Source organism: Budorcas taxicolor, chromosome 13 (genome assembly GCF_023091745.1).
Source record: "Budorcas taxicolor isolate Tak-1 chromosome 13, Takin1.1, whole genome shotgun sequence".
In the NCBI taxonomy this organism is placed as follows: Eukaryota; Metazoa; Chordata; class Mammalia; order Artiodactyla; family Bovidae; genus Budorcas; species Budorcas taxicolor.
The window spans coordinates 75,798,156-76,374,871 of NC_068922.1; the positions used below are offsets into that span (position 1 = coordinate 75,798,156).

Here is a 576,716-nt window from a genome sequence, read left to right on the forward strand (position 1 = left end):
CAAGAAAGCAAAAAAAAAAAAAAAAAAAAAATTTCTCTCTAAACAGTTCCAAGTTAACCTAAGTGCTGTGGGGGTGAGTGTGGCACGGCCAGCCACAAGAAATCACAAGGCTCGCCCACAAATGCGGATGTCTCAGAGGGAGGGGGAGAAAAGATGGTTAAAAAGTCGAGCTTACCTCTGTGGATGCATTGTTAACACTGTGTAATGTCAATACTTATAAAACATGGAGGACAGGCTCCTAGTTCTCACAGAAAAAGGGTTTGGCACTTCGGCTTGATGATCTGGCCGCCTCATGAAAGCGCACCCCCGATTGGCTGCCCCGGCAAATCGGAGTGTAAGGCGGCCCCGGATTGGCTGAGACACTTCCTGAGCGATTATCTTTGTGAGGCTCTGGTGAGCAAGAGAGCCATCCTGTGCATAGAGAAAGACAGGCTAAGCTAGGCCTTTTGCAGCAAGAAAAACTGAGGAAAGGGGCCCCCAGACGCCCTTCTCCCACACCCTGACTAGATTTCCCGGCGCAGGCGAACCAGTGCAGCCAGCCTGACCTGCTCCAGCAGAGCCTGAGGCCCGCAGGCCACGGGCAAGAGAGTTTTGGGGGGTGAGCTGGTAGGACTCAACCTCATCTGCCCCCTCAGAAACGGCTGTCTGTTGCTGGGAGGAAGGCTAACCCTTTTCTGGAACAATCCAGCAGAATGTTCTGCCCCCTACCCCACCCGCGGCAGGGAGGGTGGGGAGTGATGGCTGTAGGGAAAGGAGGCCCAGGAAAAGGGCCCAGGGGCAAGAGAAGGAGGCTGGAGGCAGGCCTCTGAGCAAACCAGACAGGCCAGGAGAGCCCCCCGACCCCACCCCGAAATCGCCCCAGAGCAGCCCTGGGCCTCTCAGAGGCCAGAGGACTCAGGCTGCCAGGGGGGGAGGGGAGCCAAGTGGTCAAAGTTTGCACCGTCATCGTCCGAATGCCTCCTGTGGACAAAGCAGAAGAGGGAGGCCACTTGTCCCCCGGCCCAGAATCTAACCTCTCACCACCCCCACCGCCCCCGCCAGCCAGAACTCAAAGGAAAAACCAAAATGGTTTCCAGCCTCCCTGCCAGGATGCCAGGGCCCCCACCCCCACCCCCACCTCCGTCCTTACCCTAAGAAAAGCCAAAGGCGCTCCTAGCAGGCCACATGCCTACATCTACAAACTTCCCTTCCCCTCCCCGGCCCCCTCCCCCACGGCTGAGGCCTGCTAAACCTGTCAGTTAAACAAAAATCTGACTTCCGTATTAGTTTGCGATGGCTTCAGCTTCCTGCCTATTAACCCTCTCTCGGACTCTGGGCCTGGCTGGGAAGAACTAGGCCCTGAGATCGCAGAAAAGGCCTGTGGAAAAATACCAGCGGCAGCTCCCCCGGCAGATGCAGAAAGAGAGAGAGAGAGAGGGAGAGTGAGCGAGCTGCTGTCTCTCTCGCCTTGGCTTCCCAAGGAGGCGTGTACCTTCTGAATCCAGGGCACAGGCAGTGCCTCCCGGGCTGAGAAGCCATTTAAATCCAGAGGGAGAAAGAAAGATGTCAAATTCAGCCGGGAACAAGAACCCCCATTATTAGTCAGGCCTACACCCACTGCTTAGACCTTCCTGCCACAATCAGCCTTGTATGGTGGTGCTCGGGAAACGGCCCTCAGTGGGCAGACAGATCCCATGAGCTTTATTAAGGACTCTTGCTTAAATTTATTTCCACAGAGAGCGGCTTCTTCGGGTCCCCAAAGGCAGACGGAACGGCTATTTCACGCTCAGCCCTACCCTGGCAGTTCCCCACCACCACCACCTCCACCGTATCTGTGGCCCTGCTTCCCAGTAAAATATTAACTAGCATTTCAGAACCGCTTATAATTCCACCCTTCTCAACAGTATTAGGTGCCTGTTTCCTCTGTCGGGCTGTCTTTGCCGTGGGTCTGTAGCCTGAGGAAGAAAAAGCAGATCCAAAAAAGGATCTTAAAACATTTGGTGCTCTCTTGCTTCTTCCTTTTTTCTTTTTTAAGACAAGGTGCTTAATGAACAAGTTTAAAAAAAAAAAAAAAAACCAGCAAGCTGGAACAACAGAAACTAAACACCGTTCTTCAGAGGCTGGAGAAATCTTCCAGAGGTGACGCAGGCATATGCCAGGAGGTAAAAACCATAGCCCAGGAAAGTCTCCCCTTCTCCTCCTAAAATTAGGACTTGTGGGCTTTCTCCTTCCTACCCCGTGTGTTGCCACAAAGAAGACGGTGGAGCTGAGGGCCTGCTCGCCCTGCCCCCTCCCCCCGCCCCCATGGACAACAGATGCCCACCGCATGTACATCAATTCTTCCTGGCCGGGAATCTCCTATCAAGACAGGAACAAGCCAGGAATCCAGCCCAGCACACTGGATACCGCAGCGGCAGGGCCCAGGCTATATGAAAAGGGAGGGGATTTTGTGGCTGCTGTCGCTGCATTTTAGGCTAAAGAGGCCAAGATGGAGGGAGGGACACCTCCACAAAGGTCTAGCACTCAGGAAAACAGGCTGGGCCTCACGAGAAGGGAGGGGCCCCCTCTTCCTGGGGGTGGAACTGGGTACCGGGAGACCAAAGAGAGGGGAGGGCGGGGGGACAGGGACAGGAGGCCAGAGCTAATTGGACTGTGCTCTCCCTCCCAGCAGTGTGGGCAGGGGCCCCCCACCGCCGTCCCTGAAGGAATACTATCTGTGTCCATGGGTGCTGCTTTGCGGGAGGGGGAGACAAGTAGGACAACGAGCTTGTGGCGGATCTCCCAAACAGCTCACTTCCCAAGGGATGAGGAAATAAAACATAGCGCTGGTTGGCATGGTGGATTTTAACCCCGGATTAAAGCTGGTTGCATAAGCAGCTGCAGCATCCTCCCCCCACCCCCACCCCCACCCCGATCACTTGATCACTTGAAATGTTTTCTGGGGCAAAGAGCAGGAAGCTGCCGGCTTATTCTGGCAGCTCCGCTCTGTTTGAGGAATGCTGCTGGCATTCGAGTAGGTCTGAGGTTATCTGGAAAACAGCAATTCGGCTGGGGACAGAGACAAAGGTATGGTGGCAGATGGAATCCTGGGAGGGACGCGGATTGAAAAAGGAAGCCCAGGGCAGGCCTACTAAGGGCCAGTTCCCAGGGTTTGATGGAATGTGGCTGATAAGCAGGGAATAAAGAAAACCAAATGCTGCTGGCTTCAATCAAGAGATTACCCAGTGGGCCCCTCTCAAACCCCCCACTGCACAGAGTAATCTCAGCAGCTTCTGCATGCTCGCCCTGGGCCTGGCGCTGGCTAAATCAGCATTTTACACAGACTGACTCCACGAAGTGGGGAGCATTGTTTGAGAGCTGGAACTGAGCCCAGAGAGGTAAAGTGAACTGCCCGAGGTCACACAGCAAGCCAGTGCTAGAGGTCAGATTTCCAACCCAGTGAAGACGTCATATCCCTAAAGCCTGTACTTTTGCCTGCCTCTAAAGAAAGGAAAAAAGCCGAACCAAGCAGAGCAGAAACGAGGCTGAAATATACCAACAGTGACTGCATGCTCTGCGTTTTCTTTTAGGAGTTTGACTTCTTTGAGAATGTTTTAAGGACTGAATAATGAAATTGGGAGACCTTTAGGTCAGAATCATGCAAAGGCTCAGAGAAAGCTCCTCTTTCCCTACAAACCTCCAGCAAGATGTCCAAGGTGACCCTTTGCAAACTCTAAAATCAGAAATATAAAAATCCCTGGAAATCAGCTTTTCTCAAAAGGGTGGTTTTGACCCCCAGGGGATAGGTAGCAATATCTGGAGACTTCGGGGCGGTCACAGTGTGGGAAGAGAAGTGCTCTTGGCATCCAATAGGTAGAGACCTGGGATGTGGCTAAATATCCTACCGTGTGCAGGACAGCTCCCAGAAAGAACTTATATGATCTAACCGTCCACTGAACCAAGGTGGGAAACCTTGGCTTAAAGGAAAGGAAGAAAAATCCAATCATTGTGCCTCTGGATAGCAAAGCCAGCACAGGCCTAAACAAGCAGGTTTCGTGGTGATATGAATAAGCCATGAGCTGGTAAGAATAGATGAAATCATGTCTCTTTTAATTTTTCCAGGAGACAGAGAATCTGGGGATAAAATCTGGCTGAAGGAAGCTAGAGTGTCTCAGTGACAAAGCTGAGGGCCTCCAAGGAGAGCAAAGGGTTGACCTCAGCCCCCTTCCCTGGGCTTCTCACTGGCCCAGGCCTGGCCCCACTGAAATGGCCCACAGCCAGGCCAGCAGCAGGAGCGGCCGCCTCCGCAAGCTGCAGCCCAAGATAGTCTGCTGGGCTGACTATGAAAATAAGCACCCTTGGAGTTATCTGCCTCCAGTGAGCAGCAGGCCTCCCTGTCCGTTAGGTGAAACGGCCAGGACCGAGGGCGGGAAATGTCTTAAATATCTTGTTTTGTTTTGTTCCCTTTTGGCCAATTGAAACCAAGGCCGACTTTGGGCACGGAAGCAGAAAAGCTCACCTTCAGAGCATGAAGCTGACCGAGTCATGTTACAGCGGAAAAGGGGCAATTAGGATTCGGTCCCCTACCTCGGAGAAGAGGGGTCCTCGAGAAGGCTTTCTTCGTTTTGTTTTGTTTTCCTCTTCTTTCTAGGAGGGATTGGCAGGATTACGCTAATGGAGGGAGGGGGGAAGGAAGGGCAGGTGGAGGGGGGGAGGGGATGATACTTGACCATCAGGCAGATGGTGGCAGTGTGGGTGGGCAGAGATGTAATGGAAGCAAGAGAACACAAAATCAAAATCAGGAAGATTCAGGACCTCCCCTGACCTGCTCTTTTTATTTCCTAGCAATTACCAGTATGGAAAGAAGAGCACGTATTTATATGCTCTGTTTGTTTCCATCTCCCACTAGACCAGTGCCAGTGTCTGGAAACGACTTAAGTTGTCACACCTGGAGGAAGGGGGGCGACGCTACTGCATCAAGAGGGGAAGGGTCAGGGATGCTGCTAGATGTCCTAGCGTGCCCAGGGCAGGCCCCCACAGCAGAGAGCTAGCCAGCCCCTTAGTCTCCAGGGCTGACGCTGAGAAACCCTCCATTAGCCTGAGAGCTTCTACAAGGCAAAGATCTGGTCTGAATCCTTCACCATTGTCCCCTTAGAGTCTAACACTGTCTAACACTGTGATCAATATGTATTAGAGCTCAATTAAACATCATCTCCTGCCTGGGCAGTGGCACTTGTCTCCTACCTGAGCCCCTGCTTCTGCCCTTGCAAATGCTTGTGCACCCACCCACACACACACACACACACACAGATCCTTTAAAAACAAGTCAGATCTCATCCCTCCTCTGCTCAAAATCCATCAATAGCTCCCAACTCACAGTAAAAGCCCAAAGACTAAATACGGCCCACGGGCCTCCCCGGAACATCAGTGCCCTTGGCATCCCTGACTTCATGCATCTCCTTCTCTGATCCCTTGGCTCACTCTGCGCTAGCTTTTTTGTCCATCTGTTCTTTCCAGGGCCTGACTCCGAACCTCCCTCCTCTGGGCCTTTGCACTTGATCTTCCCAAGCTCCCAATCAATGGACCTCCCAACTTCCCCAAAGCACCCAAACCAGCCATTCCCCTCCTCTGCCTGCATGTGGCTGCCTCTTCCTTCCTGCCTTCTTGTCGGTTTCAGAAAGGAGGTTCCATTCCCACAGCCATCACCGCATCTCCCCCAGCCCTGCTCCTTCTATCAGATGCTTCTGATCTGAGCCCTGGCTCCACAGCCTTTCTCTTACGTCTTTAACCTTTTTCCTTTCTTTCCCACATCAAGAAGGAGAATGGTGCAGTGGTTGAGAGTGTGGCTGCTGGCATCAGGCTGTCTGAGTGTGAATACACCTGCCCTACTTGCCAGCTGGACAGTCTTGCCTGAGCGACAACATTCTGTGTGCCTTGATTTCCTCAACTGTACAATGGGCACAACTGTAATGCCTACCTAGAGACGTTGAAGGGACCCATCCCATCAAGACTTGCAGCAACACAGCACTCACTTGTTTGCTATTCCTTTTTCCCTCTCTACTCACTCTTAAAAGGATATTTCCTGGATAATTCCCACTCAGTTTTCTTTCTTCTTTCACCATCAAATTTTCCAAAGGAGGAAAGTGATAAATTCTGAAACCTACCATGTTCCAAGTACTATGTCAGGTACTGTTCTAAGCAATTTACATGAACTGATCCATTTACCTATACAACTCTGTAAGGTAGTGTTAGAATCATCAACCCACTTCCTAGATGATGAAACTGAGATAGGAACCATCAGGAGTCCTATTCTAGGAAAACTTCTGTGTTTCTTGACTTCCTACTTCTGCATTCCGGTCCCCTATAATCAAAAGGACATCTTTTTTGGGTGTTAGTTCTAAAAGGTCTTATACGTCTTCATAGAACTTCAGCTTCTTCAGCGTTACTGGTTGGGGCGTAGACTTGGATTACTGTGGTATTGAAAGGTTTGCCTTGGAAATGAACAGAGATTATTCTGTCGTTTTTGAGATTGCATCCAAGTACTGCATTTCAGACTCTTTTGTTGACCATGATGGCTACTCCATTTCTTCTGAGGGATTCCTGCCCGCAGTAGTAGGTATAATGGTCATCTGAGTTAAATTCACCCATTCCAGTCCATTGTAGTTCGCTGATTCCTAGAATGTCAACCTTCACTCTTGAAATCTCCTGTTTGACCACATCCGATTTGCCTTGATTCATGGACCTAACATTTCAGGTTCCTATGCAATATTGCTCTTTACAGCATCGGACCTTGCTTCTATCATCAGTCACATCCACAGCTGTGTATTGTTTTTGCTTTGGCTCCATCCCTTCATTCTTTCTGGAGTTATTTCTCCGCTGATCTCCAGTAGCATATTGGGCACCTGCCGACCTGGGGAGTTCCTCTTTCACTATCCTATCAATTTGCCTTTTCAACAAAAAAAGATGTCCTTTTCATTATAGGGGACTGGAATGCAAAAGTAGGAAGTCAAGAAACACCTGGAGTAACAGGCAAATTTGGCCTTGGAATACGGAATGAAGCAGGCCAAAGACTAATAGAGTTTTGCCAAGAAAACGCACTGGTCATAGCAAACACCCTCTTCCAACAACACAAGAGAAGACTCTACACATGGACATCACCAGATGGTCAACACCGAAATCAGACTGATTATATCCTCTGCAGCCAAAGATGAAGAAGCTCTATACAGTCAGCAAAAACAAGACCGGGAGCTGACTGTGGCTCAGATCATGAACTCCTTATTGCCAAATTCAGACTGAAATTGAAGAAAGTAGGGAAAACCAGTAGACCATTCAGGTATGACCTAAATCAAATCCCTTATGATTATACCGTGGAAGTGAGAAATAGATTTAAGGGCCTAGATCCGATAGAGTGCCTGATGAACTATGGACGGAGGTTCATGACACTGTACAGGAGACAGGGATCAAGACCATCCCCATGGAAAAGAAATGCAAAAAAGCAAAATGGCTGTCTGGGGGGGCCTTACAAATACCTGGGAAAAGAAAAGCAGCAAAAAGCATAGGAGAAAAGGAAAGATATTCCCATCTGAATGCAGAGTTCCAAAGAATAGCAAGGAGAGATAAGAAAGCCTTCCTCAGCGATCAATGCAAAGAAATAGAGGAAAAGAACAGAATGGGAAAGTCTAGAGATCTCTTCAAGAAAATCAGAGATACCAAGGGAACATTTCATGCAAAGATGGGCTCGATAAAGGACAGAAATGGCATGGACCTAACAGAAGCAGACGATATTAAGAAGAGGTGGCAAGAATACACAGAACTGTACAAAAAAGATCTTCATGACCAAGATAATCACAATGGTGTGATCACTCAACCTAGAACCAGACATCCTGGAATGTGAAGTCAAGTGGGCCTTAGAAAGCATCACTACGAACAAAGCTAGTGGAGGTGATGGAATTCCAGTGGAGCTATTTCAAATCCTGAAAGATGATGCTGTGAAAGTGCTGCACTCAATATGCCAGCAAATGTGGAAAACTCGGCAGTGGCCACAGGACTAGAAAAGGTCAGTTTTCATTCCAATCCCAAAGAAAGGCAATGCCAAAGAATGCTCAAACTACCACACAATTGCACTCATCTCACACGCTAGTAAAGATTAATGCTCAAAATTCTCCAAGCCAGGCTTCAGCAATACGTGAACTATGAACTTCCAGGTGTTCAAGCTGGTTTTAGAAAAGGCAGAGGAACCAGAGATCAAATTGCCAACATCCGCTGGATCATGGAAAAAGCAAGAGAGTTCCAGAAAAACATCTATTTCTGCTTTATTGACTATGCCAAAGCCTTTGACTGTGTGGATCACAATAAACTGTGGAAAATTCTGAAAGAGATGGGAATCCCAGATCACCTGACCTGCCTCTTGAGAAATCTGTATGCAGGTCAGGAAGCAACAGTTAGACCTGGACGTGGAACAACCAACTGGTTCCAAATAGGAAAAGGAGTACGTCAAGGCTGTATATTGTCACCGTGCTTATTTAACTTATACGCAGAGTACATCATGAGAAACACTGGGCTGGAAGAAACAAGCTAGAATCAAGATTGCTGAGAGAAATATCAATCACCTCAGATATACAGATGATACCACCCTTATGGCAGAAAGTGAAGAGGAACTCAAAAGCCTCTTGATGAAAGTGAAAGAGGAGAGTGAAAAAGTTGGCTTAAAGCTCAACATTCAGAAAACGAAGATCATGGCATCTGGTCCCAGCACTTCATGGCAAATAGATGGGGAAACAGTGGAAACAGTGTCAGACTTTATTTTGGGGGCTCGCAAATCACTGCAGATGGTGACTGCAGCCATGAAATTAAAAGACGCTTACTCCTTGGAAGAAAGTTATGACCAACCTAGATGGCATATTCAAAAGCAGAGACATTACTTTGCCAACAAATGTCCATCTTGTCAAGGCTATAGTTTTTCCAGTGGTCATGTATGGATGTGAGAGTTGGACTGTGAAGAAAGCTGAGCACCGAAGAATTGATGCTTTTGAACTGTGGTGTTGGAGAAGACTCTTTCAAGTCCCTTGGACTGCAAGGAGATCCAACCAGTCCATCCTTAAGGAGATCAGTCCTGGATGTTCTTTGGAAGGAGTGATGCTAAAGCTGAAACTCCAACACTTTGGCCACCTCATGTGAAGAGTTGACTCATTGGGAAAGACTCTGATGCTGGGAGGGATTGGGGGCAGGAGGAGAAGGGGACAACCGAGGATGAGATGGCTGGATGGCATCACCAACTCGATGGATGTGAGTTTGAGTGAACTCCGGGAGTTGGTGATGGACAGGGAGGCCTGGCGTGCTGCAATTCATGGAGTCGCAAAGAGTCGGACACGACTGAGCGACTGAACTGAACTGAAGAAAACTTCCAGTTTCTTCTGCCTCACTACTCACCAACTTCTTAATGCCTTTCAATTAGCCATTTACTCAGAAGACACCATGCTATCAATAAGGGAGTGGTTAAATAAACATGGTCCTGCCCCACAACAGAATACTATGCAGCTGTGAAGAAAGAATCTGGGTGTAAAAAGAAACAGAAACCGACGAATAAATAAACAGAGAAGAAACTGGTGGTTGCCAGAGGGGAGTGGGATGGGAGAGTTTGGACAAAACAGGGGAAGGGGAATAAGAGGTACACACTTAGAATGCTACGCACTCAGAATGTACACACTCAGGTGATGGACAGGAAAGCCTGGCGGGCATGCTACAGCCCATGTGGTCACAAAAAGTTGGACACGACTGAGCAACTGAACTGAACTGACTCCCACTTATAAATAACAGAGATATAGTGTATAGCATAGCGAAGTCAATTTTGCAATAACTTTGTATGGTGACAATAACTAGACTTATGATCAATTCATAATGCATATAAATGTTGTATACCTGAAACTAATAAAATATTGTATCAACTATATTGCAATAAAAATAATAATGGTGTAGGGTTTTTTGCAATTTGTGTTTTGGCCACACCACATGGCTTGCTGGATCTTAGTTTCCCAACAAGGGCTTGAACCCAGGCCGCCACAGTGGAAGCGCCGAGTCCTAACCAGTGGACTATCGACTGTCAGGAAATTCCCAATGTTTTTAATCTTAAAAAAATAATCTGGGAACCCTTTTATGGAACAAACTCTTAAGACATATTGTTGAGTTTAAAAAACAGAAGAACAGAACATGGAATATAGTCATTTTTTTTTTTAAATAAGCAAACCTGTGTATCTCTTTAACATGTTTACTTATTATGCACAGAATTTCTTGGTAGCATACTTAAGAAATTGCTAGCAATGGTTGCCTCCAAGGGGTTCTGGGTGGCTGGGGGTCAGGAGTAGGGAGGAGACTTTACCATTGTATCTTTTTATTTTTTTAATTGAAGGATAGTTGATTTACAAGGTTGTGTTCACCACTATATCTTTTGAATTTCAACCATGTGAATGTATTACTTCTTCAAAAATAAATTAATAAATGTAATGAGGAAAGTTGTTAAAGACTGGAAAAGCCTGTCTAGCTTCCCCATTGGGTTACCTGTACCTTTCATTGCTTTGGCACTATTTTACAACTCTATTTTACAACTTGTAGAAGACGAATAGTTATGCAAATGATGCTTGTCCATAGAAATGCAAATGGAATCCCCTGGAATGCAATTGATTATGTGGATACTGAACTGCAGGGTTTTGCATCTATTTGTAAATTCAGCATTCCTTCCTTAGCCGTGGAGTACTTGGAATCCTCATTTGAATTTTGTCTTAACACCTTAGAAGCATCATTATTTAAATGAGTTAGATAAAATCTCTAATGTGTTCATTTTATATTTATATTATTTTTGAGCAGTGATTTAAAAAAAAAGTCATCACTGACCTCCAAGACTCTACTTCAACAGGCTAGTTAGTGTCAGGTCTGGGTTTGATGCTGGGCATTTCTGAGTCTCCAACCAGTGCTCTGTCCACAGACTCCAACTCTGCATCTGCACCTCTAACTCCAGACTCTGCTCCGTCTTCCTGGCCAACAGCGCTTCTCATCTGGGCTCTGGAGCCAGCTTATGGGGGGCAAGGGGTCCATTCCAAGCTCCCTCTCTTCGTACCTACGGAACTTGAGCAGGTGACTGCCCTTTTTGCGCCTCAGTTTCCAAGTCTGTGAAATGGGGATTATGGTCCTGGCTGCAGAGACATTGTGAGGATTAGTTTAACAACAGGCACAGACCGTGGGCTCAAGAGACCTTAGATGTTTTTTTCTTCCCTCGAGACTTTTCACGTAATCATTTCGTCCATTGCCACAGCAGATACCAGACGTAACTACCCAGGTCCAACCTCTTCCCTCTTCCACAGCAGGCATTTTCTTGCTGTGGATCCAGGCTGTCTGCAAATATGCAGGGGGCCCTACCTCTAGCTCTGAGATTTATTGTCTGTTCCTCTTGCCTTCAAGGAGCTGACAGCTGGGCAGAGGAGGTAGGGAGCTATTAAACAAATATACTAATAACAAACTGAGACTAATCCTGTGAAGAAAAAGCAGGGTGAGGATATAGACAAGTCACAAGATGGTGGGGGGAGGCCTGCTGTACACTGGTAGGGAACGCGGTGGTGACATAGGAGTGGAAGGATGAAGGGGATGGAGCCTCCCAGGTGGAGGAAGCAGCAGGACAAAGGCCCTGAGGCAGGCCTGACTTGGCAGCTTGGCGTTTTCGGAGGAACAAAAAGAGTCCAAGTGTGACTGCTATACTTGAGCACGGAGAAGCGAGAAACAAGCTCACTGCTTCCTGCCATCCTTCCGTTACTCAGACTCAGAACTCTTCCAGAATATTCTTTATCCTTCCGCATACACACCCCACACACACACATGTAGTCTACCCCATCTCCAAGTCTACCCCAAATGAGAGGCTCCTGGAACATGTACAATCAGGACCTACCGCCGTCAGGTGACAAAACCCCAACTAATTTCCATAACGCCCTACACCTGGCTCTCTACCTACAAACAGTACTTCCAATGTCATCAAGTTGGACTGAGGAGCCAAAGAATTAAAAGGTATGAAGGGATAAATCAGGAGTTTGGAATTGCCAGATTCAAGCTACTACATACATACATATATATATATATATATATATATATATATATATATATATATATAAATAGATAAACAAGATGCTACTGGATAGCATAGGGAACCATGTGATAACTTATGATGAAAAAGAATATGAAAAATGATAAATGCATATGTATAACTGAATCGCTTTGCTGTACACCAGAAACACAACATTGCCAATCAACCATTCTTCAACTTTAAAACCTTGATTAAAACAAATAAAGGGTATGAAAGCACCCTCCATTAAATAAAACATTCACAATGACCTGTCTCACTGCTGTTTTCTGAGTGATTCTTTACTAATTAAATGCAGCCCTGACTCCCCCCATCAGCACCCCTTCATCTAACCCCATACCTGACTTTCCCACCCCATCACCCTGTTTTTCAGTGAAGCTGGGAAGCATGTCCCAAGTCTGTCCCCCTGCGGCTCCTTCTCCTGTTTCCCTTGCTTGCTGGCCTAACACCCACTCTTCTAGTTGCCACCTCACGTCCAGGAGGTCTCTCCTGATTTCTCACCTGGGTGATTTCTGGGCCCCCGAACTCCTCATGGCCCCTGTCTATGTGAATTCTCAGCGTGGGGGCTTCTCCTCCCATTGAATAAGGCAAACTCAACTTCTAGACTCTTCCAAACCATCTCCTCCAAAAGGCTCCTCTATCCCTGTCAACAGAATCACACCCTTTGACAGGTTTGTTTCAAACCCCAACCCTTGACTCCCACTTCCACACATACCCTCCTCCAAACCATCAGCAAGCCTGGGCATGCTTCCCCCAAGAGTGTTCTGAACCTGGCTCTTATTTGTCAACTAACACCCTGAATCAGCACCATGGCCTCTGCGCACCCAGGGGACCGCAACAGCCTTCTCCCAATCCACCATCTTCCTGCTGAATCACCTGAGGATTCAGTTCTAGAGGCCTTGCTTCACCTCCCAGAGGTTCACCCTGTGCAGTCGAGACTAGGAATCCTGTTCTGACTGGTCTCCAGTCTCCCATCCTGCCCTCTCTGGGAGCTTCCCCTCACAGCATCTAGAGGGAGCCTATTAAAAAATATCACTTGCCTGCTCAAAACTTTCCGTGGACAGCACTGGTCGCAACAGACAAAAGGTAGAAACAGCTCAACTGTCCACTAACAAATGAATGGATGAACAAATTCAGTCTATGTATAGAGTGGATTATTCAGCTACAAAAAGAAATGAAATACTGATGTATACAACAGCAGTGAACCTGGAAAGCCTTATGCTAAGTGAAAGAAGCCAGATAAAAAAAAGCCATATTTAAATGAAAGATCCAGAAGAGGCAAACCCAGAGATGGAAAGAACACTGATGGTTGCCAGGGGCCAGAGAGGGCTGGGGGGAAATATGAGGAGGGACTGCTTAATGGGTATTGGCGCTTTCCCTTTTGGGGTGATGAAAAAGCTCTGGAACTAGACAGTGGTGGTTGTACAACATTGTGAAGGTACTTAATGCCAATGGATTGCACATGCTGAAATGGGTGACGGGACATCCCTGGCTGTCCAGTGGCTAAGACTCCATGCTCCCAGTGCCTGGGGACTGGGTTCGATCCCTGGTCAGGGAACTAGATCCCTCATGCCACGCAGCCAAACAGGTAAATGATTAAACATTAAATAAAATGGGTGAAGTGCTATAAATTTTGCATTATAAATACGACAACTTAAAAAAACCTTCCACAGCCTTTTATATCACCTTGGATAAAAATCCCAACTCCTCCACAGCCCTCCCCTCTACTCCTACCGACTTCCCACTGGCTCACTGCACTCCAGCCACCTGTCTGCCACCCTGCTGTTTTTCAAAGCACCCTTTGCTTTTTCCTACCCCTCATTTGGGGCTCAGTGGTAAAGACTCTGCCTGCCAATGCAGGAGACTCGGGTTCAACTCCTGGGTGGGGAAGATCCCCTGGAGAAGGAAATGGCAACCCACTCCAGTATTCTTGTGTGGGAAATCCCATGGATGGAGGAGCCTGGGGGGCTACAGTCCATGGGGTCGCAGATGAGCAGGACACGACGGAGTGACTTAACACTGCCACCAATCTCTCTTTTGACCTTAAAGTTTGTCAGTATTTCGGTCTTGCTCTTGAATCTCTCCTGCTGTTACAAAGTTTACAAGTGTAAAACTGCCGTTTACATCCTGGGTCCCCCTCCAGTGGCACCACGGCTATTGATGGAAGTCAGAGTTTGTTCAGTGACGAACTGCTTGCTTGATTGGAGTGGATTCTTTACATCCACTTTCTGGCATCACACCCTGTCTTCATACCTTCCCCTCTTAAATCACACCTTTTCATTCCCTGGCTCAAAACCCTCCATGGGTTCCCATGAGCTGAGAACAGGAGTCTGCAAAGTACAGCCCACAGACCAAATCCAGCCCACCACCTGTTTTTGTCTGGCCCATGAGCTAAAAAAGTTTTGTTACATTTTTAAATGGTTGGGGAAAAAAATCAAAAATGAAAGCAATTTGGAGAATGCATGAATTATACGAAATTTTGGAGAAGGAAATGAAACCCACTCCAGTATTCTTGCCTAGAGAATCCCATACACAGAGGAGCCTGGCTGGCTGTAATCCGTAGGGTTGCACAAAGTCAGACACAACTGAAGCAACTTAGCATAGGAAATTCAAGTTTCAGTGTCTATAAGTAATGTTTTATTGAAACACAGCCTCGGGCACACACTTGTTATCCAGGCCTGCTTTTATGCTACAATAATAGGGTCTCATATTTGCAATAGAGATCATACATGGTCCTCAAAGTGAAAGTCGCTCAGTTGTGTCCGACTCTTTGTGACCCCATGGCCTATACAGTCTGTGGAATTCTCCAGGCCAGAATACTGCAGTTGGTAGCCTTATCCCTGGTCCAGGGGATCTTCCCAACCCAGGGATCGAACCTAGGTCTCCCACATTGCAGGCGGATTCTTTACCAGCTGAGCCACAGGGGATAGTCCTCAGAGCTTAATATAATTACTACCTGGTCCTTTACTTTCCCAGGTGGCTGAGTGATAAAGAATCTGCCGGCCAATGCAGGAGACGCCTGTGTGGGGAAGATCCCCTGGAAGAAGGAAAGAGCAACCTGCTCCAGTATTCTTGCCTGGAAAATTCCAGAGGAGCCTGGCAATTACAGTCCGTGGGGTCGTAAAAAGTTGTACACGACTGTGTGACTGAGTATGCATGCACATTTACAAAAAATCTCTGCAAATTCCCTCTCAGATGAAAATCCTGTATCTGGCCTGCAGAGCCCCCTCAGGCCTGGTCCCTAAATCTCTGAGCTCCAGGTCTTTGCTCAGCACCCATCTGAGCTGGCTTCCTTACCCTTCTGGGACATCGCCTGTTATTTCCTTCCTAGGACACAGCATAACACATAAGCACCTTAATTCTTTGCTTAGTTACTTTTTGCTTGTGTACAAAGGAAGGAACTCTGTGAATCTGTTCACTAATATTCCCCAGGCTACCATAGACCTGGGTACCACAGTGGCTACTCAATAAATATTTAGCCAATGAATCACACTTTTTTCTTACATAAAGGAGTTTCTCTGAAACATCTTCAGTAGATCAGCCATGGCCCTGATTTGGATTTTGTACCTTCTTGCAACGTATAATGTCATAATTAATATACAAATAGAGAAAGTTGACCAGCAGTCATTTTATCTATGGCAATATAGAGAAATATAAACAAAACAGCTTTCCCCTTCAACTGTTTATTGACTCCAGTCATCTGACCTACTTTGGGGTCCTGGAAATGTGCAACTTGCATCTAGTCAAACTAGTCCCCACCCTTTCAGGACCTTTGCACCTGGTCCTTCTGCTTCAGAGCCAGGACCAAAGGTTACCTCCTCCAGGAAGCTCTCTAGGATCACGCCACATCCCAACAGTGATTTGCCTTCCCAACGCTTACCATATTCTAAAATTAAGTGTCGTATTTCCTTTTAAGGCAGGAAACGTGTTGTTTTCATATATTATACAGTTACCACCACAGAGTCCAGAGCAGGTCTAGAATTCAAGACTCTCTCAGTGTTCGTTTGCATGACTAAAATCCCCTGAGTTTCTGTACACATTTTTTTCCCCCGTACACATTTTTAAAATAGTTTGTTACTGGATATAAAAAGATGCTTAACCCTTTATTGATGGGGGGATTTTTGCAGAAACTAAAGCTTGTGGCTGGTGATTTGTTATGTAAGTGATATTGATACAACTCTGGTCAATAATGTGTTAATATGTACTTGCTAAGTAACTAGAGTGACTTCTAGGAGCTTTCACCTCCTTTTAAAGCCACTCCCACCTCCAACTCTTGCAAGAAGATATCAGCAGTGTCTGGCAGCATCATCTTTACCTTAAAGAGCAGAAACACCCACTGAGTTTACTACCTCCAGGTGCTGATACGATCTTTATATCATTTAATTAATCCTCCCAATAACTCTATGCATCAGGTTCTATTATGACCTTCATCTTCCAGGTGAAGAAACCGAGGCAGAGAAACTAAGTAACGTACTTGTCTGAAAAAGGAAGACATTCATAAGAAAAATGAACTCCCAACCTCAAATTTCGAGAAACAAATACTGTAGAAAAGGAATCAAGGCAGAGAGGAAAACACTCAAACACGATCCGAAATCAGTTTCACAGCAACAAAACAGAGGACAGTAAAGCTCCCAAAGAAATCCCAGACTTGGGCGATTTGGTCAAAACTCAATTCTCAGATGATCTCAGGCCACCAAAGCTCCTATTTCCCAGCCAGTACTGCAAGTCCCAAACCTGGTCGTCACCCTTGACCTCTCCCCTCTCCCTCTCCTCTCCCACTTCCCATCCGGGAGCTCCGTAGGATTTACCTTCTGAGCGTCTTACACTGTCGACTGCGGCCACGTAACTCCATTCTACAGAGGTGGTGGCCTGCTCCAGATCCACCATTAGCTGTTATCTGGGCAGGAAGGGAACAGCCTCCCACCAGCCCCCAGGCCCCAGTCTGCTCCCATCCCCCACTCTCAGCAGCCAGAGGGATCTTTTGAAATTTCAATTTGGATCAGGACACACCCCCATTTCCCGCCCCCTATCTCCAAAAACCTTTCAAAGATTTCCCATTGTTCTCAAGTCAAAGTCTTTCTTTCTTAACCAAGCCTTCTGGGGTCTGCAGGATTCCTTTCCCCAACTTCAGCTTAGGTCTCAACTCCAACCAGACCCCAGCCATCTTGGGAGGCTCTGATACCAACAAGGCTTCTGACCCGGTTCAAATTCTGACCCTGCTATTCATTCTCTGTGTGACCTTGTGCAAGTAACTTAACCTCTCTGGGCAAATGCAAATTGTAACGTAGTCCGTAGTGTTGACAAGAGTCAATTGGTTCCTTTCAGTTCAGTTCAGTCGCTCAGTCGTGTCCGCCTCTTTGCGACCCCGTGGACTACAGCACGCCAGGCCTCCCTGTCCATCACCAACTCCTGGAGCTTCCTCAGACTCATGTCCATCGAGTTGGGGATGCCATCCAACCATCTCATTTCTGTCGTCCGCTTCTCCCACCTTCAATCTTACCCAGCATCAGGGGCTTTTCAAATGAGTCAGTTCTTCACATCAAGTGGCCAAAGAGTTTCAGCTTCAGCATCAGTCCTTTCAATGAATATTCAGGACTGATTTCCTTTAGGATTGATCTCCTTTGCAGTCCAAGAGATTCTCAAGAGTCTTCTCTAACACCACAGTTCAAAAGCATCAATTCTTCAGAACTCAGCTTACTTTAGAGTCCAACTCTCACATCCACACATGACTACTGGAAAAACCATAGCTTTGACTAGACAGACCTTTGTTGGCAAAGTAATATCTCTGCTTTTTAATATGCTGTCTAGATTGGTCATAGCTTTTCTTCCAAAGGGCAAGCATCTTAATTTCGTGGATGCAGTCACTACCTGCAGTGATTTTGGAACCCAAAAAATAAAGTCTCTCACTGTTTCTATTGTTTTCCCATCTACTTGCCATGAGTGATGGGACCAGATGCCATGATCTTAGTTTTCTGAATGTTGAGTTTTAAAACAACTTTTTCACTCTCCTCTTTCACTTTCATTGAGAGGCTTTTTAGTTCTTCGCTTTCTGCCATAAGGGTGGTGTCATCTGTGTGTTTGAGTTTATTGATACTTCTCCCACCAATCTTGATTCTAGCCTGTGCTTCATCCAGCCCGGCATTTCTCATGATGTACTCTGCATTTAAGTTAAATAAGCAGGGTGACAATATAAAGCCTTGATATACTCCTTTCCCAATTTGGAACCAGTCTGTTGTTCCATGTCCAGATCTCACTTGCTTCTTGACCTGCATACAGATTTCTGAGGAGGCAGGTAAGGTGGTCTGATATTCCCACCTCGAAGAATTTCCCACAGTTTGTTGTGATCCACACAGTCAAAGGCTTTGGCATAGTCAATAAAGCAGAAATAGATGTTTTTCTGGAACTCTCTTGCATTTTTGATGATCCGGCAGATGTTGGCAATTTGATCTCTGGTCCCTCTGTCTTTTCTAAAATCAGCTTGAACATCTGGAGGTTCACGGTTCACGTATTGCTGAAGCCTGGCTTGGAGAATTTTGAGCATTACTTTACTAGCGTGTGAGATGAGTGCAATTGTGTGGTAGTTTGAGCATTCTTTGGCATTGCCTTTCTTTGGGATTGGAATGAAAACTGACCTTTTCCAGTCCTGTGGCCACTGCCGAGTTTTCCAAATTTTCTGGCATATTGAGTGCAGCACTTTCACAGCATCATCTTTCAGGATTTGAAATAGCTCCACTGGAATTCCATCACCTCCACTAGCTTTGTTCGTAGTGATGCTTTCTAATGCCCCCTTGACTTCACATTCCAGGATGCCTGGCTCCAGGTGAGGGATCACACCATTGTGGTTATCTGGGTCGTGAAGATCTTTTTTGTATAGTTCTCCTTTGTATTCTTGCCACCTCTTCTTAATATCTTCTGCTTCTGTTAGGTCCATACCATTTCTATCCTTTATTGAGCCCATCTTTGCATGAAATATTCCCTTGGTATCTCTAATTTTTCTGAAGAGAACTCTAGTCTTTCCCATTCTGTTGTTTTCCTCTATTTCTTTGCATTGATCACTTAGGAAGGCTTCCTTATCTCTCCTTGCTGTTCTTTGGAACTCTGCTTTCAAATGGGAATATCTTTCCTTTTCTCCTTTGCCTTTAGCTTGTCTTCTTTTCTCAGCTGTTTGTAAGGCCTCCTCAGACAACCATTTAGACTTCTTGAATTTCTTTTTCTTGGGAATGGTCTGATCCAATGTCACAAACCTCCATCCATAGTCCTTCAGGCACTCTATCAGATCTAATCCCTTGAATCTACTTGTCACTCCCACTGTATAATCATAAGGGATTTGATTTAAGTCATACCTGAATGTTTCCTTTAGTAATAGTGTTTACTTGGCACAGTGTCTGGCACTACTTAGCTGTCACTATTGTTAGCAGAAATCTCCTACTCATCCTTCAAAACCCAACACAAAATTCATTTCTTCAGGGCACCCTTCCTGGAGTTACTTTCCAATTAATTAGACTCAGTTCAGTTCAGTTCAGTTACTCAGTCGTGTCTGACTCTTTGCGACCCCATGAATTGCAGCACTCCAGGCCTCCCTGTCCATCACCAACTCCCAGAGTTCACTCAGACTCACGTCCATCGAGTCAGTGATGCCATCCAGCCATCTCATCCTCTGTCGTCCCCTTCTCCTCCTGCCCCCAATCCTTCCCAGCGTCAGAGTCTTTTCCAATGAGTCAACTCTTCGCATGAGGTGGTCAAAGTACTAGAGTTTCAGCTTTAGCATCATTCCTTCCAAAGAAATCCCAGGGCTGATCTCCTTCAGAATGGACTGGTTGGATCTTCTTGCAGTCCAAGGGACTCGCAAGAGTCTTCTGCAACACCACAGTTCAAAAGCATCAACTCTTCGGCACTCAGCCTTCTTCACAGTCCAACTCTCACATCCATACATGACCACTGGAAAAACCATAGCCTTGACTAGATGGACCTTAGTTGGCAGAGTAACGTCTCTGCTTTGGAATATCCTTTCTAGGTTGGTCATAACTTTCTTCCAAGGAGTAAGCGTCTTTTAATTTCATGGCTGCAGTCACCATCTGCAGTGATTTGCGAGCCCCCCAAAATAAAGTCTGACACTGTTTCTACTGTTTCCCCATCTATTTCCCATGAAGTGCTGGGACCAGATGCCATGATCTTCGTTTTCTGAATGTTGAGCTTTAAGCCAACTTTTTCACTCTCCTCTTTCACTTTCATCAAGAGGCTTTTGAGTTCCTCTTCACTTTCTGCTATAAGGGTGGTGTCATCTGCATATCTGAGGTTATTGATATTTCTCCTGGCAATCTTGATTCCAGCTTGTGCTTCTTCCAGTCCAGCGTTTCTCATGATGTACTCTGCACAGAAGTTAAATAAGCAGGGTGACAATATACAGCCTTGACGCACTCCTTTTCCTATTTGGAACCAGTCTGTTGTTCCATGTCCAGTTCTAAGTGTTGCTTTCTGACCTGCATACAGATTTTTCAAGAGGCAGGTTCGGTGGTCTGGTATTCCTATCTCTTTCAGAATTTTCCACGGTTTATTGTGATCCACACAGTCAAAGGCTTTGGCATAGTCAATAAAGCAGAAATAGACGTTTTTCTGGAACTCTCTTGCTTTTTCCATGATCCAGCGGATGTTGGCAATTTGATCTCTGGTTCTTCTGCCTTTTCTAAAACCAGCTTGAACATCAGGAAGTTCACGGTTCACATACTGCTGAAGCCTGGCTTAGAGAATTTTGAGCATTACTTTACTAGCGTGTGAGATGAGTGCAATTGTGCGGTAGTTTGAGCATTCTTTGGCATTGCCTTTCTTTGGGATTGGAATGAAAACTGACCTTTTCCAGTCCTGTGGCCACTGCTGAGTTTTCCACATTTGCTGGCATATTGAGTGCAGCACTTTCACAGCATCATCTTTCAGGATTTAAAATAGCTCCACTGGAATTCCATCACCTCCACTAGCTTTGTTCATAGTGATGCTTTCTAAGGCCCACTTGACTTCACATTCCAGAATGTCTGGCTCTAGGTGAGTGATCACACCATCGTGATTATCTGGTTTGTGAAGCTCTTTTTTGTAGAGTTCTTCTGTGTATTCTTGCCACCTCTTCTTAATATCTTCTGCTTCTGTTAGGTCCATGCCATTTCTGTCCTTTATCGAGCCCATCTTTGCATGAAATATTCCCTTGGTATCTCTAATTTTCTTGAAGAGATCTCTAGTCTTTCCCATTCTGTTCTTTTCCTCTATTTCTTTGCATTGATCACTGAAGAAGGCTTTCTTATATTTTCTTGCTATTCTTTGGAACTCTGCATTCAGATGTTTATATCTTTCCTTTTCACCTTTGCTTTTCGCCTCTCTTCTTTTTACAGCTATTTGTAAGACCTCCCCAGACAGCTATTTTGCTTTTTTGCATTTCTTTTCCATGGGGATAGTCTTGATCCCTGTCTCCTGTACTATGTCATGAACCTCATTCCATAGTTCATCAGGCACTCTATCTATCAGATAGGCCCTTAATTCTATTTCTCACTTCCACTGTATAATCATAAGGGATTTGATTTAGGTCATACCTGAATGGTCTAGCGGTTTTCCCTACTTTCTTCAATTTGAGTCTGAATTTGGTAATAAGGAGTTCATGACCTGAGCCACAGTCAGCTCCTGGTCTTGTTTTTGTTGACTGTATAGAGCTTCTCCATCTTTGGCTGCAAAGAATATAATCAATCTGATTTCGGTGTTGAAGACTGCCCCCTGCTATTTGCTGCCTTCATGCTGCTATGACAAGCATAAATGAATCCTTAATACATTTAATAACTGGATGTAAAGTCATCATTGATTCCTTATTTAGTGTTTATTTTGTTCAATTCTGTACCTCCCTCACACAGAGTAGGAGCTCAGAAGTCATCTGGTGAGTGTTGAACAAAGACTGGCTGAATGGATCAACCCTAGGGATGCCTGAATCTGCAGTTGAAGAAGAATTAGGAAAGTTGAATCTTAATGAGAATTATAGAAAACTGGAGCCAGCCTGAGGGGGTTTAGGAGGGGAGGGGTAATTAGGTTACAAATAGGAAGCTACAGTGGTTTGGTATATAAAGCAATAGTGGGAGGGCCTGTGTGCAGGGAGGGGTCAACCTAAACTGACTCCTGACAATTCCCAGGAGAGCAACTCAAGTGTTACCCTGGGGCAGGAATCTGCCTGGGATCTGGGCTAGTGGGCCGCATAGAGTCAGACAGGACTGAAGCGACTTAGCAGCAGCAGCAGCAGCAGCCCTTTCTCCTTGCTCTTACCCCCACCCCCACCCCCACTTCCCCACCTCCCTGGCCCACCAGCCCCAGTTCCTCTTGTCCTAGCTATACCCCAGGCCTCAACCGGCCTAACATCAGAACCTGTAAAGGGTGGCCAGGTTTAGCAAATAAAAATAGAGGACACCCAATCTAAAATTGAAAAGTTCCAGCACCACTAACTCTTAACTCTCTGGTCCCATCAAACTCAACCCAGTAGGGTCTTCTCTTAATTACCTTTCTGTTTTGGAGTCCTGAGCCTCCTTGGAAGAGTCACTCAACCCCTCTGACTTGCTTCTGCCTCTGGGTAAGAGAGATAAGAGTGTCAACCACCCAGGGTGGAGTTAGAACTCTGAGAAAATGAGCTACCTGGGTCTTAGCACCATAAAGAGCAACCAGTAAGGCCATTCTTCTACTCCCTTCTCCTGATGTCATCTCCTGGGGTCTCACCATGAAGCTTTCAATACGAATTGCTGAACCCATTTTACAGAGGAGGAAAACTGAGGACAGCCAATCAGAGGAGGACTAAGAAGTGAATTCCCCTGTCTTTGGGACTCTCATGCTATAGCTCTTCTTGACTATCAGATGTGAATATACAGTAAACTATAAGCAACAGGAAGGCAGGGACTTGTCTTGGGTTTTGATGATGGACTCCCAGAAGCCAGCACACTGCCTGGCTCTCGGGAGGTGTGGCATAAATATCTATGGTACTGGGGACTTCCCTGGTGGTCCAGTGGTAAGACTCCAAGCTCCCAATGCAGGGGGACCAGGTTCAATCCCTGGTCAGGGAGCTGAATCCCACACGCCACAGCTGAGTTCCCATGACACAACTAAAGATCCCACATGCTGCAACTAAGACCTGGTGCAGCCAAATGAATAAATATTCAAAGAGAGATCCACGGGAGAGGTGGACACAGGTCCATCAGAGTCCCCGTTTTGCAAGAGTGCTTGCTCTTGCGTGTTCTCTCTCTCTGCATGCCCTGGGTGTTGAGCCCATGTCTGCCTTTCTGTGCTTGCTCCATCGCCCCAAATACATTGGGTTGGTGAGGGGAGCAGTGGAGGGCTAAGCTTAAGGCAGATTTCTGTTTGTTTGTTTGTTTTCTCTTTTTCTAAAATGAAGCAAAGTGACAAAATGCAGATTCAAAAGGAACCATGACCTTGGGGCTGTCAAAACAGCCACCTGGGTTGCTGTCCACCTGGGCAGGAGAGACCTCTGAGAACCTGAATTCAACGCAGTTCCATTCTGCATTCGTTAGACACCCCATGTTTTCCCATCTGCTGGCAAGTTGTCCTGAAATAATTAGGAGATAAAGGGATTTTAAGGAGAATAGGATTTTGAGGGTATCTGAGGAGCTGTATTGAATCCAGCCCAGAAAGCCCACTGAGAATGTGGAACCACGACGTGGTCACATGGATTAACCCGCTTTGAGAGTCACCAGTGGGTTTACAGGGGCAACCATGGTACCTGTTCTTAACTGCTCCCACCTGGACCTAAAGTCAGACAGAAACACTGGGGTCTGACTTAGGGAATTATTCTCTTTCTCACCAACGTTTTCTTCATTTGGAGACAGAAATCGAATGGTCCTGGGCTGTGATAAAAGAAGTCTGGAATTCTAAGGCCAGTTTGATCAGACGTCATGCTCTTTGCAGTTAACCAGAATTGACTTGCCAGTGTTATAGGTTCATTAAATTCTCACCTTTGGGGCACCCCTGCCATGGCCAGTGACAGCCTGGTCATGGCTCTTGACCTGACCAGTGGACCTTTCTCCATGAACGTCCCCTGGAGGAAAGAGCCTTCAGCTTCAAGATCACCTCCTCCCAGAGGCCTTCCTTGAGGGCTTTAACCCTCAAGGGCGCCCCAGCCCCGCCCAGCAGTCACCCTGTATGACATCACCCTGTTGCACAGAGCCCTGGGGCTGTCAGCAGTCACACCACAGGCTGTTCTCTGCTGACTTACTGGATTCTTGGTCTCCCCCAGCTAGATGTTCAGCCCCAAAAAGACAGGGTGCTGTCTGGCTAGTTCATTGTGTATCCCCAGCCCTAGGAGCCTGCCAAGTCCAGGGCAGACGTCACGTTAGAGCCTGTTAAAAGGATAAATAAGAGTAATAGTAATAATAACTCATGTTAACTGCCTGCTGACTATTTTTTGGTCTCCAGGTGAGGCGCGAATCAATGTTTTTCATATTTTAAGCCACTCAATCCTCCCAGCATTTTGAGGTAGGTACCCTGGCTGCCGCTTTGCAGTGGCTGTACCCCTGTGTCTGGAATGTTCTTCCCTCAAAAAGCTACAGGACTCACCCCCTGCCTTCATTCAGGACTCTGCTCAAATGCCAGCAACTCAGAAGCCTCGCCAGCACCCCCTGATCCCATGCCCCGCCGTTAGGGGCTGAACTGCGTTGTCTCTGCCAAGAAGCGTAATGGACCACCCCACCCACTGCCCCCAGCGGAGAATGTGGCCTCTGGGGAAGTAGGATCTGTACAGAGATCAAAATGAAATGGGGTCATGGGGTGCGCCCTCATCTAAGAAGCGCGGTGCTCTTATTCAAAAGGGACCTTTGGACAGACATGCACAGAGAGAAGATGCTGTGGAGACGCACAGGGTGAAGGCCTCGGGTAGATGGAGGGTTGGTCTGCAGGATTTACAAGTCTCGGAATGCCCAAGAGAGCTGGGAAACCAGCAGAAGTGAGGAGGAGACAAGGAAGGATTCCCCGCCCCCACAGGTCCCCACTGACACCTTGGATTCAGACCTCTGGCCTCTAGGAGGGCAAGACAACAAGGCTCTATTGCTTTAAGCCTCCCGGTTTGTGGAACTTTGTTCACAGCCTAGGAAACCAAGACACCTGCTTGTTTTTCTTCCTGGCACTTACCACCACCTGCCACCGCACTGATACATTTTGTCTCTTTACTCCCCGCACCCAGCCTGGAGTGTCAGTCTCTCAGGGTCAAGGTCTAATGCTCATGCGTCTGTTACAAAGCCTGACATAGATTTGTTCCTTCAAGAAGGATCTACCGAGTGCCTACTGCGTGCCAGGTTTTTCTGTAAGTGCTGGGGATACAGCAGTGAATTTGGCAAATATCCTTTGAAGCTGACAGTCTAGGGAGAAGAGACAGAAAATAAACAGGAAATGGTGATAAGTGCTATGGGGACAAATATAGCAGGAAGGGACCCAGAAAGTTTGTGGTGGGCGGCAGTGATAATTGGGGTGGACAGAGACCTCCAGAAGGAGGTGGCAGCTGAGTGGAGGCCCCAAGGAGATGAGGGAGGAGGCACAAGTGTGTCTGGGGAATACGTTACAGGAAAGGCCGCAGTTCCCCGCCTAGAGATTTTGCCCCCACCAGAGGACATGTGGCAATTTCTGGAGATATGGAGAGCCTGTGGACAGCTAGTACGGAGAGGCCAGGAATGCTGGTGACCATCCTGAAATGCACCTCCCCACCCCCCACCCCACAACAAAGCTAACTAACCAGCCCCAAACATCCGTGGCATGAAGTTAAGAAGCACAAAGGTATGGGGAGGAGGAAGGCTCACCCTGAGAGCTTCCTGCAAGTGTGGGTGCTGGGTGCTGGGTGTTGGAGGAGTGCTGGAAAGATTTACACCAGGGCAGGAAACAGCAGCAGAGGAGGTCAGAGGTCGCCAAGGGAGGGAGGAACAAGACGGCCATTGGGACCATTTTAAGGAGCTCCGTTTGTTTCCTAGTTTGGCTGCTTTGGGTCTTAGCTGCATCGGGCGAGATCTTTAGTTCTGGTTCATGGACTCTAACTGCAGCGTGCGGGCATCGTGGCTCCGTGACACATGGGATCTTAGTTCCCCCAATAGGGATCGAACTCGTGTCCCCTGCATTGCAAGGTGGATTCCTAACCCCCGGACCGCCAGGGAAGTCCCAGGAGCTCTGTCGTGATCCTCAATGAGACAGGGAACCACTGGCAGGTTTCCAGCAGAGGAGAGACCCAGGCTGGCTTACTCTGAAGGAGTAAGCCTCTCCTTTGAGGCTGCAAATAGACCAATGACAGGGGCGAGGGCAAGAGGAGGGAGTCCAGTGGAGAGGCTATTGGGCTATTTCAGGCCCAGGCGAAGGTGGCCCAGATCAGAATGGAGACTGAGGAGGTGGAGAGAAGGGGTAAGGTTCTAGATCTGCTTGGAAAATCCAGCTGATAGGGTTTGTGTAGGGTGGGAGAGGAGTGGATGACTCCAAGGTTTGGGGGCCTGAGTTGCTGAGAAGATGCAGTTGGCGTGGCAGAGATGTGGATGTAAAGGGGGGAGTGGTTTGGGGGAGGACAGGAGAGGGGACGAGCGACTCTTAGTCATACCGGTAGATGGTTGGATGGCATCAGCGACTCGATGGACATGAGTCTGAGCAAGCTCCGGGAGTTGGTGATGGACAGGGAAGCCTGGCGTGCTGCAGTCCATAAGGTCTCAAAGAGTCAGACAGGGCTGAGCAACTGAACTGAAAGGCATGATAGGGGATGAGATTTCCTAGAACTGGAGGTTCTAGGGACAAGGCACAGGTCCAAGGGCCAATCCCTGAGGCTCTCCACAGTCGGAACATTTGGCCCTGACAGTGAACTCCTAAAGATGCCAAGAAGTGTCCGGTGAGCTGGGAGGAGAACCAGTCTAGAGGCGTTTCCTAGGACCCGAGAACATGTCCGAAGGAGGAGGAGTCAGCCACCTCACCAAATGCTCCCGATCCGTCAAGTTGGCTGCGGCCTGAGAACAGACCATTGACTGGACTTGGCAACACGATGGCCACAGAAGCGCTTGACAAACCTAAACCTTTGTTGATGGACAGCCTCAGACGTCCTCAAAAGATGGTCACTTCAAGCCGTGGGAAAGCAGCAGAGAAAGACATGTGCGTTCAAGCCTGGCTCGGGCATTTTCTAATTGTGTGACCTTGGACATGTTCTTGCCCGCCCCGATGCCCCAGTTACCCTCAACGCTGTCTGAGTAGATGAGATAAGTAAAGAGATTAAGTAATAGGGTAAGTAAAGAGGTTCTCAGCCTCATAAACCCAGAAACGCCTTGTAGGGGGCAGTGATGGTCGCTGGTATCTGTAAAGACACCACCGCTGAAATCGACATTCAAGGTCACCCAGCTTCTGCTGACATCATTCAACAGAGAACAGACTGAGAATTCTCAACCTTTCAAGGACGGTATGTGCTGTTAGCATGAGGTCGGAAACCTTCACGCTGACTGACAAAGATATAACGCATATATTATGTTAATCTGCATGATTTTGAATAGGAAATGAATACACAGGGTAAAGAATTAAAATACAGAAAGGTATCCAGGGAAAAATTAAGTTTCTCTGATCATTTGATGCCCTCCCCAGAGGCAATGACTAGCACCAGATGACAGAAAGTACACAGGCATCTTCCCCAGCAGTGGTACCCCCCTCCTTTTTTTTTTTTTTTAATCTTTGGGCCACACCTCACAGGGATGTGGGATCTTTGTTTCCCCTCCAAGGATCGAACCCACATCTCCTGCTTTGGAAGTGTGGAGTCTTAACCGCTGGATTTCCAGGGGAAGGCCCAGAAAGGAAATTTAGACACAGACAGACATGCACAGTGGGGAAGATGAGGTAAACACAGGCAAGGGAAAGATGGCCTTCTACCAACCAGGGGAAAAGACCCAGAAAAAAGTCCTTCTCCCTCCTTGCTCACACACTGATTTTGGACTTGTCGTCTCCAGAACCGTGAGACAATACTTGTCCGTGGTTTAAGCCCCACGGTCTGCGGGACTTCGCTGTGGCAGCCCAAGTGAGCGTCTGGCGCCTTACCTGCTCCACCGGTGGAAGGTCGGCTCCACGAGCACCAGGGATTTATGTTTCGATTTTTTCCAAACCTATTTATTTTTCACTGAAGGAAAGCTGCTTCACAGCATGGTGTTAGCCTCCGCCATCCATCAAGATGAGTCAGCCATAGATATACACGTGTCTCCTCCCTCCTTAGCCTCCCTCCCACCTCCCACTGCTGTTTTTTTTTTTTAACATTTGTTTTTATTTATGTATTTGGCCACACCAGCTCTTAATTGCAGCACACAGGATCTTCCACCTTTGCGGCAGCAGGAAGGATCTTCGGTTGTGCCTTGTAAACTCCTAGCTGCAGTGTGTGGGGTCTAATTCCCCGACCAGGGATGGAAACCGGGCCACCTGCATTAGGAGCGTGGAGTCTTAGCTACTCACTGGGCCACTAGGGAAGTCCTGATTTCTGTCTGCTTTTATCACTGCTGTATACCCAGGGAGCTACAATCTGGCAGATTGCAGAGGGTCGGTACATTTCCGGAAGGAATAAAAGAAGGCATGTGTGGGCTCCCTTCCTAGGCAGGGAGTGTGTTGGGCTGAAGAGGTGCGTAGGAGAGCTGTGAGTTACCTATAACCGAGGGGTGGGTAAGAATAAGAATAACATGCTGTCTTGTCCTGTCTGGACACTGTTCTCCAAATACATAAAAGCCCGTGTGAAAGGTTACAGATGAGAAAAATCAAAGGTCAGAGAGGGGAAATGTAGTAGGTTGATTGATGGCCCCCAAAGATATCAGAACCTGTAAATGTTACCTTATTTGGAAAAGGGGGCCAGTCCGGATGTGATTAAATGGAGGATTTCGAGATGCGGAGATTATCCTGGGTTTTCCAGGTGGGCCCTGACTGCAACCTCATGTATGCATCCCTCTAACAGAAAGGCAGTGGGAGACTTGAAGACGGAGAGGAGATCGTGTGACCACGGACGCCGAGGCTGCAAGCCAAGGAAAGCCAGCTGCCTCGGAAGCTGGAAGGGGCAAGAGCCTCCAGCTCTGCGACACCTTGATTTTGACCCAGTTACACTGATTCTGGACTTCTGAACTCCAGAACTGTGGGATGATAAATTTCTGTTGTTTTGAGCGGAACAAAAGCAAAAGCTGCCTAATTCTGTATAAGTCCAGGTGTTAAGGACACTCCATGAGCCTCTACCCCGTCCCGCTGCCCCAACCCTGGACGGAACACCATCATCTTATCCCTGGACTTTCACGTATGGCTCCCTTCCTGGTCCCCTCACAGTTACACTTTCCCCCGCATCACAGTCCTGTACCTTCTCCATACCTAGCGTGACCTGAGGGTTGTGTTTCTCCCCATGTCTAAATCCTGCCTTTTCACTGCACTTTGGATCTCTTGCAACATTTTTTAAAATTTGTTTATTTTTTATTGAAGGATAATTGCTTTACAGAATTTTGTTGTTTTCTGTCAAACCTCAACATGAATTAGCCATAGGTATACATGTATCCCCTCCCTCTTGAACCCCCCTCCCATCTCCCTCCCCATCCCACTCCTCTAGGTTGATCCAGAGCCCCTGTTTGAGTTTCCTGAGCCATACAGCAAATTCCTGTTGGCTATCTATTTTACATATAGTGATGTGAGTTTCCATGTTACTCTCTCCATCCATCTCACCTCTCCTCCCCTCCCCCCATGTCCATAAGTCTATTCTCCATGTCTGTTTCTCCGCTGCCCTGTAAGTAAATCCTTCAGTACCATTTTTCTAGATTCTGTATATATGCGTTAGAATACGATATTTATCTTTCTCTTTTGGACTTACTTCACTCTGCATAATAGGTTCCAGGTTCATCCACCTCATTAGGACTGACTCAAATGTGTTCCTTTTTATGGCTGAGTAATATTCCATTGTGTGTGTGTACCACAAGTTCTTTATCCATGCGTCTGTCGATGGACATCTAGGCAGCTTCCATAAAAATACGGAACACTTCATGAATTTGTGCGTCTTCCTTGTGCAGGTGCCGTGTCAATCTCCTCTGTATCATTCCAAGTTTAGTATATGTGCTGCTGAAATGAGAACCACAATTCTTAAAAAAAAAAAATTATTTCCTGTGTTGGGTCTTAGTCACAGCATGCAAGATCTTTGATCTTTGTTATGGCACCTGGGATCTCTAGTTCCAACATATGAATTCTTCGTTGCCGTATGTGAGATCCAGTTCCCTGACCAGAGATGGAATCTGGCCCCCGGCACTGGGAGTATGGAGTCTTAGCCACTGGACCACCAAGGAAGTTCCTCTTCCAAAATTCTTGACACCGCCTACAAGAACCAGCCTAGGAGTCCAGAACCTAATTTTCTTTGTTATTGTCGTTGATGACATGGTTTGATTCTTTAGTAATGGTATCATATTACTTGTAAAATATAAAAAGCAAACATAAAAGCCAAAACACTAAACCGAAAAATTATTAGAAGTAAATATATTTTTTTAAAAAACTAGCAGTATAAATGATGAACATACTCTTCTCTATTACTCATATTCTTATACAAAAATAAACATACATATAAATTTAAAAATCTAATTAACAATAACAACAAAACCAATTAAGCCGATAGGCACCTAACATTTAAGAAGAAAACTATGAAACTTGGCTTGTTGTTTAGCCATTACGTCATGTCCGACTCTTTGCCCCCTAGACTGTAGCCCATCAGGCGTCTCTGTCCATGGGGTTTCCCAGGCCAGGGATTGAACATAAGTCTCCTGCACTGGCAGGTGGATTCTTTATCGCTGAGCCTACAAAGGACATAAAAGAAAGTATGGAAGAGTTGAGCCATGAATAGATCCAAGGATGTACAGAATTCTCATAACAGAAGTGATGCATTAAATCAGGGGGAAAAGATGTCTAATTCAGTAAATCATCCTCGAAACAGTGTAGCTATTTGGAAAAGAACGGTGCTGGACTCATGCCTTATCCCTTGGCTATCAAAGATGGAATGGTTAAAAACAAACAGACCATAGAAACACTAGAAGAAAGCACGAACATCCGCCTGCCAAGACAGGGGCCCCAGGAGACACAGGTTTGATCGGGAAGATGCCTTGGAGTAGGAAATGGCAACCCACTCCAGTACCCTTGCCTGGAAAATTCCACGGACAGAGGAGCCTGGTGGGCTAGGGTCCCAAAGAGCTGGACATGACTGAGCGAGTGAACACAACACATAAGGAGCTCAGTTTCAACCTCAGAAGTTAAAACTCCACCTCCGGTGCTCTTCATCTCCAGCTGTTAGCTACTACTCAGAAACGTGAGCCCAGTATGGCCAGATTTTTTAAAAAAATCTGAAATCTAGATTTTCCTGGAGAACACTTTTAAAACACCCCACAACTTTGTCCACTTTTAAAAAACATGGGGGAGGGAGGTGGGCGGGGGGTTCCGGATGGGGAACACATGTACACCCGTGGCGGATTCAAGTCAATGTATGGCAAAGCCAACACAATATTGTAAAGTAAAATAAATAAACAGAAAAAAAAAGAGAAAAAATAAAAATCATACAAAAATTTCAATCATTACAAAAATAAATATATAACTAATGAAGAAAAAGAACACGAAACAGCCCAAAATTCACATGGCCACACCATGGCCGACTCAGGCTCATGAACCTCAGGCCGCTGCTACGAGCTGCGCTGTCCTCTCTCACTCTTTCCCTGCGTCTCAGTGTGGCTACGTAAATGTTTACTTACTACGTTTAGTTCCTAAAACCGAGCTCCTGCTGCTTCCTTCCCAATGGCCTTCTGGCGCTTTCCTCTGCACGAGGCCCTGCTGTGCCTTCCTCTGAGCCTGATCAGCACGGACTTATTTGCTTCTCCACTTCCACAGAATTTTCCCCCAAAGGCCCGCTGTGGCCACCTCCAGCTAAGCTAGTCCCCCTTTTCCAGTTTGAGCCTCCCTTGACTCCTGTTCCATTCCTCTGTAGTGCTTACCACACTGGGAAGAATCCATTCATTGTAGAATCCAGCCTCCCTGTACCAGGCTGTCACCTCTGACATATACCTACCTTTCTTTTTCTTTTTTTTTTTTTTTGGCGCTAGTGATAAGAACCCAAACCCGCCTGCTAATGCAGGACACATAAGAGACATCCCCTGGAGGAGGGCGTGGCAACCCACTCAATATTCTTGCCCGGAGAATCCCATGGACAGAAGAGTCTGGCTGGCTACCGTCCATGAAGTCGCAGAGTCAGACACCATTGAACACCGATGCCTCATCAACAGCCACTTGGAGAGAGACAGGAGCCAGGTCCCAAACAAAGAAGCCCCTGTCCTTGTGGGGTGCGGGGCCTGGCATAATGGCACGTGGAAGCCTTCTGGTTCCCTACATGGAAGCTGTCTGAGAAAGGACTACAGAGTTGTCCTCTGGGGGTTTTATGGAGGCTTGATCACACAGACATGACTGACTAAGTCATTGGCCAATGGTGACTGGTTTGACCTCAGCAAGGAAGACCCAGCACAGCCGATAAATAAATCAATCTTTAAAAAGTAAAGAGCTTTAGAGTGAGGATCCTGTACCTTGTTTCTCCAGCTACACAACCTGCATGTGAGTTTGAGTTGCTGTGCTTTTATGATGGGGTGGATGCCCCACCCCAGCCCCACCAGAGGCTCTCCGTTACTTGAGTACAGATATCAGCTGTGGAATCCCTTTGTTCTCCGTGTCCCTTGAAGCTCACTGCTAGGTACGTAGTAAACTGTTCCTTTATTTGCTCATGTGTTCATTCATTCTAAGGACAGTATAACGTAGACTTTGAAAAGTCTGCCTTACGGGCCCCAAATTTAAATTTCTAACAGTGCGATACTGTGGAGCCCACCATGCATCACTTATTAATTATTAAAGTACCTTCCTGATGTGCCTTCTGCCTTTTATATATTAATTTGTTTTCTGCTTAAGGGGAGGAAAATTCTGTTATGGTAACAAAACGTAGGCTTTTTATTTAACAAGGCTCCCTTCGCCTGGCCTGGCCGGGCCACCCCTCCTCCTCCCCTGTCTTTCCTTCTGAGTGAGATCCACCCTATCGACTTCAGAAGGCAGCCTCTGGAGCCGGGCTGGGACCCCAGGGAGTCCAGCGAGGCCCAGGGCCCCACATTTAAGGAGGCACTTGCTCTCAGGCACCCGTTCAAGGCTCGCATGACCCTGAGAGTCAGCGCCTCCTTAAATGCTGCCTTCTGGATGCCTCCTTGCCCCACCCCAGTCCCAGCCTGCTTTTCAGTCCAGGGCTGGGGAGTCCTGGCTCTGTGACAGAGCCGGAGGTGGCCAGACCCAGAGATGGGGTCTTCAGCTGTGAAATGGGGGTCTTGGTGAGGATTAGGCGAGATGGAGGCTTTAAGGGGGTGTGTAGAGTGCTTTGCATGCCTCCAACACTTAACTATTTGCTGTCCTTTTATCAGTTCTTCCCCCAGCCAAGGCCCAGGCCAGGAGTTTTCTGGAGTTTCTCTAGTTTCTTCCTCACCCAACCCAGGAGAAGCCAGCATCTCAATTCTGATTCTACAGATGAAGGAACCAGGCTCTGACCCCTGGTCTCCTCCTGACTCCAGCACTTTCCTATCCACCCAAAGCTGGAGGCTTTATTAATAAATAGCAAGTCAGGTGCTTCTTGGCTGGGGGTTTCAATCCTCACTGGGTGTCATTATTACCTGAGGAGTTTGTAAAAGCACAGATGCTTCAGGAAATTCTGGGTTAATTGGCCTGGGAGAGGACCAGACATTGAGACAGTTTTTAAAGATCTCCAGGGACTTCCCTGGTGGTCAGGATTCTGTGCTTCAAAGACAGGGGGTACTGGGTGATCTCTGGTTGGCCACTAGGATCCCACATGCCACACTGGGCAGCCAAAAAAGAAAAAGGAAAAAAATAAAACTCCAGTTGATTCTAACGTACAGTCAGCTTTGAGAATAAAAAGCTTTAAACTATCCTGGAAGGGAACTCCAAGGGGTTGTTGTGAATTTCAGCATCTCATGCGATGATAGATGCATACACACGTACACACCACAAGCTTTGCAGTCAGTAAGGCGATATATATATATATATATATCTGAAATTAAATTTCAGCTCCACTTTTCAAACAAATGTGGTTTAGGGGAAATCTCTTTACGTCTCTGAACCAATTTGAGCACCATCAGAATCACCGAGAAGCTTTATTGAACACTCAAAGGCCCACCCCATAATTTCATCAAAAGATCTGGGTGGGGGCTGCAACTTCCCAGGTGCCGCTGGTCCCCGGAACAGGCTTTGAGAATCATTGCTGGGTCAATTGCCATGGTAATAAGCTCTGATCAGGTCACCATCTCCCGTTTCAGATTCAATCCTTGACACCTGTAAAGTGTATCACCCTGTATCCTCGCAGCCATGGGATTCCATGGTTATCAGTACTTTAGGGAGGAGGCAATCCAGGTTCCCAAACGTGAAGTGGCATGGTTAGGGTCATACAGCCAGAAAACTGCCAAAGTCTGGGTCTGAACGCTTGTCTACAATTAAAGGCAAGAGAGGGCCTGTGCCATCAGCTTCTTTTCAGGCAGCAGAGCAAGCTCTCCCACCAGCTGCCAGAGCTCGCCTAGACATCCGCGTGGCACGCCCAAGGCTACGACAGGCAAAAGCCTCCTGGCTGCTCGCTTTATTCAGCGGCTTGGAGAGCGGCCAGCGCCCGACTCCGTGGAGGAACGGCGCCCCCTGGTGGCTGTTTGGAGAGCCGCGTTCCGCGGCCCTAGCGGGGCGCTCTTGGCTTTCTGAGTCATCAGCATTCTTGGGCCCTGTTAGTAACATGGAAAATATGATTCAGTTCATTCCATCTGCAGAAAGAACTCCGGGTGTTGAAAGGGGGTGGGGACTTCAGAGCTGAGGAATGTCAAGGAAGGGCGGTGGACCGGGCCCTGGGGACTTCAAGGGGCTGGGGTAAAATGGTGAAGCTGGTAAAAGCGCAGCTGAGAACAATCGGGACTTTCACCTTTTGACCTTCCCCAAGACTCCTACTGAGGAATGTCCAGGATGAAATCTCCTAGAGTCGTTATCAAAGTCCGGGGTGTGTTCCCTGTAGGCCAGTGTCCCTTTCCTGATCTGGTCCATTTGTTCATTCCGTTAATCATTCAACAGATATTTTTTGAGTGCCCACTCTGTGCCAGCACTGTTCAAGGTGCTGGGAATACAGAAATATGCAGGACAGAAACCCCTAGGATGATCAGTGAAGCAATGAATGAATAGGACACATGGAGAAAAATTAAAAGGGGGAACGGAGACCTCACTGAGAAGATGACATTTAAGCAAAAACATAAGGGAGAGAGAGAGAGAAAGAGGCCATTATCTGGGGGAAAGAATGTTCCAGAAAGAGAGAATGGTAAGAGCAAAGGCCCTGGGGCAGGGCAAGCACGTATATTTGAGGGCTTAGAGTAAGTTCTTGATGGGAAATTAGGATATATTTTTTCATATCCAGGAACCACTCCCCCTGTTATAAATGGAATGGTTTCACTAAATTCTAAAACATAAATACTTTAGCCTGATCGGGGTGGGTTGAGAAGAGAGAGGGAGGTGTAAAAGGGGGAGTCGGGAGCTATAAATACACCTTCAAGAAATTTTACTAAAATAAGGAGCAGAGAAATGGTGCAGTCCCTGGGAATGACATCTAGGATAGGATCCAGGTGGAAGAGATCCAGGTGGATCCAGGTAAGACTCCTTGAGGCTCAGCTGGTGAAGAATCCCCTTACAATGCAGGAGACCTGGGTTTGATCCCTGGGTTGGGAAGATCCCCTGGAGAAGGGAAAGGCTACCCACTCCAGTATTCTGGCCTGGAGAGTTCCATGGACTGAATAGTCCATGGGGTCACAAAGAGTCGGACACGACTGAGTGACTTTCACTTTCACATGTCTGTGGACCTTGGATGACCCCTGGATTTGGGTCCCGGATTCTGCCCTTCTAGATGATTTTGTTTGGTGCCAAGATTTTAATTGGCATCTTGATGATGACGACTTCCCCACTTATGCTTGCTCAGTTATGTTTCCTAAGCATGTGTCTTCAGCCATTGTCACAGTGTCTAAAACAGAAGCTTGACTGCTCCATCGAAACCCACCGCCTTTCCATTTGGCTTTGATAAGCACGAAAGTGAGGACTGGGTTTTGCCCTCTCTTCCCTCACACCCCATGTCTGGGATTGGTCAGCCCTGTGGGTGCCAACTCCCCATCTCTCGCTGTCCTTGCCTTCATCCGTGCCCACTGTAACCAATTTCCTACCCAGCAGTCAGGTGGATCTGAAAAAGTAAATCATACCAGACCCTCGCTTAAAATTCTCCACTGGTTTTCCGTAGAGAAAACCTCTTTACCATGGCCTCTAAGAACCTGCATAATGGCACCCTGGTCTCTGATTTCATTTCATACATTCTCTGCCTCTTCCATTATACTCCAACCTGTCCAGCCCCACTTTGTGTTTCTCAAAGATTCTCTTTCCAGGGAATTTCCCTTGAGATACTCTCCTCCAGGGTCTTCGCATTGCCAGCTCCTTCTTGTCATCCATTCTCAGCTGAAATGTCACTTCCTTGAGAGGCCTGCCCTGGTGCCCATTCTAAAGTGGCTTCCCCGGTGGTGGCTTTTGTGTAAATGTAGCCTCCCTGCTCTGTAAACCACAATTAATCACCTATTCTAGTGCTCATTAGTTCCTACCAGCTGGTTTCCTAGCCCCAGGTCCTGGTTTTTCAAGAAGCCTGGTTCTTCAGCTTTTCTTTTAAGTCAATAAATCCCTCCACAGCCTACCAATATATTCCATCTTGTTTTGCTTAATTTAGGCTTTTTTTTGGGGGTGGGGGAGCTTAATTTAGTTTTCTGTGATTTGTAACTAAAGAGCCCTAAGGATTATAGCTTCCATTATAGGCCATAATCCTTACGGTTCAAAGAGAATTCACTGAACTGCACCTAAGAAATGCTTTAGGTCAATGAAATAATGATGATGATGATAATTGAGAGAGGTAAAGTATCTGCCTGCAATGCAGGAGGTTCAGGAAATGTGGGTTCGATTCCTGGGTCAGGAAGATCCCCTGGAGGAGGGCATGGCAACCCACTCCAGTCTTCTTGCTGGGAAAATCCCATAGACAGAGGAGCCTGGTGGGCTGCAGTCCATGGGGTCACAGAGTCAGACATGACTGAAGGGACTGAGCATGCATGGACGAATAACAATAATATGAAATTCATACCCTTATTGAGCACCAGATTAGAATGTGGGTTCTATAGCTGTACAGAGACCAAAAGAGAATAGGAGACTAATCCCCACTCTGTCTATTGGCTCTAATCCCTTGAATCTATTTGTGAATTCGCCACATTTTACCAATGAACTCTCCTAGTGATGCTCCTCATCCCTGCCTCTACCTTCACACGTGTCATCACAGTGGGCATTTTTGTGCCTGTCCCTTGTGGGAGTTATACTCAGGAGAGGTGACGGCTATGTCCTAAGGTATGTGGGTGGCAAGTCTGGGCAGGTTGCTCCCAGCGGCGCTGCTCCCAGTCTTTACTCCCACTAACAGCCGACTAGGGGAACCTATGCCCCCTGTGAGGCTTTCCTGGTGGCTCAGACAGTAAAGAATCTGCTTGCAGTGCAGGAGACCTGGGTTTGATCCCTGGGGTGGGAAGATCCCCTGGAGGAGGGCATGGCAACCCACTCCAGTATTCTTGCCTGGAGAATCCCCATGGCCAGAGGAGCCTGGCGGGCTACAGTCCATGGGGTTGCAAAGAGTCGGACACAACTGAATGACTAAGTATTGCCCCCTGCAGTAGAAGTGTTGAGTCTTAACAACTGGACAGCCAGTTCAGTTCAATTCAGTCTCTCAGTCATGTCCAACTCTGCGGCCCCATGGACTGCAGCTCACCAGGCTACCCTGTCCATCTCCAACTCCCAGAGCTTGCTCAAACTCATGTCCATCAAGTCGGTGATGCCATCCAACCATCTCATCCTCTGTTGTCCCCTTCTCCTGCCTTCAATCTTTCCCAGCATCAGGGTCTTTTCAAAGGAGTCAGTTCTTCGAATCAGGTGGCTAAAGTATTGGAGTTTCAACTTTAGCATCAGTCCTTCCAATGAATATTCAGGACTGATTTCCTTCAGGACTGACTGGGGTTGGATCTCCTTGCAGTCCAATGGACTCTCAAGAGTCTTCTACAATACCACAGTTCAAAAGCATCATCTTCGGCACTCAGCTTTCTTTATAGTCCAACTCTTACATCCATAAATGACTACTGGAAAAACCATGGCTTTTGACTAGATGGACCGCCAGGGAAGTCCCAAATTACCTCTCATCTTAATCCTTGTGATTCACTGGCACTGACCTTGCTCTCTCCTTGACTGCACTGGCCCATCAGCATGTTGCATCTCTCAGCCAAGTGAAAGCATGAGGCTCAAGATGGGCCAAGTTAGAGCTAATTTAGCACTTTCACTGGAATTTTGGGGAAAGACTCCTGTGGTGGCTAGGCTGGTAATTCTGGAGCTGTTGGAGGCCATCATTGTTACCATCTCTGGGGAGAAGCTGCTTGAGGGGCTGCAGCCTTCACAGAAGAAAGCCTAGCTGAGAGATGAAGATTAAATATGGATGTCATTGCTTGTGCCCCTGGAGCCAACCATGCCTGAAGCTGATTTGCATTGAAACTTACAGAAGTCCATAAATTCTTTCTTTGCTGAAGCTAATTTGAGTTGAGCTTGGGTTACTAACAGTGAGAAATATTTACTGGCAGCCCATGCCTCATCTACCCTGCTGCCAGGCACACGTGGGTCAGAGAACAAATGTTTATTGATTGAATGGGTGACTCCATGTGTGGGAATAAATAAGACTTGAGAAACAAGCCCCGTGAGCTCTCGAAGAGTTCAGACGAGGTAGTACTCCTGGGAAGGCCCATAAATAAGAAAATGGGCTTTAAAGAAATTCCTTTTGCTAAATTTAGATTCTAAAGCTAAACAAGACATCGGAGAAGGCAATGGCACCCCACTCCAGTATTCTTGCCTAGAAAATCCCATGGGTGGAGGAGCCTGGTGGGCTGCTGTCTATGGGGTCACACAGAGTTGGACACGACTGAAGCGACTTAACAGCAGCAGCAGCAAACAAGACATAGGAAAGCTCAGGCACTGCCGTTCAGTTTTGTTCTTTTTGCTTTTAGACCATCAAGTCATCCTCATTAAACTAGGAGGGTCACTTAAAACCCAGCCACATGCCCGCTAGAGGGATGGAGACCAGACAAACATGCGGAAGACTTTCTTTTCCACGACTTTCCAGGGATGTTTTCCTTTGCACTCATTTTTATGAAAAGTGAGTTGACATAGGTGCTAAGAAATCCCAAGAGTGCCACTCAGCTGATAATGATTTGAACTAAACATAAAATTTGAATGTTTTTGTCTTCGAATTTTTTTATTCATGAAAAAAGTAATATGGGACTTCCCTGGTGGTCCAGAGGCTAAGACTCCATGCTCCCATTGCAGGGGGCCCAGGTTTGATCCCTGGTCAGGGAACTAGATCTCATATGTTGCAACTAAAATAGATCCCATGAGTTGCAGCTGAGACCTGGTGTGGCCAAAAAGAAAGTAATATGTATATTGATTAAAAAAAATTTTTCTGGCTGCTCCATATGACTTGCAGCCCCCGGCAGTGAAAGTACAAGGCCCTAGCCACCAGACAGTGAAGGGATTCCCTGCATTTGATTTTTAAATTACCAAAGGTCCAGAAGAACAGAAGGGCAGGATCCTTTCCACCTCTGACTGGGGCCCCAGTTGCCTTCTCCAGAGGCAGCCACATCGCCAGGTTCTCTTGTCACTTTCTAGAGATTCTCAGCCTGTATAAGTTCTATCAGCCAAGGCTCTTGACTGCAAGCAACAGAGATACTAGCTTACACTGCAAAGGGGTTTATTGGAAGACTATGAGGAGCTTACGGAGTCAGTAAGCAGGATAAAAACTGACAGGAAATGAGGGAGCACAGAAAGAGCCAACTCCTTGGAAAAGACCCTGATGCTGGGAAAAATGGAAGGATAAAGGAGAAGGGGCAACAGAGGATGAGATGGTTAGATAGTATCACCGACTCAATGGACATGCATCTGAGCAAACTCCGGGAGATGGTGAAGGACAGGGGAACCTTGCATGCTGGAGTCCATGGAGTTGCAAAGAGTCGGACACAACTGAGCGACTGAACAACCTCAAAGCGTGGAAAATTCTGCCCAGGTCAGTGTTGCTGCCACCACTGGACACGTGGAGAGCCAGATCATATCCCTGCCTGAGCACTCAGTTGCTGATTCCTGACCAGCAGAGTAGATCCAAACTCACTGTACATTGATTTCAGCATTTTTGAGTCAAGAACTGAAACTCCTGGGCAGGAATGTCTAATTGCCCAGGTTATCTGCCCCCATGGTCAGGTGGGAGAGAGAAATTCTCTTTATTTGTAATTTTGAGAAATCTGGCTAAATTTCTTTCCAAGAGAGTGTTTCAGTCTCTGTTTCTAACAGTAGTCCAGAAGAATTTATCTTGCCCCAAAGATGCCAAGAGAGCATAAAGAGTAGGATTTTGAACCAACAGTGGATGACTGAATACTCTACACATTGTGAGAAAGATTAAAAACATCTGACAGTTGTTGGTCCAAAGCCCAACAGAATTCAGAGATTCTAGCCTGGTCCTGCATAAAAAGAGAAAAAAGTCGCCTGGATAACAGAGATGTAATTGGCCCCCCGTGGCACTTAGGGGATCCCTTTGACAATCAGCCTGTGATGGGGGGCAGGGTCGGATTTGTTTTTATCTCTATTGTTAAGCCTTGAATTTCGAACTCATTAGAGGAGAAATCCTGGGAGTACCAACTCTCAAGGGGCCCATTAAGATTTGACTTCGGGGAATGGGCTTTTGAATTGCCAAGCAAAACAAAATCATAAATGTAATGGTGGCATGGTACTGCTGTGTCTAAGTAGCATAAGAAATGACTCAGTTGAGTGATTTTCTTCCAAAACAAGGAATCTGGAGGTAGGTAGCTGCTGTTGCTGGGTGAAGGATACATCAGAGCCAGCCAGCGACTCTGTGATCATCTTGGCCTTTCTTTCACGGTGCAACAAAATGGCTGCTGCAGCTCCTTGCCTCATGTCGGTGTTCAAGGCAGGAAGAGGTCGGGGAAGGGCTGGAGCCAAGTTTCGTCTGTCCCTTTTATCAGGAAAGCAAACGTATTCCTGGAAATCCAATAGCATAGTTGGCAGCCACGGCTGCAGAGGATCTTTCCAACTTCTAAAATAGGAGGAAGAAGAGAATCAGAGGTTGGAAACAGTAGCTGGATCAGCCAACTGGCTATATCTGTCCTGAGAAACAAAAAAGCCACAGTGTTTCGGAATATTGAAAGCTCTTGTCTTTCCTTCAGTTTTTGCACCTGACGGGCACTGCCGTAATTTTTCATGCCTGTGTACATCTACAGGAGACTTAATAGTAAGTCACTGTGTAAGTTATTAAGGGTTATTAAAACGCTGTATTTGTGAACTAAAATTAGCCAATTTATCCCCGCCAGTGTTCTGCCAAGTCAGCCTGGCTGCCACTCAATGCTTGATGGCCTTTGCACAAATAGCTGAAATTCCTACAATTTAAGGAAAAGACACTTTGTTATTGGAGTTATCTTAAATTAGTTATGGTTCTCAGGAGCTGCTTCTATTTCCTGTATACACAAAGATATTACACCTTCTTGTGATTGAATCGTGGCTTCCAAGAAGGTATGTTCAAGTCCTAACCCTCCTCCTGCTGTGACTTTATTTGGAAATAGGGGCATTGCGATGTAATTAAATAAAGATGAGATCATCCCGGGCTAGGGTGGGTCCTAAGCCAATGATTAGAATCTTTATAAAAAGAGAAAACAGACCTTTGTGCACTGTTTATGGGAATGAAAAATGGTGCAGCCACTGTGGGAATTAGCGTGGCGCCTCCTCAAAATGTTAAACATAAAAGGACCTCTGACCACGGAATTGTGCTCCTGGGTATACAGTTGGCTCTCCGTATCAGTGAAACCTCCATCCTTGGATATGGAGGGCTGACTGTAGGTGACTTTAACATCTTCAGATTTTCATATCCAAGGGGCTGGCGGGATGATGGTGGTCCTGGAACCAGTCAATTGATTGGTTGATTATCTACCCAAGGTAATTGAAAACAAATTTTCAAACAAAGACACGAATGTTCATAGCAGGACTATTCACACAAGCCAAAGAAAAAAAAAGCAGAAATAACCCAAATGTCCATCAACTGATGAACAAATAAACACAATGTATTATATTGGTACAACAGACTGCTATCCACTCACAAAAAGGAATGAAGGGGAATTCCTTGGAGGTCTAGTGGTTAGGACCCTGTGCTTCCACTGCAGGGGGCACGAGCTCAATCCTCAATTGTGGAACTAAGATCCTGCAAGCTGAATGGCACGGCCAAGAAAAAAAAGGACTGAAGTACTGATCCACGCTATAACACGCATGGATGAACCTTGAAAACATGCTCAGTGAGAGAAATCATATGCAAAAAAGGCCGCTTACTGCATGATTCCATTTATGTGAAATGATTGGAATAGGTAAAACCATATAGAGAGAAAGCAGGTCAACAACTGCTGGGGGCTGAAGGGAGGGAGGGAAGAATGAGGAATGGTGCTAATGGGTATGGAGTTTCCTAAATTTTAGGATGATGAAAATGTTTCAGAACTAGACAGAGGTGATGGTTATACAACGCTGTGACGGTGTAACCTCCAGGTCAGTTCAGTTCAGTCGCTCAGTCGTGTCCGACTCTTTGCGACCTCATAAATCACAGTACGTCAGGCCTCCCTGTCCATCACCAACTCCCGGAGTTCACTCAGACTCACGGCCATCAAGTCAGTGATGCCATCCAGCCATCTCATCCTCTGTCGTCCCCTTCTCCTCCTGCCCCCAATCCCTCCCACCATCAGAGTCTTTTCCAATGAGTCAACTCTTCGCATGAGGTGGCCAAAGTACCGGAGTTTCAGCTTTAGCGTCATTCCTTCCAAAGAAATCCCAGGGCTGATCTCCTTCAGAATGGACTGGTTGGATCTCCTTGCAGTCCAAGGGACTTGAAAGTCTTCTCCAACACCACAGTTCAAAAGCATCAGTTCTTCGGCGCTCAGCCTTCTTCACAGTGCCACTCTCACATCCATACATGACCACAGGAAAAACCATAGCCTTGACTAGACGGACCTTAGTCGGCAAAGTAATGTCTCTGCTTTTGAATATGCTATCTAGGTTGGTCATAGCTTTTCTTCCAAGGAGTAAGTGTCTTTTAATTTCATGGCTGCAATCACCACCTGCAGTGATTTGGGAGCCCCCCAAAAAAAAGTCTGGCACTGTTTTCACTGTTTCCCCATCTATTTCCCATGAAGTGATGGGACCAGATGCCATGATCTTCGTTTTCTGAATGTTGAGCTTTAAACCAACTCTTTCAGTCTCCTCTTTCACTTTCATCAAGAGGCTTTTTAGCTCCTCTTCACTTTCTGCCAGAAGGGTGGTGTCATCTGCATATCTGAGGTTATTGATATTTCTCCCGGCAATCTTGATTCCAGCTTGTGTTTCTTCCAGTCTAGCATTTCTCTTGACTTACTCTGCATATAAGTTAAATAAGCAGGGTGACAATCACAGCCTTGACGCACTCCTTCTCCTATTTGGAACCAGTCTGTTGTTCCATGTTCTAACTGTTCTAACAGTTCTAACTGTTGCTTCCTGACCTGCATACAGATTTCTCAAGAGGCAGGTCAGGTGGTCTGGTATTCCCACAGCGTCTGTCTACAATGTGGGAGACCTGGGTTCGATCCCTGGGTTGGGAAGCTCCCCTGGAGAAGGAAATGGCAATCCATTCCCGGACTATTGCCTGAAAAATCCCGTGGACAGAGGCGCCTGGTAGGCTACAGTCCATAGGGTTGCAAAGAGTCGGACACGACTGAGCAACTTCACTTCTGTGTAACCTCCAGCGATGGTTAATTTTGTGTTATGTGAATTTCACCTCAATTTAGAAAGAGAAGGAGGAAGAGGGGGCAGAAAAGGGAAAGAAAGAAAAAGTCGTAACATTTATTGCTGGTGGCCGTATGGAGGAAGTCCATATACATTTGCATATTGTTACAGTGGCCTTTGGTCTATATCTTATTTTAACACTTCTGTGGGATAGGTTCCACTCTTAGGAACCAATATGTAAGGATATACTTATTGTATATGAACTATAAAGAAAGCTGAGTGCCGAAGAATTGATGCTTTTGAATTGTGTTGGAGAAGACTCTTGAGAGTCCTTAGGACTGCAGGGAGGTCCAACCAGTCCATCCTAAAGAAGACCAGTCCTTAATGTTCATTGGAAGGACTGATGTTGAAGCTGAAACTCCAATACTTAGGCCACCTGATGCGATGAGCTGACTCATTGGAAAAGACCCTGATGCTGGGAAAGATTGAAGGAGGAGGAGAAGGGGACGACAGAGGATCAGATGGGTTGGATGGGATCACTGACTTGATGGACATGAGTCTGAGTGAACTCCAGGAGTTGGTGATGGACAGGGAGGCCTGGCGTGCTGCAGTCCATGGGGTCGCAAAGAGTCGGACACGACTGAGCGACTGAACTGAACTGAAGGATATACAGGAAAAATTTATGCAGTATTGTTCATAGTGGCAAAAATGGGAAACAAAGTAAATACCTATTGAAAGGATAGTGAATGCGTCATGGTATAGTCACACCACAGAATACCACACAACCATTAACATGCTCTCTGCCGTTCTCGCCTGGAGGGCTTTCCATGTGATACTGTTTTGTTTTAAATGATGTCTACTTGTTAACTCATTTTTGGCTGTGCTGGGTTTTCACTCCTGGGTGGGCTTTGGTTCAGTTAGGCAGCTGGGGGCTACTCCTTAGTGGCAGTGCGTGGCTGCTCACGGCAGTGGCTTCTCTTACTGCAGAGGACGGGCTCCCAGGCACCTAAGCTGCAGTAGTTTCAGCGTGTGAGCTCAGTAACTGGGGCTCCTGGGCTCTAGAGCACAGCTCAATAGTTGTGGCACATGGGCTTACTTTCGCCAGGGAGGCCTGGTGTACTGAGGTTCATGGAGTCACAAGGAGTCGAACACGACTGAGTGACTGAAGTGAACTGATAGACTGGACATCCTCCCTGTCCATCACCATCCCCTGGAGTTTACCCAAACTCATGTCCATTGAGTCAGTGACGCCATCCAACCATCTCATCCTCTGTCGTCCCCGTCTCCTCCTGCCCTCGGTCTTTCCCAGCATCAGGGTCTTTTCCAATGAGTCAATTCTTCGCATCAGGTGGCCAAAGTATTGGAGTTTTAGCTTCAGTCCTTCCAATGAATATTCAGGACTGATTTCCTTTAGGACAGATTTTTTTGAACTCCTAAGATGTGCAGCCAGAGTTGAGAATTACTGACCCAGCTAAGGTGCTCTTAAACTTTAGTGTACATAGGGAACACTGAGGCCCCACTTTCAACATTCCCATTGAGTAGGTCTGGGTGAGCCAAAGAATTTACACTTCAAACAAAGTCTCAGATAATGTGGATGCTGCTGGTCCATGGATGACACTTTTAAGAACTTCTCATCTAGAGGGCTGAGGGGAAGGGGGAAGAGAAGAGCAAAGGCTGAGAGGGGAATGAGGGGCTTGGCAAGTCAGGCACTAGAGCTGCTGAGGGGCATGGGGGACAAGAACCTGTAATTAGTATTGCTGTGAATTTCGTTTTCTGTTCTTGAGAGATGGGGGTGGGGTGGGAAATGCGATTCCTGTGTAATTACTTTCAGCTGCTGAACTGTGTCTCCCATGTGACTTCTCCGAGGATAAACCTACATGGATCTCTTAAGCTCGTGAGGGTTACACTATCTGGTTACCCTCCATTGTTGTCACTAATTTTTTTGTCCAGTAGAAAGTGATCACAGGTCAAGGATAGGCCATGGAGATTTTGGCCTCTAGAGTGGATCATAGTCTAGAGAGTTAGCTCCTGTGGAAATGAGTCTGAGGGGTCTTGTGGAGCCAGGCGTACCCCCACAGAGACCACCTTAAAGTGGTTTAACATCCGCCAGGTATCCTTGTTTGCAGTACATCAGCCCCTCATCTGGGTTCCCTTTGTCTCTCCAGATGAACGGCACACCCATCATGGACAGGACTCCGGTTCTGCTTGTTTTTCCTTTGTGCTTTCTTTCCTTTTTTTTTCTTTAGTTCTGCCAGTTTATGGCTACCAACCCATCTCCCTCCACCCTCATGCCTGTGTGCTCAATCATGTAACCCCATGGACTGCAGCCCACCAGGTTCCTCTGTCCATGGACTTTTCCAGGCAAGAATACTGGAGCGGGTTGCCATTTCCTTCTCCTGTTCTTTCTTTCATTAAACATTTCCTCCACATTTTCTACCTGCCAAGCTTTGTTTGAGGCTCTGCAAATATAGATCAAACCAAGTAATAATGGCAGAGATGGCTGGTTGACCACCAATATCCTCATTCCCCCCACACCTCCTTTAAAAATTAAAAAAAAAATTTTTTTCTGGCCATGTCAGGATCTTAGTTCCCCAACCAGGAATCTAACCTGTGCCCCCTGCAGTGGAAGCGTGGGGTCCTAACCACTGCCCTGCTAGGCAACTCGCCTCTCCTTCGTTCGTGAACAATAGACCTCATGAATTTTCCCTTGCACATGCTTGTTCAGTTGATAATTGCATTTCTGAGCTTCTTTTGAAACTAAGTGTTCATGTGACCAAGTTCTAAGATGTTCATGTGAATTTATGTTGAGATGTGAGCAGAAAGGATGCATGCTCCATCCGGGTCTATTTAAAATAATGGAGAGAGAATCTCCTGGTGGCCCAGTGGTCAGGATGCTGCGCTGTCATTGCCACCGGCCTGGATTAGCTCCCTGGTTAGAGAACTAAGATCCTACAAGCCTTGGCCAAAGTAAAATAACGGATATGTTCTCTGTTTGCTCTTCCTCCTGCCCTTTACAGCTGGCTGAGATGATGGCCTGTTGGCAGGAACTAGAGCAGCAACCTTGGGCCCAGAGGTTCAAACGGTGCCTTGAAGTTGTCAGTGTTTCCACCCTAGAACCACCTAAGTCTGAAGTAGTTGAGAGAGAAATCAACTTGATTTTGTTTGAGCTGGTGGCAGCCTAGATTGCACCTAGACTAATAAGTCTCTGATCATCTCCTGTAGTGAAAGAGACAAAAGAAGTAGTTACCAAAAAACTGTCACAACTACTGAAATAAAGATAACCCTATGGTGTTGTGGGGCTCTAAACTAGGGCATGCTCAGACTTACCTGGGTGTCCAGTGGTTAAGACTTCATACATTCATTCCAAGGAGCTTGGGTTCAATTCCTAGTTGGGGAACTAAGATCCCACATGCCATGTGGCAAAAAAAAAAAAACAAACCCAAAATTTGGATATGTTCAGCATAGGCTGGGATGTCCACTGATAAAGGCTAATTGAGGGGGATCTCTGAAAAGGATCCCCACAGATGGAAACTGCAGTAGGGTTGGGCACTTGACTCAGTGAAGATTCTTTGATTTTAAGTAACAGCAACAAAATCCAACAAGGACTATATTTAAGGGATAATTCATTTATTTAACAAACTTTTGTCTATCACCTGTTATGTTCCTGGCACTGTTTAGGTCCTGGTGATTGGCAGTGACTAAAACAGACAGAACTTCCCAAATCAAAACATAACTCTGTCCCCATAGATCTTATGATCTAGTTGGGGGAGATTGATTATCTCACAAAACAATACCATCCATAGATAGGTGGTCTGGGCTGGTAAATATGGAGGTTCAACACTGTCTTCAAGGACCCATATTCCTTCCATTTCTTTACTCTGCCGTCCTCAGTGTGTAAACTTTGTCCTCAGCCTTTTAAACTCATGAGTGCAAGGTGGCTGCCAGTGTTCCAGGCATCACACCGCAGACACGTTAACCCAGTGGAGTAGAAAAGACACTGTTTTCCTCCAATGCAGCTATTCTTTTATTATCTAGAAGGAAACCTTCTCAGAAGCCCTCAGCAGATTTCAAGTCCCATTTTCTAGAACTGTATCACATTCCTGATAAAATCACTGGCACAGGGAAGGAAACAACCATGAGTGGCTTAATCAGAGATCACCAACTCTTAAAAATTATTAATGACCTCAGAGAGCCTACTTTTGTGTGATTATATCAAGGGATATTTGCTGTATTCAAAGTTAAAATGAAAAATTTATGTGTTCATTAGTTCATTTAAAGTTACCCTTTGCATGTTAATAGAAACACGTTTTTTAAAAATAAAAAAGAGTATATTTTCTCACACAAAAAAACTTAGTGAAAAAGTGGCATTTTAGATTTTTCTATATTGCTTTAACTTCTGGCTTCATAGAAAAAGCTGTATTGTAATTTCTGTTTTGGCCTTTAATTCACTGTGATAAGTTTTTCTGTTTGAGATATATGAAGAAATTTTGGCCTCACACAGATATGTTGTTACAAAAAGCAGGGCCTTGCCGACCCTCGGGAGGGTCTCAGGGACCCTCAAGGGTTCTTGGATCACACACTGAAACCCACTGGTTTAGATCAGTAAAAACTTAGTCCCCTATTAGCGTCTGTACCATTTTTTCTGGATTCCACATGTATGTATTAACATGCGATATTTTGTTTTTCTCATTCTGACTTCCTCCACTCTGTATAACAGACTCTAGGGCCATCCGTGTGTGTACAAGTGACCCAATATCGTTCTTTTTACGGCTGAGCAGGAATAGAGATGCAGCTGTACAGGGTGGACGGGCAGACGGGGGGGGCGGGGGCGGGGGGATGGATTGGGAGCCTGGGGTTGGCACTTCTGCACTGCCCTGTGTAAAGCAGCGAGTGGGAACCTGCGGCATGGTGCAGGGAGCTCAGCTCGGTGCTCGTGGTGGCCTGGATGGATGGGATGACGGGAGGTTAAAGAGGGAAGAGGCACACGTATACATACGGCTGATTCGCTCCAGTGTACAGCGGAAACTGCACAACGCTGTAAATCAGCTATACCCCAATCAAAAAAAAAAGCCAAAGAGAAAAATGAAACAACTCACTCCCTGGGCTCTGAAGATGCTCAGCTCCCACCTTGACGCCACACAGCTCAAGCTCCCTGTGAACACATGGCTGCTGCCATTCTTGAAGATCACACAGTTCTTTTAGCAAGGAGAAAGGAGAGTGACTGTTGGGCAAGCAACCCACGGTGTTTGCCACAAACCGCTGTGTACTAGTGGTTTTCAAGGTTATTTGACTGTGTCCATAGGGAGAGATAATACTTTATATATATTACGCACATACGTACAACAGGAAGAAAAGGTTTGTAAAATGATACTTAGCCTTACAACATGCCATGCACTGATATTTTCTTTTCCTTTTTTTTTTTTTTGAGTGATAGCCATAACTCATTAATTCATCTCATGACTCACTCTCTCTCATGGGTCATAATCTTCAGTGTGAAGAATACTGCTCTCTAGGGACTTGTTAGTTGATTGGATAGAGGGGCTGGGTCAAGGAATCTAAGAGGAGGGAATTTAATACGAACTGTCTCAAAACTGACCAGAAAAATTTCCTGAGAAGCCTAGGTTGACCCTGCATTTTCCCTGGTGACCTGTAGTAATTCCTTTATGTTTATTAGGAGGAAGTAGGCTCAACTCAGTCTTAAGTTAAAAAAAAGAATAATGATTAGGAAAATTTTTTTGACCTACAATTGGGAAGCCCAGGAATTTCTTGAACATCAGGCATAGCTGGAATCAGGTACTCCACCTATAAACTTGGATGCTCTCCAGGTTAGCCTCAATTTCAGGCAAGAGTGGCCCCCTTCAACAGCTCAGCTTTAAAACCCACAGAGGAGGGACTTCCCTAGTGGTCTGAGAGTCTGTGCTTCCACTGCAGGGGGCGGGGTTTGATCCCTGGTCGGGAAACTAAGAATCCCCATGCCACAAACTGCAGCCCCAAAAAACAAAACAAGAACAACAACAACAAAAAAAACAACCCACAGAGGAAAGAAAACTCTGGCAAAATATCCCGGTGCTGATGCTTATTGGCCACGTCTGTATGCTCACCTTAGGAAGGGGATGTTGAGATCTGACTCATGTGTACTGCATGGGATCGGCTCTCCCGTGAAGGACTGGGGAGCTGTCGCTTAGAGGAGAGGGTTCTGAGCAGGCAAGCCCAGCAGACGTTCACTATCCCAGGCGTCGTGAGGAAAAAGAAGGCATTGGATCTGGAGCAACGTTATATTCCCAGGGAGTGGCACAGACGAGGCTCAGAAAATATCTGTTGCCAGAACAAGCCTTATTTGTTTGCATGACAGAGACCACTGAGCCCATGTGTATGTTTCAGAAGGTAAAAGATGTCAAGATAGACCGACAGATCAATGGAAGAGATCAGAGAGGCCAGTTTAAACGGACACATACATGGCAAACATTTTCAATAAAAGTACCAAGGTAACTCAGTGGGCAAAAGAATTTTGTTTTGTTTTTTAAAATAAATATTGCTGGAACAATTTCATAACTGAGAAGAAATGAACTCAAGGAGAATTCTCTAGTGGTCCAGTGGTTAGGAATCCACATTCCAACGTGGGGGGCTCAGGTTTCATCCCTGATTGGGGAAATAAGAGCCCATGTGGTTTGAGGCAACTAAGCCTCAGCTACTGAGTCTGAGTGTTCTGTAGCCCGTGGGCCACAACGGAAAACTGATGCAGCTAAATAAATGCATACTAAAAACTAAAATAATAAAAAAAATTAAAAAAGAAACAACAACAACTTGATTCCTACCTCACACTATACATGAAAAATGTTTGAGTTAGATCGTAGGCCTAAACACAAGAGGAAAAATAAGCTCCTAGAGGAAAATGTAGGACCCACTTGGAATGGACAAAGATTTCTTAGACAGGATATCATAAGCACTAACCATAAAAGAAAAAAGCTATAAATTGGACTTCATTGAAATTAAGAAAATTCTGCTGTTTATAATTCACAGTTTAGGAAACAAAAAGCCCACTGAATTGTATACTTTAAAATGGTTAACATGGTGAACTTTATGTAATGTGAATGTCAATTAAAAAAATAAGTATCATATTGCTTGATTTCCAAACTTTAGGATTCTCAAGTACACAGAATATTAAATTGTCAAGATGACTAGGGAACAAAATTAAATCACTTCAAGGAAAGAAGAATGAAAATGAAAGGCACAGACTTAGAGAAAATATTTGTAATACGTAGATTTGACAAGAGAATTCTATCTAGAATATATAAAGAACTCCTACAATTGAGGAATATGAGGATGACCCAACAAAAATGCTACATAAAATGGAAATTCCCTGATGTTCCAGCAGTTAGGACTTAGCGCTATTTCTGCTGTGGCCCAAATTCAATCACTGATGGGAAAGTAAGATCCTGATGTGGCCCAAAACAAAAACACAAATGGATAAAAAACAAGCAGTTGCTTCACAGGAAAAGATATATGAATGTTCAATAAGTACATGAAATATTGCTCAACATTGTTAATTAGCAGAGAAATGCAACTAAAACCATAAATAAATACCATTACATACCTGTTAGAATGACTTAAGAAAAAAGCAGACAGTACTAGGTGGTGTTAAGAATATGGAGCAGCTGGAACTCCTGTTCATTTCTGGTGAGAATGGAAACTGGTGCAGTCACTTTGGAAAGGAGTCTGGCACTTTTAAAATAAATTCAAACATACAGATACTATATGACTTAGCTGTCCTATCTAGATGGTCGGTGTCTTGATGTGATGGTGGTTATGTGACCATGCACGTTTGTCAAACCTCTTGAAACTGTAAATGAGAAGTTTTACTGTGTGTAAGCTGGACCTCAATAAACATGATGAGCGCATCATGAGAAACACTGGGCTGGAGGAAGCACAAGCTGGAATCAAGATTGCTGGGAGAAATATCAATAACCTCAGACATGCAGATGCCACCACCCTTATGACAGAAAGTAAAGAAGAGCTAAAGAGCCTCTTGATGAAAGGGAAAGAGGAGAGTGAAAAAGTTGGGTTAAAGCTCAACATTCAGAAAATGAAGATCATGGCATCCGGTCCCATCACTTCATGGGAAATAGATGGGGAAACAGTGTCAGACTTTATTTTTTTTTTGGCTCCAAAATCACTGCAGATGGTGACTGCAGCCATGAAATTAAAAGACGCTTACTCCTTGGAAGGAAAGTTATGACTAACCTAGATGCATATTAAAAAGCAGAGATATTACTTTGCCAACAAAGGTCCATCTAGTCAAGGCTATGGTTTTTCCAGTCGTCATGTATGGATGTGAGAGTTGAACTATAACGAAGGCTGAGTGCCAAAGAATTGATGCTTTTGAACTGTGGTGTTGGAGAAGACTCTTTCAAGTCCCTTGGACTGCAAGGAGATCCAACCAGTCCATCCTAAGGGAGATCAGCCCTGAGTGTTCATTGGAAGGACTGATGTTAAAGCTGAAATTCCAATACTTTGGCCACCTGATGCAAAGAACTAACTCATTGGAGAAGACCTTGATGGTGGAAAAGATTGAAGGTGGAAGGAGAAGGGGACCACAGAGGATGAGATGGTTGGATGGCAACACCGACTCAATGGACATGAGTTTGAGTAAACTCTGGGAGTTGGTGATGCACAGGGAGGCCTGGCGTGCTGCAGTCTATGGGATCACAAAGAGTCTGACGTGACTGAGCAACTGAGCTGAACTGAAACGTGATGACTTTAAAACAAACAGACAGGATATGATTCACAATAGCAAGTAATAGGACGTAGAGTGACTAGAAGCCTCCTACATCATTGATGGGGGTATAGATAGCACAACCACTTTGGAAAACTCTTTGGGGATTTCTTATGAAGTTAAACACACACCTGAAGCTGAAAACTGTGAGTTGCTCAGTTGTGTCTGACTCTTTGTGACCCCATGAGCTGTAGACTGCCATGCTCCTATGTCCATGGGATTTCCCAGATAAGAATCCTGGAGTGGGTTGCTGTTTCCTTCTCCAGGGGATCTTCTTGACCCAGGGATCGAACCCAGGTCTCCTGCACTGCAGGCGGATTCTTTATTGTCTGAGCCACCAGAGAAACACACACCTAACTTAGAGCAATTCCACTCCTCTAAGTATGTACCCAAGATATATGAATGCTTATGTCCACACAGGCTTCGCCACCAATAGTCAAAGGAATTCTTTCCATTATAGCCCCAAACAAGAAACAACCCAAATGTCCATCAAATCGGTGAGTGAATAAACAAACGTTGGTATATTAATATAGGAACATGATCTTGTTCATTTCTGTCTCCTCAGTGCCTAGAATACTTGCCTGCCTGGCATATATTAGGATGCTTAATAAGTTGATGATGTGATGATTGTAGATTCTAAAACCTGAATAAATAGCATCTATACGAATAAGACTATGTAAATATTTTCCACCACAGAACAACGATGTCACTGGTCTGACAAAGGGAAACAGAACTTCCTCTGTGATACTGTCTTCTGCTACGTGGCCCTGGTCCTAGGTCACCAGTAACATCCCATTGTCTTGAAGTGTGTTGGTGCCTTTTTACCAATGGTGAGCTGGAGCTGTTACATACCAGCTCACAGAAACCGATTGCGCACATCTCTTCCCACCTCCACGTTCAATTACCTCATGTTGGCAGCTTGAAACTGGCCATAGTAGGAGTATTTACATCCCCGAATTGGAAAACAAGACATCAGAGCTTTTTCCTAGAGCCAGTTGTGAACCACACACCAGCACATCACTGCTTAGTCCTGTCCCTAACCCTGGCTGCCTCTTGGTTTCCTTTCAGCTTCTCAGATCTTCCATCACCTGTGTGACAGTTGCCCACAAATTCCTCCTGTATTTCTGCCTTCACTAACAAGATACTAAACTTGTTGAAAGAAGAGATGAATTTCTTCACCTTTTGCTTTTAGAACATCTTCAAATGAAACAAATCTACTTCTTGATGGCATTTTTCATAGAGCCTATTGACTTTATGTTCTGTCTTGTTCTTAAGTCTTCTCGGACTTGCTGCCCATGTTCGTGCATTCTTAGGTTAATTCCACCATCTCTCGCACAATGTGTCTTCTGCTTGTTTTCACTTCCACTTTTAATTTTCTGGGGTACATCTTGAATTATTAAAAAAAAAAGCAGGAATATGTTGGATATGAAAAAGTTGAATATGGAAATATAGGCCTAAAGCACTATCTGCTTTAAAACTTGAGCTCCATATTCTGAAGGATTTCCTTGCCCTAATATTTCTAAACACTGATGTGGTCCTTTTCTATTTTGCAGCATATACACAGATAGAAATTTTTTTTTTTCAATTTCCATATTCTTGTTCTGAGGTGCCATCTTGGAATAAGGTTGGAGATGACTGTGGTTGTATAGACAAAATATGGGAAAAAAAAAGTTTTTTGCACAAAAAGCATTGAACAGCAAAGATCAAAATAAGACTTTCACACATACTCTGGTGATGAGGCCGTAAGAAAAAAGGCACTGGCATATATTGATAGTACAAAATGATACCACTTCTCTGCGGATACTTTACAACCTGAGTGAAATGCACTCTGGCATTTTCCCTTTGCCCTAGCAACTCCACTGTCAGGTATTTGCATTTCAGACACACCTGTACACACAGAGAAGAAACTGAGCACAAAGTTCGCATTGCAGCGTTGTTAGTCATTGTAGGAGTGGAAACAACCAAACTTTCCATCTATAGGGAGGGACATGATCACACGTGGAATAATACGTAATAATAAAGGAAAGAAAATGAGGAAGCTCTCTTTTTTATTGCTATTGAATAACCTTCAGGAGATAGTGAAGGCCAGGGAAGCCTGGCGTGCTGCAGTCCATGGGGTCACAAAGAGTCAGACGTGACTGAGTGACTGAAAACAGCAAAATATGTATCTTCAGGTTGTATTATTAAGAGAAAAAAGCAGGCTACAGAAAAAATTTATACAGGATGCCACCTCTTTTGTACAAGGGGGCTCAATAGTTTTATTTGTGAACAGGAAGTGTTCACAAGAAACTAACAAAAGTGTTTACCAGTGGTAACGGGAGATAGAGGGAGGAACTCAGTGGACAGAGACGAGTGGAAGTCAGTTTTTTCTGTATATTCTTTTCTATATCATCTTGCTTTTTTAACCTTATGAATGTAATTTCTATTTAAAAATTAAGTGGAGGACTTCCCTGGTGATCCGGTTGCTAAGACTCTGTGCTCCCAATGCAGGAGGTGTGACTGATCCCTAGTCAGGGAACTAGATCCCATTTGCTGCAATTAGGAGCTCACATGCTGCAACTAAAGATACTGCATGCCAGAATGACGATTGAAAATCCCACGTGCTGCCACCACGACCTGGCACAGCCAAATAAATATTTTTAAAAAAAGATAGATTATTTAAAAATAAATAAATAAAAATTAAATGGAAAGAATGTAAAGCCAGAATATGTCAATCACTTATTACATGCAATTTCTATGCTGAGAATATTTCATGTAGAATCTCATTTAAAACTCATGCTGAGAAGCAGGAATGAAACCCAACTTCTCAGAGGTGGAGACTGATGCTCAAGTAAGTTACACTGTAACTCTCTGATTTGAACATGGCATGTCTGATTCTAGGTCTTTGCTCTTAACCTGTGGCTGACTACTTTCCATCAACTCCCATCAACTGCACTTCGTGTCCGACTGTGTGTGACCCCAGAGACGGCAGCCCACCAGGCTCCCCCGTCTCTGGGACTCTCCAGGCAAGAACACTGGAGTGGGTTGCCATGTCCTTCTCCAATGCATGAAAGTAAAAATTGAAATTTAAGTTGCTCAGTCGTGTCTGACTCTTAGCGACCCCATGGACTGCAGCCCACCAGGCTCCTCTGTCCATGGAATTTTCCAGGCAAGAGTACTGGAGTGGGGTGCCCTTGCCTTCTCCGAAGATACTTTCAAGGTAGGCATTAAAAAATGTGACGGGAATTCCCCGGCAATTCAATGGTTGAGACTTCTCACTTTCACTGCAGGGGCCACGAGTTCAACCCTGCAAGCCACACAGCCGAAAACAAAACGAAAATGTGACTGATCTTGATTCAAGTTCAATTTGAATCGATAGTCCAAAAACAAGTGAGACTTTCAGAAGAAAATACATTTTCATGAACTCAAAGATGGGACTGAACTCATTGCTCCCTCTTTAGAAATTGTAACAAGTGTGTATCCTGTGTCAAGGCTGCTGTGACAAAGACCTACCCCAGGCTTGGTAGTTTAAAGCGATGGAGGTTTAGCCTCTCACGCTTCTGGAGGCTAGAAGTCCAAAAGTAAGGTGTTGCAGGTTTGGTTCCTTCTGGAGATTCTGAAGGAGGATCTATTTCATGCCCCTTTCCTGGGTTTTGGTAGTTGTGTGCCATCCTTGGCTTGTAGCTGTATCACTCCCGTCTCTGCCTCCCTCATCTCATGCCTTCTCTGTGGGTCTGTGTCTCTCTGCTTAGGAAACCACTCATTGGGTTTGGGCCCATTCTAATCACTATGACCTCATCTTAATGATACACTGCGGCCTAAATATGGCACTTATACTGAGTTCAGCTCAGTCGCTCAGTCGTGTCTGACTCTTTGCGACCCCATGAATCGCAGCACGCCAGTCCTCCCTGTCCATCACCAACTCCCGGAGTCTACATGGGTGTCCCAAACCCATGTCCGTCGAGTCGGTGATGCCATCCAGCTATCTCATCCTCTGTCGTCCCCTTCTCCTCCTGCCCCTAATCCCTCCCAGCATCAGGGTCTTTTTCAATGAGTCAACTCTTCGCATGAGGTGGCCAAAGTACTGGAGTTTCAGAATCAGCATCAGTCCTTCCAATGAACACCCAGGACTGGTCTCCTTTAGGATGGACTGGTTGGATCTCCTTGCAGTCCAAGGGACTTGAAAGAGTTTTCTCCAACACCATAGTTTCAAAAACATCAATTCTTCAGCGCTCATCTTTCTTCACAGTCCAACTCTCACATCCATACATGACCACTGGAAAAACCATAGCCTTGACTAGACGGACCTTTGTTGACAAAGTAATATCTCTGCTTTTTAATATGCTGTCTAGGTTGGTCATAGCTTTCCTTCCAAGGAGTAAGCATCTTTTAATTTCATGGCTGCAATCACCACCTGCAGTGATTTTGGAGCCCCCCAAAATAAAGTCTGACACTGTTTCCACTGTTTCCCCATCTATTTCCCATGAAGTGATGGGACCAGATGCCATGATCTTTGTTTTCTGAATGTTGAGCTTTAAGCCAACGTTTTCACTCTCCTCTTTCACTTTCATCGAGAGGCTTTTTAGTTCCTCTTCACTTTCTGTCATAAGGGTGGTGTCATCTGCATATCTGAGGTGATTGATATTTCTCCTGGCAATCTTGATTCCAGCTTGTGCTTCTTCCTGCCCAGAGTTTCTCATGATGTACTCTGCATATACATTAAATAAGCAGGGTGACAATATACAGCCTTGACGTACTCCTTTTCCTATTTGGAAGCAGTCTGTTGTTCCATGTCCAGTTCTAACTGTTGCTTCCTGACCTGCATATAGGTTTCTCAAGAGGCAGGTCAGGTGGTCTGGTATTCCCATCTATTGAAGAATTTTCCACAGTTTATTGTGATCCACACAGTCAAAAGCTTTGGCATAGTCAATAAAGCAGAAATAGATGATTTTTCTGGAACTCTCTTGCTTTTTCAATGATCCAACGGATGTTGGCAATTTGACTTCTGGTTCCTCTGCCTTTTCTAAAACCAGCTTGAACATCTGGAAGTTCACGGTTCACGTATTGCTGAAGCCTGGCTTGGAGAATTTTGAGCATTATTTTACTAGCGTGTGAGATGAGTGCAATTGTGCGGTAGTTTGAGTGTTCTTTGGCATTGCCTTTCTTTGGGACTGGAATGAAAACTGACCTTTTCTAGTCCTGTGGCCACTGCCGAGTTTTCCAAATTTGCTGGCGTACTGAGTGCAGCACTTTCACAGCATCATCTTTCCATCACCTCCACTAGCTTTGTTCATAGTGATGCTTCCTAAGGCCCACTTGACTTCACATTCCAAGATGTCTGGCTCTAGGTGAGTGATCATACCACCATGATTATCTGGGTCGTGAAGATCTTTTTTGTACAGTTCTTCTGTGTATTCTTGCCACCTCTTCTTAATATCTTCTGCTTCTGTTAGGTCCATACCATTCCTGTCCTTTATCGAGCCCATCTTTGCATGAAATGTTCCCTTGGTATCTTTAATTTTCTTGAAGAGATCGAGATCTCTAGTCTTTTCCATTCTGTTGTTTCCCTCTATTTCTTTGCACTGATCGCTGAGGAAGGCTTTCTTATCTCTTCTTGCTATTCTTTGGAACTCCGCATTCTGATGGGAATATCTTTCTTTTTCTCCTTTGCTTTTCGCTTCTCTTCTTTTCACAGCTATTTGTAAGGCCTCCTCAGACAGCCATTTTGCTTTTTTGCATTTCTTTTCCATGGGGATGGTCTTGATCCCTGTCTCTTGTACAATGTCACAAACCTCATCCATAGTTCATCAGGCACTCTATCTATCAGATCTAGTCCCTTAAATCTATTTCTCACTTCCACTGTATAATCATAAGGGATTTGATTTAGGTCATACCTGAATGGTCTAGTGGTTTTCCCTGCTTTCTTCAATCTCAATCTGAATTTGGCAATAAGGAGTTCATGATCTGAGCCACAGTCAGCTCCTGGTCTTGTTTTTGCTGACTGTATAGAGCTTCTCCATCTTTGGCTGCAAAGAATATAATCAATCTGATTTCTTCGGTGTTGACCATCTGGTGATGTCCATGTGTAGAGTCTTCTCTTGTGTTGTTGGAAGAGGGTGTTTGCTATGACCAGTGCATTCTCTTGGCAAAACTCTATTAGCCTTTGCCCTGCTTCATTCTGTATTCCAAGGCCAAATTTGCCTGTTACTCCAGGTGTTTCCTGACTTTCTATTTTTGCATTTCAGTCCCCTATAATGAAAAAGACATCTTTTGGGGGTGTTAGTTCTGAAAGGTCTTGTAGGTCTTCATAGGACCGTTCAACTTCAGCTTCTTCAGTGTTACTGTTTGGGGCATAGGCTTGGATTACCGTGATATTGAATGGTTTGCCTTGGAAATGAACAGAGATCATTCTGTCGCTTTTGAGATTGCATCCAAGTACTGCATTTCGGACTCTTTTGTTGACCATGATGGCTACTCCATTTCTTCTAAGGGATTCCTGCCCGCAGTAGTACATATAATGGTCATCTGAGTTAAATTCACCTAATCCAGTCCATTTTAGTTTGCTGATTCCTAGAATGTCGATGGTCACTCTTGCCATCTCCTGTTTGACCACTTCCAATTTGCCTTGATTCATGGACCTAACATTTCAGATTCCTATGCAATATTGCTGTTAACAGCATCAGACTTTGCTTCTATCACCAGTCACATCCACAACTGGGTATTGTTCTTGCTTTGGCTCCATCCCTTCATTCTTTCTGGAGTTATTTCTCCACTGATCTCCAGTAGCATATTGGGCACCTACCGACCCAGGGAGTTCCTCTTTCAGTATCCTATCATTTTACCTTTTCATACTGTTCGCGGGGTTCTCAAGGTAAGAATGCTGAAGTGGTTTGCCAGTCCCTTTTCCAGTGGACCACATTCTGTCAGACCTCTCCATCATGACCCATCCATCTTGGGTGGCCTCACACAGAAAACTAATATCATGTTTATGGTGGCCCCATAATCACAGAAAAGTAGCCAATCTGATCACACGGACCGCAGCCTTGTCTAACTCAATGAAACTAAGCCTTGCTGTGCAGGGCAATCACAAAGACCTGGGTTCAAATTATATCTCTATTTTGATCAAGCATACAGAACTGTTTATGGGGTGTCTCCAGGCTCAAGTTATGGAGTCACAAGCAAGACAAAACATTGCCATGCCTGTGGACTAGTAGGGGAAATTGACTTTTCTGAATCTCAGTTTCCTCATCTGTAAAATGGATATAAACACAGTACCTAATTCTCAATGTTGCTATGTTAGATATTATTATACTACCTTTTTGCTGTAGATAGGAGTTGAGATGAAATCCATGTGGTCAAGAATCCTTGTAGATTTAGACTCCATTTCTATACAGTGGAGTTTTCTTCATTTGTTTGAAAGTGAAAGTGTAGTCGTTAAGTCGGGTCCGACTCTTTGCGATCCTATGGACTGTAGCCTGCCAGGCTCCTCCGTCCAGGGGATTTTCCAGGCAAGAATACTGGAGTGGGTTGCCATTTCCTTTTCCAGGGGATCTTCCCAGACCCAGGGATCGAACTCAGGCCTCCTGCATTGCGGGCAGTCTGTTTACCATCTGAGCCACCAGGGAATCCCTTTCTTCATTTGTTTATATACTGTGCTTATCAATCACTCACTATGTGCCTGTCAGCCTGCAAGAAAGCAGGGCTGAGGTTCAAATCCAAGCTCTACCACTCCTTAATCAAATGGCTTAAGCCTCTGAGGCTTCAGTGAAGGAGGCTGCTTCAAGATGAAAATGAAAGGAGAGAAAAATAAGCAAAAGGAAAATTAAAAATACAAGGAGAAGGTTAAAGAGAATGATTTCCGAAACCCAAGCCTCCCGTAGGTATGTCCCACCCGTCCTCTGTTTGGAACATAGACCAAAATCACACGACATGTGAGGCGTTCTTTCTTCCTCGGTCCCTTGGCTGAATTGAACTTGCGCTGCTTCCTCTCTCCTTAAATATCCTTTCCTCTGGACAGGATGTTCCTGAAGGAGGCAGAGCATCTTGGCTAACTTTAGTTTGCTATTTTCAGTCTGAATTTGTTCCTGGGCAAATCAGCCATGGTCAGAGTATCCTCCCCAGGTTGGATGGTTCTGGCATGATGCTGCAGGGATCTGTAGGATGCAAAAGCTTAGTTCTACTAAGATCTGAATCTTAAAACCTGGGATATATCTGGGTTAGGGTATCTTATCCAGTCATTAAAAAAAAAAAAAAATCCCTGAACTACAGAAGGTATGGCAAGATGAGTATATCACTGATTCCTTTTTTTGATGCAAGTAGGGAAAAAAGAACAACAAACCACACAAATCTTCTCAGAGCTGTCTCTAGCAGACTGAGAAGCTGGGGGTACTTAGCCACTGACTCTTGTAGCCTATCAGTTGAAGATGACTCCTAAAGGCAGCAGGTCCCTGGCACTTTTTCTGGGCTGCCCTGAAGCCCGTGCTAGAGATAGCCGTTAGGTTGGAAGACCCAGGTGTGTGAATTAGGAGGCTGAGAGTGAGCCAACGCTGTCTAGCTATTGTAGCTGACCTCAGAGGTGGGTCACGGGGTTTTGGCATGGGGCACCAAGGGCATCGGTTATAAAGAGAATGCGTGTGTTGGCTTGCATAACTGGGAATACAGCGGGGAATTCCAGTTTCAGGCAGTGCTGGATCAAGGACCTCAAATCATGCCAACTTGGGTTCTGTCTTTTAGTTCTAATTCTCTGTTGGCTTTATGCCCCACAGGGAGCTCCTAGCAGCTCCAGATTTAGTCCTATTGGGCCAGGAACTGAAACCATTTACCTCAGATTGGGACCAGAGGTTAAAGCGTCTGCCTGCAACGCGGGAGACCTGGGTTCGATCCCTGGGTAGGGAAGATCCCCTGGAGAAGGAAATGGCAACCCACTCCAGTATTCTTGCCTGGAGAATCCCATGGACGGAGGAGCCTGGTGGGCTACAGTCCATGGGGTCGCAAAGAGTCGGACACGACTGAGTGACTTCACTCACTCACACTCACACCATCCTCTGGAACTCACACCTGGCCAAAACTCAGTGTGTGACTCACCCATGTGGGCCAGCACCCACATGGCTGGGTCTCAGCCAAAACCCATGGTACCTGGTTTCAGGACATAATGAAGCTCAGGTTCTTGATGTCTTATTGCGAAATGTGATGTGGTTAGTTTTTATGGGCTGGGTAATTTCATATGCTAATGATTGGGAGGATTTTTCCAACTATTTTGGGGAAGGGGTGGAGATTTCCAGGAATTGGGTTGCCACCCACTCCTTGGTTTTTGACAGTGCCTTGGAACCATCCTGGTGCCTCTGGGTGTGTCATTTAGCTTGCTGATTGAGGATCAAGGTTGAGTCTTGGCCCCATTTGATGCTAACTGTTCAGGTTGCATCCTTGGGCAATGTCATTCTTTCAAAAGTTGTGCCCTGCCCCCTCTTCTCCTGTTGTAGAACCCTAAAACAGAACACTTCTTTTCTAACACCTGAACTGACTCACCTGGCCTGGCTTGAGTTACCTGCCCAGCTGGACTCTGTGGCCATGAAGGTATGGCCCTCTGATTAATGACAACCGAGTCACAACAGTGCTGATAAATGTCTAACATGGCTTTTTGGGAAAAAAAAAAAAGGTTTGATTTTGGTATTCCCTGGTGGTCCAATGGTTAGGACTCCACATCCACTGCTTGCGGTCCAGGTTCCATCCCTGGTCAGTGAACTAAGATCCCACAAGCCTTGCTGCATGGCTGAAAAATAAAACAAAAAGTTTGATTCATAGAGTTTGCCAAGTCCTGTGGTGTAAATACTCCTACCACAGCCAATTCAAGTTACCAGTGTGATGTCAACTGCCTTACAATGCTCCTATAATTTCACCAGCAGCTCTTGTGAGTCTGAGTCAGCTCACGCACAGCACTTGCTCACAAGTCCACCCTTTAGCCCAGGCAACTAAGCCACCCCATGCGTTCCATGTGGACTGAGAGTGGGAAAGGGGTGGTCCTTAGAGGAAAATCGGGTGTGGCTATAGGCATAAGAGTGATTAGATGCTGAAGTGGCAAAAACAATACAGGTCCATCTAGTGTCCAATGACATCCATCCATTAGATTTTTTTTAAAAGAAATTTGGCTGCATCGATTCTTGGCCGTGGCACGTGGGCGTGTTAGCTGCATAATCTCTCAGTTGTGGCATGTGGGTTCTTAGTTCTCTGACCAGGGATCGAACTCGGGGCCCCCTGTATCGGGAGCTTGGAGTCCTAGCCGCTGGACCACCAAGGAAGTCCTTCCAACCATCATGTTGTATTAAGTCACATTTGCAGCCTTCCTGCTGAATAAGACATGTCCTCAAAAACCTTAAACTAGTAAGCCCTTATTCTCATGCTCCTGGGTCAACAGATCGTGGCTGGGCTGAGCGGGCCAGTCCTGCCTCAGGCTGCAGGTATGCTGGGCTGAGTTGGCCCCGCGTGTTCTTCATCCTTTGAGGACCAGCGGCTCCTTGAGATCTGTTCTTCATCAGGCACCCATAGGAGCTTCCGAGGCCAAGTCAAACTCATGGAAGGCTCTTCTCACAGGACATCTGCTAACATTCCATTGGCTGAAGCAATCACGTGGCCGAGCTCAGCTCTGGAACTGAGCAGTGCATTCCACCCACAGTGGGAGGACCTGCAAAGCCACCAGGTGCTCACAGGTTAGTGAAAAGCTACTGTATGTGTTGTGTTATTCGGCAAGTCTCTTTGTTCACTTACGGCCTCATGATTGTTCCTCCCGGTCAGCAGGTATAGATCTAACTGGTTCTTCTGAATATTTGAATCAAATTCCTTCCTATAAACACACCACAGTTTATCCACCATTCCACTATTGATGCATGTCTATCTTGTCAGGTGTTTTTTTTTTCTTTTTTGCTTCAAACATTCTGTAGTAAATATCTTGGTACGTATATCTGTATATATTCTTTTTCTAGAGCAGGGATCAGAAAACAGGTTCCACAGATCAAATGCAGCCCAGCACCAATTTTTGTAAATGAAGTTTTATTGGAATACAGCCAAACTTATTCACTTGCTTCATTTCTATAATTGCTCTTTCTCACTACCCCGGCAGGGCTGAATCATTGATGCAAAAACTGGATGGGTCACAAAGCCTAAAGTGTTTACTCTCTGACTCTTTACAGAGAAAGTTTGCTAATCCCTGTTTCTTAAGGTAGAGTTCCCACTATGGAGATGCTGGTTAAAAGGAAAAGAGTATGTGTTTTAAAATTTTTAATAGATATTGACATAATTATTTCCCAGCAGTAAAAATATTCCTTCTTTTATTTTTTTGAAAAATCATTTATTTGCCTGTGCTGGGTCTTATTCATGGCATGCAGGATCTAGTTCTCTGACCAGGGATTGAACCTGTGCCCTCTGCATTAGGAGCTTGGAGTATTAGCCACTGAATCACCGGGGAAGTCCCAGAATATTCCTTTTTTTGTTTGTTCTCTTTTATTTTATATATTTTTAAGAATATTCTTTCTTTATTAAAGTTATACACACTGTTGTAAGTGAAAGTATTAGTTACTTAGTCATGTCCGATTCCCTGTGACCCCATGGACTATAGCCCTCCAGGCTCCTCTGTCTATGAAATTCTCTAGGCAAGAATACCGGAGTATGTAGCCATTCCCTTCTCCAGGGAATCTGCCCAACCCAGGGATTGAACCCTCTGGTCTCCTGCATTGCAGGCAGACTCTTTACTGTCTGAGGGAAGGTATAATTAAATATAGAAGTAATAACAGTGTAATGACGGTATAATTAAATGTACCGTCACCAGGGAAGGTATAATTAAATATAGAAGTATATAAAGAAGAAAACACACTCCTCCACGGCTGGAGTTATCAGTTTGGTATGGCATTTCCAATCAACAAAATCAATGCAGACACACAGACACACACAGACACACAGACACACAGACACATTTCCTTATTTCCTCTCTCCCCCCCCCCCTTTTTTTTTTTGAAGACAAGAATGAGATCAGTTTGTTCCTATAGCTATTATCCCTGAAACATTTTTGTATTACTCTGCTCTCTTTCCAATGGCTCCTGTTTGAAGAGATCATTGCAGCTGTTTGGACACAAAAGTCCTAGCAGCCAGTGCCCTTAAAAGTATAATTTCCATTCATCATGTTGAAACTTAGACTATTTGTTGGCTCTGAGAAGATAATGACCACCTGTTTCAATGCTCTCTGTCCCTGAAGAAGCCATATTCGTATGACTCTTGTGCTTCAGGTTATCTGGTGCCTTCTCAGTTCAGTGAGTTAAAAATGCGAAATGCACATTGTAGCCTGCGAGGCCCTCGGTGACCCAGCTCTCAGCCACCCTTCTGGGGCTGTTCTCCCCCTGATTGTCTGTGCCGTCTTTCACTTCCTCAAAGTTGCACCAGGCCCTTTCCGGGTTTGCCCTGGGTTGGTCAGGATTCTTTCAGTTACAGGAGGCAGAAACACAGGTCAGACTGGCTGAAGTCCAGAGGAGCTTCTTGAATTGTGTGATGGAAAAGTCCCAGAGAGAAAGTTAGAATAAAGACCGAATGCTTCATCCCCGTGGGTTATCTCTGCCCTCTACCATATTATCTTTATTCTCAGTCTTTCCCAAAGGGATGTGAAGACTCAGCTTGCATCCTAATGAGCTACCCTAGTGGAAAGAGTGGTACTTTCGCTTCCTCCCAATCGTTCTAGAGAAGCGCCTATGGATGACACTTACTGAGTCAGCTGGGATTGAGTGACTATCTCTGAACCAACTGCTATGATGGATAGCTAGGTATCAGGATACACTGATTAGCCAACCCCAGGTCTTATCTCCCACCGGCCCCACCAGCCCTGAGGCGGAATCTCCTCACTTGCAACTCAAGCACCACAGCCGGGGAGTTCGCCCAACGGAAACCAAGGTGCTGCTACCTGAAGCGGGAAAGTGGCTGCTGGCAGGCAGAAAGAACGCCCTTCAGACATATTGTTCCCTCCGCTGGCAACACCCTTCCCCCACCTTCCACCTTGACAACAGGGTTCTTCTCTGTAGCTTTGGTGCAAGGCAAAAGATTGAAAATGGCACCACTGTCTATCGAGACAAAGGACTGGCAGTAATCGTGGCTTTCAAAATATGGTTTTAACAGCAGCAGCAGCAGCACCTGGAAATTTGTTAAGAATGCACGTTCTCAGGCCCCACCCTCCATTTACTCAGTGGGCCCTGCAGTCTGTGTTTTAAACCTGCATGTAAATTTGAGAACCACCGAATTTGAATATTAATGCTGAATCATAAAATAGAAAGCTATTGGACATCGCAGTTTCAGAAACCATTTCCTTAGAGACTCAGAATTTGAATAACAGCAAGTTGCTCATTGGTTACAAAAGCTGCAATCACTTTTCTGGCCCTGAACTTAGCTGTTCAGATTGTCTTGCTCCCTTGTGCCCGTGGCTTCTGTGGCAGCCATTACAGGCAACTTTCAACTTCTGAGTTCCAAACTCTTCTCCTTGGGACCTCCATGGCGGTCCAGTGGTTAAGTATCTGTCTTCGAACGCAGGGGACTCGAGTTCAATCCTTGGTCGGGGAACTAAGATCTCACATGCTGTGGGGCAGCTAAACCTGAGTGCCACAACTCCTGAGCCTGTGTACCGTGACTAAAAGCCTGCTCACAGCAATGAAGACCCAGTGCAGCCAAAAATAAATGATAAATAAAATTTTAAAAATAAATAAAATGTATATTAATTAAAAAAAAAGAAACAGCAAGTCTTCTCCCTTACCTAGAGGCCAGAAGGCTGAAAATGACATTTCCAACTCCTTCTCTCCTTGAAGCTAGGGGTGTCTGTATAAAAGGAAACCTGCTGGGGTCCTGGTTCAATCCCTGGTCAGGGAACTAAAATCTTCACAAGCACAAACTGCAGTATGCCCCGCCCGGCCCCCCCCCCCCCAAAAAAAACAACCCCAAGGGCAAGTGTACTGACTTCAAACTATGAAAGAAAGAGAAAAAACATAAAATAGGAATGAATATGACTATAAAACAGAATTTTATAGCAGCATTATTAATTGTGAAAGCCGGTCTTCATAAAAATGCCTCTATATATGGAAAGCAGTTTGTCGGGTAGATTATCTCACTTTGCAAGAATGCAAAGTGACGTGTGGTAACTGCCAAGAAGCTGCAGCCCACAGCAAATTCAATGAATAATAATCGAATCATTTAAATTACAAAAATAATGTCAGAATTTTCTACAACCAAACAAATAATGCGAATGTGGGTACACTTGAAAATTTCTTATAAGACATGAGGCAGTGGTGGTGGTTTAGTTGCTAAGTCGTGTCCGACTCTTGTGATCCCATGGACTGTATGTAACCTGCCAGGCTCCTCTGTCCAGGGAATTCTCCAGGCAAGAATACTGGAGTGGGTTGCCATTTCCTTCTCCAGGGGATCTTCCCAACCCAGGAATCCAACCAAGGTCTACCTACATTGCAGGCAGATTCTTTACCAACTGAGCTACGAGACTGGTAAGTGGGACATTGCAAATTCAAAGGTCCTTAAAATAGCCGTGCTTGGCTTCCTTGGTGGCTCAGTGGTAAAGAATCTGCCTGCCAATACAGGAGATGAGGGTTTGGTCCCTGGTCCAGGAAGATCCCACACGTCAAGGAACAACTAAACCCATGTACCACAACCGTCGAGCCTAAGCTCTGAGTCAAGAGAAGCCACTGCAATGAGAAGCCCGAGCAGCACAGCTAGAGAGCAGACCCTGCTCCCTGCAGCTGGAGGAAGCCTGGGCAAAGCAACGAAGACCCCGCGCAGCCAAAAACAAATAAATGAATAAATCTTAAGCAAAGTAGCTGTGCTCACTCTCACACAGTAACAGTGCTGCATAATCAACGCAGGGCATCTTCTCTAGAATTTGGTGAAACTGATTATACTTAAACCAGTTAAATATCCCAGCTCCTAAAATGAGCTTTAGGAGCAGGTAGACCGAACGGTTAGCTTTTTTGTTTGAAGCATCGACCTTCTAGGGTAAACACTGTGACTGTCTCCAGTATCAGTTCACTTCTTCCTCTGTTACTTAAGTCACTGTGATTTTTGTATCACTCATCACCAAAATGAGTCAAAATTGACACATAGCTAGGTGTGATTTTTTTTTTTAAACATACACGTATGAAAAGAATATTTTACTGATGGTGGGGGCTACACATCTGGATACTGACGTCCAAACTCATCTAATTGTGCATTGAAATTTTTATTGTATGTAAATTTCAGCTCAAAGTTGGAGAAGAAAGAAATAAAACACAATAGGTATGTTACATTATTTATTTTTGGCTATGCTGGGTCTTCGTTCCTGCATGGGCTTTTCTCTAGTTGGGGTGCAGGGGCTTCTCATTGTGGTGGCTTCTCTTGTAGGAGAGCCTGGACTCTAGGACACCTGAGCTTCAGTAGTTGCAGCTCCCAGGCTCTCGAGCCCTGGCTGTAGTGTGGCACATGGGCTTAGGTGCTCTGAGGCAGGTGGGATCTTCCTGGACAGAGAATTGAACCTGTGTCTCCCGCTTTGGCAGTTCAGATTCTTTACCACTGAGCTACCAGGGAAGCCTGATATTTTTTTTCTTTTAAATGTAAAGAAAAAGTACCTGGGCACTTCTCTGCTGGTCCAGTGGTTAGGACTTTGTGCTTCCACTGCAGGGGGCATGGGTTTGATCCCTGGTCGAGGAACGAAGATCCCACAAACTGCACAGTGAAGCAAACAAACAAACAAACAAACAAAAAACCAGAACCCAACTGTGTTTTAGTCAGGATTTTTTCAAGAGACAGAACCAATGGAATATATATACATGTGTGTGTGTGTGTGTGTGTGTGTGTGTGTGTGTATCTTTATGTAAAAAATAAGAAATTGACTCACCTGATTATGAAGGTTGGTGTGCCGAAATCGGCAGAGCTGATGTCCCCGTGCAAGTCCAAAGGCCAGCATAGAACCAGGCGAAGCTCATGTCTCAGTTTGAAGGCTGGCAGGCAGGAGAATTCTCTCCTCCTGGAGGAGAGTCAGTCTTGTGTCCTACCCAGGCCTTTACAGGATTAGATGAAGCCTACCCACTCTGTGGAGGCCCATCTGCTGCAATGCGGGAGACCTGAGTTCAATCCCCGGGTTGGGAAGATCCCCTGGAGAAGGGAAAGGCTACCCACTCCAGTATTCTGGCCTGGAGAATTTCATGGTCTGCGTAGTCCATGGGGTTGCAAAGAGTCGGACACGACTGAGCAATTTCCACTCAATGTAAATGTTAATCTCATCTTAAAACACCCTAACACAAACAGTAGCTGGGATACTGTTTGACGAAATATCTGGGTACACCACGGCCTGGACTCTGCTAAGTCGCTTCAGTCGCTCTGACTTTTTGTGACCCCATGGACTGTAGCCCGCCAGGCTCCTCTCTCCATGGGGATTCTCCAGGCAAGAATACTGGAGTGGGTTGCTGTGCCCTCCTCCAGGGGGTCTTCCCGACCCAAGGATTGAACCCGAGTCTCTTGTGTCTCCTGCATTGGCAGGCAAGTTCTTTACCACGAGCTCCACCTTGGAAGCCCCTGTGGTCGGGTCAAGTTGACACATGACATTAACTCTCATACTGAGTGTATTGTATTAGTATGAAAGGAAAACAGAAAAGGAAGCTCATGTTGCTTTGCATATGTGCCTATAACCTTGCTTTTCTTTTAATTTATCCCTGAAAAAGGTGTTCATATATATGGAAACTATTCAAACTGCAACACAAATTTCTATAATTAAAATCCTCGATCTGCTGACCATAGTCCTCCCCCGGGAATGACTGTTGTTTTTTGTGTGTGTTCTTTTGAAATGTGCATGTGCAGGTGTAACTCTATGCGTGTGTGTTTGGAGGATATTAAACCACTGTATAAATTTACATGGGTCCTAGGACTAGACACTCCATAGGCCCAAGATCCAGGGCCTGGCCTGGAGAGTGAGGTCATAGGGTCCCTTACAAAGTGTAGAAAGCCTTCTTCTTCTGCCTCTCATAGTAGGCGCCTGCCTGGGACTGGGAGCCCTCGTGGAAAAGGCAGGCATGATTGAGAACAACGGGCTTCAAACCAGGGTGCAGGTACCCCTTGGGGGCTGCGAAGAGAGTTTAAGGGAATCTGTGTACAGCTCTTCAACTTCCCTTTGCACATTTCTCTCCAGCTATTTTTTTCCCTACTGACCCTGCATAAAAACTGTTCTCTCCCTTTTCAAAGGAAAGTCACACTTCTCCCCATTCCTGAGCAACTTTTATTACGGTTCATTGTACCAAGGTGTAAAAATTTTCATAGCACCACTCAAAAATGCAATTTGAGATATTGGTAACCATTATTCCCCTTTAATTGATCCAGAACAAAAGTTTTAAAACTGTTAATAAGAACACTTTTGGTCACAGGAAACTTTTTGAAAAATAAATTATGTCTACACATACATATTTCCTTATGGCCTACATGGCTTTCCGGATCTTAGTTTCCTGCCCAGGGATTGAACCCATACCCCCTGCAGTGGAAGGTTGGAGTCTTAACCATTGGACCTCCAGGGAAGGTCCTTTCCTGGTGACAGGAAAGTTTAAAACAAAATTAACTTCAATCCTTAAACATATTATTTCCAAGGAGGCAAAAGAGGGATCAATAAAAGACTCTAAAGCACAGACTTGTAATACCTTAGGATAAAATATTGTTGGGGGAGCTGAATGCAAATTAAAGAACCACAGTGGGTGAAGTAAAACTGCCATTCTGTTGTTCGTGGCTTCTTTTTAATGGATGGAAATCAAATTATTATGGTATTGATATGCTTTAGGGATAATTTCAGGATGGTGAAACTTTTGAGATATCAGTACTTACCGTATGCAAATATTACATCATTTTCAGCTGTTCTGGCGATTTGATTTTTTAAAATTGAAGTGTAGTTGATTTACAGTATGTTATTTTCAGGTGTACTGACTTTTAAAAATATGCCATAGTTTTCTTTTAAGAAATATTTTTATTTATTTGGCTGCTCCAGGTCTTAGTTGTGGCATTTGAGTTCTTCGATCTTCATTGCTTCGTGCAGAATCTTTAATTGTGGCACGTGGGATCTAGTTCCCTGACCAGGGATCGAATCTGGTCCACCTGCCTTGGGCTCAGAGTCTTAGCTGTAGGACCAGCAGGGAAGTCCCCTGCATGTTTTTTTTTTTTTTTTCAACTGAAGTATAGTTGATTTACAGTGTTGTATTAATTTTTTCTATACAACAAGGTGATTCAGCTATACATATATATATTCATTTTCGTATTCTTTTCCATTTTGGTTTATTACAGGTTATTGCATATAGTTCCCTGTGCTATAACAGTAGGACCTTGTTGTTTATCCATCCTATATATAATAGTTTGCTAGTTTGCCTCTGCTAATCCCAAATTCCCATTCCTTCCCTTCCCCATCCCCCAACCCCCTTGGCAACCAGAAGTCTGTTCTCCTGCATCGTTTTTGAGAATGCCTTCAGAAAAGAAGTGACCAGAAAGCTTGAAGACAATTGAGAGAGGGGAAGAGAAAGCCTGAAGTTTTCTGGCTTAGTGGGTTGTGATGGGGGAACAACCACGGAGCTGAAAGCCCGGGGTGGAGATGGTGTGAGATGCAGGGAACACGGGAGAGGAGGGCCTTCACTCATGCCTGATGTGGACTCCACGCGGAGGGGGGCTCTGTAAAGTTGCCTCTGCTGATGAAAGACAGTAGAGGGGCGTGGACAGGCAGATCGTGGGCGCTCCCAAGACATTCATGCATGCTATCTGCTAGGGGGTAGATTATCGCTTGGCTGGAGGTGACCCTGCAAGTAAGCCCTGGGGAGCAGCCTCAGCAGGGCCTGGGCGAAGGTTATAGCAGCAGCTTAGGAAGGTCTCCAGCACTGAACTGAGCCCACAGTCTAGCCTGGGTCAGCAGACGCCAGGAGAAAGCCCAGTGATGGGACCCAGCCAGCATTCCTTGGAAGATACCCGCTCATCCCCAGCTAAAGGCCCCCTTTGCTGGTGCCCTAACCCCTAAATCATGCTTTTTTGGAACATCTTAGAGAAGGGTTGTACTATGGACTGAGTTATGTCTCTCCCTTCTTCCACGAATTCATACACTAAAGCGCTAACCCTGAATGTGATGACATTGGAGATGAGGCCTTTGGAAGGTAGTAAGTCTTAGATGAGGTCATGAGGGTGGGGTCCTTCGGAAGGAATTAGTGTCCATTTTAAGAAAAGAGCTTGCCCTCCTCTGCCCTCCCTGCCCTGCTCACATGCTGCGCTGTGCTCAGCAGCTAAGTCATGTTGGACTCTTCGAAACTGTGGACTGTAGCCCTCCAGGCTTCTCTGCCTGTGGGATTTTCTGGGCGAGAATACTGGAGTGGGTTGCCATTTCCTCCTCCAGGGGATCTTCCTGACCCAGGGATCAAACAAGAGCATTGGCAGGCAGTTTCTTTACCTCTGAGCTACCGGGGAAGCCCTCCCCTAACATGAGGACACAGCTAAAAAAATAAATAGCCATCGATAAAGCAGGGCGAAGGTTCTTACCAGGAGTGGAGTTGGCTGGCACCTTGATCTTGGACTTTTCCAGTCTCCAGAACTGTAGGAAATAATTGTCTTGTCTGAGCACCAGTCTAAGGTATCTTGTCAGAGCAGTTGGAGAAGACTAAACGTGGGAAGAAACAGCTCTAAAGGGCTGGGTATTCACTTGACTTCTCCAAGGAAAGCCTGAATTGCCCAAGTAAACTGTTAAAAACCATATTTCTCAATCGGGGCTGGAAAATGGCATCTCCTGGGCCTTTAGCAAGATGCTTGTGCCTGAACCCCCTTCTCAGAGGTTCTTACTTCATTTCTGTGGCATGCAGTCTTGGTATCAAAGCCCTCAAAATCCCCAGGTGATTCTAGTATGTAGCCAGAAGCACAACCACTGGTGTAAAGAATGAGACGAGGCCAACATTATTTCTTTGACCACCAAGCTTCTGTCTCTTTTTAACAATTTTTATTTTATATTGGAGTATAGTTGATTTACAATGTTGTGTTAGTTTCAGGGGTACAGCAAAGTTTTACAGTTGTACATATTCATATATCTATCCTTTTCAGATTCTTTTCCCATACAGGTTATCACAGAATATCACATAAGATGCCCTGTTCTGTACAGTAGGTCCTTGATGATTATCTATTTTATAAATATATAGTAGTGTGTATTTGTTAATCCCAAGCTCCTAATTTATCCCTCCCCCACCTTTCCCTTTGGTAATCATAAATTTGTGGTCTATGTCCGTGAGTCTGTTTCTATTTTGTAAGTAAGTTCATTTGTATAGTTTTTTTAGATTCTACATAAAAGCGATATCGTATGATGCTTGTCTTTCTCTTTCTGACTTTCTTCACTCAGTATGATCATCTCCAGGCCCACCCATGTTGCTGCAGATGGCATTATTTCATTCTTTTTTATGGCTGCGTAATATTCCGCTGTATATGGGCACCACATCTTTATCTGCTCATCTGTTGATGAGCAAGTAGGTTGTTCTCCTATCATGCCTGTTGTACACAGTGTTGCAGTGAACTTTGTGATGTGTGTATCTTTACAAATCCCATTTGTTTGTTTTTTTCTGGATATATACCTAGGAGTGGCATTGCTGAATCATATAGTAGTTTTCAAGGAAACTTCACACTGTTCTCCTTAGTGGTTGTACAAATTTACATTCCTACTAACAGTGTAGGAGGGTCCCCTTTTCTCCACACCCTTTCCTGCCCACTTGTCATTAGAACTGGGATTCTAATCAAAAGTTCTTTGGTGACACAGCTTATATGCAGGGTCCACACAGACAGCTGTGCTGAATGAGAACTGCAGAAAAGCACCTGTCTGAAGGGGTGGAAAATTCGGCTTTGCACTGGTCGACTTCAGTTCATTTCAGTCGCTCAGTCGTGTCTGACTCTTTGCGACCCCATGAATCGCAGCACGCCAGGCCTCCCTGTCCATCACCACCTCCTGGAGCCTGCTCAAACCTGTGTCCATTGAGTCGGTGATGCCATCCAACCATCTCATCCTCTGTTGTCCCTTTCTCCTCCTGTCCTCAATCTTTCCCAGCACAAGGGTCTTTTCAAATGAGTCAGTTCTTCACATCAGGTGGCCAAAATATTGGAGTTTCAGCTTCAGCATCAGTCCTTCTAATGAATATTCAGGACTGATGTCCTTTAGGATTGACTGATTGGATCTCCTTGCAGTCCAAGGGACTCTCAAGAGTCTTCTCCAACACCACAGTTCAAAAGCATCAATTCTTTGGTGCTCAGCTTTCTTTACGGTGCAACTCTCACATCCATACATGACTCCTGGAAAAACCATAGCTTTGACCAGATGGACCTTTGTCAGCAATGTGATGTCTCTGCTTTTTAATATGCTGTCTAGCTTGGTCATAGCTTCTCTTCCAAGGAGCAAGCGTCTTTTAATTTCATGGCTGCAGTCACAGTCTGCAGAGATTTTGGAGCCCAAGAAAGTAAAGTCTGTCATTGTTTCCTCATCTATTTGCCATGAAATGATGGGACCTGATGCCATAACCTTCACTTTTTGAATGTTGAGTTTTAAGCCAACTTTTTCCACTCTCCTCTTTTACTTGCATCAAGAGGCTCTTTAGTTCTTCATCACTTTCTGCCATAAGGATGGTGTCACCTGCATATCTGAGGTTATTGATATTTCTTCTGGCAATTTGGTTTCAGCTTGTGCTTCATCCAGCCCAGCGTTTCACATGATATGCTCTGCATATAAGTTAAATAAGCAGGGTGACAATGTACAGCCTTGATATACTTCTTTCCCAATTTGGAACCAGTCCATTGTTCCATGTCTGGTTCTAACTGTTGCTTCTTGAGCTCCATGCAGATTTCTCAGGAGGCAGGTGAGGTGGTCAGGTATTCCTATCTCTTGAAGAATTTTTGACAGTTTATTGTGATGCACACAGTCAAAGGCTTTGGCATAGTCAATAAAGCAGACATAGATGTTTTTCTGGAACTCTCTTGCTTTTTCCATGACCGAGCAGATGTTGGCAATTTGATCTCTGGTTCCTCTGCCTTCTCTAAAACCAGCTTGAACATCTGGAAGTTCACGGTTCACGTATTGCTGAAGCCTGGCTTGGAGAATTTTGAGCATTACTTTACTAGCGTGTGAGATGCATGCAATTGTGCAGTAGTTTGAGCATTCTTCGGCATTGCCTTTCTTTGGGATTGGAATGAAAACTGACCTTTTCCAGTCCTGTGGCCACTGCTGAGTTTTCCACATTTGCTGGCATATTGAGTGCAGCACTTTCACAGCATCATCTTTCAGGATTTGAAATAGCTCCACTGGAATTCTATCACCTCCACTAGCTTTGTTCATAGTGATGCTTCCTAAGGCCCACTTGACTTCACATTCCAGGATGTCTGGCTCTAGGTGAGTGATCACACTATCGTGGTTACCTGGGTCATGAAAATCTTTTTTGTGTAGTTCTGCTGTGTATTCTTGCCACCTCTTCATAATATCTTCTGCTTCTGTTAGGAGGGAAAAAATGCCTTTCACAGGGGACTTTTTAGTTGCTCCTTGGCATGTGGGAGCTTCCTGGATCAGGGATTAAACTTGTGTCTCCTGCATTGGCAGGCAGATTCTTTACCACTGAGCCAGCAGGGAAGGCCCCAGAGGGGACCTTTTAAAAACTTATGTAAAAGTCCCTTCTCATTAGGCTGGGGGAGGTAGCCTGTAAAAATATGTATAAAGTCAACCTTCTTTACTTTCTTCACAAGGTGGGAGCTTCCCAAGGATTGTAGTCTATGAACAAGGTCCCATCTGTGGAGTTAGTTATTTGGCTTGGTCCAGGCAGTATTTTGATGCAAAGACATTTGTTACATAAAAACCCAAATTTCCTGTTCCTCTTTAAGAGTAAGATCTGGAAATGACAGCATCTCATTTCTACATGGCAACAAAATGCTGCTACAGGAGCGTGTGGTCTTGATTTTGCCACAGTCCCCACCATGCCCTGTTGTCTCTCATTAGTTGGATTTACTCATTCGCTTTACAACTCATATGAAGTGTTTGGTTTGTGAGCTCTGCTATACCATCCTACACCTTGCTTTCTTCATTCAGTCATGTCTCTTAGAGATTTTTCTGTCTGTAAAACTGCTTCATCTTTTAAATGGCTGCACGGTATTCCTTTGGATCTCTGACTTACAGCATGCCTCTGTTAATGGACTTTTAGGTTGTATCCAACTTTTTACTACTACAAACAGTGCTGTAGTGATTATCTTTTCTCATGCTTTATACATAGGCAATAGTGTGCCAAAATAGGCTGTACCTGTCCAGAGTCAGTTGTTCAAAACTCAAGAATCTTAAGAGCCAGTTGCTGAACTCCATGTAGCTTGAAATCAGCAATGGCAGAAGTATTGCGTATTTACACCACAGGAATTGGAAAATGCTACAAATCAGAGTGTCCCCCACCACCTTGCCCTGGAAAGCCTTTTTACCAGTACACCCTTGCCAAAAGGCATTCTGCTGCTGCTGCTGCTGCTAAGTCGCTTCAGTCGTGTCCTACTCTGTGTGACCCCATAGGTGGCAGCCCACCAGGCTCCCCTGTCCCTGGGATTCTCCAGGCAAGAACACTGGAGTGGGTTGCCATTTCCTTCTCCAATGCATGAAAGTGAAAAGTGAAAGTGAAGTTGCTCAGTCATGTCCGACTCTTAGCGACCCCATGGACTGCAGTCTACCAGGCTCCCCTGTCCATGGGATTTTCCAGGCAAGAGTACTGGAGTGGGATAACATTGCCTTCTCCTAAAGGCATTCTAAATAGTTCCAAAGATCAGGAGTCAGAGAGCAAAGCAAGTTAGCATCATGAAATCAGAACAAGCTCTGGCCGGAAGGGAGATACTTGTTGGTTAGGGGAGGAATTGAGTTCTGGGTAGCTGATTGACTTTTATTCCGAGCTACGGATGCTTGAAGTAAAACTAGGGTACTGAGGGGGTGGGAATTCTTTTTTTTTTTCTTTAATCTATTATTTATTTGGCTACACCAGGTCTTAGGTGTGGCCCGCAAGATTTTCCATCTTCATTGCGGCATGCAGAATCTTTAGAGGCAGCCTGTGGGCTCTAGTTTTCTGACCAGGGATCAAACATAGGCCTCCTGCATTGGAAGCATGCAGTCTTAGCCACTGCACCACCAGGGAAGTCTCCTTTAAAAAAACAAATTAAAGTATAATTGACCTAAAACACTGTTAGTTCCAAGTGTACAATATAGTGATGAATACTTTTATATATTATAAAATGATCACCACAAGGGTGGGGATTCTTAGTCATATACATGCTCACAGATTTTGATTTAGTTCTCAGATGCCCAGGTGACCAGGATAATGGTATTGCTTAGAGCTGAGGTCAAAGATTACTGGCGGTGGTGGTTTCGTCACTAAGTCGTGTCTGACTCTTGCGACCCCATGGGCTGTAACCCGCCAGGCTCCCCAGTCCATGGGATTCTCCAGGCAAGAATACTGCAGTGGCTTGCCATTTCCTTCAGGGGATCTTCCTGTCCTAGGGATCGAACCTGGGTCTCCTGCATTGCAGACAGATTTTTTTTTTTTTTTCCAACTGAGCTATGAGAGAAGCCCCATTATTACACAAGGTCAAAGATTCCTGCCCTGTTTGTGGTGGGCATCAAATAGGAAAATGGATGCAGATATTTGGAAAAGCATAACTAGCCTCCCAGAAATATTAGGTAGATGTTAGAAAATGGCCACACAATGATTTCTTCTATAATAATTAACAGTTTTCCATGGAAAAATCAAGTCCTTCTTGGCTCTGGCAGAGCAGCTTTGCAGTGCAGAATGCTTTGTTCATGCATTGCCTGAACATCCAGCATTTCGTGCCCCAGGAAAGGAAAGATACAGAAAGAGGGGGAAAAAATGCCCTGCACCCACCCTGTTTTTGATAACTGTACTTGAGGGGGTTAAAAAGGCAGTTTGGCCTCATGTGATTGTGAACTCGGTTCTTTTTTCAAAATTTGTGTTTATTAAAAATTAAAAAAAAAAACTTTGGTGGAGGACTTTCTGGTGGTCCAGTGGTTAAGACTTCGCACTTCTACTGCAGGGGGCTTGGGCTTGATTCCTGGTCGGGGAACTAAGATCCTGCAAACCATGTGGGGTGGTCAAGAAAGAAACACCAGTTTTTCATCACTTGGGCGCCTCAGAAGATGGAAGTGGCTTGGGCTCTTCTCAACCTCTGAGAGGCCCTGTGAAACCTGGTTTCTTAGCTGAGATGGTCCCACCTACTTCCCTCTCCATGGCCATGTTTTAGCTCCTGTTGTCAACCCTCCGGTGAGGTCATAGGTAGGACCTTTGGAAAGATGGTGTCTTGGGCTAGGTTCCTCTCTGCCAGATACAAAGATACTCTCTGCGGTGCAAATAGTCATCACGGAAGGTAGTTCCAATAGGTCCCGTGAAGGAATGAGGACATAAGGCAAGGGAGGGAAAAAAGCCACCACATTTGTGTTGATGAACAGGTTGCCTCCATTACCAAGTGCAAGGCAAGATCCTACAGGGACTTCTGGAAGATTCCAAGGCACATAGGCCGTATCACCGATTTATGCCACCTGAGGGATGAATGCCACCCCTGTCACTTACGGCTGCTTCTGGGACAGCTTCCCAGTACTCTTGCCTGCCCACAGCAAGGCCCATGTGTGCCAGAGAACATTCTCAGGTGGAGACTCACAGGTGTGTCCAGTAGGTACCCCCAAACTCAGTGGCTAATGTTCCAAGTCCATCTCCAGTGTTTAGGAGGACTCTGGAAATTGCAGTCACTCGTGAATCCCTCAGTCATGAAGTAGCCTGGAGAACCTGTTTACTCACCGAGTTACTGATTTATTAAAAAGAATATTAAAGGGTATAAGTCAGCAGTCAGGGCTTCCCCCGCGGCTCAGCAGTAAAGAATCTGCCTGCAGTGCAGGAGATGCAGGAGACGGTGGTTCGATCCCCGGGTCGGGAAGATCCCCTAGAGGAGAAAATGGCAACCCCCTCTAGTATTCTTGTCTGGAAAACTCCATGGACGGGGAGCTTGGTGGGCTACAGTCCATGGGTTTGCAGTCAGACACGACTGAGCACAGTACACACCATCAACAACCAGACGAAGAGATACAGGCAGCAAGATCCCAAACGAAGAAGCTTCTGTCCTCGTGGCGTGGGGGCCCTGCAAAATGCCACATGGAAGCATTCTCTCTGAGAAAGGACCCCACAGTTGTCCTTTGGGGGCTTTATGGAGGCTTCATCCCACAGTCATGATTGACTAAGCCATTGGCCAATGGAGACTGGTTCCACCTCAGGTCCCTCCTGTTGCTGTAAACTGAAGTCCCTCAGTTGTGTCTGATTCTTTGCAGCCCCATGGACTGCAGCACGCCAGGCCTCCTTGTTCATCACCAGCTCCCGGAGTTCACTCAAACTCACGTCCATCGAGTCGGTGATGCCATACAACCATCTCGTCCCCTTCTCCTCCTGCCTTCAATCTTTCCCCGCATCAGGGCCTTTTCCAATTAGTCAGTTCTTCACGTCAGGTGGCCAAAGTATTGGTTTCAGCTTCAGCATTAATCCCTCCAGTGAATATTCGTGGTTGATTTCATTTAGGGTTGACTGGTTTGATCTTGCAGTCCAAGGGACTCTCAAGAGTCTTCTCCGAAACCACAGTTCGAAAGCATCAATTCTTCAGTGCTCAGACGAGATTGAAAATTCCAACCCTCTAATCACAGTTGCTTCTGGCAACCAGCCCCAGGCCTTGAGTGAGGAACTGAGGACGAGAGACCGGATTTGGGGACTTCCCTGGTGGTCCAGTGGTTAAGACTCGGTGCTTCCAGTGCAGGGACACAGGGGGCACAGGTTCAGTGCCGGGGCTGGGAACGAAGACCCCACATGCTGCATGGCGTTGTTCCCCCCACCCCACCCAAAAGACCAAAGATTATCCCGTTGTTCTTTTTTCAATTAAAAAAATTTTATCTATTTTCAATCAAAGAGTAATTGCTTTACAATACTATGTTGGTTTCTGTCATATATCAACATGAATCAGCCACCCTCCCTGGGTCAGACGGCAAATTCCCACTGGCTTTTTTGCACATGGTGATGTTTATGTTTCCATGCTCCTCTTCCCGTCTGTCCTACCCTCTCCTTCCCCCTTTGTGTTCACAAGGCTGTTCTGTTTTGTCTTCGTCTCCATCGCTGCCCTGCAAATAGGTTCAACAGTACCATCCTGCTAGATTCCATATCCCTTTGTTCTTTTTTTTTTTTAACACAATTAACATAAACCCACTTCATTTATTTATTTATGGCTGCGCTGGGTCTCTGTTGCTGTGCGAGGGCTTTCTCTAGTTGTGGCGAGCAGGGCGACTCCTCGCTGCGGCGAGCGAGCTTCTCTTCACCGTGGCTCCCCTTGTTTCGGAGCACAGGCTCAAGGTACAGTAGGCTCTAGGGCTTCACTAGCTGCAGCTGGCTGGCTCGGTATTGGCGAACAGGCTCCGTTGCTCTGCAGCAAGTGGAGTCTTCCTGGACCAGGGATCAAACCCGTGCCCCCTGTGTTGGCAGGTGGATTCTTATCCACTGGGCCACCAGGGAAGTGCCCCCCGTTGTTCTTATCTTTCAGAAAATTCCAAGGGTTTCGAGGGCTGTGAGCCAGGAACTGCAGAGGTATATTGGTGATGTGAATGACCAAATGGATATTTTTCCTGTAAATTACAGTACAGCACACCAACATTCTGAATTTCGGTGAGAGAAGAGGATATCGCTTCTTAAGACCCCGTCAAATCCCGGCAACAATTAAGGCCTGAATAATTCCCCTGGTGGTTTTGATGGGGAGAAGGAAGGGACAGTTTCCAAAATCTTTCAAAGGCCATTGATGTGATTGCACAGTTGCTTTCCAGACAAAAGGGCAAATTGAACTGTTTTTTAATGTCAAGAGCTAAATAGCCGAGAGAAAAATATAAAATAAGCAATAAGCAACAGCTCTAGACATACAACCCTTTCAATGTAACAGCATGGAGAATCCTGGCTCAACATTTCCCACTTCCAACCAGTACCTTCATGGAGTTAACTTTCTCCATTTATCTTGAACTGAGCAAGGGTTAAGCCTTCTTAGCCTTTGGGGCTTCTGATTTGAAAGCCTTTCCTAAAATTTGTCTCAATCTATGTGATTCAAAAAATGCCCCGATTACATGTTGAGAGTGGCTGTGTTAATTAATGGTGATGATCAGACTTAATGAAAGAGGGACTTTGTCAGCCATCCCCTGGCTGCTTTCATAAAAAGGAAGGGTGCCAACAAGTGCTAATGGCTTGACTTGGAGAGTTCACCTCCTTGGGGGCTTTTGACCTTCAGTCACATCCTGAAATATTACCCTGGAGTTTGCTCTAAGCAACTGAATGTTTGATTTTCCTCTTGTAAAGAGGGTCGTATATACTCAGATTTCTCTACGGAATTCCTCCTAGAAAATAGAGCCAGGCTTCAAGTCACAGTGAGCAAAACCCAATCACTCTGTTCCTTTGACTTCATAGCTGTGTTACTGTATAATAAGTACTGTGCTCTTGTGTGATGTCACATTGTATTGTTTTATAACGTTATATTTTGTAATGCTGTATATAGTGTATTTTATTTATTAGTTTACCTGCCTCACAAGAATCAAAACTCCCTGAGGGCAGAGTTTGGTCACCATTTACCTCTGTAACCTCAGTACTTCGATGAGTGTACGATGAGAATCCGTAATATGTCTGCAAGGAGATCCAACCAGTCCATTCTGAAGGAGATCAGCCCTGGGATTTCTTTGGAAGGAATGATGCTAAAGCTGAAGCTCCAGTACTTTGGCCACCTCATGCGACGAGTTGACTCTTTGGAAAAGACTCTGATGCTGGGAGGGATTGAGGGCAGGAGGAGAAGGGGACGACCGAGGATGAGATGGCTGGATGGCATCACTGACTCGATGGACGTGAATCTGAGTGAACTCCGTGAGATGGTGATGGACAGGGAGGCCTGGCGTGCTGCGATTCATGGGGTCGCAAAGAGTCAGACACGACTGAGCAACTGAACTGAACTGAACTGAACTGAATATGTCTTTGGAATGAATGAGTGATCTGTTTATCGTCCAGAGTCAAAGAAATTTAAAGAAAAAAGTCTGAATTCAAAAGTACATTATTGGGGAAAAGACAGTATCTTCAGTACTGTGATGCTGGGAAAGCTAGACTGTAGCATGTAAATCAGGAAAGATGCTGGGTTGGTCAAAAAGTTCATTTGTGTTTTTCCATAAAGTATTACTGAAACCTTGAAAGTACATGGAAACATGGGTGGGTTTGGTTCAGTTTGTTGAGTGGGCTTGATGGTGTTATCAAAGACAAGGTTTCTTCCCATTTATCTGATCTTCTCCTGTGGTAGCTGCTGCTGCTGCTAAGTCGCTTCAGTCGTGTCTGACTCTGTGCGACCCCATAGACGGCAGCCCACCAGGCACCCCCATCCCTGGGATTCTCTAGGCAAGAACACTGGAGTGGGTTGCCATTTCCTTCTCCAATGCATAAAAGTGAAAAGTGAAAGTGAAGTTGCTCAGTCGTGTCTGACTCTTCGCGACTCCATGGACTGCAGCCCACCAGGCTCCTCCGTCCATGGGATTTTCCGGGCAAGAGTACCGGAGTGGGGTGCCGTGGTAGCAGTTAGTAGTAAAAGCTGACTTCCAACCCTAGGGTCACAAGATGGCTGCCATAGCTCAATCCGTTTCGTGATTCCTCAGTCATGTGCAGGGATGGAGGGAGAGACTGTTCCTCTCCCAGATGCCCCAGAAAATCTAGCTTCTCATTGGCTTAAGTTGAGCTGTGTGCCCAGCCTTGATCTGAGAATTTAGGCCAGGACATTGGCTTAAGTGAATTAATTTGGATGTATACTATATGCCCCTAAAGTGGGTGTGCAGTCAGTTTCCCTTAAGATACATGCTCTGTGCAGGGGTAGTGTGGTGATTGGACTGAAAATTAAAGCACTCTCCAAAGACAGTATGATCTATTTTCTATGATTAAATTTCACATTTATGTCAAAAATACTGTGTATTTCCTATGGTGGCATATATGTCTATGGAAATCTATATGAAGAATACTGGAAGGATCCACTGCAAACGTATATTAGTGGTTACTTCTGGGGAGAGGCCTCAGACTGCAAATTAGTAATCAAAGGCTATTTTGGATTTATCTAGAAGGTTTAGTCGCTAAGTCGTGTCTGACTCTTGTGACCCCGTGGACTGTAGCCCACCAGGCTCCTCTGTCCATGGGATTTCCCAGGCAAGAATACTGGAGTAGGTTGCCATTTCCTTCTGCAGGGGATCTTCCTGACCCAGGGACTGAACCTGGGTCTCTTACACTGAATCTAGAAGACGGATCCTCATCCGAGGTGATTCTGCCCCTCCGGGGGACATTAGGCAGTGTCTCCAGATATTCTTGGTTGTCATAGTCAGGGGAGGGGTGCTTCTGGCATCTAGTAGGTGGGGGTCACCCGCTGTTAAATGTCCTGCGATGCGCAGGACAGTTCCCACGGCGGGCTAGAGGTATCAGCCTAAAATGCCGCTGGAACTGAGGTTGCCAAACCCTGATCTAGAACATTTTACTTTTTTAAAAAGCAGTTTCATTTATTTGTTTTTGGCTGTCCTGGGCCTTCGCTGATGTGTGGGCTACTCTCTAGCTGTGGTGCTGGGGCTCCTCCCAGCGGTCCTTCTCTGGTTGCTTAGCACCGGCTCTGGGGCACATGGGACGCCAGCAGTTGCAGCTCCTGGGTTCTAGAGCAGAGGCTTGATCACTGTGCATGGGCTTGGTTACTCCACAGCACGTGCGATCTTCCCGGATCAGGGATCGAACCCGTGTCTACTGCATGGTCAGGTGGGTTCTTTCCCACTGAGCCGCCAGGGAAGCCCCTACCTAGAACATTTTGCTTTTTATAAGGAAGTAAGATTCAATATTCCTTGCATAGCTAAAAACGGGTTTTTTGATAAAAGGTTGTTGCGGATACTGTGATTTGCTGTCCACATTCCCGTTCAGGACCCAGGATGACTCACGTTTGTGTCCCTCTTTAGAAATTGCCCTTAGCTGCAGGAGGCTGCCTTGTCTAAGCTTAGGAGACCTCTTCAGGGGCAGCCTTTATCTTTGAGAAGCCTCGGCGGCTTCAGACACTTGGGGATGATACTTCTTTGTGGTGGGAGTGCTGCCCTGAGTGTTAGAGGCTGTGCAGCAGCACCCCTGCTCTCTACCCTCTAGAGGTCTCCCCTCCACTTGCAATAATTGAAAAATTTTCCAGATATTGCCAACTCTTCCTGGGGTGGGGGGATTTTTCCCCTCCCTGCATCATGAACCACAGCTGTATCCAATGCCTGCTTGACGCAAGGGTCCAAAGGGCTGGCCCCCAGCCTCAATTCGGAACATCACTGAGGGTTATTCCAGCATTAGAGCTCCTCATGGAGTTGGCCGAGGTCCCTGTAATTGTCTCGAGGCTTCATTTCTCCCTCTGCCCCATCCCGCTTCCCTCACCCCTTCATAGCTGTTTTTTCAGGGACATTCCCTGGTAAACATTCCACCTGCTAATCGCCCTCTCAGGGACTGTTCCCTGGGGCAGTCCATCTGAGATCAAGATCAAGTCTCAGAGGGGTTGAGTGATTTACAGAAGACGGCACAGCAGGAGCTGAGATGTGAGGTGGAGCAAGGATAGGAACCTGGCTCCTTACTTCCAAAATGGTGCTCAGCGTGAAACTTCCAGATCTTCTCCTCACTGGGGTCTGCTGATACTACCTCTCAGTGAGCTCTGACTCTTCCACCCCCACGCCTACCTCTTCTCTCACCAGAGGGGCAGAAAAATGCATAGAATGTTAAACCTAATGGCATGAATTCAATTCCTCTCTTTCTTGTTCCTAAGCTGTGTACCTTGTAGACACGCCTGTCTGCAAATTCTTTTGACAAGTTGACAGGCAGCAAGTCCACACATGTAGACTTTTCAACTACAAGTACTTCAGACAAGTGCATAAAGGTCTTCTGTTGAGAAAACTTTTGCCTTTAGATAAAAATATGGAGACAAAAGGCGCCTATAAAGACCATGATTGGGAAAAAGTAATTTCCCCATGTGATGGTCCTTTTTCAATGACAGGTTAGTGGTCTGGTATGACAGTTTTTACTATACCAATGATAATAATAATGAATATTATATAATAATAATAATCACTAATAGAGCCATTCAGTTCAGCTCAGTCATTCAGTCTTGTCCAACTCCGTGTGACCCCATGAACTACAGCCCGCCAGGCCTCCCTGTCTGTCACCAACTCCTGGAGTCCACCCAAACCCATGTCCATTGAGTCCGTGATGCCATCCAACCATCTCATCCTCTGTCGTCCCCTTCTCCTCCTGCCCTCAATCTTTCCCAGCATCAGGGTCTTTTCCAATGAGTCAGCTCTTCGCATCAGGTGGCGAAAGTATTGGAGTTTCAGCTTCAACATCAGTCCTTCCAGTGAACACCCAAGACTGATCTCCTTTAGGATGGACTGGTTGGATCTCCTTGCAGTCCAAGGGACTCTCAAGAGTCTTCTCCAACACCACAGTTCAAAAGGATCAATTCTTCGGCGTTCAGCTTTCTTTATAGTTCAACTCTCACATCCATACGTGACCACAGGAAAAACCATAGCCTTGACTAGACGGACCTTTGTTGACAAAGTAATGTCTCTGCTTTTTAATATGCTGTCTAGGTTGGTCATAACTTTCCTTCCAAGGAGTAAGCGTCTTTTAATTTCATGGCTGCAATCACCATCTGCAGTGATTTTGGAGCCCAGAAAAATAAAGTCAGCCACTGTTTCCACTGTTTCCCCATCTATTTGCCATGAAGTGATGGGATCAGATGCCATGATCTTTGTTTTCTGAATGTTGGGTTTTAAGCCAACTTTTTCACTCTCCTTTTTCACTTTCATCAAGAGGCTCTTTAGTTCCTCTTCACTTTCTGCCATAAGGGTGGTGTCATCTGCATATCTGAGGTTATTGATTTCTGCCGGCAATCTTGATTCGAGCTTGTGCTTCTTCCAGCCCAGCGTTTCTCTTGATGTACTCTGCATATTAAATAAGCAGGGTGACAATACACAGCCTTGACGCACTCCTTTTCCTATTTGGAACCGGTCTGGTGTTCCATGTCCAGGTCTGTTGTTCCCAACCTGAATGCAGATTTCTCAAGAGTCATTGTTCTATGCCAATTGCTACATGCTTTTTACATATATTTATGAATTATATATTATTAGCATATGGTATCTTATATTAGTATGTTTTTTATATGTATTGATAGCATCAGTCAGTTCAGTTCAGTCGCTCGGTTGCATCTGACTCTTTGCCACCCCATGGACTGCAGCACTCCAGGCTTCCCTGTCCATCACCAACTCCCGAAGCTTGCTCAAACTCATGTCCATCGAGTTATTTATATGTATAGTATATTGCATACCATGTATCTGTGAGAGAAGTATTGTTATTTTGCTCACTTGTTGATGAGGACTCTGAGGCACAGAGAAGTTAACTAATTTCCTCAAAGTCACACAGCTGGTAACAGGCACAGCCCATCCAGCCTGCATGACTGCTAGTAGTTTTCAGGATCTGTGGTTCCAAGTTGGAGCACGTGTATACAATTGAATACATTTATTAGGAAGAGATGGAAAACTGTTTTCCTCCCTGCCATCCCTCGTCCCTCCCAGCAAAAAAATAATTGAACATAAAAAAATGAGATAGTCTTTATGTTAAAGAGGGATGTTTAAGCTTCCATCAGGGAGCATGTGTAAGTGCTGAAAATGGGCCTCTGTCAGTATATGTTGAAAGGAAAATATAATTATGGATTTGTGATGTATTTTTAAGCATTGGAACTGAAAAGTCTTATGTAATGCGTGATTATGTTATTCAACTTTTGATCCTTCAAGTGTCCTTTTTTTTCCAGTTGTGCATTGTATGTAGAAAGCAGGGGAGTTGATCAGCTACTCAGCAGTTCAAGCACTTTCTGCACTGGATCTCTCTGGGGGAGGAATGTAGTGAGAACTGGGACTGACTACGTCGCTCATCTTTTACTCAGAAACTCTGACTTGGGTTATGTATTGGTCCGTTTGTGCTTCACCACTGGCAAACAGGATCTGATCAGACTGAACTTCCTGTGGAATAATTCACAGAAAAGTTATTTATGGCTTCTTAATCTTCCTGATCTGAACTAGCAACTTAGGGTAAAGGAAGGGAGTTGAGGAAGTCGTGCGTAGGATTAAAAAAAAAAAAAGGAAGAAGAAAGAAAAAAAAGAAATGAAAAGGTCAGAATGATCACCATCCTAGATGTCCTTCAGAGGAGGAAACTTCGAAATCACAGGCTGAGCTATATACTGTATTTGTGTCTCATATGTTAAAATCTAACAGAGGATGGGGGAGAAAACCCCCCAAAGCTTCTTAATTCTAAGATTGAAAACTTCTGCCTTCCTTCTGAGACTTATTCAAAAAGCTTAGCTGAGGGGTTTGGAGTCAGATCACCTGGGTTGAAATTCTGCTTCTACCCCTTCCTAGTTGGAAATCTTTGTGCCTCAGTTTATCTTTGAAAGGCTAGCTGAATTAATACATGTAGACAAGTGCCTGGCTCTAAGTAAACACTCACAAATATTATATAATAATTATATGATTATAATAACAATAAGTGATAATAATATCAGCTGTTATTATTTTAGAAGGAAACTTTTTTCCCCTCACAGTTCAATTTAAATCATCAAATACTGTGTCCTTTCTAGACGCCCAAAGTTTGTGCTTGAAATCAGATCTGCTGGAGCTACCATCCATTTTTAAAATTTTATTTTGATTTTATTTTTTTAAATTTTGGCTACGACACACGACTTGTGGGGATTTCAGTTCCTCGACCAGGAATTGAACCTGGGGCCACAACAGTGAAAGTGCTGATTCCTAGCCAGTAGACCACCAGGGAACTCCCTCAGAGCCACTGTTTTAACTTTATCTGAGTTGTGTGTTGGGCTAGGAAAGAAAGTAGACTTGGAGACTAAAGACTCCTAACTAATGAATTAGATATCTAACTATCTGATAGTGATGTCTGGTTAACACGGTTCACTTGTGATGTAAAACATGAGCAGATTGCAAATCTTACTGCGTTGAATATCATCCTTAAGAAATTCATGTCCAATACAAATGAATTTATTTACAAAACAGAAATAAACTCACAGTCAGAAAACAAATTTATGGCTACCAAAGGGAAAAGGTAGAGGAGGGATAAATTAGGAGCTTGGGATGAAAATATACACACAGCTATTTTTAAAACAGATAACCAACAAGGACCTACTGCATAGCACAGGGACCGATACTCAATATCTTGTAATAACCTATAATAGCAAAGCATTTAAAAGAGATACATATTATATATATATAATATATATATATATCTGAATCACTTTGCTCTATACCTGAAACTAGCGCAACATTGTAAATCAATGATAGTTCAATAAAAATTGTAAAAAATTCATGTCTACCAAGACCTTATTTGGAAATAAGGTCTTTGTAGATGTCATCAAGTTAAAGGAGGTCATACTGGACTAGTGAAAGTGAAAGTCACTCAGTCACGTCTGACTCTTTGCAACCCCGTGGACTGTACTGTCCATGGACTTATCCAGGCCAGAAAACTGGAGTGGGTAGCCTATCCCTTCTCCAGCGGATCTTCCCGACCCAGGGATCGAACAGGGGTCTCCTGCATTGCAGGCGGATTCTTTACTAGCTGAGCTACCAGGGAAGCCCTAGGATGGGCCCTAAATATGATATGAGTGGTGTGCTTATAAGAAGAAAGAAATTTGGACATAGAGGCACAGACACACAGGGGAGAAGGCCATGTGAAGACAGAGGCAAGGATTGGAGGGATGTATCTACAAGACAGCAAACAGCAAGAATGCCAGCCCAACCAGAAGCTGGAAGTGGCAAGAAAGGATTCTCTGAAGGGAGTGCAGCCCTGCCAACACCTTGGTTTTCCTCCTCTAGCCTCCAGAACTGTGAAAGAATGCATTTCTGTTGTTTAAAACCATCAGTGTTGCGGTAATTTGTCATTGCACACTCACATGGAGAGAAATGAAAATTAAAATCATACTGACATGCCATTTTTAACCTGCCAGTTTGATAAAGATCAAGAAGTCTGATAACACACTTTGTTGGCAGATGCGTTGGGAAATTTATTGCTGTCATGTATTGCTGATGGGAGCATGCGCATAAAGATCCACCCATAATCTCTTTGGAGATAATCTGGCAATTTCTATCACAGTTACAAATGCACATACCTTTTAACCCAGCAATTCCACTTCTAAGATTTATCCTACGTATGGGAAATGTGCATGGAAAATTGCACGTAGGCAGATTATGCATTGCAATATTATTTGTAGTCACAAAAGATTGGAGACTAAATGTTCCTTGTCAAGTGATGTTATAGAACACCTATACTAGCAGTCAGCAAACTCTGTAAAAGGCTGGAAAGTAAATATTCCAGGTGTTGCAGATCATGCGGTCTCTGTTGCAGCTGTAGTTCAAAAGAAGTCATACACTATACAAATGGCCATGGCTATGTTCCAATAAAACTTTATTTACAAAAAAAAACAACTGACAATGGTCAGATTTGGCCCATGGGCCTTAGTTTGCCAGCCTCTGACTTATGCAATGTAATTATGAGCTGCAAATTAATGAGACAGCTTTCTATGTTTTGTTATGCAATGACTTGCAAGAATAAGTGAAGAAAGGAAAGTTCAGAACAATATGGATTTGTAAGAAAAAAATACCAGCATAAAAACAATTTCTTTGTATATTCGTGGACAGTATAAAGATCAACAAGATAGTTGACCCCAGTGCTTATTTCTGGTACAGGGAATTGTGTGGCTCAGGAGTGCAGTTGGGGGATATATTTTTCTTTGTACCTTTAGAATTCTGACCCATGGTGAATTACCTATTCCGAAAACTAAGTAAACATTTAAAATTTGAAAAGCTAATGGATTCCTTTTACTACCATTAAGATATTCACTTCACAGCCAGTGAGCTAAGAAGGGTTTTTATTTTTAAAAATAAAAAATTTTAATAAAAAATAAAATTGATTCATTTCTTTTAAAGCAAAAGAAGAATAATTTTTAATACATGAAAATGATATAAAATTCAGGTTTCGATGTTGATAAACTGAATTGAAAGTCAGCTACATTCATTCATTTATGTTTTGTCTGTGGCTGTTTGGGGCCTCTAGTGGCAGAGTTGAATCACTGAGGAAGAGGCCTAAAATATTTATTATCTGGCCCTTGACCTAAACAATTTGTAGATCTCTGTTCTAAATTAAAGAATAAGACAATCTTTGGCAGGCTTCTAGAAACAGAATATTTTAACTGAATATCGAATGACCAGGGACTTCCTTGGTGGGACAGTGGCTAAGAATTCTCCTTGTATTGCAGGGGATGGGGTTCAATCCCTGGTCAGGGAACTAAGATCCCACATGCCTGGAGCAGCTAAGTCCCCATGCTGCAACTAGAGAGTCAACTCTTCATTGCAACGACGAAAGATCCTGTATGATGCAAATAAGACCTGATGCAGTTAAATAAATTAAAATATACATATTGAGTGACCTGTCCTTTTCTTTAAAAAAAAAAAACTAAATGGCTCATGAAGAACTCAAAAGGAAACTGGGAATTTTCTGGCTTCTTCTTAGAGAATGTTAGAAAAGCCAGGGCCTCTGTAAACTTAAGACCTTTACCCGTCAACTTTGTAAATCAACTATACTTCAATAAAAATTAACTTAAATAAAAAAGACCTTTACCACCTGTCTGGATCTCCTTGTTCTCAAAGCTTGGGGAGGTCATCAGAGTCAGAAGAAGTATCCCAACCCCCAACCTTATCTTACCAAAAATTAGAAGTATTTGAGGTTAACAAAAAGCTCAAGATGGCCTAGAACTTCTTTTAACCTTTATTAAGACTGAATCAAAGCTTTTGGTTTTTGTTGGTTTGATGGTAGGAAGAGTATTTTGTCCCCAATAAAACAAGTCTAAAAGTTTTCCCACTCTGAAAGTTTAGTTCTTGGTTTATAAGCGAAAATAAACACATATAAAAAGTTAGGTAACAATAGGACAGTCAATAGCTGTGTGTTTTAATCTTTTGGACACTGATTCCCTGTAAAATATAAATTCTATACTATGATCTAGTATACACATAAGTACCCATATGCTGAAATAAAAGTTATGGTTTCAATGTATGTCATTTAGTGTGTTGTGATATCTTCTATTTCATTTCATTATTTCCTATTTCATTTTGGTCTAGTGGACGGAGGAGCCTGGTAGGCTGCAGTCCATGGGGTCGCGAAGAGTCGGACATGACTGAGAGACTTCCCTTTCACTTTTCACTTTCATGCATTGGAGAAGGAAATGGCAACCCACTCCAGTGTTCTTGCCTGGAGAATCCCAGGGACGGGGGAGCCTGGTGGGCTGCCGTCTATGGGGTCGTACAGAGTAGGACATGACAGTAGGAAGTGACTTAGCAGCAGCAGCAGCAGCAGTTTGCTTGTAAATGAAGTATTAATCATAACTTGGAAAATTAATTTCAGAACCTACTAATACAATATGAAATTCATAGATTGAGATGTGAGACTTGAAAAACACTGGTCTGGTCTCTACTCTTTAGGAACAGTGTCAGGGAGAATGGTGTATGGAATTCCCTGGTGGTCCAATGGTTAGGACTTGGTACTTCCACTTCTGTGACCCAGGTTCAATCCCTGGGGGGTGAATTGAGAACCCCCACACCGGCAATGTGGGGAAAAAAAAAAAAGAATGGTTCAGGGAAATTGTTTAAGTGAAATGTGATACAAGTATACAGTGTAATTATATAATCATTAAAATAAATGTGGATAAAGTCTATGCCCTGATGCAGAAAGGATCCCCTAAATATACTTTTGTATTTAAAAAACAGGTTGTAAAATGCACAGTATTAGGTAGGACTGTTTTGGTTGCAGATGACAACAAACACCCACTTCATATTCCAACTTCCCCTGGCTTCAGCAAAAAGGAAATTACTGACCTTGCTTGACTCACAGCTCCTTCTCCTGGAGTCAATCTATAGAACTGGAGGTGGGTGAGAGACACTTCCCACGTGGTGCAGTGATAAAGAATCCACCTGCCAGTGCAGGAGACACAGGAGAGCAGAGTTCAGTCCCTGGGTTGGGAAGATCCCCTGGAGAAGGAAATGGCAACCCACTTCTCTTACCTGGAAAAATCCAATGGACAGAGGAGCCTGGTGGGCTACAATCTATGCAGTTGCAAAGAGTTGGAAACCACTGAACAACGAAAACAGCAACAAACATTTGCCCAAGTACAATCTTCTAGCCATTCCCGCTTGCTACACTTTCTCAAAGATTACTAACAGCATTTCCTCGATCACATCTGCAAATTATTTCAGTCCTTTGGAATGTAATTCATCAGTTTAAAAACTTTTTGACAAGGTGAATATGGTAAGAGTCCAAAAGTTGAGTGCTTTTCCGGGAGCCTTCTCAATCTCTCCCCTTCGTGTAAGATTCTCCTCTGATTACTTCTCCTTTAGGCTGTGTTTACATTTTGTGATTTCTTAAAAGTGGGTTCCTAGGCAACCAGCAGAGCTGGGGTCCTGGTTGTGCACAGAGAATTAGGAACTGGGAAACTGGGCTCCTGGCGTGACCTTGCCCCGATTCACCACATGACTATAGTAGATGTCTGTAGTTCAGTCCACCTAGCAACTCTTCCTCCTTCTTGTAGGAACTTCACTCCAGGGTTCCTCAGGGGAATTTCCCCTCCCCACTTAGTCACTGGTTCTGGTGGGGCTGACCCTGCCCCCCACCCCCTACTCCAACCCTTGGGCTCCATGGATAAGCAAGTCACTCAGATCTGCCTGGTCCCCAGTATAGCTCTTCTCTGATCTCGGGGATTGGCTCAGAGATGAGCACGTGACCCAAAGCAGTCCAGTGAGAGTCAGTTCTGGGATGTTTACTAGAAATCTTGGAAAAACGTGCTCTTTTTCTATCAAAGTATGATAGGATATAGAGTTGTACCTACTGTGGGCTTTGATGGGCCACCATCTGAGGAAAGCTTATTGAAAATGAAGCCAACACAAAGGAAATGACCCAGAGATGAAGGGAGGATCGTGATCTTACTCTTTGAGCCTCTGGGTCGGTCCATACCTGAAGCTGGAACTGTCAGTGTTATTGCAATCCAGTGAACCTGTGACTTCTCTTTTCATAAGCTAATTTCGCTTGGATTTCTGTTCCTTACTGTCAAGAATCCTGATTAATACAGTCCTTGGGTGAGTTACTTCATCTGTTGTTGCCTTAGTTTTCTTATCTGAAAAAAAAGTACTGACAATGTGAAGTGAAGCAATTTATTGAAAAGCAACTGAGACGAATATAAATTCTATTGTTGCCAAATAACGTATGAGAATGCGTAGTTACTTCCCAACATCCATTTTTTGTTCCTTCTTTATATTAACAGAACGCCAACTTCTAGTATAGCTTATTGTCACCTAGGATAATGCTTAAAGTTCCCAACTTCCCTTGCAGTTTGGTATAGTCACATGACTCAGTTCTGGCCAGTGAGTGGAAGTGAGTGGAGGCTTCCAGAAAGGAAAGGGTGTACCTGTCTCTCTCTCTCCTTGCCTCCTGCTGCAGGGATGCAGATAGGACACATGGTGTTCCAGCCGCTATCCTGAGTCCTGTGGCTTTAAGAGTGGCAGGCTAGATGAAGCAGGCAAACAGAAAGAAACCAGGACCCTTGGGGAAACAGACTTAACATACCAGCCCTGGACAGCTGACCTACAGAATTCTTTTACATGATAGAAGAAATGAATGTCTGTCTCACTTAAGCCACCAGTTTGTCATGCCTCAGTTATTTGTATCCAAACCCCAGTTCAATTGACAGTGCCATTTTCCCCACACCCTTAGCAAATTTAAAAAAAATTTCTGGGGACTTCCCTCGTCTCGTGGTTAAGACTCTGCACTTCCAATGCAGGAAGTGTGGGTTCAATCCCTGGTTGGGAAACTAAGATCCCACAAGCTGCACAGCCAAAAAATTAGAAAAAAAATAAAGGTTAAAAACATTGTTTTCATTTTACCAATTGAAAATCAGTAAAAGTATTAAAAATAACAAATCATTATTAGTAAATAAAAATATTGTTTAAGTTGTTAAACTCTTGGGGCTTCCCTAGTGGCTCAGTGGTAAAGAATCTGCCTGTCACGCAGGAGGCATGGGTTTCATCCCTGATCCGAGAAGATCCCACATGCCTGGGAGGCAACTACACTGAGCCTGTGTTCCAGAGCCTGTGCTCCACAACAGGAGAAGCCACCGCAACTATAGAGTAGCCCTGGCTCGCCAGAAGTGGAGAAAAGCCCCAGCCGCAACGAAGACCCATCACAGGCACAAAATACAATAAAAAAATAATTAAAATTAGTATTATTAAAAGTTTTTCATTTTACCAATCTGCTAGGTGAAAAGCAATGCCACTTTATAGCTTTAAATACATTTCTTGTAAGAGATGATCTTATTTTTTATATGTTTATAATCCGTTTGCCCTTTATCTGTCTGTGAGCTGTTTTCATTTTTTTTTGACTCTAATCTCAGGCTGCCTCTTCCCTATGGTTGTAAAAGAGTGACCAGCTGCTCCTGGCTTCTGTCTCATCCTCTCAGCAACCTCAGCAGGGGGATACCGCTTCGCTAGATGATCCAACAAAACTTTAGTGATTGTCAAGGGAATGAGAAGAGAAGGCACAGATGGGAGAAAACATTTGCAAGTGACGTACCTGATGAAACACTGTTTTCCAAAATAGACAAAGAACTCATAAAACTCACTGCTAAGAAAGTCTACAATCTAATTACAGAATGGGCAAAGGATCTGAATACATTCCTCGTCAAAGAAGATACTCAAATGGCAATGTCATCAGGGAAATGCAAACTCAGACTGTAAGTAAATATCATTACAGAGCTGCTCAGTTCAGTCGCTCAGTCGTGTCCGACTCTTCGACCCCATGAATCGCAGCACGCCAGTCCTCCCTGTCCATCACCAACTCCCGGAGTTTACTCAGACTCACGTCCATCGACTCAGTGATACCATCCAGCCATCTCATCCTCTGTCGTCCCCTTCTCCTCCTGCCCCCAATCCCTCCCACCATCAGAGTCTTTCCCAGTGAGTCAACTCTTCGCATGAGGTGGCCAAAGTACTGGAGTTTCAGCTTTAGCATCATTCCTTCCAAAGAAATCCCAGGGCTGATCTCCTTCAGAATGGACTGGTTGGATCCCCTTGCAGTTCAAGGGACTCTGAACAGTCTTCTCCAACACCACAGTTCAAAAGCATCAGTTCTTTGGCATTCAGCCTTCTTCACAGTCCAACTCTCACATCCATACATGACGACAGGAAAAACCATAGCCTTGACTAGACGGACCTTAGTCGGCAAAGTAATGTCTCTGCTTTTGAATATGCTATCTAGGTTGGTCGTAACTTTTCTTCCAAGGAATTGGCTGCAATCACCACCTGCAGTGATTTTGGAGCCCCAAAAATAAAGTCTGCCACTGTTTCCACTGTTTCCCCATCTATTTCCCATGAAGTGATGAGACCAGATGCCATGAACTTCATTTTCTGAATGTTGAGGTTTAAGCCAACTTTTTCACTCTCCTCTTTTACTTTCATCAAGAGGCGTTTTAGTTCCCCTTCACTTTCTGCCATAAGGGTGGTGTCATCTGCATATCTGAGGTTATTGATATTTAGAATGGCTAAAATCCCAAACACTGACAACACCAAGCGCTGGCAAGACTGGGGAACAACAGGAACTCTTGTTCACTGCTGGTAGCAGTGCAAACATGGTACAGCCATTTAAAACAATGTTTATTTCTATTTATTTACTTATTTGGCTGCTCTGGGTCTTAGTTGCGGCAGGCAGGATCTTTAGTGGCAGCATGCGGGCTCTAGTTCCCTGTCCAGGGGTTGAACCCGGGCCCTCTGCATCGGGAGCATAGAGTCTTAGCCACTGGACCACCAGGAAGTCCTGGTATGGCCATTTGGAAGAGAGCTGTATAATATTAAACATGCTCTTACTGTATAATCCAGAAATTGTACTTTTTGGTATTTAGTCCAAATTAGTTAAAAACTTGCATCTGCACGGAACCTGGGTCTCTCTTGCTACATGCAGACTTGTCTCTAGTTGCAGCAAGCAGGGGCTACTGTGTGTTGTGGGGCACAGGCTTCTCCTTGCGGTGGCTTCTGTTTTGGGGCACGGGCTCTAGAGTGAGGGCTTCAGTAGTTGTAGCACAGGAGCTAAGCTGCTCCTTGGCACGTGGGATCTTCCTAGACCAAGGATTGAACCTGTGTTCCCTACATTGCACTTCAGATTGTTAACCACTGCACCACCGGGGAAGTTCAATAAATGTTTACAGGTGCCAAGCTTGGAAGCAAGCAAGATGTCCTTTGTTAAGTGAATCGATAAATAACCTGTGCTACTTTCATACAGTGCAAAATTATTTAGTGCTAAAATGAAATGAGTTACCAAGTCACGGAAAGACGTAAATGCATATCACTAAGGGAAAAGGAACAGGCTCCATACTCTGTGATTACAATTATAAGACATTCTGGAAACGGTGAAACTATGGACACAGTGAAACGATCAGTGGTTGAGGGATGAATAGGTGGAGCGTAGAGGATCTTTAGGGCAGTGAGGCAGTTCTGTACCATGGCCCCATGCCATTCTACGTCTCAGGTGGCCCAGCAGTAAAGAATCTGCCTGCCAGTGCAGGAGTCTCAAGCGACAAGAGTTTGATCCTGGGCTGGGGAAGATCTTCTGGAGTAGGAAATGGCAAAACCAATCCAATAATCTTGCCTGGAAAAGTCCATGGGCAGTGGAGTCTGGCAGGTTACAGCCCATAGGGTTGCAAAGAGCTGGACAGGACTGAGCAACAGAGCACGCACGGGCATAGAATGATACGCCAGCAAGACTGAACCCTGAGGTTAACTGTGGATTTTGGGTGACAATGATGCGTCAGTGTGGGTTCACAGATTGTAGCCAACGTACCATCTGGTGGGGGATGCTGAGGGTAGAGAAGTGTGTGTGTATTAGGAGGGAGGGTATATGGGAACAGCCTGTACTTTCTATTCAATTAAAAAATATACATTTATTTTTATTTATTTGTTTGACTGCTCCAGGATCTTCAGTCTTTGTGGCAGCATGCAGGATCTTTAGTTGCGGCATGAGAACTCTTAGATGCGGTATGTGGGATCTAGTTTGAGGATCAGAAATCAAACCCGGGCCCCCTGCATTGGGAGCATGGAGTCTTAGCCACTGGACTGGTACAGAAGTCCTTGTGAATCAGAAACTGCTATAAAAAAAAATTAAATCTATTAAAAAAGACAAAGCAAAACAGAGGGTTTGGGCCTGACTGGATGAACTTAGCTCACATGTCTCTCTGATCCAGAGTGTGGCCGGGAAACTGAGCCCGTAGGTTGAGGAGGCCCAGGTACATGGCCATCTCTGGAGGGAAATCAGTCCTTCAAAACCACATGGGAGAGGGATGGGGAGAGGTAGATGCCTAGAAGGAAAATAAGGGCTTGTTTCCTGAGAAGAGGAGAATGGATATTGGGAGTTGAAAACAGTGGATACTGACTTATTGACTATCGTTGGCATTGAGGAGCTATCCGATCCTATAATCAGACAGAACAGAAAGTCCAGAGGCCTGGAGGTAATAAAAAAAGACAGAGCTTTTAGGTATTTAATGAACTCCTATTCAAGTTGACAACTTTGTTAATTTATTGAGCACCAAATATGGGTCAGAGAATATGCTTGAAGTTGAAGAGACTTTTGTGAATAATAACTCAGTGGACAAGTCCATTAATTTTCAAAAGCTTTCGTGTTTATTCAGTGAACATGTAGGAGACAGTTTCACCACTCCAAAATTAAATTACCCATGGCCTAATTAGAATATCCATAAACCTCCCAGATCATTACAATTTCGGAGAATTCCAGGGTTCAGAGGAAGCCAGAGCAGTCCCGTGACTCACCACGATCCCCACCCCCACCCCCAGGCTCCCAGGACACACAGCTAACTTTTGAACTTGACTAACTTGTAATGACCACTTAAAGGAAAGAAAGTGCTCGCCAAGTGTCGCCCATGGTTACTCTTGAGGACCCGGCCCCCTGACTGTGTGCGTCAATCTGGAAATTGTGTAATTGTTCAAAAGAGTGAAATTCAAACCAGACGGTAATGAATTGTTTTCACGTAGCCTTCAAAAAGTTGTTTTTACATAGGCCTTTTGAGGCCAACAAAACCAACTTTTGACTATAATGCAATGAAATGAAACACAAACCCCTTTTATTCTGAGATTTAGTCTCTGGATACTTTTGAAGTGATTTTGTTAGTTTTTTAGGTTCTGCTTCACTAAGCCCTGCATTGTTCCCTTACTGTCTGTGATAAGGCAACAACAATTCCTCTGCCTCCTCCACCCCAGATTGTTCCAGTTTCTCCGTTAAAGAGACATTTAGTCAGAGGAGAGAAAGATGGGCCGTATCATTAACCCTTTGAGTCCACCTGCGTTTATTAAACACTTAGTATGGGCTTGATACATGAAAAAATCAAAGAAATGGGCCCTACAGACCATCCATAGAGGAATAAGACTCTCTCAGTGACAGGCTGTGTGATCTTCAGCTAGTTACTTAACATCTCTGAGCTTCTGTTTCCTGAATGTAAACTAAGGATGAACTATATGCCTGCGAGAGTCTTTTTAAAAATAATTAACTAAGGGCTACGCCGGGCCTTCATTGCTGCACTTTCTGTAGTTGCAGTCTGAGGGCTTCTCATTGTGGTGGCTTCTCTCGTGTAGCACAGGCTCTAGGTGTGAAGGCTTCAGGAGCTGTGGAGCATGTTGCCCCAAAGCATGTGGAGCCTTCCCTGACCAGGGATTGAACCTGTGTCCGCTGCATTGGCAGGTGGATTCTTAACCATTGGACCATCAGGTGGTTTACTTACTCATTTATTCAACAAACATAGATGGAGCTTCTGTTCTCTGCCCCCATACTCTTTTAGGAAGTAGGGCCACACAATAAACCTGCGAGTTGTACAAGGATTTTGGTGCAGATGGAAGCCAGGCAGTAAACAGGAAGCTTTTGTACAAGAGCATTTACAGTAAATTACCTACAGAAACCTCAGAAGAAATAACACGAGTCTCAAAGGCCACTGTGTTAGTTACCTATTGCTATGGAACAAACTGCCTCGAAATTTAGGAGCTTAAAACAGTCAACATTTCTTGCACAGTTTCTGGGGCGGGGTCAGGAATCCAGGAGGGTTTAGCTGAGTGGTCTGGGTCTCCCACTGGGGGCTGCAATCACGATGGGGCTTTAGCTCTTTTCTGTGGTTGTTGGCAGGAAGTATGGTCCCTCGCCTCACGGGCCTCCTCATAAGCCAGCTGCTGGCACAGCAGCTGGCTGAGCAAGTGATTTAAGGAAGAGAAAGAGGGGACTTCCCTGGTGGGCCAGTGGTTAACAGTCTGTGCTTCCAAGTGCAGGGGCCACTGGTTTGATCCCTGGTGGGAGAACTGAGATCCCAGGTGCCACATGGAGTGGCCAAAAAAAAAAAAAAAGAGAGAGAGAGAGAAAGCAACCAAGACAAACTTGGTGTCTTTTATAAGTTTATCTCAGAAGCGACAATGTATCATCATTCTGCCTGATTCTCTTGGTCTTACAAACCTGCCCACTGCTGTCTGTGTGTGGGAGTGGGGAGGCCTACACAGAGCTGTGAGAGCCAGTGGAACAAAGGATCACTAGGGGCCATTTTGGGGTTTGGCTACTAACCCCTCCCTCATAGTTTTTTTTTGTGTGTGTGTGTGATTTCTCATTTTAAGTCAGTATTCACCTTTACACTTAAATTTTGTGTTCATCATTCTGTTCGTTTGTTTGGTTTTATTATTTTCTTTTTGCTCATACCTCAAGGGATGTGGGTTCTTAGTTCCCTAACCAGGGATTGCACCTGTGCCCGCCAGCAGTGGAAGTGTGAAGTCTTAACCACTGGACCTCCAGGGAAGTCTGGTTTGCTAGTTTTTAAGGAAGGCTTCCTCAGATAGCAAAATCTTCAGGTCCCACTAAACCTGGATCCATCTCTGGTCCCAAAATAAGTCTGCTGTTCGTGACGCTGGGAGTGTTAGAGATTTTGCACGCAGGGTTGGAATAAGATAGGACCCAGTCCAGGGAACTTGCTATCTGAGGGCCTGCCCTGCCTGGGGGGATGGTGTAGATATCAGCTCCTCCCTCACGGCCTTCACTCAACATTTCTTTGGAAGCTTAAACTGCTGGAATCAAACCAGAGGTTTCCAGAAGTGACAAAGAGATAAAGTCGTGTGTGTGCACTGTGGTGCTGTATTTAAACATTTTGACAGTGATCAGGTGAAACTTTGCCAGTGCTGATCCACTCTCCTGTACGTGTTTGTGCCTGGCAGGAGGGCCCAGTGATTGGACACTCACTTTCAAGTTAATTGACTTATTTGGTCTTCTTAAACCAAGCAAGTGATGAAACGGAATTTTTTCCCCCTCTGTTTTCTTTCCTCATGCACCAAGAAAAACAAAGCTGGCTTTGAAACTCTAATGCATCTATTAATTTCTGAGGCTCCAGCTCTAAATTAGCAAAAACCAAAAAAAAAAAAAAAAAAAAAAAGGACAAGAAAACTCCAGCTTTTTTGATCCTTGTTTGGGCCTCTATGATCTGAGATGGAGCTGGTTCCCCTGACCCCACACAAAGCAGATCGTGAAAGATGTGTTGTGATTTGTTGTGTAAAGGAAATGACCACCATATATTGAGTACACACTTTTTGTGTCACAGCTTCTGTGTCATCTCGTTTGCCATTCATTAAACAAGCTAAGTCTGATGATCTCCATTTTGCAGATGAGGCTCAGAGAAGCTATCTTGCTTAACTCAATTGCTTAAAACAATTTTTTTTTTCTTATGAGTCTTTGGGTATGGTTCTTCTGGGTTTGCTGGGACAGCCAGATGCCTGGTTCTTTTTTCCCCTCAGGTCTTTCCTTCAGTGCTTTTGCTGACCTGGTGGACTTAGGGCAGAGTTCCAAGTGAGTGAAAATAGAAGCTGCAAGGCCTTTCAAGGTCTGGGCTCTAGAACTCGTACTGTATCCCTTCTACTCATTATATTGATGGAAACGCGTTCCAATAAGCTTCACATATGTTTAAACCATGTGACAGTGTTTCCCCAGTGCCTGGAACAGAGCTGGTACACAGAATATTTGTTGACATAAAAAGATGATCACAATGAATTTTTCTCCTAGCACTGCGGAACTTAAAAGTTCCCTAAAATGGTGGTTATTCTTTTATAGCTTTCCCAGGGAAGAGAAGTAATATCAATGATTTTTATTGCTATCAGGACACCCGATTTCTACCGAATGGCACAGAATGATCTTCACTGTTCTTTCCAACCTGCCCTCAGTTCCCCGTTATCTGATACTTAGTAAATTGCTAACGATGCATTGCCAAATTAATAGAGGGGCAGTGGAAAATAAGAATGAAGAGTATGGTCATGGATTTCAAATCCTGGTCCTACCTCTTACTAGCTGTGGGATCTTGAGCAAGTCATCCAAGCTCTCTGTGCTTTTGTTTTCTCATCTGTAAAATGGGCATAATACTAGACTATACATCTGGAGATTGATGGAAGAATCAAGTGGGTTAATACTTGCATACAGCAAGAAGGGTTGGCATTCTGTCACTATTATATAAGTGAAAGTTGCTCAGTCATGTCTGACTCTTTGCGACCCCATAGACTATACAGTCCATGGAGTTCTCTAGGCCAGAATACTGGAGTGGGTAGCTGTTCCCTTCTCCAGGGGACCTTCCCGACCCAGGAGTTGAACCGGGGTCTCCTGCATTGCAGGTGGATTCTTTACCAGCTGAGCTATCAGGGAAGCCCAAGTATTCTTGCTTGGAGAATCCCATGAACCAGAGGAGCCTGGCAGGCTACAGTCTGTGGAGTCACAAGAGTTGGATGCAACTGAACAACTAAGCGCAGCACAGCATTATGTAAGAGTTAACTGTTATTGTAAGTAACCTACAGGGCCTGACTTCAAGTTTCCAATGAGTCACTTTCTTAAGATACCACATGATCTTTTGAGAGCTGTTGTTCTTTGCCTTATCCAACAGTCTTCAGAGAATCAGGAAGCCATCAAGGTGAGCTCTGAACAAGTGTGAAAGCAACCTTCGCCAGTTCACAGTTGGACAGCTTTAATGCACCAATTTCTAATTTCATTTATAGTACTTAGATTTTTAACTGTAGTTTTCTAGCCATATGAAGGAGGATGACTTTTAGAGAGAAGTCAGCTCTACAGGCTGACACAGAAAAATTCTGTTATAGCATGGTGCTTTCCTTTATTGTATTATTATGTTATAATGGAAAATTTCAGACATGTTCAAAAGGAGAGAAAAGAATATAACCAAGCCCTGTCTATCTGATGATTTGAGAAGCACCTTGCCGAATATATGGTAGTCTGTCTATAAAATGGTGTACAGCAGGCTTTAAAAAGAAAAAAAAGTCTTCTATTATGGAAAATATGTCTAAGAAAATTAAGAAAAAAGTTACAAAACAGTCTACACACTGTATTTCCATTTGGTATAAAAACAATGTGTTTTATTGGCACATATTTGTAATATCGTCATTTATTCCCACAAAGCCTGAAAGAGTGGGTAGGATTACCAAGCAAATTTACTGCTACACAAGCCACATGCACACATGCACACACGCAAACGCGCACACACACAAACGCACACACTCGTGGGGTGGTTGGGATCAGGGGATTGGGTTCCTCTTCTCTCTGTCCATCCCCAAATCCAGTTCAGGCCTGGATGGAGCTTGCAATCTTGGGGTTCTTGGGGATGTTGTGGTTTGAAATGGCAACACTCTAGATTGCATTTGGAGCTGTCTTAGCAGGAGGCTGGGGCTTTTTGGTAAAGAATCTGCTTGCAATGCAGGAGATCTGGGATCAATCTCTGGGTCAGGAAGATCCCCTGGAATGGCAACCCATTCCAATATTCTTGCCTGGGAAATCCCATCGACAGAGAATCCCATGGGCAGAGGAGCCTGGCAGGCTACAGCCGATGGGATCCTAAAGAGCTGGACAGGACTGAGCCACTAACAATTTCACTTGCTTTAGCAGGAGGCTACTTGGCTTTCTGAAGTTCTCAGAGGGGAGTGTTTTTGTAAGACACACACCTCTTTCTCATGTTAATGTTGGGAGCTTCCCTGGGCTCCACTTTCATGTACTATCATTCTGGACTGAGATGGGGAGGGAAGGAGGTGTGTATCAACACTGCCTCCCCCCTCCCCCAACCCTGTTTGGCCTCCTAGGGGCTCCCGAGACACTGGAAGTTAACATCTTGGAGGGTTTGCCTTGAACCTGTGTTTGCAACCACGCTGGGGGTTGGGTGCTGTTCCTCTGCACAGCTTAGGGATGAGGAAGCTGCAGAGAGTTCAGAGACGTTCCCAAGGTCACACTGCTAGGCGTGGGCTGCCTTTGAACCTCAGTCTCTTTCAGTTCAGTTCAGTCGCTCAGTTGTGTCTGACTCTGCAACCCCATGAATCGCAGCATGCCGGTCCTCCCTGTCCATCACCAACTCCCGGAGTTCACTCAGACTCACGTCCATCGACTCAGTGATGCCATCCAGCCATCTCATCCTCTGTCGTCCCCTTCTCCTCCTGCCCCCAATCCCTCCCAGCATCAGAGTCTTTTCCAATGAGTCAACTCTTCGCATGAGGTGGCCAAAGTACTGGAGTTTCAGCTTTAGCATCATTCCTTCCAAAGAAATCCCAGGGCTGATCTCCTTCAGAATGGACTGGTTGGATCTCCTTGCAGTCCAAGGGACTCTCAGCTGCCTAAACACAAAGAATGTTCTAGAAAGACAGCAGAGACTGAGTTCAAGGTGGTTCCCTCAGGGGATGGAGCCTGGGCAGGGGGAAAGGGTGAGGGGAAGGGTGCAAGAAGGCTTTTGGTGTCCATCTACTACTTTGGCCAGACAGGTGATAATAGCAGAGTTGTAGCTAAGATCAAAGCACAGATTCAGAGCCAGGTGACCTGAACTCACATGGGGCTTGACCACTTGACTGGCGAATGACTTGAGCCAGTGACTGTCTTCCTCTGCAAATCAGTGTTTCCCTATTCACACGGAGATGATGACCCATGTCTGCTTTCCTGGGGCTGCTTGAGAACTAAAGGAGTTAAAGTTTTTGTTTGTTTCTGTCTGCCCTGTGTGGCTTGCAGGATCTTAGGTCTCCTGACCAGGGATCGAACCCATGCCCCTGGAGTGGAAGCTCAAAGTCTTAACTACTGGACTGCCAGGAAAGTCCCTAAATGATTTAAGATAGTCCTAAAACATTTACAACAGCAACAAAACACTTAGAATGGTGCCCTGTCACATAGTAAACATCGAACAAATTTTAACTATTGTTATTCTGAGCATTGATATTTTCCCATGAATATGTATTACTTTTAAAATAATAAAAATAATAGACTAGTTCTTTTAAAAGGTCAATACAGTGTCTAATAAAGTTAGACAGATACCTACCTTGCTGCTAAGTCGCTTCAGTCGTGTCCGACTCTGTGCGACGCTATAGATGTCAGCCCATCAGGCTGCCCCGTCCCTGGGATTCTCCAGGCAAGAACACTGGAGTGGGTTGCCATTTCCTTCTCCAGTGCATGAAAGTGAAAAGTGAAAGTGAAGTCGCTCAGTTGTGTCTGACTCTTAGCGACCCCATGGACCTGCCAGGCTCCTCTATCCATGGGATTTTCCAGGCAAGAGTACTGGAGTGGGGTGCCATTGCCCCGTAATTCTACTCTGGGGTTAAGAGAAATATGTGCACATGACCACAAAAAAACTTGCTCAGGAATGTTCATTACAGCTTTTTCTCATAGACCAAACTGGAAATGTCCACCAACAAGAGGACAGATAAGTAAATGGTGGTACAGTCAGAAAATGGAATGAAAAAGTGAAAGTGTTAGTTGCTCAGTCGTGTCCAACTCTTTGTGACTCCGTGGGGTGTAGCCCACCAGGCTCCTCTGTCCATGGGGTTCTTCAGTCAAAAATACTGGACTTGGACAGCCATTCCCTTCTCCTGGGATTCCAGACCCAGGGATTGAACCCGGTCTCCTGCATCACAGGCAGATTCTTTACCGTCTTTCCACCAGAAAATGGAATCCTCAACAATAAAAAGAAAGAAACAGTTTAAAAAGAAAGAAAGAAAGAAACTGTTGAAACCTCCAGCAGTCAATATGATTGAATCTGAAGAACATTATTTGGGTGAAAGAACCCAGATACATAAGGGTTCATTCTGTATGATTCCATTTATATCAAGTCCAAGAACAGGCCAAACTAATGGTGATAGAGGTCAGAACAGGGGTTAACTGGTTTGGGGGAGGGGAGAAGGCAACTTTCTAAAGGATGGAAATGTTCTGTGCCCCAGAAGCCATTTTTGGTTGTCACAACCAGCAGTGAGAGTAAAGACTACCAGCGTCTGCTGGATAGAGGCCAGAGATGCTATAAACATCCTCCAGTGCTCAGGACAGTCCCCACCACAGAGAATTATCTGACTCCATATTTCAATGAGAAACTTTGGTATAGGGTTTAAGTTGCTTAAGCATGTCCAAGGATTTCTGCATTCTCATAGATACTTGCCGTTATTATAGGCAAAATCTGAGTAGCAGAGATGAGTAGTTACCCTTGGGATAGGATTGTTGCTTGCAAGAAGCTATTCAGCCAGGAACTTTTCCCACCCTCCTTTGCATATAGGCACAGCCAGACAATTCATTCTTGCAAACAGAAGGAGCAAAAGTAATGTATGTAGCTCGAGGCGAGGCAGTCAAGAAACGTGTACTCTTTCCCTTCTCTTTTCCCTGCCTCCTCTGGATGCAGACGGTGATGAAAAACTGTCAGTCAACTGGCAACCCAGCACAGGATGGCCCCATGAACAGGAGATAAAATTCTGTTATGCAAACCCTGGAACGTTGGGGTTTATTTGTTGCAGTGGCTCATATAATTCGAATAGAGTGTTCAACCAAAAATATAGTCTCCAAAGTGCAGATTTTCTAAACTAATCTGTTAAGGAACAGTTAATCTCACTTGTAAATTCTCTGAGAGCAGAGATCATAGGATACACATTTTCTTAATCCCCATAAGGCTAAGCACCGTGTATCTTTTTTCTTCTGAAGTCATATTGCTCAGTGGATTGGAAGAGATTTTAAGTATCCTTTTGTAACCTTTCCAAGACAAATTTATTGGACCACAAAACACCAGCTCTCACACTCTCATCCCATATCTTCTGGGGTAGTTACCTTACCTGATGCTCTAGACTTGAGTTCAGACTGACTGAAGCCAATCAATGTATTTTCATCCCAAGATGATGCTGTGAAAGTGCTGCACTCAATATGCCAGCAAATGTGGAAAACTCAGTAGTGGCCACAGGACTGGAAAAGGTCAGTTTTCACTCCAATCCCAAAGAAAGGCAATGCCAAAGAATGCTCAAACTACCGCACAGTTGCACTCATCTCACACGCTAGTAAAGTAATGCTCAAAATTCTCCAAGCCAGTCTTCAGCAATACGTGAACCGTGAACTTCTAGATGTTCAAGCTGGTTTTAGAGAAGGCAGAGGAACCAGAGATCAAATTGTCAACATCCGCTGGATCATGGAAAAAGCAAGAGAGTTCCAGAAAAACATCTATTTCTGCTTTATTGACTATGCCAAAGCCTTTGACTGTGTGGATCACAATAAACTGTGGAAAATTTTGAAAGAGATGGGAATACCAGACCACCTGACCTGCCTCTTGAGAAATCTGTATGCAGGTTAGGAAGCAACAGTTAGAACTGGACAGGGAACAACAAACTGGTTCCAAATAGGAAAAGGAGTACGTCAAGGTTGTATATTGTCACCCTGCTTATTTAACTTATATGCAGAGTACATCATGAGAAATGCTGGACTGGAAGAAACACAAGCTAGAATCAAGATTGCCGGGAGAAATATCAATAACCTCAGATATGCAGATGATACCACCCTTATGGCAGAAAGTGAAGAGGAACTCAAAAGCCTCTTGATGAAAGTGAAAGAGGAGAGTGGAAAAAGTTGGCTTAAAGCTCAACATTCAGAAAACGAAGATCATGGCATCCGGTCCCATCACTTCATGGCAAATAGATGGGGAAACAGTGGAAACAGTGGCAGACTTTATTTTTGGGGGCTCCAGAATCACTGCAGATGGTGACAGCAGCCATGAAATTAAAAGACACTTACTCCTTGGAAGAAAAGTTATGACCAACCTAGATAGTATATTCAAAAGCAGAGACATTACTTTGCCGACTAAGGTCTGTCTAGTCAAGGCTATGGTTTTTCCAGTGGTCATGTATGGATGTGAGAGTTGGACTGTGAAGAAGGCTGAGCACCGAAGAATTGATGCTTTTGAACTGTGGTGTTGGAGAAGACTCTTTCAAGTCCCTTGGACTGCAAGGAGATCCAACCAGTCCATTCTGAAGGAGATCAGCCCTGGGATTTCTTTGGAAGGAATGATGCTAAAGCTGAAACTCCAGTACTTTGGCCAACTTTTGAAGAGTTGACCCATTGGAAAAGACTCTGACGCTGGGAGGGATTGGGGGCAGGAGGAGAAGGGGACAACAGAGGATGAGATGGCTGGATGGCATCACTGACTTGATGGACGTGAATCTGAGTGAACTCCAGGAGTTGGTGATGGACAGGGAGGCCTGGCGTGCTGCGATTCATGGGGTCGCAAAGAGTCAGACACGACTGAGCGACTGAACTGAACTGAACTGAAGTGAACTGAACATCAGTCTTTGGGTCACAGATGGGCACATAAGCAAGTCAGAGCCAGCATGATATAGGATTGTAGCTGAGGCTCCTGCACGGAAACAATTCCTTCTCTTTCAAGAGAGAACCCTGGGGACTTCCCCAGTGGCCCAGTGGTCAACAATCCACCTTCTAATGCAGAGTTCGTGGGTTTGAGCCCTGCTTGGGAAACCTGGTGGCTCAGACGGTAAAGAATCTGCCTGCAATGCAGGAGACCTGGGTTCGATTCCTGCGTCAGGAAGATCCCCTGGAGAAGGGAATGGCAACCCCCTCCAGTATTCTTGTCTGGAAAATTCCAAGGACAGAGGAGCCTTGTGGGCTACAGTCCCTGGGGTCCCAAAGAGTCAGACACATCTGAGTGATTGAGCACCCATGCATATTGGTCAATTCCAAAAAACAGAAAACTTTCAAAAAAGAACAAAAGGAGAAATTGATGGGCTTGCACAATTCAAAAGTTCAAGGGCTTCAGCTTCAGGTATGGCTGGATCCAGGAAACGATGTCCTGAATACATGGTCTTACTTTTCATCTCTTGTACTGTTTGCCCTTTATTCTTGTGCAAAAGTTCACTAAGAGATGACCCCAGAAGTAACAAGCTTACTCCTTACTTAGCAACTCTTAGGCAATTGTTTTAACAAAAGTTTAAGAATTGGCTTGAATCACTACTCTGTCCTTGAACCAATCACCGTACCCATGGTCTCACTGGCCAAGCACAAATCCTGTGTTCACCTCTTGAATGTGAGGTCATCACTATCTCAAAACAGATTCATAATGTGGGAAAAGAAGCCAGAAGGCTACTAAACTGGACTTGGAGTGACTGGATGACCCTGAGGGCACCTCCCGGTCCCAGCATGCTTTGTCCAAGGCAGAGGATCCTGAAGCTCCTCAGACTTTCTTGGGTTCCTTCATGGATTCCTCCCTGAGACTGAGACTTGGTCTCTCTTTCTCTGTACTTAGCCTCTTAGGCCACTGCTTCCCACAGCCTACATCTGGGGTAGGGAGGAGGGGTGAGAGTCTTTCTAAAATTCAGATTCTGATTCAGCATCTCTGAGTTGGATCCCGAGATGCTAGGTTTCCGTGAACCTCACTTTGAGTGGCAAAGGATTACAGTGCTTCCTAGATATGCTCTCAGCCTTCCGAAGGAAGCCACAGTTGGCTTAGGAAGAGAATCAGATCATATGAACTTTCCTTTTTGAAGAAATGTAAATTAAAAGGTGAATCAACTTAAAGAAAAAAAAAAAAACTATTAAGGAATAAAAAAGTGGTTTGTGGCCACAGCAAGGTTCCTAAAGGCATTACACGACCGACTGAAATCTGCGGAACTCTGCTAGAGCCAGGCTCTCTTTTGGACTTTGAACCAAGCTGGACAAAGATTCGTTGCATGAAAGCTGGTGCTAGAGAAATCTTTCAAAGACAGACAGCTGCTGCTTCCTCCAGGTGGGGCTTCAAAGTCCAAACAGCCTTTATTCACAGCCTCTTTAAAACCTGGGGGCAATTTTTTTTTTTCCTCCAAATAAGACCTTAATATTTGGGAGGGGAGAAGGCATTTTGTATACTAACTGCCAGTTGCAAGAACCAAGCGGCCAAGGCATCTGGCTTTTGAAGTCTTGCCAAACACACTTGTAAAAGTTAGCAGCCCAGGCAAGACCCCAGAGTAGCGTCCAGAATTTGAGGCCTGGAATGACCCTAGCTGGTTTATTTTCTGGAAGTTTGCCTTTGCTGACCAGGCAGATTTAAGCCCCACTCAGTGCTGTAAAGATTGTGTGTGTCTGTCCTGGGTTGCTCTTCTTTGACTCATTCAATTATAAACACCTGATTTCAAGGAACCATGGCTCATGTCAGCTTGGATTTATCCCCGGAGCATCACATATTTATTTTGGAGGTGGTTGATGTGGCAGAAAGAGAGCTGATGCACCACAGAGGGGAAGTTTCAGCATGTTTTTTTCTGACCTCGGTTTGCACCAGTTGTCTCCCTAAAATCACACCTCAGTTGGATTATTTTGGTGAAAAGTGCAAACTGATTTAAAAAAGTGCATCTTTATTCTACAACACTGTTAAATACTTCTAAATCTGGATAATAGGGGATTTTTTTTTGTTTATTAAAAAGTTTTTTTTTGGCTATGCCATGTGGTTTGTGGGATCTTAGTATTCCAACCAGGGGTTGAACCCAGGCCCTCAGCAGTGAACGTACAGAGTCTTCACCACTGGACCACCAGGGAATTCCCTGGGGGTATTTTTAAAACGCAGATTCTGATTCAGCAGATCTGAGTTGGGGCGTGAGGGCCTATATTTTCATGGACTGAACTTTGTATTTATTTATTTATATAGAAATATAGTTGGTTTACAATGTTGTGATAATTTCTACTGTATGGTAAAGTGACTCAGTTATACACACATATACTTTCTTGTTTTATATTCTTTTCCATTATGTTTTATCCCAGGAGACAAGATACAGTTCCCCATACTATACAGTAGAACCTTGTTGTTTATCCATTCTAAAAGTTATAAATAGTTGGCATCTAGTAATGAACGTTTGTCGGCAAAGTAATGTGTCTGCTTTTTAATATGCCTTCTAGGTTGGTCATAGCTTTTCTTCCCAGAAGCAAACATCTTTTAATTTCATGGCTATAGTCACCGTCTACAGTGATTTTGGAGCCCAACAAAATAAAGTCTTTCACTGTTTCCATTGTTTCCCCACCTGTTTGCCATGAAGTGATGGGACTGGATGCCCTGATCTTAGTTTTTTGAATGTTGAGCTTTAAGCCAGCTTTTTCACTCTCCTCTTTCATCTTCATCAAGAGGCTCTTTAGTTCTTCTTTGATTTCTGCCATAAGGGTGGTGTCATCTGCGTATCTGAGGTTATTGATATTTCTTCTGGCAGTCTTGATTCCCACTTGTGATTCATCCTGCTTGGCATTTCAAGTGATGTACTCTGCATAGAGTACTTCTGCTTTATTGACTATGCCAAAGCTTTTGACTTTGTGGATCACAGCAAACTGTGGAAAATCCTTCAAGAGATGGGAATACCAGACCACCTGACCTGTCTCTTGAGAAATCTGTATGCAAGTTAAGAAGCAACAATTAGAACTGGACATGGAACAACAGACTGGTTCCAAATAGGGAAAGGAGTACGTCAAGGCTGTGTATTGTCACACTGCTTATTTAATTTATATGCAGAGTACATCATGAGAAATGCTGGGCTGGATGAAGCACAAGCTGGAATCAAGATTGCCAGGAGAAATATCAATAACCTTAGATATGCAGATGACACCACCCTTATGGCAGAAAGCAGAGAACTGAAGAGCCTCTTGATGAAAGTAAAAGAGGAGAGGCTTAAAACTCAACATTCAGAAAACGAAGATCATGGCATCCAGTCCCATCACTTCATGGCAAATAGATGAGGAAACAGTGGAAACAGTGTGAGACTTAATTTTTTTGGGCTCCAAAATCACTGCAGCCATGAAATTAAAAGACGCTTGCTCCTTGGAAGAAAAGTTAGGACCAATCTAGACAGCATGTTAAAAAGCAGAGACATTACTTTGCCAAGAAATGTTTGTCTAGTCAAAGCTATGGTTTTTCCAGTGGTCATGTGTGGATATGAGAGTTGGACTATAAAGAAAACTGAGCCCCAAAGAATTAATGCTTTTGAACTATGGTGTTGGAGAAGACTCTTGAGAGTCCCTTGGACTGCAAGGAGATCTGACCAGTCCATCCTAAAGGAAATCAGTCCTGAATATTCACTGGAAGGACTGATGCTGAAACTCCAGTACTTTGGCCCCCTGATGCGAAGAACTCACTCATTTGAAAAGACCCTGATGCTGGGAAAGATTGAAGGCAGGAGGAGAAGGGGACAACAGAGGATGAGATAGTTGGATGGCATCACTGACTCAATGGACATGAGTTTGAGTAAACTCCAGGAGTTGGTGATGGACAGGGAGGCCTGGTGTGCTGCAGTCCAGGGGGTCACAAAGAGTCAGACATGACTGAGTGACTGAACTGAACTGAACTCTGCATAGCAGTTAAATAAGCAGGGTGACAATATACAGCCTTGACATACTCCTTTCCCAATTTGGAACCAGTCCATTGTTCCATGTCTAGTTCTAACTGTTGCTTCTTCTTGGCCTTGAAGGTGAAGGTGAAGTCGCTCAGTCGTGTCCAACTCTTTGCGACCCCATGGACTGTAGCCTACTAGGCTTCTCTGTCCATGGTATTCTTCAGGCAAGAATACTGGAGTGGGTTACCATTTCCTTCTCCAGGGGATCTTTCCAACCCAGGGATCGAACCTGGGTCTCCCGCATTGGAGGCAGATTGCTTTAACTGCTGAGTTTTCCCCTAATTAAGCATTTATTTTGAGATATCTGAAGATTCATGTGAAATTGTAAGAAATTACATCGGTCCTGTGTACCCTCCACCAAGTTTCCCCCATAGCAACATCTTTCAAACGTATAGTACAATATCACAACCAGGAAGTGGACACTGATTCATCCTAGATACAGAGCACCTTCATCAACACCAGAGTTCTCATGGAGTTGCAGGGTGTTTGAGGGCTGAAGGGATTTAGTCTGTGAGCATTTGCTTTCTTAGGAGAATAATGCTTGGAACACAATTGAAACTTCTAACTAATTTGAATTTAACAATTCAATATAGGGCTTCTTACATTTTCCCAGGATTTAAAAGGCTCAGATGCCAGGTCCTGGTCACCTGGTTTCCATAGCTCATTAGCACAGTCATTGTTGTTTTTGCTTATCTCTCAAGGATTTTCAGATAAGTAGGGACCTGATCCTAGAGAAAACGCTTTGGACCCAGGAGAAGCTAAATGGTGGCTTTAAAATAAAATACCTTCATTAAAAATTTTTTTGGCCATGTCACTGGCTTATGGGAACTTGATTGCCTGCAGGAGCAGGAGCAGTAGCAGTAGCAGTGTTAGTCACTCAGTTGTGTCTCTTTGCGACCCCCGACCCCACAAACTGTAGCCTGTCAGGCTCCTGTATCCATGGGATTCTCCAGGCAAGAATACTGGAGTGGATTGCCGTTCCCTTCTCCAGAGGATCTTCCTGATCTAGAGATTGAACCCAGGTCTCCTGCATTGCAGGCAGATTCTTTACCATCTGAGCTACAGGGAAGATAAGGATAGTTTCCTGACCAGGGAGCGAACCCAGGCAATGAAAGTCGAATCACTGGAATGCCGGGCAACTTTATCCTCATGTTAGTTGAGAGGAAAGTATCATGCCCAGCTGAGAATATCTAGGTCTCCCCTCGGAGTCATCAACTATCCTAATTTTCCCAGGATTGAGGTGGTTTCTGGCATGTAAGTGCTAAAACCAGGAAAGGTCCTGGGCAAATAGGGAGGAGTTGGTCACCCCACACTCAGCTCCAATTTGGAGGATGGAGGGGAGATTTCAAAAGACAAAGATTAAAAGAAGCAACCGTTCTGTTCTTTCCGATACTTTTGGTCTGCGTTTTCCTCCTACACAGTTTGAGAGTTCCATGCACACAGAGCCCATTTTTCACCTGTAGGTCACCCAGCATCTATCTGCTGAGAACAAGGTCCCTGCCCTCCCTCATGGAAATACATTCATCATCGTGTTAAGGAAATTCATCATGAACATAAAACTGTTTTCTACCCTCTTGTGCTCAAATTTTCCCAGCTGTCCTAGTAAACTTCTTTATAGCTGCTTTAAAAAAAAAAAAATCAGGAGTCAAGAATCGAATATTGCTTTTAATTGACACAGCTCCTTTGAATCTCTCTCTCTATTTTTTGGCCATGTGTACAATCTTACTTCCCCAACCAAGGACTGAACCTTCCCCCTCTGCAGTAGAAGTGCAGTGTAGTAACCACTGGACCTGCAGAGAAGTCCCTTTGTGTCTCTTTTAGTCTGGATGTAATCCAGCCCCCTGGCTTTCCTTTACCTTTCAAGACAATGATTTTTTTTTTTTTTCTCTCCAGAATCTAGGCTAGTTCTACACCACGTCCCTTAGTTTGGGATTTGTCTGATTGTTTCTCCAGGTTTAGATTCTGGTTAAACATTTGGCCAAATATTGTACTACAAAGGTGATAGTGTGTCCTTCTTGGGAATAATTTTTAAATTTATGAGAGCTGACAGTCCAGCCCCTTAGAGGGAAAAGTACTCAAATCACTGAAAGGAGAAGAACCTTGGTCAAGGTCATATTTGCTCCTTTATTGGTGAACCCAGAATCTAATTCTGGTCTCCCATGTCCCTCTGAATCTACGTTCTTGGTCTGTCTGCTCTGTTCTTGGAAACTGATTTTTTTTACCTCCCTCCACAGTATACTTTTTTTTCTTTCTGGTCAGAACTCTGCTTTTGAAAAAACAAAACCTTTTTTCCTCATTACTTTGGAGAAGGAAATGGCAACCCGCTCCAGTACTCTTGCCTGGAAAATCCCATGAACAGAGGATCCTGGGAGACTGCAGTCCATGGGGTCGCAAAGAGTCGGACACAACTGAGCCACTTCACTTTGCACAACAAGGCCTGGACTGCTATTGTTTGCTGCAAACTTCTTTGCATCCGATTCTTCCTCTTTTCAAGATAAGGCCTGTTTTTTTCCCAGGGTTTAGGGAACCACGCCTATAAGAGCTGTTCCAGGCTCTCTAGCATTGTTTCCCTTTCTCTGATAAGGGCCTTTGCTAAGAGCTCTTCCTTCGTCTCTTAACTGTCTCCACTTAGAGAGTCATGCTGTTCATGGGGTTCTGAAGGCAAGAATACTGGAAGTGGCAGAAAGCGAAATGGGAGAAAGCAAAGAGGCATTAAGGAGCCTCTTAGAGAGGGTGAAAAGCTGACTTAAAACTCAGCATTCAAAAAACTACGGTCATGGCATCCAGCCCCATCACTTCATGGCAAATAAATGGGGAAAAAGTGGAAACAATGACATTTTATTTTGGGGGGCTTCAAAATCACTACGGATGGTGACTTTAGCCATGAAATTAAAAGACGTTTGCTCCTGGAAGGAAAGCTATGACAAACCTAGACAGCATATTAAAAAGCAGAGACATTACTTTGCCAACAAAGGTCTGTCTAGTCAATGAAATCTATGGTTTTTCCAGTTGTCATGTACGGATGTGAGAGTTGGATCATAAAGAAGGCTGAGCACTGAATAGATGCTTTTGAACTGTGGTGTTGGAGAAGACTCTTGAGAGTCTCTTGGACTGCAAGGAGATCAAACCAGTCAATCCTTAAGGATATCAACCGTAAGTATTAATTGGAGGGACTGATCTGAAGCTGAAACTCCAATACTCTGGCCACCTGATGCAAAGAGCCAATTCACTGGAAAAGACCCTGATGCTGGGAAAGATTGAAGGCAGAAAGAGAAGGGGGAGATAGAGGATGAAATGGTTGGATGGCATCACCAACTTGATGGACATGAGTTTGAGAAAGCTCCGGGAGATAGTGAAGGACAGAGAAGCCTGTTCATGGTGTTCATGAAGCCTGCCATTCATGGGGTCGCAAAGAGACAGACAAGACTTAGCATCTGAACAACTCAAAGTCACTTTCCCTTAGTTTGGTAGCATGGCCATTTCTGTGAGGATGGGTCAGTCATTCCTGTGTTGTGCATTCTTGAGAGCCAGTTAGCAACCATCCCCCAAAATCGGGGCTTAAACCAAAGGTTCTGACACTGGAGAATGTTAGGATTTCCTTGGTGGTCTGGTGGTTAAGAATCCACCTTGCAATGCTGGGGACGCAGTTTCTATCCCTAGTCAGCGAACCGAGATCCCATATGCCTTGGAGCAACTAAGCCCGAGCTCTACAACTACTGAGCCCACATGACGCGATGAAGATCACATCCCCCTGTGCTGCAACTAAGACCCAACACAGTCAAATAAATTAAAAAATAAAAATTAAAAAAAGTGAATAAGACTTGAAGAGTACATCGGGGCTTCCCAGGTGACTGAGTGGTAAAGACTCCGCCTGCCAATGCGGAAGACTCAGGAGACCCAGGTTCGATCCCTGGGTTGGGAAGATCTCCTGGAAGAGGAAATGGCAACCCACTCCGGTATTCTTGCCTGGAGAATCCCATGGTCAGAGGAGCCTGGCGGGCTACAGTCCAGGGGGTCTCAAAGAGTCGGGCATAACAGAAGAATGAGCCCGCATGCGTGCAAAGACATCGGAGCCACCTGCAGGCTTGTTCAGTCACTGATTGCTGGCCCGACACCCAGAATTTCTGATTCAGTCACTGGGGAGGGGAGGATGTGCATTGCTAACCTGTTCCAGGTGAAGAGGATGCTGCTCGGCTATAGCCTACACTTTTAAGAATCATTGACTTGGAATTCCTTGGTGGTCCAGGGCTTAGGACTTGGTGCTTTCACTGCCAGGCCCAGAGTCCAATCCCTGGTTGGGGAACTAAGATCCTGCAAACTTTGTGGTGCCAAAAAAAAAAAAATCACTGCCATAAGTTGGCATTTATGTAATACTCAAATGCTTCTATTGAAGTAAATTACAGACATTATAACACCCACAAACCTGATAATCCCTTCTTCCCAACGGCTCAAAACTTCTTTCTCTTTTTCCCACTTCAAACTAATCCATCTTGAAGTTGTTTCCTAGCATCTGTAGAGACCCCATATCCATCCTTTTCTCCTACATCATCCAAGTCCAAGCTCACATCACCTCTCACCCTGATGCTGCAGCCAGTTCCTCTCTGGTGTCTTCTGCAACTGCTGCCCACCCCTCTACCCCCTTGTCACCCAAGTGATCTTTGAAACCTGCAAGTCAAATCATGTCACCCTGCTGAAAACACATCAGTGGCTATTGCTATTAGAATAAACTGCAAACTTCTTTTACAACAAACCAGAAGCTGCCTGTCCCAGCCCCCTGCCTCCCTGCTGGAAGTTACCACCTTCTTCTCCTGCACTGGAGTCCTCCAGGCTCTGTACACACCAAACCATTTGCTTGAATAAATGGGTAACCCTGGTTGCCTCTAGGGAGGGAACCTCATTAATGTAAGAAATAAGTAAATACAATAAAAAATGAACCAAAGAAGTAGTTCTGGGGAATTTCCTGGTGGTGCAGTGGCTAAGGCTTTGTACTCCCAATGCAGGGGGCCAGGGTTCTGGCCCTGGGAAGTAGATCCCATGTGCTTCAACTAAAGATCCTGGTGAGCTACAGGGAAGACCGAAGCTCCCCCGTGCCATAGCCGAGACCTGGCACAGCCAAATAAATATATATATATTTTTAAAAAAGTACTTCTGTGATTGCTCTCTAACCTATCATAATAATCCATATATTTCTTTTCCTTTCTTATATATATTTTTTTGCCACACCACGCAGTGTACAGGATTTCCTGACCAGGGATCGAGTTCGTGTCCCCTGTAGTGGAAGTTTGGAGTCCTAACCACTGGACTGCCAGGGAAGTATTTCTTTTTATGGCACTGATTATAATCTGTAATTATCTTGCTTCTGTGTTCAACCTTTCTTTCCTGCCCCTGCCCCATCACTAGATTAGACTCCCTGAGAGCAGGGAGTATGCCCCCTCCCTCCCTCCCTCCATACCTTCCCCTCCCCACTGGGGCTCACCCTTCTATTCCCAGGGCTCAGCAGAGTGCCTGGTGGATGGCAGTTATCTTCACAAATATTTGTGGAATGAATGGATCTTGTATAACAGGGACAAGGTGGGGAGGCATGTGTAATGAAATCACCTGGAGATTTAGAACCTGCATACTTGGACTCCAGACCTGTTAGGACGGAGCCTTCTGGGCTTAATTACTGTGTAATGCACTTTGAATGCCCAGACATCCTCTGCCAACTCCCGTGCCAAGTGGTTGTGGCTGCTTGAACATGTCAGAGTTAGCAAAATAATGCCAGAATTAGTTTTGCTGGGTCAGGACTTAGCTTTTCTGCCTTAATGGGCAGAGTGAATTAAAGTCAGCTTCAGTCTTTCTGGTGGCTCGGACAGTAAAGAATATGCCTGCAATGCAGGAGACCCAGGCTTGATCCCTGGGTCTGAAAGATGCCCTGGAGAAGGGAATGGCAACCCACTCCAGTATTCTTGCCTGGAGAAGTCCATGGAGAGAGGAGCCTGGTGGGCTACAGTTCATGGCGTTGCAAAGAGTCGGACACAACTGAGCATCTGACGCTTTCAGTCTTTCTTGGGACGTTTTTATGATTTTTGCCATATACTTGTACCATCAATAATTATTTTAGTATTTTTCTTAAGATCAACATTTCTTTTTGGTTATATGCATTTTTATTTTAAAAGGAAATATTCTATCAATGTATAAGCATCCTTTGATATAAACAGAAAGTAGAATAAAAATAAAGACAGTGAAACAACCTAGTGTGAATACGTTTTGGCCAGCTGGAAGCTTTAGAATTTCAGATGGTTTTTTCTTTGTTAAAAAGGAAATTACACTCCACTGAGACTTTCTACTAAAGGTGGAAGAGTTGGAAGATGATGTTAAACATGGATGATTTTCTCACAGTGCTATTTTTTGATATCTGGATATCTTACCAAGAACCATCTCACCTGCCTGCAGGGAATCATCTAATTCAAGCAGCTCATTTCAAAAGTGGGGAAAACAAGGCCCATAATGGGGAATGGGATTTCTCCAGGACACTCATTGGGAATTTATCAAGTGCTTTGGATTGTGAGTCTTGATAATAGGGGCTGCAGCCACTTGTGCCTGGGGCAGGGGCTGGCACAGAGTGTCACTCAAGAAATGTGTCCCTGATTACTAACATTTCTCTAGTATGGTCATTATCCACTCTATGTAAATTCTAGGTCAACTGACGTTGAATCTTTTTGGTCCTTAACTGAACTTTCAGTCCCTTGAGGGCAGGGACTGTATATTGGAATGTAGTTCATATACCATTCAATTAATCCATTGAAAGTGCACAGTGCTTTCGTTCATTTGTTGAGTTTTGGCTGTCCTGGCTCTTCGTCGCTGCTCACAGGCTTTCTCTAGTTGCGGTGAGTGGGGGCTACTCTCTAGCTGCTTGGGCTTCTCATCGTGGTGGCGTCCTTGGTTGTAGCAGGGGCTCTGGAATACACGGGCTCAGGAGTTGTGGTCCACACGTTTGTTATCTCTCCATATGTGGGATCATCCTGGACCAGGGATCGAACCAGTGCCCCCTGCATTGGCAAGAGGATTCTTAACTACTAGACCACCAGAAAAGTCCAGAAGTGTACACTTCAAATAAGGAAAATATATTTATGAAATTAAAATGGTTTGTAGTGTATTTGCAGAGCTGTGAAATTATCATTACAATGTTAGCACAATTTCGTAGCCCCCTAAAGACTCCCTGTACCCACCAGCAGTCACTGTCTGTCTCTCCCTCCCTCTTGCTGTGCTAACCACTAACCTACTTTCTGTCGCTATGCTTTTGCTCATTTGGATGTTTCACATAAATGGTATCCTACAATATGTGGCCTTTGGGACTGGCTTCTTTTACTTAGCATAATGTTTCAAAGTTTGCCGTGTAGCATGTATCAGTACTTTATTCCATTTTATGACAGGATATTATTTCATTGATGGATATACCACATTCTGTTGATCTGTTCATTGGTTGATGGACGTTTGGGTTGTTTCCATTTTAGGGCTTCTATGAAGAATGCTGCTATGAATATTCATGGACAAGATTTTGTGTGAACACATGTTTTCAGTTCTCTTGTGTAGATATCTGGAAGTAGATTGCCAAGTCACATGGTAACTCTAAGCTTAACATTTTTAGGAGCTAGACTGTTTTCCAAATAGCTGCACTATTTAAAGGGTACCTTGTAGGGGCTTCCCTGGCCATTCAGTAATTAAGGCTTCAACTTCTAAAACAAAACACAATAAAATAGACTTTAAAACAAAGGCTGTGAAAAGAGATAAAGAAGGCCACTACATAATGGTCAAAGGATCAATCCAAGAAGAAGATATAACAATTATAAATACATATGCACCCAATATAGGAGCACCGCAATATGTAAGACAAATGCTAACAAGTATGAAAGGGGAAATTAACAATAACACAGTAATAGTGGGAGACTTTAATACCCCACTCACACCTATGGACAGATCAACTAAACAGAAAATTAACAAAAAAACGCAAACTTTAAATGACACATTAGACCAGTTAGACCTAATTGATATCTATAGGACATTTCACCCCAAAACAATGAATTTCACCTTTTTCTCAAGTGCTCATGGAACGTTCTCCAGAATAGATCACATCCTGGGCCATAAATCTAACCTTGATAAATTAAAAAAAATCGAAATCATTCCAACCATCTTTTCTGACCATAATGCACTAAGATTAGATCTCAATTACAGAAGAAAAACTATTAAAAATTCCAACATATGGAGGTTGAACAACACACTTCTGAATAACCATCAAATCACAGAAGAAATCAAAAAAGAAATCAAAATATGCATAGAAACTAATGAAAATGAAAACACAACAACCCAAAACCTGTGGGACACTATAAAAGCAGTGCTAAGAGGAAAGTTCATAGCACTACAGGCATACCTCAAGAAACAAGAAAAAAGTCAAATAAATAACCTAACTCTACACCTAAGGCAACTAGAAAAGGAAGAATTGGAGAACCCCAGAGTTAGTAGAAGGAAAGATATCTTAAAAATTAGGGCAGAAATAAATGCAAAAGAAACAAAAGAGACCATAGCAAAAATCAACAGAGCCAAAAGCTGGTTCTTTGAAAGGATAAATAAAATTGACAAACTATTAGCCAGACTCATCAAGAAGCAAAGAGAGAAAAATCAAATCAATAAAATTAGAAATGAAAATGGAGAGATCACAACAGACAACACAGAAATACAAAGGATCATAAGAGACTACGATCAGCAATTATATGCCAATAAAATGGACAATGTGGAAGAAATGGACAAATTCTTAGAAAAGTACAATACTCCAAAACTGAACCAGGAAGAAATAGAAAATCTTAACAGACCCATCACAAGCACGGAAATTGAAACTGTAATCAGAAATCTTCCAGCAAACAAAAGCCCAGGTCCAGACGGCTTCACAGCTGAATTCTACCAAAAATTTCGAGAAGAGCTAACACCTATTCTACTCAAACTCTTCCAGAAAATTGCAGAGGAAGGTAAACTTCCAAACTCATTCTATGAGGCCACCACCACCCTAATACCAAAACCTGACAAAGATACTACAAAAAAGGAAAACTACAGGCCAATATCACTGATGAACATAGATGCAAAAATCCTCAATAAAATTCTAGCAATCAGAATCCAACAACACATTAAAAAGATCATACACCATGACCAAGTGGGCTTTATCCCAGGGATGCAAGGATTCTTCAATATCTGCAAATCAATCAATGTAATTCACCACATTAACAAATTGAAAAATAAAAACCATATGATTATCTCAATAGATGCAGAGAAGGCCTTTGACAAAATTCAACATCCATTTATGATAAAAACTCTCCAGAAAGCAGGAATAGAAGGAACATACCTCAACATAATAAAAGCTATATATGACAAACCCACAGCAAACATTATCCTCAATGGTGAAAAATTGAAAGCATTTCCCCTAAAGTCGGGATGCCCACTTTCACCACTACTATTCAACATAGTTCTGGAAGTCTTGGCCACAGCAATCAGAGCAGAAAAAGAAATAAAAGGAATCCAAATTGGAAAAGAAGAAGTAAAACTCTCATTGTTTGCAGATGACATGATCCTTTACATAGAAAACCCTAAAGACTCCACCAGAAAATTACTAGAGCTAATCAATGAATATAGTAAAGTTGCAGGATATAAAATCAACACACAGAAATCCCTTGCATTCCTATACACTAATAATGAGAAAGAAGAAAAAGAAATTAAGGAAATAATTCCATTCACCATTGCAACAAAAAGAATAAAATACTTAGGAATATATCTACCTAAAGAAACTAAAGACCTATATATAGAAAACTATAAAACACTGATGAAAGAAATCAAAGAGGACACTAATAGATGGAGAAATATACCATGTTCATGGATCAGAAGAATCAATATAGTGAAAATGAGTATAGTACCCAAAGCAATTTACAAATTCAATGCAATCCCTATCAAGCTACCAGCCATATTTTTCACAGAACTAGAACAAATAATTTCAAGGTTTGTATGGAAATACAAAAAACCTCGAATAGCCAAAGCGATCTTGAGAAAGAAGAATGGAACTGAAGGAATCAACTTGCCTGACTTCAGGCTCTACTACAAAGCCACAGTCATCAAGACAGTATGGTACTGGCACAAAGACAGAAATATAGATCAATGGAACAAAATAGAAAGCCCAGAGATAAATCCACACACATATGGACACCTTATCTTTGACAAAGGAGGCAAGAATATACAATGGAGTAAAGACAATCTCTTCAACAAGTGGTGCTGGGAAAACTGGTCAACCACTTGTAAAAGAATGAAACTAGATCACTTTCTAACACCGCACATGAAAATCAACTCAAAATGGGTTAAAGATCTAAATGTAAGACCAGAAACTATAAAACTCCTAGAGGAGAACATAGGCAAAACACTCTCCGACATAAACCACAGCAGGATCCTCTATGATCCACCTCCCAGAATTCTGGAAATAAAAGCAAAAGTAAACAAATGGGATCTAATTAAAATTAAAAGCTTCTGCACAACAAAGGAAAGTATAAGCAAGGTGAAAAGACAGCCTTCTGAATGGGAGAAAATAATAGCAAATGAAACAACTGACAAACAACTAATCTCAAAAATATACAAGCAACTTATGCAACTCAGTTCCAGAAAAATAAACGACCCAATCAAAAAATGGGCCAAAGAACTAAATAGACATTTCTCCAAAGAAGACATACGGATGGCTAACAAACACATGAGAAGATGCTCAACATCACTTATTATTAGAGAAATGCAAATCAAAACCACAATGAGGTACCACTTCACACCAGTCAGAATGTCTGCGATCCAAAAATCTGCAAGCAATAAATGCTGGAGAGGGTGTGGAGAAAAGGGAACCCTCCTACACTGTTGGTGGGAATGCAAACTAGTACAGCCACTATGGAAAACAGTGTGGAGATTCCTTAAAAAATTGCAAATAGAACTGCCATATGACCCAGCAATCCCACTGCTGGGCATACACACCGAGGAAACCAGAATTGAAAGAGACACATATACCCCAATGTTCATCGCAGCACTGTTTATAATAGCCAGGACATGGAAACAACCTAGATGTCCATCAGCAGATGAATGGATAAGAAAGCTGTGGTACATATACACAATGGAGTATTACTCAGCCATTAAAAAGAATACATTTGAATCAGTTCTGTTGAGATGGATGAAACTGGAGCCGATTATACAGAGTGAAGTAAGCCAGAAAGAAAAACACCAATACAGTATACTAACACATATATATGGAATTTAGAAAGATGGCAATGATGACCCTGTATGCAAGATAGCAAAAAAGACACAGTTGTGTATAGTGGACTTTTGGACTCAGAGGGAGAGGGAGAGGGTGGGATGATTTGGGAGAATGGCATTGAAACATGTATATTATCATATAAGAATCAAATCACCAGTCTATGTCTGATGCAGGATACAGCATGCTTGGGGCTGGTGCACGGGGATGACCCAGAGGGATGTTGTGGGGAGGGAGGTGGGAGGGGGGTTCATGTTTGGGATCGTATGTACACCCGTGGTGGATTCATGTCAATGTATGGCAAAACCAGTACAGTATTGTAAAGTAAAAAAAAATAAAATAAAATAAAACAAAAAATAAAACAAAACACAACAAAACACAAAACAGAAGCTCTGTTGTAACAAATCCAATAAAAACTTTAAAAAATGCTCTGCATAAAAAAAAAGTCTTTAAAAAATGATATTTCATAGCATTTTGTGTTTTATGTTACTTTGGAGCAGTTGGTTGCAAGGTATGAAGACTCACTCAATGGACTTTAGGAAAGGGTGGGTTTATGGTAAGGATATTTGTAGGAATCTTACCTGTGGCTTCATTCTTATAGAAAGCCAGCAATAGCCAAGTAAATAGACCTTGCAGGAGAAACAGGATCAAGACCATCTCATCTTATCTTGCTCAGCCACACTGCCTTCCTGCTCCTCCTGGGATGCCCCCCAAGAAAATCCCCGCCTTTGCTCCCTCTCTCAGCAATTCCCTTTCCTCAGCTATTTTGAGAGCTGCTGTCTTGCCATTGCTCATGGGTCACCTCAAGAGTCATCTCGTTTCTGGAGTCTGACCTGACTTCCTAAAGTAGCTTCACCAGCCTCTAGCCTCCCTTCAGTCACCTGTATTATTTCTTTCATGGCCTCGAACACCTTCTTATTTTATTTTTGTTTGCTTCGAGATCATTCATCCCTCTGCCCAGTTTCTTCACCCACAGAACCCGAGCTCCCTGGGAACAGACCTGTCCTGTTCAGCTTTCCATCTCCTGTCCTACAATAAGTGCCTGTGAGTATGCCCCCTTACATGGTAGAAGGAAGTTGGCAGATGTAACTAAGTCAAGGATTTGGAGATGGAGAGATCATCTGGAAATATCCCAGTGGGTCAAATGTAACTACAAGGGTCACTGTAAGAGGGAAGCTGGAGAGTAAGAATCAGAGATGTGATAGCAGAAACAGAGGTGGGAGTGATGGCAGTGCTGGCTTTGAAGACAGAAGGAGGCCACGAGCCAAGGAGTGTGAGCAGCTTCTGGAAGCTGGAAAGGCAAGGAAACGATTCTTCCCTGGAGCCTCCAGAAGGAAGATACTTTTCAACTTTAACCCCATAAGTCCCATTCCAAACTCAATCAAAACAATAAAAACTGTCAGATAATATATGTGTTATTAAAAAAAATGATTTATTGGCTGTGCCGGGTCTTAGCTCTGGGATGTGGGATCTTTTGTCTTCATTGTGGTGTGTGAGATCTTTAGTTGTGGCACATGGGTCTTTAGTTGTGGCATGCGGAATATAGTTCCCTGACCAGGGATCGAACCTGGGCCCCCCTGCATTTGAAGTGTAAAGTCTTACTTAGCCACTGGACCACCAGGGAAGTCCCAGCCTCTGGTATTTTTAGTCACTATACTTGCGGCAAGTTGTTAGAGCCACAGTAGGAAGCATTAAGAAATAAGCACTGAATAAGCACCTGACAAAAAAATGGATGATTGGAGAAGTCCTCACAGGTGCTCAGGTCCTAACAGAGATCTCTGCTGGCCCGGGCAACAGTCCCAGGACTCCACTTACCACCAGCAAAGCTGGAGCTCTGCCCTTAACCAAGCTCTGTTTCTTTCTCTATTTTGGGGTGTCTAGGGTCATCTTCTTTTCCTTCTTGCCTCCTACCAGCTTCCCTTACCCTCTACTCTGCTTGGTTCCTGGTCAAACTGGCTTGGTCTTTATATATATATACACATACATACATGTATGCGTATATATGAGTCTATAGGTATAGTTCTTTTCACATATTTTGGCCCCTTCTTCTGTGTCTTTATTTAATTATTTATTTCTCGCCGTGCCACATAGCTTGAAGGAACTTAGTTCCCTGGCTAGGGACAGATCAAACCTGTGCCCCCCACAGTGAAATTGAGGATTCCTAAGCACTAACCTGTCAGGGAATTCCCTGTGTGTCTTTATTTTTTAAATTTTATTTTAAATTAATTTTTGTTGGAGTATAGTGAATTTACAAGGTTGCATTGGTTTCTACTTACAACAAAGTAAATCAGCTATACACAGATTCTAATCTTAAGAAGAAGCTTTTTGGGATCCTTCCCCATACAGGCTGTTTCAGAGCGCTGAGTAGAGTTCTCTGTGCTGTACCGTTGTTACCGTGCTCAGGTTCTCAGTTGTGTCCGACTCTCTGCGACCCCATGGAAGGTGGCCGGCCAGGCTCCACTGTCCAGGCAAGTATACTGGAGTAGGTATGCTATTCCCTTCTCTGGGGGATCTTCCTGACCCAGGGACTGAACCTGCGTCTCTTGCATTGGCAGGCAGCTTCTTTACCACTGAACCATAGTAAGTCCTTATTAGTTATCTATTTTATAGATGGTAGTGTGTATATGTCAATCCCAATCTTCCGATTTCTCCTCCCCTGCCTCTTCTGTGTCTTTGATAATGAGGATATCCTGTCTCTTCCATGGTTCTGATCCTAGCCTCCTGTCTACTGAAGTTCCACGGGTCTAATCCCACCTTTGCTGGATGTGCTGATCCTGAAGATTGTTTCTGTGGGTTGTAATTTAGGAAGGATAGGAGCCAGCGCCTCACTTCCGGTCCTCATATTTGCATTCCAACCTGAGACCCTTGCTCTTTGAGACACCTCTCTTTCTTGGCTGCCATAGTATTAGTTCGCACTTCACAGGTTTGGTTTTCGGTTTTATTTTGGGGTTTTTTCATTTTTTTTTTTTGCACCTCTGGGGATTTCCCTTATTTTCTCGTGAACTCAGTTATTCATTTGAAAGAATATTTGTTATCTTTTACTCAGAATTTTCAGATGTTTTTGTAGATGGGCAGTAGCGTGTTTCAGGTTATCTAAATCTGCTATATTGCTGGGAAAGAACTGCCTTCACTCTTTTTTTTAGTGTCTTTTCTTCGAGGCCTTTTTTGACTAGCTGATTCACTCTATAGTGTCTGGTTTAAAGTTACTTTTGATGGAAATCTGACAAGTCAATCTGTTTCCTGTTTGGTCAAATATTTTTGTACCCAGCTACCTTAGAAATCACTCAGCAGCTCATGCATTGGCTCCCCTTGGTGCTGCTGCTCGTATTTGATCCAGTCAGCTGTAGTGTGAGCAGAAGTGGCCAGTCACATAATAGCAAGGATGGTGACTTGTGTCCTTCCTTTAGAACGGCCTGTGGGTGGGGCAGGCATCCTGATTGACACGTACAGCCATTTATCTTTAATAGACTCTGCAATCCAGTTGATTAATAATAGCCAGAGGTTTTATATATATATATACACATATATATATATATGTGTATATATATATAAGCTAGAATCTTAAATTGGCTTATCCATTCAGCCCTGGCATAGATACTGTTTATATGCCCCAACACATCCATTTCTCTAATGTTCCTACTCTATAATTACTAAGTAATTAGAAGAGGGTTTAGTCCTTTCAAATGAGCTCTCTGTCATCACTTTAATACTCAACTTTATATAAAAATAAAAGAAACTATAATTCCAGGAATGGGGTCAGCCAACCTTTAAAAGCCCTAGACTCCATATGACAGGGCACCATGCATCCAAGAAAACTTAATAAAGATGTTCAACATGTAGCAGTCTGAAAGATCTCCCAGATACAAGTAAAGTAAGTAAAAAAAGTCAAAGGCAAAACAGTGTATAGTATGCCATTTTTTGTGTTCCAAAATGTATATATGTATATGTGTGTGTGCGTGTGTAGACATATTTATTTGTAAATGCATCTCTTAAATATTAATAACATCAAAGAAATTGGTAATAGTGGTTGCCTCTGGGAGAGGAATTGGATGGCTGAATAAGTTGATCTTGCATCTCCTATGTAGAATTTAAAAAGAAAGGAAAAAGGAAGGAAAGAAGGAAAAGAGGAGGAAGGGAGGGAAAATGTAATAAAAGCCCTTAAGCCAAGGTGGAGAGATTTTGCTAAAGAGTAACTGGTCCTCAGATTTATCCCTCTCTAGAGAAGGGGTGAGGAGTAGGCTGGTCCCTCAAAGCTGCCACTTCATAAGCAATTGCCTTCCCACTGGCAGCGTGCCCCACTCTCACTTGAATTTATACTTGAGGGGGAGAGGGTATTTGATTCTCAGTTCTGTGTACTAAGCCTGGCAAAAAGGTTTGAGCTTATGAAAAAAAACATGGAGGTCAAAGAAGTACCCTGCCTTGCTTGGCATCTTTAAGCATGGACTGTAAATCACAGTGACAAATATATTTTGCATTGTGATTCAGTATTCACGTTTCTATATCTACTTGAGACAAACATTTTAAGAAATAATACATACCATGTGAAATCCTTTCTGACATTTGGTAAAATTCTATGACAGTTTTTAAAAATAGTGGACTAATCCCATGATGTTGGTTTCCAAACCTAAGACCGGGTTTTGTTTGACCCACTATCTAGAAAATGTGACATATTCTCATGAATTCAACTCCAGTATTGCCTTTTGGAGATACTGATTTTGGCATCTTCAAGGATGTCCTGTCACAGCTGAGCCCCAAAGCTCCAGCCTTGGTGACTCCTTCATTTCGAGACACTGAACCACTTTGATCCAAAACACTGCCATTGCTGAAGGACTGCCTTGTCTCCTCCCCACCATTTGCTCTGGTTCCATTCCTCTGTTGATGCTGGGAAGATCCTGTTTGATATCACTGAACTCCTGTGGAAGGAGTGTATTAGTAAGATCTCTGCTTCCTTCTTTGTAATCTGTGATGACTTTAATAGTAGCTACTAAAATGTTGCTTTAAAGTAAGAGGTACAACACACTGCTGTATTTAAAATGGTTAACTAACAGACCTCTTGTATAGCCCAGGGAACTCTGCTCAAAGTTAAGTGCCAGTCTGGATGGGAGAGTAGTTTGGGGGAGAATGGATACACGTGTATGTATGGCTGAGTTCCTTCATTGTTCACCTGAAACTATCACAACACTGTTAATTGGCTATACCCCAACACAAAATGTTTTAGGTGTTAAAAAATAAATAAATCAATCAAATTAGGAAAAAAAAAAGTAAACTGAGAGGTACAAGGAAATTCATTGTAATGGTAAAAGAAAGTAGAAAACCTGAATGTCGTTGATGAGTAACAGCCACCTACTCGCAACACTTGTTAAAAAGAGAAACCAGACAGCTCTCTATGAACCTTATCATGAGGTCCTTTGGGGCAATTTCCATGATCCATTTTTAAGTGATGCAACAAAGGCTGAAACGTGGTGAACAGTGGGCTCTTGTTTGTACAAGATGCAGCACATATATAGGGCAGTGTAAGCAAAGAGTGTCTGTAGAAGAACAAGTGAGAAAATGGTGGCAGCAGTGTCCCCGAAACACAGGTGGGAGAGACTTACTTTCCACTGTTTACCTTTTTGTATCTTTTGACTTTCTACCATTATTTAAAATATCTTCTTTTTCATATCCCTGAACAAGATATGAAACAAGATATGAGCAAGATGGGTACTTTTCATAATTGCATTAACCACAATGGGTACTTAAAAAAAAAATCCACCCCAAAATAAAGTGATTTTAGCATATCCGTAGAGTCGCACAACCATCATCACTTCGTTATTTCAAAATACTTTCGTCAGGCCAGAAAGAAACCCAGTACCCCACCTCCAGCAACCAACCACCAGCATCCCCATCCTCTGATCCCGAGCAACCATTTATCTACTTTCTGTTCTATAGGTTTGCCTATTTTGAACATTTCATCTATAACAAGATTCATATAACATGCACCTGGCTGCTTTCACTCAGCACCATGTTTTCAAGGTTCATCCACGTTATAGCATCCATTAACATCAGTACTTTGTTCTTTTCTATTGGGCTTCCCTGGTAGCTCAGCTGGTAAAGAATCCGCCTGCAATGCAGGAGACCCAGTTCAATTTCTGGGTCAGAAAGATCCCCTGGAGAAGGGATAGGCTATCCACTCCAGTATTCTTGTGCTTCTCTGGTGGCTCAGCTGGTAATAAATCTGCCTGTAATGAGGGAGACCTGGGTTCGATCCCTGGGTTGGGAAAATCTCCTGGAGGAGGGAAAGGCTACCCACTCCAGTATTCTGGCCTGGAGAATTCCACGGACTGTATAGTCCATGGGGTTGCAAAGAGTCAGACACGACTGAGTGACTTTCACTATTCCCCTGCGGGATAGACCTCTCTGGCTTAACCATCCATCAGCTGATGGTCACTTGGGTTGTTTCCAGTTTTGGCCAGTATGAGTAATGTTGCTGTGAAGATTTTTGTGTAAGTGTTTTGTGTGGACATATGTTTGAAAGCTTCTTGGATATAAACCTAGGAATGGAATTCCTGGGTCATGCAGCAACTCTGCATTTCACATTTTGAAGAGCCTCCAGACTGTTTTCCAAAATAGCTGCACCATTTTATAGACCCACCAGCAGTGTACACAAGTTCCAATTTCTCTTTATCCTTTCATCCTTGCCAACACTTAAAACATTTTTTAAGCATCGGGTAGCAAATGCATTTAAGAAGTAAATTTCAGGGTCTTCCCTGGCGGTCTGGTGGTTAAGACTTGCACTTCCAATGCAGAGGGTAAGGGTTCAATCCCTGGTTGGGGAACCAAGGTTCCACATGATCCCAAAAAAGATTTAAAAACAAACAGCCAAACTACAAAATAAAAAAGGAAAGAAAAATAAATCTCAGAAAGGAAAAAAGCCAGAAGTGAGCTGGGCTTAAAACTCTTCCAGCTGTGGAAAGTCTTTTGCAAGCTGTGGGGAGGGAAAGTCTGCTGCAGCCAGCCCCGGTGCCAATTTAAGTGGGTTCATGTGCCGTCTCCGGCATAGATATCACAGGTTACCACACTGATCTTGGTGAAAAGCAAGAGGCATGTTTCCTCTGGATTGAAAGTGTTGGGCAACTCTTTACTACCAGAAATTTGCCTTAAATGTGGTTCTTTGCAGCGGTGTTTCCCCCACTTTGAGCAAAACAAAGCGTTCACTGACTCTAAATCTCTTCTGTCTTTCTGCTGCTCCCCCCAGCTGTGTGCCCTACATGAATAGTGGAATGGCTCAGAGTACAGTCTGGGCATGGGACTGGGCCAATGCCAGCTCATTTTCAGATTAAGTATTTTGAAACTGAGTTTTAGACATGTACAGGGTTAGGTATCCACCCGAGCAATCTATTTTCACTTGCAGGGAAATTTCAGACTGTAATAACTATAATGAGGCAAAATGGGGGGAAAAGGAGGAAATTGTTCCTAACCTTTGGATATTAATCCCTGCAAGCCTCGACTTTGGAACTGCCACCCAGAATCATTATTAACATTTATTGAGGGTGTGCTCTGTGTTTGACACTGTTCTTTGGGCTTTTACTGTATTGTTTTATTTAATCCTCATTATAGCCCTGTGAAATAGATATTATTATTATCATTGCGGTTCCCATTTTAGGAAGTGGAGGCACAGACAGTCTGAGGAACCGGTTATTAGCATACAGATTTATAAGTAGCAGAACCAGCTGAGCAATTCAGGCAGTGAGTACTAAAGCCCACACTCTTAACCACTAGGCTGTATGGTTACACAATGATAGAGGGACTGTGAGAAAAGGCAAGGACAGAAGCAGAGACTCTGGGCTGGACCAGGCACCTGAGAAGCATTCACTGGTCCACTTACTGTGACTGAAGTAGCAAATGCTTGGGTTGCCAGAGTTCCTTGCAGTGAGGGTGACCCTGTGACCCATATCTCCACTGTAATGAGAGGGAAAGGGACATTTGTTTGGGAAGTGGGGAGCACTGAGAGGGAAGGGAGTAATTTTGGGAAAGAGTTTTATATCTGAAAAGAATAAAAGGTTAATAATGTTTCTTTCGACACTTATTCACTCTTCTGCTTCCTGCATTTGGACTCGATGGTGAGCTGATGTGTTGCATCAGGTGTGGCAGTCATCTTGAACCTGTGAGGCTATAAGCTAAGGACGGAAAGCCAAGACACCGAGGATGGGGGGGGCAGAAGAATGGTGAGGATCTTGGTCCTTGAAACTCTGAAACTGTCTGCCTCTAGACAAGTTTTGTTTGGCAATTAAATGTCTTTATTGTTTTTGCATCTCTGGCGAGGCAGTAAAGCATAATAGTTAAGAGTATGAGCTTGTAAGCCCTGGTTTATATCCTCACTCTAACACTGAGTGCCATACCCTTGGGCAAATTAGCTTCCTTGTTCAATGCTCCCCTTAACTCATCTGTAAAATGGAAATAATGAAAGACCCATTGCTTAGGGTTACTGTGAGGGTTAAATGAACTAATATAATTAAAGAACTTTGAATAGTGCCTGGTAAGTATAGGGCTTCTATGAGTGCTGGCTAGTACTAACCTTTTTTCTGCTCTAAGTTCCACTTACTCCCCCTCACCACTCCCCCCCCACATTCAAACTTGTTATTTTTATTTTGGAAAATTTCAAGTCTACAGAAAACTTGCAAGAATAATGAATAACTACCTATGTACCTCTGAAACTAGATTTACTAATTGATAAAATTTTGTTGCATTTGCTTATGTGCACAGTGTGTGTATTTGTGTATGTGTGTGTGTGTGTTTTTCCCCTACCTGAATCATTTGAGAATAACTTATAGGAGGCGACTTAGCACTATTATCAGTCTGATAGTGTGTTATTTGCATATTCAACATGTGACCCAATTGAACGTAGACCAGTTGAACAAATTCCTCTTTTTAAAAAAATAATTATTTATTTTTTTGGCCGCACTGGGTCTTCACTGCTGCTCGAGGACTTTCTCTGGTTGCGGTGGGCAGGGGCTAACTGTTGGTTGCGGTTTGCAGGCTTCTCATTGCGGTGGCCTCTTTTGTGGCATAGTGTGGGCTCTCAGGCATACAAGCTTCAGTAGTTGTGACAAACCATCTCAGCAGTTATGGCGCATGGGCTCAGCTACCCTGGGGCATATGGAATGACACCCGGGATCGAACCTGGGTCTCCTGCATCGGCAGGTCGATTCTTAACCGCTGGACCACCAGAGAAGTCCAACTTTCTCCTTTTTGAATTTGAATCTCAGAACAGGGTGATAAGAAGATGAGATAAAATGACTGATCTTCTCTAGATTTACTGCTGGTCACAGATAAGATGTTCAGGATCTTTGTTTCCCCTAGCTTTTGACATTTCTGGGCCTGATGCTTCAGTTGTTGCTTTGATTCTGTGAGTTCTTGTGTATCATTTTACTACCTTACAGAGTCTGTTGTTGTTGCTGGTTGCCCGAGAACCCTAGCATAGCTGCCCTTGAGGAAGTGAGCCCCCACCCTGGGAGCATGCAGGAGAGGCTTTGTGTAATCAGACATATCATAAGGAGAATCTCTTAATTTTTGGAGGTCTTTAGCTACATGACATTCTAACCCCATTTGCACCAAGTTTATGCTTCTGTGTCACCAGGCCAAACAATTTTATTGGAGTAATTTCAGAATTTGAGACTATTCTTCTTGCCTAGTGAAAGTTCTCAAGCACGATTCAACAAAAGTCCACACATACAGACTATTTGAGTTATCGTTGTTGTATAATAAACCACTGGAAACTTTAGTGGCTTAAAGAACAACCATTTTGTTATCTCTCATGATATTGTCGGAGAAGGCAATGGCACCCCACTCCAGTACTCTTGCCTGGAAAATCCCATGGACGGAGGGCTGGTGGGCTGCAGTCCATGGGGTCACTAAGAGTCAGACACGACTGAGCAACTTCACTTTCCATTTTCACTTTCATGCATTGGAGAAGGAAATGGCAACCCACTCCAGTGTTCTTGCCTGGAGAATCCCAGGGATGGGGGAGCCTGGTGGGCTGCCGTCTATGGGGTCACACAGAGTCGGGCACGACTGAAGCAACTTAGCAGCAGCAGCAGCAGCATGATATCGCAGGTTGATGGGGCTCAGTGGGTGATTTTTCTTTTCCAGATCTTGTTGATGGGGGCTGTAGGGACTGGAATGTGCAAGAAGGCTGACTCACGTGGCTCTTGCCTGGGTCCTTCGCTGGAGCTGTTGACTGGAGTGCTTTAGTTTTCTTTCCCGTGGCTTCCATATGTGGCTTGGCTTCCCACAGCATGGCAGCTAGGTTCCGAGAGGAAGGAAACGGAAGTTGCCAATCTTCTTGAGGCAGGCAGATATTCTGGTAGCACCCGTCACACTTACCCCTGCTGGGGCTGAGGGTCTCATTGCCTTGTATGAGGGCAGGGCAGGGAGTGAAACAGGAGGGAAGAGGGCAGGGCGTATCCTTCAAAAGAATGACAGCCATAGAACACGACAAAAAAAAAAAAAAAAAAAAAGATTAGAACCAACTGGGTCCAAGATGGCAGAAGATTCAACTTCCAGTAGACAGTGAGCCTCATCATATGCTCATTGCAATACTTTTGCATGCTAAATGACACACCTACCAGCACCATGATATTTCTGAGGCTAACCATAAAAGGCTTAAAAAGTGGACAGTGGCCCAATTCCTTGAAGACTCCACCTCTTTCCTAAAATAGTTGGACTAATCCTCCCACTCATTAGTCTATGAAATTACCCAGCCCATAAAAACTAATCAGCCCATGTTTCAGGGTCTCTTATCTCGTGAGATGGCACATACTCTGTGGAGTGTATTTCTCTCTAAATAAATCCACTTCTCACCTATCACTATCTTTGCCTCTCACTGTATTCTTTCTGTGACAAGACATAAAGAACCAGAGCTTTGGGACTTCTATGTGATTCAGTGGCTAAGACTCCAGATTCCTGATGCAAGGGGCCTGAGTTTGAACCCTGGTCAGGCAACTAGATCCCACATGCATCAGGGAAGATGGAGGTGCCACAGCTAAGAAGATCCAGTGCAGCCAATTAAATTGAAAAAAAAAAAAAAAGATGACAACAAAAACAACCTGTGCTTCATTAGATCCTGAGACCAGGTGTGTGATCTCAATGAAAAGACGGTGGGTTCAGACTGGGTTTGAGTCCCAGTCTGTTGTGCAGTTTCACCACTGTAACACGTTCAGGTTGGAAGTGACATAACTTAATATATGTTTTTCCAAAGACCCCTCTAGCAACTGAGTGGGGAATGGCTTTGTGTGTGTTCAGTTGCTCAGTCATGTCCGACTCTTTGCAACCTCATAGGCTTTAGCCCACCAGGCTCCTCTCTCCATGGATTATCCTGGCAAGAATACTGAAATGGGTTGGCATTTCCCCCTTCAGGGGATCTTCCTGATCCAGGACTCAACCCCACATCTCCTGTGTCTCCTGTAAGGGCAGGTGGATTCTTTACAGCTGAGCCACCTGGGAAGCCTGAGGAGTGGCTTATAGGATGACTAATGACAGGCAAGGAGAGCAGCTAGCTGTGGTTGTGCAGGTGAAATGTCACCCGGGGTCGTCTTATTTCATCTCTGGAATCTTAACATGTAACATGGTACTTGGTATGCGATGCTTGATGAGAGGGTGAATTCATCTATGCAGTAAGCATTCAGTTCCGTTCAGTGGCTCAGTCGTGTCTGACTCTTTGTGACCCCATGGATTGCAGCACGCTATACTATTGCTAAGCTCTGTTGTGAGTGCTAAGAGAATATGTCAGAGAACAAGACTCCAAAACGCTACCTTCATGGAGCTTTCAGTCTAGTGAGGAAAAGAGATAATCAGCATTAAAACCAAACAAAATTCCATGGTGTTTCTGATGATAGAAGTGTTGCAGAGAGAAATGAAGCAAGGAAGAGGAGTAGGGGAAGCTGGGATTGGAGTGGGTGGGAACTTAAAATAGAGAAAACAGGGAAGGCCTCCCTGAAGCAGTGACATTTGAACAATGACTGTAGGGGAACCGAGAGAGTGAGTGATTTGGATTTTCTGGAAAAAAGTGAACAAGGTAGTGTTAGTGTTACTTGCTCAGTCATGTCTCACTCTTTGTGACCTCATGGGCTATAGCCTGCCAGGATCCTCTGTCCATGAAATTGTCCAGGCAAGACTACTAGAGCGGGTAACCTCCCCTTCTCCAAGGGATCTTCCCGACCCAGGGATTGAACCCAGGTCTCCTGCATTGCCAGTGGATTTTTTACCGTCTGAGACCAGAGAAGCCCCCAAAATAGCAAATGCAAGACCTTTGAGGCCAGAGTGTGCTAGGAATGTTGGATGGACCCCAAAGAGTCCAGTATTCCTGAAATACAGTGATGAGTGGATGAGAAGTGGGTGATGAGCTTACAAAGAGTTGGGGAGGGCAGAGTCAGGTTTTATGGGGCTTTGCAGGTGACTGCAAAGAGTTTGGAAGACAAACCTCAAGGGACTTAGTTTTTTCCCAGGATCCCTCTGGCTGCTCTATTGAGAACAGACTCCGGGGAAAGAGTAGAATGGATGCAGGGAGAACAATGAGAAGGCTCCTGCGATAGAGCACGATGCAGACGGTGGTGTATGGAAGCAGGCAGAAGAGTGAGGAGGCTCCAGCAATAGTCCAGGTGGCAATGGGGGTGGTGGAGCTAGCAAGTGGTTACTTATTTTATTCTGCTGCTGCTAAGTCACTTCAGTCGTGTTCAACTCTGTGCGACCCCATAGACAGCAACCCACCAGGTTCTTCTGTCCCTGGGATTCTCCAGGCAAGAATATGGAGTGGGTTGCCATTTCCTTCTCCAATGCCTGAAAGTGAAAAGTGAAAGTGAAGTCGTCAAGTCGCTCAGTCCTATCCGACTCTTAGTGACCCGATGGACTGCAGCCTACCAGGCTCCTCTGTCCATGGGACTTTCCAGGCAAGAGTACTGGAGTGGGGTGCCATTGCCTTTTATTCTAGTCATGCTCAAAACATGTTTTATTTTTATTATTATTTTTTGAAGTGGACCATTTTTAAAGTCTTTGTTGAATTTGTTTCAACACTGTTTATGTTTTGTTGTTTTTTTGGCTGCAAGGTGTGTGGAATCTTAACTTCCTGACCAGGGATGGAACCTGTACCCCCTGGATTGGAGGGCAAAGTCTTAACCGCTGGACTGCCAGGGAAGTCCCTCAAGTTATTTAACACTGATTCAATATTATTATCTATTATATAGTCTGTATTAAAATTTCCTCCAAGGTCCTTTTCACAATAAACGAAACCTGGATCCAGTCAAGGTCCACCGTTTGCCTTTGGTTTTTATCTTTCATGCTGTGGTATTTTTGAGTCCAGGCTTGGTATTTTGTAGCAAGCCCCACATTCTGTATTTGTTTCTTTTTTGTTTTTAGTTATATTCAGGTTAGCATTTTTTGGCAAAAATACGACGGAGGGGGCGTTATATTTTTCCTATTGCATCATATCAAAAAACATATACGTCGATTTGGTCCATTATTGGTGATTGATTTGATAGCTTGGTTAAGGTGCTGTCTGCCAGATGGCCCCAGTGCAAAGCAGGCTCTTCCGTTTTGTAGGTGATGAGTACTCCGTGGGATGATACTTTGGGACTGAATATACAGTAAATGTGCTATTGCCCAATAATCTTTCATCCAGTGACTTTAGCTAATGAACAGCCCTGTGCTTTCCGACCATGCGCCTGTCTGCTCCTTTGAACACAGGCTACGAGTGGTCCCTGAGGGATGCTTGTTTTGAGGATCAGTGCCTGGCATACAATAAACGCTCCATAAATGTTATTACTGGACGAAAGCAAGTATGAAGAAAATTAAGGGCCAGGCTAGGGTTGCACTCCGTACCCCCGGGGACCGCCGCAGCTCCCAGCCTGTAAGTCAGTGCCAGAGGCCCTGACGTCCACGCGGCCACGCCCTCGCGCCGCGGAAGCCAGACCGGGCTGGACCACCCAGCGCCCGGGGCCGCGCAAGGCCCCCTGGGACCGGTAGTGCTGGGCGTGGCCGCAGGACTACATGTCCCGTCGGCCTCCGCTCCGCGGCTCCCGGCGGCGGCCGCCTCAGCCCCTTCACAGCGACGGCGGCGGCCGCGGCGGCTGAGTCGGTGGCGGCGGCGGCGGCGGCGGCGGCGGTGGCGGCTGCTGCTGCTGGCTGAGGAGCGACGAGTTTCCGATTTAAAGCTGAGCTGCGAGGAAAATGGCGGCGGGCGGTGAGTGGAGATAAAGGAAGAGCGGCGGCGGGCGAGCGGGTGGAGGGCGAGGCGGAGGAAAGAGGGCGAGTCCCCCCGGGCTGCGGCGAGCCCGCGGCTCCGGCTCCGCGGAGGCGCTGAGGGGCGCGCTGCGCGAGGGGCGCGCGGGGACACTTTCGGGGTGTCGGGGCCGCGCCGCTCTCCCGCAGCCTCTGAGCGGCCCGCGGCCGCGGGAGGGGTGTCGAAGCTGGGCGGCAGCTAGCTTGAGGGTGCGAGGGGGGTCCTCGCACCGAGGGGGTCACTCCGAGGAGTTTGGGGGAGACCGCGGGGGGTCCACTCTTTCCTCCTGTCCCTGAAGTTTTACCCTCCTGCAGCCCTCGGGTTGCTTCTGAAAGCTCCCCACGACCCCCACCTCCCGCCGCCTCGGTGTCTCTCGGTTCTTCAGAAGAACTAGAGGGCGGGGGGAAGGCGCACTGCTCCCCACTCAGCCCCAGCCCAGCCTCCGAGTGGTACCGAGAAGCGGCTGGGATTTTGCTGCCGTGTTTCCTCCTGCACTTGGGGCGTTTTAAAGTATTTTTAACCCAGATTATCTGTGGGATTTCCATTTTGGGCACGGAGAGATTCTCAGCAGTTTTTCTCAGTAAAAAGGCATTTTTGCTACCTCTGGTGTGAAGGCTGGGAAATGGCAAGTGGAAGTTAGTGAATTAAATATGGGGTTGGGCTGTCTTTATCGTTACTTTCCCACCCCCTCCCCCCTTTCCCATCTCTGATCTTCCTACGTACTCAATTTGTGATGGTTTAGAGAAACTGTTGGTTTTGCACATGCTTTAGAAAAGCAATCCACGAGTAGCTGGGAGGGCTTAGTTGCTTCCTAGGCAGTTTAAGGGCACTCAGGGTGGAAAAGTTCACCAAAAGAGCAGTTGTGAGAGGCAGAGAGCATCGTCTCGAAATCTCACAAGCGGGAGGAGTTCGGGCTACTCAAATGAAAAGACAGGGAAAGGTCTGAAATTCTCTTGAAGTAGAAACTTTTTTCCCCCCTCCCGAATGTGAAGACTTCCTTCTTGATCGTTTTGAGCAGCAGCGCTTCAAAGCCAACCTGTTTTTGTTATTAAGCCTGTACCCTAAAGAAACAGGAAGGCGAGTACCAGCTGTCTTGCTGCAGTGGTTTGAAATGGAGTTGAATGAGATGAGTGGGAGTGCTAGTAGTATTGAGTGAGATTGCGGCATCTCCTCGGTTCAAAAGCTTGGGCTCGGATCCACCTTACTGGTCCCTGGCTGCAAAAACACTTCAGTATTTGTTGCAGCAGGTTGTTTAGAGGATGATGGAAAAAACAAAAAAAACTTAAAGTCTTGTGATTGCCACATAAACCAAAATGTTAAATAGAAATCTGTAAGTTTTGTGAAATGTGCTTTCTTGAAAACATATTCAGTTGTTGCTTGTTTGTTTAGTATAGGTTATGTCCCATATAACTGGTCTCGGGACTACTGGGAGGGTACAAAAACATTGAAAATGAGCCTCTCTCCTATTCTAAACCCTCCAGTTCCCATTTCCAGGAGGCAACAATTCTTACTGGTTTCTGGAGTATTCTTGGTGTTTGGAATAATTATTTTAAGAATTTTCATTTGAAACACATTCCTGTTGGATAGCAAAAGCAGGGAAAGAAAATGAACCAAAGAAAGGGAAAAATGGGTGGGAATACAGTTTCCCTTTTACTATCTTCAACAATTGTTGATGGCGACTAGAGAAGCTCTTCCAAACTTACCGGTTGTGTTGCCTTATCTCCTAACACCCTTAAGGAAATAACAATCTGTGGGGCTTCAAGGTGAAGAATCCTGCCAGGGCTCATTGTTTGTATGTAAGATGAAGCCTCCGTTTGTAACATGTAAAATGATACTGAACAGTAGCTTCTGTCACCGGAGGTTCCTTCAGGTTCTGCATTTAAATGAGCAGTAATCTAGATTGCCAGCGACCCCAAATTATAGGGGAATTTTATGTATCGATAGAAATGACTTAATTGTCCAATTAGCATTTTTAAAAAGGCATATGCCAGCTTCTGGTATATAGAAGAACATTTTGGACATGAGGATTATGGACTAAGTGGGAAGCTGCAATATTTGTAGAACAGTTATTGGAAATATGTCCACCTTAAAATATTCTTTCACTCCAGAAGCGTTGAAAATGCATAACAACCCTAGCATAATTAACAAGATTAAAAAAAAAGTTTTAGAATGGTGGTTTTAAATTTCCCAACACTAACAGTTCATTAGAAAAATGATATTAAAGACTAGGGGATTAATGACTCTATTAAATATACATTTTGAAACTGAATATTCTGTGCTTTTTTTGCCATGTAGAAATTATTTCCGTACGTTGAAGCCCGCACCCCACAAACAAGCTAGAATTCATTCACTACAGAGTGAATGTTCTGTAGGACCCTCGATCCTTTTTCTAGGAGACATACAAATAAAAAATAGTTTTTGAAGTGATTACGTACCAGTACCTTCTTGATTGGTCATTTGAAATAAACTTTCTGTGTCAGGTATGTCAGGGACATATTAAAGATAAAAAGGTTTATTTTTTTCTTTTAAATTCGGTCCTTTGAGCGTTAGCAGTATGATTCTAGAAAAGTTCCTTTTGATTTGGAGACGAGTAGGTTTTTTTTTTTTAAGACTAGTAGGTTTTTGAGAAGTCTCTTAAAAGAATGACTTAACATTTTAGTTTGGACAATAGGGTAGGATAAAAAAATGCGAACTACTATTGTCCTATGCTTTATCGGTGTTAAAATAAATGGCTTTAGGGTTTCTTTCTGCATTTCTTTTTTAGACTATATAATTTTGAGCCTTGGCCAGAGGATGTGGACAACTTTTGAAAACTTTTAATTTGTTGCAAGTTTAGAATGAATATAGCCTTTATGATGATAGGCAGCCAAGTGATCACAGTTTAACAGTTGTTACTCTTTAAATGCTACCAGGACTAGAAAAAAGTTGCTGATCCTGATTGAAGAGGAGCTGCAGTTTCTTGAAGGTTAAACCAGGGAGTACCTATCCCAGTTTGGTTTGAATTCACTGTACTCTGTGGTGTAGAATATTCCTTTTTTTGCTTTATTGAGTGGTTAAAGCTTTGGGAGCAGGAAATTAGTATTGGAAATGTTGGTAGCTTTTCTTTTTCCTCATAATTCAACACATTAAAGAAATAGGTCTGTCTTTAGATTTTCAGACATAGTATTGAGGTTGAGTGCTGCAGTAACATGTGGGCATCTTTTTTCATTTTATGAGTGCTTTTTGGGGTTGGGGAGGGGATGACAAGATGAACATTTCACTTAAGGTGGAGGAGGGGCTCTGTTGTAATGAAGTTTAGTCTTTCACTTTATTAATGCTAGGTAAATTCATTTGGCCCATTGGTTTTCTGACAGGGTTTCTGGGAAAAGAATATTTTGAGTTAAAGATGCAGTTTAGCTAGGACAGGACAGAGTCGCTCAGTCGTGTCCGACTCTTTGCAACCCCATGGACTGTAGCCTGTCAGGCTCCTCCGTCCATGGAATTTTCCGGGCAAGAGTGCTGGAGTGGATTGCCCTTTCCTTCTCCAGGGGACCTTCCCGACCCAGGAATCGAACCTGGGTCTCCTGCATTACAGGCAGACGCTTTACCGTCTGAGCCACCAGGGAAGCCCCTAGTTTAGCTAGAGCTTAACCTTATTTTCAACTCCCTAACAAATGGTGGAATTGACTTGAGTTTAATCGCCTTTCCCTTTCCTACCTTCTGGTGGAGAGTTGTTAAATGAACAGGAAAATGGCCAGAAGATACACAGCAGGAGTTGAACGGAAGGCCTGCAGTGTCTAGAAGGCTGATTTAGCCCCAAACTGGATGATCTTCTTAGACCACATACTGCCAGTTCCCAACTCTGTCAGGGTTATCTCAGCTTGGTAGTTTCTTTGGCCTAGGTCAGGTGGCAGGGGGCAGTAATAAAACTGCCTGTGTGGTAAATGTTGTGGCTTGGAGGCAGAGCAAAGAAGCCTGACCTGACTGGCAGAGAGGCTTTACCTGTTTCGAAGAATAGTGAGCTAGTGTTTCCGTGTTTGTCCTTTTCCTGTTTTTCATTAGGAATGTCTATGTCCTATTTTTTCTCTTCTGTTAATATTTTTAATTGATGTGTTCTCCCAAAGAGTGTGATTTTGTGTTCACCTATGAAGGAATTCTTCTGAAATTTTAATTTAGTTAGAGCTACAGGTGAGGGTTCTGAAACTCCACTTTTTGGAAAGTAGGCTGACTAGATTGCCAAGTTTAACCTCTTCATCATGAATAGGATGAAGAGAGGATTTTGGCCCGGATATCCCATAGTAATAGGTAATCTAGAGCTCCCTGGGGGCTTTGCTTTTGGTGGCTGTGGCAGCTGAGTAGGAGTGGTGGATGGATAGATGGGGGAAGGACTGCAGAAGTCAGCATAATCCTCAATTAGGATAAGCCTCATGGTTAATTGAATGTTGAGTGTACAGGTTAAATCCCATTATAACAAACTCCAGGGGACTGGCTAAATTATTTTGTTGTACTGGGACTCGCTTTATGGACTAAATAAATTGAAATAAATTGGTCTTTATGTTTTTGTTAGAGATGCTGGAAAAACTTTCGTTTTGTTTATGGCACACTGTTTATTGTAACAGTTGGAAAGTTGTTACTTATGAGCCAGTGTGTTTGTGTTTCACCTTCATTTTTAATGCTTTTGCCTTTAAACAGGAAGGAACCCTTGGTGAGCTGAGCAGATAATCTGTCCCCCATACTTCCCCCATGGCTCTGTCTAGAGTAACTCCATTAGTTTATCTCAACAACCAAAAAAGTTTATTAGTGACTACTACTGCCATGATCAAAGTGTGGTGGGAGGAAATGGGAAATCCCCCAGGTTTCCAGGTGACTGCTGCTGGTAATTTTTTTCTGCCTCTGAAAACTTAAAAAAAAGAAAATTACTTCATTTTAGTGTGACCTTTTCTTTGTCAGTAATAATTAAGGTAACCCTTTTCTGTTCAGCACAGTGTAGTTTGAGATCTTTAGATTTCTATATGGTATTGTTTGAAAGAACACATTGGTAAGCAAATCTTTAAGATGCTTCCATATAAATGTGGAATCTTTCAGAAATAGGATTAATACACATATGAGAAAAATGCTATTCTTAAATCTTTGCCAGAAATACACTTTTTTTCTTTGGGTTGGTATTTGTCAAACTGTAGGCATTTACATCCTCCTTTCATATCTAAAGCTAGCATTTTTAGTTTGCTGAGAGCTTTTTGATTGGGTGCAGCAAGACGTTTTTGAAGTCATTCTTTTAAATAGATGTCCCATGAAGGAGGGAAAAAATCTGAAAGAGGGAATTTCAAAGCAACCCAAGCAGTGTTTTCAAAGTTCTCAAGTCTTAAGAATAATGACTGACTAGTAGGCAGGAAGCCTGCAGTTGTATTGTGGTATTGTTCCTCCATCTTGTGCATTTGAGAACTTGAGTACAAAAGAGGAGAAAGCTTGGGGAAGGGGAAGAAAAGGTTTTAACACGCAAGAAAAGGGGAGCGGGGAGACTATTAGTGTAAATACTCTTTGCTCTTCTGTTTAAGTGAAATCTAAAACCAAATTTTACTTTGGGGGGAAATGTTTGTTTATCAAAATCTGAAGGTCTAACACTGATATAAATGATAGTTGATATTGGTGGAAAGAGCTGTGAGATCATATGCTTAGGTTTAAAACAATATTAATTAGGGAAAAAACCCTACAGGTGAAAGAAAAACCTTTAAAAATTTCCCGCTTTGTTACCTGAGCAGTGTCATTTGTTAGCTTGTTACTTTGGAAAGAATAGTACCAGGGAAGAGTTTGAGAATAATTTGTAAGTTTGTAGTCCGAGAGAGCAAATTGGCCTCTCCAGGTGCAAAGAGATGGAATCTGTGATCTTCCAGGGTTCCTTGTATTAGAAAATCTTATAAACTTAATAAATCATATAAATATGGAGAATGGCCTTAATTTTTTCTTTTTCAAATATTAAATGGTTCGAGCACTTTGTGCCAGATAATGTGCAGATATAGGTTTCTTTGCTGACTCAAGAGTTTGGGGACAGGAAGACTTTGAGATCTTGACTTCACCCTAGTGATATATGCCACAAGGGCAAAATTTGTGTGTGTGTGTGTGTGTGTGTGTGTGTGTGTGTGTGTGTATGGGGTGGGGCAGGGAGGGAGAGACTCTTCAACCTCTTCCTTCTGGTGTAAGAAAATGAAGTCATATTTTCTTTACTCCCAGTAAAGCTGTCATCAGTGAAATGGATTATTGAATTTAAGTCACTGTAGCGTAGCTACATCAGCTTGGTTTTGTTTCTAGATTGAAATTTGGCAACTGTATTCAAAACTGTTTTAAGGATCACCCAGTTTTCTCTGAAGCAGATTGTGTCTAAATTTAGTCTACACAGTCTCTGCTCCATCCAGACTCATCTCTCTCTCTTTTTTTTTTTTAAACCTGCCTGGTGGTGGTGGTTTTATGACAATACGTTCATCCAAGAGAGTTGGTTCCTTTGCTGTCAGAGCAAGTACATGGCTGCATCTAGGAAAATCTTCACTTCACCAGTGAGCAAAATAACTCCACACACGGTGCATCTCTTGGGAGGGTCAGTGGTATCTTTTCGTAAGAGACAGGACTATTACTGTATTAAGTTTTAAAAATAATTTCATTGGGAATCAGTAACATTAATTCAGGAGGCTGCTTTCAGAGTGCATAACCACATCTAGAATGGTGGAAGCCTTAGGTGTATGAGCCCCAAATTAGGCGAACCTAAAATCATGAACTTGCCCAGTAACCTTCCGTTTCCCTGTTTAAACCATATACAAAATGGCTCCCACATGTGACTTTTAAAACTGACTTTCATAGCACCATTTTCTTAGCTCTGAGGCCTTAAGCTTCAATCATCTTTAATTGGCCACTGCTTGGCTGCTGCCCACTCCCCCATAAGCAGACATACTTAAACACTGTTTATTAAGCTTGTACTATTTAAGGCACCCTGAGAGTTGAAAAGGTTTTGACCTCCAAGTGCACACAATCAATCAGGTATTCACATCACTTCACAACAAGGTAATCTGTTTTGCCTGTAAAGATCTTGGAGAAGTTCAGAGGAGGAAAGGGGCTACCTCTGACCAGGTGATCAGGAGGCAGGGCTTTGAAGAATGACTATGATTTTTATTATGGAGCGAGCACAGTTCCTGTTGGTGGGAAATGGTTAGCAAGCATGAAGAGGTAAAACATTTCAAGACTTGATTATTTATTTATTTGGCCGTGTTCTGTGGCGTGCGAAATCTTCATTCCCTGACCAGCCCCGGCCCTCTGCATTGCCCCCTAAGTTTTAACCACTGGACTGCCAGCAAAGTTGATTATGTTAAAATTCAGTTTCGGTGTTGACTAAATGCTTTTGGTTTTGCAGAATCCTCTTGATGTATTATTCTTAAATATGTTTTCATTCCAATTTCTAAAACTAGTCCAGGCCTTAGGTTACTATAATAACTTTTCAGTTAGTCTCTACCCTTTCTCTAATCCTATTTTTCTGCCATTTTACACTTTTTAAACATTTTGAGCTCATTTTTTTCTAAAAAATCTGCAGAGTACAACCCAAATTCCATAACCTAATACTCAGTTCGTATCATAGCCTTTTTTAAAAAAGCTGTCTTTTCCACTTTTGTTGCTGCTTGTTTTAGTCATGCTATTTTTTTTTTTTTTCTGTCTTTCTCCCGTGCTGTCTAGTCTGGTCATAATGCCCAGCCTAGAGCCTGTCTCATTTCAGTAAATTTCCCAGGCTACCACAACTGAAAATATGATTGTTCGTTCCTGATATGAATCTTAATTATCTCCTTCCATGTATAGGAATCTGTATTCATTGATTGGGAGGACAAATTCAGTCACATTTGTCTATGCTTTGAGATAGGGACTGTACCTTTTTGTAAGCTTTTAAAATCCTCTTTTCAGTTACATTCACTTTAAGTCCCCCCAAATGTTTGGTGTTTGAATGTGGAAGTTTCCAGAGTTCAACTCTAAATCTGGTTTTCTACCTGGAAATTGAGATAAAATTAGCGTCCTTGGGCTTTGCTTGGGACTTAGGTCTCACTCGTGGAGTTGGCCCAGATGAGTCTTGTCTGGGCTTTAAAACGCCACATTCCTGTTTGCCATTTGCTCGTGGACTGGGCGGACAGTCCTGTAAGTTGCTTAGATGTTTTCATCCAGTACCACTGTTCTTCAAAGAATTGTGCTAAATATTGCGGGCTTTAATATCCCTTTGTGATCTAGGAGTTTGTAATTTAGATGAGAAATGAGTGTAATTGAAAAAACATAGCTGCAGCAACATAAATAAGTGGTTCAGAAGTTCAGAGGAAGAAAAGGCCATTTTCAGCTGGAATTGGTAGGGAAACTTCATGGAGGAGATGGAGTAGATCTGAAGGGAACTCATTACTGCTTGTAATCTCCCTTGCCCACCTCTTTTATTCTGTGGTCTTACTTAACATAAAATTATAATGTTTAAAAAATTCATTTAAAAAAGTGTATGTGAAAAAGTAAAAGTAAGGCTCCTGGTACTCCAGGTCTTTGGACATTATAGCTACCCCCTATCTCCCTTAGGCTACTACTGTTGGATGATATTCTATACTTTTGCTTACAGCTGTCTCTTTAGTTTCTATTTTTCTATACCACCCCCGTCCCGAGGATTGAACCCAGGCCCTCGGCAGTGAGAAGATGGAGTCCTAACCACCAGGGAATTCCCATATCTGAATATCTTACACTTTAGTTGCTGTTGTCCTTTTTTGCTCTCTCTCTTTAGTTGCTAAGTCACGTCTGACTCTTGCAACTCTATGGCTTGGAGATTGTCAGGCTCTTCTGTCCATGGGATTCTCCAGGCAAGAATACTGGAGTGGGATGCCTTTTTGGCTCTACTTTCCCCCTTTTACCCCAGTAGAATTCTGTTCCCTGTGTTCTGATACAAATTAGATATGAAAGATAAAAACTGCCGTTTATCAGGAACCTGTGTGCCTGCACGTTGTTGTGTGCTTAATGTACATGATCTCATTGAATAGTTCGGGTTTTTCGATTTAGAGCCCTTTTTCCTTCTTCAGATGAAGTCTTACACAAAGCCTTATTCAAAATAGAAAAGGTGAGTCTTTTAACATTTATTTTCTAGGTTGAAATTTAAACTGTTTACTGGTTATAAAGGCAGTGAAAATGAAACTTGTGATGAGTATAAAATTTGAAATTGGGTTATGCAGAACTATTACGGGCCTAAATCTTATCTCTGCCTCGAGTTCATTTCTGTATTAAAAAAATTCCAACTCATAGTTGCTGATGGTCTCAGTTCAGGAATATTTTAAAAACTGTATAACAGGTGCACATGGGGCAGATTCGCAAGGTACCGAAAGGGTACACAGGTGGAAAGTGAGGCACCTTGCTCAGCCGTCTGCCAGCCATTTCTCTGTCCCCTGCCCAAAGGTGGCCACTGTTACTCTAGGCATATAAATGCATGTACTTAAAAAGGTTTAAGCTTAATGAATTTCTCCCATATTTGGGGGTAAACTTTATATTGAAGTGTAACATCACTCAGAAAAGTGTACAGTACAGTCTGATAAATTTTCGTAAAATGAACACACCTATGTAACTGGCACTTAGCCCTATTCTGGACTGTGTATACTTTTTAAATGATCTTGAAGAGGTTGCATATCTGTTTTTATAGCTACTGATTTCTTTCTAAAGGTTACACAGTATTCTGCTGTATGGATATATATCATAATTTATCCAACTTTCAACTGTAAGTGTATTCATACATACCTCTTTGTTCCCATGTTTTGTTATAAAGTATATAAAAATTTGTGGTTGGAGAATGCTACTATAAAGACTATGAATTTAACTTTTTATAGATACTGCAACTTACTCCCTTTAGGGGTATCCATTTACCAGTGAAGTGCCTGTTTCCCTCATCTCTGAGTAGTATGTTGTGGTATCAAGTTTTTTAATTTGAGAAACTTAAAATGTTTCATGTATTTACTATAGTGCCTTTTTTTCCCTTTTAACATAAAAATATAAAAATTAAAAATAGGATATCAAACTGGTGTGTGTGTGTGCGTGTGTGTGTGTGTGTGTGTGTGTGTGTGTGTGTATGTGTGTGTGTTAGTCACTCAGTCGTGTCTGGCTCTCTGAGACCCCATGGACTGGGGTCCTCTAGGCTCCTCTGTCCATGGAATTTTCCAGGCAAGAATACTGGAGTGGAACTTTCCTGGTGGTTCAGTGGTTGAGAATCTGCCTGCGGATGCAGGAGGACATGGGTTCAATTCCTGGTCCACGTGCTGAGGAGCAGCTGGGCCGGTGCACCACACCTGCTGAAGCCCAAGTGCTCTAGGGCTCCTCGCCGTAACTCCTGACGCTTGAGAGCCCTACAGCCCCTGCTCTGTGACACAGGGAAGCCACCACAGTGAGAAGCCCTCACACCACAACTCGGGGGTAGCCAGCCCCTGATCGCTGGAATAGAAAGAGCCTGTGCAACAAAGACCCAGCACAACCAAAATAAGTATATAAATAATACATAAATAATTGGAAAAAAAAAAAAAAGAATACTGGAGTGGGTTTCCATTTCCTTCTCCAGGGGATCTTCCCAACCCAGGGATTTAACCTGGGTCTCCTGCATTGCAGACAGATTCTTTACCATTTGAGTTAGCGTAGATTAATGAGGTGATAGACTATAATATGTTGTAACTACATATATTTGTTCCTTTTAGTATATTTGAAGATGTTTAAAAGGTGCCTAGATAACATTTGGATGTGCTCTTTTAAATTTTAGAAATCTGCTTTCAGTTCAGTTCAGTTCAATTGCTCGGTCGTGTCCGACTCTTTGCGACCCTAAGGACTGCAGCACACCAGGCCTCCCTGTCCATCACCAACTCCCGGAGTTTACCCAAACCTATTGAGTTGATGATGCCATCCAACCATCTCATCCTCTGTCGTCCCCTTCTCCTCCTGCCCTCAATCTTTCTGAGCATCAGGGTCTTTTCCAGTGAGTCAGCTCTTTGCATCAGGCGGCCAAAGTATTGGAGTTTCAGCTTCAACATCAGTCCTTCCAATGAACACCCAGGGCTGATCTCCTTCAGAATGGACTGTTTGGACCTCCTTGCAGTCCAAGGGACTCTCAACAGTCTTCTCCAGCACCACAGTTCAAAAGCATCAATTCTTCGGTGCTCAGCTTTCTTTATAGTCCAACTCTCACATCCATACATGGCTGCTGGAAAAACCATAGCCTTGACTAGATGCTTTAGTGAGGTGTAATTTTTTTATAATAAAATTCAATCATTTTAAGTGTGCAGTTTGAGTTTTGATGGGTATAAACAGTTTTACTATCACTACAATCAAAATACAGAAGATTTCCATCACCCCAGAAAGTTCTTGCTCATTTGCATTCAGGCCTTTTTAGGGTTTTGTGTTCAATCATCCACTGTTCTGCTTTCTATCACTACAGTTTGTCATAATTTTCCTTTTTTCTTGCATTTTTCTTCCAATTTTGAGGTGTAATTGATAATTAATTGCATATATTTAAATTGTGCGATTTGGGTCTTGATGTATTAATAAATGTGTCTACCCATAAACCCATTATAATTACATTTAGTGGAAGTATCTGTTACCTCTGAAGTCCAAAATCTGATCTCTCTTGTATTCCTTTGTAATCCCTCCCTCCCCCATCTTCAGGCAGTTATTTGTCTGCCTTGTGTCAGTGAAGATTAGCTTTATTTTTGAGAGCTTTTTGTAAATGAGTTATATGTACAATATGTACTTTTTCTTTAGGGGCTTCTTTCACTTACAGTGATTTTGAGGCTTATTCATGTTGCATATATTAAATAGTTTCATTTCTTTTTATTGTCTAGTACTGTTGTGTTGTATAGGTATATCACTGTCCATTCACCTATTGATGGACATTTGGGTTGTGTCCAGTTTTTGGTTATCAGAGATAGAGCTTTTATGACATTTGTGTTACAAGGCCTTGTGTGTGTACAAATGCTTTTATTTCTTTTGAGTAATTGTCCAGGAATGAAATGTGTGTGAGTATGTGTGTTCCACCTCCCCCCCACCAGCCCCCATCTTCCAAATACTGTTTATTTCACTGAACCCAGGGACAGGGAGAAGGTATATGAAAGTCTGGGATGCCAAGCCTAGGAGTGTGTAACATTTAAAAATTTTAAGAAACTGCCACCTGTCTCTCAACATGATTGTACCATTATATATTTCTCCCAGCAGTTTGTGATAGTTCAAGTTGTTTCACATCCCCACCAGCACTTTGTATGGCCAGTCTTTTTAATGTTAGCTGTTCTAGTGGGTATATAGTGGTAGCTTATCTGTGGCTTTGAGTTAATGATTAGTGATGTTGAAAATATTTTCATGTGCTTACTTGCCATTGGTGTATCTGTTTTGGTGAAGTGTCTGTTCATATCTTCTGCCCATTTTTAAGTTGGGTTTATCTTACTGAGCTATAAGACTTCTTTTATTCTAGACCCAAAACCTTTTTTAGATATGTACTTACAGAAATATTTACTTTTAGTCTGTGGTCTGCTTTGGAAGAGCAGAAGTTTTTACTCTTACTGGCATTCAGTGTATTGATTTTTGTGTTGTGTTTGAAAAATATTTGCCAAAGATTTTTCTCATTTTCCCCCCTAGAAATTTTATAACTTTAGCTCTTAAATTTAGGTCTGTAACCTATTTGAGTTAATTGTCTTATATGGTGTGAGATAGGGATGAGGGTCATATTTTGGTCTACTGTATTGAACTTTTCCAGCACCATTTGTTGAAAAGATTTCACATTCCCCATTGAATTGACTTGGCACTGTTGTTGAAATTCAGATAGTCAAGTAAATATGTGTAGGGCAGTTTTGGAATCTCTTCTGTTCCACTGATGCATATTTCAGTCTGTCTCTACTCAAGCTTTGGAATCACATAGGGGAAGTCCTCCAGCTTTTTTTTCCCCCAAATTATTTTGGCTATTCTGGGTCCTTTGCATTTCTCTATATTGTTAAACTCTTGTTGATTTCTGCAAAATGTCTGTTGTGATTTTCATTGTGATTGCATTGAGTCAGTTGATCAACTGGGAAGAATTGATTTCTTAGAATACTGCCTTCTGTTCTATGAACATGTTATATATCTCTCCATTTATTTAGGTCTTCTTTAATTTCTCTTACCAGTGTTTTGTAGCTATTAGTGTACAATCTTATAAAAGCTTTTATCACTGAAACATATACATGTGCCTAAGTTTTTTTGTTTTTGCTACACCTCATGGCACGTGGGATCCTAGTTCCGCTGCCAGGGATTGAATCTGTGCCCCCTGCAGTGGAAGCATGGCGCCTTCACCACTGGACTGCAAGGGAGGTCCCTAAATTTTATATTTTTTAAATGTGATTGTAAATAGTATTTTTAAAATTTCAACTTTGAATAATTGGTGTATATAAGTATCATTGAGTTTTGTATATTCACCTAGTATCTTGCCACCCTCACTTGTTTTGGTAGCTTTTAGATAGTTTGATTAGGAAGATTTTGTACATCAGTGATCATGTTTCTTTACTGTAATGGCTAGTGCTTCCAGTAGAATGTAGGGATTTTGATTTTGATTGCATTGAGCCATTTGGCCAATTTGATTAATTTGGGGGAGATAACTTTGTCTTGTTCTCAGCCTTAGTGGGTAAGTAGTCACTCTATCACTGTTAAGTAAGATGTTAGGTTTTTTTTGTTGTTGATTTACAGCGTTGTGTTAGATTCTGCTGTATAGCACAGTGAATCAGTTTTACATATATCCACTCTTTTTAAGATTCTTTTCCCACATAGGTCATTACAGAGTATTGAGTAGAGTTCCCTGTTCTATACAGTAGGTTCTTATCAGTTTTCTATTTTACATACAGAATTGTGTATATCAGTCTCAGTCTGCTAATTTATCCCTCCCCTATTCTTTTCCCCTTGGTAACCATAAGTTTGTTTTCTGCATCTGTGACTGCTATGAAATAAGTTTGCTTGTCCATTTTTTTTTAGATTCCCTGTGTAATAGCGTACAGTGTTTGTCTTTGACGACTCCACCAAATGTGACAATCTCTAGGTCCATCTGTGTTGCTGCAAATGGGATTATTTCGTTTTTTTTTTTTCCCATGGCTGAGAAATACTCCATTTAGGATATGAAGAGCTGCTGGGAAATACTTAAGGCAAAAGGAGATGGGGGGGCGGCGCAGGATGAAATTGTTAGATAACATCAACGACTCAATGAATGTGAATTGGAGCAAACTCTGAGAGATAGTGGAAGACTGTGGAGCCTGGTGTGCTGCAGTCCATGGGGTCGGAAAAAAGTTGGAAACGATTTAGTGACTGAACAACAAATATCCCATGGAATATATGTGCCATATCTTTATCCATTCATCCATTAATGAATATTTATGTTGCTTCCATATCCTGGCTGTGGCAGATAGTGCTGCAGTAAGCATCGGGGTGCATGTATCTGAATTATGGTTTTCTCCAGATGAATATCCAGGAGTAAAGGTGTTAGTTGTGCTGATCTGTTTTATATCAATATAGCTTCCCCTTCTCTCCCCCATTCTTGTGTTGAATTTTAAGAGGTTTGGTTTTTTGATGTTTTTAATGTATATTCTGGATACACATCTTTTTATCAGATGTTTTCCTAATACTTTCTCCCAGTGTTCTAGTCTTTGGTGGTACAGATCTTTATTAGTTGTTAGTGATGTCTTTGTATTAATGCTCAAGTTTTGGGTCATATGTATGTTTTGGGGTATAGCAAGCATTTCAAAGCTTGAGTAACAGTTACACAGCCATGTAGTATAGATCCCATTTCTTAGTTCATATAAATGCAAAGAAACAAATTGTTAACCTGGACCATATCAGTTCTTAAACATAGAAAATTATTTGCCACTGTATTTAACTATTATAAGTCATTTTTCATTTTTAGGTAGTTTGGAACTAGATCTTTTTACCTGTTTAATAAAAATGAAACAATAAGTCCTTGTTGATATTCTCATTTATTTTTACAAATTAATATGAAAGCATCAAATATTTTGGCCTGGGATAATCCTAATGAGAAGGTGCCAAGAAGAACTCTGATCTTACCTGTGAGGCTTGTCATTGTTCTGTCTTTAACCCTTACTGAAAAACCCAATCTTCATGGCTCACCGTAATTTGGAATATATTCCTTTTTCACCAAGCTATACTGTCTGTCTTTTCAAGGTTTCTATGCCTAACTGTTCTACTGGTTGTGTTAGCTTTTGAATGCCTCCTCTCTAAGCTTATGATCATATATCAGCAGCTTCACAATGTGCTATTTTTCACATTTAGTATTTATATTACATTATTGCAACCTTAAATCACCTCAGTATCTTCCTGGACACTTTTTTTTCTTACCAGGATAGAGTGACACCCTAATTTACTTACCAGTTCCCTTACCCTGATTTGAAGATAAGTATTTTAAATCTTTTCTGATTTTGATTTATTCTTTCTATCATGCTATAACTTTGGAATGTTTTGCAGTTTATGTTTGAGAAGGCTTATTTTAAAAAGCCAGTGGAAATTTCCAGCTTAAAAATCCAACTACGTCTAATAACTGCTTTGCAGGAAGAAAGAAATATGAAACAGAACCGCAGACATTCTGGATGTCAGCCTGTGAAATTTTCCACTATTTCCCATAATAACATGCAGGCATGCTTATACTGCTGGATTCAGTGCCACTGCCGTTGCGCTGTGAGTGGAATTTGAAGCTACTCTATCAATGATAGAATGGCATCTGGCCAGCTTTTAGAGAGCAGTGCATAAATTCACACACTATACTGTATGTTTGTTTCATCTCTGCCTGAGTAGTGTGGCTATAACACTGAACTTGCAAAGTTATTAAAAATCTTGATTTCAAAATTTCTGTTCTAGGCGAATTTTGATTTTTAAATGTTCAGTAGGTATATTACACTTCTGAGAATACAGATTTATAAAATTCTTTTAGTCACAATACTTGTAAAATTTTATTTTAGAGGATTTTATACTCTGTTGAAGAATGCTCAGAAAATTAAAAGTTTAAAAAATTTTCTCGAGCTCAATATTTGGTGTGATTCAAGAAAGATTTTAGTCTTTATTTCAGGTTCCTTTTAATCTTTCAAAGAACCAAGGAGGCCTTACATTAAAACTAGTAATCGTGTTTTTACTTCGGTATTTCAAATTTAAAGGCTCACAGTTACATTATACTCTTTCCCTAGTGAGGGAAGCCCAGGTTGCCCAGTTCTATAAACTGGCGAAGCTGAATGACGAGGAGTAAATTGCAGATGCACTGTGATTGCCCATTTCTGCCTTGTTTTCACTTCTTTCATGGCAAATGCCTAATAGTGGTATTAAGGAGTGAAATTGAAAAATTCAGATTTTGTGAATTTAAACTCACTTCTCCAGTGGGGAATTTGAGCATTCAAAGTGATGCAACAGATGTACATCCATATCTTTGTATGTTTTAAGACTTGTAAGTCACATTTTGGAAATAAAGACATATGACATGTATCTTTTTCAGAACTGTTGGCTCTTAGGTTTGAACAGGAACAACTTTGTGACATAACAGGGGCCCCCACCCCGACCTGTGGCCTGCTGCTCTACCTGATGCTGTCTCTCCCTCCTGACCTCTCCTGTGTCTCTAACCCTTCTCCTGTCCTCTTCATGCACTTCCTCTTCTCAGCCCTCATTCCATCTCTGGCTATTCGATCCCTTTCCTCTCAGCCTAAATTTTCTTCTGGCCCATACCTTTTTTCCCTTTGTCAACTTTCCATCCTTCAGGTCTGTCACTTTTTCTAATTGCTCACTGTTAACCAAGTCTTTTCTTTATCTTTGGAAGGCTTCTTTGCTCCTAGCTTCTCTGCTTCTGTCAGATTGATTTTCTTTTAGTTTTTGAACCATCAGACACACACATCCTCACACTTTGCCAAATCCTTGAACTCTTATTTCTGCCTTCATGTTTCAATTTATTTTACAGAGATTTATTGAGTGCTCGCCATGTGTTGGGCTTTTCCTTAGATGTTCAGGATATACTAGTGATCAGAATGTCTGGCGGGGAAAGAGGATGCATAAGGGGACTGGAAGCTGGGGTGTATGTTGTGTTATGGGGCTTGCATTTTAGATGGATAGTCATGGTAACCTTCTCTGAGAAAGTGACGTTTGAGCAGAGTCCAGGAAGTAAGCCTTGTGAGTATTGGTAGAGTGGGGAGCACAGGTGTGGAGGGAGCAGCTAGCGGGAAGGCCCTTTGGCAGGAGAGTGTTCTTGGTGTACTTGAGGAAGGGGCGGTGGCCGGCGTGCCAGAGCACTGTGAGCAAAGGAGTACTAGTCGGAGACAGTCGAGAGGTAACAGTGGGCCTTGCAGGCAGTGGTAACGCTTTGAGCAAAGTGGGAAACCGCTGCAGGTGTTCTATTTTTTGGTATTCCCCAAAGATCTTGTGAGCATTGTTCATCCCCTTCCACTGCTTTTTTTTTTTTTTAAAGCATTTCGTTTTTTAAATTATAAAAGTAATTTCATGTGGAAAATACAGAAAAATACAAAGGAGAAAGCTTTATCAAAGAACAAATATAGATTACCAGTATACCTCATCATCCGTTATTGAAGGTTTTGTGTGTCTCTTCCCACTTGTTTTTCTTTGCTTGTGGGTGCACGCCCCGCCCCCCCCCCCCGCCCCCCCCACGCACCCGTGCCTCCTGCACTGTGGGGTTTTAGTGGAGAGCAAATAAACTGAGTTAGGCTTTAGAGAGATGCCTCCAGCTGATTTGTGAAAAGTAACCTAGGAGAGAGCAAGAGGTAGGGAGACCTCTTAAGGGGTGTTCCAGTAGTTCAGGTCCCAGGAAAAGTAGCTTGGACTTCAGTGGTGGCAGAGGAGGTGATAGGAAGTGATCAAATTCTGCATATATTCAAAGAGAAAGCCAGTGAATTTTGCAGTGGATTCAGGGTGGGGCCATGGCAGGGTCGGGTGGGGCCTGGTGAGAGAGAAGGAGGGGAAGAATCAGGGGTGACTCAGAAGTTTTTGGCTTAAGCTACTAGGGACCTTTGGTTTCATTTTCTTTCTTGTCAAACTGCCCATCCAGGGTTCAGTTCTGGCTTCTTTATTATGTGTTTTTCTTGTTCATTTGAACTCATGATTACTTCTTTCACCAAGCCTCTAGTCTGCTCTGCCCAGCTTGGCATTGGAATACACCACAAGATGCTATATATAACAAATTGTTTCATTAGAACTAGTCTTCCTAACTAGGTAGTGAGCATCCTTTTACTGGATTGTGCTGAATTTATGCAGTGTGCTCCGAGACTAATAACTTTCTGAGTACTTTGTGGGCGTTCAGTAAATGTTGTTTAATTGTAGACTCCTCAGGCTTGAGAGCAGGATAGGAGGAACACCTTAAAGTAAGCGCCTGCTTTAGCTGTGCTGTAGCATACGGGCATCTGCCCCCACCCCCTGCCCCTCCCCTTTTTATTTTCCCTTTTACTTCTAACATCTGTTCTGGCTTTTCTCCTTTTTCCCAAACCTTTACTTGAATAATGTGTGTGAAAGTCCCTCAGTTGTGTCCGACTCTTTGCAACGCCATGGACTACACAGTTCATGGAATTCTCCAGGCCATGATACTGGAGTGGGTAGCCATTCCCTTCTCCAAGGGATCTTCCCAACCCAGGACTTGAACCCAGGTCTACACATTGCAGGTGGATTCTTTACCAGCTGAGCCACCAGGGAAGCTGTTACTTAAATAAGGGGGGAGGGGGAAGTTTGGATGCCCTGCTTTGTTTCCAGGACTTCATTTTGTGTTTCTGCTAAGATTTTTCTCTAAAGAAAATGTAAGCAGTGTAGTGTTGTCTAGGAAGTATTGTGTTTTAGTGTCTGTCTCGGTTTGCTTAGCTTTTTCAGTTTTGGAGACAATCTGTTAACTCATTTGTGCTTTTGGCTTTTCCTTCTTGTGTCATGGAAAATAAAATATGAACTCTCTGAGGGCTGGTAGTTAGTTATTTTGTTCACTGCTAGATCATTAATGCTGAGAATGGTGGCAGGCATGTAGTTGGTGTTCAAATATTGAATGAATTTAGAGTAACAGTAGCAACAGTTCCTATTTATTGAGCATATACTATACACCAAAGAGCTACGTGCTTTGAATGGATTAGGGGGCATGTACATCTTACTGCTGAATGAATTTCCGATCCACGTGTTGGTGTTTGAATGAGTTATGACGGAGGAAGGACAGATGCCAGTTGTTTACCAGATTTAATCAAGTTTAGGTTGCCATGATATACAATGCATTATTTTACCTACCAGTACGTAAGAAAAGGTAAAGCTGCCAACTGTGGGATGTGGTCAATAGCACACTCTAATTTCAAAGGTGTAATAACAGGAAAAAAAAAAATCTTAGGAATTTCTATTGTAAATCAACTATACCTGACTTTAAAAAAGTGAAAAAAATCTAAGAATCTTTAAAATAAGGCATACCAGCTGTAATACTCAACATTGGATTTTATATAAACTCTCATTTAATGATCATAGAGTTAGGTAGGCATTATTATTCTTATTTTAGAGATGAAGAAGCTGAAATTTATGGGATATGTTCATAGGTTCTCAAGCTACAGGATCCAGATTGAGGCCATGGCCTTTTTACCACTCCACATTGGTTCGGGAGTCAGGGCAGCAGAACAGTGCATTGGCCTGTCAGCTCTGGCTGGAAGGTTCTTACTTGGCCTGGCTTTAAATACTTTCTTAATGTGACTGATTTTTTTTTTAAATAAATAAAAACTTTGTATTTAATAAGTGCCAGCTACTCTGTATTTTTGAAAGTGAAAGACGTTCAGTTTTGTCCGACTCTTTGCGACCCCATAGACTGTACAGTCCATGGAATTCTCCAGGGCAGAATACTGGAGTGGGTCGCCTTTCCCTTCTCCAGGGGATCATCCCGACCCAGGGATTGAACCCAGGTCTTCTGCATTGCAGGAGGATTCTTTACCAGCTGAGTTATCAGGGAAGCCCTGTTTGTATTTTTATATGGATACAAAACGATAAAGGCCTTATCTCTTTCTCTCAAGGAATTTATTTACAGTCTATTTGGGGAGATGAAAAATACACAAGAAAGTTAGATAAGCAGAGAAGATTTAAATAACATTTCAGAAAATAAGGAAAGAGGTTTAACAAGGCAATGCAGGATTAATTACTAAATAAATTATACAAATAATTGCTTTTTTTTTAGTTCAGAGGAAGGGGAGATGGCTTGAGGCTGGAGTAATCCAGGGAAGAATTTAAATGAATTCCTGGGAGATAGTTTCAGTTAGTGAGATTATTTATTTACTTTAAAATTGTATTAATGTTTGTTACAAATGGAATTCTGGACTATGGAACATGAAGAACTTTGGTACATTAAGTTTTTTCTGTCTATATGAGAGCAAAGGAACTGCCTACCATAGAAAAGTACAAGACATCATGTGGTATCAAGTAGACAGGCAGAATACTTAAGAAGGGCCTTTGGGTGAAAAAGAAGGAACTCCCGAATGCCTTGCGTGCCATGCCCCTCTTACCACATTTTTACAATCAGTTACACTTTCTTAACTATCACGGAGGTACTTTCTGTGGCTCTTAGAGTTCGTGATGAACTTCTGAGTATTGGAAGTGAGCGTTGACGTTCTCTATGTTATTCATATTTCTTGTGTTTTGAAATAGGAGCTCTTAGTTAAAGACTCACAGCGCATAAAGAATAGTCTACTCTGTTTCTGGAGGATATGATTGGCAGTGTTTCTGGTTACATTCCTGAATCAGACATGGAACTCGACATTAGATTGTAGCGTAGCGTGTGTTATTACTTGTTTTAAAGACTAGTCAAAAGCAAAACAATAAAGGCTCGGAAAGCAAGAGAACTCTGTTTTGGATCTTGTTGGTAGCCTTGGCGATTTTATTTAACCTTCCTCGTTAGGTCACATGTAAGGTTCTTTCCCTATTTTTTTAAGAACATTTTTTTCTTACTTTTTATATAATTAGTAATATATATACATGGCTAACAAAATTCAGACTTTTCCAAAGCATATGAAGGTTTCTTTCACTTTCTTTTGTTTCCTAATTGCTTTCTCAGAGGCAGTCACTGTTACATTTCCTTTTGTATATGTTTACAAACATATCTGTGTATCTTTAGAATTTACATATTTGCTATAAGCACATGGAGTAGCGTTGTTTTGTACCTAGAACAAAAAAACCCCACATTGTTTTGGACCTAGTTATGTTTAACATTACATTTTGAAAATGGTTTCATATCAGCGCATGCAGATCTAGTTGTCTTGTTAAAGTAGACTATCATTTTTATAATTAATCAGTTTATCATTAATGGATATGTTGCATATAACAACAGAGTGCTATGGTGAGTTTTCTAGTATACATTTTATTAAAGTTTATATCTGCATCTTGAATATTAGGGGTGAGATTAAACATTGTGCCTCACCTCCTAAATGTTTAAAGGGCATTTGTATTTTCTTATTCTATAAACTCTTGTCTGCTTTTCTTGAGGTTATTTGAAGTTTTTATTTTCATATAATAAAATAAATTTCGTATATTATAAAAAGCATTTGCCTTTGAAAAATACCTGTTGCAAATACTTCACTGCCTTTTTAAATAGTAATTGTCCTTTTTGCAGATAAATATTGTTTCATTTTATACTAAAATGTCCTCTTTTCCAATATTTTTCATTAAATTCTTCATAGTCAATTTGTATATTTTTATACAAAATGAAATTATGCTTTTTAATACATTTTGTATGTAATATACCCAATTTTACTGTGGTAAAGAATACATAACAAAAAATTTACCGCTTTTAAGTGTACGATTGAATAGTATTAAGTTACCTCGACAGTGTTGTACAACCATTATCACTATGCATTTCCAAGACTTTTTCATCCCCAATAGCTCTAATATATATTTAGGTAGTAATTTCAGTTTATGACTTAATAACTGCCTCTCATATTTAAAAGGATACATGTGTGCTCTTTTCAGCCTGGAGACACAGAACTCTATTTCCTTGCTTGGAGGAGAGATTTTGAGTAAGAGGCACAGCTATTATTGGGAGAAAGTCTCCTGTGCTTTGAGGATTCTGTTCTGATTCTAGTCACCAGGTTAGGTTATCATTTTCTTGATCCACTTTTAGTGAAACTGCTTTTCTGGGGCCTTCCTTAGTGGCTCAGTGGTAAAACCCACCTGCCAGTGCAGGAGATGCAGGTTAGATTCCTGGTCTGGGAAGATCCCACGTGAGCAGCTAAGCCTGTTTGCCACAACTCCTAAGCCTTGCCACAACTCTCAAGCCGCAGCCACTGGGCCCGTGTGCTGCGACTGCTGAAGCCCGCACAGCCTAGAGCCATGCTCTGCACCAAGGAAGCCACCACAGTGAGAAGCCCGTGGGCCGCAACTGGAGAAAAACCCCACGCGACAGTGAAGACCCGGCACAGCTAAAAATAGATAAAACAAACAAACAAAAAGGACTTTAAAAAAAAATGCTTTGTATTTTGGAAAATTTCAAACATAAAAAAAGTAGAATGGTATAGTATTTCCAATGTACTTATCACTCAGGTTTACCAATTATCAGTTTATGGCCCATCTTGTTTCATTTATATCTCCAGTTACTGATACTTTCTTCCTCCACATTATTTTGAAGCAAATACCAGGCATCATACGATTTCCTTGAGAATCTGTAAAAGATAAGAACCCTTTCCAATCCCATCCCCCCCAACCCCACATAACACAGTTCCATGTAGAAAAACTAAAGTAATTCCTTTAGCAGCACCAAATACACAGTCACTATTAAATTTTCTAGTTCTTCCTGTTGCTTCTCCTTTTAAAAAAAAATCTGGCTCAGATCCAAGCAAGATTCACACATTGCAGTTTGGTTGGTATGTATTTTATGTACTTTTTAAAGTATTGGTTGCTTCACCTCTCTTCTTTTGAATTTTTTTTTCTATAGAATTTCTTGTTGCCTAGATTTTGCTGAGTATATCCTTGTTGTTGTTGTTCTTGTTGTTGTATTAGTCGCTCAGTTGTATCGACTCTCTGAGATCTCATGCACTGTAGCCCGCTAGGCTCCTCTGTCCTTGGAATTCTCCAGGCAAGAATTCTGGAGTGGGTTGCCTTTTCCTCTTCCGGGGGGTCTTCCTGACCCAGGGATCGAGCCTTCTTCTCGGGCATTACAGGCAGGTTCTGTACTGTCTCAGCCACCAGGGAAGCCCTGAGTATGCTGCTGAGTCGCTTCAGTTGTGTCCGACTCTGTGCGACCCCATAGATGACAGCCCAGCAGGCTCCCCCGTCCCTGGGATTCTCCAGGCAAGAACGCTGGAGTGGGTTGCCATTTCCTTCTCCAATGCATGAAAGTGAAAAGTGAAAGTGAAGTCGCTCAGTCATGCCCGACTCTTTGCGACCCCATGGACTGCAGCCCACCAGGCTCCCCCGTCCATGGGATTTTCCAGGCAAGAGTACTGGAGTAGGGTGCCATTGCCTTATGTTATTTAAATTGTTTCTCTGTATTTTTCTTTTTTAATATAAATTGGTAGATGGCTGTCAAGATTTGATCAGATTAAGATTCAGTTATTTTGGGCAAGTTCATTAGTTATCTATTGCTGTGTAACAGAAGAATGCCAGTTTTAGCGATTTAGAACATTTATTATCTTACATAGTTTCTGAAGGTGAGCAGTCTGGGAGTGGCTTAGCTGCGTGGTGCTAGCGTCAAGTCTCTCATGGGTCGCAGTGAAGCTGTCACCCAGGGCTGCAGTCATCTGAAGGTTTGACTGGGGCTGGAAGATCCGCTTTCAGGATGGCTTACTCCCATGGCTGTTGTCAGAGGTCTGTTTCTTGCCTATCCTCAAGGCACTCTGGACTTCCTCAAGGACTTCCCTGGTGGCTCAGACGGTAAAGCATCTGTCTGCAATGCAGGAGACCTGGGTTTGATCCCTGGGTCGGGAAGATTCCCTGGAGAAGGAAATGGCAGCTCACTCCAGTACTCTTGCCTGGAAAATCCCGTGGACAGAGGAGCTTGGTGCAGGCTACTGTCCACGGGGTTGCAAAGAGTTGGGCACGACTGAGCAACTTCATGTTCTTTCACTTTCAAGGCACTCTGCCAGAGCAAGTGATCAGGGAGAGACGGAGATAGGGAGGAAAAAAGCTGCACTGCCCTTTATGAGCCCAGAATTGACGTGCTGTCAGTTCTGCTCTATTCTTTTGGTCCTGCACACCAGCCCTGATGCCATGTGGGAAGGGGCTACTTAAGGGTATGAATTCTAGGAGATGGATATCACCAGGGAAAATTTTGAAGACTGGCTATTGTAGTGAGATGACTATTTATGTGGTGTGGTTTATTAGGACACACACGATGTTTACTTCTCTCTTTGTAATACTTGATATTATTGATCAGTACCCTTCATCTGCTAATTTATTAGGTATTGCAGATGCTAATACTGTCATACTCTTACAGTTCATGTAGGAAAGGCAGGATGTTTGGCTCTTTTTCTTGCAGTTCAGTTAAGTCACTCAGTCGTGTCCGACTCTTGGCGAACCCATGAACCACAGCACTCCAGGCTTCCCTGTCCATCACCAACTCCTGGAGTCCACCCAAACTCATGTACATTGAGTCGGTGATGTCATCCAACCATCTCATTCTCTGTTCTCCCCTTCTCCTCCTGCCCTCAATCTTTCCCAGCATCAGAGTCTTTTCAAGTGAGTCAGCTCTTTGCATCAGGTGGTGAAAGTATTGGAGTTTCAGCTTCAACATCAGTCCTTCCAATGAACACCCACCCAGGACTGATCTCCTTTAGGATGGACTGGTTGGATCTCCTTGTAGTCCAAGGGACTCTCAAGAGTCTTCTCCAACACCGAAAGTATCAATTCAAAAGTTCAAAAGCATCAATTCTTCGGCACTCAGCTTTCTTTATAGTCCAACTCTCACATCCATACATGACCACTGGAAAAACCGTAGCCTTGACTAGACGGACCTTTGTTGACAAAGTAATGTCTCTGCTTTTGAGTATGCTGTCTAGGTTGGTCATAACTTTTCTTCCAAGGAGTAAGCGTCTTTAATTTCATGGCTGCAACCACCATTGGCAGTGATTTTGGAGCCCCTCCCCCAAAATAAAGTCTGCCACTGTTTCCCCATCTATTTGCCGTGAAGTGATGGGACCAGATGCCATGATCTTAGTTTTCTGAATGTTGAGCTTTAAGTCAGCTTTTTCACTCTCCTTTTTCACTTTCATCAAGAGGCTCTTTAGTTCCTCTTTGCTTTCTGTCATAAGAGTGGTATCATCTTCATATCTGAGGTTATTGATAGTTCTCCCAGCAGTCTTGATTCCAGCTTGTGCTTCATCCAGCCCAGCGTTTCTCATGATGTACTCTGCATAAAACTTAAATGAGCAGGGTGACAATGTATAACCTTGACGTACTCCTTTCAGGATTGGAATCAGTCCGTTGTTCCATGTCTGGTTCTAACTGTTGCTTCTTAACCTCCATACATATTTCTCAGGAGGCAGTTAAGGTGGTCTGGTATTCCCATCTCTTTCAGAACTTTCCACAGTTTGTTGTGATCCACCCAGTCATAGGCTTTAGCATGATCAGTGAAGCAGAGGTAGATGTTTCTCTGGAATTCTCTAGCTCTTTCTATGATCTAATGGAGGTTGGCATTATAGAAAAAGCATTGTCAAAGCATACAGTTATTGTAACGTGTTCCTTGTAACATCAGTCTTTTATAAGTAAATATATATTTAATTTCCACTAATTTCACTATTTTTATGTTGACATGAACTTTCCAGTAATTAGAGTTGTCTGACATTTCATTCTCAAATAAATTCCCCAGGGTTAACTATGGCAGCAGGATTATTTGAGTTCTGCTATGTTTAAAAGTTTGCTGGTAGCACTTCTTGCAAGCTGGTTTGGCTGATTGTAAACAACTTTCTAGAGTGTGTGTCATTCCATTGTCCTCTGGTGTAGAGCATTGCTGTTACAGTCTGAGGTGAGTCTGGTTTTCTTTCTAAGTGAGTTAGTTTTTTTTATCTTTGCCTGAATGTCCAAAGGCTCTCTTTCATAGTGCTGTTATGTATTGGTATTGGTTATTCTGACTCATTTTTTTTTCCAGTAAGTAAATCCTTTCAATACGTAGTTTTAAGCCCCCTCCACTCTCCTTTTTCTCTCGACGTTAGGATAGATTTCTTGACTTGCAGGTTTTTTTTTTCCTTTTGTTTCTGTTGTTCTGCTGCCTTGGCTTTCTTCTTTCAGGTATACACTATACATATGTTGGGTCTTTGTCAACTGTTATGTGAGATAAGCCTTTCTTCTTTTTTTAGACTTTTATGTTCACCTGTCTTCTCAAATCTTCCATTTGGGTTTCTAATAAAACCTTAAAGTCAACCTGTCTAAAATTGAACTTTTGTGACCTTCCCTTCTAAATTCCCTGTAAGAAGCCTTCCATGTCTCCTTTGTTGGTAATTTGATTCTTTCAGTTGGGCTGGACAAAAACCTGAGCTCCTTTTTCTCTCACTTCCATATATTTAGTCACTGAGTCGTGTCTGACTCTTTGAGACCCCATGGACCAGGCAAGAATACTGGAGCAGTTTGCCATTTCCTACTCCAGGGATCTTCAAGACTCAGGGATTGAACCCGAGTCTCCTTTGTCTCCTGCACTGAAGGTGAATTCTTTATCACTGAGCCACTGGGGTTCTGTCTGTTAATAACATAACAGTTGGACAGATATTTTAAAATCCTAAGTGATTTGGCATTTATCTCCTTATTCTGCAGAGGTTTTCTAATTTCATTTAGTAAGAAAGTCCTTCCTTGGTGTATGACGCGCTCTGCCCTTTGCTCCTGATAGATCTCAGTTTTCACCTTTCCTCTCGCTCTCTTCCTCACTCTTGGTTCAATACTGTTCTTCATCAAATGGGGCTTAGTATTGCCTCTGGGTGTGCCATCTTTGGGGAATGCTTTTTCACTCTGTTTTACTAACTTTGTTATCTCTGCATGTCTCAAATCTCACCCTCCTAGTGAGGCCTATTCTCACCACCCTATTTAATACTGGAACCTTGCCCCTCATAGCACTGATCTTTTAACATACCATGTAGTTTACTTATTTATTGTGTTTAAAGGTGATATGCCTTTCCCTGATAAAATATAAGTTCCACAAGGACAGGGATCTTAGATAAAGTGCGTGGCATATGGTAGATGTTCATTATTCATTTGTTGAGTGAATAAATATGCTCTGTATTTCCTTGAAAGGAGGATATCCTTCTCAAACTCTTCTCCTGCCCCTGTCTGTGGCATGGTGTTTTTCTGGGGCATAGGCTGTCTTTCATCTTCAAACTCCATGGGACTATATTAGGGAAGTCCCTGGTCTCTGTTGGCTTCATTTTAGCTCTTGGTCTGTTTAGGCTAGAACTGGTTCTAGAAATCCATTCAGGATGGACGTTCTCTTTCAGTTTGTTTAAAGGTAGGGTGATCTGTTAATATGAAGAATCCCTGAGCAGTAGTTAACCATTTATTGTATGTACAAGGGAATTTCTTTTTATTTTTTTAGCCAGCCTAATAATTCACTATCTTTTACTGAATTTTCAGTGACAGTTTGAGGAAGGGGTTGGTAGCTAGCTATAGGCATTTGTTAATATACAGTTGAAAATTGCTTTATTAAAAAGTGTATATGCATTATTATGTCTTCCCAGTGTCTCTGTATTTTGTTTCAGCAAATTAAGAAAATTACAGTAGTCCAGAAAATACTGTTATCATGACAGTTTCTTGAGTGGTCTCCCCAAGAAAGGCTGCTCTGATATCAGGTACAGATATAAAGTGTAGGATATATAGGATATAGCAATGAGGTCTTTAATTGTAGAGCATGATAAAATCAACTAGTGTTACAAAGGGTCTCAAAAAAAATGCAATTTGGTGAGGTTTTAAAAAATTATTAGTTATTATTGAAAGCATTTGTTAAATATTCCTTTTCTCAATTTGGATTGGATATAATGCATAAAAAATTCAATGACATTATAAAAACATTTCTTATGAAGTTAATACCTGTTCTCTGTAGGTGATAGTAAATTAAAATGTTAAAAAAAAGAAACAATCCAGGAAAGATCATTTTGGTGTATACTTTTTCAGTCTTTATCTATGAATACACAGTACATAAGAAATGGAAATGAGGTCATATTATATGTTACAATATATTGTGAACATTTAAAAAGGCTTAGTGTTTCATTATGTGGATATAACTTATTCACTTTTCTGATGTTGCCCACTTAGGTTATCTTTATATTCTATTATAAAATTACATTGCAGTGAAAGTTTCTCATTACTTGTCTTATTCAGCTTAAGTGAAACCTTTATGGATGTTTAATTATCCTTAAGAAATTTTTATCTTTTTCAAATTATTTTAAAATTGTATGTGAAATTAAAAAAAATTGTATGTGAAATTAAAATTTTGCAGTAACCTTAATGAAAAGAGGACAGACTTTTGGCAGTCACTTAGATTACAAATACTAGTTAAGATAAAATTCTTTAGAACTATAATTTACCATTTGCAGTAATGAGTTCTGATTACGGTCATCTTTTTGGTAAGTAAAACATTGGAATGAAGAATGCTTTAGGAGATCTGGAGCTTCCCCTCCGAAGACCCGCCCCCTGTGCCGTGGAGGCCAATGGGCTAGGGCGACGGTTGTGACGGTTGGATTTTGAAGGAACCAATGAGTGCTTGGAGCAGAGAGTTTAAGTCGTCCAAGTCCTCACTGCTAAAGCCGGTCTGGGATCGGAACCTGCTCTAGACTGACGACGTTCCCATTGGCCAGTTCGTGTTCGAGAGTGACTTGCACTCGCTGCTGCAGCTGGATACACCCATCCCAATGCACCCCCCTCCGCCCCGCGCGCTGGCAGCGCAAAGCGAAGGAAGCCACAGGGCTGGCCTCCTCGCCTATGCGGGTAGCCAACCGATCCCACAGCGCCGGCAGGACCCCAGGCCGAACTCCCCGCAAATCCAGCTCCAAGCTTCAGAGCACTCCCAGCAAACCTGGCGGTGACCACTATATCCCCCATCACAGCGCTTCCCAGATGGAGGTGGCTAGCTTCCTCCTGAGCAAGGAGAACCAGCCCAACACAGTGAGACTCCCACCAAGAAGGAACATCAGAAAGCATGGGCTTTGAATCTGAACGGTTTTGACATGGAGGAAGTCAAGATCCTTCGGCTCAGTGGAAAACCACAGAATGCCCCAGAGGGTTACCAGAACAGACTAAAAGTACTCTATAGCCAGAAGGCCACTCCGGGCTCCAGCAGGAAGACCTGCCCTTACATTCCTTCCCTGCCAGACCGCATCCTGGATGCCCCTGAAATCCGGAATGACTACTACCTGAACCTTGTGGATTGAAGCCCTGGGAATGTACTGGCTGTGGCTTTGGACAACAGTGTATCCTTGTGGAGTGCTAGGACTGGTGACATTTTGCAGCTTCTGCAGATGGAGCAGCCTGGAGACTATATATCTTCTGTGGACTGGATCAAAGAGGGCAACTGCCTGGCTGTGGCACCAGCAGTGCCAAGGTGCAGCTATGGGATGTGAAACAGCAGAAACGGCCTGGAAACATGACCAGTCATTCTGCCCGAGTGGGCTCCCTCTGTTGGAATGGCTGTATCCTGTCCAGGGGCTCATGCTCGGCCACTTCCACCACCATGACGTTCCGGTAGCAGAACACCATGTGGCCACACTGTGTGGCCACAGCCGGGAAGTGTGTGGGTTGCGCTGGGCCCCGGATGGACGGCGTTTAGCCAGTGGCGGCAATGACAGCTTGGTCAGCGTGTGGCCTAGTGCTCCTGGAGAGGGCGGCTGGGTTCTTCTGCAGACCTTCACCCAGCATCAAGGGGCTGCAAGGCTGTAGCTTGGTGTCCCTGGTAGTCCAACATCCTGGCAACTGGCGGGGGCACAAGTGATGGACACATTCGTATCTGGAGCATCTGCTCTGGGGCCTGAGCGCTGTGGATGCCCATTCCCAGGTGTGCTCCATCCTCTGGTCTCCCCACTACAAGGAGCTCATCTCAGGCCATGGCTTTGCCCAGAACCAGCTGGTTATTTGGAAGTACCCAACCATGGCCAAGGTGGCTGAGCTGAAAGGTCACACAGCCCGGGTGCTCAGTTTGACCATGAGCCCAGATGGGGCTACAGTGGCATCCGCAGCAGCAGATGAGACCCTGTGCCTGTGGCGCTGCTTTGAGCTGGACCCTGCCCGGTGGCAGGAGCGGGAGGCCAGTGTAGCCAAAAGCAGCCTCATCCACTAAGGCATCCGCTGAGGACCAACTCCTCACAGTGTTTTGTGAGGTTTGTTTTTTGTTTTGTTTTGTTTTTCACTTTTCTAATAAATTCACGTATGTCTCCCTCAAAAAAAAAAAAAAAAAAGCTTTAGGTGAATAACCAATGTACCTTCAACCAACTACAGGGATTTTTTTTTTTTAAGTACTTGAGACAGTGCTTAAATAGGTATTTATATTAAGAAGTGTAAGAGAAGAAGCCCACCATAACTTCCCCCCAATGCATTGTTAATTTAGGCAAAAATCGGTACTGTGTGCTTCCTGCCTCCTATATGTACGTCTTCAAAAATTGTATGGTACTATGAATAACTTACTATTTGTTTTAAAATATGTAAATATTTAACTTAAGTAAATTAAATAAAGTATTTACATATTTGTTTTAAAATATAGACTTTGACAAAGGTTCAAAAGTTTCCAATTTTATTTAAAGTTTATTTTATGCATATTGTTAACACTAAGGAAAAATATTTTCTGATTTTTTGTAAGGAGTAGTATGTTTTTTAAAATGATGCACATTTAAGAGAAATTTAAGCAATATAAAAGTATATGTGTAGAAGCTAGCACTAACAGTTTTATATGTATCTTACCACATACCTGTGTAGACTTTTAATATATATTAGAAATAAGGGATTTTTGCATGCTGTTCTGTAATCTTTTATTATTCCCACTACTGTGATGAACATCTTTCCAGGTTAATAAGTTGAAATCAGTATTATTTTTATGGCTTGTTCTATGCATTTGACATCTTCCCCCCCCCCCCCACCCCCCCCCCGCCTTCTTTCCATATATGCACCATCCTTTAAAATATCCATCCTTTGCTGATAAAATGTTCAGTTCAGTTCAGTTGTTCAGTCATGTCTGACTCTGCGCACCCATAGACTGCAGCACACCAGGCTTCTCTGTCCATCACCAACTCCTGGAGCTTGCTCAAACTCAGTGTCCATTGAGTTGGTAATGCCATCCAATCATCTCTTCCTCTGTCGTCCCCTTCTCCTCCTGCCTTCAATCTTTCCCAGCATCAGGGTCTTTTCCAGTGAGTCAGTTCTTCACATTGGGTGGCCAAAGTATTGGACCTTCAGCATTCAGTTCAGTTCGGTTGCGTCCGACTCTTTGTGACACCATGAATCACAGCATGCCAGGCCTCCCTGTCCATCAACCAACTCCCGGAGTTCACTCAAATTCATGTCCATCAGGTTGGTGATGCCATCCAGCCATCCCATCCTCTGTTGTCCCCTTCTTCTCCTGCCCCCAGTCCCTCCAAGCATCAGGGTCTTTTCCAGTGAGTCAGCTCTTCACATGAGGTGGCCAAAGTATTGGGAGTTTCAGCATCAGTTCAGCATTAGTCCTTCTAATGAATATTCAAGACTGATTCCCTTTAGGATTGACTGGTTTGATTTCCTTGCAGTCCAAGGGACTCTCAAGAGTCTTTTCCAACAGCACAGCTTGAAAGCATCAATTCTTTGGCATTCAGCTTTCTTTATGGTCCAGCTCTCATATCAATACATTCAGTTCAGTCACTCAGTTGTGTCCAACTCTTTGCGAGCCCATGAACTGCAGCATGCCAGGCCTCCCTGTCCATCACCAACTCCTGGAGTTTACCCAAACTCATGTCCATTGAGTTGGTGATGCCATCCAACCATCTCATCCTCTGTTGTCCCCTTCTCCTGCCCTCAGTCTTTCCCAGCATTAGGGTCTTTTCCAATGAGTCAGCTCTTTGCATCAGGTGGCCAACATATTGGAGTTTCAGCTTCAACATCAGTCCTTCCAATGAACACCCAGGACTGATCTCCTTTAGGATGGACTAGTTGGATCTTCTTGCATTCCAAGGGACTCTCAAGAGTCTTCTCCAACACCACAGTTCAAAAGCATCAATTCTTTGGTGCTCAACTTTCTTTACAGTCCAGCTCTCACATCCATACATGACTACTAGAAAAACCATAGCTTTGACTAGATGGACCTTTATTGGCAAAGTAATGTCTCTGCTTTTTAATATGCTGTCTCGGTTGGTCATAGCTTTTCTTCCAAGGAGCAAGTGTCTTTTAATTTCATAGCTACAGTCAGCATCTGCTGTGATTTTTAACTCCAAGGAAATAAAGTCTGTCACTGTTTCCATTGTTTCCCCATCTGTTTGCCATGAAGTGATGGAACCAGATGCCATGATCTTCATTTTTTGTGTGTTGAGTTTTAAGCCAGCTTTTTCACTCCTCTTTCATCAAGAGGCCCTTTTGTTCCTCTTCACTTTCTGCAAAGGAGTGGTGTCATTTCAGCCTGTGGTTCATCCAGCCCAACATTTTGCATGATGTACTCTGCATAGCAGTTAGATAATCAGAGTGACAATATACAGCCTTGATGTACTCTTTTCCCAATTTGGAGCCAGTCCGTTGTTCCATGTTCAGTTCTAACTGTTGCTTCTTGATCTGCATACATATTTCTCAAGAGGCAGGTGAGGTGGTCTTGTATTCCCATCTTTTGAAGAATTTTCCACAGTTTGTTGTGATCCACACAATCAAAGGCTTTAACATAGTCAATGAAGCAAAAGTAGGTGTTTTTCTGCAATTCTCTTGCATTTTCTGTGATCCAGTGGCTGTTGACAATTTGATCTCTGGTTCCTCTACCTTTTCTAAATCCAGCTTGAACATCTGGAAGTCCTCAGTTCACTGAGAAGCCTAGCATGGAGAATTTTGAGCATTACTTTTTAGGTTATTTCTAGGTTTATGCTTTAAATACTTTGTTAATTTCTTAACTAAACAAAGCTAAGACTTATATTTCGCTTTGTGTTTAAAAATTACTCCCTCTCAGGACTTCCCTGGCGGTCTAGTGGTTAGGATACTGAGCTTCCACTGCAAAGGGCAGAGTTCAGTCCCCGGTCATGGAAGGAAGATCACGCATGCCCTGTGGTGTGGCCATTAAAGGGGGGAAAAATACTTCTCGGCCTCACCTTTTTTTTTAATTGAAAATATCTTAGGGAGTTCATTTGAAGTAAAAAGAAAAAAAAGCAGGGGAGAAAGTGAAAAGTGAATTAATTATCTTTGGCTGTGAATGATTTAAATATTTCTGCCATTTTAGTTAAGGTATACAGTATATTGATTACTAACTGATGGCAGAGCATGTCCAATAGATTATTTTTCGATAGGTTTCTCTTAAAAAGTTAAATGTATTTTAAAAATAAGATTAAATTTTAAAACATTTAACCTGTTAGTTGATAAATGTGTTTCCATGTTAAAATAGAGGTAGTCAGGTAGTGGTTTTCTTGTCATATATTGTGGAATATAGCCTATCTAAGTAAATATTCTGTATCTTGTGTCTGAGTTGTTTTGGTGTTTTGTATAGAAGAGAAATGTACCTTTCCTCTTTAAAAATCTTGTATTAAATCAGTAAGGAGACAATTTAAAGTGATGGAACAGTTTTTCTTTACATTGCAGTTGTAGTTGGAAATAGTGTTGCCATTTTGGGAACTTTCAAATACTGCATTTTAATTTTAATCTAGATGTCTATCTGTGCATACAAAACAGTTTTCTTGTTTTTGAAATTTGACTTTAAAATTGCTTGATGTGGATTAACAGAGCACTGATACATAAGATACTTAGTTCTCCCTCTCCCTTTTACTTCTTAAGAAAAGATGCAATAGGAACTAGGTTTTTGAGTGAATATTTAGCCAGGTTTATAGTGTTTTGATGTTGTGTTAGCTTCTGCTGTGAGGTAGGTTATATGGCAAGGAATAAACATAACTGAAGTTAATAAAAGTCTAAGTCTTATACTCACTTTGACATGTTATTTTGGTGTAATGATTTTTTTGTCCTGTTGCTAGCCTCATGTTGGGAGGGTATACTTTAAAAAATGAATGTAAGTGTATATATGTATATATACATGTATTTAATTCACACATATATAAGTATGCACAAGTACGTAATTCACTTAAGATTACTGACAAGTTTTAGATCATTTAAACTTTACCTGTGAGCTGATAAATGTGTTTTCTTTTTCATTGTTTATTTTATTACTTATTTGTTTATTTTGGCTGCGCTGGGTCTTTGTTTGGTGCTCAGGAGCTGTTCTGTAGCTGTGGCGAGCGGGGACTACTCTTCCTTGTAGTGGTGCGGGCTTCTCATTGCAGTGGCTTTGGTTGTTGAGCACAGGCTCTAGGCTCGCCAGCTTTGGTGGTGGCGCACGGACTTAGTTGCCCTCTGGCGTGTGGAATCTTCCTGGAGCAGGGATCAAACCTGTGTCCCTTGCATTGGCAGGCTGATTCTTAACCACTGGACCACCAGGGAAGTTCAGTAAATGTGTTTTTGTGTTAAAGATAAGAGAGGAGTGCTTACTGGTGTGTATCTTGCTAATATACACTAATGCACATTAAATGATAACATTCCAGAGAAAGTATTTGGTCCTCGTTTTGAGGTTCGAGCTTCAAAATTTCATAAAGATTCAGAGTATCAAGATGCTTCTCTGCAGGTTGATCTCCTGATTTATGTTGGTCAGTCAGAGCTGTTAAAATTCACTTGCACATAGTGTTTTGATATGGGTTTGGATTTTACTAGGGTCCATGAAGACTTCCCAAGGGATATATGAGCACAAATAATTTTAAGAAACTTTTTAATATGAAATTTCAAACACAAAAAACTAGGGAGAATACTATAATGAGTTCTCGTGAAACTATCTCCTGGCTTTAGCAGTTAGTAACTCATGGCCAGTTTTTATTCATACTCCTTTTTTCTCCTATATTATGTTGAAGCAAGTCCTAAATAACATACTAGTCTATCATAAAAATTTTCATAAATGTCTTAAAACATAAGGACTATTAAAAAAATTCTCACCTTAAATTTTTTAAAATATCAAATATCTAGGGATGTTCAGGTATTCAGTTGCTTGAAAAATAACTGTATTATACTTTATTTGGATCAGATGCACATATTGCGGTTTGTTGTTGTTTTTCGTTTTTATTTTGCGCTGTACTCTGTCGCTTGTGGAATCTTCGTTTCCCAGCCAGGGATAGAACCCATGCCTTGAGCAGTGAAAGCGCAGAGTCCTAACCACTGGGCTGCCAGGGACTTCCACCCTCTTTCATGTCTCTCCTAATTTAGCGCTCCTGCTGTTTCCCACTCTCTTTCCCTTGCAGTTTATTTGTTGGAAAAACTGAGATTATGTCTTGGAAAACGTTCCATTTTGCATTTGATTGGTGTCATTTAGTACATTCTTCTGTCCTCTGTGTTTTCTATAACGTGTGAGGCTTTAAAGACTTCAGTTTGCAGGTTTGTAAACTTTTGTTCTCTTAAATTCTTAACTTGGTCTGCTTGAGAATGATTTTGTAGGGTCTTTTGCTCCAGATGTCTCCTTTTACAATTGTTCTTCTAACTGCCAAAAGAAAGGAATAACTTTTTATTGTGTTGCATTGACACTGGATGTTAGCCAAAAAAAGGAAAAATCTGGGGTTTGAAACACACGGTTAACAACATATATAGGTGTCAGGATTTAGAAAAGTGAAGGACTCCAATGGCTGGGTAACAAGTGGTCTGTCAGGTGCTTTTGAATCTATTTTCATCAGAATCAAAATAGAAGGGAAGGTTAATCAAACTGCTCTCTGGGAAATAATGAACAAATAATGTTTGATAGTTCACTGAGATTTTTGTCATGTAACTAAGATTGGATTGAAAGAATTGCGCGACACTACTTTCCCATAATTTCTTCCACTTAATTATCTGTTCATGTCAGCAAGTTTTATTTATAATTTTACAAACAGAATGTATAAATTGACAAATACTGCTGCAATTTATGAATATTATTCATTGTGATATCTGAATGTATGGGGTGGGGTATGGAGAAGAACCCCTGATTCTGTATCTTAACAGATTCACTTACAATGAAAAATGTACTTTTTTCATGTATTTTATCAAAATTTGTAATACGCTTATATTTTGAACATCAACATCCTAATAATGATGGTAGTAATAATTCAAAATAAAATGTGTTTTCAGCACTTAAAGCCTGTGATCAGATGGAATTCAATTTTCAGTTTATCCTTTTGTTACAGAGATGGAATGATCAATAAAATACTTTCAGGCATAAAATAATATCCCATTATGATCAAATGCTGTGAGAGAAGAGGAATGAGAATTTGTATTTGAGGAGAAAGGGACAGTTATAAAATTTCTTGTTTGTGAGGAATGATATTAATTCAGATTCCTCTGAATACTTAAGAGTGATCTAACAGTTTATTAAAATGCTAATACTTTGGAAATTACTGATTTGTAACTAGTTAAGCTGATGAAAAATTTAAATGTCAACTTACAGATATTCTGGGTTACATAGTTTTACAAAATATCTTTGGTAGGTACATGAGCGGAAAGTTTGAAGTCCTTTGGTACCCACTTACGTCAGGCTCTGTGCTTACTGTGTTGGTGATGAAAGTCAGAATAACACTTCGGTCATTTTAAGGAGTGGATTCTCTAGAAAAACTGCATCTATGTCTGAAGCAAAGACACATAACTTTATATATATGAAAACTCTAAATGCAAAGAAGCCTGCATTCCTCCCCACCCCATTCTTAGCAGACAAACAGCGGGTTCTTTAGTTTTATATGTAGGATTACAGTTTCCTGTTTTGTATTTGGAGTTTTTAAATCAACCCTGCCTCGTGTTTTCCTTGTCAAGGTGCAGGTAGGAAAAGAAAGGATTGTATTAAAAGAAAATTAGAATAGTGATGATTCTGTTGAAAAATTTAAACTGCACTAAAAAAATAAAAATCATTTGTTCGTATCTCAGCAGTTTATTTTGCCCATATAGGAAACATGAAAGAAGAAATTTTACATGGCTTAATATTTCATCATTAAGATAATTTAATGTGTATAGTCCCCCCTTCATGAAGAATAAATAAATAGAAGGGCTAAAAAAGAAAGGTTGATGTATAAACATTTTTTAAACTGATTTCTTCCTTTTTTTTTTTGACTTGAAGGAAGCTCTGTTTCCCTAGGTTTTAAATGCTCATGCTCCAGGTTGGTCCTTTCACTGATTTTTTTCTTCCCCCCCTTTTATTTTTTGACTTGAAGGAAGCTCTGTTTCCCTAGGTTTTAAATCCTCATGCTCCAGGTTGGTCCTTTCACTGAGGATGAGGCACTTTGGTGGTAGTGTTGCCATGGTGACTGCTTTCCAAGTGCTGCCTCAAGGTCACTCATCACTCATAGTCCTGAATACTTGGATTTTGTTAAAGAAAAAAATTTCAATACTTAGTGGATAAAAAATGAAGTTAATTATCACATAGCGTTATTCAGTCAAACCTAGGAAAATTATACTAAACCATGTTTTGTGTTGACAGCATTGATAAGCTATATTTTCTTTGAATATTGCATTTTAAACTGTCATATTGGAAGGCTAATGGTATATTTATAAATTACCCATAGCCTTGTATTGTAATAATTTGATTATATTTCATTTGTGAACCCTCCCCCCTTTTTAGATGAAACAACTTAATTTTATTGCTTTATGTTTGAGTATGTCTTAACAGACCTGCCTCAGTATTTTATTTTTGATATGAGACAAAGGCAATGATTTCTTAATAGTCCCTTTTCTTTTTGGTAAACTTAACTTGAAGTTGCCAGTTGCACCTCATATTAGGATGATCATTTTATTTTCCCCAAACAAGATTTTGGAGGTCTATTGTCTACTTGGTTTCAACTTCATGTATTCTTTGTCTTATACTGCTGTTAGTTTTCCTTGTCCTTACTTTCTGGATTTTTATCTTCTGGTAAAATACAAATGTTATATCATCAGAGATTTTCATATAGTGCTATCAAAACTGGTTTTCAGTGATGGAAAATAGGAAAAGAAATGCCTCTTTGCATTAATGTTTATTTTTTTGTGAATATTATTCTAAGGAGAGAAGAGTCAGCCATGTGCCTCCATTAGGTTGAAAGGTGACTTTGAAATCAGAGATAAGAAACATTATTTATAAAAAGGAAAGTGCTACCGAAACAAACAAAATGCTATTCAAACACATATGACTAAAAACTTTGGTCTCACAGCTAATTAGAATCTAGCTAATTGCTCTACCTCCAGGGCAGTTGGATGGATTGGTTCTCATAAAGCATTTTCATCTCTGCTTTTGCAGAGCAGACACCTTTGCAGTGTCTGATCAGGATATTTTACATGCTTGAAATTTCAATGAATGCAGAGCTGTATAGATAGTATTACAAATATGCCAGGTAATATGTGCCAGCTAACGTTTGTTTCACTTATACATATTTATGAAACCAAGTGTGTTATTTGATGCTATTTTTGCTAATTTATTTGAAAAAGGAATTGATTTAAAACTGTGTAAGCTATGATGTGAGGCAGTATGATTCTAGAAAAAAGAATTTTAGACCGAGAGGTCAGGGCCTAGCATCGATCCTCCATCTTTCTCACTCTGTGGATTTGCTCCAGTCACACTTTGTGCTTCATTTTACTCAACTCTAAAGCAAAGTTTTTCCATTTCCACAGTGGTCTTCCATGTCCATGACTCCAGTCCCGGTCTTGTTCTGTGTATTACATTTGGATTATATTAAGTGGAGGAAGACTGCAGTTCATTCTTGTCTAAAACGTTGAATCTTTCTGATTAATTTTGGATATAGATTTATTTTATGCTTTCTTAGGTCACATTCTAGTAATTTTGTGTTCTAGGTGCATATTTAAGTAGATTATTTTGAAAGGAAGGGAGAAAGAGTTTGGGAGTGTGACTGGTTTACAATAAATAGCAGTTTTAAAAATGTTTCGTGACCAACTCTGTAGAATTAGAATTGACTGTAGAAACTGAAAAATATCGAATAGAAATTGATTTTGAGTATCTTGATTGTGTACTTTATATTCTAGAAGTTTTCACTGAGGAGGGAGGTTTAGCATGCAGTATGTTTTTCTTCGAAGTTCCCTTAACATATCGCTTTCCACAGCATAGGAAAGCACTAGTCTCAAAATATGGTGCCCATCTGTGTTTCTTTTTCTATTAGAAATAAAGATAATGGGTTTTAAAATTTTACAGGATGTAGGCTATATTAGCAAAAAGAGAAAGCAGTTTGTGATTTAGTATTAAATGTAAGCACATAGTTTTTACTTTGTTGGATCCCATTGTGCTTATTCTGTTATTGCCATCTTTTTGTCAGAACAGCGATCTACTTCATTTAAAAAGTAATAAAAATTCATTAGACTATAATGAATCTAGTATGGTCTAATATTAAGCCAGACCTCTATTGGCTGGTTAGTAAAACAGTGCTACAAAGATCATTCTTATTCCATTTTACCCACTTTTGCATGTATTTCCATATAACTCTGTCAGATTTCTGGGTCAGAGGGATATCCTTAATGTTTGGGTAGATAGTTCAAAATTGCCTTCCAGAAAGGTTTACAAGTTTACAGTTCTCCTAACAGTAACACCTTTTTGTGTACATTTGGATGATGATCTTAGAGCTACCATTTATTGAGTACTTACCTTGTTTTAGGAACTGTGCCAAGTGCTTAATTTAGCTCTCACTAATCCTGATAATCCTGTAAGATGATATTTTCATCCCCATTTACAGGTGAGGAATTTGAGTTTCAGAGAGGTGAAATAACTTCCTTAAGGCCGCATAACTAGTAAAGGGCAACACTGGGCTTTTAATCGCTGTTGCTTTGAATCCATAGTCTGTGTTTTCTTTATTGAAAACCAGTGTTTCTAAAACTGTTCAGGTTGACAGTGTTCTGTGACAACCTGAGGAGTGGGATGGGGAGGGAGGTGGGAGGGGGCTTTAGGAGGGAGGGGACATATTTTACACCTGTGGCTGATTCGTGTTGGTGTGTGGCAGAGGTCAACACAATATTGTAGAGCAGTTGTCCTCTAGTAATTGTATTTTGTTTTATACTTAGTATTATACAGTTATAATCTTTGATAATTATTAGTTACTCAAGAGCAGTTATGTTTTATGAGTATTGTTCAGTTGCCATCACCAATATAATGATACTCAGATATATTCTTTCTATAAAGCTTGATAAGTAATTTAAAAAAAGATAAAATTGTTCAGGTTGGAGAGGACTCTTTAATATGTCCACATGAAAATTTGGAATATGCATTTTTCCTTCAAAACAAGTGATACAGTGTTTTAGATCAACTTAGCCCAAATAGTATAGGTAATGCACTTTATTAAAAAAAAACTTTAAAATGTATAAATCATTCTGTATAAAGATTCTAGCTTGAGGTATTTGATTTTTTTAACTTTGAAAATTTGTCTAATTCTAGGTAATATTGAGATTAGCTTGTGATTAGAAATGTAATGCCAGTCTGTAAACCCAGTCTAGTTTTAGGAAGAGTAGGTTGCATTAGTTTGCTTGAGCTGCCATAACAAAGTACCACAGAGCAGGTGGCTTAAACAACAGAGATTTTGTCATAGTTCTGAAGGCTAGAAAAGTTCAAGACCAAGGGATCTGCAGAATTTTCTTCTGAGGCCTCTTTCCGTGCTTGTAGATGGCTGTCTTCTCCCAGGTTCTTCACATGGTCTTCCTCTGTACATGTCTGTGTCCAGATTCCCTCCTCATATAAGGACAGTAGTCATATTGGATTAGTTTAGTCAGTTCTCCTGCCCTGATGATCTCATTTTTATTTGCCTGTATAAAGCTTTTTCTCCAAATAGTCACATTCTGAGGGAGTAGGAGTTAGAATTGCCACTTATGAATGTGGGAGGATACAATTCAGTTTATTGTACACCATATTATATTTTGTCTTCCATATTTTAAGGATTTTGGAAGTTTCTGACATTTAAACATGTAATTTTAAGTGCCTTTTCTACATTTGAAATGACTGATTTAGTATTATGAGAATTTGAAATACTTTATAACAAAATTTTCTGTTCTTCTAAAAGAAAATACAGTCTATTTGGGTAATAATTAGAGCTAGTTTTTGTAATAAGTAAATTATTATTGTTGGGGGGAGGCAGTTTAGAAGAAGTACAGTATTCATGTTAGAAAAGAAGCTTAGGTAATGAGAAACGATAAGTAATAGGAGAAAGCCTGAACTCTCAGAATGTAACTTTTGCTACCTAGATCTTTGCTTTCTAAGATTCTTGTATCGTAAAGCAATACTAATGTCAGTAGCTACCACTTATTGAACACTGGATACATGTATCAGAATCTGAGTATTTTAAATGTTTTATATAATTTTTATAATTCTCACAATGCCTTAAGGTATTCTTTTTGTCCATTTTAGGGTAAGACCCTCACCTGGCCAGGCTGGTCTATAGCCAGAGTTGATTTCTACTACCTTCTTGTTTTCTGCTTACTTGAAATTTATCATTTTATGCCAGTGCTCTCTACCATATTATACATGATTTCATCCTTTCTGGGCAGGCTAGTTCCCCTCACATGTAGGAGCCAGAGGTTCTTCTCTGTGTTTGGCAGAATTCCAAACATCATTCCTGGAACAGAAAACTGAAGACATTTGGTGTTTTATAGCATGATATTAAGTCATAAGTGTGTGTTTTAAATTCCAGAAACTGTAGTAGCTGTGTTGGCATCTTTTAATTATATTTTAACCTCTTGAGTCAAGGGATTTATATCAGTGCCATAGATTATTTGATGGCAGAGTTATTCTTATTTTTCAATAGTGGTTTCCTTTATTTTCACTTGTGCTTATAACCAAAAAGATAATCTTCTGTATAGTAGTAGAATATCTTCTTCAGATAGTTTCTCAAATGTTAAAAGCTTTTATGTAAAACCTTTTTAAATTTTTTGGCCAGGCCCTGTGGCTTGTGGATATTCCCCGATCAGGGATTGAATCCAGGCCATGGAAGTGAAAGCCCAGAAGCTTAACCACTAGGCCACCAGGGAGCTCTTGTAAAACCTTCTTATATATTGGTAAGCAACTTCTAGGTGTTTGACCGCTTCTTGGGGAATGATTCCTCTAACATCTCTGAGCATCTATATGTATTTACTTGAATGTATCATTTCTGCCCTCATTCATGAACAAAATTTTGTGTGTCTGCTGTGTGTTAGGCACTGGCTGAAACAATGCAGAGCTATGGACTCTGCCTTCAAAAGGTAGAAGGGCAATAAGAGAGGCAGTTACCAGGTGAAAAGCAAAATAAGGATGTTCCCAGTTGTTAGTTACCAAGCTTACTGAAGGGGAGTGTATAACCTAATATGGGATTGGTAGCATAGGCTGAAAGAGACAAAGTTGAAGCAGCTGGGTAAGCTTTCAGGAGGAGCTGTTATACAGTGTGAATTGAAGGTGAGTGACAGAATCAAGATTGCCAGGAGAAATATCCATAACCTCAGATATCCGGATGACACCACCCTATGGCAGAAAGCAAAGAAGAACTAAAGAGCCTCTTGATGAAAGTGAAAGAGGAGAGTGAAAAAGTTGGCTTAAAACTCAGCATTCAAAAAACTAAGATCATGGCATCTGGTCCCATCACTTCATGGCAAATAGATGGGGAAACAGTGGAAACAGTGAGAGACTTTATTTTTGGGGGCTCTAAAATCACTGCACACGGTGACTGTAGTCATGAAATTAAAAAACACTTGCTCCTTGGAAGAAAAGCTATAACCAACCTAGACAACATATTAAAAAGCAGAGACATTACTTTGCAGACAAGGATCTGTCTAGTCAAAGCTGTGGGTTTTTCCAGTAGTCACGTAAGGATGTGAGAATTGGACTATAAAGAAAGCTGAGTGCTGAAGAATTGATACTTTTGAACTGTGGTGTTGGAGAAGACTCTTGAGAGTCCCTTGGACTGCAAGGAGATCCAACCAGTCCATCCTAAAGGAAATCAGTCCTGAATATTCATTGGAAGGACTGATGTTGAAGCTGAAACTCCAATACTTTGACCACCTGATGAGAAGATCTGACTCATTGGAAAAGACCCTGATGCTGGGGAAGATCGGAGGCAGGAGGAGAAGGGGATGACAGAGATGAGATGATTGGAGGGCATCACCGACTCGAAGGACATGAGTTTGAGTAAACTCAGGGAGTTGGTGAGGGACAAGTAGGCTTGGTGTGCTGTAGTCCGTGGGGTTGCAGTCCGATACGACTGAGCTACTGAACTGATGGGTCAGTAGAATAGCACTCTAGCTGAGAGCAGCTTGGCCAAAAAGACTTGGAGTAGTTGGGTTATTCTCTGGGAAACGGTAAGTTATTTAGTGTGACTAGATCCTATAATACAAGGAGAAATCTTTAGAATAAACGTAGACTTTTAGAGTAATCCAGGGGAAACGTCCTACTTGAACTGCTAAAGGGTAGTAGTAATGAGGTTAGAAGGAAATGGATAGATTTCACACATACTAAAAACTATAATGATACCGTGGAATGAAGGAGGTGAATAGGACATGAACTTATAAGAGCATCTTTAGTCTTGGAGTTTCTGGTTTGCTCACAGTAGGCATTTAGTAACCATTTATTGAGTAATAAATAAGATGGGTAATTTTGGTGATCAGAGTTTATAAGTCTGACATACTCCTTTTCTGTTTGGTGTTTTTGGCCATCTGAGTATTGCCATTATGAGATGTAGTAGTGGAATTTTCACATAAATCTGTATAAAAAGCTGTTAAAAGACAACGTGTCAGATTATTTCCTCATATTTCTTTCTAAGGTGAGACCTTAGACCTCATGATAGAATTTTGAGATCTTCTTAATTCAGGTGTCTTTTTGTGGTTACCTCATAGGATACTTTGTTGAGGCAACATACCATATTTAATTGAATGATACTAATTTCACACAAGCCCTTTTGAAGGCTTTATTTGGTATTTTGTTGTTTTAGTCACTCAGTCGTATCTGACTTTTTGTGACCCCATGGACTGTAGCCAGCCAGGCTCTTCTGTCCATGGGAGTTTTCTAGGCAAGAATACTGGAGTGGGTTGACATTTCCTTCTCCATGGATCTTCCTGATCCAGGGATGGAACCCTCGTCTCCTGCACTGGCCAGGAGGATTCTTTACCACTGAGCCACTTGGGTATTATTTTATTTGAAAGATAATAAATTTCAACTTTAACTTAACCTTATTGGTGTATTTTGAGAAATGAATTCCATTTCATTTGACAAAAATTAGTTGTGACTTTCAAAAATAGTTGTGGAGCAGATTAAGAATTGTAGAGGGCAAGTAGGCAGGATGAGAAAAGAAGGATGGAAGGTGTTCTTCACATTGGGCTTCACGAGATCTAAAAGAGATTTGCTCTAGTTTTCTGCTTCTCAAAAGTGAACTCTGCTTTTCTGCAGTATTTGTATCATCTGGGTGATCTTAGAAGGCCTGTCTATCCCAGGCCTGCTGAGCTGTAATATCTGGGTGTGACACCCAGGAATTGTCAGAGCCTCTTCCCACAGGTGATTCTGCTTCTTAAAGTTTGAGAAGCACTGTTGTAGACAGTAGGAAGGGAGGATTAACTCAGTGTGTTCCTTCTTTTTAGGCATTTATTAACTCCTGTGTGCTGACTCTTATGCCCTAGGGCATGCTGTTTTAAACAGTTGGGTTTGCTCTGTAGCAGTGATTCTCAAACTTCAGAGTGTATCAGAATCACTTGAATGCTTAAATTACAGATTGCCAGGTCCCACCTTCAGACAAGAACTATACAAAAAAGATATCTTCATGACCCAGGTAACCACGATGGTGTGATCACTTACCTAGAGCCAGACATCCTGGAATGTGAAGTCAAGTGGGCCTTAGGAAACATCACTATGAGCAAAGCTAGTGAAGGTGATGGTATTCCAGCTGAGCTATTTCAAATCCTAAAAGATGATGCTGTGAAAGTGCTGCACTCAATATGCCAGCAAATTTGGAAGACTCAGCAGTGGCCACAGGACTGGAATAGGCCAGTTTTCATTCCAATCTCAAAGAAAGGCAATGCCAAAGAATGCTCAAACTACCACACAATTGCACTCATCTCACACGCTAGCAAAGTAATGCTCACAATTCTCCAAGTGAGGCTTCAACAGTACGTGAACAGAGAACTTCTAGATGTTCAAGCTGGATTTAGAAAAGGTAGAGGAACCAGAGATCAAATCGCCAACATCCGCTGGATCATCGAAAAAGCAAGAGAGTTCCAGAAAAACATCTACTTCTGCTTCGTTGACTACGCCAAAGCCTTTGATTTTGTGGATCACAACAAACTGGAAAATTCTGTGGAAAAGAGATGGGAATACCCTCCACCTTACCTGCCTCCTGAGAAATCTGTGTGCAGGCCAAGAAGCAACAGTTAGAACTGGACATGGAACAATGGACTGGTTTCATATTGGGAAAGGAGTACATCAAAGCTGTATATTGTCACTCTGCTTTTTTAACTTCTATGCAGAGTACATCATGTGAAATGCTGGGCTGGATGAAGGACAACCTGGAATTAAGATTGCTGGGAGAAATGTCAATAACCTCAGATATGCAGATGACACCACTCTTATGGCAGAAACAAAGAGGAACTAAAGAGCCTTTTGATAAAAGTGAAAAAGCTGGCGTAAACCTCAACATTCATAAAGTGAAGATCATGGCATCCGGTCCCATCACTTCATGGCAAATGGATGGGGAAACAGGGGAAACAGTGACAGGTTTTATTTTCTCAGGCTCCAAAATCACTGCAGATGGTGACTGCATCCATGAAATTAAAAGATGCTTGCTCCTTGGAAGAAAAGCTGTGACAAACCTAGATAGCATATTAAAAAGCAGAGAGGTTACTTTGCCGACAAAGGTCCATCTAATCAGACCTATGGTTTTTCCAGTAGTCACGTATGGATGTGAGAGTTGGACTATAAAGAAAGCTGAACCCTGAAGAATTCATGCTTTTGAACTGGGTGTTGGAGGAAACTCTTGAAAGTCCTTTGGACAGCAAGGGGATCTAACCAGTCAATCCTGAAGGAAATCAGTTCTGAACATTCTTTAGAAAGACTGATGCTGAAGTTGAAGGTCCAGTACTTTGGCTACCTGGTGTGAAGAGCTGACTCATGAGAAAAGACCCTGATGTTGGGAAAGACTGAAGCCAGGAGGAGAGTAGGACAGAGGAAGAGATGGTTGGATGGCATCACCAACTTGACGGACATGAGTTTGAGCAAGCTCTGGGAGTTGGTTATGGATAGGGAAGCCTGATGTGCTGCAGTCCATGGGGTCGCAAAGAGTCGAACATGACTGAGCAACTGAACTGAGCTGATTTATACCACAGGACTTGGCAAACACTATGATTCAAACCTTTTATTTTTATTTTTGACCATGCAGCAAGATTTGCGGGATCTTAGTTCCCTGACCAGGGATCGAACCTTCACCCCCTCCCTGCATTGGAAGTGAGGAGTCTTAACCACTGGATTCCAGGGACGCTCCTGTGGCCATTTTTCTATTGAAAATGTCAGTACTGGCGTTTGAATGCCATGAATTTGACCAAACTCTGGGAGGTAGTGGAGGACAGAGAGCCTGTCATGCTGCAGTCCGTAGGATCACACAGAGTCAGATACAACTTAGCAACTGAACAAATGTAGCTAAATATTAGCAGATTGGCCTAAGCTGATTGCCTTAAATCTGCTTAGAATATTTTTACTGTGTTAGGAATTCCTACTTGTGACAGACAGAATCTTAGCAGGATGGAGAAATCATAGCTTCTTGAGTCATCTGTAAAATGAGATACTTTTCTCATAAGTTGATGTATATTATTTTAATTAATTTACAGTATTGTAAAAATACAAGTGTTACTGCTGAATTTTCTGGTGGTACTCTACAAGTCTTTTGGTAATAGAAATTTTAAGTTCTAATTAATAATTAATGTCTTTCTTTTGAAAGCCTGAACATACTTTCCCACTATGGTGCCTGAAAGCACTGCCTATGTGCACAGTTTTATATTCCCTAAGGCTTGTGATAAAGTGGGGTTTCCTATTTATATATGTCTGAAAAGATATTTGTGTAATAAACAGCAAAACCTTAAGTGCTCATTAGTACTTACAGACTTTGATAAGTACTTCCTAATAATGATTAGGAATTGTCAAGGTCAGTATTGCTCTCCTTTTTTCTTGCTTTCCTTCTGTGTGAATCTGCTCAGAATCTGTGATTATCAGCGTGGGTAAGCAGCCACCTGTGAAAATGGTCTAAAACATTTTTTTTCCTGATTTCTTTGTTTTGGTCACACTGTGTGGATTGTGAGTTCTTAGTTCCCAACCAGGGATCGAATCCAGGCCGCAGCAGTGAAAGCGCTGAGTCCTAACCACCAGACTGCTAGAGAATTCCCTTCTTCGTTTCATTTTAGCTTCATGATTGTGCATTTTGTATTTAGTAACTTAAATTTCTTCTTGACAAAGTAGCTCTGAAGTTTTTGTGTGAATCATTAACTGTGTAGGAAAAGGAGTACGTCAAGGCTGTACATTGTCGCCCTGCTTATTTAACTTATATGCAGAGTACATCATGAGAAACGCTGGGCTGGATGAAGCACAAGCTGGAATCAAGATTTCTGGGCGAAATACCAATAACCTCAGATAAGCAGATGACACCACCCTTATGTGAAGAAGAACTAAAGAGCCGCTTGATGGAAGTGAAAGAGGAGAGTGACAAAGTTGATTTAAAGCTCAACATTCAGAAAACTAAGATCATGGCATCTGGTCCTGTCACTTCATGGCAAATAGATGGGGAAACAGTGGAAACAGTGGCTGACTTTAATTTTTTGGGCTCCACCACTGCAGATGGTGACTGCAGCTATGAAATTAAATGACAGTTATGACCAACCTAGATAGCATATTAAAAAGCAGAGACATTACTTTGTCAACAAAGATCCATCTAGTCACGGCTATGGTTTTTCCAGTAGTCGTGTAATGGGTGTGAGAGTTGGACTGTAAAGAAAGCTGAGTGCCGAAAAATTGATGCTTTTGAACTGTGGTGTTGGAGAAGACTCTTGAGTCCCTTGGACTGCAAGGAGATCCAACCAGTCCATCCTAAAGGAGATCAGTCCTGGGTGTTCGTTGGAAGGACTGATATTGAAACTGAAACTCCAATACTTTGGCTACCTGATGCGAAGAGCTGACTCATTTGAAAAGACCCTGATGCTGGGAGGGATTGGGGGCAGGAGGAGAAGGGGACAACAGAGGATGAGATTCAGTTCGGTTGCTCAGTTGTGTCCGACTCTGCGACCCCATGAACTGCAGCACGCCAGGCCTCCCTGTCCATCACCAACTCCCGGAGTTCACCCAAACCCATGTCCATCGAGTCAGTGATGCCATCCAGCCATCTCATCTTTGTTGTCCCCTTTATCCTCCTGCCTTCAATCTTTCCCAGCTTCTGGGCCTTTTCAGTGAGTCGGCTCTGCATCAGGTCGCCAGAGGATTGGAGCTTCAGCTTGTTTCCCGTTAGCATTTTGCATTAGTGTGGTACATGGTTCAGTTCAGTTCAGTCACTCAGTCATGTCCAGCTCTTTGTGACCCCATCGACTGCAGCATGCCAGGCTTCCCTGTCCATCACCAACTCCCAGGGTTTACTCAAACTCATGTCCGTTGACTTGGTGATGCCACCCAGTCATCTCATCTCTGTCGTCCCCTTCTTCTGCCTTCAGTCTTTCCCAGCATCAGGGCCTTTTCAAGTGAGTCAGTTCTTCACACCAGGTGGCCAAAGTATTGGAGTTTCAATCCTTCCAGTGAATATTCAGGACTGATTTCCTTTAGGATGGACTGGTTGGTTCTCCTTGCAGTTCAAGGGACTCTCAAGAGTCTTTTCCAACAGCACAGCCAAAAGCATCAAATCTTCAGCGCTCAGCTTTCTTCACAGTCCAACTCTCATATCTGTACATGACTACTGGAAAAACCATAGCTTTGACTAGATTGACATTTGTCTGCAAAGCAATGTCTCTGCTTTTTAATATGCTGTCTAGGTTGGTCATAACTTTCTTTCCAAGGAGCAAGTGTCTTTTAATTTCATGGCTTCAGTCACCATCTGCAGTGATTTTGGAGCCCAAGAAAATAAAGTCTGTCACTGTTTCCACTGTTTCCCCCTCTATTTGCCATGAAGTGATGGGACCAGATGCCACGATCTTCATTTTTTGAATGTTGAGTTTTAAGCCAACTTTTTCACTCTCCTCTTTCACCTTCATCAAGAAGCTCTTTAGTTCTTCACTTTCTGTCATAAGGGTGGTGTCATCTGCATACGTGAGGTTATTGATATTTCTCCTGGCAATCTTGATTCCAGCTTGTGCTTCATCCAGCCCAGCGTTTCTCATGATGTGCTCTGCATAGAAGTTACATAAGCAGGGTGACAATGTACAGCCTTGACATACTCCTTTTCCTATTTGGAACCAATGTGTTGTTCCATGTCCAGTTCTAACTGTTGTTTCCTGACCTGCACACAGGTTTCTCAAGAGAGGTCAGGTGGTCTGGTATTCCCATCTCTTTCAGAATTTTCTACAGTTTATTGTGATCCACACAGTCAAAGGCTTTGGCATAGTCAATAAAGCAGAAGTAGATGATTTTTCTGAAACTCTCTTGCTTTTTCTATGATCCGGCAGATGTTGGCCATTTGATCTCTGGTTCCTCTGCCTTTTTTAAAGCCAGCTTGAACATCTGGAAGTTCTTGGTTCACATACTGTTGAAGCCTGGCTTGGAGAATTTTAAGCATTATTTTACTAGCATGTGAGATGAGTGCAATTGTGCAGTAGTTTGAGCATTCTTTGGGATTGGAATGAAAACTGACCTTTTCCAGTCCTGTGGCCACTGCTGAGTTTTCCAAATTTGCTGACGTATTGAGTGCAGCGCTTTCACAGCATCATCTTTTAGGATTTGAAATAGCTTAGCTGGAATTCCATCGCCTCCACTAGCTTTATTTGTAGTGATGCTTCCTAAGCATTCCAGGATGTCTGGGTCTAGGTGAGTGATTACAGCATTGTGATTATCTGGGTCATGAAGATCGTTTTTGTATATATAGTTCTTCCGTGTATTCTTGCCACCTCTTCTTAATATCTTCTGCTTCTGTTAGGTCCATACCATTTCTGTCCTTTATTGTTCCCATCTTTGTAAGAAATGTCCCGTTGGTATCTCTAATTTTCTTGAAGAGATCTCTAGTCTTTCCCATTCTTTGTTTCCCTCTATTTCTTTGCCTTGATCACTGAGGAAGGCTTTCTTTTCTCTCTGTGCTGTTCTTTGGAACTCTACATTCAAATGGGTATATCTTTCCTTTTTTCCTTTGCCTTTTGCTTCTCTTCTGTTCACAGCAATTTGTAAGGCCTCCTCAGACAACCATTTGGCCTTTTTGCCTTTCTTTTCCTTGGGGTTGATCTTGATCCCTGCCTCCTGTACAGTGTCATGAACCTTCATCCATAGTTCTTCAGACACTCTGTCTATCGGTTCTAATCCCTTGAATCTATTTTTCACTTCCACTGTATAATCGTAAGGGATTTGACTTAGGTCATACCTATATGGTCTAGTGGTTTTCTCTACTTTCTTCAATTTAAGTTTGAATTTGGCAATAAGGAGTTCATGGTCTGAGCGACAGTCAGCTCCTGGTCTTATTTTTGCTGAGTGTATAGAACTTCTCCATCTTTAGCTGCAAAGGATATAATCAGTCTGATTACAGCATTGACCATCTGGTGATGTCCACATGTAGAATCTTCCCTTGTGTTGTTGGAAGAGGGTGTTTGGTATGACCAGTGTGTTCTCTTGCAAAACTCTATTAGCCTTTGCCCTGCTTCATTCTGTTCTCCAAGACCAAATTTGCCTGTTGCTCCAGGTATTTCTTGACTTCCTACTTTTGCATTGCAGTCCCCTATAATGAAAAGGACATGTTTTTTGGGTGTTAGTTCTAGAAGGTCTTGTAGGTCTTCATAGAGCCATTCAACTTCAGCTTCTTCGGCATTACTGGTCAGGGCATAGACTTGGATTACTGTGATATTGAATGGTTTGCTTTGGAAACGAAGAGAGATCAGTCTTTCATTTTTGAGATTGCATCCAAGTACTGCACTGCATTTTGGACTCTCTTGTTGACTATGATGGCTACTCCATTTCTTTTATGGGATTCTTGCCAACTGTAGTAGATATAATGATCATCTGAGTTAAATTCACCCATTCCAGTCCATTTTAGTTCAGTGCTTCCTAAAATGTCCATGTTCACTCTTGCCATCTCCTGTTTGACCACTTCCAATTTGCCTTGATTCGTGGACCTAACATTTCAGGTTCCTATGCAATATTGCTCTTTACAGCATTGGACTTTATTTCCATCACCAGTCACATCCACAGCTGGGTTTGTGTTGCTTTAGCTCCATCTCTTCATTCTCTCTGGAGTTATTTTTCCTCCGATCTCCAGTAGCAGATTGGGCTCCTTCCAACCTGGGGAGTTCATCTTTCCGTGTGGTACATGGTACATTTGTTATAATTAATATACCAATATTATATTAACCAAAATCCATAGTTTATATAATAAGATTTACTTTGTTTATAGTTCTTTTTGTAGGTTCTGAGAAAGGCATAATGTCATGTATCCACTATTACTGTATCATACAGAATAGTTTTTCCTCTGAAAGTTACCTGCGCTTCACCTATTCATCTTCCTCACCTTCTCTTCACCCTGTGGTTGCTATAGTTTTGGCTTTTGCAGAATGTCATATAGTTGGAATCATATAGTATATAGCCTTTCAGACTGGCTTCTTTTACTTACCTACATGTTTTTTATGGTTCCTACATGTCTTTTTTGGCTTGACTGTTCATTTCTTTTTATTGCTGAATAATATTCCATCATACACTGCAGTCTCTCCATTCACCTATTGAATAACATCTCGATTCCTTTCAGTTTTGGGCAGTTATAAATGAAGCAGCTATAAATATTTTGTGTAGGGTTTTGTATGAACATATTTTTGAGTCTGTTGGATTTTTAAATACCTAGGAGTGTGATTGTTGGATCATATCGTAAGACATTGTTTAGCTTTGTAAGAAAGCGCCAACTGTTTTCTTAGGTGGCTGCACCATTTTGCATTCCCCTAGCAATGAGAGTTCCTTTTGCTCCATATTCTCATCAGCATTTGTTACTGTCAGTTTTTTAGATTTTCGTCATTTTAGTAGATGTGTGGTGATATCTTGTTGTTGTAATTTGTAATACCTCAAAGATATGACATTTTGCATATTTTCATATGCTTATTTGCCATCTGTATATCTTCCTTGGGGCTTCCCTCGTGTCTCAGACAGTAAAGAATCTGCCTGCAGTGTGGGAGACCTGGACTCTTTGGTGAGGTATTTAGATCTTTTGCCATTTTAAAATTGTGTTGTTTTCATATATTAGTTGTTTCTTACTGTTATTTTAAGAGTGCTTTGTATATTTTTGAATACAGGTCCTTTATCTGATAAATGTTTTGCAAATATTTTCTCCGTCTGTGAGTTGTCTTCAGTTTTTTGTTTAAATTGGTAAAGTTGAAAGGGGGCTTGATATCTAACTTACCCCAAGTATTAAATAAAAAGATCTAGGTAGACATGTTCTCATACTTGAAAGCAATCATATGTTGCCTGCAATTTTTTAAAGTTGTTTCATGGACATCTTTTTAGGTGATTATTTTCACAAATCTGTGTTTGTTTTGGTGGCTATATAATTACCATTTTTGAGTGTTCTTTCTGTAGCCATTAATTCATAAATTCTACAAATACAGTACCTGTCATGTGTCAGTTACTGGGGACAAAACATTCTAGAATCTCTCCTCAAAGAGCTTGCATCAAATTAGAGTTCCCTATTCATCTTATTTATCTCTCCTTTTTTTTTGCTCTTTTATACAGTGTTAATAAATATCCTTGTATACAGATCTTGTATATCTTGATACACTTGTGCTATGTTTCTAGTTATGGGCCTACTGAACCTAAAGGATACTTGCTTAAAACTACTGATTTTTGCCAACTGGTAAAAGTTATTTCCTTTTATTGTTTTTATTTTACAGTTCCCTAATCCTTGGAAGAATTGTGCTTGTTTTACTATGTTTTGTTGACCATTTTTGCGACAGTGAACTGCCTATTTTGATTTTTTGCCCATTTTCCCTCTTATGCTGTCTTTTCTTACTGATTTGTGAGAGCTCCTGTATATTGTGGGTTTTTATTCCTTGTCTGTTTATACATTGCAGATATTTTCTCCCAGTCTTATTTACGTTTTATTTTTTATTTCCTCTTAATTTGGGACTTAACCTAGAAGTTGCATGATTAAGACTTCCTGGGTGCCCTTCACTCACATTCTTCAAATGTTAACATTTTAGTATATTTGTTTTCTCCTTTCATTAAAAAAAAATAGTATCATGAATTCCTTGGCGATCCAGTGGTTAGGACTCTATACTTCCAATGCTGAAGTGCGAGTCAGGAACTAAGATCCCACTGAAACTGTGTACCTCTGATTAGGACTTGAACCCATGATTTTTAGATTAGAATCATTCATCTGGTGTCTGGATGAGGCTCAGGTTCTTTGTGTCTCACTCAGTGCAGAAGGAATTTGGCAAGAGGCAAAGTGATGGTCTAGAGGTGTTCATTAGTATAGGATGCTTGTGGGAGATGCACGCTGACAGGTGAGGGCTTCTGCCCTGAGGGCTGCATGTTTATAATCAAAGGGGAGAGTGGGGGAAAAAGCCACCTTCTTTCTCATTCTTTGAGTAGATGTTAGGCTTACATCAAGAGCTCCTCCTTCATACTGGGCAGAAGAGTGACCTTCTGAGGTCAAACTAGGACTGACATAGTGCTTATTCAAATCAGCAGAGGGGTGGTAACAGTTTTCTTTCATTAAATGAGCTGGGACTGTATCTCCTGCTTTATAGTTAAGCAAGCCTGCTTCATTCCACAATGTTTCTTGAGCCATCTTTAACTTAAGAGTGGTCTGCCAAAGTTCCCTGGGCTTCCCTCTGTATCTATAATCTCCTACTGGGACTTCTACAACTACGTGTGTGACTGTTCTATTCTGTTGCTGCCACCACATAACAACCTTGCCCCTCCCCAGCAACAACCGTTAAGGCACAAAGCTTGTTTAAAAAAAAAAATTTAACCCTCAGATATTGAAATCCTTATGTGTATTCACACTTCTCACTTTCAAGCAGTGTGGTAAGTGTATTTAATCTTTTCTTAAATGGTTCAGGATGTTAGGAACATTATTAATTTCTTTTTTTGGCTATGTGTGACACCTTTTGCACCTCTTGAATTGAACAGGAATGTTTCTCATTAGGTTGAATGAGTCTAGGCCACTCCTAAGAGGTTTTGTTTGCCTTTCTTAAATTAAAAAAATATTTTTTTCCTATTTTCCTTCACTATCTTTTGCTTGCCAGTTAGCTGTACTTTCTGTTAATAAATACTTTATTGCTTCTAATAGTCTCTAATTTGCTGTGAAGTTGGGAAGCCAGATACATGCAGTATTCTAAGAAGCTGGATCTAAATAACAAATGAATTCAAGTGTGAGGCCATGGGAGTCTCCCTTAATCAGTGGATGGACTGTATGTTTTTTCCACTAAGAGATATGGCTTTTCCTGACAATGATGGTGGCAGTAAGGATCTCAGACATTCATAACTGCCCCTGGAGATAGGTAGGCCGAGAGGTGTTATCCTTAATTTATAGAGGAAGTAATGGGTGGTGGCGGTAATGTTGTTATTAGGAGAGCTGGGATTTAAATCTGTTTTTTTCCATCTAAATCTATTGAATAAGCATTGTTTTTAGTAATACTTCTTTGTCCTGTCTATTGCTAATAATACTTTCTAGAAAGTTATGTTGTGTCCTGGCTTTAAGTACCGTTCTCTCATGAATTTTTATTAAATCTAAATTTTAAATTGAAATAGGTTACTAGCACACAATTTTCAAGTTCCCATTGGCCTATAGCGTGGGTTCCAGACTAGAAGTGGGAAGATTAAGTCTATTGGACTTAATCAGTATCATTATCGTTAATAATTGTTAATTTCATGGGAATTCCGTGGTGGTCCAGTGGTTAGGATTCTGAGCATTCGCTGCTAAGGGCCTGGGTTAATCATTGGTTAGGGAACTAAGGTCCTGCTTGCTGTGCACTGTGGGTCCCCCCCCCCCCCCCAATAAATTTCATTATCTATTAGACTATTATATACAGTTCTGTCTGCTATCTGCCTGGAGCTCTCTCTGCTTGGTTGGTTCCTTTCAGCTCTCAGATTAAATGTTGCATCTTCAGAGCCCTTTCCTGACCTGAAATTACTTCTCTCTTCCTACGTCTCTCCTCTTCTGTATTGTATCACCCTGTTTATTTCCTTTATGGCACTTAATCACTTCCTGGAAATGCCTTTTGGAAATATCTTGTGTATTGTTAATATCCAGTAAAATGTTAACTCTGTGATTTTTATCCTTTGTCCATCTTTAGGGTTTATTTTATCTCATAGGCAAGTGCTTCAGTCTTTTTGAACTCCTCCAAGCAGCTTCCTGTGCCAAGGAATGAGGCGCTCTGAATTTAAGGGCTTCTGTGAGGGCCTCCTGTCTTGTTTACCTTTGTATCCACAGAACCTGGAATAGCAGTCTTGTAGAATATAATTTCAGCAAACATTGTGAAGTGAATGTAGTGACAACATGCTACCTTTTTCACTTGAAAGGTACGGTTGAGGCTTATAGTCTAATGTGCTTTTCAGAGAGTAAGCGTATGGCATAGCTATATTATTTGATGTGGTTCAGTCGCTGAGTCGTATCCGACTCTGTGACCCCATGAACTGTAGCCTGTCAGGCTCCTTTGCCCATCCCAGGCAAGAATACTGGAGTGGGTTGCCATTTCCGTCTTCAGGGGATCTTTCTGACCCCCGGGATCGAACCGTCTCCTATTGGCAGCCCAGCTACATTATTACTGATTAATAATATCATTTTGTATGGTATATGTATTCTTTAAACAAAATTTTCAATTACCAGAGAGCCAGTCCATCCAGTTTGAAGCCATAGAAAACGTTTGAATTAAAAAAACAAAAACAGAAAACACTTGTTCTGTGAATCTTAGAGTGATTCTCAGACTTACGTCTGTGAGCCACTTTGACAGAGCAAGGAGACGTGCATGCTGCTAGCTTGTTTGTTTTGATGGTCAGCGTTTCTTTTTAGGTTCCATTTTTGACGTAGAAGCTGCATTAGTATGGGAGGACAACCAGACCACTGACTGCTGTACCCCATGTAGTCAGTCTTATTTTCCAAATGCAGAGTGCTTCGGGTACTCGGATAAAACCGGGGGAGAAGAATGATTTGGTTGGAGATGCCAGGAAAACTGCACTTTCCATGCCCAGACTGGTTTGTGACAAGAAGCTCGCTACCTGCTGTTTAACTCTGTGCTTTGTTCTGAGTTATTTTTGGAGTAACTTATGTGATGGAAAGAAATAATATAGAGGATAGGAGAAATTGAGGAAAAATGTATTCCCCTGTCCTGGGGAGAAGGTATATAAATAGCTAATTTACTGTATGTTCATTTTTAGGGTTTGTTCTGTCGCAAAGGCATGTGATTAGGTCTCATTGAATTCTTCTGAATGCTTTCCTTTGCCAGGCCCAGCTACTAGATTATCTGGATTCAGGACTACTCACAATATTTTTTTGCTTGGTTGCCTTCCTTTTTCTAAGATGATTTTAAAAAGCCCTTTACATATACAGAATACTCTGTGCCAATTAACTAATAGTTTTTCTTGCCAGTCATTGAAAGATAAAAGACTTAAAATAGCATCGATTTGTTTGAACTTGTGTAAGTAATATTTTATTTTTGTTGTTGAAGTTAGAATGAAAGGATGGGGAGCATAAGGGAGGGAAAAATTATATTCTCATTTATGTAGAAAATAGAAATATAATGGCTTTGAACATGTTGACAATTAAAAAAAGGACCAGGTTTTACGTTTATTATACAGCCATTAAAAGCATGTTGCTGGTGATATCTCCCTGGAGTATCTTGGTTCAGGCATGTCTTCCATTTGGTAGGTAAGAAAAATTAGACACACAAAGTGAGTGTAATTTTTCCAGTTACATACAGAGAAAATAATAAGCGGTGTGTAGTTTTCCTTGACTCTGCCTATATTTTATCCAGTTGAAATGTATATGGAACTCAGGACAGGTGATGTACTTTGTATAGTTTCCCAGCTGTTCATAGTAACGGCTCAGTTAAATTTTGATGTTATTCTTCAGGGAGAAGTTTTGTTCTGGTTGCTAATAATGATGTATATATTGATGTTTTTGAGCATGGACATAATATTTGTGTTCATGTTGATAAGAAAATTGAACTGGATTTCAGTACAAAACTTTTGTAAATGTTTTGCGATACAGGCTTTTGTGTTTGGGGTTTCTGCTTTTATGATGTTTAGGCCACCGTTGGTTTTAGATAAGAGGAATTTGAATCTCTTGATTCTATTTTTTTCCAGGGCTGTATCTGCCTCTGTAGGCGTTTTTGGTTTGTATAGTATATGCACTGAGGATATCTTTGTAATTTTGACATGAGTATAGTATTATATATTGATTAAATTTCTGTTTTTAAATATTAAGGAGTGCAGATATTTTAATCTTTACATGCCAAGAATTCTGAGATTTCCTTGTTTCCCCTCCTGTAATTGCTGCTGGTGGAGGTGGAAGCCCTTCTCAATGTTAATAAATGCCATCACCCATTCCCTTCCCCCAGCTTTACACTGGAGCCTAGTTTGCCTGCAGCTGCAATGGTAGGCATCTTTCAGGAAGTGACCTTGGCTTGTATTAATCAAATTCAGAACACACAAAAAGCTTCTTGCTAACATGCTGACTTGATGTAAAATTTTATCGCATCCATTTTCTTCCAGAATGAGGCCATCTTGTAAAAAGAAGATACACAGAAGACTCCTCCAATTTAATACATTAAAAAAGCTCTGTAAGACATGTTTGTTTTTTAAAAAAACCTAGATTTTAAAAGTAAAGAGTATTAATGGCCAAATGTGCATAAACCTAAATCATGAAGGTTTGGGAGCTGTTACTAGAAAATTAACTTGTTTTAATGCTGAATAAAAAGAAAGTCCTGTATGTTAGCATCAAACTTATTTACTATTTAGCTACATTAAATACAATTTAATATTATCTTTAATATTTATAGCAAAATATTTAAAAAATAAGCTATAAATTTAATATATAGCTACATTAAATTATTGTGGAAAATTTATACACTATGAATTTATTTGGGGGCCCTTTAGGAAACATGTATTAAGAGAGATACTTTTGTATATAGTTTATCTTTGGGTGTTCAGAAATGACTGTGATCTTACTGTGTTGGTTTGGATAAGAAAACTAATATCCTGCTTGGAATCATTTTCTTATGTAGTGGCAGTAACTACAGGGACTTCTACATATAACAGAAGATTGAGTCAGCAGGACTGCTAAAATTTCAACCACCTATTGTATTTATGAGAATATCCTAACTACAAATTCACACAGTTGCTTCTTTAGTATTTAGCTGATCATTATGATAGAGCAGTTAATATAGTCAAAGAAATCTAGTTTTTAAATGTAGGATAGTTGAGGTTTGTGTCTTACAGATCTTTATTTTAACCTTGCTCAGTGTTATATGTAGAAAAGAGTATTTCATGGATTAGTTTGCTAATGTTTTCTACATTTGGGAGAAATTTACATAAAAAAAACCAAAACTTGGAGCTCAGTCGCATCTATTGCCAAGGGGTTCACTTTTGAGTTTATTTGTATAGGAGTCATTTGTGTGTACTGAACTGTTTTAGAAGAGAAATACAGAAAAAGAAAGCTTAAACCTTAGGAGCTGTACCTGCATTTTGGTCGATGTACAGTATGAAAAGTACAGGCATGTTGTGTGTTTATTAATGATTAGGAGAGGAGATAGAGAACTTATGCAAATTAAAAATTGGGGTTAGATAAATAATGGCTTCAACATCTGAGTTATTATTTACTGGAAACATAATCAGCATTATCTGTGATTGTATTGTAACTTGTTCTTAGAATTGCAGCCTCATGGAGATAAATTTATCTGTAACCTGCCTAAGTTCACTCTTTGTCTTGATACCGACATTAATAATTGGTTTGTTAGATACTACAGGAGAATTTCGGAGAAGGCAATGGCACCCCACTCCAGTACTCTTGTCTGAAAAATCCCATGGACGGAGGAGCCTGGTAGGCTGCAGTCCATGGGGTCGCGAAGAGTTGGACATGACTGAGCGACTTCACTTTCACTTTTCACTTTCATGCATTGGAGAAGGAAGTGGCAACCCACTCCAGTGTTCTTGCCTGGAGAATCCCAGGGACGGGGGAGCCTGGTGTGCTGCCATCTATGGGGTCGCACAGAGTCGGACACAACTGAAGCAACTTAGCAGCAGTAGCAACAGCACAGGAGAATTTCAAGGAAAATGACTTAATCATTTTTCTCCACTCAAATACCTGTTTAAAATACATGGTCTTCAATAAAATTGTCACCTTGAACTTAAAATGTTCTTTGCCTCCTCCTCTGCTGCCACCTTCCCACGCCCCCCATTCCCCACTAAGAAGGAGAAAGGAACGCCTTACGAGAAAAGGAATACATACAATCCTGGTAGCCAATGAGTTAATGTTCATTTGCAGCCTGAGGGTCAGCGTTCAGTCCCTGTTTCCTGATTGGCTGCTAAAAGGTGAAATTGAAACCACTGTAAACTTTTGACCCTGTAGCAATTCTTGTGGAACGCCTTCCACTGGTGGAGCCCAGAGCTTCAGCTCACCTCTCCACCCAACCCCTCCCACCCCCTTTCCTGTATTTATTTTGTATGATCGTGCAGCACTGCATGCGGTTTTTCCAGGAGAGGGGGGAGAGGGAAGCAGAACAAGCACCAGCAAGCGGCTGGCTTCATGCCTGTTTTAGCATTACAACTCAGCCAGAGATAGGGAGCTTGTTAATAAACTGGTCTGCCAACTGGATTTTTCAGTTTTCTCCTTAATCTCAAGGTAACTTTAAAAATGCAGAATGGCTGTATTTACCGTCGTTCATCAGTGGATAGTATCGTAGTGTAAGCAAAATATATGGCACGATTTCCTGAATGTGTTGAGTTAAAAATAGCTTTCATATTCAGCAACCTTTATATATCCCATTAATGTTTCCTATGTCTCTTATGATTTTTACGTAAATGCCTAATGTTTTACAAAAGTTTTCTTTTTTTCTTCTTTGCCTTTGTCTTTTGTTATAAAGAAACTCAATTGGCATTTCATTTCTGACTATGGAGAATAATTGCAGAAATTATCTGTACATTCAAAGTTTGTTACTAATCCCCCCTCTTTTTTTCTTGGATGAGGTAAATGGTTCTGGATTTGTCTTCCATTCACATGTAAATAGTGCTTTACAGTCACCACAGAAACCGGTGAACATGGCAGGACTGTCCTCTTCCCTCTCCTTTGACACTGATGTCAGACTCTGTCCTTGTCTTTGGTTCCTCCTTATATCCCTGGTGTCTGGCAGAGTGTAGCGGGTTGATGCTCAGCAGATACTTACTGAGGGAACATAGTTTTCATTTCAGAAACTATAGTGGCTGTTTGTACCTGCTACTCCTGTCCTAATTTTGCTTACACTTTTGAGGGCCTGTGCAGCACCTGGCATCTGATAGGTGTAGAGCAAACATTTAAGTGAATTAAACGCCTTCCCCAAGGTTATGAATCTGAACTTCCAAAACCTAGGTTTTCTGAACCTAAAGCTTCTTTTTTAACTGCCTCTTTTAAATTTTCAGATTGATTCTACGTAGAACTAAACATTTATTAAAACTTATTAAATGACTATTCAGAATAAGTTATTATAAATCAATTTGGTCTTTTCTAATGTACATCATAGGCTGGGTGGTAATACATGTCAAGTGTGTTTTTTTTTTTAACCCTGTCCTTCCTTTACTAAGCCTGAATGTGCTATAATTTGAAATAATTCCTACTACTCTTGTCAGAAAGATGGGTATTTTTGAAAGTGTCATCAGTGTATTGCCAGTATTTTCTTGGGTACCAAATACATTTTTCCTTATTTACTTGAACACGAAATAATGGACTAATAAATTTTAAAGAAAAAATTCTTTTTTTCTGTGAAGTTTATATAACTTTAAAAACAGTAACTTTTTTTATATAATTTAAAACTTTCCTATTGGTATTAAACTTAACATCCTTTCTTTCCCCTTTCATTAGATTGGTTGTAGTTGATTGCTGTAAGTAAAATCTGGTGTTACAGTTTTGACAAAGGATATATTTATTGTTTGATAAATAATCTCAACTACAAAAAAAAAATGTTCTTTGTGCCAGTATTACATAATCTTTAAGTAAAACGGGATGTTTAATTGGTGCACAAACTGATTGTTTAGCGCTTTTAAGATGAGTGGGCAACAGCTGGCTTTTCCCAAAGATGGTGGTTCCCCATCTCCATCTATGATTTTAGGAAACTGAGGAGGGTGTCCTTGGGAGCCCTGCCTGCCGCAGCATGGAGAGAATAATGAGCTTAATATGATTAATAGTAGAGTCCTTGCCCCCTTCCGTACTCAATAGCAAAAGAAAAACACATTCATAATATTCAGTGGCCTCTCTTTGTCCAGTTGGTGTTTCCCAGCATCAGCATTATGTAGTTTGGATTTTCCTCTCAGCTCCCCTCCCCCAGTTTGATTCTTTGTTCTGGCCTCGAGGCACATCTTCTCAGACTAGCTCTTATTAACAAAGCTCAGTTTGATCTCCCCAAGCCCCCAGTAGCTTTCTAGTGATGCAGGTTTTGATAATGTGGATCTCATCAGTCACCTTTATGTTAATTCTAGTAGACAAATTGGGGCTTCCCTGGTGGCTCGGTGAAGAATCCACCTGCCAATGCAGGATATACGGGTTCAACCCCTAGGTCAGGAAGATCCCTAGAAGGAAGTGACAATCCATTCCAGTATTAGTGCCTGGGAAATCCCATAGACAGAGGAACCTGGTCGGCCACAGACCATGCACTCACAAAAAGAGTCAGACACAACTTAGCGACTAAACGAACAAAAAAATACAGTCCTTGGAAATCTGCTCTGTTGCCATTGCAGAATCTTGGTTGTAGACTAGTCAACTGCAGTGTCCCAGCGGTTCCATACTCAACAGGATCTTGGTAGATTGTACTTTTTAGACTAGACTAATACTTTTTAGACTCCTTGCAGTTTGCTGGTAGGGAAGCCAGTCGTTGCTCTGATTATTTGGGGGCCTCTCTAATCCAGCTGCACACTTCTTGGGAGAGGAGAACTTTTTAGATGGTATTTCTTTATGTTCTGGGGGTTATGGGGTACAGATTGGCTGTGTCAGTACTCCTTTGGGTAGTTCTCATCGGCAGTACAGCAATGCTTGAGTGTGAAGTAGGCTCTCTCACCAGCTTTTCACATTAGGCAGCAGTGCCTGTTCCCTGGATCAGTCATGAGGTACATTCTGACTCAAATGCCTTTTCCTGCCCACCCATCTTGTTCTCTAGGTACTAATGTCACCCCATGAGCTCCCTCTTACTTCTCAAAAGGAGCAACAACCAAAGACCCATTTCTTTTTAAAAATTACATTTATTTGTTTATTTTTGGCAGCACTGGCATGCGTTGCTGTGTGCAGGCTTTCGCTAGCTGTGGTCAGCGGGGCTCTGCTTGGCTGCAGTGTGCGAGCTTCTCAATCCTGCGGCCTCTCTTGTGTCTGAGGCTCGTGGGCTCTAGAGCTTGGGGTCAGTAGCTGTGTACTGGCCGAGTTGCTCTGAGGCATGTGGAGTCTTCCCAGACCAGAGATTGAACCCGTGTTCCTTCCATTAGCAGGTGGATTCTTAGTCACTAGACTGCCAGGGAAGTACAAAAGAACCATTTCTGAGATGAAATTTGATTTAAAACTAGGGCCAGAAAACCTTGAACTTTTTTTACAAGACTTTTGCCTATCTTTTCCCCCTCCACTGTCCTCTAGTTAAATTGAATATAAAAATTCAAGTTATAAAACACTGAATTGAGTGAATTAATGAATTAAAGTCGCTCAGTCATGTCTGACTCTTTGTGACTGAATGGACTATACATTCAGTCCTTGGAATTCTCCAGGTCAGAGTACTGGAGTAGGTAGCCTTTTCCCTTCTCCAGGGGATCTTCCCAACCCAGGGATCGAACCTAGGTCTCCTACATTGCAGGTGGATTCTTTCCCAGCTGAGCCATCATGGAAGCCCAGGAATACTGGAGTGGGTAGCCTATCCCTTCTCCAGCAGATCTTCCCAACCTGGGAATTGAACTGGGGTCTTCTGCATTGCAGTAGGATTCTTTACCAGCTGAGCTACCAGGGAAGCTCAACTCATTTAAAAACCAAAGTTGTTTGTGCTTTCTCCTGTTTTTTATTTCTGTGTGGTTAGAAACTCTTGTTATACTATGTGTTGGATACTCTTGTTTGGCATATAATTGTTTTTATTTATTGAGCTTGTATATACTAGGTACTAGTAAGTAATTTAAGCATTTTCACTTATTGTCACAAGAACCTTTTTTAAGATGAGAAATCTAAGGCTCAAAGATGTCTTACATTGACCCAGGGTTACCAGACCAGTAAGTGAGAGAGCTAGGAGTTGGTTGATTCTAGATCTGGTGGGCTCTGAAGCTTCTGCTCTTTAACCATTATGCTAAGAAGGTCATCCCTGGTAGCTCAGACAGTAACTAAGTCACTTCAGTCGTGTCCAACTCTGTGTGACCCCATAGACCAGGCTCCCCCGTCCCTGGGATTCCCCAGGCAAGAAGACTGGAGTGGGTTGCCATTTCCTTCTCCAGTGCATGAAAGTGAAAAGTGAAGTTGCTCAGTCGTGTTCGACTCTTCCCGACCCCATGGACTGCAGCCTACCAGGCTCCTCTGTCCATGGGATTTTCCAGGCAGGAGTACTGGAGTAGGGTGCCATCGGCTTCTCTCTGGATCCTAACAAATCCACGTCTTATTGCTTTGTCTCTCAATGAATTTTTGCAATGAGACATCAGGGCCTGAGTTTCATTAGTTTTGGCCGAGCTTGAGTCCTGGAAGAGAGCTTAATCGGAGGTCTAAAGCGTCTGCCTACAATGCAGGAGACCCGGGTTCAATCCCTGGGTCGGGAAGATCCGCTGGAGAAGGCAGTGGCAACCCACTCCAGTATTCATGCCTGGAAAATCCCATGGACCGAGGAGCCTGTAGGCTACAGTCTATGGGGTCGCTCTTTCTGCTCTTTAGCCATTATGCTAAGAACCTATATATACTATTGTGGATTGGAAGATGCAGTCCAAGAACTAGCTTACTTTTGGCATTGTCTCAGTGATAAGCTGGAGACTACTGTGATTATTAGTAGACATGATACTAGATACAGCAGTTCCTTCTATAACTTTAATTGCATGCCACTTATATATTACCTAGATTTTCCTCTTCTCCCTTTGTCAACAACGTTATGATGTGATATCCTTCTGCCCTCAACTCTCATCCCCCCGTTTCTCACCTTTAATTTGAGCTTCAAAAGTGCAACAGATCCTTCACATCATGCACCTAGATTGTGGTTGGTTGTCTCCTATCTACTGTGTGGATTGGCCATGACTGTGATGTGTTTGTTACTTGGAACTTGTGAGTATATAATTTTTCCTTCCATCCTTTCTCAGCAAACCTGCCAGTTCCAGCACGAATGCTATTAACTTAAGGGCTTAGCTGTGGTTGTTGTATCCACAGATAGCTCTAGAGTTAGTGGTAGTCAGAGTGTGCTTCATCACATTTGGAAAATCGAAAGGTGAGAGTGAATGTTTTTATTGGCTCACTTTTTTGTTGCGCTAGAGCCTGCTCCACATTTCCTCAAATGCAGAAGTCTGCAGTTCTATATGCTCACATATTTATTGAAGTTTATTTTGAAGAACTGTCCTTCATTTACCTGTCTCCTGTTTAAAATAATTTTTTGTGTGTGTGTGTGAATGAAATGATGTACCCTTTCCTAGAGGGGAAGAAAATATCCAGTACTTTTTTTTCTTTCTTTCTTTTTTTCTCCCTTTTTCTTGGTTGCTTTATCTGTCTATATGGTGGGTATTTATCTTTTTTGGACTTGAGGATTTAATCAGCTTCTTACAGGATATTTATATTGTTTTGAATTGTTAATTTGTTGAACATTCCCTTTGGACTTGGGAACATACCAAGTTCAGATTACCCATCTGGTTTCATCACTCTTCAGAACTTGGAGCTGATCTCCTTCATCACTACTTTGCATTATCCATGCTTACAAACTGTGACGGATTGTATTGCGTATGCCCTGCCTAATTTTTTTTTTTTTTAAACAGAGTAGTAATATATGGCAAAATAAGGCATCAAGTTCAAATTCCTAGGAAGAGGCTTCATACTTGGTAACTTTTTGTTAGCTTTGTTTCTTATGTCCAGGGATGGGAAAGTTGGGAAAAGTTAACTTGTGTGTGACTAATAAGAATATTTATATTAAGAAAGGGCAATAAAAATCAACACCCTTTTTTTATTTGTTTTTGTCCTCAGGATCAAAATACTTGCTGAACAGTGGAGTCAGAGACCAATAAAAACAAACATAAACTACCTGGACAGCATTTGACTGGTTAGCCAGGTAATCCAGCTTTACTTTGGATCCTCTGTAATTTTCTGACTTTACCCTCTGAAGATGCCGTGCACTTTGTGATTTTATGATTTCATTTTAAGCTTGTTTTATATGTTATGTTGTCCTCTTTAATGATACTGTTAGTTGAATGAAGGGTCTTGGAATAAGTTAGTGTATATGTATATTCTATTTACAAATATAAATTTGGAGGGAAGGAGTATGTTACAGTTTAACATGAGATGCTGCCATCAGCCCTCTTCTTCTTATGTGTGAATATTTAACATCGGAATCAGCTCCACCCATTTTGACTGTTTCACCTTGCAGAGGCTAATTTCCTCAGATTGCTAGTGCTGGTGTATAACATTTCAACTGACTCCTCTCCTAACTTTTGTTATTGCGTCAGGATAGGAAAAATGAGAATGAGAAAACTATCTGATAGCCGTGAAACCTCGTACGCCTTGTTTAGGTGGTTAACTTTCTTTTTGTTGGTAACATTTTATTCTCTTGGTTGGCTGGGCTTGAAATCTGAGTCATCTTTGAATCCTGCCCGCTCTGATATTTTTAGTAAACAAGCCTTATCTGGTTTTCTATTTTCATGTCTCCTCTGTTCAGTGAACTTTCTGTTACCAATCCTAGCTTCCTAGGCCAAGACCCCGTAATTTCATGCTTGTGTTTGAAATGTCCCTTTACTGCTTCTTATCTATACTATTTGAACCCACTTGAAAATTTGCTAGAGATTTTTCTTCTGTATATCCCTTTAATCAAGCCTCTTTTCTGTTATGAGCTTGTACGACTGTTCCCTGGCTTACAGAAAAAAAATACAAACTCCTCTCGCTTACATTTGAAACAGTCCTTTATCTGATACTTTATCTAGGCCTCCAGTTTCAACTCTTGCTATTTCCCAATACAATCCTTCAGTTAATTATGGTATACACCCATTATATTCTGAACATAGTAGAGAACTATCTTCATAGTATTTATCTTAAAAAACAAAACTTTATATGGAAAGTTTCCAGTTTATATGGAAATTTCCAGTTTACAAAAGTTAACAAAATAGAGTATAAAGAATTATCTAGATATCCTTAGTCAGATTCACTTTCTGGTTTTATTATTTGCATTTATGTGGGCTCTTACTCTTTCCTCTCTCTGTTTTGAATTATTTGAGGGTTATGTTACGTAGAATGTGCTTCTTTCCTCTAATACTTCTGCTTTATTTCCTACAAATAGGGTCATTCTCTCATATAACCATGGTACGGTTATCAGCTTCATAAGTGGATGTTAATATAGACCTGTTGTCCATCTTCCAGTTTTGTCAGTTGACCTAATAAAGTCTTCCCCAGCAGTTTCCCTTGCTTGTAACGGAAACGAGTCTAAGCTCAGGTACTACATGTAGTTATTATTTTTCTTTGGCCTCCTTTTTCCTGGAATATTTCCCGAGCCTCTTCTTTGTCTGATATGACATTGACATTTTTGAAGACTGCAACCCTTCCTCTCCCTTATGAGAATGTTCTTCATTTTCTGTTTGAAACAGGATTAGAATGAGGCTGTTCATTCTTGGCCGGGATACTGCATAGGTGATGTGATACCCCGAGAAAGATGTACAGCTTCTGGAGGCACAGGATGTCTTCTGTCCCTCATTGGGATGTTAATTGTGATCATTTGGCCAATGTGTTGCCTGATTTCTCTGCTGTTAGAGTTTCTCCCCCTTCTTTAAGCGGTGATGGGGGAGACAATGCCAATACCATGATTCTCATCACAGTTTGCCCTAGATTTAGCATTCATTGATGATTCGTGTCTGATCTAATTATTTACTGTCATGCTTCCAAAATGGTCATTTTCTCATTCCGTTCCCGGGGGAGCTCTTTCAGCATGCTCCTGTGTCCTTGTGGGAAATAGTATTAGAGACCAAGATCCTTGGTAGGTGTGCTTATTGCTCCTAGATTGTCTGCTCTTCTTGACCCCTTCAGTGGACACAGCTAGGAAATAAATGCATGTTTATACATGTACATACGTAAACATACTTGTTCATGTACACACATAGCAACATGCCTCTACGTAGTTTATAAATCATGTGTTTATGTCAGTATGTCCAGTTTCACTCCACATCTGCAGGGTTTTTTCTTTGCACCTCTCACTTTATATTTTTATGTCCATTTTTATACCACAAGAGCCTTGGTTCCCAGCATAGTATGTTTACTCATTTGGTCTGTCCTATAATATATCTAAAATCATTTCAGATTTGCTTTGCCCATTTAATTACAGTAAACAAAGTGAGTGGGGAATTTGTATATAGTTTTGCCCAGGACTGAGAGGAAATCCTATATTCATTTTTTTGACTTACATATTTGTATTTAAAATTTTTTCATTTTAAAATTTTTATTGGAGGTTAGTAGTTGATTTACAGTGTTTTGCTAGTGGTTGATTTTCGGGTGTAAAATGCTATATTTTAAAAATACTTGAATTAGTCCTCCCTCATACTACCTTCCCTTCTCTCCACATTTTTGTTTCCCACCCTTACTTTCTGCATGATGTGGTTGTGATATTTGTTTGAAACAAAATGAGGTTTATTTATTTGTGTGCTTGAGTTTCAGTTTGTTTTAAAATGCTCCTCCTCATTCTCATTCTGGTTTTATGTTGATTATGTAGAATATGAATATGTTTTCAAAGGTCAAAATTACACAAAAGATACACATTCCCTTCTGTATCTTTTCCACCCTCATTTCCCCCATTTCTCAGAGGAAGCCACGTTCAGTGTTTTTTAGAGTGTTTTCCGGTATTTTCTTTTTGTAATGACAAGCAGATTTTTTTTTTCTTCCCCAATTGCTCACCAGTAAAAGAGTCTGCCTGCAGTGCAGGAGATGCAAGTTCAGTCACTGGGTTGGGAAGATCCGTTGGAGGAGGAAATGGCAACTCACTCCAGTGTTCTTGCCTGAAAAATCTCAGGGATAGAGGAGCCAGGCTACAGTCCACAGAGTGGCAAAGAGTTGGACAGGACTGAGCAGCGGCAGCAGCAGCGTTTTCGTTATGTGCGCACACCATAGGCTCTTCAGTCAGTCTCAACCTGGGCGTTACCTAGGTTGTTTCCAGTATTTTGCAGTTAAAATGATGCTGCAACGAATAACCTTGTGAAAATGTATTTTCATATTCTTGAGGGGGGGGAATATACCTTCAGGATAAATTCTTAGAAGTAAGATTACTAGGTTGGAGGGTAAATGTATATGTAGTTTTGTTAGATGTTGTCTAATTACACTCCGTAAGCATTACGCCATATTGATTCACACGAGTAATGTGTGAGAGAGCCTGTTTCCCCACTGTCATATTGTATAAGTTCTACTTAGTGTTTTTTTAGCTGCATCCACATTTTTGAGTGTATCAGTAGTTTATTTTTATTGCTGAGTAGTATTCCATTGGGCTTCCTGTTTTTGGCTTCTATGAATAAAGCTTCTAGGAATATTTAAGTGCAAGTTTTTGTTTAGATTTTTTTCCCTCTTGAGTAAATACCCAGGAGTGTAATTGCCTATGTTAAGTGTGTGCTTATCGTTATAAGAAATTGAAACTGTTTTCTAAAGTGGCTGTACCATTTTATATTCTGTTTGCAGTTTATGAGAGTTCAAGCTCCACTTATATCTCTTTATGAAGCGTCTGTTCAAATGTGTGCATTTCTTAAATTGGGTGGTTTGTTTTCTTATTATATGACTTAAATTTTTCTGAGTACAAATTCTTTTCAGATATATTTTGACAGTATTTTCTTCTGGTCTTTGGTCTTTCTTTGGTCTCCCTTTTCATATTCTTGAATTTTTTTTTTTTTTTGAGAATATAGGCATTTTGAATAAAATATTTTTTTTGCTTATGAGTAATTGTTTTTTAGTGTGTGAAGAGATCTCTGCCTATTAATGAGTTGATGAAGATTTTTCTCCTTTGTTGTAGAAGTTCTGTAATTTTATCTTTATATTTAGGTCTGTGATCCATTTTGATTTAATATTTGCATGTGGTATGAAGAAAGGATTGAGGATAAGTTTTTAAAAACATTGGCATTCTGTTCCATGGCTATTTGTTGAAGACTCCTTTTTCCATTGTGTTGCTTTTTAATTGTGTGTGTGTTTGTGTGTGTGTGTGTGTGTGTGCGCGCGTGTGTATGTATGTACACGCGTGCTCAGTTGTGCCCAACCCTTCGCTGCTCCGTATGTGTGTGTGTACGTGCATGCTCAGTTGTGTCCGACTCTTTGCTCCTTTCTGTGTGTGTGTGTACACGTGCGTGTTCAGTTGTGTCTGACTCTGCTACTTCATGGACTGAAACCCTCCAGGCTCTTCTGTCCAAGTAATTTTCCAGGCAAGGATAATGAGTAGGTGGCCATTTTCTCCTGCAGCAGATCTTCCCGAACCAGGGATTGAACCTGTCTTCTGCATTGGCAGGCGGATTCTTTACCAGTGAGCCACCTGGGAAGACATTTATATAGATAGATAGATAGATAGATAGATAGATAGATAGATAGATAGTCAGAATCTATTTCTGGTCTTTATTCTGTTCCATTGATTCATCAATCCTTATACCCATCAATCCAGTGCAGCTTTATAGTAAGGCTTGAAAGAGGTGGTGTGAGTGTTTCAACTTTTTCTTCTTTGTCATGATTTCTCTGAAAGTGAAGTTGCTCAGTCATGTCCGACTCTTTGCAACCTCATGGACTGTAGCCTATCAGGCTCCTCTGTCCATGGAATTTTTGAGGCAAGAGTACTGGAGTGGGTTGCCATTTCCTTCTCCAGGGGATCTTCCCGACCCAGGGATTGAACCCTTGTCTTCTGCATTGCAGGCAGACACTTTACCATCTGAGCCAGGATTTTGGTACAAATCTCAGGATATGTTTGTTAGTCCCTGCAATCTTGTCAGTCTCTCTGAGAAACTGCCCTGCAGTATCTGTCCAGCTTGACCATTCTGAATTCTGGTTATTATCTTGTCCATTCTGCAAGATTGCTGGGCTCTGTGTGAGTTCTTCATCTCTCTGTTGTGATCTGGAAAAACTGCCTCCTAGAAGGAAGGGCTCATGTTACCATGTTGTTCCTTCTCCCCTCATGCCCAATTGTTTCTTAATCTCAGGGAACACAATTTCTCACTGCTTGTTCTCTGATATTTGAATATAGTTTGTTCAGTTTATGTTGGGATGAGTCTCATTATTCTCTCTTGACCTAAATTGTAAGCCCACAGTTGATTCTTAAGTTAATTAAAAAAAAAAAAAAGGCTCTTCTCATGCTGTGCCAAAAGGAGCAGAAAGATATCTTTAACCATAGAAGCTTCTTTGATTGCTATTTTATTTTTGGGGCTGTGCTGTGCAGCATGCAGGGTCTTAGCTCTCTGACCAAGGATTGAACCTGGGTCTCCTGCCACGGAAATGTGATGTCTTAACTATTGGACTGCCAGGGAATTCCCGGAGGGTATTTTATTGAACAGCTTCTGAGACCAGAGGATTAATTTCTCTGGAAGTTTTCCTAAGGAATATAGACTTGCATTTCTAAAGTCTCTTTTATTCTCATATCTTGAGACTAGGAAACCAGTCTCAACAAACCCTACTAGATTTCATTTGCAGGACCTATAAATGTGAATGAATTGTCTCTCCTTCCAGTTCATCAGATTTACTGAGTCTCTGGCCTACTTTTGAAGCTAGTTCCTATAAGCAAAGAATAGGAACCAGGCCTATAGGTATTGACTTATAAAGTGAAGTCATTATTTGTTAATGATGGGCTTGTCATGCCTGACTAAATGAGAATTATTCTCAATTATGACATTCAAGATGCCGACTTGATTATCCAATTATCCTGATAAATGGGTTGACAGATTTTTATTTAACCTATGCAATTAACAATATTGACATGAAAAGTAGAGAGACTCAGTTTTTATGTTTCTGTTTTTTCCCCTGCAATTTGAGGACATCGAATCAGGTGCCACATAGAATGCTTTTAGAGTACATAAGTGTAATTTATTAACTTGAGGGCTAGATATAGAAGAGAAAGAAAAACGGCTTCTTTATAGAACCCATTGGAAAACATAATACCAAACAATAATATTCTAAAACAAATAACTGCAGTTAAAATCTTCACTAATTTATTCAGTCCTGTGTAAATCTGTTTCGCTTAATCTTTTTTTTTTTTGCAGTCTGCTTTGAAGACATCATCCACTTAGGTGTATAAAGGGACCTAGAAATTTTGACTTAGTTCATCCTCCAGTACAGTTGTAAAATTGTGTGAGTTACCTTAGGTCAGTAGTCTGTCACCTAGAATTTATTTCATAAAATATTTAGATTTGTTATCTTTTCCATGATAATCTTAGACTTCAAGGCAAACAGCAGAGGAAAGCTGAGCCACCCAGTTGGCAGGAAGACATTTTGGATGTCCTTCATTCATTGTTATGGACAGGAGTTTTCATCTGATGTTCTTAATCGTTGGCCTGAAGGAGTACTTTTAGTTCCTAAAGTATTTGAGACTAATTGTCACAGATTTTACTTATGTGAAAATGTTTATTTCACATTCATTTTTGAAGGATTCCCTGTATATAAAATTCTGTTGTCAGTTGCTTCAGCACTCTAAAGATCTTATTGTCTGATTGCTTCTAAAAAGCTAATTTTTATCTTTGTTCCTCTGTGTGTATGGTCTTATGGTCTTTTTTTTCTTGTGACTACTTTCAAGATTTTCTCTTGATGTTTGAATTTAAATAGTTGGATTATAATGTACTTAGGGTTGGTTCTCTTTGTATTTATTCTTCTTGGGATTAACTGAACTTCAGTGTGCAGACTGATGTTTTCATCAAGTTTGGGGAAGTTTTGGCCATTATTTCTTGAAGTTTTTTGTTTTTGCTTCAGTCTCACTTCTGGGGCTCTAGTTAACATATTTGATAGACCATTTGCTGTTTCTCACTTGTCCTTTCCATTTGTCTTCAATTTGTTTTCCTTCCATTCTTCAGGTGGATAGTTTTGATAACCCTTTAAGTTCAGTTAATTTCTTCTCTAGTCTGAATGATATTCAGTAAGAAAGTACTTTTCTGTTTCAACCTTGTTCTTACAACCCAGCATTGTAAAGGGCTTAAGCCAATGGATTTATCAAAGTTGTATAACTAGTTTGTGATGTAACTGAAGTTAGAACTTACATCGTGATTCTTTGCAAACTTTAGATCTTTTCTTTCTATAATTTCTGAACTTTATATTGTAGTAAGTTGCAGTCTTTTTAAATATTCATGCTGAGGAGGTAGAAGATACTGCTTAAACATTATATACAGTTGCAGAAAATTAAAGGTAAGTTCTTATTTGTGGTTTAAAAATGATTTTTAATAGAAAAATGTCAGTATCACTGAAGTCAGTAATACCTTAGAAACTTACAGATGACATTACTCCAGCAGTGAAAGTAAGCCTGTGATTATTCAACAGAAAAATTCAACTTTAACTATAGAAATTCTAACATCATGACTTTCTGGAGTTTAGGCCATGATATTATTCATGGCCTTGGAAATTAACTTTTTGAATACAACCTCAGTTAATGGATGTATTTCGTGTAGATTTCTGAAACTGATTTTTATGTCATCTTTGTTAAAATTAAAACACTGTATAGTTGGATAGAGGAATGAAAATATTGCCAAGGCCAGGATAATTATGACATGCTTTCATATAATATTTTATTAATAATATTGTAGTTTCTAAAGTTCTGGCAGAAGTCCTGAGAATCTTGATATTTAGAAAAGGTATTGCGTATGAATGATGTTCTAAGTTGTGAGAACTGTATTTGTCTCTGTCCTTCAGTTTAGTTTGATATTGAATTACTAGAGTTTAAAGATAACAGTTTTAATTATAAACTGTGTTTTTTATTCCTTTTAGTTAAAATGAATTAATCATGGAAATCTGTAAAGCAACTATTATTTAAAAACCAAACAGTTTAAGTGAACTGCTTCTCCCCTACTCAGTGTAAATGAATGATGGTTAGATTAGGAGATGAAACTATCAGTAAGATGAAGATATTTAAAATTGTTTTTTAAAGTGATGTGCATACGGGTGGGTTGAGAATCTGTGGTACTTGGTGATGACCAACCTGGTAAAGGCCATACTTCTCACTATTTTCTTTTTATAAAGACTGGTAGGAAATTCTAGTGAATGTGGCTGGGAAACAGTAACTTCTTATTCAGGACTTCAGATGGGCCAGTTCTGTTGAAAGTCTATTGTTGAAACAGCTGTAAATGGTGCAGTTAAACTCAGAGATTCCATGAAAAAAGGAGTAGAGAATTTGATGTCATAAGTTTTAAGGTTTTGGGGGATTTTTAAGAGGATGAGTGGAAATATTTAAGGGCTTGGGCTCTGACATTGGCGAGGCCTGGGTTTAATTTCTGGTTCCATCACTTACTAAATATTTGACCCTGAGTGAGTTATTTTACTTCCCTGTTTTCTTAGTAAAAGGAATAAAGTTGAATTCTACACTTTGCTCTGTTCTCTGTATCAGAGGACGACTGCAGTGGGGACTGAGGAGGAGATGAAATACACTCAGCACAGGATCTAGCTCAAGTGTTAGAGTAAGAATTTGTCCACATAGTTTTTAAAGTTTAACATTAAAATTATGCAGTGTTTTATCTGAACAAGAGTATATATTATTTGTGAGTTATGAAGTACACTTTTGATGAACAGCTGTGAACCCACTACTTGAATGTAAGAGCCGGAAGGTTGTTAGGTGCACCCATTCCCTCTGCGATTCTCCCTGAACTCATCCTGCCTGGATCCCAGAAGTAACAGTTTCCTTTAGTTGCAGTTGCTTTCAAAAAAGTTTGAAAAGCCACACATATATGTGTTCCTGAACAATGTTCAGTTTTGTCTTTTAGCTTTACAAAAATATAAGGAATATAGTGAACTTGCTTTTTTAACTTTGGATTGCTTTTAAGATTCCACCATGTTATATATAATCTATTTATTTTTTCTGCTACTATATTGTAGTCTTTCGTATGGCTTTATTAGAATTTTTTACATTTGGGATTGAACATTAGTTTTCTCTAGTTCTTGATGTATGAATGATATGTCAATGAACATTTTAATACATGTCACTTGTTGCAGAGAGACCTGTTATTACTCTAAAGTTTTAAAAGATAAACTTGATTTTTAACTGCTGATGTAATAAATTTACGTTTAATGGAGAATTTCTTTAGAAAAAAGTAAATTTTCTTACTGAAATAGCCGTTTCGTTAGCTAATTTGTTTCATACAAGTCATTTATTATTTATCACAGGATTGGCAGTATATACTGTGATGTTTTTAAACAACTTTATTATAAAGTATAATTTGCAGACAATAAGATTCACCAACCTTACATTTGCAGTTTGAGTTTTGGCAAGTGTAACCATTATCTCAGTTATGACAGAAGACACTCCTGCCACCCCCTGAAGTTCCTTTGTGCCCCTCTGCAGTCTGTCCTCTCTCCTAGTAACTGGTGGCCACTGGGCTGCTTTAAGTCACTACAGTTTTCCTTTTCTTGAATTTCATATAAATAGTAATCCGCTTATGTGTGTATTATTTTGTGATTGTTCCACCTTTCCTGAATATTCTGTCCTTTTTCCTCTTTGTATTTTCATTTTGGAAGAGAGAGAAAAAGAGTGAGGGAGAGAAAGAAAAAAGTATGTGTGTGTATTCAGCCTCACTGGTTCCACTCCTCTCACCAAGCAGCTCTGTCCATGGACAGCATTCTTCATTTTTGTTAGTGATTTTGATTTTAATACTCTCATTTGCTTTTTTAGAGTTTCCATCTCTCTCCTTACATTCCCCATCTGTTCCTGTACGTTGCCCACTTTTACCATTCGAGCCCTTAGCATATTAATCATACTTAAAATTGCACAAGTGGTTCCACTTAAAACATTTTAAAGACCCTGCCTCTTTCCTGTTTACTAGCAGTCTTCAGAGGATTCTTATATAGGTGGCCACATTAAAAGCTTAATGTTCACAGTCAAAAAGTGGAAACAACCTCATGTCCCCCAACTGATGACTGGATGAGTCTGTATCTGTATAACGAAGCTCTGTTAGATGCCACCACATGGGTAGGCCTGCAGGCTAAGCCAGTTGCAGAGGACTGGATACTGTGTGATTCTGCGTGTAGGAGCTGTCCAGAATAGGCAGATCCAGAGACAGAAAACAGGCCAGTGGCTGCCTAGGGTGAGGGTGTGAGAGAAGTTGTGTGGGGTGGGGGGTATGGAAGCATTAGGGGAGTGACAGCTGAGGGGTTTCTTTCAGCAGTAATAAAAATGTTCTGAACTTGACAGTGGTGACAGCTGTGCAGCTCTGTACTTTAAGCCATTGAATTGTGTATTTTAAGCGTGTGGTATATGAATTTTATCTTTTTGAAATTCTTGCTGTTGATATTTTTTATTTTTAATTGGAGGATATTGGCTTAACAATGGTTTATCATATCTTAATGAATCGTATCTTAATGAAGCTGTTAGAGAATATAGCTGATGTATTCAGGAATACTAAGAGTTCTATGATGCCATAAAGGAATTTTATGGGAAAATATGGGTACTTTTCTAATGGCACTGACTTCAGAAGGTGTGCTGTGTATCTCAAACTTTTCTGAGATTCAAAAATAACCTGTTAATTAAACTTACCTCAATTTTTAAAAAACCTTAGTCTTTGTTAGAGTAGTTGGCCTGAAAGTATAGGGTTAATGTTAATTCCAGCCCCATATCTTCATTTGTCAAGAAAGTTTATGTCAAAAAGACTTTATTCAAAAAAATTCAAAATCTAACCTAAATCCATCTACACTTTTCTATATGTTCGTTAAATGCTTATAAGTTACTTATGGACATTTTGCAGTTATACATCCAGAAATCAGTGTTTTGCTCTCAAGCTTATAAGGCCAATTAGAAGATACTAAGAAAGCCATAATTTGGTGGATCTGCTCTCTTGGGCTGATGAAGTGCTGTGGTTTTAAGTGGAAAAGTGAAAGTTATTTTACTTGAGATAATCTGACTACACTAGGTCCCTCCTTTTTTATTTTTTTTAGGTTTTAAGCTTTTAAGAGATTCTTTCTGTGCAATGATGACTGATGACTAGTGATGTATTTAAAATGTGGACGTCACTAGTTTTATGATATATAGAAGAATATCAATATTTATAATTTTGAAAGCTTAGTTTGAATTTAATGTTGGTGAAAGAGCAATTTACTTTTCAAAGATAGTATTTTTTTTTTTTTTTAGCATAGGTCACATACTATACAGAAAAACTTTAAAAAGAAAATTCCTATTAATAGTTTTGTTCTATTATTAACATGAAAAACTGCTTAAACTGGTTTGCTTTTAAGGATGAAGCTTTCTGAATATGTAGAGAAAACTCTTAAAGTTATAATATCCATCTTTGGCACAAATAACAAACTATCTAAATTGCCGTACTAGTGTAATCACTATTTTCCTGCTCTTGGTAAAAGTGGATGGAGGTACGGTTGTAGTAATTGTTCACAGTCAGGGTTTGTTAAAGGGACAGTTTTATTAGACTTGGAAAATATAGACATAAAGTCATCAGGTTGGTAATAATATAGATCTTGTAGTACTTAATTTTGTAGCTTAATTAAGAATATAATTGGCCTAAATATCAGCTCAATGATCCAGAAATACAAATAATCCGGTTTATATCACAGTTATCAGTGGCCCTGTCTCTCATGTGCCAAACTCTTAGTTACTTTTTTATGACTCTGTTCTCAAAAGAATATGTTTGGAATCTGTAATTTTTAACATGTAAAGCCTGCATTATTTTGAAGTTGTTATTGAAAACCTATAAACTTCTGACCTTGAGTAGAATTTTCTGTGTATAACCATTACGTGCAGCTGGTGGATTCAAAACTGCCTTTTCTTCTACTCCGCTTTGTGAAAAATAGTATGTATTGGACATGAGTGTATGACAGCTGACATTTATCAAGGAGAACAGGAGCTCATTTTCACATTCTAAAAACTTTGAAAGCTTTGCATGTGTACACATGCTCAGCATATGTTCCTAAGATTTAAATATATTTTCCATCATGTATCAATCTTTAATGAACTTCACATATTAAGCTCATACTATGTGAGTCCACCTCCATAAAATTTTGTCTTTCATAGTTGAAAAATCATTCCAAGTAAAAATGAACCTAATGTTTTCCAGATAGCACTCCTGTTACATAATGTGTGATTTGTCATTACTTTAATTGCCCTACTATAAAATTTGCCCCTCATGTAGAAACGGCCTTATAGAATCTTCTTTTTTGTTACATCAACTGCTGCTGCTGTTGCTAAGTCACTTCAGTCGTGTCCAGTTCTGTGCGACCCCATAGACGGCAGCCCACCAGGCTTCCCCGTCCCTGGGATTCTCCAGGCAAGAACACTAGCATATTGTTATTGGTTTAAAAAGATTTTTATAGAGCTAGTTGTTTCATTGGAGGGTGACCATAAATAGAATTGGAATTGGATGATTCTTAATCTTGTTCTTAGCCTTTTAAAGTTTTCTTTAAAATGAGATTGTGATAATAATTTAAAAAGAACTTTAGAACTGCAGAGTTCATAATGTGTTGGCAAGCTTGTTAATGAAAATAACACCTTTATGGTTGATGCAGGTTTCAGATACTGCAACCCTTGGATATATTGACATGCAGATCACATTGACTTGCTGCAAGGTAACAGGAGACATGCTCTGACTTCAGAAGATAAATTGGCCATGCACAGCTGTAATCCTACTGTCTTTTCATTTCTAGGCTTGATTTAGTAGTATGAGGTCTTTGATTTCTAAGCCCTGGGAAGTAAGTTGAAATATAATTTTTGTGCATATTAGAGTTTATATTTTGGCTTTTGATAAGCTTGTTATGTGATGTAAAGGTACCATGTAAATTGTAGGCATTGTATTACTGAAGTAACTCCCAATTGCATTTGAAATATAAGAAGCCTGAGTTTTGTCCCTTTCTGTTTTTCTTTCAGCAGTTGAAAAGTAAGCCATTTTATTAAGAATGATGAGTAATGAATGGGATTTTAAATTTAGGCTAAATTGCCAGTGTCTTTATATTTTTAAAAAATTGCAGTGAAATTAATTATGAATTTTTAACATGGTTTTTCAAAGAAGAAATTGTCCTTAAATTGCAACCCAAGTGTCCTTTCTAATAAAAGATACTGTTTCAACAAATTATTTTGACATGGAAATGTACAGTATCAGAGAAGTTTAAGGAAAATATTTGAACTGTTTACATAAGAACAGTTTAAGACCACTACCAAAACTATATTTGTAGATCTGAGCATCTTTGAGAATTTAGTGCTTCTCAAATAACATCTTTAATCTCCTGTTAGGCCCCAAGGTTTAGATTTGCCTAAGTCTGTTTTGCTAATATCAGAGTTGAAAAACACACAAATACATTGTTTCCTGAATTTATTTAAGTTGTAGAGGTAGTTATTTTATAATTATTCTCTCTTTAAAATAATTTTGTTTCTGTCTGTAAATCATAAGATTCTTGTGGGAGCCATCTTTCAGGCCTACCATTTCCCCACCACTGAGCTTTTTTTTGAATGTGTGATTTTTTTAAAAACTTCTTTCAGCAACCTTGTAAAGATGATGGTATATCCACTCTCAAGGAAAGAACATTAAGATGCAGAGATTTAAATTTGGCAAATACCGTATTGGGGCTTAGACCAAATCTGTGTTCTTTCGCTTTGTCACTTTGCTGTGCTGCCTTCTGGTTGGATTCATCAGTCCCTGCACCCCACCCCAGTTCAGTGATTATGTGTGTGGTGTCTAGTCTAAGAGTTAATCCTAATCTATTGAGTTTTGTTTAAAATGTGGGCTTAAGCATCCCATGCTAACCACATCTATTCACAGTTCCGATATTTGGTGCTCAGATAATGGGCAATATCATCTTTTTTATACTTATATTTTATTCTTTTTAGAACATTGTTGCTCTATATGTATTCTGTTTTCATGGCTGTTGATTATCTTATTAAGGATTGTAATCATTTATTTTAAATTTATTTGAAGATTTTATTGGGTGGTTAATTCATCTTTTGGAATCAATGCAATTTCTTGGCCATCTTTCTTAGTTCAGTTTTTAAATCCACTTGATAAGTTTAGTTTATAATTTGTATCTCGAGTGGGAAGTTTCTCTTTTTTGATGCGTTTCGTGTGTCCCCCTTTCCCTGTCTCTGACACTCATAGCTCATTTGTGTTGCATTCAGAAATCGTTCAGAGAAGGCAGTGGCACTCCGCTCCAGTACTCTTGCCTGGAAAATCCCATGGGCGGAGGAGCCTGGTGGGCTGCAGTCCATGGGGTCGCTGAGGGTTGGACACGACTGAGCAACTTCCCTTTCACTTTTCACTTTCATGCATTGGAGGAAGAAATGGCAACCCACTCCAGTGTTCTTGCCTGGAGAATCCCAGGGACGGCGGAGCCTGGTGTGCTGCCGTCTGTGGGATCACACAGAGTCGGACACGACTGAAATGACTTAGCAGCAGCAGAAATCACTTCCACTGTACCGTTGGCCTGTTTTCAAGATTCTCTTCTGAGGTATTATTGTAATATCAGAACTATGCACGATGTGGGCTTGTATGTACATGTTTTCTTTGATATACAATGGGGTTACATCCCAGTGAGCCCATTGTAAGTTGAAATGTGCCACTGCTCAGTATCATGAGAGAGCATCCTACTGCTTTTGGCCAGCTGGGGAAAAAAATAATTCAGAATTTGATGTAGGGCTTGACTGAATGCATATCCCTTTTGCACTGTTGTAAAGTTGGAAAACCGTAAGTTGAACTTCTGTAAGTTGAGGACCAACTATATTACCTCCCCCCCGCCCTTTTTTTTCCCTTTGTTTAACTGTAGGTAACAGTGTGATATAATCAGCTAGGTAGCTATTGACAGCTTTTTTTTCACCTTTCAGGAATTTTATGTTTGATTTCTACTTAATGAGCCTTGCTTTCTGTTGTTACCTTGTGCATGATTTAATTTCGTAGGTTTCTTTGCTAGTTCCTAGTGCTAGAGCTTCAGAGAAGGCAATGGCACCCCACTCCAGTACTCTTGTGTGGAAAATCCCATGGACGGAGGAGCCTGGTGGGTTGCAGTCCGTGGGGTCGATAAGAGTCGGACACGACTGAGCGACTTCACTTTCACTTTTCACTTTCCTGCACTGGAGAAGGAAATGGCAACCCACTCCAGTGTTCCTGCCTGGAGGATCCCAGGGACGGGGGAGCCTGGTGGGCTGCCGTCTATGGGGTCGCACAGAGTCGGATACGACTGAAGCGACTTAACAGCAGCAGCAGCAGCAGCAGTGCTAGAGCTTAGTAGGTTCATAGAGTCATCAACTTACTGCTGTATATTTGTTCTGTGTCTTGGTCCACAGACATGTTTGTTATGATTGTATCTTTCAAGATTCAAAAAAGTATTTTGTCATTATATTAAGAGCAAGGGGGGAGAATGTTGTTGGTTGAAAGCAGATTCCACTACATCATCTCATCAGGAAGTCCTTTGTTCTTTTGATCACACAACATGGCTTATTTATATAGGCCTGCATATAGTAGATACTGGACTGTTTGTTAAATGAGTGTGTAGAGAATCCTGGAGAAGCTGTGCTGATATCAAACCCTCAATCCCTACTTTAATCTAGGACAGTGCTTCTCAAAGGTTGGTTTGTGAACCCTTGAGAGTCCCTGAGAACCTTTTGTGGAGTCCACAGTATTAAAATTGTTTTATAGTAATATATTTTCCATTTTCATCCTGTTAATGCCCTGATGGTACAAAAGCAGTGATGCATAAAGCTGCTGGTGTCTTAGCATGAATCAAGGCAGTGGCACTCCCAGACTGCTGGTAGTCAATTACATTTTTCACTCCTCTGTGCTCAGACTTAAACAAAAACCTCACATAAACTCCACTTCTTTATCACTTGGGATTGTCTTTGATGAAGGAACACAATTTGCTCATTTCATTAAATCTTGACAGTTGAGTACTGTATTTATAACATTCTTTTAGTGAGAATGGAAAATAGACAAAAAGCACTCCTGCCTACCAAAGTAGGATGGTTGTCTTGGGGAAGAACACTTGTGTGATTGGCTTTTATACTGAACAGGCCACTTTTTTTCACGAAATACCATTTTTACTTGAAAGAATGACTAACCAACTATGGCTTTGGAATTTAGGGATTTGGCAGTTTCTTAAGGCTACGCAAGGTGAACCTACTGCTTTAATGAAAGCATCTGAGAGTATTTGTTGACAGTGATAGAACTGGAGTTTTCAAGTAGAAATTATGTTAATTTTGAATGTCACCGTGACTGTGACAGCTTCTCAGTATTCAAGGACTTCATGAATGAGATGGGTGGTGATATTAATGTGGAGTTTTTGATGTTGTATAATGCATCAGTATTTGAAAATCTGCTTATTCAGTGAACCAGTATTATCCAAATGGTAATGTATGATGTTGCAGAATCATGCATGGGTAAAAGTTTTTTCAGCGTGTAAGTTAGTATTTTACTGTAACAGTATGAAAATTCACTGATAGGGTTTCAGATTGCACTTTGCAACTGACCTTTAAGAAAGTACCACTTTTTTAATGCCAGGGAGTGCTGGCAACACCAGAAGTTAGGAGAGGGTGGAGCAGGTCTCCCTTGGAGCCTTCAGGAAGAGTATGGCCCAGTCATGCCATGTCCTTTTTGGATATTGAGCCTGGAGAACTTCAAGAGAATATCCTGTTTGTGGTAATTCATTACAGTAGTCACAGGAAACATAATACAGTAAGCAAATCTGAGTAAGATGTATTCAGGGTATGCCTCATGTTATTTTGTTTTGTTGTGTTTTTTGCAATATTTTGTAAGTTTGGAAGTGTTTTCAAATGAAAACTGAAAGTACCGCTTGTCATTTTAGCATAATATCAAGGAAAATTATTTACAATGAATTATAAAAGGCTGTTGAAATAGTCCTTCCTTGTATAAGTACATGTATCTGTGTGACTGAATTTTCTTCATATATTTTGATCAATATGATGTATCGCAGCAGGTTGAATGGTGTAGTAGATAAGAGGATCCAGCTGTCTTTTGTTGTCTGACATTAAGGTTTGTAAAAACGTGAAACAGTGCCATCTCTCACGTGATTGTTTTGTTTCATGTTATTTTTCATAAAATTGTATACAGTAATGTATAATGGACTTGTTTTTAAATGTAATATTTCAAGTGTTTCTCAGTATTAATTTCTAATGTAGTAAATATTGATAGACTATAACCCACATAACCAAACCTTTTTAGAGTTCAGGAAATCCTGATATTAAAAAGGTGGAGAACTGCTGACCTGGTGCATTTGGTTAGAACTGTACCAGCATTTGACTTAAACCTTGCACCTCGTTGTATCTTTGAATAGCTGTGTGACATGGTGTACTATGTCTGGTACTCAGTTGTTCCTGCTTTTAAATTACAAGAACGTCTTAGTTGCTCAGTTGTGTTTGAGTCTTTGCGACCCCATGGACTGTAGCCTGCCAGGCTCCTTGAGTCCATGGAATTCTCCAGGCTAGAATACTGGAGTGGGTTGCCATTCTTTTCTTCAGGGGATCTTCCCGACCCAGGGATCAAACCCAGGTCTCCTGCATTGCGGACAGATTCTTTACCACCTGAGCCACTGAGGAAACCCTTTGAATTACATATCAGCCATTAATTTTCAGTGGAGATGTTTTATAGCACAAAGTACAATTTTTGATTCTACATGTACTAGTTTGTTGATTTCCTGGCACTGGGTCATCAGCTTGTTGGAGGCCAAAACAAAACAAAACAATACCCCCAAACAATAACAACAAAAAACTTGTGTATTTTGATCAACAGTTCATCCCAAGCATATTGGTATAGGAAATGCAGTTTCCTTTGTGTGGCTAACACTCAGGCTCTTTAAGATCCCCTGGAGAAGGGAACGGCTAGCCACTCCAGTATTCTTGCCTGGGGAGTTACAGGGACTGAGGAGCCTGGTGGGCTGCAGCCCATGGGGTCCCAAAGAGTCGAATCGACTGAGTGACTAACACTTCCACTTTCACACTTGAAAAAAAAAACAACAGGAAAAACTTTCCCTCCTCCCCAGTTTTATTGAGAAAATTGTTGACATATGTCACTGAATAAGTTTAAGGGGTTCAGCAGGATGGTGTGATTTACACATACTGTGGCATGCTTGCCACTGTGGGTTCAGCTACATCCATCATCTCACATAGATACAATAAAAGGAAAGAAGGAAGGAAAAAAATTTCTTCCTTGTGATGAGAACTTTTTAGGATTTACTCTTAACAACTTCTCTGTGTTTCATATAGCAGAGTTAGCATAGTCCTCATGCTATACGTTACGTCCCTGTTACTTTGTGACCACTCTGAGGTTGCTTGCTGAAGTGGGTTTTGCTTTTACCAGTTTAGTTGTTATGAATGGTTTTACAAGGGTTCATAATTAAAATTTTGCCTCAAATGTTCTCTCACGATAATGAGATGAGCGCCCCCCCCCCCCTTCATTTATTCCACACGCATAGGCAGGTTTGTGAAGTACACACACAGGCTCTTTAAGTCATGCGTCATAGAACTGACCTTTGAGTAGGAAAAAAAAAACCCACACTATGTTCCATGTGAGATTATTTGAGTGATGATCTTTTCATCCTGTTCCTCAGTAGTTCATAGTCTCGCTTGCTGCAGATTTCTTCCCTTGAACAGTCATGACCTCGAGGTGCAGCTTCTTAGCTTCACATAGCATAGTAGGTATATTTTGGAGGAGAATAGAAGGCAGTTGAAGTTTGGTTTGGACTTTGGCTTTTTTCAGCCATGCTACCACTACACCACCCTCCAACAGGTAAATGATATTAGGAGTGCATTCTTATTTTCTTTCTGGACTTCGGTACATATGCTCTCATTCACTGTTTATATTACTGTCATCCTGAAATCAGTAGTGACTTTTGGAGATTTATTTGAAGAGAGAACTTCTGCCATCAGACATATAACTTCTAGGCATAGGGAAATATTATTTAAAAAAAAAAAGGATTCTTTTGAATGTAAGGTTATTTAGTCTAGGAGTGGAATTGTAATCACTGAAGAGTAACTGTGCTGTGAAGTCAGAAAAAGAAAAAAGACAAAGGAAACAGCAAGGACTGAGTGCAGACTAACTGTAGTCTGCGTGATGGCCCATTCAGGAAGTCTTATGAGTCAGACTTGCCGTGTCGTGTTGCTCAAGTAAGAGACCATCTGCCCCAACGTCTTTTCTTTTAGAGAAGGAAATCTGGCTAGGATGTTTTTCCTGTGATACCTTATTTTCTCTTTTTCTACCTTCAGTACCTGTTTTTGGAAAATTAATTCAAAGTGCTTCATCATCTTATATTTCTCTGTTGTTAATTTTTGAGATGTTAGTCTTATAGGGAAACTCAGTGTAGCTTCTCTACATTCTTGATATTGGTGGACAGAGCTAGCTTCAGGACCGCCGGGGGAGGTGTCTTGGTACTTCAAGCTCTTTGCCTCTGCAAGCACTCCCGTTTGATCAGTGTCTGCCTTGCAGTTGACCCATGGTCATTGTTCCCTGTACATTCATTCATTACTTGACTAGTGCTGCTTCTACAGCAGCTTTGCTGCTCTCAGTCGTTTGGTTGCTAAATGGTGACTAATGGCATCATTTCTTTAGTTTTAGCATTTCTTAAAATTTTTTTTTAAAAAAAATTATTTTTGACTATGCTATGTCTTTTCCTGCTTTGCAGGATTTTCTCTAGTTGCCATGAGCAGGGGCTACTCATCATTGCGTTGGGCGGGCTTCTCACTTGTGGCTTCTCTTGTTACTGCGCTCAGACTCCAGGGCACACAGACCTCAGTAGTTGCGGCCTGTGGGCTGGGTAGCTGTGGCTCCCGAGCTCTGGAGCACGGAGGCTCAATAGTTGTGGCTCGCACGGTTAGTTGCTCCATGGCCTGTGGGATCTTCCTGCATCAGGAATCAAACCCATGTCTCCTGTGTTGGCAGGTGGATTCTTTGCCATTGAGCCACCAGGGAAGCCCTTAGTTTTAACATTTCTTAAAATATCTTTTCTTCTCTTAGATAGATAGCCTGGAATAGGAGAGAATGAGGTACATGCTGTGATCATCTCTCCTTTATATCTTTATTGCTTATTAATTAAATTTATATCAGATTTTATTTCTGCTCTGTGCACACACCCCTCCAACTCCCCACTGCTTATCTTAATCCAGAGCTTTACCGCTTAGCTCAAGGAGGTTGAACACTTTCTTCTTCCTTCCTTCCTTTCTTTTCTGCTTATATTTTCATTATGTGCCAGGGGACAGCCTTAGGTATAAATAATACTTTTGATGTCGAGCTCTTTACGTCTGTCAAAGGAAAAATAAAACCACAAATCCAGAAATACCGAGAGGCCTTAAAAAAACCCAGCAATCTTTGCTTTACCGGGAACCTTTGAAGGTACTTGAATAACCTCTTCAGAATCTCCTAAAGGTGCCTGCTTACTCTTTAATTACACTTACTTATCTTAAGGACGTAGACATGTATGACAGTAGTTTTATTCTATCTTTATGGTTTTATGTTAGCTAAATAACTGCCATTCACCACACTATTTCAGTGGGAAAATATTTTGAATTCCAGTCAGTTATCTATACACTGAAGATAGCCTGAATAGTTCTGGCTAATTCATTTGTCTGAAGCTTTTTAATTTGTTGTTGTATGGATATTTGTAATGATTTGTTTTTCAAATGAGAACAAAATTGACGTTGCTGAACGTACATCTTTGTTCTTGGTATGGTGTACCTTGGAGGGTTCACCATTTTGCCCTATTTCCAGTTGCTTGCTTTGTATTGGTTTTCATTCTCACAATAAACATAAGAATATGGAAGATGTGATTATTCCCAGTTTTTACAAGCGATCAGCTTTTTTATAGGTGACAAAAGTCTGAGTCCAGCAAAGCCCTGCTGTCTTTTTATTGTATCACAGTACATCAGCTGAAGAATTCAAACCCTTGAGTTTTATTTTGATAGATATCTTGAAGCCACCATATTTTTTTTTGGAATGGAAATATCTAAGTGAAAAATGACATGTCGGAAAAAAGCAAAACTGTTTTACAAGGTATTTAGCCCCGTCCCCCTAGTCTTCTCTGCATTTTAGGAATATTGTGGTTGGTCAGAAGTATAGCTGATGGGAAGGAAAGAAAGAGGAGAACTGAAGTTGGAAAGAGGAACACAGGGAATGGTGGTATTAGGAGTGAAAAGAGAGAGGGAGTTTGTGATAAGATAGTCTCTACACGTTTTTATAATGGTTTAGAGCTGATAGTATAGAAAGTGGAGACAAATGTGGATAAGGTGTAGTATTGAAAATAAAGTATGAAAAATGCATTAGAATAAAGGAGGGGATAGCTTTAAAATTTATTTAATTTATTTACTTTTGGGTGTGTTGGGTCTTCGTTGATGGCAGGCTTTCTCTCGTTGCAGGGAGTGGGGGCTGCCCTCTGTTGGTTCTTGGGCTTCTCCCTGCAGTGGCTTCTCTTACTGTGGAGCCCAGGCTCTCGGTGGGGACTTCAGTGCCTGCAGCTCGTGGGCTCCAGAGCACAGACTCAGCAGTGGTGCAGCATGTGGAATCTTCCCAGACCAGGGGTTCAGCCCGTGCCCCCTGCATTGGCAGGGGGGTTCTTATCCATGGTGCCACCAGGGAAGTCCCGGGACAGCTTTTTCTAATTGGATAATTGGGAATGGTTTCACCAAAGGTGATAGTCATTTGATCCTGAAGGATGACTAAAAGTGTTTCAGTATTGTAGATAAGAGAGGGATAGAGGGGACATCTAAGGAGAAATAAGTTACTTAAGGGTTCAATACAAATAGTAGCTGTTTTCATGAATATCTTTTGTCAGAATCTTTTTCTTTTTAGGCCACTTGGGTGGTGGAGGTGGTGGTGAGGAAGAAATACAACTAGATAGTATGTTGTTTAGAAATGGAATAATTTATTATTAATAATAATAATATAATAATGAATCAGGTTTATGAAGTTCAAGCTTATGTCTCATTCCTGTGAATGAGAGTGATTCAGCATGTTAAATTGTTGGAGTCACTCTAACCTTTAAAGCAACTAAAGAATTACCCAGCTAGTTAGTATGCTGTCAGGAGAGGGTAATTTGATTTCAGTGGAATTGGCTTGCTTAACTCCCTCTGCACAGTGTATATTTGTGAACTTCATCTCTGTTGCTCATGTAGAGGTTGAGAAGTCTCTTGGCAACAAGCTTCCAGTTGCATCTGCACCTGCCTTGGCTAATTGGTATGCCCAGTTCTGGTACTAGAACCTCTGGGGAGTTTGTGTTTGAGTTCAGCTTCATCAGGCTTAAACCAGAGCATCAATGTAAAGGGGCTTTGGGGTCAGCTGTTGATTGACAAGGAAGAGGCAAGCAGTACAGCGAGAGAAGAGAGAATGAAACCTCATGGGTGAAATAGCTGTTACTTCATGTTCGGATGTTTCTTACCTCAATTATATATTAAAAGTAAGATATTTTATTGCTCTCTGCTAGCCCCTTTCCAAATCTGCAGGCATTAATAACTAAAGATAAAGGAAGAGAATTGACCAGGACCTGAGATTTATACTGTTTTGTGGCAGATGTTCACACCAAGGTAGTTTATTGTTGATACAGTTTATGCTTTTCCCCTGTTTTTAGAAAACTGTAGGCTAGTAGGTTTCCTGTCAGTTGTGCCTTCATTTTAACACTTAACCAAATTATGTTATAATTGTCAGTTTTCCTCTTCTGCTTGCCTGAGAGTTCTAATAGTCCGGCTCTTTGAGACCCCATGGGCTGCAGGCTCCTCCATCTATGGGATTTACCAGGCTCCTCCATCTATGGGATTTTCCAGGCAAGAGTACTGGAGGGGGTTGCCATTTCCTTCTTCAGAGGATCTTCCCAACTCAGGGATTGAACCCGGGTCTCCCGCATCGCAGGTGAACGCTTTACCCTCTAAGCCACCAGGGAAGCTTGTTCTAATAGTGGGTGGTGTCATTTATCTCTTATTTCCTGGTCCCAAAATGGTCTGGGCATTGCAAATGTTTGAACAGAAGTGGAATTAGATTTTAAAAATGGATTGCATTAGGTGATTTTTAGTGCATCCTACTAAACATACCAGGTTCTCAACAACAAAATAAAAGGATTTTGCAAGTTAGTTTTTATTTGGGCCCCCAACCCCTGACTTTCAGCTCTTATCCTCTATACCAAGATTCAGTTAAAACGTAAAGGTAGGAGATAATCACTGGTGAGGAAATGTCCATAGTGGCTCCTTGTTTATGGACTTACCTCCTCCTTTGCTTTTTCTTGTCCCCTAAACACATGCATTTTATTTTGTTTCCTTTCTTTGCTCCATGGTGCTGTTTCTCTTGGAGCTGCACAAAAGACTGAAATAAAACCTCTAATTTTATATTTTAGAAAATATATTCTTGTAGGATTAAGCCTAACTGGTGATGACTGTCTGTATACTATATTTGAGTAAGAGTGTCAATTTGGAACTTAAATTTTGTGTAGCGTGTTTATGTACAGATGTCTCATAAATCTTTCCCAAGGGTAATTTTTTTCTAATTGGCTTAATCAGTCTGTATTTTTATATAATGTTTCAAGCAGTTTTCAATAAATAATTCAAATTCACAGTTGTATGAAGATTTTCTTAAGTTACTGAGATTCTCAGGAGACTCCCAGAAATACTCCCTAATTGACATATTTAATCATACCTTGTATAATATGTCAGACAGACAAGCCTGATAAATAAATCAGATTATTGGTGGGATAGTCAGAAGTACTTAGCCCTAGCATTTAATCTTGGGAAACCCAAGAATGAAAATACTTGACAGGTTATTTTGGTTATAGTTGGGGCTTCCCAGGTGGCTCAGACGGTAAAGCATCTGCCTGCAATGCGGGAGACCTAGGTTCAATCCCTGGATCGGGAAGATCCCCTGGAGAAAGAAATGACAACTCACTCCAGTACCCTTGCCTGGAAAATTCAGTGGACAGAGGAGCCTGGTAGGCTACAGTCCATGGGATTGCTAAGAGTCAGACACGACTGAGTGACTTCACTTTATTTCTTTTTCTTTCTTTTGGTTATAGTTAATGCTTTTCTGAACTAAGCATTTTTCCTTGCCATGTGAGCCACTAACTGTTGGTATCAAGTAGAAATAAGGGTCATGGTTAGTAGAGGGCCATTTATTTGGTGACTGAAGAATAGTGGTTGATTTTTAGAGGCTTAGGGAAATAGCAGCATTAGTACCTGCTGAGCTGGAGCACCTCATTGCCTCTGACCCTAATACTGCATGTTCTTAAACCCTCATGTAACAGCTTCTCAGTGTTCTTACTGATGAGCTGAGAAATTCTCCAGTTAACTTGTTAGCAGAGATGGTGTGATTCAACAGTGTGATTGGTTAAATTTTTTTTGGAGTGAGGGATGAAATGCCCAAGGACCATCTGATACATATTTTTTTGATTATAAAATTCTAAAAATATTGTGATCCCAGCTCTGCCATCTAGTATCTGTGATCTAGATGCTGTTTTATCTATAAAATGGGAGTAATACATACTTTGGAGAATTGTGGGAAATTATACCAAATATGTGATATGCCTAGCATTGTACTGCCACAAAAGTTATGTTTCCTTCCCTCCTCCCTTATTGATTTAGGAAAATGAAATATTTCAGTTGGTCTCTATCCCATTGGAGATTTACTGGGTAATGTACCTCCTTGGGCCTCCCTGGTGGCTCAGCTGGTAAAGAATCCGTCTGCAGTGTGGGAGACCTGGGTTCGATCCCTGGTTTGCAAAGATCCCTGGAGAAGGGAAAGGCTACCCACTCCAGTCTTGTGACCTGGAGATTTCCATGGACTGTATAGTCCATGGGGTCGCAAAGAGTTGGACACGACTGGGCGACTTTACCTCAGTTTCACTTTACCTCCTTACGTTTCGGCTTGTCGTGGCTTTTCTTAGGTGCCGCCCGCCCCCCGCCCCAATAACTTCTTGCTCACCTAATGGATACTAGCATTGTTGATTGACACTGCTTCCTTTTGGACATGGAGTACTTCCTGTATCTTTGACCATCTGGATAGTTTGTTCTACATAATCAAGTTTTTCCCTCCTGTCTTAACTGTGAATAACCAAAAGGAAAGATAGTAATGCTACTAAGCCACATGTCATTGTTTTCCTGGCTTTTGAGCTGGCAGATACAATTCTTTGTTGCTTTTAAAGAACGATCCTTTTCTACCAGTTTGTTGTACTCTGTGTGTATATAAACTTAAACCTGTACCGCAGCTTGGTTGTATTGTATAGAAAGGCCTGTAGTATTTATAGAGGAATTTTATCCAGTTGCTGCAAGATTTTTGCTTGTTTTAAATCTGACTTATCATGAATCTACTTATGACTTTTCCAAATAATACAGAAATAGGTAACATTATATTTTGAGAACATTGAGAGTTATTATAAGTTTCTAGTATTCTGTATTGAAATAGTTGCCTAGAATACTTTGCTTAAATGTCATTTTAAAGTATACACTGTCATATTAATGTATTTAAGTAGTATAGCATAGAACTTTTAAGTAGAAACATTTCATATAAGGAAAATAATTGTAAAAATGACTCAGGGATCTAGACAGTTGAGTTTACATTGAAAGATAGAATACATTTTGGGCCTTTGAATCTGATTCAATGAAAAGTGTTTTGCTCTAGTCTTTCATTACTATAGTGTCAGGGATGTGAAAAGCCTTCTGTGATTGGATTGTATTCTACCTGGAAGTGTGATTGAGGTGTTACTCCAGTTTAACTGGCAGCTGGGGAACATCTACATTCACAACTTCAAAACATACTATGAACCTCACTGTTGGATAGGAGTGCAGGTTGTGTGGGAGTAGGGCAGGTATGTTTTGTGGTCCTGATTTCTTTTCAGCTCAGCTGTGTGGATGATAGTCTTATCTGTCGGGGATCAGAATTTAGAAGGAGCTCAGTATCTTGCCTGGAGAATCCCACGGATGGAGAAGTCTAGTAGGTTACAGTCCACGGGGTTGCAAAGAGTCGGACACGACTGAGCGACTTCACCTTCAGTATCAATAGACTGTCCTGATGTGAGAGGTGCTGGGAAACGCTTGTGCTGTATTATTTCCCCTTTGAATATGGATTTTACCAACTCTGTATATTCTTCAGACTAGATGGGCTATAATTTAAGATGTAAAAATGTAGGCTGTACAGTTACTGATCTGTGTTTCTTAACTTTTCTGGGGAGTGGAAATTAATCTACTCGTGGGTCTGGTACATGTTCCATTTCCCCCTCCCACCCTAATTCTTGATGCGTGACTGAAGATGGTCTGGATCTAGTGTGTATATGCTGCGTATGCCACGGAAGGAGTAACTTACAACACTGGACACTCTGTCCCCCAGGTGAATACAGTGTGAGTGTGGCTCCACCAGTGAGAAGTAGACAACAGGCTTGGCAAGTAAAACAAATGCTTTTTATAGTTTTTTGTGTTCATAAATAAGATTAATACCAAATGAAGAGGAAATGGTGCATGAAGAGTTTGTTGTAGTCATCTGTTTTTAGGAATTATTGTATTATTGAATATGTGGAAACTTGTTTTTTGGGACTGAAATACTTCTGTTTGTTACTTCTCATGTTGAACATTCTCTTTAGTTGGGTGACATTTAAAGATACATTTATTCTACTTTAATTGTTTTGTTATACAGTATTTTGTCATTCAGACTTGTGTATCATGTGGTCTTTTAGGCACTGTATAGTGAAGGTAGTACCAAGGTTTATCTCTAAGTAAGAGCTAGAAAAAAAAACCTGTCAGTCTTGTTTCTAAAAAATGAAATTTGAAAGTTATTTTATATCTTAAATAGTTATTCCTTCATGTTTGAATAAACACCAGTACTGTGGTTTTAAATTAGAATCGTGCACTGGTACATTTTTGGATAATTATCTATGTTACTAGAGATCATGGGACTCTGTGAAAGAGTAAACTCATTAATAGGTAGACTGCAGTCATGTACATGTTATAGCTTGTTGTTCTGTTAGATCAAGAGAAGGAGAGCCACGTGTGTATTTGGACATAGTTCCTCAGTCGTGTCGGACTCTTCACAACCCCCATGGACAGGCTCCTCTGTCCATGGAATTCTTCAAGCAAGAGTACTGGAGTGGGTTGCAGTTTGCTTCGCCAGGGTATCTTCCTGACCCAGGGATCAAACCCTGGTCTCCTGCATTGCAGGCAGATTCCTTACTGTGAGCCACTAGGGAAGCCCGTATTTGGATACAGTTGAAATATTTAGGTTTCTTTTATATGTACATAAACATTGTCTTTACATGAATGATATGTGCACCTGTGTAGTTTACATGATAGTTGTGGTTACTGACTTCTTTCATACTAAGATTTTCATGGTTTTGAGTCTCTATTGATATAATTATTGTCTCTAAAAATTCATTTTGGTAACATCCTATATTGGCCAAACAAGTAACAATTTAGAAAGTTTAATCTTAAACTTTTTTGTAGATCAGAATGGAGGAAAATCTAAAATACGACTGCAGGTGTTGAATGTTCCATTTACTCAGTACTTTTTGAGGCATACTTATTGATCACCTGTTACATGCTAGGCACCTTAAGCTCTACTGGAGATCCAGCTTATGTGTAACAGCAAAGTTAGGAAATAGTACAAAGAATATAGAATAAATTATGTCTTTCAAGTTAAAGAAATGCTGTTATTCACTAAAGAGTTTGTTAATTTTGAGGATTCAGCTTGTGTTTAACATCAAAGTAAGGAAATAATACCTAAAATTTGGAGTATAATTTTTTAAATTATATTTTTAAAATAAATGCTATTATTCACTGGATGGTTGGCCACACAGTTTAAAAGTAACCTGTGAACGAAACAAAAATATAAAGGTAATTGTATTGAGACATAGCTAGTTATTCTATTTCTGTTCTTTAAGGGATCACTTTCTTAAAATATGAAAATTGGAAGTCAAAGCTGAACATGCATTTAACTTTATTATGAAATAATTTTAAACTTAAAGTTGCAAGAAAAAGAATAGTACAAAGAATTAAAAAATTTTTTCCCAACTGAGATTCACCCCGTGTCAACAGTTTGCTAGCCTCCTTTCTAGGCTCTTCTTCCCCTCCTTTTCTCCCTCTTCTCCTGTTCCTTTCTCTGTCACTCACTTATAAGTATGTAAACCCTCCCTCCAACCATTGGAGGGTCCTTTGTGTACATAATGGCCTTTTTGTCCTAAATACTAAGAATAGAGATAGTTTCTTAAATAACCACAGGACAGAAATCAACTTCAGTAAATTTAACATTGGTAAAATACTGTTATCTGTTGTCCATATTCTAAATTGTCAGTAGATCTAATAATGTATAGCATTTTTCCTGTCTAGAGCGCAGGATTCAATATAGGATCAAATATTGCATTGAATTATTGTTTCTCTTTAGCTTTCTTTAATCTAGAATACTTTGTCTTTTATGACATTGTCATTTTTGAAGAATATAGTATTGTGGCATTGTGGGATCTGGTTACCCTGTAAAATCATAACGTTGGGCCATTATTTAAGTTCTTTTCTCTCCTTTATTTTAACTTATGTTGTGAGGAAAAAACACCAAGTTCTTGAAACATAACAGCTATTCAGCCATTATGTTTTTTTAACCAAAATTATTGGTAGAATAAATTTTGCTAGCGTTTAATTCATACCTAGGACGTCTGTAAAGATGATAATGTAATCTAAAACTCTGATTTTGTTTTTTTCTGAAGCTGAATATTTTAAGTTTCTTGTGTGAAATTTTGCTTCTCTGTTGATTTGTCTCTCTTCCTGGCAGGATTGTGCCACCTAGTGGAAGTTTATGTCCTTCTGTGTAGGTCTCAAACTGTGGATAGAATGCAAGATGTGTTTTAACAAATTAAGAAAAAGTAGTTTGGCATGTTTGAGCTTCTCTGTTGTCTTGGAATTCTTTATAACAGCGTCTTCATAAACAAGAGTTTAGGACAAATAAATTTTTTGTTGAGTGAAGGCTTAGTTCAGTTCAGTTCAGTTGCTCAGTCGTGTCCGACTCTTTGCGACCCCATGAACTGCAGCATGCCAGGCCTCCCTGTCCATCACCAACTCCTGGAGTTTACCCAAACTTGTGTCCATTGAGTCGGTGATGCCATTTAACCATCTCATCCACTGTCGTCCCCTTCTCCTCCTGCCTTCAATCTTACCCAACATCAGGCTCTTTTCAAATGAATCAGCTCTTTGCATATGAATCAGCTCTTTGCATCAAGTGGCCAAAATATTGGAGTTTCAGCTTCAACATCTGTCCTTCCAATGAACACCCAGGACTGATCTCCTTTAGGGCGGACTGGTTGGATCTCTTTGTAGTCCAAGGGACTCTCAAGAGTCTTCTCCAACACCACAGTTCAAAAGCATTAATTCTTCTGTGCTCAGCTTTCTTTATAGTCCAACTCTCACATCCATACATGATCACAGGAAAAACCATAGCCTTGACTAGATGGACTTTGGTGACAAAGTAATGTCTCTGCTTTTTAATTTGCTGTCTAGATTGATCATAACTTTCCTTCCAGGGAGTAAGTGTTTTTAATTTCATAGCTGCAATCACCATCTGCAGTTATTTTGGAGCCCAGAAAAATAAAGTCTGCCACTGTTTCCACTGTTTCCCCGTCTATTTGCCATGAAGTGATGGCATTGGATGCCATGATCTTAGTTTTCTGAATTTTTAGTTTTAAGCCAACTTTTTCACTCCTATTTCACTTCCATCAAGAGGCTCTTTAGTTTTTCTTCCCTTTCTACCATAAGGATGGTGTCATCTGCATATCTGAGGTTATTGATATTTCTCCCGGAAATCTTGATTCCAGCTTGTGCTTCATCCAGCCCAGCATTTCTTATGATGTACTCTGCATATAAGTTAAATGTGCTAAAATTATGAGCTACTGAGTATTTCTTTTTCCAACAAGAAATACCCTTATTTTTTTAGAAATACCTATTTTTAAGGTATTTTAAAAATACCTTATTTTTAAAAATACATTGTTTTTATCAATGCAACTTTAATCAAGGCATATTTCCTTCTCACCAGTTAATATTAAAATAGTTGTTGCTCTGTGGATCTTGTAAAAATCCTCCCACCTGGATTTTTCTTGTTATACATCTACTTTGTAAGCAGAATGTATTGGAGCTTACATATTATTTACGGAGTCTCAGCTTATTTTTAAGTAGCGGAAGAAAAACACATTGGATGATGAATGCTAAAGAAATGGTCTACAGGAAAAAAACCACTACTTTGAAAATAGCTTGAAAATAATTTTGAGATTTATCATTCAAAGACTTTTTACCAGTTGGCCAGATAGATCTTATTTGTATATAGGTATAATTTAGTATTTTATCAATTGGAGAGTTGACAGTCTCTTTTTCTTATTAGATATGAAAAAGATGCCTTGTTCCTTGTGAGATATTCAGTATACACGTTACTTGGTCTTGAGAAACGTTTGTCCCAGGGTTGGACATTCTGTCTAATTAGTGGAGTATGAACTCTTGAGGTCTTCAGAACAGTTATGTACTGTAAAGAATATTGAGACTTATCCAGCCATTTAAGGAAAGTAGTCCTGAATTACAAAGTGCAGCCATTCAAGCATGTTATGCTTTTATTAGAGTCATGGATATTTTACAGTGTTTTTATCTTATTATTCTCTCTTAGTTGCTGATGTATATTCACGATGAGTGGGTTAGGAGAAAACGCTTTGGATCCACTGGCCCCTGATTCACGAAAACGCAAGTTGCCATGTGATCCTCCAGGGCAAGGGTAAGCAATTTATTTCCTGATACTTCACCAAGATCACCTCCCCTTGTCTTTATTTGTTTGGTTTGAAGATAACATTTCAGCTTTCTGTTATTTGCTTTCTCTGGTTAGATTTTTTATTGTTTATGTGTTTAAATATATACTAACTGTGACACTGTAAGAAGCATTTCTCAATGGAGGATGTAGGAGTTACAAATAGATAAGATTATTACAAGTAAGATAAGATTGTTACAAGTAAGAATCTTTAGTATCCTTTAAGAACATGTTATAAGTTGATATTTTGGCATTTGTGAGGTTTTATCATTCTTTTCCTGAGTGAAGTTAGAAGTTTAAAAAATAGAAATGAAATACTGCATTTTACGCAGTGATACTTCATAGCTTTTTTCGTATTTGCCAAGGTCAGTATCACTTAAATTTCACTCTCAGGGTTGCAAAATAAAAAACAATCATTGGGAGGGGGGTTCAGGGTTGGGAACTCATGTACACCTGTGGTGGATTCATGTCAGTGTATGGCAAAACCAATACAGTATTGTAAAGTAAAAAAATAAAATTTAAATTAAAAAAATACGACAAAAAAACCAATCTTATCAATATAATTCATGAGACCTTATTATTAATAAGTAGTTATTGCTGTTTAATTATTTGTTAATTTTACTGTCTCTTTGTGGTAAAGACTATCCCCATTTTCCAGAGGATGAAGTGAAGCTAACTGACTAAGGCTACCAGGCTAACAACAGGTGGACTTGAATTTAGGTTTGCACAGATTTCAACTGTATTATACTAGGTCTCTAAGACATTGTTTTGGGAGTCTCTGTGGGTTGAATTTACTTTGCTAGTATATGGATGTAATAGTATTGTGTAGGTACTGATTCTGCTCAAAGCTCGTTTGTGACTGATATATTTATGGTGTTTTCCCCCCATTTCCAGCCTTGCGTGCAGTGGTGAAAAGTGGAGACGGGAGCAGGAGAGTAAATATATTGAAGAATTGGCTGAACTCATATCTGCTAATCTTAGTGATATTGACAATTTCAATGTCAAACCAGATAAATGTGCGATTTTAAAAGAAACAGTAAGACAGATACGTCAAATAAAAGAGCAAGGTAATACAAAGTACGAAAACACTCAGGTCTTTTAGCAGGAACTTGTTAACTGGGTTCACATTTGTCTTTTGCTCCGTTGTTGCTTAGATGGGAACTGCTATTCCTTGAGGGCTAGTATCCCCTGTGGGGCTCGATAGTTAAGTTAGTTTGACCAGTGGACCAGACCGGAATGCGGGAGGCCTGGGTTCGATCCCTGGGTCGGTAAGATCCCCTGGAGAAGGAAATGGCAACCCACTCCAGTACTCTTGCCTGGAGCATCCCATGGAGGGAGGAGCCTGGTAGGCTACAGTCCATAGGGTCGCAAAGAGTCGGACACGACTGAGTGACTTCACCTCACCTCAGGACATAGTCACCAGAACTGGAAGGAGGCCAAGGCTGCTCACCCTGTTATTTGTTAGTTCCCTTTCAGGAAGCAGTGAAATAGTGCTTTTAGTAGGGAAAGAAAATCTAGAGTATCTTCTGCGCTCCTGGGTAACTCAGAAGTTTAATTTTAACCCTTAAAAATTGTAGCATCATTTTCTTATCAGAAAACATTGTTTACGCGCACGTGCGCATCGGTCTGTGTGCCTCCTTGTTCTGGGGACAGTGTGAACGTGCGTTTAGACTGTAACTGATACATATGCTATTTGTAGTACTGCCTTATGTCTTTTCAGGAAAAGCTATTTCCAGTGATGATGATGTTCAGAAAGCTGATGTATCTTCCACAGGACAAGGAGTTATTGATAAAGACTCCTTAGGACCACTCTTACTTCAGGCAAGTATAAGGTTTTAGTTCTAAAGTAAGTGGTGTTGAATTAAAAAAAAAGATAAAATTTTGGGTAGGATATGAGAGCAAAAAGAAAATGTTTCTTTTCATGAGATAGAACTCAGTATTCTGAATATGATTATAAAATGTTCTTATGTTTAAAATATATGTAACTCATGAGGTCCTATGTACCCGCCCCGGCTATGCATTTGGGCATATTTTTTTTAATTGACTTTTTTGGTGCATTTTTCCATAACTGATAGTATGGCACTATAATTTCATATTTTGGAGGAATTTTTAAGACTTTAGATATTTTTTGTAAGTAGTTGTCTTTAACAGATCTAGTTAACCTGTTGTACTTTACAGAAGATTTCTCTTACTTTAAGTGATGGCTAGAAGCCCTTTGTTAAAGCTCACTTATCAGATAATTTTGTTCCAGTTGGTTTGTTTCAACTACTTTTTAGTGTATGAGTTCAGTTCCTCTTTGTAAATTCTCACTACAGAGTGCTCTAGTTCCTATAGTTTGACTTGATGCCAAATGGAAAGGGGGGAAGCATTCAGGGTGATTTTTTTTTTTTTTTCTAATTTTAAAAAACTCCTTTGAAGAAGTAATTCTTCAAAAATTAGATTATAAATTAATTCAAATTTCGTCTTTGCTGTCATCTTTTCAAATCATCTGTATTTTTCCTGCTACTGCTACTGCTGCTAAGTCACGTCAGTCGTGTCCGACTCTGTGCGACCCCACAGACGGCACCCCAACAGGCTCCTCTGTCCCTGGGATTCTTTAGGCAAGAATACTGCAGTGGGTTGCCATTTCCTTCTCCAGTGCATGAAAGTGAAAAGTGAAGTGAAATTGCTCAGTGTCTGACTTTTAGCGACCCCATGGACTGCAGCCTACGAGGCTCCTCCATCCATGGGATTCTCCAGGCAAGAGTACTGGAGTGGGGTGCCAACCCTTTATTGATGTTGCTAATGTTAATAGACATGATAGCTGATAGTTGTTAAATCAACAGTTTTTTTTCAAATTCTCTTTAGTACTAAGGCTGCCATAACAAAATGCCACAGGCTGAGTGGCTTAAACAATAGAAATTTATTTTTTACAGTTCTGGAGGCTGGAAGCCCAAGATCAAGGTGTTGGCAGTCTTGGTTTCTCCTGAGACCTCTCTCCTTGACTTGTAGATGGCTGCCTTCTCCTTGTGTCTTCACGTGGCCTTTTCTCTGGGTGTGTGCATTTCTCGTGTCTGTCTCTTCTCATAAGAACACTAGTCCTGTTGGATTAGAGCCCTACTCTTATGACCTCACTTAACTTTAATTACCTCCTAAAAGGCCCTATCTCCAGATAGAGTCACATTGAGCTTTAGGGCTTCAACATATGAACTGTGGTTGGGGAGGGGATACAGTTCAGTCCATAATAGCCAGTGTTAACATATCCCACTTCAGGCATTGGACGGCTTCCTATTTGTGGTGAATCGTGAAGGAAACATTGTATTTGTGTCAGAAAATGTCACCCAGTACCTGCAATATAAGCAAGAGGACCTGGTTAATACAAGTGTCTACAATATATTGCATGAAGAAGATAGAAAGGATTTTCTTAAAAACTTACCAAAATCTACAGGTAAGTTTTTAAAGTATATTTTCCAAGTAAGTTAAAAAATTTTTTTTCTTAATCATTTCTTAGAAAGTTGAATATACTTTTGAAAGTCAAGTGATGACTCTATAGAGCAGGGAAAGCTGTAAATAGCAAAATTTTCAAATATGAATTTAAAATTTGGTATACATTTCATGGGTCTAAGATATACAGTGAGTTACAAAATATGTGAGATACCTGTTGAATTTGAAATTGAAGTTATATATTGTCTCTTTGAAATGTATTGTACTGTGGAAGATGTATAATGAGAAAATATATACAGCTCAAATTCTTTTTTTCATATTGGCAAATAGTTGATTTATAGCTTAAATTCTTGATAATAGTCATAGACTGAATTGCCAGCCTTCACAAAACTCCTTTCTATTTGTTTCCTAAAGTTAATGGAGTTACCTGGACAAATGAGACCCAGAGACAAAAAAGCCATACATTTAACTGCCGTATGTTGATGAAAATACCGCATGACATTCTGGAAGACATAAACACCAGTCCTGAAATGCGCCAGAGATACGAGACGATGCAGTGCTTTGCCCTGTCCCAGCCTCGGGCTATGATGGAGGAAGGGGAAGGTGAGAGCCATCACTTGCCCATGATGTTTTATCAAGCAGTAGCAGCCAAACTTGTTTAATTCTTCCTACTGAATCCCACGTTCTTACTTGCCTATTAAATAAATGTATCAAAGGTTAACTTTTCTGTTGTAGATTTGCAGTCCTGTATGATCTGTGTGGCACGCCGCATTACCACTGGAGAAAGAGCATTTCCATCAAGTCCTGAGAGCTTTATCACTAGACACGATCTTTCAGGTAGAAACTGTGCATGTGTGTACATTTTGTTCATTTTGGAAATTTTTATAAGTTAACTTTTTACAGCCTGTTCTGTGTGCCCACGCCCACTGTCATGAATACTTTGCATGTATTATTTCTGGTGTTTGTTATACAACCCTGAGAGAGATTCACTAAAACCGTAGGCATTTGAGTTGGGTGTGTTTGACATTTCAAACCCCTCAAATAAACTAACAACAAAAAAAGGTAGAGGTACCTGGCTTTCTATCCAAATTGCATTTCACATCAGAAGCCAGTATTTCTTTTCTGTAACTTCAAACTCATTTATCATAAACACTTTTCAAAAATTTGGGTAATTTAATGAGAATTACTGGGAGTAATTCTTGACCTGAGCATGAATTTTAATTTTGGTCTGCCCTTTTGCCTGTGAGAGTAAAGAATGAAAGCCATTGTAGTTAAATAGGCACAATGATGAAATTAAACACAGTGGCAATTTTCTGTTTAATAGGGAAAGTTATTACTATAGACACCAATTCACTGAGATCCTCCATGAGACCTGGCTTTGAAGATATAATCCGAAGGTGTATCCAGAGATTTTTTAGTCTTAATGATGGGCAGTCATGGTCCCAGAAACGTCACTATCAAGAAGGTAAGGAATTTGGAGGTTGATTCTTGATCTCATTTGTCATCATGTTTGGGTGGCAATGGCACCCCACTCCAGTGCTCTTGCCTGGAAAATCCCATGGACAGAGGAGCCTGGTAGGCTGCAGTCCATGGGGTCGCTAGGAGTCGGACATGACTGAGCAACTTCACTTTCACTTTTCACTTTCATGCATTGGAGAAGGAAATGGCAACCCACTCCAGTGTTCTTGCCTGGAGAATCCCAGGGACGAGGGAGCCTGGTGGGCTGCCGTCTATGGGGTCACACAGAGTCGGACACGACTGAAGTGACTTAGCAGTAGCAGTTGGGTACTGTAGACCCTTAAGAGAGTGAGTGAGTGAGAGAGAGAGAGAGAGAAGGGGAGAGAGAGAGAGAGAGAGAGAGAGAGAGAGAGAGAGAGAGAGAGAGAGAGAGTGTGTGTGTGTGTGTGTGTGTGTGTGTAGAGCCTTAAGAGTGTGTGTGTGTGTGTGTGTGTGTAGAGCCTTAAAAGTGTGTGTGTGTGTAGAGCCTTAAGAGTGTGTGTGTGTGTAGAGCCTTAAGAGTGTGTGTGTGTGTGTGTGTGTGTGTGTGTGTGTGAGAGTGACAGTAGTTGTTTTCGTCTGTGTAGGGGAGGAAAATGATTGTTGAACATTGTTATTTTAGCCTGTTCCTAATTTTGGTGAGATTCAGCCTTCTGCTGGATTTTGAGGATGTTGGACTTGCATATTTACTTTCTTTTGTCCCCTGTATGTGTGTGTTTTGCCAATTGTATTTGCAACTAATAGGATATTTTCCCCAACAGCTTATATCCATGGCCATGCAGAAACCCCACTGTATCGATTCTCTTTGGCTGATGGCACTATAGTGACTGCACAAACAAAAAGCAAACTCTTCCGAAATCCTGTAACAAATGACCGTCACGGCTTTGTCTCAACCCACTTTCTTCAGAGGTAATGGGTGATTACTGTGAGTTCTCATGTTAAATGCAGCAGTATTCTCAAGAGGCTTTATTGTTAATGTAAAAAGGGAGAAAAATTAATGAGGAAAATAGGTTGTTGGGTTTACTCAAGTGCACTTAGATTCCTGTAGTATGATGTTTATTTTTTTAAGGTTACATTTCTATGTGAGAGTGAGGATTTGTTCATTAAGTAATTAATTCCTGGGAAAGCTGGAGGATAGGAAGGCTAATGGGTAAAATAATAAAATCTGACTATCTGTGTTACTTTTCATTTCTAATGATACATTACATTACTTTTAAGAATGGAATTTAAAATTTGGAGGTAGACTTCAAGAAGAAATGGTTACTGTTACTATTGCTAACAGTAAATGAGCAACACATGAAGAAGCAGGAGGATATTAACCCATAAATTATTTGGAGTAATTTGTAGGCACCTCCAGGTTAACCCCTCAGTATAGGGGAATTGTAGGGAATTGCATAGGGAAAAGCCCCATCGAGATTCCAGCTAACGTAACTTTGGGTCCTTTATGGTGCTCTCCTGGTGTCACTTGTTTAGATTCTGTGGCTTATTAAAATGTATGTTGTTAGATTAATGACTGATAAATATTTAGATTGTTATGGTCACTAGGTATTGGAATGATGCTCAAGAAGTTAAGTTTCTGAGACTCTTCATCTTTTTTTTTTTTTAAATCAGACTCAGGCTTTTAACACATGCCTGTAATTAAAAAATTTTAAAATTCATTTGGCTGTTTTGGGCCTTAGTTGTGGCTCGTGGGCTCAGTAGTTGCTGCGTACAGGCTTGGTAGCCCCATGCCATGGGGGCTGTCAGTTCCCCAGCGGCAGGTTGAACTGGCTTCACCTGCACTGGAAGGCAAATTCCTCATCATTGGTCTACCAGGGGAGTCCCCATGCCTGTAATTTTTTAGTAGAACTTTGGTGTTCTGTTTCTTTGCAGGGAACAGAATGGGTATAGACCAAACCCGAATCCTGTTGGACAAGGCATTAGGCCTCCAGCAGCTGGATGCAACAGTTCAGTAGGCGGCATGAGTATGTCACCAAACCCAGGCTTACCGATGCTGAGCAGCAGGACTTACGGTGTAACTGACCCTGGCACTGTGGGGCAGATGAGTGGAGCCAGGTATGGGGCTTCCGGTAGCATAGCCTCCATGAACCCCGGGCCAGGCATGCAGTCACCATCTTCCTACCAGAACAGTACCTACGGTCTCAACATGAGTAGCCCTCCACACGGGAGCCCTGGTCTCAGCTCCAGCCAGCAGAATATCATGATTTCTCCTCGTAATCGAGGGAGTCCAAAGATGGCCTCACACCAGTTTTCTCCTGTCGCAGGTATTTGTGTTGCATTTTGTTTTATTTTTTAGTAATTCTTTTCTTTCCATACCGCTGTAATTGTTGTTAATTTGTTTTAAAATAGAAACTTCCAACTGGCAAGTGGTGTTAGTTACAGCATATGATCGTTTATTTCTTTTCCTGACTTTTTTTTCCCAAATCCAGGTGTGCACTCTCCCATGGGATCTTCTGGCAATGCCGTGAGTCACAGCTTTTCTAGCAGCTCTCTGAGTGCCCTTCAAGCTATCAGTGAGGGCGTGGGGACTTCTCTTTTATCTACACTGTCTTCGCCAGGTCCCAAATTGGATAATTCTCCCAATATGAATATAACTCAACCAAATAAAGTGAACAGTCAGGATTCTAAGAGTCCCATAGGCTTGTATTGCGACCAGAATCCAGTGGAGAGTTCAATGTGTCAGTCAAATAGCAGAGATCACATTAACGACAAAGAAAGTAAGGAGAGCAGTGTGGAAGGGTCTGAGAATCAGCGGGCTCCTCTGGAAAGCAAAGGTCACAAAAAGTTGCTGCAGTTACTCACCTGTTCTTCTGATGACCGGGGTCATGCCTCCTTGACCAACTCCCCCCTGGACTCAGGTTGTAAGGACTCTTCCATTAGTGTCACCAGCCCCTCTGGCGTCTCCTCTTCCACCTCCGGAGGTGTATCCTCCACATCCAACATGCACGGGTCGCTGCTGCAAGAGAAGCACCGGATTTTGCACAAGTTGCTCCAGAATGGAAATTCACCAGCAGAAGTAGCCAAGATTACCGCCGAAGCCACTGGGAAAGACACTAGCAGTACGACGTCTTGTGTAGAAGGAAACGTCAAGCAGGAGCAACTCAGTCCTAAGAAAAAGGAAAGTAATGCTCTGCTTAGGTATCTGCTGGACAGGGACGATCCTAGTGACACACTCGCCAAAGAGCTCCAGCCCAAAGTGGAAGGTGTGGACAGTAAAGTGAGTCAGTGCAGCAGCTCCACCATTCTGAGCTCGAGTCAAGAGAAAGACGCTAAAATTAAGACAGAAACAAATGAAGAGGTAACTTGTCTTCTGTATGTTCCCGCTTGATCCTTGTATTTCATCTTTTCTGTGTTTTAAAGGCAGTGGGTTATACACAAATTCTTACTTTGTTTTTTAGGTTTACTTAATGGAAGTTAATCTGAAACTGTCATTTTTTTGGTAACTCTTCTGAGCAGCAGTAAAGTATATTATGTAATTTAGAAATATCAGATGTGTACGCTTTCAAATGTGACTTCACCTCATTAGCCGCCAATTTGAAATTTTTCATGAAGGGTTTTGTTGGAATGAGCACATTAGGTCATTAAGTGTATAGAAGAAATGGGGAAAAATCCTTCTGAATTAAGGAAGATAATTTTGATTTTTACCTAAAGTCAAGTTTCATGTACATGATCACATTCTGTACAAACATTGCCCAGAGACGTTAATATGCACCTGAGAAAATTATGTCTTGCGGAAGTTCTACTGTTAGGATGTCTGTTTAATTTTTTTAGTGTTTCCCAAATGTACTGATCAAAAACCCTTTTTAAAGCATAGCCATGAATTTGTTGAACCTCAGCTTGTCTTTATGTTGTCTTAATAGTATGTGTTTTCAGAAGTATGTGTAGCAGCAGACGTTGCTGTCAGCTCATGATTCTGACTAATGTTTGCTGGAAAATATCCTTTAGTTTGAGAATTAAATATCTAGAGTAAACTTTAAAATGCCCCTTTGATGGAGAAGGAAATGGCAACCCACTCCAGTGTTCTTGCCTGGAGAATCCCAGGGACGGGGGAGCCTAGTGGGCTGCCGTCTCTGGGGTCGCACATAGTCGGACACGACTGAAGCGACTTAGCAGCAGCAGCAGCAGCAGCAGCAGCAACCCTGTCGTGGGAGGTTACAGCTCCCGCTGTGTTATAGCCGAGCGCTAGACATGGACCAGCTGTAAAGGGAGAAACTCAGTTTACCCGTGGAGCCTCCCCAGCGGATCGCAGACCTGTTTTCCAAGCTGCTGGTTTCTGGTATATAACTGCTAGTGTTTCTTAAGGGTTTCCCCATTTGATTTAGCTTTGTGAAGTATCTTTTATCTTAATCATAACTTGCTTTTCAAGCAATGGTACATGACCTGGTTCAATGTTTGGTTCTGAATTTATAAACTGATGTGTTTAGATATCTTAATGTAAGTTGACAAGTCCTCAGTAGGGAACTGTGAATTTCTGTAACATTTTGATGTTTTAAAGCACCTGACTTAGATCTTTTTGAATAAAGCACTCTCAAAAAGAAAAAAGAAAAAAGAAAATGCCCCTTTGAAAGCATTTCCAAACGTATCGATTTATCTCAGTATTTGAATCTGTATTTTACTTTTAAGGTAGAAGTGTAGGGGTAGTCATAATCAGCCAGCCTCTACGTTGGGCGTTACCATTTAGGGTAGCTATTGTATTTTACTAGTTCCCATTTCATTTCTTCTGATGAATATGTTTATACCTATGTATCTTGTAATGAACACAGGTTAATTAAAAAAAATATTTTCAGGGATCCGGAGAGTTGGATAATCTAGATGCTATTCTTGGTGATCTGACTAATTCTGACTTCTACAATAATTCCATATCCACAAGTGGTAGTAACCTGGGAACTAAGCCACAGATGTTTCAAGGAGCTAATTCTCTGGGTAAGAAAGAACTAGATTTTATTCTTGCTGCTATTTGAACTTTCTTGCACACCTGTGTGTACTCTTACATTAAGACTAGGATCCAACTTTAAAACATGTACTCTGCCTTAGGTTTTTTTTTTTTTTTTACTAATTTATAACATAGATGCTTTAAAAAGCTTTTTGTACAGTTTCCTATTTCTAACTAATATGAGGCCAGCAATCACGGAGCTTATAGGAAAACATTCTTTGGTTGCTACAGGTGAGTCGTAGGTACTAGGTCCCTACTAGTACCTTTATTTGTCTTGGCCACAGAGAATCAGATTAAAAAGCAAATCAAAACCTGTCCTTTGATACTAATTTACTTTGGTGTTTGCTGGTTTCACCTAGCTTTTCGCCTGTAGCTGAGTACTTCTGGATTCATCAGTGTAATAAGGATATCTTATATGTATCAATTGAAAAAGAGTAATCCCACAATTATCTGGAAAGGTGGTTATTCATTTTTAATGGCACTGTTTCCTCAACTGTAATGCATAGATAGTTAGATCAATCTAATAGATTGGAAAAAAGATTTGGAAACTTTATGTTATAGTCCTTATTTGACTAGAAGCAACTTATCTGGTTACATTTAAATGTAAAATTTTAAACTTTAAGTATGCATACTGAGGAACTTCCAGAACCTTGAAACATTGGTAAAATCTTTACTATTTAATATAAAGTGAAGCTGAATGAGAATGACCATGTCAGGCTGTAGAGAAGTGCCCAATACTTCAGCCAACACCAGGACTCTTGTTTTCTTACTTTATTTGAAATAGGAGGCCAATTTTCTTTATTCTTTTGAATTTCTTTTGGTGCTAAGTGTTTATTTTGTAAAAGAAGACAGTGTTCATTTTGGGAAGAAAGATATTCTTGGGTGGGTGGTATTGGTATTTATGTTTTGTACTTAATTATGTACTGCACCATCAGAATATACTTATGTATCATGCTTCTGTGTTTTTAACAGGTTTGAGGAGTCCGCAGTCTGTGCAGTCTGTCCGTCCTCCGTATAACCGGGCAGTGTCTCTAGACAGTCCTGTTTCTGTTGGCTCAAGTCCTCCAGTAAAGAATATTGGTGCTTTCCCCATGTTAACAAAGCAACCCATGCTGGGCGGCAATCCAAGAATGATGGATAATCAGGAAAATTATGGCTCAAATATGGGTATGTTATTTCTAATTAATATCAGCTCAGTTCAGTTGCTCAGTTGTGTCTGACTCCTTGTGACCCCATGGACTGCAGCATACCAGGCTTCCCTGTCCATCACCAACTCCTAGAGCTTGCTCAAACTCATGTCCATTGTGTCAGTGATGCCATCCAAACATCTCATCCTCTGTCATCCCCTTCTCCTCCTGCCTTCAGTCTTTCCCAGCATCAGGGTCTAATTTAAATTTCTTTTGGAAAAAGCAAATTTAAAATACTTATAGCCACTCAAATAGAGTTAAATAGATTTTTGTATAACAGGAGCATGTTTCTTTCATGAGCATCCTTCACTTATTCTGCGTCTTGGTGATTTAAACTCTCGAGGAGGCTTTCTGTCCAGGACATTTTGTTTTCTTTATTTTTGGCCTTGCCATGTGGCATGTGGAATTTTAGTTCCACAACCAGGTATTGAACCTATGTCCCCTGCATTGGGGGCATGGAGTCTTAACAATAAAGTGAGTTGTGAATGTTTTGATTTCCCAGTGCATAATAGTTAGGTTGCATTATACTGTAGTCTCGCTCTTAAAAAAAAAAATTGTATAGTTTTGGCTGTGCCGGGTCTTCGTTGCTGTGTGGACTTATCTCTGGCTTTGGCGAACGGGCACTAGTCTCTATTGTGGTGTGTGGGCTTCTCACGGTGGTGGCTTCAGCTGTGGTGGTGCACAGACTCTAGATACATGGACTTCAGTGCTTAACAGCTCCTAGGCTCTAGCGCACAGACTCAGTAGTTGTGGCCTATGGACTTAGCTGCTTCAAGGCATGTGGGATCTTCCCGGACCAGGGATTACACCAGGGATCCTCCTGAATTGGCAGGTGGACTCTTTACCATTGAGTCACCAGGGAAGCCTATACTGCAGTCTCTTAAGTGTTATGTCTGAAAAGAATGTTGGTGTTTGTGTCTTAACTCTTTGCGACCCCGTAGACTGTAGCATGGCAGGCCTCCCTGTCCTTCACCATCTCCCCAAGTTGGCCCAAGTTCATGTCTATTGCATTGGTAATGCCATCCAGCCATCTCATCCTCTGATGCTGCCCTCTTCTCCTTCTGCCCTCAGTCTTTCCCAGCATCAGGGACTTTTCCAATGAGTTGGCTATTCACATCAGATGACCAAAATACTGGAGCTTCAGCTTCAGCATCAGTCCTTCCAGTGAGCGTTCAGGGTTGATTTCCCTTAAGATTGACTGGTTTGATCTCCTTGCTTTCCAAGGGACTTTCAGGAGTCTTCTCCAGCAACACAGTCAAAGGCATCAGTTCTTTGGCGTTCTGCCTTCTTTATAGTCCGGCTCTCACAACCGTATGTGACCACTGGGAAGACCATAGCCTTGACTGTATGGACCTTTGTCAGCAGAGTAATGTCTCTGCTTTTCAACACACTGTTTAGGTTTGTCATAGCTTTCCTGCCAAGAAGCAGCTGTCTTCTTATTTCATGACTTCAGTCACCATCTGCAGTGATTTTTGGATCTCAAGAAGAGGAAATCTGTCACTGCTTCCGCCTTTTCCCCTTCTGTTTGCCTTGAAGTAATGGGGCCAGATGCCATAATCTTAGTCTTTTTAATATTTAGTTCTAAGCTGGCTCTTTCACTCTCCTCCTTTACCATCATCAAGAGTCTTTTCGCTTTCTGCCATCAGAGTGGTATCATCCGCATATCTGAGGTTGTTGATGTTTTTCCCGCCTATCTTGATTTCAGCTTGTAACTTATCCAGCCCAGCATTTCCCATGATTTGCTCAGCATATAGGTTAAACAGACAGGGTGACAGCAGACAGTGCTGTTGTGCTCCTTTCTTAATCTTGAGCCAATCACTTGTTCTATACAGGGTTCTAACAGTTGCTTCTTGACCTGCATACGGGTTTCTCAGGAGACAGATAAGATAGTCTGGTATTTCCATCTCTTTAAGAGCTTTCCATGGTTTGTTATGATCTATACAAAGGCTTTAGCTTAGTCATTGAAACAGAGATAGATGTTTTTCTGGAATTCCCTAGCTTTCTCTATGATCCAGCAAATGTTGGCAGTCTGATCTCTGGTTTCTCTTCCTTTTCTACCCAGCTTGGACTTCTGGAAGTTCTTGGTTAGCATAATGCAGAAGCCTAGCATGCAAAATTTTAACCTTGACCTTACTGGCATGGGAGATGAGTGCAATTATCCGATGATTAGCACATTCTTTAGTACTACCCTTCTTGGGAGTTGGGATGAGGATTGACCTTTTCCAGTCCTGTGGCTGCTGCTGGGTCTTCCAGATTTGCCGACATATTGAATGTAACACCTTGATGGCATGATCCTTCAGGGTTTTGAATAGCTCTATTGGAATTCCATTGCATCTACTAGCTTTATTAACAGCAAGATTCCTAAGGCCTACTTGAGTTCAGTCTCGAGAACGTCTGGTTCTAGGTAACTGACCACACCATCATAGTCATCTGGTTCATTAAGATCTTTTTATGGTTCTTCTCTGTATTCTTTTCATCTCTATCTCTTCCGTGTCTACTAGGTGTCTACCATTTCTGTTCTTTATTGTGCCTATCTTTGGGCAAAATGTTCCCTTGATATTTCCAGTTTTCCTGAAGAGGTGTCTAGTCTTTCTCCTTCTTTTGTTTTCTTCTCGTTTTATGGACTGTTCATTGAAGAAGGCCATCTTGTCTCTCTGCTCTACTCTTTGGAACTCTTCATTCAGTTGGATGTGCCTTTCCCTTTCTCCCTTGCTTTTCATTTCTCCTCTTTCTTCAGCTGTTTGTAAGGCCTCCTCAGATGACCACGTTGCCTTCTTGCTTCTCCTTTTCTTTGGGATGGTTCTGTTTGCTGTCTCCTGTACAGTATCATGGGCCTCCGTCCATAGGTCTCCAGGCACGCTGTTAGCTAGATCTAATGCCTGGAGTCTTATTCATTACTCCACTGCATATTCATAGGGGAGTTGACTTAAGTTCTACCTGGCTGGCCTAGTGGTTATTCCTGCTTTCTTTAGTTTAAGCCTGAATTTTGATATGAGAAGTTTGATGATCCGAGCCACAGTCAGCTCCATGTCTTGTTTTTGCTGACTGTATACAGCAGCATCCATCTTTGGCTGCAAAGAATGTAATCAGCTTGATTTTGATATTGACCATTTAGTGATGTCCATGTGTGAAGTCATCTCTTTTGTTGTTGAAAAAGGATGTTTACTATGACAAGTGCATTCTCTTGGCAGAATTCAGTTAGCCTTTGCCTTGCTTTCTTTTGTTCTCCAAGGCCAAACTTGCCCGTTACTCCAGATATCTCTTGACTTCCTACTTTTGCATTCCAATCCCCAGTGATGAATAGACTATCTTTTTTTGGTGTTAGTTCTAAGAGGTCTTCTAGGTCTTCATAACTGATCAATTTCAGCTTTTTCGACCTTGGTGGTAGGGGTGTATATTTGAATTGCTGTGATGTTGAATGGCTTGCCTTGGAGACGAACTGAGATCATTCTGTCATTTTTGAGGTTGCACCCAAGTACTGCATTTTAGACTCTTTCGTTGATTATGAGGACTACTCCATTCCTTCTATGGGATTCTTGCCCACAGCAGTAGATACAATGGTCATCTAAATACGCCATTCCCGTCCACTTTAGTTCACTGTTTCCTAAGATGTCGATGTTTATTCTTGTCATCTCCTGCTCGACTACATCCAGTTTACCTTGACTCGTGTACCCTAATATTCCAGGTTCCTCTGCAGTACTGTTCTATACTGCATCGGATTTTACTTTCATCATCAGACTCGTCCACAGCTGAGTGTTGTTTTCACTTTGGCCCAACCGCTTCATTCTTTCTGGGGCTGTTAGTAGTTGTCCTCCACTCTTGCCCAGGAGCATCCTGGACACCTTCAGACCTGCGGGACTCATCTTTTGGTGTCATGTCTTTCTGAAATGAAGCTATGAGTCATGCTGTGTAGGGCCACTCCAGATGGACAGGTCGTAGCAGAGAGTTATGACAAAACGTGATCTACTAGAGGAGAGAATGGCAAATCACATCAGTATAGTTGCTGTTAGAAACTCATGAACCGTATCAAAAAAGAATGTACTTAATTTAAAAACATGTTATTGCTAAAATATGCTAACCATCATCTGACAACGCAGGGTTGCCATAGACCTTCAGTTTGTAAAAATGGCAGTATAGGCCACAATATAGCAAAGGTATGCCTGGGGGGGCCTGTCAGAAATTGTTGGCCAGCCCTAATCTGAGAATGACGAAGAACTTTTTTGTCAAGGATCATGTGTCTTAATGATTGCACCTGTATGACATAAGAATTTCTTTCCAGTATGGAAAATACCTCATCATTTCTGTTTCAGGTGGGCCAAACAGAAATGTGACTGTGAATCAGGCGCCTTCCTCAGGAGACTGGGGCTTACCGAGCTCCAAGGCCAGCCGCATGGAACCCGTGAATTCAAATGCCATGGGGAGACCAGGAACTGATTATAACGCTTCTTTACCCAGACCTGCCATGGGCGGCTCGATGCCCGCCATGCCACTTCGGTCCAATAGCGTCCCAGGTGCGAGACCAGTGACGCAGCAGCAGCAGCAGCCGCCACAGATGCTTCAGATGCGTAAGTAGCCCCTTCAGAAGAGAAGAAAATTGGATGTTTTAGGCCAACTTTTGCCATTGACTTATTTGAACATTTACCCCACCCACCTATTTTTTTTTTTTTTTTGCTCCCCCAGGGCCTGGTGAGATTCCCATGGGGATGGGGGTCAGTCCTTATGGCCAAGCAGCACCATCAAACCAACCTGGTTCCTGGCCAGATGGCATGTTGTCCATGGAACAAGGCCCTCATGGGACCCAAAATAGGTGGGGCTTTATTAAGTGGCTATATAGAGAATGGAAACATTGGATTATCCAGAAGAGGGTTAGAGCATAGGAACAAACCTGGAAGAGAATGAGAAAAACTCTCTATGAATGAGGTACTCATTGCCGCCTGTGTGTAAGATAATGCCGAGCCAGCAGGCGGCGGTGGTGACTGGAGAGAGAAGAGACAGCGCTGTACTGTCAGCCACCAGGACTGAGTGGTCGTGCCTGGAGCTGCCACATGCCACAGTTGTCTCATAATGTAACAGTCCTCTGCCACGCGGAGGGGATAAGCTGGCACTAGTTTGACAACCTAATTGGTGCTCGGAGGGTGAGCCTTGCTTTTCTGCAAAGTTCATTATTAAAGATTGGATAATTCTTTTTTAAAATTGTTTAAAACATTTCAGGGATGAAGGTGGAAGTAAAATAAAGCACTCTTCTGTTTTTGTGGATTATGCCTGTATTTCACATTTTAGCTTGGCCAGTAACTCGTTTGCATGAAAGAGGCCACCTGTCAGTGTCAGCTCTAACTTGAGTTCTACAATAAATTAAACAAATGAAAGCGAATTGATCTGTTGAAAAGATGGACATGTAATTACATGAGTTTATTGGCTTGATTGTTTCTCTGCTCAGTAGAGAGCAAATAGTTTCATCACAGAATTTTTCTGAGGCTGGATATATTGTCTAGCTCCATGCTCCTGTAATGTCAGAGAACTGTGGCATTGCTGTGGGTGTGTGGGGTTTGTCAGTACGTGAGCTCTGCGGGCCATGTATGAAACCAAGTTATTTTGGTAGATCCCCAGACTCAGTTCAGCATGTCTCCCTTTTTTCTCATTCTTTTTTTGATTTTTCCAACCTGCAAGTATCCTAACTGTCACTTCTGTTCTAGTAGGATCTTAAAAACACTGCCCTCTTCATTCCTCCCATCCTTCTCCCTGCCCCTGCCAAATCTCTGCTGTCCTCTAATATCTAGCAGTTACGTTTTGGTGGTGGGGTTGGAAGTTGTGAGCTAGGATGTGGTGGTTGAAGATGACCTGGTGAGGTTTAGAATGATGGGTCTTGAATGTAAATTGATGCCACTTGTTCTACTCTGCTGTTCTGTTAGTTTATAACTAATACTTGTATCATTTGAGTTATTGCATGTTAAAAATACTGTGTGGGGTTACTTTGCTTTTTTTCCAGAGGAAAAGCACCATTAGTTGATTACATGTCTCTTTTTAGGCCAATTCTTAGGAATTCCCTGGATGATCTCCTTGGGCCACCTTCTAACCTAGAAGGCCAGAGTGATGAAAGAGCATTGTTGGACCAGTTGCACACACTCTTGAGCAACACAGATGCCACAGGCCTGGAAGAGATTGACAGAGCTCTGGGCATTCCTGAGCTTGTAAATCAGGTAGGTAGCAGTACCATGGAAGTAGAAGTGCGTGTGTGTGTGTGTGTGTGTGTATGTATGTGTGGTGTGTGTGGGTGCGTGTGTGATGTGTGTGTGTGTGTGTGTGTGTGTGTGTGTGTGTGTGTGTGTACAACAGAGCTCTGGGCATTCCTGAACTTGTGTACCATGGAACTAGGGGGGTATGTGTGTGTCTGTGAGAGAGAAGCCATGTATGACAGCACCTGATCTTTCCTTTTCCTTATGATAAAGTACTGTGTTCATGGATATGAGCATTAAATTTAGAAAATACTTTTTAATTGTGATAGAACATCCAGCAGTTTGCTGTTTTATAAAGATGTCACATTTTAGGCACCCACAGAAATGATCCAGTTAAAACCACTATATGGTTTTAAAAATGCTGCTTTTTGCTTATGTTATAACGTTGAATCCTTATTTTTATAATTAACTTCTCTTTACTACCTAGCAGACAAGTGTATACTCTGAGGAGGCAGACTTTTTTTTTGTGGTAAACAAAACCTGTTTACAGTGGTAAATCTGTGAACATCTCAACACCACCATCTCCTATTTGCAGTCATCTGTTCAGCTGTATGAAAATACACCGTTTATGAATCTATCTTTGGAAACATGAATTTTGTAGTGGATCTTTTCCCATATAGGATGCATGTTTGGGGGCACTGCTTCAGTCTGTGTGTTCAGTGATAAGCGGGGAATGGTCCTTGGTTCTCAGGCTTTGTTGGGGAGACAGGTATAAAAATGTGTGTACTCTAACGTGGCAGCACTCTACAGAGCTTTTTAAAGGGTGGGTGAGAAACACAGAGCGGTGATGATGTCCTCCTGGGGGTACCAGCCGTCTGTGGCCCTGCTGGGGAGGAGCGGTGTCTTACTGGCTGGGGAGAACGTGAGGGTCCCATGAAGACCAAGAAACTAACTGCCGCTAGGATTTTACTGAAGCTGAAAATAGCTTTCTTTGTCCTCATGATAAAATAGTTAATGGTGCTTAGATAAAATTCTGACAATCACAAAAGTCCATATGTTTTTAAAAAGTTGAACATCCTCCATAATCTTGGCACAAAGAATCATAAGTAACTTTTGAGTGTATACATAAAAAAAGAGAGTGGACTGAATATACTTTGGTAGTCTGTTTTACCTTAAGAAAGTCGTCAGTCATTTTTGTTTAATATATACTTTAATGGTCAAATAGTATCCATTTTATTAAACACTATTTAACCAGTTATCTACTGATGAAAATTTAATTGTTCCTCAGTTCAGTTCAGTTCAGTTCAGTCGCTCAGTCGTGTCTGACTCTTTGCGACCCCATGAATCGCAGCATGCCAGGCCTCCCTGTCCATCACCAACTCCCGAGTTCACTCAGACTCATGTCCATCGAGTCAGTGATGCCATCCAGCCATCTCGTCCTCTGTCGTCCCTTTCTCCTCCTGCCCCCAATCCCTTCCAGCATCAGAGTCTTTTCCAACGAGTCAACTCTTCGCATGAGGTGGCCAAAGTACTGGAGTTTCAGCTTTAGCATCATTCCTTCCAAAGAAATCCCAGGGCTGATCTCCTTCAGAATGGACTGGTTGGATCTCCTTGCAGTCCAAGGGATTCTCAAGAGTCTTCTCGAACACCACAGTTCAAAAGCATCAGTTGTTCCTAAGTATTGTTATAATTCTGTGAATTATGTACATCTTGTTCACGGAGGCTGTTTTCTTAGCCACAGTCCAAGAGAAAGGATGATTGGGTTAGAGTGTTTATTTTAGAGATTTATCTACATCCTCTCGGGTGGTTTTCCTGAACGATTGCATAGCTGCTTTTCTACAGCAGCGTGTGATGACTACAGTCCGTCACCCTCACCAGCACTGCTGGCCTGGCCCCCAAAGAGGAGAGAACCCATGGTATGAATGAGCAAGTGACTGGACAAGTACTGAACGTGACTGTTCTTGCCAGTCTAATGGCCAACACAGATTCTTGTTTTAAATCATATTTATCTGTTTAGCAAGATTGAACATATTTTGTATTTTTTGGTGATTGAGATGTATTTAATAGTTCTGATGGCTTTTTATTTTGTTGATCTCAAATGGTGCTTTTTGTTTAACTATTGATTTGCTTGTTGATTCCCAGGTGGCTCAGCTGATAAAGAATCCGCCTGCAATGCGGGAGACCTGGGTTTGATCCCTGGGTTGGGAAGATCCCCTGGAGAAGGGAACTGCTACCCACTCCAGTATTCTGGCCTTGAGAATTCCATGGCCTTGAGAATTCCTATATAGTCCAAAGGTTGCAAAGAGTCAGACACAGCTGAGCAACTTTCACTTTTCATTTTCCTTTGTTTAACAAATAACTTGTCTTCTGTATGCCATTCAGTCTTTTCTTGGAGACTGAGGAGCAGTAGTGAACAGCTTAATTTCCTGCTCCCAGAGCTCAGGCATGGAGCCGCACTGACGGAAGTGGACGTGATGAAGGCGCGGTTATGAGGAAAGGCATGTGATGCTGCGAGACCATTTTATTTTAAGGAGCCTTTTCTTAGGGTGGGGCGGGATGTTAAAATGTCTCTAAAAAGCATGTTTACAGGATGATGGTTAACTTGTCCAATGTACTATAAATAGTTTGCCAAGTTTCTTTTAGCGGGAGCTTGTTTATAGTTCATTCTTAAGTTTAAAAATGTTTCTGATTTCAAATCCAGGTCGATGAGATAGCGATTAATGGGGACTGGTTTGAATAAGAAAGGTTTTTCTGGAGAGATGACATAGAAGTTGATACCTGAAGGATGAGAAAGAGCCAGCTAGGCAAACAGCTTAGGGGAAGGATGGTCTAGAAGAGGAACAGCTAACTCAAAGGTGCTTAGCTAGGAAAGAGCTTGTGGGTTCTAGGAAGTGGCTGAGGTTGGTGAGAGCAAAGAGGGAGTGGTGTGAGCTGGGGGAGGTAGTTTCTCTGTGTATTAGGAAGCCATGGAACGATTGTCAGCAGAGTCCTTACTCGGCTGAATCTGGTCTTCCTTTTTTTGTTGTACTTTTTATTTTTTAGCAAAGTAATCTGTTTTTAAATTAAAAATTAAATGATAGAAAAATATACTTATGGAAGAACCACAGTCCTTTGCCCCACTGGAAGATAGTGAAACTCACCTCTTTATTTTGATAATATTTATAAGAAATATGCTTATGCAGCTATTTCTTTTACCAGCATCATTCTGTCTATTGATTCCTGGATTTGAAAGTTGACTATACATTTATAGTCCCTTATCTGAACCTGGGTATCAGATATGCTTTGAAACTGAGGAATTTGGGGATTTTAGAAGCTTAGAATAGTGCATTGGTACACTATATATTACAAAATACCCTATATTTCGAGCAGTACTATAATTTGGGGGCAATAGCCTGTGATCAAACGAGCTAATAATTCTACAGCAAAATACATAATCACACTAAGTGAGATATTATAGAGATTTATGTATTGCTTCATACAGGTTCAGGCCAGGTTTTGCTGCAAAATACATTGGGTACTAATGAAAAATTTCTAGTCTTCTTTTTTTAGAGCTTAAAATTTTTTTTGGAATTTTAGATAAGAAATTGTATGTCTGTATTTATATCCTGTTCATTCAGTAAGCACCCCATGCCTGTACCCACTGCATACACATGGGCACATATAGTCTCTACCCTCAGTGTAACTGTGTCAAAAATTCTAAGTTGAAAATAATTTCCTCTTATGAAAAAATAGTTCCATAGTTTCTGGCATCCAGTGTTGTCCTTGAGCCGTATTCCAGTCTGATTCCTCTACTTTTGTGTGCTACCCATTTATTCTGTTTGGAATTATTTAGGAACCTTTTCCCTCTGAAATTTCATGATTCCTTGTCTTGATATGGGTCTTGTTTCATTCATTCTGCTGTGTATTACTAATAGACAAGCAGATATTTCCTTTGATTTGGGGGCATTTAAAAATATTTCTTCAGTGATTTTAATCTTTGTTTCCTGGTCTTTCTGGGATGTCTATTGACATGTTGGGTGTTACGTGGGTTCTGTGGTGGCTTTTTATTTTTTTTAATCTTCTGTACTTTTAAGTTACTTCCTGTTTGAGTCACTTTGATATTGGAAGCTTTCATCATCAAGTTATCTGGTGATCCTTGATTATCTTTTTATATTTAAGAATGCAGGATCAGTTGTCTTCACTGAAAGTGATTAACTGGGAGTGGGGAGACTGGCCTTTATTTCAGATCCCCCCAAATTGCAGCATGTGGTCATTGCCCCCATCCCCCATACAGAATTTTATATAGATTTCCTAGAGAAGACTCTTTCTTTCCTAGAAATTTTTAAATTACCTGGTTGCATTTTGGGGGCTGAGATGGGGAGGCAAGTTGATGATCCTGTAGTGCTTAAGATATAAAATTCTAAAATATAAAAATTTACCAGAAATTACAAGGATCTAAGATTCCCTGTTTTCAGTCCTTGCCCTGCTCCTGCCCTCTTCTGGGCTTGGTGTCCCTGAAGCAAGGCCTTGTGGAAGTAGGTGGAAGATACAGCCATTTGGAACGGGGGGGGCTCCCCTGCTCTTGCTCGGACTCCTGGTCAGCCCCTTGTCTGGGCGCACTCCTTGGCCTTCTGCCGTCCACAGTGGAGTGCTGCTGTAGCGCCACGGGAGATGTGGACTCAGGCCTCAAGGGGGTTTTCTCTGCAGATAAATGGTTCTCAGGTTCTCCTTTCTGTCTACCAGTTGCCTATTCATTTTTTTTAATCTTGTTGCCTTCAATATTCTCTCTCTTTTTTTTTGATAAATACTACCTTTTAACTTGTTTGCTGTCATTTTAGCAGGGTTAGCAAGAGAAGTAGAGGTGTGCTATATTAATAGTATGATTTACTTTGTAAACAGAAACATCAGATTGCTGTCTAGAAGAGGCACAGAGTAGAGGTGTCTTGGGAAGGGTCATGGCAGTGGACTGATAAGAAGAGAAGCCTCTGCGATACGTCACCAAGGAAAAGCTGACAGGACTTGGGCTGTGTGTGCACACGTGTGCACTTGCACACTTGGGAAGGGGACTGCGAGAAATCGAGGTGCTGGCATTTAGTTCCAGGTACAAGATGTTGCCATGTGTTGTGGTGAATAGTGAAGATTGAAGGAGAATTGGGCTTTTTTTTTCTTTTTCTTTTTTCCCTGTAGGAATTTATCCTCTACATGTTAAGTTTGAGATGCCTGGCACATCTGGGTAGAGATGTTGAATGGACTTCTGCATGAGCACAGTTAAGAGTCCAAGGCCCTGGAGCTAGAGACAGACACTTGACAGTTGTCACCAGTGGGAGAGAGAAAGGAAAGAAGAGGGCCTGGCGCAGATGCACTCTTAACAGGCCTCCAGGGAACGGCCCGAGAGGGGCAGAGCGTTGGGAATGGGGTCACGGTCGCGAGGGGCGAGGTGTGCTTTGGGCTCAGAGTGGGTGAGGGTGTTGACTGCACGCGTGGCACTGCCTGAGGACGAGCAGATAAAGGCCACTGCAGCACTGCCTGGCTTTTCTTATCTTAACACTGCAGGCTGTCCCCTCCTTCAGAGAGTTTAGTTTTTCTGCTGGATGTTACTTTGTATGTGTGGTTGGCATGCAGAGAAGTGATACCTGGCACATACCACTCAATAAATACTTGTTGAATTAATAGGTTTCTTTCTTCTCAGGTACAAATAGTAGTGGACAACTGACCACCTTTAGGTTTTGTTCATGTGGTGACTACACCCGGGGGGACATGAACTGTTGCTGATTAACCTGTCTCTACTAAATTTACCTCTTACCACATTCAGAAACATTCTTGGGCACAGTACATGAGAATTCATTGTTGGTACAGAAATCTTGTTTGGAAGAAACAGTATTCCTCCAAATCCTCAGTACTTTGTTGATATTTGGCTCAGAAAATATTCGAGCGTGTCTCTCTATGTGAGATCAAGGGCGTTAGGACACAGCCGTTAAAGACGGCATGGTCTCCGCTCTTGTGGAGCTTCAGATAGGAAGCTTGATTTTGGTGTTGAAACCCCGCAGCACCGTCATCACATACATTGACTTTATTTTTCACCTCTCTCAGTGGGTGTGGTTTCTGGTGCTTCCCCATGTGTACTTCACCATTCATTTGTGTTTGATGTTTAGGGACAAGCGTTGGAGCCCAAACAGGATGCTTTCCCCGGCCAAGAAGCAGCAGTAATGATGGAGCAGAAGGCAGCATTATATGGGCAGACGTACCCGGGGCAGGGGCCTCCGATTCAAGGAAGCTTTAATCTTCAGGGACAATCACCACCTTTTAACTCAATGATGAATCAGATGAACCAACAAGGCAATTTTCCTCTCCAAGGAATGCACCCTCGGGCCAACATCATGAGGCCCCGAACAAACACTCCCAAGCAACTTAGAATGCAGCTTCAGCAGAGGCTGCAGGGCCAGCAGGTAACAGTCACACGCCCATTTCGCCTTGCCCGCTTCCTCTTCTGTTTTCAGACTGTGTTCTTCCAGCTCCTGCCACTGGCTCTCTGTCCTTCCTCAACTAAAGAAATTCCTTTTGTTTTCATTGCTGTGTACCATTGTATTTGTATGGACAGTTCCTTGCTAGGGAGTGGTTGTACTAGAATTGGATACCTTTCTGTAAGAATATTCTACTGTACAGGTTGAGAAATAAAAAGCGTCAGGATTGCTGTTTGGGGAGAATAGTGTTTCTTGATGGCTTCATAGCCATAGAGATAGACAGTTTTTATTATTAAAATGTCCTTGCTATTAATAGACAGGTATTGAAATCTTATTGGCTTCCCTGAGCTCAGTTGGTAAAAAAAATCTGCCTGCAGTGTGGGAGACCTGGATTCAATTCCTGGGTTGGGAAGATCCCCTGGAGAAGGGAAAGGCTACCCACTCCAGTATTGTGGCCTGGAGAATTCCGTGACTGTGTATAGTCCATGGAGTCACAGAGTCGGACATGACTGAGTGACTTGCAGTACACTATGAAACTTTACTGATTTGAGCACTCTCTTTAAGGAACCTCTGCTTTCTAGATGTGTTATAAAACTTGAGCTCTCTTAATATCTTTTCCCATTGTTCCTTAGTTCGTACCAAAGTTTTAGGGATTTAATTGTTTACATTTTTTTGTACCTTGAGTGTGCAGAGTTCTTAAATGTGGGGAAACTGAACCACACAAGCAGATGAGTGAGCTGAGAATCCAGCGAGCTGAGGACTCTTGCATTGATGTTCCCTCAAGTCAGTGTAGCTACTTAGGAGAGCTGTGTTAATGCGCTCACGGTGTCCCTTTTCTTCTTACAGTTTCTTTCCAATAAAAATTACCTAGGAAGAGGTAACAGAAGTAGTTTTCTCCATTGTTACTTTTATAAAATTAAAGCTATTTCCCCAGTGGCCTAAATTATGCCAGAGAAAATTGACTTTATAAATCCTTTGGGTTCCTGTTGAAGATACTCTTTAAGGTGTAGGATTGCACTTCCACTTTTCCTCCTGATACTGAACATGAAAGCCTCCTGTGTCAGCCAGGGGCTTTTTAGCACCAACCTTTTTGAAATGTGAACGTGTACTGGTTTAGCTTAGCCATAACTTAGCCAGGTTAATGGGTTTAGAGGTGTTGTCACGATCTTGCTGGGTGGTGCTGAGGGTGTAGATAGTTGTTTTGGCCTCATTAATGAGCTCCACTTGCATCCTAACCACCCTGTCTCTCCCCAGTTTTTGAATCAGAGCCGTCAGGCACTTGAAATGAAAATGGAAAACCCCACTGCTGGCGGGGCGGCGGTGATGAGGCCCATGATGCAGCCGCAGGTCAACTCCCAGGTGAGGTTGTGTCTCTTCGAGCTCAGGGCTCGAATGCTCTGCACAGGGCTTGGCCCCTGCTTGACTCTCAGGCAATATTTGTTAAACAAAGACAGTACACAATCTCAAATTCCTTGTGTAAGAAACCATCCCAGGGTCCTGTCTCACTTTCCTTCTTCCCTTCATCTTTTCCTGTTGGTCACTAGGAAGAATCAGAGGAAGAGGTTCTCTTTTATTTTAAGCCACTGATTGGTGTTTTTAAAGTTAATTCCCTTTGTGATGACATGCTATGTTGTGAAACTGCTACCACTTACTTTTTAGGGATTGAAAATAATAAATCTGTAAACTTTTCTCTGTTTCTGGATTGTGAAACTACATTCTCACTGGGTAGAATTTGATATAAGAAGTCTAAAGCAGCAGGAAAAAAAAAAATCATTATCCCACTCTCAGTGACAGTCTTTGAGATGACTGATTTCCCATGGTGGGAGGGATGTTCTTAATGGTCTGCCTCCAGCCCAAGCTGGACACTGTATTAAGGCATTTCCGTAGTGTGCACAAGGCAAATGACTAAACGAAAATCCCTTATTGTGGTTTGAAATACTGTTAAACAACTGTGAAATGCCTAGTTTTCACTCTCTTAGGTGTGCTTGGAAGTACCAGTACCTGTATATTTTCTTGATAATCAGACATCCTGTATCAGCTGAGCTAGGATAATTTCTAAAAAGGTGATTAAGTTTTGCTTTTTGGAGATGCTGAACAAGGAGGCTGATCTCCTAGCTGGCAGATCAGCCTCCTTGTTCAGTGCTTTGATGACGTCACCTCCTTGCCCTCCCCCGTCAGAGGCTGAGAGAGACTGCAAGGCCTTCATGAGTGGATTCACGCTTCTTCGCATGTAACTGCACTGCTTTGCTTTATCGTTGGCTTCTCTTTTGTTTCTCCCCCAAACAGAGTCTCATTCCTGCCCCTTTGTTTTATTTCACAGTTTTTGAGAAGTTTGTTCTCAAATTCTACTCCTAAATATTCTCTCGCTTTGAGGACTGTTTTCTAATTACGTTAAAGCCTGATGACTTGACTGCTTTCATCCCCTGTTGTTATTGTTTAGTTGCTAAATTGTCTGACTCTTTTGCATCCCCACAGACTGTAGCCTGACAAGCTGCTCTGTCCATGGGATTTCTCAGGCAAAAATTCTGGAGTGGGTTGCCATTTCCTTCTCCAAGGGATCTTCCCCACCCAGGGATTGAACCTGCTTCTCCTGCTTGGCAGGTGGATTCTTTACCACTGAGCCACCTGGGAAGCTGCTTTTGTCCCCTAGCCCCCAATAATACAGAGGTCCCTGTTCTGCTCCCCCAACACCCACCCCCATACTGAGTCAGAAAGCTGTTACCATAATGAGAATTGGGCATTTCCTTTTTTCTAATGATAAAGAAAAGCATTGGGTGTTTTTTTCTTTGATACCTAATGTGTCATGGGTGCACCATACATGTGAAACTGGCTGACTCTTGCTGTATGTGTGTAATTGTGTTTTCTCTGGTGTTAGCAGGGTTTCCTTAATGCTCAGATGGTCGCCCAGCGCAGCAGAGAGCTGCTGAGCCATCACTTCCGGCAGCAGAGGGTGGCGATGATGATGCAACAGCAGCAGCAGCAGCAGCAGCAGCAGCCCCAGGCCTTCAGTCCACCCCCGAACGTGACTGCGTCCCCTAGCATGGACGGGGTCCTGGCTGGGCCTGCCATGCCGCCAGCTCCACCCCAGCAGTTTCCATACCCACCAAATTATGGTACACTGGACGGTGATCATGTCTACCCCCAAGTAACATTCCTGAGGACATAATGTTCACTAGATGTGTTGTATGTTAGAAACAAATGCTATTCACTCTCCTATTATTTCATAAAAGAAACAGATTAACCAAAAATAGCACAAGTCTACTTCAGTGCACAGGTGATTGTCATTGAGGTAGATGATCGCTCAATAGTTGAGGTTTCTCCCCCTTGGTCTTGTTTTTTCAGTTCCTCACATCTTAATTTGGAAGAAAGCTGTACCAGGACATCCCTGCCCCAGTATGTCCCAGGGTAGTAGAACTCTGCCATTGCTGAACAGTGAGAGGAAGGCGTTTTGTAGGCTTTCCGAGTTCCTTTCCTTGGTGGCTTGGGCATGTTAATTAAAGGCATGCCTCTGTGAGGTTCCAGAAACATGAAGGAGTGGGGCTCAAGGAATCTCTTCGGGAGCTGACATTTGAGGGTACATCCCTCAGGGACAGGAGCCCTGTGCTCTAAAGAGGGCTGGAGGGCAGAGGGCCGTGACCTGGTGTCCTTGTGTCAGAAAGCTCACTGGGGTGGCTGCCCTTTGGGGGATCCAGATGGGGGTTATCTGTGTGGGAAGCCTGTTGCTCTGGTTGTCACCTTGGGGAGAAGCAAGAATTACTGATAGGCAGCTTCTTTATACATTATACTTAACTACATTCCCCCACCTTAAAAAAAGAAAAAAGGAACCTCAAGTTTCTATAGAAAGCTGATATTCTAGGGAGGTAGTGTTTGAGCGTAATAATTTATTTTTCTTCTTTCTCTTTTAAAGGGATGGGACAACAACCAGATCCAGCCTTTGGTCGAGTGCCTAGTCCTCCTAATGCGATGATGTCATCAAGAATGGTTCCTTCCCAGAATCCCATGATCCAGCATCCTCAGACTGCATCCATGTATCAGTCCTCAGAAATGAAGGGCTGGCCGTCAGGAACCCTGGCCAGGAGCAGGTGAAGAGCAGGGCCTTCTTTTTTGGCTGTGTCACCAGGCTTGCAGGACCTCAGTTCTCTGGTCAGGGATCAAACCCAGGTCCTATGCAGTGAAAGTGCAGAGTCTAACCAGTGGACTGCTGGGAAATTCCTAGAACAGGGGCTTTGAAAGTCAGCCACCAGAATGTGCCGCAAGTTCAGGGAGTTAGTCTCTGTTTTGCAGCCAAGCCTGTTTGGATGGGGAGATCCAAAGGCCTGGGCTGATACTACAGTGTTATTTGGCTCATCCATTCTGAGACACCTTCCTACTGTGTGCATATCCACAAGGGTATGAGCACAGACAACTGTGAAAGAGAGAAGACAGGCTGTCTGAGTTTTCTTGCTCATGTTCTCTGCTTAAGTATAGCAACAGATGGTGGTCTCGGTGTGCCTGTCCTGTGTTTTGAAAATGACCCAGGAGGTAATCTCCCACTTTTCTTCACAGCACCTTTCCCCAGCAGCAGTTTGCCCACCAGGGGAATCCTGCAGCGTACAGCATGGTGCACGTGAACGGCAGCAGTGGTCCCATGGGGCAGATGAACATGAACGCCGTGCCCATGGCTGGCATGCCCATGGGTCCTGATCAGGTACAGGGTACAGGGTTCTGTTCCTTCCCTTTCTCAACATTTTTTTTTCCTGTTCTCTGGAGAGAACCAAAGCCTTAACTATAATGTAAAGGTCCTAGGTAGATTTCTAACTTGGATGTTTAACTTGAAATATATAATCCTTGAAAAAACTTTCCGTTTGAAGGCATTGGGCCATTTGATACTTTTAGAAACCTGTATCTAAGAACTGAATTAGTCAGCCAGAGCCATGTGGCAAGCCATCTGTAGAGACATAGGGATTCTTTTCTGTTGGACAAAGCGTGTGTTTTACTCATGTTTCTTCTGGTTGCCAACAGAAATATTGCTGACATGTCTACGCCATGACCTCCAAGGAAATCACTGTACAAATGACATTGCACTAGGATTACCGGGAGTAGTGAATCATTGTTTTAGGCACCCAGCTTTGAAGAAAGGACCAGCTCCAATCTCCATCAACGGTATTTCAAGTGATGTCATTTGAGCAGGACTGAATTTTAACCTGAAGTGTGGTATCCACCTGTTTTCATTCCCTCCTCTTATGTATCATGGTGTTTAAAACAAGTATTTTTGACATTCTGCTTTTTGGGGATATGATTCTGGAGGTGCGGAGTGTTACTGATCGCAAACTGTCCTGTGTCCCTTTTTTTCTGCTTGGCTGTCGAGTCTTTGGAAAAAATAGAGGTGAGGCCAGAGAACATTGGAGAAATCAAGAGATGAGAACATCTGGCTTCTTGATAGTTGCAGTACTGGGTGAAGAGCGCGGTCCACATTTGAGGGTTTTTGTCGCAGGCTGGCTTGTGAAGGTGGCATTTCCAGGTTCTCCTTTAAGGATAGCTCCTAGCCTCCTCTTGGTTGTCCTAGGCTTTTTCCTAAATAGGATTTTTATCTGCCCCTAACGTCCTGTAATACTTCACCTCCAGGAATTGTCCTTGGTGTCAGATGGCTTGCAGAAGGGAAAACAGATGACAGTATTCAATTGCAGCAGTGGCAGTTTTTCACTTGCTTATGTGCAGCCGAGCGCACTTTATTTAAAAACTAATGGATACATGCAATATTCTCTCGGTCTTGAGGAATGGTGAACCACATTCCTAGTTGTTGTCTAAACTTACCTGTTGGGCAAGAACTACGATTTTTGTTGTTGTGAAAAGTACTGGTTTCACCCTTTGCCTATATGGTAGAGCAATAATGCTTTTTGAAAATAAACTGCAGAAACCCCAAGGCCAGGTACTGCATTCTGAATCAGAATTTCGCAGTGTTTCTGTGAATAGATTTTCTTTTGTAAATATGACCTTTAAGATTATTGTATGATGTAACATATGTATATACCTTTTTTTTTTTGTAGGCCACAACAACTCATTTTTACAGAGTTTGTGAAGCTAAATATTTAACGTTGTCAGTTTCAGTAAGTTCAGTGTGGTGAGGTTACCACCAGAAGTTGTGCCCTGGATTTTGTGGCCTGGGGGAGGGGCTGTGGCCAGCAGGCTTTCCTTGCCCCTGTTCAGTCTCTTAATCTAAATGCTTTTTAAAGCGATCATTTAACTGTAGACATTTACATTTTTTAAAAACAATTTCTCTACCAGAACTAAGCACTTCGTTAATTTGGGGGGAGAGAACAGATAAGGAGAAATAAACTTAAGAAAAAATCAAGAATTTTAAAAGATCAAGCAATTTGATTCCAAAGAAGAATGTTGGATTTTTAGGCAGTCCATAAATAGCAAGTCACAGTATTTTTTTTTTCCTAAGTTGAATGTGTCATCTTCTCATCCATTTTAGGAGTGTTCTAAGGTTTTGGTTGCTAGGACTTGAATCCTGCATTGAGATCTCAGGCGTAGAATCCTTGATGTGTGGTTTCTGCTCAGCTGAAACCACGTCTGCTCAGCTGTCTAGTCCTTCTACTGTGGTGTCCTGAAAATCGGAGGAAGTAGCATCATGGTTATTCCCTGAAGAGTTCAGTCTGCAGAGCAGCCATTTTCATGTGATTGAGAGCCAGGGTCGGACTGGGCGGCTTTGTATTCCCTCTCTCCCCCTCCATCACCCCTTTCTGCTGCTGCCGCTTGTCAGTTGGGAATAGGGAAGACAGTCAAGTTTGATTCCCTTTACCTGGCTTACTTTATCAGGTTCAAGCAGTTGAATGAAATGGGGTTTTTAGACTGTCTATGAATTTCAAATGTCTGTTAGCCTTGGTGTCATTCTTAGCAATAACTGAGAGCCAGTTAAAAATTTTTTCACCCATTTAGCCAATCTTTCTAGGTGTCTCTGAAGGTAAGATCATTTGATTTCTTTGACTTGTGTATGACTAAGTGAAACCTGTATTTCTGGAAACACCACTAGAGTCCATTTGAGTTTTGCACTCCCCCCACCTGGTTAAAAATAAATCTAAGACTACAGATCCATTAACTTCCATCCCAGGGGCCTGCACTTTGCAGATAATGCATCCTCCGGTCTGGAGACAGAGGCAGAGCTGAGTAAGAGTCTCTTTTTAGACACAGTTGCATCAGGTGTAGCTGAACGTTTCTTGAAGTTGCATGTATGCGGGAAGAAATAGAATGGTGCTCTTACCTTTCTTGACTTTTAATTAAAAACTCAGTTTTGGGATTCTTTTTCTCAGTCCGTTCTGAATCCAGGCTAAGTGGAAGGCAACACCCCCTTTTTATATGGAAGAAAAGTGAAGTTTATTATAAGTTTTTATATTTTCTACTTGTTCATTGGTGCAAATTTAAGATTTTGATTTTCTTTTAATAGATGGCAGTCTTTGAGATAATTTGTTGTTTTTACCTTAATTCCCCTTTTATTTTTTATGGATAATTCTTTGTACTTCTGCTGCCTACCTCTCCTCCGACCCCCTCCCATCACTTTTTAAACCTTAGTATCTGTTGGGTGAACAGTATAAGTAACGTTTTCATCTGCTTTTAGAATGTGAGATATTTCCAGTACCTACTTTTTTTGCTGAATCCAAAGATATATAAATATAAATATATATATTTTATAAAGATCAAAATGATATAAAGGAGATAACATTTCTTCCTTTTAAAAAACAAATAGAAATCCATTGTTAATGTTCATATTATGATGCCACTTTTCTAAATCATGCATCTTGATGAAAAGGTGTAAATATCAATCAGCAGGATGCTTAATCAGTATTTAATGTCTGAGGTGAATTGGGGTGTTTAGGGGTGGGTACTACAGAACATAGTTGGCTTGCTGTCCTGTAAGTTCCGTGATCCATAGACCAGTGCAGCTGAAAAGTAAACAGAATGGGTTGCCAGTTACCCATATGCCTGTCCAGTTAGTTCCCTTTTTATTTGCAGAAGCCATGCATTTGTTTGCAAGTGGGAAATTCATAGTAGTAAAACTGCTCGGACAGATGAACTGTCCCCTTCTGCAGAAGAGCAGGAGCTGCTGTTCAGCCCCAAGGCAGCCTGTATAATCACGAGCAGGGTGTTTTCTTTCTCTCTCTTTTGAAGAAGATGGAAATGTCATTCTGAGAGCAAGATTTAAATTCTCAGGAATTGACTTACAGTATTGAGAATGAATTCACTTTAAAACAAGTTTACATTAAATGTTGTTTGTAAAAAATCGAAATCATGCTTTACACTGCAGAGAATTCAAACCACATGGGCTAACTTATGAGACAGTTGAGTGGTAAGCTATGACTCCTTTGATCATTTTGGACATCATTGTAAATAAAGGTTTCTATTTAAAATTGAAGGCCAAGAGTGTGCCGCTTTTTTTTTTTTTTAAATCCCAGTCGAAAGCAGGGTAAAATATAAGAAATTGTGTTTCAGATAATGGATAAAGGTTTCTGTGAGGCTAAAAGAAATCTTGAGAAGCATGGCCCTCTTCTTACACAAGGTAAGTGCCTAGGGGGTCACGTGTTAGGGAGAAATGTGTGGAGCCAGGTGAATTTCCTCTTCCTCCTCCTCCCAGTCTAGCGTTCCCACAGCTGCCTTTACTGATCGGACTGCCTGGTACATGACGAAGGGCTGGCTAAGGTGAGTGGCTTTGCAGTTGGTCATTATTTTTACAAAGTGTGATCCTAAAGCTGGTGTGATATGAGATAAGGTTCCCAAAGTATGGTAAATTCTAGTCCGTTTATAACCACATATAGCCCTTTTTAAAAAACCATCTAAACCCAAGGTGTCTTCCTTCCAAAAAGATGTTGACTGGTAGTATCTCAAATGCTTTAACAAAACAAAACAAAACCAAAAAACCAAACACACCAAAAAAAAAAAACTCCCAAGAAATGGCCTTTTAGAAAAATGTCAAAGGTTACCTCATACCAAGTGCTGGTCATTGGCTGGGGTTTTCAACATCATTGTATGACAATACGTAGACTACAAAATTCCTTTACAAATACAATTTTGTTAAGACTTGGGACATACATCAACTTCCTGTCTTTGCAGGACTTTAAAAAACATCAGTTCTGGGACAGATAACGAAGGAATCCTGGGAGAAATGGCATCTGGTCAGGAAGAGGAATGTCCACAACTGCACGGGGTTTTCTTTTACACGGGCCACACCATTTATTAACACCACCACTCTTGAAAACTGGGTTTTCTTATTAGATTCCCCTAGAAGTTTCCGAGCTGGTTACAATGTAAATAGTCACATATATATACATTGAAGTCATTGTCTTCAGAGGCAGCCAGGGTTATAGGGCAAGATAGAAATGCATGTCTTTTGTGCTGCTGACTCATTGTCAAACTTGGTGCACCATTTCCTCCCTCTGTCCTGCTCCTTCTTTGTGATGAACCAAAAGAATAAGAGGCTTTAAAACAGGGTGGTTCTTTCCCTGTGGTTTTTAGAAAATTCCAGTGACTTTCACCCTTGGGGGAAATTTCCAAGAAAATCGCTCTGTTCTTCTTCCCTTGTGAGCCCCTCAGAAAGGGTTAGTGGTGACTTCTTGATACGAAAATGCATTTTGTGCAGCCGGTGAGGTATAATCCAAAGCAAAAGCAGGGACAAGCATGGACTTCCAGAAGTCTCACTGCTCCCGTTGGTTCTCGTCCAGAATCTGCCGCATTGACTGAAGGCGGGTTCTGTGTGTCTCGGCCTCCTGGCTAACAGCACAGGTCTGCTGGAAATCATTCAGGGTTTTTCATTGTACAGGTGATGCCTCTGGTTTTGGAGGTCCAGCTCGTGCTTCTTAACCTTCCCAGCCTTCCCACAGCTGTCCCCTGTAGAACAAAGACGACAGTGTATCATGCTGCCTAAGGATTTCTTAATCGGCCCTACAGCTGAGTCAGCTTTGCTTCAAGGATGTGGCTGCTGAGAAGGAATTAATTCCAGATCCCTCAGACAGGGCTTGCTGTTGTCTCATTGCCTAGATTGTCAGTTGTTGGCTCGCACATAGTGACTGGCAAAGATGTCATGTAAGGATCTGGACAGGATGGTGGCTAAGGAATGTGAGAAGTACTTTGATTCTCATTGCACCAGAGAAATGCTTCATTGGCCCATTATTATTTTCCTGTTAAAGCCGCACAGACGTATATGCATATAATGATAGAAAATGAGGAGGCCGGAGGTTACAAATGGCAGCTTACCATGGGGATGATTGGCCTGCAAGGTAACATCAGTCAGATTAGTTGCCACCATTAACAAATTGTCATGTATATCTGCATTTCTGCATTTTCTCAGTGAGTCAGAGGATTCAAATTGCATCCCATTCTGTTCTCTTTAAAGCAGAGTGACCTCTCCAGGTTGCCACGGCCTCCTGGCCCCTCACAGCCTCTGCTGACCCTAGCGTGGGTGAGCTCGTAGCATGGGTATTCTGGAAACCATTTAATGAGGTCACCTTGCTGCTGACACTATGGACCAGGGAGCAGCTCGGCAGCCACAGCCTTCAAGATGCCTGGTACTCAGCCGACTGACACACTTCTGAGCCTCTCAGGGAGGCCTTGAGCTTCCAAAGCAGAGATGATGATGTGGAGAACAACAAGTATTGATCTAGTACATGCAGTGTATCCAAGTAGGTTATTTTACTGGAAAGACTGACACGACTGCTTCCTGTCTTACGGGAACAGACGAGAGGAATGAGAAAAGGGCATGCATGGGGAACAGCCTCAGCAAAGCAAACCGGGTCAGACCAGCTCTCTAGTGATAAACTGGTTCCTCAACTCACAGTGATTTGGAAGAAGGTCTCTTCATTTCTGGCCACTTTCGACGCTGAAACTGCCTAAGTGTTCAAGTGTCAAAAGGAGAAAGAGTATTAACCATCACCAAGAAAGAAAAAGTGACCCCCAGAGAACTACACGAAGAAGGCCTTTTAGGGGACAGCTGTTGCTGGTGGGTGAGCCAGGCCCTGGCAGGTCAGAGATAGGGCAGCACCCCAACCTCACACGTGCAACCTCTGAGGTTAGACTACAGGACGGGTCACCGTACAGGGCAGTTCTCAGGGTTTAAAAGCAAAAGCAGTACCTGTATTGCTCATAGCTTCCTCCATCTTTCAGTCCTAAAGGACAGAGAAACGTACAACATGGAAACACAATTTTAGGGCAAAAATGGCACCAGCAAGGACAAACTTTATAACTGTCTCTCTTCTTTTTTTAAAACACTTAGTGTTTTGGTCATAAGCCCATGATGTTGGAGTGACCCCTAGACAGAGGGGCCTGAATTCCCAGCAGTCCCTAAGACACTGTTGGTGACGTATACTCTGGGAGCCTCTTTATCACGTTCAGGCTCCTGTCACAGACATTCAGCACCAACCTTGGTCATTCATGGTGGGGGACCCATGGGTGGGCGTGAACACCTGTGCTACCGAGGACAGACGGTGGGGAGATCCCAGCTGTGGGCTCTGGACCCAATCCCGTTACTCATCACTAAACGAGGACATGCAGATTCACCTCAGGGTCGTCAGAACGCCTGTCAGTTAATGCCTGGAAAACCCTCAGCACTCTGGCGGGCACAGAGTGATAAATCTAAGTGACGGCATTCACCGTCAAAGTAGCATGTGGCTGGTGGATGTTAGAGAATTCACCTCCTGGGGATTCTGAGTTCACTCTTCAGATGGGCCCTCCTCAGTCCCCTCCTGTGGTCACGCCTTTCCACCCTGGGGCCCCTGCTCACCCAGGTCCATGTTCCGGGTCCGGGGGTTACACTGCTTGTAACCCTTGCAGCTCCTCAGCTCCATGAGCTGCACGTGTAGCTGATTGAGGACGTCTCTGTCCAGGGTGTTCACTGCGTTCATCAACTGGTTGGCAAAAAGGTAGGTTATCAACGAGATGCAGATGGGAGCCCCGCACCCTCTTCTACTAACCAGGGGGCCTGATCTGGGCAGGTGGGGAGTACGAGGTTGGTAAGGGGTGGTGACATCTACCTCCACGAGAGCTGGGGTTTGGAACAGTTGCCTCTAGCCTCATGTGCACGAAATCTCAAAAACCACTATGTATTTCACATTGAACTCCGGGAACCACTGGTCAGCAAACGTACCAAGCCTGGGAAGAAGCCCTTCCCAGCCTCCCAGGTCCTCTTGATGGGAAGGCAGCTATTTGGCAAAGGTCTGGGTGAGTGTCCAGGTACTGCTGTGACCCACTAACCAACAAGCTCAGTCAGCCCCTTTTGTAAAACACGGGGATGCCCAGTGGCCTATATGGTAATTAATAGCAAAACAAGACAATCGAGTTGCTGGCTTTTACAAAAGGGTGTAAAAAAAATTGCTGTCAGGCTTTTCTTTAGAAGACTGGACAGTGCCAAGGCCATGCTGCTGAGAAGCTCTAAGGCTGAAGCTGGGTCATGACCATGTTTTATAAGGGACAGGCAAGTTCTGCTCACCAGGCTCTGTGGCTGATGAGTCCCATTCTTCAGTCCCGGGCATATTCAGATGGGTTAATACATGGAAGCGCAGAGTAAGGGCTGCGCGATTGTTAGGCCTATGGTCTACGGGATTTGGCCTGACCCTAAGAACCCCTGAAGCTCCAGGTTCTAGGCGTTCCTCAAGATCCCACAAAGCCTGCTGCAACAGTCCCAGGTGGGTAAGTTGGAATAGAGAGGCTATGGGTGATCAGTCAGTAGATGGTGGATTTGGGAGGATGCAGGCAGGCAGGCAGGGTGGCACACTGAGCCCCAGCCTTCCCGGTGCCTTCTCATTTCTGTCTTAGGGACTCCGTGGGACTTGAAAACCTATCGGTCATTTCCGCAGGCCGCCTACCTGGCAGGGCCTGTAGTAAGTACCCCACACCCTCCTTTCTCCAGCCTCTGTTGTCTACCTGGTAGGGGTCTGTGTTGAGATCGAAGTACTCCAGGAAGCCGGTTGCGAATTCACAGAAGAGGAAATTGTGGGTTTCGTTGATGGTCCTCATGCACCAGTACGTGTTGTTGTTGGCGCTGGTGCAGGCGCAGAAAGGCCCCACTGCCAGGGAAGAGTGTGAGCCCTGAGCCGAGGAAGCCCAGCCACCAGCCCCTTCCTGTCCTGCCTGAGGTTGCTGGGGGACCTGTTCCTGAAAGACCCACAGGGTCTGGCAGGAGCACTCACAAGCTGGGGGGATGCTGGGACCCCCGGGAGAAGCCCCCCCGCCCCGGGCCCAGCTGGCTCACACGTCCAGAGGGGCGCCGTCTGCCAGTGCTGGTTGTCGTGGGTGAAGCACGTGAGGCCGGGCATGCTGCACGTGTCGTTGTTCTGCAGGCGCTTGAGCAACTTGCGGAGTTTCTTCTTGCGCTTCTGTTCCCGTAGCAGCCACACCTTGTCCTTCTCTTGCAGACCCTTCCTAGAGGCACACAGGGCCACACCCCTCACACCTCCCCCGTCCCCACGTGGGAGCCTTTTCCTGCCCCAGGAGCTGTGGGCACAGCCCTGGAGACTTCCCAAAGGGCCTTCCAAATCCTACTGCTGGTGCAGGGCAGGGCTGGGGCCAGATGAGGCTCCTGTCATTCTGCATTAGCTCCCAAAGCAGCACAGGGTGGATGGTACTAGGAGATTGCTGGGCCTCCTACTCACACCTCCTCTCTGGGGCCTGTGTCCTGCCCTGCCCTGCCATAACCCGTTCTGCCCATAGGCAGCGCCTGGAGCCAGGTTTAGGGTTGATCTGGGAGTTGGGGCTCTGCAGGGCCCGCTGCGCCTCCCAGGGAAAGGCCAGGACTTGGCTTGTCCTTGTTTGTTTCAGCTTCGGGGAGAGCCCCCTTCTCAGGAGGGCCTGCAGCTGCCCTTACCTGAAAGGATGCAGGCTGGAGCCTTTGTGCTTGAGACGGCCTTTGTGCTGGGAGTGGTAACTGCAACAGACCACCCCGCCCCCACCCCCGCCAGCCCAGCTTTCAGACACTGCTCAGGGCCACCCTAGTGGGTGGCTGCAAACTGTGCTTCTCTGGGACCCCTGTTTCTCCTCCTGGGCCATGCTAGGGAGACACTATCCCCAGGGTGGCAGGCACCTGCCTGCCTGGCTCCTTCCATGCGTGAGCTGGGAAACCCTGGCTGAAGGCCTCGGCCAGACACAGAATGTGAGGGTAGGTGTAAGTTAACCAAGCCTAGAGGCTGGGCCTGGCTCCAGGTGGGTTGCTTCCAGCCCCGCTGCCCGCCCAGCTTTTGCTTGATCAGGGCCAACCCTGGGGAAACCCATAGTGGGTAAGCCCTTTCTGGAAAGGCAGCAGGGACTGTGGTAGCCACTTGGGGCTATTTCAGTTTTAATTAAACAAGTGATTCAGTTACAGTGGCTGCCATTCAGAGCTCTGTAATCACAGGTGGTAGGCTGGCCGCCACGAAACTGGACAGCACAGGTACAGTGCCTTCCGTCACCACAGAGGTGTGGTTGGACAGCGCTGCTCTCGAGTTCTGACCCTTGGGCTGGGGATTCGCTGATCTGGTAAAGTGGGTCCCAGGCCACGTGGGCTGCTCCTGGAAGGGCTGTCTGTGGAGGCACTTTTCCTTCTGGGAAACTGGTCAGGGGCTGCCTGTGGGCAGGGCATGAAATCTGGACATCCGGGTGGTGACAGGATGTACATTACTCCTGGTTACTATTGTTTACGCTAAGCAAAGAATATAAACATAATGAAAGAAGTGATGCTGTGTCCCAGGAGGGATCCTGCAGGGGCTCTAGGGGCCTCTCACCTGATTTTGTGACAGTCACATTCTTCTGGCCGCTTTTTCTTCAGGTGACCTCGGACTTCCCTTAGGTTCTTGATTTTGTTCTGCAGGGTCTCGATCTGAAGGAGGAAGCAGGAGAGGAGGCCGTGAAACTCTTGGGGGCTGGGTAAGAAGGGCCGGCCTGGCAGGGCCCCCAGTCACAGCCTGTGTCCGTGGTTTCTGAGGTGGGTCCTTGGTTCTACCTGCTGAAGGAACCAAAGGTCATTCTCCTGTCTTGTCCTGCCTGAGAACCAGCTGAGCCCTTGGGGGACTTGAAGGCCTCCCCCCAGGCTTGTTGGAAGGAAGGGCTGAGTGTGGAGTAAGCATCTTGTACATCACAGAGGGGTGTGTCACAGCCGTGCGGTCCTTCCCTGCCCCTCGCCCCCCAGCAGGAACTGTCTGTCTGAGGCCCTAGTGAGGATCCTGTGGGACCTCTGTCCCCTGGGCCTGGCCTCCCTGCTTCCTGCTCTGGCCAGTGGCCCCGCTGAGCTCGAGGTGACAAGAACCCTCCCCCGGCACAGACCCCCTTCACCTCATGGTCAATGTGCAGCTTGTGGTCCTTCCAGGCCTGCAGGGACTTGTACAGGTCCAGGTCGCACCGGACCGTGCCATTCTCCAGGATGTAGCACCTGTTTGAGAGAAGGGGTCATGTGGTGCCCTTGGGTGGGGGGGTGTGGACGCCCCTGCTGAGGACCCAGCCTTTGATCCCTGCCTGGACTCTCACCGATGTGTGACTTTAATGGGGTTAGGGGCTGAGTAGTCCGGGAGGCCCCCAGTACCACTGAAGTCCCCGCCGTCCCTGTCGTCTTGGTCCTCAGGGGCTCCTGGCCAGTGCCGCTTAGTGAGGTTGCGGGGCCGGGATGTGTCGTCCGGGCTGATGTGGTAACCCCTGACGGCCACCGAGCGGATGGAGCGATTCCGGGCGTAGCTGGCCTTGTACTCTGTGGACATCAGAGGGGAGGCTGGGAAGGCAGGCCAGGCTTCCCGGGCAGCGGACCCTTGATTCAGACAGGGCTGCACTCCCAAGCTGAGGGCTCAGGAAACCTACCCCTCGGGAAGCTGGCTTTAGATCCCACTGGAAAGGACCTCTAGGTGATTCAGCTAGGGAAACTGATGTCCTAGAGCTGAGGAGGAACTGGCCTGAGGTAAATCTCCAGTAAGAGCTGTGCATAGATGAACCATCTGGGATGGCCACACAGTGGAGGATTCGAACACTAAACTCAAAGGTATCTACACCCCCATGTTCATTGCAGCATTATTCACAAAAGCCAAGAGGCGGACACAGTCTAAGTGCCCATTTATGGGTGCACACAAGATGGAATATGACTCAGCCGTAGAAGAGGAGGAAACCTTGCTGTTTGTGACAGCAGAGGTGGGCCTTGAGGGGGCTGTGCTAAGTGAAACAAGTCAGAAAAAGACAAGACAGGGCGTGATCTCATTTACCTGTGGCATCTCAAGTCAACCCAGCTCACAGATACAGACAGAAAACGGGGCAGAGGGGAGGGCGGGTGAAAGTGTCAGAAGGGTATTAACAAACTTGCAGTTACAAGTCCGTCCTAGGGATGAAGTGGACAGTGCAGCAACCAGAGTTAATAATACCGTGCTGCATCTTTGAAAGTTGCTGGAAGAATAGATCCTCAAAAAAATATTTTGTGACTGTGTTAAGTGGACTTCTGGGGTGATCATTTCACAATATGTACAGACATCAAATCGTGACATTGTACACCGGAAACTAATGTGATAGGTGAATTTACACCACAATAAATCCTCAGAAAACAAACAAAAACCAAACCGTTCATTTGAACTGGACAAAAAAGCCAAGCAGCACATTCTTCCAGATCAAAAAGGGGGGCGTTGGGGAGGTCTCTGGTCTTGGATGCTTTCCTCGGGGAGGGCAGGGAGGTGGGGCTGAGAAATGTTTTTTTCTAAGCTCTAAGTCACCTGTGGGAAACTGAGGACACACAGGTGCTGGGGCTCGGAGCAGGCCATCCCGAGACAGCACAATGGCATACTGATTATTTTGAATGCAAGTTCTTTGAAACACAGCTGGTGGGTGAAAAGAATGGTTTTAGAAAATGGTCCGACTCTACCTCTTTGCCCCTACACGTGAGAACTCCTCCCAGGCCTCCTGCAAATGACTAGGAGGAATCTCGGCTGGAGGCTGATAGTCGAGGTGTGATAGGAGTGATATACTAGGCCTTTCTCCCTAAAGTTAATTGGTCTAAGGCTGAATTCTGTACTTGGAAGGAAAGCATGCCAAACCCTTTTTGAACATTTCATGCAAATTTTTCAAAGGCACGGTGCCCTTAGCTCAGAAGCTCCAGTGTATAGAAAGCTCTTCAAGTCTGCTCTAGTGGGAAAGCGCATCCCTGACACTAGAAAGCAAATTCACAATAGTGTGGTTGGTTGGTCTAGGCCACCACTTAGTGTAATAATGAAAGCTGGATCTCAGTTCTTTGCGAATAGTTTTCAGGAATGCAGGGGGGAAAACTGGAGTTGAAAACAGTAATTCTTGGCCCACAATATGAACCTTTAGGAAAAAAAAAAGCATCACACCTATGGGCAATGAATCTTCGGCAGAGGAGGCAAGAATATACAGTGCAGGAAGACAGTCTTTTAGCAAGGGGTGTTGGGAAAGCTGCACAGCCTCACGTAAATCAGTGAAGTTAGAGCACTATCTTAGGTCAGTCTCAAGGCAATAGAAATGGAAATAAGCAAACGCGACCTAATTAAACTTGTTAGAAGCTTTTGTGCTGCAAAGAAAACCATAAAACAAAAAGACAGTCTAGTGACTGGGAGAAAATATTTGGAAACGATGACAAGGGATTAATTTCCAAAGTATATAAGCAGCTCATACAACTCAATAACAAGAAACCAAACCATCCCATCAAAAAATGGGCATTTTTCCAAAGAGAAAACTGATTTTTTCATACACATGAAAAAATGCTCAACATCAATTAGAGAAAATTAAAACTACAATGAGGTATCACCTCACACCAGTCAGAATGGCCATCATTAAAAAGTCTACAGATAACAAATGCTGGAGAGGGTGCAGGGAAAGGGAACCCTCCTACACCATTAGTGGGAATGTAAATTGGTGCAGCCACTATGGAAAACTTAGGTTCCTTAAAAAACTAGAGTTGCCATACAATCCAGCAATCCTATGCCTAGAAGTATATCTTGAGAAAACTTGGAAAGATACATGCACCCCAATGTTGATAAGCACTGTTTACAATAGCCAAGACATGGAAGCAACCTAAAGGTCCATGGACAGGTGAATGAAGAAGAATAGGTGAGACTTTACTCAGCTATAAAAAAGAACGAAGTAATGTCATTTGCAGCAACATCGATGGACCTAGAGACCATCATGTTAAGGGAAGACAGATACCATATGATATCACTTATATGTGGAATCTACAACACGGCACAGATGAACTTGTTTATGAAACAGACTCGCAGACACAGAAGTCAAACTTAAGGCTACCAAAGGGGAAAGGGAGTGGGGGAATGGATAAATTAAAAGTTCGGGATTAGCAGATATAAACTGCTATATATAAAACAGATACAGTCCTACTGTATAGCACAGGGAACTATATTCAATATCCTGTAATAGACCATAGTAGGGAAGAATATGAAATACATCCATACAGCTGAATCACTATGTTGTACACCCGACACGCAACACTAAATAATCTATACGCCAATTTAAAAGCTAGAAAACAAAAGCATGACCCTGAGAGCAACTCCAGGCTCACCCAGAGCTCTTCTGTTTGCCTCCAGACAACTGCAGATGCTAAAAAGCAATCAGGACAACGGAAGAGACATTTGTCCTACGCTCGAGAAAGTTGGAGGATCAAGCCCCCTGGGCCCCAGCACGCCCGGAAGGTTCCTTCTTCTGAGAGACAACTCTCCCTCAGATGGGGTCAGCCAGCCCTCAGCTGGACCCTGGAGGCGACTGTGGACTTAATTATCTACCTGTCACTTCTGATTTATCCAAGCATTACCCACAACTTACTGCATTACCCACATCTCAGCCCACCCTGGTATCTTTCGGGGCCTCTTAATACCCATCCTATCTAATTTCCAACTGCTTAACAGCAAACCTTCTTGGTAGAGATTTATTATTTAATGACACTCATGAGAAAGGTGTTTTTTAATTTACTTGCCCTCATACCAAGACCCAAATCCCCCATTTTTCTTAATAGGAACTCATGCTGATTTAGATTCCTCTGAAGAGGATGAGTCTTTACCTGATAGCCCAGTTGGTCCTTGGGTCACACATGCTGATGAAGCTGGATTTCTATTTCTATGAAGTGCTGAGCCTGTATGCATGACCCAGATCTCTGCAGAGATGCAGAGTGAGGGCTGAGCCCTGCGACAGACCCTCCAATCTTAGACGCAGGTGTGCTTGTCTTGACTTCCTCACCTTGTCATTGTCCAGTCTTACCAGTCATGAAAGAAGGGACAGTTGGCTCAGATGGGAACCGAATCTCTCGATTTGTATAAGACCTAAGAACCAGAAATGCTTGTGATTCCCAGGCACCCTGGCAGCCTTAAGCCAGCTGTTTCCCTCAGCTCAACTCCTGCTGACCCAGCCTGGTTTGAGGTAACTGAGCTCTGGGTCAGCTTCCTCTTCACTCCCACGCACCGGATTCACAGCTTCTCTTTGCATTAACCTTTCAAGGAAGACAGGTCACTGGGACTGGCATAGCCTTGGGGAAGAAGTTTTCCTCTCCCCTCCTAAGTTCTTCTTGCTTGCCTAAGAATTAAGTTGACGTGAGACACAGTAATAGGAGAAAATCAAACAAAAGTTTAATAACATGTATCTGTGGGCAAGAGACCCAGAAAAACCCGGAAGCTGCCACCTGAAATACACCCTCAGCCAATGAGGATATCGAGGGTGGGGAGAGCCAGTCGTCAGAGGTAACCAGGAAAACAGCAGTAAACGGTCACTGTGACACAGATTTAAGCTCTGGCCATCTCCATGGAGAGAAGGTTCTAGAGATTTGATCAGCCTCCTCTTCCAGGGGCAGAGGGCGACATCATTACAAATGGAGATCTCCCTTACAAACATCAATGTTTCTTGCAAAAAAACCTCCTCCCACCTGACTTGCAGAGGTTTCCCCCGTGTCTACTGTTTCCTAGAAAATAACCTGCTCAAAATAATAGGTCAAAGAGACATATTTTAGGCTGGCAAATTCTGCTCCACTACAAAGCTTTTAATTTGTTCTGTTCACGGGGACTTTCCTGGTGGTCCAGTGGTTGAGGCTCCATGCTGCCAATGCAGGGGGCACAGATTGATCCCTGGTCAGGGAACTAGAACTGCAGGCTGCAATCAAAAAAAAAAAAAAAAAAAAGATCCTGCACACCCGAAGACATAAAAATAAATGCTATGAATAAGTTTTGGCCACACTTGCAGCTCCTGGCTACCTGATGTGATAAGGGTTACCACCTACACAGCAATGAAGATGGCAGGATTGCTGCAGGCATCCTAGGGCAGCCTGTTGCCTCAGTTAAGTCCTGCCCACATTTCTCATGCCAGTTAGACTCTACGGCACCAGCTCCTCCCCCACGCCCCAAGCTTACTGCGTGTCCACAGTGACTACAAAGCTAGTCCTCTAACCGTAGGCTCTCGCTTCGTCTCTGCTTTCCATGCTGTGTTGGTGGGTGCAGCTCTTATGTGGGAGAGACAACCTGTGGGCAGGCGCTCAACCTACCCATCGCCTTCCACGGTTAATACCCTCAATCCGGCTCCTTCACCCTCCTCCCTGATGGTGGAGAGCACCACTCCGTGCCACACGGGAGCCACGCAACTACGGGAATGGTCTCAAGGCCGGGAGATGCGCTCTCAGACATCCCTTTAAACTTCGATTTTGTGAGGCTCCCCCATAAATGGGATTTGCAGGGAAACATAGTAACTGGTTATGCTGTGTTCCCCCATGTGAACGACCTGAGGCATATTCTGCGTCCACTGTGAGACAAGCCCACGCAGCCAAATTCATCGCTCTTTCTGGAGCGTGCACACGAGCAGAGGGAACTTTTTTACAGACTCCAAGGTGCTTCTGGAGTCTGCCAGGCAGTTGGTACGATGTGGAGGTTCTGTGGATTCTTCACCTCTGCAGGTTCTCCTAGTGCTAATGGGCGTGTAAGTGCTGCCCTGTTATGCTAGTCATGTGGCTTCTAACGCTGCTGCCCTCACAGCTCAGCCCAGGCTTGGGAGACTGAGGCCTGACTGTCAGGAGACAGGGCAGACAGAGCTGTGAAAACTGCTACTCAAACTGCCCCCTTTTCCTTTCTCCACTCAGTTTTTAAGCCTGCCTTTATTCCTGACTGATAGTATCAGGCAAATGCCCAACAGGGTAAGACAGACAAATACATACACAGACACACAGGCTAAGACAAATGCACACACACACACACACTCACACACACACACACACACACACACTCACTCACTCTCTCTCTCTCTCTCTCTGCTCTTCCCCCAGAAATGTGAAGTTGCTCAGTTGACTCTTGGCGACCCCGTGGACTGTAGCCCACCTGGCTCCTCCCTCCATGGGATTCTCCAGGCAAGAATACTGGAGTGGGTTGCCATTTCCTTCTCCAGGGGATCTTCCCGACCCAGGGATTGAACCCAGGTCCCCCTCATTGCGGCAGATGCTTTAACCTCTGAGCCACTAGGGAAGCCCATGTGAAGGTACCCTCTCTACACCAGGAGGCATAGCATCCTTATCACCAGAGTCAGAGGACTCAAGGCTAAGAAAACTCAACAGACCACTTCTTCACTAGGCAGCTACCCCAAGCAGCAGTCTCTTTGTCCTATTAAGTATTCACAAGTAATTATTTCCTCATCTAAAAATGATGTATAAACAGTCTGCTTTCCTTGCTTTGGGGCCCCACTTCTAGAAGACCTCTGTATGCGTGAATTATATTTTTCCCTCCTGTTAATCAGTCTTGTGTCGATTTAATTATTCAGCCAGCCAAAAGAACTCAAGAGGAACCAGTGGAGGGGGGTGGGGTGGAATTTCCCCTTCCTTAACACAGGTTAAAGTCAGAAGCCAGATTTCTTGTATCTTCTACATATTAAAAGACAAATTTGGCCAAGTTGCTAACATTTCAGAAAAACGGTGGGGTGGGGTGGGGTGGCTGGGTGTCAGGAGCACGCATTTCCGGCTTCTGAAGACAGAACAGGAAATGTGTCTGTCTACACCCTATCCACTGGTGGCATGGTCAGTGGGGCGGGGAGCTGGCATGCTGCCACTTCAGACAGGGTGGTGTCTGTCTGACACCCTGGCCACAGCCCCCACCACTCCTTCCATTTTGGCTCCCACCCTGGCCTGTGTCAAGTCTGTAACCCCGCTGCCCTGAACACGCATCTCTTCTGGGAGCCCGGCCTGGAGCCAGCCCTGACGCAGGCTTCTGCTGGGCTCCGAATGACCACCAGGTGGAGACCAAGGGTCAGGGCCTGGCTGGAGGCCACGAGGTGGGGCCCAGGAAGAGGGGGACCCTCTCCCACGTGGCCCAGGATGTCTGGTGCTCCTCTCTCCCTTCTTGGGGCAGATCTCTGTACTTTTCCTCCTTGTATCAGTCTCAGGGGCCAGAAGACCTGAGGGTCCAGGTCCGGAAGAGGCATTCCTTTGACGATGCCCTGGCCTTTTCTGACCCCGGGCAGCTTTCTCCTTGCCTTTTTCCTCCCTGAGTTCAGTCTCTGTGAAGCCACAGTGGCTGGGCCAGAAACGCACACACTTCTGAGCTGATGTCCTCACGGGAGCAGGTCACAGCTGCCCAAGAGGGCCAGGAAGCAGACCCAGCGGGGTCTTTCTGCTCCTTTGTGTTGCTCTGGAGTGCTCCACCCCCCAGCTTTACTCCTGGGGGTCCCCAACTCCGGCCGCCAGGCCCAGTCCCAGTCCCGGCCTCTGATTCTCTTTGGAAGCTACTTTCAACCATCTGCAGAGTCTGTGGCTGTCTTCTCGCCACAGTGACAGAACGGAGCATTTGAGACAAAGACTGTTTAGGTCCCAAAGCTTCAAACATTTACTCTCTGGCTCCTTAGAGAAAAAGGCTGCCAGCCCCGGTGTACACCTTTTCCAGGACTGCATCCACACCACTCGCTCTCCTTGTCACCCTAGGTGTCTTTGTTTCCAGGGTCCTGAAATATATGTGCCCTTCCTGAACCACATATATCAGGAAGGTGGGTGGGTTGTTGGATCGCTAAGTCATGTCTGACTCTCTGCGACCCCATGGACTTAGCTCACCAGATTCCTCTGTCCCTGGGCAAGAATACTGGAGTGGGTTGCCATTTCCTTCTCCAGGGGCTCTTCCCCACCCAGAGATTGAACCTGAGTCTCCTGCACTTGCAGGCAGATTCTTTAGAAAAACTAAGCCACCAGGGAAACCCCTGTATCAAGAAGTGGGGACTCATGGTCTGGGCTCTGATGGCTCGGGGGCAAATCCTGAGCCCAATCCTTGGGCAGTTGAGTTAATTTCCCAGCAGCTGGACCTGCCTGCCAGGGCTCTTTGGAGTTTGATGTGAAATAGACCTGGTAAATATTTCAGCTCCTGGAAGCTGACATGTAGCAGCTGCTCTGCTGGTTAGGGACCCTGCAGCTGACATCCTCGCCCAAGGTCACAACTGGGCCCTCCTAGCACCCCAGGCCTGGGAATGCTAGGGCGGTGTGGCCTGCCCTCTGGCGTGGGACCCACAGGATCTCGCTTCCTCTTGCCCTGGCTCAGAGTACTTCTGCTCTGCTGGTCACGCTTGGCTCTCATGTAAATGTCAACTCACCACCCACCCTATAGCCGCAGCCCTCTCCACCTGGCCACACCCCTGTTTCATTTCCTCCATGCCATCTTTACCCAGGGAAGTGAGCTTCCCACTTTGTTAACTGGCTGACACCTGGCCTCACCCTTGAGGTCTGATGGTGTCTCTCGCGCTCAGCTGTAACCTCAGCAGCTGGCGCGTGGCAGGGCTTGCAGATTTGTTGGGAGATGAGATGAACCAACACTGGCCACCTGGACCCATCATCCCCCAAGTCCTCGTCTCCTCCTCTGGGTCCTGGGTCTCTTCTGCTTCTGCCCTGGGTTGGCTGCTCTGCCTCCTTCCTCACCCCAGTGCATGAGGGCGAGCCAGGGACTGAGCTGCTTGGGGTCAGGGCACCTCAACCTCAAAACTGGCAACGCTCCGCGGCTGTCTAACAGCCGCTGTGGGAGGTTGACCTGTACCTCACAGGATGTTAGGCAGCTTCCACAGCTTCTACCACTGGATGCTAGGAGCATCCCTCCCCACTCATCATATGTGGCAGCCAGAAACACCAGCACACAGCCAAGCAGGTGAAATCGCTCCCTGTTGAGGACCCCTGCTCTAGGCTGGCTGCTCAGAAAGGAATGAAAGAGAGCATCTTGCTGGCAGGCATGTGCAGGAAGAAGAATGTTGGGCCTGGTGATGGGGACGGAGTTTCCTAGGTGGCTGTAAGGAGCCGCCCCCGTCTTGCTCCCAGGATCCTCTGAGCACACACAAGACAGGGCTGTGATGTCACACCATCCTCACAGGAGGGCCCGAGTCCAGCTGAGTCTCAGCTGTTTAGATGCATATTGAGTGCCACACTCATTATGCCAGCAAATCTGGAAAACTCAGCAGTGGCCACAGGATTGGAAAAGGTCAGTTTTCATTCCAATCCCAATGAAGGGCAATGCCAAAGAATGTTCAAACTATTGCACAGTTGCACTCATTTCACATGCTAGCAAGGTAATGCTCAAAATCCTTTAAGCTAGGCTTCAACAGTATATGAACCAAAAACTTCCAGATGTACAAGCTGGATTTAGAAAAGGCAGAGGAATCAGAAATCAAACTGCCAACATCCACTGCATCATAGAAAAAGCAAGAGAATTCTAGAAAAACATCTACTTTGTTATGCTAAAGCTTTTGACTGGGTGGATCACAACAAACTGTGGAAAATTCTTAAAGAGATAATATCAGACCACCTTAGCTGCCTCCTGAGAAATCTGAATGCAGGTCAAGAAGCAACAGTTAGAACCGGACATGGAACAATGGACTGGTTCCAAATTGGGAAAGGAGTGCGTCAAGGCTGTATACTGTCACCCTGCTTATTTAACTTCTGTGCAGAGTACCTCATGCAAAATGCCGGACTGGATGAAGCACAAACTGGAATCAAGATTGCTGGGAGAAATATCAGTAAGCTCAGATATGCAGCTGACACCACCCTGATGGCAGAAAGTGGAGCAGAACTAAAAGCCTCCTGATGAAAGTGAAAGAGGAGAGTGAAAAAGTGGGCTTAAAGCTCAACATTCAGAAAACGAAGATCATGGCATCCAGTCCTATCACTTCATGGGAAATAGATGGGGAAACAGTGGCTGACTTTATTTTCTTGGGCTCCAAAATCACCACAGATGGTGACTGTAGCCATGAAATTAAAAGACGCTGGCTCCTTGGAAGGAAAGTTATGACAAATCTAGACAGCATATTAAAAAGCAGAGACAATACTTTGCTGACAAAGGTCTGTCTAGTCTATCGTTTTCCAGTGGTCATGTATGGATGTGAGAGTTGGACCATAAAGAAGACAGGGTGCCACAGAATTGATGCTTTTGAACTGTGATGCTTTCGAACCGAGAGTCCCTCGAACTGCAGGGAGATCAAGCCAGTCCATCCTAAAGGAAATCAACTCTGAATATTCACTGGAAGCACTGATGCTGAAGCTGAAGTTCCAATACTTTGGCCACCTCATGTGAAGAGCCGACTCATTGGAAAAGACCCTGATGCTGGGAAAGATTGAGGGCAGGAAGCGAGGGGGGTGACAGAGAATGAGATGGTTGGATGACATCACTGATACAGTGGACATGAATTTGAGCAGACTCCAGGAGATAGTGAAGGACAGGGAAGCCTGGCGTGCTGCGGTCCATGGGTCACAAACAGTCAGAGACAACTGAGTGACTGAGCAATACAGCGCAATACAGTCTCTGTCCTCTAAGCATGAATGGGGGGAAGCGTAACTCAATCACAAGTCCTTGTATTATTTAAAGATTAGCCAGTGTGCCACGTGCTGAAGCAAGCTCTTAACTGTGTAATTCAATCTGGAAACCAATCATTTTATTCAGCTGAAAAGAGATTAGCTTAGCAGTTACTAATCAGCTAGTGAGGAGTTATAACGGGGGACCGTCAGTGGGGAAGTGCCATTCGAGGCAGAAGCTGGGTCGTTATGGAGACAAACCAGCTCTCGTAACGAAGGTGTCCTCTGCAAAGACAGGAGGAGCCCTCTGAGCCCACCGCTGGATAGCCAGTCTCTAATTAGGCTACAGGGGAGTCTCACTCAGCCTGAAAAAGGATGGGGATCCTGATGCAGGCTACAACGCGGATAAACCCTGATGCCGGGTGAAATAAGCCAGACAGGAAGGACAGATCCTGTGTGATCCTGCTTCTGTGAAGTACCTACAAGAGTAAAACTCGGAGAAAGCAGTGGGGTGGCTGCCAAGAGCGGGAGGAGGGGAGGTGGGGTGTCAGTGTTTCTCAGGTGCCGAGCTTCAGTTCTGCCAGAGGAAGAGAGCTGGGGACGCACGGTGGTGATGGCCGCCCAACACTGTCCGGGTCCTTAAAGCTACTGAACTCGACAGTCAGAAACGGTCACAGTGCTGAGCATCAGGTAGTGCTGATGGGACCACAGAGAAACAACCAAAGTCTTGGATTAGGCTTTGGCTCCCCTTGGGTTAGGGGGTTAGAGCAATGGTGGCCTGGGCAAGTGCCCAGCTCCGGGGGGGGACACTCCAGCCATGGGACCCATCTCGCTGGGACCATGTCCTGGCACCCGAGCCCGCCAAACATCCTCAAAGCCCAGGTGCACCCTCATTTGAATGTTTAGCAGGGGGCATGCTCTCCAGGGGAGGTGACCCTCAGAATGGGGCCGTGACCACCCGCTGGGAGGGTTCAGCCAGGTTGAGAGGACTTCCCTAGGTGCCTCCTCTGGTCACTGGCTTCCTAACTTTCTGTCCTTTGGCCCCTGCTGTGGGGAGGTGTGAAGGCTAAGGCAACTTTTCCACTTGGGATGGGGGTGCTCTACCCTCTCCAAAGTATAGCTGACCTTAAACAAGGCTGGGGTCATCTGCATGTAACTCATAGTTAACCCCCCTCCCTCCGGTATCCATGGTTTCTCCACATCCATAGATTCAAACCACGGATGACGCAGAACTGCAGTATTTACTACTGAGGACGATCTGCGTGCAGGGGGACCGTCGTTGTTCAAGGGCCAACGGTGCATTGGGTTCCTGTTACTCTAGGTGGTCTTATTCCATAGCATCACCCTGACGCTGAACTAGCAAGTCGGGAACCAGTGCTCCTGGGGCAAACATGGGGTGAGGTCCCTGCCAGCCTTGGGTCACAGCACACCTGTCAACCATCAATATGGAACCGTATTACACACTGTGTCTCCATTTTGTGTAAAGACACCCGACTTCATGCGCGTGGTGATTCTCCGACATTGAACTCAAGGTAGCAGCCGGAAGCTCATCTCACCCACATGTTCCCCTCTTTAAAGCACATCCCAGCCAGCTGGGGCTTGGGGACCCGACGCAAGATGTCAGTGCCACCTTGGGGCCACTTTAGATGGTGAAGTCACTGCAGAAAGATATGTGATGCCAGGGACATGATGCTAAGCAGATGGTGGTGCTAGTGGTAAAGAACACCCTTGCCAACGCAGGAAACGTAAGAGCTGTGGGTTCAGTCCGTGGGTCAGGAAGATGCCCTGGAGGAGGGCATGGCACCCCACTCCAGTATCCTTGCCTGGAGAATCCCATGGACAGAGGAGCCTGGCGGGCTCTACAGCCCATGGGGTCACAGAGTCGGACACGACTGCAGTGACTTAGCGCGCCTGCAGGCAGGTAGACAGGAGGATGAAGGGCGTCGCCTTGGCTTGGCCTCGTCTGGAAGCCGGCATTGGAGGATTCAGCATCTTTTAGCGCTTTGCAGGCGAACCTGTCCAGTGCCTGCAGTCCAGCTGGAGGAATGCTATGGAAGCACAAATCTGATCCTGGCTCCTCTGCTCAAAGCCCTCCAGGGTCTTCTGGTCTCAGAAGGACCCCACCACGTGGCCCAGGGACAGACCCCTCTCCCCTCCCTTTCTCTTTATGCTCCTGCTCTTCTCAGCCCTCTACGCGCTCGTCTCCTCCTTTATGCTCCCTGCCCACCCCACCTGGGGCTGGGTGGATTGATGGTGCAGGGCACGTGAGTTTGTTTGAATGAACAAGCAAGGCTGCTCAGGTGGGTTCCCTCCCCGCCCCTCCCGTCCCACTTACTCTTCTTGAAGAGCTTCTTCCGGTGTCCGGCCAGGGTGAGCTGGCTGTCCCCGCTGTCGCAGATGCAGCCCTCGCCGCCCGGCACATAGTACTTGGGCACCAGGTTGGAGAGGGCCCTGCCCCCGGGCCGCGCAGGGCCCTTGCACTTGTGCAGCTTCAGCTTCCCCGACGCGTCCTCCACGCACTGCCACTTCTGCAAGACACACGTGGCTTCAGCCTCCCGGGCCTGCTCGCCCGCCCCGCCGCTTCCCTGCTGCCTGCTCCCAGCCACCCCAGACGTGTCCCTCTTTTGGCCCCGACTGGACACCAGCTGGTACCTGGAATGAGCTGCTCTGTGATGGGTGAATACCTGTCCACTGTCGGGGGAGCAGAGAAATGGTACCCAGGGTGATGTGCTGTGGCTGAGCGGGAACCCAGCCACGGGGAAGCCCCGTAGGAGAAAAGCACTCGGGTTGGAGGGCGTGGCTGGTACACAGGGAAGGGCCCTTCCAGAAGGTGTAGCATGAGGCAGGCAGTGGCGGTGGGGTGGGGTGGGGGGAGTGGTCAGCCGGGTGTGACTGCATCTGCCAGAGGTGGGAGGTGGGTGTCTGGGCTGGGATCCTGGAGGCCCTACAGCAGTAAGTACAGGGCCCGTGGCAGAGGCCTCCCCAGCTGGCCTTGGCTCCTCCCACCCCATGTGCTCCTTTCCTTTGGGTTAAGCAATGTGTTTGGATAATTGGTTTCAAAGACAGATCAGGCAGCCCTCTCACTGTGTGGGACTGCCAGACCCCCAATCTGCAGGGAGAGGGTGGGGATGGACCAGCAGGGGGATTTGACTACAGTCCCAGGGGGACAAACGCCCCTCGTGGCCTCATTGATTCATTCCCTGAAGCTCAGAACTGAAATCTGAGCCCCTCTGGGGTCTGCCCAGATGGTCAGCTCTGGGAGGCCAGAGCTTTCTGTCCAGGGCTTTCTTCCTGTGCCTGGCAACAGAGGCAGCCTTGAATGCTGCTCCAGCGTGACCCAAAGGGCTCCAGGGGCACGGGCAGGTTCCTGATGCCCTCCACGGCAGAGGGAGGGGCTGGGAGGGGGTCGTGAACAAATGCTGGATGGGGCAGGGGGATTGTGAGGACAGGTTGGTGCCAATTTTGAGTCCAGCGATAAGACAGAGCTGCCAGGATGCAACCTGTGACATGCACCCAACTGGTGCCCCAGCCTTGGCAACCCATGGGTTTATTAAGGAGAAACAGAATGTGGAAGTCCCAGGTTTACTTCCTGCTACTGGTGAAACGGGCTTGCATCTCCAGGCCTGAGCCAGCATGGCTCAAAGTTCCAGCTCGCAGACCAAGGCAGGGAAGCACCGTCTGTTGGCGGCGCCTGGGCCTTTCCAGGGCACCCCCACCTGCTCCCCCTGCTCATCTGCTCGCCTCTCTCCCCCTGAGCCTCGCCTCGGGCTGGCGTCTCTCTACAAATCTCCGTCCTCACTCCCCGTCCCCTCCAGAGCCCACATTGGCCTCCCAGGCCTCAGAAAATCGAGTTCAGACTCTCCCAAACCACCGTCACAGTTGCTGTTATCTCCAAATACTGTCTGGATTATATTTTCCTTAACATTTCTCTTGAAATCCGCTCGCATTTTTACAACCTAAACTTGTTTACGTCAGAAGGTAATTTCCTGCTGTTCCTATATAAGCGGAAAGCCAGCCACAAAGATGATCTGGGAGAGTAAATACAATGGAAATAGTCATTTAACTTTATAAATACTGTGCAGAGGCCGGCTGCGTCTTTGTTAGAGGGATCGGGCAAGAGTCTCAGAGCAGCTAAAGACGCATGTGCACCCAGGGTGGGAGCTTTCCTCTGACGGGAGCAGGATTTTCTGAGCGTTGTCTGGCATCACCCTGGGTGTTGCACTTCATCAGGGACACTGGCCTGCTGCTCTGAGAAGCAGGCCTGGGCCGTGGTTTTGGGGGGCCCCTGAGAAGGAAGGAGGGACCCCGTCCCTGGCCCCAGGGCCGCGCCGAGCATCCTCACCTGCCCCAGCTGCTCGCACGCTGTCTGGTACTCGGCGCGCTGACACAGGTCTTTGACGCGCTGGTACTTGGGCAGGAAGTTCTCCTCCTGGGCATCCACCTTGTCGCCATCCCTCTTGTGCAGCAGTTTGCTGTGGGGCAGAGAGCAGAAGCGGAGCTGGTGGCCCAGCTCTGGGGGGGCACATGGCCCCACTCAGCCCTGGTGCAGCGTCACCAGGGAGCACGTGTATCCAGCCGGGCCGCGTCTTCCGATGGTTAAGAGACTTAGGAAGTGGGGATTTTATAAGATGCGTCCCAAGTTTCGTGAGTTGGCAAATAAACAAAAAAGCATGTACAACATTGTCCAGGCAGGACAAAGCATGTCTGAAGGGTACAGGGGGCGTCCAGACGTACGTTCCGTATCAACCACAGGGACAGCGAACGGCTTCCTGTGTCCAGGGGTCTGAGGACACAGGCTCCCAGCCCCTGGTGGAAGGTGGTGGAACAGCATCAACCTCCCTCCTGCCCTTGACATTTGTAGTATTGCAGGTGCAGGTGGGGCTGCCAGACGCTTCCTGGGAGGCACGGGTTGGGGTTGCCCGGTGTTGCCCTGGGGCGGCTCTTCCAGACCCTGGCACTCACCCTCTCTCTACCAGGAAGGAGTCCCGCCAGACCCTCAGCTTCTTTTTCAAGTGAAACCTGGGGGGAGAAAGCACATGTCCATCTTCTCATCAATGCAGGGGGCTCCCACGTCCCTCCATCCTTCCAGAAGCAGGGATGGCGCTCAGAGCCAGCCTTGATTCACAAGCAGTGCAGACCCCGGGGGCAGCCAGGGCAAGTGAGGGACACACACCCACACATGGACACATGCACACACGGACACACGCACACACACGGACACACACCCACATGGACACACACCCATACAGACACACGGACACACACCCACACGGACACACACCCACACGGACACACACCCACACACCCATATAGACACACGGACACACAGACACACCCACATGGACACACACCCACACATGGACACACACCCACATGACACACACCCACATGGACATACACACACCCACGGACACACCCACACCCACGGACACACACCCACACATGGACACACACCCACACGGACACACGCACACACGGACGGACACACACATGGACACACACCCACACGGACACGCACACACGGACACACACCCGCACGGACACACCCACACCCACGGACACACACCCACACGGACACACACCCACATGGACATACATACACCCACGGACACACCCACACCCATGGACACACACCCACACGGACACACACCCATACAGACACACGGACACACATCCATATAGACACACGGACACACACACACACAGACACACCCACATGGACACACACCCACATGGAAACATACCCATGGACACACACACGGACACACACATGAACACATACATGAACATACATGGACACACACAGACACACAGACACACACACACCTCCCCGCCCACAGCAGAGCTGCACTTCCCTAGAGCCTTGGGTCTGAACATGGGGCAGAACGACCCAGGTCAGTCGCTCCGAGTCACGCGTAGTCATGTGTGTGCCCCTCTGTGACTCCCAGGAAGCCTGGCAGCTCCCTGGGCGCTGGAAGAGATCGCTCCCCTTTTACTTCAGCACCAGATGAAACGCTTCTTCTGACTTCAGGTTAATTACATTGTGTTTGGGGGGATGTTTTTCCCTTTGATCCTCTGTCGTTGGATTTAAGTGTGCATTTTGTGGAGTTTCGCGCCGTCGTTTCCACTTCCCAGACAGGGCCTCAGGCTGAGAGAGAACGCTTCCATTCTGCACTCGACTCCCCAGAGTCCTGGCTCCCAACACAACCCCCGCCCTCCCCAAACACGCCCATTTTGTACCCTTACAGCTCATAAAACCTCCTAGTCAGAGGGAGGAGGCTCAGCAGAGGCGGTTCCTTCTACAGGACACTCAGTCTTGGACAGACAGTGCCCACCCGGCCGGCCCCTCTGAGCAGCAGGAGGTACCAGCTGGAGGCTGCATCCGTCAGTGCCGTGGGGCCCTTATCTCGGTGGGCAGTTACACTGACGGCCGCTAGATGCCGCTGCTGCCACGCCAGTGACTGCGTCCTCCGCCTTCCTGTTTGACCAGACTCAGCTCACCTTCCCACCTAGTATAGTGGGAGAAGGAAATGGCAACCCACTCCAGGATTCTTGCCTAGAGAATCCCATGGACAGAGGAGCCTGGCGGGCTACAGTCCATGGGAGTGCAAAGAGTCGGACATGACTGAGCGACTAAAACAACACCGTATAGATAAAGCTATGGTTTTCCCAGTGGTCACATATGGATGTGAGGGTTGCACCGTAAAGAAAGCTGAGCACAAAAGAATTGATGCTTTTGAACCGTGGTGTTGGAGAAGACTCTTGAGAGTCCCTTGGACTGCAAGGAGATCCAACCAGTCCATCCTAAAGGAAATCAGTCCTGAATATTCATTGGAAGGACTGATGCTGAAGCTGAAGCTCCTATACTGTGGCCACCTGATGCGAAGAACTGATTTACTGGAAAAGACCATGATACTGGGAAAGATTGAAGGTGGGAGGAGAAAGGGACGCCAGAGGATGAGATGGTTGGATGGCCTCACTGACTCAACGGACATGAGTCTGAGCAAGCTCTGGGAGTTGGTGACGGACAGGGAGGCCTGGCGTGCTGCAGTCCACGGGGTTGCAAAGAGTTGAACACGACTGAACAACACTGTTCTTTTGTTTGCTTCCAGGATACCCAGGAATATGTCCCCAACACTATCCGGCATTAGAGCCACAGATGATGGCGATGAAGAGCGTGGCCTCTAGCCTAGAGTCCGGCTGCCTGGAGTGGGAGCCAGACCTGCGCCAAGAGAACTCTGACAAGTCACTTGACTGCTCGGGGATTCAGTTTGCAAGCTGGGGTCATACTAATGCCTACCTCACTGGGTCACCGTGAAGATTAAAATGATAAAATCTGCTTCAAAGCACTCAGAACAAGGCTGGCATACAGTAAGTGCTTAATTAATGTCCGCTCCGATAGCTGTTATTTTTTTTAAAGTTTCACCCAATTTGAGCTGTGGCGGGTCCTCAGCGGGTCACTGTGGCCATATTCTAGCTGGAAAGGTGGACTCTCAGAGAGGGCGCTTCCTTTCCTGCCCCCTGCCCTGCACCAAGACAGGTAAGTGGTCGGGATGCAGGGCCCTAGAACCCCAGCTCTGAGTCTGGAGAAACCCCTGCCCCCAAGACCCACACAGCTAGGCCAGGAGCTCAGACAGTTTGGGGTGCTTGGCACCCCAGCACCCGCCCCATCCCCTCACCGATTCGCTGGCCGCTCCGTGTCCAGTAGCTTGAGGATGGATTTCCCGTCCATATCCGAGGGGATGTCCAGCCCAGCGATGTCCAGGATGGTGGGGGCCAGGTCGATGTTGAGGACGATGTGGGGATTCCTGAGGGAGGCGGGGCGAGAAGGACTCGGTCACCAGGGCAGTAGTGACCCAGCCTCCCCTGGGGCGGGCAGGCTGGAAAGCTGCCATCCATCATGTCCCTCTCCTGCACCCTGGCCCTCAAAGCTCCTCTCTGCACGCTCGATTCAGCTGAAGCCCAGCACTCACCTTCCCACCCTCTGCACAACAATGGGGGGCTGCGGTTCACAGGCCCACAGCTGGCTTCTGCTTGGCTCTTTCTTCTGCCAGGAAGGCCCTGCCTGCCCCAACTCCTGAATGGAGAACGCTTTCTTTTGAGACGCACGCCAAACCCTGGACCTTCCCCCGGACCCTTCTCTGAGCCTCTGATGTGAACACTGGCCCCCTCGCTGCTCCTGGAAGGCTGAGCACAGCCCGGCCTCTGGGCCTTCACCCTGGGGTCCCCCTCTGCCTAAACATCCTTCCTCCGTGGCCCCGGTGAGCACTCTCACCACCTCTGGTTCTTCGCGCGACGATTACCAAAGAGGCGGATGACAGACTCAATGGCCCCGAGATCCCCAGCTCCGGGGTTCACAGCCTGTGTGATCCCTTCCCCTTGAGGGTGGGCCCAGCCGACAGGACAGGCAAAGCGGGTGGGATGTCAGACTAGGGGGACGTCGCATGACCCACGCCTCTGTCCTGTTAGCCGTCCCTCCCTCGCTCCTTGCCACAAGTTCACCCCCAGAAAGGATGCCTGGTGAACACTCTGGGGGGCCGGCTGTGTGGGCTCAAGTCCTCCGTCTGCACCTGAACAACCCTGTGCGTGGAGAGACGGGTCCTTCCCCAGCTGAGCTTCTCTGGGTTTTGAGTCCTAAGAAACAGATCACAGACTCTGAGGCTGACCAGTGTAATGACAGTTGCTGGATTACAGTTCAGTCCATCTCCTTCCGAAAGCAAGTAATCCTAATGATTGTAATAGTCATACATTCTTCTCAAATATGGAAAAACATTTACAAGTATCAGAAACCTGGTTTTGAGACAAATTCCAGCTCCTCTCTTCTGTGCTATGTAATCTCAGGCAATTTAACCCGAGCCTCCGTTTGCTTGTGTTTAAAACACGGATAACACTCACGTCTACCTTAGAGGCTTGTTATGATGCTTAACTCAGTTACCTGGATAGAAGGTGCTTAGACCAAAGCCTGAAGAATCACACTATATCAACACAGCTATTATTATAATAACTATGATTATAGGTGGGGACTCTGAGATCCAGACAGGGAGGGACCCAGTGAGGTTGGCAGAGGACGAGAGATGAGGCTGGGCTACAGCTCGCACTGCCTGCCTCCTGGAGGCTCCACCAAACCTCCCGGGCGGGGCAGGAACATCTTGGTTCCAAGACGTTGCCCTTTCAGGAGGAACCCTATAGCCGAGTCAGTGTCTGCGTGCGTTCAGGGCCCGGATGGAAGTCAGACCCAATAAGCACCAGAGCAGTGACAGCGTGCATTTCGAAAGACCCTTCGAGTTGGTCTCCATAATATCCCGGCTGACCTGAGGAAGCTGCAGCTATGATTATTGGCCTTTCTACCCCTCCCTGCCCCAGACACGACATTTTTGCTGCCAGGACGTGTCGTTTCAAAGGTTAACCCACAGGGATGGCTGGCGGAGGGCCCACGTGGCCCTCAGGGAAGGATTGGGGGGAGGCTGGTTCCCTTAGTGCTGCCACTGAGCCGGCCCTGCTGACCTCAGCCCAGGGCCCCTCCCTGACAACCGCCAGGCCCACCACAAGTTAGGACAGACAGAAGTCGAGGTGGCATCTCCACGCGCTGGCAGGGCCACACAGTCCGGCTCCCTGACTCTCTGGCACAGTGCCCGCCACGAACAGTCTGTTTTCTCGGATGCTAACAGCCCTGGCCTCCCCTTCCCCAACAGAGGGGAAGGTAACGATCAGAACCCACCCTGGGTGACATCACCGCTCCTTCACTCGGCACCCAGGCCCACCTGCCCAAATCCCGTGCTCCCAGGGGAGTGGCCGGGGGCTGCCCGCTGAGTTGCCTGATGCTTGCCCTTGTGGGTGCTAATGAGCCTGGAGGCCTCCCCGGAACTGCGGGGTGCTGGGGGTGGGGTGATACACTTACAGGGAGCCGGCCTCCACGTTGGGGCCCCTCACATAGAACGGGACTCTGATGTCGAACTCATAGGGCATCGACTTCCCTTTCACCAGTCCGAACTGGCCGATGTGGTAGCCGTGGTCGGCCGTATATACGATGTAGGTGTTGTCCAGCTCGCCCGTCTCCACCAGCATGTTGTAAATCTGAAACACAGGCAGGGCGGTGAGGATGCAGGGAGGGCCAGTGGGCAGTGGGCACCCGGCCTGCTCTCCCCTAAAGGGGCGGAGTGCTGGGGTCTCAGGACCTGTCCCTCCCCTGCTTCAGGTCTTCGCTCAACTGTCACCTCTCAGTGGGGCCGCTGGGACTGACCCAGGGGTCACTAGGGCCTCCTCATCTCCCGCCCCCCTTTGCTTGCCTTCTTGGCACTTATTCGTGGACTGTGTCTCCGTGCACTGGAATGTAGGTCCCATCTGGGTGGGCCTTCTGTCATTTTGTTCCCTGCTGGGGGCTGTGTGTGCTGGCGCTCAACAGATGCTGTGGGATGGATGGATGGATGACTGGCCCAAGGCAGGAGTCTGTGACCCACAGCAGAACTCTCTGTGATGCAGGCGATTTTAACACCTGTGGTATGAGCCACATGTGGCTATTCAGCACTTCAAATGTGGCCAGTGCAACTGAGGAACGAAATTTTACATTTTATTGGGAAGTGACAATATTAGTTGCTCAGTGGTGTCTGATTCTTTGTGGCCCCATGGACTGTAGCTCATGGTAGGCTCCTCTGCCCATGGGATTCTCCAGGCAAGAATACTGGAGTGGGTAGCCCTTCCCTTCTCCAGGGTATCTTCCTGACCCACAGATCGAACCCAGGGTTCCTGCATTGCTGGCAGGTTCCTTACTGTCTGAGCCACCAGGGAAGCCCTTACTGAACTTAAATAGTCATGGATAAATTTAAAAATACATATCCAGGCAATGGAATATTTTTCAGCAACAACAAAAAAATTAAGTACTTTCAAGTGACCCTTGAAATCATCGTACAAAGTGGAAGAAGCCAGATACAAAAAAGCCATATATTGTAGGGTTCCTTTTATAGGAAATGTCCAGAATAGGCGAATTCACAGAGACACAAAGTAGATGAGGAACTGCCTAAGGTGGAGGGGTCGGGGGTGGTGGTTTGGGGCGACGGTTAAGGGCTGCAGGGTTTCTCTCTCGGGGTGACGAAACTGTTCTAAGGCCAACTGCGGCGATGATCGTGCAACTATGTGAATAAGTGAAAACCCACTGAAACGTATGCTTGAATCGAGTGAGCTGTGCGGTATTTGAACTGTGCGGTATTCTCCAGAAAGCTGTTAAAAAGCGTACGTAGCCACACGTGGTTGCTGTAGTGGACCAACCAGACCTGGAACAGTTCCCCAAGGGCTGGGGTTCCGTCTGGATCACTCAAAGCCGTTTCGGGGTGCCTCTCCCTTCCGCCCAGTTCCATTCCTCTCCCGCCGACGATGCTGGGGGCGGGGCGGGTCGGGAGGAGGGCAGCCTACCGTCTCCATGGAGTCGTCCACCGACAGGAGGGTCTGCAGGCGCTTCCGCTGCAGCATGTTGGTGAACTGCATGTGGATGGGTTTCATGGGCCCCGTGTAACGCATGATCCAGTGCTTGTCGGGGTTGGGCGCGTAGTTGTAGCTTGGGGTGCTGGTGGGCAGACACGCATAGAAGTCAGACCAGGCCGCGGGTTGGGGTGCCGGGCCCTGCCCCCCCAGCTCCCCCCCCCCCCCAATATGCCTGGGGAAGCAGCCGCCCTGCGCCAGGGCTGCAGCCCAGGCTGAAACCCCGCCCCTCTGGACGCCAGCATGTCGGGGGCTCTGCCCCCAGGTTAGGTCAGCATCTCTCTGTGTGTGGGGCATGCCCGTGGGAAGACTGGGGGGGACACAGCGACAGATGACCTGGAGGCCCCCAGGAGGACTGTCCCTCCCGTCTCAGCCCTGCCAGCATGCCCAGTGCATCAAGGCCGAAATCTCAGTCTGTGCTGGGCTCTCTCCTCCCTCGGATTTGCCCACCTCCCTTTGTGCAGGATGGGAGAAGTTCAAGTTGAGAACCATCCACGGACACAGCACTGCATTCATTTTTCAGCGACATTGGGGAGATGGCGAGCGCCAGTTATCATGGCTAATTAAGGTGTGTCACATGGAATTTCCTTTTGCAATAGATTTTTTTTGTTTTTTAAAAAAGGAAATTGGTTAAAAGATTCAGTTGATAATAGTCAGGCAAAACTGTGAGAATGGCCTGAATGTGTGCGTTTGGGACAGGCTGAGTCTACGACTTGTCACAATTATTCTTCCTGTGTGGTTTAATCTCCCATTTTAAAAAAGAGGAAATGGGGGTCAGAGGAGTTCCGGGACCTGCCCACGGTCTCACTGAGTGACTGGTGGAGCCACTGAGCTCCGAGACTTCTACTGTGGGGTCAGCTGTGATGCTCAATGATAAACGAATAAACACATGATAATCTGACTTCGGATGAGCACTGGCCATGTGCTGGGTGCACCCAGAAGGCTCTGCCTGTATCATCTCATTTAATATTCAGAACCGCCCTAGGTGCTGGGGCTACTTTTATTCACCCTGAGTGAGAAATGGAGACTCGCGGCCCAGTGAGGGGACGACCTTGCCAAAGGTAGAGCTGGGGGCTGAGCTCAGGAGTGGGAAACCCCACAAGGCAAGGGTGCCCCTCGTAAGGGGTCTGATGATACTGGAAGGCCAGGGGCCACTCGGATCTTACCACCCTCCCCTTCCCCAGGCAAAACTGCAAACAGGGGCTAAGCTTCCTCTCCTTGAAGACAAAAGCTTTTCAAGAGGGCTATTAAGGGGGGAGGGCTGAGGGGGTCGGGGAGGGGATAAGGGCCCCAAATGTCTCCCTTCCTCGGGACCTCAGCCCCCTCAACTTCAGAGAACTTTCCCAGGGTGGAAGGAAAGACCCTGCAGCTCATGGGAGCCCATAGTTATGGAGATGGTTGCTATGTAGACGGAGTGGTCACAAGACTCCTGGACTTTGCGTTTCTGGCTGGTCTCCTGCCGCTAAATCTGCCCTGGCTCCTTCGATTGCCGCTTGCCGCGAGGAACGCGGCTCTCCCCCACCGGCCTGCTTAGGGCCTGACCCATGTGCAGAACATTCCCAGGGGCAAGCCCACCTCCCGCACCAAGGGGGGCTGCGGGCGGCAGGAGCAGCAGAGAGAGACGCCCTCAGGGCTGGTTGGTGGTTTGGGGAAATTGTTCCCATGGCCCCAGGGGCCCGGATTCTGGATGCAATTCTGAGCAATTATCCTTGAATCTGTTAGACTCTAAGGGGCTGGTGTCTGCCCTGGAGAACAGTGAGGGGTGAGTCTGTCAAGAGTCTGCTTCCTGAAGCCCCTTCTCTGGAGACGGCTTTCGGAGCGGGTTCTGGGGACCTGCTTGGGGCCAGGCTCTCCCTGCTCCCCTGGGACGGGGTCACATTTTCACGGGAACCCAGCCGACTGCTGAACAAAGAGGCGAAGCCCTCACCTCTGAAAGAATCCGAGGAATGTCTGCTTGTCCAGCCTGAAGGACAACATCCCCTCTTCTGCCGCCCCTTCCGGCCCCTCGCTCTGTGTCTGGAAGCCTGGCCCCACCCCCACCCCAAGAAGCGAGCCTGGGCCTGGCTCCCTTGGGTGATGGAAGGAGAGGCCCGTGACCCGGTCAGATGCCACACTCCGAGGAAGCTCTGGCTGCGTGTCTGTGTGTGTCTGTCTGTGTGTGCACCTGTCTCTGTACGTGCATGTCTGTATGGGGGTGTATTTGCATGTTTTGTGCGTCTGCGTTTGCATCTGTGTTTATGTGCGTCTCTGTGTGTGTTTTTGTATCTGTGTGTGTGTATATGTGCTTAGATCTTTGTATCTGTGTATTTGGGTGTCTGTTTCTGTGTATATTTGTGTATCTGTGTGTGTGTGTCTGTATATGGGCCTGTGTGTACATGTCTGTGTATCTGTGTAATTTGTGTGTCACTGTGTCTGTATCTGTGTGTTCTGTGTATCTGTGTTTGTGTGCGCATTGGTATTTGTGTATGTGAATGTGTTAGTCACTCAGTCGTGTCGGACTCTCTGCAAGTCCGTGGACTTTAGCCCACCAGGCTCCTCTGTCCATGGGATTCTCCAGGTAAGAATACTGCAGTGGGTTGCCATCCCCTTTTCCAGGGGATCTTCCCAACCCAGGGATGGAACCTGCTCTCCTGCACTGCAGGCAGATTCTTTACCATCTGAGCCACCAGGGAAGCGCAGTTTGTGTGTACATCTGTGTGTATCTATTTGTATATTTGTGTCTGTATCTGTGTGTGTGTTTGTGTGTGTCTGTGTGCGTCTCTGTATGGACGAAGCTGGGGAGGGTGGATGGGGCCCTGGTCAGGTACAGTGGGACCCCATCGCAACGAGCAGCATTTGCCAGAACCCAAAGCCCAGCAGAGAATGTGACGCAGGCTTGACGGGGTGAGAGTCTCTGACAGGGGCCTCGTGATGAAGAGATCTGGAACTCCGACCTGAGGGCTCTGGCCCCTCCTCCGCCCCCTGACTGTTGTAATTAAACATCCCAGCTGCAGAACTTTCTGGTTTGGAGGTTTGTTTTGAAAATGATTATACCCCAGAGATAAGAGAGCCTTCCAAACACACTCCTAATAAGGTGCGGGGGGGGCGCTCTGGGTAAGTAATAGCAGGCGGTGCTCATGTTCAAGTTCTATAATTTTCATTTCAAAGGGAAAATAAATGAGCAGGCGATGTCAAACAACCTCATCATGAAACTCCAGGGCTGCTGGTGGGGGGGCCAGCACCCCTTTTAGAGGAGACACTGCAGAAGCCAAGCGAACCTTCTGCCTACCCCACCCCACGGCGCCTCCCGTTGCAGCACCGAGCTGGCCTCACACTCCCTCTGCAGAGGCTGGGGGCGGCAGGCTGGCCTCCCAGGCGGGAGGAGTGCGCGGGTGGGGCCCCCAGGCCAGCTTTGCGGAGAGGCGGTGCTGCTGTCCTGGGATGTGGTTCTTCCTCACCTGTCCAACCCTCCTTCCCAAAGACCAGGGGGTCGGCGGACACGCTGCCTCACCTCCCAGGAGCCACTCTGGGTGCTGTCAGAAAGGAATCACAGCGAGCGGGGCGAGGAGGGCGATGCATTCTGATTGTAAGAAAACTTAAACACCTGGAATATTCAGGCGGGCTCCAAACTGCCCTGCTCTTGTCGCCCCAATGTCAGAGAGAAGGTTTGCTGAGAAGGTTTGCATCATGGCTGAGCAGGAGGTGGTTTGAGGCAGAGGAATGCAGAAGATTCCAGAAAGATTTTCTAGCCTGCTGGAAGAAGGAGGACTGGAGAGGTGGGCAGAGAGACGGCAGGCAGGAATGGGGGCCGGATGTGAATCTGAGCTCTGCCATTTACCAGCTGTGTGACCTTAAGGAACTTACCTCACCTCCCTGACAGGCAGCCTCCAAGACAGCCCTCAACGGCCCCCAATTCTACCGTGAGTAGCCCTCTCCCACTGGTCCGTGTGATGAGTAGAGTATGGTAGAGATGGCGTGTCCTTTTGAGATCAGGTTATAAAAGACTGCGTTGGCCGTAGGTCAGAGGCAGCCCTGTGTGCGAGCCCCAGGCAAGCCTCAGGTGGTGGCACCCCAGCTGACATCTTGATTATATCCTCTGAAGACCCTGAGCCAGAACCAGACAGGTAGCCCCCAGATTCCTGACTCACAGATACTGTGAGATGCTACACACGGTGTTCTAAGTGGTTCAATTTCAGGATAACTTGTCATGCAGCAATAGATAACTGATACATCAAGGGTCACTGGGAATATTCAGGGATTCAGTGCAGAAGATCCCCTAGAGAAGGAAATGGCGACCCACTCCAGTATTACTGCCTGGGAAATCCCATGGACAGACAGTCCAGGGGGTCCCAAGAGTCGTACACGACTTAGCAACTAAACCACCAGCACAGGGCTTAGAACAGAGTTTGCCATGGAGTCAATAGCTTATACAGGCTGTAGACATATTAGTAGCCTGATGAAGCTACAGACCCCTTCTCAAAAGAATGCTTAAAAATGTGCAAAATGAAACACACAGGCTTGGAAGGAAACCTATGACACAGGCGTACACACCCGAAAGGCAGTTCTAGCCACAGATCTCGGTGAGAGGATGTGGGTCCCACGTTAACCACTCCTGTCGCATGCTTTGGGTTGTTATTACTGGATCTGTATTCCAGTTCTCCAGAGATCAGCTGTGTGCTCCTGGGTTCTTTAAACCAGGAGGATTAGAGAGAAGAGGCAGCCTTGTCGCCATCATTACATCATTGTGACCGAGCCTGACCCTCTCGCCTTTGTGCTACCCAGTAGCTCTGGAGGGGAGGCAGTTCTCTGACACTTACATGTGCTGAGATGCATTAGGAAAGAGGCTTGAGTACTGGGGGGCTGAGTCCTCAGGACCGTGGGGGGCTGCGTGGCTGATGACCATGAGCACAGGCCTGTGCGGGTACATCTTCTTGGACGTGCGGAAGAAGCTCACGCTGTCGTTGGTGATCAGGTCCGTCAGGTAGTCCTGGGGGCCGGGGAGAGACAGGAGAAGGTGTGAGAAGCTGGGCATCTGTGCTTAACATGCAAAAGTGACCAAAACAGACAATCCTTGCCCTCCTGGAGCTGCTGGCCTGGGGGCAGACATGCAGTGAGTGATGAAGTAAAACAGGGAATACAGACAGCAAGGAGGCAAGCAGAACAGGGAGTGTCAAATGATAACACCTCACAGTGGAGGAAAAACCCTGAGGAGGGGTTAGGGAGGATGGGAGAGGAATTGCAATTTGTCATTCATTCATGACAGGTATTAAAATAATAACACTACTGAGTGCTTACGGCGTGCCAGGAACTCTTTTGGGTTTACATGTGTTAGCTTGTTAATTCTTACATAGTCCTAGAAAGTAGGTGTGATGATAAGCCCTGTTTTCCAGAACAGGAAAATGAAGGCCCAGAGAAGTTAAGTGAATCGCCCAATGTCACACAGCTGATAAATGTTGGCAGTCGGGCCTCCTGAGTCTTGGTCCCTAAGTCTGAAGTCTTTTCAAGGCCCTAGGGACTGAAGCGACTTAGCAGCAGCAGCAGGGATCCCATTGTGGAGGGTGCATACATGCCTGCAATGCTGAAGGGTCTGTCCTGGGGGCAGGAGCAGACGAACATATAACCAGAGTCAAGATAGTGATGAGGAGTGACAGAAGGAGGAAATAAGACAAGATGCAGCAAAGAGTAATTGGGAGCTGGGGCAATCAGGGCGGGCCTCTCTGAGGAGGTGACACTCGAGCTGAGACCTGAGCGGCAAGAAGGAACTGGGCGTGGGAAGAGCTCCATCATTGGCGTTCACTCTCAGCTGCTTGCTGGAATCCTTAGGGGAGCTTTACTGATGTCTGGGCCTTCTTCTGGTTTAGCTGCTCTGTGGTTCAGCCTGGGCACTGGACTTTAATCTCCCCAGGGGACTCCAAATGCAAGGGCTCTGAGGCAGGAACAAGCGTGGCTTGTGTTCAAGGAATAGAAAGAGGATGAACAGTCGGCAGGGACAATGCAGGGACAAGCAAATTGTGCCACGAACACAGGCATGCAGTAGCGGCTCCAGAACAGTGAGAGCCACTTAGATAAGCAGGCAGGAGGGTGGATGAGTGGGAATGTTATGGACAGGAAATGAGGGCTTTAAAAGCTCAGCAAAGAAGTTGAGATTTAAGTTCTTCCTGAACTTGGTAAATCCTTAAGCTGCTGATTTCCTTGGAAGGGAATGAATTCTTAAACATTTACCCTCTGCTTCCTAGGAAGCAGCTCTGTCCAAAATGATAACTTTCAAAAAGAGACATTATTTTACAGGAAAAAAAGGTGAAGAAATGGCTATAGTTTCTACCCTTCTCCCGTTGTACCCTGTACGAAATGCATACATACTCCCTGGGTTCCTACACCTCTAGAGGCACACAGCTCCAGGCACACTCGTGCACTACGTCTCTGTGCATAGGACGGTCACTGCACCACAGTGACCAGCAGTGGGGTGATGACTAATGACCCTGGGCCACTTTCATACTGTGCATTGCTGGGCAGACACGAAAAGGGAAGGAGGTCTATAGTGACCAAGGTGGAACATCGTCCCAGATATACACTTAAGGGAAAGAGCAAACTACAGAGTCAAACTTCAGAAAAGTTTATTTATTTATATTTTTTTGTGGGAGGAGTAGGGCGGAGAGGAGAAACCAAACCCCTACCTTCATATGCTTCTGAGCACTAAGAGAAAAATTTAGAAGGACAGATCCCTAAGTGCTAATTGGGGAGCAAGATAAGGGGAGAGAGGGGAGAAAGTCACTCGTTACTTCATGCATTTTCCCTTGAAACATTTTGGGGAGTAAAAAAGGGTCTTATAAAGGGGGCCATGTAGAACATTACATAAAAATAATTTCCTTCTATATGATATAAATCAACAAGCTGCTGCTATAGCTGCATTTCAAAAATGGGTCTAATACCAGTCCCTTCAGATGGTGACTTCAGACAAACTTGACAAGTGAATATTGCATTTAGCCAGGAGCCTGGTACCAGGGGAACCCACAAGGGACACTGGCTCTTATCGTTATCAGACCTTTGTTCCACTGACCTTCATAGCAACTTTGTGAAGTGGACACCATGCCCATTTTACAGATAGGAAAACCAAGGCCACCAAACTAATAAGCAATTCATTCAGAGTTAGAACCCAGGCCTTTGTGGTTTTTGGTCTGGCCCATCTTTTGTCCCCCGACAAACAAAAATATTACTGGGAGGAGTAGATGGTGGTTTACATCAGGTCTTAACAAACCTTTTCTGTAAAAGGCCAGATGATAAATATTTGAGGCTTCATAGGCCAGAAGTCTCAGTTACAATCACTCATCACTGCCATTACAGCTGAAAAGCAGCAACGGCAGAAATAAATGGGCATGTCTAGGCTGCAGTAAAACTTTATCCACGCACACTAAAATCTGAATTTCATGTAATATTCATGGGTCATGAAAATCGCTGTTCTTTTTATTTTTTTCCAGCTAAGTAGACATGGAAAAACCATTCTAAGCTCAGGGTTGTAGCAAAACAGTTGGCAGGCTGGGCTTGACCCAAGAACTATAGTTTTAAGAATGGATTTTGAAGCCTGATGGCCTGGGTTTGAATCCTGAAAGTGAAAATGTTAGTTACTCAGTCGTGTCTGACTCTTTGAGACCCATGGACCACAAGAATCAAATTCTCCAGGCAAGAATACTGGAGTGGGTAGCTATTTCTTTCTTCAGGAGATCTGCCCACCCCAGGGACTGAACTGGGTCTCTGCATCGCAGGCAGATTCTTTATTGTCTAAACCACCAGGGAGCATTCCCCTTCCAGCTGTGTGGCTTGGTTTCTTCGCCTCTCTGGGCCTCAGTGTTCTCATCTAGTAATTAGGGAAATTAACAGCAAATCGCTCACAGGCTCTGGTCAGAAATGCATGGGTTAATTCATATACAATGATTCCAGTGGTATCTGGTGTGTGATACCCTCTAAAGGAGGGTTAGCCATTATTCCTCAGGAATCAAGCATTTTCCTTGTGAAAATTGAAACAGTACAAACAAAGCTGAAGTTCCCTTTGATAAGCTCTCATCTCCACTTCCAACCTTGGCCTCTTTAGTCTCCTTCTGAGAAAGAAGTATCTTTCCTGATGTGTTCTTACGTATGTTACAGTCGCTTTATGCATCTTTTTACATGAATCCTATCATACTGTGTACTTCCATTCATCCAAGAAACACAGCAGTGGACAAGACGAACACTCCTGCCTTCATGAGCCTTGTGTTCAAATAGGAGGACAGTTAACAGATGAATCCGTGATATACACAGGTGTGGCACACCCATGGAGATGGGGGGTGGGGTCGGGGTGGGGAGGTGCCCAGTACACAGGGTGGTCTAGGAAGGTGACATCGGACTAGGGACCCGGAAGAGTCCTGCAGCTTGCTTTTCCACCAGTCCTTACATCCTAAGCTTCTCTGATGGCTTTAGACACCAACCCCTCTCAGTCATTTCGTCATTTCCCGCATTAGTGGGCTTTCTTGGTTGATTTCCTTCAATGACACATTTGCAGCCAACAGCTGGGCTAAGCTCCTCTGCATAGGAGGGAGGCTTCTCTGGAACAGAGAGAAAGCGCAAATGGTGGCTGCACTCAAGTTCACGGCAACCACCGTTTCTGCAGAGCCTCCCACCACCTGGACCCTCCGCTCTCCCCACCTGGTCACTCCTGTCTCCCTTCCGCTACCTGTTCTGCATTCTCCTGCCCTCTTTGACCATTCGGCTTGCTTTATACATCATTCTTTTCTCATCAACGCTGCCTCTCTCTTTCCGCTCTGCTATGAGGACCCCTTTTGGTGGCATCTGCCTGCCTTCGGGATCAGGGATTAGGGCAGAGTCCTCAGAGGGCCTTCTGAGGGGCACTTGGGAAGGACTGCTGGTTTCTTCCTTCCCTGGGCCTCTGCCAGGGCGCCCAGGGTTAGCCTTGGCCACGATGCTCCGACCTCCCAGAGTCATGGGTCCTCGCTCCCCAGCTCTGCTGTGGCTGGAAACTCCGCGCTCGCTCCTGTTCCCTCCTGGTACTCCTGCCGCCCACTGCTACCCTTGTGAGCCAAACCCTGGACCTGAGCCAGCTCTGACCCCCGAGGGCCCCCCATCCCTCTCTGTTTCCAGGTCTCCGGTAACTGGAGTCCCAGGAACTCTCCCACCTTTGTCAGGGGGTTGCCTCTCATTCTCAGGCTGAGATGCGTGGATGGCAGGAGACGGGTGAGAAAGCAGCCGCTGCGCATCCCGTCCTCAGTGCCAAGGGGGTGGGGTCCCCTGGATAACTTCATTATCGGGCTGTGCTGAGGCCAGGGCGGACATGGCGAGGAATGTTAACAAGGAGGGAGTGGACTTTTCTGGGTATTTGAAGAATCTGCCTGCACTGAGGCTGGGAGGAGAGAAAAGGTGTGTTCAGCCCTGTGAGACTATGCTTTATTTCCAAGGAGTCCAGCAGACTGGCTAAACACCCCCAACCAGGACTTTAGGATGAATTTGCTGTGGGGAGGTCATGGAGGCAGGCCTACTACGTGCAGAGTGAGACACGGGGTCTGGAGAGGCAGTGCCCAGGTGATGCCATGTGTGGTTTCTGCCACTCAGGGCCTGGTCAGGCTTGCACACGTGGGTGGTGATTACCTGTCAAAGCTGGGAGGGCTCCCCAAATGTGCTGGTATCCCCAGAAGGGAAATGGGATAGAGTGTATTTTGGCTGCTGAGATGGCAGGAATATTTGCTAGTCACCGGATGATTTTTTTTTTCAAATGATAAGTTTGGAGGAACCATCAGTATTAGTCTCTCCTCCTTCCTGTCATCATCACCACCATCATCATTATTTAAGCCAGAGATCAGGAAGCTACAGCCCACTGGCTAAGTCAGGCCTCTTGCCTGTTTTTTTTAAATAAAGTTTTATTGAAACACAGCCAGGTTTATCTGTTTACGTATCATCTACAGCTGCTTTTGGACTGCAAGGGTGGACTTGAGCAGTTGCAATGGAGACTACAGCTTGTGAAGTCTAAAGTATTTAGTATTTGGCCCTTTGCAGAGGAAGTTCTGTGTCTTGATCTGAACTAATATATTCTGAGCGTTTACTCTGTGCAGTGGTCTCCTCTATTACTCTACATGTATTATTAACTCCTGTGAGCGTCAAAAGCCTTTGTGGAAAAAAAAACTACAATGAAATACCACTATACACTTCTGACTGGAATGGTGTATGAGGGAGCCTTCTGGGGGTTGGCACTGCTCTATAATTTGACCTCGGTGGCAGTTACACAGACGCACACATGTGTGAAAATTTCCTGAGCCGTCCACCTAGGATCCATGTACCTTACCTGATCGCAGTTCAACAAACCAGAACTGGCAAAAGTATGGCCTAGGAATGACCTAGGGGTTTCTCTGGTGGCTCAGATGGGAAAGAATCTGCCTGCAATGCAGGAGACACGGGTTTAATCCCTGGGTTGGGAAGATCCCCTGGAGAAGGAAATGGCAACCCACTCCAGTATTCTTGCCAGGAGAATCCCATGGACAGAGGAGCCTGGCAGGCTATAGTCCATGGGGTTGCCAAGAGTCAGACACGACTGAGCGCCTAAGACACATACATATGGGGAAGGAGTAGGTTAAGCTATAGCATACGATACAATGGAGGAGCGACACTCACAAGTAAGAACATGGGTGGATTTCAGCAAAGTATTAAGCAAAAGAAGCTGGATACAGAACTAATCTACAGTGCTGGAAGTCTGAGTGATAGAAGTCCTTGTAGGAGGGGTGGCTGATGGAAGGAGTTACACGAGGGGGCCTTCTGGGGCTGGTGGCAACATCGCTGCTTGACCTACGTGAATGCTGGTTACATGCATCCATTCAGTTCGTGAAAAGTCATTAAACTGTATGTTCTCTATGCATGCTTTCTATAACAAACTTCTGCCTTGGCAAAATGTTGTAAAATAAGGCTCTCATATCACCTGGTGCCTGTTAGAATGGTGAGCATCAGAAAGACAAGACATGACAAGTGTCGGTGGGGATGTGGAGGAAAGGGAAGCTCTGTGGACTGCTGGTGGAATGTACACTGATGCAGCTACTACAGAAGACAGCAAGGAGGTTCCTCAAAAAATTAAAAATAGAACTGCTCTATGATCTGGGGATTCCACTTCGGGGTATTTATCCAAAGGAAGTGAAAACCGGATCTTGAAGGGATATCTGCACTCTCCTGTTTATTGCAGCGTTAGTCCCCGCAGCCTGGGTATGCAAACAACCTGAGTGTCCTCAGTGATGAATGGATAGAGACGATGTGGTGTGTACACACACACACACACACACACACACACAGAGGAATATTATTCCATCACGAGAAAGAAGGAAATCCTGGCTATCTGCAACAACATGGAAATTATGCTAAGTGACTGAAGTCAATCAGAGCAAGACAAATATTGTGTGATACCACAAAACATACATGGAGTCCGAAAGAGGTGAATGCATAAAAACAGAAAGTCGAATGGGATCTCCCAGGGGCTGAGGGATGGGAGAACTGGGGAGATGCTGTTTAAGGGTACACACTTACAGCTAGTGAATGAGGAAGTTCTGGAGATCTCATGCATAGCACAGTGATTACGGGCAACAGTACTGGATTATAATGAATTTGAGCAAAACCTGGGAGATAGTGGAGGACAGAGGAGCCTGGTGTGCTACAGTCCATGGGTCACAAAGAGTCGGACACGAACAACAACTGTACTATAGCAACAACTGTATTATAAACACTAGACTTGCCAAGAGACTAGGTCTTAATTATTCCCCCCCCCCCAAAAGGAAAAGATACTTCTGCAACATGATAAAGCTTTAGCTGACATGACCGCGCACACTGCATTACATGAGTGCACTGAACCAACATGTTGTACGTGTTAAATTCACACAGTGTTATATGTCAAATATATTTCAGTTGAAAAAACCCAACACTCTAATATTGCCATTTGCAACCACATAGATGGACCTTACTTACTTAGTGAAGTAAGTCAGAGGAAGACAAATATTCATATTATATGATACTATTTTATGTGGAATCTAAAAAATAATACAAATGAATCTATATTAGAAGACAGAAAAAGACCCACAGACATAGAAAACAAACCTATAGTTATCAAAGGGGAAAGGATTGGGGGGGGGAAGGATAAATTAGGAGTATGGGATTAATAAACACTCCACATAAAATAGGTAAGCAACAGAAATTTACTGTATGCCACAGGGAATTATAGTCAATACTTTGAAATGACGTATAATGAAAAATAATCTGCAAAACGTAACTGCACCACTTTGCTGTATCATTGAAACTAATTGCAATATTGTAAATCAACTACCCCTCTTGTTGTTCAGTCGCTAAGTTGTGTCCAACTCTGTGCAACCCCGGGACTGTAGCCCACCAGGCTCCTCTGTCCATGGGATTTCCCAGACAAGAATACCGGAGTGGGTTGCCGTTTCCTTCTCCAGGGGATCTTCCCGACTCAGGGATCGAACCTGCATCTCCTGCTTGGCAGGAGCCATCTGGGAAGTCTTAAATCAACTATACTTTGATTTACAAAAAATGAAAAATAAAACAGTACTCTTAGGAACAGATACTATTATTTGAGAAATGAAGGAACTGAAGCAGAGGGTGTCAGCAAGCTGTCGAAGTCTCACGTTTAAGCGTCACGATCGGAACCCAGGCAGTTGGGCCCCCGTGTCCTGATCCCCAGGGCTGAGCCCCACTGCTGCCCCAGCCAGGAAGGGGGGACTCACCTTGGAGTAGTCAAAGCCGTGTTTCTCCTTCACTCCATTCCGACACAGCGTGTAGTTATAAAAGCGGGAGTTTTTGAGGAGGCCGACCCATTCCTTCCAGCCTGGCGGCACGTAGGAGCCGTTGTATTCATTAAGGTACTTCCCGAAGAAAGCTGGAGGGGAGAGGCAACAGGAAGCCACGTGAGGTTGCAGAGAGCAAAAGCCTTCTCTTGCCACCACTCAATAGAAATTTCCAAACCATGCCAGGCCAGGACATGGAGACAGCACTGCCCCCTGAACCACGGAGCCCCTCGCCAGCAAGTGCAGTCCGTGACCCCGTTCTCCAATGTTCTCACATGCAGAAAGTAAAATACACAGGATTGCAGAGAAAATCAATTGTTTTGGAAAATCAGTTATCAAAGTATTAGAGCTTGCCATAGAGTAATGGGTCCTTAAAAAAAAGAAATGAAGATGCTAAACGCAAGGCCTTGTAAAAAGTGATCATTTCAAAGTAGTGATGAGTGAGAACAGTTTTGTAAAAATATTTCTTTATTTGGTTGCACTGGGTCTTAGCTGTAGCACGTGGAATCTTTAGTTGCAGCATGTGAGATCTAGTTCCCCGACCAGGGATTGAACTGTGTGGAGTCTCAGCCACTGCACTACGAGGGAAGTCCTGAGGGAGAATATTTTATTTTGCAATATCTACAGCAACTGCAATGGAATACTGAAATATCAGTGATTTCTACAGATGACAAATTATAGATTCTGCTGACATGCCACAGTTAGAGGCCTACATTCCTAACTGAAGCAAATGTCAAGTGTCAGTTGTAGGTCGGTGAAAACAAGAGTCTAGATTTTTTCCACTCAGGTTTATGGATCCCCTTGGATTTTATCTATGACTCAGTGACTAGAAGGGCTAACAATAAAAAAAAAAAATGGACCAAGGCCAGTCGTTGGTGGGGGCGTGCAGCATCTAAAACTCTCACACGCTGCCGGCGGATGTGCAGAGCAATCCCGGCACGGAAAGAAAACTGTTTGCTAGTATCTGTTAAACTTGATCACAGTCATAGCTTCTGCCCCAGCCATTTGAATCCTGGGTGTTCATTCAGCAGAAACGCATTCATACGTTCACCCAAAGTCACAGGCTCACAGCAGCACTATTCATGATAGCAAATAACTAGAAACAAAACAGAAATCCATCTGTGCATGAGTGGGGAAACAGGACCACCCTGGTGCTGGTTAAGAATCCACCTGCTAGTGCAGGGGACACGCGCTCGATCCCCAGTCCGGGAAGACCCCACATGCCGTGGGGCAACCAAGCCCTTGTGCTTGACAGCCTGTGCTTCTCAGCAGGAGAAGCCATGCAATGAGAAGCCTGCGCGTGATGCGAGAGTAGCCCCCACTCAGGGCAACAAGAGAAAGCCCGTGGCAACGAGGACCCTGTGCTGCCATGAACAACAAACAAACAAATAACTACAATTAAAAAAGAAGAATAGAGAAACACAATGTATGTTTATATACCCGAGTATGTATAGAAACAAGGAAAATACTAGTGCCATGCTTACTAACAGCGATGAGTCACGACAACCAAACAGTGTTAAGAGAAATAAACCAGATATAATCGTATCACTGCATGATCCCCTTTACATCAAGCTCAAGGCCAGGCAAAAGGAGTCCATGGCTTTGGGAAGAAAAGCAGTGGTCATTGCTGGATGTGGGGGAAAGGTGGATGGAAAGGGACTTCTTGGGTAATGATGGTCTTGTTCTGTTGCTGGGACACGGGTGGTTCAGCTGGTGAAACTCCACGGGGCTGGGTGTTTACAGCACGGCGTGTCTCTGCATGCCTGCTCCCCACCACCAGCAAGGTTCACTTAAAAAAAATTTACCCTAATTCATTCAGACTGGGACATACCCCAAACTCTCTGTGGGCAGTGAGGTGACACAAGGTTTTCGAGATATTTTTGGTTCTTTGTATCTTCCTCAATAAGCAAGGACAATTTTAAATAATTATGACCTATAAGGCCATTTTTTTTTTCAGCAATGGACAACTCTGTGAGAGTTTTTCAAGGCAGAGGCGCCAGGTCAGGCCTCTCTTCCGGATGAGAACACCGGGGCTCCGAGACACTCAGAACCACAGCCGAGAGCTCGGGTCGTGGAAGGGATTTATAGAGATCCTGCAAGCTGGGTGCTGAGTGCTGTTCCTGGCAAATAGTGATTGTCCAGTGGGTGTCAGTTCAGAGCCTAAGATGAGAAGAGACAGATGGAGATGAGCGCTGAAGAACTGATGCTTTCGACCTGTGGTGCTAGAGGAGACTCTTGAGAGTCCCTTGGACAGTAAGGAGATCCAACCAGTCAATCCTAAAGGAAATCAACCCTGAATATTCATGGGAAGGACTGATGCTGAAGCTTCAATACTTTGGCCACTTGATGTGAAGAACTGACCACTGGAAAAGACCCTGATGCTGGGAAAGACAGGGCAGGAGAAGAAGGGGGGCAGCAGTGGATGAAATGGTTGGATGGCATCACTGACTCAATGGACATGAGTTTGAGCAAGCTCCAGGAGATGGTGAAGGACAGGGAGACCTGGTGTGCTGCAGTCCGTGGGGTCACAGAGACTCAGACACGACTTAGTGACTGAACAACAGGAGGGAGAAGTGGGCAGGGGCTGGGCTACGATGCCAGCAGAGGTAAGATGTGGCCATCCACTTAGAACTTCCAGAGAGCATGGAGGTCCGCTTGAGTCCTGTTGGCTCAGGGGAGAGGGGCTGGGCCAGGAGAAGCTGCCATGCAGCAGAGCCCTCTCTGGGGTTTCCCTGGAGGACTGGCAGGTGGCTGACACTGCCCAGAGGTAGGAAGATTCCTGCTTATCCACAAACACCAGACCCCACATCCCCCCGGGCACAAGGCAAAGGGAAGTGTTTCCATTAGATCCCCACCCCTGCACATAGAACCAGGAAGGGAGTGCTCCTGAGGAAGGAGTGATGAACTGCCTCCTAGAAAGATGCTGGCGTGAGAAGGCGGTGGAAACACAAAGGGAGGACCCCCAGTGATCCGGGGGTAAGGTGGAGCCTCCCTTCACATGGGAAGACGGTGCAGAAATGACCGGAAAGAAGCCCCGGGCTGCTCGGGGCTAGAAAACCGGCTGGCCCAGCTCTGAGTCCTGAGTAACACCCAGTCTTTACAGAGGGAAAGGTAAGCAGGTGATGGGTGCCCAATTTTAACAGTGACTGCACGTCCCGGCTGGGTGTTGGGGCATCAAAGACTGAACTGCCAGCTGGAGGTAAGAGGCAGCTGGAAAGTATCAGGTGAGCTGAAGGCTGGAGCCTCTTTCTCCAGAACATCCCCTTCTAGAGGCTCGCTGCATCCACCCTGTAAAGCAGTGACCGAGCTGGGGCAGCTTTGCCCCTTAGACACGGCAGGGTCTGCAGGCATCTCAAGCTTATCACAACCTGGGGAGGCGGGCGCAGGTGGCTTCCAGTGGCTGGAGGCCAGGGAGGCTGCTAAGCATTTGACAGAGCTCAGGACGGCCCCTCCCACAGAGAATCACCTGGCACCCAGTGTCAATAGCTTGGAGTTGAAAGAAAACCCTGATTTAAAATAACTCCACCCAACTCTCAGCCTCTCCTTCCCTCCAGTAAAAGAACCAATTTGTGAGAGCTGAGAAAGTACCTGGAGACGAGGTACAGCCCAGGAAACAAGATCTGCAGAGTCTCAATGACCTTACTCCCCACTTCTGATTTTATTTCCATAATTGGGGAGCTCTACTCTGCTAACATGGCCAGCCTCTCTCCATGCTTTCCTGTTCCTCCTCCTCCAGGAAGACTGCCCCTAGGGGCAGCAAACCTTCCTGTAGAAGTCCAGAGAATAAATATTTTAGGCTTCCTGGGCCAGATAGTCCCTATTGCAGCTATTCAACCCTGCTATTGCACGAAACAGTCATAGGCAATTGAGTGTGGCTCTGTTTCAATAAAACTTTATTTACAAAGGCAGAAAGAGAACCGGATCTGGCTCATGGACTGCAGTTTGCTGACCCTAAGCACATATGTCTGGTGGGTTTGAAGGGACAATCTGGATATGCAAAACCCAATCCTTCCTTTGCCTTCTGTAAGGAGTGAGTTACCTTCAGGCAATGCTAGCTCAGGGGGCTTGGCTCAGTGAGAAGTCTGTCTGACTCTGGAGTTTAGCATCAGGAAGCCCAGCTGCCCTCAGAGGGAAGCCAGGTCCTCAAACCTGGCCTTTATCAGATTCCTCCAAGTGCTATTTTAACATCCATCTGCTGACTCCTTAATTTTATTCCTCATTTGGTTCAAAATTTCAACAAGGAAGAAGGGGACTTTAATAAGACCAACACTTTGTCATGACAAACAATATTGGTGGTGATGTAAATGTTTTCTTTTGAAACAAAGTGAAGTAAAAAGAGTAAAACAATTGAGAGAAAATATTAAGTGAATGATAGAATCAGTGTCCTGGCATGTAAAAATCAATATATTCATTTAACAACTATTTATTAAACACCTAAGGAGCTGGAGCTGTCCGCACCACTGGAAACATGGCAGCAAAGAAGAGCCACAGGCCCCCTGGCCTCGCGGAGCTCACATTCTGTGCATCTGTGGGGTGACCGTGACAAGTGCAGAGAGTGATGTTGGTGACAACAGTGATGAGGAAAATAAAGGACGATGACGCAACAGAATGGCCAGAGATGGACCTTGGGCAGGGTATTCAGGGGAGGGCTCTTGGAGGAACGATGAAAATGAGAGAGAAGACAGGAATACAAGGAAAACGCTCCAGGCCGAGAGCACAGCAAGTGCAAAGGTCCTAAGGCAGGAACAAGCTCGGGAGCACGCATCCTCCGAGATATCAGACGCCAGATCTCGCACTTTGTGTGCATTTTTCTGGAAACAGTCCACAGCTTTTGACATATTTTGAAAGGAACCCAGGACAAGTCATTTAAGAGGCACTGAACTTCACTCTCTTGGTTTGCAGAAGAGTGAATGAAAGTCCAGAAAAGGAGGTTCAGTGACTCCCCGCTGGGGGACCTAGGGTGCCTCCCAGATCTCCCCAGTCCCCGGCTCATGATCCTACTGGTTTGTCCCCGAAGACCTGGGCCAAGGTCTTTCTGATGAATGTGCAACTTGGAATGCTAAAGAGCCTAAATTCTTGGCCCAGCTGGTGGGATAAATATTTCCTGGGTGGTGGGAGGAGGGATGACTTGGGAAGCCCACCCCTGCCTATTATGGTCCAATGCTATGGGTGTCAACACATCCAGGGCTATTTCCTCTGTTAGAGTCTCCTCTTTCACATTTCTCTCTAACCTCCAACCTTTAAAAACTCCAGACTTTATTATTCAGCCTCCACAAGGCCCTAGAAAACATGGCTTCAGTCAAAGGCTTTTAGTGCCAAATTAGATTTTGTTCTCATTTGATTAGATCTCCCCAAGGCAGTGTTTTAAATGGCTATTCCAGCACCAGTTGAGGTGGGAGAAGCGAATTAGTGTGGGCCCTGGGGCTCTGAGGCTGGGAGATGTGGGCTGGAGAATGAGCTAGAATTAACATCAATATTAAAAATACAGACCGAGTCACGGTTGGAGTCTGAAGTCGCTGAGCCTTCACTGCTAGGATGGTGTAAAAGGAAGACCAAACTGGGAGCTGGTGAAGGGGTGGAACAACTTGGCAAGCAGATTATGAGGATTAAACGCCAGGCCAGGAGAGATCACTGACCATGCGCCGGCTGAGGGCTGCCCCTAAGACGTAGGGCTGGCATCAATAGAAAGGACAGCCCACTTGCTGGCTCCTGTGTACCAGGGACTGGGTACAAATTTACACCTGGCAACAGAGACTTCATTTTTGCGCTGTGATTCTTTGGGTCCCACCACTTCCTTATGTAAATACACAGCGGCTGCATGCATAATCTCAGTCTGACCAATCAGAGCGCTACATTCCCCTGGCTATTGCCATTGGTTCAGGGATGTGCATGTGACCCAAGTTCGGCCAATGAGAGTCAGACCTGGGATTTTAGGGCTCTAGCGGGAAGGAGCTAAGTTTTTCTTTCATGGAGCTTGAAGCTGGTGGGATATAAGCTTGAAACTGCCAGCAGCCATCTTGCTACTAAGAAGGAGGGAGTCTGTTTGAAGGTGAAGCAACATGGAAGAAAGCATCAGAGGTGAGAGATGGAAAGAGAGAGAGGTGGAGAGAGGAATATCCTTGTTCGAATCCCTGTGTCCACGCTTACCTGAAGTCACCTTTAACGCTAGCGTTTTCAGTTATGTCGTGTTTCCCAACGTTAGGGGACACTGGACAGTGGGTACCTTATTCGTTGTCACAAACAGCATCAAGTGGGTGGAGGTCAGGGATGCTGGTAAACATCCTATAATTCACAGGACAGCTCTTCAGGAAAAAGAATTATCTGGCCCAACACAGCAGCAGTGCCAAGGTTGAGAAATCCCAAGTTAGGTCAACTAATAAGTCCTACCACTCCATTTTTGTTTGCTTAATTCCTTTCCGGTTGAGGTCTTTCCCCAGCAGTTAAAAGGCCCAAGGAAAAGACAATGAGATGCTTAGTACAGAGCAGGGTTTTGGCAAACCGCATCAGGCCTGCCACCTGTTCTTGTAAATAGTTTCGTTGGAACATACCCGCACCCATTTGTTTAGTATTATTATGGCTGCTGGCACACTACAATGGCAGAGTGGGATTGCTGAATGGAGACCATGTGGCTGCAAGTCCAAAATATTTACTATCTGGCCCTGCAGGAAAAGTTTTCTAACACTTGGTATAGAGCAAAATTCCCTGTGTGGGGTGAAGGAGCCTCTGGGATTTAAAACAGGGCTGTGGTGACTTGGAAGAAGAATGCCAGTTCAGCAGAAGCAGGCTCTGAACTGGGCCAGGATGGTGGAGGCCCCACAGTGTGAAGGAACATAGCAAAGAGGCTGGCATGACAACCGGACAGGAGCAGCCGGTCACAGGCTGTCCGTGTGCATGCGTGGTCCTGATATGCACAAATGCGGTATGTACATACAACGGAACATTACTAAGCCATGAAAAGGAACAACACTGTGTCATCTGTAGAGATGTCGATAGACCTAGACTAGACCTAGGCCTAGACTTAACGTCATACAGTCGTAAGTCAGAAAGAGAGAAACAATACCATATATTAATGCACATATGTGGAATCTAGACAAATGGTACTGAAGAACCTATTTCCAGGGCAGGAAGAGAGATGCAGACATAGGGAGTGAACACGTGGACACAAGGGTCCACGGGAAGGTGGGATGAGCTGGGAGATTAGGATCAACATATATACACTACCATGTGTAAACTAGATAACTAGTGGGAAGCTGCTGGACAGCCCAGGGAGCTCAGCCTGGTGCTCTGTGATGACCTGGAGGGGTGGGAGGGAGGCTCCAGAGGGAGGGCATATAGGTGCACATACACCTGATTCACTTGGTTGTCCAGCAGAAGCACACCATTGTAAAGCAACTGTACTCCAAAAACAAAACACAAAACACAGTGCCCCACAGCGTGGTTCAAATGCAGTTACGGCAGCATAGTAACCGTAACTGCGTGAAGTACAAACTTCAACCCTCACCACGAGCTCCTCTGTCCACAAACCGCTGTGTAAATAACAGATGCTCATCATGATCGGTCACATCACTTCCTGCAAAGTCTGTCAGTGACTGCTCGCTGCCCACCCCTGAGTTCATGCACAGATAGCGATGCATGTGGTCGTGTTGCCTCCGTGTCTCCCAGAGACACATCTGTAAGACATTTTACAAAAGTGGATTATCAAAAGGAGAAAGCTGGCCACCAGAGGCCAGCGTGCAGCCAATAAACAAAGGGTTAAAACGCTGAAATTGAAACCCTGAGTTGAATGTCAATGGAATCACAGGAGAAGTGGATCAGACTGTGGGGATGTGGACACTCACGGTGTGGGGAACTCCGGATAGGTGGCCAGATGAAGGCAAACGTAACCCGGATGTAAACGACAAGGACGAGGATGTCTCAGAGGAAGGGATGTTAAAGGGACTCAGAGGTACTTTGCAACATTGAAAGCTGCGTGATCTTGAGCAAGTCGTTTCTCTCCATCCCTCTGACTTTCCATTTATAAAACGGGGACAACAACAAGTATCTACCTGGTGGGTGGTGGTGAGAACTCATATGTGTACAGTGCCTAGAAACAAGTGCCCACTAAATGTTACAGTTGGATTAGCGCCAATGCACCCATCCCCTCTTGCTCTGTTAATACCGTGTCTAAGGGAGGCCCTGCAGAGACAGAGGTCAGAAGCCAGACCCTCCTCCTCCCCGCTTAGAGGGGATTCTTACCCGCCACGTCCTTCCCCAGCGCTCTCTCCTGTCCTGCAGGCCTGGGCAGGCAGCTCTGGTTGCAAAGCTGAGGGCCCGCTTCCCCTGCTGGCTGCTGCTTTCTGCATTTGTCTGAGTTAAGTGCTGCTGGGGAACCATTCAGAGTCTGATGGGAGAACCAGGCCCTTCTGTTATCTCTCCCAGCCCCGAATCTAACTGAAATTGCCTCGTAATGATCGCATTTGTGGTCTGTAAAAGCTGCGTCTCGCGGCGACCGGAGACTGAAGTGAGCTGGCGGTGAGTCTGGTGCAGGACTGTAGATGGAGGCATCACTTTGGATTTGGGGGAGATGGAGGGTTTGGGCAGCTGGAGTGAAATAGGCATCCGGGGTCATTCTCTGTGCTGGAGAGTGGGTCAGACTGAGCCAAAGTGGGGGCACCACTGTTCTGCACCTCCAGGTGGCCATTCCCCTTCGTTGGGGGTGACATGGGGGTGATATAGACAAGCAGCCCAGGGGCATCTCTGCAGCCAGACTGTCTCGTCTGCTATTTCCTAACACTCACCTCCAGCAAGTGACTTCACCCCACTGTGCCTCAGTGGACAAGGATAACAGTTAAGCCACTGGCTGCTGTCATGTGGAGTTGGGGAAAACCAACATGTGCATGGAACAGAAAATAGTCCCTGGAATGTCCTAAGTACCTGGCAAGTGGCAGCAAGAGGGACTGACCCGCCTTCAGCGCCCTCGCCTCCCCCACGGTGGGCCGTCAGGGTGGAACTGTCGACGAGGCTATTTCAAGGGCATTGGAGCCTCTGAACACACATTCAGCCCACACCATCTCCACCCACATCCTACATTAGAGATAATCGATAAATAACTAAGAATCAAAATATTCCGGAGTGCACTGGTTGATCATGCTACACTTCATTATTTACATTCGAATATAAACATCTCATTAAATATTTACTCATTTTGATTGGGTAGTTTCCCTCGTAATTTGGAGCCAATGGACCGATATCTATACATTTGCATGAATACACACACACACACACTCTTTTTTTCTTTTAGGTGACCCCTAAAAAGCCACAGCCACTGATTCCTCTTAAATACAAAGATCCCAAGGGTCCATCAAAATGTTTCTTCCCACTCAAAGGGCAGGAGTATGGCTGAGGTTGGTCAGTCTGACTCTGCCCTGGGATTTTGAATCTTGAGCTAGGAGACTCAAAGGTAGAAAAAAGGGTTGGATTTCTGTAACACCCTCCATGAGATAGTTGCTCAAGAGCTGCAATCTGAATCCTCAGATGCAGTGCTTGGGAATCCAGATGAAAGAGGCAAGGCCTTCAGGGCGATTTAGTCCAAAAGGAGAAACGCATCTTGCTCCTCCATCCCCATTTCTTTGCACACAGAGGAAGCAGCCTCCACCTGGACTCGGTGCCTCTAACCCAGACACCCCCAAGTGTCCAGCGGACCCTTCTGAACCCAAGATCCTAATCGTTTTGTTCTAGTGACTCCCCCACCCGTCCTACAACCTTCTGCATCTCCCATCACTCACCCCACTGTCCACTCTGTTCTGAACACTCCCGACCTTTCGCTCCTTAAAACGCTTTGAACTTACTGCATCTCAGGACACTTGCACCTGCTCTTCCTCTGCCTCAGATCCTAGCCTTCTTCCTTCTCACATGGACTGGCTCCTTCTCACTGTGACATCTCAGATCAGATGTCACCTCACCCGGAGAAGGTGTCTCTGATCGCTGTGCAAGGTCACCCATCCCTCTCACCATACTCTTTATCTTCTCCATGGCACTCGGTGCTGAGATTATCCTGTAGGTGTGTTTGTTTCCCTGTTTATCATCATCTCCCCAGGCATGCTGGGTCCACAAGGCAGGGGCCGTTTCTGGGTGCTGCAGCCCCAGCCCGGTACCTGGCTAAGCACAGGCACACGGCGACAGCTTCTGACAGGGTGCCTGGGTCAGTGGACTTGGGGAGGGCCCATGGGTCAGGCAGGGTAAGGCTGCCCCATCCAGTGTCTTAAACCTCACACCCTTCCTGGGAGGGCTGGAAAAGCAGCAGCTACAGGTTTTACATTACTTTGCCGACTAAGGTCCGTCTAGTCAAGGCTATGGTTTTTCCAGTGGTCATGTATGGATGTGAGAGTTGGACTGTGAAGAAGGCTGAGCACCGAAGAATTGATGCTTTTGAACTGTGGTGTTGGAGTAGACTCTTGAGAGTCCCTTGGACTGCAAGGAGATCCAACCAGTCCATTCTGAAGGAGATCAGCCCTGGCATTTCTTTGGAAGGACTGATGCTAAAGCTGAAACTCCAGTACTTTGGCCACCTCATGCGAAGAGTTGACTCATTAGAAAAGACTCTGATGCTGGAAGGGATTGGGGGCAGGAGGAGAAGGGGACGACAGAGGATGAGATGGCTGGATGGCATCGCTGACTCAATGGACATGAGTCTGAGTGAACTCCAGGAGTTGGTGATGGACAGGGAGGCCTGGCGTGCTGCGATTCACGGGGTCGCAAAGAGTCGGACACGACTGAGCAACTGAACTGACAGGTTTTATTAGAAGGGATTTCTATCACAGTATTGGCTAGGAGAGAATGCTGCGTGGTGGAAAAAGGCTACACGGAGGGGCTGGTGATGTTAGCCCACATACAGAGCATGGGAATGCATATCAGACCAGCTGGGGCGATCTGCCCTCCTCCAGGGAGGACACTGGCAATGTCTGCAGTCATTTCTGTTTGTCACAACTAAGGAGAGGCACACAGCTGGCATCTAGTGGGTGGAGGCCAGGGATGCTGCTAAATACCCTCCGGTGCATAGGACCGCCCCACCACGAAGAGCGATCTGCCTCCAAAGCATCAGTGGTGCTGAGATGGAGGAACTCTGTGCTGGCTACAGTTTCAGAGGTTGTGTGGGTCTCTTGGTGGTGGAGACTGAGGTGCAGTGTGGCTTTGAAGAGCTTGTTTTTTTTTTTTTCTCCAGAATCCTAAGGGCCAGAGTTGGAGCCCTGCCTCCTCGGGCAAGTGAGTGTTCCTCTCTGAGCCTCAGTGACCTCGTGTATAAAATGGGGGCAGCAGCAGCAATGAATTCATGTCTGGCAGAGGGGGCACACTCCAAAAAAAGGAACTGTGAGTTCCCAAAATATAGCTCACTTTCCTTTATGGGGGCGGGAGGATGAGAACTCAGGTCCCTGGAGAAACAAAAATAGTTGTTAGGAAGCAGATTCTACAGCATCTTGGAAAATGACAAGGTTCCTTGGAGACTCCAGTAATGAGCTCGGGGAAGGATGTTTATGCTGCACAAAGAGGCCGTCTGAGCATGACACGAGAGCAGAGGAGGGCGGGGGAGCAGAGCCGAGCCAATGACAACAAACAACGTTTGCCAGAGCGATTCAGAAAGGTCAGTGAAAAATGAAGTAGAAGCCTGGAAAAGTCCATCTTTCCCAGGACAAACCACCCCGTTTCACACATGAGGAGTTTGCGAAAACGCAAATGGTTCTTCACCCTTCATGACTTCTTCCAAATTCCAATTGGCCTGTGTCTCTTTCATATGTTTTTGCCATTAAAAAAAAATTAGATAAGTAGTTATTGAACATCTACTTTATACTGTTCTGTGTCTGAGGGTGAAACGGTGAACAAAACAGACCAACTTATCTGGGTCCAGTGTACTTCATGTGTTTATCCGTCTCTCAATGAGATGATAACGTTTGGCCATTTTTATGTATCCTTTGGACGGTTAACAAAACTTAAAAATTTTTTCCTTCCGGGTCAGTTCATTTGGTGCCAAACAGGCATCTCAAACAGGAGTTTTGGTTGGTTCCCCTAAAATCGCCTCTCATCCCACCTTCTGGTAAATGCCAGCCGCTGTGGCCACACCCCCGGGGTCTCCAGCTGCCCTCTCCCCTTCACTGATACACACACTGATGATACATCACAGAGGCTCCATATTCCAAACACATTCAGCACTGAGCGCCTCCCACATCTCTCTGGGACCAGCGTGGTCCTAGCCACCACCTTCTCTTGCCTGGACCTCGCTGGGGCCTCCTCCCTGGTCCCAGTGCCTCTCCCATCTAACCTCCAAGTTCCAACCTTCCCATCCAACCGCTGCTGTCGCCAGAAGGGTTCTGTTAAATCACAGACCGGGCCCCGGTTCTGCTCCAAACCCTTCAACAGTTCCGCGTCACCCTTGAACTAAGACTCAGAGTCCTTGTCATGGCCCACAAGGTCCCACGTGATATGCCTCCTGTCCCCTCCCTGACCCCGCCTCTCCCCTTGGCCTTGGCCCATTCTGCTCCCACTGTGGAGGCCTCCTCCTGTCCTCCCAGCTCCCGGAAGCTCATTTCTGCCTCAGGGACTTTGCCCCTGCTGTCTCCTTTGAAGGAAGCATCGTTTTCAGATGCCTGCATGGACCACTTCCTCCCCTTTCCCAGGTGAACTGCTCCCGGGTTACCTTCTGGTAGGTGTCCAAACATCCTACTGAGATGGCCTCTCCCTACTCCGGCTCTCCCCCTTCTCCTGACTCTGTCTCTCCATGGTACTTAGCACCACCTGACAAATTTGTCCTCTGGCTTTTCCTACCTGCTCACCCAACTAGAACACCTGTTCCATGAGGGCAGGGGTTTCTGCCTGCCTTGTTCTCACTGTGTCTCTACATTGAGAACTGAGTCTGCCAAGCACGAAGGCATCAGTGAACATTCGTGGAGTGAATGATGAATTGATGGAACCAATGAATGCCTGGGGGAGGGGAGGCCTTCGGGAATCTTGTCCAGCTGAGGGGCTAGTGGATTCCTGTTGCCTGGTGCCCAGGCTGCACTGTCTTTGAGCAGAACAGCAGATGGAGTTGTTAGACTGTTGTCTTTCTTTTTGATTTGTGGCATCTGATGGGTTGACTTGGGATCTCTTTCATCTGCATGGAGCAGGGCTTCCCTGTGGGGTGCTTTGCAAAACTGAAGAAGGTCCCCAGGCCTGTTTGTCAACAGTGGTCACATCAGTGTCCCTTCAGAGTCTTAAGACCTACTGAGGATGCGAATTCGTTCACATTGGTTATACTGGGTGATAGTTATCATACTCATACTAGAAATTAACACTGAGAAATTAAAAACACACACATTCACGTAAAAATAGTAATAATAAACCTACTTGTTGGTATGCTGCTGCTGCTGCTAAGTCACTTCAGTCATGTCCGACTCTGTGCGACCCCATAGATGGCAGCCCACCAGGCTCCCTCGTCCCTGGCATTCTCCAGGCAAGAACACTGGAGTGGGTTGCCATTTCCTTCTCTAATGCATGAAAGTGAAAAGTGAAAGGGAAGTCGCTCAGTCGTGTCCGACTCTTCGCAACCCCATGGACTCCAGCCTACCAGGCTCCTCCGCCCATGGGATTTTCCAGGCAAGAGTACTGGAGTGGGGTGCCATTGCCTTCTCTGCTTGTTGGCATATATATTTCAAAATTACAAATAAACATATTTTCCCCCAACAAAATAACATTAGCGAGAAGAGCTGGACTGTTTTTAAAGTTTTGCAAATCTCTTTGAAAGTGAAAGTCGCTCAGTCATGTCCGACTTTTTGCGATCCCATGGACTATACAGTCCATGGAATTCTCCAGGCCAGAATACTGGAGTGGGTAGCCTTTCCCTTCTCCAGCGGATCTTCCCAAGCCAGGGATCAAATCCAGGTCTCCCACATTGCAGGTGGATTCTTTACATCTGAGCTATCAGGGAAGCCCTTTAAGGGTTCTTTGAGGGTTTGGTTTAACAGAAGACACGTGGGTTCTCACAGCTACTTCTGCAGTTGATGTATTGTAATTTGTTGTTCTGGTTTTGTTTCGTGAAAAACCCAACCTCACACAGAAAGGAGGGGGAGTCTTTTCATACCCTTTTTAGACGGTGGCGGGTCTGCTGTGTACCCATCGCATTCACTGTACACATGAAGAAAATGCATGTTAAAAGGCAAATGATGTCTTGGTATTATCATGAAAATGGTTTGGCGCCCAGGGTTCCTGGGGCACACTCTGAAAACCATTGAGTTGGACAGTGATGGCGTTCTGCAACAACCCAACAAGGCAGGTAATATTTCTGTCCCCATTTTACAGTTGGGGGACAGAAACTGTTGGCAAACCAGCTGGAGAAACTGAGGCACAGAGCGATGAAGTCCCCTATGGCCGCCCCAGGTGGCAGAGCTGAGACTGAAACCTAGGTGGTCATCTCCAGCCCGGCTTTTGGCTACTACCTTGTCCTGCATCTTGGCAGGGCCGTGACCGCAGTCACTGAAGATGGGGGCGTCTCCCACCTGATAGGGTGGGGAGCTGCTTTGCAGGGGATCCTTCAAGCAGGTTCAGCTCAATTATTTTCCAATCACTAGTAAAGAATCTGCCTGCCAATGCGGGAGACTCTCGTTCGATCCCTGGGTCAGGAAGAGCCCCTGGAGGAGGAAATGGCAACCCACTCCAGTATTTTTGCCTGAAAAATCCCATGGACAGAGGAGCCTGGTGGGCTACAGTCCCTGGGGCTGCCAAGAGTCAGACGCAACTGAGCATGCACTCAGTTTATGCAAAAAGGGGACACACCGTGCGCAACTCCTTGCTGCAACCTTTCCTCTGCCCTTGGCGTTCTTCAGCTCCCTTTCTTCCTCTCCCCTGGGGGAGAATGTACACCGTTTACAACAGGGCACATACGTGCAAACAAGATTCTGTGCTCCGTGAATGAATGCAATGGACCGAGTAAGAGGAGGAGAGGTGTGCTGTGGATGGAGACTCAGGCCCTGCTGATGAGATGTCACAGCATCTGTTGTGTTGCCCAGTGTCTGTGTGCTCCTTCTTCATGAACCCAACTGCTAGCTGGCACAAGGCTGCCAGGACGGACTCGACAGGCTCAGCCTCACTCGCGGGTAGATGTGGCCAGGACCAACTTTTGGTGGACGGGCGTGGTGTGTGAGTTCTCGTGAAGGCCCTACAGGAGGTGGGTGAGCTTCCCCTGTATCTTCTACTTCCTGCTGGCTGGCTGGATGCGGATGCGCGCAGTCATTTTGGACAAGGCTAGTTCCCCAGGGCAGTGGAGCAAGGTGATAGGAGCCTGGGTAAGAATCCTGTGTGCCATCTCACCCCGGGGCTGCGATGCCAAACCGTCAAATGAGAAAGAAATCAGCACTTCTTATCCCTAAATGACTGTTACTTGGGGACTGATGTGCCCTAAACAGCAACATCAGTTGTTGTTTAGTTGCCGAGTCGTGTCTGACTCTTTGCGACCCCATAGACTGTAGCCCGCTGGGCTCCTCTGTCCCTGGGATTTCCCAGGCAAGAATACCGGAGTGGGTTGCCCTCACTGGACCTGTATTCTAAAATACTGGGGACAGCGTGACACAAACACAGCTGGCTACTGCCACCCCGGGGGTCAGCAAACCGTTTCTGCAAAGAGTCAGACTGAAAATATTTCTCAGCTCCGTGGTCTCTGGTCCCCGCTGCGGAATCAACACTGCTACTGTGGAGTGAAAGCAGCCACAGGCGATACATAAATGAATGGGAGTGACTGTGTTTGAATAAAATTTTATTTATAAAAACAGTCGACAGACCCCTGTGGGCTATGGGCTGCTGACACTTATCATTCAGGAATGTTGCTAATATTGGTAAGATCATCATGTTAATTTTTTTTTTTTTAAAGCTTGGAAATCTGGATTTTGGGGTGAAATTCCCACATTAAAAAAAAAACAAACACTTTGTAACTCAAGCACAATAAATTTAGCGTTAGAGTGTGGACTTGGGCTGCTGGCTGCCACTTTGCGAGACCCAAATTTGGTCCTAAGGGTGCAGAATAGAGACTGAGCTGGCCCTGGCCACATTTCCATCCCATTCCCGCTTATCAGGAGAAGGACCCTGAGTTGTGAGACCAGAGCCATTTGTGATTTGGCTTTTGGGGCAGAGGAGAACAAACCCACTTACCTTCTGGGGGCAGAGCTGGGGTCAGCTGAGGAACAAGTGATAAATGAGAAGGAAGAGCTTTTGCAAACTCTAGAATGCTATAAATATTAGATGCAAAATGCCACATGGCTGAAGTCTTTTGTTTTTTTGGCAGATAAATTGGCTGAGGAAGCAGGGCCGGGAAGAAATACATTAAATAAACCCAGAGCTCCAAAGCTCTTAGGGCTGGGACATTTCTGATCTTCTGTAACTGGATCCTTTTAACTTTGGGCTGCTTGCAAGGTTACATGAATCTCCTTCTTCTGCTTTTGAAAAGATACCAAATGTAGATTGCTGCACAAAGTGATAAATCGATGCTGTAAAAGTTCTGGATGCCAGAGATGGGATCGTGCTGAGCTGAGAGCTATGGGAAAATTCATGAGGAAGGTGGGGGCCTGATTATGTATGAAGGAGGCATTCTGGGCTGGAAGCAGAGAGAACTGGGGTCCGGGGGAAAGGCCTTCTTTCCACTTGCCTCTTGAAGCAGAGCCTGGATTTGGGTTTCTGGAGCAGACCTCTGTTTTATTTATCTGCTCAGCACCACTTCTCCTGTCTTTTGGTGACTGTGCTTCTGAAGGAACCAACATTTTCCCTCTCTTAGTGATACCTGTTCCAAGTGAGGCTTTCTCTAGCTCCCAGCTCCTGAGTTGAGCACATGATCTGGGCCTGGTCAATCAGGGTAGCCCATCTCCCCTGGCCTCTGTGACTGGGTGATGGAGGAACATATGACCCTAGCTGAGCCAATGAAAGCGTCCCCTGAGACTTCCGCTGGAGCATCAGAAAGAGTTCCTCTCTTTCAGCCAGGGGCACTCCCCTGGTAAGATGGGACGTGAGGGCAGGGGGTGGGAGTTGGGGGGAGGGGGGCTCTTGACATCACAAAGGCATACCTTCCTAAGAATAAAAGCAACCCAAATGAAAGTAAATCCAAGCAGCAAAAAGACAGGGTTCTGATGACAATGTTTGAGCACCAAGACTCAGCCAAATTTGCCTGAACTAATTTCAATTACATTTCTTAATGCTGGGAAAGTCAGAGAGTAATCAAAATTCCATTTTGTTTTCACTTTCTGCTTACTTCAAGCCTAATGCCTAAGACTCATCCATTCACTCAAATTTTTACTGGGTACCTAACACCTGTTCTTAGATATAGCAATGAACAAAACAGGCGAGAAATAAGTTCAAAACACCTGAGATATGGGTTAAACAATTGTCAGTTCAAGGATAACATTATTTTACCTGATTTCTTTCACCATGAACACACTCACAGAGGTACCTTTTTATGTGATCTGGCTTTCAAGACTCTTGGGTAATAAAGATTTATTCTGTTTTATAAAACAACCACCACCACACCGTCATCATCACCAACAAAACCAACCAAAATCCTACTCTGATGTGAGAAAACAAATCAGTACTTTTTCCCTCTTTTAAGCAAATGTAAAACTTTTACTATCCATATTGTTGTATAAAGCACCAGAAAATTATATCACAGCTTCACACAAAGGCATTACACACATTTCCACAGGGCTTCTGGTAGTAAGATAGAACAACCTCATGCAGCGTCTACAGGGGATTCTTTGATTTTTCCATTTGACTCAGATCTCCATGAAAGCCTGAGAAACGCTTCACTGGCATCAGCACAGTGCTGATGAACGTTTAGCAACGACTCTTAAAGCACGTCTGAGCATGTAAATTATTCTTGAAAAACACATGTCACAAGTGGTGTATAATCCCCATTGTGAATTATCGTTCAAAACACAACCATGTGTCAGGAAAATGAGTATTTCGATTTTCCATGAGAAAACAACCATTACAACAACAAAAGAGCACCTGAGATAATTTAAAGGCGGCTGATAAGTCCTTTGAAGAACAGAAGCAGGCTCTCTGGGTCGAGGGTAATGGGGGTGGGCAGGACTCGCTGACACAGGGAGGTCAGGAAAGCAGCAGGAACGCTGGAGATGGAAGGCGACGGCCAGGAATAGAGAGGGAGGGCAGGGAGTTGAGTTTTGCGAGCTGCAGTCTAGGCAGCAGCCACCAGAAGTGCAAAGGCCTTGGGGCAGGTCTGACCCGTGACTGTTTGAGGACCAGCAGAAAGGCCCCGGTGGCCTGACTGTGGTGAGAAAGCAAGAGAGAAGGGTAGAAGAAGTGTCCAGAGAGGTGTAGAGGCCAAGGAGCTGTGAGCAGTGCGGGCAGCCAGTGGAGGGTTGGGAGCAGGGAGGCACATGATCACACGTCCATTTGCAAAGCCTCCTCTAGCTTGCTAGGTGGGGAGGAGGGATGGCAAATCGCTGAGGAGAAGCAGGACAAGCAGACACCTGGAGGGAAGGAGGGCTGGGGATGCTGTTTACATGCCTCTTCACCAGCCCCTGTGTTCTGCCGGCCTGCTTTCGGTGAGGTCATGGCCGGGCTGCAGATGACCCCAAGGCTCTGGCCGAGGCATGGAGGGGGGGCTGCTTGGGCCTCCAATTAAATGCTGACCTCATCCACCCACTTCCTGGGACAGTCATGCAGCTTCAACAAATGGGGACTGGGGCCATCTGTTCCCTGGAAACTTCATTAGTCTGGGATCGAGCCCGTCCCCCTCCCCTTGGTGCCATGTGCACACACTAGCCAGCACTGGGGCCAGGTTTTAATGCCATTTGGATGAGCTGTATCTGCAAATATGTATGTATGTGTGCATTTGGGCTTCCCCGGTAGCTCAGATGGCAAAGAATCTGCCTGCAATGCACAAGCCCCAAGTTCAATCCCTGGGTTGGGAAGATCCCCTGGAGAAGGGAATGGCTACCCACTCCAGTATTCTTGCCTGGAGAATTCCATGGACAGAGGAGCTTGGTGGGCTACAGTTCATGGGGTCACAAGAGTCAGTCAGACATGACTGAGAGACTAACACATGCATGGCTAGTTAATGCATATATGCCAAGGCATGCAGGATACTGGTTCCCTGACCAGGGATCAAACCTATGCCCCCTGCAGTGGAAGCAGAGTCCTAACCAGTGGACCACTAGGGAATTCCCTTCTGGTCCTTTTAAAGCATGGTTTTGTCCTCATTCTCTGACATAAATCATACCAATGTTTTCTTAAGTCAGTCTCCCAAGGCAACTGAAATAAAAACCAAAATAAACAAATGAGACTAATCAAACTTGCAAGCTTTTGCACAGCAAAAGAAACCACAAGCAGAATGAAAAGACAGCCTATGAAATGGAAGAAGATATGTGCAAATGATGGGACCGACGAGTTCAATCTCCAAAATATACAGACAGCTCATATAACTCAACAACAAAAAACCAACAACCCAATTGAAAAATGGGCTGAAGACCGAAATTGCCATTTCTCCAAAGGAGACTTATAGATGGCCAATTGGCACATGAAAAGATAGTCAACATTACTAATTATTAGAGAAATGCAAGCCAAAATTACAATGAGGTGTCACCTCAGTTCGGTTGCTCAGTCATGTCTGACTCTTTGCAACCCATGCAATGTAGCATGCCAGGCTTCCCTGTCCATCACCAACTCCCGGAGCTTGCTCAAACTCATGTCCATAGAGTCGGTGATGTGATCCAACCATGTCATCCTCCGTTGTTCCCTTCTCCTCCACCACCTCACACCAGTCAAAATGGCCATCATTAAGAAATCTACACATGGGACCCTCTTGGTGGTCCAATGGTTCAGAATCTGCCTTGCAGTGCAGGGCACGCAGATTCGTTGTGGGGCAACTAAGCCGTCACGCCGCCACTACTGAGTGCTCGAGCTCTAGAGTCCGTGCGCCACAACTAGAGGAGAGCCACCAGGAAGACCCAGTGCAGCCAGAATTAACAGGAAAAGAAGTCCACCAGTAACAGAGGCTGCCGAGGGGAGCCCTCCTAAATGCTGGTGGGAATGGGAATCGGTACAGCCGCCGCCATGGAGAACAGCATGGAGGTTTCTCAGACAACTAAACGTAGAGTTGCCATATGATTCAGCAATCCCACTCCTGGGCATATACCCAGAAGAAACTCTAATTCAGAAAGATACATGCACCTTACCTTCACAGCAGCATTATTTACAACAGCCAAGATGTGGAGGCAACCTAAATGCCCGTCAACAGATGAATGGATAAAGAAGACGTGGAACATACACACACCAGGATATTACTCAGCCATAAGAAAGAATGAAATCACGCCACTTGCAGCTACATGGACAGACCTACAGACTATCATACGAGGTGAAGTCAGAAAGACAAATATCACACAGTGTCACTTACACATGGAATCTAAAACATGATACAAATCAACAGGACTACGGAACAAAAACAGACTCTCAGCTACAGAGAAGAGACTTGTGGTTGCCAAGGGGGACAGGTGAGGAGGAAGGAGAGCTTGGGATCCACAGAGGCAAACTGTCATATGTAGCATGGATAAACAAGGTCCCACGGTACGACACAGGGAACTATATTCAATATCCTGTGACAAACCATAATGGAAAGGAAGATGTATGTGTAACCGAGTCAGTTTGCAGAAGACATTAAGGCAACATTGTAAATCAACTATCCTCTAAATTTAAAAAAAACTATGTTTTTTAAATTAATTTTTTTATTGAAGGATAATTGCTTTACGGAATTTTGTTGTTTTCTGTCAAACCTCAACAGGAGTCAGCCATAAACTATGGTTTTGTCCAGAAGAATGGGACAAAGGAAGTGGAGGAAATTCATAAGAAACCTTTAGAAGGTGGCCCGGGAAGACTATCGATCAATGGATATTTAATTATCATCGTGGAGGAATCTGACACTGAGCTGATCCTTCGAAGAGCTGTTTGCTACACCATTAGACTGATGCCCCGCTTCTGTGGCAAATATTTTGTAATGCTCCCTTATTTTCCTGCAGGGAAACTTATAGGCAACAAAAGCTACAGACATACATCATTTCAAAAAAAAAATCAATATAATGTTCCAATCACAATCCACAAGAAAAAAAGGAGGTCAGTTTATAATAAAGAAAGTTTTCAGCATGAATTTTCGATCACCTCCATCAAGGAGGCAGGATGGAGCAGTCAGACGTGTGAGCCTAGACTCAGGGGAGTGTGACAGGCACACTCACAAACTGGGCGGGATGGCAAGGCGCGTGCTTGACGCGGCCCTGCCATCGGTGAGACTGCCAGCAAGGGGGAAACTCTGGAAAAAGTTCTGCATTCACGTATAATATACGCCCCACTGACTCATCCTCACGTTCCTGGAAAATTCAGAAGGTATTAAAACTGTGCAAAACCCCTTTCAGTGCTTTTACATAAAATGAACTTCCAGACAAGTCTCAGGGAACAATAACTATCAAAGAGCCCACTCACATAATGATTTGGTGGAAGACTGAGAAGCCACATGGAAGGCAAGACAATTCAGGGGCTGCACGGGTCTCTCCTGCGCAGAGCAGGACGTCAACGATCCCTGGTCCCGGAGGCCAGCAGCATCCCTCACTTTTACCACCACTGGAAATGCCTCCACAGATGCGAAGCCCTGCTGGGAGGTGTGCCTCCTTGAGAACCACCACGTTAGAAAAAAGTTTGCAAACGTGGTGGCCTGTGGGTTGAATCCATCACACACGTTATGTTTGCTGTGGGCCTGCCTGGTGTTTTTAATCTTTTAGAAAGTAGACTGAATAATCCACATGAGAAATCTCAGCAATTTCAGTAAAAATCTGGATACCCCACTTCCAACAAATCAGATGTGCCAGATGCTGAGAAAATAAGAACCTGTCTTATTGTGGACAGGTGGGACCCACCGGCTCCAGGATGGAGCGTCCTGTGTGGCTGGTTCTGACCCTGACCTATGACACAGCCACAGATGGCTGCAAAGGCTTGGAGATGCAGGTACAGAAACTGGAGCCCCGGGCTCGGGGTCCAAGGGGAGGACTGCGGCAGTAGGAGGGGGCACAGCTATACCACAGGCTCGTGTGAGGATGGAGTGGGGGACTGACGTCAAACACCCGCCACAAGGTCTGGGCGTGGTAAACGCTGCATCGTAACCACCTGCACTTTTCGGTTTTGTTTCTACTTTGGTTGCTGTAATGATCATATTCCCAAAGGCTTGTGCCCTCTTCCCAGAGGGATTTTGCTTGAGTTACACTCTATTCTGAGGCTCTCCAGACCCATAGAGCACTGTGCAGTGATGGAAACAGTCCGTAATCTGCACCATCCCATCTGGCACCTATGTGTGTCTACAGAGGCACTTCAAACGTGGCTAGTGCAATGGAGAAATGGGATTTAAAATCTGGTTTATTTTTAACTAATAGAAAGTTAAGTAGCTCCTGGTGGTGAGTGGCTGCCATATTAGCTCTAGTCTGAACCCCCCAGAACGTCCAGGGGACTGGCAGTTAGGCCTGGGGAGGTGCCTGCAAAGGTCACACCCTGCAAACTCCCTTGTGGCCCCTTGAGGCTCTAGGTGGACAGAGTTATATATTCACCTATCACAGTCACCCTTCCTCTCACCTGGTGGCTCAGACGGTAAAGAAGCTGCCTGCACTGTGGGAGACCTGGGTTCGATCCCTGGGTCGGGAAGATCCCCTGGAGAAGGAAATGGCAACCCACTCCAGTATTCTTGCCCAGGAAATCCCATGGATAGAAGAGCCTGGTGGGCTACAGTCCATGGGGTCACAAAGAGTCAGACATGACTTAGTGACTAACACTTTCTTTTCTGTTTTGACTTCCGAGGTTGACTCAATGACCTCCGTGTGTTGCTGACTGGCTGGGTGACACACGGCCTGGGGCTTAGGCCCGCAGCCCATGTGGCGTGGAGAGGCAGCTGGCTGCTGAGCATCCCTGATGGCCTGCAGAGTTAGCTCCAGCTGAACGTTAAGACTGCAGCCCAAATGGAGGTTAATGCATCCTTGAGGATTAAATAAAGCGGTCTGTGGGAAAGAACCCAGCCGGTGTGGTTTGGACTGTGGTCCCCCAAAATACATGTTTGAGTTCTAACCCTGGGTTCTCATGAAGGAGACTCTTGAAATATGGTCTCTGCAGATGTCATCAAGTTAAGATGAGGTCACAGTGGATTAGGGCGGGCTCTCATCTGGAGACTGGGGTCCTTAGAGAAGAGGGAAATTTGGGTGCAGACGCGCAGAGAGGAGAAGGCCACGTAAAGAGAGGGCCCACATGGAGGTGGCCATGCCAACAGGGAGGCAGACATGGGAAGGATGCGGCTACAAGACAAGGACTGCCAGGGCTCGCTGGCATCCACCAGAAGCCAGAATAGGCAAGGAAGGATCCTCCCGGGGAGGCTTTAGAGGGAGCCGAGCCATGCTGACATGTGAGCCTGAACTTCTGGCCACCAGAACTGTGAGAGAATACATTTCTGGTTTGAAGCCACCCAGGCTGTGGCACTTTTGTTACAGCAGCCACAGGAAATGAATATTCGGGCTAATGGGCTGGGACACAGGGAGATCCAAGTGTAGAAATCTTGCCTCACACCCAGTTTCTGAAAAGTCGAGGAGAAGTGTGGCCATCTGCCTCCTCTTTCCTCCAGTGGCCTGGGGCAGCTCTCCTCCCAAGTCTGTGGGCACTGGTCCCATGACCCTGAGGGTGGAATCACAGCAAAGGGACCAAGTAATTTACACATGGATGTGGCAGCTCCCCTGCTCTGATGGGGAAACTGAGACCCAGAGGGGGCGGGTCTCAGCTCAAGGTCACAGAGGAGTCAGAAGCAGAGCCTCAGTCTCTGGACTCCTGCACCCATGTTTTCCTTGTTTTGAAGTCTGAAGGTCTTGGAGGAAGGGACTGTCTATTACACTGGAGTTTAAAAAAAAGACTGTTGTTGTTCAATTGCTAAGTCGTGTGTGACTCTTTGCAACCCCATGGTCTGAAGCACGCCAGGCCTCCCAGTCCTTCACCATCTCCCAGGGATGGAGACAGCTTGAAGGTGTATGTGCCCGGGATGCATCTGTACCCGCAGGACGAGACTGCTCTACCCCCACCGATGCCCGGCTTTCACGGTGGGGATGGTGGGTTATGGCGCCTCCTGAGGCAAGGCCGCCCTGCTTCTTAAGGGGGGGCCTCCTTCCCGGGCCAAACGCAGATGCTCTGCTGTCCCCCAACAGGCTGGAGAAGGGGCGGGCAAGGGGGTGGAGGGGGCATCTGGACGAAGGGAAGAAGAGAGCTGTGTGTGCACTCGGGGGAGAGGAAGAGAGCAGAGAGCAAACCCAGGAGGAAGGCCAAGCCAAGAGAAGGCGGCCATTGTGAAGGCCTGACAGCTGCACCCGGCGCCGCAGGCGTCCCAGGAAGAAGCTAAGTCCTTTCTCCTCTGTGCAGGGGAGGCTGAGATGGCAGGAGCGGGGGTGGGGAGGAGAGATGCGGGAGAGGAGAACGGAGCATAGAAAATAGGCCAGACGGTCGGAAGGGGGGTGGCCGGGTCTGGACGGAATATAGATTCACCCACTCGTCCTGCGGTATTCAATGAGCAGCTACTACAGGACAGCCCGCGTTCAGCACGGGCACGCAGGGGAGGGCAGAACACACGTCCCTGCTTCCAGGGAGCTGACGGTTTAGAAGGGTCACAAGCAACCACATCAGTGGCAAAGTGCATCCTCAGCAGTGAAAGGACCGGGGAGGCGGATAAAGCAGGAACCAGGGCAAGGAGAACCCCAAGTGGGCAGGGGATAGAACTTCACAAGGGAAACTGGACAGTCAGCGTTCCAATATATGTGAAGTGGCAACAAGGACTCTGACTTAAAAAAGCAGGGTGAGGGGATAAAGGAGGAAGGGGAACCGCTGCTGGATGGGTAATCAAGGAGGGCTTCCCTGAGGAGGTGATACCTGAATGATGGTCTCAGGAAAGTGAGTGGCAGCCATGCAGATGTGAGGGGAGGAAGTCTCCAGAGAAGGAAAAAGTGCTGAGGCCCCGAGATGGGAATGGGCCAGGAGTTACTGGATGGTTTCAGGAACAGGGGGCTTCCCTGGTGGCTTAGCTGGTAAAGAATCTGCCTGCAATGCGGGAGACCTGGGTTCGATGCCTGGGTTAGGAAGATCCCCTGGAGAAGGGATAGGCTACCCACGCCAGTATTCTTGGGCTTCCCTGGTGGCTCAGCTGGTAAAGAATCTGCCCGCAATGCGGGAGACCTGGGTTTGATCCCTGGGTTAGGAAGATCCCCCGGAGAAGGGAAAGGCTACCCACTCCAGTATTCTGGCCTGGAGAATTCCATGGACTGTATAGTCCAGGGGGTCGCAAAGAGGACACAACTGAGTGACTTTCACTTTCACTTTTCACTTGAGGCACAGGAAGGAGGGAAGTGACTGAAGGCGAGAACAGGAGGTGAGGTGGTCAGGAGGTGAGGGAGATAGGGGCAGACCATTAGGACCCTGAGGTGCCTGTGGGAGCCCCCACCCTGAGTGAGTGGGGTGGGTCAGGAGCTGATGAAGGTCGATAGCACGTCTCTGGTTGCTGTGAGAATAGACCCTCGTGGGGCGAGATAGGAGGCAGGGAGGCCAGAGAGGAGAAAGCTGGGGCAGGTGAGAATGGAACCCAGGAGGCTTAGATATGGGTGATGGCGCCAGAGGGGTTCTGCTCTATTTTGAAGGGAGAGTTGATGGGATTTGCTGAGTGTGAAAGGAAGAAAGAAAACAAGACATTCAAGTTTTGGCCCAAGCGACTGGAACCGCCAAGGGGAAGACTGAGAGAGGTGCCTGGGAGGGAGGCACAGGGTCAGGAAGTCAGTCTGGACATGCCAGGTTCGACGTGCCGGGGTGACATCCACAGGCAGATGGCGGGCAGGCAGCTGGAGGCTGGCGTGTGGGTTTCAGGGCAAGAGGCTAAAAGCAGATCAAAACCGGGTGATGGAAAGAGGGAGGGGAGAGGATTATTTCACAGAAAAACACCAGCTCGCACGTCTTTATGGCCCTAAAACCACATCAGGGAAAAAAAGAAGTCTCTCTTTGTCTCTCTTCTTCTTTCCCTAGCTTGCTCTCTCTCTCACACACACACACCCCTTTACACACCAGCAGGGAGTCTCTGTCAGGGATGCCCAAATACTCAGCAGCTGTCTTTCCACCTCCTGTGTCTGGGGGATGCTCCAGCCTCCACCAACGCCCCAGGTGTCCTGCCACAGTGGGCATCATGGCACTGAGCCCCCCACCTGCCCCAAGTGAGGGTGGCTGCCAAGCAGAGTGGCTGAGAGCCAAGCAGTCTAGGTCCCCGGCTGACCTCCCCTATCCAGTTTTGTTGGAGAAGAATGAAAAGAATTGGAGTGCGCCAGGAGCCCCGGCACAGCTGGGGCTGGTCATGAGGGGGTTGTTCCCCTCCTCCCACGGCATGTTCTAGAACATGACGAGGGAGGGGTGGGAGGCTCAAGCACCAGTGCTCGCGTCTCTACAAGTCTGTACCAGATGGCAGGAGCTGGGCGGGGGAACGGCTTCCAAATTGCCAGGCTCAGATGGCAACGGGGAATGAGAAAGCAGTACCCTAATGAGAAGAAAACGGGCATTCTGATCTAATTCATCAGAAAGATCCAGAAGGGGTGTTTATTTCTCCCCATTGGTCGTTGCTGTTTTGCCCAAGGCAGGCTGGAAGTTCAGGAATGCCACTGCCGTGCGTGCTTCCCCTTTATCCTACCCAATGGCCCTTGATTTCTATTTGGGGACACAGGTGCCGGGGCACACTGACTCCATCTGCTGCTCCAGGACCAGCTGATGTGGGCTAAGCCGACTGGCAGGGCATCTGCTCTCCATGGTGACTGGTTCGGGGCTTGGCATGTGACTCAAGTTGGTCCAATCAGAAAGACTCTCGCTGCTTGGGCATTCTGGGAGAAGATCCTGCTGAACGCTAGTGTATCGTGCAAAGGAGAGGTAGGTGGCCCCTCCCAGAGCCAACCACATCTTGAGACCTCAGGCCTTATGATAAAATGATGACACTGTCGAAGCCCAGGATCTGCCTGTGTCGAAAGTTCTCCTGCATCTTTTTGGTTTGTATGCTGTGCTCAGCCGTGTCTGACTCTTTGCAACCCTATGGACTATAGCCCACCAGGCTCCCCTGTCCATGGGACTTTTCCAGGCAAGGATACTGGAGTGGGTTGCCATTGCCTCCTCCAGGGGATCTTCTCAGCCCAGGGACTGAACCCACATCTGTTTTGTCTCCTGCATTGCCAGGCAGAGTCTTTACCCCTGAGCCACCTGAGAAGCCCCTTTCTGGTTTAGGGAGCACAAAGGTCAATATCGTGTCAAAATTATTTGGGAGTTGGGGGCTTTCTGTTCTTTGGATCTGATGGCCATTTACCAGCCACAAGCATTGCCAAGAAGTACCCTCTCCCTGCTCAAGCAGAACTCAAATACTTCCTCCTCAGAATTGAGGGCTGCAGAACCAGAGAGCTGCTGAAAGGAAGGAGACGCCTCTTCAACTTTGCCAAAACCCACCAAACTGCTCTTCAGCGTATAGGTGCTAATGTGCATTCCCACCTCTCTCTTCCTGTCTTTCCACCTCCTCACCACCTTTTGGGGTGACAGGACCTGGAGATGTTTGCTGTGGTGATAACGCACTGCTGGCTAAACCTGTGTTTCACTGATTTCCAGAGAGGCTGAGCATGTGCTGCTACCTTCGATTCACGGGTATAACTTATTTCTATTACACGGTCTTACGCTGTGTGACATTCATCTGAACATTGGTCTGGGGTGGGTTCTGTGAGGCTGTGTTTATCATTGTTAATGTTCCTTTTTTTCTTTTTGGTCCCATCCTGCGGCATGCAGGATCTTAGTTCCCTGACCAGGGATCAAACCCATGCCCTCTGTAGTGGAAACACAGAGTCCTAACTATTGGACTGCCAGGGAAGTCCCACCAATGTGTCTTCAGTGTTTACTATGTATCACTATTCTAACACATTTAATCCTCACAAAACCCTATGAGCTAAGTAACATTATTATCCCTTGAAGTAACCAAGGCATAGTTAAATAATTTATTCCAATTCACTCAGCTAGTCAGCGGTAGAGCCCACATTTGAACTCAGGCAGAGTCCCCGCTCTCAACTGCTCGGCAAAGACCTGGAGGCGTCTCATTCTAAGGACAGTATAACTTTAGCTGGTGTGTATGTAAGTGAGCACAGTCAGGGTAGCTGAAGTGTGCTAAAATAGATGACTAAGTACATTTTGAAAAAACTGAAGATACAATTCATCCTTTCAAGTGTGTTTATATTTGAGATCCAAGTCCCCAAAGTGAGAGGAAGCCAGCACACAGAAATATCCATGAACAAATTTATATCTGTTCTGCTTAAACTTAGCACCTCTCGCTTCATCCTTTGTCAATCTCTACTGCAAACACAGGGAAACACAAAGCAAGATGATGGTAAAATGAAATCGCAAATCTTGTGAAAGATGCAAGGTTTTGAGAAATTAATTAAAGCGATGCTGGAGGACAGCCTGAAGCATGTGTGAATCCATTGACAAACAATAATCTGGTCTTCGAGATAGCTGAAGAAGAAACCATGAAAATGATGATGAGGGAATCAGTATTTCAGAGGGAAGACTCACACGTCAAGGGATTAAGAGAAAAAACTGAAAGTGAAAGTCTCTCAGTCATGTCCGACTCTTGCAATCCCATGGAATATCCAGTCCATGGAATTCTCCAGGCCAGAGTACTGGAGTGGGTAGCCATTTCCTTCTCCAGGGGATCTTCCCAACCCAGGGATCGAACCCAGGTCTCCTGCATTGTAGGCGAATTCTTTACCAGCTGAGCCACCAGGGAAGGGAAAACTCATTAAATCCTCAAATACATTTGCAAAAATGACTCTGTATGATTTGCTGTGAAAATAGAAGGTGACATAAAGGATACCAAATGGTGCTATCATTTAAATTTGTTTAACAAATTATCCCCTCCCTGCCTCTAATTGACATTTCGATTCATCTAATTAAAGAATCAACCCATAACCTAACCACAATTATAACATAACCTTTGTTAAATACTGTTAGACTATAACGCAGAATAAGGTTATTTTTCAAAATTGTGTATTTTCACTTTTTCAAGATAAAATACTTAACTAAATACATTAAAAGTTCTGTTTAGTTGAACTGTTGGTCCACTTAAAGAAGGCTTTTTTTCTGGTTTCAGTCTTCTACAATTCCAGCTAACCTCTTTTATTCAAGACAGTATTACATATACCAATGACTTGAGAACTATTATTGAGGTTGTAGCTTTAACCTTCCCTTGGTATTCTTTTTCTTTTTCTCCCATAGTAACAGAATTTTTAGCTGGCCAAACGGCCACCCAGAACAAAGGCTACACTTCCCAGACTCTTTTGCCATGTGACTTTGCTTCTCATTAGTGGGAGATAAGGAGAAACAGAAAGCAGCTGAGTCTCTGACCAATTTAAGAGCACCTAAGCATACAAACCTAAACATATAATGGAGAAGGAAAAGGCACCCTACTCCAGGACTCTTGCCTGGAAAATCCCATGGACGGAGAAGCCCAGTAGGCTGCAGTCCATAGGGTCGCAAAGAGTTGGACACGACTGAGCGACTTCACTTTCACTAAACATATAAAACAAAGTATTAATAGACTCCAAGGGAGAAATAGACAGCAACAGAATAATAGCGGGGACTTTCATACCCCACTTTCATCAACGGATAGATCATCCAGAGAGAAAGTCAATAGGGAAACACAGGTCTAAAATGATACGTCAACCAGATAGACTTAGCACACATGCACAGAATGGTCCATCGAAAAGCAACAGAATACACGTTCTTTTCAAGTGAACAGGAAGCATTCTCCAGGGTAGATCACATGTTAGGCCAGAAAACAAATCTTAATAAATTTATGAAAACTGAAATTTTATCAAGCACCTTTGTCACACAGAATGGTATGAAACTAGAAATCAGTTACAAGAAGAAAACTGGAAAATTCACAAATACATGGAGACTAAACAACATGCTAATACAGGGTACTGCACAACAAATCAGTTAAAGAAATCAAAAGAACTTAAAAAAAGTAACTTGAGGCAAATGAAAATGAAAATACAACACACTGAAACATACAGGATGCGGCAAAATAAGTTCTAAGCGATAAACGCCGACATCAAGAAACGAGAAAAAGTCTCAAATAAATAGCCTAAACTTTACAATTCAAGGAACCGGAAAAAGAACAAAGACCAAAGTCAGTAGAAGGAAAGAAACAATAGAGATTATGGCAAAAATAAATGAAATATAGAGACGAAAAAGACAATGCGAAAGATCAATGGAAACACAAACCGGTTCTTTGAAAAGATAAACAAAATTGGTAAAACTTTTAGCTAGACTCACCAGGAAGAAAAAGAGAGAGAATTCAAATAAAAAGGGAGACATTACAACTGACAAAAATACAAGGGACCATGAAAGACTACCACCAGCAATTATAGGCCAACAAGTCTGACAAGCTAGAGAACTGTAACTAGAAACATATAACCTACCAACACTGACTGATAAAGAAATAGGAAATCTGAGCAGACCAATTGCTAGAAAGAAGGTTGAATCAATAATCAAACACTTCCCAAAATACAAAAGTCCAGGAATAGACAGCTTTATAGGTGAGTTCTACCAAAAATTCAAAGAACAATTAATACCAGCCTTTCTCAAACTCTTCCAAAAAAAAAAAAAAACAAAACCCAGAATAGGAAGGAATAACTCCACATTCATCTTATAAGGCCTGCATTACCCTAATATCAAAATCAGCCAAGGACACCACAAGTAAAGAAAAGTACAGGCCAATAGCTCTGATGAACATAGAATGCAAAAATCTCCAACAAAATATTAGCAAACTGAATTCAATAATACATTAAAGGTGTTATATATCATGATCAGGCAGGATTTATTCCAGAAATTCAAGGGTAGTTTGCCATCCCCCAATCAATCAATGTGCACACCACATTAAAAAATGAAAGGTAAAAATCATCTCAGCAGATTCAGAAAAAGGATTGGACAAAATTCAACAACGATTTATGAGGAAAACTCTGAAAAAAGTGACTGTAGAGGAACGTATATCAACATAATAAAACTCATAGCTTACATCATATTCAACAGTGAAAAACTGGTAACTTTTCCTCTAAAATCAGGAATGAGACAAGGGAACTCACTGCCACCACTTTTATTCCATATTGTATTGGAAATCCTAGTCAATGCAATGAGGCAAAAAAAGAAAGAAAATCATCCCAGTCATAAAGGAAGAAGTGAAACTATTTGTAGATGACATGACATTACACACAGAAAACCCTAAAGACTCCACCAAAACTGTTAGAACTAATAAATTAATTCAGTAAAGTTGCAGGATACAAAATCAATACACAAAAGTCTGTTGAGTTTCTATACATTAATAACAAGCTATCAGGAAGATAAATTAATAAAACAATCCCATTTACAATTGCATAAAAAAGAATAAAATATCTGGGAACAAATTTAACCAAGGTGATGAAAGACTTCTGCACTAAAATCTAAGACTTTAGTTAAGGCAAGAAACAGAAGACACAGACAAATGGAAAGGTATCCCATGCTCATGGGTTGGGAGAATTAATATTGTTAAAATGTTGATATTAGGACTTCGCTGGTGGTACAGTGGATAAGAAACCATCTGCCAATGCTGGAGACACGATTTGATCCCTGGTTCAAGAAGATTCCACATACTGCGGAGCAACTAAACCCATGCACCACGATTACTGAGCCTGCGCTCTAGCACCCACGAGTCACAGCCACCAAGTCTGCATGCCACAATTACTGAGCCCCACATGCCCTAGAGCCCATGAGTCACAACTGCTGTGCCCATGTGCCCAGAGCCTGTACTCTGCAACGAGAAGCTACTGCAGTGGGAAGCCTGTGTACTGAAATGAAGAGTAGCTCCTGTTTACTACAACCAGATAAAGCCTGTGCAAAAGCAATGAAGACCTTGTGCAGCCAAAAAATGAAAAAAGTCAATACTATCCAAAGCAATCTACAGATTCAATGCAATCCCTATCAAATTTCCAATGGCATTAAACAAATTATTATTTACAAATTTTATTTATCTTGTTTACTTATTCATTTTTGGTTGTGCTATGTGGATGAAACCTGAGCCCCCAGCAATGGAAGTATGGAGTCCTAACCACTAGACCATCCAGTGGCATTTTTCACAGAGACAGAAAACAATCTTAAAATTTATATGGAACCACAGAAGACCTCAAATAGTCAAAGCAATTTTGAGAAATAAGAACACAGCTGGAGCATCATGTTCCTTGATTTCAAACCGTATCACAAAGCAACAGTAATCAAAACAGTATGGTGTTGGCATAAAAACAGACATAGATCAATGAAATAGATTAGAAAGTCCATAAATAAATCCATGCATATATGGTTGGTTAATTTATGCCAAAGGAGCCCAGAATATATGTTGGGGGAAAGGAGAGTCTCTTGAATAAATGGAAGTGGGAAAACTGGACAGCCACATGTGAAAGAATTAAACTGAACTGCTATCTTTCACCACAGGCAAAGTTGACTCAAAATGGATTAAAGACTCGGAACATATGATGTGAAATCATCATTTGATATGGGTCTTGGTGGTGACTTTTTTAAAATTTGACACCAAAGGCAATAAAAACCGAAGGAAATAAGTGGGACAACACCAAACACAGCAGAGGAACACTGCACGACAGAATGAAAAGACAGTCGACCAAATAAGAGAAAATACTTGCAGATCATTACATCTGATAAGGGGTTAATATCCAAAATACAGAAAAACTCATGCAACGCAATAGGAAAAACTAAAACAATCCAATTAAAAAGGGGGCAACAGATCTGAACAGACATTTTTTTCCAAGGAAGACATACAGATGGTCAACAGGTACATCTAAATCCACATCATTAAGCATCAGGGAGATATAAATCAAAACCACAGTGAGATATTACCTCACATATGTTAGAATGTGCTGTGTGCCAAGTTGCTTCAGTTGCGTCCAACTCTTTGTAAGTCTGACTGTAGCCCACCAGGCTCCTCTGTTCAGGAGGATTCCCCAGGCAAGAATACTGGAGTGGGTTGCCATGCCCTCCTCCAGGGAACCTTTCCGATCCAGGGATCGAATCTGCACCTCTTACGTCTCCTGCATTGGCAGGTGGGTTCTTTACCACTAGCGCCACCTGGGAAGGCTCCCTGTTAGAATACCAGTTATCAAAAAGGCAAAGAATACTAAGTGTCGGAGAGGATTTGGAGGAAAGGGAACCCTTGTTCACTGTGGGAATGTAAATTGGTATGGCTATTATGGAAAACAGTTTGGAAGCTCCTCAAAAACTAAAAATAAAGCTGCCACATGATCCGGCAATTCCACCTCTTGAGTATCTATTCGAACAAAAGGAAAACACAAACCTGAAAGCTACCTGCATCCCATGTTCATTGCAACATTATTTACAGCAGCCAAGAGACAGAAACAATCTAAGTGTCTTCAGTGGACGTATGAATGAACAAAATGGAGACATCCGTTCCCCTCTGTCACTCCCGCCCAAACAAGTCCCTTGTAGCCTGAGCACAACTTCCTGGGGTTACGACACCCGAGTCACAATATCTGATTTCACAACTGCCTTGGCTCCTTACTCTAGGTGGGGAGTGTTTGTTTATTTTTCTAAATTAAAGCAAATTAAATCGAGTTTGGAGGATTTTGCAATGTTGCTGGAGGTAAGCGACTGTAATTGTGCCTTTGCCTTAGGCAACCAGCCAGGCAGGTGAGTCTCCAGAACCCACCAAAGTACCTCCTGCAAGATAAAGAGACAGGAAGTCTCACTCAGTCTCCACCTAGGATGCAACACTGTGGGCACCCACTGGCAGAGGAGATGGAGCACCCTGGGCAGTGCACAGTCAAGTGTAGACGAACAGCGCACAGTCATCTGCAGAGCAGCCAGTCCCCGCGCACTGGGCTCTCCATCCTCCACGCCAATTTTAATCCCCTTGCCCCACCCCAGTGTTCTGGAAGCTTGTTCCATGCTGATGGCCTTAACTCAATGAAGTAGTCCCCAGCGGCTTAAATGACGCAATTCACAGAGAACTCACGCTCCCGCCCGGGTACTTCATGGCCTCTCTACTGTATTTCAAATTTTAAAGCGGCTCACTTAAAAAAAACACCTCAAATTCCATTGAAAAGGTCACTTTCAAGCCCCTCTATAAGCAAATAAATCTATTTTTCTAACGCATTTAGAAGGCAAGGTGTAGCTTTTAAATTAAAGTTGTTGGGACCTCCCCCACCCCGCAGCACAGGGACCACAGCGGAAAAGGCAGCGATCCGAGGCAGGGCACTGGGTGCCACGTCGGCGGTTCCGTCTGCGCATGCGCCCACCCGCGGCAGCCTGGCTCACCTGTCCGGTAGCCCGTGCTGTTGAGATACACGGCAAAGGTGCGGCTCTCATGCTGTGCCTGCCAGGAGGGCGAGGAGCAGTTTTCATTGTTGGTGTAGGTGTTGTGGTTGTGAACGTACTTCCCGGTGAGGATGGAGGAGCGCGAGGGGCAGCACATGGGCGTGGTCACGAAGGCATTGATGAAGTGCGCCCCGCCCTGCTCCATGATGCGCCGCGTCTTGTTCATCACCTGCATGGAACCTGCAACCAGAGAGGAGGTGAGACGCGGGCCGGCCGATCTCCAGCGAGTGCGCCCCACTCGGGCACCGAACAATTAGAGACGGGCACTGAGAGGCCCTGAGCAGGGCGGCACCCACACCCCTAGGAGGGGAATGCATTTTGGAAATCTCCAGGGGCAGGCTGGGGGGCACTCTTGGCATTTGTGGGCAGCCGCCCACAACACTTCCCTGGTGGCTCAGACGGTGAAGCGTCCGCCTACAATGTGGGAGACCCGGGTTTGATCCCTTGGTCAGGAAGATCCCCTGGAGAAGGAAATGGCAACCCACTCTGGAACTCTTGCCTGGAGAATTTCATGGATGGAGGAGCCTGCCTCGTAGGCTAAAATCCATGGGGTCACAAAGAGTGGGATAGACTGAGCAACTTCACTTTCACTTTTTTTTTTCACTTTCAGACCACAGTGCAATGAGGAAGTACTCTGCCAGCCCCTGGTTCCACTGGCATTCATAGGGGCAGGTAGGTAAAAACCTGTTCATAAGTTATCTGAGCCTAGTAAAGAACTTTGCCTTGCATATAAACAGAACATCTTTTTTTTTGCAGGGTATTAATATACACTGATTTTTTTTTTTTTTTTGGAAAGCAACCAATGTGTAAACAGAGAGAAGATTATACCTTGTTTCATTTGGAACTTTCCCAAGAACTGTTCCCTCTTAATGAAATCTGATCATGCCAACCTGGCAACCCCCACCCGCCTTCTCTCTAAATACATCTCGTCTCTGCTGAAACGCTCTGTGTCAGTCACAACCCGTGGTGGCTGCCTTTGTCCACCTTGTCCTTCCAGCTTGGAACCCACTCCCCACCACCCTGCACATCTCACTCATCACTGCAGCCACCCCTCCCTGGGATCGGTGTGGCTTCTGACTCCCTTGAGCTCTTACGACACATGAGGTACAATAAACCACTAGGAATGGTGATCCCACTCAGGCCTGTTCTTGTTTCTCAATGAAGCTGTGAGCAGAGTAAGGTGCAGGACGGAAAGGAGTTTATGTGAAAACCCTACTGTGCGCCAGTGCCTGCACACTGTCCGCTCTACCGAGGGCTCCAGGCGTGCAAAGACTGCGCCTCGTTCAGTGCCCCATAGCATGTAACACACAGTGGGCACTCAACACACGTGTGAAGAAGAATGGACGTGTAATCGCATAACCCGGCCGGCACCCAGACACATAGGCGGTTTCATGGAAATCCTTTTTCTCTTCCTTCTAAGGCTAGCCTCAGTTTTTTTCTTTTCCTTGTAGTACTTAAGGTCTATGGTGGGTTGAATGATGCCCACCCCCCCCCACCCCGGCCAAAATATATGTTCCTGTCCTATGTCCAGTCTCCTGTGAATGGGATCTAATTTAGACAAAGGGTCTCTGCAGAGGTACTAAAACATATTGAGCTGAGATTGGTGAGGATGTGGGACCTAAATCCAAGGACAATTGTCCTTCCAAGAGACAGAAGGAGGAAGGCACACAGACATGGAGGGGAAGGCCATGTGAAGATGGAGGAGAGATGGGAAGGAGGCATGGATATCCCTCCAAGGAACTCCTCGGGCCTCCAGGAGCTGGGTGAGCAGAGAAGGATTCACCCCTAGAGCCTCTGGAGGGATCACAGCCCTGCTGACACTGTGACTGCCAACTTCTGTCTCCACAGCGATGAGGCAGTAAATTTCTGTTGTTTTAAGCCACCCAGTTTGTGCAGTTTGTTAGGACAGCAGCAGGAAGCCAATCCAGGGTCCACCCGGGGTCTGAGGGTCTTGCTGGGGCCACAACCCCCAGAGACTTGAGAAGAGCACATCAGACCCGCCTCGGCACTCTGTCCCCAAAGAGGGAAAAAGAGATTTACGTGGCTCCTCTACCCAAACAGGTAAGGAGACAGCTCAAGCTTTCCCAGGGAAAACACAGATCATGTCTGTTCACTGCTTCAAATCATCTAGCAGCTTCCCTTCACACTCAGAAGAAAACACCAGTTCTTTACTGGGGGTCTAAGACTCTTGAGAGTCCCTTGGACTGCAAGGAGATCCAACCAGTCCATTCTGAAGGAGATCAGCCCTCGGTGTTCTTTGGAGGGAATGATGCTAAAGCTGAAACTCCAGTACTTTGGCCACCTCATGCGAAGAGCTGACTCATTGGAAAAGACTCTGATGGTGGGAGGGATTGGGGGCAGGAGGAGAAGGGGACGACAGAGGATGAGATGGCTGGATGGCATCACTGACTTGATGGATGTGAGTCAGTGAACTCCGGGAGTTGGTGATGGACAGGGAGGCCTGGCGTGCTGCGATTCATGGGGTCGCAAAGAGTCAGACACGACTGAGCGACTGAACTGAACTGAAGACCCTTCTAGATCAGCCTTTCCTGCCCACCCACCTCCACATTTCTTTGACCTCATCTATCCTTCTGTATATTCTTGCCACCTCTTCTTCTGTGTATCCTTGCCACTGACTTCCAAAAGTAGGAAGTCAAGAGACACCCAGAGTAACAGGCAAATTTGGCCTTGGAGTACAGAATGAAGCAGGGCAAAGGCTAACAGAGTTTTGCAAAGAGAATGCACTGGTGATAGCAATCACCCTCTTCCAACAACACAAGAGAAGACTCTACACATGGACATCACCAGATGGTCAATACCAAAATCAGATTGACTATATTCTTTGCAGCCAGAGATGGAGAAGCTCTATACAGTCAGCAAAAACAAGACCAGGAGCTGACTGTGGCTCAGATCATGAACTCCTTATTGCCAAATTCAGACTGAAATTGAAGAAAGTAGAGAAAACCACTAGACCATTCAGGTATGACCTAAATCAAATCCCTTATGATTATACAGTGGAAGTGAGAAATAGATTCAAGGGATTAGATCTGATAGAGGGTGCCCGAAGAATTATGAACAAAGGTTCATGACATTGTACAGGAGGCAGTGATCAACACTATCCCCAAGAAAAAGAAATGCAAAAACTCTAAATGGTTGTCTGAGGAGGTCTTACAAATAGCTGAGAAAAGAAGAGAAGCTAAAGGCAATGGAGAAAAGATATACCCATTTGAATGCAGAGTTCCAAAGAATAGCAAGGAGAGATAAGAAAGCCTTCCTCAGCGATCAATGCAAAGAAATAGAGGAAAACAATAGAATGGGAAAGACGAGAGATCTCTTCAAGAAACTTAGATATCAAGGGAACATTTCATGCAAAGATAGGCACAATAATGGACAGAAATGGTACGGACCAAACCGAAGCAGAAGATATTAAGAAGAGGTGGCAAGAATACACAGAAGAACTATACAAAAAGATCTTCATGACCTTGATAACTACAATGGTGTGATCACTCAACTAGAGCCAGACATCCTGGAATGCGGTCAGATGGGCCTTGGGAAGCATCACTACGAACAAAGCTAGTGGAGGTGATGGAATTCCAGTTGAGCTATTTCGAATCCTAAAAGATGATGCTGTGAAAGTGCTACACTCAATATGCCAGCAAATTTGGAAAGCTCAGTAGTGGCCACAGGACTGGAAAAGGTCAGTTTTCATTCCAATCTCAAAGAAAGACAATGCCAAAGAATGCTCAAACTACCGCACAATTGCCCTCATCTCATACGGTAGCAAAGTAATGCTCAAAATTCTTCAAATCCGGCTTCAGTAGTATGTGAACCGTGAAGTTCCAGATGTTCAAGCTGGATTTAGTAAAGGCAGAGGAACCAGAGATCAAGTTGCCAACATCCGCTGGATCATCAAAAAAGCAAGAGAGTTCCAGAAAAACATCTACTTCTGCTTTATTGACTATGCCAAAGCCTTTGACTGTGTGGATCACAATAAACTGTGGAAAATTCTGAAAGAGATGGGAATATCAGACCACCTGACCTGCCTCTTGAGAAACCTGTATGCAGGTCAGGAAGCAAGTTAGAACTGGACATGGAACAGACTGGTTCCAAATAGGAAAAGGAGTACGTCAAGGCTGTAAATTGCCACCCTGCTTATTTAACTTATATGCAGAGCACATCATGAGAAACGCTTAATATCAATAACCTCAGATATGCAGATGACACTACCCTTATGGCAGAAAGTGAAGAAGAACTAAAGAGCCTCTTAATGAAAGTGAAAGAGGAGAGTTAAAAAGTTGGCTTAAAACTTAACATTTAGAAAACTAAGATCATGGCATCTGGTCTCATCACTTCATGGAAAACAGATGGAAAAACAATGGAAACAGTGACAGACTTTATTTTCTTGGACTCTAAAATGACTGCAGATGGTGACTGCAGCCATGAAATTAAAAGACACTTGCTCCTTGGAAGAAAAGCTATGACCAACCTAGACAGCATATTAAAAAGCAGAGACATTACTTTGCCAACAAAGGTCCATCTAGTCAAAGCTATGGTTTTTCCAGTGGTCATGTGTGGATGTGAGTTGGACTATAAAGAAAGCTGAGCGCCGAAGACCTGAAGCTTTTGAATTGTGGTATTGGAGAAGACTCTTGGACTGCAAGGAAATCCAACCAGTCCATCCTAAAGGAAATCCGTCCTGAATGTTCATTGGAAGGACTGTTGCTGAAACTGAAACTCCAATACTTTGGCCACCTGATGCAAAGAACTGACTCATTGGAAAAGACCCTGATGCTGGGAAAGATTGAAGGCGGGAGGAGAATGGGACAACAGAGGATGAGATGGTTAGATGGCATCACTGACTCAATGGATATGATGAGTTTGAGCAAGCTTTGGGAGTTGGTGATGGACAGGGAGGCCTGGCGTGCTGCAGTCCATGGGGTCGCGAAGAGTCGGACAACTAAGCGCCTGAACTGAACTGAACTTCCCTGTCCCTTGCTCGCTTGGCTACATGAGCTTCCTCTTGGTTTCTCAGGGGGCTCCAGGCTCACCCCTGCCCCAGGATCTTCACACTTGCTTTCTCCCTTCTGCTGGGGACTGCCTCTCTGAGACTTTGCTGGCCTGTCCAATTATTTAGATCTCAGCGGTCACCTCCTCCACAAGTCCTGGCTGAGTACCCCATCTGGAGGAGCTCCCTGCTTACTTGCTATCACACCCATGTAGGTTTCTTCTTAGCATTTTCCTCCTGATATGGCCTCCTTTACAAGTGCCCTTATTTGTAATCAGCCTCTGCTTTTGGACTGAGAGTTCTCAGTGATCCAGGGTGCTGTCCACCCCCTGCCCTCAGGAACAGATAATTGATGCCCTGTAGTATCTCACTGAACAACTGAAGGGGACAGATCAGAGCCTGCCCTCTTGAGCCCAGCGCTGAAGCAGTTTTATAAGAGATGCCCACCTGGAACTAGGTGTGTTTCCTGAGCCTCTTGGCTAAAGTCACCCTGGTGGGCAAAGAACTGGCTTTGTGTCTGACCAAGAATCATCAGGCCCTGGCACTATGTAAGCATCTGTTGCCAAGGTCACCCGTCCTCCTGAGAAGTCCCAGTGGGTCCCATCTGTAACTGGTGGCAATTAGAGGGTTTCTACCAGGTGTGATAGGATCACTGACTCAGTGGACACGAATCTGAGCAAACTCCGGGAGACAGTGAAGGACAGGGGAGGCTGCGGTGCTGCAGTCCATGGGATCACAGAGTCAGACGCGACTGAGCGACTGACACCAGGGGTGAAGTCGCCCTCTGGAGGGGATGGAGGTGGTGGGCTTTCCGAAGCTCCCCTCCACCAGCTGGTGCAAACTTGCTGGAACCTTCAGAGGGAGCAGGCCTCAGGATCAGGGTCCTCACCAGCCTTGGGGTGCATCCTTCTAGCCTCCTCCAGGTTATGCATCAAACCTCCCATATCTGAGAGGCCGTCCTTGGCTCCACACTGAAACTGCTGCCCCTCCTTCCAGCACCCCCCACCGCCCCTCCCTGCCTCACCTGCCCCCCCAACACTTACTGCCCTTGGACAGTTCACTTATTTGCGTGCTGCCCATTGCTCCACACTGGAACAGCTCCAAGGGAGCAGGGATCTAGGCTTATCCTCTTTACTGTCGTCTTCCCAAGCCCAGAACAGTGCCTGGCACAAAGTGACCGTTCAACAAACATCTGCTAAATTAACACAAAAATATATCTCACTCTCTGTGTTTCCATATAACTCAGGAGCCCAAGTGGGTCTATGTTCATGATTTGTGTGTATGTGTTGTATGTAGTGGATTTAAAAAGAAATCTGACTTCAAATAGCAGCTAACAGACGATGTGCTCTGAGCCTCCCATACTCCCCAGCACCTTCCAGAGTCTGACACCAGCTCTGCGCCGCATGTTACTTGCCGGTCCCTGAAGGCCCTGGTTTGGCAGCTCCTAATATCACCTAATTGTTGAGACAGCTCTAACTCGGCCCTAGGGTGGAGGGTGGTGCTGCACGCCCGTAACAATCACAGTTAACGTGGTGGCCATCGTCAGCGGACTCTGCTACGCACTGTGCTGGGCACACGGCTTGCACCGTGTTACTTAATCCTCCCCGCAAACCACTGAACAGAAGAGGGAGCCGGGAGTGGGGAGTTAGGTGGCCTGGTGAGAACTGCAGGGCCAGGGAAGTGGGACGGGAGGACTTGAGCCCAGCGTGTTTGCCGGCGGAGGTGGGGGTTTCTTGTCACGTCCAGGAAGCATCCAGTGGACACCACTCACGGGTGCTGATAACCCGGGAGGGGCGCAGAGATCCCTACACGCTTGGTAACTCGCAGCTTCAGTGAGGCTCAGAATCATCCCCAGGACTGTCGTTTGGGTCCCCACGTCATCCTGGACGTGACTTTAGCTGACGCACCAGCAGGGACAGTGGTTCGCGGTTGGTCACGTCACCAAGTGCAAGGGACCCCAGTGTGGGTCCTTCTCCAGGACACACCAACTCCAGGAGAAAGTCTCGGGTGGGTGCAGGGATGTGGTCATGTCCTTAACACTCACATGCTTCCTATTTCAAAGGGAAGAGATGAGGCCATGCCCTTGGAGCTCCGGGTGGGCAGCCGTATTAGCTTAAACTTGACTGCATGGTTTAACCTTCCTTCTACTTAAGGCAAGTGATGCTAGCTTCTCATCTAGGGTAGTAGAATCCTGTTCTCAAAAAATAATTACAGCCGTTTCAAAAAATAGCAATGTAAGTGGCCCATGGACACAGTGAAAATTGTGGAAGGGTCAGGGAATGGCTGGCGTTTGGCACAACCCACAGTTGTCTGCCCAGTGACGTTATTGCTAAGACACACCTTGGGTGTCCCCTGAGGTCCTCCCCTCTCCCCTAGTCTGTTGTTGTTCCATTGCTAAGTCATGTCTGGTTCTTTGCGACCCTGTGGACTCCTGCACACCAGGCTCCTCTGTCCTCCATTATCTTCCAGAGTTTGCTCAAACTCACGTCCATTGAGTCGGTGATGCTATCCAACCATCTCATCCTCTGTTGCCCCTTCTCCTCCTGTCTTCAGTCTTTCCCAGTATTGGGGCCTTTTCCAATGAGTCTGCTTTTTATATCAGGTGGCCAAAGCATTGGAGCTTCAACAACAGTCCTTCCAATGACTATTCAGGACTGATTTCCTTTAGGATGGACTGGCTGGATCTCCTTGCAGTCCAAGGGACTCTCAAGAGTCTTCTCCAACACCACAGTTCAAAAACATCAATTCTTCGGGGCTCAGCTTTCTTTACGGACCAACTCTCACATCCTTCAGTTACTCAGGCAATAATCATGGCTTCTCTCTGGTCCCATCTTTCTGTTTCCACACCCAGCCCATCAGCAGAGCCTGCTGCCCTTTCTTAAAGGACACCCACAGTCAAGAGTCTTGTGGCCTCCTCCCTGAGCAGGCAGTCATTCTCTTTCCTCTGAATTAGGTCCACTGCTTCCTACGTGGACTCTTGCCATTTATTTCCAAAGGAGTAGCTGCAGTGGCTCTTCTCAGCATCATCCGTGGCTCCCACTCACCCAGAGAACAAAGTCTGTGAGGTCGAGCACAGCCCCTGTGGGCCTAGGCTCCCCATTCTTCCCCGCCCCCTGTGGTCCTTGCCTCTCCTCACGCTTGCCAACTTGCTCCCACCCCAGAGCCTTTGCCCAGGCTGTTCTTCCTGTTGGGGATGCCTCTCCCCAGCAATCCCAGGGCCTGGGTCCTCACCCCTCCTTGTTTTTACTCAAAAGTTCTCTTCCTGGGGGGAGGGGTGATGTACAGGTAGGGGATTAAGAGGTACAAACTATTAGGTATAAGATAAACTGCAAGGATATACTGCATGGCACTGGGAATACAGCCAATATTTTATAATGAGTATAAATGGAGCATGACCTTTAAAAATTGTGAATCACGACACACTATGCCTGTAACTTATAATATTGTACAACGACTATACTTCAATTAAAAAAAACAGTTCTTTTCCCGTGAGGCCTGCTCTGCTGACCACATCCACAATTTTACTCCCTTGTTGCCTGTATTTCATATCCTCTTCCTTTTTACGTTTTACGTTTTCAACTCTGCACGTGTTGATCTAACGCACTATATCTCAGGTTGGTCAAAAAATTTGTTCGGGTTTTCCCATAGCATCGGCTGGCAAACCCGAATGAACTTTTCGGTCAACTCACTACTCTGGCATATTTACATCTTCATCTTGCTGGTCACCCTCTCTGTAGCCCTAGATGTCAGCGCCACGAGAGCTGGGACCACTGACTATGCCCTGAGGTCTAGAACAGCCCTGACGTCTAGAACAGTGCCCGGCACATAGTATGTGTTCAATAAATATTTCTCGAAGGCATGAATCTAGGGCAGTCCAGGCAGAATCAAGCCTTTGCCTGCTCTTCCCAGACCACGAGGCAAAGAAGGACGCACCCGGTAAAGAGGACTTGGCCTTGCTCGGGCTCTAGAGACCGCGGAAAGGATGAAGCTGGCCCCCCACCCGGCCTCTCAGACTCTCCTGGAAAGCAGGGGTCTGCCACCCGGTGAGTCATTCACCTGCAGTCAGCCGCCCTGGATGCTGCCTTGGCAAAAGGCAAACAGCCTGAGGGACTGATTCTTATTTGTAATGGGCTCCAAACCAGGGTCGCCACGTGCCCCTCAAGTCACATGAGCGATGGTCTGCTCTTTCCAACAGCTGCCTGCACGTGTCTGCTCGGGGCGCCCGCCCCGGCCCAAATAAGCCAGCTGCAGGGAAGCTGTGTCAATCTGCTATTAGAGCACAATCCAACGATGCCCTAAATGACAGCGCATCTGGGCGTAAGCAGCGCGACATCCCCTCGGGGACCGTAACCTGCTTGATGAGAACAGCCACAGCGACGGGGCCCGATAAATCCACATCTGGAACGGGAAAGCATATGATCTCATCTCCTTGCCCAGCACAGCCCTCATGCAGATGGACAGCTCCGAGGGGGAGGGAAGGAGCTGGAAGACCAGGCCACACAGAAATAAAAAGGCCAGCCAACCAAAACTCCTGTCGTCCAACACACGCCTGCGGACACGCAGACAAAAACACAGCCGGCTTCTTTCTGTGATCACACCTTCCTCCCTTGCCAGGGTGCTGACACCTTTCTCAGTGACTCCGGTGGACTGGGCAGGCCCCCTCCCCACCCTGATGACTTAAATTTTGGTGCCCAAACCATGCACCTGCCAGAAGCCTGGTGTATCCCCCACACCCTCATCTGCCCACTCCCTTTCTCACTGCTCTTTTTTTTTTTGCAGGGGGGTTGGGGGGCTCTCAGTGTACCACCAGGGCTATTATTTATTTGATTTGAAATTTTTCTTTAATGTGGCTTTAAAAATTTTGTTTTCAACCCAAGTGACGATGTAAAATTCTGGATTTGATGTGCTACTTAGATTTTTTTTTTTTTTTGGAAGCATATCAAAAGAGGTTTGTAAGTAGTAAAAATCAATGTTTGTCAACCTGTCACATAAGATGATTTTACGCATGACCTATGTCATACATAGAAAGGCATGTGGGGAAACGCTGATTTAATGTGCACTTCTAGAGGTCTGGGTCAGGGCAACCACCATCTCTGGGGACTCAGCAGGTGCTGGGGGCTCTCAAGCTTCAAAACATGACCCGATTTTGGCCGTTCCTGGGACTTACGTGGCTCACGTCTATTTTCTGTCCTAGAAGTCTACATCAGCTGAGAGGAGACACACCCTATATGCCCCTCCCCAAGACAAAATTCTGGAGCCCCCAACTTGGGTGGCATAATAGAGGAGGCGTCGGTTTTGACAGATAACTAAGAGATACACTTTCTGATCTTTGTTCTCTTAAAATGAGAGGTAAACACAGGCTGTGATGTCAGACCCTCCTTGGGAAAGTTGTGGGAGGTGGGACATGGTTAGCCAACCCAGGGTCCTGACTTAAATCAATGTTTAACCATTGCTATTTCTTACCTAGACTATTGTAGAATTTTAATTGAGATAAATATATGCAAAGCCTTTAGTTCAATGCCTGGCATACAGAAAAGATTCAAAACATGTTAGCTTTTAAAAATGTAAATTACAGTAGCTCCCAACTATATATAGTGTAACACAGAGTTCACAAATTGAGCGCCCCCGGTAGACTGCAGTCCATGGGGTCGCTGAGAGTCGGACACGACTGAGAGACTTCACTTTCACTTTCCTGAATTGGAGAAGGAAACGGCAACCCGCTCCTGTGTTCTTGCCTGGAGAATCCCAGGGACGGCGGAGCCTGGTGGGCTGCCGTCTACGGGGTCACCCAGAATCAGACACGACTGAAGCGACTCAGCAGCAGCGGAACAGGCTCTTGACTGCGTGTTGGATTTAGGTCTGCTTGGAAGTGGTTAAAAATGTGAATTAATTGCTAACTTTTAAGTTTTATTCGGGAGATTTCACATCAATCCGGATTTTAGGCTTAGCATGAAAATACACAGATGTGGCCTTGATGGGCATGCAGGTGGGTGGATCTGACTAGCCAAGGCTGGTTTTAGAAGGGCCCCTCTCCAGCCTGCATGGCGCCCATCAGGCCCACTCCCCTCACCCGCAGTACTGGCCTGGCCCTGCTGCACTGGGTTTGCCCTTCCCCAGGGGATCTTCCCAACAGGGGATCGAACCTGGGTCTCCCACATCGCAGGTGGATTCTTTACCATCTGACCCTCAAGGGAAGCCCTTGCAACCCTTAGCTGGTTCTATTCCAGCTGAAATGATCAGCTAAGTAAACTTGCAAAGCAACACTGTGGCCTGGAGACCCACAGAAAGCAGGCTTCAAGGGGCCATAGAGGGGTAGTGGGTTTGAGTAAAAGCTGGAACTGAGCCTTGCCCTGGACAGGCAGGGGCTGGGGGGCTGTGAGCTCAGGCCACAGGTGGGGAAGCACGTGCGTCCTGTACCAGCCTCCAGCCGCTGGTGGCCACCTGCCAGGCTGGAATTTAAGCGACAGCCCTTGACTGGCCCTCAGCTGGCCCTTGAGTGTCCTGGAATCACCGCACTGTCACTGGCTCAGATTGTGAGCTGCCAGCTCGTGGCAACACCTGCTGAACGGCCACATCAGGCTGGGCCCCATCAGATCGACGGCCCCAGAAGTGCTCTGTCCCCAGCAGCGGGGCGAGGGGAAGGCCTGGGAAACAGACAGCAGCAATCAGAGGCCACCTCCGGCCCAGGGACCCCATTGCCTCCCGAGCAGTTACATTTGATCCCCCTCCTCCTGTTGGAGAGTTCTCACTGCTGTCAGTTGGCAACAACTGCTGTGCCTGCAACTCAATCCAGAAAAATCCCCTGGATTCCTGGGACCTACTTCTCAGACGAGGTTTCCTCATGGTGGTGGCAGAGGAGGAACCATTCCTAACCCTTGGAGATTACAAAATAAAATTAAATATTATTCTTGATTTCATCGATAAAAATCCAAGGCTTAAAACTGGTTCTTAACCCCAAAATCCGTTAAAGTAGATGTTGAAGAGGCAGGATTGGAATTTCGTTAATGAACACTAGACTGAAAAAAATGAGAAAAATTATGCAGTATTTGCAGAAAAATCTGCAAACCAGAGCCAGCAGAAGCTTCTGGGAAAAAATTCCAGCTCAGGCTTTCTCAATGGAGGGGAGGTGCCCTGGGGCAGGGCAGGTCATGGGTATAACAATGGTGCTCAGCAATGACTGGCAATTTCCGCTCTGAGGAGCTCCACCCAGAAACATCCCTCTTGCTAATAATTTTCCAACTTGCTGCCCCTGCCAGAGGCCATTGCCTCAATGAGGCAGCCTCTCCAAGGTGTTCTGCGCATTTTTCAGGGTGGGCTAGAGTCAGTCACCCAGCCACCGTCCTGGTGGGTGATGTTGGCAAAGCAGCTGACGTCTGTCCCAAGTCTGAAAACCCATCCCTCCTCCCCCAGTCTCCTATCTCGGTAAACGGCACCACCATCTGCCCAAGAGCTCAGCCAAAAACCTCAGTCATCCTTGATTCTCCTTCCCTCCCCTCCTACTTGTACTCCATCAACAAGGCGTGCTGACCTTCAAAACAAAACCTGCTCGTTTACTCCCTTCCCTTCAGCAGCACCCCCAATCACCTCCCACTGGGACAACTGGTCTATCAGATTCTGTTCCTGCCCCCCACTTCTCCACCGGCAGCCAGAGCCACTGAAAGCATGAAGCACGCGTGCTTGACCTGCTCAGAACATTTCAGTCACTTTCCATTGGCCTGAGAATAAAACCCAGACCTTCCTCATCTCTTCCCTGCCCTCACCCCTATCCTTCTCCCCTCTCCCTCCCCAGGTCCAGCTGCCCTCCCCCAGGCTTCCAGTGAACACCTCCTTCTCAGGGTGCCCATCACATAACCACATCCACTGCTGGAGTTGCTGCCCCTTCCTGGGACCCCCGCTCCTGATCTCTGGTGTGGCTGAGACCCCAGGTTGTCCGCCAACATCTGTTTCCCCTTCTTTCTTATTAACAGGCCCTGATTTTAATCTTCAACACACCCCGCTAGGAAACTGCATTTCCTAGACTCTCTTGCAGCGGAAGTGGTTCTCCCTTTAACCTTCTGGATCCACCTTCTGCTTAGTTCTCCAGCCCAGGGATCTGACCTGGATGGGCTGTACCCACTAGTGGCTTTATAGTCTGGCTTTGGCTGAGTTTGGCTGAGGGGGGGCCCTGGCAGGAGATCAGCAAAAGGAAGCGCTAAGATTAGGGTCTGGATTCCTCCATCTCACTCCCTTGGTGTCAACAGAGGGTGACAACTCCCATTGAGTGGACCTATGTCTTAAGGGTTCCAGTAACCATTTGCTGCCCTAACCTCCTTGGTCTTGGAGTAGAGATGACCCCACTGCTACTAACTAACCTCGAGTGCTACCCTATCATTAGTGATTTATCCACACTTGCTCACACCTTAGCAAAAAGTTAAACCCTCATTGAAAAAATCTAGGTTTGAATGTGTCCTGTATTTCTTGCTGAGATCATGTGACTAATTAAATAAGTTCTGTCTGTGTTGTAGGTGATGTCTGGGATGAGTAAAGGGAGCTGACTTGACTTAAAGGTCCATTCTCTTCCCTTCTGCCTCCTCCTCCTCGCTATCTGGAATATGGCTGTGATGACTGGAGATCCAGCAGCTATTCTGAGTCATGAAGGTGACCTTAAAGATGGAAGCCACACCATAAGAAGAATAGGATACAAAAGTAGAGAAGGAGCTTGGGTCCCTTATAACCTTGAAGCCACCCAGCTGGCCCTGAACAGCCAACTTCCAGACATTTTTATGTGATTAAGAAGCAAAATTCTGTCTTGTTTAAGCCACTGTTATTTTATATTTTCTTTCACAGGCAGCCAAACTTAATCCTGATACACTTAGCTTCCAAAATTTAAGTGATCTCCTAAATGGTGCTGAATTTAAAAAAGATCTTGCAGGAATGTGCTTGGCAAGTTGAACACCAGGGTGGGTCCAACTAAGTCTCTCTTCCTCCTCAATGACCTGCATCCACATGTTTTTCTAACACCAGTGAGCAGCGGCAGGAATGTCGGGAGCTGGTATCTCGGAGAGGCTGTGTTGGAAGTTACCACCGATCTGGCGTCCGGAATCTGGGCACACTATCCTAGGCTTCCAGCCATTTGGCTCCTACAGAGCACCCAAGCCTGCAATTTAGAATTGATTTCTGAATATCAGTCTGCAGCACAGGGTGTGGTTTCCTTGTGTTCACAGATGGAAAGAGGCAAACAAGTGCCTGGCCGGAGGCCCTCCAGAGCTGCTTTCTAAAGTCAAGCTCTCCCACAAGACAGCCCTCCAGGCTGCAGGCTTGCCATTTGCAGGATCACTGGCCCCTCTGAGCATCTGGTGAGGGTCTCTGACCCAGGAAAGCACGAACCGGCACATGATCTGCATGTAATTCCCACCCACACCCCCCATTCCTGGCCCACCCAGGCCTGGGCCTCCCCACTTGAACTTCTGACTCTAAAGGTTGACAGCCTTGGACTCTAGAACTGAGCTCTAGATAGCTTTCCCCATCTCTGTAAATAGACAATCCATTCCCCACCCCCAACCCCTACCAGATGTTCAGGCCAAAACCTTGGCGTTATTCTGGACTCCTCTCCCACTCCACATCAGATCACTAGCACATCTTGTCAGCGCCACCCTCTAACTCTGGGTGGTGTCTGACCACTTGGCCTACTCTGGTCTGAGCCGCCACGATCTTGTGCTTGGACCACTGCAGTAGCCTTCTGATGGGGTCCATCTCCTGCCTGGACTATTGCAGCAGGCCCCTCACTGCTCTGATTGCACCCCTTCAGTCTATTCTCCACAAAGTAGCCGAAAGGTTAAAATTAACACAGAAGTCACATGATGTTAATGTCCTTCCCTAGTGTCCCTGTCACTTGGAAGTCACAGCCCTCCTCCTGGTGCAAAGACCCTGCCTGAGCCGCTCTCCCACCACCATCCATAGCCTCTCAGACCTCACCTCTCCCTGGCTCTTTCGCTCACGCTGGTCTCCCATCTGCTGCTCTGTGAGCCTGCCTGGACTGCTTCTGCCTCAGGGCCTTTGCACCCACTGCTCTCTGCCTGGAACGCTCTTCCTGGGGGAAAGAGCTCTTCCCTTGACTCATATTCCCTAACCTTCTTTGCCCAGATACCCCTTCTCAGTGATGCTGCTCAACATAAAAATCACAGCTTTCCCTTTCCCCTCCCCTCCTTGCTGACTTCCCTCGTTTTCTTCTGACAGCTTTTTACTATCTATTATTGGGTTGGCCAAAAAGTTCATTTGGGTTTGTCCATATGGTGTTCTTAAAAACCCAAATGACTTTTTGCCAATCCAATACATATTTTACATATCTTTTAAATGAACTCTTACCCTAGAATGTAAGCTCCCTGAGAGCAGAGGTTCTGCCTATTTCATTGGCTGCTGGATCCCGCTTGGCACCCTCTAGGTGCTCAACACACATCTCCTGAATGGATGAGTCTGGTCCGCCCTTTGGGTACCTGGCTTCAGAGGGAGCCCTACGCGGGGGCCGTGGGCATCTTCTGGACTTGACAGCACTCCAGCCGTCCTGCCCGCCTCTGGCGCCAGCTCTCGACACTTTATTTCAGGGTATCACTCCTCCCTCCCTCTCCCAGCCTTCGTGGTCCATGCGAGGGTTGGCCCCATCCCTGGGGCTCCAGGATAGTAAGTCCTCACCAAGAAGGTTAGGTTCATAGATCATCTTCCTCCAGATGAGTAAACGGAAGCACAGAGAGGCCAAGTAACCTTCTCAAGGCCATACAGTCAGCAGCAGAATGAGAGTTTGAACCCGGCTGTTTCGCTAGAGAGTTCTCATCTTTACATCTCTATTGGAGTATTTTCATTGAAAGAAATTCCGAGAGACAAAGGCTTCTTTTGAACGGTGTGAACATCTGATCCGCAGTTCACGTAGTCATGAACACCACACCTGAAACCCAGAAAACTGAGGAGGTCTCTGAAAGGCACTTGTTCCTACCTGGTGTGGACCTCCAAGAAAATGGGCAGTGAAGCATCAGTGCCTGATATCTGCAGCCTGACTGTTTCCGTAACCCTCAGACACAAGAGTTACTGCCAGGTGGTACCCATATAAGACAGGCCCCAACATTCAAAACCTGTGATCAGACTCCAGAAAATTTTTCTCTTTTCCAGTCACCATCCTGCTGATTAGGTCAAGGAGAAGGGCTCAGGGAGGGGCTGCTTCCCCTTGAACTCCTCTCTCAAAACTGCCCATCACTTTTTATAACAAAGCCATCCTGACCTCAGCCCCATGGGAGGCAGCATCTTGCCGAAATAGAAAAACACTCCTGTTCTTATTAGACTTGGTTTTGCAGTGACCTTTTACTGCAGGCAGTGAATACTAGTTTTCCATGTACAGTCATAATTAAAGCTTCCTTTTCAAATAATACTTAAGCTTCAAAAAGTAAGTCCAGTTCAAGTAATAGAACAGACGGCTCTGGGATGTTGCAAATATTCTCTTGCTCCAGGCAAGGACCGTGTCCAACTCATCTTGGTGTCTCAGAGCCTGTCCCAGCCCTGGAGGCTCACCAAGGGTTTGTCTGGATTGAATTAAACCAGAAACCCAGGCGGATTCCACTGGTTTCAAAGCCTATTTGAAGGACACCATGCAAATGAGACCTTGGCTCCCGGACGTTTCTCCTTGTCCTACCCTCCTGGTGAAGATGGCAGCCAAGACCCTACTGATCTCCAAGAGTCATCCAAACACAGGGATTGTCCCCCAAAATATACTGATAGTGGAGACCACTTTCTGACCAATATGTCCTAGAACCTGGCCCCCTGGCAATGGACACTTCCGAGTGACCACTCAGGGAGGCACGTCAAATGCATGTAGGGAAAAAGGAAAGAAAAAAATCAAGATCCAGCACCCCCCTTACAATCAATTCAGAGGCAGGAAGAGTCCCTCTTCTGTGCTGTGTCCCATACCAGATCTCTCATCCAGACCCTAATTAGGATGGACGGCTCTTCTCCGCCCCAGGACCGGAAGAAAGCCTGGAATTATCTTAGTCGAGAAGGCTCCAGCCCCGAGAACTGTCAGAACTGCCGCCTGGATGAGCAGAAAATAGCAGATGATAAATTTTTTAGGACCACCCTCCGCGTGCCAGTTGTTGCTGACTGTGAGATAATGTGCTGGCCTTTTGGGGAGCATGCATTATTGATCTGGGTCTGTCTGGTGGTTTATAAAAAGCCCACCCTCCCCCCACCACCACCTTGCCATCATCCCTCACCTCCTGAAAGCAGCACAGCCTCCTCTAAACGCTGCTGGAGGGACTGGCTCCTTCATGGAAGGGAAAACCGATCTGGGCAAGTGGGTGCCAAGGGAGGAAACTGACAGATGTCACTGAACATGAGGGCTCCAAACCCACTGCAAATTCCACTTCCTGGAATTCATCTTTCAGAAATCCTCGCTCGCCGACGCAAAGATGCACGTATAAAGACATTCTTGAGGACTTCGCTGGTGGTCCAGTGGTTAAGAATCTGGCTTCCAGTGCAGGGGACATGGGCTCAATCCCTGGTCAGCGAACTAAGATCCCACATGCTGGGGGGCAATTAAGCCTGAGTGCTGCCACTACTGAGCCTGTGTGCTCTAGAGCCGACATGCCCCAACTCGAGAGAAGCCCGTGGGGAACCACAAAAATCCCGCATGCCACGACTAAGACCTGACACAGCAAATAAGCAAATATTTTAAAAAATAGTTTTCTTTGACAACAGTATTGGTAACAGTGAAAGCTACTAACAAACCCACTCCCAATCCAGAAACAACTCAATAGCCATCCCAAGAGATGGGTTAAGTAGAGTTGTGGTTAAGACCATAGGCTCTGGGTTCAAATCTTATTTGGCCACATCCTAGCTGTGTGGCCTTGGACTAGTGACTTAGTTTCTCTAGGCTTCAGTCTCTGCATTCAAAGGAATAGGAGGGATCTAGGCATTTTAAGTTCGCCCTGGTTTTCTCTGCTTTCCTCTCTCCACGTCCTCATCATGCCCGAAGCTCCTTTCCTTATATCTGTATACGCTTTGTTCGAGAGTCACAGGTGCAAACCTACAATCAGATTCTGACAGGAGACTGAGATCACACAGCTGCAGCAAAAATTCAGTGCTCCTAAGAGTGGATGTTCAATCACTAACCTTGGTTCAGGTCAAAAATCTAGGATCCCCTTTTGTCCTCAGCCCCCGACCCATCCACCCATTCATGCACGTCTTCTGGATTCAGTGTTCCTGCCCTGGTCCCAGCTCCCATCCTCGCCTGCCCCGTTACGGTCCTGTCCTTCTACTGGCACCTAATTTCAGCATAACAGCCAGAGGGATCCTACTGGAACCTAAGTCAGGTCAGCCCCATCTTGTGTCTATTCCACTACAAATAAACCTCAAAATCATCACCATGACGACAAGGTCCCACGCAACCTGGCCTCATCTCTCTCCATTTATACCCCGGCTCTCACCGCTCCAGCTCAGAGGCCTTCTTTCTGTCCTGACCCACCGGGCTCATTTCTGTCTTTGCCTTTCCTGTTCTCTCCAGCTGGAGGGATCCTCCCCCAGCCCCTCTACTCCCAGCACAGTGCACTTAATCAATATCTATTGGATGCATGAATAAGCGTCCGGGGAGTCTTGAATTCTCAACATAACTCTGATGGAAACAGCTTGAGGGACCCCACGAGGCATGACCAAGGTGCGCTGAGGTCAGGTGCTGCCTGTGAGTGCTCTTTGCAGGATTCTGCCAGAAACAAAACTCACGGCCCCATGGCCACATTCTATAGGCTCCCCACGGTTATCAAATTTGGCTCATTCTAAATGCTTCTGGGGAGTTGTTCAGTCACTAAGGCGTGTCCAGCTCTTTGAGACCAAGTGGACTACAGCATGCCAGGCTCCTCTGTCCTCCACTATCTCCCTGAGTTTGCTCAGATTCATGTCTATTGAGTCAGTGATGCTATCTAATCATCTCATCCTCTGCTGCCCCCTTCTCCTTTTGCCTTCCATCTTTCCCAACATCAGGGTCTTTTCCAGTAAGTCAGCTCTTTGCATCAGGTGGCCAAAGCAGTGGAGCTTCAGCATCAGTCCTTCCAATGAATATTCAGGGTTAATTTCCTTTAGGATTGACTGGTTTGAGAAACAGGTATCCTATATCAAACTGTCAATAAAAGCCCTAGGCTATGATTGCTTCTGGCTGCAAATTGTTTTTGTACCAATCAGCTCCCTGAATAACATCTATACTTGTGATCATTAATGCAAATCATTAAAAAGGAGTGGCTTGGATGCATATAAATCACCTTTTCTTGGTGCTTAAAAGACTGATTTCAAAAACGGTGTAGGTTTGCATTTGGGTCATCACCACAATGTTATGTTTGACTGCAAAGGCTTTTCTGGTCAACCTTTAAATCTGTTGCCACTGCCAATATTTAGTTTTCCTTTGACTGTGGACAGAAGCTAAAAGCCTACCCCTCACCTGGTCAACTGTGGCACTCTTCACCACAACCCACGGGAGTCTCCACAATCTGGCTCCCTTCCTTCTCTCCAGGGGCATGTTATGACCCTTCCCCAGGCTCTGGCCACATCTATCCCCTTGGTCCTGCCTCAGGGCCTTTGCACATGATGTACTCTGTGCTTGGAAGGCTTTGCCCCAGACTTTCACAGTACAAGGTAGTATTGACTACCATGTCTATCATCATCACTGTTAGTAAGAGGGGGATATCCAATTTGTAGGACGAGGAGAACGCACAGGGGCTTGTGTGCTGTCTAGTACGGCAGACGCACATGGCTGCTGAGCACTGGAAAGGGGGCTGGTCCTGAGCTGCCCTCCAGGTGTACAGGCCAGATTTCAAAAGCAATAAAAAATGTAAACTATGCCATTAATGATGTTTTTATATTGATTACATGTTAAGATGACAATAAATTAGATACATTGGGTCTTTAAAAAAAATTAACTTCCTCAGCTTTTTACTTTTTTTCCAAAAAAAAAAAAAAAAAAAAGTGTAGCCACGAGGAAATTTAGAATTACTTATGTGATTTGCACTTGTGCCTCACTTGATAGATCTCAAGGGTAGCGCTGTGTGCGGTTTAATGTGGAGAAATGGAAATGGTAAAATCAGTGAATTCGAAGGGGGAGAAGACATAAGCAAAGGAGAAACAGGGCTGACACTGAGAGACACCCCCAAAGGTGAGCTGGAAATGTACATGGAATTTGAGTCCAGCAGCAGAAGGTCCAGCTGGTTGACTCTGGGGGCCTCACTCCTGGTGGGCTCGTGGGTGGAGACTTCTCACGTGAGTGAAAATGTGGTGAGAGGTGCCTCATGAAGGAGAAGGTGTCCAGCTGGGTGGAGGAGCCCAGGGACTCCCTTAGGAGGGAGAGGGAGGAGGCCAGGAGGGTTTACCCAGTGAAGCAAGGACATGACCGCGGGAGTGGGGGGCTGTGTGAGGGATCAGGGAGGGCGTCCTGCTATAAATCACGGCAAGGGCCCGTTTCCTCACCTGCTCTACCTGGAGCCCACAGGACCAGAGGGGAAACAGTTCAGGATGAGAGGCGACCGTCCCCACCCCTGTAAACTGAGTCAGGTCACTAGCAATAGCGGCCACCCTCCCTTTCCCGAGATGTCACCAAGGAAGGCTGAGCCCACCCTTCCTTGGGTTAGGACTGGTGCCACCTGTTAAGATGGGTGGAACAGGGGTGCACATTTGCAGGTGTGTGTGTACACACACATACTGCCCAGGTTGGCTTCCCCTTTTTGTTCAGCATCAGCTCAAGTATCATCTCCTCTGAGAGGCACTCCCTGATTACTAATCCAAAGTAGCTCCGACCATCACTGCAAGCCAGGATCCTCTACAGTTACCCCAGAACGTTTCTCCCTTCTTGAAATGATCTTCCATATGAACTAGCAATGACCTTGATTATCTCTCTCCCACATTCCATGAGACTAGAGATGGTGCCTGCTTCACTCATTACTGAAGTTCCAGGTCCTAGAATATGCCCTGGAATGTGGTAGGTTCTCAGTAGAAACTGGACAACAAGTCATCAACTGGTCTTAACACCTCTTTTCCTTAGGACTTTGGAGGAATCTAGGAATGGTTCTCATTAGGAAAAGGTTGGAGACCCCTAACCTTGAGGACCCAGCTGTGCAGCCCCGTGTGCGGGGCCACCCCTGGGACTTGGTTCAGTCCATTAGACGTGAACTCTGCAGGGTCAACCCGAGCATCTGCATCAGGGGCCCGAGACCCAGCACAGTGAGCCTGGGGAATGCCGCCTGCCAGCAGCTGGGCGCTTACCGAGCTCCACGTCCTGGTCGTCTGTCAGCACCAGGATGATGTTGGGACGAATGTTTCTGCGATCCCTCTGAAACCTGCCTTTCAGGCGGTGGTGGGACAGGAAGGCCGCACTTCCGTCCAGTAGAGAGAACACCACTGCAGACAGCAAGCAAAGCAGGACGCCGGCGGGAGCCATGTCACGTTTCCGCGGATCCCCTTGCTTCTGGAGCGATGCAGGAGTCTGGAGCTGTGGGTTTGTTTCTCTTCCCTCTACTCACGGACCTAGAGGAAGAAGCAGCGGATTAGGCCCCAGGTTGTATCATGATTTCTTCGATGGCTTCTGGCAGGGGCAGTGAGAGCTTCTTTGATCAGCGATAGCTACAGCAGAGCAAACACCCCATTCGGTTAAAGTTCCAAGAAAAATTTGTAACTGGCTCAGGGAAGAGGCTGGCAGAAACGCCTCTGGATACCACTCTGCAGACAGCATTCCTCCCCTGGACTCAGCCGTCCTCTGGATGTGTCTGTGTGAGCCCAGGTCCCAAGTCAGGCAGTCAGCCTGCCTCCCAACCCTCCGACCAACGCAAGAGAAACCACCCCGCAGTGAAAGGAAAGGAAAAAGCCTGGGAGAGCAGACATTTCTGGTCATCTCTTCTCTGCCAGTGCCAAGCGCCACGGAGGATACAGAGATGAGCGGATGCATCCCCAGCTCCCAGGTAGCATGTGATTCGGGGATGGGTCTGGACCAGCCAGGCTGATGCTGTGGGCTAGGCGACTCTGTATCTCAGTCTTGGTTCCATCACTCACCAGCTGGGTCTCCTCATCAATAAGCCAGTGAGGAACCTCAGTTTCCCCAGGAATAAAACGTGGATATATGGCTGTTGAAGAACTCAACCCAAGGTGGGGGGTGTTCACAAAGGTCCCCTGTCAATAGGTCCCGTGATGGGGTAAGATGTCCATATTGGTTTTAAGTTGCAAAACAAAATGACAACAGAGAAAACAGAGCTCAAAAGCTGAGGGAGGAGAAGTGTCACAGTCCCCCGTGATCCTGGTCAGCCCCTTGACTGCGGGTCAGATGGGGTCACCAGCAAAGGGCAGGAGAAGGAAGCCAGGGTGGCTAAACTGGTCTCAGGCAGGTCTCAGATCTCGCTGTGCTCTTCGCTCTCTGCAGTAACTTTTTTTTTTTTTTTACTTCTTGAGGAAATGAGCCTTCAACTCCTGTCCAGATATAGACCTTTTGGTCTCATCTATTTAAAACGAGAGAAAGAGCGGGCAAGCAGACGAGTTGGGAGGAAACCAAGCTTGTTGGCCTGAGTCACTGTCCCCACGACCTTGAAGGACTCTGTCTGCCCCTGCTGTCGCGGGGAACCCTGCCTCGCCCCAAGCCAGGGCTCAGGGAACTCATCGAGGACGCCAGGGTCCGCAGCGGGGACCTGTGTGACCCACCCGGGTATGGCACCAGCTGCCTACAGGGAATCTCACTTCCTCCCTAACCCGCTGTTCCCACCTCCATCCTCTCAGAGGCAGCCAGCAGGGTCTTCCTAAAATTCAGATCCAAACATGCAACTCACAAGGCCTGGGTAAGGCGAGACCAGGGAGGTTCTCAGGCTCCAGGTCTGAAGGGGCTCTCATTCCAGGTGGACAGGTGCAAGGTGATCAGCTCACCTTAGTCCCAGCCCTGTCACTCACCTGTTCAGACCCTCCCCTGGCTTCTCAGGGCTCAGGGTACAAAACGCAAACTCCCAACAAGCCTTATGGCGTTGGGGGGGGGGGGGGCGGGGTGTCCAGCCCCTGCCCACCTCTCCCCCATGCTCCCAATTGCTCTCAGACGCATGGCTTTTTCCTGCAACTTAGACAAGACTTCACCTTCCAATGCGGGGGCTGCATCTTCAATCGCTGGTCTGTGAGCTAAGATCCCACATGCATCCCGGCCAAAAAATCAAAACATAAAACAGAAGCAATATTTGTAACAAATTCAGTAAGTTTAAAAATGGTCCACATCAAAAGAATCCTTTTTAAAAAAGGCATAAGCACAGTATTTTGAAAAAGAAAACTTTCTACCCAAGGATAAATAAAACAGCCACATCCCTTCCCTGTAGAACTAACCACACAAAGTCAAAGAGAGCAGAAATCGGGCTGCCCCATCTGACAGCTTCTGGTTCGCATTTAATGCTCTAAGCTGAGCCCTGGGCTAGCGGCTCCCACATCTGCACTGTCTCTCTGTGGGAAATTAGCAGGTGTTGAAAGGCAACAAAGCACATTAGCACCACCGGGAGACTTGTGTTGGAGGTAATGGGAGGCTTGAGAGCGTTCACAGGAGACATGCCGAAGATTCTAGTGTTCCTCGAATTACCCCAGGTCATGGGAGGGGGTCCTCGAATCATGTTATCAGTCCATGTCCCACCCCTCTTCGGGAAAGAAGGAAGACTGCTTTGTGCTTTGCACTTGAAATGTGCGCTTAACTGGTACACCAGTTGGCCCACTAAAATGGACATTCACAAAGCAAGCAGGGAAGCCTGGCGTGCTGCGTCCATGGGATCACGAAGAGTCAGACACGACGTGATGACTGAACAACAACGAAGGCAAACAGCCCCATCACAAAACGGGCACAAGACCTAAGTAGACATTTCTCCAAAGAAGACACACAGATGGCCAAGAGGCACATCAAAGGGCGCTTCGTGTCGCTAACTTAGAGAAATGCAAATCAGAACTACAGTGAGGTGTCGCTTCACGCTTTCCAGAATGGCCATCATCAAAAATCTGCAAAAAATAAGTGCTGGAGCGGGCACGGAGAAAAGAGAACCCTCCTGTACTGTGGGTAGGGATGTAAATTGTTGCACCACTGTGTGAAACAGTATGGAAGTTCCTGAAAACCTTAAAAAAGAGTTACCATACGATCCCAGCAATCCTGCTCCTGGACATACACTTGGACAAAACCATAATTTAAAAAGATACATGCATTCTATGTTCGTAGCATCACTGTTCACAATAGCCAAGTTTGTTTTCTATGTCTGTGAGTCTGCTTGTTTTGTAAATAAGGTCATTTATATCAGTTTTTTCGATTCCACATTAAGTGATACCAAATGATCACTATCTTTCTCTGACTTGCTTCACTTAGTATGACAATCTTCAGGTTCATCCTAGTTGCTGCAAGTGGATTACTTCCTTCTTTTTTGTGACTGAGTAGTATTGCATGGTCAGAGAAGGCAATGGCACCCCACTCCAGTGTTGTTGCCTGGAGAATCCCAGAGACAGAGGAGCCTAGTGGGCTGCCGTCTATGGGGTCGCACAGAGTCGGACACGACTGCAGTGACTTAGCAGCAGGGACACATTAGGGGTGTAGAATTAACAGATACACACCGCTATACATGAAATAAACAACAAGGGTTTACTCTCCAGAACAGGGAACTATATTCAGTATCTTATTACAACCTATAGTGGAAAAGAATCTGAAGCCGTACACCTGAAACTAACATAATAGTATAAATCAACTACAGTTAAATTTTTTAAAAAAAGCACATTTATGTTCCTTCAGATGGACATTGAGTGATAATAGTGAGAGAATTTCTAAGGGAAACCCTACAAACAGCAACTCTCATTTTAAACATATCAACTTGTTTAATAAGCATATACGCCCATCGATATTATACCCATTTTCTGGATGAAGAGGCTGAGGCACAGAGAATTATAATGAAAGCACTCTCCCATGATCATATGGCCAAACAGGGGTCAGAGATGGGGTTCAAACCCAGTCTGGATGGAGTCAGCAGCTCAACAAGAACTTCCTGGAAGATTTCTGGGTAACTTTCTAAAGGTCTCCCAACCTCAGTTTCCTCATTTGCCTCTGAAGCAGCAGGAGGCCAGGTGCCCTTGGAGGGTCTTTTTTGGCTCTGGGCCTGTGATACGGAGGAACAGGGGCCCTGGACCAGATGGTGGGTGGAGCTGGGGGATACTGGACTTTTCCTGAGACCCTTAGGCTGTTCCTCTGTGCTCCCAGGCATCTCTAACCTTCCAGCCAGGATGCTGATCCTTTGGATGGGAGTCAAAACTCCACGACCAGGGATCAGAGAATAACAGGAGCTAATTACTTCATCAGCTCAAGTCATCAGTGGGTCGATTTTTGATGAATTCCCCCAGCTCCCACTTCCCCTGGCCTGGGGCCAGCATCTCTCTGGATGCTAGAGAAATCAATTAAAATGACACAAGGGATTCTGCCTCCATTTTTCTTCTTCTTAGTAAAGATTCAGAGAAGCTGAAGTGAGAGCATATCTGGTGAATCTGCGCAACCCTAGCTGAGTGACACTCTGTCCATCCCTCGGACCCTTCTGCTTATTCCCACCAGCTGGATTCCCTTCCTGCCCTTCATCCTGTGTCTTTCTCACAGACCTTGGCAAAGCCAAATAGGCCCAAGAAGACATCACTGGGAAAGCCGAATGCCCTGAGTGTTCAGAAACAGCACTCCTGCTTCTGGATTTATCTGATTTGCAGAGAGGAGCAGGTCTCAGTATCATCCTTTGGGCCCTCACGCAGGCCTGTCCGGGAAGACCCACATGGCTGCTTTCCTCTGAGCATCCCCAAACTCAACAATGGCTGAGAAGAGTTCAGAGCAGTCGGACAGCCCAAGGAGAGGCAGTGGGAAAGGCAGGAGCAGGAGCTGATTGGACTGGAGGTGAGAAGAAAGGGAACTGGGATGTGGAGATACCCAGAGCCCCTGTCCCAGAGCTGGGGACCTCCTACGTGCTCCAGGGAGCCAGAGCACATATGTGTCCCTCCACTCACTTTACAAATAAGTATTTAGGGTTACGTGGTAGGGTGACCCTGTCTGGGTTACGACAGCCTGTTTCCCTGCTTCCACACTCAGCTCCTTCTATGAAGCAGGCAGAAGGATCCTGTTGAAGACAAAAGTTTGTCTTCCTCCACAGCAGAGCCCTCCAGGGCTCCCATCTCATGCCAAATAAAACTCCCAAGCCCTCCAAGAGGCCTGGAAGACCCTATGCCTTCTGTCCACCCCCTTCTGACCTCGTCACCTCCACTCCCCGCCTCCCTTACCCATTTGACTCTGGCCACATAGCACCTGTGCCGCTCCTTGCCCAAGCCAGGCATGTCCCCACCCCAGGGCCTCTGAATGCGCTGGTTCTCGCTGCCCAGAGCCTTCACTCAGCTCTCTTCATGGCCCTTTCCTCACCTCCTTCAGGTATTTGCTCAAATTTCACCTCTGCGGGTTAAAACAGAAAGCTCTTCCCTCCCTAGGAGCACCTACCACCTCTGACAGCTACATATCTTACTTATTTTTTTGTCAGGCTCCCCCCCAAGAATGGCACTTCTCCAATGGTATGGATTCTTGTCAGCTTTGTTCACATCTGTATCGTCACTCAGTCGTGTCTGACTCTTTACGGCCCCATGAACTATAGCCTGCCAGGGTCCTCTGTCCATGGAATTCTCCAGGCAAAAACACTGGCGTGGCTAGCCATTCCCTTCTCCAGGCAATCATCCCAACCCAGGGACTGAACTCAGGCCTCCTGCATTGCAGTCAGATTCTTTACCATCTGAGCCACCAGAGAAACTCAGATGGGGGCACTGACCACTCCCTTTTTCTGCTTATGTGCAGTTTGAACATAGGCCAGAACATGTGACCCGAGCGGAGCCAGTCAGCACATTCCATCTCTTTAGTTCCAATGATTGGCCCAGACACAGACACGTGACCCAAGCCTGGCCAATGAGAGAGAAGTAAGAAACAGCAGGGTGGATACCGAGAGCTGGAAAGGGGTCAGCCCAGCCCAGCTACCGACTGGAGCCTGAGAGAGGATGCTGGTTGGTGGGCTGAACCAGGTTGCACCTTGGAGCCAGTTACAGGTTCAAACAAGTGCCCTTTGTTGCTTAAGCTGATCTGAATTGGGGCTGTCATTTGCAACAGGAAATGCCCAGATCAACACAGTAAATACCCTAAAAGAATAATAAGGAATAATGAGGAAGAATTACAATTAAATTTTAATTATTTAATTCTGCTTATTGCAGAACTCAGCCAATACTAAACACTTTTCCTGTGTTAACTCAGGACACCTTTCAACAACTCTGCTGCTAAGTCACTTCAGTCATGTTCGACTCTGTGCGACCCCAGAGACGGCAGCCCACCAGGCTCCCTTGTCCCTGGGATTCTCCAGGCAAGAACACTGGAGTGGGTTGCCATTTCCTTCTCCAATGCATGTAAGTGAAAAGTGAAAGTGAAGTTGCTCAGTCGTGTCCGACTCCTAGCGACCCCATGGACTGCAGCCTACCAGGCTTCTCCAGGATTTTGCAGGCAAATGTACTGGAGTGGGGTGCCACTGCCTTCTCCATCAACATGCTAGGATGCTCCAATTGTGGGTGAGGAAGCCAAGGGCATGGAGAGGTTCGAGAACTTTCCTAAGGTCGTGCTGCCTGGATGCTGAATATTATCCCTTGACTGACCCCTTCCCCGTCTCCTCTCCTCTCTTCCCTGTGCCCCAGGAGTTCACTTGGCTGGACCACATCAGCAAGCTCTGTGCTAAAGAAAACGCTGCCCAGGGAAGGGAGGATGGGAGGAGAGAAATGCCTGGGCAATTTCCAGGTATCTTCCCTGCCCAGTTGCTATAAATGGAGCATATCCCTCTATTACTCTACTGAAGGCCACGGCTCCTGGGGGTGGCCCTTGCCAGGTTCCAGCGAATGGTCCCCACTGTCCCCTGGCCCCAGAGATCTGTGTTATTCATTTTACATCTCTGTGGGAGGCACCATCTGTTTCCTGCAGGGCACCTGTGCTGATAAAGCAAGCAGATAGCGTGCCCGAGATTTACACCCAGATATCTTGACCCCAGAGTCCTCTCTTGACTCCTCCGTTTACTTGGAAACTGACATATGATACTAGAAGCTGAGGTTAAGTGTGTTGTAGAAACAGGAAGAAAAAGAGGGAACTGCTGATCTGCGGGCAGGCAGGGATGGCTGCGTGGAGTCCTTACAGAGAAATGTTTGAGAAGCCTAAGAGGAACAAAGTTCTGAAAAATCCACAGGATTTGGGTGGACTCTGAAGAAGGCATGGAGGACAGAGTGCCTTAGGCAGGGGAAATAGCTTCAGCAAGTGGCAGGCAGTGTGGGAGGGGTGAGATGTGTGGTCCCAACCTCGCAAGCCTAGAAACTGTCTAGACAGAGGATGACACGCCCATCCGGTAAACCTTGCACTCCCCCGGTATCTCCCTTTTCTGGGGAGAGGAAGCTTGGCGGTCCTTCTCTCCTCCTCTCCAGGGCTGTCAAAGAAAGGACAGGAGCTCCTGCGATCTACAGTCCACAGACAGACTCTGTCTCCCTCACCCAAGTCCAAGGGTCAGGTGGCTCTCTGTAATTATCCTTGGAATTTCAGCAGGAGGCACAGAACCAAGGCCGCAGGACAGGAAATGGAAGGGTCCTTAGAGGATGGAGGGAAAGATCAGGTTTCAAGACAAGGGCTCAGGATCTGGAAAGGAAATTAGGGCATAAAGAGAAGCGCCCAAGAACCCAGGGGCCTGCACAACTATTCAGGTGCCAAGAGAGTCTCGAACGCCTGCTCTGTGCCAGGCATAGTTCTTGGCACTGCATATAAAACAGTGGGGAAAAAAAAGTATCTGCCCTCACGGAGCTGACATTCTAAGGAGTCGACATATCGGAAGCTGGAGTTGAAATAGTCCAGCGAATGGTGAGAAGTGTCAGAAAACATGATTGGAAGTAATGATCAACCACAGGTGAAATCTTAGAATGGGGTCATGGATTATAGAGCAAGCTCAAAGAAAGTTTAAAAACGATATACTTGAAGACTTGAGAAGCTGAGCGTCAAAGTGTTTTGCATACCAAGTGAGGGACCATATAATTCACACACTCAAATATCGGAGAAGAGCCCTTATCAGACCTGAGCCCATCCGAGCCTTCTGAAGCCCCTGCCTCAGTGACCAGCCCAGCAGAATAATCCAAGTGCTTCAGTCTGACTATGAAGAGGTGCCTCTTATTTCCAACTGGCTACCTTGGTCCACGTCGGTCCACTATGAGGATGAGGGAAATGATGCCATCTTGCCTCATGCAGAGTGGGATGAAGCCGCCACGCAGAAGAAAACAGCCTTGAAACAGAACATTCTTGGGTTCTGCCAACATTCGAGACCGTGGATCCAGCTAAGACTGAAGGAGGAGGATCCACCTCCGGGGTCTTTGCTTCAGGCACCCAGGGATTCTTCTATGTCCTGCAACGGCTTTGAGATCTCTCCTTTCTTTTAGGGTCACTTTCTCACACTTCGACTCTCTGAGGACACAAACCAAATTCTCTTGTTCTCTTAGGTCACTCGGAATTGCTTTCACAGTCACTTGCAACCGAATAGCCCAACTGGTAGAGCAGGCTGGGGGCAGAGAGTTGACTCAGGCGGCTTCCCGGACACCATCTGCATCCGTGTACAGATGCCCGACGACACGGCCGCTAGCCCCTGGCCTGGACCCCGCTCTGCCTTATCACAGGCAGACTTTCCTTCTCCTTATTTGCTGACGAGAGGAAGGTGGTGCAGAAAAGCGGAAGAAATGTGAGCGCGGGAGTCCTGAATTCTGGTTCTGATCTGCCCCAGTTTCCTCACCTGCCAAGAAAAAAAGACTGTTCCCCGGGCGCAGCCTGGGACTCGGGACCGGTGGAGCCTGAAGCGGACAGGGAGGTCCTCCTCCCCTCCCTCCCCGCGGAGGCCTCCCTCTCTGACTCCTGGCCTCATTCAAGGTCTGTTCTCTTCAGAGCGCCCCTCTCCGTGTCTGATTCCTCAACGCACTCTTCTGCTCGAGTCTGTATCTTGCAGGGAGTTGTTTTCCCCACCGGAAGCTCTGCTTGGGTAGGGGCTGTCTCTTTCTCACTCCATAGCTTCAGCCCCTGGCTCAGCCCCCTGGGCGCTAGTTCTTCAGGTTAACAAATATTTACTGAGAACCTACTCTGCACCATAAATTAGGCTGAAAGCCGAACAATTGATGCTTTCAAATTGTGGTGCTGGAGAAGACTCTTTGAGAGTCCCTTGGACTGCAAGGAGATCCAACCAGTCCACCCTAAAGGAGATCAGTCCTGGGTCTGGACTGATGGGTTCACTGGAAAGAGATGCTGAAGCTCCAATGCTCTGGCCACCTGATGCAAAGAGCCGACTCATTGGCAAAGACCCTGATGCTGGGAAAGATTGAAGGTGGGAGGAGAGGGGGCGAGAGAGGATGAGATGGTTGGATGGCATCACCGAATCAATGACCATGACCTTGGGCAAACTCCGGGAGCTGGTGATGGACAGGGAGGCCTAGAGTGCTGCTGTCCATGGGGTCTCAAAGAGCTGGACACGACTCAGCGACTGGACAACTATACATCAGGCCCTGTTCTGTGTGCTGAAGACCCAGGAACGAATACTCTGACGTGGATCAGACACCAAAATAAAAGACAAGCACATGAGGTGATGAGTGCAAAGGGGAGGGAGTGGAAGTGCCGGTGTGGGAAGCTTGCCTCTTTAGATAGGAGGGTGGCAAGGCCTGAGAGAGGACATGTGGGCAGAGTCCTCCAAGAGGTGAAGGAAAGTGCCTTATGGATATTCAGAACAGTGTTCCAAGCGCAGAGACAAATGCAAGGGTCCTGAGGTAGGAATGTAGCTGGGGTGTTTGAGGAACATGATGGGGGCAAGTATGGTTGGGGTGGAGCTGAGTGAGGGCGGACCTGGAACAGTCTAGCCCAGGAGTGCTGTGCTCGGATGTAGGTTTTACCAGCGTCCTTCTGGCTCTGTGTGGAGAGCAGACTGTAGGAGTGAGGGTGGACACACCAAGGCCAGTGAGACGATGGCCATGGGCCACGTCTGGACCGGGGTAGGAGCAGCGAAAGGGTGAGAAGTGAGATTCTAAATACTGTTGAATGAATGAGTGAATCACTGACTGAACAGAGGGAAGACCAGCGCGGGCCAAGTGACCCAGTGACTACTTCTGTGCAACAATTTACCTCCAAACATCGCAGTGGAAACCTTTTTCTTTTTTCTAATGCTCAGGGACTTGGGTTCAGGAATTCTAGCGGGACACAGCAGAAAGGGCTGGTCTCTGCTTTATTGTGCCTGAGGCCACAGCTGGAAAGACTCATAAGTTGGGGACTTGAATCCTCAGCTTGGTGGCAGTGGGCTGGAGCCTCGGGCTGGGGGTGGGAGGCGGCTTCTCTATGTGGCCTGGGCTTCCTCACAGCACGGCAGCCCCAGGCTGGTGACTGATTCCTTCTGCAGCTTAGGGCTCCAAAAGTGAGCGCCCCACCAGCCTAGGTGGAACTTCTCTTTAAAATGTATTTGGCTGTACTGGGTCTTAATTGCAGCATGTGGGATCTAGTACCCCAACCAGGGATCGAACCCAGGTCCCCTGCCTTGGGAGCTTGGAGTCTGAACCAGTGGTCCCCCAGGGAAGTCCTGACCTCATCTCTTCTGACCGAACCTCACCTTTTCTGCTGTCCCCAGCATTACTCCCACCATTTTACTAGTCACCAGTGATACGTGAGCCTGGCCAGATTCATGGAGGGGACACGGGGCATGCCCCACCTCCAGACAGAGGAATGAGAAGACCACACTGGAGGTGCACACGTGGGGCTTTCCTTGTGGGCCCAAGGAAACACAGGAGGCCCTGCCAAGTCACGGAGGCCCGGGCACAGCAGGGGGTGGCAGCCTCCCCCCTGCACACGTCACCCTTCTAGGAAGTGAAACGGCGTCTGAGTCAGATTCCATCTGTCTGCACCTGCCAAGCTTTGGAGTTTGTGCCCACGCCCATATCAAAGATCCCTGAGCCTCAGGAAGTCCTGGGGTGACCGGAAGGCTCCCCCAACCCCTCTCCTCTTTTGTGAATGACCCAAAGGGGTTAGATCAATGGGGCCTGTGCTTGGGTAATTCTGAAAGGAGCAGAAGAGGCAGAAAGCGAGCTGCCCTAGGCATGAACGCCCGGTAACTGCTTCTCCTCCTGTGCCACTTCAGAAAACAGAGGTGCCCCAGTTAGATCTGCATTGGAAACATTGACTTATCCCTGCTTTTTAAAAAGTCCCTTCTTTGTAAGTAGAAAGGAAGCCACCTCCTCAGTACAGGAACCCAAACAGAAGTGGGTGATCTGATTTTGGGGAACTGGCTCTCACTTCCTCGGGTCCTTTCCTCCTGCTGACGTGAGCCGTGACCCTCTGCTCAGGGTCACCGTCCACTGGGAGGCTGCCCAGGCCACGAAGCTGTCAGCCCTGGTCGCATGGGTGGGCTGCTGGTCTGCCCGGTGGGAGACTGCAGCTGGGGGCTGCTGGGCTGGGTTTGAGAGGGATGTTAAGACAGCCTGGCTGGGCAGGAGAGCTGCAAACACCTCACCTTCCAGAACTCCGCCCGAGGGCACGTTGCTTCTCCCAGAATCGGCCGCTAGGGTTTGATAGGCAGCTGCCAGGAATGTTCTGGCAAGATGGGCAGGGGCTTCTGGTGTGGAGCTAACGGTCCGCTGAGCCCCCCAAAGAGCGACCTGATTGACCTTGACCCCAGCAGCCCACATGTCAGGGTCTCGGAAGCGCTGCTTGTCGCCTGCACTCGCGTTTGTGCCGGACATTCTGTTTGGCCCCTTTCTTATTTCAGTAAACGCAGTTCCAGAGGCAGTGTTCTTCCTCCGCGGGGAATGAGTGCCGCCTGCCCTAACCTGGGGTCTTTCGACTTGGGCACTGCTGCCTTCGGGGCTGCGTCGTCCTCTGCAGCAGCTGCGCACTGCAGGGCGTTGAGCAGCGTCCCTGGCCGCCACCTGCTAGACGCAAGAGGCACCCACCCCCAGTGGTGACGGCAAACATGTCTCCAGATATTGCCTAATGTCCCCTGGTGGGGGGCAAAACCCCCAGGTGAGAACCTCAGCCATAGATGGACGGCAGCACAGAGAAACAAATACAGTGACGTTACGGTTACGTTCCTCCTTGCCCAGGACACTGAACATTTTCTTGCAAGCGGATCAGGCCTCCTTGGTGACTCAGAGGTTAGTGGCCAGGGCAGGGACTCCTAAGACGAGGACCCCTGGGTCCCGCCCACCGGGAACCAAGACTCAACCCACTCAGTGGGACTAAGTGGGCTGGAGGCGGGGGGGCTGGCTCACAGGAAGTCTGATGTTGTAATGGTCACCTGTGGAGACACACCCATGAGCCGTGGCCTTTGTCTAAAGAGAGGACATAAACTCAAATGCCTGCAGGGCCCAGGCAAGAGCCAGGAGTGAGTGACAAGGGTTTAGGGTCACAGGGAGGGGTGGAGAGTGCCCCGCTGGAGGAGCCGTTTGCAAAATCAAAACAGCCACTACATTTTAAACACTGAGCAAGCCGAACAGAGCTCCCCTGGAGCTTGCCTGGGGGCCCATTTGCAACCCTTCAAAGCTGTGTGGTCTTTTCTGCGCACCTCCTCCGGGCCAGTGCTGTGTGGAATGCTGGGAAACAGCAGGCCAGGCCTCTGTCTTGAAGGAGCTGACATTCTGGTGAGGGAGACAGATTTAACGAATGAAGATGAATTCCAGATGATCTTAAGAGCCTTGTAAGGAGCTGTTAGGATGACAAGATAGGGTAAATCAGGGGACGCCTCTAGGAGGTAGTGTCTGGGCTGACACCAGAAGTGGGGTGGTGGAGAGTCAGTTGTGGGCGCGGTGCTTTCTAAGCAAGGGAAAAGGCACATGAAAAGGCCCTGTGGTAGGAACGAGCAGGGTCCATGTGAAGATTGGAGTAAGACCAGCACAGCGGGAGCAGGAGTTGCCGCCTGGTATAGGCGAGGCTGCACGTCACCTGCCCTCAGCCCACGCTTTCCTGGTAGGCCACGCCTGCCACCCTTCCTGGGTGTTTAGGGGAAACAGGAATCAGATACAGTTCTTCCCACCTCTGTTCTTTGTTCTTTTGTCTCGGCTATGGACAAAAGCTTCCCTGGCAGCGAGCTACAGAGTTATTTCTGCAAAAGGCCTTTGGCCAAAAGCAATAAAGTCGGACCTCAACAGAGTCATTATTCACGCCTAATTGTGGGCTGGTTCTCGGTGTAGACAGCCGTGGCCAGGGCTGGCGATTCCAGTCCCACCCCCTCCCAAGTGTTAACCCCACCCATTCTCAGCACCGTTTACCCCCACAGACCCTGTATTTAGGTTTTCAGAGATTGCAGTCTCTTGCATACACATAAAAGGGGTGAAAGGCTATTTTGACTGCCCGGTATTTATAATCCAGTTATTTCTCCCCTTTCACCCAATCCGCAGCCGTGTGTACCCTGCTCACTCATCACGCCCTGCTATTAGCAGATGCGTGTCTCATTAGCTCACCTTGGAAACAGCCTGAAGCTTACAATCATTTGAGAAGCTTGTACTCACAGGCGGGGGAGGGCGTCTAAAGCAACTTTTACCAAATAACCCGCTAAATTTAGAGATGGAAGTCAGGGAGAATGTCGAATGACAGATCTGTTTCCAACCCTGGCGTGCTGTGCTGTCTAATTAGCAGCAGCTGGAAATAGCCTGCCACAGGGGAGGAGCGCCTGGGTCAGAGGTGTTCTTGGAGCTCAGGTCGGTCTTTGGGGGACTCACTGGGTGTCACCAGGTGTACTGGGTGTCCAGGTGCACAAGTGGCTGGAAGAAAGGGACTGGGGTCCGGGCTCCTGGTGTTCACGGTGGGGAGGCAAGAGCCCACCCACTGGGCTGGCTGGTCTGTCACCACCGAGCACGCTCTCCTTTCCAAGGGCTACCTTCAATCAGCCCCATCTTTGGGGTGAGGATGCTGAGCATGGCCGGGATTCGGGAGCTAGCTTTGGCCCACATAATGAAGGTAGGGCTCCCAAACCCCTAGCAGTGCCTGAAATATGGTGCCCCTGCCTAGAACAGCATCACACAGACTTGGGCATACACTTATACCAGACTTGAAAAATATTCATCCATCCATCCTCCATCCGTTCATTCTCCAATGCTAACTGCTCGTCCTGGGGCAGAGCCCCTTATTCAGGGGCTGTGCAGAGGTTTCTAACTCCTCCTTTCTGGCCAGCATCTGGTCCCCTTCTCTTGACAACAGCACCCCAATTTCCTTTGGAGGATTCTCTCTCTCTCTGCTAAGATGCTCCACCCTCTCCTGCCATGTCACCAAAGGGTGATCACATGACGAAAGCTGGCAGTCAGACTCTCTCACTGGGCCCCTGACCCTCAAATGGAATGTTAAGAACAGAAAAAGCAGGGGGGCATTTATCTCATTGGAACCCCTCCTCCACGAGGCTGACAGCCACTCCTGCCCCTAGACCCCTAGACCTTCTGAAGCAGAAGCCTTAAGAAGGCCTGGCAGCTTTTATATGTGTGCTTTTAGACGTCAGGCTATCCTCAGACACTACACTGTGAGGAGGCACAAGCAGCCGTGGGGAAAGACCACGTGGAGGTGGATGGAGATCTCCAGCTGACGGCCCAACGGGAGCACCGTTTCTGGACCAACAGTCGCTGACAGCCGTTCGGGTGGAGCCATTTTGGACCTTCCAGCTGGCATCATGCAAATCGAGAACCACCTGGCAACCCATAATCTTGTTAGAAATAATCGTTGCTTTAAGCTGCTGAGCTGGGGGTGATCTGTTACACAGCAGACGCACAGCTAAAGGACCTGGAAGGACACTGATGAGAGCCTGTTCCTGCGACTGGAACTTTTCCTACGGTGAGTCGAGATGTTTGGTCTCCTGGGGCCAGTGGCTTTACTCAGAAGAACACTTAGCGGAGAACATCATTCATTCATTCTTTCAATCAGTTTCAAACAGCTGGTAAGCTGCTACAAAGATGGACAAGTTGAGCTCCTTTTTCCGGTGGGGGCATCACATCCTCTGCCTCAGTTTCCTCAACTTTGAAATGGAGATAACAGGCCTTGGTTAAAAGGATTGTCACGATGATTAAAGGGCTTCCCTGGTGGCTCAGATGGTAAAGAATTTGCCTGCAATGCAGGAGACCTAGGTTCAATCCCTGGGTCAGGAAGATCCCCTGGAGAAGGGAATGATAACCCACTCCAGTATTCTTGCCTGGAGAATCCCATGGACAGAGAAGTCTGGTGGGCTGCAGTCTGCGGGGCTGCAAAAGAGTCAGACTGATTGAGCAATGAACACTTTCCCGATGATTAAACGCTTGGCAACAAGTACACCATAGATACTAGATTTTATTATCATTAAAATAAATGAAGTTCAACGTATTGCTCCTAGAAGGGTGGCCATTTGGTATGGACAAAGTGTAGCAACAGAAGACAAATGCCAAAGCCCATGTGGGCCCAGGAGGCAAAGGAGCTGAGCGACGCGGGCCCGGTGTAAGGAAAACCTGAGCCCACGTCTCTCTCTCTCTCCAGCTCTCACTTCAGCACTTTTGACAGAGGCATCAGCACGCAGAGGAGGCCAGTGTGTCTGGGGGTCATGCACTTAGAGGGGTGTGGAGTGAGACGGAAGTGGAGGCCAGGCAGTGCAGGGCCAAGTAGGCTTTACTGTGGGGGCAGCGGGCCCCTGGAGGGAGGGTTGTTTTGAGGAGCTGCCAGCCCCCACAAGCCCTATTGTGACTTTGCAGAAATGCCCTCCATCAAGGCACTTCCTCTCCTGCTTCAGGAGCCCTCCAGCTTCAGCTGTATGTTGGGGCAGGGCAGGGGGGCAAACACGATACAGCTCATCAGCTCAGAAGTCACAGAATCAAGCCCTGAGCCCAGTTATGCCTTCAGCCTGCTGCCGCCTCTCTAAGCTGGATGTTCCTCAGCAGGAGGAGGGAGACCAATGGCCTTTCTCATAAGCAGAGTGGCTGAAAGGACCACACAGGATGCTAGGTGTCAAAGCACTTCAAAGCTAAAAAGAACTGATCCAGGGATGATGGAAAACAGTGTAGAGGTTACTCAGAACATTAAAAATAGAACTGCCACATGATCCAGCAATTCCACTTCTGGGTATTTATCCTAAGGAAATGAAATCCCTCAAAAACCTATCTGTACACCCCATGTTCAGTGAAGCATTACTTACAACAGCCAAGATATGGAAACAATCAGAGAGTCCATCGATGGATGAGTGGACAAAGAAAATGTGGTATACGTCTACAGTGGATTATTCGGCCATAAAAATAAAGAATGTCTGCCATTTGTGGCAACGCAGATGGACCTTAAGGGCATTATACTAAGTGAAATAAGTCAGAGAAAGGCAAATACTGCATGATCTCACTTATAAGCGAAATCTAAAAAACCAAACCCATCACTGAACTTACAGATAGAATTGGTGGCTGCAAAAGTGAGGGGTGAAGGATAAGCAAAATGGGTGAAGGGGGTCAAAGGCACAGACTTCCAGATATAAAATAAGTAAGTCTCGACCATGTGAGTTCCAGCATGGTGACTATAATTAACAAGCTGTATTGTATGTTTGAAAGTTGCTAACAGAGTAGATCTGAAAAGCTCTTATCATAGAAAAAAAACAAAACTAAGTATGTGTGGGATGGATGTTAAAACTTACTGGGGTAATCATTTTGCAGTGTGTACATATATCAAATCGTTATGTGTATACATTTAAAATGAATAAAGTGTTACATGTCAATTATATCTCAACTCAAAAAAGCTAAAAAGTATCTACAAATGTAAGCAATAGTAATATCTGCCTTTTGAGGCAATGTCCCATGCGCCCACACACTGCTCTGGCGTTTCACAGTTACTCTAGGAGGACGCTACTGGGATTACCTACGTTTTACAGAAGAGGGATCTGAGGCTCACAGAGGTTAAGTGACTTGCCCAGCTCCACCCAGCTTCTGTGTGGCCCAGCTGGGATTCAAACCAGCAGTCTGGTTCTAGAGTCCATGCCCTTCCCCACTATGACACATGGGTTCTCAGTGAGTTCTTCTGTGCAGCCACCTGTACCATCTTCATCTCCTGCCCAGGTGGAAACCACCGATACCTAGATTAGCCCAAGAACTCATCACCCCATTCACTGCAGAGGCCAACCCATGCCAACCACGTGGGTTTATTTCACTGGCTGGACTGACCGGGACATTTCAGGAATATGTCAATAGGAGGGCGAGGGGCAGAAAGGAGCTTGGGAAGAACTCTGAGGCAGAAGCTGCACGTGCCTCCCCCTCTGGTCATTCTTTGGTCTACAGGATCCAATTTTTTCAGGGGGTGGAACTTGCTGCCCTCTGGCAACAACCAGCATTAGTCTAGGCCAGCAGACTCAGGGGGGTGAAGTCATCCCCCCAAGAGGTGCTTCTCAGGAATTCGTGGGTTTTTGGTTGTCATGTGACTGGGGGATGCTTCTGTTGTCTAGCAGAGGTGCAGGGAAGGTGGATGATTCACAATGTTCCATACAGTGAAGAATCACCCCAATTGCAGCGCGACTTTCTAATATCCCGCCAGACATCCACGGAGGTGAAATAGCTTTTTATACTGCCTGACCTTAGACATGAACTCCATTTCACATATAAACACCAAAAATGCTTTTGTGTGGTCCTATCCTAAACCAAGTCTTCTGGGAATATGACCACTAGGGAACTTGAGGGAAGACGGTAGCTTCTTTCTCTCGGTAATTTCGGTAGGCCGTTCTCTATTTTGGAAAAGCATACTGCGTATGGCCATAGCACTGGTGGTCTTCGAGCTGTCAAAGCCAAACATCTGTTTGTATCTCACTGCATTTGGAGCTGTCAGATCTCCATGATTCTGCCCCAGTGTGAACATCTGCTTCATTGCGCCCTCGAAGGTAGTTGTTCTAAGTGTTCATAGGCTCATATCAATTTCCTTTTTAGTTTTCCTTTAAATTACTGTCAGGATACTTTATTATTAAAATATATGTGCAGATAGATTACATAATCTATGAATTTACTTCAGGGAAACTGGGCAAAATACATTTGCTATAAGAAGAGGGTGTTTGGCCTGCTAATTTGGCGAACCACTGAGCTCAGTCAAACATAAAAAACCTATTTCCCTTGGTCAGTGTTTGGCTTAGAGGTAAGTATAAAACCCAACCCTGGGCCAGTGAAGCATAAAGCTAAGTCTGCTGGTGTGGGGGCGTCCTTGGAAGAATTTTGCTAAGTAAAAGAGATAGCAAGGAGTCCTGCTCTCTATTCCCATTTTGTATGGGGATGTGGTCAATGCAAAGAAATAGAGGAGAACAATAGAATGGGAAAGACTAGAGATCTCATCAAGAAAATTAGAGGTACCAAGGGAACACTTCATACAAAGATGGGCACAATAAAGGAAAGAAATAGTATGGACCTAACAGAAGCAGAAGATATCAAGAAGAGGTGCCAAGAATACACAGAAGAACTGTACAACAAAAATCTTCACAACCCAGATAATCATGATGGTGTGATCACTCATCTAGAGCCAGACATCCTGGAATGTGAAATCAAGTGGGCCTTAGAAAGCATCACTACGAACAAAGCTAGTGGAGGTGATGGAATTCCAGTTGAGCTCTTTCAAATCCTAAAAGATGATGCTGTGAAAGTGCTGCAATCAATATGCCAGCAAATTTGGAAAACTCAGCAGTGGCCACAGGACTGGAAAAGGTCAGTTTTCATTCCAATCCCAAAGAAAGGCAATGCAAAGAATGTTCAAGCTATTGCACAATTGCACTCATCTCACACACTAGCAAAATAATGCTCAAAATTTTCCAAGCCAGGCTTCAACAGTACATGAACCGTGAACTTCCAGATGTTCAAGCTGGTTTTAGAAAAGGCAGAGGAACCAGAGATCAAACTGCCAACATCCGTTGGATCATCAAAAAAGCAAGAGAGTTCCAGAAAGACATCTACTTCTGCTTTATTGACTACACCTTTGACTGTGTGGATCACAACAAACTGTGGAAAATTCTTAAAGAGATGGGAATACCAGACCACCTGACCTGCCTCCTGAGAAATCTGTATGCAGGTCAAGAAGCAACAGTTAGAACTGGACATGGAACAACAGACTGGTTGCAAATTGGGAAGGGAGTCTGTCAAGGCTGTATATTGTCACCCTGCTTATTTAACTTATATGCTGAGGACATCATGAGAAATGGGCTGGATAAAGCACAAGCTGGAATCAAGACTGCTGGAAGAAATATCAATAACCTCAGATATGCAGATGATACCACCCTTTTAGCAGAAAGCAAAGAAGAACTAAAGAGCCTCTTGATGAACGTGAAAGAGGAGAGTGAAAAAGTTGCCTTAAAACTAAACATTCACAAAACTAAGATCATGGCATCTGGTCCCATCACTTCATGGCAAATAGACAGGGGAAACAATGGAAACAGTGAGAAACTTTATTTTGGGGGGCTCTCAAATCACTGCACATGGTGACTGCAGCCATGAAATTAAAGGACGCTTGCTCCTTGGAAGAAAAGTTATGACCAACCTAGACAGCATATTAAAAAGCTGAGACATTACTGTGCCAACAAAGGTCCATCTAGTCAAAGCTATGGTTTTTCCAGTAGTCATGTATGGATGTGAGAGTTGGACCGTAAAGAAAGCTGAGCACCGAAGAATCGATGCTTTTGAACTGTGGTGCTGGAGAAGACTCTTGAGAGTCCCTTGGACAGCAAGGAGATCCAACCATCTCCATCCTAAAGGAGATCAGTCCTGAGTGTTCATTGGAAGGACTGATGCTGAAGCTGAAACTCCAATACTTTGGCCCCCTGATGTGAAGTGACTCACTGGAAAAGACCCTGATGCTGGGAAAGACTGAAGTCAGGAGAAGGGGATAGCAGAGGATGGGATGGTTGGATGGCATCACCGACTCAATGGACATGAGTGTGAGCAAGCTCCGGGAGTTGGTGATGGACAGGGAAGCCTGGTGTGCTGCTGTCCATGGGGTTGTAAAGAGTCAGACATGACCGAGCAACTGAACTGATGGGGATGTGATATCCAGAGTTGTGGCAGCCATCTAAAATCATGAAGCAAAAAAGACCAAAGACAGGCTGAGGACAGACAGACAGGCTAGGAATATTCTGGGTTCTTGATGACACTATTTTACCAACAAATTGGCCTCTGGGCTCCCCTGCTTTGGACTCCTGTTATGTGAGATTTAAGTGTTTTCTATTGTATAAGCCACCCTCAGCCAGGAATTCTGTTACTTGTGAATACATCTTGAATCACACTCAGATGATTAGGACTCCAAACCACTAAGACTCTAGTAGGTTTTCCTGTTCTCTGAAATATTGAGGTAAGTGGCCTGCAATCAGAAGTCTGTGGACACTGCCTGTCTCCAGAACATGCCAGAAATGCTGCTTTTGGATGGTCTAATTTTCGCCAGAGCATGAACATCTCCTGGACTTTTGTTTTTTAAGAAAACACTCCCCTTCTCTGGCTGCCAAGGTGGGTCAAGTCATCCACTGGGGCCCTGGTCTTGATGCAGTAGGGCTGTTGGCAGCATTCTTCCCCAACACATCTGGCTTCCACCTGGCCAAATACCTCTTGGGTACCGCTCATGGTCCCTGGGGATGGCCCTCCCCATCAACTCACACACACAAGCCCCGCTTCATAACGACTCTAGAGTTTGGGATAGAACTCATCCAAGTTTCAAGTGAGGCCCAGGTGTGCAAAGCCATGGATCCCGGCCTTGTGCAAGGTGAAGCTACACATCAGAAGCCAGGGCCACTGGGCAACGTGTGTTTTGGAATCATAATAAGAGACCGTGGAAAATTCAAAACAGTGGCGGCTGCTGGTTAGAGAGAATTCCATGAAGTCTGGGTCTAGGCTGGAGGAGACGCTCTGGAGACCAGGCTAACAGCTGTTTTACCAAGGAGGTATTGTGCTGCCTGTTTAAGGGCCAGGATCCTTATGAACTTAAGCAATTTCCCAAGGGCATCTGTTGCAGAGTGATGACTGTTTGCTAATCATGGAGCAATGAGGAGATGGATGGCGGGGGCGGGACGGCGGAGGCGGTGGCGGGGGGGGGGGGGGGGGGGGGGGGGGGGGGGGGGGGGCCGGGGGGGGGGGAGGGCAGTGGTTTCAGCTGAGCCTTTGGGAGTTTCTCAGGACCGTCATAAAGAGGTGAGAGTGTGGGACGTGCTAAAAATATTCATCAAATAGATGCATGACAGGCATTGCAGTGGGGAGGGAAGAGGGCGGAAACCCCACAAGAGAACAAAACACATTCTCCCTAACTGATCATGTCCAGTCCCAAGGCTTAAAATAACACACATGCACTGATGACTCTCTAATTTCAGTTGCCAGCCCCATACAGCTCCAGACTTGTGTATCCAGCACCCAGTGAGCTTTCGGCCACCCAGGACGAGTGTCATCTCACACCCAACATCTCCAAACTAAATTCTGGATCAGCCTCCCTCTTCCAAACCTTCTCTGCTCGTCTTCTCTATACCAATCACCCTATACCAAGCTGCCCAGTTATCTTTGACTCCTTGGCCCTAGAGATATTGGGGCTGCCTCATTCTTCGTTGTCTGGGTTGGGGGTGTTTTGCACATTGAAGGATGTTTAACAGCATCCCTGGCCTCCACACACTGGTTACCAGAAGCATCTCCTCCCTAGTGTGACAATCAAAAACGTCTCCGTGTTTTTGTGCTAAGTAGCTTTAGTCGTGTCTGACACCTTGCGACCCGATGGACTGTAGCCCCAAACAGGCTCCTCTGTCCATGAGGATTCTCCAGGCAAGAATACTGGAGTGGGTTGTCATGCCCTCCTCCAGGGGATCTTCCTGATCTGGGGATCGAACCCATGTATCTTAAGTCACTTGCATTTACAGGCAGGGTTCTCTACCACTAATGCCACCCGGGAAGCCCCCCAAAACATCTCCAGACATTGCTAAATGTCCCCTGGGTGCGCAGAGCTGTCCTTGGTTGGAAACTACAGGGCTTCCCTCACTTTGAGCATCCAATCCATCAGAAAGTTCCACTGGTTCCGTCTTCAAGATATATCTCCAATTCACCCCTTTCACTCCATCTCCTCTGCTACCACCAAAATCCTGGCCAATATCAGCTCGCAAATTCGTATCCCGGCTTCCTCTTACAAAGCATCCTTCTCATGGTAGCCACTGAGATCTTTCTAAAATACCGATCTTGTCATTCCCGGACTTAAAACTCTCCAATGGTTTTCCATTTCATTTGAAATAAAAAATGAATTTCTTGCCCTGGCCCTCATTTCTACCACTGACCTCATTTCCCCACTCCCTCACTTCTTACTCACTGCCCTTCACACCACTGAACTTCACCTCGTGTTTTAAACCGGTGTCTCAAATAGGCCACCCCTCTCCATCTCCAGGCCTTTGCACTGGCTGTGCCTTCTACCCAGAATGCTCTTCCTTAGATTGTGGGCTCATCTCAAAAAATTCAGGTCACAGCTTAAAGTCACATCCTCAGAGAGGCCTCCCTGACCCCTGTCAAAAGCTGTGCCCCACCACCCCATCATTTCTGTCATGTTACTATCTTGTTCCTGGAGAAGGGCATGGCAACCCACTCCAGCGTTGTTGCCTGGAGAATCCCATGGACAGAGGAGCCTGGCAGGCTACAGTTCATGGGGTCACAAAGAGCCGGACAAGAAACTAATACTTTTCACTTTCAACTTGTTTCTAGCACAGAGGCTGTCACTTTCTGAAAAAGTCTCAGACTTGTTTGCTTGTGTGTTATCTTCTCACCCTCTGGAATGAAAATGCCATGTTGGTTCTCTCTTGCCCATCCTAATGCCTAACACAGAGCCTGGCACACTGTAGCTGCTCAGTAAACACATGTGCACTGACAAATGAGAGGAATGCCCTCTTAATCTATACAGAACACCTTTATATGCCTGATCTCACTTAGAGCATTTCCTCTGCCTTCTGGCAGCCCTTGCAACAGACAGGAGGACAAGATGAACACACTCGAGGGCCCTGTTTCCACCTCTCTGCTGACATAGAACGCACACACACATACACACACACACAGAGTACTCTGGTTCCCTTCCAACAGCCAGAGCCTTCCCTGAGAGTTTGATTCAGCAGGATCTAGAATTTGAATGTTTTTTTTTAACAAAAGCCTCCAGGCGATTTTCGTGGTGGAAGGTTGGGCAAACGCTGCCGCTGGCCACCAGAAAGCACAGAATTGAGGCCAGGTGGCACACGTCAGACACTGAGGGAGAAAAGTTCGGCTTCTAATTCCTGTTGACCCAGTGAAGGGGCGGGGGAGGCTGCCCACCCAGCAGCTGTTTCTATGGTCCCCACTTCAACCGAATTGGAAGCAGGTCCACCTAGCCATGATCGCTCACAGTCATGTCCCCCCCGCACCCCCGTCACAGGCACTGGCTATCACCTCTCCAGCAAGCGGTCTTCCTTCCCCTGGCGTCCCCTGGGGCTTTGGGGTTTCAGTTGGTTTGTCCCGACCCTTGACTACAGGGCGGGGCCTGGGAGCCTGGCCTGAAGCCCATGGTCAGCAACTCATTTCTGTGACCAGTGATCGGCTTGGAGAGAGCATATGACATAAAACAGTCCAATCAGATAGATGCCTGGGGCTTGGGTGGGCATTACCAGAAAGGAAGCTTGTTCTTTTCTGGTGGGCTCAAAGCAGAGAGGATGAGGGGGACAGCTCTTGAACTCAACACCTTAGTCACGAGAACAGTCAGTGATTCCCCAGGGCTTGCCTGTGTCAGATGCCAGGCTAAGCATTTGACCCCAGTGATCTCATTTCATCCTTTCCTACCAGCCAGGAGAGGGGTGCTATGATCATCATTACTGGCTGGATGAAAACACGAAGGCAGAGAAGGGCTAAGTAATGTGCCGTGGATCACACAGCCGGGCTGGTAGCCAGGCATGCGCTGGCTCTCCTGACTGCGGTGCCAGAACCTGCCTGCCCCTCGGAGCTGGAGAGAGAAACCATCCCCATGGAAGGAAGCGCAGAGATGGAGAGGAACAGATTCTCAGGCCAGAACCTGAGCGGTGACTCAGCTGAGCCTGAAGCTGTTCCCTTAGCAATTTTCGGTCATGGAAGCCAGTAAGTCCCCTTCTCTCCCAACACTGATTTGTGATCCCTCCCTGCCCCTGCCCACCCCCGCCCCCCCCGCCCCCACCAGCTTTCTGTTGCTTACAAGAAAAAAGATCCTGGTTACTTTCCAGTCCTTCTAGGAAAATAGCCCCTAACTGATAACCCACTTGTGATTTACACAAGCAGTTGCCCAGTAAACACCAGCTGGTGCGAGTGCCGATGGCTCTGGCTTCCCACCCATTAACCGGCTGAGCTGGTAACCCTGACACTCACCTGCGGCCAGCCCCACGCCATGTCCCCTTTCGGCTATGAGTGAGGCCTCGTTTCCTAGCAACCACCCCAATTAGGCAATCACGCCATTTATCAGGGTGCCAATTAATTATAATGATCTTAATGATCTTCCAATTAGCTAGTGCCTTGAATCCAGATCAGGGGCCCTGCAGATTCCTCACCAGGGCCCATCACGAGGAGGCCCACGGAACCTGGGCGAGGCCTCCCTCGCCTGGAGGTGAGTCCTGAGAGGTGGCCACGCCTTCCACATCCACCGGTCTCACCTGCCCAGGCCTGAAACAAAGGGCCCTGGGCCCCCCGGACCACCCCTCCAGGGACAGGCTCACGCGACCCACCACCAACCACAAGGGGCCGCACCTCTAGGCGAAGTTTCACCCACTGTACCTTCAGGGGGCACAAACCCTCACCTCAGATCTCATGGCTCTTTTACGCCAGCCCCCGCGTGATGGGTCCCTCTGCATCCTGACTAGAGGAGTGTGTGGGTGTGTGTATACTTGTAGGGAGGAGGGAATGTGGCCAGGCAGTCGTGTGTTTTCCTCAAGGCACCCCCAGCCCTGAGATTAAAAATATGCAGCCCAGGCTCCCCAACATGGAGGTTTGAGGGCTTCTGACTTTCCAGGTCTGATTGTCTAACTGTTCTCTTCTGCTGCATGACACTTGGAAAAGAGGCCAAGATCAAGGAGGGGGGAGAATACGGTGGGTCAGAGTGGACCCTGGCGCCCCAGGGTCTCACCAATCCCAGCTTGACGACTGACCGGCTGTCGGAAAGTCACAATCCTCTCGGTGACTTAGTTCCCTCTTCTTTAACATGATGACAATCAGAGGACCTACCTCCTGGGAGTTTTGTGTGAATTAAATGTTATTGCGCACAAGGATTTAGAAGAGTGCTTGGCCCATGAACCGCTACTTAAGTGTTAGCTGTCATCTCAAGTCTAAGCTAAGCTGTCTCTTAACTACTAGCTGGGCAGAAATGTTGATATTCTTTTGCAGGGCAAGGCTTTCAGTCTCTTTCTGAGGGGTGGAAGTCTAAGAACAGATTGGATGGAGTTGGGCGTGATTCTCCGTCTGGCTAACTCCAAAGACCAGACTCTGCCCCCTTGAGGCAGGTCCAAACAGATAAATCAAACAAATCCCGGGGAAGGAAGAGGGAAATGTTATTCCCAAATCCAAAGGATCTTCAAGTGTCTGGGTGTGCGAGTGTACACCAGCTAGGTCCTCAGGATGGCAGTTCAAGGGAAGAGTTGGGCAGGGGACACACACATGCCTGTGCGTATGCGTGCACAAACACACACATACTCACACACAGCCACAGGGTCCTTCTCCAGCCTGAGGCTTTCTACAGTCAACTCATCATTCAACCGTCAAGTTTGAAAACAACATACAATTAAGGTTTCAGAAAATGCCATAAACTCAAATTTTAAAAAACCCAATAAATATACACAAAGCCCAAAGCCACACTGCCTCTCATCCACTGTAGCCATGCCGACATCATGCATATATGTCCATAAACTTGGCCCAAGGAAGATCCTTCACGTGCAAATATCCAACAGCCATCAGCCAAGCCCGCCACCCCCCTAGAGCTGCTAATGAGGACACTAAATTACACACCTGGACAGACTGTTGTGATGAGCTCTAGCTTCCACACATGGACAAGCAAACTTGGGAGAACCTCTCTCACCAGGTAAGTGATCTTTAGTCTCCTCCCCACCCTCTTTCTATATGGAATGAATGGTTTCAATTTAATTAAAACCCTCCAGTGGCTCTGTAATGGGGAGTGGAGATGCAGCAAGAAATCCCCTTTGCTATTAAACTGCAAGAAGAGAGTAACTCTTCCTGCTCCGGGGAGAGGCACAGGCTGTCCTCCAGGGGAAGCCCATCCTCCCTGCTTCTCTGGCCCCCAGAGAACCCGCTTGAGAGCATCCTTCCTTCTCTGCCGCAAAGACAGTGAGGGCAGCCCTGTGGGGGAGAAGCAGGGGACAGATGGAGGGGTGTGCGGGCGGGCGCCCCAACATGCACAGATGTGCAAATACCCAGATTCAAGCGGAAGCTGAATGTAATGACTTGGTTAATTAAATATTGACTTTTAACTCAAAAAGTGATTAAAACAAGCTGCAGGAAAGGCTGCCCAGAGAGGAGAGGGGGCAGGGGATATTCAGAACTCTCAGGAAGGTGGAGGAAGAGAAAGGGGGTTGCCAAAATGGGCCTGTCCTACTGTGTGCAGGCAGAGTGGTCTTCAGTCTCTAGACAAGAAGTTGCAGATAGAGGTCATTGGGCAAAATCAGGATCTGCGTGTGTCTTCTTGTGGTTCCCCCCTTAGACTGCATCTCTTTCCCCAGCTGCCCTCCAAGTGAACTAAGAGCTTCCACTGCTCAGAAACCAGGTTTTCTGTCCATCGCGTCTCTCTGGAACATAACGGTGGTGCCAGGCACCAGGAGGTGCTTCATAAAGGCTTGTAGGAGGAATGAATGAACTACTATAAAGAATTTTTTTTTTTTTAAAGTACACTCCTAGAAATCGCCGCAGCTTCACTGTCACACTTCCGAAATCCTCGGGCGCCCGGGGCCTCTGTCTACAAGGAGATGAGAACTGGTTCCGACCCAGCCGGGGAGGAAGTTTGTCTTTATAAGCCTATTTGCCCTTTCGGTATCTGCAAGTTCCCACTCTGAAGATCCGGTCCACCGCTTTCCCGTGTCCTGCCCGGACAAGCCCCACGTGGTCTGGCTACTAGCCGCTCCGCTGGGTCTAAACTCAAAAGGGTCGAGGAGGCCATCCCCCTGCGGCCGGCGAGTCCAGGAGCGCGGCCCCCGAGGCCTCCACGGCTCCGCGAGGCGTGTCGGCGGGTCAGGGGCGCGGTGGGAAGTCCTTGCCCGCTCGCCCAGCCCGCCAGCGGGGTCAAACCGGTCATCCTCCCGCGGCCCGCCGGCGCCACCCCGTTGCCCGCCAGGTCCCACCTCCGCGCTCCACGCTGGGGCAGACGCCGGGCGGTCGGGACCGGCCCCGGGCTCACCTGGGCGGCGCTCGCGGCCGCACTGGCTCCGGGGCCGGCGAGGGCCGCCGGGAGCCCCCGCCTTGCCCACCTGGCCCCCGCGCCCCACTCACCAGCGCGCACGGCCCCGGCGGCCTCACCCGGCGCGGGGCGCCGCCGCCTCTGCCGCAGCCCGGCCGGGCAGCGGGGCGCAGGGGACTCCGCGCCGCTGCTGCCGCCGCCGCATCTCCGGCGAGTGCCGCCTCTCCGCCTCTCCTCCTCCCCTCCTCCCGCCTCTCCGCCCTCGGGCTCCGCCGCCGCCGCCCCTCGGCCCCCGCCCCGGCGCGCCGCCCTCGCCAAAGTCCGGGTCCGCGCCCCACCCGGGCCGCTCTCGCATCGCCCTGGTCCGGCCCCGCCGCGCCACCCGAGCCGGCCCCCGGGCACCGCTCGGCCCGGCCCCCCGCCTGCACCCCCAGCCTCCGCGCGGGGCGGGGAGCGGCGGGCCGGCCGCCGCGGGGACCCCGCCGCGGCGCCCTCCCGGCGCCCCACCGCGCGCGAGCGCTTTACCTCCGGCTGGAAGGACAGGCGGCCCGGCTGGCGCGGGCTGTGCTGCGCCGAAGTCCGGCCCCGGCCCCGAAGTCCGGCCCCGGACGGGGCAGTGGCGGAGAGCGGGGGTCGGAGCGGCACTCCGCCTCCCGATGCCTCGGGACCCCGCTGGCCGCGCTCCCGGCGCCGAGCGCGCACCCTCGCCGGGACACAGACGCACACTCACCCGGCACACACGCGCTCCCGCTCGCCCTCGGTGGAGAGTTGAAACAGCTGTGGGATTCGCCCGGGAGCTGGAAATGAGGGAGGGACGCGAGCCCGAACCGTGCTTGGGCGGGTGTGTGTGTGTGTGTGTGTGTGTGTGAGGGGGGCATCCCTAATAAATCAAATATCGCAATAAAGTCAGGAGGGCCATCGATCAGGTTTACTTGGCTGGAAACGAAGAGAAAGAATCCTCGCCTCCTTTCCGCTTTCTTTTTCTCCTCCCTCGGAGCTCGAAGGAGCCAGGTGTTCCACGGGGCTTGCGACAGCCCCGGCCGGGCGCTCCTCTCGTATTGACACGTTAATAAATGTTTTCTTTTATCTGCTTTCACAAGGGCTCGCCCTGGTCTGCAAACACCCGACCGCCTTCCCTGAAAGCCCCGCGCTTGCCTCTAACCACACGTGTTAGCCTTCGGAAACGCGGGCTGGAGCCGGGGCCGGCGGCTAGATGGCAGGGTGAACTGCCCACGCGCCCGGGAGCTCCTCGAGACGTTAACTTGAGCTCACGTTTAACTAGCTGCCAGTTGCCCAGAAATGGCCCGGGAATAGGAGAGAAAGGAGAAAGTGGCCTTCTCTGAAAGAGGAGGAATTCGACTCAAGGTGGTGCTGTCTACCGCGCTTTCCCCCGTCCCCAGCCTCGCAAAAGAGGACAGGGATGATAGAGGTGGGCAAAGAGCAGCCAGAGAAGCAACTAGTAGCTGCAGAAAGCACAGCTGAGTTGCTAAGAGAAAAAAAGCCTCAGCTGTAGATCAGTATACTTGCCGGAGGTGGTGAACTGATGTAAACCGTGTAGCCCTCTTGCAAGGGAAGTATTATTAGACCCAAATTACAGATGTGCAGACCAAGTCACAGAGAGGCTGAGTAATAGGCCCAACGTCACACAGGTGTAAGTAGTGGACTCAGGATTTGAACCCAAGATTTGGGTTCAACCAATCCTGGGTGAACCCAGGATTTGGCTCCAGAGTTATGTTTTTAAATCACAGGCCGTTGTTACTTTCCAACACAGCTTCTCCTTTCTCTGTTGCAGTCTTTCATGCCAGCTGGGGTTGTCATGTTTAGTGACTAAACATACAGAAGGTCCATGAGGATATACCTATACAAAAAAATTCTTCATTGTTTATCCGAAATTCGAATTGAGCATCCTGACCCGATTGGGGCTGAAGACTCCTCTCACCATAATCTTCCTTGCTGCTGCTGCTGCTGCTTGCTGCTAAGTCCCTTCAGTCGTGTCCGACTCTGTGTGACCCCATAGATGGCAGCCCACCAGGCTCCCCTGTCCCTGGGATTCTCCAGGCAAGAACACTGGAGTGGGTTGCCATTTCCTTCTCCAATGCATGAAAGTGAAACGTGAAAGGGAAGTCGCTCAGTCGTGTCCGACTCTTAGCGACCCCATGGACTGCGGCCCACCAGGCTCCTCCATCCATGGGATTTACCAGGCAAGAGTACTGGAGCGGGGTGCCATTGCCTTCTCCAATAATATTCCTTAGCTACCCCTAGATCAACTGACAGTCCAAGTAAATCAGAAAAACCTGGCACTTTGCTTTTCCAAATCAGATTCTGGTGCCCACCTTTTGGGACCACTGAAGTTGCTGATCTTCTGCCCTCTTTTTGCTTTGGATCAAACTGTGAGGCTTACCTATTCACTATCACTGACAAAAAATAGTGAGGACACCCCACCCTTTGGCCTCGTCTTCGCGAAAGGGACATATTTGCTGTAGAGTGCCTATTGCCATGATGTCTGGGAGAATCATAAAGCATAAAGCTGGCTATGTGTGTAGTTTAACATTTTCTGTTAGCTGCATTGGGGAAAAAAAGAAACAGGTGAAATTAATTTTAATAATATAGTTTAACAGTATATCCAAAATAGTATCAATTCAACATGTAATCTATATGCCAATTATTAATGAAATATCTTACATTTTTGTCTTATTAAGTCTGGGGAATCTGGTGTGTGTTTTACACTTACAGCAGCTCTCAATTCGGACCAGCTCCGTGGGGCTAGGGGATCCCATACTGCACAGGGCAGTTCTATGGCTCAAGCCTGAGTGTTTACAGCAGATTATCTCATGTAATCCTCTTCATCTTTCAAGAAAACTGATGCTCAGAAAGGTCAAGGGTCACAAAGTTGACAAACGGGATTCTGACCCACTCAAGGCGGTGCCTGAGTTTGGGACACGTTTTCGCTGTGGCAGCAGTTTTCTCACTGGGACCTCAGAGCCCCATGGGGGTGTCTCGGGGGCGAGGGATGGAAGAGGGAGGTGAGATCTGCCTTTTGCTTGCTTTTTGTGTTGGGTTCTGGGGAGCATTTCAGAGGTCAAGGGGAATCCCATGCCCCCAAAGTTCAAAACCACGTTGGCTTCCTTGAGGCCTCACATTTACGAACATGGTTCCCCTTTCCCTAAGTGGGCAGTGCCACAGTCTCCTGCCTCCTTGTCCACTCATCAGGGAACCCCAGCAGTGGAGGGGCAGCTCACGATTGCCTCCATGGGGCTGTAGGCAGGGCTGAGATGGTGTCGTTTGGTTATCTGTTTTGGATAGTTTTGGATAGTTCTTTCAGCTGTTGCTGTTCAAAGACCAAACATGATGTCGCGTCTCACCTCTTATCCTTTTTGAGGAAGAAGGGGATGGATCTTGTGTGTGAGTGCCTCTGTGTGTGTGTGTGCACATGCCTCTGTGTGTGTGTGTGCAATCAGGCATGTGTCTACTGTAGGCAGATGCTGTGGATCCAGCTTGAGGTCAGGGCTTAACTCACCAGCTCAGACACTCACGGGGCCTGAGGGTCTGCAAAGTGCCCTCTGGCCACGTTCTTTTCCCCATAATTCTCAGCAAACCCACAGTCGTCTGGGTCCGAGGCCTTGGCCCAAGTTTCCCAGGTTCCCTGCAGGCAGGTGGGGACTCCTGGCCCCATTCGGGAGTGCAGGGTCCTCCTGGGAAACATGAGGGGCCTCAGGGGTTCAGATGCCCCCCAGCCTGGGGAGTCGCTCAGCCACTGCTGGGCGGGCACCTGGGCGGGGGCTCAGGATAATTCTCAGAACCTCCCACCTCCTGAGTCTGTGGCCTCTCCCACCTCTAACCCCACCATCCGGGACAGCCTTTCTCCTCTGTGTCCCTCCTCACCCTGACGTCATCTCTCACTGTGATCGCCTTGGTCCTGGCTGGATAATCGGGCTTTTCAGACTCCTCAACACCACTCCCTCGAGTTGGTTTAACCTTGAGGGGACCTTTTTCTCGACACCCACAAGCCTCCTTTCTTCCTCTGGTGGCTTCTTTGGCAGCCCTCTCTGCAGAATGCCCATCTTGTTCTATCTACCTGACTTGGCCAGAAGGCCCTTCCATTTCCTTGGATTCCTGTGTAACAATAAAAAAAAAAAAATCATTCCTGCTGTGTGTTTATCTCCATCAAGAGGCTGAAAGTCTGATTGTCCGAGCACTGCTGGCTGCATCTAGATGGGAGTAGATGGGATTTTATGAGGTTGTAAAAGTCAGGCTTTTAACATGTCTTGAACAAATTGGCCTGTGAAGGAGAAGAGCAGAAATAGGGCTACAGAGGGGAGGCCTGGGAATGTGAGCGAGCCTCAGAAGTGAAGCACAGGTGGCTTCAATAACCCACAGGAGTTTGGCTGTAACCTTGCTGCTACAAAGCCGAAGAGGCTGCAGAGTCACCCCCAGGGGGCTGGGAATGGAACGTCTCAGCTCCTCAGTGGGGACCATTTTGCACCGGTTTTAAAATACAAATCCCAGCACCATCCCTAACATTGTGAATTTGCGGTTGATTCTGCTGAGTTTTCACTGAAATCCAAGCTGTCTTGTTTGTAGAAGTGCCATTGCATTAGAGGAACACTGTTTACATTTCTTGAGATATTGTGATAATGAAAAACAGCACCATAAACCCCCATTAAGTCTAAAGAACATTAATTGTATTTCATGCTGCCTCCCTGGGCTGGCACACTGACATAGACATGCTTTACTTCAGCAAAATGGGGCTCATCTTTGCAGCGCAGTACCCATTTCCATCCTTAATTACGCGTAATTGTATAGTCTAATTTATTCTAACGCCTGACGCCTAAAAGTGCACATTCATGAATCAAGGGTTAGATTGGGAGGTAGCAGAATTATAAACGGGTATAATTGCAGTCTCCTGGGGGCTGCTTATGAGTGATCTCAAAGAGCAACGATGTTTGTTCGGAATTCTTGCTAACGAAAGACAGGCTGCCTCCAGTTAAGAACGTGGATAACAGTGACGATTTGTCTCGTGGCCTAACAATACACCAATAGTTCTCTCTTGAATAAGAGGGCAAGAAAGATTAAATATGTGAATTTCATGTAATTTGTGATGGGTTGAAACAGACACACAAGCAACATTAGTCCTTGTGTAACTGAGAATCGGTGCCTGTACTGCCGCTCCCACCCCGGGTGCCACAGCTGCAGATCTCTGAGGGCAAGGCAGAGCTTGTGGGGCTCTGGTGGGCAATCTCCTTTATAGAGACAAGCAGGGTCCATTGGACCATAAGTGCAATTCAATTCAGCCTCACTCTGTGACAGCATTCCTCATTTTACAGTCGCCTTCCAGAAAAATCACTTTGGAACTTTGACTATAATGAATCAATTAATTTATCAGTTATGATTAATGTTGGAGGTTGGTTTAGGAGAAGTGGAATAATGACTCAGCACTGCCCCAGGGCTAAAGTTCTAACTGATCTGGACTCTGTCCCCACTGGCTGGTGACTCCTTAGCTGATCACCTCGGGTCTCAGTTTCCTCATTTTTAAGAATTGAGGATAAATATTGAGGACATCGCAGGTTTTCATGTGGTCTGAGATTAATGAAGGTGAGTAAATGCACACATGGTGCCTGGCTGGGAATGTTCACTGAATCAGAATCAGAAACATGCTCCTGTGGGCCTCTAGAGAGACTCCTCCATCATCTATAAAACCTGATGGTGGACATCCAAGGCAATTGCTTTGATGCCAGGGCAAAGCAGATCATGCCACTCCGAGGCTTACAATCCCTAATGCTTAGGTGAAGATCCAAATTCCTGAGCTCAAGATCTACATGGTGCTTATCCTGGCTGGCTCCCCACATCTTTCTCTGTTCTCATAATTCTCTTATTATGAAAATTTTCAAACCCAAAATGGAAAGAATGGCACAGTGAATATGCTGTACCTGAAATAAACAGTTGTTAATATTTTGTCCTGATATGTTGCTGAACCATTTGAAAGGAAGTTGAGGACCTCAAGAAAAACTATGACAAACCTAGACAAGATATTAAAAAGGAGAGACATTACTTTCCCAACAAAGGTCCATCTAGTCAAAGCTATGGTTTTTCCGGTAGTCATGTATGGATGTGACAGTTGGACCATAAAGAAAGCTGAGCGCCGAAGAATTGGTTCTTTGGAACTGTGGTGTTGGAGAAGACTCTTGAGAGTCCCTTGGACTGCAAGGAGATCAAACCAGTCCATCCTAAAGGAAATCAGTCCTGAATATTTATTGGAAGGACTGATGCTATAGCTCCAATATTTTGGCTACCTGATGTGAAGAGCTGACTCATTGGAAAAGACCCTGATGCTGGGAAAGATTGAAGGCGGGACGAGAAGGGGATGACAGAGGAGGAGATGGTTGGATGGCATCACTGACCTGATGGACATGAGTTTGGGCAGGCTCCCAGGAGTTGGCGATGGACATCTCTCCTGTCTTACCTAAAGGTGTTCCCCAATCTCCCTCACCCTCCCTCCCCATTTTGTTGCCTCCCTATTACATGTCGCTGGATGAAATTCTGTGCTTTGTGTCCGTGTGCTTGTTTTGAGATCTGTTCCTCCTCCCCACCTCCAACCCACAGTAGCTTCGGGAGAGCAGGGTCTGTGTCCAGAGGAGCCTGAACCCAGTTGACCTAGGCTCCTGCTAGGTAAGAGGCACCCCGCCTCCACCAACTCCCTTCAAGTAGACAGACTCTGTTATGAATTTTACCTTACCACTGGCTTGTACATTTTTAGAAAAGGATAGTCAGTGCTGGGTGTCTGATATGCAGGGGCACACAGGTAAATACATGGTTTTCAGCTAAGGTTGCAATAACAGGTGAGTTAGGAAATCAGGGAAAGACATGAGTATTTAAAAAAAAAAAACTTTCCGAAGGTATAATTCAGACACCATAAAATTCATTCATTTTGAGTGTACCACTGAAATGTTTTTAAATTTCCAAGGTTGTGCAACTGTTACCATAATCCAGTTCTAGAACTTTCTCATCACCTCTCATAACAAGATCCCTCATGGGCAGGGGTCATTTTAAAGCTCTCCAGGTGATTGTAACCCATGGCTGGACAGAGGGGTGTGTGTGTGTGTGGGGGTGCCTTGGAAAACAGAGGAGAGAGCCATAACATGGCCCAGAGGGCGCTGAGGTTCCTGGTTGACAATGAAATAAATGAGTCTACTTTTAATTTGAAAGAGTGCGAATAAATAGGAGTATGTGTGACTGAATCACTTTGCTGCACACCTGGGACTAACCCAACATTTTAAGTCGGCTATAGTCCAATATAAAATAAAAATTAAAAATAATGTAAAGGAGCACACACAGAAGTTTTGGTTGGGGGTGGTGAGGTGGGTGGTGAGAGGGATGGAGGTCGGGCCGCTGAGACGGCTTGGCCGAAGCTCAGACCTTGGTCTAGAAAGGTCCATCTGGGCCATCCAGCGCTGGCGGTGGGGTGGGTGGTGGGCAACATTCCACGGTTCCTCCTGGAGGGAGAGGCCTGTGTCCACTCCCCAGTCCACGCATCCTACCTCCCCTGTAAATTTGGAGGGGAGAGTGGTGGCTGGGAACTGGGGTGGGTGTGGGGAGCCAGGCCCACGGAGGGGTCATTGTTGCCAGAGGGGCGAAGCACCATCCCCAAGGACACACAGCGGCATGAAGACAGCGGAGAGGAATGGCCCAGAGGCCCTGCTCTTTCCAGCTTGGGGCAGCTCCCTGAGCCTGGGAGGCCTCTGCAGAGTGGCTGGGCCAGAGCTCTGCCTTGCTCGGTGTCCGGGGACCCCCAAGGTGTCCCCTTACCTTCCTCCCAGCAGGGCCTTGCACCCTGGCTCTGCCCCGAGAGGTGCCTCCTGGCCGTCACAGCGCCGTTCCCCGGCCCTCAGCTCTATTGCCATCCTGAGTGCGCTCTCGGCGACTCATCTCTTTGTGCCGATATCCGGTCGGTCGTCTGAGTCTCTGGCAGGCACTCGTGGCCGCCCAGGCTGGGCTGCTGACCAAGACTGCAGGCAGAGGCCGCAGTCCAGGGTTGCGTTCATCCTCTGTCCTCTTCACCTTGGAGAGAGCGACTCAGGAGCCCTGCGCCTGCCATTGAGAGAACACTTGCTGCAATGTGGGCTGGACTGCAAACAATAGATCTACTCGGCTAGTTAAAGCGAGAAAGGGATTTGTTAAAAGACATCAAGCGTTTCCAAATCCTTGTGTAGTTTGGGCGGAGTGTCGGAACGCAGGCTCCAAGCTAGGCAGCAGGAGAAGACTTGGGCGGGTGGTGGGGTGGGGGCTGCTCTGGAAACACACCAAGGCTGCCGTGTGTGTCCTGATGAAACTGGGCCCGGACACGGAGGTCCCACTGCTGCTGAGCCCTTGAAAGGGCCCACAGCCTTGCCAGAGTATTTTCTGTAGATGCTCAAATCCCTTGGGCACAGTGGCCACCGCACAAAGCTGCCTTCTGAATTTCTGTCTCCCACTGATGTATCTGATTGGTGGGAAGTGGTCTGTGTGACTGTATCCCAGCTGCAAAGAGGTGCAGGAACTGGAGTTTCTGGAAGTGGCCTGGGAAGACAGGATCCGTGTGCGTGTGTGTGTGTGTGTGTGTGTGTGTGTGCTCAGTCGCTCAGTTGTATCCGACTCTTCGTGACCCCATGGACTGTAGCCCACCAGGCTCCTCTGTCCATGGGATTGTCCTGGCCAGAATACTGAAGCAGGTTGCCATTTCTTCCTCAAGGGGATCTTCCTGGCCCAGGGATCAATCCGCATCTCCCGCAGCTCTTGCGTTGGCAGGTGGATTGTTTACAACTGAGCCACCTGGGGAGCCCATTCCTTTGTGGGATATTAGGAAAATGGAGAGAGGAGGAATTGAGTAGCCATAAAAGGCAAATACCTCCTCCACCTGTAGCATGCCAACAGGTGGGCTGAGCACTCAATGTCTTTCATTTAATCATCCTCCTTAAAGTTAGGGAACCGAGGTTCTGAGAAGAGAAGTGACTTCTCCAAGGTTCCAGGGAGCTCAGACTCCAGAATTTTCACCAAACTTTCAAAGACAGGATTAGATGGGGAATGGCACAGAATTCTCCAGACCCCAGCCATCTGGATGCCCTGGGGCCTCCACCAACAAATTAACCAATTTCATGTGGCTAAGGCAGTCACAGCAGTGGCTCTGTGCCTTTGCTTACTGAGTCTTCTGATTGAAGCAGAAAAATCACTTCCATTTTATCCATTCATGAGCAGCTATATCATGGATGCCTGAGGTCAGGAGACTTGGGCTCTGACTCTGGTTTCCTGTTGCATGACCTTAAGTCTCTGTTTGCTCATCTGTTAAATGGGCACCCAAATCTCATACCACCTCCCCTGCCTGCACCCCCTCCACTTCACTCCCTTCATGCCTATCATTCAAATGTTCAAATGAGAATGTGAGCTGAAATGAAAGGGTAAAGTCTATGCAGGACAGTTCTCTTTGATCTTGCTTCCCATCAGGAACCTGTGGATAAGGAATCAGTGTGGCCTGGGTACAGCGGCATTCACTTGGACTCATAAGGAATCATAAGCTGATATTGCCTGTTTAGACAGGAAGCATTGAGGGCTTGGTTCTGTGTCTCAAACAGGGACCATGCCCCTGCGAGCCATTAAGTGACACTATTTGGGACTGAAGTCCACAGGCTGTCTGCCTCAGCCTGGATGTTGAGAGGGAAGCCAGGTGAACTGTTTTGAGGGAAGCCGGATGGCTAACCTGGCGGGGGTGGGGCCGGCCCTGTGCCTTAGAACTGCTGTGAAAGGAGGGTGTTTGGATCAGGGTTGTCCCAGCACACAGCCTCATTGCATGGCTTTGGTGAGATGCTCATTTATTCATTCATTTAACAAATCTGTTTAAAGTTGCTACACTCAGTAGCTAAGTCTCAAACCACAGCACCCCAAAGATGACTTTCATGACTCCAGCTCCCAGAGGCTTCGAGTCCAGTAGGTGAAAAAGACACCAGACCAGGTTCGACAGAGAGCTTGTGGCAGAACATTTTAGTTCTTTCCTGCATCTGCTTCTTTTTCTCCCTTGCCAGTAGACACTTGATTTTTTTTTTTTTTTCGTGGTGGCAATCAATATACCCCACTCAAGGGGTGGCTGAGGATTGTAAGAGCAGAACATTTTAGTTCTTTCCTGCATCTGCTTCTTTTTCTCCCTTGCCAGTAGACACTTGATTTTTTTTTTTTTTTCGTGGTGGCAATCAATATACCCCACTCAAGGGGTGGCTGAGGATTGTAAGCTGGGGCTTCTCAAAGGGTAGCTCCTGGACCCACAACATCAGTATCAGCAAAACTTAGAAATGCAAATTCTTGGGCTCCACCCCAGACTCACTGAATCCGAAGCTCTGGAGGCACGGCCAGGAGTCTGGTATAACATCCACCTCCCACAGCCTGGGCTTCCCTGATGGCACAGGTGTTCCCCGATGGCTCAGCGGGTAAAGAATCCACCTGCAAGGCAGGAGACAGAGGAGACATGGTTTGATCCCTGGGCCCTGGAAGAGGAAATTTGGCAACTTGTTTCAGTATTCTTGCCTGGGAAATCTCATGGACGGAGGAGCCTGGCGGGCGACAGTCCACTGAGTCACAAAGAGTCAGACACGACTGAGCAACTTAGCAACAACCATCCCACACCCCAAGTACCAATGAATGATATGCGTGGCGCATCGTCAGTTCTAGCCCATGAGATGTAAGGAGGTATCTTCTGGGGGCTTTGAGGAGATACTTCTCTTCCTGTTAAAAAGGTCAGAGTCTCAGAAGGTGGAGCTCCTGCCTCATGCCTTCTTCTGTTCCAGAGGTGGTGGTTTGTCTACAGATGTCTGGTGCTGGAGACAAAGGCATCGTATGGCCAGGAGAGGGCGGTGTCCCAGACCGGCCCAGGATGGTAGAGCAGAAGAGTCTGAACTGCCCAACCACTCAGGCCCTCCTATGGAGAGGAAGACAATAATGACCTCATGGCATTGCACCTTGCAGCCTAGAGCACCCCTAACAGGTCCGGGGTCGCAAGGCTGATGATGATCCAAGTATCCTTGCCTTCCTAAAATGGTGCTCGAGTCCCTTTCTTCCTCTGTGCCTTTTCCACATCTGTGATTTAACACCTCTTCACCACCTCGTACCCATTAGAATGGCAACTGTCAAAAAACCCCCAGAAGGTAATCATCGCAAGTGTTGGTAAAGAGGTGGAGAAACTGGAACTTCTGTGCCCTGTTGGTAGAGATGTAAAATCGTGCAGGCACCAGGGAAAACATGACAGGAGTTCCTTAAAGAATTACAAACAGAATTATCGCAGGATTCAGCAATTCTGGGTACATGCTCCAAAGAATTGAAACCCGGGTCTCAAAGAGATGTTTATACACCCATATTCATAGCAGCATTAGTCACAATAGCCAAAGGGTAGAAGTAAGCTAAGTGTCTAACGATGGTTAAGATGGGAAACTTTATGTTGTGTGTATGTTACCAGCATTAAGAAAAATCACCCCCCCACACACGCACCTCTTCAAATCCACCCTCCCTCACTCACATCTGCTAACAGATGGTCTCCGTCCTTCCTGCCTCGTCTCTGGGTTCTGGTCCCGTGTATCCAACAGACTTCTTGACATCTTCACCTGGGTCTTTGGAAGGCAGCTCAAGTTCAACACGCCTGAGTCTGAACTCATGACCGCTCTCCCCCAACCTGCTTGTCCTGCTGTGTTTGTCTTTGGGGTGACTGACACTTCCATTCATTATAAGTCAGAAATCACTCTCTTCCTCAACCTCCTCCCCACCCAGCCTAATCCTCTGTGAGTTCCTGGTGATTGCCCTTCTTAAATGCCTGTCCAGGGAGAGTGGCAAGCCCTTGTGATGCCCTCCAGCATCGCCTCTGACAATAGCAGTGGGGTCCGACTGGGCTCCTCTTGCGGGCCCTGGCACCACCCAAACCCAAGCTCCAGGGCAGAGGCGGACTGCGTTTTTCCAGCTGCTGATCTGATTGATCCCATTCTAATTTCACTTTCAGTAATCGATGCCATATGACAGTATTTCATGGAAAATCTAGCCCCTCCCAGAGTCAACTGCTGGGCAGGTTTCTCCTTGAGTTGATTTCACATTCTGTTGTAAGAGACACCCTGTCTTCCAGGAGTTTGAGAAGAGTGAGAGACTGAGTCTCTCATATTTGGGGCCTGACTTCAACGGGCAGGGTGGGATGAATGTCACTGATGATCCCTGCCTTAGTCTGGGATGTCCCAGGTGCAGACTCTGAGACAAGAATTCAAGAGCAAGTCATTTACTGGGGAAGTGATTCCAGGAAACACTGGGTGGGAGCAGGAAGTGAGAGAGAAAGGAAGATGATGATTTGGGCCGAGTGATTAGCCCTGCTGGTTCAGGAGATAGCTGCAGGGGCACTGCAGGGAGGAAGTCTGGGAGATGGGGGTCTCCCAGGTGGACAAACTACCCTGGGATCGAGGGAACCCCAACACCTACATGCCACTCTTGGGGGTTGCTGCAGGGAGTATCAGTTCTCTGGCACCTTTGATCTGCCCTGTGTGGGCAAAGCGCTCTGCTGAGGTTGTGGACTTCAGGCAATGAGAAGCAAACAGCAGTGCTGGGAAGTGGGCTGAGCCCATTGGAGGTTTCCAGGGCCAAAATGCAGGGACAGTGCCTGCTCCCCAGGAAGATGGTGACAGGTGACACTTCCCAAGTAACTCAGACCCTCCTGCTGTAACATGGAGACAGATGGTTAGAAAATCAGTCCTTTCAAGTCCTCCTTTACCTCAAGGAGAAAAGCCTCGCTTTGTGCTAATACGTCTAACCTCCTTTCTCACACTTGATCATCTGCCTTTTGCACTAAAAGAGATCCAGCCTTGGGCTTCAAGCCTTCCAGTGCAGTTGGACCTCACTGCACGACTGAAGCGACTTAGCAGCAGCAGCAGCAGCAGCAGCAATGTATAACATTGCTACAGTTTCTAATTTATTTTTCCAATTAAGTCAAGTATATAAGGCTTGGTGTTAAAATAAATTTACATAATTAAGACATCTGGTTTAAGAGAACATTAAGCACATCCCAGGTTGTGCTGCATCAGACAGGTGGCAGGTGGGGGCTGGAGCAAGCGGGGCGCTGGCCTGAGGGATAAAGCCCCCTCTGCATGGGCGGCTCAGGCCCGTTCCTTCTGGTGTCCATCACCTCTCTGGATCCAGCCATTTCTCACCGGCCCTCTGTTCGCCGGAACCCCCTGCTTGCTCCTGCCAAGTGCGATCTTGTCTCAGTCATTGTCCATGCTGTTCTGGCCACCACCCCCTCCTCCTTCCACTTTTCAGCGTCCTGCCCATGCTTGAGGCCCAGTGTGAACGAGTGGGAGTGTGTGCGTGTGTGTACGTAGGGGAGGGAGAGGGTCTGGAGGAGATCGGGAGAGAGGAGACAGGAACAGGGGGAACAGACGTGGCCTCGCAGGAGCGACGGTCCAGATGGATGGAGGAAGCTGGATACGTGGGCCTAGGGGTGTGGGCTGAATGGGGGCGGAGCCAACGGGTTAGCATGGCTCCGGGGTCTGGTCTGTCTTTGTCAATAAAAATTAGAGCAGCACCAATGCTATTTGGCAGCCTAGATGGGAAGGGAGTTTGGGGGCGAATGGCTCCATGTATGTGAAAGTGAAAGCCACTCAGTTGTGTCCGACGCTTTGCGACCCCAGGGACTGAGGCCTGTGGGCTCCTCTGTCCATGGGTTTCTCCAGGCAAGAGTACAGGAGGGGGTTGCCATTCCCTTCTCCAGGGGGTCTTCCTGACCCAGGGAAAGAACTGGGGCCTCCTGCATTGCAGGTAGATTCTTTACCATTTGAGCCAGCACATGTATGGCTAAGTCCTTTTGCTGTACAACTAAAATTATCACAACCTTGTTAATTGCCTATATTCCAATACAAAATAAAAATTAAAAACAAAATCAGAGCAGCTGAACTTCATTGAGTACACAGGCATCAGACGCGAGTCTGAGAACTTCTCATGCACAGTATGTCTTCTATTTAAAACCTACCACATTGTGCTTGCTCTGTGGAGGCACTACACGCAAATTTTATAAAAAAAAAACAAACCCACGAATCTTAATTAATCCTCATAAGAATCCTGTGCAGAGGCGCCGCCATAGTCTCTGTCTGCAGAAGGCATTTGGTGACGCCCCTGGGTTCTTAGAGGAAGAGAGTGGAGGGGCTGGTGGTTTGACTGGCCATCTGGTTCCAAAGTCGGCTCCTCCTCATGGTCATGCCTGGGTTTCTTCATGCTTGTGAAGAGCCACGGGCCAGTTATGCTCATTACCCATTTTACAGATGGAAACACCAAGGCACACGGAGGTTAGCGATTTCTCAGCTTGAAAGTGGCCGAGCCGGGACCCAGCCCAGATTTCTGGCTCCGGCCCACACTGTAACCACCTATAATCACCCCTCGGTAATGAGCCCTTTGAAGAAAGGTGAGTCACTTACCTTGGCTGTGCCTGTTTCCTCACTTGCCAAGTTGGGCTCTAGTAACCCTGCCCCACTGACTCACCAGGAGTGATGAGGGAAAGGATCAAGGCCAAGGCTCTGAGAAACTTGCCTTTGGAAGGCGCCCTGGCCTGGGAGGAAGCTGGTCTCGGGCGGCTATGCTCCCAGCACCCTGAATCTACATCAAGTTACAGCTCCCTGTCGCCCTTCAGCTTCCTCTCCCGGACTGTGGGTGGCCTGAAATGGGGTCTCTGGTTCATCAAGCTCTCCAAGTGTCTCTGACGGTGCAGCTCTGTCCTGCCGCCGGTGGGAACTCTCTAGGATTTGATCTCTGCAGAGCAGACCTGGCCATCTGAGACTCGTTCTGGGAAAGCGCATTCAGCAGGGCCGGGCCGGGCTCTGGCTTCCACAATAATCCCTGCGGCTACATAGTTGCTCAGCGATCCTTTGCGCTGAGAAGTCACAAACGCAGCGGTGCCTTAGAGGCTCCTCCTGGAGGGATGCCAGGCAAAGGGTCCAGCCCTGGGGTCAGACGCCCTGGGCCAGGCCATCTCCTGTACATCTGCCCCGAGTTCTCCTTAGAGGCAGTGCTCTCAGAAAACAGCATCATCCACTCATCCAGTCCATTCGTTTGACCACTCTTTGCTGAGTGACTCCTGTGTGCCAGGCATCAGGAAGACAGCTGTGAATGAAACAGACCAAAGTCCAGTTCTCAGGAGCTGACAGCCCAGTGGGAGCAGGGAGAGGGGGCAGGGGACAGTAAGGCACTCCCACCCAACCAAGTACAGACATATATGTATGCACATACACGTGCAGATATGTGTATATACACACTTATGCACATGTTCAGTTCAGTTCAGTTCAGTCGCTCAGTCGTGTCTGACTCTTTGTGACCCCATGAATCGCAGCATGCCAGGCCTCCCTGTCCATCACCAACTCCCGGAGTTCACCCAAACTCACGTGCATCGAGTTGGTGATGCCATCCAGCCATCTCATCCTCAGGCATCCCCTTCTCCTCCTGCACCCAATCCCTCCCAGCATCAGAGTCTTTTCCAATGAGTCAATTCTTCACATGAGGTGGCCAAAGTATTGGGGTTTCAGCCTCAGCATCAGTCCTTCAATGAACACCCAGGACTGGTCTCCTTTAGGATGGACTGGTTGGATCTCCTTGCAGTCCAAGGGACTCTCAAGAGTCTTCTCCAACACCACACTTCAAAAGCATCAATGATATACGTATTTAAGTGTGTGCTATTCTTGAATGCAGAGTTCCAAAGAATAGCAAGGAGAGATAAGAAAGCCTTCCTCAGCGATCAAGGCAAAGAAATAGAGGAAAACAACAGAATGGGAAAGACTAGAGATCTCTTCAAGAAAATTAGAGGTGCCAAGGGAACATTTCATGCAAAGATGGGCTTGATAAAGGACAGAAATGGTATGGACCTAACAGAAGCAGAAGATATTAAGAAGAGGTGGCAAGAATACACAGAAGAACTGTACAAAAAAGAGCTTCATGATCCAGATAATCACAATGGTGTGATCACTCACCTAGAGCCAGACATCCTGGAATGTGAAGTCAAGTGGGCCTTAGAAAGCATCACTACAAACATAGCTAGTGGAGGTGATGGAATTCCAGTTGAGCTATTTCAAATCCTGAAAGATGATGCTGTGAAAGTGCTGCACTCAATATGCCAGCAAATTTGGAAAACTCAGCAGTGGCCACAGGACTGGAAAAGGTCAGTTTTCATTCCAATCCCAAAGAAAGGCAATGCCAAAGAATGCTCAAACTACTGCACAATTGCATGCATCTCACATGCTAGTAAAGTAATGCTCAAAATTCTCCAAGCCAGGCTTCAGCAATACATGAACTGTGAACTTCCAGATGTTCAAGCTGGTTTTAGAAAAGGCAGAGGAACCAGAGATCAAATTGCCAACATCTGTTGGATCATGAAAAAAGCAAGAGAGTTTCAGAAAACATCTATTTCTGCTTTATTGACTATGCCAAAGCCTTTGACTGTGTGGATCACAATAAACTGTGGAAAATTCTGAAAGAGATGGGAATCTCAGACCACCTGACCTGCCTCTTGAGAAACCTATATGCAGGTCAGGAAGCAACAGTTAGAACTGGACATGGAACAACAGACTGCTTCCAAATAGGAAAAGGAGTACGTCAAGGCTGTATATTGTCACCCTGCTTATTTAACTTATATGCAGACTACTTCATGAGAAATGCTGGACTGGAAGAAACGCAAGCTGGAATTAAGATTGCTGTGAGAAATATCAATAACCTCAGATATGCAGATGACACCACCCTTATGGCAGAAAGTGAAGAGGAACTAAAAAGCCTCTTGATGAAAGTGAAAGAGGAGAGTGAAAAAGTTGGCTTAAAGCTCAATTCTCAGAAGACTAAGATCATGGCATCTGGTCCCATCACTTCATGGAAAATAGATGGGGAAACAGTGTCAGACTTTATTTTTGGGGGCTCCAAAATCACTGCAGATGGTGACTGCAGCCATGAAATTAAAAGACACTTACTCCTTGGAAGGAAAGTTATGACCAACCTAGATAGCATATTCAAAAGCGAGACATTACTTTGCCGACTAAGGTCCGTCTACTCAAGGCTATGGTTTTTCCTGTGGTCATGTATGGATGTGAGAGTTGGACTGTGAAGAAGGCTGAGCGCCAAAGAACTGATGGTTTTGAACTGTGGTGTTGGAGAAGACTCTTGAGAGTCCCCTAGACTGCAAGGAGATCCAACCAGTCCATTCTGAAGGAGATCAGCCCTGGGATTTCTTTGGAAGGACTGATGCTAAAGCTGAAACTCCAGTACTTTGGCCACCTCATGCGAAGAGTTGACTCATTGGAAAAGACTCTGATGGTGGGAGGGATTGGGGGCAGGAGGAGAAGGGGACGACCGAGTATGAGATGGCTGGAGGCATCATTGACTCGATGGACGCAAGTCTGAGTGAACTCCGGGAGTTGGTGATGGACAGGGAGGCCTGGCGTGCTGCGATTCTTGGGGTCGCAAAGAGTCGGACATGACTGAGTGACTGAACTGAACTGAATTACTCCTTGGAAGGAAAGTTATGACCAAACTAGATAGCATGTTAAAAAGCAGAGACATTACTTTGCCAACAAAGTTCTGTCTAGTCAAGGCTATGGTTTTTCCAGTAGTCATGTGAGAGTTGGACTATGAAGAGAGTTGAGCGCCGAAGAATTGATGCTTTTGAAGTGTGGTGTTGGACTGCAAGGAGGTCCAACTAGTCCATCCTAAATGAGATCAGTCCTGGGTGTTCATTGGAAGGACTGATGCTGAGGCTGAAACTCCAATACTTTGGCCACCTCATGGGAAGAGTTGACTCATTGGAAAAGACCCTGATGCTGGGAGGGATTGGGGGCAGGAGGAGAAGGGGATGACAGAGGATTTGATGGTTGGATGGCATCACCGACTTGATGAACATGAGTTTGAGTAGACTTTGGGAGTTGGTGATGGACAGAGAGGCCTGGCGTGCTGCGATTCATGGGGTTGCAAAGAGTTGGACACGACTGAGCGACTGAACTGAACTGAACTGATTCTAGGTAGTAATAGATGCTATAAAAATCAGGCAGGGTTTTGAGACAGAGAGTTCCTGGGGGGGCTACTTTGGACTGAGGGGCCTGGAAGTCCTCTCTGAGGTGCACCCTTTGGGCAGAAGCCTGAAGAAACTAAGAGTGTCTTCCACGTGCCTATCTGGAGGAAAAGTGTTCCAGACGGAGGGAACAGCATGCGCAAAGGCCCTGTGGTGGGCACATGCTTGGCCTGCCCCAGGAAGGTGAGAGTGAGGGGAGGAAGGGAGAGAGGAGCTACAGTTGAGATGAGGAAGGGCTTTCTTGCCCACGGCAAAGAAATTTGTAAGTTTTTTAAAAAATTTAATTGCGGGATAATTGCTTTATAATATCATGATGGGTTTTGTATGGAAGTAACCTAGATGTTCATTGACAGATGAACGGATACAGACATTATGGTACATATATACAATGGAATATTACTCAGCTATAGAAAAGAATGCATTCAAGTCAGTCCTAATGAGGTGGATGAGCCTAGAGCCTATTGTACAGAGTGAAGTAAGTCATTAAGAGAAACACAAATATTGTGTATTAATATATGTGTAGGTTTTGACATGGCATTCGAAATGATTCCTCTGGCTGCCTGTGGAGGATGAACTGGTCTGGGGGGACAGGGGAGAGTCATTGCAGGGAGACCAGTAAGCAGGCAACTGCCACAGTCCAGTGAGAGATGATGGATTCTTGGACCATTCGTGGTGGAGCTGGGAGGTGATCAAATTCCAGCTGAAGTTTAAAGGTAAAGCCAACAGGACTGGTTGATAGATTGGATGTGGGGGAATAAGAGGAAGAGAAGCATCTAGATGAACCTCAAGATTTGGCCCAATTGCCTGGAAGGATGGAGTTGCCTTTACTATGAGAGTGACCAGCTTGGGTGGAAATGGGGGCACCGGAAACCTGCACCTTTGGCCCTGATGCTGGGGGGTCCTCACTCTTAGGCCCTGCAGCCCCTGGCCATCTGCGAGTGCCCTGGAACAGTAACCTTGAATTTACGCGGGAACCAACACTGCCTTCCTGAAATCCTATCTCTAAAGTTTGCAGGGCCCTTTTGACTTTCTCATTTACAGACTCAGCCTGCAGTTTATTCTGATGGCTGGGGTTCATTTTCCCAAAGGACAGGCAGCTCCTGCAGTTAAAGAATAAACTGATGAACATTCCGGCAGCGCCCAGAATGCCCCAGGCCCATGGAGGCGATTAAGCCTGGCTGCCACCTGTCCAGATGGGTTGGTTGGAAAGTGCTACATCTGTTAGAGGGAGTTTGAATGTTAAAGAGGGATATCAATTGTAGGAAGGAAATTACTGAGTCTTCAAATGCCATCGACTGGGAAAAAGACGGATGAGGTTTTTATGGACGTGCTGTTTGTCCCAATAAAATAAAACATCTTAAAACCCGCCTTCACTGGCATCAAAGTACCGCAATGTTGTCTAACGTAGCAGTTTACATCTCGGTGATGCGTTTCTTAAAAACAAAAAGCAAAACAGTGCTTTCATCCCTCTATCTGGCTTTCTAAAGCAACTGCAACAAGAATATGCATTTATTTGTGCAATGAAATTTACAAAGCACCTACTAAGTGCAAGGCCCTGGGCTCAGGAGGGGAGAGAGATGAATCAGCTCTTTTTCTAAGCCTGCTCATGGCTGATGGGAGACATAAAGAGCACACAGGGTGCAGTGGATTAGCGCAGTGAGGAAGGTCCTGAGGTTCAGAGTCGGGAGGGATTGCTGGGGCCTGGGGCAGGGAGTCAGAAAAGGCTTTTTGGAAAGGACAATGTGTCCATTTACTTGCATTTGTTGGCATGGAACCAAAACCCCTAATGTATCTGATTTATACCTCAGAAGGATTTATCTCCCGTCACAGAGGCTGCCCGTCAGGAGGACTTCAGGGTGGGTTCAGAGGCTGGATCCAGGGATTCAGCGTTATACACCACACCAGCCTCTCTGCTTTGCCATCCGCTGTTGTGGTTTCATTCTGAAGTCAGTTCCCCTCTCGGTCATGAGATAACCCCCATCAGAAACTGGGACCATGCGTCTGCTTGCCCAGGTCCACTGGCATTGAGAGAGATACCTCTCCTTCAAGTGTGGGGTGTATACTCTGCTGATACAACTAGCCATCTTAGGCCATGCACCCTCCTTGGGCCACTAACAATCTCTAGGGATGGCTGTTTACCATTGACTGATGAGGTCACCCTAGAGCAGAGGATCAGATCGGTGTCCCCTGAGGTTGCACAGGCACAGGTGGCCATCAGTGCAAGGGGGGACGAGCATCAGCATGTCTCACTTGAAATAATGAGTTGTATGGTTTGTGAATTACATCTCAATCACACTGCAGTTGAAAAAAAACACATCCAAAGAAAAACAAGGCAAAGTTGGACTTGTGTTTGAAAAGAATGTGGAAAAGGATATTGGTTGGTGGATTGGGTTTTACACTAGCGGAGATACAACAAGCATCATTTAACAGCAACAACGATATTAGTGGGCGGCAGTTTTGAATACTTTCTGTGATCCTTTCATTGTATGTAGGGCTTTAAAGGCTAAGCAGGACCTCTCCGAGCCAGCCTCCCTTACCTGACTCACCTGTTTACCTGAAGCTCGAATTCCTCTGTAAACATAGAGATGGATAAGCCTGCAGCTTGGGGCCATTAGCTTCTGCCTGAAACACACACCGGTTTGTCTGTTCGCTCAGAGTCAGTGGTTTTGTTCCCAACCTGTTTAGTCCAGATGAACTGGAGATGGCAATTGCCTAGCTTACTTAGATGTAACAAATGGATAACTAGGAGTGCAAAAGAAGAGGGAGAAGCAGCTTCTATGCAGACCAAGATGAACTGTTGAGAAAGATTTGATGAGGGCAAAAAGTTTAAGAAGTAGTTGGAAAAATAGATAAGAAATGCCAGCACCAGCAGTGCTCTGCCCAATACCAGAATCACTTGTACGTGTAGCTGCTGGGCACTTGATATGTGGCTGGCATGGCTGAGAAACTGAGCTTTTTATTTTCTTTAACTGTAATCAATTCACACGACTAAAGACAAATATGCGATTCGGTTACTGAGCAGTGTTTCAATCTATTTGGGACAAGTTCTTCATAAACATCTACTTTTTCAGCTTTAAATTTTCTGAATCTAAATGTAGATCAATTGATAAACAGAGATGCATTTGAGTATAAAATACAACCAGATTATGAAGATTTCTATGAAAAGAGTAAACTATCTTTTTATATTTATTATACAGTATGGTGAAATAATAATGGTTCAGATTTGTATGGTTAAAGAAAATATATCATTAAAATTAATGTCTTTTTTAAAACATTTTTTTTCAAATGTAGCTACTAAAAAATTTAAAATTACACATGTGATTCACCTGCTTCTATTGAACTGCAATGGTCTACAAGGATTCTGCACTCAGATTGCTTTGCAAGTGTCTTTAAGTCATGATCCTGCCATCAAGAAATGAAAACTGAGCATAGTATGATTAGACGAAAGAAGAGAGATAATGGGAGAATCCAACAGCTGGTTCACATAAAAAAAAACTCATTGGCTCTGCCATGAAAATCTTCACTAATTAATAAACATGTATGTGTTTTCTGTTAAGTTATGTAAGAGTTGAAAGCAGTGAAAGTGTTAGTCGCTCAGTCAGTTCGGTCGCTCGGTTGTGTCCGACTCTTTGCGACCCCGTGGACTGCAGCACGCCAGGCCTCCCTGTCCATCACCAGCTCCTGGAGCCTGCTCAAACTCATGTCCATCACGTCCATGATGCCATCCAACCATCTCATCCTCTGTCATCCCCTTCTCCTCCTGCCCTCAATCTTTCCCAGCATCAGGGTCTTTTCCAGTGAGTCAGCTCTTCATGTCAGATGGCCCAAGTATTGGAGTTTCAGCTTCAGCATCAGTCCTTCCAATGAACACTCAGGACTGATCTCCTTTAGGATGGACTGGTTACATCTCCTTGCAGTCCAAGAGACTCTCAAGAGTCTTCTCCAACACCACAGTTCAAAAGCATCAATTCTTTGGTGCTCAGCTTTCTTTATAGTCCAACTCTCACATCTGTACATGACTACAGGAAAAACCATAGGTTTGACTAGATGGACCTTTGTTGGCAAAGGAACGTCTCTGCTTTTTAATATGCTGTCTAGGTTGCTCAGGTGCTCAGTCGTGTCCAACTGTTTGTGACCCTGTGGACTGTAGCTTGCCATGCTCCTCTGTCCATGGGATTCTCCAGGCAAGAATACTGGAGTGGATAGCCATTCCCTTCTTCAGAGGATCTTCCCAACCCAGCGATGGAACCTGGGTTTCCCTTGTTGCAGGCAGATTCTTTACTGTCTGAGCCACAGGGAAGCCCATGTAAGGATTAACTGGCCCTTTTTTGCCAGTTTAGTTTTACAGTGGACCTCCTGCTGGTCCCAATGGCTCTGGATAAGAGTGTGCCTCCTGGGTTTCACAGTCACCCCTGGAGATCAGGGTTGATATGATGACTCCCACCTTCGAGAAGGGGGATTCTGAGGCTCAGGGAGGGAAAACAAGGTGCTGAGTGTCTTCCAGGCAGGGAATCAAGGAACAAGGGGACTTGCATCTTGTGTTACCTGACATCAGCCCAAGGTCACACTCTTCCCACACTCTTCACCCTGACACTGCTGGGGTCCTAGACACTGGGCCCTGGTTACTAGTGAATAAACCAATCATAACTCACCGCATGAGAGAACCCCCATTTTCTTGGGGGCTTTCATCAGTCTCTCTTACCTGAAGGTGTTAAGGAGACCAGGACTGATTTCCTGGGACTCCCACGTTGTCGTCTTGAAGCAGAAATAATTCGTGAATGAACCGCATGCTCCCCTTGGTGGCTGCGACTGTGTGCCATGTGATGGACGTCACGTGCACGTCCATCACTTGCTTCGTATGCTGAAGCCCTAACCCCAATGTGAGGGTGTTGGGAGGTGGGTCCTTTGGGAGGCAATGAGGTCATGAGGATGGGGACCTCAGGATGGGCTTAGTGCCCTTATAGGAAGAGACCCCTGTGACAAGAGAGCTTGCTCTCTCTTCTCGGCCATGTGAGCAGACCGTGAGAAGGTGGCTTGTCTATGAGCCAGGAACCCAGTCCTCACCAGGAGCTGAATTGGCCAGTACGTTGATCTTGAACTTTTCAGTCTCCAGAACTGCAATAAATAAAGGCTTGTGGTTTAGCTGCCCCGTCTCTGATAACTCATTATGGCAGCCTGAGCCCACTAAGACTCCACGGTTCTTCCCATGGATCCTGAAGCCTCTCTCAGCTCTAAGAACAGGTGCATATTTTAAGAACCAGAGAGTCCAGTCCAGGACCTGGTACCATTCAATCTCACAACAATCCGAGCGTCTCCTGCTGGGAATCCCCTCCTGGGAGTGCCCTTCCACACGTCCCTCGTTCATGAGGGTGGTGGTCACTGGCTTGCATTGATGCTTCCAGCACCTCTTTAGAATGAGTGGGTTCCAGTGTCTCTGGCTTTGGGACTTGAGCCAAGTCTCTTTCAATGTCCAGGTGCACTGGATTTACTGTCTCAGGAGAGAGGGACCTTTTCCTGGAAAGAGGCGTCTGGAGCAATCCCGGTTTCTGGTGCTGTCTCCAAGGCTCCTCTTGCAGCACTGAGGACGTAGTCAGTCCTTGGCGAGCAGTCAGGGGTCAGCGCTGGGGCCCCAGGGGGTGTCCTCCCTGTCCAGCCCCACTCTGCCGCTGTGACCTGTGGCTGCTGAAGGGGCCGTGTGACTGCGTCCAGGTGAGGATTAAACGAGCTAATGCACCGGAGCACTCGGGAGCCCAGGTGCCAGGTGATAAGTGCCCTGAGAGGTCAGCCCATTGTCGTCAGCGGGTCACTAATCAGGGTCACAGGTGAGTCTGGTCAAGAGGCCTCCCTGGGAACAGGTGTTTGGGTTTAGGAGGAGAGATTTCTGTAGGGACGCTTAGAGATTTAGCCTGTAATTGGCAGCTTTGCTTCCAATAGCTCTTGAGAGACAAGCCATGCAAGGTTGCTTATCTTTAAGCCAAGAGCAGGAAAGGCTGTGGGGCCTGGCTCCCTGGGATGCCCCCACCCTGAGCTGCTGTCAGGTGGCCAGACACAGACAGACCTTCCTAAACTCTGGGCTCAGGGCCCACTGCTCTTTCTCATCCTGCTTCTTAATTTTAAAAAAGGATATCCAAAGCGTCCATGACTGTGGATTCCTTGACACTCTGCTGTGGGCTAATCTTCAGGGTGAAGCATCATCTTTCTCAAGCGGTTTCATCCTCTGTGTATCTTCTTTGATCTGGAGACCAGGAAGAAACGTGTTCTCACTCAAAGCTGGAAAATGCATCCTACACTCAAATCTCGCCTTCCTCCCTCTAAGTGTTCAGCTAAGTGTTTATCTTTCTCTTTCAAGGGCGGTGGATGTTTAATTCCTCGAAGGCTGTAAAGCAGGTTGTAAAGAGATGGAGTTATTATTGTGAATGTCCATGATGATCAAGGCGCACTCCTTGTCTGCCCCAGTCCTTGGTCACTGTGATGAACTCCTTCAAAGGTAACCAACTCCAGCTGCTCTGAACAATTACTGGATAGGACAGAACTGACCTGCTTTGGTGAAGATCTTTTTATAAAAAGTAATTAATTTTTTGGCAGGACTGGGTCTTCATTGCCGCAGGCGGGCTTTCTCTAGTTGCACTGGGTGGACTTCTCATTGAAGTGGCTTCTCTCGTTGCAGAGCATGGGCTCTAGGGCATGCAGGCTTCAGGAGTTGTAGGGCAAAGGCTTAGCTGCCTGGTGCCATGTGGAATCTTCCTGGACCAGGGCTCAAACTTGCGTCACCTGCATTGGCAGACAGATTCTTAACCACTGGAACATCTGGGAAGTCCCAGATGAAGATCTGTTATGGGCAGGCAGAGAAGAAAGCTCTAGAGAGAAAGAAGAATCACCAGGAGCCTGGCAGCCTATACCTGCTGGTTCCTCAATCTCATCTTTGACCAGTTCATTCAATAAATGCTTGTCAAGGGATTTCTGCACATCTAGGATCAGCTGATGCTGGGAGAGTGATGAGAAGTCACGTGCTCTGCAAACTGTTGAGTGCTGCCTTCTGCGGGATGATGGGCTAGTGCCTGCTGTGGGCTCACTGACGTCTGAAGATGCTGATGGTGATGGTGATAAGGGGGATGACCTCAGAGTATCCTTCTCAGCCTGCATTTGTGCAGGATAAAGGTCTGAACCAGGGGATCCCAGCAAAAAAAATACCACATGGAGCTGATAAGGTGAGGAATGAAGGTCACCAGAGTGTCCTCAAATGCATTTGTGTTGGTGATGGTGATGATGAGGTCATCTGACATTTTAAGCCCTGTGTCCTATGGGTGGACCCTGCTGAGCACTTCACTGCACCTTCCTGCCCTCATCCGTCCCATGGTCCTGTGCCACAGGGGCTGTCATTATCCTTGCTTTTCAGACGAGGAAACTGAGGCACAGAGAGGTTACATAAACCCCGAGGTCACACAGCTAGTGAGTGGTGGGCTGGGATTTGGACCCAGAGAAGCCGCCTGCAGAGGCTGTGCTCTCAGCACGCTGACTGTTGGGATGCGCTGTCTTCCTGCACAGAAAAGACTCAGGAACTGTTTCATTCTGTGACCTTCTTGGCTCACATTTCTTGGCATTCCAACATCTGACCTCCAAAAAGGCAAAATGGAAACACTTCCCCCAGGTGTTTCCTCCTTTCCAGACTCCATCCTCCCCTTCTGTGACCTCCCAGTCTCTGCTCCTGGCTCAGAACAGGCAAACCCTGACCCCCAGAGCCTGCGGGGCGGGGCTGCAGAATCATCAGGGGGTCTGGGCCACCACCTCCAGGTGAGAATGAGCAGGATCTGTCCCTTTACGACCCAGATGGTCTTTACGACCTTGATGGTCTGTGCTCCAGTTCATGCTACACACTGGGATCCACCTGCAGCGGGGAAAACGAGGGGCTTTGGGCGGTGATTGCTGGATTGAGAGGTTTCTCGGCTCTCATGCGAGACCAGAGAGGACGGCAATAATGGCTCCTCCCCGGGGTCAGGGAGCAGCTGAACCTGAGCCCCGCTCTGTGTCTGGGGGACACCTGCCCCCGCTGGGCTGAAGCAGCTTCCTGAGGCTGGTCCCCGACCCCCTCACAGAAATGCCTGCTGGAGTGGGGAGGAGCTCGGCGGAGGTTCAGTCCTGGAGCAGTAAAGACGGAAACAATCTCCAGGGTCCAGGCCGTTAGATATTCAGGTGAAGTCTATCTAAGCTGTGTGGAACCCTGCCACTTGCACACTCAGGCTGCTGGTGCCGTGTCTATACGGTGTGTCTACAAAGCCCGGCAAACCATTCTGACCACACGGAGCCCAGCAGCTTCTCCCTGAGTCTAAGCTGGCTGGAGAGCTGGGTCCTCCTTGGAATTCTGAGGAGTTTATGACTATGCCCCCTCAACCCCCCTCCATTCACAAAGTCGCACATCCTGAGTCAGACCCTCTTAAGCCCGCATCCTATCTGAGACCCCTCTGGCTTTGGGGTTCGCTGCACATGGGGCGGGCCAGTGCAGGAGTTTTCGTGGTCTGGGGCCGCCCTCGGGTGCTGGGAGGGGCTTCTCTGAGGGGAGCTCGGGGCCCGGAGCCCTGGGTCCTTCTCTTGGGCTGCAGCCAACGTCGGGATTCCCTGGGGATCAGGAAGGTCTCTCATGGTAGAGACCATGCCTGTTTCTCCAGTTCCCTCCCCTTTCTTGGCACCTGGTGGGCTCTGGTCTCCCAGGAAGTGGGTTTTTCCTTTGCTCAAATCACTGGGTCATGATGTTTGTTCATTTGCTTTTGGGAGGAGGGTATTGGACCGCCCACCCCATGATCCCATTCCCTCAGGAGGGAAGGGGCTCTGCTCACCGTTGCATCCCTAGGGCAGGGTCTGGCTCAGCGTGTCTGCTGGAATATTAAATTAGTAAGTGAATGAGGGATCCTGTCTGTTCCTTTCAATCCAGTGCCTGGCAGAGAACCTGGCACTCAGTTGCTGCTAAGTCGCTTCAGTCGTGTCCAACTCTGTGTGACCCCACAGACGGCAGCCCATCAGGCTCCTCTGTCCCTGGGATTCTCCAGGCAAGAATACTGGAGTGGGTTGCCATTAGCCTGGCACTCAGTAGGACTCCATAAATATTTGTCAGTTGAATGAGTGAATGAATGAAACTTCTCAATCTTCTCTCCCCCTGCACCTCTAGTCTTTAAGTCACCCCTCCCTGTCTCACTCCAGCACCCCTGTTTCCTGGCCTTCTCACTGGATTTGGGTCCCACACCCCAGGGCCCTGCTCTGACTACCCCCTCCTGCCTGGATGATGGGTGACTCTCAGCCTCGGCGGCCAAGAGCTGATGCCCCAGCTCTGCAGCCTCCTCGACATGAGAGGCTGCCCTGTCCACCCACGTCATCGCCCCCCGCTGAGCCCGTGGGGTCGCAGAACCTCTTCCGATTGGCCCGCTGCCGTGCGTGGGTCACACTCCTGGGAAGAAATGCCCCCGCAGACTGACCTGGTTCCCAGAGTCTAGGATCAGTCACCTACTTGAGTCAGAGCTAAAAACAGTGTTATTTCCCCAAACTCAGCTGCACCTGTGGAGACAGAAACAAGACAGTCTATTTTTAGCAAGTGACAGACTGCACACATGGAGCTATAATTAGCACCTCGTGCAAAGGGTGGAGTTTCCAACCCGATGGGGAGAGTTACTGCCCTGGGGGGGCCCCTCAGCTCAGCACCCGTCTCTGGTGTGTGATGTGGGACAGAGCCCGCTGCACAGAGGGAAGGCCTGGAAACCCGGCAGTCCCAGGAAGGGGATGAAGCTCTTGTGGGTGGTGCTCCCCACGCGTGTTTCCCTCCTTTCTCTTTCTGGCCCACTGTTGGCAGAAAGCCTATCCCACCCAGGTCTGAATGGCGTCCTCCTGCAGGGGTGACCCGGCCAGGCCAGCGTGATCAAGATGCCAGGTCACCCTGGTGTCAGGCTGGAAAGTCAGAGGGGGGGCAGGGTGGGGGTAGTCCTCCAGTGTTTCTCTCTCTTGTTTCTCATAGAAGCAGAGAAACTGGCTGCCTAGAAAGGCTACATTTCCCAGAGTCCCATGTTACCAAAAGTAGCCTCTGGAGTATAAGCATCATCTCTTTCTCTCTCCATTAGCTGGGAGAGAACAGAGGAGGACTGTCAGGGACAAGGATGAAGGCTGCAGCCTCAGAAATCAGAGTCTTGAGAAGGAGGTAGAGCCCCAGTTTCCTCCTCTGTAAAACAGGAGAGTAATTATACCTCTGTTTTCCATAAATTAGAATTCTTTCATCTGCTAAGTGAGAGGAAATTCATTCCCAACTCTCCAAGGCAAAGGGGGATTTGTTGGGTCTGGTAAGTGGAAAAAAATTTTTTTTTTATGAAAGAGGCATGGCTGTTTGCCCTTGGCCTGGGGACTCAAACATGCCTTATCTGTGCTTGTTGTTCCCATAGAAAATTTGTTAAGAGCAGTTTAACAATTCTGCTTTTAAAGGACCATAAAATCTCATTGTAACCCATGTGTTGGTTGGTGGATGTTCTCAAATCTTGCGTTTATGGGAAGTCCGCGGCCGCCGTCCTTAAGGTTTCTGTGATTCACGGAGCTGATGTCTCCCCGGCCCCGCCCGCTCTCATCTCCAGCCTCTGCTCAATTCTTCTCCACCCTGCATCTCTCCGTGCTCTTCCCGCTTCCGCAGGGTCCATCACCAACACGGCACAGCCTCCTCCTTGTTTTGTACCTCCTCAAATTCCATCTCCGATGGCAGCTGTGATGGGCACACTGTATTCATGCTTCTGGAGCTGAACAGCGGAGGCTCATTTTTATCGATGTCGGTCCCTTTGCATTTTAGCCAACTCCAGCATCAGGTTGTGTTGCTTAGCAACCCTGCAGTCCCTTCTACAGCTTCTTCTGGAGCCTGCTCCTGCACCCCACTGCTCCTGTGCCACTCATGTCCCTGTGTAGCTCCTCAGTTATTGCTTCGTGGTCTCCTTCCAGCCTTAGGACTCCACAGTTCACACCTTCAGATTATGTCCCCACACTGTGGAAGTTCCTCTCCTTTGAGCATCTCTCATTCCAGCTGGTAAGAGATGTATTTTCTCCCTGTCAACACTGGTAATAATTATCGTGGCCATTTACAGACTGTCTGCTCTATGCCAGGCATTGAGTCTCTGCCTTTCCCACATTCTCTCATTATTCTGCACAAGAGCCCCTGTGAGGTGGGGCCTGTTTCCCCATTTTACAGCTGAGGAAGCTGAGGAAGGATTCAGGAGAAGGGCCTTGATGGCCAGTGATGGAGTTGGGATTTTCCCAGTGCTGTCTTGCCCAGGCCAGGCTCCCAACCATTGTTCACTGGTTTCTATTTTTTTATTGAGAGGTCATTGATACATAACATTGTATTAGGTACTTAACATAATGAGCTGATGTCTCTATGTATTGTGAAATGATCACCACCGTAAATTTAGTTAACAAGCATCACCCGTGCGTAGTTACCAAAGTTTTTGTTCTTGTGATGAGAAGTTTTAGGATCTACTCTTAGTAACATTCAAATGTACAATACAGGACTGCTAACTATAGTCCCCATACTGTATTTTACACCTCCAGGACTTACTAATATCTGTTCACTAGAAGTTTGTACCTTTAGGCCACCTTCACCCATTTGCTCACCTGCCAAACCACTTACCCAGCTTTAAAAAAGAACGTTTATTTACTTGGGGCCATGCTGGGTCTTCACTGTGGCACGTGGAGTCTTTAGTTGCAGAGTGTGACCTCTTAGCTGAGGTGCATGGGTTCTAGTTCCCCGACCAGGGATGGTACCAGGCCCCCTGCATTTTGGGAGCATAGAGTCTTAGCCGCTGGACCCCCAGGGAAGTTCCACTTACCAAATCTTGTTCTTTCACAGGCCACTGTCTTCATTTCCCCACATCCACACACCACCAGGATGATCCTTTAATATTTTTCTTTAATTAGACCTATCTTTGCTTTGACTAAGAAACGTTTATTTCAAAGGAAGTCTCCATTAGGAGCGTAAACGGAAACCAGCGTGCCTTGCTGCAGGAGGATGGTCACCATAGAAATTAACACAATAGTCCTAAACACAGGGGCTGTGTGCCACACCAAGCCTGGGGTCTGTTCTTTCTTTGTCTCAGAGGGTGATAAGAGAGGTTCCAAGATGTGCTACAGGCGTCTTAGCACCAGATCGCGAGGTCATCTTCGAGGTCACTGGAAAAAGTAAGGAAGGGTCACTGTGGGATTCGGTGCTCCTGGGTGCCGCCTGCACTGACTCTCAACCACCTCGCGTTTGCCCCTTGGGAGACCCTGAGTCAGAAGGAGGGGTTGGGAGGGGTGAGAGAAGGCAGGGAGAATGGCACTGCCCAGGCCTGAGAAGTGAGGAGCGCAAAGGGGAAGCAGACAGAGGGCAGAGGAGGCTGCAGAGGGGGAGGGGAGAGGCCTGAAGGCCACACAGTTGAGTTTCGAGGGAGGCTGTGGTGAGCCACGCGAGGACGCAGAGCCAAGGTGTGGAGGGCCCTGGCCGGTGCTGCTGAAGTCCAGGAGAGGCAGGGGATGGGGATATCCAGCCAGATGGGGCCCCATCAGATCCATGAGTCAACCCCAGGTTGTCATTTATCCCCCGCCAGCTCCCAGACACTCCTCCCTAGCAGGTCCCCCCAGCAGCCCCAGGAGGCTGAGTGGAAGGACAGGTGGAGACTTTGAGTCTCGTTTCCTGAACCCACATGTCCGTCTCCCCTTTGTCAGCTCAGGAGAAGGACAGATGAGGGGCAGTGGCAGCCCCTGTGAAGTGCCCTGGATTGGATTTCTGAGATCTCACCAGCCCCAAGGACCACACCGATGCCTGGGCCAGGGACTTCTGCCTGCCTGCCCACTGCCGCCACGATCGAATCCATTGACTCCCCTTCTATCAACGCCTTCCCTGAAACAGGCAGGGCGTGATGGTTTCAATGATTTACTTATCTCGAGCCAACAGGTCATGACAGAGAAGTCAATAGGTGTGTGTTAGAAGGAGTTCCTTTAATTATTCAGGCTCTCTAAAGAACAGGAGAGATATTTTAACATGAATTAAAGCGCCTGGAGAGAGAAGACCTGGGGTAGAGGTTGGGGGTCTCTAAACCACCTGCCACCCAGGTGGCCCTCCAGGACACAGGTGAGATGTACTTAATTCAACTCTAAGTATGAATATTGATCGAGCATCTTTCTAACACTGAGTCCCATTGTAGCCCTAGGGGCTCAGTGATGACGTGCCTTGACCTTTGCCTTGAAACACTGCAGTATGATTATGGTTTAATGTAAGGAGGACCAGGCTGCTTTAGGAGCAGAGTAAAGATGATCTGAGGCAATATTGCCAGGGACAGAATATTTGATGTTTAAATATTTTTTCCAAATTGCTTTATTATTATTATTTTTGCTTCTTTGGGTACAAAGGAAGCCTTAACACAATTTAAAAATATAAAGACATTTACAAGCTATATTCTGATCATAAATAACATTAAATCATAATAGATGGAAATATCTGTGTCTTGATTGTGGTATTTTTGTTTTTACCCCAGTGGACACATTTGTCAGAACTCCCTGAGTGGGACACTTAAAATGGGTGCATTTTATTGGAAGGAATTCTCTCCCAAATAACTCCCAGATCAAAGCAAAAATCAAAACTAAAATATGTGTAGGAAAGGATGAAAGGGAGACAAGTTCACACCCAGGCCTGAGGGCATGGCTGAGCGGAGGTGGGGGGGAGGGGCCTTGGAAGAAAATTTCTGTTCTTAAGAGCTTGCATTCTTCCAGAGGAAAGAACAGTTCTTGAAAAATAGGGTGGGGAGGGAGAATAAAATAAATGAAGACAAACTGGGGGAGGGAATTAACACAGATAAGAACCCAAGTCAAACAGGCATACGGTTGGTGTCTAGAAGATGAGGTTTTTAGAGGATCTGGTGATGTGAACTCCAGTTAGGAAGTGTATTTTTCCATTTCAGGAGCTGGAAGGGTTTTCGGCAGGAGAGTGACATGTGGGGAGCTGGGTTGGGGAGGATGGCTCTTCTTGCAGGGAGGGGAGTGGGGGGACTGGAAGCTGGGAAAGTTGGAGTCTGCGCGGCTCCTCCCTCCTCCTCCTCCTGGGCTCAAGCATCTTCTTTCCGTTTCTGAACCACTGCAGAGAGTTCGGGTGCTAGCCCTGCCCTACTTCTTGGTTACATAGAACAGAAATGAAGTTCTGAGAGGGTGGACCATCTCCCTAAAGCCCCATCGTAACTGAAGACATCAGCCATCTGGTGGGGTCTGTGAACTTGCACACTGTCAGGGGGAGGCAGGTGGAGTGATCAGGACGGGCCTGTCTGGATTCTCCATGATGAGAAAGGAGTTTCCCAGAGGGCACAGGGAGGGCTGCAGAGAACTCTGGGATGAGAAGGACCAGACCACCAGGTCCCTGGAGCACCCTGATGGTCTAGCTGCCCTTGGCGGGACGTGACAAGGCAGGAAGGTGGGAGGAGAGCCAAGAGCGGAATCTTGCAGCAGTAGGGGCTGGAGCAAATTCCCCTGGGAGAAGGCCAAGAGTAGTTTCTGGGTGACTGGCTCAAATTTCCTTGGGGGTTGGTGTCTCACTTTTAAAAAATGTCTTTGTCTTCTAACCAGAATCTCACTGGGTGTAAATATTTATTGGAGTGTAACCAACATGAGAAAAGTGCCCAGGTCACAGATGCAGTCTTGATGCTTCAGCATGAGGTGGGAGGGGCACTTCTGTGGCCAGCCCCCAGATCAGAGACAGCAGCATCAGGAAACCAAGGCCATCAGGATACACCCCTGTGGGGGAGGGGTGCATTGTCATCTTCAGTGTAAGGAGACGGGCTCCCAAAGAGCCTCAGTCTCTCCCAGCCGTTTCACAGGAGCACCCTACGTACAGATTTTTGCATACCGGACTTCCGGAAATGGGACCTACTGGTATTTTCAGGGTGTAATTTCACCTTGATTCCACCCTGCTGGGCAACCAATATTCCAAATCACAGAATGTGAAGCTGGACATCAAAGACTGAGATATTTGTTTGAACCACTGGACAAAAAGCTGCCCAGAGAATTGGGCGACTGAAGCAGGACCTTGGCTATCATGAGGACAGGGACAGCTGGCCAGAGGTGGGGGCAAAGGACTCTCAGGTCCCGAGACAGCCACCGTGCCCTGGGAGCTGCTTCCTGGAAGGGCTGATCAGGCTGGGACCTGCGGATGGGCCTTCGAGGGCTAGAGGGACTGGTCTGAGCTGGCATTCAAGTCTAACTGTGTCAGAGAGAGTTCCACCGTGACATCGAGGACGATGAACCCTGGGACCATCATCCCAGATCCATCTTTCCCCTCCCTCCCTCTCTCCCTCTCTCTCTCCCGCCTCAGTAAGAAAATGGATTATGGTTTCTGAAGGTAACAGCTTTCTCGTCCTCCCCTATGAATAGCCGAGCGAAGAATTAATTTAGATTTTTGCAATGTCGGGGCCTCTCTCATTAAATTACTCCCACTGTCTCTTGGAAGCCCTGGTAACTTAGTTTAATGATCTCGCGTTCTCTATACCCTTGAAAAATGCTTCGTGTGTCTCCCAGCACAGGCAATCTTAAATCTGCTTGCAGCTTTGTGTCTCCTTGTCTTTGGCCCAGAGTCTGAGGGCCCATCACCAACCTGCCCCCGTCCTTGCCTCTGCTTGAGGCTCCCCAGCTCCCTGGGTCCCTGGCCTTAGTTTCTCATTCTTTGCCTGTTCTCTTACTCACTGACATTACCATGTTTTTCTCCTACTAAAAGCCTGACTATACCCACCATGCTTTTTTATAAAACTGAAATGATGATGATCTTTACGTTCTTCTCAAGTCATTGCTTGCTGGTTTATATTTGTCAAGATGGGACAGGCAGTCCCCAAGGGACATTGGGCATCCCCTTGGCTGGTGCAGGTTGAATAATGGATAAGCAATCGCTTCATTCACTGACACACAAGGGACCTTTCATTTCTTCATAGGGATCCCTGATTATGTGTGAAAGAAGTAAGAATTACACAGACACCCTTCACAGTCCGGAAAATTCGAGTGAAGGAAAGAGTTTTTTTTTTTTTTAATTTTTTATATTGAAGGATAATTGCTTTATAGGATTTTGTGGTTTTCTGCCAAACCTCAACATGAATTAGCCATCAGGTATACAAATATCCCTTCCCTTTTGAACCTCCCTCCCATGAAGGAAAGGGTTTATGTTTGCTCACATCAAAGAGAAAAAAAGAATTCTCTATAAAAAAACTTCACCTGGACGTCATATTGCATCTCAGACCTCTACAGCCTCTGTGTTATCTAAAGGTCTGATTTGTTTCCCTGGGTCTCTAGGTGGTCCCTAGAGATCAGTTTCCTGGGGCCAGAGCAGGTAGAAAGGAGGATGGAGGGGGAGAATGGAACCGGCACCAGGTATAGAACGACAGAGAGGCTGCCCCGGGAGGGCAGTTAGGAAAGGCCACTGTGTGAGCTCACAGCTGAGACACTGGTCGTGGGGGCGTCTGGGGGAGTGTCCCAGCCTGGACAGGACCCGAGCGGGTTTGAGCCTGAGCTGGAGGAGCGTCACAAAAAAGCTGGCGTGAGTCTGGGCAGGCTGAGCGTGAGCAGTGAGGCCGCTGATAGATTCAGAAAGTTAGGAAAAGTCTAGATCAGGTGCAGGGCCTGTGGGCCTTGGGGGAGAGCTTGGGGGTGACTGGAGCTGGAGGGTTTGGGGGTTTGGAGCAGAGGGGGCACTTGCTCCAAAGGTTTTCGTAGCATCCCTATGGCTGCTGGACTTCCCAGGTGGCGCTAGTTGTAAAGACCCCGGCTGCCAGGGCAGGAGACGTAAGAGGCCTGGGTTCGATCCCTGGGTCGGGAAGATCCCCTGGAGGAGGGCATGGCAACCCACTCCGGTATTCTGGCCTGGAGAATCCCTGTGGACAGAGGAACTTGGCAGGCCACAGTCTGTAGGGTTGCAAAGAAGTGACTTAGCAGGCATACACATAGGAAAGTGAACAAAGATCCATCTAGTCAAGGCTATGGTTTTTCCAGTGGTCATGTAGGGATGTGAGAGCTGGACTATAAAGAAAGCTGAGCGCCAAAGAATTGATGCTTTTGAACTGTGGTGTTGGAGAAGACTCTTGAGAGCCCCTTGGACTGCAAGGAGATCCAACCAGTCCATCCTAAAGGAAATCAGTCCTGAATATTCATTGGAAGGATTGATGTTGAGGCTGAAACTCCAATACTTTGGCCACCTGGTGTGAAGAACTGACTCATTTGAAAAGACCCAGATACTGGGAAAGATTGAAGGAGGGAGGAGAAGGGGCCGACAGAGGATGAGATGGTTGGATGGCATCACCGACTCAATGGACATGAGTTTGAGTAAACTCCAGGAGTTAGTGATGGATAGGGAGGCCTGGCGCACTGCAGTCCATGGGATGCCAGAGTCAGACACAGCGACTGAACTGAACTGACACAGGAAAGTTCCTATGGCTGCCATGTGCCAAATGGCCTGCAGGGGGCGAAATGGAGACAAGGGAACCAATGAATGAGAAGGTGCGGAAATCACTCAGGAAGAGCCGATGAGGATTTGTCTAGGGTCAGCGGAGGTGGGAGAAGGGGGTGGATTCAGGATATATTTTGAAAGTAGAGCAAGCAAGATTTGCTGATCAATTGACAATGATATGAGAGAGGAGTCAAGAACAAATCCAAGGTCATCCTGCACAGTTCTGATATGCTCAAAAACATGAGAATTTACTAACAATGATCAATTTGCAATTAAGAGCATATTGGCAGATATTTTAAGCTTCCACGCATTCTTTAGAATGTTCTAAGGATGAGAAACAAAGCTTCTAGTGTGACCCACACCCATCTGACGTTCATCCTCCAACCCATAAAATGTGTGCTTCCACATCCAACATGAATCACCGAAGTTGTCCTCTGGCTATTTATGTGCTGGGAACCAGCCAGGCTGTTTGCTACAAACCTGAGAACGGTCCGCGTCAGCAGGGAGATAGGATGGTATCGCAGGCAGATAGAGCAGACTGGGAGGCGTGAACCACGCCGGTCGTCTAGCCGTTCCCATCGATGGAGGAAGGAATCTTGGGTCCCACCAGCTCCCAGCCGGGCACGGTGGTGGAACCCAGGCCGCTGTTGTGGTGGGTCAGTCCCGTGGGACGCAGAGCCTCACGGGCAGAGTTGCTCAGGTGTGTCCATCCTGAGCAGGCGCCACGCGGTTCAGAGAAGGGCGGCCAGGGAGGTGTTCAGAGAGGAGCTGACTTGTGGGTTGGGCAAGGAAGGTGGAAGAATGAGGGAGGGGACCCCCCAAGGAGAGGGAAGACCTGCAAAGGTGCAGCTGGCAGGGACGATGATCCAGGCAGATGTGAGAGCCTGGAGACGTTGAAACCCGTGAAGGCCATTTGGCTGCAAGCGACGGATGCCCACCTCAACACAAAAAGATTCAGGGGACAGCTGGGATGTCCTCAGGCACAGGGAGGGCTGGGAAACAGGTGTGGGAAGGACACCTCCAGGGCTCCCCCAGGAGGTTTCAGCAGCAGCAACTGTGGGGCAGCCTGGTCCAGGCAACTCCCTCTGGAATCCATGACCCAATCATCCTCAGTCTGGGGACCGGAAGGAGAAGGAACCTCTTAATGTTACAGACAGGGCTTCCCAGGGGCCGCTAGTGGTAAAGAAGCCACCTGTCAATGCCAGAGAAGTTAAGAGATGTGAGTTTGATCTCTGGGTTAGGAAGATCCCCCGGAGGAGGGCATGGCAACCCATTCCAGTATTCATGCTTGGAGAATCCCATACCGAGGAGCCTGGGCTACAGTCCATAGGATCGCAGAGAGTCAGACGCGACTGAAATGACTTAGTACAGCACAATGTTACAGACGAGAAGCTGGAGGTCGCAGGAAGTCGTTCAGTGTGGCCAGCAAGCGGCATGGGGGCATGGGTATCCAAGCCCATGGGTTCCAAGGTTTATGAATTTTCTCCTGCAAAAATGTTTCTCAGGCTTTAGGCATCCCTAAGCTACCTTCATGATTTTAATTGTTTGCGTTATACTATCTCTTCTACTATTCAACTCACCTTTATACCTATTTACTTAAATTTTCTATTCATGAGGCTCATGGCTCGTTTTAGTTTGGTCTAATGCACATCAAATACTCTTATGCTATTAAAACAAGTAATGTTCGTCTGAGAAACATCCAAATAACCCTCGGAGGGGCATGCACCACATTTGGGGCAATTCTGCACCATAACTAGGGTGCTTTTGTCTCAGGAGGATGATACAAAATATTTGTGCTGTTGAACAACAAGAGTTCTTCACTTGTTTGAAGAAAAGCAAATAGCCTGAGTCCAGAGTGGCTGGAACAGGTGAGTGAGGAGAAGATGCGAGGATGAGGTCAGAGAAGTGGGGGGTGTTGAGATGGGAAGGGCTTTTCCTTCCGGGGAGTTGGGGGCTGTGGGAGGGTTTTGATAAAGAAAGCGCGTGATCTGACTGGTGTTCTGGCAGGAGCCCTCTGGCTGCAGTGGGAGAAGAGGAATGAGAAGGCAGAAGCAGGGAAACTCAGAGGCTAGAGAAACAATGGAGCTGGCGGTGGTCTGGATCAGAGCATAGGGAAGCGGAGAGCGCGACTTGGGTCCTGGTACCATAGTTTGAAGGCTGAGATTTTCACCTTGACCTGTGCATCCACTAATGCTGTGCTTGGAGGCTGGGCAAGCGGGAGCACTCCTGGTTGGGAGGATCTTGTCACAGGTTCACATCTTCCTGCGGTCAGAGCGACCAGAGATGCTCCCTTCCTCCTATAAGTGAGTTTGCAGATTGTGGGGTCAGGGACCACCTGGCCCCTGTGTGTAGTGAGTGAGGGTGATGGCAACCCCTCTCCTCCTCGGGGAAGACCTCCAGGGGTCAGAGCACCTGCACAGTCCCCAGGGGTCAGGGCATTAGCAGGGCTGTGGGAGAAGGAACTTCGCAGAGTGCGAATCACTCCAAGAAGGAGGCAGGACTTGCCTCACTGCCCTTTTCCAATGAGCCGCAGCAGATTCCTCTTTAGTGGGTGGAAGATGGACGATTTCATTATTTGTGGCACTCGGCAATCAATCTGGGAGTTTGGGCTAAAGTGAGCACTTCCCCTCCCACTTACTGTTATCCATCACGTTTAATCATTGGTCTCCCTCCAGGAGCCAGGTGCTGGGCAGGGCAGCTGTCCCTGACTTGACAGTTTTTACTCTTCAGGGGCTGTAGGGAGGGGCCAGGCACAGAAAGGGGCAGAGCTAGGTGGGAGGGTCCCCACGGCAGGTGGGCTGGGGCAACCAAAGCTTCAACAGAGGCCAGGGAATGGCCATTGAAGAGAGGTTGCAGGAGGGACCCTTGAGAGGCCTCAAAGCCTGGCCTCATTGCCAAGAAAATCCCTCACGGGAGGGAGGAGACGGAACACAGAAAAGAAATAGCCAGAGTTCTCTGCCAAGGGAGTGTTGCAGATTTTAATTCAAGATGAAATGTGTTCTTGTTTGTGTACAACTAATTTTCCTCCCAAATGAAGGGTTTTGTCTATCACTCAAGTGTTTCAATAGCAACCGAGTCTCCCCCACTGTAATTAAGGTAGCATGTGCCTCTTGAGTTTGGGAAGCAGGCTGTTTGTGTTAATGAGTTGGGGAAGCAAGCCTGGTTTGGATTGGTTTCTGGGTCCAAGAAGGAAGAAAGCAACAAAGAAATGGAAGAAAACAAAACACCTCCAAATAGAGACTGGGCTCCTGCCAGGATGACGTCATCCGGAAACTGTGAGCAAGTTTCCCTGAAGGAAGGGCCTCGAGACTCCTGGTCTCGTTAGAGAGCCAAGACCAGGAGGGTTTAGGGTCCGGAGTCACACATTCCCAAGCCTCTGGGTCTGGTGGGAGGCGTATGTGAAGATGGCGGGTGGGCTGCAGTTTTTCACACAAGTACATTATGTTTGCATAGAAAATACATGGAATTGAAGGATTTACCTCACACACACTCACACACACAAATACACTCATGTGTTTTCTTGGAACATATGGCTCTCTTAATTTAACTTTTGAGGGTTTTTTTTTTTTTGCTTTTAGTAAAGAGATGGTAATTTAATCAATTACCACTAATATAATGGCGTAACCCAATACCCTTTGTAACTGTGATGCCTGTGTTATCTCACAGTTCTGAAGGCACGGTGTGGCTCAGGTCTCTGTGAAGGGTCTTGCCAGCCATAATCTAGGCATCAGCAGGCTGCGGTTCTCATCTGGGGCTCAGGCTCCCCTGCCAAGTCCATGGGCTGCTGGCAGAACCCAGAGCCTTCTTGCGCTTTCCGTGTGGCCTGTCCCACCCTCATGCTGGCAATGGTGGGTCAGGTCCTCCCGTCATTTGACTCTTCATGCCTTTGTCTTTGGCTTTCCAGGGCTCGTGTGATTGTGTCGGAACCACCTGGATAAGCCAGGACAACCTCCCTACTTTAAGGTCAGCTGACTAGTAACCTTAAGTACATCTAAAGAGTCCCTTTTACATGAAAAGATGCTCAACACGACTAATTCTCAGAGAAATGCAAATCAGAACTACAAGGAGGTATTGCCTTCTATCAGTCAGAATGGCCATCATCAAAAAGTCTTCAAGCAATAAATGCTGGAGAGGGTGTGTAGAGGAGGGACACTTCCTACTCTGTTGATGGGAATGTCAGTTGGTACAGCCACTGTGGAGAAGAGTATGGAGGTTCCTTAAAAAAATAGAGTTACCATATGATCCTGCAATCCCACTACTGGACATTTATCCAGAGAAAACTTAAAAAGATGCATGAACCCCAGTGTCCACAGCAGCACTGTTTACAATGGCCAAGACATGGAGACAGCCTAAACGTGGGCAGATAGGTGAGTGGATAAAGAGGACATAATGCCATCCGAAGCATCACGGGCCAGCCTGCTTTAGCATATCACGTGAGGTCAGAGAAAGACAAATATCACATGATATCACTAATAGCTGGAATCTAATTTTAAAAAATGATGCAAATTAACATACTTATGGAATATAAAAAAACAGACATTGCAAACAACTTATAGTTAGCAAAGGAGAAATGTGGTGGGATGGAGGGGTAAATCAGGAGCTTGGGATGAACACACACACTCCTATATATAAACAGATAACCAACAAAGACTTATTGTTATATAGCACAGCTACTTCTCCAGAAATGGTAATTTGTTTGCTTCTTGTTCTGTGCTATTTGACTAACACCACAGTAAATGTTTCTGTACATATGGGTACAAACAGGATGGATTTCCAGCAGCGCAAGAGCTCAATTTATAAAGTGTTTGTACTTCAAAAAAATTTTTTTTTTACTAAATATTGCCAGATTACCTTCAGAAAAAATGAATATTCCACGTTTCTACAAGAGTATAGTAAAGTGCACTTAGCCCTGTAGCCCAGCTAGCAGTAAGATTTATAGCCCTTGAAAATTTCTGGTAGTCTTTTAGGTTCAGTCGTAACACAGAATTGGTTATGAAATATCCTGACTACCGGGGAGTTCAAACATCTATTCTTTTCCTTATTTTTCTTTCTTTACTGTTTATTTTTTAAATTGGAGTATAGTTGCTTTATAATGTCGTGTCAGTTTCTGCTGTACAACAGTGTCTATCAGCTATGTGGTAGTGGTAGTCTTAAGCCACTCAGTTGTGTCTGACTCTCTGCGACCCCATGGACTGCAGCCTGCTAGGCTCCTCTGTCCGTGGGATTCTCCAGGCAAGAATGGCTGGAGTGGATCAGCTCTGTGTATCATTATATCCCCTCCCTCTGGAGAGCAGCAGGGGACCGCAGCTACTCCCCTACCCTTGACGGAAGACCGGTCCTCCTCTACTGGGGGTGGTTGTCCTCTTTGACCAAGCTTGCAGCTTCAGGAGGGACGCACGTGGTGAGCGGTGAGGGAGGAAGGGGACACCCGTCTAGCCAGCCAGATCAGCTGAATCAGCCCCGGTGATCAAGGGGTGACAGATCGCAACCAGATCACCCTCACATAGTATCCCCTCCGTCTAGAGACTCCCCTCACCCTCTCTCCTGTGCTTCTACATGGTCTTCATTGCTGTTTTTTTTTTTTTTTCTTCTCTCCTGCCTTCTTTTAATGTTGGGACTTGCTCTTCTAAGAGCAAACGGTTTCTTTATAACCTTTGCCCCCTTTTCTGATTAAGAGTGCTCTACATGTTACAGAAATTAACCCTTTATTATCTGCTTTACACATAACTTTAGATTCATAATTTATATGTATATTTTATGTAATCTTACGAAGTACAAAATTTATTATTCAAATCTTTTTTTAAAAAATTCAACTTATATTCCATTTTTATTTATTTTTTTTTAGTGCTGATGTTGACAATAACTTTGTTTTTTTTAATTTTTTTACTTTACAATACTGTATTGGTTTTGCCATACATTGACATGAATCCACCACAGGTGTACATGAGTTCCCAACCCTGAACCCCCTTCCCACCACCCTCCCCATATCATCTCTCTGGGTCATCCCCGTGCACCAGCCCCAAGCATCCTGTATCCTGTATCAAACCTAGACTAGCGATTCATTTCTTACATGATAGTATACATGTTTCAATGCCATTCTCCCAAATCATCCCACCCTCTCCCTCTCCCACAGAGTCCAAAAGTCCGTTCTATACATCTGTGTCTCTTTTGCTGTCTCGCATACAGGGTCATCATTACCATCTTTCTAAATTCCATATATATGTGTTAGTATACTGTATTGGTGTTTTTCTTTTTGGCTTACTTCACTCTGTATACTAGGCTCCAATTTCATCCACCTCATTAGAACTGAGTCAAATGCATTCTTTTTAATGGCTGAGTAATACTCCATTGTGTATATGTACCACAGCTTTCTTATCCATTCGTCTGCTGATGGACATCTAGGTTGCTTCCATCTCCTGGCTATTATAAACAGTGCTGCAATGAACATTGGGGTACACGTGTCTCTTTCAGTTCTGGTTTCCTCGGTGTGTATGCCCAGCAGTGGGATTGTTGGGTCATAAGGCAGTTCTATTTTCAGTTTTTTAAGGAATCTCCACACTGTTCTCCATAGTGGCTGTACTAGTTTGCATTCCCACCAACAGTGTAAGAGGGTTCCCTTTTCTCCACACCCTCCCCAGCATTTATTGCTTGTAGACTTTTGGATTGCAGCCATTCTGACTGGTGTGAAATGGTACCTCATTGTGGTTTTGATTTGCATTTCTCTGATAATGAGTGATGTTGAGCATCTTTTCATGTGTTTGTTAGCCATCCGTATGTCTTCTTTGGAGAAATGTCTGTTTAGTTCTTTGGCCCATTTTTTGATTGGGTTGTTTATTTTTCTGGACTTGAGCTGCATAAGTTGCTTGTATATTTTTGAGATTAGTTGTTTGTCAGTTGCTTCATTTGCTATTATTTTTCTCCCATTCCGAAGGCTGTCTTTTCACCTTGCTTAGAGTTTCCTTTGTTGTGCAGAAGCTTTTAATTTTAATTAGATCCCATTTGTTTATTTTTGCTTTTATTTCCAGAATTCTGGGAGGTGGATCATAGAGGATCCTGCTGTGATTTATGTCGGAGAGTGTTTCGCCTGTGTTCTCCTCTAGGAGTTTTATAGTTTCTGGTCTTACATTTAGATCTTTAATCCATGTTGAGTTTATTTTTGTGTATGGTGTTAGAAAGTGTTCTAGTTTCATTCTTTTACAAGCGGTTGACCAGTTTTCCCAGCACCACTTGTTAAAGAGATTGTCTTTAATCCGTTGTATATTCTTGCCTCCTTTGTCGAAGATAAGGTGTCCCTAGCTGTGTGGATTTATCTCTGGGCTTTCTGTTTTGCTCCGTTGATCTCTATCTCTGTCTTTGCGCCAGCACCATACTGGCACATGTCTTTTTCTTCTATATCTTCTGGATTCCTATTCTTGATTTATAAGTTCTCCTTTATAGATGTTATATTGTAGTTTGTAGTATCCTAGATTTTCTTGTAAGATTTTTATTTTACTTTTTACAAGGAAGTCTTTAATTCACTAGAATTTAACTTTCTATAAGCACGAAATGGGATCCATTTAACTTTAATTTTCTTACATGGGAGGGATTCCCTCGTGCCTTAGATGGTAAAGAATCCACCTGCAGTGCGGGAGACCTGGGTTTGATCCCTGGGTTGGGAAGATCCCCTGGAGGAGGGCGTGGCAACCTGCTCTGGTAATCCTGCGTAGGGAATCCCCCATGGACAGAGAAGCCTGGTGGGCTACGGTCCGTGAGATCGCAAAGAGTCGGACACGACTGATGGACTAACGCACACTTCGTGTGGGGGAAACCTGATGTGCTGGCGTCATTTATTAAACAGCTCTTCCTCCAAGGGATTCAAACTGTCCTCTTATGTTTCCTGGTAGCTTTTTGGAGGCTCAGCCAGAGAAGCAGCTCTGCCAGAGCCTGGCATTCTGTTTTGTCTACAAGATGGTAAATCTTGGGTGTGAACTTTTTCTCTTTAACCAGCTTGAGTAAGCAGAGTGAACCTGAGTGCCTCTGGTTGGTTTGTTCATCCATTTCACATTAGTTGGCATTTACCATGTTCTAGGTTGAAGAACGATGTCCATTGTACCTCCGTGTTTTCTTTTTTTTTGGTTGAATATGAGACAAGCACGGACTTCCCAGGTGGTGCTAGTCGTAAAGAACCCATCTGCCAGTGCAGGAAACGTAAGAGACTCGGGTGTGATCCCTACGTCAGGAAGATCCCCTGGAGGCGGGCATGGCAACCCACTTCAGTATTTTTGCCTAGAGAATCCCCATGGACAGAGGAGCCTGGAGATCTATAGTCCATAGGGTCACAAAGAGTCTGACATGATTGAAGCGACTTAGCAATACCCACGTGAGACAAACACAGGAGGTCCTCGTCAACCAGGGAAAATAGTCCCTTCAAGTGAATTTACTTGAAGACAGGAACGGCAAAGTTCAAAATAAAGAAGGGGAAGAAGGGTATGGTTGAAACTTGAAGGTCAAAAGTCAAGTGAAAAGTTTTAAAGTATTGTTTTGTACATTTAACAAAATCGATGCTATGATTGCTACCATCCGCTGACACTTAGAACAGTGAATGAAGTACTGATTTGGTGGGGGGTGAGGGGTGCAATAATCCTCCCGAACATCACATTTCACTTCCGTTTGAACAAAGGATGTTCAGTTTTGGGAAATACTTCAGGGCTCATTGATTTCCCGAAAGGACTCTTAATTCTTTCATAACACAAATAATTCCCTTTGCATGTGCTCATCAGCGGCTCCATTGTTAACTGGTCTAACTGCCCGGTCGTCATGCATCCATGGATTTACAAGCTGTTCTCGGCAACACTCATGAAATTCACAAAAGGCTGTAGCCTTTGTGAAATTTGCTTTTGCACTTTGCAATTGGTTCTCATTTACTTAGGTTATGTAGGCAGATGTTTCTGTGTCATCCTCAGGGACACTGGTCTGGGAAGACATGGCCGTGGGTGACACAGGGGAGACGCGCTGGTGTGAATTGGCAGGGGTGGAGCTGGGATTTTGTAAGTGGTCAGTTCACTGGGCATTTTATAGACTGTGAGGGCTTTGTTGCTCTATACAACTTTGTGATAACTCTGGGAAGCCTCAGTTCATAAAGACTTGGACAATGAGGATTCTTTTACATGAAACAACTATAATCTACATCATAAGAGAAAAATAGTGGGGGAATACTCTGGGTATTTGGAAAATGGGAGATTTTATTTTTGGGTGGGAAGCTCATTGAGAAATGGAAATGTGGGGGCGGGGATGCTCCTAGGTGTGGGAAAGTGAAAGTGAAGTCACTCAGTCGTGTCCCACTCTTTGCAGCCCCATGGACTGTAGCCTAATAGGCTCCTCCATCCATGGGACTTTCCAGGCAAGAGTACTGGAGTGGGTTACCATTTCCTTCTCCAGGAGATCTTCCCCAATGCAGGGATTGAAGCCGGTCTCCCACGTTGTAGGCAGATGCTTTACCATCTGAGCCACCAGGAAAGCCCAGGGATAAGAAGAGCAGGTTAAATGGTCCTTGAAATGAGAATTGGATTTGGACATGCAGAAGTGCTGGAAGGGCATCCTAAGCTGAAGGGAACAGCATAAGGAGATGGTGAGGAACAAGCAGACACGCACAGCCACAGGCTGTCACTCACCATCTATTTCTTTCTGGGATCTCATGCGCTCTCAAAGCGGGGGTCTTTATTCTCTTTTCTGAAGCATCTTTAGGGACCTCAGTTGTGCCTGGCACATAGTTGATCCTCCCAACATATGCAGAAGAAATGAGTGAGGGCTTAGAGAGCTACCTCTTTGGCTGCCAAGGGCCAAATTTAGAATCCTTAGAAGTCCCCAGTTCTAGGCAGAATGATCTGACTTCGCCATCTTGCAGACATTCCTCCCGTCGCTTTCTTGGCTGGTTCTGAAGCTGCTGCCATTTGTGGCTGGGTCTGCTTTCTCAACAGCAGCGCTGCTGCAGAGCGACTCTGCCCCATGGATAAAAGCTCCTGTTCCAGCAGGTGCTTGGCTGAGGCCCTTTGATGTTGTCACAGCCACAGATGCTGATGGCAGCCCTGATGGTAATAGTCCAATTACCCTGGCTGTCTCGCTTGATGGAATGACCAAGAGCCCACAAATTGCTCCTGAGCATGCCTCTCTAGTGACAGATTATTCTGAAACCAGCCCACCTAGTTTGATCTGGAGAAGAAAACAGCACATCTATGTACTTTTCTTTTTTCCTCTTGGTGGAGAAATTGCAATCGTCTAGAAGTCATCTGATGGTCACCCAGATGCCGGAGACCCTGAGGACCCAGACTCCTGAGCATTGTCTCCATCCTTGAAGGCCAGGGTTCCATCTCTGCATCCCCAGCACCAGCACAGGGCCCAGCATGAGGCAGAGCTCAGAGCAGGGAGTGTGTGTTGGCAGCCCAGGTGAGGTCAGACAGGAGCCTGTAGGACACCCACAGGATGGGTGAGGGTGACTGTTTCCCAAGGGATTAAGGCCAGGATTTCTGCAGGGGAGGCTCTGCTCAGTCTATTGCAGGCAGGGGGACTCATCATGTCCTTTCATCTGTCATTGGGATGTTAGGTTTGAGTACCTGGTACTTTAAGAGCCTTAAGTCCAAAGTTAGAAATCCAAATACAATAAAACCTGGTCATTCCTATGAATCCTCAAAAGTGCCTTCTGGTACAGTCACCCTAGCTAATGCTTCCTTTTGATCTAATAGTAAGTTTGTCCTTTTGATAACTCAAATCCTAGATATTTTACATTTGGTTGAAAAATCTGTGCTTTTTCCCTTGGAGACTTTATACCCCCAGACTTCCAGAAACTTTATTGAGGATTGTATCTTGGTTTGAACTTCCTTAGTTTTACTAGCAACTAGTTTATCATAGTAAGATACTCTCATTTAACTGGAGAACCTTTTAGTCCTTGACTAATGATGAAAACAATAGAGGAAAGACTAGAGATCTCTTCAAGAAAATTAGAGATACCAAGGGAATATTTCATGGAAAGATGGGCACAATAAAGGACAGAAATCATATGGACCTATCAGAAGCAGAAGATATTAAGTGGCAAGAATACACAGAAGAACTATACAAAAAAGATCTTCATGACCCAGATAACCACGATGGTGTGATCACTCATCTAGAGCCAGATATCCTGGAATGCAAAGTCAAGTGGGCCTTAGGAAGCATCATTATGAACAAAGCTAGTGGAGGTGATGGAATTCCAGTTGAGCTATTTCAAATCCTAAAAGATGATGCTGTGAAAGTGCTGCACTCAATATGCCAGCAAATTTGGAAAACTCAGCAGTGGCCACAGGACTGGAAAAGGTCAGTTTTCATTCCAATGGCAAAGAAAGGCAATGCCAAAGAATGCTCAAATTACCACACAATTGCACTCATCTCACACGCTAGCAAAGCAATGCTCAAAATTCTCCAAGCCGGGCTTCAACAGTACATGAACTATGAACTTCCAGATGTTCAAACTGGTTTCAGAAAAGGGAGAGGAACCAGAGATTAAATTGCCAGAATCCATTGGATCATCAATAAAGCAAGAGAGTTCCAGAAAGACATCTACTTCTGCTTTATTGACTATGCCAAAGCCTTTGAGTGGATCACAACAAACTGTGGAAAATTCTGAGACAGATGGGAATCCCAGACCACCTGACCTGCCTCCTGAGAAATCTGTATGCAGGTCAAGAAGCAACAGTTAGAACTGGACATGGAACAACAGACTGGTTCCAAATTGGGAAAGTAGTAGGTCAAGGCTATATAATGTCACCCTGCTTATTTAACTTATATGAGAAATGCTGGGCTGGATGAAGCACAAGCTAGAATCAAGACTGCCAGGAGAAATATCAGTAACTGTAGATATGCAGATGACACCACCCTTATGGCAGAAAGTGAAGAACTAAAGAGCCTCTTGATGAAAGTGAAAGAGGAGAGTGAAAAACTTGCCTTTAAACTCAACATTCACAAAACTAAGATCATGGCACCCAGTCCCATCACTTCATGGCAACTAGATGGGGAAACAGTGGAAACAGTGTCCGACTTTATATTTTGGGGCTCCAAAATCACTGCAGATGGTGACTGTAGCCATGAAATTAAAAGACAGTTGCTCCTTGGAAGAAAAGCTATGACCCACTTAGACAGCATATTAAAAAGCAGAGACATTACTTTGCCAATGAAGGTCCATCTAGTCAAAGCTATGGTTTTTCCAGTAGTCATGTATGGGTGTGAGAGTTGGATTATAAAGAAAGCTGAGGGCCGAAGAATTGATGCTTTTGAACTGTGGTGTTGGAGAAGACTCTTGAGAGTACCTTGGACTGCAAGGAGATCCAACTAAGTCCTGAATATTCATTGGAAGGACTGATGCTGAATCTGAAACTCCAATACTTTGGCCACCTCATGAGAAGAACTGACTCATTTGAAAAGACCCTGATGCTGGGAAAGATTGAAGGCAGGAGGAGAAGGGGATGACAGAGGATGAGATGGTTGGATGGCATCACCAGCTCTATAGACACGAGTTTGAGCAAGCTCCGGGAGTTGGTGAAGGACAGGGAAGCCTCGCGTGCTGCAGTCCATGGGGTCGCAAAGAGTCGGACATGACTGAGAGACTGAACTGAACTGAACTGAATGATTTCCCTAAAGATGGTGGAGGCATTCTTAAATCCTTGTGGGAGTACCATTCAAAGAGATGGTTTTATACTAGTCTCTGAATCATTCCATTCAAAGGCAAATAGTTCTTGAGACTCAGGACTTAAAGGTTTACAGTATAAGGTATCTTCTAAGTCCAGAAGTATAAATCAGAAAATGTTTCTAAATAAAGTTTTAAGTGAAGAATAAAGATTTGCTACCACTGGGTTTATATATTCTACAATTGGTTCAGTTCAGTTCAGTTCAGTTCAGTCGCTCAGTCGTGTCTGACTCTGCGACCCCATGAATCACAGCACGCCAGGCCTCTCTGTCCATCACCAACTCCTGGAGTTCACTCAGACTCACGTCCATTGAGTCAGTGATGCCATCCAGCCATCTCATCTGTCGTCCCCTTCTCCTCCTGCCGCCAATCTCTCCCAGCATCAGAGTCTTTTCCAATGAGTCAACTCTTCGCATGAGGTGGCCAAAGTACTGGAGTTTCAGCTTTAGCATCATTCCTTCCAAAGAAATCCCAGGGCTGATCTCCTTCAGAATGGACTGGTTGGGTCTCCTTACAGTCCAAGGGACTCTCAAGAGTCTTCTCTAACACCACAGTTCAAAACCATCAATTCTTCGGCGCTCAGCCTTCTTCACAGTCCAACTTTCACATCCATACATGACCACAGGAAAAACCATAGCCTTGACTAGACGGACCTTAGTCGGCAAGTAATGTCTCTGCTTTTGAATATGCTATCTAGGTTGGTCATAGCTTTTCTTACAAGGAGTAAGCGTCTTTTAATTTCATGGCTGCAGTCACCATCTGCAGTGATTTTGGAGCCCCAAAAAATAAAGTCTGACACTGTTTCCACTGTTTCCCCATCTATCTCCCATGAATGTACTCAAATCCTGCGTACAATGGTTATCTCCATTCTGGAATTTTGTACTGGCAGAACTGGAATGTTACATGGGGATTGACGAAGTTGGATTAATTGGGATTTAAGAAATGTGGTTATCAGAGGCTGTATACTTCTCTTCAGATGCCTCTTTAAAGGCTATTGCTTTAAATTTGGAGCTTTGGTGCTTGGATGGAGTTTTATCACTATTTGGTCAATTAGCTGTCTTCGTTCTTTATGGATGTCACACTTACCTTTCCTAGAATTTTAGGGACTTGTGGTTGAGGCTTGTCCCTAGCTGTAATAGTGCAGCTTAGGGTTGATTAGCGTAGGGTTGATCTGGGAGTGCTTTAATGTCTATTTTTCTCTGGTGAGATAGCCATTTAATTTTGTGAGATCTCACCCCAACAAGAGAAGAGGGCATTCAGGCATATTTAGGAAGCTGTGCTATAAACATTCTTTTTCCAGTTGTTTATATTCCAAGGTTGAAGGAGGAGTGCACATATACAAATCCCCTGGGTCGACCTTGACCATCTAGACCTGCAGGCTTTTGTCTCAGCAGATACTGCCCTGCTTGAGACAGAGGACCTCCTGGGTGGACTTGAGCACCCTCGTCAGTTTGAGGAGGGAAGACAGATCCCTCCTGACAGTCTGGTAGGGAAAGGCTCAGGGCTAGGGCTGGCCCTGTGGCCCTGGGAGGGCTGTTGGAAGCCTCAGCCTCACTGGCAGGGATTGTCCCTCCATATGGAGGGAACCTCGGGAAGTACTGGAGGAACCAGATATAATGAGTTGAGATCATTAGGCTCTGATTCAGGCAAGACAGGCCTTTTCTGAGGGTCTTCCCCTGGAACCATAATTTTACATGTCTTCTGCAAAGATTTTTTAAGCGATAAATTTTTTAAAACTGAAATATAGTTGATTTAAAATGTTGTGCTCATTTCTGCTAGACTGCAAAGTGACTCAGTTATACACACATATACATTCTTTTCCATTATGGCTTATTCCAAGAGATCGGATATAGTTCCCTGTGCTATACAGGAGGACTTTGTTGTTTATCCATTCTAAAGTAATAGCTTGCATCTACCAAACTCCCAAACTCCCAGTCCACCCCTCCCCCTCCTCCCCTCTTCTACAAATTCTTATTCTGATAAAGACTCAGTTTCATTTTGCTGCTGAAAAACATACAGGATAACTTACGCAAGTTGAGGTCAATGTTATAAGCCTACTCCTTGCACCTTGGCTTCTCTTGATCTAAAGAAAAGGGGTAACCTCAGTGCAAGGCAAGGCTGACAGTGGGACAGCCAGGAGGGCTCCATCTGGACATCCATCCTCGAAGGGAAACATGCCCTTAGCGGGGTCTGAGTTTTGCAGTTGGCTGACTGGGTATCCTAAATTGTAATGCTCATGATGGTTTACTTCCTGGCTGGCAAAACCAGGGAGGAGCCTCAAAGCTGCCTTTGGCCATGCCTGCTGCCCCTGCCCAGCTGCATGGCTTGGGCCTGACAGTAACCAGCAGACTTGCCAGAAACTCGCTGTCAGCAGGATACAGCCGTGCTGGTGTCCCCTGGCAAACCCTTCAGTTCATGAGAGATAAAGGGAAGACCCAGGGCTTGGCGATCTGTGGCTCAGAGCACGCTTTTTTCCCTTAGAGGAAGCACCCCAGGCCTCCCCCTCAAGTGCTCTCCTAAGAGATTCTAAGGAGTTAGATGGCCACCTCCGGGAATGAAGGTTTGGAGAAAACATGAGCAAGCAACTCCGAGGTGAAAGGTTTAGTCTGTATCCCAGGTTTCAAACTCAAGGGCTGAGAACAGTTGATGGATCGCAAGTCTCTAGAAAATGGCCTTCCCTCGCTCCCCCAAAGGCAGAGGGCCATCAAAGAGCTGCAACAGGCATGAGAGAGCAAGAACCTGAGGATTTGGGAACCAATTCCATCTCCTAGTTATGTGTCTGGAAAGAAGCAAGCAGATGTAGTGGCAACTATTCATTCACGACTTGCCTGTAAGAATTCCCTGGAGAAGCCCCCAGGAGAAGGGAAAGTCTCCGAGAAGACCAGCGTGGGTTCAAAGATTCATGGAGATGCTTTCCATTAGAGATGCCTGTCGATACCCAAGGCCTGAAAGTCACACATGCTATCCGGCTGCCAACAAATCTGTCCCAGCAGTTCCAAGACTGTAGCCAGTATGGTCAGAAGTGCCCCGTAGTCTACCCCACGAGCTGAGGGCAGGCTTGCCTATTGCAGAGGAGACTATGAGAGTCAGGACTGTCTCACTCACCACTTTGGAAAACTTACCCTCAGAGGAGAAGGGTGGAAGAAATGGCTGTATCACCTTTAAAAAATGAAGTGAGGACTCTTAGACTCAGTCGAGCTTGAGAGGGGAACTCAAGAATATACAGGTTGAAATACCCAAGCCCTCACTTCCTTTTGGAGCAAGTTGGGCTTTACCCTTCCTGGCAGAGGACCGTGACATGTGCCTCCCCTACAGAGGCCACAGCCGAGCTGATCTAGACGTCTGGGCAGTTTTCAGGTAGAACCTCCTTAGACCCCATGGCCTTCACCACCAATGTTTGTCCTTCTTGGCAAACTTTATTCTTTTTGTTTTTTTATTTTTTATTTATTTTTTCTTTTTGTTTTTTTAAATTGGAGTATAATTGCTTTACGGGCTTCCCAGGTGGCGGTAGTAGTAAGCAACCCGCCTGCCAATGCAGGAGACGTAAGAGACATGGGTTCAATCCCTGGGTTGGGAAGATTCCCTGGAGGAGGGCATGGCAACCCATTCCAGTATTCTTGCCTGGAGAACCCCCATGGACAGAGAAGCCTGGTGGGCTACAGTCGCAAAGAGTCGAACACGACTGAAGCGACGGAGCACATTTATAATTGCTTTATGATGTCGTGTTAGTTTCTGCTGTAGAATGAAGTGAATCCGTTATACACATACGTATATATACCTGTACATATACACACATCCCCTCCCGCCTGATCCTCCCTCCTACCCCTCTACATCAGCACAGAGCACCAAGCTGAGCTCCCTGGGCTGTACAGCTGTTTCTCACTAGCTATTTCACACATGGTAGTGGGTATATGTCAATTCCAGTCTCCCAATTCACCCCCCTCCCCTCCCCGACCACGTCCATATGTCTATGGGCCTTTCCTGCCCTGCAGCTAGGTTCATCTGTACCATTTTTCTAGGTTACACACACATACCTTTGTATACATTTGTTTTTCTCTTTCTGACTTATTTCACTCTGTATATCAGACTCTTACTCCATCCACATTTCTACAAATGACCCAATTGTGTTCTTTTTTTTATGACTTTAATATATAGACGCACACTTGAAAGCAGTTGAATGCTAACTCCCTGCCAGTTTGGCTCATATAGAAGAGGGTTAAAATTCTCAGTAAGGGAAAAATCAAAACGTGCCCTATTGTGTAAAGGCTCTTCTCTTGCTAGAAATGGAGGTAAAGATGATTCTGTCCCTTTTCTCCTCTTTTGCAAAAGAAATTTAGTTGGAAAATAGTATCATAACTCCAAGACCCATTTTCAGGCCATATTCACGCCAGCTTCCATTGATATTGGGACTGGGCAGTGTTACAAAAGAACCATTTTCTTTTTCATAGCTCCGCTACACCATATACAGCAGGAAGTCACAGAAAACACCAAGAATATAATATGTTAAGACTGATAGAATAAAAGCATATAGCTAGAACCAGACAGGCACAAACAGAATGAAGCACAGGTTTGCTGATAGAGTTCTATAGCCGAATGATTCTTACACGTTTACTTCATTAGAAACATCATCTCTATCGTCAACATAATTCAACCATCTCAGGCTGCTTTCTAGAGGTACTGAACATTTAAGGGCTATTTTCAAAAATCCACTAAAATTCTTACCAAGTTCTGTTTGTGTTTCGGAAGACTTCTTACTTTGTTTTAAAGTTGCCCAAATATTGACTACCATATTTCTTATTTAAACTGCAAGCTATTATATAAAATTCATTTACATAGCTGTCTGGTTACTGCCTTACGCTCATCCTTCCTTAAGTACCTATTCATCTAATAACATTGCCCCACCGGTCTTGTTTCTCTTTAATCTCTGCTTTTTGTTAAATCGCTCTAAAGACACACAGCTGTGCTTTTCAATCTGTGCTGACCACCCATTTGGAAATAGAGGATTTTTCCCATCTCCCATTTCACTGATTCTAGTCCTCATATTTCCTATTTATTTATTAATTTTTTTTTTTTAACCATGGTAGAAGTCACACAGTATAACACATGCTGTTTTAACCAGACTTAACTATACAGTGAGGGACACTAAGTACCACATCGTTGCGCAACCCTCATCATCATCCATCTCCCGAATTTTTCACTCTCCTGAACTGAAACTCTGTCCTCATTAAACGCTGAGCCCCATTTCCCCTCCCCACCCTCCCTCTCCTGGCATCTACCAACATACTTCTGACTCAATGATTTGACTATTCTAGGTACGTCCTATAAGTGGAATCAAACAGTATTTATCTGCACCTACTGCATTTTTAAGGTTAACTTAATATAGGTGATTAATATAATCATGATGGTGTGATCACTCATCTAGAGCCAGATATCCTGGAATGCGAAGTCAAGTGGACCTTAGGAAGCATCACTACGAACAAAGCTAGTGGAGGTGATGGAATTCCAGTTGAGCTATTTCAAATCCTAAAAGATGATGCTGTGAAAGTGCTGCACTCAATATGCCAGCAAATTTGGAAAACTCAGCAGTGGCTGCAGGACTGGAAAAGGTCAGTTTTCATTTCAATGCCAAAGAAAGGCAATGCCAAAGGATGCTCAAACTATTGCACAATTGCACTCATCTCACACGCTGCTGCTGCTGCTGCTAAGTCACTTCAGTAATGCTCAAAATTCTCCAAGCCGGGCTTCGACAGTACATGAACTATGAACTTCCAGATCTTCAAGCTGGATTTAGAAAAGGTAGAGGAATCAGATATTAAATTGCCAACATCTGTTGGATCATCGAAAAAGCAAGAGAGTTCCAGAAAGACATCTATTTCTGCTTTATTGACTATGCCAAAGCCTTTGACTGGTGTGGATCCTGTGGAAAATTCTGAAAGAGATGGGAATACCAGACCACCTGACCTGCCTCTTGAGAAATCTGTATGCAGGTCAAGAAGCAACAGTTAGAACTGGACATGGAACAACAGACTGGTTCCAAATCAGGAAAGTAGTACATCAAGGCTGTATATTATCACCCTGCTTGTTTAACTTATATGCAGAGTATATCATGAAAAATGCTGGGCTGGAAGAAGCACAAGCTGGAATCAAGATTGCTGGGAGAAATATCAATAACCTCAGATATGCAGATGACACCACCCTTATGGCAGAAAGTGAAGAACTAAGGAGCCTCTTGATGAAAGTGAAAGAGGAGAGTGAGAAGCTGGCTTAAGCTCAACATTCAGAAAACTAAGATCATGGCATCTGGTCCCATCACTTCATGGCAAATAGATGGAAAAACAATGGAAACAGTGGCAGACTATTTTTTTGGGCTCCAAAATCACTGCAGATGGTGACTGTAGCCATGAAATTAAAAGATGCTTGCTCCTTGGAAGAAAAGTTATGACCAATCTAGACAGCATATTAAAAAGCGGAGACATTACTTTGCCAACCAAAGTCCATCTAGTCAAAGCTATGATTTTTCCAGTGGTCATGTATGGATGTGAGAGTTGGACTATAAAGAAAGCTGAGCACTGAAGAATTGATGCTTTTGAACTGTGGTGTTAGAGAAGACTCTTGAGAGTCCCTTGAACAGCAAGGAGATCCAACCAGTCCATCCTAAAGGAGATCAGTCCTGAATATTCACTGGAAGGACTGATGCTGAAGGTACAATACTTTGGCCCCCTGATGCGAAGAACTGACTCATTGGAAAAGACCCTGATGCTGGGAAAGATTGAAGGCGGGAGGAGAAGGGGGTGACAGAGGATGAGATGGTTGGATGGCATCACCGACTCAATGGACGTGAGTTTGAGTAAGCTCTGGGAGTTGGTGATGGACAGGGAGGGCTGGCGTGCTGCAGTCCATGGGGTTGCAGAGAGTTGGACACGACTGATCGGCTGAACTGAACTGAATATATGTCCTGCAAACAGATTGTGCCTTCCTTTTTTTCCCCTTTATTTTTAATGTGCTTACTTTATTCCTTAGATTGACCGGTACAATCATGTTTTTCTTCCTTTTTTCCCCTTCATGTTAAAGTAGCAGGTGTGCAGTTGACATTCCCCAGTTTGGAACATTTTCTTCTTGGGATGACCAGAACAAAATGACCGAAAGTGGATTCAATAAGGTTTTGGCTGCCAATATCCAATAGTTAGTTATTTGTTCAGTCATGTCCGACTCTTTGTGACCCCATGGACTATAGCCTACTGGGCTCCTCCGTCCATAGGATTTTCCAGGCAGAGGTACTGGAGTGGGTTGCCATTTCCTTCTCCAGTATAATTAGCCAACTCCTACCAAATAAAATGGTCAGACATAGATAACTTAGACAAGAAACCCAAAGGCCTGGGACGCTAACCCAGGGTTTGAGTATCTCAGCAGCTAAACCTTTTAGCTTCTTTCTTGGTCTTTCTTGGGGTGGACCTAACAAGCCACGATCCTAATGTTGGGAGTCCAACCCAAAGTTTTGGCCTCTAACTCGACCAAAATCTCCCCAAACTGGGTCTTTGGCCCACATTACTGATGAGATTATTAAAGAACTTAGATACAGGTGCATTTTAACATGGTTACTCACCCAAAAGATATCTGATCCAGGAGCTGTTTCTTCTCTCAAAAGCGACAGTAGCCCCAAGGAGCCTAGAGCACCATGGAGGTGGGGGCAGCAGGAACCCAGCAGCCGACGCTCTAGAAAAATTCAGTCTATTTGGCCACTCAGGGGAGGCAACAGGGGCTCACACTCTGCTGAGGGCTACATGCTTGGGTGGGCGGTCACGAGACCTGCCAAACATTGCCAGAACTGTTGCCAAGCGAGGGCCTGCTGCCCAACACACGTAAAAGCCAATACTATGGTACCAGCTATTGGGAAAAGAAAAAGTTTTTGTGTGAAATCGACCAGCAAGGAAACAGAAAGCAAGGCTCTCAAATGTTTCTGCGATCCAGGATTCAGGGTGAAATGTGAGGGGTTAGGGGAATTTCAAAAGCTGAATGGCTAGTCTTGAATCAATCCATGTAAGCTATTCATGCTGCTAGAGGGGCTTCCCTGGTGGCGGCTTAGGGATAAAGAATCCACCTGCCAGTGCAGGAGATGCGGGTTCGAGCCCTGGGTCAGGAAGATCCCCTGGAGAAGGGAATGGCAACCCATTCCAGTATTCTTGCCTGGGAAATCCCACGGTCAGAGGAGCCTGCAGGGCTACAGTCCATGGGGTTGCAGAGAGTTGACTTAGCAACTGAACATGCGTGCTGCTGGAAGCCAGATTTTTCTTACTGAAGGACTTCTTACTCCATAAAGGGCTCAGGTGGCAGCATTTCTGTTCTTTGAGTTTCATAGACGGAAGATTCTTGGTTCCAGGGTTATCCTGGAGACATGGGTTCCTGTCTTGCACATGCTTAGTGCTGTCTCTGTAAAATAACTCTCAGCTGTGTTAATCAATCAGCCTACTCAAGGAGGCAAAACCAGTTTAAGCTGGTCAATGTTTTATGTGCTGTTTCAGGAACTCCTTTTTTCCAGTTTCTGTTTCCTTGACTTATCCCCCTCACCCTTCGAGTAATTCCTAGCTTTCTGGTACAAGACAAAATCGTAAAAAAAAAAAAAAAAAATCAAAATCATGAATGACAAGAAAGAAGAGTTCATTGTCCGAGGAGATGCGTCCTGACAACCAAAGGCAGTCCACAGTCATTTATAGAATTACAGCATTAAAATGGGGGGATGCTCTAAATTTGAACTCTCTATTAAACTATATTTCTGCATCAATGTTAACTATTTTTTAAAAAGATTTTTTAAAAAATGTGGATCATTTTTAAAGTCTGTTGAGTTTGTTACAATATTGCTTCTGCTTCATGTTTGGGTTTTTTGGCTGCAAGGCATGTGGGATCTCAGCTCCCTAACCAGGGATTGAACCCACACCCCAGGCACTGGAAGGTGAGGTCCCAACCAGATCACCAGGAAAGTCCCCAACATTAACTGAGAGTTAAAATGAATGGACACTGTGCAGGAGATTATTTTCTTAAATGACATATACACAGAAGTGTTGAGGCATTAAATATCATGTTTGTACCATACTCTCAAATGATTTAGGTAAAAAAAAAAAGGGAAAAATCCAGACATATAAATAATATACACAGAGACTGAAGCAAGCATAGCACAGTGTTACCAGCTGGTGACTGAGATAAGGGAGGGGGATGATATGTGGGTGTTCACTGTGTTATTCTTTAAACTTTTCTGAAGCTTTGAGATCTTTCAAAATAATAAGTTGGGGGAAGTAAAAATAAAATAAATCAGACAGAGAACAGGAACTGTGGTTGGGGACAAGCCCTCTGCCTGCCCTGTAAAAATAGCTCCAATCACAGCTGCCTCTGTGTGACATGAGGAATCACACACCATTTGCTTTCACCAACCAAAGGATACATCTACACAGGTTTGGAGAGCAATCGTTCCCCTGTCATTCAGAAGAAGGATAAGAAAAAGAGGAAGAGAATGAAGCAATGCAAAAAGGAAGGGTGGAGGGATGGAAGAAAGGCAGGAAAGATGGAAGGCAAGGATTTATTGATCTGGGGCAGGCACTGCCTTCGATTCTTTCTTTTACATTATTCATCTGTTTCTAACAACAACCTTTAAAAGACAAAAAATTGAGGCTTAGAGAAGTAAAAAACCTGTCCTTTGGCCATAAAACGAAAACTGTTTATCTCAGATAATGATGTCCAGTAAAGAAATAAGATTAAACCGATGAGTCATGAGACGGCCAGTATATATATACAATGGAATATGACTCAGCTATAAAAATGAATGCATTCAAGCCAGTCCTAATGAGGCAGATCAACCTAGAGCCTATTATAAAAAGTGAAGGAAGTCAGAAAGAGAAAGACAAATATTGTATATTAATACATGCATATGGAATCTACAAAGATGGTACTGATGAACCTATTTTCAGGGCAGCAATGGAGATGCAGACACCGAAAACAGGTTTGTGAACACAGTGGGGAGGGAAAGAGTGGGATGAATTGAGAGAATAGCATGGAAACAGATCCGTTACCATATGTAAAATGAGAGCAAGCGAGGATTTGCTGTGTGACACGGGGGGGCTCACCCCAGTGCTCTGTGACAGCCTGGAGGAGTGGGAGGAGGTGGGAGATGGGAGGGGGCTTCGGGAGGGAGGGGACATATGTATACCTGCGGCTGATTTGTGTTGATGTATGGCAGAGGCCAGACACAATATTGTAGAGCACTTGTCCTCCAGGACTGCAAGGAGAGCCAGCCAGTCCATCCTAAAGGAGATCAGTCCTGGGTGTTCACTGGAAGGACTGATGTTGAAGCTGAAACTCCAATACGTTGGCCACCTGATGGGAAGAGCTGACTCATTTGAAAAGATCCTGATTCTGGGAAAGATTGAGGGCAGGAGGAGAAGGGGACGACAGAGGATGAGATGGCTGGATGGCATCACTGACTCAGTGGACATGGGTTTGGGTAGACTCCGGGAGTTGGTGATGGACAGGGAGGCCTGGTGTGCTGAAGTTCATGGGGTAGCAAAGAGTCGGACACGAAAATACAGTGACTGAACTGAACTGTATTTTGTTCTATGCTTCTCGATATTGAGCAATTATAACCTTTGATAATTATTAGTTACTCAAGAACAGTTCAGAGAAGGCAATGGCACCCCACTCCAGTACTCTTGCCTGGAAAATCCCATGGATGGAGGAGCCTGGTGGGCTACAGTCCATGCGGTCGCTAAAAGTCGGACACGACTGAGCAATTTCACTTTCCCTTTTCACTTTCATGCATTGGGGAAGGAAATGGCAACCCACTCCAGTGTTCTTGCCTGGAGAATCCCAGAGACGGGGGAGCCTGGTGGGCTGCCATCTATGGGGTCACACAGAGTCGGACACAACTGAAGCGACTTAGCAGCAAGAACAGTCATGTTTTAGGAGTATTGTTTAATTGCCACCACCAATAGAATGATACTCAGATGTGTTCTTTCTATAAAACTATATAAGTAATAAAAAAAAGGGGTGGGGGGAGGAAAAGATGGCCAAAATTTCTATGAACATAGAGATTTCTAAAATCCTGACCGTGGATTATTGTTTTTTAAAAGAAAGCTTTGTAGCAGGAAGGGCTGCATCCTTTAGGGACTAAAGCATTAGTAAAGACACCTAGGCCTCTCATCTAGGCTACACCTCAGGCCTAGAGGGCGAGTCCAAGAAAACTAAAGTGTTTCTCCCTCCATTTGAAAAGCTCCTAAGACTGTTAGGCACACAGGTTCCCCCTTCTGCTGTGTTGCAATGTGGTGGCTGGTATGTGAGAATTCGGATATTTAATTTGGGGTGAATGCGGGGGTGTTCCCCTCCTTCCCCCCCACGCCGCCCCTGCTCCAGGCCACCTGCAGAGTGGGAGGAAAGGGCACACTTGCTGGCATTACCAGCATCCTCTGAAGACACTCTCTGCTTCCGCTCCGGGAGAGAGAGAAGCAAGTTAGCTAATTATGGCAGCTCCGGGAATGACTCCCATGTTCAGGCAATTCTCTGTGTGCTTCTCACACCGACAAAGAACATGAGAGAGGGATCGTGTCAACAGCTCAGAGAGAAAAAAATGTCCTTGATGAGAGAATGAAAATGGAAGACATCTTGATCATTGAAGGTGATTCTCACTCCAAGGTCAAGAGCCAGTAGCACCTTCCCAAACCAAAGTTTCTGTCATTCTTTCAGGAAAACATTCATTCAGGTCCTAAGATCTGTCAGATGTGACATGAAAAATTGGGGAAAGGAGAACAAGGAGGCTCTTGATCAAAAGGTCAAACAGACATGGTAGATTTCACCGCCCTGTGCACACCTCCTGGGGTTTGGCATCTCTCGGGATCCAGATGGCAACAGTCTGGGGAGACAGACAGACATGCGTGTGAAACAGACAGGCCAGGCAGAGCCAGTTTGCTGGTGGTCGAAGCCTCACAAGGTGGTGGATCTGACTGTATTCTCGATGCTCCTTTCTGAGGTCATGTCATTCTGAGGGGCTCCTATCCTCCCCTCCCCACCCCCACTGCAGTCCTGGCCTGGGGGACTAACTGACCACTGGCCACAGTGGGGACCAGAAGCAGTGGGGCTTCAAGGTGCAGTAAACTTTCCAGGGAGCTGAACTCTTGTCTTCTTCTTGTGTGTGTTTGGCCCACAAGGGATAGGCCTACCTATTACAAACAGTAACACCTTCCATTGTCTGGCAGGTTCAGCTACAGTCAGAGGCCTGAGATCTTGGGACCGCCCAGTGTCTGATTGCTCCCAAGGCACATCATTTCAGCACCCAGGGCAGCTCCTGGCACATAGTGAGCCTGCAAGTTGCATCGAGTAAGGAATGAAATTCTGGGGACAACCCCCGTGGTCCAGAGGTTGGGAATCCCCACTTCCATTGTAGGGGGCACATGTTCGATCCCTGGTCTGAGAACTAAGATCCTACATGCCACAGGATGTGGCCAAAAAATGTACAAAAATAGAATTTTTGCTCTATAACAAGACCAAAGGCGCTGTTAGTGGATGGAGGGAGGCTGAGGAGAGGAGCAGAAATGGCCTTACTTAGCTCAGTGGTTTCAGGGTTCATGATCCCCTTGTAGTGAAGTAGGTGAAAGAAAAAAGCTAGGGTCCCTGCACACCCTACAAGGCGGGGAACAAATTTGATAACGGGGATTTCCACCCAAAAGTCAGGGATGTACATGAGATGTGACTGCAATGGTATGTCAGTAACTGGTCCTTTGGCGGGGGGGGGGGGGGGGGGGGGGGGGAAGCTTATTTGATGATTTCCATGGTGTCTATTCTCTCATCATGGCTGATTCCAAGCTACCAGCTAGTAAAATCCCTGAACGTTGGCTCTCGGAGCTGTCTGTCTTCTGCTCATCACTGGGTGTGAGGGATCAGGTGGGTCTCCATTAGGGGTCTCACGGCAGAGGAAGGGGAGGGGGCAGCGTGGGGCTGTGGCTGAGCATGCACATCTTTGCTGCACACCAAGGGGCGTTCCTGAAATGAATCACCCACAAAGTCGGAGACAATGAGGGTCCGGGTGATTCGGACCAATTAACACTGAAGAAGAGGAACCAGCAGGGACCAGGATGAGGCAGGATCTCCAAGAGAGAATGAGGGCTGTGAGAGGGTTAGGAGAGGCCCCAGGGAGGCTCCAGAAGCCCTTGAGGCTTTTTGAAAATGAGGCTCCTTTGATCAGGCTGCATAAGTCAGGCCTGGCGGGAAGGATGTCGACTGTGCTACAATCTTATCAGAAAAATTATGCAAAAAAAGTGCTTGATTCATCCTTGGATTATACTAAGAATTAGGGCACCCTTGCCACTATCACCTAAAAGTTGTTAAATGGGAGGTAAAAAAGTTACTTTTTATCAAATGCATTTTCATTTTTTTTTAGACAAAGCCTTTAGATCAGAAGAGGTGGTTGAGAGCAGGAACTCTGATAGTGCCAATTACAAGCAGGGCAGCCTTCCCGTGCCTCCATGTCCTTACCTGTAAAATGGGGATAATAGTACAAGCATCCATGGTAGAGAGGATCAAGTGATTTAATAGGACCTAGAGGGATGGGATGGGAGTGGGGAGGGAAGGAGGCTCAAGAGGGAGGGGAGATATACATATATATATATACATATACATATATGACTGATTTGAGTTCCTGTATGTCAGAAACCAACACAACCTTATAAAGCAATTATCCCCCAATTAAAAAGTAAAAAATAAAAAAATAAATCTTGAAGAATGTGTGTAGGGTCCTGAGAACAGCCCTTGGCCAAAAGTAAATCCCAGGTTCACATTTCTTGAGGTGAGGTGATGTGAGGTGAAGTCGCTCAGTCGTGTCCGATTCTTTGCGACCCCGTGGACTGTAACCTACTAGGCTTCTCCGTCCATGGGATTCTCCAGGCAAGAATACTGGAGTGGATTGCCATTTCCCTCTCCAAGGGATCTTCCCGACCCAGGGATCGAACCCAGGTCTCCCACATTGGAGGCAGACGCTTTAACCTCTGAGCCACCAGGGAAGACACAGATTTCTTAAATCACAAAAATTTTGCTGTAAAGCTCTGGTACCCAGTTTAACTGGATTTGCCTCAAATACGACCTTTTAAAAAAAATCTGTTTGAATCATCCTGGGATAATAAAGACCTCATGTCACATGTGTGGTCTTTACTGGGAAGGAAAGTCACCATGGTGTTATGAGAGCGGCTTTGGGGGCCTGATCTAGACCCTGGGCCAGGATGTGGGGATGATGAGAGACACAGAAGAATCCCCCAAGGAGGTGGTGTTTCATCCGAGACAGGACAGGGGAGCTGCAGGTGACTAGGTGAGGAACTTGGGTGGGGGAGGGGAGTTGGGAGTGGGCAGCATGTGCAAAGGCCCCGAGGTGCTGGGAGCCTGGTGTGTCCAAGGCCAGGACCAAGAGCACACAGAGTGGGGAGGTGAGACTGGCACAGGGCAGGGACCTGGGGAGTCAGGGCTCCAACCTAAGGGCTGTGGAAGCCTCTGAAAGGTTTGAAGCAGGGTTATGATGACTGGGGTCAGATTTGCCCTTTGGATGTTTCCAGTTATAACAGGAAGTTCTTGTATAGGGCTATCCTTTTTCACCCGATTCCGCATCACAGCCTGGTTCACAGCTCAGAACCTGGGTGGGATGGCAGAGCTCAGTTTTAGGGCCTTGGTCACATCTCAGGAGAAAGTTGGAGAGAAGGCCAGGAAATATGCAGCAGGAACCCGTGGCGTGGCCAGCAGGGGTCTGAGAGTTAGTCTGCAATGGGACGTGTCTGGACCCACCAGCCTGATGCTGGGTTTGAGGAGAAGCCTCAGGACCATCTGCAGTCACAGGGGCCATGGAGGGACCAGTGAAGGGTCCGGATGGAAGCCCCTGGCTTTGGGAGTGTCGGCTGGTGAGCACCGGCTGGGAAGGTCAGATCCCGCCAGGGCTGCAGGTTTACACGGGGACCCGGGAGACACAGGTGACCTTTGTGCAAATACCTTCGGTGCCCACGGTTCACATCCCTGCAGACCATGGGGTCGCAAAGAGTCAGACACGGCTTAGCAACTGAACAGCAACAAAAGTGTGAAGTTATTACAATTCCTTGAGGGGATAAACCCCTGCCTGTCTGTTTCATCTGTGCTTATTGTGGGCTGAATTACCTATTTCATTAATTAACACAAGTAGTATTTGCAGTGAAAAAAAAAAAAAAGAGAATTAGCTAAAAAGAGGGGAAGCAGTGGAATTCCATCACGGGGACGTTTATGGATAATTAAGGGGCCGACGCAGGGCTGCTCGCCGGTGAGGCCCTCCCCCTCCGCCTGTTGCCTTCCCCATCACGGCGCAGGCACGACTTCGTTTTTGAGCATGAAGAGTCTCTTAATTAAATCTTATTTGTCAAGAAGGCGAGATGTATTTGTGTTTCTTCTGGCTCTCATTGTTATAAACTTTGCAGTGTTTTCCCTGAAAAATGCTCCTGTTCGGCTTGACAGAGCCGGGCTGTCTGCTTGTCTCTCTTCTATTGTGAGAGGAAATGCTACAAGTTCTTTGTCAGGTAATCAATTATCCTCCTTAAAGGATCCCCGAAGTCATCATCTGAAAATTACAGCTTCTGAAAAATAGTAAAATGCCCACTTTAACATATTGTCACTTGTCGGAGTGGTTTTGCCTCCCCCTCAGAGTCATTAAGCCTGTCAATTGCCCGTGTTAATGACCTCTGGCTCTAAACATGGTCCCTTCTGCCCATCACTTCTGGGGCTTCGATGTTGACACTGTATCTCGCTCAGCTTCTCAGATGCTCTGTAATGATGCCCCAATTAGTAATGCATTCTTCCCTTCCTCCATCTCACTCTAATTGCTCTAATTTATGTCCTTTGACAATCTTCCCGCCATGTGTGTCATCTGTACCTCTGTGTGGGGTAGGAAGGTCTCAAGTTCAAGGTCCCTGTCGGGTAAACAACAATTGAAACAATTTCAAGTTCATGGACATCCTCTGCAATCAACTACCCCATCAAGAAAACAGGACCTTGCTATTGTTGGTGAGTAGCAGATAATTTATGAGCTTGTCAGCATAATCCACGGTCCCTGATCTGTATCAATATGAAGTAAGAAACCATTTAAGAGGAGACAAGAAAACATGGCACACCCCTCCCCCTCCTCCTCCCGTTTGACATTGACTCATTCATGTGTGAAATTGAGTCTTTGTGATGGTGCAGCATTAAAGATCCTGTGTAGTCAAATTAATATCATGGAGCCAGAGAGTGGAAACAGGATATTACATGTCCCCTACTTTGCTTTCCTTCCTATAGGCAGAAGAAAACAACAGAAGGTTTAAATGCAAAAGTGAATTCATGTCCAAGGCTTCATGAGAGCAGCATAGACTAAGAAAGGGAAAGCGGGGTAGATATTCCAGATAATTCAGGTTAAAAAGACTTCTGTTAGAAGAATCATAGTCATCCACATACAATTTGTAGATTCTGCACAGTTTATCCGGAGAAGGCGATGGCACCCCACTCCAGCACTCTTGCCTGGAAAATCCCATGGATGGAGGAGCCTGGTGGGCCGCAGTCCATGGGGTCGCTAAGAGTCGAACACGACTGAGCGACTTCCCTTTCACTTTTACTTTCATGCATTGGGGAAGGAAATGGCAACCCACTCCAGTGTTCTTGCCTGGAGAATCCCAGGGATGGGGGAGCCTGGTGGGCTGCCGTCTATGGGGTCGCACAGAGTCGGACACGACTGAAGCGACTTAGCAGCAGCAGCAGCACAGTTTATCCATTCTTTCTTCTTGTGAAAGAACCTCAGAGGATATACCAGCATTTAGTGGAAATGAGGATGCCATTGAAATTCCTTGAGCCAAGGGCTCATGTTCAGGTCTCAGCCCTGCCAACACATGTAATTGTTCAAATAACTCACTTCAGCACATCCCAGTTATTCCATCGACCCCAGGCCACTGCTTTACAGTAGGAATGAGGACATAGAGCCTTAAATTGTTATTTAGGGCTTCCCTGGTTGCTCAGATGGTAAAGAATCTGCCTGCAGTGCAGGACACCCACATTTGATCCCTGGGTCGGGAAGATCCCCTGGAGAAGGGAATGGCGACCCACTCCAGTGTTCAGGCCTGGAGAATCCCATGGACAGAGGAGACTGGAGGGCTACAGTCAATGGGGTTGCAGAGTCAGACACGACTGAGCAACTAACAGTATACAATTTATCTGTCTGTTCTGCAGTGAGCTTGGGGGACCGTGTTAAAGAAGTGGGGGACTCTCTGCTGACCCTGCTTCCCACACTGGGTGCCAGATCCATCCTTGAAGGGAGATTGGGGCAGCGTGTCTCCTTGCCCTGGACCAGACTGGAGACGGGCACCAGGGGCTGAGGTTGCATCCCAGGCTTTCCCTCCGGCCAGCTGTGTGTGTGTGAACAGACCTGACCTTGGAGTCAGTTTCAGATTCCATAGAGTAAAGTCTATAAAATGGAAAGAAGTGAATCGCACTGACTCTAAGGTGCACCTTGTTTGTATCTGTTGAATCTGGTGGTGTCACATAACTGATGGAGTCTCATTGTTGCATCGTGATCTACTTGTCAACGTTTTACTTCTGAGGGACCCGTAAAACAACGACGCCTCATCTGGTCAATGTTGTCTTCGATGTGTGAAATGCAGCATCATCTGACATTGACCAGCTCTCATGAAGGTCAAATGTGACAATGTGGGGAGGAGAGGCCTTTGCAAATTATAAAATGCTGCTCAGCTCTGCCTAAGGAGCTTCCTTGGCAGACATGCCTCCTCTCCAAGCCTCAAGCTCCTTGTTCTTTCATTGAGGATGGTGGACCTGGGATGGTGAGATTTTCTCTGCAGGGTGATGTCTCAACAAACCCAAGGTCAGGCCTGGCCACTTTGAGTAGAATTCTCCTGGATGAATCGAGATGAAAGCCCCGGATGAGATGTCTCTGAGGGACCTTCCAGATCTGACATTCTAGGATGGGTGAGGGTCTCCCTGAGGACTTGAGGAGAGGGCAGAGGTAGAGGCTGGCACTGCACACTCCAGGGTACCACTCACGCCCACCACGGGGGGAACGGGGCCCCCGGGAGGTGTGCAGGGAACAAGCCCCCTGTCACACGGCCTCAATGCTGCTCTTCAGGGAGTGGGGGGAGAGGCCCTGAGCACGTGCTGCTTGGCGCACAGCCCGAGGGGCCTCAGGGAGAGAGGCCCCTGCAGAGCAAATGGAAATCTGACAAGGACACTGTCCCCCAGAGAAGATCAGGAGGGTCGTGTGTGTGTGTGTGTGTGTGCATGTGGTGTGTGAGCGTGCAAGTGTGTGCATGCGCGCACGAGTGTGTATGTGTTGGCCATGTCTCCACAAGACAAAAGCAGCAAGTAATTTGTTCCTGAGCTAATCTCATTAGGGCAGTTTAAGGGAGGGTCTGCCCAGCTGGGCACCTGGAGGCAGGTGTCTCCAAGGAGACACGCTGTTCTGACACCCCCACCCCCACCCGGGTACCGACCGCAGCGCTGGAGCCACGGTGGGGACCACAAGTGTGCTGATGACTCGATTGCAAGCATTTGTACCTGTGAGCCTCAGCTTCTGGTTTGGTGCTCGCAGAAACTTTAGGTTTTTAATTTTCTAAGTGAAAAATAATTTTTGTTATGAAAGTGATGAATATCTATTGTAAAAAGAATTAACCCTGAGAGAACAACTTTGTAGCATTTCTGTTGGAGTGTCCCGAGAGCCATCTTTTCCATAAAGATCCACCATGTATCCCGCGCTTCCTGCTCTGATCTCCCTACAGGGGAGCTGGGAGTCATTAGTTCGGCACCCCAGGCTCACTGTGGTCTGGCCCCAAGTGACGCCTGGGGACAGGGGTCATTTCCGGCTGCCTGTGATCCACTCCCCTCTCTGAAGCTGCCCGACGTCCTTTAGGGAATCGCCCCTCCCCCACCTAGGAGGGGTGCTGGGTAAGCCCCGGTGACATTGGTGACAACGTCCCTCCTGAAAGCTGAGGGGCGAGGCCCGCCCTCTCCACCTGTCTTTCCTGAAAGGTGGGCACTTAGCCTGACCCCTCAACACTCTTTCCTGGGACTTTGTTTTGAGCAACTGAAGGAAAGAAGAGGAATTAAAGGGAGGTCCCTTCTCCCAGGCATTGTCGCTGTGAGATGCTCTTTCTTGGCCCCATGGAGTCCTGTGGTCCCTGCCTGGTCCTCCCCGTTTTTTTTTCTGTGGGGCTCAAGATCCTGCAGGGAGAGCCCACTGTCCTCTCATCACCCATGTGGGTCTCTATAGTTTGCAGCCAAGAACCCTAATTACCCTGGTGGTCCATCTGGCCATTCAGGTGAGATCACCCTCGTCACCCGCCCCCTGCTGCTGCCCAGAGAAAAGATAAGGTCCTGGTGCCAGCTCTTACTAGGACCCTGCCTTTGAAACTCTGAGATCTTGGGGATGATATTTGAGTCATCAACACACAGATCTCCCTTGCCAATTGGTTGAATGGATTAACCTCCCCCCATCAGCAGAATCTACAAAATTGTTTTTTAGTAAATGGTCTCTGGAAAGTGTCCCAAAGAGAGAGATGATCTCTGGCTCTCATAGCAAAAGCCTCTTCCTCTTAGAGATTAAGGACTGATTGGTAACATTCATCATAAACCATTAATTTTGCTTTTGTGGGACAAGCTCCAGAAGAGTTCCTCTTTCAGAAGCCTATCAAACTAGATGGTTTTGAGCAAGACCTTGCCTAAGCAGTGTGTCTGGCTAACCCTCAATAACATGAGAAGTTTCAAAAATATTTCGATTTCCTCCCCTCCACTTCCCTGTTGGGCTGGCGATGCTGCTTTACCGCTGCATCTTGGGATGCCTGCATGGGTTGGCCTTGGGGCTGGAGACGGCAGCTCCACACCGACCATTGTGGACCCAGGTGTGTACCTCCCCCCGCCCCCACCCCCTGCACCCCCTTCTCGGGACCTGCGAACTCCGTGTCCGAGCTGTCTGGGGTCGATCTGGGTTCTGCGTGAAAAGATGTTGGAGGTGCTGTGAGGTCCCTGTCAAGCTTCCAGAGCATCTCAGACACTCTCTTTGGGCCAATCCCACCCCCAAGGCTGAGAGCGGTCACGACAGTTCTGCTCACACTCCTGTCTGTGTCCCATGGCGGGGCTGACCAGTCAGGATACGCGGAGCTGTGGGGTGATTCTCTCTGATTATCTAAATAGATGGTCATGTTGTTTACAAGCAAGAACAGTTTTATTTCTTCCTTCCAGTTTGCATACCTCTTATTTCATTTTCTTGCCTTCTGAATGATGGGGATCTTTGAAGAGCACAGCAAGTGTGAAGTTCCTGAATTGGGATGAATCTGTTCTGTTTGAGGAGTTGTGACAAGGCGAGTGGACCACAGGAGGAGAAGGCGGGGCCGGGTCACCTGGGCACAGTAAGCTGGTCGGCAGTGGGGACGTGCGGAGTCAACGGGAAAGTGTTAAAGGATTTTACAAACAGGAGTAACATTTGGGGATGCTGTGTATTCTGGGACTCTTAGCAAATTTAAGTAAAAGGGTTATTTGTATTTGCAGAGACAAATCAGACTGTTTTACAACTGAGGGATTAAAATCATGTAAAAAGTACTCAACCCTATCTTATAAAGGTTATTCAAAATGATAGATTTGTTTCTCAAATTCATGATAATTATGCATTTTAAAGCTGACAGACAGCAGAAAAGTTTACCGAATGGCATGAATATGATAGAAGTACCAATTTGAAACCAAACCACCAATTTTTATACCTTCCATAGGAATTTGACTGCTGGGTTTCTTTCCCAAACAGAAATAGAGAATGTTAATGAATGCTTTGAACATTTTTTCCCTCAAATCATTTTATAAGCTTTGATATCAGAATTTTAATTGAAAGTGAAGTATCAATTATTAAAAGATCTGTATATTTTATGAAAGGTCTTATATTTTGCAGAAACTACTGGTAATATTATGCTTTTTTACCTTGTGGCTGTTGGCAACATTAAATAACATTTTTTCCTTCTGATATTAAAAGATTTGCTCATTTTAGAAAATTTGGAAAATTACTCTAAAGAAGAAAATGAAAACCAATTATAATTATACTGCTCATATGTTGCCACTTTCAGCTTCTTGGTTTATCTCTTAAGTTTTTTCTTTGAATATGGGTGTATACGGCAAGAGCCTAACACAGGTAGTTTCATATATTCTGCTTTTTTCCCACTTTGCATGATGTCATGAGCATTTTCTATGCTATTAATAGCTTCTTGTAAACATATTATAATATTATCCTTCAACATTCCCTTGTTTAGACAATTTGTGCAGCTTCTCCATTCTTATATTGCTGGATGCTTGTATTGGTTCCAGTTTTTGCTGTTAAAATTTATGTTGCAGTACACATCTTACTATATAACTTTGGTTCACATTTATGAATCTCTTCTGAAGGTAAAGCCTTCTGTATACAATGAATGCATGGGAGTCAGCACTTTTTTAAAAGCACTTGGTATGGCTGCCAAATGGTTTTGGGGGACCCTGACACCGAGAGTCCCCACTGGAGAGTGTCCCCAAGGCACGGTGTAGTATGTGTTGAAAAGCGTTTGTGCAAGTCCCATTTGAGAGTGTGCTTGTGTTGTTCTTTTAATTTGCAGGGAATTCACTGCAGGGACTGGCTAGTCCTGGGCTGCACCTTCTCAGGGTCGGGTAGGAACCCACCTTCGAGACAATGAAGAAACCAAGTCCCCGCCCGACCGAGAGTCATCTGTGCCCAGCAGCCCTGCACTGGGAGGAGAACCTCGTCAGTGACCCAGGGTGCAGACGGAGCTTCTCTGACCTGAATCCAAACCCGCTCCCTGGTGGGAGGCCGAGGAGTTCAGCTGTGGGGCTCGGTCACCCAGCAAGGGGCTGCTGGTTAGCACGTGGTCAGTTTTCACCCCTCGGAACCCGAGACTCGCCCTCCATCCTCTCGAGGCAGGGGTGCCCTGGACGCCGATTCATTGACTGTGGGTGGTGCCAGGGTCTCCCGAGCACCGTGTGCCACTGGTGCCCCATCTCTCGACACCCCTGGGTGCCAGGCCTCACTGACTGCTTCACCCTGGAGGCTGGTCCCAGAGCCTATTTCACGGCTCATTCAAGAGGAAAACGAGGAGGATGCTTCCATTTCACCTGTTAAACGATTTAATTCCCAAGGGACTTGGTCGCCACGGCATCAGCGTGGCCTGGTTCCCGGGTCATTTTTAATTTGTATTCTGATGAAACTACCCAGACTCCATAAAGCTCTGCCTTGGGCCCCAACAGAAGTCGCATGGCCGGGCCCAAGGGGACCTCTGGTCAGGGGCCGGGGGCTGGAAGGGGAGGGGAGCAGAGGTCGTCTGATCCTTCCATGTGACTGATGTGTGAAGTGACACCCACAGTGAGTGACGGGGTTCAGTCCCCCCTGAATGCGGGGCCCCATAGAAACACATCTGATAAACGTCCAATTAAATGTTCAGAGGGACCCTTATTCCCAGAGCAGTTTTAGCCCCAGACTTCTTCAAGCTCCTGACCTTGCTCACCCCCATGTTTACGTGCAGATCGCTGGCCCCGCTCCTTCCCGCATCCTCCTGCTCCTCGTGGAAGGCGGTGAGGACGCCTGGCCACCCTCAGGTCAAACAGGTGACGCAGGATGTGAGTGGGAGAGCGGAGGGCTGGTCTCCTGGTGCGAGACTCTGGGGAGGGGACCGGAAGCCAGGGCCTGGATCAACAAGCTGAGCCCTGAGTGGTGCCCCCGCCTGGCCTGTCCCCCAGCCCCTGAGGTCTCCACGGTGGTCTCCCTTGGGGGTCCCTCCTGAAGCTCTTGATGCTTCTGGAGGGCTTCAGGGTCCATGTAACTTGGAGATGCTCCATCACCCATGGCCAACGGGAGAGAGAGCTGGGACTTTTCTGTTAAAAGACAGAGGGCCGTCCTTTCTGCTGGAGTTGCTGAGCTGGGACACCAAGTTGTAAAGCTGCTGGTGCCATCTTTTCACCTCACATGCAGAGCTCCCTGAGAGTGAAGTCAACATCGAGGAAGGCAGAGCTGAGAAAGAGGGGGAGAGGCAATCACAAGGAAGCCACTTGAGGTTTCAGTTCTCACAAGACAAACCTATGAACTTCTCAGCTGTGGTGGCCGATGTGTTTCTTCCTTTCTGAAATCGTTCGTACTTGACTTCTGTCTCATGATTTCCGAAACCAAAGACCCTGATTCATATCCCTGGGATTTGGAAAGTTTAAAAAAACTAGATGATAGTAATAATAGGAACTAAACCATGATTAGCATGACTGACAGAGACAAAATTATCTGTAATTATGATTATCTCTTCATTCTGATGCTAAAATAAAATAAAAATGGAAAAATAGACCCAGGCAAAACTACTGAAAGTTATTTCACAGGAAGAAATGGACGACAGAGATGGATGTAAGGATGGCCGTTAGAGGGGAAATGTAGAATTTATTGGGTTGCTTGCCCCGTTGAGCTATGGAATGGTTTCTCAGGGGTCGAGCTATCGTGCACAGCCTGGTGTGAAGTCAGGGCAGGTCCTGCCTCTGCTGTGACTGGTTGGGGGTCCCGAGAAATGATTGCACCTTGGAGGAGGCCTGTCCTTGCGCAGGAAGAACATCTGTGGCTTTCCTGAGGTTCACTATGTCATGTGAACCAAATATTATTTCATGTATTTGTAATTGTTGTACTGAATATTGACTGGGAAAAAAAGAGCTTTTATACAACATGGGTTGTTGTTTAGTCACTAAGTTGTGTCTGACTCTTTTGTGACCCTATGGATTATAGCCTGCCAGGCTACTCTGTCCATGGGATTTTCCAGGCAAGAATACTGAAGTGGGTTACCATTTCGTACCACCCCCTACCAGATCTCTAGGGGATCTTCCCAACCTAGTGGTAGAACCCACATCTCTTGCACTGGCAGGAGGGTTCTTTACCTCTGAACCACTGGGGAAGCCCACCATATGGGTAAGGTGTGGAAACACCGATTCAAAGGACATATGTGATCTCCATCTCATTGAAGACAAAGAATCTGATGAAATAGATTTGATGCTCCTGGGGGCCCACCCTTGAACCCCAGCCACTTCTCTTTGCCTATTAAGGGGACCACTTTCCTGATTTTGTCTTTGTAATTCCTGTGCTTTTCTTCATGGTTTCACCATAGATGTATATATCTATGTATATATCTATATACACAGTATACATGTGTATATATGTATATATCACCATAGATGTATATATCACATAGAGGTATATATCTCATATGTATGTAGCACAGCTGTTATAGACTAAATGTGTCCCTGAAATTCATAAGTTGAAATCCTAACTCTTAACCCCCAGTGTGATTGCATTAGGAGGTGGGGCCTTTGGGGGATGAGGTTGTGAGGGTGGAGCCCTCATGAATGGGATTAGTGCCCTCATAAAGGGCTCTTCCTGCCAGGTAAGGACAGCAATAAGGACCAGGAACTGGGTTTTCACCAGATACTTAACCTACCAGTGCCTTGCTCATGGACTCTTCAGCTTCCAGAATTGTGAGAAATAAGGGTTTGTTGATTAAGCCACTTATTCTATAGTATTTCTTACAGCAGCTTCAATGGACTAAGACAAAAGTTAGTTTTATAACTTTGATGTTAGGAATTCTACTTTGGAGATGCTTCTGGGCTTATACTTGCTATGTACATTTACTGGATGTCTATTTTGGCTCACAATTCTCTTCCTGAGCCCCATCCATGTTGACCTAGTTGTCTGTGGTTTGTTCATTTTCATTGCAGTCTAGTTTTTCATTATATGAGGATATGGGTATCTATCCTCCTATTGATGAGCATTTGGGGCCATCAAAGATGTTGCTATTATGACCATTTTAATATATTTATTCCATCCACAAGTGCAACTTTCTTCTAGTCAGAAGTTTTCAATTTTTTGTATTTCACCACTGATAAGAAATATAATTTGCATCACAACCTACAGCACACATGTACCCAGACTTTCACATGCATGCGTGACAAATAAATTTCACAATATTTTTACCTTTATAATGTGTGACTGTGCTGTGATCTATTTTATTTCACTTAGAAATGCTGGCATTTTCAAGATTCACTGATGGAAACCACACCCTTGGTTATATACTCAGGACTGGAATTGCCAGATCATTAGGTGTGCATAGCACCAACGTAATTAGAAAAAGCCAATGTTTCTCTGAAAACGGTTGTGACAACATCTCTCCCACCAGCCATGGTGACAGTTCTCCCTTCTTCACAATCTTCCCAACACTTGAACTTATTGGGTCTATAATTTCCCCAACACTTGAATTTATTGGATTGTGAGAGTTTTGCCAACCTGGTGGGTTTTACATGCTATCTCATTATGGTTCAATTTACATTTCCTGAGTACCATGAAGGTAGAGAATCTTTTCATACTTTTAAAAATTTATTTAAAAAATTTGTCATCAAATGCATTTCCTTGCTGTGCCACACAGCATGTGGGATCTTAGTTCCCCAACCAGGGATCAGCCCAGGCCCCCTGCATTGGAAACTTGGAGTCTTAGCCACTGGGCCACCAGGGAAGTCCTGAGAATCTGTCCATACTTCTCTTGGCCATTCATTCCCATTTCCTCTTCAGCCAAGAGCTAGCTCAAGTCTTTGCCTATTTTCTATTGGGTTGTTGGAATTTTTGTCTTTTTCATTTTTGAGGTGCTTCTTCTTATATTCTGGATATTAATCCTGGTGACATGTGTATGGAAAATATTGGTTCGAATGCACCAGGATCAACCTGAAGAAAGCTTGCCAGAAAATACTGAGGGACCTAAAAGCTGTTGGGAAGGGCAGGACCTGGGAGAAGAGGGAGGACTTAGGCAGAGTGGAAACGTAAGATGCCCCCAAAATCTCTAACCCAGCAGCAGGTGGTTCTGGGGGAGCAGCAGCCACTCAGAGGTCCCCGCTTTTCCTGCCCATGTCTATGCATCTGTGCACAGAAGGCATCACTGTGGTGGCCAGTCTGCTGCCAACTCAGGCCCCGGGCACAAGACCATCCCACTCAGTAATTTCTCAGTCTCTCCCTTCAGCAAACGGAGGGATGTTGATTCTAGAACTTCACCCCTTTAATCAAGAGATTCCTCCCGGGCTCTGGGCTTTGTCGTTCAGGTATGCTTCTATTCACGCGCGCATTCACTCGCTGGCTCACTCACTCATTCATTCCACGGGTGTCGATGGAGTGTCTGCTGCATGTATGACCAGCTCTAAGCACTGGGAACAAAGCCATGAACAAAACAGGAAAGTCCCTCCCGGAGGAGCATCCACCGTAACACAGAGACGAAGGCTGACGTCAATCGGTAAAAGAAACAGTGTGACGGGGGCTGCTTGGTGCTTTGGTGAGAAATACAGCAGGGAGATGACTGAAGGTGTGGGATGTGGTTCAGTTCAGTTCAGTCACTCAGTCGTGTCCGACCCCTTGCGACCCCATGAACCGCAGCACGCCAGGCCTCCCTGTCCATCACCAACACCCGGAGTTTACTCAAACTCATGTCCATCGTGTCAGTGATGCCATCCAACCATCTCATCCTCTGTTGTCCCCTTCTCCTCTCGCCTTCAATCTTTCCCAGCATCAGGGTCTTTTCCAATGAGTCGGTTCTTCATATCAGGTGGCCAAAGTATTGGAGTTTCAGCTTCAATATCAGTCCCTCCAGTGAAAATTCAGGACTGATTCCCTTTAGGATTGACTGGTTGGATCTCCTTGCAGTCCAAGGGACTCTCAAGAGTTTTCTCCAACACCACAGTTCAAAAGCATCAATTCTTTGTGCTCAGCTTTCCTTATGGTCCAACTCTCACATCCATACATGACTACTGGAAAAACCATAGCTTTGACTAGACGGACCTTTGTCAGCAAGGTAGTGTCTCTGCTTTTTAATATGCTGTCTAGGTTGGTCATAACTTTCCTTCCAAGGAGCAAACGTCTTTTAATTTCATGGCTGCAGTCACCATCTGCAGTGATTTTGGAGCCCCCCCCCCCCCCAAATAAAGTCTGTCACTGTTTCCATTGTTTCCCCATCTGTTTGCCATGACGTGATGGGACCGGATGCCATGATCTTAGTTTTCTGATGGGGGGGTGTGGGAGGGGTGTTATTTTAAAGTGGGGTGAGGGAGGCCCTCTGAGAAAGCGGCAGAGAGGGAGCAGCCCCGAGACTCTCTGGGGAGGAGTTTCATGCGAAGACCCCGGGGCGGGCGTGGAGCTGGGTTTCAGCGTCACCAGAGAGGAGAGAGGACGGGCTCCGGGTCGGGGGAACCAGAGCCGGGAGGAGGGGCCGGGTCAGGGAGGGCCCGCGTCAAGGGAAGGACGTGGCTTCTCCTCTGTCGGTGGAGCCGCCGAGGGTTTAGAGCCGAGGGCGGCAGCGCCTGGCTCTGCGTTTCTCCTCCGGAGCCTCAGCAGCACGCGCGGCTTGGACACGACGGGCCTGCGCGGTCCCGGGTCCCAGGCCGGGCTGCTGGCCGCCCGCTCCCGGCCCGGGGGCTGCGGGCCCGGGGCCCCTCTGCCCGGCCTCGCGTTCGCGGCCTTTCTCACGTCCGTCCGCTCCCCAGTCTGGCCGGTGTAAGGGCCTCATTACACGGGCGCGGAGAACGAGGCTCCGCCAGCGCCTCATGAAGCATCTTTTGAAAGGTTAATGGTCACTGGCGAGGGAACAAAGGGCCGCTGCGCGTCTCCGCCTCTGTGATGGTGCGGAGTTTGCAGTTAAGTGAAAACGGGAGGCGTGTCTCCTCACAGGTGCCTGCTCTGAGCAGCGGGCAGCCGAGGCGGCCGCGGGGTGTCTCGAGGCTGGAACCCGCAGGCCGCGTGAGCCACACGCGCTTTGCAGAGGCGGCTCCCAGGCGAGGGGGGTCCGACCACCCCGCTCCTCCGCCCGCTCCCCCAGGGAAGCTCTGGGTGCGGAGAGGCGGTTCTGGAGGCTTCCGCCAGCTGGCCCGGAAGCCGCGGGAGGGCAGGGTAAGGGCGGGTCTCGGGCTTCGTTGCGCTGGTGCCCAGCTCCTCCGGCCACGGGGAGGGGAGAGGGCGGAGGCTGTGAAGTCAGGAACCGTGGCAACTCAGCAAGGGGTGGAGCGAGCACTGGGGGGTGGGTGGGGAAAGGGCAGGTAGGGAGGGGGCGGCAGGCAGGGCCCTAAGGGATGCTCGGCCTTGTCACCTCCTCCGCTGTGGCGCTCGGTTAGAAATATCTCACTGGGCGTTGTTGTTGTTCAGTCACTGAGTCGTGTTGGACTCTTTTTGACCCCACGGACTGCCGCGCACCAGCCTTCCCTGTTGTAGTTCACCAACCCCTGGAGTTTGAAGGTATTGACTAGGAAGGACCTTCCTCTTTCTACAACTGAGGCTCACGTGACCATCTCGTTTTACCAGAAGTATTTCACGAATAGATGTGTGAATGAATAAATGACTAGCGGGTCTGATTTTCAGTAGACGCAGAGCAAATTATGGCCACTTGACTAAGGAGAATATTCAAGAGAACTGGCTCTTTCCTCAGGACAGGGGCAGGCTATTTCCTCTATGAGCCCCAGTTTCCCTGTGTGTAAAATGGAAGATGATCTAAATAATCTTAAAGGATATCTCAGGAGATAAGCACCAGAGACTGGGCTGTGTGTCTTGCAAAGTCCTAAAGGGAAAGTGGGGAAAGTCCTGTTACTCCACAGGGCGAAGGACACCCACCAGGACCCTCACCTGGAGCAGGTGTGCCTTGGAATTCTTCCTTGTCTGTTTCTTCCCTCACTGGGCCTCCTGGCTCCTGCCTGCCTCTCCAACCTCAGCTTTCTACCAAGTAGGTTACAGCCACAGTGAGCATGATAGGGACCCCAAATCACAGTGGCTTCCATCAGTTTCTTTCTTTTTTGCATGAAATCCAAGCCTTTAGGGTGGTTCTTCTCTGTAGTGTTCAGGGTCTCAGGCTCCTTCCACCTTGCTGCTGTGTCATCCTCGGGGTGTGGCTTTTCTCACAGGGTGGATCCTGTCCCCATGGCCAGCCAGCAGGGAGGGGAAGAGGGGATGGATGGGCACAAGCCTTTGCTTTCCTTTAAGGGTGGGGCCCAGCACCTGGGCACACAGCTCTCTTCCCCATTGGCCACAAGCCAGTCACATGACCACCCCTGACTGCAAGGGAGGCTGGGAAGTGCAGTCTCCATTCTGCCTGGCTGTCTGCCCAGAAAAAGGCTGTTACTGGGCGGGGACAGTGGACACGGGAGACTGTATCCCAGTTGGCTCATGTTGCTCTGGCCTGGGGTGACCAGCTGTCCTGCTTTGCTCAGGACTGAAATGTCTGAAGTGTTTCCTTGGACCCAGGACTTGCAGTGCTGAATCAGGGATACTTACAGGAAACCAGAGAACTTGTCCTCACCGGCTTCTTTCTTCTCAAACGGGCCCAAAAGGCCTCAGGGCCTTTGCATATGCTGTTACTGCTTCCTGGAACACACTTTCCACAACTTCTTCCACTCAGAAAGGATTACTGGGTGCCTGTCTCACGTATGAGCTGCTGTTCTAAACACTACATGCCAGGAGCAGAGCGAAAATTCCAGCCATGCTTTTAACATAACAAGGATAATTCTTTCTACTCCTCCCTGATCACTTTGGTTTCCAAATCTCTGTGGTTTAGTGATTTTTATTATCTGCAGCTCTGAAGGGAGCACCTCTTTCCCTAAGGCTCTGGCTGAGCTCTTGCACAGTCTGATAGATCTTCTATTAATAATAACCCAAAAGAAGAACATGTATTAAGTTCTAAGATTATGATCAAGGAAACAAGGATTTTGAAGAGATGTGTAAGCCTAATAATAGGAAATGTGGGGTGGAGAAAGTTTTCATTAAATAGAACCACACCTCTTGGGTGAGTTCACTGGTACAATCTTTCTGGAGGGCAGTTTGGCATCATGTAGCAACTGCAGCAAAAAAATGCATAACTTTAGGCCCCAAGGTCCATTTATAGGAATTTATCCCAATGAAATAATAGGAAAAATATGCACAGTTGGATCCCTAAAGATTTCTGTAAGAGGAGAGAAGTATAACAGTCTAAATATCTGTTGGCAGGGGAGCAGAGACTTTTATCCTCTGCCCTAATACTAGAATGCACTTCAGATGAGCAAACAGAGGCACAGAGAGAGTAAGCAACTCACCCAAGGTCACACAGCAGGAAGTGACAGAGGGGGATTTGAAGCAGCGAGGTGACTCCAGAGCTCATGTTTTCCCCTAGTTTGCCCTACCACCTCCTAGGCCTCAAAAAGACTTGAGAATGTCTTCCTGGGAATAATTTAGAGACTTCTCTGGGAGGCAAGAGGATGGAGCAGGACTCAGAGGTCACGGGGCCAAGAACACCCAGATCAGGTGGGAGGCCTGTGGTGGCCTAGAGTGCTGGCTGTCCCCAGGTGGCCAGGGTGGAACCAGCTCCGCCACCCCCCTCCCTGGGCTGGGGGCTGTATTCTTTGCTTCCCCACCCCCAGTCCTCCAAGCCTGAAGCCCAGTCCCAAGGCCTCCAAGCACAAGACCATTCAAGAAGGAAAACCTGCCCTTGTAGCTGGAATCAGGTGAAATCTGGCTGTAAATTAGCCTATCAGAAACCAAAAGGCCGTGTCACAAGCACAGTTAGGGAGGCTGTCGCTGTCAGCCGAGTGGAAATGGTGGAGAGAGAGATGGCGTCTGTCCAGAGGGATGAGAGGAGGGACCGTTGTGGGGGATGGAAGGGGGACAGGCCTGCCCCCAGCAGACATGTCGTCCCACAGAGAACCGGCCTGGGATGAGGAGACGCCCCCACGGAGGGTAGTGTGTGGTTTGAGGCTGGAATGCCTGGCTCATGGGGGTGACTCATGGTCCCTGGGAGCTGTGGGGGAGTCTTGGCCAGATGGTGGGGTCCTCAGAGGCTCAGCCCCTTTGAGGGGGTGATGGCCCCCTGCCCTGTCCCTCTGAAGGTGGCCATAAGGGAGGGAAGCCAAAGAGCTCAGCATCGGACAGACTGGGATGCGAGTCCCACTTCCTGCCAGGCCAGTGACACGAACCTCAGTTTCTCCAGCTGTCAAGTGGGGCTAATATTAACTTATATCAACTGCCTGATGGTGGGAGGCCCTAGGTATGCATCTTTAAGGGACAAGGACTTCATTACCCTCATTTACAGCCGTGAAAACAGAGGCACAGAGGGGTTAAGTCATTTACCTGGAGTCACACAGATGCTACCTGTGCCTGGACCCAGACTAGTGAGGATGTAGCGCACCCCTGGCACCAGGCTGGTGAGCGGGCAGGGGCTCGGGAATGTCAGGAACAGCCTGCGATCGTCACACCTGCCGCCCACCTGTACCGGGAGAGAAGCCACTGCCTCTGCCTCTAAGGGCCATTGCGGGCAGGAAGCAAGGGCACGCACGTGGGGCCTGGGGCACCTGCCGCGGCAAAGTCAGCTGATGGCACCTGTGTGGCGGGGTCAAAGCGGCTCTTGCTGAGGACGTCACAGCGGGTAACTGTCTGCTCCTCTGGGCAAGGGGTTGTCTGCCGGCTCCTGCAAGCCTGGTCCCGAGTGTAGGTCAGGGGATGGTTCCCAGGTTCTTGGGAAGAGGAGCCCGGGCCCAGCTCAGGCCTCCCTTGGGGACCCGTCCCCCATGGCTGTCTTGGGGCTGCTCCTGGGGGGCTCAGGGCAGGCCGGGGTTCTGCCTTCTGGTCTGTGCCCCTAACCCCAGGCCCCACCTTGTCAGCTGCTGGGCAAACCCTGGAGCAGTGACCTCTCAGGGTCCAGTGGGCGCAGCCCTCCTGCCCCAGCCCCCGACTGCAGAAGGAGAAAGAGGCTGAACACCACACCCCGCCCCGCCCCCCGCCGCCTTCCTACACACTGTAGGACAAATGGCTTCTGGTCCAACACACCCACAACCGGATGTGTCTGGTGCTGAACTGATCGAACTCAAGGTTGTGACGCATTAGTGGGTCTGGAGATCAGTTCAGAGGGTGGAGCCCTGCGCTTGAAGCCCACAGTGGAGCGGAGCAGACAAGAGGCGGAGATAGCAGGGGGCGTGGTCTGCAGCGAGGGGAGGCTGAGGGGAAACTTCTCTGTTGTCACATGGACAGGGGTGTGTTGGGGGGGCACCGTGGGAATGTGTTTCTCACCGTTGGTTGTTATTAAAATGTGCCTGACCAACGCTCACAGCCTTAGGGTCACATGGCGGGTAAGTCATCCCTGGGGCCCAGGGGTCTGGGCTCTGGGAGGAGACTGTAAAGCCTGGGAGATGCAGGTGGTGAAGAATGGGCCATGGAGATGGCACCAGGGCTGGTGCAGCGGTGAGTCCTGCCCTTCCCTCCCGGGCTAAGCGGCCCCACCCCGTGGTCACTACTCCGCAGCCCGTGTCCCCGCTTTCTGCTCTTCCCAGCACCCGTCAGGTCAGATGTCACTGCGGTGTTTTCGGCTCTTGTTTCTCTTCTGTCGGCCGCCCTGGAGTCGGGTCCCGGTTCCCCCATGCACCCCAGGGTGAGCCCAGTGCACAGTAGGGGTGCTCTGAGGGCTGGGAGTCCCCTTACCTGTCGTGAGGATGTCTAGGGTGGGGTGGTCTGTGGCGCAGGGGTAAGCCCCAGAGAGCCTCCCAGCAGGATGGGCTCCTCTTCTGAAAGTCCCTGAGTCCCCTGGCTGCATCCACTGGGTGCCCCCTGCCCGGGTTCCTGCTGTGGCCCTTGTGTCACCCTTGAGGGTCCCGGCAGCTAGGCTAGGCTCTGGGGGAGCCCCTGAAACTAGAGGTGCTGGGAGCTGACGCCTTGGGGGTCCCTGGCCTGATGGGACCACACCCCACCCTCCCAGCTGCCCTGCCTGTTTGTGCTTCTGGGCTGGGCTCTGTTCGTCCAAGCAGGTGACTTGCTGGAGGTGGGCATGTGCCCTGCCCTGAGAACCTCAGCCCACCTTCTGACCGACATCTGGAGCCAGGCTCCAAGGGTGCAGACAGGCCCTCGGCTATTTCCAGAGAAACAGGCAGAGAATGCGTTGCCTCCATCCTTCCCAGTCTCTCTGCCCAGTACCCCTGACCGGTATTGTTTGTGATCGCCCCCCAGATAAAACTCTTGGACTCGAAGCCTTGTCTCAGGGTCGGCTGCTGGCGAAACCAAAACTGACCCATAGGGTGGAGGCCCTGCTTCTGGCCTGTTTGCATTCTGAGGGTATGGCATATGTATGTGTATGGATGTGAATATCTTCCCTGCATTGAGGTGGGTTTACAAGACAAAAAAGTGGGTACAAACCAGGGTCAAGGGGTTATAAGGCAGGCGGCAAGGATGCGGTTCTCATCTCTTCATCCATAATGGGGCGGGGGGAGGGGGCCTGCAGGACAAGATGAGGAGGGCAGCGGGAGGGGAGGAGGGTGGACGGAGGGGAGGGAGGAGACAGGGAGGATGACAGGGGAGGGGCAGCTTCCTCAGCAGTGGGTCAGCAGCTGCCCTGGCTCAGAAACACGAGCCGTCCATGCAGGGACCCCTCTGGGCTCTCGGTCTCTGTTAGAACAGGACAGGCGGCCAGCAGATCCTCAGGGCCATTCAGTTTTCATTCCATTTGTGTGGGGCCTGGGCACACGTGCGTGCAGACTTACACACATGCGCGCACACTCGTACATACATGCCTTCTCTCACCTCCACACACTGGCCACTCAGACACAGCAAGTCAGGTCATTAAGATGCGAGGCCCTGCCTCCGCCTCCTCGCAGAGCCCGTGTGACCCCGCCGATCAGAGGAGACCACGGGTCCAGAGGGTGAGCCCTGGCATCGGCCACGGCTCTCCATGGCAACCCACCTACCTGTTTGCAAGTTTAAAAGCTCCAGGCTTACAGGTGCTCTTGCGTTAATTCATGCAGATCAGCTGTTCACTAGTCAGAGCTCCCACTGTTAAGTGAGGCAGCGGGGCGCAGAATTGGCATCTGTGTGTGTGTGTAGGGGTGTGTGTGTGTATAGGTGTGTGTGTGTGTGAGGGGAGGTGAGTCTGGTGCACAGTTAGGATGAGGGTTTGAGGGCAAAATACCATGAAAAATACAGCCAGTAGTAATTGGATTATGGTGGTTGATTGCTTTCAGAGTACTTACCGTGGTGTATTAATATTACATCTGGTGACTTCTGGAGTGTCTCACTGATAGAATGTGGGCTGTCAGAAGAAAGAACACCGTTGCAAATCTGATCAGATCTCCCCTGTGGTCCTGAAATCACTGGTGGGGGGATTCACATCCAGGTATGAGATGTGGGAGAAAATCCCACCAAGTCCAAAGAGGTCGGCAGTGCAGGTGGGGATCAGGGTGGTGGAGAACCTGGGACCCACGTGGTGGGACTCTAGGTCTGTGTCCTTGCCCTCTGGGTGTGGGACAGGGTGGGAGGTGGGGCTGGGGAGAAAGTGGTGGCGATGGAGAAAGCTGGAGAGAAATGGCCACGTGTGGGTCCTCTGTCTACAGCAGGTCTCAACCCGATGTCCCGCAGGTGACACAGGAATGACGAGGGCTTGACCCAATCAGCCAGCAGCCAGCACTTCCGAAGGGATCCCACTTGCCAGACACGTTCCAAACAGGTTGCGGATATTGACTCAGCCAATCCCCCTGCCCTGCAGGGTGGGTGCTGTTACAGCTTCCCTGTGGAGGGGGATACCCAGGGAGGGAGGAGATTGCAGGACACACAGCCAGCAAGGGGCATGTGGACAGAGCAGCTCAGGGGTCTGGGGGGCAGGTCCCAGGTCTCCATGTGGGGGCGAGAGGGAGGGGTGGGGACTGGGGCAAGCTGCGGAGCACGAGCCTGTCTGGGGCCTGGACGTGGGGCCGCTACGTGCTGCCAGGGGAGGGTCTGGGCCCGGGTGGCCCCTCTCCTGCGACCTTAAGAGAATCAGATTCCCAGGGGAAATCTCAAGGTTTTCCCATGTTGACAGTAGATTCACTTTTTCCCAAAAACACAGGAGGGATGAACGAGACACCTTCCTGGCTGGTTTTGGTCCATGGTGTAAACTCTGACTCACGGAAAATCATTCTGGAAAGTCGTGAGCATCAGGGCCTGTTGGTGCTGGGCTGGGTGGTGTGACATGAGGGCTTTTCCCCCAAGACTGAGTGGTGTTCAGAAGGCACCGCCCAGCAAGCTGATGCTGCTCGGAGGGGCATCTGCTTCATCCCCCTGGGGGCCGCTAAGGGGGGCTTTCTGCAGGGGATGGGTGGGGCCCAGGGTTACAGAAACGCTGGGACATCCACTTTCCCGGGGTTGCCCTGGCGTCCGGAAGGCCAGATCAGGCTGCGCCTGTGTTTCCATGTGGCCTCTGTGCTGGGGAGATGTCATCCTGTGGGCCCCACGCCTCCCCTAGCCTCTGCGGGAGTCCCCGGACCCCTAGGCCTGTGGGCACTTGCCTCTGTAGCTCCGCCTCCAGGCAGACCACTGCCCTTCCCCCCAGGCCATGGCTGGACATTGTCCTTCTGCCCTCTCCCCAGAGGCTGGATGCGGGCCCCACGGAACCCCTCGCCCTCCTGAAAGGGTCACCTTAAGAATGTTGGGGGCACGCGCCAGGTTTTGGCATCTGAGGAGCTCCCTAAGCTCCCTGAGACCAAAGCGATCCTCTTTTGTCAGCTCTGATGGGGACAACTGACGCCTGTGCTTTAATCAGGAGGGGACAGGCTGAGCTGTGGCCTCCTGCAGGGCTGCATCCACGTCCATTAAGTCGGCCCGTGCACTCTGTTGCTCCCTGCAGCCTGCGAGGCACCCCCCCCACCCCGAGGCCAAGGGGAGCCCCCAGCCCCAGCCCTGACTCCAGAGTCCGGAACAGCGGCCAAGAGAGAATGCCAATCAGCCCAGATTCCTGGCGGCTGCTCAATCCAGCACATTATTTCTTGCAAATTACTCCTTCAGACCGAAATCTGGGCAGGACTCTGCAAGTTCAGGGTTGTCTATTATCTGCTGCTTCCAGGCCCCCGGGCGCATCTGAGGGCAGAGTGCTCGTCTGCAGGGGGTGATGCTCTGGAAACTGTGGCTGCTGCTGGGATCTGCCGGCGCCTCCTTTTCTGCTTCTTGTCCCCTGATGGAAGATGGTTCTGGGCAGGAGGAGGCTTTGGCGTCTTCTTTTCCTGTGTCTCCCGGAGCCCGGGTGTCAGGTGTGATGGAGCAATTCAAGCACCATTTCCACAGACGGTGTCCCGGCTCTCCCCATCCTGAGGGGCGAGGGGCGAGGGGTGAGGGGTGCCTGTCTGAGGCTGCACACGGGCGCAAAGGGGGCTCGGGTGTGCGGGACACGCAGTGGGGCACTCTGCCCGGCCCGCTTCCCCTTGCCCCGTCTCAGTGTCTGAAGCCCCAGGGACCCCCACCCCCTTTCTGCGTGTAATTTGCAGTTTGGGGACCCTGTAGGGCTGGGCGGAGGTGGCAGAGTGCAGGTTAAATGGGGAGAATAGGGGCGGGGCAAGCACAGGGGTAATTAATTTTCCGTGAAGTGTTGCCGGGCTGCTGTTCAATTCTTCGCTGTAAAAATGTAGGCACAGGTTCTAGGGAAACAGATGTCCTGGTGCTGACTGTGTTTGTCTTTCATGTCCACCCTTGGCCCATCATGTTGGACACCCCGCTCTGTTAACATTGCTTTTTTGGAATCCCATGGAACAGGCTGGACTTTCCTACAGCAGTGGTAACGGTGGATAGCAGGGACTTGGGGTCAGGCGCTGTGCTGAGGGCGGTAACCCACTTCATCCTTACAGCAGCCCCGTGAGATGGGTGCGTGATAATCTCCTGTAGATAAGGAGACGGGCGTAGAGAGATCTCACCCAGCTAGGAAGTAGCAGAGCTGGGATTTGGACCCAGGCAGCCTGGCACCAGAGTCTATGCTCTTAATCACTCGTTCCAGGGGCTCCTGATGACCGCCAGGCTGCAAGTGCAGGGACTTTGTGCAGGGGCAGGTCGAGGCCCGGTCTCCATGGGTCCTACTGGGCCCGCTGGGTTGGCGGGTGGGCTGTGACTGTCTCTGCCGGGGCCCCGTCCCTTCCACAATCCGCTCCTTCTCCTCCTCCAGGACTCAGGTCCGGTGTCCCCTCCTCCTTCCCTGAGTTCCTGTTCAGGTCCACCCCCTGCCCACCGCTCTATCACTTCGGCTGGTTAAACTTCCTCCCAGTACACATCCTGTTCTCTGGAATTGTCTCCAGTGCTGCTTTGATTTCTTGCTCATTGTCTGTCTCCTGTCTTGAGGGCAAGGTCTGCAGGGGCAGGTCTGGGGTCACGCTGCCTCCCCAGGGCTCGGAACTATGTGGGGCTTGATGGTGGGTCCCTTTTTTCCAATTCTCACATTTAGTCATAACTGCCTATTTTTGCAGGGTTGCACGCTCACTAAGTAACCTCCACTTTCTTTGCACATGTCGCCATCAGTAATGGAATATTTGCAGGCAGCCTAGCTCGGAACTAACCCGTTTGCCACGCTTGTCAGATGGTGCCACAGGGGTGGGGTGGTTCCCCCTTGCCCTTCTCAGACATTCTAAGACATTTTAAGAGCTAGATGTGCATGCAAACCCAGTGATTGGAAATGAATTGGGAGTTTTCAGTTGTTACAATGTGTAGGGTAGAGATCAAGATCCTTCCGTGCCTGGGACAGTCCCTTACAATGAATCGCCCTGTACAAAGTGCCAAAAATGTCCCCTGTTGAGACAATCTGACCAAGACCAGATTAGAAATAGGAAGCGTGATTAGTGTTCATCCCCCATAAGCTTTCCTTCTTTCCAAATAATCAGTCAATAAACCTTACAGACAGGGAGGCTGGTCCCCGGGGTGGGGGGCGGAGGTGGGGGACCTTGTAGAGAAGACTCTAGTCCTGGAATAGCCAGGTGAGGCTGCAGGAGCCAAAAGTCCCAACAGCTCCAAGCTCCCAGTTCTGGTGGATGGAACTCGCCGGGGGCTCTAATTACTGTAGGGAGAGGGAGCCACGCTCCTTTGGATAAACCTGTTGCGTTCAAACCCCAGAGGCCTTCCCAATTGCTCCCCGGACACAAGGAGTACGTCCTGCCTCCCCACACACATGTGCTGGGGCTCAGGGCTTTCTGAGAGCATCTCCCTGGGAACTCGGGGATGAAAAACATCCTTCTGCTTGCCACCGAGGGTCCTCACTCAATCGAACATCATGCGCCCAGTGGCTCCGGCCAGCCCCCTTGGTCGCCCTCCTTCTCCTCTTTCCCCACATCCAGTCCAGCAGCTCGGCCATCTCCATGGCGTGGCCTCTGGAAGGCACCTCATGTGGCTTCACTTTGCTTTATCTCCTGGCTTCCCTCCATCACCAGTCACCCTTGCCTCTTGGCTGCCTTCCTGGTATCCCTGTTTCTACTCTGGGGGCACTCAGTAGCCAGGGGGTGGTGGCTTAGTCGCCAAGTTGTGTCTGACTCTTTTGTGACCCCACGGTCTGTAGCCCACCAGACTCTTCTGTCCATGGGATTTCCCAGGTAAGAATACTGGAGTGGGTTGCCATTTCCTCCTCCAGGGGATCTTCTCGACCCAGGGATTAGACCTGCTTCTTCTGCACTGGCAGGCGGACTCTTTACCATTGAGCCACCAGGGAAGCCTTGGAAGAGAGCAAATCACATCTGCTGCTCGAATTGCTCTTCTGACATGTATGTGGAAATTCACTCTGGTCTCTCCGTGCCTCTGGAAGCTTTCTCTACTCGGGCCACACAGGCCTCATTCTTTCTTGGACACTCGAGCCCCCTCCCGACTCAGGGCTTTGGCTGTGCTGTCCCCATCTGAAATGCTACTTCCCTGGTTCAAGCTCCTACTCATTTTTCGGGTCTCAGCTAAAAATACACCTCCTCCATGAAGCCTTCTTTGACTCCCTCATCTGCAGAGGTCTCCATCTCCGTCTTGATTGTGCAGCCCACCACACCCATCTTATTCTCTCCATACTGTTACCAAACTAGGTTCATTTGCACCATGCCTGGGAAGCAAAGTGCTGAGATGCTGGGATTTGCGGCACAGAAAGGGTTTATTCATAAGGCTGCCTGGGAAGGAGATGGGAGACCAAGTGTCAGACCCACCCCCAAAGGCTGGGGCTCAGGGTATGTATGCGATACTAGAGCTGGGAGGGCCTAGGTGTGGGGAGCATGGGAAAAGGTGATCGGAATAAAAAAAAACAGACGTTCATTGTAGTTCTGCGCAGGCGTAACTAAGCTACAGATCTCTTCACGGGACACCTGTTCAGGAACAGGCACTTAGCACCATCTGAAGATGGAGTTTCCAAGCTCTCTGATGTCGAAAGGTCACCAAGCGGACACTCACGCATGCCCAGTTGGAGGGTCAGGGATCCCGATCAGGCTTCCCCAGCTCAGCTAGAACTAGATGCGGCTGACTCCAAGTTCCTGGCAAACACCTTGAGCAAACACCTTATTGTTTCGGCTACATGCAGCTTGGAGGACATGGCAGTCTTTTGTAGCAACAATTAAAATGGTCTTGATTAGCGAAAACAAGTTCTGGATGTGATGGACTGAAGTGATGACTACCCACGGTTTCCATAGCATGACGACTACCTGTAATTGTCATATCTGTCACCCCAATAGGATGTCAAGTCCCTGAAGACAGAGACCATCCCTGCCTCATTCACAATTGCAGCATTAACAGGTTTAGTCACTATTCGGTGAATATGTGATCAGTCGCTCAGTCACGTCCAACTCTTTGCAACACCATGGACTGCAGCCCATCAGGCTCCTCTGTCCATGGGGTTTTTCAGGCAAGAGTACTGGAGTGGGTTGCCATTTTCTCCTCCAGGGGCTCTTCCTGACTCAAGGATTGAACCAGCATCTCCTGCGTCTTGTGCACAGGCAGGTGGATTCTTTACCGCTGGGTCACCCGGGAATCCCATTGGGTGAATGGATAGTAATAATAATCACGAATATATCCTGGGTGCCATATGCCACCACGTTACAACCCTTTTAAGTATGAAACTCATCCACCAGGACTCCGGGAGAGAGGCTACGGTCGTGGTCTCCAGTGTGCCAGGCAGAGGGGACAGCAAGTATAAAGGCCCAGAGGAGGGAACAGGCCCGCAGAATTGAGGGGCCAGAAATGAGGCCAGTGTGTATGAGGCATAAGGAAGAGGGAGAGTGGTGGGTGATGGGGACGTGGAAGGACTTTACCAACAGCAAGAAGAACAGAGTTGTTATCACTGCAATGACAGAGGTGGGTTTTTTTTCTATTAACTCTCTATCCCCTTTGAGTCCAGCCTGGTGCACCAGACACAATCCCGGCTTTCCAGGAGCGCTCACCTTCTCCCTTAAATCTCCATCAGCTTCAGCAAGTTGTCTGTATGGTTGTGACTTCTCTGTTGATCCTCGGCTATTGCAGGTTTATTAACATACGTCCTCTCTTGATTGAAGAACCAGAGTGTTGAGTCCAATGGGGCTGCTGACTAACCATCATTACCTTAACATATGCATTCTTTCTCATTGTGAAGGAATGTAGGCACCATACTTTCATCTTTAAAAACAAGTAGATAGAACTTGATTTCTCTATGGAAACAGGACCCCGAGGGAAATACATGTTTTACAGCTCCAGCATCTGGGGCAATAATTTCCACATTCCCTTTTGTTTGTATCATACATTACACTTTGCAAAAATATTTTCTTCTGCACAAGTTTATGTGAGCTCATTGAAATGTGTGGAAGGTATGCACATGTCACACGTGTTGATAATTCTTTTCCTAATCAAAACAACAACAACAACAACAACAAAGAAAATGCCTGCCAATCCTCAGTTGGGCATATTTTCTGGAAAGCACAGTTTAACTCATATTTCTATTCTTTCCTTGTCTCATGTTTCATCTGTTTCTTTCTCCATAGTGTGTTTAAGCCTCTCCATGGATTCTCCTGCACCTTTCATTCATCAGCGTGGCGGCGGGTGTCCATGACCTTTGTTCTTCCGGTGGCACTGCGCTGCTTTTATTTTGGGTGAACACTCCTTCCTCTTGTCAATTCATGTGCCAGCCTCCAGCTAGCCTTGCCAGCCTCCAGCTAGCCTCCAGCTTGACCTGCTAGCCTCGACAAGCGGTGCATTCTCCTACTCCCCGCTACCCTACCCCCGCTTCCTTTGGTCAAAGTGACTCCTGGATGGCAAGTAAATCTCAATGCCAGACTTGGTTTGATTTACTGGAAAGACCACTTCTCTTTTCTCAGGACTGGTTTCTATGAGAATCTGAACCAGGCTACAGGACAGAGAGATCCTGCTTGTGTGTGAGGTCAGTACAGAGGGAAACAGCCAAACCTTGGAGAAAAAGGGAGTCTTAAAGACTTGAGCTCCTGGCTGCAGCCATGCCTGAAGCCATTCCTCTTAGAGCAGGTTTTCTCAACCTCAGAACTGTAGACAGTTTGGGGTTAGATACTTCTTGTTGTGAGAGGTTTTCCTGTACATTATGGGACGTTTAACAGCAGGTGCCGATAGGACCCCACTTCCTCTCCCTCCAATGAGAGCCAAAAATGCCTCCATACATTGCCAAGTATCCCTGGAGCAGGGGGCAGATTACCTGTGTTAAGAATCACTGCCTTCGATTGCCTGTAAGTTATGTGGGTCAATAAATGTCCTTTTATGCTAATTCCTTCAGTGTTTCTGCTTGTCTCCAAGGGGCTTTCAGCTCAAAGGAAAGCTTGACCTCTAGGATGCAGGGGGACATTTAATAAAAGGGGATGGGTGGTGGCAATGAATGATGGGATACCTGTTGCCAAGAAGCCGGTTCTAGACTGAGCTGAGCAGTGTTCTATTCCACAGCTCTACTCCCAGGGGGTGGGAGAGAGCCTCAGACTTCAGCCTGCTGGTGACGAGAAAATGCCCCACGACAGCCTCCCAAGGAGAGAAGGAGGCGGTGGGGGCAGGTGGCCTGGGGGCACCTCCCACAGCCTCCCAGCCTCTCGTGTTCCAGGAGGGTCATAAGGCACTCTGCCAAGTCTGAGATGAACTGCCCTTCCAGCCTTGACTTTGAGGCATGCGAGACCCCCAGGGTGCCATCGTGTTAAGCTCCCCTGCAGCTGTTACAGAAAGGTAATATCTGTTGGGTGATTAAAAGACTGTTTTGCCACTATAATAACCAGTCCCAAACATGTACAGACCCTTCAATTGTCGGTAGAAATAAATGGGGGGAAAGTCACTGATGCAAGTAGATTCTTCCAAATATCTAAACATTTGGCATTTTGGAGGCCTGTCTTGCCTGGAAATCCTTCCCTTTCTCCCACTGGCCAATGTTTCAACTGAGAGACCCTAACCCTATGACCGTTCTGGCACCCTATTGGTTCAAATTGGAATGAAGCTGGCAGTGTGATGCTGGTCCCATCTCAGGTCAAGAGAACGAAGAGACAGAAGAAAAGGCAAGAAATGCAAGAGGTGGGCAGGTGAGGCACTGAGGTAGCAGTTCCTTTGAGATTTAATCTCTGCTGTTTAGGAAGGACCAGGAGACCCGAGCCTGGGGCCTGCCTTAGACTCAAATCTCCTTTTTTTCTAGGGGAGACCCCAATTTGCCACCATCTTTGCTGAGGGCAAGGTTGAGACCCCAAAACTTCTGTCCTTCGCTGGGAACTCCTACACTCACTGCTTCCTTGATCTTGAAATGAATTCAGGGCTGGGATGGAGGTAAAGCAGGTGAAGCACAAAAAGCTGGGGTAGTCAAGATAAATATGATTTTAATGCAATATTAAGAAATAAAAATCGATGTCCCTCAAATCCTTAAGGAACAAAACACCAAATTTTAAAATAAAAACTGGATCTGTTGTTTCACTAGGAATTAAAATTTGAGATGTCTGCCTTAAATTTCCTGGTTGCTCAACTAATCTTATTTTTAAGTATTAGAATGAGAACTGTGGCTTCTTAAACAAACAAGCAAAAAACCTTCAGAATCCAATTTATATCAGAAACAAACCTGTGATTTCTTTCCCAGAAAACAAACCAGATTTTCACAATATTTTATGAGTTGAATAGATATTATGTCTGAATTGATGAAAATGCCCAATAGAGTTCGTTGACAACAAGAACAATCAAAATAATCAAACCTTAATCCCAATTGCAATCTTTTATGGTTTATAAATCTAACCACCAAAATTCTTGCAGTCAACTCAGGATCCTCACTTCCTTCAGCCTAAAGGACCCTCCCTGTATCTTCTGACACATTTCAAAAGTGAGGAGTGCTTCTCAGGTTTGCGGAAACCCAGGAAGAAAACTCATTTTCTGATCTGAACGGAGGTGAAAGGCATATCTTAACAGTGCATTTCAAATGCATTCACGTTCATCACAGAAGCATCTACAGTTCCTACATTATTTAGAAAGCTGCAGGAGGGGGAATAATAAATGCAGAATATGCGAGCGATTCATTTTGATTTTTCAAAAATGCAACCCAGCCAGAGAGAGCTTCACAAAAGATCTGAAGCCAAAATGAAATCTCTGCTGTCAGCAAAGTCAAGGCACTAAAGAGACAGACAATGAAGAAAAAAACCCCAAAAACCCAAAAAACAAAACAACAAAACCCCTGAAATTTGACCTAAAAAAAAAATCGAGCATTTAAATTTTTTAAAAGGTGGAGGAGATGCCATCCAAGGGGGTCTGAGGGTAAGGAAATTGTTCTGAAAAATGGGAATTCTGTGCCTGGAGCTGCTCGCAGCTCTGTCCCTGGAGTGTGAAATTAGCAACTGAAGGCAGATTTCACAGGCACTTCCGAGGAGCGTGTTGGTGGATTTGCAACGGGGCCGCTCCGCCAAGTCCTGCCCACTTGCAAGCTGCTGTCGTGATTCATGCAAAGCACAGATAATCCTAAGTGTCTGGGGTGTTTTGCATTTATATTGAATGCAGCCTCTCTCCTTCCTACAGAGCAAGTCTAGTGCTGAGTGCAGGCGGGTGGAGGGTGGTGGGGATCCCCTACCGGACCAGCATTCTCACGGAACTCCTATTCACTCTATTAAGAAAAAACCTATCCAGACTTAGAGACTGTCATCCTGAGTGAAGTAAGTCAGATAGAGAAGGAGAAATATCATATGACAGCCCTTAAAGGAGGAATCTAAAAAGAAATGATACAAATGAATTTACAAATCAGAAAGAGACTCATGGACTTAGAGAATGCAAGGGGCCGAGATGGGGTGGAGATGGAATGTGGGGAAAGGGCAGTTAGGGAGTTTGGGATGGATATGTACACACTGCTATATTTAAAATGGATAACAAACAAGGACCTACTGTTGGAATTCTGCTCAATGTTATGTGGCAGCCTGGATGGGAGGGGAGTTTGGGGGAGAATGTATACATAGATATATATGGCTGAGACCCTTCACTGTTCCCCTGAAACTATCTATATAGTCAAAGCTATGGTTTTTCCAGTAGTCATATATGAATGTGAGAGTTGGGCCATAAAGAAGGCTGAGCCCTGAAGAACTGATGCTTCTGAACCATGGTGCTGTAGAGTCCCTGGGACAGCAAGGAGATCAAACCAGTCAATCCTGAAGAAAATCAACCCTGAATATTCACTGGAAGGATTGATGCTGAAGGTGAAGCTCTAATACTTTGGCCACCTGATGCGAAGAGCTGACTCATTTGAAAAGACCCTGATGCTTGCAAAGATTGAAGGCAGGAGGAGAAGGGGACGACAGAGGATGAGCAGATTGGATGGCATCACTGACTCAACAGACATGAGTTTGAATAAACTCTGGGAGATGGTGAAGGACAAGGAAGCCTGGTGTGCTACAGTCCATGGGGTTGCAAAGAGTCAGACACAATTTAGTGACTGAACAACAACCACCCAATACAAAATAAAAAGTTGGTTTTTTTAAAGGAAAAAAAAAAACCTCATCCAGACAGATTTCATTCAGTAGAAAAGTTGGGAAAATGTATAGAAAATAGGAGTGTGGTTAAAAAGTGTTAAACCTTAAAATATCTCCCAGGGCAACAAGGACTTCTGAGTCTGGGTTTCAGGTCTGAGACAATGGATGACTCTATCAGAGTCCCCCTCCCCACCCCACCCCTCCAAAACCACCTCTGAAGGTTATGCTCGGCCATGAAAGCTTTTTAAAGAGAAACAGAAAGTAATCTCAGTCCCTGAGATGGGGGCAGAGCTGCTGTGATCCCCCACTGCGTGCAGTCTTGTCAGCTCCTCTTGGTCTTCCACTGGATGTTACCTTGTTCACACAATTTGTTCAGGAGATTACTAAAGGGGAGGCCAGGGAAGAGGTCTGCTCATGTGTAAATGACCTAGTCTTCATTTCTACTGCTTTGATCTGTGGAGAGAACTGACAAGTTAGGCAAAGTATTGTGAGATTCAAAGATCCGAAAGGTGTGCTGGGGCTGGAGATGAGTAGAACACAAGAGTGCCTGGCTTAAAAGTCAGTTTGCTCTTGCTGTTTTTATTCAAGTCTCTAAGTCATGTCTCTTTTCAAACCTGTGAGCTGCAGCGCACCTGGCTTCCCTGTCCTTCACTATCTCCTGAAGTTTGCTCAAACTCATGTGTGGGTGATGCTGTCTAACCATCTCATCCTCTGCTGCCCTCTTCTCCTAAAAGTGGGTGACAGTATAGTTTTGTTAAAGTGACAAATGCTTCTTGCTGAGGGTGGTTTCCTGCAAAGAGCTGCTTTCATGGACTGTTTTATTAACTTTTGGGCGTGTTATATTTCCTAAATAAAACCCAACATCAGCTATTAAGAAATCAGTTCCCTTTCAAATGAAAAATTCTCTCTTTCACAGCCTTCTTGGGGATGGTAAGTGTTTGGCGTCTCCCAAACCTGGTTTGAACTTTGCACACTGTTTGGTAAAGAACCTGCCTGCCAATGCCAATGCAGGAGATGTAAGAGACACAGGTTTGACCCCTGGGTCAGGAAGCTCCCCTGGAGAAGGAAATGGCAACCCACTCCAGCATTCTTGCCTGGAAAATCCCATGGACAGAAGAGCTTGGTGGGCTACAGTCCATAGGGTCGCAAAGAGTTGGACTACTGAAGCGACTTAGCGCACACGACTTAGCATGCACATGGAAAATTTGAGATAAGATAAGAGCTCTTCACACACTGTAAATCAACTATAGATCAGGATGCCTTTGAAATTAATAACAGAAACTTACACTCAAACTGGCTTAAACAATTACAAAATATGGTGTTTCCCATCAGTCGAAAGGTTAATCAGCCACCTGAAGATGTCTTTTTATAATAAAAAATTTTAACGTATTTTTGGTTGTGCTGGGTCTTTGTTGCTATGCACTGACACTCTCTGGTTGCAGCGGCTTCTCCTGTTGCAGAGTATAAGCTCTGGGGAGCAGGGGCTCAGTAGTTGTATGTGGGCTGAGTTGTTCCTTGGCATGTGGGATCTTCCCAGATTAGGGATCGAACCCATGTCCCCTGCATTGGGAGGCAAATTCTTCACCAATGGACCACCAGGGACATCCTGATGATGTCTTAAAAGATCAGATCCTTTCCTTCTCTTCACTGTTTTTGGGGTTGACTTCAGCCTGAGGCTGGAAATCCTCCTGGGTATGGGAGGCCTTTGGTGTCCAGAAATCAGGTCAAAAACAGCTTTGGAAGTTTCTCAGAAGAGCAGGCAGGACCTTTCCTAGAAAGTACCAGCATCTTGAATTTCTTGCCCCGAGTTGTACGACGGGTCTGCTCCTGACCAAGGCGTTGTCAAGGGAAATGGGTGGGGTCACCCTCAGACCTAGCTAGGGTGGGGCGGGGCTGGCTTCTCTGCAACCCATGGGTTGGCAGGGGACCCGGGGTTCCTGAGATCAAGGCACTTGTCTTGTGAGTCTGGGTTGTACTTGCTGGTAGGTGTCCGCAATGTCCACTACTGTCTAGGAAGAACTGAAGGAAAGTTCTGCTCCCCCCGCCCCACTCACTACTCACAGACACTTCTGTAACCAGATGTGTGCTTTCTTTTCCCCACACTGACCAGTGTTTCGACACCAGCAGATTGTTGTAGAATTCAGTTCGGTTCTGGTACCACCTGTCTGGCATAAAGGTCAGAACCCACAGGTTAAGGACTCAGGCCCATGACTGCCCCCACTTGAGGTGTCAGGCGCCAAGTCCCAGGCTGCCACCGGTACTTCTGGCCCAAAGGCTATAATTTGGGGCTCCTACCTACAATCCTTTCCTCAGGTTTGCTAACTGGCTAGCATGGCTCACAGAATTCAGGGGGATTCCTACTTTGGTTTGCTGGTTTATTATAAATGATACACTGGGCTTCCCTGGTGACACTAGTGGTTAAAGAAACTGCCTGCCATTGCAAGAGATGCAGTTTGATCCCTGGGTTGGGAAGATCCCCTGGAGGAGGAGATGGGCAACCCACTCCAGTATTCTTGCCTGGAGAATCCCGTGGACAGAGGAGCCTGGCTACAGTCTGGCTGCAATCCGTGGGGTTGCAAAGAGTCAGACATGACTGATGGACTTTGCACACACATAAAGGGCATACTAAAGGACACAGATGAACAGTCAGGTGAAGAGATAAAGGAAGGGAGGTCTAGAAGGGTCCTGAGTGCAAGAGTTTGTCCCTGTGGAGTTGTGGGGTTGGGGTGCACTACCCTCCCTGTGTATGGATGTGTTCACTGACCCAGAAGCTCTCTGGACCCCACCATTGAGGGATTTTTATGGAGGCCTCATTATGCAGGTATGATCAAACGTTAACTCCATCTCCAGTCTTTCTTCTTTTCCCCGAGGATGAGGGGTGGATGGTGCTGAAAGTTCCAAACTTCTAATCATACTTGATCTTTCTGGTAACCAGGTCCCCTTCTCAGGTGGCTGAGCAGGAAGGCCTAGAGGAGCTATCCCACGTTGAAGGTCAGGAACGGCAGTGGTAAGGACATACCCCTTGTCCAGGGTAAGGAGCAGCGGCTGTGCTTTGCTGCAGCAGTCGTGAAGAGATATCCCAAGCCCAAGGTAAGAGAAACCCAAGTAAGGTGGTAGGTGTTGCAAGAGGGCATCAGAGGGCAGACACACTGAAACCACACTCACAGAAAACTAGTCAATCTAATCACACTAGGACCACAACCTTGTCTAACTCAATGAAACCAAGCCATGCCTGCAGGGCAACCCAAGACGGGTGGGTCATGGTGGAGAGGTCTGACAGAATGTGGTCCACTGGAGAAGAGAATGGCAAGCCACTTCAGTATTCTTGCCTTGAGAACCCCATGAACAGTATGAAAAGGCAAAATGATAGGACACTGAAAGAGGAACTCCCCAGGTCAGTAGGTGCCCAATATGCTACTGGAGATCAGTGGAGAAATAACTCCAGAAAGAATGAAGGGATGGAGCCAAAGCAAAAACAATACCCAGCTGTGGATGTGACTGGTGATAGAAGCAAGATCCGATGCTGTAAAGAGCAATATTGCATAGGAATCTGGAATGTCAGGTCCATGAATCAAGGCAAATTGGAAGTGGTCAAACAAGAGATGGCAAGAGTGAACGTTGACATTCTAGGAATCAGCGAACTAAAATGAACCGGAATGGGTGAATTTAACTCAGATGACCATTATATCTACTACTGCGGGCAGGAATCCCTCAGAAGAAATGGAGTAGCCATCACGGTCAACAAGAGAGTCCGAAATGCAGTACTTGGATGCAATCTCAAAAATGACAGAATGATCTCTGTTCGTCTCCAAGGCAAACCATTCAATATTCACAGTTATCCAAGTCTATGCCCCAACCAGTAACGCTGAAGAAACTGCAGTTGAACAGTTTTATGAAGACCTACAAGACCTTTTAGAACTAACACCCAAAAAAGATATCCTTTTCATTATAGGGGACTGGAATGCAAAAGTAGGAAGTCAAGAAACACCTGGAGTAACAGGCAAATTTGGCCTTGGAATACGGAATGAAGCAGGGCAAAGACTAACAGAGTTTTGCCAAGAGAATGCACTGGTCATAGCAAACAACCTCTTCCAACAACACAAGAGAAGACTCTACACATGGACATCACCAGATGGTCAACACCGAAATCAGATTGATTATATTCTTTGTAGCCAAAGATGGAGAAGCTCTATACAGTCAACAAAAACAAGACCAGGAGCTGACTGTAGCTCAGATCATGAACTCCTTATTACCAAATTCAGACTCAAATTGAAGAAAACAGGGAAAACCACTAGACCATTCAGGTATGACCTAAATCAAATCCCTTATGATTATACAGTGGAAGTGAGAAATAGATTTAAGGGCCTAGATCTGATAGATAGAGTGCCTGATGAACTATGGAATGAGGTTCATGACATTGTACAGGATACAGGGATCAAGACCATCCCCATGGAAAAGAAATGCAAAAAAGCAAAATGGCTGTCTGGGGAGGCCTTACAAATAGCTGTGAAAAGGAGAGAGGTGAAAAGCAAAGGAGAAAAAGAAAGATATAAGCATCTGAATTCAGAGTTCCAAAGAATAGCAAAAAGAGATAAGAAAGCCTTCTTCAGCGATCAATGCAAAGAAATAGAGGAAAACAACAGAATGGGAAAGACTAGAGATCTCTTTAAGAAAATTAGAGATACGAAGGGAATATTTCATGCAAAGATGGGCTTGAATAAGGACAGAAATGGTATGGACCTAACAGAAGCAGAAGATATTAAGAAGAGGTGGCAAGAACACATGGAAGAACTGTACAAAAAAGATCTTCACGACCGAGATAATCATGATGATGTGATCACTCATCTAGAGCCAGACATCTTGGAATGTGAAGTCAAGTGGGCCTTAGAAAGCATCACTATGAACAAAGCTAGTGGAGGTGATGGAATTCCAGTTGAGCTGTTTCAAATCCTGAGAGATGATCCTGTGAAAATGCTGCACTCAATATGCCAGCAAATTTGGAAAACTCAGCAGTGGCCACAGGACTGGAAAAGGTCAGTTTTCATTCCAATTCCAAAGAAAGGCAAAGCAAAAGAATGCTCAAACTACTGCACAATTGCACTCATCTCACATGCTAGTAAAGTAATGCTCAAAATTCTCCAAGCCAGGCTTCAGCAATACGTGAACCGTGAACTCCCAGATGTTCAAGCTGGTTTTAGAAAAGGCAGAGGAACCAGAGATCAAATTGCCAACATCTGCTGGATCATGGAAAAAGCAAGAGTTCCAGAAAAACATCTATTTCTGCTTTATTGACTATGCCAAAGCCTTTGACTGTGTGGATCACAATAAACTGTGGAAAATTCTGAAAGAAATGGGAATACCAGACCACCTAACGTGCCTCCTGAGAAATCTGTATGCAGGTCAGGAAGCAACAGTTAGAACTGGACATGGAACAACAGACTGGTTCCAAATAGGAAAAGGAGTACGTCAAGGCTGTATATTGTCACCCTGCTTATTTAACTTCCATGCAGAGTACATCATGAGAAACGCTGGACTGGAAGAAACACAAGCTGGAATCAAGATTGCCGGGAGAAATATCAATAATCTCAGCTATGCAGATGACACCACCCTTGTGGCAGAAAGTGAAGAGGAACTCAAAAGCCTCCTGATGAAAGTGAAAGAGGAGAGTGAAAAAGTTGGCTTAAAGCTCAACATTCAGAAAACGAAGATCATGGCATCTGGTCCCATCACTTCATGGGAAATAGATGGGGAAACAGTGGAAACAGTGTCAGACTTTATATTTGGGGGCTCCAAAATCACTGCAGATGGTGACTGCAGCCATGAAATTAAAAGACGCTTACTCCTTGGAAGAAAAGTTATGACCAACCTAGATAGTATATACAAAAGCAGAGACATTACTTTGCTGACTAAGGTCCGTCTAGTCAAGGCTATGGTTTTTCCTGTGGTCATGTATGGATGTGAGAGTTGGACTGTGAAGAAGGCTGAGCGCCGAAGAATTGATGCTTTTGAACTGTGGTGTTGGAGAAGACCCTTGAGAGTCCCTTGGACTGCAAGGAGATCCAACCAGTCCATTCTGAAGGAGATCAACCCTGGGATTTCTTTGGAAGGAATGATGCTAAAGCTGAAACTCCAGTACTTTGGCCACCTCATGCGAAGAGTTGACTCATTGGAAAAGACTCTGATGCTGGGAGAGATTGGGGCAGGAGGAGAAGGGGACGACCCAGGATGAGATGGCTGGATGGCATCACGGACTCGATGGACGTGAGTCTGAGTGAACTCCGGGAGATGGTGATAGTCAGGGAGGCCTGGCGTGCTGTGATTCATGGGGTCGCAAAGAGTCGGACACAACTGAGCGACTGAACTGAACTGAGGTCCCCTTCAGGAACTTTGTAGGAGCCACCAAGAGTCACCTTGTTAGAACAAAAGACACTTGTATCACCTTGGAATCAGGAAATTCCAAGGGATTTAGGAACTCTGTGTCAGAAACTGGGGTTGAAGAACAACTGTTTGAACAAACCAGGGAGAACACCTTCAAATACCCCTTCCTCCCTCTGGATGGTGTCTTAAATTCCAAAATAATTTCAGTTTCCCTTAAATGTTGACAGCATGTGCCTCGTGTTCTGAGACAAGGATGGATGCCAAAGCTCTGGGGAGTGCATGAGGGCAATGAGAACCTGTGGGAAGAGCAGGGTCCGGGGCAGGGCGAGGGGGTGAGTGGCGCATGGACCTGGTACCCACATGCTCATGTCCTAATCCCGACTCTGCCACCCCTGGGCTGTGGACCTTGGGTGGGTTATCTTATTTCTCTGCTCCTCAGTTTACCCATCTCTAACCTGAGCATAAGAAGGCACTGGCACCCCACTCCAGCATCCTTGCCTGGAAACTCCCATGGATGGAGGAGCCTGGTGGGTTGCAGTCCGTGGGGTCGCTAAGAGTCGGACACGAGAGAGTGACTTCCCTTTCACTTTAAACTTTCATGCATTGGAGAAAGAAATGGCAACCCACTCCAGTGTTCTTGCCTGGAGAATCCCAGGGACGGAGGAGCTTGATGGGCTGCCGTCTATGGGGTCGCACAGAGTCGGACACGACTGAAGCGACTTGGCAGCAGCAGCAGCAACCTGAGCATAGTTAATAATACATGATTCAGAAATTTGATGTGAAGATTGTGATAAATTTTATATTGCTGTTGCTCAGTCGTGTCTGACTCTTTGCAACCCCATGGACTGCAACACATCAGGCTTCCCTGTCCTTCACCATCTCGCAGAGTTAGCTCCGACTCATGTCCATTGAGTTGATGATGCCAGCATCATCGACTCAACTTGTATATGGTGCTTCCCAAACACTGCTCAGCAAATAGAAGGCACTTATGTATTTTCTACAAGCACTGTCTTACAAAGTGAGGAGTCATGAGACACTTTTCCCAGCTGGACAAAGAAATAAAGATGTTCAAGTATTGCTAAAAATGAAAAGGATAAGCCCCAACAGGAAAACAATAGCTCACATGTATTGTTTACTGCGTATAAGACGTTCTTGAAATTGGTGCTCTCGATAATGTTATGGGATAAGTACTCTTATTATCCCATTTGTAGCAGAAACAGAGACACAGAGAAATGCAAAAACTTATCCAAGTGCCCATAGCTAGTAAGGGGTAGAGCTAAGCTTCAAATCCATGCAGTTTCCTCTCAAACTCCATCTTTCCTACTTTTACAGAAGAAGAGAAAGCTCTGCTGCTGGTGGTGGGGTGGGGGTGCTGAGTGCTCTGTCCTTCCGATGTTGAGCAGGAGGCTGGCACCGATGTCAAAGGCTGATAAAATGAGGATGTGAAGCAGAAGGCACTCTCAGACACTGCTGGCAGGAGTGTAAAATGGTACAACCCCTTTGACGAGCTCTTTGGAAGTTTTAAAAAATTGCACATATATCTGTTCCCTGACACAGTAATTCCACTCCCACGTATGGTACAAGAGAAATGAAAGCACAGAAAGATGTGAACCAGAACGATCATGGCAGCTGGATTCATAACAGCCCCCAAGGGAAACACCCTAACTGTCCATTAGCAGGTGAATGAGTAAACAAAGGGCAGAATATTCCTGCAATGAAATACTACTCAGGTATAAAAAGGGACCTACTACTGATGTATGGGACAATGCGGATAAGGGCCACATTGTTAATGAGATGTCTTGCTTTCAGAAGTATCGAAGTTCGGAAACCATCCAAAGTGGTTGACCCTGGATGCAGATTGAAAGTCAGGAGGTGGCACCAAGGACAGTGGTACTTTTGGTAATTTGAAAAATCATGTACAGTTTAATTTACTAACATTTGAAGGGTCTCTTTCCTCTCTCTGCCCATGAACGCTCAGTCAAAATTTGGTTGAGGAACCGAAAACTCTGCTCACTCAAGTTCAGCTTGGAAAGTTAGAGTCCAGTTTGGAGGAGATGGAGATCAAGTACACAGAAGTGAACAACTCAGTCCAAAACCGAGGACATTACTCGTCTAAGGGACCAGGACTTGGTGACTCTGTCCCAGGAGAGGCTTGACGGAGATGCTCATTTCTGGGAGGGACAAGTTGGGGGCATCTCACAGGAGAATTACCTTGGGAATGAAGCCACCCCTGACACCCACAGGTTATGTGTGCCCCTTGAAGGGTGCTGCCATCAGCCTTCGCGACCCATAACTGCAGCACACAGGCCTCCCTGGCCATCACCAACCCCCGGAGTCTACTCAGACTCATGTCCATCAAGTCGGTGATGCCATCCAGCCATCTCATCCTTTGTCGTCCCCTTCTCCTCCTGCCCTCAATCTTTCCCAGCATCAGGGTCTTTTCAAATGAGTCCGTTCTTTGTATCAGGTGGCCGAAGTACTGGAGTTTCAGCTTCAACATCAGTCCTTCTAGTGTATATTCAGGATTGATTTCCTGTAGGACTGACTGGTTTGATCTCCTTGCTGTTCCAGGGACTCTTAAGAGTCTTCTCCAACACCACAGTTCAAAAGCACCAATTCTTCGGCGCTCAGCCTTCTTTATGGTCCAGCTCTCACATCCACACATGATACTGGAAAAACCATAGCTTTGACTCGATGGGCCTTTGTTGGTAAAGTAATGTCTCTGCTTTTTAATATGCTGTCTATGTTGGTCACAGGTTTTCTTCCAAGGAGCAAGCGTCTTCTAAGTTCATGGCTGCAGTCACTATCTGCAGTGATTTTGGAGCCCAAGAAAATAGGATCCGACTCTCATTGCCAGGGTAAGCCTGTTTCAAGTGCTTTGGATGTTGTGGTTACACTGCTTGAGACTTGGTTTCCAAACATGGCTTCTGAGAAGAGATGGCAGATTGTCCGGGGGTCAGTGCCTATCCCTCCCTGATGGGCTGGTCCTCTAGACTCTATACAGTGGAGAAGGCTTTGTTCCCCTGTAGAGAATTGTTATCTGAGAAAGGGAAATCCCATGGCAATATTCCCTGGAAAACAGTGGTTCTCAACCCAACCAACTAACTCAGCACCCTCCTTTTATGACCAATATTGTCTAATGTTGCCTTACATATGGGGTTCAGTGGTAAAGAATTTGCCTGTCAAGCAGGAGTCACAGGAAATACAGGTTTGATCCCTGAGCTGGAAGATCCCCTGGAGAAGGTAATGGCAACCCACTCCAGTGTTCTTGCCAGGATAAGCCCATGGACAGAGGAGCCTGGTGGACTGCTGCCTATGGGGTCTCAAAGAGACGGACAGGTCTTAGTGACTGAGCCACGTTCCTGTTGCCTTATACTCCTGAAATGAAATTGATGAATAACACACACATACCTAAAAAAAATCAGAATATTGTCCTAGCTGTAACATCAAGGAGAAAAGAAAACTAACCTGTAGAATATTGCTTACAGTAAAAATAACAAAATAATAGACTTATATAAAATTCAAGGATAATAAATACGTGCTTAGGAACAGCTACCCTATGAGATTTAAAGAATCAGTGGGATGTTTGTTTCTGCTGTTGAAGAGTAAGTCTGGGTTTAAAATCAATGAGATGATCACAAGCCAAACTGTACAAGAAGTAAGGGAAATGAAACAACAGATGCGGGGTGGACACTGGAGTCAAAACTGTTCAGTGTATGTTGACAGAGGCAACAAATACTTTGTGTCCTATGGAGCTGGGTTTGAGTTGCCAATAATTATTTGCAGAACTTTTACTTGCAGAAATATCCAGAGGGACATTTAAAAGTCATGGGGGACACAGTGGGACTCTTTTGCTTGTGTCAGGTCTTGAAGCATCCCTGGACTCCTGTTCACTAAATGTCAGTGTCCTCTGTAAGAAAAAGTTGGAAAAGATTTTGAAATTTAGAGATTCTCTTGACTACCTCATCAGCCCATGTTGTTTTTGCTTTCCACTGGCTTTGACTAGGCTGTTTTATGATCCTGTAAAGATACAAGTTAACCTATAGCAAACTGATGATAATGCAAGCAATTCCATAGAAACACACATTATGTCCAGTGGGGGTTTACAGACTCCCGTCCCCTGTTACGGAAGAAGCCAGCTTTGCATCCGTTCATCAGCTTCATTTCAGCGTTCGTAACAACAATAGACTAGAAATGTGTCTACATTTTGGCTTTTCCTTTGAACTGGTTTTGAAACATTTCTGGTTCCCTTTTACCTGAGTTAAATGAAAACTCTGACATATTCACTTCGTGTTGTAGGACATTTATGATTTTACCTATTTTTTTTTTTAATATTCTTTAACAATCCCAATCATTGTGCAACCAAAGGTTAACTTCTTAACTTTCAAACTCCTCATACTATATGCGTTGTGAGTTACTGCATTCACACACACACACACACACACACACACAAACCTAAAGAGTCTTAACCCGTTTTCTCTCACCTCTCCCTTGCGGCCTTGTGGTGTGTTAGTTGTCTGAACACTATGTGGCCCCCACTTTACAAATGTCCCACTTTGGGCGTTTCAGATCTGAAACCCCAACCTCAAGGTGGTGTCCTTGAGATCACACTATATTCAGAGCCATTTTTCAGTTCAGTTCAGTTCCGTTCAGTCGCTCAGTCGTGTCTGACTCTTTGCGACCCCATGAATCGCAGCACGCCAAACCCTCAGCTTTTTGCTTCTTATGTGAAGAAAATCACAACTCCTGAGATGAGCCACTATGTATGTGAAAGGGAATTACATTCTGTATAATTCCAATCTTCTCAGCCACGGTTGTTTCTTTGGTGTCATGGGGTATTTTCAAGCATCAAAAGGGAAAAGGAGGAGAAAATCCAAAGAGACCACCCCCAAAGTCTGAAATCTTGTTAAACCTCAAACAAAACCAAACCCGCCAGGGCCTGACAGAGTTAAGCTCATATGCAGAAAAGACCACGGTCTTACTGGCGTGCTTCTGTGGGTCCCTTTGTAACCCTGATTCCTTCCATGTGGACCGCAGGGGACAAGAAGAGTCTCCTATTTTCCAGGTAATCTGGTTGGGTTACTTGGATTGGAAGGAACCCTCCCTTTGATGTTCTCAGCACTCATTTTTATAGCCCTGGCCCTTTTAAGAGGAAGAGGCAGAAAATCATCACCCAAGGTGAAGAGTGGACAGGGGAAGATTCATCCAGGATACACTTCTGGACTGTGTCCCCAGCATGGACACGTCTGTGCTCTGCTCTTTAAAATCAGCATCCTGACAAATTGCATGCATGCATGCTAATTTGCTTTAGTCGTGTCCGACTCTTTGTCGACCCTGTGGACTATAGCCCACCGGGCTTTTCTGTCTGTGGGATTCTCCAGGCAAGAATATTGGAGTGGGTTGCTATGCCCTCTTCCAGGGGATCTTCCTGAGTGGGGGATCGAACCTAGGTCTCTTATGCTTCCTGCATGGGCAGGCAGGTTCTTTACCACTAGCGCCACCCTGATGAATTAGGGTCATGCCAACAGATCAGGAGGTCAGGGTGAGATCTCCTTAAAATCTTTAGGCCCTCATTAATGTGGGACCTACTTCCAATACAGAGAATAGTGTCTCTCTATAAAGCACTTTTCCAGAGGGCTTTATGATACTAGAATAGTAATAATTGCTGTCAAAGATTCAGACACTATAAAATACCAAAACCCAAAGTGTAATCTGAAGGCAGAAGAGTGTGTGACCGAGGCGTTAATTCCCATATATTGTGTATGTGCGCCTGTCTCTGCCCCGACACACCTCTCAGGCTTCATCTGCTTCCCCTCCCTGCTCCTTCTCGCCCCTCAAGCACATGCCCTGCCTCCTCATTCATTTGGTCTCTTCTCTAACATCTTCTCCCTTGTGAGACCAGCCACCCATTGAAAAACAATGTCTCCATCCCTCTCCATCTTCTTATTCCACTTTATTTCCCCCATAACATTTTTCACTTCTTGACATTATATTGCATTTCTATTTCTTTCTTTTTTTTTAATTGGTTCTTGTCATTCTTCCTGCCCATAGGTCAGGTCCAAAGAGCAGGAATTTTCTCTTGTTCACTGCTGTAGCTCCAGCACCTAGGATAGACCTTGGCACATGGTCCTCAGCTAGTGTTTATTTTACCACGAGTCCACTTTTTTCTTTAAATCGCCAGCCTTAGATTCATATCCTCTTTGAGCCTTTTGGGATGGTCATGAGAGTCAGTCCCTCTTTACCCAGCAGCCTCATTGCCTTCATGCAGCCCACACATGCTTTTTCAGCCTCTGGGTATGAGGTTTTACACTGAGCCAGGGGACCAGATCAGGGAAGACAACAGAAGCCCTGTGTCACGGAGCTGCCATCTTCCAGAAGGGGCATGGGGATTAAACATGGTACATGTATCTCTCTGTCTAGTTCTTAGATGTCCTCCTACCACATCTTCTGGTTACTTCGATTATTTGATTTTAAAAAAAATCAATTTTTGTTGGGGAGGGGTTCACCATTTGACAGAGACGGAGTTAAGCACTAAGAAATGAATGTGTGTGTGTGCGCGTGCGTGCTCAGTCATGTCTGACTCTTTGCAACCCCATGGACTGCCGGGCTCCTCTGTCCGTGGAATCTTCTAGGCAAAAATACTGAAAAGGGTTGTCATTTCTTACTCCAGGGGATCTTCCTGACCTAGGAATTGAACCTATGTTTCATGCGTCTTCTGTATCGGTGGGCAGATTGTTTACCACTACACCACCTGGGAAGCTCCCTGCCACCCCCCCCCCCCCCAAAAAAAACATGGATAGATGATCAGAATTAATTTTAAAGGACTCATGGACTCACAGCATACTGAGTACTGAAGTGGTGGAGGCGGACATGGCAATGAAAATTGCAATAAACTGGGATGTGTGCTATGACAGAGGTGGAGGCATTAACTTTGGGGCTGAAGAACAAGGAGGAAGAAATCAGAGAAGGCATCATGGAAGAACTGACAAATACAGAGGGATGAGGAGGAATTCACCAGGAGAGGCGGGGCTGAGACGGAACAGCATTTGGGCAGAGGAAAGAGTCCATGCCATGTCTACGGAGACCACAGAGCCACTACTGATGAACCAGTATGACGTCTGGGAAGGTGGCCAGGCTTTTTAAATGATGCCTCAACTTCCCATGTTCCTCTCCAACCCAGTTCAGTCCAATTGTGAGGCATCTTTCAAGAGCTGGCCAGGTGCAAGGCATTGGGGAGGATGCAGAGAAGCACGAAGTACACCCCAGTCCTTACGGAGCCCCAAGTCTAGCCAGGAAGGGAGGCAGGCATGGAAAGGAGGCAAGAGCCAAAGGTCTGACTGGTGTTCAGGGGGTCGCGAGATGATCACTGAGCACCCAGGCTGTGGATTTTTGCCTGACTCACTTAAGGAAAGACCAAACCTCTTTAGACAGTGATCAGGTCATTCATTTGTTCACTCAGCCACCCAACAAAGATCTGCTGACCACTTGCATTATGTCCCTGGCACAGTTTAGTTATCTGGGAGAGAGGTGAACGGGAAATATGAGGTCCCTGCTTTCATGAACTTACAGCATTTTCACCCCAAATATGGTGAACAGATGAGTAAGACCTCTCCAGCTGGTGACAGGGCTTCGAGGAAAGACAACAGGTTGGTGAACCAGCAGAGGGTGGGGGCAGCAATGTGAGGCCCTGAAGACACTGTGTCCCTCTGACCCACTGTGATGGCTGAGGCCTGGAGTGGAGGCAAAGGCTGGCACGTGGAGATGGGGCCGGGCGGGTAGCAAGGACAGAGTCTGGGGAGGGGACGTCCCCCGGGTGCGTCTCAGGGAATAGACGCAGAGTCAGGCTGGGAGGCGGTGGGGCTGGGTCAGGCTCGCAGCCCCCATGGGGAGACGCTCTGTCCCCAAAGGGAAAACAAGGGGCCGAATCCTTTGTTTCTAAATCACTGCTGGGAGGTGCCCGTGCCTCTTCTTACTAGGAACTGCTGACAAGGAGAAAGCACTCGCAGAATTTAATTTAATTTGGGCCCTTGGAGCCTATCAAGTTATCCTGTTCCCATCCCGGAGGGTCCTTCTCTTTCCTGCCCTTGACCCTTCTGTCTTCCACCTGGTCTGTCCACACGGTGACAGCTCGCCCTCTGATGCCGCGTCCCTAAGCCACCCAATATCCTGTGCGTTATTAAAATTGGGAAAACACAAGATCCAGGTGCAGCTGTTATCTTACCATTGATCCTCACAGGAAAGGAACAGGCAAAGGAAAGAATAAAATCCTGAGATGTTGGGTCACGTCAGCCCAAAGCAGTGAGACCAAGGCTGGCAAGTCTCCAGCTGTGATGGTTCACAGGGCCCTTGGAGCCAGGATGCTGTGAAACAATGACACCAGCGTGACTCTCCTTCAAGGAGGGCAGCAGGGGAGTCAGGAGGGGTCTGCTTAGGCTTGGGGCAATCATATCAGCCGGCAGGTGTCGAGCACCTACTGTGTGCCAGGCCTGGCTCTCGGCACCCATAGGTGTCATCTCATTTAATTCTCGCAATAGCCCTTGGTGGGGAGGATGGTTTCAGCCCCATTTTGCAGATGAGGACACTGAGGCCCAGAATGGTGAAGTGTTCTGCTGTTTGTCACCAAGCTGGTAAGAGAAGGGGCCTGGATCTACTTGCAGCCTGTTTACCGCACATGTTGAAGCTGAAAAGCCCAGTGCACGTGCTTCCTAGCTGAGTCGTGTCTGACTCTCGGAGACCCACAGACTGCAGCTTGCCAGGCTCTTCTGTCCATGAGATTTCCCAGGCAAGAATACTGGAGTGGGCTGCCATTTCCTCCTCTAGGGGATCTTCCTGACTCAGGGATCAGACCTATGTCTCTTGAGTCTTCTGCACTGTGAGGAGGTGAAGGAAGGATGGCTTACCATTGAGCCATCTGGGAAGCGAGAAGCTCAGCACTGGCAGAATAAAGCAGATGATGTGCTGGATTATGAAAATCAAGGTTCCATGCTCCCCTAGGCTCTCCCTACATAGGTAGATGTCAGAAGGCTCCTCCAAGCAGGCGAGTAACATGATTTTCCTGACTTTAAAAGGGTATGCTTGTCTTAGCTTAAACATAAGCAAACAGGTTATGCTTGTTTGCATGGCTGCTTCATTAATATCCGCCCTCCCCACCTCTACCTCAGATGACATGCCCCAAATAGGGACCATGCTATTTTTTTTCCTCAGCAGCATATGTCCAACTTCTAGCAAGATGCTGGGCACACGACAGACACTCAGAAATGATTTGTTATAGAAGGAAGAAAGGAAGGGATCGAAAGTTCCATGGAGACACTAGGGAAGCTCTTTCTCTGCCCGTTTTTCCCCTTTTATATGTATGAACTAGAGTGGACCGCATGATCCCAGGCTGTGTCTATGCCTGATGTTCAGCATATAAAACTTTCAGGCACAACCACATTGACCCTGAGGTTGGCTTCCAGCTGAACAAGCCTAAGGAGTGATCAGAACTATGCTGACAACAATTTGACTTTCTCCTTGTTACCTCAAAGAAAAGAGGCTAAAGAGACACAGGGCTTTGGGGGAAGTGGTTACAGCACAGTCTGTCACCGCAGAAGAGATAGATAAGCAGAGGATGATTTATTGCAACCTTCTGGCTTGGTAAGAGCCAGCCACTTAAAGGGGAAAATGGCTCAGCCATGGCCACCTGCCTGGAATTTAATGGGTATTTGTACTTTGTTCTGACACATAGAACCTGTGAGCAACTTTCCTGTGTTTGACAAACTTTACCCCTTATAAATTGCTGCCTCTTACTGTGACTCCAATTACACAGCTATCCAGACTCCCTTGCAGCTAGGGTGAGGGCAATGCTGATGCACTCGTCATCTGCATTGATTTATGTACATTTTGTTTTTTTTTAATTTTTATTTTTACTTTATTTTACTTTACAATACTATATTGGTTTTGCCATACATTGACATGAATCCACCACAGGTGTACATGAGTTCCCAAACATGAACCCCCCTTCCACCTCCCACCTCATATCATCTCTCTGGATCATCCCCGTGTACCAGCCCCAAGCATCCTGTATCCTGCATCTAACATAGACTGGTGATTCGTTTCTTACATGATAGTATACATGTTTCAATGCCATTCTCCCAAATCATCCCACCCTCTCCCTCTCCCACAGAGTCCAAAAGTCTGCTCTACACATCTGTGTCTCTTTTGCTGTCTCGCATACAGGGTCATCATTGCCATCTTTCTAAATTCCATATATATGTGTCAGTATACTGTATTGGTGTTTTTCTTTCTGGCTTACTTCACTCTGTATAATCGGCTCCAGTTTCATCCATTTCACTAGAACTGAGTCAAATGTATTCTTTTTAATGGCTGAGTAATACTCCATTGTGTATATGTACCACAGCTTTCTTATCCATTCATCTGCTGATGGACATCTAGGTTGTTTCCATGTCCTGGCTATTATAAACAGTGCTGCAATGAACATTGGGGTACATGTGTCTCTTTCTATTCTGGTTTCCTCAGTGTGTATGCCCAGCTGTGGGATTGCTGGGTCATAAGGCAGTTCTATTTTCAGTTTTTTAAGGAATCTCCACACTGTTCTCCATAGTGGCTGTACTAGTTTCCATTCCCACCAACAGTGCAAGAGGGTTCCCTTTTCTCCACACCCTCTCCAGCATTTATTGCTTGTAGACTTTTGGATCGCAGCCATTCTGACTGGTGTGAAGTGGTACCTCATTGTGATCTTGATTTGCATTTCTCTGATAATGAGTGATGTTGAGCATCTTTTCATGTGTTTGTTAGCCATCTGTATGTCTTCTTTGGAGAAATGTCTATTTAGTTCTTTGGCCCATTTTTTGATTGGCTTGTTTATTTTTATGGACTTGAGCTGCATAAGTTGCTTGTATATTTTTCAAGATTTGTATGGAAATACAAAAAAACCTCGAATAGCCAAAGCAATCTTGAGAAAGAAAGATGGAACTGGAGGAATCAACTTGCCTGACTTCAGGCTCTACTACAAAGCCACAGTCATCAAGACAGTATGGTACTGGCACAAAGACAGAAATATAGATCAATGGAACAAAATAGAAAGCCCAGAGATAAGCCCACACACATATGGACACCTTATCTTTGACAAAGGAGGCAAGAATAAACAATGGAGTAAAGACAATCTCTTTAACAAGTGGTGCTGGGAAACTGGTCAACCAGTTGTGAAAGAATGAAACTAGATCACTTTCTAACACCATTCACAAAAATAAACTCAAAATGGATTAAAGATCTAAACTTAAGACCAGAAACTATAAAACTCCTAGAGGAGAACATAGGCAAAACACTCTCTGACATATATCACAGCAGGATCCTCTATGATCCACCTCCCAGAATTCTGGAAATAAAAGCAAAAATAAACAAATGGGATCTAATTAAAATTAAAAGCTTCTGCACAACAAAGGAAACTCTAAGCAAGGTGAAAAGACAGCCTTCTGAATGGGAGAAAATAATAGCAAATGAAGCAACTGACAAACAACTAATCTCAAAGATTTATGTACATTTTGAATTGGAGTCATGTCACCTTAAGAAATCAAAACCTTGTGAAGGCAGTTCTGGGGATGGTCCAGAGTGGGAGGAGCTTATATTAGGGCTTTGAATAATGGTGGCCATGGAGTCTGTGCCTAGGGTACCAGAGGTATCTTCCTGTGAAGAGCTCTGAGGGAGGATTTTAGGCCAAGTTCTATGTTCCATGGAGCCTCTCAGTCTGATTATCTGTCCCTTCTAGGAAATCTTCTAGTCACCCACTAAGTTTTAGTAAATTCCTTTTCAGCTTAAATGTACTGTTGTGAGTTCTGTCCTTTTCAATGAACTGCCCTGACTCATGCATGGTACAGAGGTGCCTAAGGGCCAGAAAAGCAGATGGTTAATAAGGGTTGTGCTTTGAAGTGGGCACCTGGAAACCAGGTAAACAAGGCAGGCTGCCCGCAACTGATCACACTCACTTTCCCTTAGTCGTTCAAGAAACATCTGTTAGGATCCAACAATACCAGGCACTGTGCTGGCTGGTGGGGATAAAGCACTGGACGGGACAGATGAGGTTCCTGTCCTCATGGGGCTTCCATTCTGGTTGAGGAGATGGCAAGAGATAACAAATGGATAGATGAGATTTTCAGATTGTGATATTTTCAGATTGACTGGGGAAGGCCAAGAACCCTGATCAGCATCAAAGGCAGTCTGTCCGGTCCCCCTCTTCAGATTCAGATAAGAGGCAGAGAGGGAGTCTGTCAGTATCCTGCCAGGGGTTGCAGGGTTTGCTGGGCTGCTGCAGTTTGGGGCAAGGGGTGTGACTGAAAAGACAGGAACTTACGCTGGAGGTAGTAGACTTAGCCGTCTATTCTAATAGCATTCCACTTAAGGCCCCATCTTGCCCTTCTCTGGCTGTGAGAACTTGGATGAGTTTTTCCTCCTCTCTGGATTCATTTCCTGGTCTGAAAGTGAGAGACAGACGCCTGCCTTAGGGACTCATTCTGGGACGATCCCCTGTGCCCACCTCTACGTGTTCTTCATGCATTGGCACTGCCTTTAGAAGCCCCACTGAATGTTCATGTAGGTTAAGAGTCTCCTTCAAAGGACCTGATCTGAATCAAATCCCATTTATAGACACAGAAAAGTATTTTTTTAAAAAATTGTTTTGAAGTATACTGAGTTTTTCAGGAATGAAGCCGTGGTGTTAAGTAAGGGAAGACTCTGGCATTCAATATTTGTTTCATTTAGGGCTCACAGAGGGTTGGTCACTGGTTTGAAACTCGAGATGCTCATGGCCAAGCCTCTCTTGGCACCTGAATCGCCACAAACAGACCAGCTGTCCCGGCTCTGTGTTTGTAGCTTCATTCACTGGGATTCTATATCCAGGCCCAAGCAGCTGATGACTTTATTACATCTTCTAGCTGAGTTATGCCAGAACATTTACATGCCAAAATGTTTTATTTTACTGTGAATTTCTTTCCTTTTCCCTTTATATTATAGTAGGGATCTAACATTGATGAAAATATATGCATGTACGTAGGTTATATTATCTGTGAATCTCATTCTGAGTTGAGAAAAAGGGGAAATTATAAAACATTTGTTTTAAAAATCAGGCCATGGCTCTGATCCAGTTGGGAACCACACGTCTGAACAGAATCAACAATGTCTTCTCTTTCCCCAGGGAAACTGCAGCCTCAATTAGAAATGGTTTTGAGCTATTCGTTAGCTTGTGTCAAATTTTATAATGAAGGGGTTCTCTCTCATCTACCCATCCTTTGCAAGGATCGACACCCACTCTTAAATGAATTCTCTGGAGACCAGTGTAATTTTTACCCCACATCCCTGGGTCATGTAAACACTCCTGACATGGTACCTACTGATCAGGGCAGGGCTGCCTGGCTCTTCTTGGCGAGAGGTGCACACCTGAGCTTGTGCCAGATTTACAGCACCGCCTGGTTAACAAATTCTTTCTTTCATAGGAGACAGAACAGCAATCAAGAAACAAATAAACACATTTTTTAAAAAGGCAAAAAAGCTTAGTCTTGTAAATCAGGGTGGAGGAGAGAGAGTAAAGAAAAGGACTCATTCTTATTCTGCAGCTTCCGCGGGGCCCTGGCCCATCGCCGGTTCTATTAAAGCCCTGGGCCCAGGACAGCCAGCGTGCTGGCCGGGTAACACCGGGTAATGAAGGTTTGTCCTGACCCGAGTAAACACCACCCGTTCCCAGGACACTGAGAAGCAGCAAATGAACCAGAGGTTAACTGGGTCATTGGCTGCAGCACAATGTGGGTCATTCTAGATGTAATTTAGTTCCCTTCAGCTGGAGGCTCCAATACGGCCACCAGTTCTCACAGCGGGAGTGGTGTCTTAGCAGCAGCCAAGGGCTCTTGGATACCAGGCCCAGTGCCTGCACTGTGATCCGGGCGCCTCTGACATCACTGGGCATCTTTGTGATGCAAAGTGACATGTTGTCTAAACATACAAGGGGACCAGTGAGCCTGGTGGTGCTGTTACGGGTGTGCCCACCCATGGGAAGTACAGAGACTTTACTGCCAGGTGGCTGGGATTTATTTTAATCAGGTAGATACAGAAATGACTGTCACAAAAGAAGACTCAGATCCGCAGAAAGAGCAGGCATGGCTTGCCCTGCAGGACCACATGGGGAAGCACCAGGGTCAGTCAGGTGGCAGAGCGAGGGGGCAGAACGTGACAGAGTATTGTGGTTCCTGTGGAAGAAACAGGCAAGGCAAGGGAAGCAGGCTTAGGGCTGGTTAAGTGTTAACAGTTTCAGTGGGCCCTGGGGCAGACAGGCTCTTCCTAGCTGTCTGGTAGGTGGCCTTGGGGTGATTAGGGCAGGTGGATAGTGGCCTGGAGTGAGAAAGCCTGATGAAGGGGGTGGTTGGATTGATTGGTTTACGTGAGAAAACACACACATAGGTGAGGTTTTTTTTTTTTTTTTTTTTTTTTTGTCTTTTGAATTGGCTACTTCTGAGAGAGAAAGGCCCCCCCACCGGCACAACCAGGTTCCAAGATATTAAGGCGTCAGAATGCAGAAAAGAAAGACACGATTAGTACGCAGAGACGCAACATGACACTCAGGCACGTGAATAGCTGAGTTAAAGATGCCTTTCCTTCTTGTAAGTAGTAGTTATATTGTTTTCCCCAAAGTGTGTCTTATTACACAATGATGCTCTTTAATTGCAAGAACACTTGAGAAATTGCAGGGATAAAGTTAAACAAATCCAAGTGTCATAATTATGCATATGTATACGTTCTGCCTTTGTGTCTTGTTTAAAGTATAAAAGCCAAACAGAACAGGAGTCTCCGACAGCCTCATTTTGCAAGGGCCGAACCGAGAGGGGACTGAAGGGGAGGGATCCCCTCGTCAATGTTGCAGCCCCGGCCCAGGGAAGCCTGTCACAGGTTGAGTGACACCTGGGTCAGGTGTTTGAAGTGACGGTCACACTTCCGGCTCTGCATTCTGAGATGCCCCAACCAGACAGCAGAGGCCTGGTGAGGAAAACCAGCCTGGGCTGAGGCAGGCAGCTTAGGCAGCCCTGGGCTTCCCCCAGGTTCATCAGAGATGCTTTGTCCGCAACATTCCTCACTCTCTCCCCGTCACACAGTGAGCCCTTCCTGCCCTACTTGGGAGGGCTCCCTGCCCTGAAAAGATGCTTGGAGACACAGAGATGCTTCCCGAAGTGCAGGCCTTGGGGTCGAGTAGGGGCCTGTCCTCCCGTCCTCCTGGACTCACTGACCTTCCCTCAGTGGCACACACACACCAGGTTAATCCCCACCAAGGGCCCTTGTCCCAGCCACTCATCCTGCTGGAATGCTATCCCCCAGCTCTCTTCATGGCTGTCCCATTTCACCTTCTGGGTTTTGGCAGCATCACCTCCTCTAGAGCCCCTCCTGACTGCGCTGTCCACAGCTGCCCCCTCCATCCAGGCATTTCCTAGCACGGTACCTTGTTTTCTCTTCTGGGTACCTCCCACCACCATCTGAAAGAAACTTGAGGACACGTTTCCTGGGTTTCATCTCTCTCTCCATCCCCACTTGAGCTCCAAGGAGGCAGGGACTTGCCTGTCCTAAGCCCCACAGGCCCAGCTTCTCTAGCTGCCCCTGACATGTGACTGGGGACAACTCAGCAGGGGAGCCTGACATCTGAGGTCCTGGGCTCACATCCCATCCTGGCTGTTTACTGGCAATCTGACTGTGAGACAGGGATGCCTGCTCTCTGGGTCAGGGTTCCCTCCTCTGTGAGATGGGGCTCGTGCCAGAATACTCATCTCTCACAACTTGTGGGGAGGCTCAGAGACAGAGAGACGTGCAAAGTGCTTTACGACTCAGGGAGCTACAAGAGTGAAGCCACGGGTCACGATGGCTGCTCACACCTGATAGGAGATAGGACACGGGCTTGGGCAGAGCCCAGGGAAGCTACCACCTGGAGCAGTCGGCAGAGAAGGAAAGTGAGACACAGCAAGGCTGGATGACCCGCCTGATGTCAGGAGGCTGGCAGGTGGAGGGGCTGGGGTCTGAAGCCAGGTACCTGGCCCCAGAGCCGCATTCCCCCCTTTCTATTCTGTGTCTTCTCTACATGTTGTTCTTCCTCCCCCAACAGGGCTCTGGGTGGAGCAGACTGCACCTCCGTGCAAACCAGGTGGAGGAACACACTTCATCCTCGTGTTCATCCACAGATGCTCCGTGTCTCTGGCCTGCCATAAAATCTGTGAAAGTCGTCTTTGTAAAACCACGTCATTGCTCCAGGGGGAAATCCTTTGACTTTGCAGTGAATAATGGTATGATGGAGAAAGATGTCACTGCCTAGGAAACGGGACACTTGGAGTGTTCCAGAATGATGTTCTGCATGGGAGGGGAGCCCCGCTGGACTCCACTGGGAAAGGCTAACCCCTCTGCAGGGTGACATTTACTTCATTTTCCCCTCATGCGGGCAAGGCCAGGCTTCCTGTAGCTCAACCCGTCAGAAACTTCTGTTCCAAAGACTGCTGGCTGTTCCCCGATATCTATTCCCCCTTCTTTAAGAGGAACAGAATCTGGCTTTGGGGACTGGGGACAGAGTCGTTCAGAATCAAGCCTACATTTCCCAGGCTCCCTTGCAGCTGGCTGTGGTCATGTGACTAAGTCCTTCCCAGGGGGATGGGATGGTGAACAGCCAGGACCTCCACGCTGCAGAACTGCCATGCCAATCCTGAGCTGCTTACTCTCAGAAGATTCCGTGAGAGAGAAGGAAGCTGCAGCTGGAACAATATTCTAATTCAAGGAGATGGACTCCTCACCACAGATGCTCGTATCCCAGACTCCAAGGGAGGGGTCACCCAGGCCTGTGTCCTTGTTAGGGTGCCCCCCTTCCCACAATCGGACTCTAGTGTAAAATCATGTTTTGAGCTTTGTTGATGATGCCCACCCCTAGTGGCCTTTGTTCTTTGGGCTCCAGCAGAGAATTTAGGCGCTGGAAGATGCAAACAGACTCTCTCTACATTTTATTTCTAAGCCACAAATGAAATCTCCATGCGTGACCACATTGTAATTGCTGAAGACATTTCTGTTATCGTCTCACACAAGATAAGAAAAAAATATTACAGCACATTGACCGAGATTAGACTCCTCCCTTTCCCTGTGTGTGTGTGTGTGCGCACACACGCGTGTACAGAAACACACACACAACCAGTCTTATGCTCCCCACCCTGATTCCTTCACCCGCATATTACAGTTGTTCTAAATTAATATTATTTCTCAAGTCCCACCCAACTCATTTCAGGGAGGAAGAAGAGAGAACCAAAGAAAGGGGTGGCTTTTTCTAGAGTACCCGGAAAGAGTGGGGAGGGGAGGGTGTGAGAGGACGAGGGATCCGGAGATTTCGGGTGCAGGTGAAGGGGGCGACGTGGACTGGGGGAACACATTGAGGCCACCCAAACGGCAGGAGCTTGATGCTCTAGGGAGCGTCTTGCTCTCCCAGCCTGGCAGCACTGGTGCCCGTGAAGCCCTGAGTTCTAGAATTAGAACGTGGCCCTCATGCCAAGGCATCAAGTGGGCCCCAGAAAGCAGAGAAGCAGCAACTGTAGAAGTGGCCGGGCACCGTCACTGGAAGTTATTCTGTGAACAGAAACGGGGCTGTTAGGAGCAACTCCCCCCCAGACTCTCCAGGACCCGACCCTTGCGGTTGGTGCTGGCTGGTCCTTGAGGTGAGTCCTGGGGGCGTTTGTGTCTCTCCTGCTGGCACCTCGGCGACTGTCTCTGGCTCTCAGCTTGTTTCGTCCCTGCAAGGAGGCTGCGGCTTCAGTTGAGCAAAAAGTCACCTGAGACCCCTACTCCTCAGAGCTCTGCCAACACAGCTGCCCTGTCATCGCTGCCTTTTTAATCCTCGGAACAGAGTGTTCGGTGGGGGTACCGGTGGAGCTGAGAGGCCCGGGATGGGATGCAGGTGGGCTCTGGATGCTGGGAGGTGGGAAGGGGCCTCTGGAGCAGCTGCCTCCAGAGTCTGACCTCCCGGCAAGGGGCTCTGGGGCAGACTTTCTTGCTTCCTTTTCAAAGCCTCAGAAATCAAGGTGCCTGCAATTCCCTCTGCAAGCAAAAACCTTCCATTCGCGCACACACAGGGCATAATATTATTTAGGTTTGAAAATGAACCCAAGTGTGTTCTCCTGGCAGGAAATGGGCACGGGCAACTCCAGTTACAGTTCCCTGACAGTTCACATAATTCAGCCAAGCAGATGGCCCCATGTTGGCAGTGAGCAAGTCTCACCTGCAAAACTCAGCAGGTGTCAATGTCTTCTCCTGGTTTCTGGGCAGTTTGGAGGCTTCCCAAAGGGCAAGGGCAGTCTCTGCCCCCAACAGAATCTTTTCCTGCAGGATGCTGTCAGTGACAAGGGCCGGGGGCCTGACGGGTGGCTCAGGCTGAGGGCGTCGATAGACAGGTATGCGGTGCTTGGTCTTCAGGCAGAGCTGGGTCTGCGTGTCAGACGCCATCCCCTGGACTCGGCTGAGTGTTGCCCCCCGCAACCGTGGCTCTGCCTAACCCCCAGGCTCCACTTGGGCCAGGGGGCCGCACCTGCCCTGCTCAGCTCCAACACAGCTCCTGACTCACACGGGCTCAGGGTCAAATCCAGGGACAAAATTGGGTGCCCTGGTGACTCATGAGAGCCCCAAGTCACTGCCCGGCCAGCTTAGGTGCCTTCACCTGGCCCATTGCTGGCCAGACCTGGCTCATGGGCCTGGGTTCCTGCGTCAGCCCACCCCGAACACAGGGATGGAGGCGGGAAAGCGAATTCTCAAATGATGATCAGGTTCTGTTCATTCAGGAAATGGAAGTGGATGCTGAGGGATGCACAGGAGACGTTCTCTCCACGAAGGGAACGTGATCACATTTCCAGAGTCGTGAAGGATTCAGATGGTGGGCGCAGAAGTAGTTTCCGTAATTCTGGGTTTATTTCTGAAAGCTTCAGCTGACCTGAGAATTCATGGCTGGGAAGGTGGCTGCTGGGTGTCAGGTGACGGCTGTACGCAGTCTCCATCCTGAGACAAGGGAGTTTGGGGACCCCCACCCCCACCCCGCCTCCAACTGCTGTGAACACAGTTCATAGGGAGCAGACCTCAAGGTATGTTCTTGAGGGCTTGCTGTGGCCAATTTACAGCCAGGACAGCACTCAGCTTGAATCCACAGACACCGGTCCTGGCTTGGCCCTGTGTGGCTATGCCTCTTTCTGAGTAACTGGGCGGGGGTTAGGTGGTCCAGGGCTGGAGCAGGGCTGCACGATACACCAAGGGCCGGCTCCTTCCACATCCGTCTCCATCCTTGGCTTGTGCCTTTGCTGCTACAGATGCTATTGCGCCTCAGCCTGCTGTCTGCCCCCAGGAGGGCAGGAGGCAGCGAGAGGAGGAAGAGGTGGAAAAAGAAATAGCCAGGCTCTCTCCCTGCAGCCACCTGCCTCCGCCTCGGAGCTAAAAGGGGGTCACAGGCACAGTGGCTGAGGGCCGAACAAGGCTGAGGGAGCATGCGACCATCAGGGTCCTGTTAGCGAGAAAGAAGGGCCCTGGGTGGACACCTGGGAGTGCCTGTCACAGTCCGATTAACGGGCGAAAAAGGCTTGCATTTGTGTGCAGCTGTTTTCAATCAAAGGTACATGGTTCGCATCTTTGCAAACACGGATTTCTGCCCTAGAGTAATGAAGGAGCCCAAACCATGTTATCCTGCGAACATTCCACCTGGACTACGTCTCCCAGTTCGCCAGCATGTGGTTCAAATTCAACAGAAATTTCCCACATCTGCACTCTCCGTGAAGGTGTGTTTCTGTGCCTGGTACAGGTCACCCCAACTCCAGGCAAAGCCTCGCTGGCCTCCCTCTGCCTGCAGACAGGCCGCTGACCACGGAGACTGGGGTTGTCCGCCTGTAGCTCTGGCCTGGATGCCATCCCAGAGATAAATCATATTTCTGCAGCCCATTATTTCTGCTTGAAAACACCCCTGGATCTTCACTTGAGAGCTGGGGTGACAGGCCCTGCCTGTTGTGCTCAGGTCTGCATAAAATCGCTGGCAGCCAGTGGACTTCTGTAATGAGCAAGCTGCTAGCTTCAGATGGTAAATAAAATCCTATCATAGCATGTGAGGCTTAGCCCATGATTTGAAAGTTCTGTCTGCAAAAGCAGTGGGAACGTGTACAGTCAGGGCTCAGGTCCGTAGGAAATGCCCTCTTCCCCCTGGATTATCGTGGGGATGAGCCAAAATGACAATGGAGATTCCTGGTCTGCGACCAGGAGATTCATGGTTTTGCAATATCGTGCAATTCTTTTCTAAGTAAACAGTGATCAAATAGTAAACTGAGTACAATTAGACAGTTACAAGTATTTCAACTGGAGTATGACGAACCGCCGTCTACCCATCTCCAGATTCAACAATTACCAGGCCCTGTCTCGCCCTCTCCAGCTCGCTTCCCTCTTTCTGCCAAGGTATTTAAAGCAAATCCCAGACCTCCTGTGGGTGTTTTCTAACATACCTGCAACATCCTTTATCACCTCTAAAGTTCAAGTCTCACAGACGCTGTTTTCTTATTGCCTTCCCAGAATCAGGATTCAAACAAGGGCTGCCAGGCATGTGGTTAAGTCTATAAAGTCTCTCGGTTCCCATGACCTCTCCCTTCAGTTCACTTTTCATGCCTCTGAGTTGCTGGTTCTGGGGTCAGAGGCTCCCTGGGTGCCCCCCGGCCTGGATTTGTCTGTCTACTGACTTATGTGTCACCTCCACCTGGAAGGATAAATGGCTGTCACTGGGCAAGCTTGGGGTGGGGGGGTCAGGTTTCAAATAACCCAGTCTGGGGTGTGGGACCATTGGAGCCAGCTTCCAGTAATTGCTTTAGAAAGTGAATGTGAGTGCTTTAAGAATATTTCCTGGATTACTGTTGAACTAACAAAATAAGTGTTTGCTCCCAGCATCACTGCCTTATTTGATATCAGTTTCCAGGTGAGTCACATGCATTAGCTGCCTGGCTTTCCTGGGTGAGTCGTGGATTAGAACTCAAGTCCTAGGGCCATGGCGTTGTGCTCAGGCACGCCTGGGAGGTATTGCAATCAGTTGTGATGAAATGAAGGACTGGTGAAAGGGGCTGTGTAACACAAGCTTGTGGACTTGGCCCACCCAAGGGCGTGTTATCTGGCCTCATCTCCTGGGTCGTGGGCATGAGTCTGGGAAGGTTAGAGTCCACTTGTTAAATAGTTACAGGACACAGATGCTCTGGTCTGGGTTATACCATGGGCTGCGTCTTATAAAATCCTGGATTTTGATCCTTTTATTCCATAGATGAAGATGAGGCTCAGGGAAGATAAATTTGCTCAAGATCATGCGTCTTAGAGACCCGACAATCACTCTGGAGACCCCATCGCCTCACCACGGTTTCCACCCAGCAGCCAGTCAATGGTGGTTCAGTAATGAAATCAGCTGTGACATGTCACCCCGTGTTGTTGTTCAGTCGCTCAATTGTGTACGACTCTGTGACTCCATGGACTGTAGCATGCCAGGCTTCCCTGTCCTTCACCAACTCCCAGAACTTGCTCAAATGCATGTCCATCGAGTCGGTGATGCCATCCAACCATCTCATCCTCTGTCGTCCCCTTCTCCTCCTGCCTTCAATCTTTCCAAGCATCAGAGTCTTTTCTAATGAGTTGGCTCTTTGCATCAGGTGGCTAAAGTACTGGAGTTTCAGCCTCAGTATCAGTCCTTCCAGTGAATATTCAGGACTGATTTCCTTTAGGATGGACTGGTTGGATCTCCTTGTTGTCCCAGGGACTCTCAAGAGTCTTCTCCAACACCACACTTCAAAAGCATCAATTCTTCAGCACTCAGCTTTCTTTATGGTCCAACTCTCACATCCATACATGACTACTGGAAAAACCACAACTTTGACTAGACGGACCTTTGCTGGCAAAGTAAACTCCTCCAATTGCCCCTTGGCATTCAGTCCAGTCCTTGGCCTCTTCTCTTCTCCTTGCACTGTCCAGCCCAGTCCTGCCTCCTGCTGTGCTCCTCACCTGGAATGATCTGATGGCTTCTGCTTGCCAGAACCTTCTGTGTTCCTCTCAGCTCAGACGTCACCTTTCCAGAGCGGCTGTTCCCAACCTCCCTGTGTAGTTTGGCCTCGATTCCCTTCTTCTCCAACTCTCAGCTTATTGCCCATAGCAGTTTCATCCTATGTCAATCTTGTTATTTTACTTACTTGTGAGTGTGTCTCCTTCACTAGAAAGCAGCCTCCTGAGGGCAAAGGTCAGCTCTGCCATTCTCTCTCTCCATTCCTACTGCTCAGGGAAGGTTATCAGTAAATATTTAGGCAGAAAACAGTGGATCAATGAATAAAACAGGTCCAAATAAATGAATAAAATTCACAGTAAGTGTAAATGATCTTTCTCAAGAAGTCATATTACTAAGAAAAAAAAAAAAAAGACAGGAAAGAGGATGTCTGCCCCCGGGAAGCTGGGGTATATGGGTACTTCATTCTATATGGAAAAGGGGAATCGGACGTGAGGATTTAACTGGAAGGTGTCATCTCCTAGATGGTCTCTGGTTCTGATCTGCTCGCTGGAGCAGCAGTCCGTGTTATAAGAGGCAGGACCTTGCCCCCATGCTGAGAGCATGATGGTCCACTTCCTGACCCTGGTGGGGCACCTGGCCCCTTGGCTGTTTATTTTGTAAATTATTTCTTTTTGGCTGTGCTGGGTCTTTGTTGCTGCGCTCTGTCTTTCTCTAGTTGCAGCGAGCGGGGGCTGCTCTCTAGTTGCGGTGCCCGGGCTTCTCATTGCAGTGGCTTCTCTTGTTGCAGAGCGTGGGTCCTAGGCGTGCGGGCTTCAGTAGTTGTGGTTCACAAGCCTTAAAGCACAGATTCAGTAGTTGTGGCACACAGCTGTAGTTGCTCTGAGGCAAGTGGGATCTTGCCAGACCAGGGGTTGATCCCGCGTCTCCTGTATTGGCGGGTGGATTCTTATCCACTGTACCACTAGGGAAGTCCCTGTTCTTTCCTCTGTTGTTAAATTCCAAGGGGCGGTGGAGAAATGCTGTCTTGTTTTTCCGCTCTCCGTCTCAGGACCTTCCTTGTCCCCTGCCCACCAGAAGGCGCGTGCTCGGGACTCATTAAGTCCTGGGGACACTGACCGTGGCTTTCATCACTCAGAAGGAGTTGCAGGGGAGCCGGGGCCTGGGAGGTGGTTCCTTTTCCTTCCGCCCCTGCATTTGGACTCAGACAAAGGCGGGCTTTTCTTCCTGCTTCACGCCAGGTGTCCCTTCTCTGAAGCTGGATTCACCCGTTGCTTTGTCTCGTGACCTTGCATCGTTTTCATGATGTTTTTATCGCAGAACCACCTCAGCACCCGAGAGAAAGGGGAGCTGGTTTTGAAAAGGAAACACTCCTCTTAATTACTCTTAAGCTCCAGAGTGGCTTGCCCCAGGGCAGGGAGCCAGGCTGCGCGTGAAAGACTTGGGGCCATAAATCCTGCCGGCTCTGCTGTGGCTAAGCTGCCCCTGGTGGCGTTTAATCAATGGCCTTTCTGGGAGCTCTGAGGGATGCTGTCTCAGATGAAACAAGAATCCACCTGCAGCTGCGTCTGGAGGGAAAGTCCCAGAAGGGGGTGGGACCAGGTCCTCCCTCCCTGAGTCAGAGAAGAGGTTAAGGGAGATGTTTTGGCCTCTGGGGCATCTTCAGACTCCACGGATGTGGCAGCATCCCAGGATATTTCATAGAGCAGCCCCCCTCCAGATGGGCAGAAGGGAGGGAGCCCCGGACAAGACCCTCAGCTCCCTCCCTGGGCTCTAGCGCTGCTCTGTCGTCACCTCCTTGGAGACCAGCAGGCTGTTCTAATTCCCACTTTGTCCCTGTTCCTGTCAATCTTCAGAGGAAACCCAGGGCCCAAGGCCTCATCCTGACTCCAGCTGCCCCCACTCACCCTGCCCCCTGCCCCTCCCCACCCCACCCCTGAACCTTCTGGTCCCCCCCTTCATTTCTCCTTCCTATCCCCTGACCCCTGACCCTCCACCTGCAGCCCCCTTCCCCCCTTCTCACCCCCAAGCTCACCCCTGTGTACACTTGGTATCTTACTCATTTACTTGTTTGAGTCCTAGGACATGCCACCTGGAGTCTCTGTGGCATTTGGACTCTGAGTCGGTGGAGCTCGGATGGGACCTGAAAGCCTGAATTTTTAGCTTCCAGGTGATAAAGATGCTGCTGGCCTGCAGGCCACACTTGGAGAAGCAAGATCTCCATACGTTTTGACTTCGAACCTTCATAACAATCCTTGAACTGAGAGAAACTGGCTCAAAGAAGGGAAGTGACCTCTCAGGTGAATGAAATGGTCAGGTAAGTGACATCCTTATGTAGTGTCCTCCCCAGGGTCACAAGGCAGGTGTGTGATGGAGCCAGGATTTGAATACCCATCTCCCTGATTCCAAAGCTCCCAGTCTTAATGCTGCTATCTTGTGACTGTAACTATGTGGATGATTTTTAATTTTTCCTTAAAGTCTATTTTCCATCATTATCTTATTAATTAAAAATTGGTTATAAGATGACTTCCCCTCCCCCAAGGACTTGACTATGAAAATTGCTCCCATTTTAAGCTCTTCCAACAACACAAGAGAAGACTCTATGCATGGACATCACCAGATGATCAACACCGAAATCAGACTGATTATATTTTTTGCATGGAGAAGGCAATGGCACCCCACTCCAGTACTCTTGCCTGGAAAATCCCATGGATGGAGAAGCCTGGCAGGCTGCAGTCCATGGGGTCACTAAGAGTTGGACACGACTTCACTTTCACTTTCACTTTTCACTTTAATGCATTGGAGAAGGCAATGGCAACCCACTCCAGTACTCTTGCCTGGAGAATCCCAGGGACGGGGGAGCCTAGTGGGCTGCCGTCTATGGGGTCGCACAGAGTCGGACACGACTGAAGTGATGCAGCAGCAGCAGCAGCAGCATATTCTTTGCAGGCAAAGATGGAGAAGCTCTATACAGTCAGCAAAAACAAGACTGGGAGCTGACTGTGGCTCATGTCATGAAATCCTTATTGCCAAATTCAGGCTTAAATTGAATAAAGTAGGGAAAACCACTAGACCATTCAGGTATGACCTAAATCAAATCCCTTATGATTATACAGTGGAAGTGAGAAATAGATTTAAGGGACTAGACCTGATAGACAGAGTGCCTGATGAACTATGGACAGAGGTTCGTGACATTGTACAGGAGACAGGGATCAAGACCATCCCCAAGAAAAAGAAATGCAAAAAGGCAAAATGGTTGTCTGAGGAGGCCTTACAAATAGCTGTAAAAAGAATAAAAGTGAAAGGCAAAGGAGAAAAGGAGAGATGTACCCATTTGAATACAGAGTTCCAAAGAATAACAAGGAGAGATAAGAAAGCCTTCCTCAGTGATCAATGCAAAGAAATAGAGGAAAACAATAGAACGGGAAAGACTAGAGATCTCTTCAAGAAAATTAGGATACCAAGGGAATATTTCATGCAAAGATGGCCACAATAAAGGACAGAAATGGTATGGACCTAACAGAAGCAGAAGATATTAAGAAGAGGTGGCAAGAATACACAGAAGAACTGTTCAAAAAAGTTCTTCATGACCCAGATAATCACAATGGTGTGATCACTCAGCTAAAGCCAGACGTCCTGGAATGCGAAGTCAAGTGGGGCTTAGGAAGCATCACTACAAACACAGTGGAGGTGATGGAATTCCAGTTGAGTTATTTCAAATTCTAAAAGATGATGCTGTGAAAGTGTTGTACTCAATATGTCAGCAAACTTGGAAAACTCAGCAGTGGCCACGGGACTCGAAAAGGTCAGTTTTCATTCCAATCCCAAAGAAAGGCAATGCCAAAGCATGTTCAAACTACCATACAATTGCATTAATCTCACATGCTAACAAAGTAATGCTCAAAATTCTCCAAGCCAGGCTTTAACAGTACGTGAACCGTGAACTACCAGATGTCCAAACTGGATTTAGAAAAGGCAGAGGAACTAGAGATCAAATTGCCAACATCTACTGCATCATCGAAAAAGCAAGAGAGTTCTAGAAGAACATCTACTTCTGCTTTATTGAGTACACCAAAGCCTTTGACTGTGTGGATCACAACAAACTGTGGAAAAGTCTTCAAGAGATGGGAATACCAGACTACCTGACCTACCTCCTGAGAAATCTGTAAGTAGGTCAAGAAACAACAATTAGAACTGGACATGGAACAACAGACTGGTTCCAAATAGGAAAAGGAGTACATCAAGTTTGTATATTGTCACCCTGCTTATTTAACTTATATGCTGAGTACATCATGAGAAACGCTGGGATAGATGAAGCACAAGCTGGAATCAAGATTGTCAGGAGAAATATCAATAACCTCAGATATGCAGATGACACCACCCTTATGGCAGAAAGTGAAGAAGAACTAAAGAGCCTCTTGATGAAAGTGAAAGAGGAGGGTGAAAAAGTTGGCTTAAAACTCAACACTCAGAAAACGAAGATCATGGCATCTGGTCCTATCACTTCATGGCAAATAGATGGGAAAGCAATGGAAACAGTGGCAGACTTTATTTTGGGGGCTCTAAAATCACTGCAGATGGTGACTATAGCCATGAAATTAAAAGACACTTGCTCCTTGGAAGAAAGGCTATGACCACCCTAGACAGCATATTCAAAAGCAGAGACATTACTTTGCCAACAAAGTCTGTCTAGTCAAAGCTATGGTTTTTCCAGTAGTCATGTATGGATGTGAGAATTGGACTATAAAGAAAGCTGAGTGGCAAAGAATTGATGCTTTTGAACTGTGGTATTGGAGAAGACTCTTGAGAGTCCCTTGGACTGTAAGGAAATCAAACCAGTAAATCCTAAAGGAAATCAGTTTTGAATATTTATTGGAAGGACTGATGCTGTAGCTCCAATATTTTGGCTACCTGATGTGAAGAACTGACTCATTGGAAAAGACCCTGATGCTGGGAAAATTGAAGGCAGGAGGAGAAGGGGATTACAGAGGATGAGATGGTTGGATGGCATCACCAACTCAATGGACATGAGTTTGTCTTCCAGAAAGTTGCAGAGGAAGGTAAACTTCCAAACTCATGCTATGAGGCCACCATCACCCTAATACCAAAACCTGACAAAGATGCCACAGAAGAAGAAAACTACAGGCCAATATTACTGATGAACATAGATGCAAAAATCCTTAACAAAATTCTAGCAATCAGAATCCAAAAACACATTAAAAAGATCATACACCATGACCAAGTGGGCTTTATCCCAGGGATGCAAGGATTCTTCAATATCCACAAATCAATCAGTGTAATACACCACATTAACAAATTGAAAAATAAAAACCAAATGATTATCTCAATAGATTCAGAGAAAGCCTTTGACAAAATTCAGCATCCATTTATGATAAAAAAAACTCTCCAGAAAGCAAGAATAGAAGGAACATACCTCAATATAATAAAGCTATATATGACAAACCCACAGCAAACATTATCCTCAATGGTGAAAAATTGAAAGCATTTCCCCTGATGTCAGGAACAAGACAAGGGTTCCCACTTTCACCACTACTATTCAACATAGTTTTGGAAGTTTTGGCCACAGCAATCAGAGCACAAAAAGAAATAAACGGAATCCAAATTGGAAAAGAAGAAGTGAAACTCTCACTGTTTGCAGATGACATGATCCTCTACATAGAAAACCCTAAAGATTCCACCAGAAAATTACTAGAGCTAATCAATGAATATAGTAAAGTTGCAGGATATAAAATCAACACACAGAAATCCCTTGCATTCCTATACACTAATAATGAGAAAATAGAAAGAGAAATTAAGGAAACAGTTCCATTCACCATTGCAACGAAAGGAATAAAATACTTAGGAATGTATCTACCTAAAGAAACTAAAGACCTATATATAGAAAACTATAAAACACTGGTGAAAGAAATCAAAGAGGACACTAATAGATGGAGAAATATACAATGTTCATGGATGGGAAGAATCAATATAGTGAAAATGAGTACAGTACCCAAAGCAATCTATAGATTCAATGCAATCCCTATCAAGCTACCAACGGTATTTTTCACAGAGCTAGAACAAATAATTTCACAATTTGCATGGAAATACAAAAAAACCTGGAATAGCCAAAGCAATCTTGAGAAAGAAGAATGGAACTGGAGGAATCAACCTGCCTGACTTCAGGCTCTACTACAAAGCCACAGTCATCAAGACAGTATGGTACTGGCACAAAGACAGAAATATAGATCAATGGAACAAAATAGAAAGCCCAGAGATAAGCCCACACACATATGGACACCTTATCTTCGACAAAGGAGGCAAGAATATACAATGGGTTAAAGACAATCTCTTTAACAAATGGTGCTGGGAAAACTGGTCAACTACTTGTAAAAGAATGAAACTAGAACACTTTCTAACACCATTCACAAAAATAAACTCAAAATCGCTTAAAGATCTAAACATAAGACCAGAAAATATAAAACTCCTAGAGGAGAACACAGGCAAAACACTCTCCAACATAAATCACAGCAGGATCCTCTATGACCCACCTCCCAGAATACTGGAAATAAAAGCAAAAATAAACAAATAGGACCTAATTAAAATTAAAAGCTTCTGCACAACAAAGGAAACTCTAAGCAAGGTGAAAAGACAGCCTTCTGAATGGGAGAAAATAATAGCAAATGAAGCAACTGACAAACAACTAATCTCAAAAATATACAAGCAGCTCCTGCAGCTCAATTCCAGAAAAATAAATGACCCAATTAAAAAATGGGCCAAAGAACTAAACAGCCATGTCTCCAAAGAAGACATACAGACAGCTAACAAATGCATGAAAAGATGCTCAACATCACTCATTATCAGAGAAATGAAAATCATAACCACAATGAGGTACCATTTCACACCAGTCAGAATGGCTGCGATCCAAAAGTCTACAAGCAATAAATGCTGGAGAGGGTATGGAGAAAGGGAACCCTCTTACACTGTTGGTGGGAATGCAAACTAGTATAGCCACTATGGAGAACAGTGTGGAGATTCCTTAAAGAACTAGAAATAGAAGTGGGACTCAGCGATCCCACTACTGGGCATACACACTGAGGAAACCAGAATTGAAAGAGACACATGTACCCCAATGTTCATCACAGCACTGTTTATAATAGCCAGGACATGGAAGCAACCTAGATGTCTATCAGCAGATGAATGGATAAGAAAGCTGTGGTACATATACACAATGGAGTATTACTCAGCCATTAAAAAGAATACATTTGAATCAGTTCTAATGAGGTGGATGAAACTGGAGCCTATATACAGAGTGAAGTAAGCCAGAAAGAAAACCACCAATACAGTATATTAACACACATATATGGAATTTAGAAAGATGGTAATGATAACCCTGTATGCGAGACAGCAAAAGAAACACAGATGTATAGAACAGTCTGTTGGACTCTGTGGGAGGGGGAGAGGGTAGGATGATTTGGGAGAATGGCATTGAAACATGTATACATCATATATGAAATGAATCACCAGTCCAGGTTCGATGCAGATATAGGATGTTTGGGGCTGGTGCACTGGGATGACCCAGAGGGATGGTATGGGGAGGGAGGTGGGAGGGGGATTCAGGATGGGGAATATGTGTACACCCATGGTGGATTCATGTTGATGTGTGGCAAAACCAATACAATATTGTAAAGTAATTAACCTCCAATTAAAATAAATAAATTTATATTTTTGAAAAATGGACATGAGTTTGAGTAACTTCAGGAGTTGGTGATGGACAGGGAGGCCTCGTCTGCTGCAGTCCATGGGGTTGCAAAGAGTCAGACAGGACTGAGTGACTGAACTGATCTAAGCTGTTCTGCTTGGATTCAGAGGTGGGGGAAGGTCCAAGTGGCTTTGGAAGGAGGGTAAATGCTGAACATCTATCACCTAAGTTCTTCCTGTCAATAGCTCAGCAGAAACCAAAAGGCATTTACAATACCCTAAATTGCAGCCATTTCTTACCGTAAAAATTCAACATAGAGTCTATACTTTGGAGACACGCAAACTTGAAGGGGCTGCTGTTACCGTGATGCGCATTTTCAGCCAGGTGAGACCCTGAATGAGAGAGAGAATTCTCGCCGGGATGAGACACAGACCTCAGCAAAGCAGCAGCCTTTCCTTGGTTCCTGGCTTCTTTGCCCTCAAGTGCTGCACACTGACCACACCCAGCAGGATCCAATTTGGAGTCAGCCTCTCATAGTCATTAAGAGAGTACAGTCCATGTGCCTTGTCTTAGAAGAAATCAGGAGAGATGCGATTACCAAAATAAATAGGGAACAGCAATAGAAACAAACCCTCAATCAGAGTCTGAATGGGGGTGAGGAGAGAATAAAATGCATGTCAATAACCTATTCTCTATTTATGTCCCCTTTTAATATTTGCGTATGTGTGTGTTAGAACACTCACTTGGCAAGACCTTGCAGATCTCCATCCAAGTAACTCACTGTAGCCAATAAAAAAAGATCAACTCATCTGATTTACCAGAGAAAAGAAAAAATACCGGGTAGACAAACACTAGAGTCACCCTGCAATTTATAATCGGGACTGTCAGGTAGGTGGAGCAGAGGAGTGTTTCTTGCTAAATGGGCCAGGATTGCAGACATTTGCCACTTCATTTTGGGAGCGCAGACACGAATTTCACCCTGATAGATGGAGTCCAGGCTGTCAGGTCTCAGGTGGTCTTTTGTACTGTGCTCACCTAGGAACACAAGCAGCAGTGGCAGAGGGTCTAGCCCCATCGCCCCCTCCCTTCTAATCTGGACAGGTCAAGTCTTCCGGCCTGCCTTTGCCCACCAGGCTATTCGAGTTGCCTTTAGAGACCTTAACTCCAACATTTTAACTTCAAGAACCAGGCTGGTTTTAAGGAGGTGTGCATTGCACACCTAGACTTGGCAAGGGAAGGCCCTGGTTTAATCATCTACTGCTTACTATTGTATGACTCTGAGCAAATAGACAGATGGCTTGGGATTGCGAGGAACAGAAATTCAGTGTAAACAGGCTTGAACAATAAAGGGATTTATGGGCTCAAGCCTTAAAAAATCCCAGAGATAAAAAGATTCCACAATGATTGGGTCAGGATCATTCAGTTTCCCTGAAGTTCCCTTGGTTCTTCCTTCTCTAGAGGATCAATGCTGATCTCAAACTGCTATCCCCCAGCAAGGGAAGGCTGCTGTGGTTCTGAGAGCTGTGTCCACATCCCCCTTGTTCCAGAGAGAACCTCAGAAGAGCCCAGGAGTCCAGGCAAATATGGACTCAGCCCACTGCCCACCTGGTCAGGTGCCTACTTTTGAGCCAATCAAGGTAGGGGAATGTGATGCGCTTACTGGTTGGACCAATCACCGCCCACTCCTAGATCTGGGGCCCACAGGGCTATTGGGTTGGGTGATTAAGGCTCATATGAAGAAGAAGGTCACAGGGACTTCCCTGGTGGTCCAGCGTTTAAGACTTTACCTTCTAACGCAAGGGGTGCCGGTTCGATCCCTGGTTAGAAGCTGCGATCCCACATGCCTTGAGGCCAAAAAACCCAAAACATAAAACAGAAAAAAAATTGTAATAAATTCAATAAAGACTTCAAGAATGGTCCATTTCAAAAAAAAAAAAAAAAAAAGAAGAGGACGAGGATGGTGAAAAGTTGCCTGTAATTGCTTGACAGTTGCCCACGGCAAAGTCACTGGAGTTCCTTCTTCAGCAGAACAGGGATAATGATAATGACAATCTTCTACTGAAGTTGTCAAATAATCCTAAGAGGTCACAGAAGGAAAGTCCTTTGGAGTCAGAAAAGCCCCGTATAACTTAGTAGGAGGAGCATACGTCCTGGTTATTACTGTTACTTTTATTAATGCACCAAAATTTGTTCGTTTACTGTGAAATTGGTTCAGGATGATAGAACACTTGATATCAGATCTCTCAGTCAAGGATGCTGAAAATTCTGTTTCTCTCTTATAAAATTGATATTGCATGAAATTAATTTATAATTAAAATTAATTTTCATTACATAACCAGTATACAAGTATATGCCCTCTGTAAGAAAATAAAAATATTAAAGCAAAAATCCCTCCTGACTTCCTGGCATGTGACCACTCACATGTTAGCCACCATTGTCAGTGTTATGAACACACTTGCAGGGACTTTTTCTAAGCAGTTGTCCATATGGACACCCAGATAAAATATGTAAATATTCATTTCTTCAGCAAACACTTATTGAAGGCACTTATTCTGCCCTGTGCCAAGTACAACATCCATGGAGAGTACGTGGATGAGGCAGAAAATGAACAAACGGCTAAAGAGAAAGGATAAAGAAATGGAGGGTGGAGGATCACGAAAGGCCTCTGGGAGGAGGTGGCATCTGAGCAGAGGGAGGGGTCATGGGAGTACCTGGGGGAGGATAGATTCAGCAGAGGGGAAGGCAGGAGCAGAGACGTGGGCTGGAACAGGCTGCCTTTCCGGGAGCAGAGGCAGAGAAGGTAAGAGGTGTTGGGGGGATTAGGGAGCAGTGAGAGCGGCCAGGTTCCAGGTAGAGCTCTAGGCTGACAGGTGGACTCTAAAAGCTTTTGGAAACTGTTTTTACCTAGATGTGTATAGGTCATAGAAACATGGATTTTAAAACATAAGCATGTACATATATATGTGTGTATGTGTGTTTATATATAGTTTATTTGGGTGAATGAATGGAAGAGAGAATGAATCAATGAATGAGACCATGCATTCTCGTTGGGGCCATACCGTTCCCAGGTTTGGGGCTTGGAAAGATTACTCTCTATTTAAAAACAGAGAAGTACCTACAGAACATAAACCATCGTCTGGTATTCCGTGGGATTAAATTTTCATGAGGGGTAATTGAGAAAAGAAATGTCTGAAATGACTCCTTAGGGAGTGATCATGAAATAGAGTTTGAGAAACACTGAATTAGAGGAACATCAGTGGACACTGCAGCCTTTTCCTCCCACATTTTGCCAAGACCCTGATAGGAATGCGGAAGACAAACCCAGACGTGCCCAAGTATGTGAAACAGCCCTGGCACTGCCCTGGTGGGAAAAGAATAGAAGGGGGCCGCAGTGCTTTGGGGAAGCAGCTTTTTTTCCTGCCGAGGGACAGATTTACAAAGGATGATATTTGCATTTCCCTGAAGCCTCTAATTTTCTCATTTATCATTTGTCAGAGCCTGAAGCCCTTCCACAGCACGTGGGATGTTTGCACACATCTAATGATCCCTTTTACCAAACAACATCACAGTCCCTGGGAGAAGTGCGTTCACATCGCTGAGGCTGCTAATTTCATCCACTGAAGTCATGCTGTGCTGTCCTCGCAGACGGGAACTTGGGGCGTCTCCCTTCACCCCGAGCTGGGTGGCTCACGGTGAACATGTTTCCCCTGAGCTCGGGCTCCTGTGACACAAGGGAACCATGGAAACCGGCCCACAGTCCGTCCCTGAGACGAGGGGCAGGCAGACTGGAGGAGGGAGCTGTGCCCGGGGCTTCAGGAGCAAGGCCAGGGCTCCTGGACATCCGCTTTCCACCTGCTGGACTCACTGGACGGGGACTGTGACGGGGGCTTTCACCAGGGGCAGGAAGGCTGGGCGGGCTGTGCCCCTGCCCCCAGGAGAGCCCTCTGGGCACCAGGGGGGCTTCCCCAGGGCCCCTGAGAACTCGCTTCCCTTCCTCACCATCAGCTCACCCCACACTGCTGCTGGAACACCAGCCTCTTTAGGGAGATCCAGCCCGGCCCCCAGGGCAGTGGTTCCCGGCTTCCAGCTGCCCCTGCTTCACAGGGGATGGACACAAGCGTGGGACTGCCCAGGTCACGGGGAGCCCAATGTGACACACACCTTGGCGCCTGTGGATTGGAGGACGTACCTGAAGGGGTTTCAGATCTCCAGCCAGAGCGAGGGTGGAGATCTCTGTTCTTGGGGAGCCTCCCTTTGCCCCCGGGAGAGTGTCAGACATAGTCACTAAAGGCCCTGCGTCCCCTGAGGCTTGGGGAGGGACTGAGATGGAGTAAAAAGGACCGGCTAACCGCCCCCTACCCCCCCGACCACCGCTGTTCTGAGATGCCCCACCGTCCCCCACCTGCGGAGCCTCTGGCCCACTTCTGGGCTCTCTCCGGTTCCATGGGGCCCAGGCTTCCTGGGGCTGCTGATCACACAGTTTGGGATCATTGGAGCACACCCGCCACCCCAGACGCAGTGGATGCTTAGGATGACCTCTGACCCCAGGTCAGAGGTGGGCATTTGTGAAACCAAAGGCTAGTGTGCCTCTGAGTCAGGCGCTAGCGGACAATGAAGCTTTTGTGTGGATGCAGTGAATGGAGGACCAGTGGGGTGGGAGATGTATGACAAGGCTTCCCTGCAGGGCCTGCAGCAAAGGCCTGAGAGCAGTTTGGAGAGGGGCCCTGGGAGGCTGGGCCCCAGCGCAGCCAAGCAGGCGCTGCAACAGCACCTCCCTAGCGCGGTGGGTGGCCAGCGGTGCTGGTCCAGGAGTCGGGCCAGCCTGGCATCAGGGGCATTCGTGCCGCAGCCCCAGCGCCCCTGAAGGTGTCAGGAGCTGAGATGGTGCCCGTGAGGCCCTCAGTGTTTCCTGGGCTGTCGGTTCACTCGTGCGGTCCTGAGAGGGCATCTGTGCCCTGACCCCTCACCCGGTGACCTGCGGCTCCCAGGCCCCTCACGTCACCTTTCCCAGGCGGACGTGGATCCCAGGGAGAGGCCATCCATGGAGCCACCAAGCAGAAGTCAGGAGCTGACGGGTGCAGCGTTTCCCGAGCTTGGGCCCCTCGGGGGCCACATGCATGGTCACTGGCCTTGTAATGCCCTTGCTATTATCTTATTCAACATTTACCTTTCAGTCAGATGGATTCCAAGCTTTCCTAAATGAATCCATTCATTTTGGTGCCACTTACTTTAACCACATCCCTCATCTTAATGGAATCACCGGTTTGAAGGGCAAACTGGAGTTTCCCCGTGAATCCCGTTAAAGGGATTAAGTAGCTGTTAGAGTAAAAGTCTACTTCCTCACCTACGGGTGTGTCAGCTCCCCGTTTGGTGCTGAGCCTCCCGGCGGCTTCAACGAGGCAGAAGTCTGCCTCTCATGGGCGTCATGGCCTCAGTGTGGAGGCCCAGAGCTGGGCGAGCAGCTGCACGGGGTTGACCTTGACCTTCTTCTGTCCCACTGCTTCCTCACCTTTGGATGCTCTTGTCATCCACCTGACTTAAGGGGGCGCAGGTCCCATCAGGCGGGAGGGGAGGGGAGAAGGGTGGGGCGCACCCATCGTCTGCGGGGGCCCGGGGAAGATGCACTGCAAGGTGGGATGGGAGGTTCAGCTACAGCCCGGGAGGCCGCGTGCTCAGCTGAACGCGGGAATTCTAGCATTCCAGGAAGGAGGTGGTGGACACGGGGGACAGCCAGCAGCCTCTGCCCATTCTGTGGGCCCCTGAGATCATCTCCTCTCCACCAGGGCATGCACCCCGCAGGTGGCAAGAACGAGCCTTTGAGGAGAGCCTCCTGATGCTGCTCTGTGGGTGGAGGTGAGCAACCCCGGGACCTCCCTCAGCCTGGGGAGTGGAGGCTGCCTGAGTTTCCTCCAGCACCGGCAGAAACCCAACACGTTTCCTGACCCCTGCCCTGCACCTCGTGCTCATGGTGCCCACGTTACTTGACCCAGAGACCAGGTGAGGCGTGCTCGGCATCCTGGACTCTTCATAGCAAGCTGCAGACACAGGGCTGAACAAGAGGTCAGTATGATTTGGCCCCACCTGTGTTTTAGAGACGGGTCACCAGGAGTCAGAAAGCTGGGAGGGGACATGTTTAAGGAGACCCAGCTGTAAATGATGGAGCCAAAAGCCACGTGGGTCCCCAGTCTCTCTTCAGAGACCCCACTGTGTCTTCACTGGTCCTGTTCCCCTGTGTGTGTGTCCCTCTTTTAAATAAATAGATGCATGATCACCAAATAAAACACCGCTGAATCTGTCCCCTGCCCATCTCTTTCCAGAGACCTCTATTCTATTCCTTCAGCTGTGTCTGCAAGTTTCTTCTAGATTTGAGTTAGTCATGGAGCTTTCAAGCTGGGCTGGTTTCTTTCAAATGTCTGCACCCTTGATGAGGGGTCAGCTCCCCTCCTCCACCTACACCACACCTCCCACCGTCCTCCGAGGGCAAATCAGTATGATAATTATGTCATAATCATCATGGATGTCACGTGACCAGGTACATGATATTCGATGCAGAGCCCATTTTTGCAACGTGGTTGCATTTTCTTTCTTAGGCATCTTTTGTTTTCTCAGAGTTAATAGTTTCCTTGTTCTTTTTACTTGCAAAATTGATTACAGATACATCATTCTCTGCAATTCTGCCATCATTTCATCCAGTCCAGTGTTTTCCAGGCTGTTTTGACCACAACTCATAAAAAGAAATATATTTTACAATAAGGCCTGGCTTACACACACACACACACACACACACACACACACCCACCCAGAATACATGAAGCTAAAATTTTTACAAATTTTCATTGATACCTTTCGATAGTTTCCACTCAATTCTGTTATTTCACGTTTTTAAATGCTGATTGAGACTCACAGAATTGATATCAGGCCTCACTAAGGTAGCTTGACCTATCCTTTGGGAGCTCTGCACTAGCCCGGCTCAGACCTGGTCTTCCCAGCCGCCTCCCCCGCCCCCACCCCCACCCCCACCCCCACCCGGCCCCCAGCTCTTCTCTCGTGTATCTGAATAGCTCTCATCTGGATATTTTTCTCTGCTCCTCTTCTGGGATGATTAACTGATGAACCCCATGTGTTCTTTTTCATTGGTTCTTTGCTTTCCGTGAGTCAATTCCAATTTATTTCTTTTTAACTGAGGAAAAGAAAATTTTTAGTGACTCTCCAGCCTATTTGATTTTTTTTTCACCTTTTCTCTAGCAACAGAAAAATAAATGTGGGAAGGAGAAAATTACAATAGGAAGAAGCCAGAGAGCAAATAGGAGAATTGATTTATGCATGGTTTTGGTTCTGCGCGAAGCCGGCGATACTCAGATGAAAAGCCAGGCCTCCAGCCATGTATCATTTCTGGCGACATCCAGACGATGGAATGAAATGTTCACTGTGGCTGTAAATCAAAGTGTTTCACTCTGGGCAAGCTTGACATTCTGGGCGGGACTGGTCTTTGTTGTGGGGACTGTCCTGAGCATTATGGGATGTTTAGCAGCACCCCTGACCTCTACCCATGAGAGACCAGTAGCCTCCCTCCCTTCCTTAGTTATGACAACCAAATATGTTTCCAGAAACCACCAAACATGCCCTGGGGGCAAATTCACCCCAGGCTGGAATCTTTGCTCCAAGTGTCTGGACCCCACCTGTGCCCACGATTCCAGGGAGCATCACCACCTATTGACAATGTATCAAGTGGAGCCTGAATTGGTCCATCGCATCCTCCAGAAGCTGTAGCAGGTGTCATGAGCAGATGCCTGTCATCTACCGCCTTGGTGGGGGACGCCCCGGGGGCGTGTGCAAACCAGCTGGTTAGAGCCTGTTCCAGGCCAGCTCTCCTCTGACTCACGCTCCTAAGGACTGATCTCTGCCTCCTCTGAGTTATTATAAAGTTATTAAAAACCAAAATCACTGATGCCCCAGAACTGACTACCTCTTAATAGACTCACTAGCAAATTGTAATAAACATAATCTGGGGCTTACGAAGCTATTATTAAAATGGGCCATTTACCATCACTTGGGGACACATTGCTGTACTGTTTCAGCATGAACACCAGAGACGAGGTCCATGGGAAACGGTGACTAGAGATGCCACTGAGATGGTTAACAGGCCAACAAGTGTCTCTCACTGAGTTGAAATCAAAGTCACAGCTATGAGTCTCAAGTTGACCTAGAAATTCCCTCCTAAGGAGGCGGGAGCACCTTACAGCGATGCTGACCATCACTGGGTTCAGAGCAGGTCGATCATCCCAACAAGCAGATGAGGGGAGAGCAGCCGGGCAGCCACCTCTCTCCAAACCGGGCTTCGAGTCTGCATGGGAACTCCAGCCAGAGGGGCCAGTCATCTGCTCTAATGACTGGGATTTCAGTATCACAGGCCGGCAGGAGGGCTGATCCAGAGCAGACGAGCTGGGGTGGCGGAAAAATATCAGGACACAGGGTAGCAGGGGCACAGGGGTGCTTGTTTTATCCTCCTGAGAACAGCCTCTCAGCCAGACCCAAACAGCGATGCCGCATTTCCTCTGTCAGCCTGGGGCTGGGTCCCTGGGCTGGAGTCCAGCTTTGGTCCCCTCCATGTGTCAGGATCCTGCTCCCCCAGTCTCTTCCCCAGGTCAGGAACACCCCCGAGACCCGACTGCCCCGGGGCACAGGAGGAACTCTGAGAGGGGATGAAATCCGGACATCCTCAGCATTGTCACTCAGGCGATGGCACCCCACTCCAGTCCTCTTGTCTGGAAAATCCCATGGATGGAAGAGCCTGGTAGGCTGCAGTCCATGGGGTCGCTAAGAGTCAGACATGACTGACTTCTATGACTTCCCTTTCAATTCTCACTTTCCACGCTCATGCATTGGAGAAGGAAATGGCAACCCACTCCAGTGTTCTTGCCTGGAGAATCCCAGGGACGGGGGGGCCTGGTGGGCTTCCATCTATGGGGTTGCACAGAGTCGGACACGACTGAAGCGACTTGGCAGCAGCAGCTCTGTAAGTCTGTAAGTTCATTTTCAGAGAGCAACTTGATAACCCTTTCAGATTTTGGAGCGTCTCAATGTCGTGTGCCCTAGAGGGAGGTATTAATGGATGAGGTGTCAGGCATGTGGTTCGTTTAATTAAAATCACTTGTTCCTGCAATAATTATGGCTTAAACACTCATCCTGCAATTCCAGAGCCTGGAGTGGGGATGGCGGGGGCCCCAGGCCCTGAGTTAGATGCTGGTTCTGCAGGAGCAACACTGGCGCTTCAGGTCTCCATGTTCACACTTGCACAGGAGTGAGTTGTCCCCTGGGAGAGGGTTCACACATAGGTGTTGGCAGGCGGGTTGGCGGTGGGGCAGGCCGAGGCCCAAATTTGTGTGCTTCTCAACTCGAAACCTCTAAACTTGAGGCTGGGAGACAAGAAAGTTCTTTCTCTGCTGTGGATCAGAGCTCAAAGCCAGGCCCACAGTCTTGGTCGATCACCTTTCAAATCCTCCTCTGTCCGGTTTTGCAGAGAGAATTTCGTTCCTGGAGGTCGCTGGAGGAAGTCCATCTGGGGCCCAAGGTCAAGCTGTCTTGTGCAAAGCAGCCTCCTGGGTCCTTGTGCCCCCAGGTAACCCTCTCATCTCTCTCCAAGTTCTGGGCCAGGAATGCGGGAAGCACGGGATGTGTTATCGGCCACAGACCCCGGCACGCATATTTTAAAGTTAAATGTGATTCCTAGCTCCATCTTCCAAGTGTTGCTTGCGTGATCAGTTTGAGTGTGGATGAGTGCGTGAGTGGTTTTCACAGTGTGGCTAGAGGGTCTGGGAGCAGAGGTGTATTATGGAGGCAGTCCTCACTGGGGAGCCTGAGACCCAGGGCAGCGGGGCTGTCACTGGGGCAGGCGAGCTCACCGCTACTGCCTGGCTGGCTCCTCTCTCCCCCTGGGTGGGGTGCAGGGTCCCTGAGGGGACGTCCCTCAGGGAGGGCAGCCCCAGGCCGCAGGACAGAGGCCTCACCACAGCTGAGCGTTGATCCCCCTGTTTTGTTCTCTGAGAGGCCCCTGCAGGCAGAGGTCTTAACACTGGCCCCCAGCAGAGAGAGGGAGGCCTCAGTGAAGAAAGAAAACCCCTGGAAATCTTGTCTGTGAATCTCAGCCTTTGTTCCAGAAATGTGACCCCGACCAGAGCTAAATGCGGCTGCCCCGGGTTCAGGGTGGGGGTGGGGGTGGGGGTGGGGGTGGGGGGGTGACAGGGGGAGCCTGGCCCCGTTCCAGCATCTGTCCTGCACTGAACACCACGGCAAGCGGTGCCCAGATGATGGGATAAGAGGCCACAGGAGAGATTCAGGGACACCCGACTGGCGCACCTCCTTGTATGTAGGGCAGGAGAGGCTCAGGGGGCAGAGGGCCTCCTCTGCGCCCCCCCACCCTGGGCGATGGGATGGGTCACAGTGCCGGGGCATGAGGTCCCAGCTCCAACCCCTCCCTCAGCACTCTCTCTGCCGCAGGCATCACTCGTCACAGGCCAGGCCCGCCCTCAGCATGTCAACCTCAGCGCACTTCACCCAGACACAGGAGCCCGAGATTATACCCATTCTACAGATGAGGAAGTGAGCTCTGAGGGGCTCATGACCTGCTTAAGATCCTCGCTGCTCGGGGCAGGGATGGGACTGCAACCCAGGACTGTGTGGTCCACAGGGCCCCTCCCCCTTCTACACACTCCTCAGAGGGAGCATCCAGCCTGTGACAATTAGCGTTTCCTCACATTCAAGAAGAGGAAATGTAAATTGTCAAGGGGGCGATTCTCTAATGAGATGTTCAAGGAATTTCTACCACTTTGAGCATCAACAGAAATGCTAATAGCTAATACTACCATCTGCCCCGCTGTGCCCGGCTCTGTTTTAAGCATGTTTCTGGGATTCACTGTTTAAACTTTAAACAAACGTACGTGATATGACTTGATATGACATCACTGCTCCTGTTTCACGGGCGGGGAGACTTCATCAGGGAGCGAAGAAATCACCTGCTCCCACGCCCTGGGTCAGGAGTCTGTTTCCTGGGAAGTACGCCCAGGGTGGGGATTTTGACACCTGTGGGAGGCCCCACTGTTGGGCATCACTGTCCTGATTCTTCAGCCTCCTCCCCTGCATCCTTGCCCTTTGTCACGTGACTTGGTAGTTTTCTCCTCTAGGTGTGGAGCCTCTTGTCTCCCCGAGGTTGGATCTGGTTATGCGATTTTCTTTGGCCGGTGGGGTGTGGGCGGAGGCCTGAAGGTGCCTACGCAGCTGGCCCTGACCTCTTGTGCTCCTGCCTTCTCTATGAGAAGGACCTGCCGCTGGTGGCCATCAGTCCTGGAAAGATGAGGGAGTCTAGAGCAGACCTGGGCTCACGCCTTAGCCTGAAGCCCAGCAAAGTCAGGCCCAGCCTAGATGTGAACCCCAGCAGACATGTAGATATGAGATGGAGAAAGAAAATGCTTATTGCTTTTTGAAACTGAGTTGTGGGCTGGATTGTTACGCAGCTTGACTGGGACAATAGCTAACAGATACACACCCCAGTGAGCCAACACACTGCAGCCCTCGGAGCATCCGCACCACCTGCTCTCCGCACCAGGGAAACAGCCCGTCTTTCCCCCACCCCACACCACACGTCCCACTGCCCCTGAGCATCTTCATATTGGATGCACATCCCTGACTGTCGTCTTCTGTCGGCTCACATTCCAGGCGGCAGGCACCAGCACCTTCTTGGCTCTGTTCAAAGAGCTTTACTGTCGCTTACCTGCAATTTATGTCCAATGTGGGCTTGGGTTTTCCTTCTTCCCCATTTGGAACTTAAATCACCACAAGAGTGACTAAAGATTTCTAATTAAGGATGTTTTGGCAGTATTTTTTGTACTAACCAAGACAAAGGAGAAAGATGAGAAGACAGTCTTATGGTCCAACAGTAGAGGGTTAGGGTTACATCTATACATCTGTGCCTCTGTAGGATGCAAATCTCATAGCTGTTAGCATTTATGTTTCTGAAGATGACTTTGTAGTACCGAGAAATGTACAATATACTGTGAAGCAACCGTCAAGGAGGCTCTGAATGTTGCGTCTTTCCATTGAGTCATAATTTTATAAACCAAGTAGACTTTTAAAATGTGTGGTAAAATATGGAGTTGAGTTTTATTTTTTCTCTATTTTGTAGGAATATTTTATAAACACTCTGTTACTTTTGGATAAGGAAATAAACGAACACCGTTAAAAATAAAAATATAATAAAGGCATAGAGCAGCCCTGAGCTGTGACATGTCACTGTAGTTTCAGATGGAATCCTTTTTTAGCTGCCAAAACTGTCCTTTCCTCTCCCGGGAAGCTCCCAGGAAAGGGGCCTTGTCTTTTTGCCTTGGTGGCGCCAGGAACAGAATCAGGGTTCAATAAATAATCGATAATCATCAAGACCCCAAAAGGAGCCCATTCGCTATACCCACATGGCCTGGCAACTCCTCAAGGCATTCTCTTAAGTGCATTTCATTTCTTTCTAATTTTTCTCCATCTAAATGGACGGAGTGAGAGCCAGGAGAGAGCTGCCGCCTTGCAGAACCGGAAAAGGGAAAAATAAATGAACAAGAGCAGACACTGCAGGGCCCTGCATGGAGCCTGAACCCCATGGGTTGACGCCCCTTCTCAGGAGGGGGAGGGGTCTTTCTTACTCGTTCCCACACAGGGAAGCCACCTCCTAGTTTCCTTATGAAACCATGTGTTTTTTTGCCCAGCAGTTCTCTGAGACTTTACGATCTAAGAATCAACAAGGAAAGTGGTGATACAGGAAACTCCATTCAAAACCAACAAGAGAAGGACTCCTCCTCTGAGTCACTGAGTAATGGGTGTGTACTGAGCACCCGTCCCTGCTGGTGCTGCTCTGGGTGCTGGGACGGGGCAGGGAAACGAGCAAAGTCCCCACTCTCATGGAGATCACTGTCTACTCTGAAGGACAAGCAATAGTCATTGAATCAACTGTTGTAAGGCATGTAGGGAGGTGATAGCCACTAGACAGGAAACAGAGCTGATGGACAAGCTCAAATAAGTGGGCAGGGATGGCCTCTCGGAGGAGGTGAACGAGCCCTGGGAAGAATACCCTAAGCAGAAGGAAGAGCAGGTGCAAAGGGCCTGAGGCAGGAGAGACCCTGATCGGTGAGGAGCAGCAAGGAGGCTGAGCAGCTGGAGGAGTAAAGGCGGGTGCTGAGGGTGGCGGAGCCTGGGCACCAAGTTACCCCACTCTGCAGGGCCCTGCAAACGGGAGGGGTCCCAAGTGAGACAGAGAGAAGGCGAGTCTTGACCCAATGGTCATCATCTCAGGTGGACAGGCTTAGTGGAGAGCGTGGTTCTCAGGGTGTCATTCCAAAGTCAATAGCATCAGCCTCCTGGGACCCTGTTAGAATTGTCAGTTTTCACCTGTCACCCCAGACCCACTCAATCAGAACCTCTGAGCTGGGTCTAGCATCTGAGTTTTGAAAACTCAGTCGAACATAGTCAAAGTTATGGTTTTTCCAGTAGTCATGTATGGACGTGAGAGTTGGACCATAAATAAGCCTGAGCACCAAAGAATCGATGCTTTTGAACTGTGGTGTTGGAGAAGACTCTTGAGAGTCCCTTGGATTTAAAGGAGATCAAACCAGTCAGTCCTAAAAGAAATCAATCCTGAATATTTATTGCAGGGACTGATGCTGAAGCTGAAACTCCAATACTTTGGCCACCTGATGCAGAGAGTCAACTCATTGGAAAAGACCCTGATGCTGGGAAAGATTGAAGGCAGGAGGAGAAGGGGACGACAGAGGATGAGATGGTTGGATGGCATCACCGACTCAATAAACATGAGTTTGAGCAAGCTCCAGGAGTTGTGATGGACAGGGCGGCCTGGTGTTCTGCAATCCATGGAGGAGCAAAGAGTCAGACACGACTGAGAAGCCTGGAGTGCTGCAGTCCCTTGGGTTGCAAAGAGTGGGACACGACTGAGCAACTGAACAACCACCACCAGTGGGTCCAGAGTCCTGCTAGGGCCTGAGAAACCCAAGTAGTGCTGGACCCCTGTTTCTAGTCTCCCCCCAGCAGATCGAGGCAGTAAGGGCTGAACTGCAGGAGGGGCCAGGGGTCACCTGGAAGAAGGATGGAAAATGATCAGGTGGGTGCCGCATACTTGCTTGTCCTGGGATCTTCTTTCAGGGCTTCTCAAGTGGGAAGTGTTTTCCGGGTGGAAGGCCTGGTGCTCTGGGAAGCAGGAAAGTGGGCTAGGGACAGAGGGTACAAGGGCCTGATTAGACCTTCTTAGTTGCAGAAACTCGGAAAAGCAGCAGAATTCAAGCCCCCACCCGCCTGGGGCTGAGGATAGCGGCGAGGGTGGAGCCCAGGTGCGTCCTGTGGGGCCGCGGTCACCACTGCCCTGGCCCCGTTGTGTCCCTGCTCCATCCTTGTTCCCCCAGCTCTGGCTCCCTGAGCCCTGCCTTGTTCTGGGCATGGGGGACACAGTGGGGAAGGGGTCCCCCCTTCCTGTCCCCTGGGCTTGTCATGACCCAGGGTGATGGTGAGAAGGCCCCAGGACAGAGTCCCTCACCTTCAGGAACCTCGGAAGGGGTCCCTGAGGAGGCAGCATCCGAGCTGAGACCTGAGGGACAAGCAGTGATGAGCCGGGGACATCAGGGGCAGGAAATGAAGACCCAGCCTCGGGAGCGGTGCTGACCAGGGGCTGCTGGTCCCAGGTCAGGGGTTTGGACGCAGGAGGGGCCTGGCGGCCCTCTGGGCAGCCCAGGCTTGTCAGGTCCCAGGACCCGCTTCCCAGCCCCGCCCTCGATTTCCACCTCCTGGTCACAGATGGGGCCTCAGCCACAGACACAGGGACTCCCGGGGGACCCTCTCACCAGGAGGGGGTCCTGCTTGGTGGACACCTGCTGTGACCCTGCAGGAGTGACAGCCACACCTCCCCTCTGTGCTCCAGGCACAGCTCTCAGCATCTCTGGACTTGCACTGTCTCAGCGCGAGGTCCGAGGGCCCAGTTCTCAGAGACTGGGCACCCGAGGGACAGAGCATTTCTATGTCCTGTTCACATGGGCAGAGCTGGCTTTGTCCCGAGGGCTCTGAACCAGGGCCTGTGCTCACCCACCCACGACGCTCACACCCTGGCCACAGTCCCCTTGAGCCAACTTGCAGAAATGAAGGCACTTCCCACCTTCACCTACATCCAGCGTGACCTCGTCTCCTCCTTTACATGAAGCCTTTATTACATTAGGGTTGCTTAGAGGATGGACTGCTTTGCTGCATCGTCCCTGCATTCATCAGATCCGTGTGCGTCTCAGAGTCTAGCAGGATTCTCAATGCATGTCAGGAACTTGTCATTATTTGCCTCATTTAATGGAATCTCATTATCCTTCTTTGCACACTTCATCACACCTAGCAGTGTTTTGCACAGGGTAGTTGTTCAAAAAAATACTTGTCAAGTGGTTAAATGTTTGATCCATCAATAGGTCTTCAACTGAGCATCCTTCCGAGTGAATATCCTGAAGTGATGATAGAAGCACTTTAACGACCATATGTTGATTACTCCAGTTAAATGCTTTTCTGAGCGCTGGAGAACAGGATGATTCAGTTCTTCTGCTTTTAAGCTCAGGTCTTTTCAGTTTTGATATATGCAGGTTGGAAAACTTGTAAAATTTATACCACGGAAGCTGTAAAACTGTGATGCTGGTGGCCAATTTAAAAAATTCGTATGGAAATTTACATTCATTAGAAATGATGGCAAGTTGTGGAATGAGATTCTGCAGAGTCAATTTAAGGAAATTTGTTTCTGGGAGATAACCGAGGAGCGGCAAGCTGAGCGGCCAACTTGGCTGTGACACTCGAGAGACAGGCTCGCCGTGATGAATGGTGCTGAGCTTGGCGAGTGCCGAGTTCCCGGCCCGGAGGGGCCACGTATTTCCTGACAACTGGCAGCTCTGTTAGCTCCCCGGGTGTTGTGGGACAAGGAGGAAAACTGTCTTCAGCCCTCAGAGAGTAAGACAGTAGTCCTCCCGATTTCCGCACGATCCTGCTTCTAAGATACCCTTTGGGGTTCATCAGGGTGTGCTCCTTGGGTATTCAGCTGGGGCCCCAGCCCCCAACAGGGCTGCGAGGTCCAGAGGGGACGGCAGCTGAGAGGCAGGGTGAAGAGAAGCTGGAGATTCTTTCATGCTGGGCAGGTTCTCCAAAGAGTACCTTTGCAGCTACGATCCTTTTGAAGTATTACGTGGACGTGAGTGGTATTAATAGGGGGATCAAAAGACTTTCGAGAAAGCATTCTGAAACATGCCCTTGAGGCAGGAGTGGTCAGACCGGGAGCCTCTCTAAAGGAGTCGAAGGTCAGCAGCTCTGTGCGGGCAGGGGCTCACTAACCCGTCTCCCTGATGGCACAGATCTCATCCATGGCTGCGCTCAGGCTCCAGGGGTAGAATCAGTTCCTGGCTCTGAGACTGGCAAGGGGGAAATGCTGGAAGAATCTGCCCCCAGCGCCTGAAGGAAGAGGAAGGTTTAGGGCCAGGAGAGTTGCAGGCAGGTTCCCCACTGGGGCGCCACGGAGGCTGTTCATGGCAGAGCCTGCAGTGACTTTCAGAGCTCAGTCCAGTGCTTAGTCCCTGGAGCTGAGATTTCTTTGCAAGGGGTCACCTCTCCTGCTGGGAGTGCAAATACATCACATCACCCTCCAGGCAGGGAGGGAGAGGATTAATAGCTGCAGTTGTGGCTGCAAATCACTTCACAGAAGCACAGAGAAGTGCCTTGGAAGTGGACTGAACATCAAGCCGGGAAAGTCCGTCCTCTGCCGACTCACCCCTGTGCCGGGGTCGTCGGTCATCTTAGGCCAGCCTTTGTCATCATCTCATTCTGCACCTGGCATCGGCCGTGTTCTCACACCATCCTCAAGTCCACTGGCAGCTGTGAGGGTGAGCTGCGTTGGAGCTGGGAAAGCCCTTAGTTACAGAGCTTAGTAATTCTCTTTGTAGAGGGAAGTTTGAATTTAGAGATAGAGTGGCTTTAGGGACAGAGACCCCCAAATTCTCAAAGTTAGTTTATTCCTCATCCATGCCTCTCTTTACTTGTGTTGCTGTTTAGTCGCAAAGTCGGCCCTTTTGCGACTGTAGCCCACCAGGCTCCTCTGTCCATGGGATTTCCCAGGCAAGAATACTGGAGTGGGTTTGCCATTCCCTTCTCCAGGGGAATCTTCCCAAACCAGGAATGGAACCCACATCTCTTGCACTGGCAGGCGGATTTTACCACTGAGCCTCCACTATTTACTTCTAGAACAAAAACTGCGGGAGGGCAGGTTGCGAGCAGTCAGAGCCTCGCCAGGGAACTTGGGGTGGCTTGGGTTAAGCCCTCTGGAGTCAGAGCTCTGAGTCCCAGCACATCAGCCGGAGGAGAAATCAATACCCATCACCTCCAGGACTTGAGTGACTAATGTGTTTTTGAACAGGCTGGCTTCTGGGCCCCTGCCCGCTCCTCTCCTCCCCACAGTCATCTCTTCATAATCCAATCAAGAGGGAGAAGATGGAGAGAGGGGTGGCCGGTGGTTTTCCCTCTGACTGGAGCCCTGATTTGAGGAAATATCCACTGGCTGAGGCATTTGCCCAGATGCCCCCAAATTTTCAATCACTTTCAGTTTTGACAGGATTCGATGATAACATTGGAGCGTGATCACAACCCGCTTAGGCTTCTGCCCCTTGAGTGGGAGTTGGGGTAGGGGTATTTCAAATACTAGTAAAAGACAGTCACTTCCTTGTTTTCATTCTTGAAGATTATGAATCATTTGGAACTCTTTGGGGGCAATGCATTTTACAGAAGCACTATCTGACCAGGTGCAAATGGAACATTTACACTCAAATTCAAATGGCTCTTGTTCTTGACTTTGACATAAAACCAGGTCATATTTCCCCCATGGGCTGCATACCTATAAGGAATGTCAGCTGTCAGAGACTAGAACCCCAGTTAAAGGCAAGGTATCTATCATGTTCGTTTGCTTGGGAGGCCGTAACAAAGTGGCACAGACTGGGGGGCTTAAATGGCAGAAATTTATAGTCTCACATTCCTGGAGGCTAGAAGTTCAAGACCAAGGTGTCAGCAGGCAAGTTTCTTTGAAGGCCTCTTTTTTGGCTTGTAGACTGCCTGTCTTTATTTACATGATCTTCCCTTTGTGCGTGTCTTAATCTCTTACAAGGACACAGTCACACTGGGTTGCAGTGCAAAGTGTGTCCAACTCAGTTGTGTCCGACTCTGTGATCTCATGGACTATACAGTCCGTAGGATTCTCCAGGTCAGAATACTGGAATGGGTGGCCATTCCCTTCTTCAATGGATCTTCCCGACCCAGGAATTGAACCAGGGTCTCCTGTGTGGCGGATTCTTTACCAGCTGAGCTAGCAGGGAAGCACATGTTGGGTTAGGACCCATCCAGATGGCCTCACTTAACATAAGTTATAAAGACACTGTCTTTAAATACAGTCCTATTCTGAGGTACTGAGTCTTCTTTGGCGGCTCAAGTAGTAAAAAGAAAATCCACCTGCAATGCAGGAGACCTGGGTTCGATCCCTGGGTGGGGAAGATCCCCTGGAGGAGGGCATGGCGACCCACTCCAGTATTCTTGCCTGGAGAACCCCACAGACAGAGGAACCTGGTGGGCTACAGTCCGTGGAGTCACAAAGAGTTAGACACGACTGAGGACTAAGCAAGCATGCATTTTGAGGTACTAGAGGTTAGGATTTCAACATAAGATCTTTTGAGGGAGTTGAGGGGACACAATCCAGCCCATAACAGCTATTTTTTTTTTTCCACCAAAGTAACACTTTCCTTCCTGTTCAGCCATCCCAGCCTACACCCAGATCTGTCCTCTCCTGGTTCTTAGGGTCATTAATCTCCTCTCAGAAAGAACCTACTGAAGACTTGTTCTCAGGTTCAAGGATAATGGATGGTGCTAAGACCTTAAGAACCAGATATTGATTCTGATTCACAGCACATTTGATCCACCTGAGAATTGAACACCCCCCGCCTCCACCGCCCCCCACACCCGGCCCCACTCCCTTTGCCCATTGCCAGAATAAACCTACAAGAGAATGACTATTCCTGGGGAGGACAGACATTCTTTTGCTCAACAGCATTTGTTGTTTCTAGTCTCTTAAGGAAGATGCTGAATTTTGCCTGTTTACTAGATCCAGACTCCTACATGGGAGTTTTGCCCACATTAATTGAAAATTTGACCACTACTGTTCTAGTAACTCAGCACTAAAAAAGTCATCAATCTCATATTTAAAATCAGCTGCAAAATGTAAAAAGAGACAATTCAGCAGAGGGGGAAGGTAAGCGGTAAGCTCACTTTGCAACCATAAAAGCATTTTTGGAATAAAAATCATACTTGGAAAGCTAAAAACTGGAGGAAATTCTGCCAAGTTTGTTGTTAAAAAAAAGCCTCATTATGTAGCTTGACACTCTTTAGGAATATTTTATCAAGTGCTCCATTCCCAGCAATGTTATTTTGGGGCTCCATTTGATACCAGCTGACATGCCTCTATTTAGTATTTTACTGACTTTGAAAATCACAGCACCCAAATTACAGTCACTAAGGAAAGAAGGGAGCAGGTCTGTGAGTGGGGCCTGATTAATATATTCGTTTCTCTACCCATCTCATTCTTGTCTTAGATGATGGGTGAAAGTGTTGCATGAGTTATTTATATATTTTGGAAGAAAAAGAAAAGGGAAATAAGGTTCAGTGGCTCCCAGGTTAGCTGACTCTTCCTCTGTGTCTTCCTCCTGGTCATCCATGTAGACACAGGTCAATGGATACTGGTCCGGCTCATTGAGATGGCTTGTGAACTTGGTTGATAAGCTTTATGATATAAGTCTTACAGTCCAAGAGACTGTGTGGTCCCTGCCACAGAAGGCAAGAGCAAGCCTCCACCTGGTGAGCCCGTCTTGAGATGCTCCTGGGAAGGCTGACGTCTAGTCACGGTGTGATGAACATGGTAGAATTTAATTTCCACTGATGGCAGATAAAGAAGAGCTTATTTTTTAAAGAAGGGGATTCACCTACATGGTGTGTCTTTAGGCAGACTTCTCTCTCCGAAAGCTCCACAGTTGACCCAACTCAGAAATTCCTAATAATCCCTTTTGGGCTGAGGTGATGCTTCTCTGAGACACGACATGTCCTCCACAGCAGCCACTTACGGAATGCCATTCAAGCCACCTTAGCTCAGTAACCTGACTTTCATGTTGGGTCGGTAGGACCCATCTGGGTTCATGTGTTTCTGACTCATTAAGGTTCTCAAATTAGGTTCTTATATGATTACCTATAAATACCTTAATGAGGCTAAAATTGTAACCAGGTGCACCAGGGAATTAAAATGTGAAAGGAATATTTCGTATTAAACCGTCTCAGCTAAAAACTGCCTTCCATCTTTAACCAGTGTTTCCCAATGTGTGGGAAACTGGCACCACCACAATCAAGTCACCATCTTATTCATCTCCACCATTGCCACCATTGTCATCGTTTCAGCCACAGTCTGAATGAACTACTATTACTCTGAGTTGGAGGATGTAGGGAATGCTTCTGTAAAGCAGTCTTCAAATGAAAAAAAAAAAAAAATACTGGTAACAGATCAACCAGTGGATTTCTTAGAAATAGTTTCTCAATTAGTGAAGATCTATAACTTCTCTATTATAAAAATGCTACCGGCTGCTTAAAGGAAAGTATAGGAACACAAGGCCTGGCAATGGCCCTAGTTAATGGCAAACACTTTAAAATCAGTTGGCACTATGTTTGACCTGGGTAGGGTAGGGGATTCCCAGGGAAAGGGGATGAGGCTTGGCTTTCTTGACATAAGTAAGGCCATCTTGGACCTAAGCTGTTTTGTGATCTAAGTCTGGCCACCGTGTTTGCCCTTGAAGAAAAATAGGTCTCTGTAGTTAATGATTTTAACGGGACAAAAGAATGTAAAAACAAACCTCTCTTACCAGCCCAGGGAGAAAACCTGACCATATTGGAGACTATCAGTTATAGAGACTCTCAGTTCTGTTTTGAAGGTAAAGATTAGCCTGAAACACATTCTTGAGCTGTTTTACAGGATCCAAATCCCACTCTGAGTGCTCCACAACTGGATAACTGGGACCTAAGGAGTGATGGATGGTGATCTTTCCTGACCCTTGTTACTTTAGTCAGTGAGAGCCTGGACTCTGTACACCTTTGCCCCGAGTCTATGTAGAATTTTTCTCTGCTTAAGCCCCACCATGAATATGCACACACTCTTGCCCCTTCAGGAATATGCATGGACCCTTAGCTTAAAGCTTCCCCAATTTTGCTGCTGGGGAGACCCTACCTTGAGAAAGATCCTCAGTATTCTCCTTACTTGCTGCAAGTAATAAACCCTTCCTTCTCCCGCTCTTTGGCTTGATTGTATCTTTTGGCTTGATGCCTACACCAAGAGGCGAACCCAGTTTTCAGGTAATGAAGTGAATCACTTGCAGAGAAAACAAATAAAAATTCCCAGAGGAATTTTTTTTTTTTTAAATGGGGCCACTCACATGTCACACATTTTGAGTCAACTCAAATCCTGCATGTTGTTGCAGGGTGTATAAAGCCAACTCAAAAGTGAGTGCGCTCTTTATCTGTTAGCACCTGTGTGTTCATCACTGTTCTTTCTCTTCATAAAATAGAGAATTTAAAAGTTATTATAAAGCTCTCCGGTGCATCATGCTATCCAGGGAAAGCAGAGAGCTGCCAAGAGAGAGAAATAAAACTGGATGGCCCAAATAGTCCTACTAAAGAAAGCAGTCCAGGGTGTGAGATTATATGGGAATATATCCTTGGGTGAATTTCCTTTGCTCCCAGAGATCATCACAAATTCCAACTGAAGTGGGCCAATTTAGATTTTATTTCTAGCTAAACCTAATCACATCCGATAAACCAACTTTTTTTTTTTTTGAGGCTGAAGCTATGAACAGTGCCTTGGCCACTGTGAGTGTGTGTTAAGTCGATTCATTTGTGTCTGACTCTTTGCGATCCCATGGACTGTAGCCCGCCAGGCTCCTCTGTTGATGGGATTCTCCAGGCAAGAATACTGGAGTGGGTTGGCAGTTCTTTCTCCATTCCTTCTTAAATACTTGCTTTAATTTCTGGGTGGTCTCATTGTGGAAGCCACTGAAAACTTTGTTTTGGTTCACTGTGTGGCCAGTGGGCTCTTAGTTCCTGGACCAGGTATTGAACCTGCGCCCCCTGCAGTGGAAGCCTGTGGGCTTAACCCCTGGACTGCCACGGAACTCCTCACTAAAGACATCTGAACATGATACCCTCAACGTCACTGGTTACATTTTAAGCATTTCCTTAAAAATCGTTTTACTTTTGGCAAGATTTGGTAGCCATAAACACAATTTTTTATGCATTCTCTTACTTTCTGTTTACATATTTCTTTAAAAAAGTCATTTTTCCTTCTTTGAGCTATGCTCATGCCCTTTCTTTTTTGCCTCAGAATTTGCTGTCACAACACAAAAGTTTTGTATAAAAGAAAGAATAATTCATATCCACTTCCCCAATGGCCGCTAAATAAGTTCTTGCCGTCCACTGATACATCTGCTGTTAGTGTCTGAAACCTGCTTTTATCCAGAGGCACACAAATGAATCTTTGCAATACCTATTACAATGTGTGCGTTTTAGGGGGGAAAAAAAGAACTTCAAACATTCATGTCTTTCCAACCTGTGGTTTTCACAAGCTGAAGTCACAAGGACTAGGATTGTCTGGAGAGAAAGATAAGGCAGGATCTTGGCAAAGAATGCAAAATCACTTCTTCGCTGAAGCTGGGGCTCTGCTCAAAGTGAACAATGATGGCTCAGAGCTTTGAATAAGTGTGTCTGTGTAATAATCAAGGGAACCTTATAGCACTGTCCATAGTGCACTTTTTTGGTCATAATCCTTTTTTTTGCCAGGGAACACGTGCAATGACTCCACAGCAAGGAGGCCTGAGGTTTTGGACACAGGCTGGCTTTGGCTCCTGGATGCTGTTGAGATGCACCTTGAGGACCAACTGCATGTGTCTGTGGGGAAAGAGGCACCACCATGAGCAAGTGGGTCCATCCCCTGTGGTTCTGACCCCGAGGCTGCAGGGCGGGCAACTGCCTGAGGGGCGGTGGGCAGCGCAGGTCTCACCTGCAGGGCCAGGTGGAGTGCAGTGGGCCAGGTTCCTGCTGTAGCTCTGTCCAGAAACTGGACTCAGCAAGGAAAGTCAGTCCCACCCTCCTTGCAGATCCTCTATATCAATACTTCCAGGTCAAGTCATCTGAAGGCCAAGGCCAACCTGGAACGAACTGTCTATTTGTCCAGATCATGAGACAGCTCAATCCATCAGGCTGCCTCTTTAGGGAGAATGGGGCTGGTGGACAATGAGGTGCTGGGCTTGCATCCCGCCGCCCAGGCCACTGTCCGCCCGGGAAAGTCCCCCACGGCTGGACTTTCCTTCCCTGGGAGCGGGGCCGAGGGCAGGATCTCCATCATGGGTCCTGGAGGGGCTGCCCCAGTGATGGGGATGCAACATCGCAAATGCGATGGATCAGGGCCACAGCCTGACAGGTTGTCATGCTGGCGATTATTACGGCCGGAAGGGAGTTTCTGCTGCTGATTTGAAAACATTACCAATGCGTCAAAAAGGGAAAGGCTGGCGAAGGCTGGGTTCATAGGAGGATGTTTGTGTGCCTAACACCCGACACCAACACTAATGACTCAAAAACGTAACAAACAAAACTAGCTGGATGGTGAGTGTCCGGTCAGCAGAGCATCTGAACAGACCTGAGGAGCTCTGATTCCCGTGCTGAAGGTCATCTTCCTCCCTTCTCATGCTTCTCTCCTCCCTCTCTTCTTCCTTCTTCTCTCCTCCCTCCCTCCCTCGTTTTCTCTTCCTTTCTTTCAGGCCCTGAGAAGAAGCCTCATTGTATGAAATGAAGACCCTACGTCTTCAGATCAGAAAGCAGCTGGACTAATGGGAAGTGTGTGCTTGATGCAGCTGAGCATCTGAAACCGTGACATCGTCCTGCATTAAACATCCCTGTTTGTAGCCCAGGCCCCTGGAGGAGGCCGACTGAAAAAACACCTCATGCAAGTCCAGTGGCAGCCATGAAGCATTCTGTTAGGACTGACCACCAGGATTCCTCCTGTGGTGGTTGGGGGTCATGGAGGGGGTAGAGGTGAAGCTCTTAGAAGGATCTCAGGGCCCCTCACAGTTCCCTCTGTGAGTCTGGTCTGGGCTGGGCTCTGTCCAGGTGGCCCTGGGTGCCAGGCTTCTTGCGGCCCCCACACCTAGGCTGGGCCCATCCTCGGGCTGAAGTCACTGCTGGTGACCAGCATGCATGTTCCCGTGCATTCATCACCCTGCAGCCCCCAGATGGCCTTGAGGGGCCTCCCAGATTCTTGGGAGGAAGAGCCTCTGAGGCTCTCAGATCTGGCAAATTCTCAGCAAAGCTCAGATGACCCAGTGCCCCCTTCTCAGTAAATGCTGCCTCCAAAAGCCAGTCACTCTGGCCCGTGACCCACCCATGAGTCCTGGGGTTGCCGTATTCTTCCAGCTACAGCAAATGCACTAAATTCAAATACACTGCAGCCTGTCCACCCCTCTCCCTGCCCTGCCCTGCCCTCAGCGGAGTCGGCAGCTCCCTCCCACTACGGTCACTGCAGCTGCCCCCTGCCTCCCCCAGTCCTCCTGCCCCTTCCTCTCCCCACCCAGAAATCTACCCTCTGCTGGCACCCAGAGGGAGCTTGAGCTCGGTAAACACAAAGAAGACCCTGTCACCCCTGAGGACACGTTGCAGTGACTTCCCATTTGCACCTAGGAGAAAGGGAACCCCACCCCTCACTGCATCCCACCAGGCCCAGCCTGATTCCTGCAGGGTCCCCCGAACCTCCCACCCCCTTCACACCCTCCATTCCAGCCCCACTGGCCTCTGGCTCTTCCTCCAGTACCTGGAGCCCTCCTGCCTCAGGGCCTTTGCACATGCTGCTCTGCCCCCATGCTCCTGCCCATGACCTTCCATTCTCTACTCATATGTCATCTGCTCAGGAAACAACCCTGAGCATCCTCTAAAGAAGGCTCTGCATCCCTGTGATACGTCCCTGCCCATCCCTCGCCCTGCACAAAACTCGTCACCATCTGAAGTTGATTTACTCATTTTATACCTTCTATGGTCATTTGCACTCACAGGAATGTCACCTGCAGGAGAGAAGGGACATTGTTTGCTATTAGATTCCTGCTCCAAGAACAGCGCCAACTGCACAGTAAGTGCTTGAGGTACTTTGGTGCATAATTGGATAAGTGAGAAGACTCCAAGAATGGAATCTTAGGAGTTCTAAGCTAAATATCTAAGTCGGGGAATGTTCAAGTCAGACCTTGGAGATTACTGAGTCAAACCTGTTTATTTTGCAGATTGGTGAGCGGAGACTCAGGAGGAAAGAGGAGTTTGCTCCCATCTGAGGCAGAGGCTCCTGCTGTGTTAGGAGGAACTCAGTGTGGTCTGTTTTGGGGTGACGGGTGGCTGTGGGGACTCCTCCTACCCTTTGAGACATCACTGAGGAAAACAGGGACAGAAGGCAGGGATATACCAGAGGCTAAGGGGCTCAGAGTTGCAGTGAGAGGGGACAGAGATAGTGGTGGAACCAGCAGAGACCTGGAAAGGCTCCCCTGAGGGTGGGGAGGTCTGGGTGTGAAGAGTAGTTCAGTTCAGTTGCTCAGTCATGTCCGATTCTTTGCGACTCCATGAATCTCAGCACGCCAGGCCTCCCTGTCCATCACCATCTCCCTGAGTTCACTCAGACTCACGTCCATCGAGTCCGTGATGCCATCCAGCCATCTCATCCTCTGTCATCCCCTTCTCCTCCTGCCCCCAATCCCTCCCAGCATCAGAGTCTTTTCCAATGAGTCAACTCTTCGCATGAGGTGGCCAAAGTACTGGAGCTTCAGCTTCAGCATCATTCCTTCCAAAGAAATCCCAGGGCTGATCTCCTTCAGAATGGACTAGTTGGATCTCCTTGCAATCCAAAGGACTCTCAAGAGTCTTCTCCAACACCACAGTTCAAACGCATCAATTCTTTGGCACTCAGCCTTCTTCATAGTCCAACTCTCACATCCATACATGACCACTGGAAAAACCATAGCCTTGACTAGATGGACCTTAGTCGGCAAAGTAATGTCTCTGCTTTCGAATATACTATCTAGGTTGATCATAACTTTTCTTCCAAGGAGTAAGCATCTTTTAATTTCATGGCTGCAGTCACCATCTACAGTGATTTTGGAGCCCCCAAAAATAAAGTCTGACACTGTTTCTACTGTTTCCCCATCTATTTCCCACGAAGTGATGGGACCAGATGCCATGATCTTCGTTTTCTGAATGTTGAGCTTTAAGCCAACTTTTTCACTCTCCTCTTTCACTTTCATCAAGAGGCTTTTGAGTTCCTCTTCACTTTCAGCCATAAGAGTGGTGTCATCTGCATATCTGAGGTTATTGATATTTCTCCCGGCAATCTTGATTCCAGCTTGTGTTTCTTCCACTCCAGCGTTTCTCATGATGTATTCTGCATATAAGTTAAATAAGCAGGGTGACAATATACAGCCTTGACGTACTCCTTTTCCTATTTGGAAGCAGTCTGTTGTTCCATGTCCAGTTCTAACTGTTGCTTCCTGACCTAAAGAGCAGGTGAGCCCCAAATTTGCCATCACCTCTTGGCAGGACCTGAAGCAGGAACTGGGAGAGGCAGATCCCTCAAGAATTGAGCTCAGGGACAGAAACATTACTACCTGCCTGTCACAGCCAGAAGGCAGCCTTTAAACATGCTCATCAGACCAGGTGCTCCCTGCTGAGAAGCTTCTAGTGGCTTCTGCATGAGGGTTTCTCAGGGCAGTCTTAATGAATTACCACAAACTGGGTGGCTTCTAACAAGGGAAACTGGTTCCTCCCAGTTCAGGAGCCAGAAGGCTGGAATCAAGGTGTGGGCGGCTGGCTCCTTTTGGAGGCTCCGGGAAGTGTTTGTCCTGTGAAGGGTTTTTCTCCTTCTCTGGAGCTCAGCTCAGATGGCCCTTCAAAGGAGCACGTGCCCAGGGGCTCTGTTGCCCTGCCTGGTCCCCAAGTGCTGGCTTGTTCCGTGTCCGTCCAGATGCTGGAGGGCAGAGCAGGGCCCTTTCTCTCTTGTTCTCTGGGGCATCCCAGGGACTGACCCAGCCCCATGCTTGGCAGGTGCTCTGTTAACACTGTGAACTTGATCTAGAAAGCATGACAGACCCTGCCCTTTGTGTGTGCGTTCGCCCAGCCAGTCGTGCGGGACGCCTCCCTGTGCTCAGCTCTCCCCTGGGCAGCGGGAAGGACAGCAAGCGTGGTCCCTGTTCCTGGAGCTCCCCCATCAGCCGGGAGACGCCGAGCCTGAGAACGGCTGGGATGTGCAGCCTGGGGGTGACCGCCGCGGAGAGGAGAGCGCAGCAGGATGAGCCGCGGGGGTGGGAGGGACAGGAGCCAGAAAGGCTGCGGGGAGACCTGCCGAGACGATCACAAGGGACAGGCGTCCTGGAGACACGACCCGGGCTCGCAGATCCTGGGGAGGGGGCCTCCAGGGTAGGGGCATGGCCGGGGCAGGACCTGCGGATGTGAGGGGCAGCGGGGCCAGGGTGGCTGCGGGGAGGTGACCGGGGTTGGGGTGGTGGGCCTGAGGTCAGGGAGGAAACGAGCCGGGTCTGTGTTTGCCTTGCAGACCCCTAAAGGGACGCTGGCTTCACGGTGTGTGTGACCCGAGCACTGGCGGGTCTGAGTGGAGGAGGGCCGTGCTCTGAGTGTGGTTTACATGGACCCTCGGGCCGAGGGCAGGGCAGCTTGACAGTGAGGAGGCCACGCTGGAGCTGGGTGACCATGGCCCAGCCTGGGGGTTTACCTGTGAAGGTCGGGCTGGCGGAGGTGCTGCTGGAGGGACAGGGCAGGTGAGAGGAAAACAAACGAACTGAGGTCACCTCCAAGGATCTGTCCCCAGCAGCTGGGCGAACAGAGGTGCTGCTGAGTCAGGTGCGGGAGTCTTAGGGGGCGGGTGGGGTCCAGGAGGGGCTGAGGTGCAGAGAAACCTTCTGGAAAGGACTGAGGGGCCTGGGCCGACTGGCCCCGGCTCCAGAGCCTCCTCCGTTTGAGCTGCAAGGACGGCCACCTGTGTCATTGGGGAGCTGGTGCAGCCAGACTCCACCCTGTGTCTCCCCTGAGGGACAAAGGTCAATGTCACAGCAGACGGCTCTGATGCTGGCTTCAAGCCAAGACCTTAATATGCAATGAGGAATCTGCATTGATGAAAATTTCATTAAAGAAACATTTTTCTCTTTCACTCCCCTTGTTATTCTTGGCTCTGAGTATCAGGCTAATTTGGGTTTGATTACCCGATGATCTGAAGATTGGAGCATTATTAAAAATTTAGATGAGCGGTGATACGTCTGGCCTCCCTCTACTCTCTCAGCCGGAGCACAAGGGGCTCTGCTAATGATCACAACCAAGTCGGGGCAGACGTGGCAATTAGAGATTTATCCACAGTTTGAGAGGGCTTTGACACCTCTGCCTTCTACGGAAATTAGCTGCTTGGATTCCAGGGCACAGATTTAATCGATAACATGCTCAAGAGGAAATTCCAGCCCTGGACCCAGTCTTAGGAGTAACCAGCTCTATGTTTGCAGGGCCCCTCCCCTTTCTCTGCCCAAAATGCCCCCATCTGCAGAGAAAGATTAGACCAGGGCAGATGCTTCAAAATGGTGCCTGTAGGCTGAAATCAGTTTAGAGAGTCAATCTGTCCAACACACTGTTTTGTTTATTTGATTAATGAACACTTTCCTAGACATATGATCTTGGGTTCCAAGTGTTTCATGTTTATTAATATGTCTAATTCTCCCTTCCATGCCATGGGATTGATACTCTTATCAATTCCACTTTATAGACAGGACAACTCTGACAACAAGGGGTTAAATGACTTACCCTAGGTCAACTGTTCACATCATCATGATTATCTGGGTCATGAAGATCTTTTTTGTACAGTTCTTCCTTGTATTCTTGCCACCTCTTCTTAATGTCTTGGAATATCTGAACATCTTGGAATGTGAAGTCAAGTGGGCCTTAGAAAGCATCACTACGAACAAAGCTAGTGGAGGTGATGGAATTCCAGTTGAGCTCTTTCAAATCCTGAAAGATGATGCTGTCAAAGTGCTGCACTCAATATGCCAGCAAATTTGGAAAACTCAGCAGTGGCCACTGGACTGGAAAAGGTCAGTTTTCATTCCAATGCCAAAGAAAGGCAATGCCAAAGAATGCTCACACTACCGCACAATTGCACTCATCCCACATGTTAATAAAGTAATGATCAAAATTCTCCAAGCCAGACTCCAGCAATACGTGAACCGTGAACTTCCTGATGTTCAAGCTGGTTTTAGAAAAGGCAGAGGAACCAGAGATCAAATTGTCAACATCCGCTGGATCATGGAGAAAGCAAGGGAGTTCCAGAAAAACATCTATTTCTGCTTTATTGACTATGCCAAGCCTTTGACTGTGTGGATCAGAATAAACTGTGCAAAATTCTGAAAGAAATGGGAATACCAGACCACCTAACGTGCCTCCTGAGAAATCTGTATGCAGGTCAGGAAGCAACAGTTAGAAGTGGACATGGAACAACAGACTGGTTCCAAATAGGAAAAGGAGTACGCCAAGGCTGTATACTGTCACCTTGCTTATTTAACTTCTATGCAGAGTACATCATGAGAAACGCTGGACTGGAAGAAACACAAGCTGGAATCAAGATTGCCGGGAGAAATATCAATAACCTCAGCTATGCAGATGACACCACCCTTATGGCAGAAAGTGAAGAGGAACTCAAAAGCCTCTTGATGAAAGTGAAAGAGGAGAGTGAAAAAGTTGGCTTAAAGCTCAACATTCAGAAAATGAAGATCATGGCATCTGGTCCCATCACTTCGTGGGAAATAGATGGGGAAACAGTGTCAGACTTTATTTTTGGGGGCTCCAAAATCACTGCAGATGGTGACTGCAGCCATAAAATTAAAAGACGCTTACTCCTTGGAAGGAAAGTTATGACCAACCTAGATAGTATATTCAAAAGCAGAGACATTACTTTGCCGACTAAGGTCCATCTAGTCAAGGCTATGGTTTTTCCTGTGGTCATGTATGGATGTGAGAGTTGGACTATGAAGAAGGCTGAGCGCTGAAGAATAGATGCTTTTGAACTGTGGTATTGGAGAAGACTCTTGAGAGTCCTTTGGATTGCAAGGAGATCCAACCAGTCCATTCTGAAGGAGATCAGCCCTGGGATTTCTTTGGAAGGAATGATGCTGAAGCTGAAACTCCAGTACTTTGGCCACCTCATGCGAAGAGTTGACTCATTGGAAAAGACTCTGATGCTGGGAGGGATTGGGGGCAGGAGGAGAAGGGGACGACCCAGGATGAGATGGCTGGATGGCATCACAGACTTGATGGAAGTGAATCTGAGTGAACTCAGGGAGATGGTGATGGACAGGGAGGCCTGGCGTGCTGTGGTTCATGGGGTCGCAGAGAGTCGGACACGACTGAGCAAATGAACTGAACTGAACTGAGGTCAACTGTTCAGGACAAAGGCAGGATTTGAACCCAGATGTTCTGGCTGTAGAGCTTATCTCTAAACACTATATGTAGGTGCCAAACTGCTATTGTTATAATTATCATTTTTGGAAAGTGCTAAATCATTTCAGTCATGTCTGACTCTTTTAGACTCTGCACTGTAGCCCACCATACTCCTCTGTCCATGGGTTTCTCCAGGCAAGAATACTGGAGTGTGTTGCTATGCCCTCCTCCAGGGGATCTTCCTGACCCAGGTATAGAACCCAAGTCTCTTATGTCTCCTGAATTGGCAAGCAGGTTCCTTATCACTAGCACCATTTGGGAAGCCCAAGCCATTTTTGGAAGCACAGTGTTAAAGTAATTTTCAGAATTTTACAATTATGTATTTTTACATAAAGTATTTTTTCCTCTTAAGGTATTTGCCGATTCCTAAGCTGCACTGAATGAGATGCTCAGAAACCAAGCAGAAGGTGGGCTGCAGAGAAGCTAAATAAGCAGTGTTCCCCAGCGTCATGTTGTCATTAACAGAGATATTAGAGGTCAAGGCTCAAAAAGTAGGGGTCTGGAAAATGTACAAGTCTTTCAGCTGAGACTCTCAAACGACTTTGGGAGTAAGTTCAAACCAAAATAAGCCAGACCTAATTAAGACTGGAAATGACCTTAATCCTGGATTTGATTACAGAAATCTGGCCCTCCCACAGTGGCTGGTGGAAGAATGTACTCTTTAGGAAAAGATAAGATCAGTTCAGTTCAGTTCAGTCGCTCAGTCGTGTCTGACTCTTTGCAACCCCATGAATCGCAGCACACCAGGCCTCCCTGTCCATCACCAACTCCCAGAGTTCACTCAGATTCACGTCCATTGAGTCCGTGATGCCATCCAGCCATCTCATCCTCTGTCGTCCGCTTCTCCCCTTCTCCCCTGCCCCCAATCTCTCCCAGCATCAGAGTCTTTTCCAATGAGTCAACTCCTCGCATGAGGTGGCCAAAGTATTGGAGTTTCAGCTTCAGCATCATTCCTTCCAAAGAAATCCCAGGGCTGATCTCCTTCAGAATGGACTGGTTGGATCTCCTTGCAGTCCAAGGGATTCGCAAGAGTCTTCTCCAACACCACAGTTCAAAAGTATCAGTTCTTCAGTGCTCAGCCTTCTTCACAGTCCAACTCTCACATCCATACATGACCACTGGAAAAACCATAGCCTTGACTATCGGACCTTAGTCGGCAAAGTAATGTCTCTGCTTTTGAATATGCTATCTAGGTTATTCATAACTTTCCTTCCAAGGAGTAAGCATCTTTTAATTTCATGGCTGCAGTCACCATCTGCAGTGATTTTGGAGCCCCCAGAAATAAAGTCTGACATTGTTTCTACTGTTTCCCCATCTATTTCCCACGAAGTGATGGGACCAGATGCCATGATCTTCGTTTTCTGAATGTTGAGCTTTAAGCCAACTTTTTCACTCTCCTCTTTCACTTTCATCAAGAGGCTTTTGAGTTCCTCTTCACTTTCTGCCATAAGGGTGGTGTCATCTGCATATCTGAAGTTATTGATATTTCTCCCGGCAATCTTGATTCCAGCTTGTGTTTCTTCCAGTCCAGTGTTTCTTTCTGGCATAGTTCAGTTCAGTCACTCAGTCGTGTCCGACTCTTTGCGACCCCATGAACCACAGCACGCCAGGCCTCCCTGTCCATCACCATCTCCCAGAGTTCACTCAGACTCACGTCCATCGAGTCCGTGATGCCATCCAGCCATCTCATCCTCTGTCGTCCCCTTCTCCTCCTGCCCCTAATCCCTCCCAGCATCAGTCTCTTCCAATGAGTCAGCTCTTTGCATGAGGCGGCCAAAGATAACAACAAGAGACAGTAAAAGTTTCAAATTAGATATCTGACTTTCATACAAAGGTGCCAGACAAAAACAGGAGATGACCAAAAACCAAGCCTTGAAAAAACAGATGACAGGGAAAGACCTGAAGAAACTTAGGTTTGATGTGACTGGAGATAAACTTTAAAATAATTATTATTATTAATTAGAAAGATGTACAATTGAAGTTTATCAGAGAAATACAATTTATATAGAGAATCAGATGAACAGTCTAAAATTGAAAAATAAAAGAGGCAAGATTAAAAACAGAGATTGGTATGACAGCAATTTAGACAAGGAAGAAAACAGATTTGTTGAAAATCTTCATCCTGAGGCATGGGGGAAAAAAATTCATAATATGGGGAAAAAATAGAAAATATGGAATATGGTGAAAAGGTCTAAAATATGTGTCATCAAAGTTTTTAAAAGAGAGGAAAGGGAATATATTGCAGAATATGAAGAGATACTGAAGTTTTTTTCCCCGAAGATGATAAAATACACCAAGATGCAGATTCAAGAACTCCCAGCATGATAAAAACAAGGAAATAATACACTTAATTACATTGTAATGAAACTGCCACTTGCTAAAAACAAAAGGGGAAATCTTAAACATAGCCAGAGGAAAACCATACATCTCCTCAAAGGAGAAACAGTAAGCACTACTTCTCTATTGAGAACCATAGGGTCAGACGGCAATGCAATAAAGAGCAGAAAGAAATCAACTACCAATTCACAGTTTTATAACCATCAAAAATATACTTTGAAAGTGAAACCGATATAGAGGCATTTTCAGAGAAGCAAAAACAGAGAATTCTTTTACCAGCAAATGTGCTCTAAAATAAACCCTGAAGGGAGTTTAGACAGAGTGAAAATGATTCTAAATGAAAGAGCAGAAATGCATGAAAGAATGGAGAGCAATAGAAATGGTCCTCTGTGGGCAGATTTATTGAGTACACAAATGAGTAATAATAACAAAGTCCTGCTGGGTTTATGATATATGCAGAATTAAATTACATGATGTGACAAGTTGTGTCTGCCTCTTTGGGACCCCATGGATTGTAGCCTACCAGGTTCCTCTGTTCATGGGATTTTCCAGGCAATAGTATTGGAGTGGGTTGCCATTTCCTCCTCCAGGGGATCTTCCTGACCCAGGGATCCAACCCACATCTCCTGCATTGGTAGGTGGATTCTTCACCACTGAGCCACCTGGAAAGCCCCCCAAATTACATGACAGTGATGACATAAATATCCAGAGGGATGTTAAGTGGAATTACTGTATTCTAAACGTCTTCATTCTTTGGGAAGTGATAAGGTTCTAACGTCAGACTATCATGAGTTAAGGATATATGTCCCATTCCCTAATATATGCATTAAAACAATAGTGAAGGCATCAAAATGAATGACTGAATTGAAATTTACTAAATAGAATAATAACAATATGAAAGGAGGCAGGAAAGGAGAAGAGTGATATATATAGAAAACAAATAGTAAGAAAGTAGATTTAAATCATAAGATTACATTAAATAAATGAATTACATTCCCAAAGAGAAGGACCAGTCTTATTCTCATCTGCAGAGAAACACAAATAATTCTCAGCTTTGTGAACTGTGTCAAAGTTAGTTAGATGTGCTTTTAAGTCACTCGAGGAGCTTGTGGAAATGTCTGATGCCCTGTGACCGACATCAATATTTAGGGGTGAGATTTGAGAAGGTGCATTTTTATTAAGCCCCTAGACTGTCTTTGGGGCTTTCCAGGTGGTGTTAGGGGGAAAGAACCTGCATGCCAGTGCAGGAGACGTAAGAAATGAGGGTTTGATCCCTGGGTCAGGAAGATGCCCTGGAGGAGGGCACCAGCAACCCATGCCAGTATTCTTGCCTGGAGAATCCAATGGACAGAGGAGCCCAATGGGCTACTGTCCACAGGGTCACAAAGAGTCAGACACGAGTGGAGTGACTTAGCATGCTCACAGACTTGTCTTTGAGAGAAATAACCTGTTGTGTAGAATGTGATGCACGAATGAGGACAAACTGACAGCATGTAGTTTAGTTCTTGGAGCACACCCAGTACATGTGATAAGCGCCTACAAAGTGACCGTCTCAGTGAGGACCTTTGCCCTCGTGCAGATAGCCCAGAGTCAGAGGTCTGCCCTCATTTTAATCATTCCAATCTCAGCAGCTCTGCACAGACCAGTTGCAGGTAGGATCCAAAGCAAGCAAGTGTCCATTCACATGCTCGGATATTTACTTTCAGGCCTAGCTCTAGTAAAGAGAGTTACACCAGGCTGGCTGCATCTGGTCCAGGACACCGGCTCCCCTGGGCTGTCTGTGCGCTGGGCCAAGGCCCTCCTGGACGTGGATCACAGATGGGGGAGGCGCTGTGGTTTCAAGGCCAACAGCAGCTGGCCTGTTCACTGACTCCTGGTCTCCCCAAGAGTCCCGGCCCTGGTCAAGCGAAGGTGAAATGGGGAGTTTTTCCTGGAGCAGGAAGGGTCCTGCCAGTCCTGTGGTGTGAAGGCCTCTTTCTGTGACAGCCCCTCCGTGTGCTGGCTGTGTTCTCTGGAGTTACAAAGGGGGACCTGAAAGGGGTCATGAAGGCCACGCGGGGGGTGATTGAAGACCTGTCCTGCCTTGGGCTGCCTGAGGGACATGCCCATGGCTGTGAGGGTCTCCTGACAAGCCCTGTGGTCTTGGAGGGGCAGCTTCAGAGTTCCCGATCAGCATTGTGGCCCAGAGTCCCAGGACTGAGCCCAGGAGGTGGGCAGGGAGTCTGGCCACTCTAACATTGCTTATTGTACCAAAAAAGATAAAAGAAAAAGAAGAAAGGATACAGGTAGTAACTTTCCCCTTTTATCTTTTTCCATTTTTACGTTGTTAGACTTTTTTTTTTTTTTAGCAGTTTTAGCTTTATAAAAAAAAAATTGAGCAAAAATTACAGAGAGCTCCCAGATACCCCCTTTATCCCCTCCTCCCTCTGCTTTTCCTTGCTATTAACCATGACATTAGTGTGGAACGTGTTACAGCTGATGGGCCAATATTGGCACGTTATTGTTCACTGAGGTCCATAGCTGACATTCGGTTCATTCTTTGTGTTGTATATTCTATGAGTTTTCAGTCATAAAACAGCGTTATCCACTTGCAGTATCATACAGAATATTATAGTTTCACTGCCCTAAAAATCCACTGAGCTCTGCCTGTTCATCACTCCCTCTCCCCAAACCCTGGCAGCCACTGATCTTCAGATCTACACTCTCCACAGCTTTTATCTTTTCCAGGATGTCATATAGTTGAGATCATACAGTATGTAGTCTTTTCAGATTGGTTTTTCACTTAATATACTTTTTAATGTTTCTCCATGGCTTTGTGTGGTTTGATAATATTCCATTGTCTGACTGTACCACAGTTTTTATCCATTCACTATTAAAAGGTATCTTTGCTTGCTTCCAAGGTTTGCCAGTTATGAACAAAGCTGTAAACATTCACGTGCAGTGAAGTTTTCAGCTCTTTTTGGGGAAATGCAACGAGTACAACTGCTGGATCGTATGTTGGGAGTGTGTTTAGTTTTGTAAGAAACTATACCCAACTGTCTTTCAAAATCTCTTTTGCCTTTTTCAGAACTTTGAAATTAATCTCTATTGTACTTTCTAGACCCCCCCACAGTGCTTAGAGGGCTTCCCTAGTGGCTCAGAAGGTAAAGAATCTGCCTGCGGTGTGGAAGACCTGGGCTTGATCCCTGGGTTGGGAAGATCCCCAGGAGAAAGGCACAGCTACCCACTCCAGTATTCTGGCCTGGAGAATTCCATGGACAGAGGAGCCTGGCAGGCTACGCAGCCCGTTGGGTTGCAAAGAGTCGGACGAGACTGAGCAACTTCCGCTTTCACAATTTTAGAGATAGGCAATTAGAACAATTTTAAAAAACAAAACAAAAAACTGGTGGCACTGGGAACGTCATTGTGAATTCACAAAAGTCCAGGAGAAAGAGTAAAACTCTAGAAGCCTCCAGAGGGAGGGAGCTGATCTCAAGCTCAAGACCAGGGACTCAGAGCACCTCCCTGGAATGAAGTAGCACCTTTAAGCTTGGGAGACTTACTCCCAACAGGGAGGGTGAATGACAGGCAGTGTACACAGCATGCTGCTGCTGCTACTAAGTTGCTTCAGTCGTGTCCGACTCTGTGCGACCCCATAGACGGCAGCCCACCAGGCTCCCCTGTCTGGGATTCTCCAGGTACACGGCATAGGGCAGAATAAAGACCTTTTGGACCTGCAGGGTCACAGACCTCTTATCTGAGCCCTTTCTCAGGAAGTTATGGGAGGAGGATGCGCTCCACCAGCAAGGGGCGGGGCAAGAAAGCGGATGCCACGGGACACCTCGACCAGGATGTGGGAGATCCTTCCCAAGGGAGGGGGCAAAGGCCCCGGGATGGATTCGGGGCACAGAGGAAATTCAGAGTCATGGCTCTGAAGCAGGTCTTGAGGGCAACTGTTCCCAGAGGGATGTGGCCAAGAAAACCATAAATCGCCCCTTGCGTGATGGTGTGACCATTCTGAGAGGTGGGTTTAGGCAGGGCAGAGAATTTAGGGATAGATTAGTGATTGGCACATAGAAAGCTAAGGAAGCGGGAGAAGATCAAGGTAATTACTCATTATAGAGTGGGGAAAAAAACCCAAAAATTTTAAAGAGAGGCAGTTAAATTTCTCATCACCCAGCTCATCTGGGATTTTTTAAAATGTACTATGAGGTTTATGATATGATTCTACCAGGTTGATGGGAGAGAGTGAAGTGTGAGTAGGGCTGGTCTAAGAATGAAATCCTGAACATTTTTCTTTTCGCTTTAGGATTTTTGCCATTAAAATTTGAGTACAGTTGCTTTACAGAGTTGTTAATTTCTGCTGTACAGCAGAGTCAGCCAGCTATATGTAAATATATATCCCACTTAGGTTGCCGCAGAGCACTTGAGTTCCCAGTGCTATATAGTAGCTTCTCATTGGTTATCCCTTTTATACAGAGTAGTGTCTATACGTCAATCCCAACCCCCGCTTTTGCCCCTTCATAATTTTGTTTCCTAGTAGGAAGGTAATGAACAAAGAACAAGTGACAGGGTAAGCACTATACTTTAGAAGATAGAGGTAAACACTCACAGAAACACTAAAATTGCTGAAAACTGTTGTTCCTGGAGAGTAGAAATCAGGTGAGGGGCTGGGCAGGGATCTACAGTTTTTATTTATCAGCCTCTAATCCTCTACAGCTTTGATTTAAAAAATATAACTTAAAAAAAGGTATTTTTTGAGTAGATTTTACATCTGTTACCAAACCAAGTTCATTTATTTCACTTGGTGTGCAGCAAGCCAAAACACTGAGTCATCAAGGTCTGTAGCAAAACAACGTAAAATAAATAAAGTGAGAGGAGGTTCTCGCAAGGCAGCCAAGCGAGGACACCCAGAGGCAAAGAGCTGGGGTATTTATAGGATAAGGAATAAAGCAGCAGGGCGAGCTGAGCACGGGGAGCGTGGGGAGAGGTGATTGAAAATGAGAAAAAGGTGCAGCCACCACTGTTCTGCGCAGGTGGAACGAGGCCAGAGGCCTCTGCGCGGCCAGAGGGCATGAGGCACAGACACCGGCGCTTGCCCAGCTGGAAGGCTGGCGGTCCCGTCCAGCCTCAACCAGCTCAGCGTGGACTAGGCACAGCTGGCTCCAAGTTCCTGGAAAACATCTTGAGCAAACACCGTATTTAGGTTACAGGCAGCTTGGAGGACAAGCAAGGTTTAAAATGACCTTGTTTAGTGAAGGCAGGTGTAACAGATTGAACCCTGAGTTTCACATATAAAGAAATGCTTCACCATTTTCCCAATTTCTTTCTTACTCAATGATAGAAACAGTTTTAAACTTCTGTTCGCTGCGCAGTATTCCTTTGTAATGTTACTGGCGCCTGGTTTGATAATAGGCATGTGGGTTGTCCTCAAGTTTTCCCTCCTACGGGCGAGTCTGCTACAAGCATCTTCCTGTGTGTGTTCCCCAAGTGAGATTCCTCAGACTGCCTTTGCTGGGTCAGAGGGATTAGCTGCTTAGTTTGTTTTGTTTTTTTAATATTTATTTATTTGGCTGTGCCAGGTGTTAGTTTTGGCACTCAGGATCTTCCATCTTCATCGTGATCTAGTTCCTTGACCAGGGATTGAACCTTGCCCCCTGCACTGGGAGCGTGGAGTCAGCCACTGGACCTCAAGGGAAGTCCATTGCCTCTTAGTTTTAATAGATAATCCCAAATTGCCAAGCACTAGTCCAAAACAGCCATAATAACAGCAGGTTTTTTTTAAAAAATAATGTATCTGACTCAAGGTTGATTTTCTTTTCTTCCTTGTTTTTTTAAGCTGAGAATTTTCTGGTTGATCGCATCCACCATGTGTCTGCTCAGCCTCTCTGTGCCCTCAATTTCTCCCACAAACACGGAGTGACTGCTCAATTCTCCAGGCCCTGGCTGTGACACCACATGGTGATGGAGGGTCCAAGCCCTGTCTCGAGAGCCCAGAGCTGGGAAAGAGATGCGCGAAGGGATGCTCAAAGTACAGGGCAGAGAGGGCCGTGGGGAAAGAGGAAGAGCTGTGGGCTCACACGTCTCAGTGACCGGCTGGCCTTCTTCTCAGGACATCTTCATCTTGAACTGTCTTCCTTCCAGAAGCTCCGTCCGGGAGCCTCTGAGCCACTCATCTCTCCCTGCTCTCTCTTGGTCCCTCCCCAACCCCAATCTGGCAGAAAATCGCATAGCCTCCTCCTTCAGAAAGATCCAGAATCTGTCTGCTTGTCAGCACCGCAGTGGTCCTGATCATCCCTGCCTCCGCTGTGTTCTTGTAGATGCCTTCTCCCTAATTCCTTCCTTCTCACCTAATTCCTCCCTGGCTACCTACAGACTGTGCCTCACTGGGCCCCACAGCTGAGTCATATCTCTCCACTCCTAGCTCAGAGTGGCTAATGGCTTTCCATCTCCTCAGGGTAAAAGGCTATGATATTGCAAGCAGTTATGGACTGAAGGCTTGTGTCCCCCCAAGTCCATAAGTTGAACCCCTATCCCTAACAAATGGCATCTCTGGGAGGCTATTAGGCTTAGGGGAGGTGATGAGAGCAGGGCCCTCACGAATGGGAGCTGTGTCCTCCTGGAGTCCTGAGTGAGCTTGGGTCCCCCCAGGCCCCCTCCAGGTGAGGATACAGGGAGAGGTCAGCAGTCTGACACCCAGAAGAGGGCTCGCGGCAGAACTCGCCCAAGCTGCTTCCCTGACCTCGGACTTCCAGCTGACAGAACTGTGAGAAAGAAGTGTCTATTGTTTGTAAGCCATTTGCCCTTGGGGCTTTGTCCCAGCAGCCCAAGCTGACCACAAGCCAGGGGGTTACAAGGCCCTGTAGAATATTCTTCCTCTCGCATTCTCTACCTGTCCTGGAGTCCGGTGCCAGGCTAGTGACGAAGAGAGACAAAGAGAGACACTCTATCGACCAGAACACGAGAGGAGTTGCCCCTCAGACACAGAACGGCTGAGGCTCAGAGCAGAACATTCTTCTCAGCCACCAGGTGCGTGCAGTCCCTGCTATCATAGTCACTGCCAACGTTGGTGTTCTCCAACAGGGAGCAGGTGGGATGTCCCTGGCTTGTTTGGAGTTTGATACTGAATTATCATACTGTTTTGAGTGGCATCTTTATATCCAGGAAGCAGGTTACAATAACTTCTTGTCTCCCCAGGGGGAGGGAAACACAAAATGACTCCCCTTGGTCACCCGACTGGTGAAATGAGGGTGGACTCGACTCCATTAAAGACATCCTTGGAGAAGTCAGTCTGGGCTGGATGGAGCGGTGTGCGGCTGAGAGGGCCTCGACGATGCTCCCAGACGGGCAGGTTCGCCTGCTTTAGGTGCGGGGTCTCGGCTGGCAGGGAGCAGAGACAGGGAGGCTGAGGACCAGGGGGCCTCCCGACAGGCTGTCTGGACCAGCCTTCTTAGTGTGTTTCAAGCTCCAGGCATGGAGACTGCAGACAGAAGACAGAAAGCCAAGCAGAATTTTTCAGCTTCTGGCTGCACGTCCAAAGGCCCCACATGCTTCCTGCCTTTCCGTTTTCTTTCTTTGTTAGGGAATGTTTTGTGTTAAGTAAAACCGACTTCCAGCGATGTGGATATTTTAGACTTTTTTTTTCAAGTTTTAGTTTTAATTTCACAAGTTATACAAAAACACATTCTTGAACTTGAAACAGTTTGGAAGTTTACAGGGTAAAAATATTCTCCTTTCCCACAATTCCTGCCCCCCTTCTCATACGAAACGCTATGATTATTTCCATATGAATTCTTCTAGACTGATTCCTATGCATGTTCCTCTATAAATATTTGCATGCAAATATATACATGGGTGTATGTAAGACATGCATATGTATAAATGTTACTGTTTACTTAATTTTTCACAAAATAGATGTCTTGGATATAATTCTCTGCAAGTACATACTGACCTATCTTATTCTTTTAAATGATGGTGTAATCGTATACAGAATGGATAGGCCACATTTGACTTGACTGCATTGTAGTTATGTGGATATTTTCCATTTCTTTGTGTATTGATTCATTCATTTACTTTTGCTGCTATACATAGCACTGTAGAGAACATTTATCTTTAGAGAGCATATATCTTTAAATTTATAATGTTATCTTTGTTATGCATTATAACAAAGATATATATATCTTATATAAGATATATATATATAAGATAAGATATATATATATCTTATATAAGATATAATGTTATATCTTTGTTATAATTTTAAAACAATGTAGTAAATGGCAAGACAAACTTAACTCTAATGGATTTAAGCAAAAGTAAAGTGTTTTGATTCATGTAACTGAACACCTCAGGTAGAGCTTCAGGTATGAGTGCATTCAGGGGCTTAAGCAATGTTATTGATATTTCATTTATTTCAGCTCTGTTTGTGAGTGTCATTCTTGGGCTCTCTGGGGTGGTAGCTCTGGAATCATCCATATTTTTAGTACACTTAGAATAATTTGACTAGACTAATAAAACCTCTATCTGGAAAAACACCAATACAGTATACTAACACATATATATGGAATTTAGAAAGATGGCAATGACGACCCTGTATGCAAGACAGGAAAAAAGACGCAGCTGTGTATAACGGACTTTTGGACTCAGAGGGAGAGGGAGAGGGTGGGATGATATGGGAGAATGGCATTCTATCATGTATACTATCATGTAAGAATTGAATCGCTAGTCTATGTCTGACGCAGGATACAGCATGCTTGGGGCTGGTGCATGGGGATGACCCACAGAGATGTTATGGGGAGGGAGTTGGGAGGGGGGTTCATGTTTGGGAACACATGTAAGAATTAAAGATTTTTAAATTAAAAAAAATAAAAAATAAAAAAATTAAAATTAAAAAAAAATCAATGCAGGCAAAATTGAAAAAAAAAAATTAAAAAAAAAATTAGAAAGTGGCTTAAATACTAACTAGTTCCCTCCCCCCACCCAACTCCACCCACATACCGAACAAGAAGACTAAAGCTAGTTCCAAGTGACTAACTCAGGATCGAAGGTTCTGGGTATTTTTTTTTTGTGATTCTCTCAGTCTTTCTGATACAGTCTCCCAACAGCTGCTGTCTCTAAGTATGTTTATTCAAGAGCAGCAGCCGATGAAAGCAGGTAAGGCAATGTGTTGTCAAGGACATCTCTGTTTTTCCAGAAGGGCCAAATCTTTTCCAGGACCCTTTCTACCTCCCCACCAACACCCCACAATAGATGCTCCCTTAGATCACCGGCTAGGACTTGGTCTGTGTACATATGTGCGTACTCACTCACGCCTCACTCTTTGTGACTCCATGGACCATGGACTTACCAGACTCCTCTGTCCATGGAATTTTCTAGACAAGAGCCACTGTAGTGGGTGGTCATTTCCTGCTTTCAGGGGTCTTCCTGATCCAGGGATTGACCCCGCATCTCTTGCATCTCCTGCACTGGCAGACAGTTTCTCTATCACTGCACAACCCGGGGGTCATGTGCCCACAACTTGCTGCAAAGGAGGATGGGAAAGCAAGTAACACATTCTCTGCCTCTAGAGAAAAGCTAGGCTTTGCTGGCTGGAATAAGGAGTGGGGGAGCCGCTGGGTGGACTTCCAGCAGTGCCTGCTCTAGAGAACATCTCTCCTGCTCACTCCCCTTCCAGGGACAGGAGTCACTCTACTTGGACCAGCTCTTGTCCTGTGCTCATCCTGAACCACTTCCGGGTGTGGAGGATCTGCCATCTGATTGGCCAGGCCAGGTCACATGCTCCACTCAGACACGGTACGCATTCTGAATCCCATGGATGGAGAGTGGAACATAATTGTTTATATATCAGGGTACTGTTACTAGAAGATGGGAGTGGGTGTGCCGGAAACTCAAAATGGGAAATTTACACTGAGAAGTTACATAAATGTATAGTAAACATTGTATAATGTGTAATAAACATGTATGGTGTCAGTTCTGAGAGTGAATTTCTGGTGAATGCTGAACTTTTGCTAAACTTTCCATCCTCTCATCCTCTCTAGATGAATGGTGAAAAGGATTTGATAACGAGCTCTTTCCCTTTCCATCTGTGTTTCCCTTGTTCTCAATCCTCCCACCTGTGCCAGTTGCCCCTTTGGAAATGATTGTCTTCCAAGTGAGAATTCAGGGAACTCAGGTCTAGACCAGAGTTGTTGGCTAAGCTGAGTGCCCGCTAAAGCCACAGGTGTCTTTAAAGATCTCACCTCCAGCCCATGTCCCCACAGAGCCTCCCTAGAGGTAGGTGTCCTTGTGAAGGTGAGGATATCTCATCTTCTATTGGACATTCTATTTCTGTGGTCCTAAATGGAAGACATCCAATCTTGGTTTACACTCTCTACATACCTATTAGCAGCTTATGAAGAATCAGAGGGACACAAAGGCTTGAAATTAGTATGTTCCAGCACGAGCTTGGCTATGTAAGTGATGAGAATGTTCACGGCTTTTAAGTGACTTGGCAGTCTGTCTATAGCACATCCGGTAGCCTGAGGAGGAGTGACACATGGACTAAGGCCTCCATATATTAGTGATCCATTGATTGTTTCTGGAAGTAGGTAACCTTTGTGACCGATATGAGAGACCAGCTCAGACCTGACCAATCAAAGCAGCCGTAAGAATCCTGCCTGGTCCACAGGCCGGCTCCGTCTTGGGTTCCTGGGGAGGAAATAAAAAGGGAAAGGATTTAGTCACCAATGCAGGGAATGTGCAGACATGCTGGACAAAGGTTGGGCACTGTTCGTTGTGCTGGTGGTTTGTGACTTTCCCTAACCCCCTCCTGGGTTAATTGCAGGGGAGCAAAATGCAAAGTGACATTGGGGCTCTGACACCTGCAAGGTGACTGTCCTGCCATTTCCTGCAGCTGCGGATCTAAATGCAAGGGAGGAGGCATGTCTGCCATCTGGGCAAATACGGGGTGGGGTGAGGGAAGCTCGGGCTTATCTCTTCTCAGTAAGGAGGGCTTGTCTCTGTGAGCTCCTTCAGGCCAGGTCTGAGGACTCCCCATCCTGGGCTGACAACTGGGCTGGATTCAACAAAAATGTCTGTAACACAACCTGTGGCCCACTCTCTCCATGGGGAGAGTGGATGGCAGTTACCTGGAGCTTTTGCATTAAACGGGGAGGGATGGATTAGTGAGTGGTATCGTGTATTTAATCTTAAGACATTTCAGAACTTTTCAATGACATTTTCTTTAGCAGTTCATTTTCACTACTTTAAAAAGAAAATGATCTTGTAGGAGGCATCCTGTGTTTAAAAATCTAAATTTGAAAACCACCCACACACATCAGAGATGTGGAGAAAGAGGCTTGTTGAAGCCTTGTTTGTTTTACAAAAAGCATCAGGAGATGCATCAGTTACCTATTATTGTTGTAAGAAATTACCCCAAACTTAATGTCTTAAATACAAATTCATTCTCTTACAACTATGGAATCGGATGTCTAAAATCTAAAATGGGTCCGCTTGATGAGAGAATCTATTTCTTTGCCTTTTCTGGCTTCCAGAAACCAGCTGCCTTCCTTGGTTCACAGCCTACCCCCAATCTTCATACCTGAAAGTGTAGCCTATTCTAACCTCTATCGACCTCTGTGGTCACATCACCGGTTATGACCCTGACCCTCCTTCCTCCCATTTAGAAGAACCCTTGAGATTATACTGAGACCATCCATAATAATATCTGAGTAATCCAGATTAATCTTCCTGTCTCAGAAACCTTGACATGATGACGTCTGCAAAGAGCCTTTTGCCAGGTAAGGTAGCACATTCCTAAGTGGTTAGGACTGTATTATTTGTGGGTATTACAGGGGTTAGGGGTGAACAGCTCTGGGGGCCTGTTCCGTTGAGCACAGAGGAATTTGCATCTGTCAGGACAGACAAGATGCTGCTGCAGAAACAAGCAAATCCAGCTATCACCGGAGTACGAGAAGGAGCCGCCCTCACCTGCGTCCCTGAGCAGGGGTTATATAGAGCAGACCCCCAGCCTGCCTGAGAGGGACATGCAGTGTAAGGGAGTCAGCCTTCACCATTTAAGCCCCTGGGATTTGGACAGACTTGGAGAGTATTACGCTAAATGAAATAAGTCAGACCCAAAAAGACAAATACTGTATGATAGCACTTAGATGTGGAACCTAAAAAATAAAACGAATTAGTGACTATAACAACAACAACAACAAAAACCCAGCAGATAAAGAGAGCAAACACTACAGAGGTCACCAGCAGGGTGAGGGAAGCGGGGAGGGGCAAGATAGCATAGGGGTTTCAGAGGTCCAACCTGCTACAGAAAATAAATAACCTGCAAGAATATATTGTACAACACAAAGAATACAGTCAATATTTTATACTAACTCTAAATAGGATATAAACTTTGAAAATTGTGAATCACTGTTATATACCTGAAACATAACATTGTATGTCAACTGTACCTCAGTAAACAAAAATCCACAGTGGAATAGCAGACAGTACTCAGAGAAATAGTCCCTAAGTCATTACCTTTTTTAAATGTTTAAAATTTTGCAATATGAACAGATAAAAATAAACTCAGCAATGTGTTAAAGAGTTAAACAAAAACAGGCTGATTAAGAAATGCTGAAAGAACACTGCTATATTTAAAATGCATAACCAACAAGAACCTACTGTATAGTGCAGGGGACTCTGCTCAATGTTACGTGGCAGCCTGGATGGGAGGGGAGTTTGGGAGAGACTGGATACTTCTGCCTGTGGGGCTGAGTTGCTTTGCTGTCCACCTGAAACTATCACAACATTGTTAATTGGCTATACTCCAATATAAAATTAAAAGTTAAAAATAAATGAATAAAAAAGTTTCCTCCAAAAAGACCCAAATTGATATTTATTGCCAAATTGCCTTCAGAAATAGTGTACAAATTAACATGCCTATTAGCAGTGGCTAAGAGTTCCCTTCACCACAGAAAACACTGGTGTTACCTTTCTTTCAATATTTGCCAACTGAATTACCAAAAGTTTCTTACTATTTTAATTTGCATTTCTTGGTTTAATTTTAGCATTGTAATATTTACTGGCCTTTTGATTTATAAGAGCTGGATATGTGATAAGTATATTCTTTATTAAAAACCATTTATTCTGCAAATATTTTTCTCTATTTTGTCATTTGCTATTTATCTTTGTAAAATTCTTGAAGTATGATTTAAACTTTATAGTTCATAATAATGGAGAAGGCAATGGCACCCCACTCCAGTACTCTTGCCTGGAAAATCCCATGGATGGAGGAGCCTGGTGGGCTGCAGTCCATGGGGTCACTAAGAGTCGGACATGACTGAGAGACTTCACTTTCACTTTTCACTTTCATGCATTGGAGAAGGAAATGGCAACCCACTCCAGTGTTCTTGCCTGGAGAATCCCAGGGATGGTGAAGCCTGGTGGGCTGCCGTCTATGGGGTCGCACAGAGTCGGACATGACTGAAGTGACTTAGCAGTAGCAGTTCATAATAATAAAAATAAAAGAAATATTGAAAATGTCAAACTCTGTTAAGCTCTGGTATCCTTATAAGATCCTTTTAAGAAAAGCTTACTGTGAAGAGTTTCTATAATTTCATAACTCTGGAGAAACAACTAATAGAAATGGTGTCTTCCTCTTTCAAAAGAAATAAGTGCTTCCACCCCTGGCCCCACCCCCTTCCTCTCCAGCATTTGGGATCTTGGGAAAAGTACACATCTCAGGACCTGCGGAGAATTCCTTCTCCACCATCACACGTAGTCTGTGTCGTGTGACCTGGTCTCTGACTCAGGCTGGGACAATGGCCCCTCGCTGTGGCCGTCCTTCAGCAGTGGAGGCTGTGCTTTGGCTGAGCTGGGCCCATAGTGTTTCCATCCAGCCTGCCTCTGGGTGGGCCTGTCCGGGTTAACCAGTCTTCCTAGCCTCTCTGAGCTGCTGGGGAAACCACCTTTCCAGCCCTGTATGCAAGGCTCAGGGAATGGCCACAGCTCACATCTCAGACCTCAGCCACTGATGATAAGAGTTATGATAAGACTAATTCCCATAGAAGCAGACAGGCTGGTGGTGGTGGAGCTCAAGGCTCTCATCAATGCTGTTCTGCTTTTACAGTGTGGGGAGAGGTCAGAGGTTACACAGCTGGAGAGAGAGCAGCTGGATGGAGCTTGACCGACTCCGCCATGAATTTTCCCAAACCCGAGTCTTTCCCGCTCCCACCCATGCTGATCTTTTGCTCTGAAATTAATAAGTAAATAACGGCATCAGGCCGAGCTGGTTGGAAGCCCTCTGCTCTATTTTCCAGCATCTGTTTCATAAACCGCTGGACGTCCACGTTTAGTTTTCCTTATTGCTCTTAACCTCTCCTTCCAATTATGCAAAATGTTCCAGCAGAGCAGCGCTTATTACAGAGTCCGACTTTGGCTGACATTTGGCGCTGTGGATCTTGGCCTTGACTGACAAAGGCAGTGACTTCTCACACTAGCCTCATTTTCTCCAAACTGTAAACGACCCCACAGCCAGACAGGCCTCTGGGGGACCTAGGAGCTCCAGTGACGGCTGGTCAGGCAAAGAAATGCTTATTTAAAAAAAATAAAATTCAAGGCTGAGGAAAGTGTATTAACTTGGTTTCTTCCCCAAAACATAAAGATTGGGAGGTACTTAAAAAGGAAAAAAAAAAAAAAAAGAGTTTCATAGAACTCTGCGGTTTTGACTTTTTCTGTTTTATGGGCATTTTTAAAGTTCACGCAGCCTATTTCACTTGGCATTCGGGGCTTCCATGATCGCTCTGTTTTTTCCAGTGAAATCCTGGATCCCTCATTCATTCATTCATTCATTCAAGAAGTTACTGAGCGTCAGTGATACGTCAGGTACTGTTCTGGGCATGAAGTATGAAGTCTCAGTGAGACTCCTGACACTGTGGGGCCCACCTCTGGTCAGGGATGATCAACAACAAGAGAAAATGTGTCTGGAATGAACCAGGAGATAACAAGTGCTGAGAAGAAAAGTGAGGCAGGGAATGGTGGGGTTGAGGTGAAAGGGGGCTCCTCAGAGGACGTTGACATGAAACAGTGACCTGAAATCCATGAAGTAGGGACACAGGCTAATATCTGGGGGGAAAGTGTATTCTAAGCAGAAGGCACAGCAAGTGCATAGGCCCTGAGGCAGGAGCCTACCTCGCATGCTTGATCAGCAGGGTGTGAACAGTGTGGCCAGAGCAGAGTGAAGGGAGGTGAGCAGGCAGAGAGAAAAGGCCAGAGAGATGGGGAGACCAGACCACAAGGAGCTATTGTGATGAGCTAGGCTTTATTTGTATGAGGTGGAAGTACTTTAGAGACTTTTGAAAGGAGGAGAAGGTTTTCATCTTCTAGGACTGTGTTACAAATGACCACAAGCTTATCAGCTTAAAATGACACAAATTCATTATCTCATAATTTCTGAGGGCCAGGAGTCATGCCCATTTAAGCTGGGCACTCTGCTCAAGGATTCATAGGCTGAAATCAAGATATTGGCTGCCTGAGGCCCATCCAGAGGCTGCCTCAGGAAAAAATCCATTTCCAACCCCCTTTAGATTGTTGACAGAATGAAGTTCCTTGTGGCTGAAGGACTGAGGTCCTTGTTGTCTTGCTAGCTGTCAGCTAGACACTGTTCTTAGCTCCTAGAGGCCTCTCTCAGGTCCTGGGCCATGCAGCTACCTCCATGACTCCTTTAGGAAGATCCTAGTTCCCTTTGAGGATTCACCTGATTAGGTCAGGCCCATCCACATACCTTCAGTTTTGATCCATTTAAAATAGACTGATGAGTCACCAAATCAAGCAGGTGAAATCCTATGGTATTTCCAGTTTCTGCCCATGCTCTAGCAGAAAGGATTACATACCAGGGAGCAGGAATCTTGGGGCCATCCTGGAAGCCTGCCTGTGATGGTTTGACTTGTAGTGAAGGATCACTCTGCTGTTGTGTTAAGAGTAGCCTGGGGGAAGGGCTAGGGCAGAGGGCAAGAGCAGACGCCAGGAGGGCAGAGAGGACACTGTTTTAATAGGCCTTTGGCCAAGGCTCGAGCCGGGGGTGAGGGCGGGGTAGCAGAAATGACTGAAGCCTGGTTGAAATGGTTGTAAAACAGGATGTTTTTGTAAAATGGATTGAATGTGAAAGACAAAGCCTTGGCTCAGGTCTCCAGGATGGCTCTGACTTTGCTGGTCTGAGCAACTTGAATTTTGAGCTGGGACGGCTTATCAAGTAATGTACAGGTTTCCAAAGAAGTAATTTTGAGTTTGCGGAATTAATCATAGACACATTGTCCTGATTTGAGGTTTCTTCATAAGAATAACAATTATCTATGCAGATGAAACTTGTCTCATCGGGGTCCCATGTTGCCACTTGCATATTTTGCTTTTTATTTTTATTTTTTGTTGACGTATAGTTGGTTTCCAGTGTTGGTTTCCGGTGTACAGCAACGTGATTCACGTTGTCTATTCTTCTCCATGATGATTTATTACATGATACTGGGTCTAGTTCCCTGTTCTGCGTAGCAGGACCTTGTCATTTACCTATTTTATACATAGTAGTATGTATCTGCTAATCCCAAACCCCTCACTTATCCCTCCCCAACCCTCTTATTTGGTAACCATAAATTTGTTTTCTACGTCTGTGGGTCTGTTTCTGTTTGTAAATAAGTTCCTTTGTATCATTTTGTGAGATTCCACATTTTTGTCTTTCAAGAAAACAACATAGAAAGGAAAATGAGGTCTTCTTCAACTTTATCAGTATTTTTTTTTTTCAGTTATTGGTTCCTGAAAAAAAAAAAAATTGTAGCACAGGGGAATCAGTGACAATAATTTGTGGAGGAGTTACAAATCGGCAGGAATTGGCCCGCTTTTACTGGTTTTGACTTGAATTAGATGGAAGACAGATGAGGGGAATCAGGCTGTTCTGTAGCAGAAAGTATTACAGTGTCACATGGAGCAATAAAGGTGCAAAAATTGAGCAGAAACATATGTTCTTCAGAAATTAGCTGTTAGCTATGCGCCTTTCTCTTGTTGATGTTATCGGTATGAAATCCAATATTATCCCAGGGAAAGGAAACAAGGCCACTTAACTGTTGGATGACAAGCTGTCTTACACTTCATCAAATCCGCTCGTTAACTTGACACATGGCTTGTACAGCTCAGGAAAACAAGAGAAATTGTATCTCTGCTCTCCCTCGTGGTGTGTTACAGAGGAGATGCCAGTCGGTGTGCTGACCACAGCACGTGTGGCCGTTCAGTGTAATGGTCTGTATCTCCCCAAATACAGAAGACAGAGAAATGTCGCCAGCGCCAGGCTGCTGGACTCCAGTGCCCAGGGCCTCTCCTCCCCCAGGACTAGGACATGTTCCTGGGCAGAGAAATGGTATCTTCCTCCTTTTTGCTAAACGATGCTCCTGTTTGAAGATGAAAGTTGTTGAGAATGCACCCTGGTGATCCACTCCACATCACGAGCAGGTCTTATCAAGAGTGGGTATTGCCTGAAGCCTCTCCCTGTATTTTCTGCTCCCACCCCCGTCTCCCCCACCATCCCCTCTCCACATCCCTCACTCTTGGGAGCTTTCAGTGGGAGGGGTGGAGGGGGAGGCTGAGCCTTCTCTTTGTTCCATCCCCGCTGTCTCTTCTTGACCCTAAGATGGGGGCTTTCCATCTCTAAGCCTCTTGGACTGAAATTCTCATCATTGAGGGACAGAGAGTAGCTCAAATATCAAACCACAGATGGCCTGTTGTTTTTCCTTGAAGTGCTGGAATTTTTCAGGAATTGCCAGAGGAAGGGAAGAGGTCAAGTCAGTTGTGCTCAGCAATCCGTCATCGCCGGGTTTTACTGAACAAAAGCAAACACAGAAAATGTGCTCACAATTCAAAGCGGGCAGCTGGGCTGACAGGTTTCGCCTGAGGTCCCTCCCGCAGCATTGGCCGCTGCCACTGTGGTATCAGGTGCTTCTGTCTCCAAGGCAGAGCGCATGGCCCTGTGCCACCTCGCCTTGAACATTCCTGGAATCCTCCGTGTCCAGCCTGGGGCCAGCATGCAGGATGCTCGGTCCTGAGAGGAGTGAGCATATGTCCTGGTCTGAGTGGTCTCCATGAGCTCTGTTTGCCTCTTTCGTTTATTAATAGCAGCCTCTTCCAACCTTACTTTTCTCTAAGCCTCAGAAAGGCTGTCTAGATAACTTAAGCAGGGGAAATTCCTTGTAAGATATAGAGTGCCTTTATGGAGAGGTTACTTCTTGCCTGTGTGATAAACCAATCATTTGTAGGTGGGGTGGGGGGCCCTAAGTCCAGTTTGACCAGCATGGTCCTCATTTATGCCTGTTGTTCTGGTGTAATAGTGAAGAGGGATTTCACTCTCACACGTGTCCTGGGCTGGACAGTAAGTTACATGGTCATCTTAGGTCCAAGTCAGGACCACTTGCTTCCCGGGGGGCTCAGCGGTAAAGAATCTTCCTGCAATGCAGGAGGCACAGGAGACATGGGTTCAATCCCTGAGTCAGGAAGATCCCCTGGAGGAGGACCTGGCGTCCCACTCCAGTATTCTTGCCTGGAGAATCCCATGGAAAGAGGAGCCTGGCGGGCTACAGTTCATAGGGTCACAAAGAGTCAGACACGACTGAACAATCTTAGCAGGCAGGCGTGCAGGACCAGCTAAATTCAGATATAAAATGCAGTCATCATCAGCATGTGTAGGTCTTGGCTTAACTCTTGGGGACAAGATGGTTGTAAAGTGGCCCCATTTTACTGAGGTCCTCAAACACTGGGCTAAGGTCACCAGTCTTCCCGTAGCTTTTGCAAAAGGCTGAGATGAACTCTGATTGGATCAGCTTGGTTCATGTGCCTACTGGAAATGAATTCCTGTTGCCTGGGCAACCATGCTAGTGCTGTTAAGGTTTAACTTGGATCAGAGTTACCACCTCCTGAATCTGGGGTGCCTCTCCTGTGTGACGGAGCAGGACCCTATAAGACCTTCCCCGGACAGACCCCTTTCCATACCCTCTGTTCTAGCTCCTATCTGAAGTACCTAGATAATAGCATCTGCTGTACACTTCCTGAGTTGTCTTACAGATGCTAAAACCCTCACTAAAATGGAAGAAATGAACTACTTGATGACCATGAGCACGAAGCCCCCAGACCCACTGGGGTCTAAGGACTGATAAGGTTACCCCATGACACAGCCCTGCTGCCTCACCATCAACCAGCCAGAGAACCGCGTGTGAGCTCATCACCTACCCTGGGATGCTCCTACTTCACCTTGCCTTTAAAAATACTTTTTGGGAGTTCGGGTGTTTTGAGTGCTAGTTGCCCTGGCCTCCTAGCTTCATGCCCTTCAATAATTAACCTCCGATTAAAATAAATAAATTTATTTAAAAATAAAATAAATGCTGTACTTTCCTTCACACCCCAGTGCCAGTTGATTGACTTTACCGCACATGGTTAAGTGGACCTAAGTTTGGTATAGTAACATCTGCACATCATATCAATTGGACCTGGGAAGCTAGAGTTTTCATGCCCCTCACATGAGTCCTTTTGAGATGAAGATTTTTGTCCATTTTGTCCAATGCTGTATTTCAAGCATCAAGAACAGTACCTGTTCATAATAGAAGCTCCAAAAGTGAAGAGGAACTAAAAAGCCTCCTGATGAAAGTGAAAGAGGAGAGTGAAAAAGTTGGCTTAAAGCTCAACATTCAGAAAATGAAGATCATGGCATCTGGTCCCATCACTTCATGGGAAATAGATGGGGAAACAGTGGAAACAGTGTCAGACTTTATTTTTTGGGGCTCCAAAATCACTGCACATGGTGACCGCAGCCATGAAATGAAAAGACGCTTACTCCTTGGAAGGAAAGTTACGACCAACCTAGATAGCATATTCAAAAGCAGAGACATTACTTTGCCAACAAAGGTCTGTCTAGTCAAGGCTATGGTTTTTCCAGTGGTCATGTATGGATGTGAGAGTTGGACTGTGAACAAAGCTGAGTGCTGAAGAATCGATGCTTTTGACTGTGGTGTTGGAGAAGACTTTCAAGTCCCTTGGACTGCAAGAAGATCCAACCAGTCCATTCTAAAGGAGAGCAGCCCTGGGTGTTCTTTGGAAGGAATGATGCTAAAGCTGAAACTCCAACACTTTGGCCACCTCATGCGAAGAGTTGACTCATTGGAAAAGACTCTGATGCTGGGAGGGATTGGGGGCAGGAGGAGAAGGGGACGACAGAGGATGAGATGGCTGGATGGCATCACCGACTCGATGGACATGAGTTTGAGTGAACTCCGGGAGTTGGTGATGGACGGGGAGGCCTGGCGTGCTGCGATTCATGGGGTCACAAAGAGTCGGATACGACTGAGCGACTGAACTGAACTGAAGTATCTGTTGAATGAATAAATATTGAGAAACAAATGGCAGGTTTTCTTGCTGCAGTCTCTCGTAAAATACGATACACTTCATGGCAGCAAATGCTCCATGAATGCTCACAATAAAGGTGAGCACAGTGATCTCCCCTAAGATAATCATCCTTTGGTGCTGGAAAGACATATTTGAGGTCACTGACCCGTGGCCTATGTCTCTCGTACACTGATGACATTAATGCTTTTAATATCTCCAATGCGGGACCGAGTCAAGCCATGTTTACAGGAATTCTAATGCTGGACTCAGTCAAGTTGTGTTTATAGGAGTTCTGATGCCTGCCTTACAAAAGGGATGTTTCTTCTCCCAGCGAAGTCAGGGTCCTGGGCATGAGAACACCTAGAGGAAGCCGGGTCTCCCACAAGCCTCCACAGGATAGAGTTACTTTTCAGATATCTCCTTCCTTCCTGTGTGAAATGCACATGAAGGGAGGATTTCCTCAACTGAGCTAATGTTGATGGACTCTAGTTCCCCTGGGAGTTTAGCTGAATCATTTCCTAGAAGCTCTCCTAGGGTGGGGATTACATCATTCACTTCCTAGCATAGTTCCTGGCTTTCGGAAGGTGCTGGAAAAGGTGGCTTTGTGTCTAAGAAGGTGAGTTCTTCCAGCTGGGATTGGTCCATCTCTCAGAAGATCCATGCCATGGTGCCATCCCCAGGGTAAGGACAGTGAATGCACCGGGAAAGGGGCTGCGGCTGGGGCTGCCAGGCTTGGATCTGCTGCAAACCCTCCTACGTGTCATCCTTGGCACACTCCATTGGTGGCTATAACCATCAGCTAGGATCCTTGGGTTGCTTTGGAACAGGAATCTGTGGAAGGATGTAGGGTGTACTCTGGGGACAAAAGGAAGGGTGGGGGACCAGGCTCTGGAAGGATAAGACTAGGATCAGCTATGGGGTTTAGGGACCAGGAACTACTGGACAACCTCTTTAGGGCTGATGTTTTGGGGTGATGACCCATCATTTTTGTTTCTTATGTTACTCATTTCAAGAGAGAATTCCCGAGAAGTCTGAACTTGAGCCTCATGGCCACCCTCTGACCAGAGCACCTTGATCGTCCATTCACCAGGATTGCAAGAAAGTAGGCATGGAATCCTTAAAGGGAAATGGAGGTCCCAGGTGCAGAAAAGCCCCAAGTACTGGAAGCCTACCCCAGCCAGTTTCCACAGGTTACCCATCTTGAGATTTCTGCAGCCTGGGATGGGCCTGGTGCTTAGTAGGTCTTCACTAAGTGTGGAACTTGCCCAACTTACTTCCTGTGCCACCAACCGCCCCCCTCCACTGAACATAGAGGCAGAATTGCTCCTTTCCCCATCCACCCCACAGCACCTGGTGGTTATTTCTCTTAATCCAATTAAAGTACTTTGTTAGAGCTGATTTCATGTTCTTGCTTCTTTAAGTCAAATTGGTGTCTAATTTATTTGTTTCCTTGATAGCCAGCTGAGCAGAACAGAATGGAAGCCCAACAAATGTTCATGGAATGGATGAATGATTGGGTACATGCGTTCAAGGGGCAAAACCCATGGTCAAACCATCATCTTTGAGATACAGGAGAAAACTTCATATGCTTTAAGAAAAAAATATCCAAAACTTGGAAGCAAAGTATAAAGATGATTGTGAGACCTTGCAGGGTCAGGGTGGAGGACAGTGTATAAAGCCCATGGACAGGATGGCTGACTTTCCAAGGAGATGAGACTTTGCCTGACTTCCTGTTAATATCGGGAAGGGCCCAGACAACCCTGGAAAGTTAGAGATTAACATGCAGAAAAATTGTAAAGTACAATACTTTTCTGAAAGTACTAAAGATAACCCCAAAGTTATAGGTTTATTGCCAGAGAAATACTAGTAGTATTTGTGTCTGACTTAGCAAATGTTGATCTTCCCAGGTGGCTCAGATGGTAAAGCATCTGCCTACAATGCCTACCATGTGGGAGACCCGGGTTCAATTCCTGGGTCTGGAAGATCTCCTGGAGCAGGAAATGGCAACCCACTCCAGGTATCCTTGCCTGGAAAACCCCATGGATGGTGGAACCTGGTAGGCTACAGTCCATGGGGTCGCAAAGAGTCAGACACAACTGAGCAACTTCACTTCACTTCACTTAGCAAACGTACTGTGGCATTTCTTCTTTTCCATTGGCTACATAGAATCTTTGTTTTCATAACCTATTTTGTATAAAAATACGTGAACTGTGAAATTCCAGATGTTCAAGCTGGTTTTTAAAAAGGCAGAGGAACCAGAGATCAAATCACCAACATCCACTAGATCATTGAAAAAGCAAGAGACTTCCAGAAAAACATCTATTTTTGCTTAATTGACTATTCCAAAGCCTTGACTGTGTGGATCACAATAAACTGTGGAAAATTCTGAAAGAGATGGGAATACCAGACCACCAGACCTGCCTCTTGAGAAACCTATATGCAGGTCAGGAAGCAACAGTTAGAACTGGACATAGAACAACAGACTGGTTCCAAATAGGAAAAGGAGTACGTCAAGGCTGTATATTGTCACCCTGCTTATTTAACCTATATGCAGTGTACATCATGAGAAACGCTGGGCTGGATGAAGCACAAGTTGGAATCAAGATTGCCGGGAGAAATATCAATCACCTCAGATATGCAGATGACACCACTCTTATGGCAGAAAGTGAAGCAGAAATAAAAAGCCTCTCGATGAAAGTGAAAGAGAAAAATGAAAAACTTGGCTTAAAGCTCAACATTCAGAAAACGAAGATCATGGCATCTGGTCCCATCACTTCCTGGGAAATAGATGGGGAAACAGTGGAAACAGTGTCAGTCTATTATTTTGGGCTTCAAAATCACTACAGATGGTGATTGTAGCCATGAAATTAAAAGATGCTTACTCCTTGGAAGGAAAGTTATGAATAACCTAGATAGCATATTCCAAAGCAGAGACATTACTTTGCCAACAAAGGTCCATCTAGTCAAGGCTATGGTTTTTCTAATGGTCATGTATGGATGTGAAAGTTGGACTGTGAAGAAAGCTGAGTGCCAAAGAATTGATGCTTTTGAACTGTGGTGTTGGAGAAGACTCTTGAGTGTCCCTTGGACTGCAAGGAGATCCAACCAGTCCATCCTAAAGGAGATCAGTCCTGGGTATTCCTTGGAAGGACTGATGCTGAGGCTGAAACTCCAATACTTTGGCCACCTCATGTGAAGAATCAACTCAATGGAAAAGACCCTGCTGCTGGGAGGGACTGGGGGCAGGAGGAGAAAGGGACGACAGAGGATGAGATGGCTGGATGGCATCACCGACTCGATGCACAAGAGTTTGGGTGAACTCTGGGAGTTGGTGATGGACATGGAGGCCTGGCGTGCTGCGATTCATGGGGTTGCAAAGAGTTGGACACGACTGAGTAACTGAACTGATCTGAACTGGCCATCCTATTAGTCCCTTATTTATTAGTTGTGTAGATTTGACCAAGGCTCACCATCTAGTTCATGAGAATTATGTTTTCTATCATTTTGAGATTTATGCTTTGATACACACACATACACACACACATGCCCCTAGGAAACTAGACTCTTTCTCTTCTAAAGTGGAATGGTTTTCATTACATTAAAATAGTAAGTTCATGCCAGAAACACCTTTTCCTAGAAAAACATCTGGAATTTATATTGTGCCTTTTCTCTCCCAAGCATTGGCTTCCCCCTCCCGATTTCTCCATCAGGGAGTCAGGAATTTAACAGTGCATTTTTCATCCCTCCTTTGCCAGTTTCTAAAAGTGATGTAACTGTGGCCAAGATGGGGGCTAAGATACCTAGTCTGATAGAATACCAGGCAAGTGGACATCGGTCACGATTTGTGGTCTTCCAGAAGCTTCTGAAAGCCCTTTACGTTGTGAGACATGCCTGCCCATCCTCAAAGAAGAAGCCAGAAACCCACCTTCCCGGTCGCCCTTACAGCCAGAGAGCAGACACAGGGCACGGATGCCACTGATCAGATGAAGACAAAGAAGATTCAAGGCAGAAGAGAGAGACAGGTGAAG

At 45.9% G+C, this 576,716-nt stretch overlaps 2 protein-coding genes, 2 non-coding genes and 1 pseudogene across 4 annotated transcripts; 2 read left to right on the top strand and 3 right to left on the bottom strand.

Annotated features, from left to right (window-relative positions):
* Window positions 1-30,075: 30,075 nt before the first annotated feature.
* LOC128058967 (U6 spliceosomal RNA) lies at window positions 30,076-30,182 on the bottom strand. Its single transcript, XR_008200560.1, has one exon. It is a non-coding gene; the product is annotated as a U6 spliceosomal RNA (small nuclear RNA).
* A 106,974-nt stretch (window positions 30,183-137,156) lies between these two features.
* NCOA3 (nuclear receptor coactivator 3) lies at window positions 137,157-264,964 on the top strand. The gene is made up of 23 exons (XM_052651346.1): window positions 137,157-137,232; window positions 202,839-202,923; window positions 233,570-233,674; window positions 234,599-234,771; window positions 235,425-235,525; window positions 236,957-237,131; window positions 237,542-237,730; window positions 237,863-237,964; window positions 238,452-238,592; window positions 239,386-239,533; window positions 240,497-240,888; window positions 241,054-241,922; window positions 243,412-243,547; window positions 244,530-244,724; window positions 249,055-249,309; window positions 249,425-249,551; window positions 250,770-250,941; window positions 257,049-257,342; window positions 258,612-258,716; window positions 260,236-260,470; window positions 261,265-261,439; window positions 261,903-262,044; window positions 262,359-264,964. The coding sequence occupies exons 3-23, from the start codon at window positions 233,589-233,591 to the stop codon at window positions 262,368-262,370; spliced, it is 4,224 nt and encodes a 1,407-aa protein (XP_052507306.1). The 5' UTR covers window positions 137,157-137,232; window positions 202,839-202,923; window positions 233,570-233,588; the 3' UTR covers window positions 262,371-264,964.
* TRNAY-GUA (transfer RNA tyrosine (anticodon GUA)) lies at window positions 140,805-140,876 on the bottom strand. The gene has a single exon. It is a non-coding gene; the product is annotated as a tRNA-Tyr (tRNA).
* Window positions 146,594-167,521, top strand: LOC128058109 (cell division cycle protein 20 homolog; annotated as a pseudogene).
* Window positions 264,965-266,421: 1,457 nt separating the features above from the next.
* On the bottom strand, window positions 266,422-390,352 carry SULF2 (sulfatase 2). Its single transcript, XM_052650499.1, has 21 exons — window positions 390,316-390,352; window positions 363,082-363,342; window positions 341,757-341,996; window positions 307,263-307,414; window positions 299,325-299,494; window positions 294,463-294,613; window positions 292,955-293,130; window positions 290,736-290,864; window positions 288,019-288,075; window positions 287,399-287,528; window positions 285,392-285,584; window positions 272,817-273,033; window positions 272,625-272,721; window positions 272,078-272,172; window positions 271,186-271,245; window positions 270,574-270,743; window positions 270,246-270,388; window positions 269,107-269,230; window positions 268,459-268,492; window positions 268,163-268,216; window positions 266,422-267,218 (listed from the first exon to the last, which is right to left on the bottom strand). The coding sequence occupies exons 2-21, from the start codon at window positions 363,254-363,256 to the stop codon at window positions 267,188-267,190; spliced, it is 2,598 nt and encodes an 865-aa protein (XP_052506459.1). The 5' UTR covers window positions 363,257-363,342; window positions 390,316-390,352; the 3' UTR covers window positions 266,422-267,187.
* Between the last annotated feature and the right edge of the window lie 186,364 nt (window positions 390,353-576,716).

Coding starts and splice junctions, on each gene's coding strand:
- NCOA3 (XM_052651346.1), top strand. CDS start 233,589: ATGAGTGGGTTAGGAGAAAACGCTTTGGATCCACTGGCCCCTGATTCA. Junction 237,965..238,451: donor CACTAGACACGATCTTTCAG/GTAGAAACTGTG, acceptor TCTGTTTAATAG/GGAAAGTTATTACTATAGAC. Junction 249,552..250,769: donor CCTCATGGGACCCAAAATAG/GTGGGGCTTTAT, acceptor GTCTCTTTTTAG/GCCAATTCTTAGGAATTCCC.
- SULF2 (XM_052650499.1), bottom strand. CDS start 363,256: ATGGCTCCCGCCGGCGTCCTGCTTTGCTTGCTGTCTGCAGTGGTGTTC. Junction 287,529..288,018: donor TCCTTCCTGGTAGAGAGAGG/GTGAGTGCCAGG, acceptor TCTGCCCCACAG/CAAACTGCTGCACAAGAGGG. Junction 267,219..268,162: donor AGACCTTCTTCCAAATCACT/GTGAGTTGAGGA, acceptor TTTGTTCTACAG/GGGACAGCTGTGGGAAGGCT.